General features: G+C 42.8%; 9 protein-coding genes and 2 non-coding genes across 29 annotated transcripts; 9 read left to right on the top strand and 2 right to left on the bottom strand.

Annotated features, from left to right (window-relative positions):
* Nucleotides 1–11,210: 11,210 nt before the first annotated feature.
* On the bottom strand, nt 11,211–89,028 carry PTPN5 (protein tyrosine phosphatase non-receptor type 5). Of its 7 annotated transcripts, none has more exons than XM_063158614.1 (14): nt 88,909–89,028; nt 66,067–66,177; nt 44,264–44,445; nt 43,237–43,356; nt 41,339–41,422; nt 37,448–37,686; nt 34,598–34,787; nt 31,668–31,752; nt 29,233–29,312; nt 28,604–28,741; nt 25,168–25,278; nt 19,486–19,646; nt 16,737–16,850; nt 11,211–13,071 (listed from the first exon to the last, which is right to left on the bottom strand). In XM_063158614.1, exons 2-14 carry the CDS (start codon nt 66,164–66,166, stop codon nt 12,978–12,980), a joined length of 1,698 nt encoding a protein of 565 aa, XP_063014684.1. In that variant the 5' UTR covers nt 66,167–66,177; nt 88,909–89,028; the 3' UTR covers nt 11,211–12,977. The 7 variants fall into 7 exon arrangements, with proteins under 7 accessions (XP_063014684.1, XP_063014683.1, XP_063014682.1 ...); XM_063158613.1 differs by lacking the exon at nt 88,909–89,028 and adding an exon at nt 88,698–88,827; XM_063158612.1 differs by lacking the exon at nt 88,909–89,028 and adding an exon at nt 88,457–88,596.
* A 1,105-nt stretch (nt 89,029–90,133) lies between these two features.
* LOC134419933 (pre-mRNA-splicing factor SPF27-like) lies at nt 90,134–93,372 on the top strand. Its single transcript, XM_063159534.1, is given in 6 exon segments — nt 90,134–90,233; nt 92,302–92,361; nt 92,364–92,529; nt 92,531–92,650; nt 92,652–92,897; nt 93,276–93,372. Coding segments are annotated over 6 exon segments (789 nt in total).
* A 44,195-nt stretch (nt 93,373–137,567) lies between these two features.
* LOC134419438 (receptor-type tyrosine-protein phosphatase eta-like) lies at nt 137,568–211,915 on the top strand. Of its 2 annotated transcripts, XM_063158620.1 has the most exons (24): nt 137,568–137,651; nt 183,964–183,982; nt 185,007–185,153; nt 185,907–186,182; nt 186,772–187,038; nt 189,651–189,920; nt 190,509–190,775; nt 191,879–192,154; nt 193,382–193,657; nt 194,860–195,135; nt 196,835–197,134; nt 197,390–197,524; nt 200,061–200,271; nt 200,424–200,539; nt 201,099–201,186; nt 202,483–202,524; nt 203,429–203,516; nt 204,627–204,717; nt 205,515–205,585; nt 205,739–205,873; nt 206,301–206,420; nt 206,769–206,929; nt 207,365–207,500; nt 208,554–211,915. In XM_063158620.1, exons 1-24 carry the CDS (start codon nt 137,586–137,588, stop codon nt 208,710–208,712), a joined length of 3,993 nt encoding a protein of 1,330 aa, XP_063014690.1. In that variant the 5' UTR covers nt 137,568–137,585; the 3' UTR covers nt 208,713–211,915. The 2 variants fall into 2 exon arrangements, with proteins under 2 accessions (XP_063014690.1, XP_063014691.1); XM_063158621.1 differs by lacking the exons at nt 190,509–190,775; nt 191,879–192,154.
* Nucleotides 211,916–225,729: 13,814 nt separating this feature from the next.
* OSBPL5 (oxysterol binding protein like 5) lies at nt 225,730–398,521 on the top strand. 8 transcript variants are annotated; one of them, XM_063158624.1, is made up of 23 exons: nt 225,730–225,860; nt 337,765–337,921; nt 343,600–343,673; nt 344,713–344,775; nt 353,312–353,392; nt 354,049–354,150; nt 355,733–355,936; nt 361,594–361,678; nt 370,254–370,425; nt 375,554–375,773; nt 379,393–379,577; nt 380,977–381,058; nt 381,680–381,778; nt 382,636–382,732; nt 384,278–384,376; nt 385,571–385,668; nt 387,086–387,175; nt 389,316–389,452; nt 393,392–393,577; nt 394,102–394,240; nt 395,404–395,521; nt 396,103–396,205; nt 397,179–398,521. In XM_063158624.1, exons 1-23 carry the CDS (start codon nt 225,846–225,848, stop codon nt 397,312–397,314), a joined length of 2,742 nt encoding a protein of 913 aa, XP_063014694.1. In that variant the 5' UTR covers nt 225,730–225,845; the 3' UTR covers nt 397,315–398,521. The 8 variants fall into 8 exon arrangements, with proteins under 8 accessions (XP_063014694.1, XP_063014699.1, XP_063014696.1 ...); XM_063158629.1 differs by lacking the exon at nt 225,730–225,860 and adding an exon at nt 263,549–263,675; XM_063158626.1 differs by lacking the exon at nt 225,730–225,860 and adding an exon at nt 264,260–264,314.
* A 1,613-nt stretch (nt 398,522–400,134) lies between these two features.
* LOC134419440 (tumor necrosis factor receptor superfamily member 23-like) lies at nt 400,135–410,742 on the top strand. Of its 2 annotated transcripts, XR_010028047.1 has the most exons (10): nt 400,135–400,172; nt 401,502–401,592; nt 402,331–402,462; nt 402,601–402,712; nt 403,305–403,369; nt 403,997–404,098; nt 405,056–405,090; nt 405,182–405,232; nt 406,201–409,237; nt 410,050–410,742. XR_010028047.1 is itself a non-coding variant. In XM_063158631.1 (9 exons), the coding sequence occupies exons 1-9, from the start codon at nt 400,137–400,139 to the stop codon at nt 406,306–406,308; spliced, it is 732 nt and encodes a 243-aa protein (XP_063014701.1). In that variant the 5' UTR covers nt 400,135–400,136; the 3' UTR covers nt 406,309–410,742. The 2 variants fall into 2 exon arrangements, 1 of the variants encoding a protein (XP_063014701.1); XM_063158631.1 differs by having other exon boundaries at nt 406,201–410,742.
* A 458-nt stretch (nt 410,743–411,200) lies between these two features.
* Nucleotides 411,201–444,424, top strand: CARS1 (cysteinyl-tRNA synthetase 1). 2 transcript variants are annotated; one of them, XM_063158632.1, is made up of 23 exons: nt 411,201–411,301; nt 416,061–416,306; nt 419,164–419,255; nt 420,075–420,163; nt 420,444–420,540; nt 421,012–421,110; nt 422,036–422,185; nt 423,400–423,540; nt 424,234–424,322; nt 424,909–425,030; nt 426,149–426,261; nt 426,772–426,900; nt 427,113–427,242; nt 427,539–427,642; nt 428,646–428,743; nt 430,210–430,399; nt 430,937–431,005; nt 434,555–434,636; nt 438,485–438,565; nt 439,013–439,080; nt 440,415–440,474; nt 441,704–441,787; nt 442,908–444,424. In XM_063158632.1, exons 1-23 carry the CDS (start codon nt 411,274–411,276, stop codon nt 443,040–443,042), a joined length of 2,496 nt encoding a protein of 831 aa, XP_063014702.1. In that variant the 5' UTR covers nt 411,201–411,273; the 3' UTR covers nt 443,043–444,424. The 2 variants fall into 2 exon arrangements, with proteins under 2 accessions (XP_063014702.1, XP_063014703.1); XM_063158633.1 differs by lacking the exon at nt 416,061–416,306.
* A 4,388-nt stretch (nt 444,425–448,812) lies between these two features.
* NAP1L4 (nucleosome assembly protein 1 like 4) lies at nt 448,813–476,790 on the top strand. 3 transcript variants are annotated; one of them, XM_063158635.1, is made up of 16 exons: nt 448,813–448,899; nt 452,680–452,711; nt 453,748–453,809; nt 455,370–455,469; nt 456,399–456,540; nt 456,647–456,733; nt 458,231–458,350; nt 458,935–459,006; nt 462,642–462,781; nt 464,733–464,878; nt 466,702–466,724; nt 467,324–467,443; nt 467,735–467,764; nt 469,006–469,062; nt 470,213–470,250; nt 475,500–475,545. In XM_063158635.1, the coding sequence occupies exons 2-15, from the start codon at nt 452,698–452,700 to the stop codon at nt 470,216–470,218; spliced, it is 1,119 nt and encodes a 372-aa protein (XP_063014705.1). In that variant the 5' UTR covers nt 448,813–448,899; nt 452,680–452,697; the 3' UTR covers nt 470,219–470,250; nt 475,500–475,545. The 3 variants fall into 3 exon arrangements, 2 of the variants coding, with proteins under 2 accessions (XP_063014705.1, XP_063014704.1); XR_010028048.1 differs by lacking the exon at nt 475,500–475,545 and having other exon boundaries at nt 468,985–469,062; nt 470,213–470,227; XM_063158634.1 differs by lacking the exon at nt 470,213–470,250 and having other exon boundaries at nt 475,500–476,790.
* Nucleotides 456,917–457,044, top strand: LOC134420429 (small nucleolar RNA SNORA54). Its single transcript, XR_010028346.1, has one exon. It is a non-coding gene; the product is annotated as a small nucleolar RNA SNORA54 (small nucleolar RNA).
* LOC134420428 (small nucleolar RNA SNORA54) lies at nt 460,172–460,292 on the top strand. Its single transcript, XR_010028345.1, has one exon. It is a non-coding gene; the product is annotated as a small nucleolar RNA SNORA54 (small nucleolar RNA).
* A 17,633-nt stretch (nt 476,791–494,423) lies between the features above and the next one.
* Nucleotides 494,424–495,921, top strand: PHLDA2 (pleckstrin homology like domain family A member 2). The gene is made up of 2 exons (XM_063159467.1): nt 494,424–494,944; nt 495,496–495,921. The coding sequence occupies exon 1, from the start codon at nt 494,514–494,516 to the stop codon at nt 494,910–494,912; it is 399 nt and encodes a 132-aa protein (XP_063015537.1). The 5' UTR covers nt 494,424–494,513; the 3' UTR covers nt 494,913–494,944; nt 495,496–495,921.
* A 1,436-nt stretch (nt 495,922–497,357) lies between these two features.
* On the bottom strand, nt 497,358–555,937 carry SLC22A18 (solute carrier family 22 member 18). Its single transcript, XM_063158637.1, has 10 exons — nt 555,460–555,937; nt 553,999–554,096; nt 551,817–551,962; nt 550,738–550,870; nt 520,738–520,853; nt 520,150–520,260; nt 514,949–515,049; nt 506,471–506,572; nt 502,615–502,735; nt 497,358–497,655 (listed from the first exon to the last, which is right to left on the bottom strand). The coding sequence occupies exons 1-10, from the start codon at nt 555,613–555,615 to the stop codon at nt 497,468–497,470; spliced, it is 1,272 nt and encodes a 423-aa protein (XP_063014707.1). The 5' UTR covers nt 555,616–555,937; the 3' UTR covers nt 497,358–497,467.
* Between the last annotated feature and the right edge of the window lie 224 nt (nt 555,938–556,161).

Below are 556,161 nucleotides of genomic sequence, written 5' to 3' on the forward strand. Positions count from 1 at the left end.
GCAAGTACATTAGATATCAAAAAACAGGTGTCTTTGTCCTTGTAGGATATAACATGGGCTCCCCTGTGCAAGAGAGATTCCAGGCTTGGGACTTTACTTGCAGTGTGCAAAAGAGGTCTTGATGCTCCTCTGCTTGCCTGTCACACTAGCTTTACAAGACTGTGTATTCCAATTTTGTCAGCCCAAGCTCTGGGGTTTTGTGTTTTTGCTTTATGAATTTTGCAGCTCAAATCTTGCTGTCTCTCATGTGATCCACCCACTGTGCAACGATGTTTACTTTCCATCACTTATGATCAATGAAGAGCATAGTGTTCTGTACTAGACCTCCAGTCTTAACACCCAAGCCTTTTAAGTAACTGGGCTCAACACCCTTCATTTTCACACTGTAGGCCAATCCATCATCAGTTGAATCATCATTCATACTTGCCATCCCACTTTGACTCTTTCTCATTGAACTTCTAAGTGAAACTTTGCACTTTCTTTACTAGGGAGATTCCAAGCACTGCTGTCTGTTGTTCACTTTTAATGATCCCAGTTCTGTCAGGAGTTAAGGAACACACCTGTTAAAATACCAAAAAGACAAACATTCAAAACAGACAAATGACAAGCAGTCTGTTATTTTTCATTCTTTATATCCAAATTCTTACACTACACAGCAAAATGTCAGTGAAATACTTTTGATTTCTGGATTGCTAGCAGAAAGACAAATTCACTCCTTCAACTTCAGTAGAAATTAAGCTAACTATAGCTCATAATGCTCACTAAAATTTGCACATAGTCCTATAAAGCTGTTTACCAACAGACACACAGCTTTTCTGTTCTGTTTTTCTGTCCCAGCTCTGCTCTTTTTTCTCTCCTTGTCATTGTAAACTAAATGGTTTCAGGCAGTTGCAGATGACACCTGCAAGCATACCTGGAACCATTTGACAAGTTGAAGGATGACTGCCATATTACTGCTTTACCTGCCAAGAATGCTGCAGTGCCTGGCACAGGATCACTATTTGTTCAAGTAAGGTAATCTGCCACACTACCAAACAGCTTGTGCCCAAGACCTGCCTAGGACTTAATCAAAAAGATAAGTATTATACTTAAAAGATGATGCTAATGGCAAAGCTCATCTTGAAGAGATGGTCCTGTAATAAAAGGTAAGGCAGGCAGGCAGCATCACTGTTACTCAACCCTGATTAAAAGCTAGTTTGCTGCATAAAATGCAGTTGGTTTTCTTTCAAAAAGCAAGCACACATTTGTTTGGTGATAGGAAGCACATGCAGATGAAAAAAAGATCATTCTCATTATGCCCAGGCCCATCCACTCACTCCAGTGAGTGCAAGAGTGTTTGGGCAAATTTCACCTGCGCTAAAAGGGCAGTGCCAAGGTGCATTTTATCAGTCCCATCTTCTTGACTAAAACTGGTCCAAATTCAGTGGTGACTCACACCCCTTCCACACTGACGTCAGTGAAGAATTTGGCTTATTATGTGTAATAACCAGGCTTCAAACTGAAATCTGCTCTCTCTTGAAAGGTGTTTTCATATGGATGCTCTGGTAATTGCAGGTTGGTTTATGACTTGTACAAGTAAGACTTCTGTTCAAGCCAAAAAAGACTAGTGAATCGTGAATGTTGTAGAGACATGTAAGAAAAGATAGCTGCAGTTTGGTCCACCAATTCTGACCCTCAAATGTTTGTCTGCAGTTGATGTTGACATCGTACAAAGAACCTCACAGGTTTGAGAACAAACATTACCTATCACTCTCTGCACAACAGTTTCCTGTCAGCCACAGAAGGCTGTAGGTCCCTAAGTCTGCCCCATTCCCACTGGAGATGCACGGCGTACATTTCAAACACTTTGTGTTATTTTTTTTCAGGGAACACAAAGACTCCCCTCCATAATAAGCACAATGCTTGCACCTTGAAAACATCCTTCTTCTTGTGCAGTGGGCTCAGAGGGCAGGAGCCATGGAGCTCAAAACCTGCAGGGGGTAGGTTCTTCCATCCTGCTTCACCTCCCTCTCCTTGCAGCAAATCTGCCCTTTGCCTAACTCCAGAACTCTTACAAGCTTGGTTGTTAGTAACTGGCCTAGCAATAGTGAAGCCAGACCTCTAGAGCTTATCTTTAGTCATAATCAAAGGTGTTGTGCAGATGGCATCAGTGTAGGTACAGAACACTGCAGACTTGTAGCTATCTGTGTCATCTCAGGAGCAGCATTCAAATTGGAAAGAGAAAAAAAAACATAGGGGAGCAGTAAGCAGAACCTCCCAGTAGGCTGGGGTGGTAGGGAATGGGTATGACAAATGTATTAGTGAACTCCTGTTTTTATTTGTGTTTATATCAGTGTTCTTTTTAATCACTAAAGAAAATCACCTGTTGAAAATCCAGAATCTCTGAGGGCAGAAATTTTAAGGCAAAATCCAATTCCCCCTCATCCCTAAAGGTTCCTCACAGCCTTCCTAAAACCCCAGAAACAGACAGAAGTCTTTCCACTGCTAGTGATGTATTTTGGATCAGGTGCATTCTTGGCCTAAGGCAGAAAAATTGATGCCACCTTTCTTCTCAGAGACATCCCTTTATTCTGATGCTCTGCAGTGGCAGTGTGTATTCCCCCTGCACTGCATGAGGAATACACAGACCAGAGAAGGGGAATGGAAGCTGTTGGACTGAAGATTCTGAAGTACTGTAGGAAGAGTTTGACTTGGCCTGACTGGCAGATTTGCAAGCAAAGGACTGCCTGAGGGAACAGGTGAATTAGGGTAAGCTAAGAATTAAGGAAAGAGGAGAGAGAGGGACAGAGCAAGGGAAGGAAAAGAACAGGAAGGGCAGTACTTCCACAACTACGGGATATCACAAATTAAACAGGAATGAACTGGGATATGTGTCCTGAATAATACTCTGAATTGCTAAGGTTTAACATTGGTTTTACCTGAATGACACTTGAAGGAAGGACATGGACCTGTTGGAGCAAATTCAGAGAAGGCCACCAAATTAATTAGGGGGATGGAGCACCTCTCCTATGAGAAAAAGCTGAGAGAATTGGGATTGTTCAGCCAAGAGAAGGCTTTGGAGTGACCTAATTGTGGCCTTCCAGTGCTTGAAGGGAGCCTACAAGAAAGATGAGGCAAGATTATTTACAAGGGCAGTAGTATAGTTACAGGACAAAGGGGATTGGCTTCACACTGAAAGAGAGTAGGTTTAGATCAGATATTAGGAAAAACTTCTTTCCTGGGAGGGTGGTGAGGCACTGTCACAGGGTGCCCAGAGAAGCTGTGGATGTCCCATCCCTGGCAGTGTCCAAGGCCAGGTTGGATGGGGCTCTGAGTAACCTGGGATAGTGCAAGGTGTCCCGGCCCATGGCAGGGGGTTGAACTGGATGATCTTTAATGTCCCTTCCAACCCAGGCCATTCTATGATTCTATGACAGACAAGAAGAATTAGGGCCTCACTACTCTAAACACAAAACTAAGTAGCAAAAATAACCCACTCTTTTTCCCATGTTTCTTTAGGGCTTGGTTTGCTTTTAAGTTTAGCTCAGAAAAGTGCTTTGTCTTCTAAATTTCAAGAAGAAACATTGGAATTAAGGAATGAATGAGTGAAATGGAACGGTGACCTATTACTTACTTTCTCTGATTGAGTTTATTTTAAATCACAGTTTTCTTTCCTGTCTGCTCTATGGAAGACATTAGATTAACCTTGCTTTATTTTACTTACTGTACTTCTTACAACTTTACATCCATCACAGATACCACTCTGGAATGAAATTCTTTCATTAGCAGCTCTCTGCACACTGACAGGAATGATTTGTGACTTTTTGTGATAATATATCTCAAAAAATAAAGACTCATACAGTCTTTCTGTCACTTTAGACAGTCACAGATCTGTCATATGGGAGAGATTATACATGATGGAAAGGCTTATTTACTTATGCATTAAAGGTCACATTCTTCCAGCCCTAGCCAAATCACTCAATCATGAGTTCTGCATTTAAATCAATAAGGACAAGTTTTCAGCAGCTTAAATGAACAGCAGCCTTCCCACTGATCTGACTGATCCATGAAAAATCTCTAAAAACAGTGAGCATGGATATAGGTAACTGCAGTTTGCATCTCTTTTTGTTTACCCCTCTTCTGGTTATGGAAGATAACAGACTGTATTTCTTTGCATGGGGTTTGTGAATATACCTGAGAGCACCTGGAAATACAGGCAGTTATTGGCATGTATTAGCTACAGGTCTCATAGAAAAAATAGTTTTTACTCACCCTCGGGTTTTTTCAGTGGACAAGGTTTCCCCACAAATTCAGGAGGGCTTTCTCCAGCAAGGATCTCAAAGGAGCACATCAGCATGCTACCATGTTCCAACAAGGCAGAAGACTTCCTGGAAAACACTTCTTTGGTTGGGGAAGAAGTATGTTAATTAAACAGCAAGGTACTGTTTGCAAGATTTATTTACCAGGAATGGAAAAGAGTGGATACCACAAGAAGCCCCAAAACATAAAGCTACACAGAGAACTGCTCATCACCTAAAACTCCTGAGAGAGAAAGGTTTGTGCAGCAGGAAGAATTCTAGTTATCTGTAGGAGGCTGCTGATGATATCCTCACTTCTTTCCTGATTTCCTGCAGGATTCAGGGCAAGTAATTTGCTCTCTCTGTGTATATCTTGTCACCTAGACAATGAACAAATTGAGCTGCCTTGCTGTGCAGGAGTGCTGCAAGGTGCTCAATGTCAGGTGTCATTCAAGAAGGCTTCACAGCTGGATGGATCAAAAAGCCCATTAGAACTGACTCTCTTCAGCACAAGCTGCATTAAACTCTTCAGTAATGCTCATGCTCTATGTCTAGATAAATGTCCATAATTTAGGACAGATCCTTCTGCTGTAAATTGCTTAATTGCAGAAAGCTTCAAAGAGCTACATTTTTCTATCAGAATGAAGCCACTGAGTTTATTTTAGTATTAACTAGTTGTTAAGTTCAAGTAAAACTGGTTTGGATTTTTCCCCAAACACTGACCAGTAAGGAGCTGTCCCTGAATACCAATTTCTAAAGCTCCCTGAGAGCGCCACTCTGAAGCAGAGTTACTTTTCTGTGGTTAGCAGCAAAATGTCTCCATTTTACACCAGGAATATTGAGAGAAACTTGACTACCAGCCTGAGTTATTCCATCTAATTAATTTGGACTATTTCGCTGCACTTGTTTCTAACCAAGGACCTCCCCAGCTCTCCTAAGTGTATCACATACAGAGGGATTTGTGAATTCCACAAGAACCCGTGCCCTACCTGCTCCCAGTGGATGTGGCTGGGAACTGGGTCATTGTCCTCACTGCAGTGACAAGACAGTAACAAGGCTGCTTTAAGCCAAGATAATCCAAGATTGCTCCATGTGTGAAGGGCAGTTTGGGGAAACTGGGCTATTTCATTGTTGTCCTTGAGGGATGAGTATTAGTCATCTAGAAACTGCAGCTCTCTAGTTTTAAAAATTATTCTGTGACAAGACAGATGCAGTAAGGAATTGTAGCCCTCTGACAGTTGTTTATGCTGCTGAAAGATCTTGGGGCAGAAGAAAATCAACCCAAAAGCCTTTCCAAGATTTGGAGGGGGCACAAATGATAAAATTAGGATTATGTATGGCAACCTAGAAGATACAGCCCACAGGAAAGACAATGTTAAGACCATATGACCTTGAGAGTTTGCTTTGCTGCCAGCAGGAATTACAGATATGCCAAAAGTGCTCTGTTTTGGGCCATCTCCCCAAAGGGATCCTTTTCCTTAACAGGATATATGTACCCTGATCCCCATGCTGAGCTGGCTATTGCCTCCAGCCTGACTGTATGATACACAAAATACTCTGTCTCCTTATGCCTGGTCTGCCCAAGGGTGTTTCCATCCCCTTTGCCACCTTCTCTCACTGTACTGTTCTCACTCCTTCACTCCTGAGTATCAATGGCCATGGGTGTTGGTGACAGCACTGATTTGGGCTGGTTAGGAAGAGAAATTACCCTACACCCAGATGCACTAGAAGAGAATGCTGTGGAATTGCCCCTCAGCTATTGAGGGACAAATCCACAGCAGCAGCACCCTGTGCTAAAATGAGAAAGGAGACAGGATGCTGCTTGGCTCACTACTCTGCATGCCTTCAGATTTGGATTTTCAAATCCTACAAAAGCTACAGTGACATGGCTTAAAAGTCATCCCATCACCTTTACAGTTCCCCCTTTCACCTCAAAACTGCAAATCTCTCTACTTAGATTTCTACTGTCTGATTGAAATTTTCATCCTAGGCCACAGAGTTTTTTGAAGGTGAAACTTACACTTTGGAGTGATACTTTACAAGGTTGCTTTCTTTGTAAGGGGAGGAAAGGAAAAGCAAAGCAGATGTGAGTCTAAAGGTACTGGACTCACACAGCCAATTTCTACCCTGCCTGACCACAGCCACAGAACACAAAGTATTATGATATTCTTGAGAATATATGTTTATATTAATGTTACCTTTTTATCCCAGCTGATAAGGTCCTGGTTATTCCTACCACAGGAACTTTCACAACCATTACTGACCTTTCTGTGTCCCTCCCTTCACACGAAGTTGCATAGCTTGTTGCATTCCAGGAAGATGCCTGGGTCCTTTTACACTGGACAAATACAGCTTTGAATAGTTCAAAATTTAAATACATACTGGCCTCTTGTGGGCTGTGTTGTTACATCCTTTACACTGGCTTCAGCACTTTCTCATTCTTTGAATAACAGGGTGATAAAACTTCAAGTATGATGCTAAAAGGAATAAACCAAGGTTTATTCAGGTCAAAAAGACACATTTATATTTAAAAATAAACATTACCTCCCCAATCCCAGGTTTTCTTATGATTGATTTTGACACCATTTCAAAACTTTGATCAAAGGTAGTGTATGAAATGATTTAACATTTTTTTTTCCATGCTAAAATGAAAATACATGGGTCCAGGTTTCAAACAGTTAAACATTCAAAAAATCCTGCTTAGATGTTTAAATTTTTCCCTAGTGCTTCTTTGACACCTCCAGGCTTTGGCTTTGTTTATTTTAAAATAATATATGCAGCACTTTCTCTCATTTCCAAGTCCAGCCAGTTCATTCAGTTACTCAAGCAGGGACTCTGCGCTTTAGAAAATCAGTTCACAACTTTAGATTGGAGACCATTCTTTAATCAGCTTTCTTCTATTCCTTAATAAGTCTAAGATTCGGCCACACTTCTTCATATGGATGACATCATTCTCAATGGGAAGGGTACTTTATTTACACAGCTCAGTGTATTTAGCTTTTTTAACTTCACTTGTGTTAACCACAGCATTGCTGACACAGTGCAGGAGATTGTTTTAGGTGGAAAAGACCAATCCATTCTGCAGGACACAAACTACCTATCTTGCTTGCAACAAAGGCTTAAAAAGGTATAGTGGCAATAAACTGCTTAACTGACCTCACTTGATTTCTCTTTGGACCAGAAAGTTGTTGTCTACTCCATATTTATGTTAAATTCAGTTTAAAATGGAGTCCAGTGCAGGAGGCACTTGGGTTATGCTCTGCAAAGCACAGGAACTGAGAAAACCAAAGAACATAAAAATCTAGCCAACTTCCACAGGCTGATGGCAATAAATTTATGGGTAAACTCTGGAAAAAGCAATGGACACCCCAGCCTCCCATCCCCCTAGTCTAGGAAAGAAAGGGGAAGGTGAAAAGTTTAACAAAAAACAAGAGAAAAAGAGTGCAGAGGCTGAAACATTGTCAACTTTTCCAGTGAGCAAAAAATACCACATTGAGACAGCCAAAACAAACATATGCTGTTTCACAGGCTAAAGAAGGAATCCAGCAAGGCAGACACTCTGTGCTTGCTTGTCTGGAACTTGTGTTCTGTTAATACAGATCAAATCAGAAGTGTGTGGAAACGGGACTGGTCACGTCATGAAGTAGATAAGGTGTTACTTATTGCTTGTTTAGTAAATGCACAAAGAAACCAACCTTCACTTATGTCTTCGGTATTCTACTTCAGGAACAAGAGCCCAACTTAGCTGCAGAGAAATCTGCTTTCTGGACTGAAATCTGCTTTCTGGACTGCTTTCAGCACTTTTGTTTTCCCCAACAAAAACCAAAATACTTCCAACACAATCCAATTCCTCCCACCTACCCAAACTGATACCCTGACCTTTGTGCTGCCTGTGTTGGCTTTCTGTACTCCTCACAACAGCCTAAATACCAAAAAGACAGCAGTGGATATGGTAAAACCAATCACACATGGCTTTCCTTCTTGTGAGACAGGAGGAGTCAAAGCTCATTTACAAGAGGAGGTTTCCATTGTGCATTATCAGTTTTGATTTACTTCCTGACCTGTTTTCCTGTGTCCACTTCAGAGGCAAACAAGCTAAACATGCAAAGGAGATCTATGAAAGATTTTCCCTTTGTGATCCATGGAAATATTGCCTTTAGCTTTTCAGAGGAAAGTTGCACCTGGTACTGGAAATAGGGGAGTTAAGGTCAGACTGATAAAAAGCTTTAATTCAGGTAGACACAACTTTTTCTCAATGGAGAAATGCCATTATTAAGATGCACATAACTGCAGATTTATACCCCCAAAATTCTGGGATGAAAATCTATGCAGAAGAGGTTGAGTCCTCTGAAGGGTGTCTAGTAAGACAGGCTCTGTCCAAGGAAAGAGATGATTTCTGGAAAATACTAGCTATGAACATATTGGGGTAACAGTAGTGCAATAAAGTGACTTATTTAATTCTATTTAAAGCAAAAGCAGCATCAGGCAGATAAGAGAAGAACCAAGAGGGAACACAAGTTGAGTAGCATGGTCCAGCAGAGAGAAAGGGCCAGGAATTGCAATACCCAAGTCCTTTGCCAGACTGTTTAAGCTTTATGTTCTCAAATGTTCAGAGCCATAATGCCAGCTCTGGTGCCAATATGGCTTTTAATTCTGAGTAAGTAATTCAGTCTCTCTCTTCATTCAGCTTTGCTATCACTGCTGCCCTGCTGGGTATTACATGGCCCAAAAGCTTGGGCAGGTCTAATCATAACCCCTTCTGTGACTTTCACACCACAGGAAAGTAGCATCTGTTGTGTTCAGGCGCTGGAGCTTGATCTCTATCAGTGCTCAAAGGAGATTAGATTCTTCTCTTTCCTTGCATGTAAAGGAAGAAATTAACTTGTTTGTGAATATGTGAAATTCACATATGGAGGCACTAGAAATCAATGCTTGTGTTGCCTAGAGCACACAGATCTTTGACTGCCTGTACCTTCTGCACAAAGCTGCAAATGCTGCTTTCATTCACCTATTTCTTCTGTGCTTTTGAATGGAGAATTTTTTTTAACTTGCAAGGAAAAAACTTCCTTGAGCTGCCCTACTTTATCCTAAGGTGACAGTCACTCTTCCAGACACCAGGAAATACTCATCTACAGACTTGGCAGAAGAAAAAAGGGACTTCAGAAAAAGTGTTTTGTTTTTTCTCCATAGCAAATCCGTAAGGCATGACCACCTATGGGCAAGCTGCACGATTCCTCTTCTGAAGAGACAGCAGGGAAGTGACAGGAACCAAGGTCCTATTTTGCCCTGTCTTCATTCTCAAGTCCATTTTGCAACTGCAAATTCACATGTTAAGATTTTTCCATTGTAGACCAATTATAAAGAAAAGTCCAGAATAAATAGATGCTTTTGAAAGTCTTGGAAGAAATGCAGTTCTCTTCCCTACATTACTACTAGGTAGTTGACATTTAAGAATAATTTGACTAAGTCATGTTTATCTTGATCCTTCAGAGAGCAAGTCGTGCTTTATCTGGGGACAACCCTTACACTCAAGTGCAATCTTAGTTTTTGTTTTTACAGAACTTTGGCATCTGCTGATCTCAGGCTACCTACATGAGGACAGAATGTGCCATTAGTCTGTTACCATGACAGAAAGAGGAACGGGATAAAGCTGCTTAAGCGTGGTGACCAAATGACCAGCAAACAACCAAGGCACTGAGCTAGGCTCTGCCCTTCTCCAAGTGTGAAAAAGGTTATCAAAAAGAACACATCACAGTTGGTTCTAAATAAAATAAACTCATGTTTGTTATATTTTTACCCACCTGGAGAGAGGAATTCAGTCCTCTGGGAAACAACTGTGTTGTAGGTACTAATGCTCTGGTCTCTGGTACAAAGAGTCCCGGGCTCTGAGCAGGAGAGAGTGGATGAAGTATGCCTGGAATTTTCATTTAATAGAGAAGGAGTAAAAAGACTAGGCAGAGGCATAGCTTAGCTCCTATTGTCAGCTCAGTTTCAAACACACTGATTACAGAAGCAGCAGCCCCACTCATCTCAAGTGCTTGCACACGGCCAGAGCTCCTTTCTGCTCATCTTAAGCACTTCTTAAGACTACCTGTGGTGCCAGGAGATCAGAACAGCTGATAAAATGTCCTTCAGATCTCAAATTCTATTAAAAAAAAAGTAAAGAAAAAAAGAGGCAGAAATAAGTTAATTATTATAAGGCAAGAGAGTAAATAGGAAGATTAGCTCCAAATCTGTTAGACAAAATAACACTTTAAGAGGCATTTGAATATTTTGATCCTGACCAAGTGGTATTGCCTAGTATGAGGTAGCAGCAGTGCAGCCCTCATCACCAGAGCATACAACAAGGCTGACATGTGCTTTGTAGCAGTGAATTGATGCCAAACAACCTGATTTTATCAACAACCACACTCTCAGGACATTCCACATGTGTAAAATGGGAGCGGACAGCAGGCCAGATTTCCTTCATCGTTGTAAATCATTCACTTCTACTCAAGTCAGTGAGGCACTGCCAACTAACACCTGCTGAGGATCTGTGCAAGGACCTCAAGGTCAGTATCTTAGAGCTCTTTTAACCTTGCTTACCATAAAGTTATTCTCCTCTAGAAAATCTCCTTATGCAGGAGGCAATTTATATTTTGAACTTACCTCCTGTATGCACACTGCCCTCCAAACAACAAACATTCTTTAGCAGATGCATGGGAAGCTGATGACAGAGCAAGTAGTTTTATTCACTGAGTCAGTTTTGACATGGAAGGGCACTGAAAAGCTGAAAAATATTTACAGGGAGTTCCATTTTTAATATTAACCAGAATATCAATGGTTATTTTGTTATTTTAAAGGAGTGCTTAGATGGAATAGTGTCACCCCTTCGAAGAAGTTGGTAGCACAGAGAATATAGCTATCAAGACTTACATAAAACTAACAGTCATGTTATGCTCAAAAGCTTAAGTTTATTGCTCTCTTTAATGACTATCACCAGTATTTTAAAAAAGAATGCCAGTTCTTTCTGCTAGCTTCTCACTGAAGGAAATATTTTAAATACAGCAATAAAATCAAGTGGTTTAAAGAGAACACATTTTGCCACACATTCATGCAAACCCTGCAGACAGGATTTTTACAGGTTCATGGATACAGAATAAACACAAAGATGTGTACTGAAATATTGGGAAACTTTTTCCCCACAGTGATGAAGTTGTAGGCGTAACATTTCAGGCCTTACCCTGCACCTGCTGACGTCAATGGCAAAACATCAGTGGGAGCAGGATCAGCCCTTATTGTTCTGAGAGCTGCTTTACCTTCTCCTGATTAGGAAGTGCAGTAAATTCTCAGAATCTTCTGCACTAATAGAAGCAGTGGGTTTTGGTTATTGTTACAAATAAAGAGAAGTAAATATATATTTTTAGTAGGTTATCAGAGCTTCTATTCACAAAACACTCATCTTTCATGTTAAGGATCCTGTGCACCTCCATTTTTCTCTGCTCAGTGAAGCACTAAAATGTGTGCTCACCTCTAAGCATTAAACACAAGCTACAATCTTCCCAGCCTGATTGAAGTCTAAACCAAAAAGCACAGGCAGCAGTCTGTATTATTGGAAAAGAAATACCGTTGCCTGGACCAGTGGTTAGAACAGGGCAATTATTGTCTAAATTTGGTTTGAGGGCAAATTTCTCACAAAGCAGCCAACAAGTTCACACTGATTTTTTTTTAAGCTGCCTTTAGGATTTGCATTAATTTAAATAGGCACTGGACATATGGTTACCCTCAAAACTTTGAAACAAGTATAAATTCATAGAATAAAAGTGATTTTATTATTAGATTTTTAATAAAGATGAACTAAAAAAATGTCTCACCTGATTTTGAATCTCAGATTTCAGGAGAAATTCTATTCTATGTAAAAATAGAAACTATTTGCAGAAATACAATCTGTTTGCCAGATGACTAAGATGCCCAAATATTGACAAAGAAAAGGTAAAGCACGAAGCATATATGTTCAGATTAATGTCTATTCAGATTCACCCCACTGTGATGATACTGGGGTACACTGCTGGTAAGAATTCGAGGCAAGAATTTGACTCACGTCACTGAAATCTTGTTTCCCCCTTAGTTCTGATAACACTGGTAATGGACTGCTTTAGAAAAAATAAACAAGCAAACATGATGTGTGAAACATCATTTCAATGCAAATCTACTTGAGTCTTTCAATGCAGAGGCTCAGAAGGTTTACGATACACACAGTATTCGGTAATTTTATAAGTAAAAACAATCAGAAAGAGGCAAAAATTTACTTTCAAGCTTAGTCAACATACGGCACATTTCAGCATGACAATTCAAAAAGATGCACACTGTATTTGGATATATTAGCAATGACCTTTTAAAAAAGAACAAACTGAAGACAGTGGATTTTTTTCTGTTTTTTTTTTTTTCTTGCTTTTGTAACAAATGAAGCTACTATAATTATTTACAGTATAAATAAGCCTTTTTTGGTGAAGATTACGTCCTGTCATGTATGTTTAAGACAAGACGTACCTCAGCTCTTTAATGTCAATGCAAACAAGAGCATAAAAGCAATATCAAAGTAAAATAATATCTTTCCAGCTAAGACAGCCAGGTTACCATGTCTCTTTTATCAGATCTGAAATATATCTGAGCGCAGTCAAAAGTTCTCCTGGCTTTAGCCTTTAGGAATATCATGAACACTTATTCTTCTGCTGCTCTAGAAAGCTGCTTTCCGTACAAGCTCATGACATGATGCACAAATTGATACTGTTCACAAGTCTGGATCATTCCTCCCCTGAAAGGCAAGAAGAAAAGGGGAGGGAAACAGCAGTCTTATTACTTGCAAACATGTGAGGAAATAGCACAGCTAACATGAAGCTTGTGCTCCACACCAAAGGTCCATTCCAAAGCTTTCTGAAAAGAGTGAGAAGTGCCCTTTGATAGTAACCAGCTTCAAGCCTGACCTCCAGCTCCATTTTGAAAGTGTCTGCTGAGCAAGGAACAGAAGGTAGTGAGAACAGGAATGGGCTTTACAGTTATTTTCCTTGGCAGATGCTCTCCTCCAGGAAAGCATCACCATTATAATTTACTCTTACCTTACCTGAGCACCTGTATTCCAAGAACCCTTCTGTGAAAAGTAATTCCCACTTCAAAGCCCTAGACAGACAGATGGGAGCAGGGGAATAAAGAGGGGAAGCAGCTTATCCAAGACTTCACAGTTGCACTAGGGACTGAATTTGGGACCAAAGAGGGCCAGGCCAAGCCACACCAGCCCAGACAACTGATGCAGTTTACCCATTCTGCAATGAGGATTCTTTCCTCTGGGCCACTCCACATCAAGCTTTTGGCAAGTTAGCCAGAAAACTAGGGATGGCCATCAGGATTTTGGAGCACGCAATGTTACTTTAGAAAGGACAGTCCAGATTTGTAACTGAGTTGACTGCTATGCACACCCTGATAGCAAAACATCCCTCAGCACAGCAGCCTGTTTTGGTTCAGCTTATTTTTCAGCTTTTAATGTTATCTTTAAAACTGAAAACCTGAAAGGAAATGTATGCAGAAATGAAAGTAGTTTGATTTTCCATGCATCATTAGCCTATATATTTCTGCAAGTAGCATATTAACTAACATATAAGCACTACAGGGGGAGACAGAAATAAACAAAACCAATCAGGATGAAGTTGTTAATTTTAAGCAGATTCTACTAACATTTGAAATTTTGCTAAGAGTACCATCTAAAGTGATAGGATCTCTTGACAATCCTTTATGAAGGCAATTAAAACTTCTATCTGAAGCTCACAGAAAGTGTACAGAGAATTGTGCCAGCACTGGTGTGGGAGCACAGATCCTGGCAGCATGGTGCCAAAAGGAGACTGAAATGACAAATGGAGCTGAGGAACATGGGAACCCACGGGTGACTGGAGCCAACCAGACTGTGTCAGTCTGAGGAAGAGCATATGTGGTGCATTCCCTTAGAAACCTCACCAGAGAACATGAATGAAAAGCTGCTTCCTCTAAGCCAAATGGGTAGCAGACTGCTAGCTCTCTCCTTGGGGACAGCCCTTTTCTATGGGGTCCAACTTGGCCATTATGGGTCACACAGTAGCCATACCAGTAAGGGGGAGATGAGCAGGAAAGACAACCTTGTCTTTCAGCTCCTTGCACTTATTTTGTTAAGCAGCTGCTTGAAATAACACTTAACGAGCAGGGAAGAGCAGGGGCCTATTCTCTAACCTCTCATCATCTAGCAAAGGTGAGAAAAACACACAGTGTTTCTAAAAAAACAAATAATAAATTCCTAGCTGAGCATCTCCTCCCCATCTGCTCTCCTTAATACAAGCTCACAACTGATTTGTTTCTGAGTCCCTCTGTGCTCCACACAGCACTGAAATATATCTATGTCAGACTGCGATACACAAGGAATATTAGTCACATCTGACAATTTCTCCCCAAGAAGTTCCATTAACAGTGGGGTTGCACCCTGAACTTGTAGCAGCAGAAGCAACAGGGTGTCCACTGAGATTCAGACCACAGGAAATTATTTTCCTTTTTATCCAGTTTCCTGCTATGTGGTGGCTTCCTCCCTTGCCACACATATGCACACCATGACATGTGCTTGCTGTCCAGGCTTTAGCACAGAATTTTGTTTTCACCCCTATTTGCCACAGAAACCTTTGAAATCTGAGTTACATTGTGGGCAATGATAGCAAATGTCTCTCAGCACTGTGGGAAGGATGCAGGAATGATTACTTCCTCTCCTTAGTCATAGTAGGTTATTTTAGGACCATCTGTTGGCCACTGATGCAAAGCCCAGTGCACAGAACTTTTCCAAGGGATTTGTGAGGGAATGAAGGGAAAAACCCCTTTGTTCTCTCTCATGGGTACATGGCAACCTCAAAGGTGGTTCTCAGGGCTAATGCCAACCTTTCTATTTCTGTGTAAAGCAGGGAGGTCTTCAGACATCTACTCTGGCCTGCATTCAGCCTTCTTTTCCTAAGTCCCTGGTGACTCCTTACCATCCTAGACAGTAATGATCAGGCAAGAGGAGACACAGTCTTCCCTCTTACAGCTGCTTGGACACTGTCTCAACCTCTCATGCTACTTCTCAAGTCCCCTGGAGATTCTGGGGGGAGTTAATGAAAATGAGAGTGGGTGGCAGCATGACTGCCAAGAGACTACAAGCCCTATTTTTCAGTCCTTAAAGAAATCATGCTTTTCTGTAGGAAGGATGGTGATCTGCTTTCCATCTTCAGTATTTTACCCCATGACATTTAAATGGCTTTTATCTATTCCATCCCACTCCTGAGAGCTACATGGCAGCTACAGAGGCTCCTGCAGTCTTCCTTTTCCCCTGTGGTGTCCTTCAAGTATGATTTTCCTTCTTCAGAGTATTAAAGTGACTGCCAGTTCCCCTCTCCCTTCAAAGCTAGTGTTTGCAATTGGCCTGCTGTATCACACATATTTGTAAGCAGGCGCCTTCAGCCTTCATTTGCGTGGCAATTTTCCTGTGTAACATTAGTCACAGAGACAAGATATTTCACATTCAGACAGATATTTAACTGGACCATGGATAATCAGCACTCACTATTCATAATCTCGTTTTCTTTTTCTCAAGAAGCCTTCCCTTGTCTGGGCTAGAATCCACTGAAACAGCCAAATCTCTAAGCCCCTGCAGGTCCCTGTCTATCAGAGCCTCAGCAGGGCAGCAAGCATTTCATTTTTTGCCTCCCACTGAGCATAATTTCTTCTCTGAAATAAAGTTCAGCGTGGGGTTGAGGCTCTTTTTTTTCCCCTCAGAAAAATCTTTGGTATGTTTTTCGTGACATCTCTTCCCCCGACTACATTTATCATTATCATTAGAGAGAGCACTGAGACATGTTTTGATGGCACTTGAAACCAGTGGGAGAGGAAAAATAGCATCTCTGGTACAAAATTCAAGTCTGTTTACTTAATAATCAAACTCAAGGTGGTGTGTTAAGAAATGCTTAACTGGAAACCATTGAATTTGTGGAGATTTTCACAGCTCCTTTCATATGTCTGCAAACACTCCAGGTTGTGCACTCTCCTTCCCCAGGCAATGTCTCTTCTCCAATGGCTCACAGCTATATGAGATAAATTTTCATTACTCCTTCTGGGAGAAAAGTGATGATCTGTGGCTCTGAACTAAAGTACAGCAGATCTTTGAGCCTTTGCTTCTGTATGAACAAATGGGGCCAGCTCCTCAACTGGTAAAAGGTTGCCCCTTGCTTCATGGAGACGGACAGCTGTGAACCTAATTCAGCTCTAGGGCTGTTCAGTAAGGTTTACTGCTCAGGCAAAGATTACAAGTCAGAGCAATGTTCTCTCTTGGCCTCCACTTATGTTTGTTCTTCCTCTCTCCTTATTTGCTTCTCCTTAAATAAGGGGAACTATTACCATTTTTGCTTTTTATTTTTCTGGAAAGGAAGCAGGCTTTCTTACCTGTCTGACCGTAACTGGCAGGTTGTTCGCAAAATGTCAACTATGCCCTCGTTCTTCAGCTGTTTACAGCAGACACTTGTGGCAATAAAGCAGCCAGTCCTCCCGATGCCTGCACTGAGGAAGGGAAGAGCAGAGAGAGGCAGTGGAGATGTCAGAAGGATTTTGGAATTTTCGTGTCAAATGACTGCCACTAAAGCAGCACAGACCCCATCATCCCTTTTGTCCCTCCGACCTTTGCCAGCTGGGTGCTTCCAGATGGAAAGCCATAGCTAGGAAAAGATACCAACTTTGTTGGATGACATGATTAAGTGTGAACCACTCACAGAAGGGTGAACATTGCAGATACAGGGCTAAAAATGGACTACTGGAGACTCATTGACCCAATAGGTTGTTGAACCTCTCACTGAACCACCGAAAAAACACTTCTGCATTTCTTAGTAAGATTTATTTGGACAGCAAGCCTTGCTTTGAAGGCAAACTTTGCTTTGAAATTCTCAATTTTAACAGCATCTTTGAAGCTATTTTCATTCACAGGTAGAATAAAAAAACCCAAACTCTTGCATAAATAATTAGAGCTAACAGAAGTATAGTAAGTGTGATGTCATTTTCTGATCAGATCTGCAATCTAGTAATTTGAATTAGAGCACAATACAACAAATTCACTATCAAAAAAATTTCTTAAAATTTTCCTGAACTCTTCTGTATCTGACCAGAACTGAGTTTATTTTCACAGTACAATAGAAGCTGTAAATTCTTCTCATCACCTAAATGCTGGAAGCCCTTCTTATGCATGAAATAATTAAGTGAGCATACTCAGGAATAATTACTTGACACAACTACAGGAAATCCTGCTTTCATTTACATTGTGAGAAAATTGTAATGCTGAACCACTGGCAAGAAACGTTCAAGCAACAGTGGAGCTCACAGTTCACAGCTGCCCACAAGCCCTTCTTCTTCCACTTGACCATAACCAAACAGATCACAGCACACAACTCCTGACACTGTTTACTGTCCAGTTACCTCAGTGTTTTACAAAGGGAGGGAACAATGTCCATTTTTAGATAAAAGAAACAGTGCTTGTCCCAGGACAAGCTGCAGGTCTCTCAGCGGCTGAGACAGCATTGGGTGGCACATTATCCACATAGAACATGTCATAATCCTATCACCGTGTCTCTTAGTATATATATATTTTTCAAATAAAAATGCCCCATTTCTCCCCAGATTATTACAGTGTCATGGGGATGACACCATGCAAGAGGACAGAACAAATACACAAAGCAAGAGTGGCATAGTAACCAGCAACAGATACCATAGTTCTTCAAAGAGCTCCTAGAGTCACAAATTTCCATGGACAAAGAAGACCTCCTTACAAACCACTTCTTATTTTCATCTGAACTAACCCAAATTTTTCCACATCTGTTTTAAAACAACACTGGCAGAAAAGCTGGACACGTGCTATCACACAAGCATTTTAATAGTGATTGCTCCATATTAGCTTACAGTCGGATCTGTGATGACACCAGGCTACCAACCATTTCTGCCAAGAGGCTCTTTAAAAACATTCTCATTGTATAATACCCATTTACTATGGCTTTTGGAGAGCAACCATCTGCTGTTTCCTAGAAAACATTATGCAAAATTAAGCAATATTCTGTACAAAAATAAATTTGGCAAAATGTATGTTACTGAAATGATGGAAGATTACCCTGGCAAGATAAACTGCATTTCTTATCAGGCTTTCTGCTATTTACCTGGAACAACTGTTTTGAGAACAGACTGTAGTTTTCAAGTAATCACATTTAACCTTCCTAAACACTGGCAAAACAGGGCTTCCTTTTTGACCCGTGGAACTTCTCCAACTTTCCAAGACCTGTAATTCATCTGTATTAAACTTTAATGTTTTAGAGAGCATGAACCAACTTCTTTTAACCACTCTTGGGGTGAAAATCAACTAGCATATCTGATTTAATAGTGGTTGCTGATGCTTAACACGCTCCCTAGATAGCAGTGGAAAAGAACACAGTTAATCACATCTACAAATGATAAGTAGATCATCCCACTTCTTTCTCAGGACAGAAGAGAAGTATCTATCCTCATCTATTTTTATTCTGCTCTGATTGATAATTACAATTTTTTCATCAGGAATAAGCCACTGCAAAGATTTTGCTCCTTCTATATAAGAAGCTTTCATCTCTGCCAGGGATTCTTACTGACACTTCAGTTTTACTATCAATTGCATACATTTCCTGACTATTGATTAGTACTTGCTGTAACCAGCTTTGTCATCCTTTCATTTATGTGTTATATTTAAATTATTGTCTTTGGCCTAATAATGACTTATTAAAAAAAAAAAAACAAAACAAAGAAGGACTCCACAAAACGGGGAGGTTTGATGCTTAAAATTTAAAATTTAATGCTATTATTTGTCTGCTTGCATGTGTTTTCGTACTCAATTTCACCTAATGTATGCTAATCTTTACTAACCTGGCCCTTCAAAGATAATTATTACTATGAAATTATTCTTACAAGTAACTGAGCCGCTGCCAGCTTCTATGGTTGACTCAGTCTGTATCTGAATGCAACACTTGGTAATAGAAAATCATTGCCACTAAGCTTTGAAGTTCCAAGCACATTTCAGCAGCAGTTGGGCAAGATTTCACACATGTGACTGATGGCCTGTGTGGCAGTCTCTGCCCTGTGTCACTGTATGCAAAGAAACCCTTGGAATTCAGACAGAACATTTATTTACCTGCAGTGAACAATCACTGGGGCATTCTTCTCCTCTGCGCTCTGCATGGCCTCTTCCACTTCCAGTACTAGCTGTAGCAGAGGAGGGGCCTGGTCTGGTGTCTTCTGGTCTGGCCAAGACGTGTACCAGTAATGTTTCAGGTTTCTGACCTCTTCTCCTTTCTGCAATTCAGTTAAGACAAACACCACAAAAGTTTTACAAGAACTTCTCATTGTAAAATTGATGCTGAAACATGGCCTTCCCTGTAAGACTAAGATTGAACCAATCTGCTGGAAACAGAAGATGGCTGAGCACACAGAGTCCAGGAGATTGCTGCAGAGCACTGATGTGATCTTTTTGACACAGGTGGTGGAGGAACCAACAAGGAGAGGTGACCTTGTGTTAAGTACATGTTTGGGCACGTGAGGGTTGGGAGCAGCCTTGACTGCAGTGACCAAGAGATGGTGGAAGATCCTACATGGAAGGAGCAAGGGCAATACGTAGGATTACAAGCCTGAAGTTTGGAAGAACTAACTTTGATTCCTTCAAGGACTTAATTGCAGGAATCCCTTGAGTTAAAGCCCTAGAAGACAGGGAATCCAAGACAGCTTATTAATATTCAAGCATCACTTCCTCCAAGCTCAATTTTTGGTGCATCCCTCTGGGTAAGAAATCATGCAAAGAGGGCAGGAGCCATGCATGGATGAACAAGAAGCTTGTGGCAAAAAAAAAAAAAACAAACAAATAAACCACAAGAGGGAAATCTATGGAATATGGAAAAATGGACATGGCACTTGGGAGGAATATAAAAATGTTGTCAAAGTATGCAGAGACGTGACAAGAAAGGTTAAGGGCCTCTTGAAATTAAATCTGGCACGGGATGTCAAGGACAACAAGAAGGATTTCTTCAGTTGCATCAGTAGCAAAAGGAACAGCAGGGGAAATGTAGGCCTGCTGCTGAATGAGGTAGGAGCCCTGGTGGTAGAGGATACAGAGAAGGCAGAGTTACTGAATGCCTTCTTTGTTTCAGTCTTCATTGCCAATGCTGGCCCTCAAGAATCCCAGACCTTGAAGGCAAGAAATTCTGGAGAAAAAGCCAACTTTCTTTTGGTTGATGAGCATTGGGTTAGAAAGCATTTAGGTAAACCTCAAACCCACAAATCCATGGGCTCCAATGGGATCTACCCATGAGTGCCGAGGGAGCAGGCAGATGTTACTGCTAAGTCACTCTCCATTATCTTGGAAAGATCATGGAGAACAGGAGAGATGCCTGAAGACTGAATGAAAGCCAATGCCACTCCAGTCTTCAAAAAGACAGCAAGAGGGAGGACCCAGGCAGCTACACACCAGTCAGCCTCAGTTCCACCCTAAAAAGGCAATTAAATACCTCACCCTGCATATCACCTCTAAACATGTGGAAGAAGGTTATCTGAATTATTCATTATGGATTTTCCAGGGGAAATCATGCTTGACCAGCTTGAAAGGTTCATATGACAGTATGGCTCGCTGGGTGGATGACAGGAGAACAGGAATATTGTCTATCTTGACTTCTAAAAAGCAGGGCTTTTCACCCTGTCTCCCATAACCTCCTCATGAGGTAAGCTCAGGAAGCATAGATTAGATGAGTGGACAGTGAGATGTATTGAGAACTGGCTGAATGGGTCCAAAAACTGTGATCCGCAGCCAAGAACCCAGTTGAAGGCCCATAGCCAGTGGCCTTCCCCTGAGGTCAGTACTCGGTTCAGTTTACTCATCAATGACCTGGATGAAGGGGAAGAAAATACCCTCAGTACTTTTCTTGATGATGGCACAAAAGTAGGAGGAGCAGCTGATACACCAGAAAGCAGTGCTGCCATTCCATGAGACCTGGGCAGGCTGGAGAGTTGGACAGAGAGGAATTGATGAAGTTCAACACAGAAAGTACAGGTCCTGCATATGGAGAAGAATAACCCCAGACATCAGTACAGTGTGGGGGCTGACCAGCTGGAAAGTAGCCTTGTGGAGAAAGGACCTGGTGAACAACAAGCTGTCCACGAGCCAGCAGTGCCCTTGTGGCCAAGGAAGCCAAAGGTATCCCGCGGTACATTAAGAAAAGCAGAGTTTTCACATTGTGAGTGGTGATCCTGCCTCTCTCCTCAGCCCTAGAGAGGGGGCACTCCACTCACCTGGGGTGCTGTGTCCAGTTGTGGGCTCCTCAGCTCAGGAGAGACAAGGCACTACTGGAGAGGGTCCAGTGGAGAGGCATGAAGATGATTAGGACACTGGAGGACCTCACTTAGAAGGAGCTGGGCCTGTTTAACTTGGAGGAGACACAACTGAGAGGGGTCCTTATCAAAATCTGTAGGTATCCGAAGGGAGGGTGTCAAGAGGATGGGTCAAGGCTCTTTTCAGGAGGGCTTGGCTACAGGACAAGGGGCACAAACTGGTGCACAGAAAGTTCCATCTGAATACAAGGAAAAATTTTTTGAGGGTGATAGAGCACTGAAACAGGTTGCCCAGAGATTTTGTGGAGTCTTTGTCTCTGGGATATTCATGACTCACCTGGACACAAGCGCATAGAACCTGCTTTAGGGGAACTTGCTGTAGCAGGCAGGTTGGACCAGATGATCTCCACTGGTCCCTTCCAACCCCAACCATTATGTGAATACTAAATGGAATAGAAATCCAAATGGGAAGTCACACAACACAGAAATCTGGATTTCCAATATTACGACTGCACTTCAGCAAACTGCCTTATAAAAAAACCAAAAACAAAACAAAACAAAAAAAAAAAACACAAAAAAAAATCCTCCCCCCACAAAGTATTCTGCTCTTTTAGTGCCAAGAGCTGTGTGCAAAACACTCCAGGCGGTCTGTTCCCTCTTGACAGATTCATTCAGCAAAGCCAGAGCTGTGCTTGTGACATAATTGCTTTCATAATGTATTTGACAGACAGAGAGCCAGGAGCCATATCTCTGTCTCTGATAGCTAGATAAATAGATGAGGGAGAGAGATGGGAGCTTATTTTTCTATCTCTTCTGACAGACAGACTTATATCGGTCTCCTGTCAATTCTACTCTTCTCTTAGACACGGTGAGAAAGTCAGAGGCAGTATGGAAGGTGGGAATTGTATCTAGTTGCAGTCCAGGTCTTTTTGAGAGACACAAATTCTGATTCTCTGTCTCAGCATGGTTATGAATATAGTAAATGTGCTGTTTCCTTTTTGGAGTGCCAAGTAGTGCTGTGAGCTTCTGATTTTGTGTGTTCAGAGTGAAATCCTTCTGTCTGATTTCTAAAGGTGCAAAATAGTAACATGGTGCCCAGGGAACTGGCCTTACCCTTGCAGCCACTGCACAAGCCAGCTGGCACAGGGCAAAGTAAATGTTTGCAAAAGGTCCAAGAACAAAAGTGTTAGCTTTCACAACCCTCCCTTCAAACCATGGCTGGATGAGTTGAAGAGAGAAAAAAAAAAAAAAAGACAAATATAACTCTTTCTGAAGAACAAGGCACAAAAATCTGAAAACAGTTTGTCACATATTCTCAAGTCCCTCCCTGTGCTTGTCAGTCACTGGATGCTCTGTGGTTGTGCATTTTCCACTCTTCTCTTTGGATGACAGAGCTTTTGCACAGCTTCACAGTGAACTAGATTGGGAAAGCAATCATGTTAAATTGTTTTCCTTTCTTGAGATGGATTAATTTTCAGATGGATCAATCAGTTTCTCCCTTTAGCTTAGCACACAATCACAAACACTTGTGAGGGCACATGGGAGATGGCTCAAGGATCAGAACAAGAGAGCTGGACAAGGGAGGCTCAGCTTCATTGAGATGTTGTTCCATCTTACACTGGGTTTAAAGTGCTCACTGAAGCACAGCCACAGGATCGTTAAGGCTGTGTCTAGCTCACTTCAGGAACAGAGACTCTTACTATCATAGCACAGAGTCTGGCCTTAGGTTATTTATCCTTGGGAGAAAATACTTTGTTTAAGAGAGCACAACTAGTTATCATGAATAGCACTCAAACTCACTACAGTAAATCAGATCAACACTGCTCTGAAACACAGTTGCTTTTGAATGTGTGACTATGTGTGAGTCACAGAAGTTATGAACACTCAATTCTTAACTCAGTTGTGAAAAATTATAATAAAAATGCTGTCAATAACACTGACAGAAAAGTAAAAGTCATCTGAAGAAAAACATGAATCACTACATAAATCATTTAGTTGACAGCAACAGAAAACATACAAAGTTCTAGTGATGAACTCTGGATGCCTTTAGTTTTGTCTGCTGTGTTAAAAGTTTTATGCTTCTGCTTGGAGCACCCTGACTTCTGTGGTTCTGTACACTTATGCTTTGACTTGAACAAAATATTCTCTATTGATGGTTCCTTGGGACTGAGAAGACTTGGGAACAGCTAGGAGGAAGCAAGATTTAATAGACAGTTTGAAGTCTACAGCACGTATTCTGTAGCTGAAATCATGACTCAGTGGCTAGACACTAGCAGCTCTCTCTGAGAACAGAAAACAAGTCTTGCCTATAGCCTGAGCTTTTCCTAAATTCCCAAAACCTGACAAATCTTGTCCCCTATACGGAGAAAAAAATGACAGTCCACTCTGTAAAGCATGCAGTAATCATGTATTTCTGAACACTCCTGTTTAAGGGCAAACTTAAGTCAATTCATGGCTTGTCCAGTTTTCACTACCAAGTCACTTAATGTATGCATGGTTCAGAGCTGCTGCTCAACTATTGCCATTAAATGGCAAATGTACAGCTCTAGGGAAAGGTAACTTAAATGGAATCTTTCTTTCAGCTCTAGAACTCAGCAATTCACATCCTGACATTTGAGGGTGGAGGGAAGAGACATTGACCTACTAGTACTGAAAACAAAACCATTGTCTAACTGAAAAGCAAAACCAGATGAGCTGCAACCCTGCAACATGTAGATATTCTTCACTTCCCACTTGTCATGGAGCACAATTTTCTCCTTGCTGCCTTTGCCAAAAGCATGAGTGACAGACTTTCTACACTCTGAATCCAGACATGGGATGTCATATGCTGGCTTTCTGCCCATTAGCATATGGCTGAAGAGACTTGAAACTGGTTGGATAAAAGAAGAGTTTTTCCAGCTTGGAAATAAATTGTTGTGTTATACTGAGGTTGGGGTAGATCTGGCAGATGAAAGACGTATGAAGTTTATGTAAACAGACTGTTATTAAAACATGTAGCTTGATAGTCCAGAACTTAGCAATGGAAAGAGTTGTAAAATAGGACTTTGGTACTTTCGAATAAGTAGTATGTAAGTTCTTAAAAAATTAAACCAGTACTGAAACTTTCTATCCACAAGATGATAGAATGGTTACTAGTATATGAAACTACACTTGCAAAGTAAGACGCTCTCTGTGAGCTGACATTTCATTCACAATGATCAATGAACCTGGAGGACAAAGGCACAGAATGAGTCACTGATTTCTTACCCAGTGAACCCCATACTATTACAACTGGCCTGGTGGCTTTCAGACTGTACACATGCAGCCTAAACCTCTGACTGCTGCTTTTCCTGTAACTTTCATGTTGGTGAACTGGGCAAAGCTACACTAACTTCAGTAATGAAAAGTGGTATTTGTCCAGCACTACACTGTGCAGAAGCTTTCTACACAACTCCCCTTGCACATCTGCATTCGTAGGTTTAGACAGCTAAGCTACTGTAAGTACATTGGAATGATTTACCTTTAGGGTGATGAGCCTTAAACGGTAATCGTCTGCTTGTATGACTCTGTTAACTGTGATTTCTATTCCTTCATAGGTGACCTGTTCCTCTGGCCAATATTCTGTGCATTTCTGTGTGCAATATAAAACAAATCCAGTTAAGCAGGTATCAAGGGAGGCTTGGTTTCTTTCTCCTCTGAAATTGAATATAGCACATGCATAGATGAATATGAATAAATTTTGTTTCTATAATAAGTACAAGCTTTCACTTACTAAACAGGGACCACATTTCAGTTGATTTTTGCTGCATCCATAATAGCCTGATTGCTTGATTAAAAATGCACAAATCAAGTAATTACTAACCAATGCTTTTAAATACTCACATCCTTATTTATCTTTATGCAACTGATGTGCATTTTGAAGGTTCATTAGAGAGGCTGGTGGCAATGTGCTTGTGTTTTAAATTAATCTTGAGATAATAATGATTAGTATAATATACACTAGTTACCAATATATCTGTGCTTCATATATACTGATGTAGAAACACAAAATACAGCTTTCCTATTTTTTATAATGGCTCAATGCTCTCTAAATATAAAATGATAATTTGCATATGTTTTTGCACAAAATAACATGACTGGGGATGCTTGGGAAAATAGATTATGCACCAAAATCCACTTAAAATTGTCAGTGAGAATCTTTCAAAGATACGGAAGTAAAAGGCTGTGAGAGAGATTGGACTACTACATTTGATTTTGCCAAAAGCCAGTAAGAGATACAGCCAGCACAACCTGACACTTGGAAACACAGAAACTACAGTCCATTTGCAGATCTACTCTGTGGTACTGATACACTAGAGATGAGCCAGTGCAAATTTGTAGGTCTCTCTGATCCTGGAAGGAGGGCTAAAAAAGACTGGTTTTGTAATTAGTTTCTCTAAATTAATCAATATGCAAAGGCAGAGGCAGGCATTTCAATATGGTGCACAAATTAGTTGATGGACAAGGAATGACACGAATCAGGCAGAGGCTGAGAAAAAGGCTCCCTTGTGATAATGCAAGAAGCTATTTCATTATCACAGGGGAGCAGGTATCTGCTACTCAACAAACCTCAGTAAAGATGATGCTTGTAAGATTGCTCTTTTACACAGTTGTATACAATCTTAGAGGAAACAAGTTGAATGATTTTTCTCTCCCTCACCAAACGTAATTCCACTTGAGGAGAAAGACTAACAACAGAAAAGTACCCTGCAAAGTTACTGAGTCAAAATTTTTGTGTGGGAGAATCAGAGTTGTTCCATCTGCACAGTACATCAGTTAATAACCCACTGGGAGTGTGGCCCACTGTGTCTCTGTAAAGTTATTTATGCAGATTGTGTTTTTTCTTCGTCTACTCATAAACTGCAGAATCCACTGCAAAAATTGTCGAGAGTGCTACCAGCTATCAATAGCACAGACACTGCTCTGCTTAAAGGAGTGGAGTAAGATTGCCCACTCATTTCTGGGGGCTGCCTGTCAATTCAGATTAGAAGTGACAGAGGGCTGAGGTGCAGAGCTTTTAATCCTCACATTAGTGAAGCCATTGCACTGAGAAAGAACACAAAGTCTCTCTTACTAGCATCATTGCTGAACAAAACTTTTGGGTTTGAATCTATGTACTTTGAGTCCTGCTATTCATCTATTAATAGAAGTGTTGCAGATAAATGGAGTGAGTATAGAAGATGTTTGCATGAAAGGACCTTGTATTTATGGCTGGTATTGCTGAATTCAATACATTTTTGACAAAAAATGTATCAGGAAAGACTCAGCAGCTCTGTTGTGATATACAGGCTGTAGCAAGCTCCAGTTCTATAGTGCATCAGCACTGCAGTGCACTGCTTCCCAAGACTGACAGGAGGGTTGAAACACTTGGTCAGTGCAGGTAGGAGGCAATCCAGACATAAAGGTTATTTTGCCTTCCTGTTATACAATCTTGTTACGAAAACTATAGTTGAAGAGCATTTCAGATATGTCATTCAGGACCAGCATTTCCTCTGCATCTTCTTTAAACCTCAAAGTCTGCAAAGGATTCTGGGGCACAAACTATGTTACGACATTTTAATGTTGTATGTGCCAGAAAATGGCAACTTTGATTAATGAGCAAGTTATTGCTTCAGTGCTGCTGCTCAGATACAGGCAGGTGCAAATTCAAAACCTGAGTGAAAACAAAGCATTCAGATCAGCAACATGCTCTTCATGTTTTGCGTTGTTTTTAGCAGTCCTTGACAGGACATTTCTAATGAGCCAGATGTAATAAATGACCATTTTTAACTTGCAAAGCATCATAATTCTGTGTCAGTCTTGTTCATATCTTTTATTCAATTAAGTTGAAAAAAATACATGAACATATTTATTTTATATCTGTGAAAAGCAAAGGTTTCTGCACACGCATGATTATGGGCACTAAGCTTCCAGCTAGCAGATAAGCTACAACTCCGTCTGTATGCTGGATGTTTGCCCATATTCTTTGCCTTCTTAGCATCTAAAACTTCTTCTCCAAACAAAAATCTCTAACCTAAATTACTAATCTGTTCTCAAGGACAAGCCTGACATACAATGGTGCTGCAGCTTAAGAAACAACATTTGGATATCTCCACCTAGCCTTGCTGCTTAGTGGTGGGGGAGGATGCAGAGCCCAACACATGCCAGACCACTTTCTCACATCTTACACTGCCAGTAAAGGCAGATGTGAGCTCAGCTACCTGTCTGTGAGCTGAAGCCCAGGCACAAAGTTCTGGCAACTCTGCTGCGGGGGGAAGATTTCAGCAGGTAAGTAATGAACAGCTGGAGGGCTGCAGTATTATAAACTGCAAAAAAAGGGAAGAATTCGATTTAAGTGGATTAGCACAAACATCACTACAGTTTAATTTATGGTAGGTGGCAAATAGAAAATTTCAGCATCTTAATTTCAGTATTTCATAAGCATTCCCTTGACTCTTTCAGGGGAAGATCCTCAATATCCAAGTCAGTTCTAGTTGTTCATTATCATACAGAAATCAGGTACTTCCTCAATGAGATGTGCATGTAGACATCAAATCATAATAAATGCAAGATAAAGCAGCAGCAACTCTACTGATTAAAGATATTCAGCCTTAGCAGTTATGGGGTACTATTGCTTTTGATTCCTTCAGAAAGAACTTCAAAGGCTGCCTGCAAATAGAGCTGGGTTAGGAGGGGTTTCAGGTCAGCTGGGAAAGGAAAATGGCAAAACCAACAGTAGGAGAAATCAGACAGCAAAACAGGACTCACAGTAAACTGAAGTGAAAGAGAAGCCCACATCTTCTCTGAGCCTGAAGAATTTAATGCTGGCTCTGATTGCACAGGCCACTGAACTAACTTCTGTTTGCTGGCTTAGTGTCTAAGCTGAAAATAACTGCTGGAGCAGAGATAAAAATATAGACTGGATGTAACAGCATTACCTCGTTCATCTCTTCTATATTGGTAATCATGACAATGATGGGAGAACGCTCCTGCCACACCATTCTCCAGAAGTCAGTGACAGTATTAACTATCGGTCCCTGAGTAGCAATATATACTTTTTCCTCTCCTCCATAGCCCTGCCAACAAAAGAACAAGAGATCAGTTTTAACAGGGATGTCCACCATAACCTTGAAGGTTAAAAAACCAGAGAGCTATCCTGGATGAAATGCTGACTGTGTGGCACCGTCTCTCCTCTCCATCTCTCTCCTGCACAGGTGTACATGGAGCAAAGGCACAGTACAGACTCACATAAGTCCAGCAAAGAGTGTCCTACAGACTTGAGGTGACTCTGGCCAGGTCATGAGCCTTATTCAGGCTGATTATCCAGTGCCTTGGTTAGGCCAGCTGACAAGGAATTTTGCATCAAGAACTGTAGAAGTATGTTTCTGTCTGGTCTGAATCTGTACAGGTGCACTTTGAAATTGGGGTTTCAGCTAAGGTAAGCAGGAGAGAAGAGCAATCAGATCAGCTAGGATGCTTTTAAAGGCCAGTGTGTGTTGCAATTCTGTTTACATTAACAGTGGCTGACAGAGGCTGGGGCAGACACACTGGGCTATGGAGCTCTTACCCTGATGTAGTTAGCATTGATGTAAGAGCTGAGGGGGTCGTCCTGATCAGCTGAGGTAAGGCACACTCTGCTGTGAGGATCTGAAAGGTGTAAGGAGATATGGAATAGTTTATCAGAGGAAGGAGACACACAAGATTATTTAGTAGAGCAAGACATTTACATGCATTCATGGCCATCACAGCAGATGTGAGTGGCCTTAGAAAACCCCCATGTTAAGACCATTAAAAAAGGGAAAGGATGGTTGGGATAATTTGCAGCCTTCTGACAGTTTCACCCACTCTCTGAAGCCTGCCTTAATTGGTCCTGAGTCAGTGTCTCAGCATGACTCTGGAAAAGCAGTTTTCTGCTACAGGAAATTATTTCTCAATCTGTTAGGTCAACAGACTGATTCTGGCTTCAAAGACATTAGAATATTGTTTGTGAAATGATAGCGAAGAGCTTTTCTACCAAAACATAAACATGCATTTCTTGCACACAGGCAAGCCAGATGACAATAACTCCTTCCCAGTTTCATCTTGCAAAGAACCACACTCCAAGATGTGCTATTAACAAATATAATGGTTATAGAGAAATTAAAGAATATTAACAGTCTCTTGCATTTTAAGTCTCTTCAGTACTTGAGACTCCTTCATTGAGGCTGTTTATGAAGCATTATTCTTGTTCTAATAAGATGACAAAAGAAAACATTATTCCACTTAAGATGTTCAGTCCATTTCCTACTGAAGACAATGGCTGTTTCACTGATTTTAATGGGACCTGACACAGGCCCCACAACATTCATCCACTTTGACCAGTGCTACCCAGTTTGTTACCATTGACAAGAAACATCCTCCTGACAGAGGCCTCAGCAAACAGCAACAGTGTATATGACCAAGATAATATCAAAAACAAACCACAGGTGCTTTTTTCATAAAAAACTTCAGCTGACTTAGAAAGCAGAATAAGATTTATGCAAAAATTGTGCTTTACCCAATATCATATTAAGGACAGGGTACACAATAATTTTTACAGTATTACAAACACAGAGGCAGCATGAAATGCTGTCCGCAAACAGACCAGATTGATGGTTTCTGGGATCTTCGGCTTTGAAGTGTAAAGAGAATGTTTAGGTCTCCTTTCTACCCCTCTTTACTGCCAGCACCAAGCCCTGTCAAATGGAGGCAGTGGGATAAGAGACTCAGCCCTCTCCTTTCTCAGCAATATCAAGCCATCCTGTGGCCACAGTCAGGGACAAAGTTGCTAAAAGTTCTTTCAGAAGAAAAAAGCTCAGATCATAACGAGGCCAGTTATAAAGTTGTTAACATTTAGAGAGATGTTGTTAACATTTAGAGAGTGAAAGAGTTATCTGAGTTATCTGAGATGAGGAGGTCAAAGAGACAGCAGTGGCTGCTGGCAGATACCCATATGGCTGAGATGAAGAGATACCAAATTCAGAATATACAGATCACTTAGAGATCTGGCACCTTGGGCATCTGAAATCAATATCCACTTTTGCAATCTTCCCATTGCAGCAAAACCAGCAAATTAATACTTGAATGAATCACCCCAAACATTATCACAGCAATAGTGAAAGGCTGTTAAATGCTTTTACACTTCTGGTCTGAGGTAGAATACAAAGTCATCAAAATAGTCTCACACATCAGGCTGCAGTTGCTGGAGTTTGTAGACGTAAAAATAATCTTTTTGCCATTTTCAATCTGGATTCATTGACTGTTAGGTGTAGCTGAGGACATTTTTGACTTTACTGCATTTCTATTTGTTAACCTGACATTGAACCTTTTGGATTTTTCAAAAGACTACTCTAGTGATGGTACCACCTTCCAACAACAGCTTAGAGGAATGAAAAAAAGCATGATATCCAATTGTATCACTTTTCAAAGTATCGTCAAGTATGAGAGGGGGGAAAATGATGACACTAGTAAAAACTTGTACCAAACAGTTTTCTCTAAACTCCTACTCCTGCCTACAAATAAAACTAGCATAATAGAAAAGAAAAATAATTTTCTGTGTCCTCTTAATGCCATCAGGCCAGTTCCCAATATTCTCAGTCTGCATTTGAAAAAACATCAGTCAGGAAAATAATGCTGCTAGAATTTGGTCTTTCAAAAGAAATTTAATCAAAGAAATCAATAACAAACATCTTAATAAACCAAGTTCTTGGGTACAACTTTTAAGCAGCACCAAATGATGCAATTCTAATAACTGAAAAACCTACATTTCCCTGAGGATCAACAGCATTTCGGTTCTTCACGCTCTCTACCTCTTTGGAAATTTGATTTATGCTTTGAAGCCATGCTGCTGCTCCATAAACATGGCTTTTGGACAATATATTGTGGTGACAGTACATTTCATGCACTCTGGAAAGGAAAATGCAAAGCCCTCCAGCATGTGGAATAAACCATTCTGCCTCAGTGACTTAAAAAGCAGAAACTTACTTGGGAGAATTGTTTTGTAGCGATTCTTACGCACTAAGCCTGGAATATCATATTCCTTTGGATCAACAAAGTTCATTGGAATTTCCTGTTAAAAGAAAAGAAAAACAAAAAACCCATGAACAATAAGAGACAGTCAGTAGTATTATTAGATTCACAGGAGGTATAAAAACCCCAAGCCCATTATGTCCTACCTGCGAGGGAGGCAAAGTGATGAAGTCAGCTGGGACATATTGTACAGTACCTCTAGCGACTTACCACCAAAGTATGATTGATGTTTCCTTTTTCTGTCACTTTCTTTTCTGAAATCCTTCATGGGAAAATGCTCCTAGTGACTAATTCATTGAGTAACACGCATGACATATTCACTCCTAATATTATTAGAACTGAATTGCAAGTGTAGGCACAGAGCGATGCAAGAGGTGGAACGCAAGACGCTGCTCCAAGAGGATGGACCATCCTTTCTGACTCACATTGCGTCCTCTCTGAGGGTGAAAGGTAATAATCTGCTGGGGACTTGCACCAGCAACAAAGTATGACACACATGATGACAGGCTGGTGTGCTGACCCGACTTCATGGAGCCATGGGAGCGTCACTGCTTTGCTCATCGTGCTGCCAAGCTCCATGGAAAAGGACAGCAAAGGGGAGTTCAGGGATTGCCTGCACTCCCTATCCCTGATGCAAAGAACAGGGAAGATGGAGCGGCTTCCAGTTCCCCACTGCTCATTCCCTGCAATCAGGGGCTAATGCCAGGTGGGAACAAACAGGAACCTTCCAGCAGCTGGACTAGGAAGGCAGGTGAAGAGAAGGGTTGTGTTAACCAGGCTCAGCAGAGAGACAGCTCACAGGAACAAGGAGGCAGAGCTGGTCATCCCAGCCACTGCATGCTGGATTTGAGAGACCACTACAGCACAGACTGGGAACAGGAATCAGGGTTGAGTAAGGCAAGTGAGGTAAAAATTTAAGGTGAGCAGAGCTATGGACTACAGAAACAGAGAATTATTAAGGCTTAAAATGACCTCTAAGATCAGTGAGTCCAACCTTTCACCTAGGACTTCCATGTTTACTGCTAAGCCATGTCACTAAGTGCCACATCCACAGGTTTACAAACACTTTGATGAATAGTGATTCTACCACTTCCTTGGGCAGTCTGTTCCGGTGGTTCATCCTTTCAGTGAATAATTTTCACCTAATATCCAATCTAAACCTTCCCTGGAACAATTTGAGGTCAGCTCTGGAAGCTTAGAAGACTATCTGCACTCCACCTCTTACAAAGCACTGAGCACACTGTTGGCTTTAACCAGAGGCAAATAAGGACAAAACCATTTTGTTGAAGTAATTTCCTATCAATTTTGAGAACTGCATAGGAACAAAATCTTCATATTTTTCTCAATTGTTCCTTGGTATTTAGTCAGCCCAAACTCTTCCTGAGCCAAGCTCCATGGGCTGTTTTTGGGTCTTAAGTCATTCACTGTACAAGCCAATTCTTGGTGAAATCAACAGGACTGCTGTCTGAGTAGAAACTCTAAATCTTGTATGAATTTCAGGATTTAGCCCTGTTAATGTGCTCCTTGACTTTTCTTGCAAAATGAAACAACTGCTTGCTTCATCTGGGATCTGGACTTTGAAAATCAAGTAGGTTAGACAAAAGCAAATGCACACGATGAAGAGCTAGCTGGTAGTAACTGTTTCATAAAAAAGAACTGGTTTACAATTTTTAATTACAGAAATAACATTTTGATTGCATGGCGTTTTGTGCTCTTTCAGTTTTCATTAAACAATAAAAATAGCTTGGGATGGCATGGCTGCTGGATAATTCTAGGAACACCAGGAAACCTAATTCAAAATCTCTCAGACAAATGAAGTGTACTCTTTCCTACATCTAACATTATTTTCTTTGCTTGAAAGCTACAGAATAGCTCAAAGACTGGTGAATCTGTATGTGCACTAGTCCAGAGGTCAGTTCAGACACCAAGTGAACATTCCTTCCCTAAAGGAGCAATAGATACTTTACTTTAAAAGAATCAGGGCTTTGCCTACGCAAAAGCTTCTTTCCTTCAACTTGTACAACACTAAAGGACTTAAGGACCACAGATACCTTGTGTTCTACTTTAAAACAGAAGCCCACAGTACCCCCCTGTTCTCATAAAGGGAAAAAAACCCCTGAAACTGCGCAAGGAGGGAGGACAGCAAGTGATAATCAGAGTGGCCATTTCCTTTCAGATGTTTAGAGGTCATGAAGAGAACAGGCTGAAAAGGCTGTAATGTTGCAAAACAATCTTCCTCTGCTCTGCTGAGATTTCATGCTTAAGAGAATATTTGACATGGCAGTATTAACTTCAGTAGTTTACAACTAGTGAATTATTTTTGTGCAGAGAAAAACCCCAGAAAAAATAATTTCTCTAGCTCCTGCTAAATGACAGAGCCACACTGTGTTTCAGGTAAGCAGAGAACATTTAGATTTGGAAAGTAGCTTCACATTAAGTATTCAACAGCAAAGAGTGTGGATTAGGACTAATTTCATCCCTAGGGCAACTCCAGACACCTTTCAAGAAGTTATGCTTATAGAAAATGAGGCTTTTCTTCTGAATTCTAGCGATTTTTTTGTTGTTGTTGCTGCTGTTGATAAAAAGGAAATATTCATCAGTTAAAAAAAAATCCTATGAAACAAAGACTTCTTGTTGTTGTTGTTGCTGTTGGTTTTGCCAGATCAATTCTCTAGTTTTTAAGTGACAACACTACTGAAAACTTTCAGACATTGTAATTTAAAGGAATGACAAATTTGGGAGTTGCATTAAATGCTTCACTGACAGAAGCAGAGTTTGAGTGTACACTACTTTTAGACTGGCAGACAATAATACCAAGGTCTTCTGTGGAAAGACAACATCCCATTTTTATTGATGCTCCTGGAAGAGAGAGGTCGGACACTCACAAAGAACTCTGCCTGGAGTATGAAAGGATCCAGTGCCTTCTTGTGCAGCTCCTCTTCAGTCAGGATGTTGGAGGCAGTCTGGAGGTATTCCCGGGCTGACTGCTCCCGTGGGGACATGACATAGCCAAAGCCTTGCTCAGAGCAGCCTGGGGTGCACATATCCAGTGTGAGTGAAACATTTGAACCTCTCCTGCAAAACAGAGCAGTCAAAGTTTGCTTACAACATATCCATCACTGCCAGCAATGACAGATGAACAACCTCAGGAAATCACCCAGCTGGTTCTGATGGGGTCATTTTAGTCACTACCTGTAAGAAAATGGGTGATGCTTCTTGTGTGGACAAGAGCAGAAGATGATTTTGTACCCTGAAACATCGCTGGGGTAAGATCTTGGGATAAACTGCCAGTTCAACTTTAACAGAGACACAAAAAGCCAACCAACTGCAGTCAATAATTTTTCTCTCTGAAAAATGTTCTTTCCACAACTGTACATCATAAGAAGGGTAAAATGAAAGTCCCAACACTTGAACAGTCACATTATAAAAAGACACTCTTAAGCATAGAATTTTTTGTGTTTGTTAGCCACACAATAAACCAAAGAAGTCAAAATGCTTACTATGAATAAAGTTTTAAAGCACTTCTGAGCTTCTGATAGTCTCACGTAAGATAGACAAAAGCAAGATTCAAAAGTCATCAGCGAATCTATATTTAAATATCTTTAACATAATAATAAAGCCACACAATATGATGATTACTAGGTAGAGGTTCTATACATTTATACAGTAAACCTATTTTTGATGAATCTTGAGTCAAAAAATTTAGTTAGATGGTGTATGCAGGAGTGTGCAGGAGCTAATAAAACCATGTAGGCATGCAGGCATGACCAACTCACAGAGAGGACAGGAGTCATCACTTGGATCACAGCCCTTTCCCAGACTCAGGATTTTGTCCAAAAGAACTTGCAGCCTGCCTCCTGCTATGATTCACACCCATGGGGAAATGCCACCAGTGGCAGACATGGAATCTTTAGTGACACCTTTCAAAGGATTTCAGCTCACCCTCCTGTGCTATTAAACAGCTACCACAATTCTCCCCCAAGAGATGCATTTGAAAAGGATTGCTTTTGGTTCTCTCAAGGTAGAAGAGACTACCTACATTAATAGCTCTTCATCATGAAGAAATAAGATTATTTCTTCTTCAGCAACATTCAGTGGTGTTTGAATTTAGCTCCTGACCACCCTTTTATTTGCATAGGTGGTTAAAGAACGAGAGGGAAATAAGAGAAAAGCAGAACGGATGCCAAAGAAGCACAGGTAGGTGACACAACACCAAACAAAGGAAAAGTGAGCAATGTGTAATGTAAATGAAGTTTGTCAGGGCACAGCTCAAACCTGAAATGATGTCTGTCTTCTCAAGGACATATGTATGTTGAAAACAAGTTTATATCTTAAGTGTTGGCATTGCACCTAGTTTGAGAACTTCAAGCAATTGCTTTCATTGTCCCACTTCTAGTTATTTGACAGGTTTTTGATTGTGATTCATTACTTTAACCAATTGATTGTTCTCCAAGCAATACTCCCCAATTCTCTTGATACAGAGTATCTTTCATGGAGGCTAGCAGTCACTTGAGGAGAAATGTCACATCTTTAAAGTGACAGAAATGGAATGAAATCAGGGATAGTGAAGAACACAAATGACTCACGTATTTCAAGCCCAATCTTGCCTATAATGAAAAAGCAACAAAGCAGCAGCTTCAGGGACAAGCCCCAGAGGTTACTGTGATTTCATATAAAGGTAGACTAAAACAATAAAAGGTATAAAATTTTAGGACAATGTTATAACAAGCCATAAAGTAATAAAAAACATTCAAAATCCACAAGAGTGCATATTGAAAGCTCTCCTGTAACACTCCTTTTTACTGCATCCTGAGGAGCTTCAGAAAAACAGCACTGTATTCTTAAAATCTATGCTCTGTCCTTTGTTTTAAGCTTTAGGGATGAGAATTAACTATGGTTAGCACTCCAATTAAGCTTGAAAACTTAGAAATAAAGAAAGGTGATACTTCGCTATGCTGGGCCTCTCAGTAACTCCATTTTTATTCGTAACATCCTCACTTTTGCAGAATTTCTTTGCAGGAATTCTATAATCAAGACCTTTATTCTATTTCACTAAAACAACTGAAAGGACATAAAACAGAAAAAGATTTTCCTTTAATCTTGAAACTGCCCTTTCCCAGCTGTGAACCTCTCTGAGAAGCTCCTGACTTGCCTGAGAAACTGCTTTTTTCAAGCTGCCCTTATGGTTCAAGCAGTGGACACCAACTCACCCCAAAGTTTCATTACTGGGTTCCTTTGAATAATTCATTTACTTCTGGATTAACTCATTAATATGAGAAATACTAAAGATTATCACTTTGTCTGTGGTTTGCTTTTGGAGAAAAAGACTAGTCCTCCATTACGAGTGACAGGGGAAAAAACAAATGTCAATGAGACCCATCTCTTTCAGAGGTAAGAGCTTTTACTGCTCCATAGGGGATTTCATGCAATGCAGCTGCTGTCTTGATGAGTGGTGAGACACTGATCAAACACAAATAGATGTATTCAATGGGAAGAAATGATGCTTTAGAACAGCACTTGTTGACAGCTGTCCAGAAACTGTGTGCTGTTCAACTAACATGCTTGTAAATATGACTGGACTGAAAACAGGACAGGAAATAAAGCAGGTGCTTGACTTCAGAACCACATTTGAAAGTGACATTCACAAAGACAATAAAGCTTCCTACCCATCACAGAACTCCTAAACCCAGAAAATGTGGGAGCAGACTTTTCCCTGTTAGTCACATGTACCCTACCTTTCTTGCAAGCCCACGGATTTAACCGTCAGAGTAGCGGGGTCTGTCTCTGCTTTAATGTCCATGACGCAGTCAAAGACCGGAGTCTCTGGCACGGGGTCCAGGTCTAGGAAGTCATCTTCATTTTTATCCTCTGTCCACTCTGAGTAGGTGAAGGAGGGCTGCCGGCTCACGGACTGCCGTCTGTCCTCTTGCAGCGGAAAGGGGGGGTCTGGAGGGGCTCTGAGGAGGTGCCAAACCTGGAGGAAACAAACATGTAAACAAGTTTCTGCTTTTAGCCAGCCCTTCCACATAGCCTAGGGCATGGGTCTTTGGGGCAGCACTCCAGCTGTCTGATTAGAATTGGAGAGTACTGAAGAGAACAGGAATGTTCCATGCAGGAGTGGCTTTGTGGTGTGTGTTGCAAGGATTCACATTTACCCATTCAAACCTGCTTTCAGCCACAGAGGTTTCCACAGAGCTAGCCAGGCTTAACTCAGGGTTACAGTGGAAGTGGAATGTGCTTGTGACCATCATGTGCAAGCCAATGTGATACCACTGTCCTTTTGTTCAGTTCCTTATCCTTCCCAGGCTTGTTTACAAAACAAAAATCCACTATAGTATTCTACAAATCATAACTCTCCTGATTTAATGGCTTTCCATCTGAAATTTACATATAGCTGTCTTAAGTTAATACAGCTGAGCTGGACATCCTTAATAATCAGGTACTGTACCCTGATTTATGTGAATTTAGGCACAAACCCATCATTTTCTGAAGAGGCCTCAATTTTGATGTACCTGATCCTGGGGCTCAAAATGCCCATATCAGTTTTTGGCCAGGGGCACAGACTGTGTTGTAATTTAATTATCTGATTTGAATATGGTATGAACATTAAATAATGAATCCTGTGAAGTTTCAAGACACAAGTGCAATATGAAATTTTGTATTACAAATTAACAAAAGGTTTGAAATTGCACCAATCTAAAAAATTTCCTCATCGTATCAGTTTGCACAGATGCTGTGATAAGACTAGATTATTTGGAAATCACATCGGTAGACTTCAAATCCTCCACATAGATTTCAGTTAAAAATTTCAAGCCCACCTCTGAATTCCAGGATCTGGAACCTTAGGCCAACTTCATCCATCTAGCATAGAACTTGGAGTGGTATCACTCAGGCTATTGCCCATACAAACTATACTGAATTGTCATGCATCCTTTTGAGACTAAGAACAAGTCTTACTCTCACAAGTAAAAGCCTCTTCTGTCCTTTTCTTACATGGCTTTTAAATGACAAGTTAAATTTTAAAAAGTGCCACTAAAAAGGTCACATTTATCTTCCTAGGTCAGTAAAGCATATTAGGATGTCATGCAGGACAGTATCAATTTCAATATTGGGAAAGAAGGGCTTGGTCAAAAAGGCACTCTCAAAGGAAGATTCCTTCAAGGTCTCTTCTAGGTACATGGCTTAAAATCAATTTTATGTTGAGAGGGAGAGAGAGATCACTTAGCTGAGACAAAGGGGAAAATAAAGAAAACTGTCATCATGCAACAATCTGTTGTCCACCAGGTTGGGATTGTAGAAACCCTGCCTGGTTCAAGCACCATTTTCAATGTTCTGCTGATTACTATGTTATTCCCTATTCTGCAAATACTGATAAAAGCAGATGTTTTCAAATTTGCAAATTGCAAAGCAGCATGACCTCAGGCATCTGAGAGAAAGGTTACAGGCAAGCAGGAAGGAACAAGGCTCATGTGCTCTGTCTAAACAGCCTCTCCTTCCTAGTGTTCATGTTAGAGAGAACATGCTGGGCAAGATGGACCATAGATCAGAATTCACAGGACACTTCTTATACTCTATGCCTCAGCAATTTATCCAGACAGGGTGACACAGAGTGACATTTGTGCCTCTACTCTAGCTAGGAAAGTCTTAGCACAGACCACAGGAATACAAACCAGTGCAAACTCGCCGACATGGAAACTGTTAGAAAATGTTTTTCTATAAACAAATCTTAACCAACACAAAAATGGCCCAAGTCTACTTTAATCTATAGTGGTATTCATGTTCACTTGCAAGGAGTTGACATACAAAACTGTCCAAAGAGAGATCAGAATTTTTGGCCATGAAGAGCTTTCACTTAACTTTATCTTCTGTGCTAACAATGGGTCAGTAATAAATGTTTTCATCCACCAAGAAATAGCTGAATATGCAAAAAAATCACACCCCTGATATTCATATTTTCAGTCCAGAATGTTTTGCTGCAAATTTATCTGGAACTCATACAGTTCTTGACAATTCTTAGTTGTCTTTAGTTTTTAATATTTGCAGTTACAGAATTACCAAAAGTTTATTTTTGAGGACAAAATTAATCTGGATAAGGTACAGCAGCATCAAAATCCCAGAAAATTGCATAAACCTGACTAAGTTCCTTGCCTACATCAATGATCACAATAATGGAGGCATTAACTATAATTGCTTTGCCTTGTGAAGGGTTTTTAGAAAGCCCATTTTCCTGACACATTAAACAGAAGATTGTGCCACCATGCCGCCTCTGAGTGAACTTAACTGTGGCATATAATGTGACATTACCTTCCTAGCAAGGAGTGTGGCCAGCAAATCAAAGGAGGTACTACCCTCTACTTGGCACTGAGGGAGCTGCACCTTGAATATTGTCTACAAGATTTAGTTCCCCCAGTTTAAGACAGATATGGAAAAACTGGAGTGGTCCCAGTAGATGGTTTCAAAGGAGGTCAAGGGTCTAGAGTGCAGGAAAAATGTAGAGGGAATTGTGCTTGTTAAGCCTGGCAAAGAGGAGGCTGAGGTGATTTAACAGTGACCTGCAACTACTTGAAGGGCAGCTCCAGAGATGCAGCCAGACATTTCTTGGTAGTATCAGCTGATATCACAAGGAACAACGGCCACAACCCTGCAGAAATTCAGTCCAGATACTATTTACATTTGTGAAATTCAGATGAGACAAGAGGAAATATCTCTTCCCCAAAAAGTGCTACATGGTTGTGGCACAGGCACACAGAGAGATGATAAATCTTCCCTCCCTGAAGGTTTTCAAAACCTGAGTGGAAAATTTCATGGCTGGCTTTACCAAGTGTTGGCAACAGCCCAGCTCCAAGCAGGATGTTAGACTAGCAATCTCTGCCCACCTACAGTCCCATGATTCTGGGATGTATTTCATTATGCTGTTCATCACTCAAACAGCATGTGTACAGCACAGTTTCAACTTCCTGAACTACCTGGGGTGCACCTCTGGAAGGACAGGAGGTGATGCTCTGCCTGCACATTCAGTAGCTGCACTCCCACTCTAAAAGAACAGCACAGAGGGGTTTGAAAAGCCACATTCAGTTAGAGCTCCCTGACAAGACAGAGCTCTCCATAGCTCTCCCATCTAGCACACAACTTTGTGCCAGTTACACAATCCATGGAGAAACAACACACTGCTGCTCCCCAACAGCTGACAGCTAACTAGATTAATTGTAGTCGTGCCACTTAAGCTTGTTCTGCAGCTGGGGCCTTGGCCTACATCTAACAGGATTTCAGAAGAACAATGGCACTCTGGAAAAGCTCCTTCTGCCATTGAAATCAATGGATGATGGTCCTCTTAATGGTCACATCCATTCTACTTCAGTGGAAATAGTTTGCCCATCTGTAGATGGAAAATATAAAAACTATCTTTATATACTGTTCTACTTCAGTGCAACCCCCAATTCATCAAGAAATTGGGTAAGGCTAATTCCTCTACATAAAGCAAGCAGATAATTATACAGAAATAGCCCCAAAAATGATGCTTTACAATCAACTTGGGCACAACACCAACAACTTTAATTAAATAAGACATCTTATAAAAACTCCATGAAAAAGGACACGAATACAGTTTGTGCTGTATCATAACTTACCAGAGATCCTACAAATAGCAGTCCTAGAGAAGCCAAAGACAGCAGGATGTATGATACCACAACACTCCCAACTGTAGTCAGGCTCTGTGGAACAACAGAATAGACAATGATTGATGAAGTATTCAGGGGCACAGTTCAGTGTCTGCATGCATGTTCTTGGCCAAGTGTGTATTGTTTCCCATGAAGATTTACTGATATCATACTCACCTGTGGAAAAGCTGCCATCAGCACCAAAAACAAATGCCAGGCTTTGGAGAAGACAAACTGAAACCATCTCTAAGCCCCAGCATCTCAGAAAGTCTAAATCCCAGATTTCACTGTGAAGGCAAACAGGAGTTCTGCTTCCTACCCTCCCCCCTTTGCCAAAGTTGAGATCTGAATCCACAACTCAGTTTTGCAGACTGGACCAACACTTCATTGCTACAGTCAGTGTGATTTTTAAACTGTGGTAAAGGGCTTTAAACAAAGTTTAGTACTGTTCCTGGGTTAGGGGGTCCTTAGATAGAATCCAGCCACAGAGGAGTTTTCTGTGCTTTCTATGCATTCAGTGAAACACCATCAGGTTAATTCACACCACTGGCAGTGGAACTAATTCTGATGTCTTAGTCATTTTATAGTAGTCTATAGTTCAGCCTGGTCTCTGTAGTAGGTGCACAATTCAGTTCTAATGGGCTTCAGTGAGCAAGGAATTTCACTCTATTTTTCTCCGCTAGTACAGCTAATGAGAAATTTGGAGTTAAGAGCTTCCATTTGCTTATTTTACCATGAGAAGATTTCTTTGACTATACTGTTTTCAAGTGTAAATTTGCACAATAAATAGTGTTATAATAAACAGTCCTCAAACATATGCATGAACATCTGTACAGAGTCATACATGGGGTGTTCTTGTGATGCATTCTAGGAATCACTTTCCTCTGTGAAGGACAATTATTGCAAGTCAAAATTATACAAATCAGTTTTTCTGTAAGGAACAACAATTTGTTAATGATTGAGCCACTGCAAATAAGACAGGCAACAGTCTGTGAAGAGCTCTGTGCATAATAAAGCCAACTGCAGAAGAAAAAGTGCTTCTTTCAAAAAACCCCAAAAGAGCAGGTGACATGCAGCTCATAAACACTGAGAAAACAGAAAACAGTCTCCACTGTACTCCAATCACAAAAGGCACTGAATCAGATTTTCTATTAGCACTGCAAAGCCTCTGCCTCAAAGATTATGTACAATGAATCTAAGCATTCTGATAGCAAATATATTTCATCAGATTTTTGAAAGTAGCTGTTCACCACTTAATTAAGGTTCTGTCCACACTAGAAAAATCTGCACTGGGTATAATTACCAGTAATTTATCAGATGAATCATTGTGGTATACATGTCATCATGTCATGGTGAGAAGCTAGGCAATTTTACTGGGGTAGCTCTGTAGATATAATTGAATCTGTGCACCTAGTACACTTGAAATACATTTCCTGCACACAGATATGTTCTAAACACTCAACAAAAAAGAATTTTTGAGACTATGTTGCAGTTTGCACCTTTTATATGGGTTGATCCATTCTTCCAGAAATTAAGCTTCTAGTCATCCTAAGAAATTAAGTTCCAGCTCTCCCTTTACTGGGGGCTAAACCTTAATGAGATGACTTCTTATTGCTTTGTTTCATTTGCAATAATTTGCACATAATGAAAAATCTGCTGTGCTGACCTAACATCACAGTCATCATTAAAATTCAGCCCAATATCTCAAAGATAAAATATTCATGTGCTTTCAGGAAACTCTTCTACCATTTCACGACATACATGTGAAATACACACATATTATACTTATCAGAAGAGATATTAGAAAGACCACTCAAGGCTACTGACATTAACTCTTTAACCAAAGGGGAGCACAGGGCCTGACTTACCTCCCCTTGATCTGAAAAAGCCTGTTTAAATGGGGTAAGCAAGTAGGAGAGCAGGTCGAAGGCATTCTGAGCTGCTGGGATGGTCCCGTAAGTGCTGTACCACAGCATCATGCCGAGAAGCTGTGCAATCAATCAGAAAAGATGCAATTAGCATCTCTCATTATGCACACATTCATTTTCATTTCAAGACTGCATAATTAACTAATTTAGTTAGCATTGATTTAACGTTGATTATTGCTTTGGATTTAAGAAGTCAGGTATTTTCTAGGCTGTAGCTTAACAGAATAAAAAGGCTGAAGGCTCCAAGCTCAGCCACTATTAACTAGACGTGCATCACTGAGTTACACAGGCTCCCTCCAACCCTCACTAGCAAAAGGGCTCCCCAGAAACAGCAAGTGGAGCAACACTGAAAGAGCAACAGGTTCCTCTGGCTTCTGAACTTTCAGGATTGCTACTATTAGATCAAAACTAGTAATTCCATGATCTTAGGATGTTATTGAAAGGCTCTTAAGGCCTCTCTCAAAGCTCTCACAAACAGCCATGTTTCACATAGGTACCACTATAAATACACACACACACAAACATACACACATGGAAACTTTTCATTTAAAACACTCAAGGGTGCTGCACATGCCACAGTTAACATAAACTACAACAGCAATGACTTTAACGCACTCACAGAGAGATGTAAGCTCATCCCACATCACAACTTTAAACAGCACACCTCCCAGTCCACTTGCAACCAACATGGGTCTTTACCCCCACACATATCAGCTATGGAAAAAGGATTTTGTGGGATATTGGTGATTTGGCAAAGGAGGCCTTTGCAGTATAGCAGGAAATGGGACGGGAGAGTGGGACATGAAAAGGCAAGGGCTGCTTCAAGGCAAAGCCGTGAGAGGTGGCTGCAGAAATGAGGACTACACCCATTCTCACTGCTACATCTACAGTGAGTGAGGAAACCTCCCCAGCCAGTACGGCCTAAAATAAGGGTCCCAGCATTCCAAAGCTATGCAAGCTGCCTTACCAGTATCTGTGAGAGGACAAACAGATACATGCTGTCTCCAGGTATCAATCCATTCCACGGGGGAGGCCAACCGAGCACTGTTGTTTTCTGGGAGGCTTTCAGGGACTGCTCCTTCCTGCTCCGCTCTCCTTGCCGTCCTTCAGCTTCATCCACTGACTCCATCCCAGCTGGACGGGAACAACCTTCGCGTGAAAACGACACGTGCAGGGGATGAATGGGATGTGACCCTGCCGGCACGGCGGGGGCTGCAGGGCTATTGTTTTCCTGGAGACGATGGTTACCTTTCCGTTCTGCCTCAGCAAGCGCAGCTCAGGATTGTGAGCGTCACACTCTATTAGTGCAGCTTTATTCACCTGCCTTCATCAGAAAAAAGTGAGTGTGGGTGGATAAATTATTTTCCCTTTCTTTCCGGAGGTGCAGATTCTGGGCTTTGTTGTTAACAAATTCTCATTTACATTGCTGCACTTTTTCATTTTTACTTTTTAAAAAAAGTACCTGTGCTATTGCCTAGCTACACACTTCCCAGTTATGTGGTGGCAAAGAACCCATTTTGACCCTTCCTGTCTCAATTTTTCTATTTCTTTTATTTGTCTGCTTTGTCTAATCCGATTATAGATTTCTGAGGTAGAGACTGTTTCATCTGATGTGTCTGAATAGTGCTCAGGGACTCTGGGTTTTGGCTGAATGTCCTAAGGCACTAATAAAATAGACTGTATTCCAATAACCCACTTCTTGGATGAATTCATACTCAAGAGCTATTTAATAATGTTGCAGTGCTGTTTTGTTCAGTGGAAATAACCACTGGTATGGCTATTCCCTCAGTAACAATATTTTGAATAGAGTCTATTTAGATATAAATTAATTTACAAGTGAGGAGTGAAAGATCAGAATCATTGGGTGTAAGTATTACTGACTTACATCTTTGGACATGAGGAATGCCCCAAGGCTGCCCTGTGTAAAACTTAGACTTAAGCCTAAACCAGCCTCCTGTGTCCCAGGGAAAGGCCCCACCATTGGCCCTTACCCGGTTTCTTGAGGTCAGGTTTCCACAAAATCTTCCTCTCAGCAAACATTTCTCTTTGTCTCACACTTGTAACTCTAAGTCAGATAAGAACCCATTAACTAGCCACAGCTCTTATCATAAAATGAAATATATCTTGGGTCTGGCCATAGTAAGAATTCATCTTTTAATGCTGTTTTTTTTTTTTTTTCGATGCTAGACATCAGAAGAAGTCTACATCTCAGTCCTTAAAGCTGAAAAGCTTCGAGCTTCTAAGCTGCTTCACGTCTCACTAGATTCAAACAAGAATAGAGAGGAAAATACTTGTTAATGATTGCCAATTTTTCCTGCTATTTTTGTGGGATGTTTATGTTCTGTGTTTTGGAACCAGAATTTGAAATTTAGCAGGGACAGAATCTTTGTGTCAGAAACTATTTTTGTTACCTTTGCAGAGAGACGTGCACCTATGGTTGAGATCTAAAGCTTGAAAAATATCTACTTTCTTATAGTTTATTCTTGTTTGCTCATGAAGTCTCTAACCCTCCATTTTCACTAAACATAATTTAAGTTCTACTTTTCCTTTATCTGCATTAAATAATGCACCTCTGTCCCTAAGAATGATTAATGAACATATTTACTGTTTTTCAGGTTCCGATGATTTCCTATCTTGCATATTCCTTCCCAAATCTCAAGATAAAATATACGCAGTGCAAAACTAAAACAACATTGGGAAGACAACCAGACCAAGGAATGCAAGGAGCCAAGGAATGCAGATTTCATGCTCGGCTTTCAGCTGGTTTTTATAAATCATAATATTTCATATTTCAGAACTTTTTTTAAACTAAGAATGCTGCCTTATGTAGCAGGTAAATAACATTTCTTTGTTTCATGCTTGTAGCAGCCTGAGATTTTACAAGGTCATTTCTGGTTGGAAACAAACACCTGACTACAATACAACAACATGAAGGCCACTTAACCGCATCTTTTACAACAAAGATGTCAAAGTTAGGGCACTCTGTAACCATGGGGATCTGTGCCTCTCCACAGCCTAGAAATCCAACTCCTGGAATTCCAGCATTGTCTAGTGACCCCCATACAACTGAAGGGGTCACGTTCTCCTTCTTACAACTGCCCTTTATGAAGGACAATAGACCACTCTTACTTTCAATTATTTTCACTGCATAAGGTAGAGAGAGACCTGGCCTGTGGACCTGGCAGCCCAGGACTCCAGCTCTGCAGAACTGACATTTTTATCAAGAGGTATTTTCATTAGCACAACAGAAGGAAAAAGTTGTAAGAACTACAATAATGAAATACTGGTTGAATCCATACATATAAATAAAGAGACATATGCCTTGGTTATACAAAGAGAAGGTCTAATGTTAACTTAAGTCCACTCAAAAATTTTCTCCTATAAATGCCAAAGATTAGATTCTAACAAATAGAATGATACCCTCCTCAGGTTCTGTATTTATTTAACTATGCCAGCTTTAAACAATAATTCAATTAGCACTCACACATCATCTTGCAATCCAATACTCCTGTATGGTTTGCCCTAATGGGCTCAGGATTCTTTCAGTTGCAGATGTGAAACACCAGTGAAGCTTTCTTGTGTCAAGGTGAATGAGAAGGTCTTGAGAGAGCTGGCAAGGATCACTGCCTGCAGGAATGAACAGAGCCTCTCCTGCTCGTGATTTGACTGGCAGTGAAATGTAGCATCCGTGTGATAGCTGCCTCATTTCCTGCATCACAGAGATGGGGATGCAAGCTCCATGAGTACTTCTGCTTTGGCACAAGACAACACTTGTTAGGAAAAAAAAAAGCCTTTGGCAGAGGAATTAAAAGGTCTCTGACATCTGTAGCAGCCATATGGCTTGTGAAAACAAGTTGAAATTTCAAAACACCACCATAAACTTAAACTCATCCTTGCTGTTCAGGGAAAAGCACTTTCTGGATCATGCCAGGGATCCATTCATCCTGCATTCTTTCCTTAAACATTGCTACCTAAACAAGCTGCCAAAAATACAAGGCACAGCACTACATATTATCATATTATAGAATAATTTATATAGGGAAACATCTTCCTTCACTCAGGAGGTAAAAGCTGGCATTGTAACTCTGGCAATGCCCATTTTAACCCCCTGTATCTATCTTTTTTTTCCTGACTTCATATGTGGGTACATAACAGGCAGAAGAAGGAAAAACACCTATATAACTCTCAGAAAAACAAGTGCTTAGAGTACTAGTCTTAGCTGAAATACTAAAAGGCACTGTAGCAATAACAAGTAAGTCAACAAAGCCTTACAGTAACAAACATGCCACGATCCCATCAAATCCTGCTGTGGGTGAAGCATTAGCAGCTCTGTAACTCGACTGAATCATACTTAAAGCCTTCAGAGAAAAACAAAACAGAAAACAACCCCTCAGAACCTCACATCCTGGCTGTATTTCCTAATGAAGTTAACATTTTAAAAGGAACTTGTACACGGGTACTAATGCTCAAGGAATTGGCACCGCTCCATTGGCAGACTTAATTTAACAATGTATTTTTGAGAGAAAGACTTGTTCCTCAGCAAAACTGTTTTTATAACAGAAAGAAAATGCATCCCAGCAATAAAAAGACAGTACTCATACAGTTATTAGACATTTATGTACATCCATCACACTGTCCCTGTAGGAATGATGCTTCTGGATTGGATAGTACTGCCTCTTCATCAGGAAAAACAAATTTTGTTAGTGGTGGATTGGGGGTTTTACCTTCCAAGACACACAAGACAGGAGGGCAAATAGGGCCTCACCTGTTCTCAAGCTGCAGTAGCCACCACACCACAGCAGCTAGGTTGCATTGTCCCTAATTGTTTTAGGTGTACTGAGGTACATTTCCCTCAGAACCTGTCCACATCTTCATGACGGCCACGTGTGGTGAGAATTTGTAGGAATGGACCACAGAGTGGAAGCACAGCAAAGTATGAGGTATGCCAGCAATACCTCATGTCCATCAGGATTACCAGCATTTCAGACCAGAGGGATAAGTCTGTTTATGGCTTCTGCATCTTCAGATGTCCAAATGCAACTGCCTAATGAAATCCCAGCCTCTAATTTCCATCTAACTGCTATGGAGAACTGTTATTGATGAAAGAACAGTAGATGAAAGTATTCTATTGAGATGGGTCTCAGTCCACTGCTAAAAAGAGTTTTAACATGCACCTCAGCAGCACACACAGGACACAGCCCTGGGCATTGTAGTTCACAGATATGGTCAAGACCTTGTTAAATACACACACTCTAAGGCATCCTGATTGCAGGCCAGTCCAAGTGCTGGGAAGACAAACATCAAACCTGAATGAGCTACCTCAGAGTGCACATGAGCAAGAGGCAGCTTGTGCTGGAGGGTAAAAAGCCTATCTATCCAAAGAACAGAGCTTTAGGAGATTGTTTTCTTATCCAATACCTATCTCTTTTTTGGTTGCCACTGCAGCATGATAAAGATGGAAACTGAAAAATTAGCTTTCTTTTGCACTGTGGTGGTATGGGAAGAAGTGGGTAAGAGGAAGGGGACCTCTCATACTTGCATGGCAAACACAACTTGTGTACTTACATTCTTCACTCTGCAGGAAACCAACCAGCGAGTCACTATTTTTTAACTCTGAAACTTCTACTGAACTACTTTATGACCAGCAACCTAATTTATTAAGCAGTAAACATGACATCACTACTGTTCACAGACAGATAAAAATCACCACCAAAGGAAGTCTACTTCTTGATTCTGTCTGCATTCCTGACTCATCTGATAAGTTATGTTGAAAATGTACACTAAAGATATAATAATCTGTGGTGAAAACTGGGGATACTAGCTTTCCCATTATTCTTTTTTTTTTTTTTTTTACCTTTCTGGTCATGACAACTGCTACTCTGCTTGATTCCTGACCTGCTTTGTTTACAAGAGTTCAATACATTTATGTTTTCCAAATGGCTGCATAAATTGCTGCTCAGGAGGAGAACATCTAGGCCCCAAAAGGACCCAGATTAAAAACTGCAAAGAAAAACCTCCCCAGGTGCACCCCACAACTACCTACTACTGACTGACTGGAGATAGAGGGGATTTACAACAATTCAATCTCCTCAGTACCTCCAATTCCATTTTGGATAAAGTCCAAGTTTTAGCTGCCAAGAGCTTGTGGTTGGTAGATCTTGCATTTGTAATGCAAAACCACATTGAGAGCTACTTCAGAAAGTATAAGACAGTTTAATTCAAACACAAGGAACAAGCCAGGCAGACCTATGGATCCCACTACCTTTACCCCTAAGTAATGGCACCAAGGCACCAAAGCAACACTGAAATACCTTTGGTATCTAACTGGAAGCCAGCTAGATCCATCCCATGGTCCTTTGTAGGATTGCAAGCTTCAAACTCTTCTCTGTAACAGAACTCATGAAGAAATAAGCCTGACATACCATCAAGTTAAGTAAGAGGTCCAAGAAACTGGAACTACCCACCTTGACACGTTACAGAGGAATGGAAGACTCTTCACCAGACTGAGCCTACACAGCAGCAACACAGGTGTGTTACTTAATCTGAGATGAATTTCAGCTTACAATTTCTAATGCTTTTAGTTTGCCTTAAGTGTATCTACCCTGGACTGTAAGAAAAAGCTGAGCCAGTCCGTAGGTATTCATAGCTGTGTGGGGAACAACTGAAGTTTCTAACATTCAAGGATTCTATTTCAGCAAGTTGAGTATTTTTGCTAGAAAGATCACACTGGAAGTATTTGTATTTCATTCACACCGATTCATGGGTTGATATGCCCATCAAGGGAACTCAGCTGCTCAACAGCTCTCCAGTGACACTGTTTCAGGCTCTCTGAAGATTCAAGAGAACACCACCCCACAGCTTGCCTTTTTTGTGTGTGTGGTTGGGGAAATTCAGTGACAATGATGCACACTACAGCTTTAAATTGAGCTTTAGTAAGTACAATCACTGATATAAAATGTCTACCTGTTATTGATTACTCTATGTAGAAAAATCTACTTCAGTCCTCCATTCTGAAAGACAAACATAATTGGTAATACAATACCACAACTTTTTCATCATTATCAAACTGCTTAGATAGGCACTGCAATGGCCCTTCCCTAACAGTGAGATGGTTAATTTAACCTTGTGTGACAGAGGATAACCCACAATTATCAACTTTTCTTTAGGCTTACTTGTCCCTGGGAGACAGGTGGCATGGGGAAAGCCAGAAGCCTCCTTCTGAGGAAGGCAAGTGTTTTCTGTGGAGTTCTTTGACAGTGCAGAGGAAAAGGGGCATCACCTACTTGCCAGGAAAAGTACTGTACACTTGTACTTTCCAAGCTCAGCTGGTGGAGTCTGGCTGCTGCTTATGCCAAATCCCAATTACCAAAAGGGAAAGACACACCAAGAGAAAAATAAAGGAAGAGGGAAAGTCGTGCAGTCAGGCAGATAATAGAGGTCTACGTACTTCCAGCCCGATGCTTCTTCCCTTTCACTGGCCACATTTCTAGCAAACTTGGAAGAAACTTTCCTCTCTACTTGAAATAAGTTCTGCTGAAAAGAATACACAGACACTTTGCCCTGCTGGGTGGGGGGAACTGCACATCTCCATCCATAACGAGCCTCTTCTCATCCCTGGGGGAACAGCAACCTGATGCCAGAGCGTGCAAGGAGAATAGCTGCCTTTCTGCTCAGCAGCTCCCTGCTGAACTGCTGAGTCACACGTTTTCTCTGCACTGAGTTCACACTGCTCCCACTCAGTCCACCTGCCACTTCATCTGGGATGGGTGGGAGGAGAGAAAGAGAGGTGAAGGCAGAAAAAATGTTCATGTTCACCCAGGACCATTATTATGGTACTGTGGGGTCACATATAAAAGCAAGCCTGCAAGCTGCTAGAGAGGGATGGAGAAGAGAAATATCAGACTGCAAGAAAAACTGCCTCCCCCTCTTCTCCAGCAAAAGGAGACTGGCCATCAAACAAGCTGCAAACCTCATTTGATTCCCAATCAGTCACCCATGTTATGTGCTTGCTGATATGTTCTGCGAATTTCAGGGTATGCACAAGGCTCTTTGCTGTGATTTAGAAGAGCTTTCAAGTTGCTGTAGTTTTTTTCAACAGTCCAACAGCTACTGTGTCATAATTGTCTGGCTGCCACAGGGAAGTGCCACAATGATGAGTGAAAATATCATCTGGATAGATTCCAGTTCCTAAGGGCATCTTCAGCTGAGTTGCTGCAGTGGAAATGTCCACCAGCTCCAACTTTTATCACGAAATAAGATGAAGAGAAAATCCTAGGCATTTTATTGAAGCTTCCATAAAACTCAAGCCTTACAAGAGGCAACATCTACTACCTGTTAAATTCTTGTTCAGAAAAGGGTTTCTACCAGCAATGGTGGGAAACATGCTTATCATGATTACAGAGGGTCCAGGTTACCCTTAGGTTGAGTTGTACATTTGGAAATAAACATTTAATTAAATTACCAAGGTGGTATTTTTCTTTGATTAGAATTCTGGACAGTACATTTTATAAAACATGAAAAAAGAAAATTCCCAGAAGTTTCCTGATTTATTAAATCCATTTTTGAAAAACCACTTCTGAAACTAACTTTGACTATAAGAACAATTTTCAGACTAACATTTAAGCCACCTTAAGCCACCTTGTCTGTTAGCAGACAAACTGAGGGCTTGTAAGAAGCTAAATAAAGACTATGTTTTATTTAACAGAATTAATGATTCTGAATAAAGTAAGCCTGTTCTTCCCTATGAGAAAGGATCTCTCAGAGAGATTAGTTACCATTAACACTAGTTAACGTTCAGTCTTACTTTTTAGTGATTCTAGTGCAAATGTCTACAAATGTGCTTGTGCTCTACAGACCTGAAACACAAAGACAAAATCCAGTCTCAGAGGGTGAAGTGTAATAGCATTAAAATGTCTTTCTATATCTACTTCTACTGCCCACCTCACAGAGTAGCTCACTGTAGTGTAGCTCAAGAAATAGTTCATGAAAAAATGGTAACTGCAGAGGAAAAGAAATATGGGAAAGAGAAAAGTAAAACTCACAATCCTCTCAAAGTCCCCTGCTTCCATACCGTCATTTTTGTTTCAAATAATCATAAGAATTTGCAAAATACAGTTTTAAAAGGCAGGATGCTGGCCTATGAAGTCATTTCTGGAAGGGGAAGGATGCAGCCTGACACCAGGGATTTTGTTTTACTGAAGGGTGAGTCTGGGGGACTACATTTGATCTATCACCAAACCCTTCCTTTCTGGAAGAAATCAGATGTTCCAGACAGCACTCCTCTCATACCTGGGGCCCTACACACTGATACTGACTGCTTTATAATATACCTAACCCTTTCTTTCTAGTAAAAGAAAAGGTAATTTACCTGATCCTCTCACCAAGTCTGTAGTCCATAACAGCTCATATGAAACAGAGCTCCTAGGAAAAGGCAGCTCAGGATACCTCAGCTGATACCACTCTGAATTAGGTGTGAGCTTCACTTAGACGGGAGCAAGAAAAAAAATCCTTGGGCTCTCTGCTCTGGAAAGACAGCAAAGAGGAATTGCTAGAAGCCACAAGAAGCAGTAAGGCACTGCCAGATAAAGCAAGCATATGGGAAGTACATGGGAGCTACTGTACCATCTGTAGGGTCTGACTGCCAGGGTCCTACACTCACTACAAACTGCTACGTGTCTACTAACAATGGGGAGGCGCTCTTAATTCCCAGTACAAGACTGGTTATGCCTTTGTCCACATCTAAATCATACTCCCACTACTAAGTCAAATACACAACGGTTCTCCTAATGCTCACAGGTTTTAACCACAAGATGTGTTGTTAGGCAATGTCTTTTTTCCTTTTGGCCTGTGAAACATCAAGTAAAAGGATATGCCATTTCTCAGGACAGCCAGGGCCCTTAGAGCAGTGTTTGCTTCAAAACAAAATATTAAATATGGCGTGAAATTACAGCTCTTGAGTGAATGCAGACCCTCAGAGGGCAGAGACACTGAATATTAACTTGTAATTCACCCACACATAATTAGCAATTGCCATCTTCAATCAGGACTCAATTCAAAGCTTCTTTTGTTTGATTTTGTCTTTTCTCCTTTCCTCTTAACCCTCTTACAGAGGGTCCATCTGATTAGCACTGAATATTAGATACAATTTAATGTTTTTAAAAATAAAGAATAGATTTCTTTCTTATGCTGTTTTCTTCACTGAACATTTTCAAGTGCCTGGTGATAATTTTGGAGCTACCTTGAGCTTATGTAAACAGACCACAAGTTGACTTTCAGTGGAGTTGGTTGTCCCAAATTAATCCCAGGCTGCAAGCTCCCTTTAACACTGAAAATGGAAACCCACAAAGCAGCTCTGTAATTGCACAGTTAAAGAGATAAAGGCTTAGACTGCTCATGAATCAGCCTTGCACAGGCAGCAAGAGCTGTCAGTGGTGCAGCAATGCAGAGCGGAATGTACAGGCTTGAACTCTCTGAAACAGAATAACCAACTGTCCTCTTTCAAACCCTAATTATAATTTTTGTGCCTTTACACTTTAACTACAGCATATACTTAAATATGCCTGAATTTATAATCAAAGATTAGCAATAATTTAAGAACCAGACAAACATACTCTTCAATAAAAAAGTGGCTCTGACAATGAAAAGAAACAAGCATATTCTGATATCACACACTTTTGAAAGCATTTGCTATTCATACCACTACAATCTGAATTGGTGCTGCCACACTGCTATTGTTGAAAAAAAAGGAAGAATATTTATTTTCTTAAATTAATAAACTCTAGAGTACTTCTTCAGTCATTATGCTAATACCACTGTGTGTTTCTAATGTCTCCTCAGTGACTGGCCTGGTATTCTGTAGGTATTAGATCTGCTTTCTGCTCTGGTGAATGGGAAGGTTTGCACCTTGAAGCAGAGGGGTGATTTGCTGGCTTCCTGCCAGGTTCAAATGGGAATGTTTTCATGTCATTCATTTGGGGATAGCCTGCTTTACTAAGTGACTCAAATCTTATGGCCCGGAGCCTTCACAAAAAAAAAAAAAAAAAAAAAAAAAAAAAAAAAAAAATCATTTAGGAAAGCCACTATCACATTCATTTCAAAGACATTCTCTTTCCTGAGCAAAGTAAATGATATCAAGACCAGTCTCAACAATCATCTTCAGCCACAAACCTGACAAACCTGATACAAGCCCCAAGGGTATTATGCCAAGTATAAGCACTTTGCTTTCTTTCATGCATTTAAAAAGGCTATGCTTGCACAGTTTGGCTTCCTCAGAATGCAACTCTATCACACAGACCCTCTAATTAACCCTTGAAATAAATACTTGTAGAGATAAGAGTGTGGACATCCACAAACAGGACCAATTTTGTCTCTGTATCAGAGCCTTATTTCAACTCAGGGCTACACCATTATGGGCCCTAATGGAAACTCAGCACAATTAAATATCATTGTTTCCAGTTCAGTACTCTGCTACCTCTGTAACTGCATTCCCTTCATGTTACAGGCATGCTTAGGGTACTAAAATGTCCCAAGAGCAACAGTTTCAAGCTCTCCTTCTCCCTAGCTATCACACAGAACACAAAAATTGAACAATTTGAGTAGAAAGGGGTAATAGTCCTGGGTCTAGTCTATCTGGGCTCCTATACTGCGCTCATCAACATGGATACACAGCCTTAAATAGTAAACTAAAAAGATGCAACAGCTTGCCTTCTCATCTTCTTCCCAGGGAGGAAACATGCACTGAGCAATGTTTTGTCTAGATAGATAAGCAGATATGCACAAGTTGTTACGGCTCTCTGTTGGAGAAGGTGACACGAAAAAAGCACATGCTGGTGATGAGCTTTGCAATTCTTCCGGGAGGATTTTGCACCACTTGTCAGCAATCCTGAGCTTCACTCTACAAAACAACCCAGAGAAACAAACCTCTCATGGACTCAGGCATCCCAAGGCTCCACTACACCTCACATCACACAGCCTCATGTTGAGTCATTGTAGCGAGAGCTGACATTATTCAACAGGTCACCAAGCTGGCAAGCAAACACCATTTTGGGTCATGCATCAGCAGAGCATTTCTACTTCTGGCTCCAGAGTGGGATCACAGACAGCCTAGGGATTTTCATTCTGTACTCCAGCAAGTGCTGCAGAGATGATGATGATCTGAGGTTGCATGGAAGCAGGTGCAGGTATGCTGCATGTGTGGGAGGCACACCTGACAAGGAGGCACTCTTCAAACCTCCCCATGCTTCAGGTATAAAAGCCATCATAGTGTGTCTTATTCTGAGGATGAAAAGACAGGAATTTAGCTCCTCAACTATGCAACACAAATTTGGACTATTAAAAAACATCATTTTGTCAGGTCTTGATTGGAGCATTTCTTTCTTTTCAGGAGCTCCTGATTTCATAACATTTATAATTCAGGTCACCCAAAAGGCACCGAACATATTCATACAGACTCCTAGTTGTCCCACAGTTTTGTCTCTATGTTGATATATGCTGTGCATATTACGTATTTTGGAATTTGAGTAGTCAATTGCTTCCCTTAGGATGCTCTTTCTGAAGTGTGGGTGACAGTATGTGTCAATGGGAAGCAAGATTTCATCCACAGAGCTGTATTTCTGCTATGCTATCCAGAACACTTCATCTGCATTAACAGGAGATGCCAAACACCTCATACCATGTCTCCTCCCACACTTGACTTCAATATGAAGAATAAAGTACTGAGTAATCTTGTAAATCTCATTCTTAGCTTCTTAAGACCAGAGCAGCACTTCCAAATCATCCCACCTCTGTCTTCCTCCACATTAGCTTAAGATTCTACTAAAAGAATTTTTTTTGTTTGCACCTCCCATCTCCCAATGCCAATTAAATACAACAAAACTGCTTGGTCCTTTCCTGAAGGTTTGTGTAGAATGTTTTGGTAGCAGGGTGTGGGGCGGTACAAGGACGGCTTCTTTGAGAAGCTTCCCCATGTCTGACAGTTCTAATGCCAGCCAGCTGGCCAAGGCCAAGCACATCAGATGGTAGGAATGCTGCTGGGATAATCTGCTTAAGGAGAATAAAGTTATGGCACAGATGCAAATGTTGAAAGCCTATGGAAGAATGGAGTGAGACTATCTGGGAGGAACATCCCTGCAGACACCTGGGTCAGTGCAGGAGGGGCAGGAGTGCCAGAGCTGAGATTCCCTTGCAGCCCATGGAGGAGCAGAGATCCACCTGCAGCCCCTGGAGGAACCCACGACAGAGCAGGCAGATGCCCAAACGAAGGTTGTGACTCCGTGGGAAGCCCATGCAGGAGCAGGGGGACCTGCAGAGCCAGGGAGAGAGGAGCCCATGCTGGAGCAGCCTGTTCCTGAGGGACCACAGCCAGGAACCCACACTGGAGCAGTTCATGAAGGACTGCAGCCCATGAGGAGGACTCATGCTGGAGGAGTTAATGAAGGATTGCCTCCCATGGGAGGGAGGGATCACATGCTGGAGAAGGGGAAGAACTCTTTTTCCTGAGGAGAAAGCAGAGGCAGAAACACTGTAAGATGAAGTGAATGATAACCCCCATGCTCCATCTCCCTGAACCAATAAGAGAAAGGAGACAGAGAAGCAGGAATGAAGTTAAGACCAAGGAGGAAGGGGTAGGAGGAAGGTGTTTTTGAGACTTGTTTTACTTCTCATTATCTGCTCTGATTTTGATTGGCAATAAATTGAACTAATTTCCCTGAGTTTTGCCTGTGACAGTAACTGGGGAGTGATCTCTCCTAGTCCTTATCTCAACTCATCAGCCACTTGTTATATTTTCTCCCCCCTTATCCAGTTCAGAGTCGGGGGGACAGTGGCTTTGGTGGGTGCATGGCCTCCAGCAAAGGTCAAATCACCACAATAGCATTAATTATGCTGGAAAGATCATAAAAAGAATGGGAAAAAGCAACATTTTATCCATGGCCCAGGTAGAAGCCCTGTGATCTATTTCAGATATGCTGAGCAGAGGCACAGAAGACAAAAGAGTAAGCAGGGCAGTATCAAGTCCTATTTTTGAGGGATAACTGTAACATCATAGTTCATCCTTTCATCTCCACAGATCTTGAAATGATCTTATCAGCTGAACAGACAATTGCATCCCTAAATCCATATGTGCATCCAATAGGAGCAGCACTTTTGTAGTGTGTAAAAAAACCTCAAGAATAAAGGAAGCTTCACCTTAGAGCTGTTGCAAAACCATTTTTCTGTACAGAAAAATAACACAGGCTCTTCAATGTGCTGGCAAAGAACATTCAGAACCTATCAGTACCAGTGAGCGCACAGGAAGCTAAAAGGGGCCATTTTGAGAATGCCTGCACAAACCTGACAGAAAGAAAAATAACCTATTCTGAAAAATAGCACTGTCTTTGTCTCCCACAGAAGGCATACAAAATGGAAGGCATTTAGTGTCTTTCAGGAGTGCCATCCCTCTTATCAAAAGGCTGCAAAATTGGTCAGATAAAACTTTTTCCTGTTTCAGCTGGTATTTTGCCTGTGCAAGGAAGTTGGGACCAAGTCTTACAGTCTAATCAGGTTCTCTTCAATTTCTGTAAGAGACCTTTTTGGCATACACAGAGGTAAAGGTATTCAAACTGCTAAAGACTCTGCAAAGCAGCAGCTTTGGACTGTCATTTGAAGGTCAGCCTCCAACACACAGTATTTATTTTTCTATTGTTAAAGAACCTGAGCAGAAAGGACTTTTGCTAGAATATGTTAGTTAATTGAATCTGGAACATTAACAGCTTTTTCACAACACTGTAGTATTTTTTCTATGAAAAGCAATGAAAAAATGGTTCTATTTAAAAGTGGTAATAGCTGTAGTCTTTGAACATATGCTTAATGAATAAATCTGTTCGGAAAAAGCCTTGTGTGTATTGGAGGGAGGTAGTATGTTTGTTCTCACTTAAAGCGTGCCATGGTGGCAATCAGCAACAGCAAATGGCATCTATTGTTGGGACTAAAAAAAAATTTCATTTGGCCTTTTACTTTCAGGTGAAATGGCTCTTTTAAATGACACATTCTTTTAGCTAAACAGCTGAGTTGAAAATAAAGCAATAGCAGATCCATGTCATTAAGGACACCTTTTAGACTCTTTGCTAGGTGCAAAGAACCACAACATGGTAATATCCAGGCAGCTTGCTGCCACAGCATGGGGTGCAGCACACAGAAAGCCTACAGCTCACAGGGAAGAGGCATTCAGATCCCATGGGGAGAACAGCCTAACAACCCAGTGCTACCACATACTGCAGTGGTGGGTGCAATCCCAAGGATGAAATTATATAGGATACAGCAAATCAGGGGACCTGAGCAGAATAAACTCTGTAAAGCTTAAATGACAACCAAAAATCTGGGATGAAAAACACACGAGAACAAACTCAACCTACTGCGTTGCCATTTGCATGAGCAGGTGGATGAATTTAATAAGCTGGTAGATTTGTTTGTGAAATTCAAATGCCAATTCCATACACTGGGAAGTGTGAAAAACATCCACAGTCAAGCCAGAGCTGGCTGGGTATTTTTAAAGGAAGCTTGACAGATGTTGTGAAAATGTACTGCAAAAGAGTCAAACCTGTCAGTATTTACTCTTCTTTTGAAGAGCTCCATATTCCTCTCATGGAATCTCTCCTTTCTCCACTTAAACTGAGAGTTTAAGCTCCTCAGTTCCACTCTGAAAGCTCCAAAGGAAGCTTCACTCCCCTTCCTGTTTTATTTTTCAAGAACATGCTTGACTATGACTCCCTTTTTGCAACACAGCCAGATCTCAGCTGGAAAGTTCATTTTGTGGTGAAAGAGCCACGGGGAACTCCCAAGCTGCATTCAACCAAATCTTCCAGTGCAACACACTGCAGTTGGAAATCTAACAGATCTAATGGGTGAGACCATACCATGATCACCTCTTCTTTGACAACTCTTCTCAGCTAGCAGAGTTGGGAGACTGTTTCAGCCAAGCACGAGCCAATGCCTGCTCTCCATCAGTGTTTCTAACTTGTCAATCCTTGCAGTCCCTCCTCTCTCCTTTTAGAGTTTCCCTTGTGAAGATGCAGAGAAGGCCCAGATCTGAACAAAGATCAGAGACCATGTGTATGTGGAAAGAGATAAGATTCGCAAACAAAGAAAGTCTTAGGTTCCCAAGATTTCTTCACAAGACAGAACAGTGATACAATGAAGAAAACATTCCACCATTAAAACTCCTTATTCTTGAGGTTGGCGCTCCACAGCTGCTCACTTCTTAATGCTGTCCTTACTGAAGTACTTTGTCCATTGAGGCTTCTTGCACTTCCCCATGGTGATGTCACCAGCAGGCACAGGGAAGCATGAAACCTCAGTCAGCAAACTAGTAAGGCAGAGGTCAAGCAACCATGATTTCCAGAAACAGTAGAGGTTTGAGATATGGTGACAACATTAGATTTCCAAAGGGTGTCAAACTTATCTTCTGTGACAGTCCCTGTTGCTGAAGAACAAGCTTAAAAAAGTTTATAAAACTGCTGCATACAGACCATGTGACATGTGAGCAGAGTCCTGTTCTCAAAAACTACTAATTGTTTTATCAGGCTGATTTTCAGCTTATTTCAACTATGATATTAGTTTGTCCATTAATTAATCAGTTAGTCCACCAACCAAACCAGTGCCCATGAGGCAAGCATATAATTTAGCATGTAACAACATGTACAAAATACTGCACTGGTTTGGATGTCACATCCCTGAAGCAGGGATACTCTTCAGTACTTTTGACTTAAAAACCTGTGTTCTATGGCATTAAACTGGGTCCTACAAAGCCACTAGACAATGAACTTGCAACAACAAGCAGAGAAAGGAGAAGATAAAACACAGATGGCAAAAAAAGGTGTATGTTTGGGATTAATGGAAAAGCAAATATCTGATAAGAGAGGAAAGAAGGAAAATAAATACAAGGCCATAGAAGAGAAGCCCACAGGAGGAGGAGGAGGAGTGTGAAAAGCCTGACAGAAGGACTGAGTGGAAACTAAAAACAGCATCTGGCAGTAGCTCAACTCAAACAAGGTAGCATATGCAAGAAGTACAGCATACTGAAAACTTCCTTCCTCTTGGGTATTAAATAACCTCAGAATTAAGATAGAGAGTCTTCCCTCCCTCTCCTCTGAAATATCTTGCTCTAAACTCTGAAACAGAAAAAAAAATATGGTTAGAATTTGGTGATTGCTATTTCCCAATTACAACTGTGAGCTCTTACTTGAAATTTTCAGGCATGAAGCTGCAGAAGTCAGGCACAGATTTTGATTCATTTTTCTAGTGGGTTTCTCATGCCTAACAGACTTAGGGCATCAAAAAGCCAGATTTTTGAAAGGCCTAGGAAAATTTTCAAAAGCTCCAATGCCCCTAGATAGAGCCCTAGTTCTGCTGAAACAATAATTGTTCCTCAAAAGACAGGCCCAAGTTTCATTTTCAAAAGCAGCTTAAAAATATAGATTACACTTCACACTGACAGTGAGAGAACACCACACAGTTGTTTTTGAAACTGAGACTGACATGATTTTCAAACTGCTGCCTACCACGTGCTTTTGCTTTCTTTTAATTGTGCCTGTGAATACAGCACACAAATGTGTCTGCTGTCACTCACAATTAAGAAAATACAGGTACAGTTGTGAGAACATCAAATACTACAAACTGGGCAGTGTGAGGACAGCCCAGCACTCCAAATCTTACACTGCAAGTGATGTTTATGCTATTTGCACCTGCACAAAAGCTGAGAAAGTCCCACATGGGGAAGAGTTACTGTGCTGACCAGGGACTAACAGAACCCCAGTTCTGTCACCTCTCACAGGGCTGGAACATGGCCTTACAGGTAGACATGCCAAGGTGAGCAATGCAACTTCAGGGGATATCCCCCATGCCCACCTCTTTGTTGTCATGATGCACAGGCTGCCACATCTACATCTGACAGCACAGCAGGAACAAACTACAACCACAGTCCTTCACCCCGAGACCATGTGGAGCAGGGCTGTAACTGGAGGTTGCTGTTGCTCTCCTCAGGTCCATATGCCCCTATTTCCTTCATCAGAGCACAAGAAGGCAAAAACAAAAAGTTGGTGCCACCAGACCTCATTCTAACAAAGCACATCTGGTCAAATTGATATTCTGTGACAGTCTCTATTGCCAAAGAACATGCTTAAGAGGTAGGACCTACACACAGAGGCATGAGCAATGAGGGGAGAAATGTTCTAAGATGAATGATGAAAGGAGGATTGGCAGAACAGCCCTGAATATTCCCTGGGGGGGAGTGACAGCCCGGAAATACTATTTTGCTGCCTGAATAGCAGTGGAGACACAGTGAAAAATGTAGTTTCACCTTGGACTTAGGATACCAATCTCCATAGGGATGGATAGAAACTGTTTTAAGAACTCGACTCTGTGCTCTACCTTTGAAATACAGCTGCCTGTCTGCTAGAGGTCCTGGATCTTATCATATTAAGCAATGTTTTGTCAATATATGCTCATCATTCTCTGTACATTGTTAAACTTTTCAAATTATATTCTTGTATTAAGGTTTGAAGAGTGAAACCCAGGAACATATCAGCAAATGATTCTGCTGTGTTTTCATGCAGTACGCCTGAAAGTTATCAAAAATTTCCAGCTTTCACTGGAACTTCTTCAGAAAGCAAATAATCAGTTCCCTTAAACACCATATGAAATCCCAGTGTGAATAACAAAGTAATACCCTGGGTATTCAACAATAAGATATCCTTGATGTTGTGACTGCTGTGCTGGGCTAATGGGGCTGGCAGAGGAGTAAACATACATCAGGGAACACCATCAACAGGGTCAAGCCTTTAAATTACAAATGCCAGTTTACCATTGCCTTTACATAGTGTGAAGCAAGACAATTTTATGCAGAGCACAGGAGAATGAAGAGCATCAAGTCAACTCACCACCTGCCTAGTTTGAGAAAGGATCAAGTCTAAAAAGGATTAACAGAAGAAATCTGCCAAAAGCCAAGAAATTACCCTGCCCTTAATAAAGATATGATAATACTGAAAGAAACTGTATTAAAACTGTTCTAAATCAATAGAACTATCTAAATCAATAGGACCAAGAACTAAAACTGGCACATGATAATTTACCAAACAAATGCTTGTCAAAAAGAAGGGACTGATTTTCAATTTAACTCTTGATTGAAATCAGGGTCACTGACTTGAAGAGAGTGTTCCTTGGCACTGCAAACTGCCTCATCCTCATCATTTCTTTGATTCTTAAATGCTATTAAGAGATTAACTGAGATTTTTATTTGTTTAATTTTCTACAGTGTTTTGTGTACACATCGCAGAATAAAACTTGCTTTAATAAAGATTTGACTGAAAGGCTTCAAATTCAAACTGTCAGCCCAAGTGCACATTCCTTCAGAAATAGCATGTTAATTTTGCTCATCCCCACAGACTCATGTGACCTCTTTTATCTGTATCCTCTTTCCCACCCACACAAGAGCAGCTCGTGGCTCTGTCGTGCAGCTACAGCAAAACTTTTCAAACCTCCAGGAACACCATCCAGTTTCATTTCACTCACTCTGTTTTTTGCTTCATGCACGGTGCTGGATGTGAGCATGTGAAGATGAAGCATTTCTGTGAAATAAGTAAACTTATGATTACTTAAAATGTAATTTTTCAATCTAGTCCATAATTTTATGGCTCCACCATCTGTATTAACTGGCTGGCATAAACATATTCTAACAGTTTCCAAAGAAATTTTTCAGAACTTTAATTTGCCCTCCAACCTACCCTAATCAAGCCATGCCCTATAGGTTTCTCATTAGCTCCTCTGCCCTGCAATGCAAGCAGTATTTTCTTTGTCTCAGGGGTGACCTTATCACTCTCTTCAACTTCCTGAAGGGTGGCTCTGGTGAGCTGGGGGTCGGTCTCTTTCTCCCGGCAACAACAGACAGAACAAGAGGACACAGTCTCAAGCTGCGCCAAGGGGGATACACGCTAGAATTAAGGAGGAAGTTTTTTACAGAAAGAGTGGTCAAATACTGGAATCATCTACCCAGGGAGGTGGTGGAGTCACCACCCCTCGAAGAGTTTAAAAAAAGACTGGATGTGGCACTTGATGCCATGATCTTGTTGAGGTATTAGAACATGGGTTGGACTCAATGATCTTAAAGGTCTCTTCCAACCTAGAATTTCTGTGATAATTGATTGCTCAGCTTAAGCACTACAACATTGAAGTGACCTTTGGCCACATTCTGCATTGTATTTTATGCAATACTGAAGTCTATTATTGTGTTTCTGACAGCTGAACTTTTTTTAGCCTTTTCTTTGCCAAATTTGAAACAAGAGCCAGTCTACAGTCCTACAACCATGCCTGGAGAATGATTTCTATTTAAAACATTCATTGGAGCATCTTCCATCAGATTAAAGACATGGATTTAAATTTTATACACCTAAATCTTTCCTGAAATTAGCATCACTGATACTTTCTAAGTGCCTTTGCCTCTTGTGCCAAAAGCAGTGTGCTCAGCCACCTCAGACTGAGGCCTTTCCAGGGTACTTTTCATCAAGCACAGTTGCCAGGGGAAGCTTCCAGACACAGAATTCCTCCCATGGTGCTTTAGCAATGCTTCCATGCTGGCTCTAGCAAGTTAACATGAAAGGAAGTGCACAACCTTCAGCTCACATTCACTTGGGAAGTTTCAGCACAGTTTCTTTGCTGGAACTATTCCACTTTGATGTCACATGTTAAATGATTGTCGATCTTTTCTTTCTCCCCTCCCACACCAGGTTTTTCCAGGCTAAGTTTTTCTGCAAGGCAGAACTACCCACGCCTTATTCTGCAATAAAAACAAAGCTGCTTGAAAAACTTCCCTTTGTATTGCCCACATATAAAGTGTAAGCCAGTAATCACTGCTGGATTCAAGATCTTTTCTATGAACAACTTGCAGGCTCAGTGCATGAATACTGGGTATTTTGGCCCCAATCTGAGAGAGGGGCAGTGTCAAAGCCTAAGCAAAGACACAAGGGGAAGAAATGAAGACTCTTATAAACCAGGAGGAGAAAAATTAATAAAGAAATAAATAGTGTTATTCTATCAGAACCATGCACACATTTCCCCCCAAAAGCAGTCACATTGGTGGACAGGAAATAGAAAGTGAAACATGAAAGAGGTCTGCACATACTCAGCAGCCCTAAGAATCATATACTGGATTTATAGCACATAATTATATTTTTTTAGCTCTCCAGCTAAAAACAGAGGGGGTATGGTTTCTGTGTTGATGGATGGAACAAATTTACCTTAACTCCATACTTTTAACTATATTTTACTACAAATTTCAATTTTTTACTTACAAATTTTACTTTCATATTTTTACTTACAAATTTCAGTAAGGGGATAAATTTGATAAGCACAGTGATTTCTGAAGTAATTATTTTGTATAGCAGCAGAATGGTGCTCATGTCTTCCTTTGTAATTAATATAGTTTATAAGTGTCATGTAACATAAATTACCATGCTTTTACTTATGCCAAAGTATCAAGAATAAGTGCTTTGAGGCAAAATGTGTGTTTGTCATTCATTGTATATTTGTACATGTCCTAGCATAATGAGACTTGCAATTATTTTGCACAATTATCCACCATCTCAATAAAACACCCATCATCTCATTGATGTTTCATGGCCTTGGTTTAACTTTGGCCTCAAATTATTTGCACAAGATTGTAAAAAAAACCAAAACGTGTAACACTAACATGACTCTGAGCTTACAGAAAAGACAGCACCTCCTTTCTGCCCTTCAGTCAAATCAAATGAGTGGCAGGCATTGATTTTCAATTGTCAAAATCTGACCCCTTATATCTAATTTGTAAAGATGGGAATGCCCAGGAAAAATACCTGTAAGCTACCTGAAGTTTTTCAGGATTCTTACATAAAAAAGATTACAGTTAATAAAGGGTTTTTTAGCAGTAAATTATACAGAAAGAACTCATTCCCTCACAGCTTATTTACATGCTTTTGCCCTTCAAACATCCCCTAATGAAGGTTTTCAGCATCCTCTTTCCACAAGCTGGGTCTTCATTGCAGAGGGGAGTTGATACTGAGGGCCCACCCATGTCAGATGCACTGGCTCCTCCAGCATAAAAACAACCAGAAACTGCAACTGACTGCAAGGAGGTACCAAAGGCCAGTCCAAGGGCAGCATTAACTGCAACCAGTATATAAATCAGGTAACCAACCAATAAAACCAAAAAAGGTTTATCTACCCTGGATGGAGGACTCAAAGCCCTGGTTGCTCTAAGAGCCCTCACTATGCAGACAGGAAACACTTTCTTGTAAGAGACAGAATATGTTTAGAAACAAGTCCAGAATGGCTTGAAAACACCCACTTCCTTGATGATTAAACAAAACTAATTTATTTACAGTTTACCATGAATCAATTATACAGAAAGAAGAAAAAATGCTTGAAACAGCTATGAACTGGATTTGAAAGGACTTCCCAAAGAGCTTTTAAGAGACAACACCTCAATCCTTTAGGTTACCTTAAAATTCCAATCTAGAAAGAATTGCATAGACATCAAGTAGGCAGTGGAGGTAAAATGGACTCTGAATGATGTGAGAACCACAGCTAGGTTAAAATATATACTCCACCACGAAAAGATCTAGCAAAAACTACCTCCCGTGCTATCTGGGCTTTGCAAAGCACTTAAAACCTGAAAGTTAGGCTAAGTTCTGCAGGACTGTATGAAAGTGTTTTTCATCTGTACTGAAGTGACAGCATGATAACTATCATCCTCCTTATCTTACTTACCATCTGACTTGCACTCAGTCCTTTCAGTCACATAGTAACTTGGTTCCAATGCCTGCTCCAGGACAGGTGGTCCTCTGGGATTATCATTTACGTCCTTCATGCACTAGAATCCTGAAAAATAAAGGAAAAAAATCTAAGCTTTAAATCTATCAGATGTCTAAGAACCATTCTGGGCTTTTACACACAATTCTTCTTGACAATAAATTCTAAAAGACCGTGACGAGCTGCTCATCCATAAAGAAAGAGTCAACCCACCAATGTGTGGGGTGAGGTGAAACATGGAAAGGAGATCAAATATATTGCCATATTATCATTGATGAACATGCTTTTACTTATTGCTTGCATAAAGGAACTGCAAACTACCAGAATCAAACAGTATGTAGCATAAAATGTTTTAGTACTTAAGGAAAAGGAGGCAATCCCTAAACTAAGCTCCCTTAGAAGCCATCTGCTCCATAAGAAAAAAGCCTTCAGCTGAAATCATAACTCTCCATTTCACTAAAATCTCCAAGAGGCCTTAAAGGTCTGAATATAAGACAAAAGCCCTTTTTTTTTGTGGAAGACTGTTGAATGTGTCATACCTATCACACGGAGGGGCTAACTGAACACATAATTTGGGAACAGTCCATCATAACCTCAGAGACCATGTGCCAAACATGCCACTAAAAGCATGGCAAAATCACAGGCAAAGAGGGTCATGCAGGCAGGTGGAAAGAAATTCACCCCTAACAAACTGCAAGGACCTTTTCCTCCTTCACACATTCAGCTAAAGAAGAGGCCAGAGATGCCTTTTTTGTCCAGATGATGAAGTGCTCTGCCTTCAAAGCTTATGTGATTTGTCATCTAATTCTAAAGGACCTTGCACTGTGAACATCAGGCCAGTTCGTTCAGTCTCTCCGAAAGTCCACAGAGACAAACAGAACTCTTTATACTGATGCCAGTACTCTGTGCCTCACAAACCCAATCAAGAAGTCTCCTAAGAACATGAGTTTAAAGGGCTAAATTCTAAAAGTGTCCTCTCCTACAGAGGTACTGTTGAAATCCTTTGACTAGAAAATGATCTTGCTGGTTCTGAACAGGCTAATAAATCCAAGATTATTTAGATATGCAGACTTTATCTCCGCCACTAGGACATGAGATGCTCACTGCATATAGAGCAGCACATTTGTATGTTAAAGAACATTTAAAAGTAAGTAACATCCTTATAAGACACCAGTATACAAGACGACAGCAAAACAGTTAAAAGCAAAACAGCAGAGTAATGTGTGAGGCACTCAGAAAATCACCTGATGCAATATAGCACATCTTAGCACGAAGCTATCCTCTGCTACCCAGGACAAGGGATTACTAAGGGATGAAACTGGCTGTAAAGGTCTGGATACATACTGTCTCTTTCACTTGTAATAATACAAATACAGTATGTAAGTCCAAGAATAAGAATTACTGTCTGCATACCCAGTGTGTCTCCAAACATAATCCAAAAGTTATTCCTAAAACGAGAAAAAAATAAGAATACATCATACAGATGGTATTTATACTTTTATAGCCACTTAGAAACATCTCTCCTTCCTTCCCAGGAAAATATGACCACTGATTATTTTCAGCTAGATGTTTTTAAGTTAGTTTTCTGATGTGATTTCTTCCATCCAAGCTCAAACCAGAAAAGATGTGTTGCAGCCAAGTCCCAAAGGAAGTCAACCTTCTTTTACAGAGCAGGTGCTACTAAAAACAACTTAAAAGCCCCATGAAAAGATGGTGTGGACAGTTCTGAGTTTACCATCAGCACCCCCACTGCCTCTCAAACTTGTCAATGACATAATTGCCAGTTGTGTGCAACAACTCCCGAGAAACAGGCTTTGCAATGTTCTCATGTCCCCCCAGCAGGACTGCTAAGAGGTGCAGAACCAAGGAGTAACTGGATTTTGTAAGGAACTTTATGTCTTTTGGCTCGCTATTAAAGGCCAAATTACATCCCTAAACTGCACCTTATTAGTGATCTAATAAAGGATGTTTACATCCTTTCTACACAGCACTTCTTGTCTTGACACAAAGGGCTCTGGTATCTGAACAGGTTGCCCCAGAAAGCAAAGGTTATCACTTCTGCTAAGTGGAAATGTAATTAACTCTGCATGCCCTCAGTCCAATGCAAGCAGAAGACAAGAGGTAAAATTCAAGCCAGAAGAGGTTTGTGCTTTTGAAAAAGTGGAGTAAGAATATTTGCATTTAGTTACTGTGGTTACACAAGGTAACCCAACCACATGGAGTTTTTAGCATAGAGCTGTTACAATGACAGCAGCCCCAAGTGCTTTCTTTGACCTCCCTTAGTGCCTGCAGTTCACCACAATATTCAAATACTGGTATATAACTGTTTTCTTTGCACACTGTGTACAATGAACATGGTATCACAGCATTTCCAGAGAGGCCAAACAAATAAGAATTAATGTTGAAGATATATGCTCCTCTATAAAGAGAGAGTTGCCTCTTCCTAAACTATATTCTACTGTTGTTTTCGGCATTCAGTGCAGGTGCCTTGCCAGGCTCCACACTTAATTCTTATTAATATTAGAAATTATTATTAATAATTTATACTGCCTCCAAACTCAAGCATTCTTCCTCTGCTTCCTCTTACCCCATCATTTAATTTAGGGACAGGTGTAGTTTTACACTTGTGAAAGAAATATCCATCTATTGCCTAATATGTCCTGTACTTCTGTCTCTCCAACAGCATGTGAATGATCAAAGGAAAATACCACTAAAGCAAAGCAGGAATCACTCCTGCCTCTGAAACAGATAAAGGCTTATTTTCAATTATCTTACACCGCACAGTTATTATCAGTGCAAACCCAATGTGAAAACAATGCTGAGATCTGGGAGCATTTTACACCTACTATACACTGATGTAGAAGACCTCATTCCATCTGCCCTTGACTACAAGGAAAACCTTCAAGGCCAAGTAGTTTCACAGAAAGCAACTCACATTAAAGGCAACACAAGTGCACAACCTTCCTTCTGAAACTCTGGTGTGTCCTTTGTTATTCTGACACAAGCAGCTACAGCCAGCCACAGGAGCACTCACTCTTGCGCAAAAGTGCCAGCAAAATCACGCTCCAAGTTAAGAGAAGATTTCGGCACCTGATTTTGAGCTGTGTGAAATCTCTAGAGGATGTGTCACAGAGGACTGAGAAGCAATTGCCAAATTCCTGGTAGCAAATACCCAGAAGCACGCTCAGACTACATGGAACCAAGAATGACTTTAGCTTGTGCTATGTATGAGGAAAATAGCAAGTTTTTAAACTACCAAGTTAATCCTTGCTGAAAACAATGACATGGTCTGCCCAGGTGCAAGTAAAAATGTGTACTACAGTGTGGTAGTACAGTACACACAATTATATAAAAGAGTACACTACAGTACACACAATTATATGTGTACATACCCTGGCATTGACAGGGTAACAAAGCAGGTTAAATTGCAGGAGCATCATCACAGAACAGTAATGCAATTGCAGAGGATGGAATACAGAATGATAAAATGGTTTATTGCTATTGCTCATTTTTTCCCTCTTTGGAAAGGATATAGCACCTATTCCAAAGGATACATCATTCAGGCAATCCATAGAGATGCTGTAAGATATTCCACCACTTAATCTACAGCCCCCAGACAAGACTATTAGCCCAAAATGAGACTTCATGGAGCCACACATTCTCCTTTTGTCCTTACATTCCCTTTTCTCCCTCTTGAGAATGGACAAACCAGAAGACACAGATAAGACTCTTGGGGCAGAGGAACAAAAAAAAGCGTTATTAAAATGAAGTGTGCACATAAGTGGTTTCTGTCTTGGGATCTGAAGACCAAGTTTAATTAACCACCTGGGTGGAAAGCACAGTTTATAGAATGTAGACTATCTGAGGACTGCTGTTGCCATATGATTGCAGGGGTTCCATACTGTTGTCTCCTCATCACAAAAGTTTCATACCTTCTTGGTGTTTTTCTCGTGGTCAGCTCCTCAGAGCACTGACTCTTTCTCCTTCACAAAGCAGCCACTGACCCCAGCTCCCCTCTCACCCACCCCACTCTTTTAGAGCATCTTCTTCTCATTGCTTACAGCTGTGGCCTGTGAAAGTCAGGCCTGCTCCTAATCTTTGCTAATTGGCCCAGCTGCAACTCCTTAGGGGTAAGATTACTTTCTACACTGTCTTTATTTTCTTATATTCTATTCTATCCCCCTACAGACTGCCATCCCAGTCATTCCACACAGTCCCTTCTAACTGCTAGTCCACATAAGAGCAATTTTTACTGGCAAAGCCAACATAAGAGGGACGAGGGATCGGGATATCAACTTAGAGATCAAGAAAGCAGAAGCAGGCATTTAAAATAGAGTAAATAGAGACCAAGCCATATCACACAGGCTATTGACTAGCTCTGTAAGGGAAATAGGGCTTTGTTCCTTCTTAAACTCAAAAATTAGTTTGTCATCAGATAGTTACTCAGTGCTAAATAGATACTGACAGATTCTGCCACTGTCAATGGAAGCTTGTCCTGGAAAACCTCTGAGGACTTCACCTCTTCTCTACCCGTGCACTGTAAGTCTGCTTTCCACAATACTGTATCCTTATGAGATGTCAGTAAAAACATAATAAACTTGAAGAAATTCTAACTCTGGGAACAAGAGAGATTTGTTCATTGAACACTGGATCATCACTGGTTGTGAGGCCACAGCTCTGTATCTCAGTGGTTTGAGAGTCTGTCTTTGGTTTCCTGTTTCTCCATTTTTTTCAGATTCAGTTCAAGAGACTGCCTACCATTCTGTGGTTGTAGAGCTCTTAGCTCAGAGGGATCCTTAATATTTCTTGAGGAATTTGTATGAGTCCACCATCCAAACCATAAACACTTGAAGTTCACTTTGTGTTGCATTTAGCAAGATCTAACCTTTCACTGCTGCAGAAAGAGAGGGGTTTGTTTGTTCACCCTGTTCAGTTTCCTCTACTGCATCCTATCCCCCTTGATTAGCTATCCATGCAGCAGCAAGGCTGCTTCAGCTTGCAGAATTGACAGAAAATAAATTAATTGGGTGGGGTGTGGGTTAGCCACCACTGAGGAAAAGAAAAGGGGACCCTCTTCAGAGGAAGCTCACTGCTAGATTAAATGCTGAGGTGAACTGCACTCTACTTACAGGACTTCCCTGGGGGTTCAGCTCATTGTACATCCACATGTACATTGTAAAACTAAGCCTTAGCAAGTATCAAATGAAATTCAACTCCTTTGTTACAGCATAATGATTTTTGTGAACACCTCCCACCAATTTTACCCAAAAAAGAGTGATCAAAATGCAATCAGGGCAAAAGTATTAATAAAAAATTAAACAGGAACCCAAACATTAAATACAAAGCTTTAAAACAATATTCCCACTAGAAAGGAAAAAAAAAACCATCTTACTTTCTTTAAAAAGCTATTTTCTAGCTACTAAATAAAGGTAAACTGAGAAAATTACACATGATATGCACAGCCATCCTAGAGAGCATTTATAGCAGTTACTTGAAATTCTGATGTCACTCACAACAGATACATCAGCTGGTTGTTCTAAAAACTTGATCGTATATTAAAAGCTATGACCAATATTGTTTTCTGTGCATAGAGATAAACATCCTGCTCAAAGATCTGAACTCCTATTTAAAAACAAAACCAAACATTAAGAATAAAAAGCACCCGGTGTGGTTCTGAGACACATATGTGGCTGCATTGCATATTCCCTGCCTACACTGGCAGTGTGGGAGCTGTTAGTCATCTAATGCGCAGATCTGCTTGGCACCATGCCTTCCCTCTGGCATGCAGGCAGGGAAGATGATCACCCATTTGTTGTATCCTGACATCTCCACTGCAGGTTCATCAGACCAGGCCCTCCCAGTTCAAGCTGCAGGCTGCTGGGAGGCAGACCAGTACAAAATGATGCCCAAGGACTGGGAGGTTCTTAAGCATATTTGTAAAAGAAAAGGCAACTTTTAAATTTAGACTGTTTAGACACATTCCCTGATGGGACCTAACAACATGTTTAGTTAAGAATAAGGATTTTTTATTGAATAGAAGCTTAATTTAGTTTTGCTTCAGCCCTGGCACAGATCCTTTCACAATTTTCAAGGGCATGAGAGGTTCTCTAGATGGTTTGCTTTAACTGTCCTGCTCTGCCTCTGTTGTGGAGGGCCCAGGAACAGAAACTAAATTTATTTTTTGAGTAAGCCTGTCATAAAACTTCATTGCCCAGACTACAGCAGGATCAGACACCCCATCCTTTTGGGATACCAATTTCATTCCAGCAATACAAAAGACACACAAGTAATGTGTGTTTTTTTAGTGTCATGTTCATAGCAAAACCTGAAGAGTAAGGATGCCTCAATGTTGTCAGACTTTGAAGAAATAGCTCTGGCTATTTCCCTCCCAATGCCCCTGAATACTGTGAACTGGTATTTTACCATGAGCTACTTCATGTTACAACCTCCTTTGTATAGAGTTAACAAAGCACCTGCTTTCTGCCATGCAAGGGAAGAAGTTGTTTGAGTGGAGGTAGCTCATGCCAGTGCTTGGATAGCTCAGTTCTGAAACCACTTCACTCTGACTACTGCACTTAGATCAAGGACAAGTCTGACGCTGCTGTACTCCACTGTAGAAACTGGCAAGGCCAGCCTTAAGGGTTATCTGGGACTACCCTGCAGGATCTCTCTAAATCCCTTGCTGATTCTAGCTGCCTTCAGCAATACGGGCTGCTGTGTCCCCACTGGTTTTGACCCAAATGTGCACAAGTTTAGATTCCCCAGGACTGCAGTGTAGTGCAGTTGCTTCCTTGTGTAATGTCTGCTGGCTGTGCTCAGTGTTCATATCTTGCTGCAGGGAACAGCTTTTGACAAGCAGGAGTTCAGAACAGGTAAGATCTGGTCTGATCTAGTGGAGCTCTGTCTTTAAATCTGATGACAGTAAGAAGAAATATGTGGGAAGCATCCACAATAATCAACCATCTCAAGTTAATTAGCAATTAATTTAGTGAGCTACTAAAGTCTAGTGAAGATGAATCCTGGGAGATTCTGGTCACAGTTTCCCTGATGTAAATCTAGATTAACTCCTAGAGAGAACATCAATCTCCATGACAGTTACTTCAGATTTACACCCAGCTACTCTGAATTTGTGCACTTGTTTTCACAGCCGTGTGGGAGATCTGTCTCAACACAAATCAGCTCTGCTCTCATGCAGATTCTGCAAGATACACAGAGTCACAGTTCTGTAAAAACCCAACCTCGGTGAAAAGGGGAAATTAAATTCTGCACTGATGAAATCCAAACCTCCCACGCAACAAACAAAAACTCTGCTACAGAACCTGCCACTACAAATGGTCACAATAGTTCCCTTAGTTCTCAGTCTTCATGCAGGAAGGACAATTCCCACACTGGGTTTCACAAAGCACTACAGTAAGCATTGAAATTACTACGTCCCTCTGCCTAGGACTCCTGAGAGTATTAAGAATACCAGATCTACAGAGTCAGTTTTGAGTCCAGTCTTAGAACACCAGCAAAATCCCCACAATGGTTCAAGGTCACCTTCCTAAGAGGCTACAGAGAGAGCAAACACCTTCTGGCCATTAGCACTGACTTGTGATGCAGCCTGCAGCTGCATCAGAGAAATCTGATATGAAAACAGGAGATATTGTCCAGCCATGTGGCCTCTCACCCTTTCACCAGTTTTATTCAGTTCTGCACCCCTTTCTTTGCACAGCCACAGCTTTCCCCTTTCTTTATCCATAAGTTAACCACTGGTACAATGCCACTTCCCACCCACATGAATCTCAACCCGAGTGGTGCAGCCCTGGTCATGAAATTCTGAGCTGATTCAGAGAAGGGGTATGCCTGCCTGTGTGCTTCCAGCTGAGCCAGAGCACAGGTCACAAAAGTAACAAAGAGCAGAGTGACTGGAAAGTATTTTACAAGAAACAACCTCAAACCAAAATGGTAATGGTAATTTTTAAGGAGAGTTGATCTTCTAAAAGATGATACGTTCTCTAAGCTGTTCAGCACAAAATTATTTCTTCTACACAGGCTACTTTGGGTCTTACAGCTGGAGGTCCCAAAACCTATGCAACATTTATAACTTTGTCTAAAGATACAAGTTATGCCACAGTATAAAAGGATGAGTATTTAAACAATAACTATTCCAGAATGACTATGCCCACACATGAAGTTGTTTAGAAAGTTATTGCACAAAAATGCTGTATGGACATTGTGTAAGTACTGCAGAATATTGTAGCATTTCACAATACAAACAATTCAACACATTAATGTGATGAAGCAAAATAATCTCCCCTTCAGATATACCAGGAACTAAGTAAATCCCACAGCACCCTATAGTTCTTATCTCAACCCCCATAAAATTACTGGAAAGAAGTAAAGCTAGAATTACACACAAGTCTCAAGTGCCTTTTCTGAACTTAAATGAGCTTCACCAACAGGTGAGATAGGAACTCAACTGGTTACTGATGGCTGGGCATAAATATCTTGCTTAATTTCTAGAAGAGTAAGTGGACTCAAAGAAATCTTTCTTTGTACTATTTCTCAAAGACCACACTAGCTGACTCATCCTCCTGCCCAAAGTACAACATGAAAGTAAAGCAAAACAAAACAGAACATCTCAAATTATCAGAACCAAAATTGCTTTCTATAGTAGCAGGAGACAGACTAAAAACAAAATTGGATGCCAATTCACAAACTGCCATTAAATTTCCAGGAAGCCAATCCACCAAGGAACATACTGCACCCTAGAGAGTACTTAATGAATAGTGACACATTTGCAATAGGCTAGTTAAGGTTTTGCCAGCATTTGGGTTTTAAATCCCTCATATGTTAGCAAAAGAAACCTGGAACTTACTGAAAAATTTTATACAGGGTTCCAGTCCAGGAAGAGAGACTCTGGGAGGGAGGTGGGGGGAACTGTTAGTGCCACAGTAGATTAGATTTTGTGTTTTAATTCTAAAAATAAAGAATAAATTAAAATTTGGGAAAAAAAGGAGAAACTTTGAACCATTAAAAGTTTCAAAGGCAGAAAACATTTTGGCAGGCATTTAAGGCTGAATCCTGCAGGTAGTAAGTACTCCTGAGTCTAATCTCTGTGGGAGACAAGTTGCTGGCATCCCCCAAAGAATGAGGGATCCCCAGTGTCTGAGTTCACATTTATATCCATGGGTCTCAAAGCATGAAGCTGTTTCTGTGGTCTGGATCACTGTCCATCTATACTTCCTCTATTATTCTTGCATTAAAGAGCTTGATCTTTCTTCCATCACTGGGCCAATGATGTTTACAATGCAGGGACCAGAAGATAAGCACTATAAACTTGCAAACATGATGAAATATACAGTACATAAGAGCTTTACACACTGAATATAATTTGCATTAGATGGAGCATTACTCTCCCCTTGATGTTTATATGAGGAGTATTTCACGGTATCCTGGCATTGTTTTTTTAACTAGAAGCTATCTAGTATCTAATTTGGAGCCCCCACAGTTTCCAGCCCCATCAACTGGAACAGACTGCTTCTGACTTCCAGTTCTTGGAAATGGATTGCAATAGTGCAGAGAGGAAGCAGCATTAGACATTGTTAAGAGAATGGACAGGGCAGGCAGAGACACTTCATGACCACTCATGACTGCATTAAATCATCTTAGTACTCAAGTAAGGCCAGGAGGGTTAAAAGTAAGGATGGCAAGCTCAAAGTAAAGCCACTAAGTGCTTTCAGTACCAATTGGAAATCCATCAGTTGACTGCCTCCATCCTTCACTGTCCTAAGTGCCTCCTGCATCCTTCAATACTTCTGCTACCTTCACAGCTATGCATGTGTACCCAAGAACTGCCCACAGAGTGCCTCAGGCCTCAGCTGCAGCCAGGGCTGTCCCACTCATGAACCCCAGCTCCAACAGTGGGACATGCAGGGACCCCCATTCTATCCTGCCCCATGCATTTGGCTGTGTAACAGGTGACAACAAACAGGTATGGAGTCTCCAGGGCTATGCCACAGCCTCCCTTGCTTGTTTATTGCAGCCCAGCACTGATTACTGCCCCTTTGAAGCACTTACCTGTTGTTATCTTATTGCAGGGGCTCCATACTGTTGTCACCTTATCACAAAAGTTTCATACCTTCTTGGTGTTTTCTCGTGGACATCTCCTCAGAGCACTGACTCTTTCTCCTTCACAAAGCAGCCACTGACCCCAGCTCCCTTCTCCCAGCCACCCCACTCTTTTATAGCACTCTTCTTCTCACTGCTTACAGCTGTGGCCTGTTAAAGTCAGGCCTGTTCCTAATCCTTGCTAATTGGCCCAGCTGCAACTCCTTAGGGGTAAGATTACTTTCTACACTATCTTTATTTTCTTATATTCTATCCCCCTATACCTACCCGTTTTAAAAAGTCACAAGTTTCTCATGGAGTCCAGGCTATGCCTCAGAAGGCAGTGGCAGTCTGCTGTGTCTTTCTAAGAAAGGAAGCTGAGTACAACTCAGTTCCTAGGTCAGGACTCAGGAGCTCCCCACCCTGTCTGATATAAGATTTCCTACAGCAGGCCAGTATTGTCTTAATTTTACTTGATTTTGTTAAGTATTTGGACATAGAGCCATACATACATGTACCTGAAACATGACCACCTTTAACATAGCCAAGCATGAAAAGCTTATCCATTCACAACATTGAGACCCTGTGAGACAACAATCAACACTCATCCTGACTAGCAATTACTGAGCAGCAATCAATGTAACTCAGAACCTTGTCTTTCACACACTATTTTCTCCCCAGCATAAACCATCAGGCAAGAGCCTGACCCTCTTATATAAAGCCCTTTTCTGCAAACAGGTGGAGTTTAGTAGCAGGGTACATGAGTCTTAAGAGGATTCAGAGAGCAGAGAATGCTCTAAAAAGAAGAGTTTTCTTGTTTCCATTATTACACCAAATGGCATCTTCCTGTTTGCTAAACAGCTGCCTTCTCAGGTTAGACTGACCCAGCGATCTTGGGGTGCCACACAATCTCTGCAGGAAGCAGAACTGCTTATCCCAAAAGGATGAATGTGCTATCTCAAACCATCAGGGTATCACTGCTGTTTCCATTTAGCCTATTGCTGCCACAGCCTTAAAAATTAATGAGTTCTCCAGGGAATAGACAGGCATAATGCTCAAAGCAAATGAAGCTGCTGCCAACACTGTTTTCCTGTTCCCTAGACACTACTTCAAACCAAAACAGAAGAGCAACTTTTTTCCCCTCAGCTGAGTATCAGAATTCTTTCAGACAGAAAAAAATACCTATGCCTGTGTGGACAGACCTTGAAATTTCCCTTCTTACCAGCCAACACCACATAGTCTGTTCCCTCTGCCATCCAAGTTCAGCATGAAGAAAAACCAAGCTTCATTTTGGGGTAATGCCTGAAGTGATCTTGGTCCAAGTTTTGTGGAGATGCTAAACCTTGCTTAGAAATGATGACCTGCATACAACTAAAAGGGATGCTGACTTTCTCCAGCCCTGGAACTGATTTGATTTCTCGCTTTTCCTTTCCTGTGCAGTAGTTAATAACATGTCCACAGATATGATATCACATAGACACAGAAACACAGGTCAGCAAAGGCATTTGTGTATAACCCTCTTCTTTGGGGAGCTATCTCCCATAAAAGGGAACATCAGCAGATGGAGCTCTGCTTCTGCATCACACTCTTCAAATGTGAAAGCCTGACAGGTGCAGAGTGGGATAGGAACAATCACTCTCTCACCCTTTCCAGCTCTTGCTTTTCATGGCACCACTGCACACAAAAGAGAAACAGCTTCTTCTGTCTTCCAATCCCTTTGCTTCCCTAAAACCACTCCTCCCACCAACCAGTGTCTCTGAGTCTGCCTGGAAAAGGTTTAGAAATCCTCAAACAAAATGCGTTAAGCATCCAGAATTATCATCAATTAACAGCTCCAAAACAATACATTGAGGGATTAGCTCAGCAGAGGAGCTCTGAAATTTACACTGATCTAAGGTCTGAGACCTGTTCTCAAACAACAGGAAAAGAAATGCTTCTCTAGGGCAAAAGACCAATATCATGAGAATCACTATGACAAGCAAGCAAGGCTTTGTCTAGCCTGACATGTTAGCAAGATCTCAGATTTCTGCTCATCTCTACCTCTGGTAATTTATGAAGCATCAGCTGCTAAAATTGTGCAGCAACCAAGGAAGACTATTAGCAATTACAACCAGGTAAGTGCAATGCTTGAGTTCAGTATTGCAGGAAAAGGCCTAAAGATGGCTGGCTGGATTAATGAGGCATTTTCCAGGACATCAGGATGATGTTTCTGAAGACCTGCTGTGTTCTCAGAATCAGAATGATGTCCATAGCAATCAATTGCAGAAGAGGAATGGAAAAACTAGAAGCAAATTACTGTCATGTATGCTGTGGTGGTGGCCATCAGCTCATTTCAGGCCACTATGAAGTCCCTTACAACCATGGGATTTCACAGCTCCTGGGGAAGAGCTGCTTCTTTTATAATTGCTAATCTCACTATCAGTCAGAAGCTGCTAATCTGACAGGATGTAGTGGACAAAGAGAGCAGTTTGTACTTCCCTGCTCTGAAACATTTGTGGCAGAAGGTTACTGAGCTCTTTCCGAGAGGAAGAGAAATACAGACCTACAGGAGCTGACACTTGGGCTGGAGAGGTGAAGGACACAGATGGACAGGGTGGAAGCCATGCACAGAGCAGCAGAGGTTGGTATCAGCTGGGAAAAAAAGAAGGGAGAAACGCTTGTAGACACAGATAGGAAACTCTCGATTCCAAACTGGAATAAACATCCGGTTTCAAGGACAGACAATAAATTAGCTGAGAGACCTATTCTCAATTTCTGTTCAGCATCAACAACCAAGGGAGTAAGCCAGATGCCTTAATAAAGCAAATTCCCAAATGACAGCAGACACTATTCCAGCTAGCTTTGGACTGCCTTCTCTTCCCAGTGTACTCAGCAATCTCATAGGCACAGCTTTACAAATCCCAGGCCACTAGACTGTGATAGAACACAGTGAAGCCAGAGTTAGCATTAGCAGGACTTTGAAGCAAGCTTGCCAAGCAGAAGAAAATATTTTTCTAAATCCTGGATACATAGACAATAAGCTCTCTTGTCTAAACTGTGGAATCATCACCATGAGGATCTCACCTCTGGCACCATTTTTTTGGGTTTAAAAGCTACCTTTATTAAAGTTAGTAAGTTTAATGTTAAAGGCATGCCTAGGGCTAACACAAAGCAACAGTTCTCAATTTAAACTAATATAATGTAATCTAATCTACTCATGGCTAACAGACTGAAAATTGATGTTCGGAGTTGCAGAGACTACACTGCAGATAAAACATTGTTGCTTAATTGCTGGTTCATTATTTAGCATCACTAGATAATTTTGGAGCACTGAATCACCATTTGTGATCTTCTGCCCACTGGCAGCACACAGACCTGTGACAATGGCCAAAACTGTGTTCAAGATCAACAGCATTTCCAATCAGGAGTCTGAGGGGTTACAGTGCTAGAGACCTCATGGGAAATTCAAAGGGATGATGGTTTTTCCTAACAAATTCAGACACTGCTGCACATGATACAAAAAAGCTCAAAAGGGATAAAAGAGCAAATGTCAGTGTCTGCTTTGGGGACAATATCCATAAGTTAGAAATTTGGGATATTAGAAAATGTACATACCATGTAGAACATTACATTTGATTGCAGTAAGTTACCACAAAGAACATAGCACCATCTGAAAACATGGTTTAAAGCAATAACTAAGAGGCTGAAATACAGACAGTATTTGGGCACTCAGCTCCTTGTTTCTGTTGGTGCAAGACAGACATCATGCAAGTATGAGAGAAGTCCTCTTCTGATTTAAAAGAAAATAATAACTATTTTAATAATGTGACCATTCCAAACAGGCTCTGAAGTGCAAAAGCACAATCATCAGCACAATAAAATAGCCATTACATGCTTTTTAGTCACAGGATTTGTTACAATAATTCTTGAAGCTCCCAGCAGTTTCATAACAAAGTAGTCACATCTGCAGTTTCACAGAAATTACCACGTCTGTGCCAACATTTCATCTTACGAATGTTTGCAGGCTCTGATTTCCATGTTTAGAAGAGGAATGAAACAAGGCAACTACTTAAATTATTCCACCTCTCTGGCTTGCTATTCTGAGACTTAAGGAGCAGAGGCTTCAGTCAGGGTAATGGAATGGTGGCAGTGATCTCCACTAGCAAGGGAGGCTCTGCTCCTGAAGGAGACAGCTTCAGCCAAGCCCCAGTCTGGTAATGTACACTGTTACTGACACTGAAAACAAGGGAACAGATGCTGTTGGAGTACCAAATGGAAGGCATTCTGCAAAAGAAAATAAACAAACCTAGCCATACTCAACCAGTCAAGCTACAGGAAGGAAGCAGCAAGTGTCTGTTCCTAAAAGTAAAAAGGACTCAGCAGAACCACCAGGAAAAAATGCCCTGCCTGATGAATAAAATGAATTCCCTTCCCCAGAATCTCTGGATGAGGAAAAAAACATATTTAAGCACACGTTACCTGCATTAAAACACAGAACCAAACAACAACAACAAAAAACCACAAACCAAAACAAAACAAAAAACCACAACAACACAAAAAAAAAAACAAAAAACACAAAAAAACCCAAACAGGCAAGTGTAATTCATTGAACTAACTGTAAATTCAAAAATGGTATCACATATTCAAGAATGCTTCAAATAACATCTCTGGTAAAACAAATACTCTCTTAGGGAGGCTGAGTCAAGATGCCTAGCTTACTTCTAAGTGTCCTGACCTAAACATTATGACCTAAATCTTGCAAGAATAGAGAAAAATGAAACCTCAAGCCCATATGGATTCTCACTGCCATTAGCAGACCTGCAGAGGTCTGCTTTCCTTAGCATTTTATGTGAGTATACACCTGTATTTTAATTATCCCGCAATTTTGGTCAGTTCCAAGACATCAGTATGAGCTGCAAAATGAAAAATATGGAATGCATCCAGGGAGATCCACCAGCCTGCCTTTTGGGTAGGCAGCTAATCAACAGGTAATTGTAAGAACAGGTCTCCAGAGTGTGGGAAAGCTTCTGCTGTTTGTAGTGCCACCACAGCTGCATGTGACAACTGCCAACCTACACCCCATGGACTGCTTGTGACAACCCAAATTTCAGAGACCAGCTGGGGTCAGTGAGCAGGTCCAACAGGCTGTTCTGCTCCCCTGGACTTCTCTCAACCAAAGGAGGAACTTCTCAAGAGCTGTTCTCCCCACCCCTTTAATGTTCACTTGACAGCTCTCACTACACACCAGTGAAGTAAAGCCGTGCTCCAGGCAAGCTGGTGGGAGGCAGGAATGGGACTACAAAACCCCAGACAATTGTAGGTTTGGCCTTTTAAATCCTGCCTTGCCAAAGGACACAAAGCTTCCTGTACCCCAGTGGAACCTTCCCCTTATCTTGCATCCATGAAGTGGTCACATCCACCTAAAAATGCCTGCAATGCTGTTGGCTGCTAAAAATCTTCTGCCATTGAAACAGGAAGAGAAGTAAGGTAATAATTGGAATGACCTGCTTTTACAGACTGCAAGTCATCTATTATGAAAATGGATATTATTTATAGCAACTGAGAGAAAATTTAGAGCAAATACCCTCACTGTGCAAAATTCTGAGCTTTTTTCCCCCCAGTGGTTTTGGGTATTCAACAATATCCAGAGAGGTCTTTACCAAATGCCACTTGTATTTTCTACCACGGTCTAAGATACCATTAGAGGTCATATCACTGGTGTTATGAGTATGGTTTTCCAGTGAAGGGGAACAGCAACTATCTAGAGGGGAAGAAGGAAATGTTTGTCTCAGGGGAGAAACCACAAGGATTGCTATTTTCTGGAGTGTGGAATTAGGGGAGAAAAAAAATACAACCTCATCTAGAAAGTGATGTATACACTAGTCCAAATGAAGTCACTACCTAAATTTATCTAAGCCACCCTCACTAAGAGGTGAAATCAGAAGGGAACTAAACTATTTATGAAACAATAACCTGAGTAGTTTGCTCTAGTTTCAATAATGGAGCTGTGCACAAACCTTATATTAGTAAACATGAATGGTCCTGTTCAATCTTTAAGAATGTGAAAGCTTCAAGTCGCTGCTTCTATGAAAGTCAGAAACAATACAGGTAGGTTGTCAAAAAACTAAAAATTAAATATTAAATAACTGAAGGTAAACAAAACATCCTAAGGTATATTTCCTCAATAAAACACTTTTAGAAAAGCTTTTCAATTTAAATTCATTCACAATTTTAGGCCATATTTTCTCACAAGCCACACCTGATTTGTTATAATATGTCTTTTGACAATCTTTTGGGTTGATGAGGTCACACAGTGTAAATACGCCACTGTCAATTACTTCAGAGTGTGATATGAGAAACAACCTTGTGCACTACAAAGAAAGTCTAAACTGCTTAATGATTTTTAACAAATAATTCCCTTTTATTTTTGAAAGATCAATTTCCTTCAAGCATCTTGTTTGCTCCTTTGCATCAATAACCCCCAGTGTCAGGTGTCTACTCTTCCTTTGCCATTTATTTAAAACAATTTTATATTTAACAGACTTAATTTTACAGACTAGTGCTATTCGTATGCCAATTCTCCACATCTAATTCTTAATAGTACTTAATATGAGTTATCTTTATCTGTACTCCTCAGACTTGAATAAAGACATCTCCAGACACACAGAACTCATTGGATCTAGGGACACAGGGATTTCTAGGTAAAATTGTGATTTCAGTAATCATGCATTTCAAGAAGTAACAAATCTTTATCACAGAATATTCTAAGGTGGAAGGGACCCACAGAGATTGAGTCCAATGCCAGAGTCACTTTGCTGCACTAGTAACACAAGATACTTCATCACCTGAAGAAACATCTGCAGCTGTAAATACAAAGTGTTCCTCCAAACTGACAATATTCTGTTCACTCAACATATACAGAACAAACAAAGGAATGGATATCTAAGAGGATTTTTAACCTTAACTTCTCATATTGGGTTCACAGATGAAAACGTGTGTCTTTGCCAAAGCACATGTACCTCAAAGATCTTTGTGCTCTTGCTACATCTCTACTTGCACTGTTAGAGGGCTCCTTTCATTGTTTTATTCTCCTTTAGGTTTAGATTTGATTTCACCAATTGCTGCAGTACTAATTAAAATCTAAGAGTCTGGCTACACAACAGAATAGCCATTCCAAATACTGAGTTCAAACATTTCCAGTTCACAGTCTGATTGCATAAGGGTCACATGTGTGTGGAAAATAAGCTTGGTATGCTAATCTTTGTGAATTTCCATATGTAGATTAGCCCTCAATTTCCCAATTAAATAAATCCATCTCCCACATCTCTTGGGGTCACATAGGAATGAGAGATAGCATTTGATAACTGCCTACTTACAAATACAAATAGAACCATATTTTGCATTTATTGTTTTTTTACAAGGACTGTATAATGAAGATGAAAGGAAATATTAGGCAGAAATAAAATTCTTCCACTTTTTGAAATGGAAAAACCTAAGTCCACTGGACTTGCCCACTAAAATAACTAGCGATAGGGGTTTTTTCCCCAGAGCAGTGTTCAATCATTTATCTATCAAGAATTGTGTTGAGTTTGTATTTAATACTGTGGTTACAACTGCAGAATGTATTTCAGGACATCACATGCAGTGTTGGTGTCTCGGTCTCCCAACTTTCAATCCATTCCCTATTGACAGGAGCCTATGCTGCAAAAGGGCTCAGGGATTAAACAAAAAGTTCTGCAAGGGTATGGAAATTATTCATATGAGATTTTGCATATTTAATTACATCAAGAACTTCGTGACCTTGGTCAACTGCAGGTTTCAAAGAGCCTTCTGCAAATGAAGCAACAGATTTGGAACACATATCTTCCAAACAGAGACTCTTTTGGAACCAGTCATATTATACAGCTTACACCATCCATTTCCTTGACTTCCAAGCAGCTCTGGAAGGAAAGTCATTGAGAACTAATAGGTGCAGATCACAGGTTCATCAGGATAAATTTAATGTCTTCCTCTAATGTAGAGCGCTTCAAATTCACACTCACTTATAGGAAAAAAACAAACCCTAATTGCTCCATAGCTGTAACAACGCAACTGAACAGAAACAAACGTATCTACACAGCTCCTGAAAGCAGTTTCTAACCCACTATCAAGTTTCTTCAGTACAAAAACTTCTTGTAAAGCCAAGGACATCCAATTGTCCTTCAGACATGCAATTTCAGACTAGACTACAGTGACACCTTATGCTGTCAGTGTCTGCTAGGAACTTTATCCCCCATCAGCTTCTTTAAGGAACATTCTTATCTTGCACAAAACTGCTGCCTTCAGAGTCCTGGGTGCTCATCAGCACTTCTAATGAAGCCTGATCTGTAGATAATCAAGGGGCAGAACAATTCTAGCTGTACACAGACTACAACACTGGAATGATTTCTAAAAAGCAGTGTAATCAAGACCAGCTGTGTCATAGCTTATGCAGTTTGATGAAGCAGCGCATCCACACAGACATCAGTCTAGATGGTGATGTTAGCTGTGGGTGTGGCAGTGGGCAAAACTAGCAAGGAGCAGGCTCTGCACGCTGCAGTGACTGGTAACTTCTCACTGAAGCTTTCAGAACCTGCCTGAAACTCCAGCCCGTCTGGAAGTAACAAGTTTGCACACACAGGATGACAAAGACAGCCATCATGCTAAACAAATGCATGTACATAAAATATATTACATGTGGTTTTCACTCTTGCTGGCACTCACTGCTGTTTGAGCCTGGCCTCGCATTTTTAATTCTTTTCTAAAAGATGGTCTAAGTGGCTTTATTAAACATTTTAATAACAAAAATTACTTGTCTGATGATAGACAAGGCAGGTCCCAACCTCCCTGTAACTTAAGCAAGTTGCTTATACCTGAAGGGCAACAAAAATGAGCTCCTGTTAGCACATGCAGTTGTGTCCACAGGACAGAATTGATATAAAAATACAGAAAGTTACACTGTCTTGCTGTTTTACCCATACACACAGAAGTAAAACACAGAATGAAACTAAATATGATACTGAATTGCAAAACAAACAAGAAATAAAGTTTTTATGCTAGAGATCCAACTCCTAAAAATAGTAAATATTTTTGGCAGCTACTCATGATCTTAAACCAGGGTTACCAGACTGATACTTTCTATTACATCCATCTCCTAGAGCTGCAAACGAGGATCTAAGCCCTAGGGAAGTTTCTACTCTTAGGGAGGTTCCCTGCTCTTGGGAAAGGCTGCTCCTGCCCCAAAGAGGTTAGGAGACAGGCTACATGCAGGTCACTAAACAAGGAAGGACTAAGTAAAACAAACACAACCCAGTAACATACTACTTACTGGCATTCTAGCTGGTCATGGATCAGGAGTCTTACAACACAGGAGCTTGAATCTGATTTTTGAGATGAGTTATTTTTGAGTTATTACCATACTCTTTAAAGTTGCTCAAAATCACAGGATAGTCTGGTTCTGGGTACAATCAAGACAGTCTTAATTCTGGGTAGAACTAGGAGAGGAGTCTGAAAAAGAACATGAGCTCCATCATGAAATAAAAAATACTGTGATGTTCCAGAGATGTTCAAAACCCTTGCCTTTCTTGACTATCATAGCTTGCTCTCTCTGTGGTAGCATGAATACATACAGCACACACATGCTGGCCTGATTCTGCTAAAGATGCTTTAGTGCAAATCAGTCCTCCAGTTCTTACATTTCATTTGCATGTTCCCTTTGCAAGGAAGTCCCAAATATTCTCTAAAGTAGAAGCACATTATCTCTGAAATCTCAAGATAAAGTCTCTAAGCATCAGTTCAAACCAAGAAGCTGGCCCTATCGTAGGTTGAATCTTGGGTCACATCAGTCACACGCTCCTGTGGCCTACACAGGGTAAGCAGGGAACCGAAATTTAACTGTGAGAGCAAAATTCTCAGTTATGGGAGTCTGTCATGCACCTTTTGAAAAGCTGTAAGTCAGAAAAGCTCTTCTACAAAAGCCTACACGCCTCAAGTCTCCGCTGCCTCTTCTGCCTTTGGACTCAACATTCCACAGAAGAGAGTGATCAGCCAACCAAACCCAACCAAACTCCCTGCCTTCCACAAAGGCTTGGCTTATGGGCAATTGTGAGGGAAAACCAAGCAAGCGAAATTCTTCAGTGCAGTTGGTTAGGGAAATTTACTCATTCCTGAAATAGAAATTTCCTAATTGTACATTACTTCACTCCCTTTGTTGAACAAACTTAACTTCCCTGTCTCATCTCTTCTGTTGACAAGCCCAAACCATGGCTGACCTTTTTAGACAGAGGCAGAAAGAACTGGGTTTTTTTTTAAACTGTGCTGCAAATCAGTATAATTGCTCCTGCTGCAGCAACATCTGCCTTTCCAGATACTGAGAAAGCAGATACTGGAAAGCATCCTGCTACACAATGGAATTCTGAGATCCAGAAAACAAAAGAAATGCTTGTAAAAACTTCTCTTCTCTGATCTTTCCCCCACCCCATGCTTGTTTTTAAAGCATAAACCATGTAACAGAAAAAATATATAACAGAAAACAGCTCTTCCATTTCAAACCAGTTTAGGCACTTAAAAGCTGTATGTGTTTATTTCCCTTTTGTGCTTTGTACTTAATCAATATTAATACCAAAAGATGCATGCTATAATTGCTCAGATTTGCATTCTTTTTGTGCATTCTGCCATTTATCACACTAAATTGTTACTAAATTGATGGTTTTGCTATTTAAAGGCTCTTGTTCTAGTTTTACATGCATGACATCCAGTTGGCAACTCTTTCTGCAGTGGAGTGACAAACATTTTAAAGCCTTTAAACCATAATACTGCTAAATAAGAAGTAAAAAACCTAACAAACCAACTACACAATCCCACAGAGAATAATGCCTGTTCAATTGTAACAAAAAGAATAAAACAACCAGATGTGATGTGCTTACCTTTCTGCACATGCCTACTGAGAATGTTTGGACTCATTACATGCAAATGTAGAGTAAGAATTCTCATGTCTATTTCATCCAATTCAAGTCAACTGGTTACATTTTCTCTGTCAATGGGCACACATTGAGCCCCTGAACTATCCTGGGCCTCAGATGTACAACATGAACTCAAATATATCAATGAGAGCATCGGCAAAATCACTACATTCTGCTCCTCCAAAGGAACAAACTGGAAGTAGAGCAAGCAGTGAGAAAATTTGCTTCAGCTATCCCACACAGTAAAATTCAGCACCCTTGTCATGCACCACACAACTTGTGCTGAAATCAACATGAGCTCTGGGTCTGTCTGAGATGTGAACCTGATTAACTGCACAATTTATACAACAAGGAAGTTATCATCTCAAACTGACTAACGAAGCATTGCAATCAAATAAAAAAATTGCTTCCTCAGTATATGCAACATGTTGGAAGTAAACAAAAAAAGGACAGGGTAATGCAGCCTCATTTCTTCTGAATCCGTGATTTATTGCTCTAACACAAACACAGAACCTGGCCACCAGCTGTAAATTGTTGCCAATCAGGTGGCAGCCAGCTGAACTGGATCCGAACCTCGACAACTTTGTAAATAACACTGCAATATAAAAGGCTTAACCTACTACATTCATTTTTCCTTTCTCACATAATATAACAATTCCAGCCTCACCAAAACGCAAATGCATAACAAGATAGCCGTATGTAACACAAATGCATAACAAGATAGCCGTATGTAAAGTTTGAAGGAAAAAATTGTCATGATTGCAAATTAGCTCACAGGGCACACGTGAATGCTATTCCGTTCCACCCATAACTCTGCCAAAATCCAGCTGCACAGGACTCCAGGCTCCCAGCACTTCATTGCCTACACCGGCAGCTATCCTGCTCTCAGCACTGCCATCTAGGAGAGAGATGGCCCGTACCGCGGGCCGCCTGGAACATCAGCTCCCAGGCAGCGGCGTTCCCGGAAAGCATCGCAAAGCTGTTGCTGCTGCTGCTAAAATTTTAACTGCAGCCGCTAGTTAACTGCCGGCTGTGCCGGTTCGAAAACAGCCTCCCCCAAACCCCCCAGCCCTGCCCAAGCACCGGCATCTGCTCCGCGTGTCTCGGCGTTGTGTGGCGGGGGAAAAGCCCAGCCTTGTGCCCGGGCCCTGCGGGCGGGGAGCGGAGCGGACGGCCCGGGGCTGCGAGCGGCCCCGGAGGAGCCGGGCCGGGCCGCCTCAGCGCTCCGCGGGGCTGCGCGGGCACCGCCGGCCGCTGCCCCCGGCCCCAGCCCCGCGCCCGGCAGCCTCACCGCGCACCGGCAATGCTGATGCCGCTCGTCCACCTCCGAGCCCCGTCCTTCCCCAGGGGACCGGGCTGCCGCTGTTGCATCTCTCTGCGTGCAGCAGGACGGAGCGGGAAACGGCTGCAGGAAAAGCCAGGCAAGGGACGTGCCCTGCCCGCCGCCCCCGCCGCCGGCCCGAGGCACAGCCTCCGGCGTGCAGCCGCCCCCCGCAGCCCCGGGAGCCGCCGCCGCAGCACGGCACAGCCTCGCCTTACCTCCCCGCCCCGGCTCCGGGGATGCGCCGCAGCTGCTGCCGTGCCCGCCTCCACCTGCGCCGTCCCTCCCAGCCCGGCGCTCAGGTGCGGAGGGAGCACAAAGGCAGCGCTGCGGCACGGTGGGGACAGCGGGCTCTCCCCCGCCGAGCCCCGCTCCCGCCGTCGGCAGCCGCCCACTCCCCTCCCCTGCCGGTACCGAGCGCCAACCCACCTCAGCCGCTGCGGGGCCGCCCCCACGCCCGAAAGCGTGCGACTTGCCCTGAGCCTCCCCTCGAAAGCCTCCTCGCGCTGCGGCTGGGGCCGGCACCACGGAGCCCCCCTCAGCCTGGGGAAGTTCCCCGGTCCTGCGGAGAGCTGAGGGGATACGCTGCCCCACGTACCCCCACTGCTGACACCCCCGGGCTCGCCCCCTCCGCTGCTCCGCAGACACGTACGGGCAGCCCCCTCAGGGCCGGGGGTACGGACCCTGGGCCTGGCGCTCGCCAGACAGGGCGGCCGCCGCCCCCCGCCCCGTCGCCGCTGAGTGCGTGTGTGTGGAGGGGGGGGGACAGGTGACGAACGGCAGGAAAGAGCCGCTTCCCACCCCGGCGGGCAGGTCTGTGGTGCAACACCGCTCCCACCTTCCCCCCAGCCCGTCTCTGCAGGTGCCCCCGGGAAGGGCTGCGAGGCTGGCAGCCGACAACAGCCGCCCCGTCCCCCGGGAAAGCTGTTCTGCCTCCTTCTCCCTCGCTCGCCTTCTTTTCAGCTCGGCCGCTTGACTGACAGGGAGCCTTCCAGCGGCCGCCCACGCGCGCTCCCGTTTCCCCTCAGTCGGAGAGGGAGATGGTGAGGGAGAAAGCATGAATGAAACAGGCAGGCAGCGAGCGGGAGCAGCCGGCCCGGCCCCCGGAGCGCCGGGGCCGCTGCCGCAGTGATGCCCGGGGCCGGCGGGCTCGGCCGGCCGGCCCCGGTGTGCGGGCAGCCCCCCCCCCGGCCCCGCTGTGAGGGCAGCCCCCCCCCCGGCCCCGCTGTGAGGGCAGTCCCCCCCCCCCCGGCCCCGCTGTGAGGGCAGTCCCCCCCCCGGCCCCGCTGTGAGGGCAGTCCCCCCCCCCCCGGCCCCGCTGTGAGGGCAGCCTCCCCCCCGGCCCCGCTGTGAGGGCAGTCGTCCCCCCCCGGCCCCGCTGTGAGGGCAGTCCCCCCCCCTGGCCCCGCTGTGAGGGCAGTCCCCCCCCCCCCGGCCCCGCTGTGAGGGCAGTCCCCCCCCCCGGCCCCGCTGTGAGGGCAGCCTCCCCCCCGGCCCCGCTGTGAGGGCAGCCCCCCCCCCGGCCCCGCTGTGAGGGCAGTCCCCCCCCGGCCCCGCTGTGGGCTCCTGAGGGGAGCTGACGGCCGCTGACTGCCCGCGGCACCCCCGGCATCTCTGCTCAGAGGGGGCTCGAAGGCCGCTTGAAGACGCTGCGATGCCTCTGCTGGGTTTGCTCCCGCAGGGCAGGAGGTGGAAGACTGATGCCTTCTCGAGCCAGAGACACGACTGTAGCCTTAGAGATGCCTCAGCAACTGGTTAGTTCCTCATCTATAAACCCACTTTGCTCCACAGAAGGCGATTCATTTTGTACTCATAAAAACCCAGCACCTAATACGTGAACTCGTATTATTGTCTAGAAGTAATGGGAAGGAGGAAACAATCTCACAGTACTTCTAAAGCCCATTTGGTTTTCCTAGTGATTAGTTGGTACTGGGGTGTAGCCCTTGTAATCCTTTTTCCCCTCAGATCAGTTGTCCCAAAAATGCTTGTGACTTGTTAAGCACACACTTCACAACCTCTGGCTGGAGACCAGAGGCTGTGCCAGTGCTTTGGCATGACTATTTTAAAGTTTGGTTTGTGGTGTTAGTTTTAGTAGCCTTACTGCACAAAGGATTAAATGCTCAATTGGTGGCCTACAAAGTAAGTGATTACCTCTCTATCCATTCACTAAAAATCAGTACTTCCTTTAACTAACATTTTATGTATTTTCTTAACTTTATTCACTGGAATTCTTTATTTGAACATGCAAAAGTATTTATTTCTTTAAATATCATAAATTTAAATTGAAAAGAACATTTTCTACTTCTGAATATGCATGGAAAATTTCATTATATGCTGGTACATACATTGCATGCTGCACTTGAGACATATCTGCATTTGCAGTTACATAATCAATAAACATAGGGGTTTGTCCCATTAATCTAAAATCACATTCTGAGCTGTTTTAAACTAGTATGCCTCCACAAATTTAATGCCTGGCAGAAAATTTATATCAGCTAAAATTTTAGCTTCTGAATTTTAAAAAAAGCTGCTTTTGATTTCGGTGGAGAGAAGTGTCTAAGTAACTTAATTTTTTAAATTTTGTGTTCCTGAAAACTGAGTGGACAATAAAGCATTATCAAATCTTTTGTTGTAGAACAATGAATGTATCATTATAAGGCAATGCAATCCTTTACGTATTTGGTCTAAGAGATGCATAAACAGCTAGAGAACAAAAATGAAGGTTGCTGAAAGTGCACGTCTTTTAGGTAATTACACAGAGAGATATTAAAGCATATAAGAAGCCAGCTATAAATACAGTAATAACATCTTATGAATAATGCCTATTATAAAATCAGTAAATTCACATAATATAATCAATGTATCAGTGGTTACCATCTTAGGAAATTGAGATAACACCTTTCTGAACAGCCATGTACCTATGACAGCAAAATGAAACAAAGGAAAACTCTAAACCAGCTTACAATCAGTAACAGGCATAATGTAAAATCATAACTGACTCTTCTGTGTTATCTATGGAACATAAAACAGTAGAGATTGTAAGAAGCAATAAAATCTTTGACAAAATCAAGGGTGAACATGCTGTATCTTCTTTACCTACAAACAGGTGTTTATCAGTGTTTCATCACAGCTGTTTTAGTCAGAGTCATCTCTTAAAAGAAAACAGCTGTATATCTTACATTAACTGTCTTAGCTAGCAATACAAGATGTAACCAGAAGGACATTTTCTATCACCGCCTGTTAAAACCAGGTGGGGCAGTGTTCTTAATCTGGACAGCCCATCCTCCTTCCAGGAGATATCTGCTGTTCATGGGCCATTGAGTCTCACTGCATGGCTGATAAAATTACATCATGCCATTGAGAGATGCTCTGCCCAGGGGTAGGAGCCAAGCATTCCTGAGATTTGGAACACCAGGGAGCTTTTATTCACTGGATTCCCAGGGGAAAACTAGACTCTTCTATGCCACCACTGGACTTTCAGAGAAAAACTACACCTTTCTACAGGATCACTGCTTCAACAGAACCATATCTGTCACTCCAGGAAAACTGCAGCCACCATTTATTTGGACTGCTACCAACACCCTGACCCACAGGGTGTCAGGTTGTATTCTGACTTTGCTTCAGCAGTAAAATTCTTTTTTGTGTGAGCAAATTATTTATAAATGTTAAAGAACTGCTGCAGATAAAATTCAGTGCTATAGGACTTAGTTAAGTACTTAAAATTAATTGCTGCAAATAATCTTGGGAGAAGAGGAGAGCCGCAGGCGCACAGGGGAGCGGAGCTGTGTGTGGTCCTGCTGGGCGAGACGTGAGTGCGCGCAGCCGCGGCCAAGGTGTTGGGCCAGGGGCTGGTGGCCAGGGATGTGGTGGTGGATGTGCTGCCCTGCTCAACCAGGGCTGTGAGGCACGGGGTGTGCAGGAGGCGGCTGTGGGGCTGGTGGAGGGGGAGACACAGCAGTACCAACCAACCAAGAACTACCTCAGTGGCCTGCCCGTGCATGACTACAGCGACTTTGAGACCGAGCTCATGCAGAACAAGTTTGAGCACCTGGCAGCCCCTGGAACTACTCGGTATGAAGAGGTACGAGCTGCCTACCCCATCCTCCAGGCAGATGAACGACATCATGGCGTATCAGGAGCATGTGAACAATTCCATGGCACAGCTGGAGCACCGTGTGCATCGAGAACCTGAAGCTCATGTCCCAGCATGGCTGCAACGCCTGGACGTTGTACGAGGAACGCCTAGTTCATATGATAGAACATGCCCAGGAAGAGCTTCAGAAATTGAGGAAAAACATTCAAGACCTGAACTGGCAGAGGAAGAACCTGCAGCTCACAGCTGGGGCTAAGCTGCGAGAAATGGAATCCACATGGGTCTCTCTTGTCAGTAAAAATCATGAGATTGAACGAACTATTGTGTGTCACCGACATCTTTTCATAAAAATCCTTTCCTTGGGATTTTTCCTTCTGGGAAGCTGAGGCCCCAGAAAAGGAATGTAAACAATGGTTATCTGCTGCTGTGAAATGCAACAGGTGCACCTGTGATTGGCCCATGTTGGATGTGTACGATTAAGGGCCAATCAGGGGCCAAGCTCTCTCTAGGACAGAATCAGAGAGAGCTCCTTTGTTTATTCATTCCTTTTCTAGTCTTAGCATAGCAAGCTTCTGAGAACTTTTTTCTCTATTCCTATTGGTGTAGTCATAATGTAACATATATATCATAAAATAATAAATCCAGCCTTCTGAACATGAGGTCAACATTCTTGCCTCTCTCTTCACCCTGCTACCCTTGCAAGCCCTGTAACAATTGTGCAGCTGGAAAATGAAATTTCACAAACCAAGCAGCAGCATGAGGAAGCAAACAAGGAGAATTTCCAGCAAGACTTTCAGTGACTTAATCCTGACTCGTCCTAGTGCAGCATGTGTTAAAAACTACAAACCAGACACTTTGGAGATGCTGTGTCTGTAGACACCTCTAGCTGGAGTTGTGTGAGATGGTAAAAGTGTATTTCCGTAGTTTCTTTTCTTTGCGTTAAATTCGCATTGATTGAGTCTTCGGGGTCACCACATGTTGGAATAAATCAGCCGAGAATCCATTTTCTTCATGCAGAAAGCCAATTCTTTATTAACAGAGCTCATATTTGTAGGAAATATCAGCAGGCACTGTGTTAAACCTAATTGGTCAGCAATACAGTGAAGCTCAGTTCATTGCTCAGTGAGGGCTATTGTATATGCCTATCAAATTTTCTCTTTCTAGATATGTTTACATATTTTCTTTGTGGGTCCTCATGGGACAAAGAGTATTGTTTACACAGGTACATTTGGTTTTCACCCTCAGAATAGATTGTTGTATTAAATTAACTTCTCATTCTCAAAATAGCTTCACATAGGAACTTGCAAATTGTTTGTTAGCTGCACTTAGAAGAAATGACAGGCCAGCTTTGGCAATTTTAGCAGAGTGAGGCCTGATTTCATAAGGTCTTTCTTTTATAATTCTTCTACCTGTCTATGACAGTTCAACATGACTCACCTGCAGTACATATCACTGCCACAGCTGTTGTAAACCTTCTTGTGAGTCAGAGAATGACTTTATGACCCAGAATTCTGGCAGTGAGTACTATCCTAGTGATTTTCCCAATTAAGACAGAATTGTGAGCTGGTATCAGAGCAGGGTGAGTCAGTTTGATGTAAGGGAAAACTAAACTACTGCACTAGGTCAGTATCCTCTTCCAAAAGTCAGTGTTATGAAAACCTGGAATCATCTTGTGATGGAACCTCCTCTGAGGGCTCAGAAAGACTGCAGTGGACCATGGAATCAGTTCTCCTTATTCCCAAATGCTTCAAGCTACTGTACCAGCTCACTACCATGGGGTGCACAGTACCTTTGCAGAGTTTTGGGGCTGGCAGCAACATAGAACTGAAAAGCAGCAGGGTTTCTCTGCTTTATTCTGAGAAATCATTTTTCTTCTTGAGTGCACCAAAGTGCAGGAGGTCTGACATTAAAACCACTTGTGGTTCTCTGCAATTTTTTTGCTGAAAAACATCCAAAATCTGCCTGAACTGATTTTGAATAACAAAATTTTGGTACCCTGTACTCTGTAGAGGACATGGTAGAATCAACCACCTACTTGCTGTTAAAATTGTGTCAGAAAAAAGGGGCCATAATTTGGGATTGGGTGCATGGATGAGCTATGAGGGCATGATGAACTTGAGTTAGGCTGGTGGCAACCTGGGTTTGCTCTGGTGTTTTGTCACCCAAACACAATTAGAAAGGGTTTAAATGCGAGATTGTGGTGAGGCCAACATCAAACACGGGGCAGAGGGTGGAGACTCAGTGACCAGCAAGCTGGGTGTGCTGCCAGCCATGCCAGGGAATTCAGTGTTGACGCTGGCAGGAGCTCCCTGCTGGGCAGGCAGAGGTTGCTGACTCAGGGTTACAGCTGGGATCAGGGCTGAACTTTGGGTGAAGAACACCTGATGAGGCAGGTTTGAGGCAGTGCTCAGAAGGTGTAAATCTTTTCAGAGCACCCACTGATACAGCTGTAGAACAGAGGCCATTGCTGAATTTTGTGTAAAGTCTTGACCTTGCTTAGAGCGAAGTATTTGCACTATACTGTGTATGAGGCAGCTGTTAAGGATCCTGGTAAGGGTTAATGTGGGAATAACTGGGAATTCGTAACATTTGAAGTTGATGCACTCCTGTAATCGTGTCCTTGTTAATAGTCTATGTCCATTTGATTTCATGCTCAAGAAAGTCATTGAAAAATCTGATCCATTTGGTTTCTAAATGACTTTGGGTTGTATTCTCTGTTTGACCTGCTGGACATGAGACCCATCTGACCTTGGCTGATCACCTGGGAAGCAGCTCTGCAGAGGTACCTGGGGTTCCTGGTGGACAGCAAGCTGTCCATGAGCCATCAGTGTGCCCCTGTGGCCAAGAAGGCCAATGCTGTCCTGGGGGGCATTAGGAGAAGCATTGCCAGCAGGTCAGGAAGGTGATCCTGTCCCTCTGCTCAGCCTGGAGAAGGGTGTCCTAGGATATGTGCTGAGCTCTGGGCTCCCCAGTACAAGAGAGACATGGAGCTCCTGGAGTGGGTCCAGTGGAGGAGTGCAAAGATGGTTGAGGGTCTGGAGCATCTCTCCTATGAGGAATGGATGAGGGAGCTGGGCCTGTTCAGCCAGAACAGGTTATGGCCAGAATCTTCAGGAAGAATCTGTGCGGTGGATTCTGGTTAGAGGAGGAAGAAAATGCATGTGAACCATCTGCAGGCAGTGAATTAGGTTGGTGTGGAAGCACAGGCAGAATGCAGGGAGCTTTGTATGAAATGCTGCCTGCTTCATTGGCCCCTTTGCTTTGTAGTACCTTCCATGTCTTTCCCTTGGATCAGCTTTCTTATATCTGTATGCAGAATACAAATCCAGATAGCTTTACTGAAGTGAACACAGCCACGCCACATTTGTTTTGGTTAAATATGAAATTAAAACTGGAGGGTTGTTTTCATGCAGGAGCATAAGGGAGAAATGCAACTTAAAATAGCATTTGGGAAATATATATAGTAAAATGAACAAACAATATGCAGTGAGTCATGTCCAGTGGTTCTTGCAGTAAAAGAGAGGATCTTCTCTGAGGAAACTAGCTGGGAATAACTTTTGTTTGTCTGAAGCTGTAGCTGTGTTCTGGGTACAGCATTTTGGCAGTGGCCAGTGGATTCCTTTGTGGGTGCAGAGCACTCTCTGGGCAGAGGTAATTGCAGGACTGGACCACAGGCAACCATGCATGGAGAGACCCTGCATAGGCTAGCAGAGAAATCTTCCAGCACAGTTAAATAAAAAATATTTAAAATCTGTTTTTTCTGGCAAGTGGAGATGTAGAACCATCATTTTACTCACGGCCAGGGGCGATGGGGGATGCCCAAGGCACATGACAAATGCCACTGTCCTGAGGGAATCTGTTACAACTGTTATCCTCTCACCTGCTGCTATGCAGACCCATCTTGTAAGCTGGTGGCACAGCTGCCCTGAAGCAAAACTAACTGTACCAAGGCAGAAGCACAGGGCAGCTCTGCTTTTATGAGCTTTGAAACCATGAAGCCAGAAAGAATTGGCCAGGCTGGGTGGCAGCAGTTTGGCCATCTCTATTAAATATAAAACTCAACACACAGCAGAGAGAAGGGGCTCTGATGACACTATTTCAGTTTTGTTCTCATGGTAACCATTATGTCATCAGGATACCATGGTTACTATAATACTACTTATATTTCAAATGTTAAAAAAGGCAGAAGGAGGAAAAAAAACTTTTCCCAAAGTTGAGAAAGATATGTGTTTATTCAGAACCAAGTAGTCACAAGGAAGAATCAACCAGGAGTTATTAATACTTCCCGGAAAAGCCATTTTGAAACTGGGAAGGATTGTTTTATTTAGCAATTACTATTTCTTACTGTCTCTGTTGCTGTCCCTGTCACCATATGGTGCATGTCCTGGGGTTTCCCCTCTCAGCTTTGTCACCAGCAGCTATTTTGATAAATGCACACTGCAGAAGGTTAACAACATCAGATTCAAAATTTTGGGAGCATAATTTGTGCTTGAGTTAAAAACATCAATTTGCACAAAAATCATAAATAAAAAAAATCCAGAAATATAAGATTGAGACTGTGAGGTTTTCTCATTTCAGAGGTTCAAGCTAAGCAAAGGAAGTCTTGGCTTGGATGCTCTCAAGATGCTGAAGCATATGGCTCAGAGGAAATCGGAATGGCAGCTTGCTATTCCTTGTTTGAGGACAAAAAGTGTACTGATGGCAGGATGTTTTCAGGGAATCAGGCCTACAGACCTCTGTAGCTACAGCATGAGAGACCTTTGCTGCAGGACAGAGCAAGAGCTCTGACACTGAGAATGTATGATTGTGAAAATGGCCTGATAGTGAGAAGTGAAAGAGCTTTAGATCATTGTATGCATGAATCTAAAAAGAGGAACTAAAATAGACAGTGCACATACTTCCAAAAGCAGCTGGTGGTGTTTGTGGGACCTTTGGTAATAGGTTGCTGCTCAACTTAAGACTGTTCACAGAAATCACTGGGTGTTCAATGCACTGTTGGTGTTGGGTCCTGGGAGGTAGTTTGAAACAGAATCCACAAATGAAGTGCATTTAAAATTTCAAAATCACTTTTTGGCACTCTTGAGACTTCAGGGCTGTTCATTTGAGTTCAGTTCAGTTCAGTTCATTTGGCCAAGGCTGATTTTGAAATGGTTATTAAAAATATTAACAAAATATTAGGTATTAAGATTTGATGGGGAAATTCTAAAATCAAAATCATTCTGTTAACTTCGTAATTGCCTGCTCTTATCACCTGTATTGTTTTTCCTCTTTCCCTGATACTTGTTATCACTGATTAAAGTATCTTTTTCCAAATTGGAAAGTAAATTTTTGAGGCTAGGGTTGTTGTTTTCTATACCAGTTGAACAGAGTCCTAACAAAGCAAGTGAGACTCTTATAGAAGCATGAAACTACAGGAGCTGGATTGTAGATGCAATCTGAATTAAGTATAGTATCTCACATACATATTTTTATATAGCTATGTACTCACAGCCATAAAATTTGTTGTATTAGCCAACAAGAAGAAGAACTAATGGCTGCTTTGTAAACCTAACCATGAAGAAACCAGTGAGATATACACAGTCAATTCTAAAATGTTTCCCTTTAATACATGTCGAGCTTCCTGGAGCATTAAAGTACCCCACTTATCCCTAGATTGATTTCATCTCTCTGCAGGATCCCTCCTGTGCATATCTAGCATTCAAAACATTGTCTCTGCATAATTTTTTCCTTCTTGCTGTTGCATATTTTACATACAAATAGTCAAATGACAAAAGTTTTGGTAAAACCATCAGCCAGACCTTCCTATACACAAAAACCTGTACTCCACCTTCAGCGATTTTGGGGGAAAAAAGCATAAATCTGAAGGAAGGGGTGATGCTATAGAGAACATTCCTCTTGACTATAAAAATTTCCATGCCAGCAAACAGCTAGTGGTGTTTCTAGCAAATTCCCTCTCTCTAGATTAAACAATCAGCTGCCCTTTCTTAATGTTCACTGTAGCCTAGCTCATTTTGTGCATCTGTTGTAGTCTTGCAAATATTAGTAAACAAGCCTTTCACAGCATGCCTTGCTGCTAAGCAGCACTGACAGACACTTGAGATAGCTGGAGTGTCTATAGCTGGGAATAGCTAAAGATTTTTACCTGTTCATCTCTCTAATTTAATAATCCTCTTGATGCAGAATTGAGAAAATTTATGTCCAAAATTATCCAAGACCACAAACAAGTACATTTGGTCCATAGAAAAATGTTCCATAGAAAGTACCTTCTGACTTGAAATAGTCTTACCAAGGTCAGAAATATTTAAAAATATGGGAATTCAGCTGATTCGTTCACGAAGTGATAATTTCTGGGATGCTTCCTAAGTTTTTCATGTGTCTGTGATAAATGTCCTTTGCTACTAAGTTCATTCATTGCCAGTGTATAGCAGCAATTATGGTTGTACATAGAGATGTAAAGATGTATATGAATAATGGGGACCCTGAGGGATGGCAGGCTAAAATACTGAGCCAGGGAAATCAAATTGATTAGGGCCTTATGATCAATACCCTGAGCAGAGATAACTTCAGGATTGTATTTCTGTGAGATCACCACCATAGAAAATAACTCTTCATGTTTTAATAGTATCTTAGTGTCTTAAAAATGCCTTTAGTGAATTGGTAAAAGACAACATTTATCTGTGGTCTAATCAGGTTTCAGGGCATATAACCAGCTAAAATTTTAAATTTATACATCCTGGTAGGTAACATAAAGACAAGATCTATATCCCTTGGCTGAAAATAACTTGTTTAAGAAACCAAGGACCTACATATTGTATGTAGTCATCAGAAGTTGGCATATGGTCTGCAAGACTGCTTTGTCTGGCACCTGAAGTTGTTGTCAAGCTTTTTCTTTGAATTCTTCTAGTTGGTATTTGTTCCCAGTCTCGTTGTCACTTAGCTCTACTGAACTGCCAGCAGCAGCGCCCTTTCTTTGTGCCTGTTGTGACAAAGCCAGTTCACCAGGCACTGCTCAGAAGTTACTCCAAGCTGTGACATATGGGATCTTATGAATCAAGTTTTCCCAACTGGAAAAGTATCAATAATGAACAATGACAATGAAAAAAACTAAGTAAGGAGAACCTTATTGCTATTGGCACGTCTGCCATGCAATTTATTACCTCTCTACATGCAACATACGAACAGTGTTAAAGTTTATATACTGAAAAAAAAAAAAAAAAAAAAGAATTTCAACTTTTTGTGCTAACCACATAAGAAACAAGCCATTCTCATTATCAAGTGCTTGGGAAAGCACACCAGTTGGTGTGTGTGACACTCACAGTAGGAGTAGCTGACATGGGATCCATATGGCACTTGAGCTTGGAATTCAGCAAGAGAAACTGAAAGGTCATCCAAACTTCAGCTGGAGAGAGCTTCATCTTAAGATAAAAAAGAAATTATTTACCTGTGGCCAACTGTTGTATCACTACATATAGTGATATAACATCTGTATCCTTACCCTGCATCTTTATCCATACTCTGTAGCTTGATCTTCTTAAAATGAAGCAGGGGCGGACTGTCACAGGCCTGAGTAGGAGGAGGCAAGAAGTATTATTAAAGAAAGCAAGTGCACCTGCTTTAAGCTCCAGGCTCTGAGAATTACTGGTTGTTCTGGTTCTGGATGGGCTAGAGTTGATTTCCTTCACAGTCATTGGTGTGGGGCTGTGTTTCAGATTTGTGCTGGAAACTGTGCTGGTAATGCAGGGATGTTTTCATTGTTGCTGAGCAGGGCTTGCACAGAGCCAAGGCCTTTTCTGCCTCTCAACCCCATCAGGGGGGAGGCTGGGAGAGCACAGGAAGTGGGAGGGACACAGCCAGGACAGCTGACCCCCCCAGCTGCTCAGGGGGACATTCCTCACCATGAGCCATCAGGCTCAGTTATAAAGCTGGGCAAGGAAAAGGGATGGGGGAGATGTGTGGAGTGATGGTGTTTGCCTTCCCCAGTCACAGTTACGTGTGATGGGGCCTGGCTGTGCTGGGCATGGCTGAACACTTGCCTGCCCTTGGAAAGGGGAGAATCTGTTTTGCTTTACCTATAAAACTGTCTTTATCTCAACCCATGAGTTTTCCCACTCTTACCATTCTGATTCTCTCTCCCATCCCACTGAGGAAGGAGTGAGGGAGGTACAGTTCATCTTTTCATCTATTTCATCTATAAAATAACATCACCAGAATAAAGCTTGGAACAATGAGCCCTGGTCATTATGGCCTATTGCAAAGTGCTGCTTTGCCAAGGAAATGGAGCTTGCTTAATTGAAGGTGGGCTGTTGAGAATGGTTTTGATTTTACCTGGCTTGTTAATGCACACCTGATGGCTTGGAACTGTAGGAGAAAAGGGAGGGATTCATGCCAGCACTGTACCTCTTAACAATGGAAATTGTCCATGGCATGAGCCAGGGCAATTCCTTTTGAAACTAATGCAAGTTAGTCTATGTATATCCAGAATTGACTAAGTCTTCAAAGGCCTCAAGTTTGATTTTTGATTTTTCTATTTTTTTGTTCTTCATGTGAATGCCTAGAGCTGTTTGAATGCAAATAGCTATTGGAACAGTTCAACAATTAGGAAACAAAAAGTTAAGAATAAGTTCCTGTTGATTTGTCAAAGTACCAACTGAAAGATCCCTACCAGTTTCCATTGCAATGTGATGGTGAGAGACTTGCCTAAAGCAGCATTGAGGCATGAATAGACCCCTATTCCAAAGTCAATTCTATCTGAGATCAATTTTGCTTGTTAAATTTACAGTATTTTAATCTCTTCGGTTGAATGTCAATTCTGTGGACATTAACTCTTTCACAGCATGGAACTCCTGTCATTGCATTTATTGATGCAATGCCCCTGAGAGCAGGAGAGAAATAAAAGGGTGACCTTTGGTTCCAATTTAATGTCACCAGGACTGAAGTGACCTGGTGTCTCTCCTGCTGATTCAGAGCAGTGACACACCTCACTAATATATCACAAACACACACAAAAGTAACAGAGGAGATGCTGTTGCTTGTGTTGTTACTCATTTCCTATTTCCAGCTTAAGAATATGTTAGTAAAGAGTGTTACCCAATCTGTTGAGGCTGCTTTAACAAGAAACGTAGTACAATGCATTGTAGGAGTATGGAGTGATACAATTTTCCTCTGTGGGCTGGAGAAAGTAGTTTTCTAAGTGTTTGGATTACACAGACTACATATGATTAGCCTAGCTGTTGCTAATTGCTGGTGTTTTAATGCCCACCTTCTCCTCTTATATGGTTTTATTATGGCTGGCATCATTATTTAGTCATTGCAGCAGTGGACAAAGAGTCAGAATTCCTGGCTCCTGAGAGTAATTTGGATGATTTACTGGGTTTTTGTGTCCTTGGATCAGTCAGAGCTCAGTCACTTTGTGCCTCCATCCCTCCATCGAGAAGCAGAAGTAATCTGGAGGTTCATGTGCTCATGCCTAGGATTCTTTCCCACTCCGCAGTTAAAGAAAACAAATATAAACATTTTGTCCCATGTGAAAATCTGGTATTTGAAAATTTGTATTTATCAGGAATTGGGCCAAGTTTTCCATCTTTGCCGCAAATCAATTAATGCAAAAGCAGCACACATGGTAATATTGATGTGCTTTCCTTTCTGTGGGTTGAAAAGTTACAATGAGTACTGATTAGGAATTGGAGGCCTAAGATATTTCTGTAGTCCTAAAGTGAATTGGCTGTATTATGTTTCCTGAACTTTTGATTTTTTGTTTGAATTCAGTTTGACTTGTCTCTGCTTTTGACTTCTCTCTTTTGACTTATCTCTGTCAAAAAGTCTGGTTTTGACTTGTCTCTGTGTCACCTGAGTAATTAGTGATTGTCATGCCAACCCATTGGGTCTCCCTAAATTGCCTAAGGCTGGGTGAGTCCCAGGGCACACTGCTGGTTGCCCTGCATTGTGTCCATTCCGAATTAACAGGAGAATTCAGCTGGGATTGAGCTGAAAAAGCACGAGGCAGTGGTACTGAAGTTCACAGGCACAAATTAAAATTGATGTGGCTCAGAACCATTCCAGTTTGGCTCAAAAACATGAAGTTTTATTGGTGAGAAGGAGCAAAGGCCAGGGCTGTGGGCATCAGGACACAAGCAATCCCTTCATCTTCCACATTCATGATAATGGTGTAAGTGAGAAACCCAACAGGACCAATAGGAGAATGCAAGATATACAGGAACACTGCTAACATGAGTTTGGAAACCTGGGTGGGATGAAATGGTGGTGCCTTGTGAGGAAAAAGTAGTTAACACAGAATTTCAGAATCCTGGGATTCTGTCATGGGCCAAGTGGCTCATGATGACTGAAGATAGACTATATTTTTATCTGGAAAATGCCTGTCAAAAGCAAAGTCAATGACTTTAGCAAACTGCCTCCGTCCCAAGTGGCATTTGGTCATCAGTTTAGAGATGTTTAAACAGGTCTAATAAGAGTAAATTCAGTGAAACTTCATGCTGTCCAAATACTTTCCAACATGTCAAATGCAGAGACTTTTCAGAAAGCTTGCTTAGAGATACCAGAACTACAGAAACCAGCCTGGACCTTCCAGAAAACTAAAAAACATGTAAGGAAACCATGAACAAGGACATGATTTAAAAAAAAACAAACATATTTTCTTGCAGCACAAGGTTAGCTTTGGACTGCCACTTCAACTTTGCAGGAAAGCAAAGAATTGCAGCAGGAATGGCTGGGATTTCACTGGGATATTTAAAAATTGGTTCTCAATTCCTACCTCCTGTCTGAGTGGGCTGTAATTCTGTGTTCTGAGGCACTCTGAGCTCTCAGCTGCCCCTCCAGTGGGGTGGTCTAAACCTCCTGGTTTGTTCTAATTTATCTAAATGTCACTTCTGGCTCTGAAAGCCACTTAGGGTACTTCAGGAATGCTCTCTCAAGGCAGCTGTCACCTCCTGGGAGGAAACAACAGCTTTCAGTGAATGGCACTGAATGATTAGGAAAGACTCAGAAGGAGAGGGAGAGCAGGAAAGGAATTGGTCAATATTTTTTTGTTGGTTTGGTTATTTGTTTTTGTTGTTGTTGTTTTTTCCCCAGTGACATTAAAGTGTGTGGTTGATTCCTGTGTTTGAATGCTGTTGTACTGGATCAGAGCAGAGATTGTGAAGTTGCTGTGTTTTATCCCTGGTACTTTGATGAGCATGAGCAAGAGAGAGCCAATGGGGATTTTTATATGGAGTTATTGATATGTGCGACCAACAATGAGCAAATTACATCCAGATCAGAAATTTTGAGAAGCTCTTCAGTCATCAAGAAAAGTTAGTGTTTATTTTTTTTTTATTTGCATAGATAAACCTGGATGTTCTTGGGACCTGCTCTGTTATGGTCAGACTGCTTGACCACCACATATTTTTGCAGAATTCCCCAATCTGTTGTGATTGGAGGAGTTGGGAAATTCCAGGCTGTTTAGAAATATGGCTGCTTCTTAATGCATGGGGGTTTTTTTCACCCCAGAGGCCTGGATATTCTCTTTCATATTACTCTCTTGGTTTTGATGTAGGCTCTAAGCAAGGGTAGGTCTACTGGTTTTGTCCTTCTGTGCTTTTAAACAATTATCAGGAGTGCCTAGAGCACAGGATGGGCACCTTTCTCATCTGGTTTTAGAAGCATAAATAAATACTTCTAGAAGAGACAGCTGTGGCCGTTCCCCCTCTTCTCTGATAGATCTCTCTTCAAAGCTGTGGATCAAAAGAGCAGTGCAAATATTCAGCAGCAGGGACCACGACTCTTGAGTGCTGACACAGAAGAGTCACATGTGAACTTCTAAGCCTGCATAAGTAACCTTCCAAAATGCAGGTTGAAAAAAAATAATAAACACACTTATCTTGCCAGCAGGGAAAGAAGGAGTCTCCTGTCACTCAGCAACCCTCAGAGGCATTGCAGTCATGTATGGAAGCTGAAGGAAGCCTGTGTGAGGCCCTCTGCCTTTAGAAATGTGACAGAAATTCAAGTCTGTTTTCACTGAGCCACCAGAAATGACACTGCAAGAGACTCAAGAGATCCAAATTAAAATTCCATCTCTGACACAGACCTTTGGAGTGTATGAGCAAATTACCATGTCCCTCAGTTCCTTCTGGTAAGAAAACAGGATGATAATATTTTTTCTCTTGTATCAGATCCAGACTGAGGCCATTTCTCACTAAATAGATGTACTGGAGCCCAAGCCTTCTTGGGGCAGCTTAACAAGAAATACAGAAGTAAAAGTAGGTGTAAGTAGGTAATTATTTCTAAGTAGGTAAATTATTTTTAATTCCTTGAAATTAATGTGGGATGCGCTGATTTTGCTTTTGTACACCAAATAAGTAAAATATATCATTTTATGAAGACAGCTGAGCTTTTATTGAACAGTATAAAATTTACCTGGGAGAAATGCAAGTAAAAAGTTTTGACTGCAGACAACTATTCTCCTCAAATAAAACCAATTACACAAGAGAGAATTTTATAACTGCATATGCTCACAAAACAGCTCAAAACCAGCTCATCCACTATCCTACCTCTAAGCCTAGTGGCACATCAGTAAAGAAAATTGACAGAAATGCCTAAACCTTACTCTTGTCCTCTAAATGTTGTTGGTTTTGTTTTCAAATCTCATTTCAGCCTGTCTTTGGATGTCAAAGGTTGATGTACAAGACATCTGCTGCTGTCCTGAAACTACATCTCTGGTTGCTAAAATTAATTTTCTTTCCTTAAAGTTGGTCACTAAAACTGGTATTTTATAGTAGAGAATGTATCTCCTCCCTACCCAGTACTCATCATTGATTTGGACTGAACAAACCAGGGCCTTTGCTGCCCGGCTGTCCATCTGTAAAAAGCATTCCTTAAAGAACCGTAATCTGCTTATGCAGGATTCTGTAGCGATTTAAACAAAGGTGTGAGGCGGTACAGAACAACAGATAAGCAGGCTGGTGTTAGAAGTGTGGAATCCCACGCCGAGTAAAGGCTTGTTTACCATCCGGAACCCCTGAGGAAAGGGGAGGGCAAAGGAAACTGCAGTAACTCCGCAGCTCCATAGATGTCAGCAGCCTTTCGCTCCAGCCTTCCCCAGACGTTTTGGTTCGTACCTATCTCCCTCCAGCCATTTATTCTGTAGCCCCAGAGGGACTGGTTTTCGGATGATGAAATACTGCAGAGTGCAAATTAAAAGCTGCCAGCAGTGAGCTGTGCTGCCTGGACAGGAGATACAAAATGGAAAATGTAAACAGTTGTCACACAGTACTTTTTCAATTACATCTTAAGCAAATATACTTACTTAACAGGAGTCTCACAACAGTGTGGTCTTCTTTTTTAGATATTGAGAGCTAAATAATGATGGAATTTCCTGAGCTTTGTTTAAAACGATTTATGAAGCTTATTTGCAGCATTTTGCCTCCTTCTAGAATTCTCTCATAAAAATCCAAACCACATAATTTCCGTTCACATAACACCCACAGCAGTTATGCACTGCTCTTTTGGGGCTGGGAACTTGTCTACAAAATGGTAAGGACAGTTCCAAAAGGGGAAAAAAAAAAAAATAGTACAGAAGGAACAAGACCCCCTTAAATCCTCACAGAGAATAACTTAGGTGTCAATTTCAGATAAGGAGCCAAAGGTGTGACAGGAGCCTTGTATGACAGGTGTCTGCAAGGAGCTCTGCCAGCATAGCAGAGCTTGGCCATGGCTCCTGGGGGCCAGCCCTGGCCAAACAGACCGTGCCCCAAAAGTGTACACTCACCAGCCCCAGCCAAGTGCTCTGACACAGGCTTCACTCAGTCCCTCATGAGATTTATTCTCAAGACTGCCCCAAAGAGGGGTACTTTCCTGGCTTGAAGTTTAAGTCAGGCCCAGGAAGCAGGATGGAGAGATCAGAGAGTGAGGTTGGGAGAGGGGCAGGTCATGTCAGGGGGCAGTAGGGTCTGGCTGCTGGGATCCTTGGGCCAGAGGTCTGTCCAAGGGATCACACATCTGGCTAGCCCATAATCTTGTACCTAGGGGAGATGCAGAGCAGGACAATGTTCTTCTACTGGATTTTACAGAAATTTCTCAGGATAGTAGGGAGAAACACTAAAAACCAACACACGCTTTCTTCAGAACTTCCATTTTTAACTTGTATCTTAAAATATAATTTAAAGCTTTGTTAGCAAGCGATCCTCAAGAATTTGAAAATACGTATTAGCTCAGCTGGTAGTGATCCTGCAGCACTCCACTGTTAATAAGTAATCAGCATTTCTCATACAATGCCTTTCACCTTTGGATGGAGGCCCATCCCCTAATTTGATATGCAAGGCTATACTTCAGTGCAAAATCACCACCAGTGCTATTGCTGTGAATTTACATTGGTTTAACAGCAAGTAGAATTTGTTCCTAAAAGAGAGGCAGTGAAAAATGAACATATACTATAATTTCCCAAGTGGTAGATTTTCATATTATTTATGTTCATTCAGGATTTGAATCTCGGAGATTGAATTAATTTCAGATCTCCTACCACCTGACCCAAAACAAAAACCAAGCAGCTGTGTTTGTTACTGCTTGGTAATATATTTTTCCAGGAAAACACAGCTTAATCTGGGCTCTGCTGAAATAGCTGTCTGTTGTTTGTGCTTTACAAAGCACACCAATAACTGAAAAGAGAATGAGTATCTGCCTACCCCAGAAAATGTACCTTTTAACTTTGGTACAGTGCAACAGTGTGTCAAAAGTGGGTGTGGAACAAATTTTTAAAATCCTGTTTGATGTAAAGAAAGGAGATGGTAAAACTAGAAGAGTACTTTGAGGAAGTACTTAGTTTAGTTTATTATTTAAAGCAGGAAAAACCACTCTCTTCAAGAAAAGGGGCAATGACCCAAGAGACTGCAAATGTGCAGGCAGGAGTAGAAATTCTGAGAACAGAAGAGTGCACTTTCTGCAGCACTATGTAAAACAAGGACCAAAAGTAGGCTCATTCACCACATTGACCATGGCACATGATTTAATCCTTGAATGACATCAATTATGTGGATCTTTATCTGATCCCAAAATTTGAAAAAAAAAAGCACTTGGGACTCAAAGCTGTGGTTTTGGAAGGAGGCAGCTTTTTCTGAACATCAGTACTGACAGGCTGGGTCCCATGGGGGCAGAGAGAAACATTTTGGCCTGCTCTAGTGCAGTCAGACCTTTGGGGATTCAGGCTTCTCTGCCTGGGAGCAGTAAAGAAGTTGTCTTTTATGCTGAACTCTGAAGGTGGAAGGCAGCTGAGCTCCCAAATGGCTTCAGTTGTTTCACATGAGGGGAAGAGTGTCATGGTGACAGGAAACGGAGCTTGTGGGTGGACAGACACAAAGTGCTGTGTTCTCCTGCATGCAGCTCAGGAAGGTGTCTTGGGACTGCTCTGGATCATTCCTTTCTGAACTTCTTTTTCTATGTGCAGTGGTCCTTGGAGATAGAGATGGGCACATATGAATGGGAAATTCACAAATATTCACATCCGTCTATATATTTAAATGACAGAAGAAAATAAGCTTTTAATCTCTTTTATTTCAAGAAACAGAGTTCTGGTCTATTCTTTTCATGCAACTTCCTAATGAGCAGACAATGAGACTGTTACATACTTTTGTAATGAATAGATTATGTGGTTGAAAAAGGAAGCATTATTTCCATTTGTTAAGCCAGTTGTGAATTATAATGCAGTTTTAATTGAAGAAAAGGGAAATCCACAGGAATATCCACTGCTTTAATCAAGATGAGATGCCTTGCCATGAATACCGAATGAATAATGATCGAACACCAAGAATAAAATGTCACAGTTTAGAGATATTATATCTCACTACTTCCATGCACCAGACAGTCAGGATTAATTGAACCAGTGCAAAATGTTATGGCTGGTGGCATGTTCATTGTTGCTAAAAGGAAATGAAAGTGTAGCACAATTTAGCTCATTTATCAAAAGCAGAACTTTTTACAAAACTCAGCTGATGAAGTTTCCTGAATCAGTTCTTCCAGCCAATTACAGAAGCATGGTCCCATCTTTGTTGGATATTTTTGTACCAAAATTCATTAAAGAGAAATACATGTGAGGACACATAGACAAACATTTTCAAACTGTATTAGTTGTTTGGAGAGAATTATATGTCTTTTTGATATGAAACGGTTTTTAACTACCTCAAAGGCTTTGCCTTCTGAAAGAGCTGATGTGCTCAAATATCAAATGGATCTTGGATATTGTTATTATATATTTTGAACTTTCAAAATTGTACCTTATTGCAGAGAGAGGCAAATTCTACCTCGACAGCTTTTGTCCATCACCTGAAATTTGTCTGGAGTCTTAAGTGGGAATAACCAGCAGAAATGCAACAGTAGAACAGAAGAGTTGGGGGCGCTGATTTTGCCTTTAAATTAAGCTTTCTCCTGTTTATCCGAAATCACAACACAGAGTAAAGGTTCTCATCCAAAAAACAGGAGGATAGTTCACTTCTATTCTGACTAGTTTAGATGAGTTATGTGAATATCAAATTATATGATTATACCAGTAGATGAGTTATGAAAAAATGAACTTTGAATCATGCATTGTGAGTACACCAGAAGCTCAGTCCATGCACCCGCTTGGGAAACAATGCAGGGTCCAGTTCTCCTCTTACATACTCTGGGCTGCTGCAGATTAATACAATTCAGATTGAATAGTGTGTTCTCTAATCACAGACCTTAGACTGCTGTCCTCACAATGAGCTTTGTGTGTCTCCCTAAGACACAGCCTGCACAAAGCAGGCATCCAGTTTGGGCTCAGAAACAGATATCCAGTTTGGGCTGAGAATTTGCTGCTTCCCCTGCTGGTCTGTTCCAATGGTTAGTCACTCTCACTCTTAAAAATGTGTTACTTATTTCCCATCTGGCATCCAGATATGGGAATGTATGTTAGAAAAGCTCTGCTGACTTTAATCTGCTATTCCTGATGAGAGGAGAAACAGGCTTGAGGTCTGTTTGCTCCCGATCCCAACTTGGAGAGCCCATCAGGGCTGCAGGTCTGAGTGCTTGGTGCCAGCTATTCCAGCCAGCAAGCTGGGAAAGTTCCTTACTGGCTTATTACTTTCTTCTGCTTGTTCCACTAAGTGAGCATTTGTTCACTGAGTCAGCCCTTACATGACTGTTCTACCCATTGCTTTTCCCCCCTTTCTCCCCCAGTGGGGAATTGCTGCAAAGTGCAGTGGTGCACAGTGCCTGCCATTTCCAGGAGCAGGGCAGGAGTTCATTCTGCCCCTGCACGAGTTATTCTGACTCTTTGAAACACACATGTGCATGTGCACACAAAACCACGAGCAAACCCACTCAGAGTCTGTCTCAGAAATTCCTGCTGAAGGCTGTCAGTTATCCCACACCAATGCGAGCTTCCTTTTGGTCTTCTAAAGGTCAAACCTACCGTATTGCAGAGGATCAGAAAGTCAGTGCCTGAAAAATCAGGTAGTTGCTAGAGAGTGATAAAATTTCCGGTTTTGGATCAATAACGGTCTATGACGGTGTCTAGGTAACAATTTTAACACTTCTGCCACAGCATGATTTTGTAACGCCGCAGCTAATCTTGTAATGATATCGCCACCTGGTGCCTGCTGCATCGTATACCAAGCTGCAGGAAAAGCAGCGTTACTATGACAATTTCGGTGACACATGCTGTGGGCTCCATGAAAAATATTTGGCTCAAAACGCTTCCTGTGAGGTGGACAGGGTGGGCACAGCTGATACCAAAATGCTGGAGCCTGGGTGAGTCGTGATTTTGGAAGGTGGTGGTTGCCACCATAGCGCCGTTTGTGAAGCCAGTGTAACCCTGCAGTTCACTGCAGGGTGTGTCTGCTGGGGACACTGAGGTGGTGGCTGTGTCCCCTGTTAGCACCGTGAAATACAACGGGTGCTGCAGGTCAGTGCTCTGGTAACACCTTTTCACCTCTTCGTCTCAGTGTCCAAGAAAATTCCTCTTTTTTTTTGACTACTCTTCAAATGCAGAGGAGTTCTTTTTCATTTCTATGGTTTTGTTGTTGAAGGGACATTGAATCACTTACCAAGAGCCAGTTTATCCTTCACCTAAAGTGAGAAGTCTCACAAAGTTCCAGAGCTAGGATTTACCCTTTGCTGTATTGCACACATAATAAGAGCTGCAGCAGATAGACCAGGCAGGTGACACCTAGAGATGTGATTTTATTCTATCATTTTAGTTCATGGTTTAGGATCACCTCCTTGCAGGTTCAATCCAGAGAAGATTCCATTTCTGTGCCCAAATATACCGTGAATCCTTCATCCACACCAACTTGGCTGAAAGGGTCTGTGCTGCTGTGACAAGCAATTCTGTTCCTTCTGAGTCAAGTGAGTCCTGGAATGGCCTCTTCCTCACATCCTCTCTGCACATTGTCTTGGAGGGAGTACTTTTGGACAGCACTGGGACACCATCCCATGCTGTGCTGAGCTACAGAGTTTCACAATTGCCTCACTGTGCAGAAGGGAACCGGGAACTTGGCCACAACCATTTCCTAAGCTCCTTATATTGTGCTGTGGTTTGCAAGAGCTTTTGTGTCCTAGGCCAAGCAGAGGTGCCAGCTCACCCTTCCACCCTAAAATGCAGGCTTCAGGCAGGAGAAATATTCCCCTGTGTGCTGTTGCATGAGGCCATGGGATGTCATGAGAAGGGTGAGCAGGGCAGTGGGGTGGGCTGGCTGTGAGCAGCAGGGAAAGGTGCAGCAGCCAGGAAGCCTGGAAGACAAAAAGTCCTGGAGTGTGTGACTTTTTCTAGTGGGTTTTCCTCTGCCAGGGAAGAATGGGTCAAATGAAGATACAGAAGGAAAAAGGTTGAAGAGAGCAGTGGGGGCTAGAGGAGAGAGATTAACTTGGGGCATTTGGCAAGCTCAAGAGTCACCTCAGACAGGATCTGCTCCTGAAAACAGTGCTTGGCTCTTCACATCCTCTATTCCCCTTTCTGTCACAGAGAATGGGGAAGAGGAGTAGCACAATCTGCCCCTACCAAGACCTTTCCAGACTCTCTGCTGCCTGGATATCATACCAGCCATGGTCTGTCCATGGATGCAGGCAGACCTTACTTCCAGACGCTGACTGCCATGTTCCTAACAATTTATCTTCTCTTCCCATTCCCTAGCATATTCCATGTAGAGGATCTGCACTCCTGGGTGTGCAAGTACACTCTTACCTGTGTAAGTGACCCCACTAAATATTAAGATAAGGTGAGGAGTCACCCTTGGACTCACCTCTGATAATTTCTTAGTGCTTTATCCTGGGGAGATGTCACTGCTCAGCACTTCTGCATTTCCTCCAGCATTCATTCTGCAGCACTCCATAGGCAACTCTGTCCCACCTGACAGGGCCTGTATTTATTCTCTTGGACATCTCTAGCCAGTTAGGGCACTAAGAATCAATGACCCTGAATTTTTGATGCATTAAGTACTTGCAGAATTGATTGACTTTGGAGCTGCTATGGTTCGGGAGTTTTACCACCAGTCTTCCAATGAACAAATCAACACATCCAGCCAAACTAGAGCTTACATTCATCAGCCAAGTGAAGGGAATTAGGCATATTGACACCTGATGAGAATGTGGCCCTGAAATATCTGTAAGACAAAGAATAGAAAGCACAGAAAGTTTTCATAGATATTCCATTTAATGTTTTGTAAACTTTCCTGCTATGTTGCTAGGGGGATTTTAATACATCAACGTGTTTAAAATAGATCTCAGAGAGATCTTTGTAATGGGAGCTAATTCTCCCTCCACCCTGAACTTCCTTATTGTTCTCGGCACTATTTCATCTCCCTCTTGCCTGTAAAAGACCCTCTTGCTGACCCACTTCCTGCCCCTGCAGCAGCACTAGGAACTGCACAAGGAATCCTTGTCTTAATGCACTTGGATGCTGACATTGCATTTCCAGCTAGCCAGGCTTCATCTGGAGAGTGGAGTCCCTGCGTTTCCTGATGTGAGTCAGTTGTGAGGAAAGTGTTTAACCTTTTTGTCAAAGGTTAAACATATAAAAGGGGAATGTGAAGCTCTTGTATTCCTGTTGTTGCCACATTAAAGAGAGCAGCTTTCACGGCTGAGCAAAATCTTACTTTTCAGGGGGGATATTTCTTTCCGTATCCGATTCAAAGCTGCAGCTTACTGCACTTGTTAAGGAAAGTGTATGTTTAAACAGGACTATATGACAAGGTCATTCATTGACTGTTTCCATTGTTTTTTCATTTTGCTAGTCCTCTCTGCCTTTATCAAAGGATTTGAAGAGACTTGGACAGGCATTTGTATGAAGTGAGCCAATTAGAATTTTTCAAGATGGTCCATTTTTGTTAAATATAAAGATCTTCAAAGCAAAATAAAGAGCAAGCAATCTTTATCTTGAAAGCAAAAGAATTTGTCACTTCTTTTCCTTAATGACACTATATTATTTTAATCCATCTTTCTCCACTGCTTACCTGAGCATACTGGTTTACCTGTAATTTACCAAGACTGATGACTTAGCTGTGTTACCTACAATAACATACCTCTTTCCCCTGACTAAATACTTAATGGCATGCTCTTGTCATGATCCAGAATACTCTGTCAAAGAGCTCATTGCAGTTTTGCTCTGTATGTTCATTGCTTCTGTCCTTTGTAAAGCATAGCACATACCTATACGCACATAGCATGGCACAAACCTATTTTTGTTGAGAGGTAATTCCCCAGGTGACCTGCTGGTTCTGCACCAGTTTGCCCCATTGATAATTTGTTTGGTGTCTTTATGGCTGGGTCTGAAATACCCCACCATAATGAACAGATTATGATTATCCTGTGAGTCTGAGAGAAAGCCAGGAACAGACTGAAGGTTTGCTCTTGATCTCTGCTGCTCAAGGCCTCCATTCTAGCAGATAATTAGAATGCTCTTCTCTGCTCTGAGTTCTTCTGCAGCTCTCTAAGATTGTGTCAAAAGCTCCATACTACAGTTTTTCTGGCCTGGAAAGATATAGTCTTGAAAGGGAAAAGAGTATAAACAAAAGATGAAGGATAAAGAAAAATTAGACACGTCATTCTCAAGGGAGTGTTCTCAACAATCTGTTAACTTTGCATTGGTAAGTTCAAAACTACTTCCAAAAATGTCACAAACTCTTACTAGAGCAGCTTGAACCTCTGCTGATGAATTGAAGGAAATTTGTTCTAAAGAAAATACATCACACAAAATTAACTTACAATACAGGATCAGCCAAAACCAACACCACGGAACAGGAATTCCTTCATTTTAACAATACCATAATCTCACTGCAGGCTGAGCAGTAACATTAGAAACTGCACATGTAACACCCTCCCTTACAGCTAAAAATTGGCAGTAGTGACTTAATAAGAAAAAAAAAAATCCTAAAACTAACCTCAGTCTTCAGCCTGGATGCATTTGTTTCATTAAGAGGATTTATGAGTTAACCACTTACAAAATCCAATCAATGTAGTGTTAGAGTCCCAATGTTTTATTCCAGGCGTATATGTAATGTGTTATTCAAAATACACTGCAGAACATTTCAAAGCTGGCACTGTGAGTGCTGCATGAACTGTGGAGGAGGGCTGATTTTCCACTGCTCTGTTATGTGCCTCATCTCTGTAGTTCTGTCTCCTCCTGCAAGGCCACCTCGATCCGACTGTGCTTTTCCTAATTCCATCGCTTGCATTGAAAAGACAAAAGTAACCACTGTGAATCATGCTGTCAAAAACCCAGGCACTACCTTCCATGGTTCTACATTTACATTACAATTAAGTGCCTTTTGGTTCCAAAAACTAATTCCTTGCAAAGCTGGGGCAAAGGAGCTCTGTGTGAGGACTGCCTGGGCTCCAAAATTGGTGGTAATACAACGTTAAGGCAGACATAGCACAGAGCAGCTGTGTGGACACTGCCACAGCTCCTGGCCTGCAGTTTGTAGCTGTGACCTCCTCTGTTCCTGTATGGAAGGACTGTGAGAAACAGACCTGGTTGCAGGTCAGTAGGACAAACACAGACCTGTTGTCTCCTTGGGCACATGACAGCTCCTGCTGTTTGCCTGCCACAGAGGGAATTGCTGCAGCAACCCTTGCAATTCCTGCATGTGGCTTCTCTGGACCTCCCACACTTCCCAAGCTCTGAGCCTCCAGTGGAAGTATAGAATGCTCTGGGCAGGAAAAGACCTTCAAGAGCATCTTGTTCCACCCTCCCTGCCACAGGCAGGGACACTCCCACTAGACCAGGTTTCTCAGAGCTCCATCCAACCTAGCCTTGAACACCGTCAGGGATATACCAGTTCTATACCAGTAATCCAGGAATATCCCTGGGCTGGGATTTGTTCTATATGACTGAATGTGTGAGTTAGGAATGCAGTATAGCACTGTATATTAATGGTTCAAGATGTTATAGAGATCTTGTACAGCAAAGATGCTGTGATATTAGCAGGTCTTTTGGGCAAGGAGGAGCAGGAACAGGCTGCTTATTTGAAAAGGGATATTTTCTCCCTTTCTTCCTCTGTACTCAGATCTCTGCCCAATCAGATTCTCAGATATTTGACAAAAACCCCACCAAAACCTACAAACAAGACAACTAAAAAGGTTTCCAATGGTTTTTCTGATTTGTAGAAACCTAGTTCAGGAATTTCGAAGATAGAGAGTTGCTAGAATGACAGAAAGTCATGGGGCTTAAAGGAAGGGAATAAAAGGATGACAAAACCTATACTATTACTTCCTTTGGGACAAGAAGCTTCACAGGGAGAGAAGCCTGTGTGAAACAAAGGGATTATTTCTGCTGCTGGCACTCTGAACACTATGGGCAGTAGCCTCCACCTTTATTCAGCCTAAACAATAATTTAGCTTTTTCCTTTGCAGCACCGAGACATCCTCCTATATTTAGCCACAGACTACCAAAACCCTATGTGTATTTGTCAGTGGTGCAGAACTTTTTTTCCTTACAGACAGTATAGGACAGTTTCCAATCCATTTCAGCTAGAAAGATGAATTGGAACTGGATTTGAGATGAGAGAACCTGGGCTCATTTCCCAGTTCTGCCATGTACATCTTGCAGTCTTGGGCAAATCTTAGCTCTGTCTGTTCTGAGCTATTTGGGGCAGGCACTTTCTCATTTGCTAGGCATACATGAAGTGCTTAGCACAAAGGGGACTCCAACCACTCATGAGTAACCAGTAACAGATGGTTATAAGTTGTCAGTGTGACTAGGTATTCCCACTCCAATAGCTTTTGCTTGCAATTTTCATATTTTAAGAAATCTTGCCAACAGGCCAAAACTGGAAGTATGTAAAAGAAAAATTAAATGAAGGAGTCAATTTTCAAAATATCTCTTTTCCAGATCTAAAATACTGAAAAGGCTTTTCACTGTAGGAGCTGAGACACATTGGACAAACTGGCAAAGTCTTGCTAAAGCCACATGTCAGTGCTGTGCTTACTTAAATCCATGGTAAGCTCATCTTTTTTGACTTCCAGAAATGGCACAAAGAACTCTTTTGGGATAGATATTTCCCTAATCTCTCACTTGCATTCACCCAAATGAGCTTTTCACAATTCTGAGTTTCCCTGTTTGGCAGCACTTCTGCATTGTCACAGGCAGAGATGACATAATGAACTACACTTACGCATATTCTGGAGCTCTTCTGAGTAAAAATAGTGGCCCTCAGCTTTAATCTTTGGAACTGTGCGTCTCAGTGCAGCTATTCTGATGGCAGGGGTGAGCAGATCTGGCTAAGGCAGGAAACAGATGTATCCTCTTATTCTTAACATAAATTTTGGGGGTTTATTTTTTGGTTAGCTGCAGTCCTAATCTCACTTTCGATCGAGTGCAGAGGAAAAGAGTAATTAGTGAAGTATTAGTGTTATTATTATTTCCTGACATTAACTCTCCTGCTACTTGTCCATCCTTTTCTCAGGCCCAGCAAAATGGTGTGTGGCTTTAACAGCTGAAGAGCATTTTTTTATTGCTGGTCTCTCTCTGAGCTCTGAAGTTCAGTGCCTTCCCTCTACTGAGCTATGTGGGTGGTAAGTGCCTTAGAAGAGTATAGCTTAAGCAGGAAGTGGAATATGTTTTATTAGTGGAGTTTTTGTCATTGGAGAACTGTTTTCCAAATGCACTGTTTTGGTGTTTTTTAAAATCTGCAAAGCAAATACAAATGTAGTTTATAACAACTATTTAATTGTGCCGCAATGTATAATAACTAGTATCTATTAACATGACTGTTGTGATTTTAAAATGAAGGAGTCATTTTATAGCATGACTCCAAATAAAGCCATCATAGAAATGGCCAAGGCACAAAATGAGAGGAGTCAATTTACCAGACATCCCAGCCAGGAATTGTCCCTTTGTCCTCTGAAGGTGGGAACTACAATTAAGAACAGGAGGTTTGTCCTGCCCGTTCCTTTCCATGAGAATGAGTACCCCAGAATTTCTGACAGCCTCTACTTACCCTACTGCAAAGAGCATAATTGTTTGCTGTGCAGCAGGCAGCACAAGCACATCCTTCCCTCCTAACATCTGGTCTGGATAGATACTCCAGGGACCATGAGGAGATGCAGAGTGAGGTTTTTTTTCCCTCTCCCTCTTTCACTCTTTTTTTCCCCCAGCTATTACATGATAGCCAATTTTTGGCAGCTGTAGTTTTCCCTGGTGAAAAGTTTTTGTTCCCTAAACAGTAATGATAGAACTTTAGACCACATTGCAAACATTTATATAATTTTTTTACACAAACCTGCTACATGTGTACCTTTTTGGTTACTGTGGTATTGTTCTCAGTATATCATAACTCTACAGTGTAAGGTAGTTATGAAAAGACATCCCTCCTGAAATTTCATTTTCTTAAGAACCAGAAATTTATTTCGAAGGCAACATTTTCTAAGAAAGACAAGTTTTATTTAAAGCATCTCTGTATGCAAGAGATAATAATTCAAGAGGCAATTTAGTCTATTTTCATAAAACTCTTTAGATCTTTCATCATCACATTTAATTGGCTTTTGTTGTGCTGAGCTGCTTTTGATTCATTTTGATACTTTATTTAAAACCCACAATTACAGGTTGGAATCGTTATGGTCACTGAGGCAAATTCAGTTCTGAGGTAAGTCAGTGAAATAACACAATATCAGGGTTGGCAAGGTTGGAAAAGACCTCTAAGATCATAAACCCAGCCATTAACTCATCTGTGGTTCACCACTAAACCATGTCCCCAAGTGCCACATCCAAACCTTTTTTTGAACATTTTCAGGGATGGTGACTCAACCACTTCCCTTGGCAGCCTGTTTCATTGCTTGATAACCTTTTTGGCAAATAAATTTTTTCCTAATATCCAATCTAAATCTCCCCTGGAAAAAAATGAGTCTATTTCCTCTTGTCCTGCATTGTTAGATGGGAGAAGAAACTATTTTGATTTATGTTTTTTAAACACACCAATTTGCATAGAAGCTTCCTTTAAGATCTTCAGTATTAAATCAGCCTTGTTTGTCCTATTCAATATTTCCATTGAAAACAAAAAGATGAGCAAGATGAATGGGGATGCTGCATAGAACAACCTGCTGGCCATTTGTAGAAAACAAAGCAACTTGTGTCATATGGGTCACAACCCCCTGCAGGCTTGGGGCAGAGTGGTTGGAAAAAGCTGCCTGGTGGGAGAGTTCTCAACAGAAACTGTTCAATTAATCTAAGCAGTTTCATTTTGATTACTAAACCAAATCCGTCTGCATTGATCCAGGGGACTCATTCAAAGGACCTGCCCATTTTTGCAGCCATAGCTTTGTAGAGCAACTCTGATCTTTTGGATGTGACACCTCTAAAAGAGTCAAAGTTTTGGGGTTCAAAATGTGCTGGGTTTTTTTTCTATGATCTTGTAACAATCACAGCATGCTCGTTATTTTGGGGATGTGATAACATGATGCAGATTGGAAAGGCCTCATGTTACATCATCTTTGGTGACTGAAAGTAAAAATTCTTGAAATGGGTGGAGAGAGAATTGTTAAGAATTGTTACCATTCCCTGCCACCCTGAAATGATAACTGCTTGGAAAGTTTATTGAATAAAAGATATTGAAGTGCCTAAAATTAAATATTTATTCTGCACACAAATCTTTTCGATCTGTCAGTAGCTGAATTTGATTATTCTTCTGTTGGTTTCTATTATTTGACTGGGTATTTGCAGACAGATGGCCTCTTATAGTGTTAATAAAAACAACTTATGTAGAATGATTGGGCTGTATAGTAATTGGGGAAATACTGAGGATTAGGAAAGAGAATAGCCTGCCAAAACCTAATGTCTGTTTATACATGTTTAATTCCCTCTTATAGCAAATGAAGCTTTTCTTCTTCAGACATGTTCCCTTACTCTGGTCAAGTAAGGCTAGAGTTTGAGGTACTGAGGAACTGAGATTTGTAGGTCCAACTCATCTTCCTGTCACATTTCACTGGTCAGACAAACAACATTTATATATATGTTTGAGTTTGATTTTAATAGCCAAAATCCTTGTACATTTGAACCTGTGTCAGCAAATCTCTAAAATGTTACAAACTCCAAATGATGCAAGAAAAGCTGAGATGAGGCTGAACTGTGAATGGAGTTAACCAAAAGGCAAATGATTTTCTGGTCCCTATCAACAGGGGACCCCAGTCTCCCTTTTGCTTTGTACTGTAGCAGCCATTCTGTTTGTTGAAAATCTTTGAAATCACAAGTGTCACCCACCCTCATGTAGTAAAAACAGAAATAAAGAAAGTTTAACAAAGAATTAAAAGAGATAAAACTTCAATAGAAAATATTCAGCACAAATATTTGGTGCACTTTACCAAGATGCAATGTTTTAAATTCATTGCGGTTACATGATGTGAAAAGAAAACCTCTGCTTTTGCATTAATGCCATTAGTTCCTCTCCCTCTTCCTTCTCTTCCCTTGAAAGAAAAATATGACCAGCTTTCTTTGCTTTAGGTTTTTAGGTAACTCTGCAATGAAATGGCCAAATTCAGCCTATAAGCATGAGACATTTTGAAACATACTCATAGATGAGTGAGGAGGGAACCTAGAGAAGCCTCCTCAAACCTACTTGGCAAAGGCTTCTATTAGCTAGAACTGGGGGGAACTGGAGGTCAGATCCTTCCCTCCTGATCACAGAGATCTGCAATGTGCCTGTCAACACCTGAGCTTTGGATTTTCCACACATCCTTGAAAACCAGTGCAGAGAAAGAGGCCCTTTTAGGATAGCCAGGCACTTCCATCAGATGGGCTGCACTGCGCCACCAAGTTGCCTTTTTTCTTCATGGACAATTAAAGTGACTCATTCAGACAGACTTGTCCCCATTACAGGTCCCTCTGCTTTGTCACCTGCATCCCACTCCAGCTGCCTGCTGGTGCATGGTGCCTCTGAATAGCACAGCATGTTCATGCTTGTGCTGGAGCAGAATGGGCTTTTCCCTCTTGGCTGTTGATGCTCAAGACAGAATGCATCCTGTGATGAAAGGAAATCATGCACAATGCAGTTCAAAGTAGCAAAACTGTTTGCTGAGCTGGCAGGAAATTTAATTTAGCACATGGGACCTTATCCTGCAAAGATTAAATATTCTTATTCAGATGAGAATGAAAACCTTGTGATTGCCTTATCAACTGAAACATGTGTAGGGCTTCCAGTAACCAAGCCATAAAAGCACTGATATAGTTGTGCACTTTACAAAGGTTCTCCTAGTCCTTCCCCTTGTTCCTCTGAAAATGGTTTTGCTAAGACAGGATGACTGCCTGTACTACTGGCATAACCTCACCCAGTTTGCAGTTTACCATATTATCAGTACCAAATCAGCTCAACAGAGCCAAATGGGTGAGCTGTAGACAAGGGAATATGAGATCAGAGCAGGCTGGTATGATCCCTCTTTCTTGCTCTTTAGTTTCTTTTCTAAAAAATTCCCCAGGCTTACATCAAATGATTCTGGTATTTAAAAGTCTTGAAGAAAGAAACATCTGTATTTTTCTTCTTGTTGAATTTTGTTCTTTCACACAGCAAAGTGTCAATGGCAGGGTCTAACCATGTAGATGCACTACAAACCCCTGTATTTTCACACTCTGAGCTGCAGATTGGATGCTGCAGAAAACCTGCTGTCAAGACTCTGGGAAACCATTACTACATCTTTAGCATGGTGTTATTCTCTTTTCCTTTTCTTCCCAAGGGTGCTGCTGCTGGCCTAAATTGTAATTTAGAGGAGGATATCAGGCTAACAGGAGGTCTGATGTCACCTCTCAGCCCAGCTTCCCTCAGAACACAGCATCTGCCATGGCAGCAGAGCTGTCACCTGGTTGAGACCCAATGTGGCCAGTCCTACCAAACTTGTCAAATCCAAGTAGCCCAGCCCTGAAGTGGCACACACAGTCCCTGGGATGGCAAGGCTGGGGGGCTTTGTGCTCAAATGCAGGGACTCAGCTGGGGGACAGTTCACTCGAGCGAGGCCAACACCAGCAAGGCTCATGAGACTCAAGAGCAGCAGAGTTGAGCAGAAAGAGAGCTCCCACTCACAGAGGTCCTCTTGGGGTCCTGTGACAAGTGCTGTGGGTGTCTGTGCTCAAAATCCTCTTCCTGCCACTACTAAAGTATGGTTGCGTAGTAAGAACCTGCAGAATGCTGCTTCAGTAAGATAATACAGAATTTTCTTAGCAACCTATTAAAAGGGAATATTAGTAATATTTATAGGAGTATTAAGAATAGCCATGTAATTTCTAGTTTTCACAAGAGATCAAACCATTTTTAGGGTGCCTTAGGAAGTCAGTCTGGCATCATTTTCCTGTTGGGAAGTTAGAGTAGTTTTTGTAGGCAATGTACAGAAAGCTGAGTGCTCTGCATTAAAGTTTAGATGATCAATAGATTCCTTTGTTTAGGAAACCTGATGTTAAAAGAAGAAATTTCTTGCCTATGTACTGCCTTGGCCTATGAGTCCTTGTTGTTGCTAATAAAAGTCCTTTCAGAGCACTGAGTGATCAGATTCCTAAACATCTTTCTATAAAAGCATTAGATAGAACAAAAATAGAGAAAAGAAAGAAACTCCTAAAGTCTGCCTTTCCACAGGTAATGTATCTTTGAATATGAATTTCAAAGTGGGTAGAGAACATGCTTCTGCTTGGCATGGAAATAAATAGTGGAAATAATAAAAAACTCAGGAAATATTCTTAGCTTATCAGTTCTATGGGTGTATTAGCAACTTAGATGAGAATAATTTTCATGATGAAAAGTTAACTGTGCATGTTTCTGAACTGTTATTGCAAAATAAGAGGAAGGGGGAAGTTTAATAACTACTGTTTTGGGTTGGGCTCCTTTCTGTGCTTTTACATATCTTTTAACAGCTGTGGGCAGGGGACCATGGAGCGGACATGTTTCTGTTCTCAAATGGAAAAAAATAACCTTCAGAAATTTTCATTGGACAATATTCAAAAACCAAGAGCATTTAAATTTTTCCTCAGGCAAGAAGCCATTTTACAAAAAGACAAATTGCAGGAACCACCCAAACAGACCAAAATTTTCAATAATTTTCTTTGTTTGAGGTTTGTTTTGACATAGTGTTCATTTCTACACTCAATCTTCTGAGTGTGAATTCACCCAATTTCACAATTTGAGTGTGACCTCTTTAACACCCAACCTATTAAACAGCACTGCATGAACAACTTCTGGATAATAAGAAAAATAACTTAGCAAAATAATATTTTAAAGGAAGGTTGATACCTTGTAAATGTGGATGTATTAAAGTTGTGTTAATAAATGTTCAGGTTTGGCCTCCTATAGAAGAATATATTGCTTTTTCATAAGTTCTGGATGTGTGCAAGTCCCACTGGAGATGAGAGCAGATGCTACTTTGAAAGCCAAATTACTTTTCTAGAAACTTCTATATGGATTCTGAGGTACAGATTTTCTTTCTAGAATGGACAAAGCAATGCTAGCTAAGCTCCTAATACATTTAAGACTTTTAAAATCTTTTCTCATGGATTCAGAATTTAAATATGCAAATTCAAATTCTGCTTTGCTCATGAGTCCACACTGTTGCTGCCTCTCCATGACAGCTGATGTGCACTGGTGGGAAATGTTGAGCCAAACTCTAGTGTAGGCAATGCCAGAGAGGCTATTCCTGTGTTTTTGGGAAGCACTTCAAGACAGCAGTGCAGTAAAGCGTTTCTTTTGTGTGTTATACTCAAGCGCAGATGCAGCCACATTGTCTTCAGTGAATTGGTTAAATGATGCAAGTTAAAGGAAGAGCTGAGAGAATTCTGCCCGATCAGAGGCTGACAGGGCAAACAGTCACTCTGGCCAACTGGAGCTTTTTTCCTACGCATTGGAAACCTCTGCTGCAGCTTTGATTCATTCTTTACCACTCTGTGTCACATCACCTCTTCAGTTCCCAGAGCCTCCCCAGAAAGCATCAGATTTCTTTAGTGACTGAATTAGCTGTTTGTTTGCCCATGGCACCATGCTGATGTTTCCAAGGTCCTCTGAGGAAGCCCTCCTTTGCATTATTTGGTGCCATATAAAGGTCTTAATTTTTATCAAGGTTACTTATGAGCACTGCATTTTTTGCTAATTCTTGCTAATTTCATCTGGCTGAAGCTGACACCAACTCTCTGCCTTGCCTGGCCTCTTGTGAAGAGGAAGCAAGATGATGTTTTGTTGTTTTTTTCACAACTGATCTCCAGAGGAGAAATTCCCAATTCAATCTGCAGTGCTCTGCAACACAATACCCTCCTGACATCCTCTTCCAGCCTCTCTTTACTGTAAATTGCAAGGACTCCATTGAGCTGGAAGCCTCCCCTGGCATTGTACATGCAGCAGACAGCAGTGATTTCACAGAGCTCCCTCCTGACCTGACTGTGGCTCTGGAGACTTTGAATGGTTGAATGGGAATGGCTGGGGAGACTTTAAATGGGCTGGAGACCTGTGGAGGACGGGTGCAGTTGGAAAAACTGCCCAAAGCAAGGAAGTCAGATGTGCAAGGGAGACCAACAGCAGCATCAGTGTCAGCACTACTGAGTCATCTCCCTGTTGGAACCAAGCACAACAGTGACACTGCCCAGCCAATGCCTTCCCTGCAAAGAAGTGATTTATTTTTCACCCTCTGTAAAATGAAAGTCTTCCATTCTTTAAGCTCATGAAACCACTCTCTGTTTACTGAGTTCAGTTGCATTTAAGCAATTTGTGTGTGTGTTACATCGCAGATGAGTTCCTTGGCATTTATGCAATGGGAAAAAATTCAGATGAGTAAACTCGTGTTTTATGACTCAGCAGACATCATCTCAGTTTCTGGCTCTCACATGATCTCTTTCTACAACCTTGGCCAAGCTCCTTAATCACTTACTGTGTCATCCCTAAACACCTTCCCTTATCTGTGTCTCCTACCCATCACCTCTGTATTGCAAATGTTATCCTACATATTTGTGTAGCACTCACCAGCAAAGAAACTTTGCTCCTGATAATCCCAAGGCATCACTGGGATTACCAGTAATATCTGAGTAATCAACCATGCCATTTCCTCATCTTTTAACATGTCCTCTGGATGCCTTCCAAAAATTGCCATACTAGAAACTAGAGCACTAATAAGAATGTATCTCCTGTCATGTATTTTGGCTAAAGGCTCCAGAAATAGGGAACTTTCAATGCTGAAAGACTCAGCACAGATGCTGTGCCAGCAGGGAACAAGGATGCAAAAGGAGAATTGGAGTCATGAGCTGCCTTGCAGCTACTGCAAAGAGTGAAGCTCTATTTATTCACTATAACATTCTCTGTCTCATCTTCTTCCTGACAGAATGTTATGCATAGGTGACAGAACCCAGAAAATACTCTTTGTTGCCTCCCCATATGCTTAGAGTTATCAAGAGATACTTTTCACAGGAGTCTGCCTCCTGTAAGACATTCCCAGGCACCCATCAAGGAAAGGGAAAGTGAAATGCTCCCTAAAGAGCTGCCTTTGGAGATGTTGCAACACATGAGATACCATGAAGTACCTCTACATCTATATCACCTGTAGGCAGAGTGCCACATAACCCAAAAGTAGTTCTGAAATTCAGCAAAAGCTGACAGCAGCCATAGTAGTAGGTTTAAAAAAGAAATAAATGCCAAAGACAGGACTAAATGAGAGAACCCCTCCTTCTCAATCAGTTTCAGGTGAGAACTCCTCCTTCTCAATAATTTTCAGGTGGGCCCAGTTTTGCCACTCAGAAGCAGCTGGTTAGGACTGGTCTCTTTTGGAGTGCCCAAGGGCTATATAAGCATTTGTGTGGCAGTAGCTCCCTGTTTGATCTGTTCTCCCAAGCAGCATCTCTGTAGCAAGAGCCAGTGGATTCCTCAGCACTGCAATGTCTCCTGTAGTGAGAGGGAGCTCCCACGATGTCCCATGGCAAGCTGCTAAGGTGAGTGGTGGGATAACTCTGCTCAGGAGATAGCCCAGGGTAAAGAGGCAAGGAGATAGCACAGGCTTTCCAGAGTCCTGCTCCAGTTGGAGAGGGTTTCTGTGCTCTGTTATAAAGTGCTGGATGTTTACATTTTGCTTTTCCTGTCAGAAGAAATAGGTCTGGCAAACAGCCAGCAAGCTATTTTTGGAAAACTATTTTCCTGGTAATTAAAAGCACCTGGGCAGACTTTCCTTGTCTAAACAGCAGTGTCTGGCCAGGCCAAGCTTTTAGGGTCAGCATTTCAGACATGGAACAGCTTTAACAGTGGCAGGAACTCAAGAATTGATCCCCACTGAGCATTTCAATGGGAATCAATTCTGGCAAGCTTTGGTCCATGTCCCTGCAATTCATGGCATCTCATGCCTTTAGATGGCTTTCACTTTGGCAAAGATTTTTTTTTTTTGTTTTTTCAGTACCCATGCCATATCTGTCATATCTTCCTCATCAAAGTTCTGTCTTCCTCCTTGATTTTTTTATCCTAATTTTCCTACGTCTGTCAGGTTAGTTTTGGCATGTTTTGGCCCTTTGCACCGCATGTAATCCTGATCCATTTTCTTGTAGTCACTATGTTTCCCAATTTTTTGGTTTTTTCCTTCAGTTGTATTTCCTTTGATTGTAGCACCATTCCAGAGTGTTTGTAAGTCCTTCTTTTCTGTTTCCAGCATTTCAATGGGGATCAGTTTTGGCAAGCTTTGGTCTATGTCCCTGCACTCCATGGCATCCTATGCCTTATGCCTTTTGATGGCTTTCACTTTGGTGGAGAATTTTGGGTTATTGTGTTTTTGGGGGTTTTTTTTTGGTTTTTTTTTTTTTTTGGTTGCTCTTTTTTTTTTTTTCTTTTTCTTTTTGGTGTTTTTTGTTTTTCAGGATCCATGCCATGTCTCTCATATCTTCCCCATCAAAGTTGTGTCTTCCTCCTTGATTTTTTTCTCCTGCTTTTCAGTATCTGTGAGGTTAGTTTTGGCATGTTTTGGCCCATTGCACTGCACCTCACTTCCTCCCAGACCCTTTTCTTGTTGACACAAAGTGTGGCAATTTTCTGGGGTTTTTGGTTTTTTTTCAGTTGCATTTCATTTGATTCTATCTCCTTTCCAGAATGTTTGTAAGTCTTGCTTTTCTGTTCTGCAAGATTCCCTTTCCCTTCCCTGGAATTGATTCAAGGTATTCCTTCTTCACCTCATGCATCCTGAATGTTGATTTTCAACCCAAGTTACAGATGACAAAGGACTGACTGAAAGTCTGTGGCTGCTAAAGTGTCAAAAGCTCCTCAAACCCCAGGCTTTCCTTTTGGCTCTGCCAGGTGTTCCAAGATCATGAGAAGAGCTTATCATGTGTTTTTTGCCTCACCCCTCCCACCTTCTGGGTTATGGTCCTTTATGGAGCTTTTGGATCATTATTCAGGATCTGACCATATTTCATTTAAAATAAAAGCTTGGAGTCTTTCCCACTTGTGACGCAAATGCAAGAGCTTCCGCAAAGAAAAAAGCCACTGCCATGAAGTTGGCAGTCACACCATTAAAGGTGGTGCTGCTGTAGTCAAAGTGAAATTAAATCAAAGAAATTGAGATTCTTTATAGCTGTCTGGCAGCAAGATCAGACTTTGCACTGCATTTTGGCTGCTGCTACTTCTTTACTAGTCAATGGGTGTCTCTTAGCGGATGCATTGTGGCTATCTACTGATGTCTGGGGAGGGCAGGGGGGCTGGCAGCACCTCCTGAGAGCAAGATTTATCTGCTGGCTAACAGCTGTGTTCCAGCTTCTCATGGCAGAGCCCAGGTGAGGCAGTAAAGCTCACGTGGCCAAAGCAAGCGCTGTAGCTGGTGGGATACCAAGAGGGAATGTGGTCCACATATCCACATGGATAAATGAGTTATAGAAGGAACAGGACATGGATGGCAGGCTGCTGTGTCCAGAGAAGGAAGGCTGAGGAACAAGGGGAGGCAAATTAAGGAATCTCATTGAAAGGAATAGCACCACCACTGCTAAATAAGTTCCTCACATCTTCTCTTTCTCTGCTAAAGCTCGTTTTCCTTTTGCCTGTGCCTGTCTTAACTTCTTCCTCAGCCCATACTTTTATACAGCACCAAGCTCCAGTGACACACATGAAATAGGTCAGTTCATACACAAAAGGAAAGGAGTTACTCCATCAAATCTTTAATCCTCTAAAGAAAAATCTAAATGATTTCTCTTATCTATAAGGCTTGTTTAGAAAATCAAAAGTTCTAATGAGCATGCAGACAGCAATCAATATTACTCTTTCTGTATCTTAAGACCTGGGCAAGTTAAAACCTGGGGACCTCTTAAACAGGAGAACAGCAAATAAAATTTTGACAGTTAATCAGAATCTCTTGGCTACTCAGGTCAATACATTCATTGTTTTAACTTTATTTTTGAATCATCTACCTTCAGACAAAGACTTGCTGCATTGTGGATATACGCACCCCTTGTAGAATCAGAACTGGCATATAGACTAGGTAAGATTGATGCTGCAACAAATCATTTAAATTGGTTGTAGTTATCTCACCAAACCATATATTAATAGTAAAAGCAAGATCAAGTTCTGGTGAAGAAAAAATATGCTTTCTACAAGAGAAACTTAATCAGTTTTATTCCCCAGATTAATTAAGTATGCTGGATATAGGAAATGAACTAATTTTGAAAATGCTCCATTATAATTCCCTCTGATAACCACTAAGAAGCAAAAGCACATCTTCCATTATCTCCTGCTTTCCTCAGCTACAGGAATTAGAAATCACTCAAAAGGACACAGTGCTTTGAAGCTACAAGACACCCACCTGCCTGGGACCCAGGCAAGGCTGCTCACATCGCTGTACTAGATGGGCCTGGTGAGTATTCCCATGACAATGATTCTTTCCCTCTATCTGTCATTGAGTGCCACTCTCAGAGTGCATTAGCACAAAGAAGCCAGTAACTGAGAGTGAAGAGCTTAGTCCTGGCAGAAAGCCCCAGCAGTGTCTGCTCTGTCAAAGATGACAGCAGAGTCTGACAGAAAGCCCATGCAATGTGCTTATGGCCTCTCCTGCAGTGCTTGCAGCCACACACTGAGTCCTACCTCTGCTTAGTGCAGTAGCAGCAGTGCTCCTTCAACAAGAAAAAACCCCTAGTTTCAATGTTTCATTGCCCTTGACCTCCTGATTTCCTCTTTTGGACAGTTTGATTCCTGATCAGCTGCTTTAAGTTTCTATTTCATTGCTTTGGTATCACATGGAGGTATGAGCTCCACAGAGAAATAAGGCAGTAATTTTCTGCCATGCCCTTGATAACTGCTTCCCCCCCACCCTGTTCTCCTCCTGTTTCCATTCTCCCTGGGCACTGTTATTTCTCACCAAAAAGGAGCAGTTTTGCAGTGACACAGTTAATTTGAGCAAGTGTATTGCTGTAGAAGCACATGTAGTATTTACCTGAAAGGAGTTACATGCTTAATCTCTCAAGTAGCAACAGAGGTGACAGGTACAGCTCCTTAGCCAGGCACTTATGGGGACTAAAGGACTGCAAAGCCACATCACCTCTGGCAGAGGACATAGTCCATGGAGCCACTGCCCCTCTGCAAGGTGTGCTTTGGAGTTACTCTGCTCTGCAGCAATGAGTGAAGTATGCAAAGTGACAAATAATTCCTTGTTTTCATAGCCTCTAAAGCTGTTCTAACATCTTACATCTGTATAGATGCACTCTAGAAAGTTCAGGATCTTTCAGAAAAGGGAAGTTTCCCCTTTTAAGAGGACAGATTATTTATCCAACCTTTAAGCTGTCAGCTGTAAAATTAATTTGGATTGTTACTGGTGACTGCCCATTGAAGCAGATAGAATCTAATCCATCAGCTTTTAAAAGGATCTGTACCTTCCATGGAGATTGTTAGTTGTGGATGTGACTTGCTTGCCCTTTGGACTGTTGTTTTCCTGGAGAGCACAAGTGCTGTTCAGAACAACCTGTTAAACTGAGGAATGACATGTGGAAGCTCTGCACACACAAACTAATAATCCTAAAAGCAGTGTGCTGGTGCATCATTCTCGTGCAAGAAGAACACAGGGAAATGGAATTATTTAATTCATTATTTGATGTATAGTTTATCATTTCACTTACTAGAGTTTAGTGAACATTTGTTTAAAAGATTTTCCCAGTAGCATCAGAAAGCTGTATAGCACTGATTGGGTTGAAGTGCTAGATGGAAATGAGTTAGTTTTAAAAATAGATATTTTTAAAAATGCTACCAAAACCCAGAACCTGGGATTTTTGAAAAGGATATATCAAGGTAGGCACTTGGCTCTCAATGAGAGTTGAAAGGCCAGCACAAGAATTTGGCCAGCTAAGCCCCAGCATGTCTTAAAGGATGTTCAGGGCTGTGGTGCCACAGTAAATAGCAGACTGTTGCCAAAACACCATTTCCAGTCAGACAGGACAAGTAAACCAATAAAGATCAGAGCACATCACCAGGCATTAGAATTGCAAGGGCAGGGATGCAAATTCAGAGCCAAGGAGTTCAACTGTGCTAGCTGGGATGTGAACTGATAATTTTTGATGTCAGCTTTTGTTTTCTTCCCAGGAAGATGTCTTCCTAACCTTCTTGCCATCTTGCTGTTTAAGCTAAGGGTTGCTGCCAAGCTGCTTGAAACCATCCCAATTCAACTACAGTGGTTTGAGCACAGTAAGTAGGACCTGATATCCACCAAGAGAAGCCTTAAGAGATCTTTCTGATGTACAGTGATGGATGCAAACACTTCAGGGATTCAGTTTCACCTCTTCCTTTTTGCCTCTTTGCTTCCTGTCATTTTTTGCACACCTTTGTAGAAAAGAGATGTTTACATTAAAGCAGGCATTTGTGCAGAAACTACTGGTTATGTGTAAAACAGGCCAGTTGCATTCCAGCCAGTAGTTTTATTGCTCAGAAAACTGCTTCTCCCACTTTTATGATATTGCCAAATGTACATTGCCATGAAAGTAGTTCATGCTTCAGTACCATCTGTTGAACAAGCACAAGATGATGTGCCTCTATTTTAGGAGCATCTCTGCAATGGGCCAAAAGCTAAATGACCCTGAAGATGCTAATTGCTCTCCTGGGATGTCCAGAAGCAGCCAGTTCCTCATATAGTTGACATGCATCACACTTGGAAGACTTCTGCATCATTTCTCCGCATTATTACTTATGGGGAGAAGGGCAGGGTTAGGGGTAGGGCTTTGCTAATAAGCAAAACATTATAAATGCTCAGCATTCAAACTGTGCTCCACCCTCCCACCACAATTTGTAATGTCAGAAGAAAGAGAGAAGGAGCTGACCCATTTTGTCAAAGAATTTTGGTAGATTTAATTTTTAACCTTTTAACTTTTTCCTTCTTTAATGGCTATCTGTCACATTGGGATTTCAGCAGTCATCTATGACTCTGGAATGGCAATCCTCTGATGAGGAAGTCTTGGTGCTGTTTAAGCATTGGTTTTATTGCAAGTGGTGTCACAACCATGGTATTTCTGACAAATTTCTTAAGGTTTCAGCGCTTAAAGATGACAGGGTGTGTTGTGGGAGATCGTGGCAGATGGGGCCTCTGGACAGCATAATGTATCCAGCCACTCCCTTTTCTAATGCCCTTTCTAATGCCAGAGGTTGCCTGTTGTGCACACACCTGCTGGCTTCCAGGAGGCAGGTGATTTCACTCTTTATCAAGGGCAGACTCAGCTGTTGTAATGCTTTGTAGCACCAAGTTTAGCTTGGTGCTATTTCATTTGGATTATATGGTGTAATTTATGGGACTTAAATAGTAATTGAAAGTGATTCTGCTGGAACTTTATATGCTGAGAAAATTTTATGCCTTCTTTTTGTGAGCTTGGAGACAAGGACAAAAAAAAAAACCTGGCAGATGGAGAAGGGGAAACATTTCTGCCAGCCTCTGGTATTTGCCAGAATCCTGACAGTCACTGCTTCCTGGCTCTCCATGCTACCTCAGGGCTCTAGCTCCTGTGTGGGGCAGCTGAGCTGTGGCTGTGGCCTCTGGTGATATGGCAGGGACTGTCTGTACTGAGCAGGGCTTTCCTCTTGCCTGTTCTGCAAGTCTGAGTAAAACTCTGGTGTATATTTATCGTGCTAGAGCCCTTTGCAACCCATGACATTACTCCTGGCTGAAACCAAGTGATTGCATGGGACCTTGCACTGGAGAGGTTCCTACTGGAACACAGTCCATTCATTCCTGCATAGAAGATGACCTGTTTAAAGGGCTGGTGTCTGTTTGAACTCAAATCACTTACAAAAGGATTCTGTTGTGCTAGAAGTAGCTCAAGTGGTGTAGAATTGTTCATCTGTTGAGTTGGAAGGGATCCCAAACACAGATCCCAAAAAATCCAGCTCCTGGCCCTGTGCAGGAGAACTCCCAAAATCACACCATGTGCATTGTCCAAACTCTGTCAGGCTTGCTGCTGTGACCACCTCCATGGGGAGCCTGTTCCAGTGTCCAACCACCCTCTGGGTAAAGAACCTACCCTGGCTCAACATCAGGCCATTCCCTTGGGTCCTGTCACAGTCACCACTGAGATCAGTGCCTGCCCCTCCTCTTCCCCTCTGGAGGAAGTTGTAACTGCAGTGAGGTCTCCCCTCAGCCTCCTCTTCCTCAGCTTGAATGGACCAAGTGACCTCAGCTGCTCCTCATAGAGCTTCACCTCCAGGCCCTTTGCCACCTTCTCAGCTTTTCTTTAGATGCTTTCTAATACCCCTCTATCTTTCTTATATTGTAGCACCCAAAACTGCACACAAGGCTCGAGGTGAGGCCACACCAGGGCAGAGCAGGACAATCACCTCCCCTGACAGGCTGCTGATGCTGAGCCTGAGGCATCCCAGGACACGGCTGGCCCTTGTGGCTGCCAGGGCAGCTGACTCAATGCTTTGGAGTGTGCTAGTCTGTGTGATTTTAATGCATATTTTCCCTTCAATTACTATGTGAAATATATCCTCCCACTCACCTGCCTTCCCACACAGAGGAAGTTGGCCACTGAGTGAATTTAAGAGATTGAAGGCATTGCCCACTTCCAAAAAGTCACTTTCAGCTATGGCACTTCAAAGCCCTCTTGAAAGTTTTGTAAAAAAAAAAAAAAAAAAAAAAAAAAAGGAACAAAAATAATTTTTTTCCATTTTTCTTTGCTGCCCCCCAACAAAAAATCTCCCCCTCAGCCAAATTAAAACCACCCCAGAAGTCAGGTTAGCTTCTCCTCTCTCTTGTTGTAAGAAGTGACAGGTTTTCTTTGAATATCCTGTTTTACCCTCCATCTGAAAGATGTCTCTGCTAGCAGCTCAGTGTACCTTTAATTTCTTGTGATGAAAAAATAAAAAGTTAATGTTTAGGAGTTAAAACACTTCCCAACAGTCCCCAGCCAGTACTCCCTGCAGCTACAGGCTGTGGAGGGCTTGTACCAGCAGAAAGCAGTTTAGAGCCACATCCAACATTGGAAATGTTCCTGCATGATGGTAGGACCATCTGAGTCTGAGCATGAAATATTGTCTCAAGTGCTTCAATCCTGACCCTGACAGAGGCAGAAATGAGATTTAAAAATTGATACCAGGTGAGGCATTTGGCCACTTACTGTTTTTTCACCAAAACTGCTGCTGAGGTTAGTGGAGCGTTCCTCTGTTGCACTTGTAGTTCTGCTTGAGAGTTGTTCCCAAAAGACTCATCTCTGGGTTTGGGGGTACATGGAAGCCTGGAGGTCTGGGGTGGTGTGAGTAAGAGCCAGAGCAATGTGTGCCAGAAAGAGCACTGTAGCTCAGGGCACTGAGCAATGATGGACAGGACAGGAGTAAATTTGGGCTTCTGTGTGGGTCACAGATGTCCCAAAATGTCTAAATCTGAGGACTTGCAAGGGAAAGCAAAGCCAGAGCAGATCTCAGACCTTGGTCTGAAATCCCAGCAGAAAGCCTTCCTCCTTTGTGAATGACAATAGTAACACACGCTGTTACATGTTACTGTCTTGCTGAGGCAGCAGGCCACATGCTAATACATTTGTTTCTTATATTGCTATATCCTCATGTTTTGCACTGTTTTGGCTGTAACAGAAGTCAAGGAGTGCTGTACTTGCCCAGTCAGTGATGAATCCACCCAACCCAGTATCCTGTCCCCAGCAGTGGTGTTAGGAGATGCTGTTCAGGAAAAGCAAACAAACCTGACTGCTCTCTGAGGACCATTCCCAGCATCCAAGCATTACAGACTCATCTCTGCCTTCTCCCTGGTTATGGACATATTGTCCATGAAGTTTTGGAGCTACTCATACTGTTTGCCTTTAAAACATGCTGTGACTACGTATTTCAAGAGCTCATTGCCTGCCATGTACAAAAGCACTTTATTACAACTGTTAAATTTGATTTAGTGAACATGTTTTTCGTTCGTCTTATTTCCAGGGAGCTTTCTCCTCTCCTAACAGAAAACTGCCTGCTTTTTAAGGGTCCCTTGATAAGACAGCTGCACCATCGCTCACATTACTTTACCTGCCCTTCTTGGTACCTTTCCTCAGTCCATTCTGTCCCTCTTGCAATGATGAGAGCAGTGAAAAGCCTCAGCCAGAATGCGCGTGCACCTGGGTTTTACACATTGGCAAAACCATGCTGTCTGCATTGTTCTCAACTCCCTTCCTGACCATGCTCAACAATTGGATACTTCTTGTGGCTGACACTGCACATTGAGCTGATGAATGAAACTGGGAATAACTAATGAGAATACACTATTGTGATCAAGGCTGGCCATGATATGCAGTTAAATATGGCCATTCTGATTTTTTTTTCTTTTTTAAACCATATTCTATTAGCAGTCTCAGTGAAGGACAAGTATTACCAGCCAGGATAACTGCTCCAAATTGGACAACTTTGGATCACTATATTTTTGCAGTCTTCCAATTCTGCCCAGGGAATTATTAGTATTCCTTATGGTGTAAACTGGAGCACCCATTAGTAATATGCACATTCTTCCTGACTTGTGGGCAGGGGCCCAACATGACTTAAACTAAGGTCTCTTTTGAAAACTCGATCATAAGGATGAGGAATAACTTCTTTCTGACACTTCCATTTGAAGAGATTTTATGACTCAGATGCACAAATTAACTTCCAGTGAATTAAAAAGTAGAAGCTTTAGCCCAGAAGCAACACCTACCCAGTTTCATAAGCCTGTCACATATATAGCTTTAATAAGAGCCTGTCAAATAAACAAAACTCACCTATAGAAACAATTAGGCAGTAGCAGTAGTAATTCAGGAAATTTCCAGCAGGTTAGTAATAAGCTGTGAAGAGCCTGTGGCCTGAAATGCAACCTTGATCCTCTTATTCCTAGGAAATTGTTTGTGTTGTGATGGTTATTGCTGCTGAACAATTAGCACCTGGAAGAGCTTTAAAAAATTTGGCTTTTAATTTCTCTTTTCCATTTTCAGCATGTGAGGGCTCCAGCTCTGGCAGGAATCACAGCCCTTAGAGATCCCTCTCTTCCCTGAGGTGTGCATGGGTAGCAGTGGAGCAGAGCGTGCTGTAAGGGGCAGGAGCATTGATCAAAGGAAGCAATCAGGTACACGTGTGATTCTTTCTCCATGGAGCTCTCAAAATCTAATCAGAAAAGCTTTTTTAGAACCCTCCTCCCAGAATTCTAAGCAGTCTAAATGACACAAATATTCCTTTAGAATCTGTTCATAAGAAAAAAGTTTATTGCTACCAGTGTTTTTTTTTTCTTTCCTCCCAATAAATTAAACAGAAAATGTGTTTGTGTTTTATGCTACAAAATAATTACACTTTTTATTAGTGCCTGGTGTTTCTTGACCCTTTTTTTCCCTTTTCTCGTGGCCACCTTCAGTACATCTGAGTCTTTTCAAATGTTTATGAATCTTCGTAGTTCACTCCTCTGTCCTATAGTCCCTGATATTTGGATGGTGGGTACTTCCCAACACTCCAGAAATGTCTCTGGAAAGGAGCCAGTTCTTTCCTTGAGGTCTGGTAAGAGTCAGTCAGAGAGACACCCTGACACTGTAACAAACCCAGGCTCTCTGCGTGCCAGTTGAAGCCACTGTGCAGAAATACTACAGATGACATTAATTATGGTTGTAATTAAAGATATGCCACAAAGGTAATTATTTACTACAATCCTAGAAATATTCTGCTTAGAGTCTCTACAAGCAAATTTAGTGCAGTTCTCTACTATTTTGGATGCTCCAGAAATGAGACTGTGTCCCAGAACTTCATAGGCCTCCTGGTTCAGGTACTGGACATACAAGTAGTCATACAATGAACACTCAGCCACAAGTGTTAATGAGAAAGTAATTAATTACAGATTCCATGTAGCTTGTATTTGAAAAGCTGTCATACCAGATCCAGACAGACGTGGTGTGGTGAAAGGAGCTCAGCTTCCTGTAATAGTGATGTAGCTGCCCAGTTGGCTCTCTGAAGCAAAGAATTAATGTAGCCTAAGAAATATTATGACTTTTGCTTCTAAATTGGGTTCTGTTGCCTCCTCAATGAAGAAGAATGAGTGAACTTAATAGTCCAAGGATGTCTAGAGTCTGGAGATGGCAACATCAGCTTGGAGATACTTAAAATTTTAACAGGTGAGAATCCCACTTCTTGCTTTCTCAGAGCATTTTAATATTTTTTTTCCATTTACTTTTCTCTTTCAGAGCAGGCTGCCCTTACTGCTGAGATCAGTGAAGAGATTCCCACTGAATTTCAATGGCAACTGGATTAGTTACCAGACTTTTGTCCTGGAAAGGTATGTAATTAAAAAAAGCCACACTCCCCACTGGGCTGGAGCCAGGGATGACCAAGTGTGCTTGCTCAAGTGCACTTTAGGTACAGCCCAGACAATGAAACCCAGTCTGGCCAGAAGCTGCACTTTGGCAACTTGGACCCACTGGGGGTCTGCCCAGGCACGGGGAGCAGCAGCAGGGAATTTATTTTATGAGTCAGAGCTGTAATTTCCAAATGGCAGGGTTTGATCTGCAGCAGTGATGTCAGCATAACAACTTCCCAGCAGCCAGTGAGACTTCTGTCAGGTGTGTGGTTTACCAGGAAGAGTCTTCAGCTGGAGAACAATTCTCAGGTGCTTTGCGCTGAATGGAAAGCGTAAAAAGTTTTATTAATGTTTTTTGTAGAGTGTTTATTACTTCATTTCAGTATTCCCTAACATAAAAATAAACCCCAAACAACCCTTTTCTGAAGTAATTCTCTATTTCCTAAAAATCTTACTGACATGAAGTGATGCCTATACAATGCCTACCTCCAGCTGTAGGTCTCAGCCTCCCAAACAAGGTTTGTGTGTGCCCTTGGTTTTGAAGGGATGCTTAAAGGTGACGTAGTCCAGCTGCCCTGTGATGAGCAGGAACATCTCCAGCTCTGTCAGGTTGCTCAGAGCCCTGCCCAATATGCCCTTTAACACCTCCAGGGATGGTTCATCTACATGGCCTCTGCAACCTGTTCCAGTGATTCACCACCCTCACTGTAAAGTTTTTCTTCCTTATATCTAGTCTGAATTGATTGTCTTTTAGTTTAGAACAACTCCCTCTTATCCTATAAAAAGGGGCCATGCTAAAAAGTCTGTCCCCATCTTTCTTAAAAGCCCCCTTTCAGTGCTGAGAGGCTCTAATACTGTTTCCCAGGAGCCTTCTCTTTTCCAGAGAACAATCCCAATGTCCTTATTCTTGTGAATTTTCCCATGAACTCCCATGGAAATAGTTGCTTCCGTAATGCTATGCATATGTTTTGAGGGCTCAGAAAAGACAGGGAAATGATAAACACATGAGCTCAAAACTTCTGAGAAAATGAGGGCTGCCAGCGTTTCCGTAATTACAGATATGCTCTGTAAACTGTCCCTGCCTCCCCTTTCCCTTATCCAAGATGAATGAAATGCGGAACACTTCACTGAGCCTGGGAAGCAAGTTAAGGTTATAGAAGTGATTGCGTTTGATGATGTCATGTCCCTTTTGATGACATAGATAAAACACGTCCAAACCCGTGCCTGGAGCGGGAGGAGACTTTTTTGGGGGGACTGTTTGGGGATGAAAAATGGTGCACCAAGCAGAGCCCCTCACTGCGGCATTTCCCCGGGGGGGCTGCGTGTGGCGGCGGGGCGGGCAGCGGAGCCCCCGGGGCCGGGTTAGCCTCGCCTTACCCCTGACCCTTCCGCCGATTGCCCGCCCCCGAGCACCGTGCCAGGGCCGGCCGGGCGCGCCCCGCGGCGCCGCTCCCTCCGCCGTGCCGACGGAGACCGGGAAACTTTGGGAGAAAGCCACTTCCTCGCCCGGCCCGGCCCGGCGGGGGGAGATGTCAGATGCCGGCAGGGAGAGAGGGAGGGGGGAGGCGGGGAAGCCGCAGCCCCTCCGCCCGCTGCCAGACGGCCATTGAGGCCGCGGGCGGGAGGCGGCGGGAGGGGAGCGGCGCGGCTCCCGGCGGGCGCTGCCCGCTCGCCCCCTCACTCCGCCCCGCGCAGGGCTTCCCCGCGGCCCCGTCCCCCCGCCTCTCGCAGGGCGGGGCGCGGGGGAGGGCCGGGACGCCGGGCGGTGCGGGGCTCAGCCCGGCCATGTCTCCGGGGGCGGCGGCGTCGGGCTGAGCGGCCGTGCGCGCAGCGGGGAGCGCTCTCCGCCACCATGAGCCGGCTGCCCCTGCCCTGCCTCCTGCTGCTGCTGCCGCCGCTGCTGCTGCTGCCGGCCGAGGTGAGAGCGAGCCGCGGGAGGCGGGGGGCTGCCGCACCTGCCCCCGGCGAGGCTCGGCAGGGCAGGTGTGCGGCCGGGCTCGGGCTTTGTCCCGCAGCGGCTCCGCCGGTGCCGCCCGCGGAGGGGAGGGCAGGGGCGGCGGGGGCCGCGGTGTGGCCCGGCCGCGGCGTTGCTCACCTGGGGCGGGATCCCCGCGGCCTCCCCCTGCCCCCTGCCCGGCTGTGCTGGGTTTAACCCGGCGGGGCAGCCGCGTGGCTCCTTTCGGGGCATGAGGCTGCCCCGGTTGTTTTCCTGGATAAAAGCTGCCCTGAGTACAACAGGCACGGCTCCCGTCTCCACGGTGTTGTAGCCTGCCCTCCTCGTGTCGCTGCTGGTTGATTATATTAATAGGGTGTATGTGGTAAGGGGGTGTTTGCGCATTGCCCGTGCCGCTGGCGCACATCACCCGCTGGGTTACGGCTTTCGGGATCGGCGCGGAGTTTCCCCGGGCAAACGCTGCCGTGGTGCGGAGCGAGCAGCCCTAGCGGTGCCGGGCAGCACATCAGCGGGAGGCCTTGGCCAGCACGCTTGGCTTTGAGGCCCCGCTCTGCTCCCACGTGTGTGCTGGGTGTCCTTCCAAGAACACCTTTCATTGATGTAAATCAGAATGGCGTGCCAGGTGACCCACTCGGCATGCTGGCAGACTCTCAGCCTTGCTTCCCTCAGCTCATGTGTTCTCAGTGTTCCCGGAGTGCTTCATGGCCACTGTGAACTCTGGTGTTCTGGGGCTTGCTGAACTTTTGCTTCCAGATGTAGCCCCTTGTCCTCTCTGCCTCAGTGGTTTCTGCTACAGAAGTGTGAATATGTGTTGATAGGAACCAAGGTGCTTAGTAATCTGTGGTGACAGATCTGCCTGAGAGCTGCAGAGCAGAACTGTACTGCTGCTTTACCTTTTTGACTACTTTTTCCTTACCTTGCATTGATGCCAGCTTGTGATTGCACCATTGGCTGCAATTGACTATTGTAAACCTTTGCTTCCTAGTGTTGTCTGTTTCAGTTTGGGGTTCCTTGCAGTGTTTTGTCATTTGATCTCTATTTGTTGTTGTACCAAGCCTAGGTTTAAAAACCTCTTCTGAATAAGAGCTGAAACTGAATTGGGAATTAAAGTATATCAGCATTTTGGAAGACCTCAGAGGAGGCCTGGATTGTCCTTGGATACAGCCTTGCAGGATCTGCCTGCCATGACCTCTGTTGTTTGTAGTGTTTCTTCTCAAGCTGGGTATGAAATCTTGCGACTTAGTGATCTCTAATGTTCTCTAAAGTCAGGCTCTTAATTGGTGTCTAGTATGATTAGTAATAATACTAAAAAACGTGGACCCGCTCCTCAATTCCATGTAGTTAAATTTCTGCATTCAACACCTAGGGACCCAGCTGTGGGCCCTCAGCTAGGTCTGTTAACCCTGATGTTATCAGAGGTCCCATCAACATGCTACAGGACATAGGTCAGATCTGCAGATTTTGGCGTGGCTCATAATTTTAGGTGGGAACCCTGCAGCTCATAGTGTCACTACTGAAAGTTTATCAGACAACATTCTCAATTTTGACTTAATTGTACTGTGAATGCAAAAGCTGAGGCAGAGAAGTCTCAGTTTACTGAGACTCTCAGGCTTCTTAACTTGTGCTGATCAGCACCTGGTGGAGTTCTGAACATCAGGAGCATGTGCTTGAACTGCAGACAGGTGGGAAGAAAGCTTCTTAAGGATATTTTTCCTTAGAGGACTAGGATGTAAACTAGGTGTGCGCTGATGGTGTGATTCTGCAAATCACCATCTCATTTGAAATGACTAAATTTCACTGTAGCCACTTAGGGTGGGATAACTCATATTTGAAAAGTCATTATGTTTCTATAGGCTGTAAGGATGCAGAATAAAGCCTTGCTTGGAGGCAATGCTTCAAGTACAATAATGTTGTTGCCCATTCCAGTGCTGTTCACATGGTCTTGCCCTCTAAAAATGAGGATGTTCTCCATCAGGGCAGAGTTTTGCTCCTTGTGTAGGGCTCTTTGCATAGGCTCAGGCAGGTGTTAGAGTTGGCTGGTGTTGCTTGAGGTGTGGCGTGTGCTCAGGTGCGGGGACATGGCCTGGCACTGCCTGGGGAGGTGTGTAGCTGCTGCAGGAAGGGGACCGCAGCTGGCAGGCATGTGGCATGAGCTGGGCTTCGTGTGTTGCCAGTAAGAGCTATTGCCCCTTCTCTGCAGTCTCCTGAGTGAGAGGGCTGGGGTGGAAGTGTCTCTTGGCTGGCTCTGGCCCTTGTGTTGCCTCTCAGATGACTGTGGGGTCGGAGAGGGGACAGCACCACACACTGGCACCATTGTGGGCCCAGCCACACGCAGGGACCGGGAAGCAGCCGGAGCTGTGGAATGGCTGTGTCGTGGCAGCTCCTCAGTGGTGTGATGGGCACATGATCCTTCTGTGGTGCCTTTTACTCAAGGGTGAGCATCTTGCTTATTTTTCAGGAATTACAACATAGTGGGCAAGGTTGGAGTTGTTAAAAAACAAACCTTGCTCTCTGTTTCTTGTTGAGAGTGATCACATCAGTGATATGATAAATAAAGCAACAGACAGTGGTTTTGGGCTTGTTTTGGTGTTGAGAATTAAAGTGCCTTTTATGTGGACCTAATAGCTTGTTGTTACATCTTATTCCATGCACAGAACTACTGATACTGTGTGAGTTGATTATATAGGATTATGACTTAATTACTGGTCTGAATTTTCAAGTGAGGAGTTTAAATGAACAACCATCTTATCTCAAATGTGGGCTTGCCATGTGTATATGTTGCATGCAAGATAATTTCTGCTATATATTGTTCATTATTAATCATCCTTGTTGAGTCTTCTCCTGCTTAGTACACTAAATTTAATTTTTAGTTTGTGAAATTATTCTGGGTAATCTTCAGCAGATGCAAGAAGTTAATAGTAATTTCCATTTAACTTTGTGACTGGTCTGCATACAGCTCATTTAGAGGCTTACAAAAGAATAAAGCTAGAGAAATGTGAGGCTCCCTTGCTGCTTCTGTGCATGCACTTCTGGGGTAAAGCCTTTAATGGACACTGTTAAAAACACAGGTGTGAACATTGCTGATCTGGAGACCTGAGCAGGCCTGAGATTAGGCAGCACAGACCAGAAGGGGAAGCTGGAACTATGAACAGAGTTTGCTTGTGGCTGAGGAGCATAGATATAAACTTTTCATCTGTCAGGCCAGGTTGGTTTTGTGTGATGATTGCTTTCATTTTTGTTTACAACAACAACACAGGTTAATTCCTGAGCTTCTTTATGTTCCTTACAAAGCCCCACAACACAAGCACCTTCTGCAGGGCTCAATGGAGGCTTTGTCTTCAGCATGGCATGGATGTGCCTCCTTAGAGGCATGGGCTGGCTGCACATTGCTGCACTCTCACATGGTTTCCAATACTTTGAGTCTCCAGCCGGCAACACACAACAAAATATCTTCTTCTGCATATTTGAGATCAGAATTGAGGCTCACAGTGGAAATGTTGTCTGTGCAAACAGCCACGCTATTATTAGTACTTCCTCAATTATGGGAGCTACATGCAAGCCTTTGTTGAGAATTTTCATGGCATGTAATTTTTTTATGGTTGGAGTTTCTAAATATGAGCGAAATTGCTGCTGCTTTAAAATCTTTGGTTGTTCATTGTGCAGGGCATAATCTATATAATTTTAATTTATGCATTTCCTTCCTAGAGTTACACTGTATCATAGAGGGAGGATTTTGACAGTGCTGAAGAGTGGTTTGGTGCTTGGATGTTTGTAGGTGCAAAGCCTGCCTTTGACATTTACTTTCCTGCTTGAAAGAGTCTCAGTATGAGCAAAGGTGAGAGACACTACTAAACCAGTTGGTGGCTGCACATCTGGTTGTTATCCTGATGTTTTTAGTTTGACTCCAAAATTTGAATGCAAATTGTACCTTGAACATTGTGAAAGGTTGCTGGAAGTGTAGGAGGAGCTAGCTGAGTTTTCTCCAGCAGAGAGGGCCTACTGCTATGTAGGGATGGGTGAGTGAAAGAACTTTGCCTTAAATGGAGCTATCAGTAGGAAATTAATTTTCAGCAGGAGATGACTGTGTAGGGGAAGACTTCAACTGGGAGGGGGGGAAGAAAATGAAGTGTAGGTAAGCATGTTGTCATGGTTTGGGCACATGTGCTAATATGAAGTGTTAGAAGGCAAAGTGTGGGGGAAAGAGTGATCAGGCATCACAGGAAGAGAAGAACAAAACAGATGCACTGCTCTGGAAGGCTGCACCAAGGCTCTTCTCCAAGTGCTTTCCAGCTGTTCCCAAATGTATCTGCACATAAACAGGCCTCCTGGGGCTATTAATCCAAAATTCCAGGAGAAAATCCAAGATAAAGTGGGAAAAGTATTTCTGTAATCCAACAAAGAATGGACATGTAAATGTGGTCCAACCAGAGTTGAATCAATAAATTCGTGGCCTCACTTAGTTATCTTCTATGGCCTTCATGGACTTTCAGTGGAAAAGGCAGGGAACTATGTCCATATCTTTCCATAAATGTTGTTGGTATTTGGCATGTCGCTGAAAGTACTTATTTTCCTATCATCATCAGGAAATGGGAAGAACACCTTGATATTTGAAGCCCTGCAGTACGCCCATCACTCTTTTCCTTCTGTCCTCTTTGTGAAGATACCAAAGGCCATGTAGGAAAGCTTCTTTCTCCACGTGTAGCAATGTAATAGGAGAAAAGGTAGCTGTGCTTTTAACCATGTCTCAGAATTGAAGAAATTGCACCTATAAAGAAAAGGGAATGTCAGCTCTAAAGGAGGAAGGAGGATGTTGGTTTTTGTTGTGGTGCCAGGCCTGACCTTGGCTTTACATGGTGCTTCAAACCCAGCTGGTATGAGTGGGGAAGAGGACTGAGGCTGTGTTTGACACAAGTACTGCTCTGGGGAGCAGAAGGGACTCCTGTCAGGATCACTTTTAGGCTCTCCTGGCCACTGCCTAGAAGTCTTTTTCTCTCCAGTGCTGCCCATCTGCTTGTTTCCTGTTCTTCTTGTACCTCCCATTCGTTTGGTGCATTTCTGATTTTTCCCATTCTTCTGTACAGTTTCAGCCAAACTGAACAAGGAAAAGAAACACCTAGTGTGTCACTGGGAAGTTCCTATTGCATGCAAAGGTTTTGTTATGTTCTGCATGTGGGCTTCTGCTTTAGGGTTGAGAATGTGGGTGTTTTCTTTAAATGTTGGGTTGGGTGTTTTGTTTATTGGAAGAGCCTAATGGTTTTTTGGTTGATTGGTTTGGCTTTGTGGTGTGCAGGAGAATAAGGTCCACATACTGTAGTACTGGTTTTTGTGTTCTGTGCACCAAATGAGCCAGGGCTTGAAAATAAGAAGTAATTTGCGTGAGTTTAAGGAATAATTTGTGTGAACTTCAGCCCCATTTTCCTCCTTGAAGGTAAGACATTTTTGCTTCTGAGACCATAACATCACCAAGTAAAGACTTGAACATCAGGTGCAGAGCTTTATTGCAAATTGCAGCCTGTCTCTTGTGGCCTGATAAGCAGATGCAGTCTCTTAGCACTTCTGAGCCCCAGAGTGCTGGAACCCTCTCTCCCATCATAGTCCAGGTGAGTGGCTGGGAGCTATCCCTTGTTAGGCTGTTATTTGTATCTACAACACAGCTGGCTCTGTGATCAGCTGCATTCTCAGAGTAATTCCTTACTTCCTTTTGCCACTATTTTGGTAAGGGGTTTTTTTGGTGACTGCCAGCTTGCAAGCAGTTGGGCTGAACCTAGCCTGCATAGGAGTGCTCCCCAAAGAGGGTTATTTGTGCAGACCAGCTTTGTGGAAAAGGTAGCCTGTCCTTGGTCATTGAGGGATGTAGATTGGCATGGCTTTAAATGCATATTTAAAAGCTTCTGCTAGTTCAGCAGGATTATTTTTTTTAATGGAGTGTGTCAAAATGAATCATTCATGGATGTCTTGGCAGGTGGGTGGTAAGACAGGGAGCTCTGCATGCCTGTAAGAGGACTCCTGGTCCAGTGCATGATGTTACACATCTGATGGTTGCTGATGGTTTGTCTCTGCAATGGTAGATGGCTCTGGAGAGTGTTTTTGCACAGGAATGCTGGTGGCTTTTGTTTCTGCATTCCCCATCGCAGTGGAGCTTAGGCAGAGCTTTCTGTCATTATTTCCTCTTGTGCACTTGGATTCTAGTAAATTAGAGCACTTTGAATAAGCATCCTTGTTTATTTTCTCATATACGCACATGAGCAGGTCACTGCTGGCAAGTCTGTTTCTACATACCTGATTTTGAGTCCTCACTTCCAAATTCTATTTTCTACCAGCTCTGTTTCTCAAAGGAGAGAGCCATGCAGAGGGTGCCATCCAAAAGACTGAGAGTTAGTGAGTGCCACACTGACTCATGAGACAGGATGGTGCTGCAAAGGCAACAGGGCAGCAGAGTTTAGCTTTGGGACAGGCCAGCCTATATAAGCAGCAAAGCTTCTGACCATCCATGGTATTATTACAGGCTGGGAAAGCTTCCTGCTGCCTCCCTGTAGCAGTTGTTGTGCCTGCAGGTTCAACAGTCCCTGTAGATAAGTGGAAGTTGTTCTTTCTGCTGCCTTTCCTTCCCAGCGTTTCCTCATGCCCAAAGTAGCTCAGACAACTGATTCCCAGACTGTCCCCTGGAAACCTTCCACTTATTTTTCCTGAAGGTCTCATGATACAGAAGGGGAAAATGGTGAGACTTCATTTTAGTTGCCTTCATCTGTCTGCATCAGCTTAAGGACAGGTGAATTGTTAGTTTCATCTGAATTCATAGTAAGAGAGGTCCCATCTTTGCCTTTATTTGTCAAAACCTGCTCTGTTGCTTGACTTTGTGCAAAGTGGCCTCTGTGCTTTGAAGTGGAAAGAGCAGAGTGGATGCTGGTGTGGAAATGGATGAGGCCTCCACCACCAGGGACATCTGGATTGAAAAGGCAGCCAGTTTTGTGTGCTAGCAGGGATTTGGGGCCAGTGAGCTCTCTGAGGCCAAGATGTGGTTTTGGCTGACAAAGAGAAGGGCTTCCACTGTTTCCCTCTGGTATTCAGGTGAAAGAAATGCACATTAGCAGAAAGTAACAGTGTGAACCATCAAAAGAGATGGACTCAGCCTTGCTGGTGGTTTTAGTACAATGTGGGATGTGCCACGGTTTCACTGTACTTCTTAAACAGTAAATGTGACTTTTTATGAAACACAATGTGAGGAAAAGAATGGGTGCCTGTGGCTGGCATCAAATTTACATATGTAAAATTGTATTGTGTTAATAAGGCAGTTTAGAGCTTTCTTCCTTTTGTGATCATGATCTTTGATTCTGCAGGAATTTTACATACTTATAAGTACTTATAAATCAAGGGGGAAATAAAATGAACAACAATAAATTGGTACGATCCTTTTGGATCATCAAATTCTGTTTTCTTTATTTGCTTTTCTCTAGTGAAGGCAGAGATGGGAATTCTAATGTCTTCTTGACACTGGATGTTTTATAATTGTCCATCTATAATCAAGTTTGGAATTGAGTCCATGACTTTCCTGCTACATGAATTATATTTTTTAAATTCTAGTATTCTTTCCATCTGCTTGCAGGGTCAGCTGCTTCTTCTAGTACTTGGCCTGAAGTTCAGTACCAATGAAAATATCCTTTTTGTGGTCAGTTCTGATGTGATTTTTTTGTTAAGTAGGCTATGCCTGGTTAACTGAGGTCTTTGATGGTTTCACCTTCTATGGATTTATACTTTTCTATTCTATAGAGGGGAAATATGGGAATTGTAACCACAGTTTCCTTCCCACAGTCGTTGTAAGCATATATTTTCAACAACAAAAAAAAAGAAGTTCTTTCTTAGGGGAAGTTCGTTATCTTTGCATAACTTTCAGGGTAATTCACCTCTAATTCTGTGCAGCTGGGCACCAGGGAGAAATGAGCAGCCCAACTTTGAGGTCAGGATCTGGCCTTTTCATCTGGCACACTGAGCATGTCACAGACACAGGCCTGGTGTTCTAAACTCAGAGTTTCTGATAGATTTTGTACCAGACTGCTGAGGAAAGGAGACTGACATACTCTTACATCAGGTAAATGAGTGCCATTAATATTTGTGGGAAAAGTTGTTTTTTTGGTATTTTAAAAAAATTCAATATCTCTGCTGTTCAAAATCCTATTTCTGAAATGAAAGGAAAAAATAAAAAAAATTCTGGGAGAGTTTCTTTTGCATTTATTTTCAAGTGAGTGATAGACTAGCCAGTTATTCTAATTAACTTTGTACTAGTTTTTAGACTTCTTACAACCAAATAAAAGAACCTCTTGCCTTATTAGTGCTATTAAATTGCTCATTTGAGTGATAAATTAAATGCATTGCCACATCCATTTAAAAATAATTGGAACTATCCCTAAGCTTAGCACATGCTAAGCACTGGTAGATATTGGTATTATGAATGTGTTAAATGAAATCCAATTTTAAGACAATAATTATGGGAAAGGACAAGGCTGTAAGATCTAGAAGTGTATCTGTTGGGGCTTTGTTCTGTAATCTCCATAACAATGCAGGTAATTGTATGTATATGACAAATCTTAACAATACACTCCTTTCTCCCTATTAAAAGAGACAACTTGCCTTTGTCTGTAACTTAAGGACTTGCATTTGGACAGGTTAAAATTTCAGTGAGATCCAGAGGGAAAAAAATCCTAGCCAGTTAATTTTTTTTTTTTTTTTTTGCTTCTGTTATGTGTTGAATCCATTTGGAGACAGGCCTTTTTTCCTGTTTAACAGTTACAGATGAAATGCTGTTACAAAGTGTTTACATGTTTCTTCAGAAGATGTGACTTTAATGGCCAACTGCTCCAGCACCATGTTAGTGCTTTTTTATCTTATTGTCTTTCTCTTCAATGATTTTTCACAATTGCTGAAGGGTAGTTTATCTAAAATATAAATGTCTTAACGTATTTATATGTGGATTTAAGGCTACATAGTGAAAGTGTAATTGCTTCTGAGCTTTTATTGTGTGTGCTCAATTCCTCTGTGACATTCTTGTTTCTGATGTCTGCTGTACACTCGTAGTAAAATAGCCACATTAAAGAAGCTAACAATCAGCTCTCTATATTCATGAATTTGAAGGCTTAAAATTCTTGGAAAAAAAAAAAGAGGTGCATCCTTAATTAACTTTATAATGTGCTTTAAAAAACCACCAAACACCCAAACTAAAAAAGTCTTCCAGCAAGCTATTATATGCTTTTGATGATTAAAAGATATAATTAGTTTATTGTGCTCTGAATTAAGCTAATGTTCTCTTTTATTCTGGTCTGCAATATTTTGGGGAGTCCTGCTGCTGCTGCTGAGAGTGCATGTGCTGAGCTTTAGCCAGCAGCAAATATTTGCAGGTGGGTGCATTATCTGGAGCAGCCTTAGGCAATACTCATTTCCCAGTCCTACAGGACAGATCTATGGTATGTGGTTTAACTGGTATTTATTTAACTATTGTCTTCTGACTCAGTCTTCATAATTTCACATGTATCTGTTCAACTATTTCCTGGTTCAGTGTGTGAAGCACAGCACTGCAGGAGGAGTGAGCAGAAGGTCAGAGCAGCTATTTGGTTATTGCAGAGCATGCTTTTCCCTCTTCACTCATAATGGAGCCTAGTTCTTTTTATGGTGGAATTAGTTAAGACTTCATCTAAGTGGTTCAAATAGTTCTCTTCTAAATTTCTGAAAGTTTGAGCAGCCTACAAAAAAAAATTTGTCCTTTTCACTCACTTGCACTGTTTTTGACTTGCAGGAAGGGACTGCTGTACTGTAATGAGTTGTTAACTCATTAAGTTAATGAGTGGGTGATTCACACAGGGCAGCCCCTGCTCCATCCTAGCAGAGCCACTGCCTGCTTGCAGTGCCTCTGCTGGACAGGTCATTTCTGATGACCTTCACTGTGCCCCACAGGTTATGCTCCATGCAGAATTCTGTGCAGTGCACTTGTGGTTTGTAAGCAGTGTGTGCAGTGATTCCTCCTATCCCTGAGTTTAGGGCTATTCACAACCCCTGGCACAGCTGCTAAGAAGAATAGTAAGTTGTAATGCCAGCTCTGCAAAAAACCCTGTTGCTATAGATTGAGTCTCCTGCAGTCTTATTTCTGCAAATTGACTACCTTAGTTGCTTCTTCTCTCTTGTAAATGATTTTTTTTAATTGGAAAAAGGCAAGGTGAAAGAGCAAACAGGTATCTCATATATGGGCATTTATTCAGTCATTGCTGCATGTGGTATTTGTCACTGTTGTCTCCAGATTTCATCAAAATTAATTCCGTGGATGTTAATCTGAGTTTTGCAGTGAGAACTGGTCAGCTGAACATTCTGTCCCCCCCTGTAGAAATTGTGGAAAAGATGGGAGATAAGATAGTGCCAAACTTCAGTTTCCGTTCTGAACAAAGACCTCTTACTTGTGCTTTCCTGATCTCGGACATTTGCTGTTTCATGCTCCAGCATGGAACATAGCACTGATGAAATCCTGCTGCAGTTTTGAAGATAAAGCTAATGACTGAGAAGTTCTAGGACTTGCAGTAGGTTGTTGTGTCGAGATTTGTTCGAGCACTTGGGAGCTGCTCACCTGCCACCCCTCAAATCTTTTTTGCACTTTCCTCCCCTTTCTTGCAGTGGTTGTGTTTTGTGACCTGGAGGTTGTTAATGCCATGGGACACTGCAGTTGTACATGGCTACTGCTAAGGAATCTTGTGGGGTTGGGAACTCTGGCAATGACTTCAAAAAAGGAATCTTCCTCAGTCAGCAGGTGCATACAGGAAATCAGCATAGTGACCCACCTCACCTGTCTCCACCAGGATTCACTTCTGTTCACAAACTGCATCAAAAATGAGAACTGCAAGGGGAAAAAAGCTTCCCTTATACAACTTCCTGTATTTTGTGAATACAGGGTTCCTTTTTGGTCGTGAATGGGTTATAAATCAGACAAAAGTGGGGTTGTGGGGTCTCGTCTCCTTCTTCTCTAAGTGAATTGGCTAATTCTTGGTGGGTTTGTAGATAGAAAAGGCATTCCTTACATCAGGCACAGATGGGGAAAGGGTTCTTGTGTGTCTAGACACAGGGCAGCCTGTGGTAAACCACTCGAGTGCTTGGGAAAAGGGAGTAGGAGTGTGAGTGAGGCTGCACAAAACCTTGGCAGGCATGTAGTGGGACAGTGAATATCACCCTGGATACGTGTCATGGAGCAAGTCCCAGTTCTGAAGCCTCTTCTCATAGCAGGTGGGGCAGTGAGAGGCATTGGGATGCTAGGGAGCTTCTGAAGGGATGGCACATGGATGTGCAGACCCTGCTAAAGGTAACAGCCATTCTATTGAAAAGGTGCAAAAATCAGTATGCTGGTGAAATATCTGTGTTGTGAATGGCTTCCCTCAGGCTGTTCTAGCCCCAGGCAGTGTGTGTTGTACATAACTGAAACAAACCCTTTTGTTGCTTTTGCACAGCAAGTACTGCTTTTTTTTTTTTTTTTTTTCTGACCAACAAACCCCACAGTTTGTTTCTGGATGTCCTGTAGGGCTGTGACTGGTCTTGTGAGCAGTCTGTGGTTTATGTGTGTTGGGTGGTGTTTGGAGGACTTTGAGATGTTCCTGTCTCTGTTTTAATGCAGCAAAGAGAGCTAAACAAGAACTGGGGTGGGTGCAGCTGAGGAGGACAAGTGTACGAGAGGCCCCTTGAGCCTGGGGTGTAGGCACTCCTCCGTCATGTCCATCTCTGTGGAAGGAGAAGCAAAGTTTCTGAAGAAAAGGAAGTAGGCTGTTGGGGGAGGATGATGAGTAAACAGAGTGTACATGAGCAGCAAGATTGCTGCAGCCTACGTAGGGCAGCAGCGTGCCTCAGCTGTTGAAGCTGTGCCCAAGTATGTGCTGTTTCATTACACAGAGCTGGACCGTATTCCCTCTGACATGGAACCAACCAGTCCACCTCCTTCTTCTTAATTAGACCCTCTTGGGATGAGACATCCCTTCCTGAAATGAGAGGGAGGCCAAATTCACACACACCCGCCACCCCCAGACCTCTGCACGCTTGACAGCTGCGATAACAGGGCACTATCCCCTCTAATTTGGATTCTGGTTAAAGTGATGGAAGGCATTTCTGGACAGCTAATGTTGAACCTGCAGGCTCTCTCTACATGAGATCACCAGCTGTGTGCTGCTTGCAAAGAGGTGATGATGATCAGTGTCTGCTGATGGTCAGCCCATGATGATCTGAGAGCTTAAGAGGAGTGAGCCTGTCTGGTTCATCTGCTTCACTACAGAGTAGCAAAATCTCCAGTTTGTGGTGACCATTATTGAGGGGAAGATGTGACTGGTGTTACTGTTTTCATGTATGTGTGTGTGTTTATATATATATATACATATATATATATATATACACACTTCAGGGTATTGCTAAAAGCTCCCTAGTTGGGAGTGGGGCTACCTTGCTTCTTTTGAAAATGTCTCACTTCAGTCTCTGTTCTGAAGTGCCCAGATATGTGTTATTTTAAGCATGTATGTGTTTAAACACAGTCTGAATTTAGGGATCATTTCTGTGACTGCATGATCCATCTGTGAAAGCCCAGGAAGTGTTGGAGTTAAAGCTGCCTGTTGGACTTTATTCTGCCCCTCTCCAAAGGCAGAGCCACACTCTTCTGCTGCCATGCTTGGCTGTCTTTGCTCAGTGCCTGCCCCCTCACGAGAAGGTGCTGCTGGAGGAGCTTCAGCTTGCCTGGATATATTTTGGAATGCAGGTAGAGGGTGTCCCAGTGCAGCTCCCCATACAGAGCCTTACTAAGAGGTGTGTTTGCCCCCTTGATTTTTTGATTAGCTTTCAAGCTGAGATGAGAGCATTTTTTCCCCACAATGCTTCAGTTCTGCAAAGGCTCCAATAGGCAGAAGCCAATTAAGACTTTTTATCTTGATATCCTAAGTATTTCTGAAATATGTAAGCTTTTCCTAGCTACAGCAAGGGCAATCTTAGTGAAGGGAGCACTAAAGGGGTCAGGGAAAGTCCATTTCTTGCCAGACCATAAAATAAAATGGTCTGTAGGGTATTTAGCATTGGCACAGCAATCTATTTTCCCCCTTTCTCAGTGTTTTGAAGCATTTTGGTTGCAACATTTCATAATTAACTAAATATATATAGGCAGATGCTGGCCTCCAAAGCACTTGGGCTAAGTTATGAAGAGGGATCTTCTGATAGGAGACCCTGGGTAATGTCACATTACACCCTGTGAATTACCATTCAGATTTCTCATTTAACTAGTTGCCCTTGATTTTCAGAGCACCAGTGCCTGCCTCCCTGTCATACAGACCAGCTGTTCCTCCTGCTCCTGTCCTGCTGCAGGTGTTCACCCCCAGCCAAGCTCTGTGTTGTGTGAGAGCACCCCCAGTTAGAGACGCTGGTGGTGATGCTCTGGTGAAATCTCCAAGCACACCTGAGATGGGCAGCCTTGACAGGGCTGTGGCACGGCCCAGTGCCACAGCCTTTCCTAAACTCTCCCTTCTCTGGGCCAGGTGATCCTGGTGTAACTTAAAGTGGGTGAAAGCTCCACCCATTCTCAGTTTTCTTAGTGCAAGTATGGATGGTCTTTCTCACAGCATTCCTCATACTTGTTTCTAAATCAAGTGTATCCCATTTTCTTAAGTCTTCTCTGTATATACATAATTGCAATTTGTCATTTTGATTGAAAATCCATCCCTAATGGCCCTGTCTTTCACATGTTTCCCTATAACATATTATTTTAGAAACATAGCTATTTTCATATTTTAGCATTTTTATCAATATGAAACTTCAGAGCATGATTTCTCTATTAAAAACTCTACTGCTAAAATTCAGCCCTGTTCTTTTACAACTTTTTATCTCCCCCTTTCCTTTTCTGCCCACACCTCAAGTAAAATTTTAGGTATGTAGGTGTAATAGGTTTTACTAATGAGGGGGAAACAGATAGTTACAAGTAGTGATGATGGAGAGGAATAAGTGCCTCTATTAGTGTGGTGACAAAGTGTTTTTTCAGGGCTCAGACTGTGGTTGCACATGGTCTATGGTACAGCTTCTACCTCAATTTTCTTTCATGCTTATATTCAATTTTTGCATAGACATATCACAGAATAGTTTGGTTTTGTTTGTATTTATTTAGCTTGCTGAGGAGGAGGAGGGTGTTTAATTGAAAGCAAAAATTCCTGTGAACCATATGCCTCACTTTTCAGTCAGCTCTAATTAAATTTCTTTTTCCTCCCTGTTTCCCCTTTGTGTGCATAAATGAGAACTTAACGTGGGAGATCCCCATCACTGTTATTGTGTCACAGTCCTGTTTTATGATCTTGTAGTTCCTTCTGAGTTGATCAGATTTTGTAATAACAATGATTGTTATTACAGACACGTTTTTATGTGGAAAGAGCTTATGGAAGTTTAAATATTGCTACTGTAGGTCCTTTGGTCAGTATTTCAGAGTGATGATGAAAGTCAATGTGTTGAGCCCCTGGGTAAACTTCTGTTCTTAAATGTGGAGAAAAAGGCATGAGGGTCTGATGTAATAGTGAAAGCAAAGAGCTTGGACTTTCTGAATTTCAGTGCTGCTAATTCATTGCAAGGGGACCCTACTCTTGTTTTTGCTTTCTACAAAAAAGTCATTTTTGATATGAGTCAGTTTTTTGAGTAACTATAAGATAATAGGATACTCCAAGTAGTGTAGACACACAATATATATGTCTGTCTGTCTGTCTCTCTCTCTCTCTCTCTATATATATATATATGTGACTGTGTATTTCCACAGTATATATTTGTAAGTGTGGAACAGAAGAGAAAAAATGAGACTTTAGTGAGAAATAATTTATTTTGCTATCTAGTTTTGTTTGTTTATTATCAAGTATTGTTTGAAACAGGCTGAAGGAAAAGGAACTGTGTGTTGAGATATGCAGTAGGAGAATAAAAAAAAAGACTTGTACTTGGCTTAAATGATGTCCAGACTTACTGTGATATTTTCCAGGCACTAGTATTTTCCTTTTTTCCTAAGATTATAAACAGTTGATTTTTGTTGAGTCTACAAAATAAAGAAGAACAAGAGTATTAATATATTTAACTGTTCCTGAAATGTGCATTGGAGTGCTTTGTGTTTCAGAGAGGAACCTTGCTACATCAGGTTTCAACTTCTACAAATGATTAAGGAACTGTTAGCTTGACAAATAATCGTGTGATGAATGGCAGGGGGGAAAATGGTGAATCAAATAGTGAAGTGCTTGAATGGGTTCACCTTAGGCACTTAAAAGGAATTTCATCAGTAGAACATGCCAGCATTGTTTCAGTGGCCCTTCTGTTTCTGTTTGATTGATTCTGGGCAGGATGTCTTTTACACAGCATTTTGTGTAACCATGTCTCTGTAATTGGAGGAAAAATCAAGGGTTTCTTCCAGCCCCAGCATCCCTGGTGTTGGTGTGTGTGCCTGGTAAGAAGGGTCAGGCAGCTGGTGGGGGCATTGCAGTGGTGTGTGTTTGATGTGGGTGCCTGATCTTGGCAGGCCCTTGCTGGGCTGACGTGTATCCAGTCCAGATCCTCTTCTGGTGTGAAGCTGTGGCAAATATGTCTGAGCAGGGGATAGAAAGATGGGATGAGTTCCCTGGGGTTCAGCAGGAGCACTGAAGGTTTGCCTTGCCAGAGCAGAATGTGCATGCTTGCTTTCCACCCATCCTATCTCGAGGGGAATTTGGATTTCTTTAATGGCTTGTGCTTACTTGGCTCTTTATGCCGGCAGCTCATTGTCTTGGTTTAACCAGGTGTCGTGTGCCTTTGGACTCCTGTTCTCTACAGCTTTTGGCTACATATCTTTGTCTGTTTTGTAACCTGGATGACAGCACTGTGAACTTCCCACTGCAAGAAGTCATTTCTGGAGAAAAGAGGGAAATAAAACACATGTGATGGATTTTGTACTTACTGTCAAGAATGTTTTCTCCTATGAAGATAGAATCAGTGGAAATTTAAGTCATAGTCTGCTATGACATGGTAGAAAATTACTTATGTGTATTGATAGAGGACTAAGAGGTTGGTTGCAATGTCTGAATGTCTCCAGATACATAAATAATGCCATATTATCATATCATGGTCTAGGCATATGTTGCCTTCAAACAGGGAAAATACATAATACTGTTTGTTTAAAAATCTCTCTTCTCAAAAGGCATGTGCCAAAAAGCAGTGTGCTGGGGAATAAGTTCAGTTATAACCAGAAGGCTTTTTTTTTTATTAGCAGAATTGTTTGTGAATGAGCAATGGAGATAGTGACCTACAGGGTTTATAAAATGTGAGAATCTGCCTGTCTAGCCAGCACTATAAATAAATAAAAAAGGCTTTTGAAAGATTTTTGTCAGTTCAATATACATTATTTTGTTTCAGTAAGCCTCCTTTGCTTCACAGGCTCCGTTCTGTATATGGTGTTATTTATAATCTGGGGTGGAGGAAGAGTCTCTGGGAGTGGGTGATTCACAGACAAAATAGGGCCATAAACAATGTTAACACTGTGGCATAATCTGATAAAATCAGAAACTTGGACAAAGAGTGCAATGCTGTTCCTCACTAGGGCTGTTGTGTGGCAGCTTTTTCTCCCTTTCCGCTGACCTTCTCGGGCTTGCCAGAAATGCCCTCTAGTTTTGTTTTCTTGAGAGCCCAGCGCTGAGCTGCTGAAGGTTAACCTGGGAGCAGTGCCCTGGCTCAGCCTCCTGCAGGGAGGCTTCATGCCTGACCCATGTGAGGAGTGTGTGTCACTGCTGGTTTTCTGGGACGTGGCAGGGGAGTGTCCAAGGACTTTGGTGCTCAGTGGTTGTCTCCTCTGCACCCTGGCCTGGCTGCAGAGAGCTTGTGCTCATGGCCAAAGGTGGATCAATGATTGTATCACGGGCTGGGAGTTGAGGAGATGAGTTATGGATATGTGCTCTCTCACACTGCTCCTTTTGTGGGCTCTGGCAGAGAAAATAGAGCGCTTAAGAAAATCTGGAGCTTGCCTAGGAGTGTGCTGAGGGACAGAGGGCAGAGCAGACAAGAGCTGTGGGACCACACTGAGGTGGTGTTTTGAGTGTGTGCCTTTATTGTACAGGTAGAAACAGCGTAACTACCTCCAGGAATAAGATCTGTGCTTCCTTGTGCCAAATGGAACAGTGACAAAGTCCAGGATTTGTTACTGGAAGGAGGGCAAAGTGGAAGATTGTGAAGAGCAAGGACATGATAATTGGTGCTTCTCTAAGGCTCTTCTCTAAGTTGGAGGTGTTATTTGAGCTGAACTCTGAGGCACAATATACATTACATGCTTGTACATTTCTTTGAGGCTGTTACAGTCTGTTGGCGGGAAGTGATTTGTCCAACCTACCCAAGTACTGCATTGCAGAGCCCATCCTAAAACTCAGGGCCCATAATTGGGCTTGTGTATCACAAAAAACTATGGTGTGTCCAACAAATCACAATTTAGGGAGTCACACAGGAGAGAAGTATGTGAAGACATGAAGAAAAAGAGTGTAGCACAGGAATTAAAGATGAAATTTTTCTGTGGTGGTGGATGGGGATCCCAAGGTACTTCCTGCTCAGAAGCCTGTAGGAACAAAATCAGAAATAAATTTCTGAGCATTCAAGCCACAACAGAGATGGAAAGCACACAGAGTTAATTTTAAAAAGAGGGAACGCTAGCCCAATGAAATAAAAATACACAGGCAAAAGTGTGCACTCATCGTAGGCAGGAAAATTCTATCTTTTGCTTTCTCCTGTTATGGGAGGGGTCATTGTTTCTTTTTCTAGTAAAAGAATCCTTTTTTAAAATGTCTGTGGGAAAGGAGAATAGTCTGAATTGAGTCTTTGAGATGTTGTATTACAGAGAGTCACAGAAAATGTACTATGCAAATGACTATCTGCCTTATTAGATGCCTCAATAGAGTTCATTGTCTCAATATTGCTATTATTGGAGATGGATGGACACTACGTGATTTTACCATCAAGCTGAAAAACTTCAGTGTTACAGTCTCATTACGAGGGCAATAATAGTGCACTGACTTAAAGGAGAGAATTGAATTAAGGGGAGTGAAAGGTCCATTGCTCTGTCCATTTTAGTTTGTCTTTTGTAGACTGTGCATCGTTTTAGGGGTCACAACAGGGGGGTTTGTGCTTCATGGTCTTGGCTTTGTTCATCTTTCACTGCTAATTTTTAAAAAGCCCTTTTATGGGGAGGAATCCTCCAGCACCTGCTGTGGGTTTGCTGGGTTGCAGTTGTGGGAAGGCTGGTGTTGCTGGATGATGGTGGTGCTTTCTCAGTTTCTCAGGTGAGGGCTGACCTGTACCACCCTGGTGTCCTTATGGAGGAGGAGGTGCATTATCAGCTCCTTTGTTCCCTGATGTCAGGAGCTCATTGCAGCATTGCTCTTGTCCTTAGCTGGCTTCTTACCTGTGTGACTGCTCACTGAGCCTCCCCTGAGCTGTCTCTAGAGCCTCACACACTGGCTAAGGCAAAATAGAAAATCCCAAAAACTGCTGAAGCCAAAATCTGGCTGATGTCCAAGTCTGTCTGTTGTCAGTCACCCTTAAGCCTACTTTTGAGGCCTTGCCTTGACAAGAATGTTTTCTTAGGTCAGGTGCTTGAAATGACAACTAACTGGTATTTTGTGATGTGTATTTTTTTCTGGGCATCTCTTGGTGTGCTGGATCTGGCTATGTTACAGTATGGGAATTTCTAGACCAAACTTTGGCTCCATAAGTGTGTTTGGTGTCTCTGTTGCCCCATGGCAATAGTAGGGATCCATCATTGAGTGTGGAGCCATACTGCTGTTATCATGGTATGATGTATCTCTTGAGCGATTTTGGTGGTTCTAAACTGATCATTTGCTTCATTTTTTTTCTTGGTGTGGAGGGAGAAACAACTGAGTTTGTCTCTCTTTTGTTATCTGGTTAATATGTGTGGAAGTTAATGAGTAGCTAACAGCAGCACGGGGGAATTGTGTTGTAACACAGTAACCTCACTCAGTGTTTGCTTTCCTTCCTTGACTTTTCAGTTTTGGAGGGGATGAGGAAGGCCTATTACTCATTAAACAAAAACAGTTCTTTGCAACCTGGAGCATTTTCCCCCAAATACCCAACTGCCTCCTGCTAATCCTTGAAAGTATCACCTGTCATGCAGTACTCTGTAATAGGCATTATAATAACCAGGGATTGCAATGCATACACACTGTGTGAGCCACATTTCCTGACAAATCTTTATGCAATAAAACCTAAATTGCAGAATAAGGCATGCTCCACTTTTACTGTGTCATTCACCTTGGGGTATGTGCTGTAGATTTCTGCATTTCAGTGTTGCTTATTAGTGTTTGGTAAACTTTACTTCCTTTTGGATATATGAATATATACTCTGTTCTTCTCCATTTCACTTTCCACTTCAGTTTTCCACACTTGTCTTGAGGGGTTAGTTTAATACAAGAGTGTATATGAAGAAGAAATGAAGATATTTGTGGCCGTTTAACCCTTTATGTTTTTGTGAAAGGACTGGATTCATCTCAGAAAAATTGCATCTTCTCAGGTTAAAAATGGCCGCTTAGTGTGGTCTGCTGGGCATTCTTTTGGGGAAGGTTTAAGCAGTAAATTACCCCAAATTCCTCTAGCACCTACTCCAGCAGATTTAGTCAAGTTGGTTGTAAAGCAGCAGCTCTTCTGCTTTTGTTTTTTAATTACACTTTTCCACTGCTGTGACTCTGAATATGATGATTACTGAAAGTTTTTGAAAAACAAAACCAATCCCAAAATGTGCACCCTTTCCTCCTGGAGCTTTTGGCAACGCTTTCACCAAGTCAGTGTTTTGTTTGCTCTGTGTTTTTGGTCATGTTGCACGTGGCAGACACAAAACAGGGAAGGAAAGGTACTGTAGGAAACAGTAAGATATGTCGGAAAACCCAGGAGCCTTTGTGGATTTCAGGAACTGTTCTTATCCCTAATAAATATCTTCAACTGATTAAAACCAGGAGAAAAAATCTAATTAACAGTGCAGCTTTTTAGTTAAAATTCTGGTAATGCTGAGCTCAGTGAATCGAGCTAACTTGTGTTTTGCCATTATCCACAGAGATAATTTAAGGGAATGTTGGAAGACAGGCTGCAGTAGCACAATTTGTTTGGCATGTACAGCCACAGAAATTCTGCTTTTCTCCTGCTCCTCATCAGAAAAGCTCAGTGCACAGGTAGTGCATTGTTTTGCACTGAGATATCTGTCTAGTCTTTCAAAGAATATGTGGGATTTTGTGTTGCTTGAATATATTCTGTGATTAGACATAATAGGTTTTATTATATGCAAAAATCACACCTTAATAGTGGTTCTTGCAATTGTTTTGAGCATCCTGGCTTTTATGCAGTTTCTCTTCTTCTTGTGTGACTTCTTTATATTTTTTCAACTCACTGTGTTGAAATGATGAGAAAAATATTCTCATTATCTCAGTAAGGCAAGCATATTGCACATTTATGACTGGCTGTGTAGAGTTCAATTAGCATTTCATAAGATGGCACTCAAAGCTGTGAAGAGCTCTTGGGGTGTTATTTCTCCCACCCTCTTTTTCTGACTCCCTTGTACATCTCAGAAGGGCTTTAGCTGCTTACTCTGTTCTTCCTCTAGGAGTTTGTATCTTATTTTCAGCATCACCCCCTGCCTGAGGGGAAAATTCCTCCCCTTCTAAAGGAAGATGGAAGGTCTGGCTATCTGTTGAAGTGAACCCTTGTGCCTTTTGGTTGTTGATGATGGGAAGTGGAGCTGCACCCTGTGACCACTTAACTCTTCTGACATCTCACTTGCCTGTTCCCTTTCTATGCCAAAGGAAATGTTTTTTGTTTGGATTTTTTTTTTTTGTGTGTATGTGTGTGCTACTGGCTTTGTATTTCTGCATATGACTTAAATTTTCTCCTTTTGCAAGGTTGGAGCTTTTTTATTTTTAACTTTGGTCTACTGGATTTTAGTAACTTTGAGTCTCCTTGTCAAAGAAGCAGAAGTTTGGAAATAACTTCTGAAACAGGGAGGGGTAGATTACCTCACTTTGTCCTTCCTACAGTTTGTACCCTCCACATGCAGCACAAAAGGTGATTATCTGGCATGGAACCTTTTCTGGACCAAGAAGTATTTACATCAGGTGAATGCTGTAGATTTGTCTTTCAAAATACATGTTGTAGCAAATAGAATTAATGTTTTGCACCGGGGAAAGGGATAAATCCAATTCCAACTGCCTTAAAGACTCTCCTGTATTGCTGTGGCTGGGTTGGAAGGGCAGTGGGCAGGAGCTGGTTTTGCCAGATGAGAGCAGAGTTCTCAATAGAGTGGTGCCCTGGTTTCTGTTTCTGAGTGTTACTGAAGTGCAAATATATGTAATTTGCACAAACAGGCAAAATAAAGGGTGCTGAATTTCCTCCTACTTTCTTCAAGTTCTGCTATTTCAAGCTGCTGTATTTGTGTTCTCCACTAATACTATTGCACAGAGGAAGGAGAACATTTTATTTAAAAACAAGTATTTAATGGCAGTTAATTTGTGCAGTGTTTATAGTAATTACTTGAAGAACACATGGTACCTTTTCTGTTGTGAATAAATACTGTCCTAACCTCTGCTAAGGAGTAGTGCAGGTTGTCTAATGAATTGCATCAGGGTTCCCAACTGGTTCATTCATTTCATTGTTGGTGCTGGCTGAAAGATGATTTGTTCCTGCTGTGTCAGAATAATCCCTCTGCAAGTGCCTTGTGCATCTCAGTCGTGGCAGTGATAAAGCAGCGTGCCTGGAATAGAGAGTGCCTTTGAAAACAGCCTTTCTAAAAGGATGTTCTCATGTCCAGCCATGTACAGTGCTAAGGCAGAGGGACATGAATTTGTGTGCTTTTTCTAAAGGAGTCACTTGCCCGTCTCGTGTCTTTCAACTGGTTCACATAGGCAAAAGACAGGAAAGTGAGGCAAGCAGGCAGGGAATGAGTGGATTGTAGAAAAGATGCTTTTGAGATTCCCAGTCAGAAAAGAACATGCCATCATTTTGTAGGCTGCCAGTAGAGCTTTCACCAGGAAGAATGATAAGCAAATGATTCTGTTTACTTGTTTTACATAATTGAAATATGCCATCTCTGTGAAATGACTGTCACTGGCGGAAGGTGAATTTTTTCCTGCCTCAAATGCCATTGAGATGGGTGAATGTTAGATCTTTTCCTTTATGTTTGAAAGAGGGTGAGGCCTTACGAAACAGCTGAGCCAATCTCATGGCCATCTTCTTCCCTGTGTCGCCCAGTGACGTGAGCTGCTCCCTTTCACTGTGCTGGCCCGTGTCTGACCTCGTGTTGGGCTGGGTGAGATAGCTAAACTAGCAGAAAGCTATTCCCATTATTCTGGAAGAGAAGTTCTCTGCCAAATGAGCTGCTTAAACAAATTCACTGTGCAGTCAGGTGGGTGACTGTGCCTTGGTGAGGGCAGTGTGTGGAGAGCAGGAATGGCCACAGCTGGGTAGGGTCGACCAGAGTCAGCAGCAGCAGTTAGAGTAACTCTATTTTAGTTTCTTAGACAGTCTCATCATCCATCTCTGTAAGCCTCAAATCAAATGCCAATTTCAGAGCTAAATACTCTGAAAACCATTTTAATAGAGTAAATCATAGTCCAGCATGGTGGCAATAGCAATGTGCTGATGGTCGATGGGGTTGTTTCAGCATTCAGTTTCTCCTACAGCTGCAAAGACAAGAAGCTCCTCCAAGCATAAAAATCAGTTTTCCTTTTTAAAATAATTTCTGCATTAGTTTTTTTTCAAGAAAACTGGAAATAATGTGCTGAAAACGTTGCACACCTGTGTAGCAAAAGCACGTTATTTCCTATCAGCCAAAACAAACCAAACTTTACCAGCTTTTTCTAGGGACCTGTCTGCTACAAACCATGGGATATGAGAAAAAAGTATTAGTGTATGTCTGTGCCTTGCTGAACCTAAGGTTAGTGACAATGAGTGGATTGTTATAATTAATTTCCTAATTACATAGGAATAACCCTTTTTTAACAAAAACATGCAGTGTATTATAGACACTGTAATATTGCCTTTTTCTTATAGTTCTGCCACTTTTAAGACCAGTTTATCCATGCTAATTTGAGTAGTTACTGCTTGTTAACACTATGTGAAGGCAAAGCACCTACTTTGCTGAAGATCTCCTGTAACTTTTCTGACACTTTCAGAGGGTGCAGTTGGGCTTTGTTTTTTAATTTCAGCCTAGAAAATCCTGATGTTAAGGTACCCTAAAATAGTTTGAATATTTTTCTATCAACACATTACTTTTTGGAGTAGCAATGGGTGAGTATGCTAACACTAATTAAGCTGGGCAATCATTAACATTGGGTTGTGATAGGTTATCCAGTATCTGGCATTTCTAAATCAAGCTGGTTTTACCTTGAACTGATAATGTAGCTAAACCCCAAGGCATACATAGATTTTGGGAAGAAACTTGCAGTTGGAGTCAGGCCTTGGTCCCCAAAGCATGTACAGATCTGTGACTTGCAGTGAAGTATTTTGGTGATTTGCTACAAAGAGCTGCAGCTTTGTGCAGTGTAAGGTCTGGGTTTTTGGTTTTTTGGGTTTTTATCTTCAGTTGACTTGTGTCCTGTCTGCTTAGCAAAAGTTGGGAGGACTGGGATCCTTCAGTATCTTCCTATGCACTTTCCTTTCTTGTTGCTGTTAGAAATTGCAGACTGGTTACTTAGAGTTCATGCAGAGGTCAGAACATGGGAATCTACTGGCAAATATTTTTTCTTCCTCCTCCAGTTTACATTAGGGAAATAATTTTTGTTTCTTAGTTGTTTATTTTAGCCAAAGGCTCTTATCTGTTTCCCCAAACGCATTTTGTTTCATTTGAGGCTTAATATTCATATTGTCTAAGATGGTTATTACACTTTTTAACAAGAAAGGTGATTTTTAGACTTTTCGTGTAGTCATGCTGGTAAGGAATTACTACTGGTTAGAAGATTGAGTCTAAAGCCTATTAGTTTTTACCAGGAAAAGCTCCAAAGCAGGCTGAAGTCCTTTCTACAGCTCTGGCAGTTTCAAGCTACTGTTGTCAGATGTTTTCACTTGTAAATGTTATGTCTGTATGTGTGTACTCCACCTTTATTTTGTGTTTATCTGTACCTATGAAACAAGGTCTCACTGAAAATAGCGATGTGAAAATAGACAGAAATACTGCAAACTTTATTCAACCTGATTTTTGTGCCTTTGACTTTTTCTTTTTGCCTCCATTTGGAACATGACACTTAATAACTCTTTGAACAAAAGTGATAGGGAAAACCCACCATGGATTTTGCATCTTGCTTTTGTGGAACATGTTTAAAGAGAGGTGTTAGGTGAGGTGAACCTGGGGCTCTTTGTGTTGCAGTTTCCTCTCTCAGGTTGCTGCAAGTGGCTCCTGAGCTGGGACTCGTGTTTGGGCTGCATTGGTTGGAGGAGTCAGGCAGATGGGACTCTCCTAAGGATTCAGATCCTTTGACAAAATTTGCCCTGGTAATTTATTACCTGCTTTGCCTGGCAGGGACTGGGCTGGCAGCATGGCTCAGTGATGTTTGAAATTTCCACCGTGGAACTTGTCACTTGTCAGCTTGCCTGCATCCTGCACCTGAAGAAGAGCAGCAAAGGAGCAGAGCAGAGATTTGCAAGGTGTCCATGGGCAGGAATTGGGACCTGGCTGTTTGATGACAGTGATTGTAGGTGTTCTGTGCAACCAGGAATGGGAGGAAAGCTTCCCCCTTGTCTGTAGTCTCCTACAGAGTGAGGGGTTTGCTTCATTCACACAGAGCAGGGCTCAGAATGCAAACTTGGTTCTTTTAGAGGGGATCAAAATAATAATCGCGGGTTGGGGTGGGAAGAACAAAGCTGAACAAAGCTGAACAAAAGTTCTTTTCTCCCATTGTCACTTGGCACCTCTTCCTGCTCTAAGTGCTCAGCCAAAGCATTAGGACTGAGCTGCTGCAGAGAAGGGCTGTGTACAGTTCTTCATAATCAGGCCTTTTTTATGGAGTTGTATGGATTACATATGGTGTCTGTTGTATGGATTACATATAGGTATGTAGGTTACCTGTTTTCAGCTTTTTAAGGTGTTGTTGACTGTATTTCATTGGAGTTTCCCCATGCCAAAAGTAATCATAGAATAAAATAGTGTGTGCTCCATGTTTTTAGGCTTCTGAAATAAGAGAATTTTTAAAAAGCAGCAAAACCCTCCCTTCTAAGTATATGAAGATTAAGTGTTCTGATATAGGCGAGTTTACACAGAAATTTAATGATGAAGATCAGTTAGTCATACGAATGTTTGGATGTTTACCCACAACCAGGGAAGCGAACAGCAAACAGAGCCCAGCTCTGCTGCAGCTCTTTCCTTATCTAACTCTTCCTCTTGTTTGCTGTTGCCTTATGGTGCTTCGGGAAGAAAGAGAGGGCTCAGCATTCCTCGGTGTATTTTGGGAATTCTTGTGCTGAAACTACTGGTGCTCTGTTCCATGTCATCTCTGTCACCCACCCTCCTTTTTTTTTTTTCTTTTTTCCCTCTCTCCTCTGTCACTGCTGGTCTGAAATTCATAATTATTTTGAAAGTGCTGAGCTCCCATCCCCGCTCTGCAGCAGAGACAATGAAAAAAGCAGGAATGTGTCTAATGACCCATGAAATCAATAATCCTTGTAAGCAGTTGGTTGGGAAAACAAGTCACATGTCTATATTTTGAATGTCTGGGGTGTTTCAGAAAGCAGGCAATAGGAGAAGGTCTGTCAGGACAGTTCTTGCTGACACCCGTGTGTGCATCAGAACCTGAGCAGCTGATCTGAGAAAATATTTAGAATCTGCTCTAAGATCTGTTCCTCAGTGTCTGTGGGGTCACAGGAAATCCCCACAATGTGAAGTAATTAGCCTTCAGCTTTTTCATTAGTGTGAAGTTTTCTTCCTCACTGTGGAAGTCTTCCTAAAGGCTGTATGTTCAGGAAGGTGCTGCAAGCTCAGTAATAGTTTGACAGCTGGTCTATTGCCTGGCTTTCTGGCTGATTTTGGAGCTTGTCAGGGGAAAAAAAAGGAAAATCTTAAAAGTGCTGCTCCTGATGTTGTTCATTTCCATAACTTGTCAAGGTATGAAGGAATATTGATTTGTGGTTTCTGATTAGAGTGAACAAACAAGTTTTAAGTTGTTAAGTTGTAAGGTCAGAGCAATTAATATATATAGATGTATTTTTCAGAGGCTTTTTCCATATTTGCAAAGATAACAAGTTTTGCCTGTTTCTGTACCAGCAGCGATAGAAATCTTGCTTAAATAAACTGAAATAAAATACAATGAGGCCTTTAAAAACAAAGCATGGAAGGAAGGGGCAGCAATTTATTGGCTCATTGTGTTGATGACATGCTAAATACACAACTTGAGAGGGCTCAGCTCAGGGTCTAGTTCAAAAATCTTTTCATTTGTGTGTTGCGGTGAAAGGAGAAAGAATTCTTATGTCTGGAAACCGTCTTAGTACTAAGAACTATACTTTATCTGGTTAAACACTGTTGAAACTGAAAGTTTTTAAAATAGTACTGGGTGTTTTTTAACATCATGTTAACTGAAGCTACTTTGCATAAGGCTGTTCCTGGCTTCAGTAAGTGACTGTGGCCAGCAGGCCAGTTAAATATATTTCTGCTTAACACATTTGCTGCTGTGCTTATTTCGAGTAACCTCTCCTTCCTGCACTAGAACTGTAATATTTCTTCATGTAATTTCTAACAAGTTATGCTTTTGTAGGCAAGGAGATGAGAAGTGTTCCTAAAAGCAGCCCAGTGGAACTGTTAAGTGATTTCAAATTGCAGATCTGAAGTAATTAATTAAAAGCAAAGCAAAACAGAAAACCACAACCCAGTGAGAGTGAATAGAGTAACAATGGCAACTTGTCTGTGAGCTCTGCAAATTTGATGTACAAGTTGCTGAGATACAATAATGTAGAAACTTTTGCACCATTTTTAGCAGCCTTAAAAACCTTTATACTCAGGGCTGTACAATAAATCCTGCATCTTTTTTATTATAGGGAAATGTTTTCCTTTCACTATGAGACATGGCTGTGTTGTGTTTCAAATAATACGTGTACTCTGAATCTTCATATGTTAAATGCAATCTGCAAAGCATTTTTAGATTTCAAAATTGAAAGTAATTTGATTTAGTCTGCAAAAAGCCACTAAATTAGCAGAGCAAATAAAAAGGAAATAGCGTTGACAAGTTCCTTTTCCTTACCAAGATAATTTAAAATACTGACTTGTAAAAGGGTCTGTGAGAAATGGGTATAAAATGCAGCAAGAGAACTTGGGAAACAAAAATCTTCATCTCTCCTCTTGGTTGTTACATGCAGCTGGTCAGGGAGTGAATGGAAAACACTTCTACAATAAGTTCTAAATTATAAGGGAAGGTAATTGTATTGAAGAATATACGGCTTTTGGGAAAGGAAAAATAGAAGCAATACTTGAGTATGACTAAACCCAGGGTCCCAGAATTTCAGGCACTTCATTCTTGGTGCAGTCTTCTATATGCAACTGCTTCCATTTGAACTTTTGCACTTTTTTTGCATGATCAAATCATGTCTAACATTTTCATAGTTCTGTGGGCCAAATACTGGCTGCCTGCTCTGCCTCATTCCTTACTGTGTGCTACAGAAACTTCACAAATTCCCATTCATCAGTTTGCTGAAAAACTGCCTGCCTGTGTTCAGCACTGCAGTTACTGCCTCTGTTCCTTTGGTCCTCAGGCATTGTAAGGGGAATGAAATGTTTCTAGTGTGTAATACTTTCAGCTGTTTTTTTATTTTGTTATCATGCTCCTTGCTCAGAGGGATAATGTATTGCCAGGTCCCAGTGGATCAGGATTGCTTTAAGGCAGGCTGTTACTTTAAGCCAGACTTCTTACTGCAACTCTCCAAAGATCTAACCCTTAGAATTACAGTCTGTGTGATACTATGTTAAGTACTGAAAATAGGGATCATAGATGCCCTTTGCAGAAGGATTCCAGAAAATGCCAGTTTTACATGGTTTCCACTCTCTCTTGCCCCTGAGAAACTCAAACTTGCTTTAAGAGCTCCTTTTGTCCTTGTAGCAGAAATGCTGCAGAGAGCTTTAAGGGAATTGTCAGTCATTTCTGCAGGAATATGCACAGTGAAGGGCTTTGGTACCTCATCCAGTGCCATCACAGAGGTGTTTTTTAAGGGGTGATGTTTGCAGCAGTGCAAGGCTGAAATAAGAGCACACTTCCTTATCTTGTAGCACTTGTTGAGACTTGCAGTCTGGCCCATGGGTCATCTTGTGAACGTGAGTTAGGATTTACATCTCCTTTTACCTGTAAAATGAATGGTGACTTTTTTTTTTAAAAATCCCTTTTTATCTGCTGAATCCAGGCTTGACTTGGACTCCACTGTGTGGGAATCAAAGCCCCTGGCCAGCCCCCATCCACCCTCCTCGTCGCTCTCCTCAGTTCAGAGCCGCTTCTGGCCAGCTTCAAAGAATTCACTTCAAAGCTTTTTGGCAGACACAGAACAGCCAGGCTGAGGTTGGAGTTTCCAGCTTCAGCAGAGTGAGTGAAGCCTCGGCTTCTCGGGGAGCCGTCTTCTCTTTTCCTGTTATTCACTCGAGCCAAACGTGAGCTGCTTTCATGGGGGGCATGGAGGCTGCCTTCACCCCTCACTTAAGTGTGCATTAAGAGAGGAAAGTGCCTGGGAAAGGTAGGTACCTCCAGCTCTGGCAGAAAAAGGAACTTCCAATTCAGCTATGGAGAGAGATTCCATGTTAGTTCTCTACCTCCCCTGAATGCAGGATTGGCTTTATAACTGAAGTGCAGGGTTTAATCCTGCCTGTAAGGGATCCACTTTTTCTGTTTTAGCAGTCCTATTGCAACTCTTCTGGTTCTTGTTAGTCCCTCAAAGATCTGGTTCCTCTTCTCAGCTTCCTGAGATCTTACTTCTCGGCAACTTCCTATAACCATAATGAAAATGTGCTCCACAGAACCAGGGTGCACTGCCTGGAAATTTGCATTCTTTTGTATTTGGCAATGTGGGACCTTCTGGGTGTGAAATGTCCAATTGCATGAGGGAACACTGCAGCTCCTGCTGGTGCAATTGCTCTGTAAACCTCAAGCAAGGTGGAGGCTGGGGCAGCCACGTTCCTCTTGTGCTGGGGTGAACCCCTCTGCATCTTCCTGCCTTAACATCCTGAAATTCTGTGTATTGGCTTTTGGGGGGCCACCTCTCCCCTCCAAACCCCACAGCATGTGTTCTCTTAGCCACTGTTCTCAGTTAAAAGCTGTCATGGTTTCAGGAGAAGCCAAATACCAATGTGGCTGGGAGAGCTGCCCAAGGAAAATAAAACGGGGGCGGGTGGAGAGCACCTGGTACAACATTTTTGTGTGAGGTACTTGGTGTTCTTCAAAAGCAGATATAGAAATATATTGAGTGCAACCCTTATCACTTTCTCCACATCCCATTTTGAATATTAATAGTTTTCTTTAAGACAGTGGCCCTGAGATGGTGTGTGGTTTATACTATGCACTTGCCAGGCTATTTGTATATTTAAACCCTTGCTCTTGCTGGTGGGGGTTAGAACTGTGGGAAAATGCTAAAAGTTAATTTTTCCTTCCCCTATTGTGTTAAAGCAACTCTCTGGCATAAGGAGAAGCAAGAGATCCTGCAAAAAAAAGAAGTTTGCTGCTTGTCAGAACTTTAGTCCAGAATCAGTAACAGAAAAGGTATCTCAAATACTGATTTTTCTTTTTATTAAACCATACAAATCTCTTTTTTCATACATAAATAACAAATATATAGATATAAAATATTTTTAAGCACACGCTTCTTTCTGCACCAACTGTTTTGAGAGTGGAAATTAGGAAATAAAACTCTTGATACTGCCAGGCACTGGGTGTTCTTCCAGTTAGAGCCATGAATGCCTGGAGCTCTCCACCCCAGCCTGGCATGTGCCACTGGCTGAGAGTTGTGTGCTGGAAGACATTATCGGACAGGAACTTTTGATTCATTTGTGTGCACATAAAAAAAGTAAAAAAAAAAAAAAGGCAAATTTGGCTGCCGTCATATCACAGAGATCTTTCATTGTCTTGATCTTGTTTTTAGAAGTCTTGAGGCTGAGTGGTGATTGAAAAAGCTGTGCTGCAGGGTGGAGGCTTTCCTCTGCCTGACCTCCTGCGCCAAGTGGCTGCTGCTGCTCCCACTCAGAACTGGGAGGAGGGTCCTGCCAGCTTGGCCAGGTGTCAGAGCAGCAGGTGGGAAAAGCAGTTCACAGAAGCTGCTCTATGAGGGAAATTCAAAACTCAGTTTGACCTCAGCAGCTAGCCTCTCTTTTATATTTTTTACCTTTTATTTATTTATCATCATCAGGTGGGGTGGAGCTAAATTTGCTAATGGATCATGAAGATGCAGGCTGGGGAAATGGGGCAACACTTCCAGCTGATAGCAAATCGTGTCCAAAGCCATAGAGCTGGAAGCATCCAGTCCCTTGGGAAATCACTAAGGGGCAGCCCTGCTGGGACTTAATTGGGAATAGTGCCTCATGAAAGCTGTGTGGATACTCAAAGAGCAGTTTTGTGTATGAGTGGCCACTATATAGGTAAGAAACTGCGCCTGCAGTACAGTATTTTTTCCTCAGTAAAGGTGCCATAGTAAAAGGAGCTATTTGGGCCTAATTCAGAAGGCTGCAATGCTGCAATTACAGCATATATGAGAACACAGATTCCCAAAATACTCCAGGCAGGAGAATCTTGCCTTGCTGTGCATACATGATGTGAGTCAGAGCGTTGCATTATGGCTTCACTGCTGCCACTTCATACTGTTGTCCTGCTTATAATTAAATGACTTTCGGGTCTAACTTCCTTCTATTTTTTCCTATCAACAAAGCTGGGATTAAGTGTTTCAGATCCCTCCTTCCCCAGGCTTTTAATTTTGGTAGATGTATTTTAGGTGTCTCCATACAGGCGTGTTGAGTAGATTTAATCTCACCCTGAGCAGCAGAAAGTAATGAATATCATTCTTCCCATTGTGCTCTAACTGCATTTGAATAAGAGGTATGTACAGAGTGGCCTCTGAGAGAGGAATTTGATGCTGTTCCCCAAATTACTGCTATTTAGAGGGATTATGCAGAAAGCTAAACAGAAAGGAAAAAGAATAATTTATGTCTTTAGTACTCTGCTCTTGCCCCACCCTGGTGTGCAAACAAATGCCTTTCCTCTTCGCTTCTTTTGAATGTTTATTTATTGTTTTTACAGGATTTTCTGCTCCCAGAGCTGTTGGCTTCTAGGTGCTAATAAAATGTGATTTGTCCCAGACTCACCCTCACTGAAGTGAACACAGTTCTGGCTGTGGCCAGATTTTCTTTTTTAGCACAACACGAAAAGAAACCAAAAAATCTACATCTTCATTTTTGCATTTGGTAGCATAGACATGGGGAAATAACTTTCTCTCCCCCAAAAAAATTTTCAAAGGGAAAAATTGTGGTAATTCCACTAGATAATGGGGATGGGGGTGGAGGCTGGGAAGGGGAAGTCTTACAGAACACAAACCCACAATTTAGGTAGTTTAGGGTAATTTGACTGTTTGGTGTGACCTCATGTTAGAGTGGTTTACCTTGGGCTTCTTTTTTGCCCATGTGGTTTGTGTTTAAACCCAAGAGCCCCAGGGGAAGGAGTTGATGGAAAGACAGCGGGAGAAAAGGGGCAGCCCATGTTTTTCCCAGTGGCACATATCTTTGTGTGTTTTGTTGAAGCTTTTTTTCTTCATTAGGGCCTGACCTCGGGCCTGTCCCAGCAGGAATGTGTTCCAAGCTTGGCAGCAATTGAGGACAGCTGGGCACAGGGTGAGGGCAGCTCTGGGCTGGGGCTCCTGGAGCTGCTGCCCCGCTCCCACTTGCCCTTCCCAGGCAGCGAGGCGATCGCAGCGTGGATCTGCAGTGTGCCAGCTCAGTGCTGTGACCGTGGGGCTCTGGGGAACCTTGGTCACCCTGTTGTGCCTGCTTGGGGCCCTTTGCTGCCTGGGCTTTTGTTGCCCGTGCTCGGCATCTGAAGGTTTTTGTCAGAATGGAAACAGTTCCTCTCCATCTCCCGCCTCGGTTTCAGTGTGAGTCGCAGGGGACTGTCCTCGAGTGAACCCTTCTGTAAATTCAGCCCATATTCATGAATAGTTTAGTCTTCCCTGAAACTCTGTTTCTTAATGAATAAATAATTGAGCAAGGGGGAAAAAAAAACCCAAACCTTTCCATCCAGAAGCAGCAATATTAAAATTTGCTAGGCCTGTTTCTTTATTGTTATATAGTCTTTGGGCTGTTGTGAGCATTGTGGATCCAGTTGAGCTGATAAGCAAACCTGACTCCTGCAGTCAGGGGAAAAAGGCTTTTATTTTACTTGGGTTTCTTTTAGGATTTTTTAATAAACCTCTAAATTTAAAAAGAGAGCTTTGCAGCAAAAGCTCTGGTACTGCAGTAGAAGGAACTGGCTCATGTGGTAACACAGGCAAGGTATCTACATGGCAACATAAACTCTCTTTAATAAGAGAGGAAACTATTACTCATTTTAAACTCTTATTCCAAGCTGTTCTGTGTCTTGGGTGTCTGATTAGTGTTTGAAATAAAGGAGGAAGCTCTGGTGCTTTACTGGAAAGGGTTTTTTTTCTGCAGATCATCTCTGTTGGAAGATGGTTTTGGGTCTATTTTGGGTTGTGTAGCTATGCAGATACTGTTTCTGGGGTGACTGAGCCACCATTTACACCCAGCTTTTCTGATAGCTGCTATAAATACGCTCTGTGCTCTGTTGATGGAATTGCAATAAAATTTATACTAATGAAATTAATTAAAAATTTCAGGGGTTGCATATTATAGGGGTTAAGAATTGACAGATACATTAAGTGTTCCTGTGATACTGAAAGGGTATGTGAAAGAACAGTGTAAGAGCTTAAAATGTTACTGTGATAGTATTTGGGAATGGGGGATCTTCATATAGTGTATGTAGAAATAGGATAAGAGGGTCATTAGAAAAACTGGAAGTATCTTTCATGATGCAATTCTAGTTAAATCAGGGTAAAGAGTAGAAAGAATAATATTCTATCCCCTTCTTCGATTTTTTTCACTCCCCAGTCTCCAGTGTGGGCTGTTCAAATGTCAGGGATAAAAGATGTAATTCAGATGAGACTCTTTTGGTTAACCTGCAATATGAATGCTCTGAGTTAAAAATACCATAACTGCAATTTGTTTTCTTTCATTTAAATGTGAAGGTTAAATTCCGATAAGTCATATCAAGTAACATAAGTTTTTGGGAAATTGGCTAGGAAATATTCAGTGATAGCTGTTGGATCAAAAAATTCACAGATGTTACTAGAGAATTTCCTGTTTAATTATTGTCTCTTATTGTAATACTTGCTCCTTTCAGTGCAGGATTACCCCTGGACTGACCTCTGTCAGTAAAAAAGTAATTCTTTTGGTTTCTTCAGTGCTTGGGTTGTCTCTGCTGATGCTGCATTTCTGGCACCAGAGTAGCAGTGTTTGAATGAGTGAAAGTAGGTAACTTCATGTTCTTGGAGTCAATAATGAAACATCCGTGTTTGAAGTACAATTCAGTGCAAAATTATTTATTTTTTTTTCCTTTGGCAGCTACAAACTCTACCTTTTTGCTTCTTGTAGAAGGCTTTAATCTTGAAATGTTTCTAGAAACATATCCCTGATTTTAGAGCTATCCCTGATAAGTCTTTCTAGTTGGTTGAGGAATTTTTGGTTTTGTTCACAGTGTTGTTTTGTATTGTTTTTTAACCCATGACCTTGAGGCATGAGTCATTCTGTGTCTTCCCTCTTCCATGCAACAATGTCCTGTGTGATCAGAGCTCATCTTTTTGGCTGCCTGCATCTGAACCCCCTGGGTGACACTGCAGGAGCTCACACTTGCTGGTCACGCCTCTGTTTTCAAACAAGAAGGAAACCCCTTAGTTATCTAAATACTTTTCTGTTTGTTTGGCTTACTTGTAAGGAATGTGCTTTGGTAAGTGTCTTTGGGAGGCAGAACAGGGACTGGGCTCTAAAACTTGGTCTGCATTTAAAGTGGTATCTGAACACAGACTTCACAATGTGCAGTTGCTGTTAGAGGCAGCACAGATGTAAAAATCACTGTATGGCAGGAGAAAGGGGCTGTAACAGTGGATTTTAAAAGGTTCTGGGTCATGCAGACTGGATATATCACTAGGAAAGAAAAGGAGAAAATGTCTTAATAGAGATGTTCAGCCCTTAGGGATTGTCTGGACATCTGCCTTCTTGCCTTTTGGCATCTGGAGGCTCGTGTGTCCCAATACATGACAGAAAAAAGTCTGTGGGTATATTTTCATTTTCATCACTTGAGTCAGGTCGTGGATGAGGCATTTTTCTAAACTGGGGCTTTGTGTGTGCTAGTGTATTGAAGCTAATGTGTTCCTGAGCCCTTTGAAAAGTGTTTCAGCTTTGCAGGGGCAGGCTGGGTGCAGTGAACAGTGGTCTTCAGTCTGACTTGGCTTGGCGTGCCCTCGCTCTCATTTGTATGTGTCGTCTTAGCTGAGTCCTCCCTCTTGATGAAACTCTTCCTGGTGGTGTCTGCAGGATTCCTCCTCACTGCTGCTCAAACACAGGGTGGAGGTGCTGCCAGGCAGGCCAGGGATTGAACCCTGTGGGGGTGTGGATCAAACTCCCCTGTCAGCTCTCACCAATAAAGCCAATTGTTCCAAAATGCTCTTCCTTGTTAGTTTGTTTTGTGCAGTTGAAGTGTCAGGAGGAATAAAAAAGCAAGCAGTATCTCCTAGACATGGGAGAGGATGCACTACTTTGTTCTGGTATGTAATAGTTCTTATAAATGTTTTACATTCTATATTCAAACCTGTTCTTCAGGTAGGCAGGTTTCTGGCAGCATTATATAACTCTGGGACATTTTGAATATCTCTGTTAGAGACAGGAGAGGTGCAGAGGAATCCACCTTGTGAATCACTCCCGGTTTAACCCTTGTTGGAAGGTGGGGAGGAAAGAGCCTGAGGCCATTAGAAGAGCAGTTCAGGGAAGGTGATGTGGAAGCAAAACCACATCAATTAAAAGATACCAAGATAACAAGGTTTTAGCAGCTGGAATGCAATTAACTTCCTCTTCATTCTTATCTTTCTCCCCTACCTGCACATGGGTAACAAAGGTCATTTGTGTTATCTGATACAAGGCTTTGGAGCTCACTACCCTGAGTTCACGTGTAATTTTTTTATTGTGCTAAGATGACAGATATACCAAAATCCCACCAATGTGGTGCAGAGCAATTAAGGTTTGTGTTTTATATTGCTGCTTTACAATTCTTGCTGTTGGCAAGCAGCAGTTTAGAGATAGTTACAAATGTTATCCCCCTTATCTGAGGGAACTCTGGCTGTTAGATGAGCAAAGACAGTAAATGACTTAGCCTTCTGTGGCATGCACATAAAACAGGATGCAAAGCATGGAAGACTTAGTTTCATCTTTGTCTTAGAGCTGGTTTAATGTGGCTTTGGTATTTGAGTGTGAAGAGGAAGCTTTGCCCCGTGTGTTCATCATGAAAATGCATCTCAGTGAACTGAAGGGTTTCCCGTGTAACCTTCCTCAAAGCTCTTGCTCCAAACACAGACACGTTTATGTGGCTTTTCTCTTCAGAGCTTGGAATTGTCAGCCTTAAACACACAGATGAGAAACTTGAGAAGCATATTTTTAGCAGATAATTCAAAGTTCTATTTGTGAACGAGGTGTGTTTTAATGCAATACTTGAGCATTTGCACAGCCTTACTGGTTTGTGGATTTTTCATTTTTTTTTTATTTGGGTGGGGTTTTTTTGGTTTTTCTTTTCTTTTCTTTTCTTTTTTTTTTTTTTTTCTTTTTTTTTTTTTTTTTTGAGGAGGAGCCATTGGTTTGATATTTGTTTCTTTTTTTTCCAATTTTTTTTAAATTTTCTGCTTGTTTGTTTTTTTTTTTTTTCTCAAATAAATAAGAGCAGTGAATGTGTTCTAGCTCACTGGCTTTGGATATGTCCTTGTTTCCTCCCTGAATATGATAGAGCTGTTATGCTTTAGCTATTGCAAAGTATAAAAAAATTAAACACCAAACACCAGGCCAGAAAGAAATGTGTCTGTCTGGAATTCATAAGTTCTTATCCTTCAGGGCTTCCCAGGCATTTTGCAGTGGTGCAAGGAAACTGTTTCTGTAGTTTAGCTCAAGGTTAGAAACCTCTTAGAAGAGAAGTGATATTTTTTCTCTTTCCATGTTTGTGGTCTGTTGAGGGCAGAGGAGCTAAAGAGAGCACATCTACTGTTTCCAAGACACTGAACATATAATCTGGGTGAAAACAAATCAAATCTACTCTTGAGACTTTCAGTTTGAGTCAAAGAATTATGACTTGGAGGAAGTGTTGATGTGTTGTTAAAGAGCAGCAAAACTGAAGAGGAAGGATGAGGTGTTGTGATTGATTATAGTACCTGCTGCTCATCTTTCACTCTGCCATTTAATGTAGACATTAAGAGATATTAAAATACATTGAGGATACCTCAGGGACATCCCTCCATTTGAATTTCTAAGTGTCCCTATAACATGCTTGAAAAAATAATTAGACTAAAGGGGTTAATAGCATAGGTAGGAAAAAGAGAGGTACTGAGGAAGCCTCCTCTACCCACAGTGTCTTCTGCAGAGTCAGTGCCTGACCAGTATTAGTACTTTTTAACATCTACCTCTTTATTCTTGGCTGTAATTGAGGCAGTAGTTGCTACTACAGACTTTGCCAAAGGGAGAATCTGCCAAAATGCTTGGAGGATGGTACTGCACTTGTTGCTGCCCCTTTCTGCTTTTCTGTTAGGGCAACACTGTCAGATATTATTGTGTGACACAATTGTTCTTAATAGCGCACTCATACTTTTTATAAAACTTTAAAGTGCATTTAATGTATTTTCTCAAGGCAGTCTGTGAAACAGGAGGTTGCATGTATAACATATACATGGGTGTGTCATCAGAAACAGAGCTTGAATAGAGATTTTTTTTCTAAAAGAAATCCTGTGTGTTTAAAATTTGCAAGAACCGTCCTCAAGTGGAGGGGGAATTCCTGATTGAAAGAGTTTGCTTCATCATTAAACTCACTGGTAGTGGGTCTTCATTTAGTGGTAAAACAAGTTGCGGTAAATTCAATGAATTTTGTCGTTTGTCTTGTTTGTTTTGCACTTAATTGCAATTTTAAAAAGTTTTTTTTCAGCAATCTTTTACAAAAACTTTGGATTTATCTGCCAAGACCATGCAATAGAAGCTTACATGCTTTTGTATTCTGGATTGCAGTACAGGTAGAACAAAATCTGTAATTGTATGGAGATAGCAGAAGCTGTGGGAAGCCACATCAGCGGTACTGTTGCTCTAAGCAAAGGATGAGCAACATGTTGGGAAAATTGACTCTTAGCTTTGAAAGCTGTCTAGGTTTGGTTTGGTTTCTTTTCCCAAGTGGTACACAAGGCTAAGCAAACACTGCACAGCAATATAATGTGCAATGTATTTTAAATAAGCATATTTCCAGACTGGTAATAAATAACATAAACATCTTGCTCTTAAAATAAGAGTTTGAAATAAGCTACTGGCCATTCGATCTGTATCAGAGCTATACTAAATACACAGATCAGCAGGAACTCCTTCATGTGCCTTGGAAAGAGAGAGAAGCCATGGGTATTATTTTTCTGGAATAAAAAGTTTGCAGCTGTTCAGGCTGCAGTGTCGATCTGATCTCTGGTTCTGACCCTGCACCATCCAGCCTTTTTCCACCACAGCCAGTGCTCCCAGATGGCCATGAAGTTGACCTTTGAGGGACGTGTCTATTGACTGGTAAATGAGAGAGAGCCCATGTTGTTGTCGGTGAATAACTTCTCATGCAGCCTCAATGTATTCACAGAGACGAGTCTGGCAATGGGGTAATGGCAGAGCCAATTCTCATTCCTGCTTCTATTCAGCTTCTGTTCAAAGAGGAGGAAAAGAGAGACTCTACCAGAGCCCCAGATGAACTTAGTGGAGCTGTACAATGAGATCTTTTGTTCTCTCCCAGGAGTACTACTACATGTTTTGAACGCTTGCTGTCCACTTGTCTTTTGCTACAGTTTAAATTCATTAAAGGATTAAATGGGCTGAAGATAGCAGGCAAACCACAAGAGTATCTCTGCAGCCCCATAGTGCTGTGTGTGAAAACAACATATGGGAAAACATTGTTTAATCAAATTGTTTGTGTTAGTGATAATCTGATCCCTATAGATGAGCCAGATCTGTGGCTTATTTTGGAGCTGGAAAAGGTTTCACATCACATTTTTTGCTGTAAGGCAATTTGCATTTGTTTTGAGGAAGTCAAGCTACTTTGCTTTTAGGTCCCACCAAAAATGTAGATTCACTGTAAACCAGTGCAGGTGATGATGTGATATGTTGTAAATAAACACTGTGAAGAGAGTCTAAGGTCCAGCTAATTTATTGCATGAAATTACTTTCCTCGTGACAGGTTTATGATGTTTGAAGATGCACTGAGTCTGGCCAAGCCAGCTCGGCCTGGTGTCATTATCTCCCACAATCAGCACAAGGCAGTGCTGACATCTGCATCCACATTTTACACTCTTAACGTGGTCATCCTTAGCCTTGTGCTTTCCAGAATGACAACTTTTATGGGAATTCAGCGTGTTTCCCTGCTGTTAGTCACTTGGGGTGATCTTAGGTGGTTTTACTGGGGCCTCTAGTGGTCTCACACTGCATGACTGCTCCAAAGCTGCTGTTCGGGAATGGGGAGCGAGGATTGCTTTCCTCCCTCCCCATGGATAGATTTACCCAGCTACAGGGCAAGGGCAGTGCCATACAGAAAATTTATTCGGCTTCTAGTGGAGCATTTCACACGGAGTTAGAACGGAAAGTACTGAAGGAGCATAAATGGGTGGTAATAAACAGCAGCAGAGCGTGAAGGAGGAGATGAAGGTTAGCCTGAGGAGTCTGTGTTGGGCAGTGTGTCACAGGCTGGTTTCTCCCAGCTGCACAACTCAGATTTTTAGATTAGGAAGTTTTCAGGACCCTGATAAGGACAGAAGGATAGACTGTATTAAGAAAAGTATAGAATTTAGGCAGGAAAGGGCAAAACATTCATGTAACAGCATCAATACTGCCCCCCAAAAAAGGATTTTCTGTGTAAACAAGACAGTTTTGAGCTCTGTGTGAGCTTGAAGGCTTTCACAGGCCATGGTTCTCCTGCCACCAGACAGGGTGTCATGGATGAAAAATTTGGTCCTTTTTGTCAGTACAAATAATCTTTCTTGATGTTGTCTTTGAGCTGTAGTATAAGTTTTAAAATCCCTTTGCAACTAGTTTTACTTGGAAAACCTCTCAAACCAAATCCAGCTCAATGTTATTCTCCTTGTAAAGTTTTTTTTAACACTTCCCTGAGGAAAGACTGTGCAGAGTCCAAAGTGTCTGGCACGGCATAGTGAAATATCATTGTGATAAGAGAAACTTGGGAGTCCTGACTGCACTCAGCTCAGCAGGTCTGAACTAGTGCTCTGTCAGGAAATGCTGCTCCTTTTTGTGACTGTGCTGCAAAGGCCAGGCAGCTCTGGCTCTGGTGAGCGTTTTCCATGGTGCCTGGGTGGCCAGCCCTGCTGACTTGGCGACACTGAGCGTTGTTGTGTCATTGCCACACGGGTATTTTTTTTTTTCTTTCTCCATTTTTTCATTGTATCCTGCTTCTTCCAGGGTGTGCCTGAGTAGTGAGTCAGAGTGAAAAAATAGTGCTCTTGAGCGGTATGCAGGAATGTGGCTTGTTCACATAAAATAAAGGTTGATGCTTCCTCAGTTTAAAAAATGAAATTACTGGCAGTGTTAACTGGAAGTTCCTCTTTAGAAGTGGATGGGGTTTTTTTTGGTTTTTTTTGGTTTTTTTCAATTCAAGCACTGCTCTCGCACTTCCATCTCCAGTTCCACCCATGTCAGTTAAGTGTTGTGGTTTAACCCCAGCTAGCAACCAAGTACCCCATCCAAAGCAGCCCACACCAGCCACTGTGGAGGAAGTTAACTCTGGTGAATCCAGCGTGGTAGGACATGGAACTTGAGTAGGATAACAGTTTGGGGTTTACTTGTTTAGTAGTTGTTTCAAGTATTACTCCTTGCCATTATCAAGTAAGCAGCCTATTCTCCTTATAACCTCCTTCAGCAGGATGGTCTCTGAATTGCATGTACAACTTACTGGGTTATGTGAATTATTTAAGTTTGTTGAAACTTTTCAGCCTTTCTTCTGGCTGAAGTTTTGTGGTTTCCTCAGTTGGAGGAATGATCCTACTAAACTATGAGGTGGTCTGCAGCACTTAATGCTTGCAGTTAATCAGGACCTGGAGGTCTGGGTGAAACAGAACTGCTACTGGGCTGCATGGAAACATTTTAAACTAAACATTTTAAACTGGAAGTCGCTGGAATTAAATCTAATGGTGTTTTCTGAGGTCAGTGGTGAGAGAGCTGTCAGTTGCAATGCAGTCATGTTTGGGTTTTGGGTCTGTATTTTTCTCTTTATTTTGGATATGTTGCCCAGAAAACTCCTTGCTCCTAGGCTAGCCATCTGAAAAGCAGATACAAGTTAAACTTGCAGAAAAATCAAGGAAAAACGAGGTTGCTCTAGTGTGTGTCATCACAAATATCTTTTTGGTGTCTCATCTTGGTTTTCTTACAAGGCTTTGTCTTCCACAGCACTTTCAGTTCATTGGAGGTGCTGCACAAACTAGAATGTCCTCATATGTTTTCATAAAAACCAGTGGAAAAAAATTATATTTGGCCTCTCTTTGCAGAAAATCTTGCTTCGGGGAAGTCAGAATTTAGAAATGTCAGGGGCAAAATATAAATACATGCAAAGTGGAAATAGTCTTTCCTCTTTCACATAACTGCCTAACAGCTGAAAATAGCCTGTGCACAGTTGTGTGTGGCTGTTCAGGGCTCTGCACAGCTCCCAGATACAGCAGGGTGGCCTAGGAGGGCCCAGCCCCACCCAGTTCATAACAAACACCAGCTCACATTTCTTTCTTCCGAGTTCTGCATCTCCATCTGGTCCTGTGCAGGCTCATTGCCAGAGCTGCCCATTTAGGGTTAAAAGAAGACTCTAAACGTCTTGTAAAAACTTAGTGGTGTTTCTGAAAGTAGAGTTTTTTTACTGTAGCATAAATCCACTTACAGCAAACATTCTGTGAGTTGATGTATTGTGTATGAGCTATGAGTACCTGCATAAAATACCAGAGGGAAAACAGGTGGAACTGACCCTTGCCACAGCATATTTTCCATTTTTCATTGGAAGTGAGTGTATCATATTATTGAGATAATCTGGAGATAATTTGAATGAAAAAAATAACAAAAACACAGAACTGTTGTGGAATGCAGTTAAAGTCAGTTTAGCAGAGTAAATATTCACTAGAAAGGGGGAAAAAATGATAACCAACCCCAAACTCTAGCACTGAATTCAGAAAGTAATCACTCCTCAATGAAACTATGTCACATAATTAAATGTTATCTTCTCACTTAGTCTCCTGTTGATTATTTCCTCCTTCAAGTAGTAAGGACCTGATACAGGAGGGCTAAGTATCCACATGTGCCACTGGAATTGGTAACTGAGCTGTTATGTTTGCACTCCTTCAGCACACAGGCTTTATTCACATTGTCTTTTTTCTCATTGGACAGTGAGCACAGGGGAAAACACCTGCTTTTCTTGGCTTGGCATATCCTTTGTGTAAATTAAAGGCTGTCTGGAAGTGTGCAAGAGATGTTTGCATGTGGCATTTGGTGCATGATTCAGGGGTGATTGTGCTGGTGCTGCATTGATATTGTACTGGATGATCTTGAAGGTGTCTTCCAGCCTTGATGATGCTGTGTTTTGTAATAGTGCCATGATTTGCACTTGAAGTTTTCTTCTTAAATGCAGGGAAATGCTTTGCAGTTGAAGATTTATGTAATTTTATTTAAAAATTGGAAAGTAGGGCTAATATGTTACCCAAGTATATTTTGACTTATTTTCCAGTATGATATTTTTTCCACCCCAGAACCCATGCGTTATCCAGATAAGGTATGTTACTTGAACTAGGTTCATACAGGTTTAAGCACATAGTTCTGTGCCCCAGTTCAGGTGAACTCATTCTTCTTTCCCAGTGCTACAAGCTTAAAAACTTCATTAATTTGGAAATAATATGGAAATTAATGAGATGGAACAGCCCTGAGACGGGTTTCAAGAGACAGAAACATTTCATCTTTCCAAAGCCCACCTTGTCTTCCTGCAGGACAACAGTCTCCAGCAGAAAGGTGTCACTCCTTGCTAATTTAGGCTTTGCACTTCCTGGCAAATGGAAAGATGTCCCCAGGTGGAATAGCAGGCCATGCCTTAAAAATCCTAGCAAATCAGCAAGTATTGGAAGGCTGTATCAGCCTGTGGATGCAATACTTGGGCAATCCATTTCCATTACTGCAGGGCTTCCTGAGTTTGATTTTCACTTACTTTGTGTGACCTTGACTAAAAGTTTTCTGTGGGAATACTTCCTGTATTAAGTCCATGCTAAGTAGGAGAGGGGTCTGTAAGTGGCCAGTTTAGTGCATCTTTGCTGGTTAATGTTTGTTGGCAGAGTGGTGGTGGCTGACAGCATCAGCAAAGCCATGATGATGGTGCTGTGTGATGATGCTTGTCCCAAGTCCCAAAGTTATTCATGTGGGACAACTAACCATAGCTGGACATAGAGAGGGAAAAATGGTGTGAGATCAGGGGTACTGCCTAGCGGGGCAGTCATCTTAATTATGCTGCTGCGTTGGTGAAAGGCTGTTGAGCAGCAGTTTGGAGACCACTGTGATAGCTTGGTCATATTTTCATGGAACTCCAGACCTGGGTGGATGGAGACTATAAGATCCGAAGGTACACACTTGGAAGATCAGCTTTGAGAGGGATGAGATTAACTCTCTGGCTTTTTGCATCTTGAGTCACAAGGCACACAGTGCTGAGCACACCAGAAACAGTAAGCAGCAACCTCAAGTGGTGTTCTTGGAAAGGGTTTGTGGTTAAGGGGTTTTTTGGCTAAGATATTTTGGTTTGCTCACTTTGACTCTTTAGCCATCCTTTGACCTGATATTTACATGAACCAAACCATGCTGTTTGTTTTGAAAACTGGAGCAGGTAGGTTGGCTGCTGTCCACAAGGGTTTTCCCCAGAGCAGGAGCCCCAACTTCATTAGAGGCACAGTGTGGCAGCAGAGCCAAGCTGAGCTGAAGTTCTGCACTGCTGTATTCCCTGTGGCTCTCCCAGTGCATGTGTAAAGCTGGTGTGTTTTAAATCCTGCTCCTGGAAATATCTTACTTTGAGTTATCAAATATCAGTGGGATTTGGTCTTTTCAGTCACTCACTATTTTTTAAGAAGTTTTCCTGTACCATGTCTTAATTCTTCCTGGATAAGATTACTTGTGAGACTAATACTGATTCCTCAGTTAGACAACCCAGTGTACGCCTGAGGAGGATGGAGCTGAATTCGGGTTGTATCACACACCACCAGCTCCTGGTCAGTTGTAAACTGCTCACACAGAGAGCACAGAACAGACCTTGTGCACGTTCAAATGAATTCCTCAGCTCCTCTGGAACCTACAGACTTTGATCAGGCCCTAAGTGTGACTGTGTGGCGCATGAAAAAATTCCTTTGCCATAGCTGATGACAGTGATGGGTTTGTGTATACATTTCCCTCCTGTTTTTCAGTTGAAATGGTCAGCATTTGGCATTTTGCTGTCTTTTCTTGGTGAAGGATGTTCCATCCCTACCCAAAGCACCACAAAAGTTAAAAAAAATTACCCAACTGTATATATGAATAACAGAGATTTGTGTCATTGGAAAAGAAAAACAGGGATGGCAGAGCTCATGATGTATTTAATGCAAACACAAGGAGAATCAGGTGTTCAGTGCAAATATACTCTGAAATCATAAACAAATGCTCTGTGTAAATTCTAAGTAAAAACATCAGGTTGGAGAGCAGTTTGGTTCATGGCTGATGTTGAAAAATACAACATGGAATGACTGAGTCAGACAGGCTGATGCTTGGGCATGGGATCATTTGTTTTGTGTGGTTTTGGATTTCAGAAGGAAGGCCTGCCTGCTGCCAGTGGGATATGATTTTTTTAAATTTGATTTTGCACATAGGGTTCTGGAAAGTCAGAAGGGTATTTTGAGGGAGTATTGCCAGGGTGTGATAAGCAAGTAGAATGTTGGGGTGCAGTTTTTAAATCATGTGACAGGAATTTTAGTGTAACTTTCCTTTTTGAGGTTGTTTGAGCATCCTTAATAAAAGGAAGCCCACAGTCCACATGTGACAGTACAACAAAATTTAAAGCAGCTTGGTCATTATTTGCCATTAGATCAGATGCCCATAAAACAGGAATCATGTTCCTTTCTTCCAAGGGAAGAAATGGAATGGTAAAAAGGAAAGGTTCAGGGTATTTGCTAGTGGCATACCTGTTTTGCAGTCATACAATAATACCTGTTGTTCCTGTTGCTCAGGAAGGATGTTGTGCCCTAAACTCATAATTTGTGAAGAAGGAGATGAGAAAGTTCATTTTCAGGCAGTTCTACAGAAGGGAAAGTAATGAAGGATGATGGGTTGTGAATGATGTCAGGCTCTTGATTCTTTGTCTGTAGGGCTGCAGAAATCACTGTAGCTTAGTCCTGCGGCATTTCTTGTTGATTTTGTTCTGCTTGTGAGTTCCCTTTCTTAATAAACATAACATCCTTTTGGCTTTGCTTGTAGATTGCCCTGCATTTCAGGGGATCTCACCTCTTACTATTCAGCAGCTGTTTCCACACAGCTTAGTTCTTCTGCTCTGGACACTGCACAGTAGTTTCTTCCTGCCTTCAGAGTGGCTGTTTCCTTCTTGAGCTCTTCTTCCTCAGACACTTCACGAAGGAATGCAGGAGTACTCTTGACCTGGGTGCAGGCAAATATTTCCTCACTTCCTGAATAGCCTTGCAGTTTGAGCTCTTAAAAGCTCAGGTTGAAGAGGAGCCTCACACTTGGATGTAGGACATCTGCATCCCATATCATGTCTCTTGTGTGCCATGTTGTCCAGGCATTAGGTCTTTGATGCTTACAAGTGCTTTTTTTGCCCAGGAAGAGTGCCCAAACTCTTCTTGCTGTGGCACTCAGACCATCACAGGAATAAGATTTTAATGGTATTTTCTGACTGCTTTTTGAGGGTGTGTCTGCTTGGACCCGTGACTGGTGCAATGAGCTGGAGCTCCTTGTGGCACCAGCAACATGGGAGCTGGGCCAGTGAGTGATTTGGGATTCCAGCATTGCATTAGGGTCTTGTGAGATAGCTGCTTATTGGAGTTAACTCATGGAATTGCACAAATGGCCAAGAAATTGGGTGGGGGTAGAGAAAACAAAAGTTCGAAGTGCCTTAGGTAGGACTGCTTCTTGCAGACTTCATTCTGGGACTTTTACTTCATTCCTTTAAGCAGCATTTTGTGCTGCCACTTGGAGGGATGTTCATATGACAATTTATGGGCCAATTCTCACTCCAGCAGGAAGGAAAGTGGCTATTTGGAAGTAAAGTACAAAGTTTGAAGGCTAAAAATCATTCTCAAAGCAAAATTCTCTTTTTCAGTGTTACCAGCAGAGGAGTTTCAGGCTGCAGTTAAATGGCAACTGCTGATATGTTAGGGATGTGTGCACACGTGTAAACTGGATTTCAGAGCATGTATCAAGTGTTTTGAACTTTAACTACCCTATGTTTGCTTCAGAAAATGGAAAACACTCTTTTGTGAGAAGTAATAAGAAGGTTTATACAGCAAAAGAATGAAAGGAATATTCTTATTAGTAAGAAAGACCTAATTGGCATCTGCCTTTTTTTTTTGTGGGACAGTGTTAAGGGTACTAACTAAAGTGTGTTTTAACTAAGATCTTATAGGTTTGGTTTATAAATTTGTTTGTGCAAAATAACCAACTTAGGTTATTCAAACCTTTTTTTTTTTGGTGACAAAATAAACTACTTCTTTTTGGAATGTGGAAACTAACAGTTTACCAGCATGCTTAAATTTTTTTTCTACTAGTTTGATGCATTTTTTGGTGTTATTTTTATGTCAGTAGAAGTTTATGTATGTCTTTTGCAAATTGAAAAATCTGGAGTTTTTAAAACAGATTTCTTCCTCCCTCATGTTAATTAAACCACTCCTTATTTTATTTGAGCTTCTAGTGGTTTTAATTACTATTATTTTTTTTGTTTTCCAGGTCAGATGTACAGTTGCTTGTAAGTATCATTCAGTTGCTTGCTCTTTGTTTTTTTTAATATAACTCCCTTTGTCTTAGTTAGCTTTAAGAAAGATCAAGCAGTATCAGCAAAGTATTTTTTAAAAAAAAGCTTCCTAGAAAGAATTTAGAAATAGCAGTTAAAAATATATACTCAGTTATTTTAGTAACTGTAATACCTACAATGCATTTAAGGATATGTAAAAATATAAATCTGTATCTAAATCCCTTTGCTCTTCACTTTGTGGAGAGTTCTGGTAAAATCAAGTGCAGGTGTAATGTGCTTAGTAAGATGGGAAAATACACTTAAAGGCAATAAAAACCAAACAAACTCCAAAAACAAGACACACAAAGTGACGCCTTTAAAGAAGTGAAATTCAGTTTAGAGATGCTGTTCTGGCCAAGATAATATGTTTTTATGTGGCAGAAATTTCTGAAAGTGTGTGGAAATAAATTCTACCTTAATACTGAACATCAGATTTAAATGAGTTAGCCTTTAAATTTTAGCGTCTAAGTCAAAGCTTTCTATGCTTTGGCCTATAAAATTGATGTAATGTTTCTGCCTCTAGATATAGAGCCATGTCTTTTCCCTACTGGTTGGAACACATTGTGGGAGTATGAGAGGGGAAGAGGGGAATATTCTTGGTGGGAGAGAAAAAAATTGCTATGCCAGGTTAACCAAAATTTCTGATAATACATGAAGGAAACACACACATGGAGTGTGGCTGCAAGTTGTTTTAACTGCTTTCAAACAAAACTGTACTGAAAAGAGAGGTCATAGTAGCTTTCATCCAAACCATGTGTAGAGTCAGTGGATGGCTGAGATAATGTGACAGTCACTTGAGTCTAGTTCAAATAATCTCACTGAAGTTAAGAGGTAAAACCAGGAAATGTGCAGTGAGGTTTCTGTAGAACTGGGAAAACAGAAGTGACTGTGGGTCTGTGCATGATATCGGTAAGTGACTGTATTTCTGCAAATGGGAAGCTCAGAATTATTGTAAAGACTGAGTTTTGTGTTCTTTCAGGCACTGAGGATTGCAGCTCAAATAATGCAACTGCAGAACCAGCAACCAGTAGTAATGATGATTTATCCGTAAACTCTGCCAGTGGGAACAGAACCTCTGCAGGTGGAAGAGTGGTTGGGGCTGCATCACTAGCTGATGAGACAAGAGGTGATCTAAACACTGTAACACATTTGTGGTTTGGAATGTGACTGGGATGTGAATTTTTGGGGTGTTTTTCACTTCTATATCATGATTACACTAGTTCAGCATTGCAGGGGCATGAATCCAACTGCTTTACTGCAGTAGAGAATGAGGCCAAGAAATGCATCTGCACACCTGACTGGGAGTGCAGTTTCATGCTGTGATTGCAGCATAGCCTTGGAATAGTTTTATCCATGTTAGACTGAGACTCCCTTCCCTCCCTTCCCTATGGCTTTTTAGGTTACAGGTTAATAGTTCAACTCACTGTGACATAGAGATTTGAAATGCATAAGTGATGGGGTACAGCTGAAGTCCTCTGCCTAGTAGAGAACATTTTATGTCACATATACAGGACAGATGTGGGAATCTTGCAGCTAGAAAGGCTCCTCTCTTTGGAATATCCAGTTAAGGAAAGAAATGTCAGCATGTTGTGTGTCCCAGTCTTTGTCAGCACACTGCGTAAAGCTCACAGCTGAGGCAGCACAGAAATCACTGCTGCTCCTAGACAGCTTTACTGCTAGAGGTGAAGTGAAGCTTGAGGAGTTGCAGTAGACAGCAGAGCTTGCAAGTGTGCCTTGCAGTAGAGAAAGGTGGCTTGATTGTTTTCTCAGGCTGATTTCTGTTTTACAGAGACTGGATATAGCAGGGAGGACAGCACTATATGTGTTTGTTTGTCAGCAAATATTCTTGTAAGTTTAAAATATTTTTCTCTTTTCGTAGGATCCAGCCTGATTTATAACCTCACAGCAGAATCCATTGGTGTGAATTCTGTCATCTTAATATGGATGGTGAATAACAGTGGTGATGGCCAATACACATACAGGATAGAGGGTTTAAATTGTAGAGATAATACAACTCTGAAGAATGAGACCAATGACAACAGAGCAGAAATTACTGGGTTAATCCCTGGGACACCATACAACTTCACAGTATTTGCTGTAGTAGCAGCTAAAAATGATACAGAAGAAGAGGGAAGTCTCATAGACCTGTATACAAGTAAGTCACAGTTTTTTGCATTCTTGTTGCTGATGGTCTGTGCTTTGCTGTGCAAGACAGGACTCTTCCCACCTGCCTGAGGCTATGAACTTAATAGCAGCCTTACCTGGGCCAGATACTAGGAATGTATAGAAGAAACATAGCCTTGATTTATATATTTACTTATTAAACACCAAACTCCCTCTAACCTCCCACCATAAACCAAAAAATCCTCCACAACAGCTACTAAACCGAAAACCAACCAATAAACCAAACTGAAATTGCCTACATTGGCAACCATACCCTTCCCTTTCCTGTCCACCTCTCTGGATTGCCTGGGACCTCTGCTTCAATGATGACCAAAGCTTCTCCTTTGGAGTGTCAAAGGGAGGCAGATGCCACTGAGCATGGCTTGTCTTCAGTTCTCTCTTAGCTGCCCAGTGGTGCAACAGCCTCCAGGAATGCCTGGTGATGTTCTTGGGGTGCTCTTGCACTCTGGACCATGAGTGGTGTGAGGGAAGTGAAGCCCTGGTGTGGCTGTGTTCCTTGTTTCCATGTCTGTGAGCAGCTGTTCTTGCAGGCTAACGAGTTGTTGCTTTGTCTTTCACAGGGCCCAGCCGGGTTCTCGATCTTGAGGCAGAATCCATTGGTGTGACTAATGTCACCTTAAAATGGGTGGTGAATGACAGCGCTGCTGACACCTACACATACAGGATAGAGGTTGTCAATGGTACATTTGTGAAGAATGTGACATTCAATGAACCCAAAGCAAAAATTACTTGGTTAATCCCTGGGACACTGTACAACTTCACAGTATTTGCTGTAGCAGCTGATAATAAGACAGAAGGAGAAGGAAGTCCCATAGACCTGTATACAAGTAAGTCACAAGTTTTTTGCATCCCTATTGCTAGTGGTCTGTGCTTTACTGTGCAAGACAGGGCTCTGCCCACCTGCCTGATGTTGTAATTTAATAGGAGCCTTACCTGCTAAAAATGAGTGCTTCATGCATAGGAGAAGCATAGCCTTGATTCACAGCATCTGCTGTAGCAGCTGATAATGAGACAGAAGGAGAAGGAAGGTCCACAGACCTGTATACAAGTAAGGAAATGGTGGACAGCTCAGAGCTCTTCCTAACTGCTTGAGGGCTAAAGCGTAAAGTTGTTGTGTATATAGATCTGATGTCTTGTTACTGTAGCCTAGTTTGGAATGTCTAGTAAGCAGTGTGCTTCTTTAGGTGCGGAAGAAATACATCTTTGGTTTTAAAAAGAAAATCCAGGCAAACTTAATCCACTCTGCTTCCTCTCCATGTTTGTCCTCATATCTCTTCATGTGGGAGATAATTTCTTGTCACAAATAGTGAGCCAGCTAGGAAGGATGCCCTCCTAGAGTTGGTGTTTTTTAATAGAGTTAGACTCATGGGACATGGTAGGTGGCTGGCTTGGCTACCATGATCATTAAATGACTAAGTTTCAAATTTACAGTGTGATGAATAATAAGAAACAGTAGAGTTGCTCTCCTGGAGTCCAGGAAAGTTTAAGCTGTTCAGGGTACTACTTAGCAGCCTACCCTGGGAATCTGCTTTTGAGGGCTTAGGAATCCACATGTGCTGTTCAGTTTTTGAAAACCATCTTTTAGAAGCACAGGAACAGGCAGTTTCACTATGTCAAAAGTTAAGTAATAGAGGCAGAAAACCAGCTTTGGTGAACAAGGAGCTCCTGGTGGAACTCCAGAGGACGAAGAAATTGTATGAGCTTTGAAAGTGAGGTCAGGCCTCTCAGGGGTCTTACAGAGCTGTGGTTTGTCTATGCATGAAGAAGACACCAGGGCCAGAGCTCAGTCACAGTTGAAACTGGCCAGTGCTCTTTCAGATAACAAGAAAGGGTTTTTGAAGTACATTAATAGCAAGGGGGAGGTCTAAAGAAATCATTGGACTGATCCTTGTTGAAGATGGTCACCTGGATAATAGGGATGAAGGAGATGCAGAGGCATTCCATGTGTTTTGTAGCTCAATTTTTGGTGATACTGATAGACCTTGGTGTGCCCAATCCCCAGAGCTGGAGGCCATGAGAGCTGGGACAGTGGCTTTCCCCTTGTGGACACTGGAACTGTGATGGACCACTAGTATCAGATGAAAGTTCACAAGTCCATGGGGCCTGTTGGGATTCATCCCTGAGTGCAGAAAGATCTCACTCTCCATCAACTACCAAAGGCCTTGGGAGCTGGGGAGGTCTCTGCCGGCCACTGCTATTCCTGTTTACCAGGAGGGTGGGAGGAAAGACCCAGGAACCTGCAGGTCTGCTGGACCAACCTCAGTTCCTGGAAAAATTATGGAGGAGATTGTACTGAGTACTGTTAAAAGGTATTTTAAGAATAATGCAGTCATCAGGTGCCATCAACATGGGTCACAAAGGGAAAGTCCCATTTAATCAATTTCATCTTTTTACCTTACCTGTGTGGTAAAGTCACCCACCTGGAGGGGAAGGGAAGGTGGTGAATGTAGTTTTTCTGCATTTTACTGAGATTTTTTGCTTCTGTCCCTCACAGCATCCTTCTGGACAAGTTGTCCAGCTGTGGGATGAGGGGGTTCATGGTGCACTGGGTGTGGAGCTGGCTGCAGGGCAGAGCTCCCGGGGTTCCAGAGAGTGGGACTGTGTCTGGCAGCTGAGCAGCCACCAGTGCTGTCCTCAGGGCTCAGTCCTAGGGCTGCTCAACATATTTATCAAGGTATGGATGCAGGAGTTGAATGCATACTGGGTACGGTTCTAGGCCCTGCAATTGAAGAAGGATGTGAAGGTCCTGGAATGCCTGTAGAAGAGGGCAAGAAAGCTGGTGCAAGGGCTAAAGTGCCTGTCCTGTAAGGAGCAGCTGAGGGCTTTGAGCTTATCTAGTTTGGACAAAAGGAGGCAGAGGGGTGACTTCATTGTTCTCCTCAGCTTCCTGAGGAGGGGAAATGCAAGGGGACAGACTGATCTCTATTCTCTGGTGTCCAGGGAGATGATGAGTGGGAGTAGTTCAAAGCAGCTTTAGGGAAGGTTTAGGCTTGACATTAGGAAAGCATTGCTGTACTGACAGAGGGTTCAAACACTGCAATAGGCTTCCTAGAGAGGTGGTCAGTGCCCCAAGCCCTTCTGTGTTTGAGGCCTTTGGACAATATGTTCAGTAATACCCTTTAACTTTTGGTGAGGCATGGGGTGGTCAGGTAGATGGATGAGGGTAGTTATAGGTCTCTCCTAAGTATATATTCCATTCCACTCTATCACTTTCCTGCCCACCTCTGGATTCCCAAGGGAAGCCTTAGGAGTTCAATCACTGAAATGGCCTGTGCTTATGTCTTGGGGTGTCAAAGGGAGATTAATGCCTCTCAGAATGATTTGTCTTCAGTTCTCTTTTAGCTGCCCAGTGAAGGCCTGGTGTGGCTGTTTTCCTTGTGTCCATATCTGTAAGCAGCTCTTCTTGCAGACTGACAGGTTGTTGTCTTGCCTTTCACAGGGCCCAGCCAAGTTCATGATCTCAAGGCAGAATCCATTGGTGTGACTAATGTCACCTTAAAATGGGTGGTGAATGACAGTGCTGCTGACACCTACACGTACAGGATAGAGGTTGTCAATGATACATTTGTGCAGAATGTGACATCCAGTGAACCCAGAGCAGAAATTACTGACTTAATCCCTGGGACACACTACAACTTCACGGTATTTGCTGTAGTAGCAGCTAAAAATGATACAGAAGGAGAGGGAAGTCTCATAGACCTGTATACAAGTAAGTCACAGTTTTTTGCATTCTTATTGCTGATGGTCTGTGCTTTGCTGTGCAGCACAGGACTCTTCCCACCTGCCTGAGGCTGTAACTTAATAGCAGCCTTACCTGGGCCAGATACTAGGAATGTATAGAAGAAACATAGCCTTGATTTATTTATTTACTTATTAAACACCAAACTCCCTCTAACCTACCACCATAAACCAAAAAATCCTCCACAACAACTACTAAACCAAAAACCAACCAATAAACCAAACTGAAATTGCCTACATTGGCAACCATACCCTTCCCTTTCCTGTCCACCTCTCTGGATTCCCTGGGAGCTCTGCTTCAATGATGACCAAAGCTTCTCCTTTGGAGCGTCAAAGGGAGGTAGATGCCACTGAACATGGCTTGTCTTCAGTTCTCTCTTAGCTGCCCAGTGGTGCAACAGCCTCCAGGAATGCCTGGTGATGTTCTTGGGGTGCTCTTGCACTCTGGACCATGAGTGGTGTGAGGGAAGTGAAGCCCTGGTGTGGCTGTGTTCCTTGTTTCCATGTCTGTGAGCAGCTGTTCTTGCAGGCTAATGAGTTGTTGCTTTGTCTTTCACAGGGCCCAGCCGGGTTCTCGATCTTGAGGCAGAATCCATTGGTGTGACTAATGTCACCTTAAAATGGGTGGTGAATGACAGCGCTGCTGACACCTACACGTACAGGATAGAGGTTGTCAATGGTACATTTGTGAAGAATGTGACATTCAATAAAACCAGAGTAGAAATTACTTGGTTAATCCCTGGGACACTGTACAACTTCACAGTATTTGCTGTAGCAGCTGATAATAAGACAGAAGGAGAAGGAGAGTCCAGAAATCTCTATACAAGTAAGGAAATGGTGCCTCCAATTGCAAATAACTGTGCTGTTTGTACCAAATTGCTCTGCTTTCTTACTTTGGGTTTCCAGCTTTCTCCTGTTTCTTGTTGTGATGTTGCTTTTCTGCTCCAGTTGTGTGCACGCAGCGATCTTTGCAAAAGGACTGAAATTGTCTCTGTGTTTGCATGTGCCACCTGTAAATTGGTTCTTTCATCAGCATGTCTGCTCAAGACTGTGTAGAGATCCAGCTGCTACCACAGCTTTTCCTAGACACTTGAGGGCTGAACAGACCCCTCACAACACCTCTGGGGGTGGGTTACCACAGCTCGTACCAAAAGATGTGGTGTGCAGGGATGTGGTGCCACAGTCACTGAGACTTTTTTTCCTTAAAATTGTTTTGAGCTCTTTGCAGAGTCTGGGGCCTGAGGTTCCTGTGGGCTGTGACTGACTCACTTCCTGGGGTTGCCATATCAAGTGTGGTGCCAATCTAGCTGGTTTTTTGCCAGGGCACCTTTTTCCTAGACTAGATAGATGGGATAGGAATAGATACTACTTTTATCTGTAGCTCAGAAATGCAAAGAGAACAGGCACTTTCCCTACAATGCAATTTAGAGGAGCGTTTCCTGGAGCTGCTGCTGAGTCTATAAACTTGTCTAAGCTGCCTGAAGCAAGTTTTATCTGTCTAGAATTGGTGCTAAGTCAGGCTTGCAGACACAGCCCCCTAAGATATGTCAGCTGTTGGACCTGTTCAAGCAGCCCATTTCTTTTTCCTGGTATTGAGGAGAGTTTAGCCTGAAGATCTCAAATTGAGACTCACGGGCACAATTTTGAGTTAAACAGATCAAGATGAGCTTGGACGGTTTCCTTCCTGATTTCCATCTGTTTCTCTGTCTGGAAAACCACTGTGGAAACAAGTGATTGTTGGATATGAAATGAAATAGAATATTCCCCAAAGCTCCTATGACCTTTCCAGAAATGCCTCAGTGTGAATGCCGGAAATGGGGAAGTGAAGCTTGGCACCAAGTGATGCTCATTCTGTATGGAATAGGGAAATGTGCCTGTGGCTCTTCTTTATTTCTTTTTTCTGATGGGTTGTTGCTTTGCCTTTCACAGGGCCCAGCCCAGTTCTTGATCTCGAGGCAGAATCCATTGGTGTGACTTCTGTCACCTTAAAATGGGTGGTGAATGACAGCGCTGCTGACACCTACACGTACAGGATAGAGGTTGTCAATGGTACAAATGATACACCTCTGGAGAATGTGACATCCAGTGAACCCAGAGCAGAAATTACTGAGTTAATCCCTGGGACACACTACAACTTCACAGTATTTGCTGTAGCAGCTGATAATAAGACAGAAGGAGAGGGAAGTCTCAAAGACCTGTATACAAGTAAGTCACATTTTCCTGCATTGCTGTTGCTGGTGGTCTGTGCTTTGCTGTGCAGCATGAGGCTCTGCCCACCCCCTCCAAGGGCTGTAATTTAAGACTGTTGCAGGCAGAGGTGATGATTCCATCCTGGAGCTGGAGATGGCCAATCTCCTAGTTAGAGATGGATGTTAGTGTAAAAGCAGAATTGCCCTGGTACAAAGGTATTGGTAAAGCTTGCTTTCAGCAAGGAGAAGATACTTTTCCCTGAGCACTGGTCTCTTGCAAATTTGTGAAAGGGACATTTGCATTTGTTACCTAGAGTATAGGGGCCTGAGATTCTCATTTTAAGGGGTTCCCACAAAGAGCATTTTATGCCAGGTGAGCTTGTGTCATTTGGGGGCCTATAGCTGCCATTGTGGTGCAGCCAGGAAAGAGATTCAGGCAGTGCTAGATCAGGAGAACTCCTTCGGCCATCCAGCTCCTTGCCATGATGAGTATTAAAAGTCTTGACATGTGGTGTTGGATGGACCATTTTGGAGCTGGCTTCCAAGGCAGTATCCCAGCCTGATCTTTCTACGCAGTGCATTTGAAGGAAAATGGATGAATGTTCTTGTCATTTGTCTTTTCCTAAAATGTGCCTGCATGTATGATCCTAGGTGACCAGTCAATGCCCAAAGGTATCCCCTGTGCTATCTGTCTGTAATGGCTAATTGCCCTCTTTTAAAGATGCAGAAAGAATAGGAGACAGATGCAGAAAAAATAGGTGGCTGGAGACAGTGTCTCCAGGGGGTTTGGAGATGGTTTCTCTTCTATGGGAGTGAAGTGCAGGGCATGAGGATTGGATCAGAGTGTCTGGTTCATCACTGCTAATCCTCCTCTAGTGATATTTCATCTTCCTTGTATTTTGCTGAACAGAGTTGCACCACTGGTATCTTTCCCCTCCACTGTTCTCTCCTTAATGACAGGTGAAGCCCTGTGAGTGGTAGCACTGGGCAGGCCTGTGATCCTCTTGCCTTTGCCTGTGAAAGGAAAATGAGTCATGCTTGAGATGGCTCATTCTCAATTTCCTGCTACCCAGCTATTAATGCCAAAGGCTCCAGGAATGCCTGGTGATGATGGGATGCTCCTGCACTCTGCACCATGAGTGGTGTGAGGGAAGTGAAGCCCTGGTGTGGCTGTGTTCCTTGTTTCCATGTCTCTGAGCAGCTGTTCTTGCAGGCTAATGAGTTGTTGCTTTGCCTTCCACAGGGCCCAGCCGGGTTCTTGATCTTGAGGCAGAATCCATTGGTGTGACTAATGTCACCTTAAAATGGGTGGTGAATGACAGCGCTGCTGACACCTACACGTACAGGATAGAGGTTGTCAATGGTACAAATGATACACCTCTGGAGAATGTGACATCCAGTGAACCCAGAGCAGAAATTACTGGGTTAATCCCTGGGACACCGTACAACTTCACAGTATTTGCTGTAGCAGCTGATAATAAGACAGAAGGAGAAGGAGAGTCCAGAAAACTGTATACAAGTAAGTCACAGTTTCCTGCATTGCTGTTGCTGTCTGTGTTTTGCTGTGCAGCACAGGGCTCTGCCCACCTGTACATGGCTTGAAATTTAAATGTTGCTGGCAGAGTTGCTGTGCTTTGCCTGCCTGCAGTCAGAGATGTTTGTGTGAAAGAGACATAGCCTTCTTTGAAAAAGCAAGGTAAAACAAACACCTCTAAACCAATGATTGTTAAATTTGGTTACCAAGAACTGTGTCACAGTGGACTCTTCCCAAGACATTCTCTCTGGCCTGGGATTTTTGTGGGTGCAATTGTTGCCTTCATTTCTTGGAGGTTCGGGGGCTCCGAACATTCTTTTAAGGGCTCCCATATAGAGATACTGTGATCTGGGACCCTGTGGCTGGAGCAGAATGAGCTGTAGATAACACTGTCTCAGGAGTACATTCCTGGCACGACCTAGGCAAGCTGCTCCTTTGCCACCTTTCATCACCTCTGTTCCTTTTCTATGATGTTTGAAGTTCCTTACCTTTTGCTGTACACTGTCGCAGCTGGCCATTTGTCTTGGTGCAGGGAAGGCTTGAGACCTTCAATATGAGTGTTCAGCAAGCTTCGTTTATTGAAGAGCACATCAAACTTTTATACACAACAAGTAATAAGCTCATGCATATTCTGTAACTTAACAGTCTATTGGTTATATACAGATATCAGCTTCTTCATTCCAAAGGAGTTACATTTGCTTTTTCTCATGTCTCTAGTCTCTTAACTACAGCACTTTGTTAAGGTAACACTACTATGCTCAAGGACAGTGTCCTTGCAGGTGCAGAACTTAGATTAGGTGGGCTCTTGTCATGTAGCTATTTCTCTGCAGTACACAGATGGACCACCATCTCCTTTCTCCAGACCACTCCCCCCCTTGTATCTCTCCTGACCAACATCTCTGAATTTCTGAGCAAAATCCTGGAGCTGTGGCATTGTAATGATGTGTTCTGCTATAGAATGTCAAAGGGAGATGACTGCCACTCAAGGTTACATTACATCAATTCTGTCTTAGCTGCCCAGTGGTGCCAAAGGCTCCAGGAATGCCTGGTGATGATGGGATGCTCCTGCACTCTGCACCATGAGTGGTGTGAGGGAAGTGAAGCCCTGGTGTGGCTGTGTTCCTTGTTTCCATGTCTGTGAGCAGCTGTTCTTGCAGGCTAATGAGTTGTTGCTTTGCCTTCCACAGGGCCCAGCCGGGTTCTTGATCTTGAGGCAGAATCCATTGGTGTGACTTCTGTCACCTTAAAATGGGTGGTGAATGACAGCGCTGCTGACACCTACACGTACAGGATAGAGGTTGTCAATGGTACAAATGATACACATGGGCACAACGTGACATCCAGTGAACCCAGAGCAGAAATTACTGACTTAAGCCCCGGGACGCTGTACAGCTTCACGGTATTTGCTGTAGCAGCTGATAATAAGACAGAAGGAGAAGGAGTGTCCATAGACCGGTATACGTGTAAGTCATGGTTTCTCACATCCCTGTTCCTAGTAGCCTGTACTTTGCTGTGGAGCACAGGGCTCTGCCCACCTGCCCAGGGTTTGAAATACAGTATTATGTTAGGCAGAAGTGCTGTGCACAGGCTACCTGGAGTCAGCAATGGTAATGTGTGGAAGGGGGACCTTTGCAGTTGGTTTTGTTGCCCTCTGTTTCCACTGGGTGAAGCCCTCAGGTTCTCATTTGGAAGGCCTCCCACAGAGTCTGCATCGTGCCTGGGGAACTTCCCCCTTTGGAGGGCTCATGGATGCAGCTGATCTTGGGCAGCACAGGATGGTGTGGCTGTCAGCCCTGCTGCTTTGCTCAGCCCATCAGCAGACAGAAGGCTAAGTTACTTCTGCATTCCTCATGTTAGGCATTGTGACTTTTCCTCCTTGTTGTGATGATGTGCTGCCTTCTCCTTTATTTTGTTTTATCCCATGTTGGCTGAGGCAAAATTAATCTGCTCAGATCTCCTGAGTGGATTTTCCAAAGGGGTTCTCGATGAACTTGGAGAGTTGGTGCTCTAAAAGTGCTGCTTGGCTGAGTTTCTGGAATCTTCTCATGACTTTCACAGAGCCCAGCATTTTTCTCCTTAGCAGGGTAGAGTATGCTGGCCTCTGGCATTTCCTATGGAGCACTGATGATACTTCATCTAACTATTTCTACAGGATAGAGATCAAAAGTCATGACTCCTCTAGAAACCAGGCATCCACTGTCACCAAGTGTCAGAGGTGTTTCAGGGGTTGTCTGTAATCTCCTATAATTTCACTGTTTTTGTAGGAGTAGCTGACAGTGTTACTGAAGAAAAATAAATATTTATAAATTGCAGTAGAAGTAAGCCCTAGTCACTCACATCTAGTTTTACTAAATCTGTTTCTTCTGGTACACAATTGTGCTTCTCCTTAGTTTCTTAAAATAATACCCCTTCTAACAACAAAATAATTTAATAGATGAGTCTATAACCCCTGTATTTGACAGTACCAAATACTTCATTACTGAGAGAGGAAATAAATTAGGTGTGCATTGTAATTGTAGATTTATAAGTGTTTTGGTCCTGAAGGCCAAGTTTTACAAGATGTTTAGTTAGGGGAACCTTTCTTCTCAGTCTTCCTGCTACTTTACTTTTTAAATATCTTTCTCTATCTGGTCATAAGGTTGCAGTTTTTATACTACATCTTAGAAGACTCCCACCCAAAATGACTTGTTATAGTTGCTGCTTTTAAGGATGGCTACTGCTGTGCTCTTAATGGACAGAGATTAAATTAATTTTGTTATGTGTTCACCACTAAGAGTTTTACATAATTATAGAGGGATTTAGTGGCAGTCTACATAATACTCTAAAATGTTCTTAGAGTAATATGTTAAAGGGTTGAACAGTATTTTGAAAATGTTGCTGATCTTGCTAGATAATTAGCCTAAATTTTCCCAGTGACCCCGTCTGTAGAGGAGGAAAAGAGCATAGAATATGTCTGTGTATTGTGTTAAACAGTTGTCTTCCTCATAGGTGACAAGTCCTTGTGTAGGCAGTAGGTGCCATGTAGGCATCTTTTTAAAAGGGGAAGGAATAATGAAGTTTTACAAGCATTTATACACATAACATACAAATACACAGCTTTTTCTAAGGGCAAGGCTTGATTTCATACTCCTTCTTTTTTGTTATTCATTTTTCTTTTGGCAGTTCCTGTCTCAGTGGGTTCACTTCAGTGTGAGCCAGTGGCCAAGCAGCCTTGCCTAATGCTGAAGTGGAAATGTCCTTCTGGTAACAACTCTGGCTTCAGTATCAAAATATATAATATAAGTACTTCTGAGGTAGTAGTGAGAGAAGACTCAGCTCCACGCTGCACGGGAGAAGGCGTTGAGCAAAACGTCACAATAAAATCTTTAAATTTTTTCAGCACCTATAATGTTAATATTAGGACTCTTCAAAATGGCTCTGAAAGCTCTGCAGTGGACAACTTGTGTCACACCAGCATTACTGGTAAGCATTAAGATCCAAGCGTGAAAGATACTCGTAGGACAAAAATATTAACTTCATGATTGCAGAATACCAGACTTGGTATGCACTACATTATCAGCCTGCAAAATATGAATAGAACACTATATTAATTCATAGTGATTTATTGTGATGCACAATAAATATGCATTTATGTGAACAGTGTTGGTATCATAGCCTTTTCTTTTTTGGAAAATTTTTATCAGTGCGTAATGTACTAAAAAATGTTTTTGTTGGCAGACCCACCTCCTCCAACCGAAGTTCCTTCAGTCAAGGCCATCAGTCACAGCTCTTTGTCTGTTGAATTCTCTGATTTTGATTCACTGAATGGCCCATTGGAAGCCTATGCAATAATGATCACAACAGAAGATCAAAGTAAGGTGTTTGTGATATTTTCATGTAGCTCAAACAGTTTACTAGGCAGCATTATGTTTTACACTCTAAGTAGGTGTTAAACAGATAAAGAAAAGGCAGGCTCAGAATTTTCAATCACATTTCAGAAATCATAAGGCAGATACCTTGCTTAAAGTCAGGTCACTCGTTGTTTTCAGAAGGTGCCTGTTTCCACTCAGCCTTTTCCTGCCTGACTTATCTTTGTACATAAATCTCTTATGTATTGCCCTTGTGCTATTGCCACCTTGATTTGCCAGTGATTCCTTTCCCCAAGATTGTGTAGTGTCCTTTCTTTCCCCAGAGAATAATTTTCAGACCAGCTAATTGAAGCAGCTTTGGAATATGATATTTTCTTCCCCCTTTCTTCTTCAGCTGAAAGATGCCGGCAGTAAGGTCTTAAAAGGAAAAGAGCTTTTTTTCCTGATTTTACTCAAAATACTTTAACTAAGAGAGATGGGATGTGGGTGGAAGGCTTAAATATCATTGACAGCATTAATGGAAGTTAAATTCTATGAAAAACTAGAGAACTGAGAAATATCTCTGATAGGTGAATGTCTGGTGATAAAACACTAAATTAAGGAACTTAGTTTTGCAGCATAGGTTCCACTTGAACAATTGTTCATTTTTGCCCATGCACTGGAGGAATAAGGCACCTCATGGAGATAGTTTCTGCTAAGTGGGAGTTCACATTCATGCTTATCCTTTGTTACAACACTGGAAATTCATGTGGCACAATTTTGATTATAGATCTTCCTTCAGTGGTTTTCCATGCAATACATATCCAAGAAATGCATGTTTGTGTGGGTGTGTATATAAATGTGTGTGTGTGTGTTACATCACATCATTGCAGAAAATTCCTATTTTTAACATGCCTACCCAGCTGCCCCAGAATTGCTGATTTGAATGCCAGTCTCTTGTCTGCAGCTCTGCTTGTAACTTCAGCCAGTCCTGGTTAGTCACAAGGAGATCTGGTGTATTCTTCTGTGTGGTTTGGATTGGAAGATATTCAAGGAGGACTTTCTAGGATGAGACTGAGAGAAATAAGGGAGGAACGTTGCCCACATCTGTAGTTTACAGTGAGTGCTTTGGTGGGAGCAGAAGACAGCCTCACAGCCAAGCATCTCTTCAGCCTTATTGTTGAAATGGCACAAATATTCTTGAGATGTGTTTCTCTGTTCTAAACCAGTCATGGTTGCCTTTAGGATAGACAGAGAGGAATTTATTCTGTTGTGTAAGAAATCCACAATGCTTTATTCTGTTGTCTAAGGCTGTTTGAAATGTCGTAGGGTGGTATTCAAGGCACCTACGAGGAGCTGCAGGTAGAACCAGGGATGTACCTTTTTTTGGAATGCAAACTAGGGTCAAGACAAGACATAACATACCTCAGGTAGTATTAAACACCCATTTCTAGGCAGCTGAGTTATTTGCAACCTCATCTGCTTTTAGTGAGACCAAGTTAGTGCTCCAGAAGAGTTGTGTTGCACCATGTTCCTACAGAGTTACAATTGAGGAGAGCTTTGCTGCCGGTGGTAGATCGCCCCTTGTCTGCACAGCTCTAGAAAGCTTGTCAGAGCTTTTCCAGGTCCTTTCAGAACCTCCTGCAAGGCTTCTCTTTTTTAAAGGTGAATTCAGTATTATACCCACTTCTAGAAGGACCTTTAAGCTTTGTAAAGACAGTCAGTAGAGAGCAAACTTCTGTCAAATGAGTGAGATTCTTTGTCCAGCCTCAGCACTGGGAAGATTTGTCAGTTCGTTTGCTCTTGAGTTGTTGGGACAATTGATAAGTTGAGTTTATTATTACCTCTTAGGTTACACGTGCCTCAACTGAATGATTGCCTCAAGATTCTAGGGTTTGTCTGCTATAAGAACAGACACTGTAAAGTGATGCTGTTCTGCAAATGGTGTCCTGTTGGTCAGTGCTCACTGTGGCAGCCTGTTCTTAATCTTCTGAAGGAGAAATTGTTCTGATCATTGTTTTGTCCAGTGCTTGTCTGTATCAAGGGAAGGCAGAAATAACCTCTTTTGTCTCCTACAGTTCTGGTGTGAGACTTCTTGTAGGATAGAACAAGGTCAGGACAAGTTTAGTGCCACCCTGAATAAGGCCCGATGCTTTTTGGGTAGCACAAATACTGATGAATTTTTTTCTACACCATTTGCATTTTACTCTCTACATACAGGAATGGATAGAACACACATGGATAAAGCTGACTTGCCTGGTGAAATCTGTCCATGAGGATGCCTGGTTCCAGCATTCATGCACCTTTATTCATAAGCTCCTATACATGCTAGAAGTAAAACCAATAGCAAATTAAAACAAACAATGCTGGGGAGAGGTGGTGCAGTAGATTGCACTGCAGTAGAAGAGGTTTCTGAGATTATCTGTTGCTCTCAGCCTTTCATTTCAAGCAGTACTTGTGGAGGAATGACAATTGTAGTTGATGTGACAATCTCAGCCACTGTGCCAATTGATACAAAACCAGGGGATGAATTATATCCATGTTCTTGTTGTTTCCTGAAGGTTCTGAGTCTTTGAAGTCTAAGTTGAACAACACATACAAAGATTTCAAGAAGAAGACAACAACTGCCTATGTTACATATGTCATAAAAGCAGAGCAGGCAGATTCACATTCTTCCCGTTCTCAGAGTGATAAAAACATCGTCAATGTAGGCAAGGGAAACACAATGTATGGCTATGAAAATGGACCATTGATCCCTCTTCGTTCATACAGGTATTTATTTCAAACCATCCTTTTGATAAGTTTTCTGCTATTGAAACCTAGAAGATCATCTAATGGAAAGATTACAGATCTTGCTTTAAAGGCTGTTAAAACCCTGTAATGTACCTGGTTTTGTTTTTTTCTTATTCCTTCCTTTTCAACAGAGCATGTGTTGCAGGTTTCACTAATATAACCTTTTCGGATTATGTGATTGAGGGGGAAGACAGTTATGTATCATTTTCACCCTGCTCTGAACCAGTCTTACTGCCCCAGGATCCAGGTATGTTGATGTCTATTGTAGGACTGGCAGCTTGGCACATACACAGCATGTGGAGATTCCTTCATTATGGCAAGTTTCATAATATCAAAACACCTGTTGGTTTCTCTGTATGAACTGTTTCTTTCTAGCTTTGCAGTGGCACTGCTCTGTAAACTCATACCTTGCTAGTTCTGCAGGTGATCCCTTTTTTCCATGTAGGATTCCACCACAGGAGTAGCCAACAGCCATGGCATGCTAAAAGGGATTGGATGACACAGTGAGACTTTGGTGTAGCAACAAGTGGCAAATAGCAACTTTCACAGTTCTGTTAAACTAGAAGCAGGTGTATTGAAATGCAGATATTGGTCCTTTGATCCCAATTTTTTATTAATTTAACATTCTCTGGTTATTATTCTTAAGGAGATTTCAATACTGGTACTGCCAAAGGACAGTAAAGACAAGATATTTTAGTAGAGTGAAGCATGCTCGATTACTCACTTGCAAGGTTCTGCTGTAGCATGTTGTTTCAGTTAGGTGTTACTGAAGAGGACAATGAATAATACCTTTTCTCTTTTATCAGGTATTATTGCTGGAGTGGTTATTGGATGCCTTTTGGCTATCTTGGCTGTAGTTGCTGTAGGGGGATTCATATTCTGGAGAAGGAGAAGGTAATGTGTGTTTGTTGCTGTGTTGGTTGTGTTGAGGAGCACCAGTGTTTGACTTCAGTATTTTTCTCCTAAAAAGGACTCTGTCTGTCATGATACATGGCTGTCAAGATGTTTTAAAATGTGTTGTATTAAACTGTTGTTTGTTTGTTACAGATTAGAGTTGAAGTATCAAACCACTTGTTACATAACATTGTTTAAGCCCATAGTTACAAACTATGAGTTGAGAAGAGCTAAACAAAATAAATTTTAATTCATAGAACAGAATTGTGCAGTCATAGGATGGCTTGGGTTGGAAGGGACCTTCAAGATCATCTAGTTCCAACCCCCTTCCATGGGCAGGGACACCTCCCACTATCCCAGGTTGCTCAGAGCTTCTTTCCAGTCTGGCCTTAAACACTGCCAGAGATGGGGCATCCACAGCTTCTCTGGGCAACCTGTGCCAGTGTCTCACCATTCATGAATGGTGATGAAGTCATTCAATCACAAGTGAGCAAACATCTCAAATTATTGTGCTAAAAGTAATTTGGTATAATTGTACCTTAGATGGTTTGATTTTAAATTATCCATCAGTCATTCTTTTTAATTGCTTGATAGCCTGTCACATGAAACTTCTATTGTGGAATTTCCACCAGCTGATGAGTTTGAGCTGGTCTCTGTTTCCAACCTTGTTCAAATCATCTGGGATGTAAGAGTGCACAAAGGCATTTTCCTGCTTCTGACCATCCTTTATGTGGAGTTAGCCATAGGGCCCTTAGTGCAGTTTTCTTAGTTGCTTTAAGTAACTGTTGTTACTTTTACAGTTGTGTCCAATAGCTGTGTACAACCTTGGGAAGAGCTTCCTTTAAAGCTTAGCAACATTTCTTTTCATTCAGCTACCACTGAATGACTCACACATCACTGTTGAGCACTTCCTGTAGGGATTCTGGGATCAGCAGCAGTTCTCCTGAGATATCAGTTGATAGTGCAGATCCCTCATTTGTACATTTTCCACCAAAATACATGCTTTGTGTCCAGGCTCTAGTTCCAACAGAAAGAAGTAGTCCCATTGGACAGCATCACTAAAAGAAGGGTGAAGTTTTTGTTTGTTTGGTTTTTTGTTGGGTTTTTTGTTGCTTTTTTTTTTTAATTCCAGGTGTAAAAGTTTGCCTCGGGAGTTTAGGTTGGTTTTTTTTTTTCACTGAATAAAATGCTTTAAAAGAAATTGTTCTCAACAGGCACAAGGAAACAGATAAGAAATTTTGTGTAAATTCCATTGAATTCTACTGTAAACCTGTGTTGTTTTCTTTCACCTTATAGGAAAGATAAAAGAAATACTGAAGTGTCTTTTTCTCCAATTAAGTAAGTCCATATCTTTTCTCCTGGTATTTTCTGAGCTTAAGTGATATTTGCAAAAGTTACTCAGATACTTGTTTTCTGTGCAGTTTTATAGAGAATTTTGAAGTATTAATTCCTGGTGGAACTGAAAGATGCCAGCATGCAGACTAAAAATAATTATGTGGATTAAGACTTCTAAAGCCACCACAGGGATTTGAGTGTTCACTTCATGAATCACTATTAGACACACAAATGCTCCACATGGTTTTGAAAAACAGGGTTTGAATGAAACAGATTTCATGCACATTGAAGGAGCAATCAAAATTGTTGATAAAATGCAAAAAAGCAAAATATGGTCTGTGATCTGAATTTTTTTTAATGACTACTTTGTGCTGAGCCATTCATCCAGATAAAGTTGTGATTGTCAAAGCTGGCCATGGAGGGAGTAACCACAATATATTGGAAGTCACAGGCACTGCAACTGAATCATGTTATTGGCACCGATTTGTGCTGGTGGAAAGCCATGGCCAGAACATGCCATGGGATCCCACCTCTGTAGACTTGATGGTTGGCATAAAATACACCAGGGGATGGGGTCATTCCAGTGGGAGTAAGCAGCTTGTGTGATGTTCCTCTCCTGAAAGATGCACTGTTCTCTCTTTGATTTAACAGAGCAGTTAAAAGCTTGATACCCTGTCCCCTGTAAATGCACTGTTTTGTGGCTGCAACTAACAGTCGTGCTTTCAGTCTTAGATTCACATAATGAAAAATACAACTGCATGTGTCTAACCAGCTTTTTTTTCTTCCCCTCACCCTCTCCTGAAGAATCAAGAAGTAAGTAAAGCATACTTTCTAACACATTAACTGAATTAATTCATGGCTTATTTACCTAACACCAGTTGCTTACATGTGGCTTTTCTCATTTTAGATCAAAAATGATTAAAGTGGAGAACTTTGAGTCATACTTTAAGAAGCAGCAAGCTGACTCCAACTGTGGTTTTGCTGAAGAGTATGAGGTATGTGCCCTCACTGGGGAGAGAGCTTCATGACAAATATTTTTGGAAGGACAAATCATCTTTCCTGTGGAGCATGCACAAGGCTTACAGAAGGAGAAAAGAGGGGTCCTTTTTTTATAGAGATGATTAAGCTGAGTGTATAGCCTTCTCTTCCCTTATGCAGCTCTGAATGTAGTTGAAGTGCATGATAAATACTTCCTGTCCTGAATTATTATCTCTGACCATGGGCTTGTGGCATGGCCTGCTTGTCAGAGCTCTCACCAGAGAAATTTTTGCCCTAGTCATATGCAGACTTAGCCTGGGGGACACCGTATAATTTCTCTGCACTTCAGTTTTCTCATCTTGGGTTGTTGTGGGTTTTTTTATACATATCAAGGCAGGTCTGTTGCTAATCTCACTGACTTCTTCAGTGCGTGGGTGTGATTTGCAAACCACACCTGTGAATAGCTCAGTCAGAGAAACAGCAATTATGATTTGCTTACTGACCATAAGAGTTTTTCTATGAAATGTGCTAAAGCTCACTTGCTGTAAGGAACAAAGGACAGGAAGGAAGTGTCAGGGAGGATTCTGTGTTGTCATGTCTGCTGTTAAAGAATCTCATTCCGTTTCTCATCTCCTCAAAGCTATTAATTGACTTTCTTCTTCAAATTCTGTCTCTTTGTACTTCACAGGCTGGTGCTCCACCTTGCCTTCCTCTCAGATTTTGCTTCCTTCAGTTGGTTCATGATGTTGGTTCATGATTTGCTCCTCTCTCCCTGTAATGTCTGCAGAGCTTATGCAGTAGTTCCCTGCCTTGGGGCCAGAAGGAGCTGTCATTGATATCAGTGTCTGCTTCCTCAAAATTGTTTCCAGGCTTTTAACGTTTAAAACCCAACGTGGGTTTTAAACATGCTGCTATTCCTCCGTTCTGTATTAATCCCTTCTCTAAAAGCTTTGCCACTGTCACCCTCCCACTCTGTAACAAGATGATTTTTATTGACATTTATCCCAGTTTAACATGCCTACTTTTACAGCACAGGACAAAGGGTTTGGACTACTTTTCTGTTTGTCTCATTTCTGTATGATTGCTAAACCAGGATCAGGTGCTCATGAATCCTCCTTTTATTGTAGGAACTCAAGTCTGCTGGTGTTCATCAGCCCAAATTTGCTGCTGAACTTCCTGAGAACAGGGGGAAAAATAGATACAACAACGTCCTACCATGTGAGTTATTCTCTTTGGGTTTGCATCTTCTACTGGTTCAGTTTTTAAGTGAAACCCATTGGGTTTGGCTAATCCAGCTTTAATAGTACCCAGTTTCAAATATCATTTTCCAAATGAATGAATTTGAGTTGCTGCTTTCCCAAAGTCATTGTATAAACACAATGTATTCCCTCAAGGATATTTCTTCGGAGAGCTTCTTTAAAGAACCTTCCCTTAAGTAAATAGCTTTAATTTTCCATTTGTGAGAAATGTGCAGTCCAGGTTGAAAACACAAGAGAATAACAGTTGACCACACACAAATAAATTTGCAAGCTATGAGATATATTAAGACCCTGCTGGCCAGCTTTGCAGATCAAGTAAGAGTTTAAGCCCTGTCAAGCTGCCTGTGGGCATCCCAATGTCGCAGAGAGTCAGAAGTAATTGAAAACTGAACAGTGACAGGTACTTAAGGATGCTTTGGAGGAAAAACATTGGCTGCCATGGCAACAGGAGCCAAATCACTTCTTTTTATCCAGTAATTAAAACTGTAGTAAATCTTGTGTTGGAATAAAAATACATAAATTAGCAATACCAAACCATATTTAAAACCAAAATAATCTGTGTTTCTTGAGTGATTATCCTTGCCACTCCTTTTCCTGAAGCCTACTGCTATTTATGATTCCTAAGGTTATATTCTTATTCTTAAAATGCTTATTGAACACCTTTTATTTAGAAACCATGTATTAGATAAACAATATTGTTCTGAAAGGTTCCAGTTCAAAAATTCATAGTTGTCTTTTCCTTTTTTCTTTCTGCAGATGATATTTCTCGTGTTAAACTTTCAAATCAAAGCTCTGGAACTGACTATATTAATGCAAACTATATGCCTGTAAGTTACTTCATTAGCTGAAATGAAATATAATGTGTATTTTTCTGATGTGGGCATAAGGGCTCATAACAATGTTTAAAATAAGCCTTTATTTTTCACTGATGTTGTGTGTGTGTTTATATATACACATTTATTTTGGTTTTTTCCTCTTAGGGCTATAATTCAAAGAAGGCATTTATTGCTGCACAGGGTCCATTACCCAATACTATAGAAGACTTCTGGCAAATGATTTGGGAAAAGAGTATCTATTCAATTGTTATGTTGACAAAATGTGTGGAACAAGCCCGGGTATGTTGTTATCAATACTGAATTGTCGCTTGACAGCAGGTGCATCTCTTCTAATTTTGTTGTTACCTTAGCCATTTGGAGACTGGCCATTGCCTTATAACAACCATCCTCTTGGTGGAAGACTGTTTTCTAGATTTAAAAAAGCACAATTATTTTGGTTGTTGTTTTTTTTTTTTTTTAGCTTTTTGCTATTTTTATATCTGCTGACTGCCAGAGTAGATTGTCTCAGCAGGGTTGTGGAATGACTGTTGTTAAGGATGGGTTCTTCTCTCTAAAGAATGATTTTGGTAGATGGTCTCTTGCCCTGGAATTTGTGCAGGTCACCCTTGAGAAGAGTGACATGCTTTCTAGCCCTGCTTCAAGTGGTGGGTTATTTAAAAGTGAGTTGTTTCATTGTTGTGTGCAATGTGTCTAATTCTCTTCTTAGACAAAATGTGAGCAGTACTGGCCAGACAAACAACCCAAGAGCTATGGTGATGTTATTGTGACAATGGTCTCAGAAGTTGTCCTTCCAGAATGGACAATAAGGGACTTCACTGTAGAAAAGGTGAGGACTGTCTTGATTGTTGGTTGTTAGTGTGTAAATAAACCTTGTGCTCATGTAGATAGCTCTAATGTCTTTTGGACCAAACAATTATCCCTATCAGTAAATACAAGGCAGTGTATATGAGCTTGGAGTATAGTACAAGGAAATTATTTCAAAGAATTCTCTACCACAGCAGAAGGAAGAGGGAAACTGGAATATCATTGGTGAAATCACTGCAGTTGTAGCAGGCATCTTTGATGAAGCTGAGCTTGGCCCAGTACATGTGTCAGGAAGCCCAACTGTTGCCACTCTGAAGCCAATTTTCATTGTCTTTTTTGTTAATTTTTTTAATGTCTACTCTTCCTGCAGTCCAACACCCCCGAGAGCCACACGGTGCGCCAGTTCCATTTCACCTCCTGGCCAGATCATGGCGTGCCAGAGACAACAGACCTTCTCATCAACTTCAGGCATCTTGTCCATGAGTACAACAGCCAGAATCCAGTGGACTCTCCCACTCTGGTGCACTGCAGGTAGGAAGAAGGTGTTTCTGTTAGGCACACTTTTGTCTTGTGGTTTTTTTACAGTCAATTCCATTTCAGGGGGATTAAAACCAAAGTAAGTCTCTCTGAGTAAGGACATGGGCTATTTACCTTGCCAAACTAAAACCTTTGCCCGGTGCTTCAGAAACTAACAGTGCTGTGTAGGTAGCAGAGGAAGTGATAGAAAATGTCATTAGAACAGAGCATCTCTCCTAGCCTGGAAAACTGAGCTGAAAAAGATGTCCTTTCAAGAGCTTGGATGTAAATCCTGTGCATGAGAGCCACCCCTCTGTGCTGCAGAGACTTTTATTACCCATGCCACTGAAACAGCAGGAGGCATCATCCTGGCTTGCCTGGCTTTTTGTCGTGCCAGCAGTGAGCAGGTGGTTGGGAGGAAGCACAAACAGCCTGTCTGTGTCGTTGCAGCGCTGGCGTCGGGAGGACGGGGACGTTCATCGCCATCGACCGCCTGATCCAGCAGATGGAGATGGAGAACACCGTGGATGTGTACGGAGTGGTGTACGACCTCCGCATGCACCGGCCCCTCATGGTGCAGACTGAGGTGAGGCTCTTTCCCATCCAGCAGCACCTTTCTCAGATGTGCATAATCATCCAGACGTAGCTCTGAGTTACAGGACAATAAGATATTAAGGAGTTAAAACTGCTCTTCACTTAACTTCCCTCCTTCTTGCCCCATCTCTTCTCCACAAAAGGAGTTGCAGCCAGGGACCATAGTACATCCAAGCAGTGTCTTTACAGAGTAGTTTGTAGGACTGGCATTCGCAGCTGGAAGGAATCAAATCCTGAAGCAGAATTTTTGCAAACTACTTTTACCCATAGGGGGTTTATCCTTTAGTTGTGAGCCAGAAATATCTGGAGTCAAGTGGTCTTCAGTGTGCATCTTTGCTTTTGTGTTCTGCAGGAATACAAGTATTCCTACAGACATTGCCACTTTGATCCAGGAAGGTGTATGGACTAACTCAAGGTGATTTGGAAAAGGCTGTAAGATCTCCATCATGAAGGTCTTTTAGGATAGCGTTAGGCAAGACAGATCCTAGCTCTAGATAACAAAACTTGATCCTAGTTTTGTTTACTGGGGAGAGTTGACCAAATTACATCATGAGGTCCTTTCCAGCTCTATTTTCTATAAACTATATGTCACAGCATATGTTCCAGTCAAGATGGCCACAATACACAGTGTCACCATACAGTTTCAGAAAGCTTCAACCCATACAGAGCAATGCGTCACTCAGAAGGCTGCAAGGATCTGCCCTTCTTGTTCTTTAGCCCAACCTTTTATACCTCTCATGTTCATGCATTGCACCTGTGTGCCCTCTGTTCCCTTTGGTGGTTGGTCAGTGCACCTGGACACTCCATGGCTCGTCACCTTCAACACTGGTCACCTGCTTTTCACAGGTGTAGCCCGTTGGGGATGAGGCTCTACCGCAGCCCCATTCCCAATTACCACAAACGGTGTGTGCCTACACTACCTACACGTTCTAAAAGAAGCACTGTGATAACACTCAGTGCAGTGCCCAAACCTATGTTCAGAAGCAGAATTATTTCCAAAATCAGGTATTTTTTAGAAATGTATTTCTCTCTCTCTTTCTCCCAGGACCAGTACGTCTTCCTAAACCAGTGTGTCATGGATATCATTAAATCCCAAAGGGAGAGGAAAACAGACCTTATCTACCAAAATGTGACAGCAATGGCAATCTATGAAAACTTCCCACCAGGACCAGCTTTTGGGAAAGCCAATGGCTACCATGCATAGTCCAGAAGGAACCCAGTGCCTCCATCCAGGACATGTTACCTGCCCATTGGAGAGGGAGGTGTCCGACTCGTGTTTTCTGGGATTGTGTGCAGTGTCTCATGTCTGGCTTCTCCAGTTCTATCTGCATTCAAAGGTGTGATCTACAGGAGGAAAAACACAATGCTGGCAGGAGCTGTAGACTCATGTTAAAAAAACCCAAACAACAAAACCGAAGCAAAACTTTTTAAAGTTAACAGAGGAATCTTGTTTTTTCTTGGGAATTTAACAGTACTGATAGGTGAAATAGCATTTGCCGTATGAACAGTGAACTAGAGTTTAAATATTAAAATAATAACACAAGCTTTTTATTACAATTTTATATGATTTCATTTATAGACACCACGCTGGTGGGTTGTTTTAATATATTTAATTATAAGTTTCAGGAACATATTTTATCTACTGTATCTGGTTACTTAGTTAATAGATATGTGCCTCTGTGATCTATTTTTTTTTTCCTGTGTTCCTTTTTATTTAAAAAAGGAGTACAAATGGCTCCTTCAAATGGACATTCATACTTGGAAATTGTGCCTTTTCTAGTTGCTATTCTAGAAAAAAAAACAGCAGAGATTCTATTTTTATACTGAAACTCTTAATGAGAACACAGATTTTTAAATAAGGCTTATGTCAAACTTAACTGTAGTTGCACTGTTGGCAGGACTCTCCAGAAGTTTGGAGGTGAGCTTTGTTTTTGCATTTCACCACAAATATCCCCTGCCTTAACGTTTTGGTGCCTCTGCCAGAGGAAAAGGAGTGTGGTCTGTCACTCTGAGCTTTAAGTGTAGATAAAACCAGAGCAAGTGAATCTGTGAATGTGTGTGCGGGGGGTGCGTGGGCGTGTGGATGAAGGACAGAATAGCTCCTCCCTGTTCCTGCCTGATATTCCTGTTTTTATACAATTTATAATGATTTATTTAAAGGTGCAATATATGATTTACTGAATAATGCTCACTCTAATAGAGTTTTTCTCAGGTTGGTGTCTTTTTATCATTGTTGCTGTTTTTCCTCAAATATATAAATCTGTGAAAATGCTGAAACTAAGGTTCCAAGTGTTCAAGCACTCCCAAACAGATCGACTGGCTTTACTGTTTCTACCAAAAGACATTGCACAAAATTCTGCTGTAAAGACAAATTTCTTGGTTGTTTTAGCCATTCAAAACTGAGACACATCTTACCTGCCTGCATCTCACTGATCCAGTGTAATTATTTTGTAATTATTTGCAATATACTGCTGCTTTTGTTTTGACTGGTCCTTTTAGAAACTGAAGGAACAAGCAGAAATCCCCCATTTGCTGATTTCACAAGTCAAGGATCAGATTGGATTTATTTTGCTGGTACATAACTGTTAGACTTAGGAAGGCATTACCAATGAAGGACTTAGATAGCGTGGGGTGGGGAGAAGGTGTGTTTTTTGGTCTTTGGATCGTTGCACTGGTTGCATTGTAGATGAATATGAAGTTTATGAATAATGCTATAGAATAGCTGTAAAGCAGGGAAAAAAATCTTATGAAGGTTTAATAACCAGAGTCCCTGGAATTCTGCTGCTTTTTTGTTGTCGTTGTTTTGGGGGTTTTTCTTTGTTTTAGTAGAGTTGTCAGAAAAAGCTACAGATGCTAGGAGTATGTGTGGCTTTACAGTGGAACCTGGCAACCTCACAGGATCCAATGTCAGCTGAAGGAGAACATAGGAATTCCTGGTGCACAACTGTAACTTTACAAATATCCTGAGGAATTTTTAACAACCTGGTGTAAAACTGTGGTGTGCTGTGTGAGCAAAACTGGAGGACAAACCACAGTGCACTTTTGGTTGTTAGGTTTTGGGGTTTGGTTTTGTTGTATGTTTTGTTGGTTTTGTTGGGGGTTTTTTTGTTGTTTTTTTGGTTTTTTTTTTTTTGTTTTTTTTTTGTTTGGTTTGGTTTTTGGTTGTTTTTTTTTTTTTTTGTAGCTGCCACTTGTGGGTTCTTGAATATAGTTTTGTTCCTCTTTCTCTGGAAACACTTTAAAAAACCCTCATCTTGAGGTTGCTGATCCTGCCCGGCTCCATCCAAACTGGCAGCCCACAAAGTGGATCTCTCATTTGCATTCTTCCTAAGCTGCTGTCAGATGACAAAGATAAACCACTTGCACCAAACAGAACCATTCCAAAAGAACTGGGAGGGAGGAAAGTCTGCCCTTTACAGTCATGTTATTTTCTTTAACTCTCTTATTCTTTTAATTACTGCACATCTGTGCAGGGCACAGAGCCAGTATTTGTTATTCCAGGTCTCCCAAGAACTTGCTGCCTTAGGGTGGCAAGTGCTCTTTCGCTTCAGAAGGCCCTTGTTTTGTGTAGCTTAGAGGAGAGGGAGTTGAGTCTTCCATGCTAGATCATGTTGTTTCTATTCTGTTGCGGCAGAACATCAGGAAATGAGCTAGGACAGTATGTGTTTGTGCCTAACCACTGCCCAGATCCTCTTATAGAAAACAGATGGATCTGACCCATTGTTTTGGTGTTGGAAGCAGGCGTCAAATTCTCACGTGTGCCATCATCTAAAGAGTATCCATTTTTAAAGAACTGTTTGCAGGTGTTTTCCAAAACTGACACATTGTGAGAAGAGACTGAAAGTTGAAGTAATTGACCTCTTGATTTTGTGTACGGGTGGAAAAAGTTGGTAAGGCTTAAACTGTTGCAAACATAAAGTTTGGGTGTAGTATCAGTGTGAGTAAGTAGGACATTCCTTATAGGATGTCTCTGCAGGAAAAGTACTAGAGGTAATGCTCCACTACCTTGTGGATGTGTCTTGCTCAAGACAACTTGAATTCCTGCAAATGTTTTCTCCCTGCCCTTTGATGTTCTCTGTGTTATAATTGCTGAGATCTATCTCTTTGGTCGGTGTTTTCTTTCCATTGTTGCTTATTTAAAGCTGTCCACTGAAAGCTCCGCTGTGTGACAATTGCATCTCTTGCATTTCTGTTTAACTCTTTCTTCCCATGTGGGGCCTGCTTAAGAAGGGAAAAGTTGATGTGTTTCAAATAAGTGATTGCTGAATATCTTGAAATGATGTACAAATTTTATTGTTTTCATATTTGTTGTACAGGAAATTTCAGTACATGTCTGTAATATTTTTAATGGTTTGATTTGTTCTTAAAAATATAAAAATAACAATTAAAAACCATCATCCTAGAGCACTTTTGGTCTTATTTTTCCTTTGTTGGGATTCTGTTTTGAATCAAATTAATTTGCTAAAATACGCATTTCATTTAGAAGGGCTTTATAAATGGAAAGTGGGCTCCCATTCTCTGGGGTGGCACTTGAGTCAGTTGTGTACTGCAGTCACTGGAGCTTCCTGGGACAGTGATAATCTGTCATTTAGACTTCCCTGGAAGGCCCTGGGTCTGATGTTAATGTGTCCTGGCAGTTGGTATCTTCTCTAAAGGAAGAGCTTGATACCAGGTAAGGAAACAGGACCATCATCCCAGGTCCATCAAAGATTCCCATTTGCTGAAATAGCCTTGGGGAGGAGCAGTGTTTCAAAGACTTGATTGCTTCCAGAGAAACAAGAGTGAGGACTGTTTCATCTGTTGAAGGTATTGCATTGTCTGGAGGTGGTGATAGAAGGGGATGCAGAAATATCTTTGTGGTGCTATAGCTGGCTGCTGGATTAAAGATCACCTGCCTGTAGATGCATAGAAAATTATCTCAGCTAAGTGCCTTTCTCCCAAAATTCTTAGTTGCTGTTCCTGGCTGTCATCTGAATCACTCCTGAGGAGGATCACATGCCTGGAGGGTGATATTGGCACTCAGCAGCTCTCCAGATCATCACAGGGTGCTTACCCTAAACTAAAATTTTGTGATCCTCTATTGTGGCCACATTTCTCTTCACAGAGCCCTAAACTAAAATTTTGTGATCCTCTATTGTGGCCACATTTCTCTTCACAGAGAAAAGCAAGGCACAACTTCCCAAGGATATTTTCTGGCAATCACAGCGAGGAACCTCAGAGAACGAAAAAACAATTCTTTTCTCAATTGCTGCTCCTCTTGTTGTGCACAAGTGGAATGCATTATGGAAGATTGCTTACCTGAGGGGAATTGGTAATTGGATTCTGGTGTGTGTGTTTTGATTGACCAATTGAATCCACATGTGTGTGTCAGGACTGTTGTCTGAGTCACAAGATTCGGTTCAGTCAGTAGAGTGCTTGTGCAGATTCAGTTTAGATGTAGTGTAATATAGCATAGAATAATATAGTATAATAAAATAATTAATTAACCTTCTAAGATCAGTGGAGTCAAATGCATCATTCCTCCCCTTTGTCAGGATTGCCTTGCTTTTACAATACTTTGTGGCAACTGCTGTGATTTCTGAGACGACTGCATGGTGAGATGGGCAGAGCCAAGTGTGATTGTCTTGTCATTGTTCAGGGGGATCATGTGCCAGCCATGTCATCCTGGTCTTACCTTTGTGCTATTGCAACTTCAGGAAAGCCAGCTGTTCTGGCTACCATTTGGAGCCTTAGTCTGTTTGTGTGGCTAGAGCTGAACCTGAATATCTGAAAATCACATTTTGTACCTGGTCTTGTCATATATTAGTTTTACTGCCTTGGAGATTAAAGAGATAGAGGTCAGAGAGGAGAGGATGTGATGTTTCTGTCCTGTTCTTGGCTTGATAAATGGGATGTATTGATGCTGCCCTTGCATGCCCTTCCTGCCTGGGTGTTATCAGGCAGCAGATATGAGATGAACATGTGGCTGCTTTTGTGGAAGCAGGTCAGAAATGGGGGCTTGGGAAGGAAAACCACCTGAAATCTTTGCACAGTGTGCTATTCTGAAGCAAAAAGAAAAAGCCAAGATCCTAATAGCTCCTGGGTCTTCTGGGTAAAAACTAATTTAAAAATGCAGATGCAATCACTACGGTCAAGGGCTGGAATGAGGGGCAAGCAAAGATTAACAGCTTACTTGCTTCTGAGGTGGGCAGGTAGAGTGTTCTCTGCTTCCTGTACTCATCATAAAAGTTATTGTGCTTCCTTTCTTCCTTTGCTGTGGCACTGCTTCAGGGAGTCCCTTTCAGCTCCTCATGTAACACCTAGTGGTGTTGAAAAAACTCTGCCTGCAAACTGTTCCATTCTCAGCACTTTGCTGAACTGTTTTTGATGTTGGCACCAAACAGTGCTGCTCTCCAATCTTGTGTTTCATTCCATGTTTGTTACCCTTGGACTTTGCCCGTGCCAGCCTCCTGCCTGTGAGGGAGGAGGAGGCAAATGAAGCAGAAAACCTGAGTTGGAAGCACCAGGAGGAGCTGCTTCCTGCCAGCATTTTTGGCTGAAGGGAAGGAGCTGTTAGTACATCTCATGGAGGGGAGAAGCTGGGAGCCCTTCTCAAGCTATTTCTTAAATCTGAAGAAAAATGTTATGAATCCAGGCCTGTTCTTCTTAGTTCCTGTTAACAGAATCCCATTTATTCATTCAAGTTGCTTTCCCTGGGTTTATTACATTTTAAATTAATACACATAATTTTCTGACAGCCAGAAACAAAGCTATCAAATTATCCCCTTTTGCTGAGAAAAGTGTCTAGTTTGATCCCTAGTGAGTTACTAGAATTCACATTTTATCTCCAACTTTCCAAGTAATTAGGGAAAAGCCAGATTGTTTGGAGAAATGTTCCAAGTGTAGTGCTGATGTCTCATGGACATTCCTGGTATATTCATAATGCTGACAGGATTTCTAGGGACACATAAGAGCTGTGTGCTCAGTGTGTGAGGGACAGAGTGCTCTTCACACACAGTGCCAGGCTGTTGCCCTTGTTTCATCTCAGGGCAGAATGGACAGGAAAGCAAGGGTCCTCTCTAAGGGATTTCTAGACTTGTTTTAATTTTTTGTCCAGCAGATTTTTGATGTGGTGCTTCCAGAGTAGGGAATATGCTGTCAGAAGGAAAACAGGCTTTTTGATAATGGTCTAGTGTCAGCTCTGATTGAGGTATGTATCAACCTAAAAGGTGATTGTTGTCGCTCCAGAAAGGAAATATATCCTGTTCATTTCTGATTTAAGCCTCCAGATGGCACATGACACCACTGGTCTTTCCAAGGAAAGCTTTCCCTGCCAGGCTGCTCCTTTTTCACTTCCTTCCCAGATTCTGATTACCTCCCTTCACTCCTTGTGCTGTTTCCCCTTCCTTGCCCTGGCACAGGTCACTTGTTAAGCCCAGGCCACTGTGCCCATGTATGTTCCACAGGGGTATGAATGAGTGCTGTACACCTGATTAGTGACCTTTTTTCAGAAACTCCTAAGCTCAGCAATAGCGTAATAATGTCAAATAATCCTTTGCTACATCAGGAAGTTCTCTTGCACTTCAGTGTTGCTGATACCTAGGTGTTTTCTGATAGCGTGTGTATTCTAAGGTATAAGGGCTCTGGTTGGTACCAGCCAGGAGCTGGTTACTCAGCATTACCAGCTGTGTGCTCATTTCCCAGCTTATCAGTCTGCTCCACAGCTGTTCCCAGCAATAACAGATTGATGGGATTGCTGAACACAGTGCAGATACATCAATAAAGACAGCAACAATGACGTGCTTGCTCGTACTACTCGATACAAATAACAGTTAAAAGGCTGTTTCATTGAATGGATCTGTTTGTGTGTGTGTGTGTAACACTGAACGTGACTTTTTCCTGCCTTATTTTTACACAGGTCCTTGGGGAGATTTTAAATATAGCTTTTAAAGCACCTGGCAACATCTGCTGAGTTAGTTTGGCTTCCTCTGTCTCCAGTTTGAAATATGGTGAGATTTCAATACAAAGCTCTAGTGATAGATCCATTTTTTACAAACAAGGCAATAATGGAGATAGGTGTGTGAGAGAGCTCTAAATCTTCTGGAAGATATATCTGCAACTGCCTAGCTGCTTACAAATCCTTTAGCCTTTGAGCATGGAATAAATCAAACCTAGAAATAACATTTCACATCAGAACTTCCCATGCTTGTGTATCAGCACCAGTCCTGTGGAAGACCTGCTCTGAGTAGGATTTGGCTGAGCTGAACAGCTCTCAGGTGCTGCCTCCTGGCCTGAGTGATGCTCCCAGTGCTGATGGTGACAGGCCTGCTTGTCATGTGCTGAATGAAAGCTGAGCTCCGGAGGCCACTCACCAAAATACAGAGAAAAATATGTGACCAATGTGCATCAGTCAAACCTTTCAACTCATTGAAATTTAATTATAAGCCAAGTCTAAAGCTGCTGAATTGGTTTTCCCCTGCATGAAGATCTTCTAAAGTGTGACTGAGATGCCAGAAAATACATTTCATAATGTTTGATGCAGTAGATATTTTCTTGTGTCCAATCACTGGCATCACATTAGTACCAGTCATGTTATTTCTGTTAAGGCACTTGATGTTGCCACTTGGTGTTTTGAAAATGGGCTTTTTTTTTTCATTTTAGAAAGTGTTACCTTTTAAAAATGCCACTAAAAAAGATTTTAACAGTTCCACCTGAAAAAAATCTTTCTTTAGAATTTCTTTGTTCTATTTATTCACCATTATTTTTAAAAGCAATTGAAGGTAAAGATGAACATGGCTGTTTCAATCAGGATTGAGGAAAATATTCCTTTTTTGTTTCTTAAAATGTGTTTTTTAGTGAAAGGGAATGAAATACTGAGAAATCCAAAGAAAGCTTTGGTTCCTGTCACATGTGAATCATGACCTTCTCTCTCTTCCCCTATTCTTGCAAGTCAGACTAGAGAGGGAATGTTGGCATAGAGCAGGCAGTTTGCACAGGGCCTTGGCAAACCAAGCTTACTTTTTCTTTTTTCTTCTTTTTTTCCCCTTTTTTCCTTTTTTCTTTCTTTTTTTTTTTTTTTTTTTTTTTTTTTTCTTTTAGCAATATTAAGCACACAGAAAATGATGGAACAGAGAACAGGGAATCTGAATGTATTGGATGTCAATCAGTAATACCCTTTTAAACTTTCTGCAGATGGCATCATAACTGAAGGCAAATTCCCCTAACCCCAACATCTCTCCTATTTGTAGATTTTAGTATTCTATTTGTTGACCTATTTCAAGATGTATTTTTTACTCAGTATTCTCTTATCTGATTTATAGATTTGAGTTAGGACCTTACTCTAAAGAGCTGTAGAAAGTATATGCTCTTTTCTGAGAAGCATTGCACTGAGCCATATATTTAGGTTATCCACTTTCCATTGCACAGACAGAAATTAGATATCTTTTTACTTCTTATTTTTAATTTTTTTTCCCTCTGGTTACATTATTCTTTTGCAATGAGATTTTATATGTCAGCCTGACAAAGGCACAATGTTATTGCCTTAAAGCTCGCTCCATTGGCTTTAAATGATATTAGAGGTACGTGAATGTATTATTCTATGAGCTATGGTCAATTGGTTCCAGATGAAACATTGTTGTAGTTGCAATTTGCTACATGAAGTGATCAATATGCTGTAAATGCTTTTAGAAGGTAGAGCCAGAATCTCTGGGAAAACACAACCAGCAGCATCACAGTCTGCAGAGACTGCTCTCTGCACCCGGAAAAAGCCACAACGCTGCAGTTTTTCTTGGGATTGAGCTTTCACTCAGCAGACATTTCAACTTGCAAGGACTTTGCTGTTTAGTTTATTTTGGAAAAGGCAGCATGGCTCTGGAGGAGTCAGGTGGCTGCTTCCTCTTGGGCTGAGGACACAGCTGCCAAGGAGGGAAGGACCATTTCCTGATTAGAGTTTGCAATCAATGATATGGCCAGAGGCGGGAGATAAACACAACCAGCAGCTGAGGCATGAGACAGCAGTGTGGTGACCATGGTCACTTTAATAAGCAGCATTTGCAATTGTCTACCATTTTTCATACTTCTTAGACACAAAATTTTTAGGAGACATTTGAAAGCAGTTTTGCAAATGGCTAAGAAGTAGTTCCCTTCAACTAAATGGGTGGAGTAGGAATAAAATCAGAGGGCTTTGTAGGTTATTCAGTGTTGGTATCATTAACAAAGACAAACAATCATGTTTGAAATACCCCAAAAAGAATTTGCAAAATGAACTGATATCTTTGCTAGCAGCTGGGTTGTGGGGATGAATTGCTTTCCCAAGCCTGGGGGAAGCAGAAAACACTCTTGCTGTGCTGAGAGGATGTGGTGGGAAAAACCTGTGTTTTTCATTGCAGGTGTAAACTGCAAATATTTGCAGAAGTGAAGCTGTGGTGCTTCTTCTTGTTTCACACAACAGAAAAGGAAAAAGTGAAAAATTTCTGTGAAGATAAATACTTCCATTGCAAAAATCTAACATATCAATAACTTGTGACTGTACCAGAAACTGAAAGGCAAGTAGCAGGGAGATATTAGTGTGAAGCCTCTATAGGAAAGGCATCATGTTCCAAACTGACAGTGGCCTTTTAACTTTGCTGGTGTGTAAGGAAAATTCTTACATGCTAATAGTCAAATTATGATTTCCCATGATTGAAAGGCAGGAGCTACTAAGCATAACAAAGTGAGTTTCCCCTGCTCACTAGGACATCTGCCAGCACTGTGATCAAATTATAGCTTTCCTTGGCCCACAGTCAGGAGCAAACTGCTTATCCTTGATCAAAAGCACAGTCTGCTTGGGTGGAGATGCTTCAATTATTGGTGACAAAAGCCCTTTGAAGTGACAGTCTCAGGATGCCTCGGTGTTCGCATATGGGGGAATCAATTGACTAATTACAGCAAGAAATAGCCTCAACAATGAAACTGAAAGAGAAGGTGGGGTCTGTGGTGCAGGCAGCAGGTGTGAGGGTGGCCAGACAAGCGGGGCCTGCCAGGGCTAAGGGCTGTGGGTGGGGGACGAGACATTTGGGGTTGATCAGTTGCCATGGGATGTGTCTGGCTTTATGATGTGGTTCTTGCTATGCAAAAGCAGCAGAGGGGCCAGCCCAAGAAGTTGCAGTGGACAGAGCAGTGTTTCACAGTTGTGCCTTTTAAAGGCTTTATCTCCATCATGGGCCAGTCTCCAGCAGCAGCCCCGGGCCCTCTGTACTAAGCAGAGCCACAGCAGAGGAAACCAAAATTCCATAGTGCTCTGAGGGATGGAAAAACCCAAAATAACTCCTACAGTTAAATGAAATGCCATCTTTTTGCCTAACTAAATGCACAGCACAGCCAATGGAAAGGACAGTGGTAGTTAGGAGCTTGCTACACTTGGGGAAATCCCCCCATCCTGTGAGGTTTATCTGTGAAGAAGGATTTGTGACTAGGATGAGAATGCCTGCTCTCTCCAATCCTCCCTGCTTCCCTGGTAAATCAAAATCAGGCAGGCATCCTGAATTGTGGCCACAGGCCTCCTGTCTGCTAGTGGGTGTGGGGAGGACTCATTTCAAAGGGTGGAAGTTATGGCACCCAGATGGATTCCCCTTTGGCAGCAGATGAAAGCTGTGTGGTTTCAGAACAAAGAGCTTGATTTTTGCATGTAGGAAATTAAGAGATCAGCTGAGCAATGTTATACAAGCTGGAGGGGAAGCCTTAAAAGTTAAAAAAAGCACATTATACTTGGTGCATTAGGCAGTGGTGTTGACTGAGGCATTCTATGCTAAATGAAGTAGTAATACAGCACAGGTGAGAGCACTGGCCTAGGACAGCAGTGATGACAGCACTGTGGCTGTTTAGAAATGGGGGCTGAAATAAAATGCAAGCAATGGTATCTGGCACTTAAGGTACAGAAACCAGTAATAATTTTGTACTTTTTCTCAGTTTGGCTGGATTTGTATGCTAGGAGCTGGCTTGGAAGGCCTGGCTGGCATCAGGTGTATGTCTTATGCTTCATGGGTCCCATGCAAGATCCTGCTGAGAACACACCTGAGTCAAACCAAGATTCCCATGGCACTGGCAGCTGAAAACATCTTTTAGATCCTGGCTCTCAGAAAAAGCTTCTGTGCTGTAAGTAATTCCTCCTTCCATGGGTTTATAAATGTTCCTCATGCTGCCTCGCCTCTTGTCCACCCCAGGCTGCTGCCAGGGCTGTTCCTCACACTGTCCCTCGCTGCTGGTGAGGGTTGTGCTCTCACTGGAGAACCTTTTCCCAGAGAAAGCTCCAGTTTCAGGGAGAGGCAGCACACAGTGGTGTGGCAGGGGAGGCACAGGGCAGCCCCTGGCCCCTCTCCTCACAGTGGCTGCTCCTCTGCTGCCCCAACTGGGCACCACAGCAGGCATGGATCTGCTCCTGGCGACCCCGATGCCATCAGGCCTTGTCCGATGTGGCCACTTCCACGCTACCCCACTCCCACCATTGCTGGGAACAGGACTGGCACGGCCCTTGTGCAAGCTGGAACCCAGCAGATAGGTTTGCCTTCTTCAGACAGAAATGGAGTGAAAATGGTGCTGGGAGAAACAATGAGTCCCGTCCCAGGCGAGAGGGCCCTCAGGGCCCTGAGGCGGTTCCTCGGGGTTCCCGCCACTGTGGGGGACGAGGAGAATTTTTTTCCAACCTCACTTTGGGGCTTTTGGTACGCGCCTGGGTGGCCACCCCATATTTTTAGGGGTTACACTGGTCTGTCCCCAGCCTACAGCACCTGCCTGAGGGGCAGGAAGGTTGTTAGGAGCCCCAGGGGAGATGCCATTTCTGTGCACCAGCAGCCAGGCCTCAGGCAGTGCTCCCCAGCTCTGAGGCAGGTCAGTGGACACATACATGGATGTGGGGAGCTCTGGCAGGAGCCAGAAATGTCCACAGCTGGGCCAGGCTGCAGGGTCACACCTTGGAGAGCTGGTGGTGATGGAGGGCTTGGGTTGATGAATTGTGCCCATTGGTCCTTGTGAATGTGGAAGGGGAAGAAGGTGAAGGTGGAGGGATTAATGAATAATTAAACTCTGAGACAGACGAACATACATAATGCATGATAAATTAGTCCAAATGCAGCAGGGTAAAGTTCATTTCAACAAGCAGAAAATGGGATGTGACAAGGTATTGATGCCAGAACAGATGTTTGCTAAAATTTTTCATTTATTTATATGCATTTCCTCCCCCTCACAGTTAGGGGTCAGCCTAGAGTGGGACAGAAATCAGTAACGGAGATGGAAAACAAGTTTGGCTCCTGTTGGGTCCCAGTCCAGCACACTCCCTCCGTGGGAGATCTCCCTCCCTGCTTAGTGCTCTTCTTCCCTTTCTGGTAATCTGATGCAATATTTCCTGCATGGTCACTTGGGCTGCTGTTTGACTGCAGCTAAGGCGGGTAGGGTAATGCTCTTAGTTCCATGGCAACTGAGAGGCCCATGTTGACTCACTCTAGCCTTTTCTGATCCCAGATTTCCTAAATGTTTTCTTTCTTCTAAACTGTATTTGCTCTTACAACATAAATTATTTATAAGATGTTACATTTGTTACAGATGGTAATGAGGCTGCCAAGCAGAGGGCATCAACTCTACTGCAGTGTCAAACTGATTTAAGGAGGGTTGTGTGTGTGTGTAAATGAAAACCCAGTCCCTTCCTTTTATTGAACAAACCCAGCAGATCTGTTCAAATTCACTTTTCCCATAAATAACACCAAAGGCCAGAAGCTGCATTATTAGACTTGCAGAGTTGCTTCATCTGAATCAGAGCTCTGAGCAACATGACTTCTTTTTTCTTTCCTCAGCTGTGAGTCCCATAAGGTCTCCTTTACTGTGTTAATGAATAAGTTAGGTATCTGTCATGAGAGATCACAGCAACCATACACTGAAGCTGTTTTTTACACATACCTGCCGCACAAACCCCCCAGCTTTGACAGAGCTGGTCTCATCCCTTTTGCTCATCACAGGCTGCTCATGGAGTAGGACTGTGTGAAGCAACCTAGAGCTGAGCACTGCAACACCAAATCTTTGATCTTGTCTCTCCTTCCACATTCTGTTCACTCAGAAGCAGCCTTCCCCGTCAAAGCAGGATACTGTGCCTGCTGACCTGCCTGCTCCAAGTGAGGGTATCTCACTTCTCACAGGGGTAGACAATTCACAGGGAAATAATTTCCTCTTACTCTCTTGCAGGCTGCTTTAGTGTACTCTAGGATCAATGCCTGTTTTCTGGTGCATATTGCACTTGGATTTCTCCATGTTTCTGGAGTCCTGACAAGCGGGGACTGCTTAGACTTGAGGTGGGTGCAAAAATAATCTGAGTTCTTCTGATTATTTTACTGGTTTTCATATATATATGGCCTTTCATCACTCCTTGCTAGAAAAGGTGAAACTACAGAAAGTCACAGCGTCCTGCTGTCCTTTGTGATCAAAATGTGAAGGATTGAGTGCAAAACAGTTTTCTCCCAAAAATCAATATATTCTCTTTTAACACTGAGGACATCTATATATTTAAAAAAATAAATAACTATTAAGGAACTGTGCAAATACTGAGCCCATAAAATACAGAAAAGCAGAATACTGCTGTTAAAAGGTTAAGACTGCCCAACCCCCTTAACTGGGGACATGTGCATGCCAGCTGCACATCCAGGTGCTGGAAGAGATGGGGAAGAGGGAAGCAGCTTTTGATCTTGTATTATAGAGAAGCCCAAAGCAGATTTAACAGCCTTAGCTCTTACTACAAATATACACTTTGGTTCCTTGAAGTGTCATAGGCTTCCTGCATGCTGCTGGGCTGTCCTAGTGTAAGAAAGTGCTGTAGCTTTCCCAGAAAGAACACCCTAGTTCACAAAGGAGAAATGTGAAAGGCTAAAGAGAATAAAAATGGGCTATGGCTAGGCAAAGCACAAGCATGCTATGGAAACTCCTCACTGAACAGGTTCAGCAGATAAGCAGAGTTCTGCTTTTTTTTTTTTTTTTTTTTTTTTCTTTTTTTTGTGTGTGTGTGTAGGGGTTTTTTCCCCTTCAGCTGTTGCAATGACTCACTGATTTGCATGGCCACTCTTGTTATGGATTCTGAAAAGCTTTGAGTACACAATTGGGTTGATGAAATGCCCTGTCAGCCATCTCTAATTCAGCTAGATTTCTTTTCTTTCTCTTCTTTCTCCCTCCTAGTGCCTTAATCTAGATGTGCCTTACCACTTTAAAACTAAAGTGGGACACAGGGATGTCAGAGAGAGAAAAGGAAAATTTCTGAACTCCCTGCCCTGTTCCAAATTAATTAGAGCCCAAATCACCTCAAATATGTGCAGAAAGCAGCTTAGAAAATGTTCTCCATTACTGAATTTAAGTCCTGGAACTAAAGTTTATGATGAGTGATAACCAAACCCTGCAGCAGCACTTCTCTGTGCAGTTTGACCTCACTCCAAACACAGAGGAGAAGAAAATGTATGTGTTCACCAGGTTTTTAGCACAATGTGCACAATTTCCAGCCTAAATCAACCCAATGCTTGCCAGTGGGATGGGACACCAGCACAGCTGCCTGGCTGAATGTTTTTTTTTCAGCTGTGTGAAAATGAAGAAGTTCCTGGAGGCAGACTGGTCTGGGAACCTGCTTGGCATCCCCCTCTTTTGTGTGTCACTGGTGTGGGTCCTGGCCTGCTGCTGGCTTTGAGCTCTCCTGCTCCCAGAGGTAAGGAGGCTCCTCACCTGCTGTCAAGTGTCCCATGGTTCCCTTAAGCCAGCTGCTCTGAGGAAGTGTATGTCCAGCTTGGCTGCCTCTCTGCAGCCAAGGCACTGTTTCCTGAAGTTACTGCTTGACAAGCCTCTTTCCAAGACCCAAGGCCCTGTTTGAGGGAGCCCTCAGCATGTACTTGCCTTCAGGTTGGTGTGTGCTCCCTGCCCAGTGCTGCCCTTGAATGGACAATATGGCAGCACACCATGGCTCCAAATGGAGCCCTGTGTTTTACAGAGATAGCAGAAGAGCCCCAGCTGGAAGAAAAGCCTGTGTGAATTGACATGGGTCAATTCCAATTTACATCAAAGGAAAATCCAGAACATGAATGCTTGCACATGCAACTTTTCTGTAGAAGAATTCTTGGCAAAACAAGGGCATGCTGTACTCTTACAAGAATTGGGTAACCCTGGCCTGCAGATTACAGAGTTACTTTGAAGACAATGTTCTGTCCTCAGAACAAGATAGACTGTATACTGTCCTTGAATGGATACAACAAAGAGGAATAAGCACTGTGCAAGGACAAAGCCAGGTGCCAAACATGGTGTGAGAACTGCTGATTTAGCACACCTCAGCTAAAACCCCTGATAGCATGACAGCCAACCAGCAAGTAACAGGGACATGTCATTACAGCCTCTAAACCAATGAGCATTAGGCAGCAGTGGTGTGAGACAAGTGTACAGAAGCATAAATATGACAAGATTGCTAAATAAAGTAGCAATGTAGTAGCAAAGTGTAGCCATATTGATGTGATTGTGGTTACCCAGCCAACTCTCCCTGGGACCCTCTTCACTTTTCAAGATCAGAGTGCAAAGTCCAGGCTGTTGAATTCAGTCAGACTGTGCTTCTGTGCTGCTTGATTTTATCATAGTGTGGATTCTGAGGAGCCTCTTTTCCAGCTCCTCTAGTGTAATAAAGAGTCCAGAGCTCTGGGGGATGCATCTTTGGCTTGTTGTCCTTCAAATAGCTGTAGTACCAGCATGAAAGGAGAGGTTTCACGTAAATATTTAGAAAGAGAGCAGAGGTCTCTCATAAATATGTAAAACTGCATCCATATAAACCAGGAGTTTAAAGGCAATGGCACATGAAAATGAAAACCAGTTATTGTTAATGACAGTCTTGCTGACCCTATGTCTAATATCTAATTTATTCTAATTTCCAATCTTCATATTCTAATCTTTTTTTTCCTTATCATTTGCTTTTTCATTAAGAATCCCTTCCCATTTCAAGGTGCAATGTAGCTTTTTGCAAAGCCTTAGCCTTCCAATGGGCTGTCTGCACTACAGACAATTTTGTCCTCCAATACACGTAGGTGAGGGTATGTAACATCACTGGTGAAGTCTGGATGGTATTTGCTTTTCATTTCTGTTGGGAAACTGAAAAAACTGTTGCTGAGAATGGGATTTCACAGGGCTGCTGTCAGATTGGGTGGCAACTCAGCTTTGCAGATAGACCACCTTGGTGCAAGATTTCTGAGGAAACAAATCCAAATAGTTTTAACGTCAGAGAGGTTAGGGGAGGTAACTGCCAGCAAGGCAGTAAAATACTGTGCAGAGACCACCTGTGCTTTTTCTCTACTAAGATTTTGAGGCAAAAATGTGTTATCTGCTGTCAAACTCTGTGTGTTCAGACTGATAATACAGAGGCCTGATCTTATTCAGATTGTTAATTTACAAGTAAATACCTCCAAAGGTCTTTCTTGACTTGCTTTCATGCATAACTGTCACAAATGCCTTGTCACCTTTAGGATTTTCTGTTGGTTAGATAACACATAGTAAGACTGATTTTTTTTTTTTTACTGGCTTTTTTGGTTTTTCCAAGGAAAGGCAAGCCCTAAGGATCCTGGGATGTCAGGCAGCTGCTGTGTGAAGTATTGTTGCACACTGGGATATTTTCCTGCTGCTGTAGGACTGGCAGGGTGAAATCAAGGGCTCCTAAGAATGGCAATGAAGTCCAGGACAAACACGTGGGGCTGAGGACAGGATGGCTTCCCGCAGCCACTGCAGCAGGTCCAGCTCTGGGAGATAAAGTAGGGGTAAGGTTTTCAGAGTCTCCACATTGCCCCCCGTGAACTGTCTGTCTTCAACTGAAGCAACATTGTGTGAGCAGTAATTCCCAGTGCCCACAAAAAGCTGGGTCTGCTGTGGTACCCCTCTAGCAGCACGAATCCATGACTCCAAATGTCACTCTATTGCTTCCCAGCTCATGAGGCTCCTGCCTGACTGATTCCTTTACCCTTGTCAGCGTTCAGAATAGCTGTGCACCTATTTTAGCCAGGCAAGACAAGTGCAAGTTGTTTTTCATGCAGGATAACTGTGTGCAGCAGCACAGGCAGGGGAAAGCTGGAGTTTTGGCAAGCAGACCCTCAGTGTGGGGCAAAATGCTCGCCTGCACTCTGATGCTGATTTTCTCCTTTATTGGCTGCTCCTGAGGCTGCAGCCGGAGGAACGGTCTCCTGTGGAACGGCAGCTTTAGACAATTTTATTGGCTGATGAATCTGATCTTGCCTGGCCACCTTCCAGAAGCACTGACTTGCCCGAGATGAGAGTGAGAGGAAGGTTGCTCTGCCTGGGGCTCTGAAGCGATTGTTGGGAGACCAGCGTAACACCCATGCCTTGCTGCACGGTGAGTATAGAAAGCCAGGTCCGTATAGCCACGTCTGTATGCGCAGGGTGCTTCATGATCTGATTGCTGACACAATTAAATGTGAGGCTGCTGTGGACTGTGTCTCGTTTGCTGCTTAATTATGTGGAAATGTACTTGGTAAATGGGTTGCTGTCACAAAATGCTCGATTAACTGTTGCAATGATCTGAGTTAAAACACTGTGTTTGTGTCCTACTCTGGTTATTTCCTGTGCTGCAACACATTGATTTAAGCTTTTAGCCACTGTGAGAGAGAGAGAGCAAAATGCAGCTGCAAGATGTTGATATTAAAATTTTTACTTTGGTTTTGTAATTTTGCTAGTGGAAACTCAAAATACCAGAGCTGCTTGCTAATATTTGCTCAAGTCTTCTAAAAATTGCTGATTAATCTTGCCCTTTCTTTTTTAAGGGTAACTTCTGTTAAGTTTGATGCTATGGATCGTTTTGCAAGTTGTGCTCTGCCACAGAGCAAAAATAGGGCAGAGCAAAGGAAGGGAATGTTTTTAATGTAGCCCCCAAAGTGTGTGGTGCTCAAAGTGGCAGGATACTGCATTGCACCTACATCAGTTGCAAACAGCTCTACAGATAAACATTTCTGAAGAGCCCCCAAAAATATTGCTACCTAAGGAACTGATGGTTGATCAGCAGCACTGGAACAGAATGAAGGAATGCAGCTTTTTAGACTGCAGTAGTCCTATAATATACAAGGATTGCAGTTAATCCTGAGAGTGCATCATACCTGCTGCTTCAAAAATGATACTAAATAACCTGAGTTTCACTCTAACAGCCTGCAGTGCCCCTGATACGTGGAGCGGAGTTTGAAGATGTCTATTTTTGATAGCTTTGGGAAGCAACATTTTATCACTGTACTTGTTCAAAATACCTCTCTTTAATAATTCGTAGGGGGTTTTTAGGAGAGGTGGTGCAGGAAGTGGGGTGTCAGTGTTTTCTGCAAACAGATCCCTCCTGAACATAGTGCAGGAACGATGTAGCTTCCTCAGAGCTGAGTCAAAATATTAAATTAAAGCTGGCTAAAGCTATACACAGTCCCCAAAGACTTCCCCAGCTAGAACTTCCCGTACTCATGGGCTGTGAATAGCACAACTGTTGATGGCAATGATGCTTTTCTTCATTCTTCTTCCTGAGGCCAAGGAGAAAACTGAGCAGCTTCATGATTTGCCTTGGCTGGAATAGCTTTGCAGTACCATACTGGGATGCAATGGGTTCCTTAGGGAATCAGAAATGGATGGCCTGGGGCTGGCCTCTTGGAATCACCTGCACCACAGCTGCCTTTCCAAGCTGTGTGGAAGTTATGCTTTGAGTACTCTGGGAAGAGGACAGAGTGGGAGAGCCAAGTTTGTATGTGCAGGAGAGACATGAACATTGATTTGCAGCTGTAATTGTAAGGAGGAGTCTCCCCATTATGTCCAAGTGGGGTAGAGGGGAGGCCTCATTTGGTGGAATTCCATCTCTGTTTCAGCTCAGTAGTAAATAACTTCTGAACTGGCTCCCATGACAAGTGGAATGGCAGTCCATGAAGTCTGGCCCTGTTACCACCTGTGGTTATGAGAGTGAATTAGGACCTTGTATTAATGAGAAATGATGAAGCAAATATGGTTTAGTATGACTTTTGTGCAATTGTGCCTGGTAGCATTGACAAACTTTGGTTCTAAATGTCTTGTAAACATTTATTTGGCCCTGCAAATAGTCTAAACTATGTTTTTGCTTGTTCCTCTGTTTCTGCACCATTCCTGTTCCTGTTCTTGCTGACTGAGGCTTCCAAGGTAGCCACAGGAAGCTGACATTCATACTCACTGGATTCCAAACATCTCTTCCAGAAATCACAGGCTCTGTCATTATATGGAAGATGAGGCTGTTTTATACCTAGTTTTATAGATATGTTTGTGATTTCCTGGGATTTTCTTGTGGAATCTGAATTAGAGCTTATCTCAGGTTAAGATTTAAGTTTAACAGATGTGAAAAACATAGTATTGACATACCAAATCAGTACCTGTTTGTCCTCCTGGAGAAGTTTTTTGTATTAATGTCAAACACATATCTGTGAAGTTGCTGTCTGTGGCTGTTATAATTGTAATACTGAAAAGGCAAAAAAAAAGGGGGAGGAAAAATGAGTGAAGATGTGAATTTTGCTGGTTTAAGATTTAAATGAGACACATGGAAGGTAACCCCTGGTAGAAATGGAGCTTTGCCACTAAGTAGGATGCAATTTATTTGGAGGGGAATGAGTGATTCTCTTGATTATTCAAGGGCTTTTTGAAACCCTGCTACTGATGTGCTGGTGGTGTGTTCCAGGATAATAGTAATCCTGAAAGAGCTGAATAAAGGCTCCTTAGTTATTTTTGAGCCTTTGCCATCACTCTACATGCACAACAGGCAAAATGTTGGTGATTTCTGTCAGTCAAGCCAAAAGTAGATGTGGCCTTACTTTGGGCACCATGGAATGGATACCCAAGGAATGCTCTTTGTGCCTGAGCTGTGTTGGTGGCCTCTGAGCAGTCCCAGGGAAGCAAGGGTGGCTCAGGGCCCTGTGGCAGGGCAGGGGATGAGGATCAGTCACATGGGATGAGTTGCCCTTTCCTGGCCTGGCCCTCAGCTTGTAGCAGTAGGAAGGCCATGAATGAAGCCACCCTCAAAACAGAACAGCAGATATTTTCCTGTTCTGCTTTCAGTCTGGTGTGGTGCTTTGCACCCCAATTGCCTCCCTCAGCCTTGTAAATGTTGCAAGTTTCTCAGTTTTGTTGAAGTGGATAAAAGATAAGGGCAGTTCTAGACATTTTATTTTGAGGGGAGAAAATGGAGAAAAGTAGAAAAAGGAGGTGACTAAAAATATAAAGCTTGTGATCTATGTTAATGATTGTACTTGGCAATTCTGCAGAAATGAAACCAAGAGAAAACTATGATTCTTTGACTATAGAAAGCATTTGTCTGGAAATGTTTTGTTTTTAGCGTAAGACCTGAGTTAAGGGAGTGGAAATACATTGATTTGTATTTTGACAGTTTAAAATGGCTTCTATGCAATGCTCTTACAGCATGTTCATTTAGAATGTGGCCTTGCAAATTGCAATAGTATTTTAAAACACTTGAAATTCAGAATGACATGTAAACTGTCTGCAGTGATTTTATTTTTATCTTTGTTGGGTTGGTTGGTTAGCTTGGATGTGAATTTGTATTTCTGTATATGTATATAAACATAATCCCATTAACATGTATGTAAGTAGGAAGCTGGTAGGCAATATGCTTACATATATACCAGCATGTTATTGAGTCATAACATGAAATATTTACTCTCAGTATCCATGTGTAAAGTTAATGTGCTGTGGATTCATGCTAGAAGTAATAAGGCAAGAAACTGTTTATGCTCTGTGATACAGATAGCCAGATCAACAGTGGGAGTGAAAACTGGAATTGTTCTTCCATTTCAATTACAGCCTGACAAATGGTGCATTCATTTTTCATTGTTAATAAATGGCCCATATGGCATCCTTTGATCACATGCTCTGCAGCTTCTGCAACAGTAAGGCATTTATTCTCAAGGAATACAGAACCTAACAATTGATCTCAGCTTACTGAGCAAAATACTGTCCTGAGTAAGGGAATGGACAGTACCAGGAGAAGGTACCCTAGGTAGCTCAGAGTTTTCCAGTCTGAAGGCTTGGAGCATGCTGGACCCAGCAGCAGAGCCAGCAACCTCCTCATGTTCCGAATCACACTGGAAATAACCAGGAAAGCTCTTTCTCCACTAGCAAATTCCATTCTTTCACAGACTATGTGAGGATGGCTTTTCCATGGTGCACAATCCAGATTCCAGGGTGCCTGGCATGCCGGGATAGAGAAAAACTAACCAGAGAAGAAATTTAGAAAGCAACGCAAAGCAAAGTTAGAATTTCTTTTTTTGTGAGAAATCTGTATGACCAAAAAGCCCACCAGCCTGATGCACACATCCCTTGGAATAAAGACAACCTATTTGCTTTTAATCATATTATTTATCATACCTTTTAGAAGCTTCTAAATCCATAGCCAGGACACCAGCTGGAGACATTCAGGAATATCTCCATGGAAATACCATCTTGGAAAGCAAAGCTTGCTGAAGTTTGCTCATTATTTTCTGCAGAGCACTGCAGTCTGGGAGAAAGGCAACACCATGTTTTGTACACCCACAGCTGTAACAGATGGATGGGTAACAGGACGTCTCCAGAGCAGCTTATGTCCTCCCTTCATGGTGTAGCTGTTGCAGCCACTTTGATCTTAGTGGGCAGACAGTGGCTGGGACCTTTCTGGGTGTTTCTATCACAAAATGATAATGATTATACCCAGCTTGTGCCTTTAATGTAAACTGAAGTGTTTACAAAGCATGTGTAGATGTACACTTCTACCTCCCCAGACACAAGAGGTTTCCTCCCTCACAGTGTTCATGTGAACCTCCCAGGGATAAGGAGATGCAGGATGGAAGCAAGGGAAGGGAAAGCCTGCTGGACTCCTTGGAAAGCTTTCATCAGTAAGACAGCAACCTGTGGCCACTTGTAACTGCAACACTGTCAGCACCTCCAGAGTAGTTTCAGCTTCTCCTTTGGCAGCAGCAAATGGCAAAACTGCACAGACTCACCCATGACCCCATATAAGAGTATAAGGGGACACAAAGATTTGTCTCCCCTTAATCTTTTGCAAAAGATGGACACAATATGAAAGCTTAAACCCTAAAGCAGATGGTGCATTTCTGTACCATCATGTCATGTGTTTGATGAAACGTGGCTGGCTGAGTGTGTCCAGATGGGCATTGCTCCTTTGGTCAAGAAACCATTAAAACGTGGCAATTTGTGGGAATCTAGGCTAAAATAGGCTCTCACAATGGAGAGCCAGTACAAGGAACAAATTGGTCCCCACATAGGTAACCAAAGGGGGTGGGGGCAGGATGGGATGACTTTAAAGTTATATAATAATTTAATTTGCTGGTTTAGTGCTAATGTTCAGAAAATGTTCCCCCAGCATACCTGGCTTCTCTTTTCAGCTGGCTTCTTAGGAAGAATTTTTTGAGGAAAACGCTCTGTGTGATGTTACAGGCATGTAATTTTCAGGCTAGACTACAGAAGGATTATATACTTCTTATTTTGGTTTCCCTTGAGAGAGTTCTGCAATGTTTCATAAATCCAGATGACTGTATAGGTTTTAGTGAATATGTAATTTGCCACATGGAATATATGCTGGTCAATGCTTCTGTTCTTAGAGGAGATGGTCACTAACAAAAATGATGTCTGACAGGCTGTTCCTTACTGTGGAATGATCTGTCTGTCATCTCCTCAGGTTCTTGTAAATTGCTGTGGCTCAAGATTAGGGTAAAATATTTAAAAGTTGTCAAAAGCAGCTTTAAAGCCTCTGACCTTCTAGCTTTTAGAAATGTTTTAGGTACTTATGATGTTGAATCCTGTAATCACTTTTGAAATGTTTTTCTAGTCCATCTTCCTTGAATGAATAGAAATGTCTATTTCCAACAAGTAAAAAGGGCCTAACTTTGGCCAAAAAGGATTGCTGATCATGAACTTGCTGAAATCTGTGAGGAGAAAATATGAAATTGACTTGCTGAACTGATAAGATCTGTCAGGGTCAGTCATGGGTAATTACCTCAACCTCTCTAATAGAAAAGATTGTGCTTGGAAAAAAGCATGGTAGGAAAATGCACTTGTCTCAGCAAAGGAATAGTGAACACTTGCCCTGTGCAGGGCCAGGAGTTGGACTCAGTAGTCTTTATGGATATCTTCCTACTCAGGATATTCTATGATACCATGATTCTGTGACTTGAATTATTTTCCAGAATCCATGTTACAGGAAATAGGAGTTTTATCACAGCAGATTAGATTTTTATATTAAATGTTCCTCTTTGTTCTGCAAACCAAATCTCATTCCTCTTGACCTTATTTAATATGGTGGACACCAGAGTTTAATATAAAAAAAAGAGAAGAAGTATTTGCTTAACTTCTTAACCCCCTTTTATATTACAAGGCTGTGGCTGGGTGGAAGGACAAAGGTATGAAGCATGAAATGATGTCCCATGTTGGCTCCAATATATGAGCATCACAATTTCCATCAGGGTGTCACAGAAATGCCATGAATCTCCTATATGCAGGTGACTTCTACCTGAGAACCAAGGTAAAAAACATGACCCAGTCAAGTGTGTGATAAATATAGACACCCACTGCAGCAACTTGCACCAACACAAGCTCTGAGTCGCAAGCAAGACACGTGGCTATGTCTCAGCAGTCAGTCCCTGCTCCAGGCTGCAGTTCAGCTGCACTGGCTCCCAGGTTATTGCATCTGCACCAGCCATTTGCATGGTCCCAGGAAAGGTCTTGTCTTTGTGAAGTTTTGATAAAAGGTGGTTAGATTTCTGCAAAAATGAAACTGAAAGGACATTAATACTGAGTAATCTGGGAGATGTCTTTCTACACAGGCTTTATTAATTGTTTCCTTCTGTGGTTATTTACTTACATTTACAGAGCTCAGCAGAGCTATTCTTTGCTCTGGTTTTATCTCATAAAATTCCAATGTAGAGAACTGCCATTCAGGGATGACACAGTGTGATGTAATTTAACTATAGGTAAGGTAGCTTAACACTTTCAGCCTGTCTTAAGGTGGGCTTAGGATATGCAATTTTGCCTTGTGATAACAGTCAGTTTTTCATTTATATCTTTCTTGTATCACTGTAGCAGTGGAAAAAGAGCTGATGTACTCTTTCCTTGTCATGTGACCTTGCAGCTCCACAGTGGGACAGGGAATGCTCTGTTCAAGAAAAATCAGTGTTTTGGGGGAAGGACTCAGCAAATTAAGTGGGAGCCTGTTTATTCTAAAGGCTGATTCATACCAATGTGAAGATCCTCATACACTGTGGAGCAGCACTGTGCTGATCTCAACAGAGCTACTTTGTTTGATGGGGGTTAAAAATCCCAAGTGTGTGTGATTCTCTTCTGCTGATGCAACTATCACCACTGTGCCTGGGGAAGGTGCCTCTCTCTCTTCCTCTTCTCTCTTTATGGCCTAGCAACCCTACAATGCACTGTTTGTCCCCTTTTGAAGGTTGCCCTTGCTCACGTGGTGAGCTGTGGCTCAGCGTTGCTCCTTGTGTGAGCTTTGATGCCATGAGCCTGGCAGCAGAGACAGCACAGCAGCACTGGCTTTGCTGCAGCTTTACTCCCTGAAATGAGACCCCAGGGCCTGGTTTGCCCAGCTTAGCCCAGGCTGCCATCTCCGTGCTCACTCTGCTTGTCTCCACATAGCAAAACTGGGCTTTTCTCCCTGCAGCAAGGCATATTGAGGTGGTAGGAGTTATCCTGGGATGGGCTCCCCTGCTGGCAGTGGCTTACCATGGTATATTGAACTGGGCTGCTTCTTACATGTGGGAGCAGGAAAAGCCTGTCCCCATGCTGCTCCTCCTGCTCAGTTTATAGTTTTAAACGGCACAGTCTGCTTGAGTAGCCCTTCTTCTGTGTTTGTAGGTTAGACAGAAGTCCCTGTGGGTCAGCTTTACATCTTCAGCTGTAAATGTAGGTCAGCTGGCTGCTGGGCAGAGTTTTCCTTATCCTTAAAAGCACAGCTCCTCACACACAGCTTCACAGTACATTACCTTTGCTGGTCTGTAAGGAGGCTCCTTTTGCCAGCATGGCAAGGGATGCAGCTGCTCTCCTGACACTGGCAGTCCTGCCAGCATGAGAGCAGAGTATCTATTGGTCTAGGTGGAGCAGATATGCAATGAGAGCAATTTCTGCTGTTTCTGACACTTTCCTTTAGTAATGAGAGATTGATATCAGGCCTGTTAATGAAATTAATTATCATAGGATGTGACAGTGTCTGTAAATCAAAGCAAGTCCTTTGGTTCTTCTGTGCCCAGGCTTTGTTTATTCTGATACTAAACCTAAGATTTGCTCCTTCGTGAATCTTACAGAGTCCATCAGAAGTCTAAAATCTGGGAAAGATTCTCAGGAGCTCACAAGGAGCCAGTTTGGTTCAGTTACACTGTTGCTTCCTTCACAGCTCACATTTGGTTTACACATCCCTGCCTGCAGGCTCTAATCTTGGCTGTGACACTCATTATGCTTTAATTTTTTTTAGCGCAGTTTCCTAGGAAGTTGAAGCTTATGCAATCCTTATGCAAAAGGAATAGCCCTGAAAGTTTTCCTAAAAAGACAGCACAAACCAGCCAATGGGTTCCTGAATCAGAAAACTTATGTTAAGGTGCACAGAGAAGAAGGTGACTGGTGCAGAGCTTCCTTTGTCCATGGCTGTAGAACCACAGCAGGGTATGACTGGGGCTTGGATGACCTCCAGAGGTCCCTTCTGTCCCCAGCCATCCTGTGATTCTGTTGTCCAGGAAGCACTAACATTTCAGCAAAACTCAGCAGAGGGGGACAGCTCTCAAAGGCAAACAGGTTATGACAAGTTTGAGAGGAAGGCTGTGGCATGTGGCATGCATGGGGTGGTTGGCATGACTGTGCTTGGAATCACAAAGTTCATGATCCTCCAGAGTCTCTGGTGGTTGGTGGATATAGAAGGGAGTAAGAGGATACACGGGAGGAGGGATGTGTGAAACACAAGGCCTATTAGGTGGTCTGTGGGGAGCTAAGGAGGTGCTGCATCAATGGACAGAGTCTTTCTAGACTTGATCACCTCTCCTGGAAAGACACCTTGCCTGCAGTGTGTAGAGAGAAGGGGATGCAGATGTGGCTGTGGTAGTTAACTAGGAAAGGAGTGTGGTCCCTTTTGTGGATCTTCAATTTGCTTTCAAAGATGCGAATTTGTGGAGACATCATCAGTGGGGCCAGGAAAACGAACATAATCTGTTTGTAGTATTGTAGTCCCTCTGCTCAAAGTTAGGTTGCCAAATTTCTCAGGGAAGAAAAGCCTTTTTAAAAAACTCAAACTCCTAAAAAATTAAACTAATTTTCTGCCAAGCTTTATTACTGAGATTTAATATATTACTGCTTTATTGAAATCAATTTATTTGGCTACCAGAAAGAGTAAAACAAATTCAGGAAAAACTAAGAAATGGGGTTTTAAAAAATGAAATATCTTGCATTTTTTAAAGAAAGTATCACTCTATAGTAGATTATTGAGACTATATGAGATTAAGTCAAATCCCATTAAATTTTTTTGGTTTTGTTGCTTCAAGAGAAGTATATTACTTTATACTGCTCGTGAATATTCAGTTCACTTTTTTTTCTTTTAACTGCCTCCTCCTCCTTGAGCACAAACCAGAAATGCATAACCCCACATGGGAAACTAAAATACAAAATTCTACTTTAAAAAACCTCTGCTAAATTGATGCCACTTCAGTAAGCCATTTGCAGGGCCACTTCACTTAAAAGCAAAGAAACCTTTAAGGGCATCCTTTAGGTCGTCCTGACCTGTTAGCTCTGCTGAGGCAAGCTGTCTTTGTTCTCAAAATAAGAGAAGTATCTAAAGCTTTGGGAAAAAGCTTTAGGACTTTCACATGGCACCATTTGCACCCACATTTGGTGGGTGCTGCCAAAGCCAGTTGAGTTCACCACCTAGTGGGCATCCAGCCCTGTGAAAGGTATCAGTGACATCTCTTGGTCACTTGCAAGGACGAATGCCATTTCAGCTTCAACTGTAAATAAAAACGTGGTGCTCACAGAGAAGTTAGTTACCACTTTTCTGCAGCAGAGAATTGGGCCACTTGGAACTTTTCTTTCACAAAGTTACAGAAGAATAAAATAGGGTTTCATAAGGGAAACAATGTAGCAATAAATATGTCTTGTCCTTTACCTCCCTAAAAGAAACCAAAGACATATTTGATTTGACAGTGGACATAAAACCCCTCATTTTTTGCCTCATTTCCTTAACCATAACTAAAAAATATGCAAGGCTAACTCTACATATGTTAGCAGTCATTTCCATGTGGTAAAGGAAGAATTTCTGGTCAGTTGTTAGAGTACTGGCCCAGGGAAATGACAGAAAAGTTTGATCAAGAGCCAGTGCTGGGAATATATCACAAGTCTGGAGGTATGACAGGCTGCCCAGACTGCAGTGCAAGGCTGAGGCAAACCTGCCCAGCTTGGCCCCGAGTTCACCCATCAAAAAATCACTGCCAGGGTATGTGCAGCTTTCTACTTTGATGCTCCTTGTTCTGCCAGTGTGAGATTTGTTCATCCCCTGTCCCTCATGATGCAGGAGGATGTGTTTTGCCAAGATCATCAGCTTCCTCTGAAAAAGGCATTTCTGTCCTGGCCATGGCTGGATGCAGAGTAAGATTTATCTGAGCTGCCAGAGCTGAAATGACTGGAGATATGTTATTGTATTTCCAGGGAGAGTCCCATACGCTGACTGTGTATATCAGCTGGATCACATCCCCAGAATCTCTGGGAAAGAGAAGAAAATGACACCCCTCTGATGAGAGGATGTCTGGTTTTACATGCACAAGGATCAGTCAGGTGCAACACAAAAGGATGCAGTGTATGTCCAGACCCTCCTGAGCAAAGTGATGTCAGAGGGTTCTTCCCTTGAAAGGGTCTGCAGAGAAATAGTCCTCTAAAATTGCCTGGCTGGAAACACATTTCTTTCTATAATCTACTTAATAGATGCAAACAAGATTTCATCAGGACTTCTAATGGATCTAGGCAGATTCAGAGCTGCAATCAGACTGTGACCTAACCAAATCATGTCTTCTTTGACTCCTCTAGGATCTACCTGAGGTTGATCGGCTTTTGTTACAGAAATCTATTTGGGCAGCAGTGAGGACAAGCAGGGAGCAGATGTTCAGGGAACAGTTTCCTCAGAAAGGAAAAGGCTTTTTCCTGTGGCTGCTGTAATGTCTTGAATGGTGATGGGGAAGGTGCCTGAGCTTTTATGATTCCTGCAAATACATACATAGAGCAGGAGCTGGGAGGAGAAAGGAAAGCTTTAGCACTGTCTGCTTTGCTGTCAGCTGAGGGTCAGGCTGCCAGCAGCCAATGCTGACAGTGGCTGTTTTAACTCAGACTCTGTCAAGGTTTTGAAGGTGGAGGGAATGTGCTTTTAGAGGCAGGGCAGTGACCTGGAAGGATGCAACAAAAGCACTGGAGCAGATGAGATGTGGGTCAGAGGCAGCACGGAGCAGAAGGTGCTTGCTGAGCCAGGGCTGTCTGCCTCAGTGGGAGGTGGGTGCAGGAAGAAAATGAGGTGTTTCTACACAGCCACTGCTCTATGCTATGGTGTAAGAAGAGGGGGCAGATCTCCTCAGGCATTTGAACCAGTTGAGCTGTACCTGGGGAAAGAAGTCAGATGCAGCTGGTTTCTGGATTATTCTGACCAAAAACTGCAGTATGGGAGTTGTCTGTCTTGCCTCCTGCCAATGTACTGGGAGGACTGACTTTCCCATGCCACCTGATTGCAGCCTGTGGATATTGGCAGTGTATGTTGCTGTGAGAGGATGCTGTGTAGGAGCACTCAAATTGCTTTCTTGGCTGTTTCTGGATACCTGGAGCAGTATAACTGCCTCAGATCATCCCCAAATGTAGGCCAGCTAGCTTGCCTTACAAGAACAACATGGTCAGGAGGGGAGCAGTATCTGGAGGCTGTGCTGCTGGTAGTGTTTGATTTACCTCACCCATCCCTGCCCAGCTGTGCATCCTGCTGAGGGTTCTCTTATCAGAGACAACAGCACATCCGAGGCTCTGCTGCCTGAGAGTCAGCACTGGGGGTGGAGGATAAGCAGATAAACATAATCTTTACATGAAAGAGGCTAATCAATCACTGAAACAACTTATCAGCGCTTGTGGGGGGACCCTTCACCTCTAACAATAGCTAAATAAAGATGATGTATGGGGTTTTTAAAATATAAAATACATATACATGAGTTCAGTGACATTTTCTGCCTTGTTCCAAACAAAAAGCCAGACTATGACCAATGATGTTATGTGGCCTCACAAACAACTCTATACATAATTTATAGAGTTCTAATAAATATTTGAAGTATACTAATAATGTTCTCTTGAAATATGTGTACTCTTATGTCTGGATCCTTCTTTTGATACACAAATAGATTTGATAACAAGTTGATTCCTCCTAGCTAGTGACCTTCATTTATTCTGGCATAAAACAACTAGTATTTTTCCAAGTCTTCCACAATCTTACAAAATTAAGAATGGAAAGCTGAAGGGAAGTTTTGGAGTCCAGAACTACTAAAGAATTGAGGACCCAATGTGAAAAAATATAGTATCCTAATATTAGCAGAGTTGATAATGAATTGCAGAAAGATCAGGATTTATGTAAATTAGCAGACTTTGAATATGAATCCAAAATCCACTGAGCAATCTGGAATATCTTCCTGATGAAGCATTTCACCATGTTTCAGGCCCATTTGGGTCTCCTGCTTCTTTTCCATACACCTACTCATTGTTCCCAGGTGTGGCAGTCAGCGGCCAGAGCTGTTTTTAAAGATGGTAGGCTGTATTTTGCTAGGATGTATCTTTGTGTAGGTTACTAGCTATTTCCAGGAGGTAGCTTACCAGGACTGCCTGGAGCAGTTGGATCTGGGTTTTTTGGCCTTTTGGTGTGTGCAGCTGCTGTTTTCCACATGCCTCAGCAAATGTGGGATTGGAACCAGGCTCCACTGTGGAGGGGACTGACACAGGAAGGAAGGCTGCCTGCAGTGCCAGTACACCCTGCAAAAGGAGCAGGAGGGCCAAAGGCATCAAATTTTGGGACAGGGCAAGATGCCCAGTCAGGAGCACAATTATTCATGGACTTGGCTCTGCTGTTTTTGTAGTCAAGGAATTTTATAAACACCTTATTCACAGCTAAGTGTGTTGTCTTGTTAGTGACAGCCTTATGTCATATCCCAAAGTAAAAGGCCTTTATCAAGAGCTCTGCAAATTAAATTGCTACTTTATATTAGACTTTTTTTCCAGTGGCTGTGAATTCCTTAGAGGTGCTTTGCTTTATTAACAAGAGGGAGTGTGTGTTCTGCCAGAAGCTGAGAAGAAATAGGTTATGGTTTCTGGAGGATAGGATTTCAAAAGCCCTTGCAGCTGCTTAGGTAGAGTTTAAGCCTTTTCTGCTTAGGCCTTGCAAGTGCTGTGCTTGCCAGGTTGGCCCTTAGCCTAGGAATGTCAAACATCAGTTCTCACACACTCATTTTATGCCTTGTGGTTACCTGGGGTGTCCACAGAGGGAACACACCACTCTGTGCTCAGACACTGGTCCCAGTAAAGGTCCAAATATGCAAATTTAGGTCTACTGTAAGCTTTTTGTAAAAACTCTTGTAAACTCACCAAACTGAACTCTCAAGTGCTAGAAACAGGAATTATTCTACTTAAATTTTCAATTATTTAATTTCCAATTACTTCAGGATTTAAGCCCAGTATAGATAAAGCCAGCAATGTAGTGAAATAAATTTGGAGAAATGGAGTTCAGTTATTTTTAATTTGGGCAGCTGAGCCTTTCTTTTCTATCAAACAAAACACAATCCTTTCTTTAGTTGTTTCTGGACATGCCTAGAAGCACTAATATTTTTGCAGCTTGATTTTTAGCTTCTTTTCACCTCATATTCCCTCTGCCTTGAAGAACAATGTATACCCTTAGCCATGATATTTAAACATGCAACCCTCTTCTTTGGCCTAACACTAGAAATGTTTTTATTAGACAATATTTGTCAGTGTCATAGTTTACTTGACAAAGTAAAAAGTCATTGTGGTGGAATATACTCTCAATGCTGGTGTGACAGCGTGTGCTCCATGGTGCTGTGCAGAGTCTGTGGTGGGAAGCAAGTACAGCTGGCCTCAATTCACAGCAATTCTGAGATTGCAGCTGAGATATTGGCCACTCACAGAAGGGAGGATCCTGCTGAGGAGGTTTTATCACTGTTTGCTCTCACTACTTGCCCAGGATTGAAGGGCTGGCTCTGCAGCAGGTAGGATGGGGAAGAGAGAAAAACTCTACCATGACTCCCTTTGGGAAATCCTCGTGTCTTCTGAGATTACTGTTTAGAGACTGAATTTTGCTGCATCTGTAAGTCAACAGTGGGGCAAGAATTAAATAATCTTATTTTTTTTCAGTGTGTTACAGGAAAAGCCAACTTTACCTCCTTTATGTGATTGTTTTTAGGATGTTGAAGAAGCATTTGGCATAAGAAGGATAATTTTCCAATTAAATACAAAGTAAGGTCATACACCCAGCTCCTTCTCAGCTGGCTGTCAGGCTGTACAGCAACATGCCAGGCAGTGTTGTCTAGTGCCTTGCTGGTAAAAAAAGGCACTCAAACCACTTTCTGCATGCTCCCTTTTTATGTACTTGCTTTAAATCCCTTCAGTTAAACAAGGTCTTCTTGTAGGGATGTGAAATCTGGTGGAGCTCTGCATGAAAGCCTTAATATCCAGGACACAACTGTCTCTTTTAGTGAGATTTGTTGCAGGCCAAATTAAATCACTGGAGGAAGTTCAGCTGTCTTTCTGATAGCACTTCCTTAAGGATCAGTGATTTTACACTTGAATATAAAAACCACAACATTCTCAAAATGTTTGGCATTAATGGGAATGTACTCCCACTGAAGTCAATCATTAAATGATCTTCATTTTAATGAAAATAATTCTAAAATGCCATCTGAGAAAAGCCTTGCAGGCAAATTTTTAGCTCTACAGAAGTTATTTTACTTTGCCAGACTATCTGACAAAGTAAGTAACTTTATCTAACTTTAGTTGGACTTCTGGTTGGTAGGAATCTTCCAATAGTCAGTTGAGAGTGAGCATTCCCAGAGGACAAAAAAAAAGTAGCCACCAGTGATGCCCCTTTTAAAACAGGATTAACTACTCTGTGAAAGTTTAGGTTGCAGTGCATTAATTGGATTTTTACTCTACTGACTATACAACTATAGATACTTGTAGTTCACTCCAGGTGTTTATTCTTTACCACAAATTCTTAGGTGCTTATAAAAAGGGTTCAACTTAGTCTGTCTGTCAAAATGTGTGTAGATATAGTTGCAGCTCATACCAGAGGTGAATTTAATTTAAAACAACTCAGATTAGCCATTCTTTAAAAGCCTCATCTTGATCACTGCAAATTTTCTAGGCAATGAATCAAATAATACTGTCATTTCTACTTAACTTTCCCTTACACATTGCCTTTGCTATTCAGAAGTTTTTCTCTTCATTGGTTTTGTTTGTTTGCTTTCTCCTCTGTACTCCCAGGAAGCTGTAAGCTCTTGTAGGGCAGTGCTGGGTTAAAGCTTAGTGAAATCAGGTTTCAGATATGTTCATTTCAAAGTCCTCTACTGCAATGTTGTGACTCTCCCTAGTGCCAGTAGGAGTCACACACCTCAGCTCTTGCATATTGTTTTGAAAATACTGGAGCAGATTCAGTCTTTTAAGATACATTGTACTTCCTTACTTTCTTGGATAATTTCCCTTTCTGAAAAATGTGCTAATTTCTGTGCATATAAACACTTGCTGTGGAGAGCAGCAGAAAGAATCAATTTCCTGTAGTTATTTTGTCAGGGCTACAAGTGAATGATTCTCATTTAGCAAAAAAACCCAATTGAAAATCAGCAAAACACTTTGAAAATTTGTGTTGATTTTGCAAATAATTCAGGGAAGAGGGGGAAAAAGTCTCATCACAATACGCCTCAAATCCTCTTGACCAGCACATCCTCTGTTATAACACATTATTAAGTTAACTGTAGACCTGAGTAATTTTATCTTGCCAGGGACATGGGCACCCCCTTATGCTTTGCTGAAATCTAAGAGTATGTAGACTTAGCAAGATTGCTCTGCAGAGGGTACCCTGAGTGCCAGAGAAGTGATGGAGAATGATTCCAGTGTGTCCTGCTTTCCAGCTGGGCTGGCAGAAAAGCTGTCTTGATGGTATATGTTGTACTGCAAGACAACCATCTTCTGGCTAAAACACAGCTCAGTACTGGTGTAACCCTGCTGAAATGACCAACATGACTCAGAAAGGCTCAAGCTTTGTCCTGGAATGGCTTCCACAAACAGGAAGCCAACCCTCAAAGAAGCACACTGATGTGCACACACCCAGTGCTAATTTGGGCACAGTAAATATCATCCTGACTCATCTGTTGGCTTTCTCTGCCACTCTTTCTGGAGGATGAGGACTGCAGGTTTTATGGATGGTGTTTCTAACAAGCAAATCAAATGCTTCAAGCCTGAAGGGAAAGTCATATCCCCTTCTCACTACTATAATTCCTACATTATCCTGACTGAAATAAAAGGTACGGTTCTGAAAATATATCTAAAGGTAGGCTCCAAGGGGAAGAATCTTTAAATTTATTTTTATTCTTGTAATTAGATGCCTGAGGAGGAACAAAAATCTCTCTGTGAGAGTATAAAGTGCTTACCGGTTAATGAAATGGAATCATGTTCTCCATTAATTTGCTTTGCACTCATTTATTGTGAACCTCTTAAAAGAGCTGATGATTAAAAAGACATATGTCTTGAAAGCATAAAGATTTATTCTGGAAAAACATCTATTGTTAACAGTCCCATGTGCAAACCATCTAATTGTATCATTGGTAGCCCAGGGGTCTCATTTATCTTTTCCTTTTGCAATTTCAAGGTTTAGTTACATTTGTTTCTACTTGTACCAGCCAACCTCATTCAACAGACTGACAACAGGGAGAAATGTTCCCTCTCTAAAAGGCTCTTTCAGGGTGAAAAGGGCTCTGTGTTCTGGAGAGACATTTATCTCAGTTCTAAGGCTGGCACAAATCTTGCAAATCTCCCAAATCCTCCCTTTAAGCCTTCCCAGAAGAGTCTTGGCTCTGAATGCTTCCAGGTGTGGGTTCCTTATGCAGGGCTGTGTTTCACTGCACAAGGCATCTCTAGAAGATGTGCCTGGAAGAAAAGCCAGAAGAATTAATATACAAAAGTAGCACCTTCCCTGTTTGTTTGCTTGTGGTTTTTAATCTCACCCCCACAATCTTCTGGAAGGATTGGGGAATCTCCAAACAGGAGGCAGCCAAAATCTCTGTAAAGAAGGTGGCTTAACATAAGCTGTGATGGTGACCATGCTGAGCTGATGCCCAAGAGAAATGTCTAGTAAAGATGAGAAAGGCACACAGTTTGCAGGTAGAAGGCAGCATCTCAAACACAAAGCATTGTTCTCTTTTATATCCAGCACCTGCCTGAGAGAGCAAAGCTCTGTTCAGGCTTTGTGCTAGGCATTTCTGGAGTGTCTCTGATGGCTTGTCTGCTGTTTTTTATTTTATTTCTCTTTGTGCTGGACTAGACAGGATCCAGAAAAGGTTTTGCTTCTTTTTACCCCCCTTTTGGGATGAGGAAACAGGCCAGCAGCAGGCAGTTTTCCCTAATTTTTATTGAAACCTTTCAGCTTTAACAGCTCCACATGTGCCAGTACTGAACAATAAGTGCCAAACTAATTTTTTACAGGTGGATAAATTAGGTGCCTGAGTGTTTGCACATGTGCCCCATTTATTTCAACTGGCACTGTAACATATTAGCTCGAGCCATAGGCCCATGCCCTATGGAAGAAAGTGAGATGGAATAAATCAGTGCAAAGCACTGATGCTCCTGAGGTAGATTTTTTCCAGCTAGCTGGAGATCAAGTATTGCTAAAGCAGACTTCATGTAGCAGGGGAGAACAAGGCTGTCCAAGGCCCTGAATATCTAAGTATTCAGAGATTATTTCAAAGATTTTAGTATGTGAAGGCTTACAGCTCCTGGAAAGAGGCAGGCTTTCCATCTGTACTTCTAAAGTCCCAGTGCAATGCCATACCTATCATAATTTTTCTTCCCTAAAATGAAGGGATTGGACAAAACTAAGGGAAATTTTCCCATTTCATTGGTGTTTTGGTTTAGTTTAGTCATGCATTATTAATGGTAGCCAATTAACCAAATGCACACACTGAGTTTCATCAAGGTTTAATGACAAATTCCATGGACTAATCACCATCTTCTTTCTGTAAACTGCTAACAATTACGTTTCCAGTATTACCCACTCATGCCCATCACCCAAACTCACAAAGGTGTGTGCATCCTCCCTGTCCACACAAGGCGGCTCCCCCCACCCACAGCATCTCCTCACTTTTTTCATCTCCCAAGGCTGTTTTTCTTCCATGTTCCTATTCCTGCACCTCAGTCCCAGGCCCTGCTGTGGGTGCCCGTGGAGGGTGCAGGAGCAGTGGGAAATGGGGGCCTGCTGCTCTGGGAGCTGTGTTTGTGCTGGGCTGATTACACCAAGCAGCTCCATGGTGTTCAGTAGCAGAGAGAGAGAATAAAAAGGTGCTTCCCAGAGCCCAGTTTGACTCAGGAGATGAGAAAATGCAAGGGAATGCAAGGGGATTTAATGAGACTGTGGTCAATGTGAGTCTTCAGCAAGTGAGGTAGCAGCCAGATGTGTGAAGCTGGCATTGCTTGTAATATAATATAGGCCTGAGGTGCTCACATTAGCCTTCCTTCCTTCTTCCCTGAATGATGTCAAGGGTAAGGAGGCTTTTATTTAGCTTTTCAAAAAGAGGTAGACCCTGAATACAGGCAAGGTTTTGGGGTTTGAGGTTTTTTTTTCCCCTGTAGAAAATTCCAAGAGGATTTTCTGTGTTGGAAAATCACAAGCTGACTGAAGACTAGCACTGGGAAAACAAGGTGAAGATATGCAGCACTGGGCTGCCAAGAAATTTTCTGGCTTGCTGATTCTGTAAGTATCCCATTAGAAACTCTTTTTGCAACAAGCTGTGCTTCTTTTTGTAATCTTGTCTTATAGGGCAATTTAAACACTGCTTGATTATCAAGTCTGATATCCATTATGTTGGAATGAATTAGTGTGCTATTTTGTAAAGTAGATAAAGCTAGTGAGATCATATTCCTCTTTTATTTTTAATGGGGATTTCTTAGATGTCGCTCCAGTTCTTGTAACTTGAAATAGGATGTAAAAGAATTTGGTGTGTTACTGAAATGAGCAATGTTAAGGCATAATCCACCCCATAAAGGGTTGTTGTCTTATCTCAGCTTCACTTAAATGAGAGTGAAACTACTTTGCTGAATTGCAGTATTTATTATTTAGGCATGCAACATCCACTCTGTTACAGTAGTAACAGTCTGAGAACACCAGGTCAGCCTGGCAATTACTAGCTGCTTCATTTATTTGTGGAAGCAATTTGTGCAATTCATTATCTCTAAATGTAACACAAGAGGTTTGCTGCATTTTAGCTTTTTTCCTAAGAGTTTTTACTGTATTTTACTGCTCTGACTCTTGCAGAGTCATTTTTAGCTGATGGGAAACAGAGTAGGAAATGGGTGAAAAGACAAATTCTCTTTGTCTTAGTGTAGCACAGTGTAATTTGTTAGTAAAAGATAACACCATTTGTTCTAGCAGCTCATTGGCAGTAGCAATTTACCTTCTACCCTGGAGTATCTGAATTTGACCTCTTACATGTCTTTTATACTGTAGTTTTAAGATTCTTAAGAGCATTTTGATTTAGGCACAAATGCAGCAATGTGATTAAATCAGGATGAAGCATCTACTTAAAGATAATTATGTACTTATATATGCTGCTGAAGATGACTTTCCTACTGATTTATGCAAGGGGAAAATTGAGTCCAAAAATACCTAGGAAATAAGGCGGGTATCTATTTCTTTTGAGATACCATATCCTCTCTCCTCCTCTTTTTTCCATATCTCATATAAAAAACCGGTATTTTTTGATTTTTAAACACTCAATAAGGGTGTTTTCTGCAGCTATGCTGATGTCCCTAAATTTATGCCAGTAAGTTGAATCTCCATATGCTTTCTATCTTTCCTTAGCAGTCTCACTAGGCCTACAATGTCTGTTAAAGTTGTCTTGCTGTTTTAACAGATACTGTTAAAGAACAGAAGTTTGAGAATTTTAGAACTTCTATTTAGCTTGTTGTTGTTCTATCTTCTGGAAAGATTGATGTTGACAGAGACTATTAAGTTTTAAATTTCTGGGTTCCTTCAGCTTAGTGATGAAGGGACACTCTCTGCAGTCACAGAGCCTGTGCAGGATGTACCAGAGCTCCCTGCCAGAACCAGGGAACTCTGCTGGTTTAGGAGAGCAGCCTCATTCTTTCTTTCAAAGCTGTGGAGTAACAAGGGAAGGCCAAAGTTTCTGGGCTTTCACAGCACACTCCGATACTGGAGGACTTCACCCGTTTCCTACTGGTCCAGTACTTTCCAAAGCCCAGTGTGGGCAGACTGCTAGTCCCCCAGCAGTCTGTTTAGGTATGGCTAACTGGTACCTTTACCATTAGATGGTGCTTCCAGCCTGCTCCTGCCTAACGCTTTTATTCCTGGCATCCCAGCCCTGCAGTTACCATTGCTGTTGGAGGGGAAGAGGCCCTCTTGCTGGCACTTGCAGCAGAGCACCTGAACGAAGCCCAGGAAACAATTTTTCTCTTCATTTCCAGGCATGGTGCTTTGCTGACTTTGTGGTTACTCCAAGCTAGGATATAACATCTTGGTGTTGATGTATAAGGTGGAAAGTAGTTCCATGTGCCAGGTTAACTTACAGTCCCTTGTAATCTGCAACTATGGAGAAAAAAAAGATAACCTGTGCCCCAGAAGAAGTTTATTGACTGGATTGTGCAGTCAGGACAATTAATCTATTCCTTATTTCGAAGTTCATTAAAACACACTGCTTTTCCTGATAAGTGGTGATAGTCAATGATGAATATTAACCCAAAATCCATTAACAGGCCCTCTGGCACCCTGCTCTATACATCATGCCAAGTGTGGTTACAATTCTACCCTGGTGCTTTGCTGCCATGCCCTTGAGCTACTCATTAATATCTGTGCAAATAGTCCCTAAACCATGGACATGCCTAAAATGTGAGCCCACCAGAACATGTGTTGATAGCCAAATTATGGGTACCAGTAGTACACACTTCACTGAGGCCTGAGTGAGTGTATGTAACTCGGTTTGGCTTTGCCTGGACCAACATTTTGCCTTCCCAGGGCTGATGCATCCCTGCAAGTGGGGCAGAAAGGCACATGGCATCCTGGGCAGCCTGTGCAGGGTACACAGGAGAGACGATGCTCCCCTTTAGTACAGTCACACCTGGGGACTGAAGTGTTTCCTTCCAGCATGTCTGGCCAGGCAGAAAAGAGGGGATCCCTTCTAAGCCATATGCAAAAAGAAGGCATACCCTGTTTTTGAGGGTGGAGATACCAAAGTGCAGGACAGGAAGCTCTGAAGCTGGAATGTGGTGGGTTGGGAAGGTGCTCCCCAGACCTCTCTCTGGAGCACTGACTCACAGCTCCCAGTGGATCAGTGCTTCCAGGAGTATGAAGCAGGATGCAGCCTATGGCAAAAATTGCAAGTAAAAGAGCTGTAAAAAGAAAATGTGCAGAGTTCTTGAGGCCAGCTGAGAGCAATTTTTAAAAGAGGTCAAATGTAGATCATAATGTTTAGCCTTGGAAACATTGTACTCTCACAAGCTGCTTTCATTTGCGTATTTAGAGAAACAACACAGCATGTTGGGGCCTCAGTTTGGGTCAGGCTGCCTCAATATAATGAGTGGGCAGTAATCATAAGATTCTGTCTCTTTAAATTAGAAAAGCCAGAAAATCTTCTTGCTGAGCCTTCTTGCTATCACAGAGGTTTACAATTTACGTGGTATTTGTCTTTTAACCCTGAAAAAAAGGGGTGACAGCAGATTGTGTTCAGATGTGTAGATAAGCTCTAATATATGGAAAGAAGTCAATACTCAGAAAAAGCTCTCTGTGGGCTCCAATATATAGATTTGCCTAAGAAAAAAATCCAGACTTACGCCATAATATGTATTTGGGAATTTATAAGAGGGGGATAATACTCTAGTTTGAAAGGGAAGTGGGGGAGTTTTGAAGGCAATGTTTTCTCCACTGTCCAAACCAAGAGCCAGAGCAAGAGGACAATTCCCAGAACCGGTCTCATCAATTTAGCAAGACCTCATCTGCTTAGGAGCAAGCATTAATTGATGGTGATTGTAGCAATTAATTTATCTAGTGGTGAAAACAGATACACAACTCTACCCTTTGGAATTAGACACTTGGATCTCCAGGCCAGGAAAGAAGCACATGGAGATGTGGACTCCTCCTGAGCCACAGGGCTAGCACAGAAATGGAGAGAACTCTCTCCTTTATTTTCAGCTTTGTGGCAGTGTACATAGGAGCACTTAACCCTGAGGCAAAGAGGTCAGCCTTTGGCTCCTGCAGAGAAGAAATGAAGGGATCCAATAGCACAGCAATCCTTTAGTCCTCGTTTCTTTTTAAGCTATGCATGATTCATGGGTTACACTAGAATCCCTCCAGCAGAAGGCCATGGATCATTAATGCACAAGTCCACAAGATACGTGACTTCTTTCTGCTTTTGTTACAAATCACATTGTCTACCTTGCACACAGCCAACTTTACCTGTGGCTCTCAGCACCCCCCATTTACAAGTAAATTCTCTGTGCTCCAACGTGTCATGTTAGATGCACCTCCTGTACAAGGAAACCACCTCTGTACAAAGAAACCCTACCACTTCAGGAAAATGTGCACTGATGAAAGCAGTCAGTGCCCAGGAAGAGTTACACAGAGCAGCTTAACTTACACACTGGAGCAGGTCACACTAATGTAATTGCTGACCCTCTGCCTTTGGGCACAGAGCACAGCATCCATGCCACCCCTGCAGTACTGCCCTGGGTGGAGAGGATGCCCTTCTGGCTTCCTTTTAGTTCAGGTCAGACAAAAGGATGTTTTGTGTTGAACTTGAAGACCATCTCAGATTTTAAGTAATTTTTTTCACTCACTGTGTGCTCTCTTTGTGTAACAGTAGCTGCAAAACACATTAACAACTGTTGTCCAAGATGTCTGATTGGATAGTAAAAAGCTAAAGATAAATAAATAGGCTGGGGCAGACAGGTACCAAAAAGTAGCAGATGGATCATCAGTGGAGCACAGTGTGATCAAAGGTACATTCATTTGCAATAGACTATGCACAGAGGAAAATAAGATGTTTCTACTTGTCTGAGTGGCAGTAAATTTGTACAGTAACACTGAATTCTGGGGTCCTATGTGCGTGAGTGCTCAAGATCAGACTACTTTGGTAAATGTGCTCATTTTCTCAGCTAAGCTTCAGCCTACTCATTGAGTTAATACCCCACCTAGCAAAGCCTACTTGTTTTCCCAGCATGTTCCCCTGAGAGCGGATAAAAAGGTGACTTTTCCTCTGCAGCTGAAGGAACCTCCATATGTGCCCCTGTCCCTTATGACTGGGGTTGCATGTGAGTGGGAATTGCAGTCCAGCCCTTTATAGAGTTGCCAGAGTGAAATACAAGAGTTGTGCCCTGGAATCCCACCACAGATGCATCTAAAACCTGCCCCCAAGCAAAGACAACATCACTGTAACTAAAAGTAAGATATTTTAATATAATCTTCCATCTTCATCCTTACTGCTCTTATAGGGAGGATCCAGCTGCTCAAGTGTGAACAGCTCCTCAGTTAGCAATTTCAGGAAATCAAAATAAAAGTTGGGAGAAGTGAAAACTTACAGATTTGTGGCCAACTGGGACTCATCTCCTGCCCAGTCTCCAAAGAGACGCGTTTTTCTGGGCCAGGCAGCTGTATTTGCATAGCAGTTTTTGTGGGCTCACCATTTCTCAACAAGTAGCTTCCAAAAGTCTCACTTTACTCCTACTTCCAGGTAAAAAGAGCTGCAGAACAGCTAAGATTGGTTTGGTCTATTGCTACCCCAGAAGGTGTCACTGAAGAGCCAGGAAAGGTGCAGGTTCAGTAATAGTTTTAACTGGGCTCTTAACTGCAGCCTCAGGAGGTGGTGCCTGGAGGTTGGAAACAATTTGGAGTTACAGATTCATGTGCCTGCTGTGGACTGAAGATCTGGAGAATTTTGCATCACAGAATAAATACCCTGAAACTTGCAATGCTCTGTTATTCCTCAGCTAAATCATCCCACACTCTGTAACAAAACCAAACCATTCTTGGGAGTTTGGTGGTAGGAGTTTGTTTTTTATAACACACCTTTAAAGGATTGTGTTAATCTTCTTGCTCTTCACTCTATATCTCTTGTGTCAACATTACATTATAAATAGTACATAATTTTAAATAATATCATTTTATTGTCCAAGTCTTTAGGCCTTTTCTTAAGAATAGGAGGAAGAGCTGGGATTTCCAATTGCTTTGCTATGATTTATTATTATTATGCATTGTCAATAGTCATGGAAGAAGCACAGATTTGGCAGTGATGTAAGAGGCCTCAAGCAGCTTGTACTGTGAATTCCACAAAGAACAAGTTATACACAGCCAACTGGGAGTTCTTCTCTCCATTTGGGAAAGGTAGTTTGAGTTACTGTTTTAAGTCTTTTCTCCAATGTTAAGCATTTTAGAATTTAGAATTGATCTGATACATAAAGCAGATTTATGAAGGCTATTTGCCTCCATCATGGATATTGGAAAGAAATTCACCACTGACGTGGCCAGAGTAGAAAAGCCTCTCAAAAGGATATTAAATGCTCTACTTTTTAGCCAGTCTCTTCACTACTGAAGACTAGGCTGTGATCTGATCAGATGTGGGGGGTAAGATTATCCTACACCAGTCTACTGCTGGTTGTTAGTTCCTTCCCCAGAAACATGTGCTGCTGTCTGAGGCAGGGTAATGGACTGGATTATTGCATCCATATTCCCCTTCCTGGGCTTAAAAGAAAGTAATTGGAGGGTCTTAAAAAAAGGGGGGGGGGGGGAGGGGGAAAAAAAAGGGTGGGTTAGGTGATGTTGAGCTCTATAGCTGGTAGATTTCTAGACAGTTTTCTGATCTTCAGAGTATTGATATTGCAGATCTCCTCCTTTTCTCTAGTTTCCAATAACATGTCCTCAGCTGAATTGGTTTGTCTTGTCTATAGATTAATACAGCACAGCCCTTTGATATATTGCAGCTCTCTGAAGTAAAAGAACAAAGGAGGGAGAATAGATTTTTCCCTGACAAAGCTATGTCAGGTGAATTTCTCCACTGTACTTCCAAGATTTGAATCAAGAAATATGAAAAAATGTTCCAAAGTCACTAAAAAGTGTTTTTTCTGGTTTGATAAAAGCCACTCACAGTTTCACTGTAGTGAAAATTCAAATATTTTTCCTAACCTGCTCAGCACCAGTTGAACCACAAAGTGGTGGCAAGTACTTCTAATGGTAGAAATACCATAAGCTCATAGGAATGTATAAGAAAAAATTTATTTTGTTTCAATGAGAGGAAAATGTGCTGAAACCCCCACATTTTTAACAACATAATAGAGTGTACATAGTGACATTCTGCTAAAATATTTGATGTTCACACTGAGGGAGTAGAGCAGAGGAGACTTGCAGGTTTCAGTGCTGGAATTTTGCCATTTAATCTTTCCTCTGGCAGATCAGCATGGAGATTACATAGCCTCTGTGCATTGTTATCCACAGAAATAAAACCTATAAGAATTTATTCAGCCATACTCCCCACTTTACTGATCCATTTTTTATTTCAGCTGCTAATCTGCTAAGGATTTCAGCCTTTAGCTCAGGGTTATCAGGATGGCATTGTGAGTGGATAACATCTGTTTCAGCTTTCATCCATCTAGAACACAAGCATTAATCACTAGAAATGGAGTGTGAAATGGAAAGAAAAGTTAAATGCACATTTGATTCTGAATGCTCTTGGAGAAAATGTCTTTCAGGACCTGACCAGAGGGAGAACTTCACTGCACTATAACTGGGTTTGCCAGTGCATCTTACATGAAAAGCTAGTCATTATCTGATAGAAATTCTGCTCATTTCAGTTTATTTTAAAGGCACAAAGCTTGCCCTGTCTAATTTAAAAGTTTAAAACAACTAATCCCAAAACAGTGCATCTGTTCAGCTTAATTTGGTTGTGGTCATCAATAAAGCTTCTCTTCCCATGCTTTCTGTGCCCCAGCTCACACCTGGAGCCCTGAGCTGCTGCAGCCTCATGCTGCAAAGGGGCAGCTGTGGCCATGATTTCTGGGGGTGCTGAGGAATATATAACAAGGACTAGGACCAGTCTGGGACCAAGACACACTAAGCTGACTCAATAGGCCTTTTCCAACCTGAGTTTCTAGATTTTCAGAGATGCTGTAAGGAAATGTGTTGATTTTCTACTGTTCTGGCACATGTCGTGGGAGCTCTTAATTTTTAACTCTAAGAACAATGATCAGCCTGCCTTGATGGGAGCAATTACGCATGAGATACTGTGATCAGAGTTAATTTGAGTTGTTTCTGAGCATGTGTGCTTCTCTGACAGCTGCATGGGAAATGTTTACAGCACAATGGGCTGGATTTGCTCCATTTTTTGAGGATTTATATGTGGTAGGTATCCTCTCTGCATTGGAGATCATGTTGGGTGGTGGCTCTGGAAAGCTGGAGATGGAAGATGGCTAGATTCAGACCTAGCTGAGGATACATGTTTAATATCTATCCCCTTTCAGATGATGCTTCCAGCTTTGCTTCTTAGATCACTGTATGCTCAAAAAGCAGGCAGTAATTATCTTCTGAACCTCTCAGAGAAGGCTTCTTTCAGAATTCCTCCAAAACCACAGAATACAGTTCATCCATAGCCGTCAACACTACCTACTTCTGTCATTTTAAAACCTCTTTTTCATCAACAGTGAGTTTGTCAATGCATAACTTCTCTGCAGTGCAATGAATTCAGCAGATTACCTGCCTCAGTATCCTTTATCATTCTTTTCCCTTGTCATACTTTGAGACAAACTGTTCTCAGCATCTTGATCTCTCAAAGTCCCTGAAGAAAGCCATTACAGCTCATTAAAAACATCCCAACAGCCCTTGCCCATCCATCAGGTCAGTGCTATAGCTCCTGTTTCCAGATCCTGAGAAGGATGTCTCTCTGGGGACAAGAGAAAACCTGTTAATGAGAGTATTATTTCTCTAGCATTTCAAAACTGAGCCCAACCTTAACCTTTTCATAAAAATTACTTAATTTGGTGCCCTCCCTCTGATTTTCTTGCAGTTTAATTGTAGGTAGGCTTAAATACATTCATTTTATGCATAGCAGCAGCCAAGCTTGCTCTGTATTCTGGGAAGTGTTTCTGCAGGCCCTCTGGTCCTTTGATTTCCTTGTGTGCTTTTTGAAGAAGTGAAATAGTTGATGTTTACTCATTACAGTCACAATACTTGTCAGCTGAGTTGGCATCTTTTCAAGGGAAGGGAATGTCATGCAGCAGAGATCAGCTCAGTCCCTCCTCAAACTCGGCTGATCAACATGGGACAGTCACAATAGAAAGGGAGAGACTTTGAACCTCTCTAATTAAACCAGCAGTCATTCCCAGGAGGACACACTGTGTCTAAAAATCAAGGCCTGTCTTTTTTTCTGTATATTGCTGCATATGCTTTAAGCTATTCTGACAAGATGCAGTCTTCACCTAAAATGAGTGCGTCCACCCTGGTCTAACATGAATCATCTCATTAGACCAGGAAAAAACAACTGCACAGACAAGCTCACAGATATCTATTTACATTCACTTTGTGTTTAGAAAAATCCTTTCCCATTCTAACAGATAAGAATTTTCTTTTACAAGTGAGGTGAGAATATGTCAAGCAACTGCCAGCCATTGAATCCTTTTTGTTTTCTCCAGCTGATGACATTTACCTGTGCTTTGAGTAAGAATTGAGAGTCTGTCACCTCCCCAGATAGTCCTTTCCTACCTTTACACCCTCAACTTCCCACTACCAAGCAAGTTTTCCTTTCTGCTTAAAAAAAAAAAAAAAAAAAAAAAAAAAAAAAAAAAAAAAAAAAGCAGAGAGGAGAGGAAGAGAGAAATTATTGGCCTTATGCTTTTTGTGTTATGTTGTTTAAGGCATATCTAAGGCATATCTTACTACCCTTCTTATAAAAAAGACAAATAAAGACATTTATTACTTGGTTTGACTTCTGCAGAGGTAAAAGTCTAAACCCAGAATACCATCTCTGACTGATTTGTTTCTTCTATAAACATAACTTTTCTTCTTTGCAGGTCTTTTTAGATTTGAAAATTTCTTCCATTCTGAAAACTGGTACTTTTAGAAATCTCTTGTGAGTTTTAAAGGGAAAATGTAACAAGCTCACAGGAAAGCAATAGAGGAGTCAGTGACTGTTTTTCTGTACAAGTGCTGAAGTGCAAAACTGAACTGACATAAAATATTGTTATTTATATCAGAATAGGAGTAACTGCAGTTCTAGACGTGGTAGATAAGACATCAAGAGTATAAAATGTATGTAAGCAAAGTCTGTGAGAAATATTTCATTCTGTGCTTAAAGAATTAAAGGTATAAAACTTTTGCAAAGAGAAATTAAGCATCTGAGGCCAGAACCAGGACCTAGTCTGGAGAAGAAGTTCTTTTCCTCACCAGATACTCCTTTCCTTCCTTTGAGTTCTATGTTCTGTACCAGCTCAGAGAAAGGACTTCTTGAAACTACTTAGTATTCACCACAGAGAGCCTTGTAATTTTGTGAAAAGTAACATCTGTTCAGGGAGAAACTGTGTGTACATGCATAAGCAGGTTTCCAAGACATGTATTGCAGAGAAGAGGAAACAATTTTGCTCAAATATCCCTAAAAATTACAGCCTATTTAACATAATGCAGTGACCCAGAGCACCTTCCTGGGGAAAGAAAAAGTGATGATGTCCAGACCCCCACCTGACACCAAGTGATATTGCTCCTTGACAGATCTACTCCATTATGGTTTTGCTGCCTGTTAAAAAGAATTTCCTGTCAGTGGCAAGTGCAATTTTTCAAAACCAATCTATATGCTGGACTTCCCTCTGGCTTTAGGTAGCAGAGCCTTACATCACTGTCATTGCTTACACAGGCATCCTGTGAGCTTTCTGACTGCATCCAGAACTGCTGAGGTTCATCTGCTTTCACTGGACACTTTGACAGAGCTGTGAGGAACATGAAGTTTTGCTGCAGAAGCACAAGCTGGCTGAGATGCTTGGAACAGCTCTGATGAAAATGGGATAAATTTGAAGGTTTTAATATGACTCCACACCCGTGAAGGTTGATTTGGATTTTGTTCTGCTTAAAAAACCTCTTTTCCTAAGAGTTACTTGAGGTACTTCTGAAAAGCACTACCCAATTAGCTCACCGTGTTCAAATGTAATTATTTTTTTCACTCTGAGAATATTTTATTCTACCTATTATTCTTTTCTCTTCTTTGTAGCCACTGGGAAGCAGGACAAGGATTAATTGCATATCAGAGAATCTCCTGTTCTGGGTAGCAAGAGATCATTGATGGTCTTGAATTCTGGTTTCAAACCTATATACTTGATGAACATTACACCTTTAATTGTACACATATAAATATAAGTAATAACACTTAACTAACACATTCCATATATTTGTGTATTTTTTGCAATTTCTCAGTCAATGTAAGCACAGGTAGCATTTGTTGTTCAAACCTGTGGTATGTTTTTTGCTGATTGCCTTTCAAAGGACATCTGTTCTTACAAGTTGGTCTTACTTTTAATGCCTGTATCTTTACCACGAGAGTTCAAAGTGAAAGGCTGCTACATTTAACAGTTCTTCTTCAAAACAGTGGCACAAAACCACCATGTGACAATATGTGATTGAAAAAAGCAGCCTTTGGCCTCATGGCAAGGCTTGCACCCAGTGGAGACCTGGTGGAATGTTGGGGCTATGGTGTTCCAGCTGTGGGATCTGCTTCCAGCAATGTCCCACATGGGTTAGCTGCTCCACACAACTGTTTTCCCCTGGGTGTGAACAGGGACAAATATCCTGACCTTCACAGCCATGTATAATTGAGGGAGCATTAACAGAAGGGCTAAGCAACATGCTCCAAGGCTTGTGCAAAACTAAGGAGCTATTACCAGTCATTAGATAAGATGATGTTATCCTAAAATCTGTGTCTTTGCATTCAGGGTATTTTTTTCTATCAGTATCTTCTTTGATTTTTTTTCAGTCAGCAGCCTCTTAGTTTCTCAGATGTCACTCTCTCTCTTTTTCAGACAGATCAGCAATGTGGTTTTGAGGCAAATATCCAGATCGTTTTTATTTACTGCTCTTTGATTCATAGCCAGAGCAGCCTCAGAGTACATGCACCTGGAATCCCTTTCAGTGAATCAGCAGGGGAAGATGCACTCTAGGAGCATGCTTAATTTGCTGCAGTTGTTGATGGATGCTGACTTGATGGAACCAGACTAAAGCTACTCCAAAGCCAGTTCTCTGAAATGCAAATAGTGTGCATGTTGCATCCTCACTAGCAATTTCTTTGCCTTACAGATGTGCTCCTGCTTGCTAATGCAGCAACAGCACAAGAAAGTCACACACCACAGCAAGCCTGGCTTCACTGTGTGAAGGGATCAGGAGACACAGTCACTGACAGGGGAACAACACAGTTCATCAGGGCGGAAAACATAATTTAATTTGCAAAATGATGGAGCAGCTACCTACAGTTCTCTGTGGCCACCATCAGGTCACCCATGTGGAGGTCAGAGTTCCTAAGGTATTATCCCACTATTTCAGGACTCCAGTAGTAGCTAAATCAAGCCATCCTCTGTAAGAGCACCTTTGTGTTTGGACTGCAACAGCACAGTTCTAATCAGTGACTCTGGGATCAAACCAGGTCCTTTGTGGCATAAAAGGGACAGACAACTTGCTCTGGAACAAACCTTTATGTGCTGTCCTTTTGGGCTGTAAGTCAGAGCATGGTCTTTGATAGTGTTAGATCTGTTCTCAGGAAACATTTTTCATTCAGGCTTCAGTATTTTGTGTTTTACTTCTATAATTGTAACTTGTGACTAATAGGACAGGTCTCCCTATTTGAAGCAAAAGGATGACAAAAATACTGGCATCCCTCTGTGCAGACAAGCCAGATGTCCTTCAGAAGCAGCAAAAATATTATTGTACTTTTTCTTCCTGATCTCCTTCAAGCCCCTGTGGGAGCTTACCAGAGGCATCAGCAATAACAAAGAGTCCTTAAAATGAATTGTAACAGCCAAGGAGACCTTTTTGCTTGATCACAAATGGAGTCAGAAGATGAATTTCGGAGAGAACAGCAGGGAAGAAGCTGTGAGAAGTTCCATAATTTATTAGAGATGAGCTGGCTACAAGAGTGAGTCAAGAGTCAGACAAAATAAAAAGGGTCAAGAATGAGAACAAACACAACCTGGGAAGCAGCTGCAAGCTTGGGAATAGGATACAATGTTATTACAAAGCTACTAATAGAGCTGATTTGTTACTCTCTGGCCTGACCTCCAGATCAATACTACACATCGAGTGTCAGGAACTAGATTCAATCATCTGTAATTCAAAATGCCCCTCTCTGGAGAGAACAAAGTAGTAAACAAATAGGAATTAAGCTGTGATTTCTGTCTGTCTAGATCCAGATCTACCTATGGGCAGAGTATTGATCAGTCAATACATAACTAGGTATGTGTGCAGAGATTGGTACTGGCCCTTATGAAAATCTATGTGTCTATGTTTATGAGTCTGATAGGAGAATATTTTATAGAAATACATGTGTTGGATTAGGTTTGCATGGCCAAGATTTTGGTAGCATGGGGACTACAGAGGTGGCTTCTGGGAGAAGCTGCTGGAAGCTTCCTCCCTGTCCAGCAGAGACACTCCCTGGCAATCCAGAGATGGAAGTGTCACTGGCCAAGGCTGGGCCAACTAGAAATGGTGGTAACCCTTCTGTGATAGCATATTTTAGAAAAAGAGAAAAAAAGCGATTGCACAGTTGTAATTGTGGCCAGAGAAGAGCAGAATGAGAAAATGGGAGAGGAACAGCCCTGCAGGCACTGGGGTCAGTGCAGAAGGAGGGGGAGGAGGGAATCTCTGCTGAGATTCCTCTGCAGCCTGTGGTGCAGCCCATGGTGAAGCAGCAGTGCCCCTGCAGCCCACAGAGATCCACAGGGATGCAGAGATTCCCCTGCACACCAGAGCAGGTGGATGCCTGAGAGGAGGCCATGACCTGTGGGAGGCACACAGTGAGAGAAGCCCACACTGGAGTAGCCTCTCCATAGTGGAGAAGCCCTATGGAAGAGTGGCCTGTGCTGCAGGAGTTTGGAGAGGACTGCTGCCCATTGCAGCCATGCTAGAACATCATTTATACACATATTTATATGGTCAGATTGGATGGGACTCTAATCAACCTCATGTAGCTGAAGATGCCCCAACTCACTGCAGGGAGGTTTGAATGGCTGACCTTTAAAGATCCCTCCCAATCCAAACTCTGCTATGATTCTACTTATGGATATGTTTACATATACATGAATGTTTTTGTTTCATCCTGTGAGACTTTGTAACAGCTAGCTTGTTTTGTAATTAACTTGAAACCTGACCAACAACAAGGGCTATTGGAATGGTTTTGAATACCAAATTGGTTTTGTGTCATGTCTTATCAAAGTTTTTGAAATCTAGCCCAGATTTCACTGGACAATTTGTCAGATCCTGGATATCTCGGCTGCTTTCCAGTCTGCTGCAGAAGGAACCTTGCTCACTAGATCAGCTCAGCATGTTGGGCTATTCTCTGAGATGATACTTGCAGTTAGTTACTGGCCAGGCCTGTGGGAGCAAATCAATGACAGCCAAACTCTTTGATGTATTTTTCACACCAAAGCCATAATGGCAGCATTCAGCCTGATTTGCTGGCTTAAACATTCGGAGGAAAATAAAATAGGTCCATGGTGCTTGATATGAACTGGCTTCAGTTGAATAGTAAGAAATTAGGAGCTTGGGTAGTCACAACTAAACATCATTTAACTCTAGCTGTAGCAAGACCCTTGTATGTGGAACAGTTTACTTCCCAACACAGACTGTAGTTTGGGATTCCTGAATGAGTGCTTTGAGACAGAAGTTTACATCGGTGAGGGTGCAGGGTAGGGAAAGTAAGGTCTGCTCTAGAAGTCTTGTTTAATATAAGATATCTAAGATCACAAAAAAAATTCTCTGGAAAGAGGTCTGGGGTGAAGTAGTTGAAATGGCATTGTATTTAGATTCCTGAAAAACACCCTGGAGGCCACAGTTATAGAAAGCAGGGTACCATGAAAGCAACTGATGGGCTGGATAGAGAAAGTAAATCAGGTAAGAGCAGCTGGGATCTGTTATCTTGTTACTGGCAGGTCTTTAAAGCTGCCTATGAAGCCTGTGCTACAAGCTCCTGCTGAAGACTTTTATTAGAAGCTCAAAATCTTGTTGGCAGGACCACCAAAGCTGTGAGAGGCTCATGAGCCCTTTGGAGGCTTGGCAAGTGGGGTCAAATTACTAGCCAGATAACCTCTTTGCTGTAACTCCAGCCCAAGTGTGGACATGGGAAAGCTTTCTGATCGCAGTGTGTGAGTAAAGAAAGATTTTCAGGTTATTTACCTACTCCATCTTCTGCAGTGCTGTTCCAGGCAGGGATCATGGCACTAACGTGGCCAACATCCATCATTCATAGAAATGTCTCCTAAGATGAGCTCAGGGCAGACCATAGGGTCTGCAGATAGGAGACAATGCAGCAGAAAAGGAGATGGAATACAGAGCAGCAAGATCTAAACAAGGTCTCAGAATTGTGTTGTCTGCCCAGCTCAGTCAGACTGAAAAGAAGGATGGGAGCTGACCTCTGATACTGTACAGTGAATATATTAGCCAGGAGAAAAATTTTTGCTAGCAAACCACTCAGGAAAAATTACCTCTGCTAACAGAGACAGAAAAAAAACAAACAAAAAAAACCCCCCAGTCAGAAACATCATCTCAGCAGGGAACACACTAACAGAAAGGAGCTACCACAGCAAACAGAAGTCTGCAGTATCAAAACACTGTGGGATCTGCTCATTTTGAAGCTTGCCCACTGCCTGCTGCAAAGTCTTCACACTGCTGCTTTTATGCTCTGCAATGTGACACGAAGCCCTTTACAGAGTAGATACTCCCTGCACCTCTTACTGGGTCCCAGCTTTCAGCAGTATCAGTCACTGGAAATTTTCTTCTTCCTTTTGCCACAAGAGGACTCCAGTCTCCAGTGGCTCCCAGGGAGATGGTTGTGGTTTTTATGTCTAACTTCTCCAGAGACCTGTTCCAGCAAACTAGCAATTAGGATCCTGGTTTAGCAGCAGCTCTGTTTTTCAAAATGTAAAATGAACAAACATGTTTTTTTAGAGCTCTAAACAGACAGACTACTATTTGTTAACAAGAAACTCCTGTTCCATCCAGCTATGACATTGAATATTTTTGCTAAGGAACACTGCACTGGAAAACCCTTGTGGGTAAAAGTGATCTTTTTCTTATCATTAGTTGTATACAGCTGTGAAGCTTATGACTAATGATAAAGACCCGTGTTTAATAACATTTTTTCACTCATTTCTTTTAAGCTTCCTGCTTCTTGTCTCACTATGTGCCATGAGCTTAAGGGCAAGTATCTTACAATGCTAACAACCATTCATATGATGTCTGATTAATGTGGTTATGGCTCTAGAGCCATTGTAGTAATTATAATGATAGAAATATGATCCTCTCCATTTTCATTTTAATTGAGGCCAATAAATATATCTTATGGCTTTTATGGCATTTAACTATCGAGTCATGAAGGGGAGCTTGTAGAACTATTGTAACTATGTTGTGAGATATAGGAAAGCATAAAATGCAAGTCTGACAGACTCTGCCCAATGAGTACGCATTTACAGTTCACACAGGTGGGGTCTGATCTCTGCTGGGGGAAGAGGAGCTGATTCAGCAGCTGTGAAAGGTGGAGGATTGAAAAGGAAGATGCAGGGGAAAGCATTGCAATGATTTCCTAGGCAGGCTGCTGACATGAGAGAACTCAGTGCTCTCTTTGTTGCTGCTGCTCACCTGCCTGTCTGCATTTACCACAATTTCTAGACAACATTTATACTGTGTTGCTGCACATCTCCAAAGGTTGCCATAAAAATATGTGAGATACTGCTTTTCAGTGTTCTGACTATTAAGGTCTTTGAGTTGCGTTATTGGATTGTTAGGACTGAAGTAACAACAGCTGAAACAGCCTGAATAGACGCTCCTAGCACTAGAATTAAAGCTTATTTTGCTTTGCTGCTTTTGTTACCCTGTTTATGATAGAGTTCACACCAGTTTACAAGCCCTTTTAGGACAGAATTTTGTTTCTGTGGTAGGAAAGTTTAGTGTTGCAAACACTGGCAAATGCCCAAAGGAAATACCACAGCTGCAGACCCCCTGAAAGAAATGCTGATTTCTTTTAAAGGAGAGCTGAAGCCAGAAGGGTCCTCAGCCCTAACTGCAAGGTACATCCATCAAAGAGCTTCTGTCAAAGGGATGTGTGGCATCTGGGGGACACTGCTGAATTAGCCTTAACCTAGGGAGCTCAGGTGGCATTAGGACACACAAAGCTCACCCCAAATGCACGGCTGGGTTATGAGCTCTGTACTCCACATCTACCCACTTAGGGTTTTATGATACACACCTCAGGTGTATCTGCATGGACTGCAGGCAGCACGTTACCAGCAGATGTGTTTTCTAAATGGCTGTTAACAGAACAGACACTAGAGGGCTGTGGAAAATGGTTTTCAAAAATATTACTGTGTGCATTGCTTACTCCCCACATTTCTGTGGGGGACTTATAAGGGGGAGAACAGATCTAGGTCCCAGCTTTGACAGACAGACAGGGAAGTGATGGATTACTCTAACGCAGTCAGGAGACCCATCTGGTGCAAGGTCTGAAGACACAGCAAATTCAAGTTCAGGGCTCCCTGGACCATAAGAAATGCCATGGCTGCATGATGCAAAGCATCAGTCTGAGGTAAATTTTCTCTCATTTTCTCCAGTTTATGGACAAAGTTTTGACAATTTTACTGACAATTATTCTGTTCTGTGTATCACTAATGCCTCATGCTTTGTCCTAGAGCACACAGGAAAACCTAATGTGTTGTTTTTTTTATCAGGGTCTCTAACTGTTTTGACAGAAATAATTTTGGATGCTGAGTTTTTTTATCAAGTTAGTGTTGTGTAGCAATGTGGCAGATGAAACCCTAGTAATCATGGAATGATTGCCTGATAAGAAAATAATTTAGTAGAAATCTTAGCCAAAACACTTTTAGAAGGGTTTTTAAAAATGTTCAAAATGGAAATTCCTGGGAAGTGAACTCTAAGTCCCACCAAGATTCTTGTAGGGTGCTAAAAACTGTAGATCTCTGTACCAAAGTAGCTGAGAGGCCATGGTGGGACAACGCCAGTCTGGATACAGACAGGTGGACCAATGTCAAGTCCATGCTTTTGTTAAAAAGCCATTTATACCAGACAAGGTGCTGGCAAACTACCAGGCTGCATTTGAGTGTTCCAGCTCTAAAAGCAGAAGGAAGTGGAGAACACAGAAAGGACCCCAGTGTGGCCTGGAACAGACAGGACAGGAGGCAGCAGGGAGGGTGAGAAGGCAGCATGAGGCAGGGTGAGCTGTTTCATGCTCTGAGAGGATGGCTCAACCTGGCAGTGCCCTGAGCCAGGGTGATGAGAGGCCTTGGCATCCCCATGCAGTGCTCTGCCCCATTGCACAGTACAGGCTTGCCCTCAGGGTTAAATTTTGGTAAGGATTAAGAGAAAATCCCAACCAACTTGAAGGCAGCTGGAATCATGACAACTCTCCACACCTTGCAGATGATGGCAGAAATCACAATGAATACAGGTGAACTTAGAATCACCTGCTCTATGCAAGTGATTCAGGGGCTTATTTAATGGGTAGAGAAGGGCTGTGTGAATAGCGGGGACAGCTTAGGCTGTGTTTACAGTGCTTCTTTCCAGGGAAGAGCAAAAATGGATGGTGACTTCTCCTTCCAGCACCATGCTCTACTCCTAGCTAGGTACAGTGCATTCTGCTCTGTGTCCCATTGAGCTCACCAGGAGAAAATCAGCTACCTCTACTGGCATTAGGTATGTGGATATCAGTGATGCAGGGTGAAGCCTTGCAGTCCCTGCCTGGGCTGGAGTTGGCTGGAGGCAGTAAGTTAGAGAAACTGTGCCCTGGTCCAAGCTGAGATTGCATCTTGGGATGAATTCAGGATTTTTCATTAAGATCTGGGAAACTTTTTCAAGTAATGAGTTGCTTTTTTTTAGTGCTGGAAGCTGGCTTTCCGTGTAGTATGAGGAACATCAGAGCTATTGATCTTTGTCTTGCACACACTAAAGAGAAAAAGGATCTGGCTTTTCTGTGAAGGGTGGGGTAGTAAAGCATTTCAGGCACATGATTTAATGCTTCTGGTTTCAGAAGCATGAGTTTGAGCTTCAAGCTGTATTTTGCACCAAAGCTTCAGCTCTACATGGGTGATTCAGGCTTTAGTGATGCAAGTCAGACTCATGTTGGTCACATTATTCCCTCATGTGATTTTTGGTTTCAGAAAGTTTGGGTGCCTTTTAACTTTGCTACATCTCTTCCCATGGAGATGAAGGAGGTGTGAAGTCCCGTTTGGCTTCCTATTCTCGGTCCAGTGCTGAACCGTGGGACCCGCAGAGTGGAGGAGAGAGGCAGCATCAGTTAAATGCGTGTGGCTGGGTCGTTTTCTGCCGCGATGCTTCACCAGATACTCTGCTGCCTATAAAGTCATGCCTCCCCCGAAGGGCAGGCAGGCTGAGACCAGGGATGCGATGATTGGACTGTCCTCCTCGTCTGGAGGAGCTTAGGGGTCCGTGCTTGCCATGGGATTGATTTTTCGCTCTGGATGCACAGGCGAAGCTGGGAGCGTGCCCAGCTGCGTGTCAGGGCTGCATATTGCATGGGCGCCTTTGAGGCACGGCGTCGGCGGAGGCGTGCGGCTGGATGCTGAGACAAAGTGCTCCTGCAGCTGCAGGGCTTCAGCGCGGTGATTCCTCCAGGTTGGCTTTTCTCCATTATCTTGCGCGTGGCGTCAGTGAACCCCAGGGAGGGCTCGCTGCTTGCTGGCCGGGGGGTCCGCCTGATTCTTGTTTAAAGGGTTGGTTTTGTTTTATTTACTCTGCCTCGGCTTCGGGCTCTCCCTGTGCCGAGGAGAAGAAAGACACAAACTGCGGGGAGTGCGGGGGGGAATAACAAACCGAAGGGAGCCGAGCTCCGGCCGGGAGAGGCCGAGGCGCTCCCCGGGGGCGCTCCCGCGGGGAGCCGAGCACCGCGCCCGCTCCGCGCCGATCCCGCCCGGATTTTGCACGTTTCCTTCTCCCTTTCTTTTTTTTCCTCCCCTCTCCTCCGTTTTTATTTTTTCCTCCCTCTATTTTTCTTCTCCATTCCCCCCCTTCTCTTCCCTCCCTCTCTCCCTAGCGTGGTTGGATCAGTCTTTTGGTATTTCCTGCCGCCGCCTCCCCCGAGCAGCTGTCCGGCCGCGGCCCGGCGCTGCGCGCTTTCCGTGCCGCCGGGGGAGCGGCTCGGCGGGGCCCACGCGTGTCCCCGCTCCCGTCCCACGCGTGTCCCGGCGATGCGGCGGCGGCGGGGCGCGGCGTGCTGAGCGCGGCACCGCGCGGGGGCTCGGCCGCCCCGGCCAGGTAAGACGCGCCGGACATCCCCACCTCCCCCTAAAAGCCACGTCCTCCCCCGAATCCCCGAAGCCATCCTGCCCAAAATACCCTATAAAAGCAAATACCGCCCCCCCCCCTCCCCGCCCTAAATTATTCCAATAAATCCATCCCCCGCCTCCCATGCTAGCTGTTCTTCCTGTCCCCCGCGCTGCCAGGCTGCCTGTTTTTAAGTATAACGTGGTACCCTGGAGTCGGCTTGCGGGCGGCGTGATTTCAGCGAGGGTCTGAGCGCCGGGAGGGTACCCTGCCGCCTGTGCCCGTGCTTTGTGCCCAGGTTGTGCGTCGCCGTTTCTACGTGTGCCTTTTTTGGGGTTTGGCGACGGGAGCTGTGGGGTGGATCCCCTTTCCCCCCGACTTCTCGGCATGGCAGGGCTGGGGGGCCAGCAAGCGGCCGGTGTGGCGTGTGGGATGGCGTGCTGTCAAGGAGACCTGATTTCTTTAGACATGTGGGCATATCTGGTAGGTGGAACGCATTTTTAATGTACTTCTTCCAGCATGGTGAGGAGACTGCACTGTTACTAATTGGCTACGTTTAATTGACAGTCGTAATTACCTTTCCTATAGGTGCTTGTACAGATAGCGTAGTGGAGACCATAGGCATTGCTATCTGAAAACCAGATTTTGGAAACCTGACTTTGGAAATGCTTGTAGCTTGCACTAAGTGAAGCAAGGCAGCATTCCTAGAGAAATAAACACATAAGCACATGTGACTTGACTGTTGGATCAGAAATCATATTTTTCAAGTGCTATGCAAACCTAAAGCATTGTAGTGTGAAACAATTGTTTAGCATAAGTGAGGGGAAAGTTCTTTAAACTGTGTAGCAACCTCCGCACTTCATCCAGGTGCAGCAGTATCTTTGTTGTCAAAATATTCCTTCCCCCTCTTTGCACTGATGTAGGAGATAGTGACAGTATTCAGCAGTGTCTGTACAGCAGAGAACAGCCATTGCACTGGATGTGTCCCCAGCTGCCGCCTTTCCTCCCTGGCAGCGAGTTTCCAAAAAGGTGTGAGTGGGGAGGGAGAGACAGACGCCTCGAGCCAGGCTCTGTGTGTGGTAAGTTCTCTTCCCCAAAGAGGAGAATGGGTGCTCTGAGCTGGGCAGTTCCCAGTAAGATGGTAGTGACCCTGGGAGCATCCCCGCCCCAGCAGGGCAAGGACGGGGACAGAGCTGGGCCAAAAGGACCTGGGGGCAGCAAGGGACTCAGATTCAGCTCCAGGGGTTACTTTGTGGTACTGTTGATGGAGGCACAGACAGCAGCTCTCTGATTCAAAGAGAAAATACAGGCCAGAGTCCTGCCCACCGCTTAGTTTGGTTTGAAGAGGACAATGTGAACCTGAGGAATGATTTAATCATGGTGATGCATGAAAGTAACTGAAAGGCGGATTTACTGCTTTAATCTTTTCATGGTGCTTAATTTAATTTTCATGTGCTTTATTGCAACACTGATTCATCAGGTGAGTGGGAGGGAGGCTTGTAGAGTACAGGTGGTTCAGTTTCCATTACTGGATTAGATATTTCTCAAGGTGCTTTTTTGGCTACAGCAGGAGGAAAATGGGTCTGTGTCTGATACAGTGTTGTGGTTTGGAATCAGGATATCTCTCGGGATAGGCCATTCCTATAATCTGTAATATGCAGTGTTTGAAATCAGTGTGCCGTGCTCAGAGCAAAACTGAGACTCGACTAATTCTTACTATGTTCATAGATCATAAACATTTCAGTTAAGGTAATCTGAATTGGGTTAGACTCACTCCATGTCCAAGGGAGCTGTTATCTGCTGCAGGTAATTGTGAGATTGTCAGCGTTGCCACTGCTGAAGGTCTTTTAGTGCTGGATCTGGGGCTGAAGAGGTAAAAATGAAACTGCCCTGAAGTGTGTCAGCAGGGCGCTGCTGCTTCTGAGCTGCAGAGCACAGACCTCCCTCTGCAACTGCAGAGATTTGTGCTATTTGATCTCCTGTTTTATTTGGGGGAAAAGCTGCATTTAGTGTTTTTTCTCCTGACCTCCCTGTCTTTGGAGCATTAACAGCACAGTGTTTTCTCAGCCAGAAATGCTGCTCCTCACGCCTCCAGTCCTCAACATGAGACGTCTCTGGCAGCACGTTGTAGGTGTTTGTGCATGCCTGCTGTGGTTACTAAGGTAAAGGAAACACAAGAAGCAGCTCAGGGAATGGGAACAATCCAAATGCCAAATACACATCGGTTTTGGCAGGAGTGACAGTGACCTGCTCTGCCAGCGTGTCTCAGTGTGGGTCTGGGCTTGCTCACTCCTCATGCAGGCTGCTGACTGTCACTGCTGGTGTTTATGATGTGCTTTAGAGCATCAAGCATCTTGAGACTGAGCAAACTCCTCCCTGGTGCTCCTCAGCCCTCATTTTGGAGCTCTGTGGTTGTGGTGCATTTAATTGTACAGGGCTGTGTCTAAATCACAGGTTTTGCCTTCACCTCAGCTCCTCCCCACCACTGTGGCTCTTTCTGGTCATGCAATGAAGGGGGAAGGAGACAACCATCCTGAAAAACACCCTTTTGATAAGTAGCTGCTGAGTCTCTGTGGAGGACTAAGGAGATGTACAACCTGCCCAGGTTTTCACATTTCTTAATTATTGGAATACTCTTTCTCTGCTCAAGGCGTGGGAGCGTTGTGCTTGCATCCAGTCTAGGTATTGTATATGCATCTGTGGAACACAAAAAGATCAAGGGACTGAAGGGGAACATTCTGCAAAATTGGAAGCAGCTAACAGCAGGCTAGTAAGAGTTACCTGTAAATGGTTTCTGCCCATCACAGAAGGAGAGTGATGTAAAAGGGCGATTAGGGTTAGAAGGTTAGAATAGTCCAGCTGCTTGTGTGGTGGTGTTTTTTAATTTCTTTCAAGCTGCATAAAAACCATGGACATATCCCTTGTTCTTTAGTCTCAGTTTTCTGTAGTGTCTTTAGTTGAAATTGTGCCATTTTTTCCTTTATGCTCCTTTCACATTGAAGGATTTATAGGTATATAAATCAAAGTCTGAATTGAAAAGGCTCAGTTCTCCTCTTTGTTTAATAAACAGCCAGCTGTATACCTGGGCTTTCCTTTGCAGTGTGCCACTGAGGCCTGTGCTCAGTTCCAATATCAATAACTTTACTGTGCTGGCAGTTTTCTTGATAGTAGTTTTACTATGTGTTTTGTTAAACTCCATGCCAAGCTTCAACTTACTGGGAATTGACTGCAGGGCTGCGTGAGTTTGAGTGTTTTGGCAACCCGGTTACCGTTCGCATGATTATAGCATCAGTGAAAAATTAACCAGCTGAAGGCAAAAGAGAAATCCTTAATAAACTGGGATGTGTGCAGCTCTCCTTGTGGGGGGGAGGGGGAAACTCAACAAGAGGCTTGCCTGCTTCATCCTATCTAATCTGTCAGTGAATCAATCAATGTGAAATTGTACCCCCAAGGAATAATGTAATAGCTATTTTGTGTGTATTCTCAAACTGGAATGCTGCTGTGGTAGAGTCCTGAAGGGTGTGCTGTCTAAATCGATCAGCAGAAACCAAGATAAAAGCAGACTTGCTGCTGATCTATCAGATGTGGCAGAGAGGCATTGAGGGATGAAATGTCTCGTTCTGTGTCGAGTGCAAAGCTTAAATGTGGGCTTGGTCCTTCTGCATCCCAGCACTTCAGGCACAAAAGCAGTGTTCTGATAGCTCTCCTTCAGTTTTCTCTCAGCAAAATCATGAGATTGCTCTGAAAGGTACTTTAATTTTCATGCCAATGCATTTTGTTGCAGACAACTGTCGTAGTGTCATTGTTCCATCCCACCTTCAGTGCTGCAGAGGCAGCTTGCCTTTTCTTACCTGTGTTGTTTGATGCCAGTTGAGAGTGGAAAGCCTATGCTAGCGCTGCATTTTTGAATTGATTTGCTCTTTTCTCAGGTTAAAATGATGGGGAATTCTCTCCTCACAGCAATAAATTGCCATGTCCCAGTGAGGAGAGGAAGGGAATTCTGCTCCGTTGCATGTGTGGGTAACTGTCGGTCATTGTGAATAATCTTTGCAGAATGAAAAGAACTATTTAAATTTGTGTTATTGTTTTGATATTTTTGCTCTTTCTCTTGTTGCTATCACTTCAGCATCAGGAGAGAATCACTTTTATGTAGAAGTAGGAGGTGACCAAGGCTTTTATACACTTTATCAAAGATTGCACAGTTCATTCGGGCAGCTGTTGCTGGCTCATCTGTAAAATCCCTGAAATGTGAATGTGAAATTGCCACTGGAATTAATGCTCTGTCAGAGTGGTTATTCTGGCAGGCTCCTGGCATGGATGCAAATAAATGAGATTTCCATTTTATAAGATGAATCTTTATGTCTTTTCTTTCTGTCTTGCCTTGAAAAAGAGCCTTGTGCACTGCTGCAAGCCTGACAGTTGCTGATGCAGAGTTTTTTTTTTTTACCTTACCTTACTAAGGAAAGTAATCTTTTTTTGCAGATAATTTCATTTTTTTGTGTGTGTGGGTCAGACTGTTCAGGTCTCAACAGTATTTTTTTTTTCTTTGTAAATTTGTAAATCCTTACTTGGACTATGAAGGCTTTTAGTGGGCACTGAATGCACAGTACAAATTGTAGTATTAGTGGGCAAGGCAGTAATTTAAACTGCCATCCCTGGAGCTCTGTTGTTGTAATCTAGAGTAGAACACAGGTGTGTTAGATATGAAATACGCAGTGTTTGCATTTTTCAGTTTCGTTTATAGTAGATTTTCTTTCCATTTTGACATCTGTCATTTGCCCCAGCCTCTTTGTCCTACTCTGCCTTTGTAACCCTTCTCATTCAAGAGGAGATGGAATGTATATAACCATGTGTAAGATTTTTTTTTTTGTTGTTTAAATTCAGGTTCAGTGGATGCAAACAAGGCGCTTTTTTTTTTTTTTATATTTGGCTTGGTTGTTTTGGTTTTTTGTTGGTTTGTTTTTTTGAGGGGTTTTGTGTTTGTTTTTCTGACCGATGAACCACCCAGGCTTTGTTGCCTGTAATCAAACTGCTGTTACTGCCTGAATTTCTTTCTGGGCTCCAGGTCATGGGAGGCACCTTGGCACAGCTGCAGTCATTTATTAATACCTGCACTCATTTATTCCTACACCTATGCATTGCAGTAGACTTGGGGAGCTCCACTTGTGGACAAGGCTGGAGGCTGCTTAAACCAAGCCTAGACTGTCAGGCTTCTAACCTAGTTTTTCCCAAGCTGGTGTTCAAGTTCTGGCTTGTGGAATCCCTCAGGGTAGGTGCTGAAAGCTTTCTTTTCCAAGAGGGTGAGGTGTGCTGAGGAGCTGGGAGGATCTCTAGCCATGAGTATGTCTGAGAAGTGTAGTGCAGGGTCTCTCATTTCTCAGTTCCTCGAGAAGATACATGGCCAGGGTGTGTCAATATCAGCTTTCCATGTTTTTTTTTCATCCTCTCTCTGCCTGGATTGTGTTGTTTGGCATCAAGGTCTCTTATTGGAAATTCACACAATATTTAGAGCAGTATTGTCTTGGATTTTGCTGGGCTTTTATGTAATATAAATAAAACCAGTCTCATTGTGTAAGCAAGATACTGAATAGCTTGTCTAAAAGAGCTAAGACAGTGGGTACAACAGTGGCAGTTTTATTCTCTTTGGACAGGTGCATGCCCATGAGGAAATAAGAGGTAGGTAGGTAGGGACCAAGTGAGAAACATTAAGCAATAACCAACTGTGACTCAGAAGCAATTTAACCATAATAATCCCCACAACACTAAAGGTTCTTTTTCCCAGAAATGCACAATATGCTTTTCTCTGCTATAAAGCTGTTGTCAGCTGACATCATTGTGTTAACATAAGACTTGCTGTTATCCACAAGATGCACAGTTAGCAAAGAGTACTTCCAGTGCTGGCTTCTAATTATTGCTAATGTTCTCCCAGTTGTTGAAAAACAATATATTAAAGCTATTTCCTACTTAATATTTTATTCCTGATGGCTGGTAAGCTTATGTTGTGTTAAAAATAAGGCTTCTAATATCACTCCAAGTATTACCAGCATTTGATTTATTTAGGAGAACACAGAATGACCATTTACCAAATGCCTCTCTTGAGTACCTGTTGTAGAGATGCTTTGTCTTTCTTTTTTTTTTTTTTTTTTTAATAATTTTTTTTAGAGTACCAGCGTGGAAATTTATGGCTTTTATTTTTTGTTTATCATGACCCTCTCAAAGTCTGTGTGTTTTCCCTTGACTTCATGGCAGCCAAGTGCTTTTTATCCTGTATGTCTCTTGGAGAAATCACATTAATGATGTATCACTAGCCAGAGAGAGCTTTTGCTGAAAGCACACAAAGGCAATAATTTACCTTGTGATTTTATAAAAGCCAGACTTTTTTCCCCTCATATTAAAAAAGGAAGCTGTTGAAGGGAAGGAAAGTGAACGGAGAATTGGTGCTCAAGTAATGTCTCTTCAATGTGAGAGGGACATTGCAACATCATTAATGAGATGCTCCCATTTTTCCTTGGAGATGTGGTATTGAATTTAGAAATAGATTTTGAACAATTTTCCACTGAACATCTCACTTTTCTGCTCACTGAATAGCTACAAACCCTTATTGTTTAATAGCTATCTTCACTTTTAACTGATAGTTTCACAGAGGTACGGTAATAGCTGTGAAAAGGTAGGACTTTTTCTAGACACTGTTTAATTTACTGTAATTATATTAAGTGCTAAATTGAAAGAGGCTTTTCTAGTTAAGATGAGGATAATGAATAGTTGTGTGTTATTACCATAGCCACAATGGGGGAAGGAAGAAGTGATTTAAGTTTTGCTCGAGACAGAAAGAAAGAAAACCTGCCCCAATGTGGTCCTTAATAATTAATTTTCCCCTCTCTATTGCTGACTCCCAGGTTTTGCTAGAAGAGTTTTCTGCCCTTGTACCTCAGGGATGCGGCAGTTTATTAAAGGAATCAGCAGGCACTCCAAGTGAAAATGGCTGTGGAAATAGAGTGAAGAACCGGATTGCACCCTCCAGCCAAGCCTGGAGCTACACAGGCAGGGGCACACGCATCAAATGCCATTGCAGATCTGAAGGCACTGCAGTGTAGCATGGCTCCCCCGAGGCTCTGCTCCCTCTGTGCTTTGCCCACACTGCAGAGAAAGCTGTGGTTTGCTGCTCTTTTCTGCTTGGAGCAAGTTGCAGCATCTCAAGTCCCCGGGCAGGCTGAGTGGGCGCTCCCAGCTCTCTGCCACCCACCAGCACCCGCCCCTGCTGCTCTTCCCGTGCCGGAGCTGCGGCACCTTGTGCTGTTGCTTCCCTCCATTGGCCTTGTTTGAGAGCCCGAGCAAATCACAAGGTGTGCAGAGTTGTGTACCCCATGTGAAAACACACCAACTCACTGTCTTGGCATATTTGATGCAAGTGAGAATGGCATCTTTTATGCCACTTTTAACATGGAACTGCCGTAAGCACACCCTGCCTCTCCATGTGGATAGAAGTGCTTTATCTGGGGCAGGATTTCATTGTGTCCTTGGAAGTTGAAGCTCTTAAAGGGAAAACCAAAGCATGTTCCCTCGTTTATTCACCTCTGTACCCTGGGGTCCAAGACACCACTTCTCTGCAGTGTTTCCTGCACTGGCTTCCCTTGCTGTCCTGCTAGGACTGCTGCCAAGTTATCTACAGGGACTTGTCCCATACAAGTGTTTATCTCCTGGGAGTTGCACTCGTGCTGTGCTCTTACCTCTCAAAGTCTATCAAGAGTGCGTGTGATTGTACTTGACACTTGAGATCTGGGCTAGATGTGAACCCCTAGGGAAAGGCAGTGTGTGAATTATTTAATCTCTTGAGCATTCCAGCCCCCTGTATAAAAAAGCATTAAGCAATATGGGGCTTTTTCTTGCTCTAAGAGGTCTGTGTCAGCCTTGCTTGAACTCTCAGAAAGCTGAGTATTTTGAGCACTGAACTTCATACCATTGTTCCAGATTCATTGGAGTGCAGTTATGGGGGACCAATGTGAGCAATGTTTACTCCCAGGTGGACCAGAAATATTGCTGATAAACTTTGTTTTCTTCCCTTCTCTCCCTCTTTCTCTTCTCAAGTAATTTGGTTCTTCTGGATGAGACAGGTTGAGGCAATGCAAGTAGGATAATTTTGTGGTTAGGGCATTTGGCTTTGAAATCAGGAGATCAGTGTTAGTTCCTGCTTCCATCACAAGCCTCCTGTAGCTGTGGGGAGATTGCTTGCACCTCTGTGCCTCTGTCTGCACCGGAAAAATAACCAAGTAAGTTTTGGGGTTGGGTTTTATTTATTTTCCTGTGCTGGCCTAAGGGGTTCTGTTATGAGGGCAGGGAGAGGGTCTGATCTCTTCTTGGGGTTATTTGGCATTGTCTGCTGGCCCAGTTCCAGCCAGAGTATGCCTGTTTGCTCTCTGGATAAGGCTACTAGGAAGTCTTCAGGTGCATCTTTTTTCTTTCTTTTTTTATTCGCTCCATTCTTTTCTCATGCTTTTTGCTTTCATTTAACATCAAAATTAAATGGTGAGTTAAGCAGAGCAGCTTTTAATAATGTGTAGAAAATGAGCTGAGCTGTACACATAGATGGTGCCCGTAGGAAGCCTGGAATTATCCCGTAGTGTTTTTAATGGGCAGTCCTACTGCACTGTGAGCTGTTGACTCAGTGAGGCTGTCTTAGATGAGCTACAGATGAGACTCCCAGTACTGTAAATATCTGTGCCATTTAGCTTTGAGTACCAGGAAATGAAACAGCGTGGGAAATAAGAAAAAGGTTTATTTTACTGAAGTCAGTAAAACAATATTTTCTTCAAGCTGACTTGGAAGTGGACCTTAGAAAAGTTAAGCGGAGAAGAAATGCAGTGTTTTGGGGCCAGAAGTTTAACAAGAAGCATGAGCTGCCCATAGCTGGCTGCTCTGCTGCTTGGTTGCAGCACAGCGAGGTGCAGGTCAGGCAGCTGGAGAAAGGCTCTCCAACAGTTGGCATGGTGATCTCCTAAGGTGCTTATCTGGTGAGAAAGTGGGCTCGAGTCGGAAGGCTGGAGTTCGCTGTCTGGACAATGTAGCTTTTCTTTGCATCTTGGTTGTTAAAGCCAGCTGTATCAGTCCTGTTGATCTCATTTGACTTTGCATCTGCAAGGATTTTAACCTGGGATTCTTACATCTAGTAATTTCTGGTTGAATTACAGCATTTTCCTTAGGCAGGTAGTGCATTTTAATTTTTGGTGGTGATTCTTTTGTGCTCTTCAGAAATGTGTGGAAATGGTAGTTTTCTTTACAGAAAAAGATTTCTCTGTAATCTGGCATTTTTCTATCTTCTTTCTTCCTGCTTTGACATCTTTTCCCTCTAAGTATTTACAAACTATGATCTGGTGATCCCTTACATGGCTTTGATTAGTTAAGTAGGTGGAACATCTTAAGTCTCATTGCAGTTGATTAAAGACTTGGAGACAGCCTTATGGTTTTTTGCTGGGTCCTTTCCAATTTTTCATGCTGCTGCATTTCAGGTAAGGATGAAGATTGCATGGGCTATGTCAGCAGTGATCTTGCAGCTGTCAAAGACAGAAGTAAGGCTGGATTCTGGCTCCTGCTCTTTTTGTTCCTTCCCCCCTTGTTTATGCTTCCAGGAACTGAGCGAGGCCTGTTCACCCATGATATTGCACTTGGCATTCAGACTCTGTTAGTTATCTATAATTCTTTATAAATCAGAGCTGTTTTGGAAAGCTAAGGTTTGTGTCTGGACAGGGAGGAGGGGGTGTTTTGGTCTGGTATGTGGCAACACAAAGTTATTTATCACAGATTGTGCTCTCTGCACTTCAATAATCTGCTGACATTTTGCCAGTAATAAAAAGGTCAAGGAAAAAGTTGCTTCCTACAAATCATGGCATTTGATTGTTCTCATTATTAAACAGAGCATGGTTTCCTTGGAACAAAATTTCAGCCATCCCCATCTTTGTAAACGATAAATTACCAGCTGGTACAAATGCATAAAAATGAAAAAGCAGCTTTCTTTTGATGTTGTTGCTCCCTATTCCAGTGATTTGTCCTTTCCTGAAGCAGGGTGTGGGGAAGATGGAAGAAAGAAGTGTCCCTTGGATGTTAAATACAATAGCAAAAAGAAATTATGCAAAGTTGATACTTGAAAAATGAGCCATTAAGTTGATTGAAAGGTCCAAAATCTCTGTGGTCTAGGGTTCACAAAATGTTACATATTCCTAATTGTTAGGAATGGCTTTCCATGTCACCTGTTAATAACGCTGTGTTAGGTCCAAGACACAATAATGCAGTTAAACAAAACATTGTGTCCTCTTTTTTTTTCTTTTTCTTTTTTTTCATACAAACTTCCCTATTGATTTTTGTCCCTGAGATGCCTGAGCTAGCAGCTGCAGTGCTGTTTTTTTTGTTACCCCAAGTGGTGCTTTCTGATACAGAGATCACTCTGTGTGAGGCAAGGCTCTGGTTTAAGTATAACAGCAGTGGCTGGACAGTGGATAAGCATCAGCAGTCAAGTTGGAGATGCTTGGCCACATCCACGGTGGGGAGTTTGAGTGGATGTGAGGGAGCTCAGAGGGAAAAGGTTACTGTTTGTGGGGGCAGGCTGATGAGTGTTAGTGTTGTCAGGGTAGTTTGTTAGCTTGCCCAAGAACCAGGAGAGTTGGTGTATTTTTGTTACAGAAAATGAACAAAAGTGTCTTTTGGAGTGTTGGCTTGTTTCTCTTGCAGCAGGATATTTGCTGCTACCCCTCCCGAAAGCATCTCTGTGGATACCTAAGAATGCACGCCTAAAAAAGCTGGAATATAACAATTACATGGCTATGATGGACGGAGGAATTGTGTGCTGCAGTTCTTACTGCCAAATTCAAAATTAATTTGAATGTAAATCCTTTCAAAAAAGGGAGTGTAGAAAGGTCTGTGTTGAGGGAATACAGCTTTTGTAGTCTCTGGCAGATAGAATCAGATTTTTTTAGGTTTTTACAGTGTCATTACATGAAAGTCCAGTAGGCAGAAGCTGCATATTTATCTGCCCAGGAATTCAATATTGCTACTAATTGGTGTTGGAAACAAGCCAAATCCACTCAAAATAGATTTATTAAAAAAAAAAAAAAAAACCAAAACTGTTTTGCCATTTGAATTACTTCAGCCAAACACTCCTGGGCAGCTTGTTAGGTTTTACTTTTTTACAGAGCATTATATATGTTGGTCCTGGCCATGGCTGATGCCTTGTAAAATGCTGAAATGCCCTGGAGCTGGAGCAACCTGCTGGCTGTGAGGGGGCCAAAGGAGCATTCCCAGCTTCTAGCCATTCCTAAGGAATATGGGGAATTGCCTTCATGCCTTCTCTTCTAGTCTTTTGTATTTAAATGTTTTCAAAGGTTGTGCAGGATAATGTAGTGTGTTTCTGTACTTGCTTTGTATCAAAAAGACACACTGCTCCTTTTCACCCAGCAGATGTGTGCAGGGTACCTAAGCAGACTTCACAGAAAGCCCCTGAAGATTTGTGTTTAGCACAAAAAGTACAAAATCTTCAGCTTTGCCTTTAAAGTAAGTCTTCTAGGATGACTTACATCTGGAGGTCATTCTTTCCTCTCTATGCTCATTTCTACTGTAAGAAAGGATGCAGCAGGTTTCCCTTGTGAAAGCATCCGGTGCTGCTGTGTTTGGGTTTGTGTGCTCATCCTCCTGCTCTCTGGAGCGTGTCTCTCACAGAATACAGTCATTTGTGCTCAAAATTCTTTGTTTAACCAGCTCTGGCAGGCTGGGAGATAAAGGTGGAAACTTGGAACGAGACTGAAGAAATGGTCCTAATTTTAGGAAGGTTTGAGTGGAACAGGAAGGGAGCAGGTGGGCAGGATGCTGTGGGGCAAACACACAGTGAAATGTTAGTGCCTGTGTGCATGCAACAGTCACATCTTCCTTACAAGTCTGTTGGACTGATGTGACATTTCTCATTAATCAGGCACCAGTGTTATCCTGGGAATTTCTGTGGCTTTTCTCCACCCCACTTAAAACTGGACTTAATGAGCAGCTTCTAGAAAGTGAGGGGGAAAAATGCGTCATGCCTGCCACTGTTTCCTTTCACAGCTCATTTACTGGGCCTTTTCTTGATACATTCAGTAGTTCTTCATAGACTTCAGAAGGGTTGTTTACAAGAGAAATTTATCAGGTTGCGTTTTCTCATAAATGTAATTCAAGGAAATGTCTCCCACTGCTATTTAAAAACTAATATGAAGTCAGGCAGCTTTTTGCAGCTATCAGAGGCTATGTCAATGGCCATAGAAAACAAAGAGGGAGCCAAGGAAAGAAAGGCAGGGTAATACAATGGCATTTGAAACACTGTTTTGTTTTCATTCAGATATTTTTAGCTAATGGTGATTTTTTTCCTTTATGTGAGTTGATGTGTTGTGTCAGTGGTAGAAGCTGCCAGTGTAGATGTTTGTCCCACGAAAAAGATGCCAATTGACACTGAATACATTTCAGGGGCTGCTGGATAAAATTATGTTAAGAAATGCTTCAGCAACTCTCCAAAATCTAGATTAAAAATTGCAGCCCCAGTTAAATCAGGGTTTAATTAGTCTTACAGCAGCCCAGAGCTTTTGCTTTATTTCCACAGCTATTTTCCTGCAGCTTCAGGCACCCCACTCAGGTAGACACGTTGCTTTGCTTTGTTTCCTGCAGTCCTTCCCAGGAGAAGTGATCTAAATACTTTCCAAGACACTGATTGATTGTTTCCAATCTTTCCTTGGCTTGAAATGGATTTTTGTCTTTTTGATTCTATATATCCAGTTAAGTCCTGATCTAAATCCCACTGAAGTTATGTTGGCAGTGGGAGGGCACTGGGGAACGGGCAAAGGTGGATGATGGGAACAAGTAGAAAACCAAGCCCATGGGTTGTACTCATGGCTTGAATATATAAAGGCATTATCTTCACATACATTTGGGCTGTCATTTAGTCCAGTTTCTCTGGGCCTTGCAGCTTTCATGGAGTGACAGTGTGATGCAATGCTGGGGACTTACCATGTTTGTAGGTACAAGCAGGACATGCCCTTTACTAGGTGTTCATGAGTTTTCTGGTATTCTACAGAACAGCTGCTCTAGAAGAGTAAAATGATGCAAAATGTATGTAAAAACAGAGCAGAGGACCTTCCCTGAGTCTCCCAGGGCATGCAGACCACAAGTGCCTTGTGCTTAAAAAGTTTTCTTTCCTGAAGTTACATTTGCTAAGCCCTCCAGAATGGTATATATTCAGCACTGTCTGTTCTGGAGCAAGCAAACTGGGAGCAGTTCCACAGCATCTTAAAAAGAAAAATAGCACTAGAGGCACGCACAAAAAAAAAATCCCATTCCTTGCTGGAAGGCAGCCCCCAAGACTGCTATAATTTGTATGCTTTCCTTTTTCAGTGCTGTCACTGGGGAAAATAACAGTGTGCCTGCTTGCTGTCCAGGGATCTGCTGTGCCAAAGCAAATAGTTGCAGCAAGTGGCAAGCAGAGAAGGCACCAAGATATTTGATGGATGAGTGTTCCTCCCCCAAGCAGAGAGGAACATTTGTGAGAAACTAGTAATATACTGTGGTTGAAATGGCCCATTCAGGGTATAAAATTCCTAATCAAGTTGCCCCGGAGAGAGCTGGACAGCTGGTGCAGGAGCAGAAATCACTGCAGATAAATCAGGTTGGCATCTAATTGACTGTGGGCCCTGGACAGGCCCTGTTAGTTTTTTTTCCTCTGGTGGATGAAGTCAGGAAAGATTTCACTGTGTGATGATTGACGTTTGTTCCCCCCAGCTTCTTGCCTTCCTCTCACAGCTGCCTCAGTTCAAGAGAAACAAGATGCTTGTCCTGTTTTGCTGCTGTTAGATTTGGCTTTGCAGCAAGTCCTTATCCTGTCCAGTCACGGCAAGGAGCTGCTCAGACAGGTCCCAGAGCTGGTGGTGTGGGGCAGCATTAAGCTGGATGGAGAGCTGCAGCATCACTGTGGGTGAGCGTGGCTGCTGAAGAGCCCCCTAGAAGTGGGAGCAGTTCCAGCTGGCTGTGAGGGTGGAGGCAGGCTCCTGTGCTATAATTACAAAGGCTGATGTTTAATTGTTGCTTCCTGCTTCAGAGGTGTGCTGTAAATTAAAAACGTGCTTTACAATAGTGGCATTTAACTTCTTTCTATCATCTGCTTTTGTTTTAGTTGATCTGGGCTGGGATTTCTCAAGGGAGGTTTCCTGTGCTCTGCAAATCCCTTGAAAGAGTGTGGGTTCTTAGCTCTCCTGGGGGTGACTTGATATTCCCTCTAAACCAGGATAATTGGGCTCTTCTGCACATCTATTTGAGCAACACCACTGTGTCCCACATATGAAATCCAGGGACTAGTTGATCTTGTATTTTTGTTGTATTCATATTTCTCAAGTCCCATACTGTACCAAGCTGTTCTTCTCTGCAGCACAGTCCTTCATGTGTCTTCTCAGGGGCTCCTCCTGGGCTCTCGACCCACCCCTATTTATTCCAGTTACCTTCACAAGCTACAGCTGCTGCCCAACTACGGACTTTGCAGCTGTAGCTCGTGTGGAGCAACTCGGACCCACACAGATCTTACAGGGACTCTCTCCATAAGGACCCACTTATTTAATACATAGATCTTAACAGGGACTCTCTCCATAACAATACATATATTCAGGCCCCCACGAGTTGATGTGAGAGGAATCTGGTCCATCTTCTCTGTGTTTCATAAACTGAGGAACATCCTGAGATGCTCTGTGATTGCTGGATGTAAGGGAAGAGCATCGAGTGCACAGCTGGAGGGATGTGCAGTTCGGTGGGGCATTGAACTGCAGCCCTTTAAAAAGTGCTGAAGGGAGAGCGGGCAAAATAGTGCCCTATTTTGGGGCTGCTAGCTGTTCTTCCACCTTTCTTTTTCTAAATTTAAATGAGACAAAGACCAATTCAAGGCTGGAGAGATAAGTTGCATATTGACTAGGTGTTCAAAATTAAAGCTCTGGTGTGTGGGTATAGTCAAAATAGCTGTGACGATGCTTCTCAAAAAGTACCTTGCTCATCCATTTGTTGGCGATAATATTAAAGATTCAGGAAAATTTTTTCAGTCTTGGAGATCTCAAGGATGTTAGAAATTGTGAAGCTCAGTTTAAAAATAGGAATGTAGGGAGGGGGGGCTAAGAAGCCTTCTTTACTGCTAAATTTTTAAAGTTCTAGCTCCTGTTCCACACACACATCCAAGCTTTTCTTTCTCCAAGGAAAAGGTTGGACTTTTTCAGGTTTTACTGACAAACAAACACTTTTTCGAAGCAGTCCCCTGAGGTTTAACACAAAAAAGAATATTGTGAAATTGATTACAGAATGTCAAATCATAGCAGCCCGAGTTGAAGCACACAACAGAGCCAATATCTCTTTAGTATCCTCTTTTGCACTTCCAATTAATGCCAGAGGAAAGTGTTTGTTCGTGTGCAGGACAAATTGGACTTAACTCCAAGATAATGCTATGGATGGGTCATAGGCCTCCCACTGGCATGTGAGCTGTGTGGATATGTGCAGATAAGAGCGTTGGATGTAGGTTTGTCCATAGGAAGAGGTCGGGACTGGCATGTTTACTTGTAACGTGGAGGCAAGGTAGCTGTGTGAGCCAGGTGCTCCTCCCACGTTGCTCTGTTCCCAGGGGCAGCAGAGTTTCTAGCCATGTGCTTAAACTGCACCTGGTGCTTGGAGCAGGACACTCAAAGGTGCTTTTTATCCAGCTCTGTGCTGTGCCTTCCTTTGCTGGCTGTAATTGGCAGGCTTTATTCAGGAAAACACTCAGGCCAGTTGGTGTGGTGGTAATTAAAGTCACTGTTATATGTTATAATACTGTGTGTTGTGTACTCTTTGGAGGAGGAAGGCAAAATAGGTGAGGAAGTGGTAGCTTTGAAGAAGAGGAGTGGTTGTGCCAATTATCCTGGATGAGTTGTTCAGTGGCAGTTAATCCATGTGAGTGAAAACAAGTCCTCTGTGATGGAGTGCCAAGGTCAGGAACTTAAGCTCTGTTTGAAGAGTGAAAGTTACAGTCTTGCGTGTTAGAGCTCCTTGGAAGAAAACATCTCTTGAAAAATTGAAGCAGAGCTTTTCCCACTGTGTCATCCATGTAGTCTTCCCTTTTTGATGACCAGAAAAGGACAATGACAGAGGAGTGTTAAGACCCCCTTATATGAGTTATTCCACAACTCAGGGGTCTGACACAATGGCTTTGTGAAACTTGCCTCAGAGTATGTCCATATTCATGCTTTTCCATGCAGGCTGCCAGGGGAGATCAACCACTGCATGCACTTGATTTTGCAGAACAACTACTGCAAAGATGCATTATCCTTTGCCATCCCTGGTGTCAACTGAGCTGAACTGATTTATACCACCTGGAGCTTTTGTTCAGTATGCTGCTACATTTTTAGCAGGTGGAAAATGGTCTGATTGAGAAAGGTGACTGACATGATTTTGTCTGTGTTTTCTCATGTTGCAAACAGGATTGAGTCAGGACTCAATATGTTGTAGGTTTAGCTACATTTGCAATACAGTTCCAGTAGCTGGTAATTTGGGGTATCTGGTTCACCCATATGAATCCCTCTATTGTGCAGAACAAGGTCATTTTCCTTTCTGTCTGCCTTCTGTTTATTTAACCAGACACTATCTTGTAAACATTTTGTTCAATATCTGTGACATCATTTTCGGTTCACTTCATATGTGGGTTATATGTGTTTGTCCGTGTCCCCCTGCCCACCTCTCCACCCCCTCATTGCTAGTGGATATGTTCTGTAGGCTATCCAGAGATTGACATGTCATTTTAGTCTCTGAAAAATGATGCTATTGGTTCCATGATAGACTGCAGTTTGTAGGACATGTGATCTGTGATGCTGAGCAAGGAGACACCCCTTTATATCATTATATTGACCTTGCTGACACGTAATCACACCCACTGTAGTCAGAATATAAATACAGTATTTTCTGTATATAGCTTTTTTCTTTAATGTAGTAATTTTGTGTAAATGGCGCTGTTTGCATGCAGAGATTGCTATCTGCCTGTGCAAACAAGCATGTAAGGCCTTGGATTTGGAATTTCATTGACTTTATTATCCACTTATATTGGTGTGCTTGAGCAAACAAGTCCCCAGTAAATAAAATGGCATAATGTATTTTACACGTACCTCTCCTGGGAAGTGTGTGTATGGAAGGCAGTTGTTGGGCCTTAACAGTACCTGTGAGCATTAAATCCATTGAAAGAACCAAGTTGGATGGATATTGGTCCTTGCACCATCAGTACCTCTAGTGCAATGTGAAAATAAACACTGAGGACATTAATTCCTTTGGAAATGGCTCCCAGTAACTTCTTTTCTTATTGCTGATCCATCTGGGTTCCATTTGACTCTTTTCTAACTTACCCATAAGTAATTTACCATTTTCTCTTTGTCTTGGGTTGTTTTTCCTTGCATGTTTGTGGTGATAGTCCCCTCTGTCACTGAGGCACTGTAAGTTTAATTAGTATGTTCCAAAGGCACTGGAAAACCTGGAGGGCTGTATTTGGCTAGGAGTAGGAATTTTTCAGAGGGAATACCCCACTGCTCACATATAATTGAAACCAGGCTTTTCCAGAGCATCTCACACTGGAGAGCTGTGAGTACAGACACACCCTGTAATTGCATAAATCAGAATGAATCTAAGGGGGACAAAATCTGTTGAAATTATATTTTGGAAGTCAGGATTGCTATTAATGTTTTGAGGTTTGGTGGCTTTCTGAGCTGTTTGTGGATAGAAAAGCTGTCATTGCTCTGAGAAGTCCCTGAGCACATTCCTGAGAGGGGATAAGCCAAGGCAGTTTTGGGAATGGAGCTTGGGGTTCCCTTTCCTGCTGCTGAACAGTCACACCAACGCAAACACCAGTGCTGTGAGCATGCACCAAAGCCAACTGGGCAGAAGGGCAATTCAAATCAGATAAAGCCAGTTCTTGAACAGATTGAGCTCTATGCTCTTCTAAATCAGAACAAAAATGTCAAATTCCATATAAATACCAGGCAGTGCACAGCTGCACTGACCTGGCGTCTCTGTTCTGCTCTGATGAGTGGAGAGCAGAGTCGAGCTGTTCCTCTGTGAGCCTGGAAGATGGAGAAATATTGAGGTTTTCCTTCTCAAAAGCAATTATCTGCATTTCCCCCCAGCCTGAAGCAATGGGTCACGCTCTCCTTAGCATGGTGAAGAATGTGTCTGGTCAGCACTGGGGGAAATTCTGGAATAGTCCAGGAGTGCCGGGCATTCAGACACAATACCATCATTGGCAAATCTGCGTTAATAACTTTGGAGTGCTGCAATGTGGGCTGCAAATTGTGAGGCTGATCCTTACACAGACCGCAGATCCATCACTTTGAAATGTCAGGCCTTTGTCACCCAAAATAGTCTTTTGTCTTCTTTTTCCCATGCATGATACATGGAATTTTTTCTCTTTTGCTTTGTGTCTTACAGTGTATTTGGAAAAGAGCCTGTGCAGTTCCCACTGAGAAGCTCAGCTGGGAAGAAAGGCTCTTTCCTGACTGCTTGTTGACCAAAGAGATGCAGACACAGTTGAGCTGTGGTCAAGGCAGGAAACCAACAGGCAGCTCTTGGGACTCCTGGCAGAGTGTTGTGATGCTCTGCCCTGCAGTGCTGTGTCTGTAGGTTGTAGGAGACAAACCAAACTTCACCTTTTCCATGGCTGGAGCAGCAGTCATGGTCCAGCCTGTCAGATTGGCACTTTCAATGACAGGATTGTGAGAGTGGTCTCTCTCCCTCCTACTTACTTGCATGAATCAGGTATGTGGGGATCCTCTGTGAAAACACAGTATGTGGTATTAGCAAGAGGGAGCCGTGATCCCCCTCAGTTCCTCAGCTGTGGTGATTTTCTGAGTCTTCATTAAATGAGGCGATCCATATGTGAATTCAAGTTTCAGAAGGGAAAGAAAAACAAGTTTCTGTTTTTACACACATTCTTGTACGATCAGAATTATAGCACCTGCTGAAGTGTAGTACACGCTTAAATCTCATCTGGTTTTGAGGCTGAGGACTGTGCTACACTGTGAGCAGTGGGAGGGGAATCAGGGTGTTCCCAGTAGCATTTTTGTTTTGAGATAAGGATTGTGCTTGCAGATAGAGTCTCCACTTGCGGAGTAACTTCCACTTCCTGTGTTCTGTTTCATGTTGTGGAGCATTTTTGGAGTATGCAAACTACATTGCCTTCAGATGAAACCAAATTGTGTTTATGATAACCAGAAGAGATAGTCCAAAATGAAACCCGTCCTGTGACTTGATTCCTTAATCTGGATGCATCTGCAATGTTGGTAATTACAGTTCATGAGTTTGGATCTTCATGTTTGGGAAAGGCATCAGCCTATCAGCAGCCTTGGAGAAAACAGGCCCGTGTGCTGTGTGGGAGCCTGGAGGAGACACGTTGTCTCAGGACCATTTACAAGTGTGGTGGAAGATCAAGAGGACTGAAGTATTGTGTATCACATTGCTCCCAAGGTTAGCCCCAGCAGAGTGGAATGTATTTTTTCATGTGGTTTCTGATGCTGTTGGGATTTGACCAACAACAGTCAGAGCTCAGTTTCATTCTCATGGGTCTTCTATGCTCCAGAGCAAACTGGGGGCTTTTGGCCTTCTCAAAACTGAAGTTCACTATTGGTGCTTTTTCTTGTGCTACACTTAATCTTCTAGAAGATGGTACTCTTGAGCTCTTTCACTGTAATTATTACTTATCAATATCACAGAGGAAGCCCGGCATTATGAGAATTATCTAAATACATGAAGAGTGCACTTCAATTTTTAAATTTAATGTCTAAATTTGCTTTTCCCCTTTTAGATTTGGTATCTTTCCTATATAATTTAATTTCAGGTAAGAAAAGGTGGGTTGACAAAGGTGGATTTCATTTTTTGGTTTTGTTCTTACACCACTCTTCTACTCTTCCTGGGTTAGCTTCACATGCACAAGTTGATTCTGTGGAAGGAGGTGTACAAACCCAATCACCTCCATGCTCCTAGTGTTTGTTTTTTTTAAGGTAGGACCATAAATGCTTCTTCCACTTTCACCAGGAGGCAGGGCATGAACACTGTGTAACTGAGTGAGTAGCAGAGGAAAGTAGATGTGTATTTGTACCAGGATATGTCCCTATCCAGCACTGAAGAGCACACAAGAGCAGCTTTTCCTGAGCAAGTTCTGCCTTTCTTAGCACTGTCATGTAAGTAAGTCCCTTTTTCATATGCCACTCTACCTTTCAAGTAAATTGAGAAACCCAGCAGCTCTCATTTCCAGCCTGAGACATGTGAAGGAAATAGTCTGTTTCTGGGAATGTATTAAATAAAATCCCCATATCAGGTGTAACTTTAGTGGAAGAAAAGAGGATATTGTCCTCCAGCCCCATTAATGTAGGTTGTAATTGACTGGCTCTATCATGTGTAAAGCTTGAAAAGTCTACTTACAGTCTTGTTGGGATGATCAGAGTTGAATTTGACCAGTTTAATCATCCCATACTATTTGCTTATGCATCCTAACATTGTGTCAGAGGGCATGCCAATGAGATTAGGGCCTTATTTTCTGAGACACACAAAAACCCAGAGCAGTATCCCTAAGCATTCACATCTGGGGGCCCACCCATGATATTTCTCCCCCTGCCCCAACACTGTCACATCACTGGTGCCTTTTCAAAGCTCTTCAAGTGTAAATCAGGGTTGGAAAGTCTGCTCCCGTGGATTGGTTTGTAGGATGAAATCACAATGTTCAAAGGCATGAGCAAAATTCTCCTACCAACCCAGAAGAAAAGATTATAACCAGAGTGTTTGACTTCTGTTTAGGGGGAAGAGGACCAGCAGCAAATGTACAATTACTGCTTAATTGTCAGTACCATCAGCATTATCTTGTGTTTTCTGATTGGTCTAGGACAGGGAATTGTTTGCCATGTGAACCATTTGTTTATACCTTTCTAATACCAGGAAGTTTTAAATATAAAAAAATATCATTGTTTGAGTTGGCTCTGAACAACACTCCTGAAACCTTTAATGGGCTCTGAAGGAGGGCAAGAGCTCAGTGGCTCACTGTTCCATCCCTCCTTGCAGGGGCCATCTCTGCAAGTGCTTCTCTGCCTCTGCTCTTAGGCTTTTACCCTTTCTGGTTGCACAGAAACTGCGCAGTCAGACCCCCAGGATATGGGGAAGGGTGTTACTGTCCCACATTTCATGGGACCTGTGGGGTAAGGGTTTTTTTTTTTGTGACAGAGAGTTGTGTAGGTGTTAGTGGAACAGCTCAAGCTGACCTCAATTCCAAAATCTTTTTGTGCTGCAGCTGTCTGCTGATAGAGTCCTTATTGCAAAATGTCACTTGGACCTGAGGCAGCTCACAGCTGTCATCTGAAAAGGTTATGTTTTACCAGCAGCTTGAGTTTCTTTGTTTTCATAATGTTGAGTGAAGCTGTTTTAAATTTTACTGGGGAAACCAGGGACACTGACTGATAACCTCAGAGCATCCTGTAACTGAATCTGCATGAGCAAATTTACACAGAAAGTCTTGTCACTGACCTCCTAGGGGGTAAAGATGGAGCTTCTCTTCAGCACTCTATGTATTATGCAAGTAATACTGCAAGTAATAGGGTGCTGTGAGGACACTCTCAGATCCTTTTTTCTTTTATATGCTCATCTGTTTTTTTTCTTATAAGTAGTTTTATTTTTTTTTTAATTTTGGCAGCTAGCAAGTAGAAAGTTGTTGCTGTTGAGCTAGAGCAGGCTGTTGTAGCCTAAGTTGTTGCTTGTTGATTTATCCTTGCACAACTCCCAGGAAAATGTACTGCAAGCTTTGCTCCATCTGGCTAAATGCCCCATCCTCTGTGAGGCACAAATTGAATTAAGAAACAAAGCTGTTTTCTACAGTCTGGCTGTTGCTACTCAGTCAGACACTGTTAAGAATCCATTTTAAACATAGATCCCAAAGTCAATTCCATGTTAAGTACAAATAGGTGCTAGAAAGCAATATCTTTGTAGCTAAATGCTGAAAATGGTATTGATTTTTCCCATTGTCAGTGCCAGATGTGGAATATGAACATGCCCTATTGTCCCAGGCAGACTTGCTTGGTAATAAATAGTTCTACATATTATTCAGGTGTCTCCCTATTGGCAGCAGGATTCTTGGAGATCTTGGTTGACTTTCCAGAATTACAATGTAGAAAATCTGAGTCTGAACTTTGCTAGGATATCTACCTAGCAAACAGCTCCAAGAGAGGTGTGGGATGGGGCAACCCCAACCTGGTGTCAGGGCCAGGTACTGGCAATAAAGACTGCCTTGTCCTAAGCCTTGGAGATGGAAGAGTTTGGGAAACAAAGTGCTATTTTAGCAGATGTATGGGTTTAAACAAAATAAAGTGAAGCTGTCAGCCCTTTCCCCAGTCACACTGAAGTCCTGAGTGTAGACACTCCCCCAGGAGCCCAAAGGTGCATCTCTGAGCTGATCCAACTTGCTTCTCCAGCTGAGACACATCTGTTGCAGGCACAGGTTTGTGGTCAGCCACCAAGGCACCTACTGGTGTGTCAGTGGGAAAAATCCCTCAGGAATGTATACAATAAAAACAAATTCCCTCTCCCTTAAGGTCACACAATATGAAGCTGTCTACCATGGAGCTCAAGGGGAAATGAATAGTGGGGACCTTGGAAATCTAGAGCTGCATCACTGAGTCTGTCAGGTGTACGAGCTGAAAGCTCTGACGTTTCTACAATTGCAAGCTAGAAGAAAGTGTGAGATAGCATTGCTGTTTTGGCCTCTCTGTCATCTCCCTGCTCCTTTGCAGTCAGTCCAATCTCAAGATGGATCCAAAATTCAAATACTAGTAGGGAAATTTCTGAGTGCACAATGTTCTTCCCTGCATCCTTCTCTCATATCTCACCAGCTCTATTAAATGAGGAGCAGAAATATAGAAATGCATTTAGTAATGATGTAGTTTCTTCTTTATTTCTTTTCCTCCTCTGTTCTCAGAAATAGGCAGTGAGTGGTTGGATCATGGGGTTGCTATGGTGAGGTTTAAGATACACCTTTGATCATAGTTGGTGAGTGCCAAGCCAGCATATTAATTCCAAGCAGTCCATATGCTTCCAGACCAAAATACCTCTCTCTTGCTACTCTTCATTTTGTTGAACACTTAGCCTGCTAGTTCTCAGGCTACTGTGTATTACTGTGTTGCTCCAAGAAATCTGTTCACGTTTGGTATTTCCTTTCCTCGCTGGAGGGGCAGCTGGCAGAATTACTGCCGGAAAGAAAGTCCTTGGACGTGGTTAAGAAAAGACTGAGTATGGCCCTTAGTGCCATGGTCTAGTAGACAAGGTGGTGTTTGGTCATGGATGATCTCAAAGATCTCTTCCAACCAAGTTGATTCTCTGATTCAGTGACCGCTTCTCCTCATGGACTCCTGCTACCTCAGCAAAACCCACCAGTAGCAATCCTGATTTCAGGTAATCTGCTGTAGATTTAGATATTTAATGTGAACTTCTGGGTATGTTAAATGAGACAATGAGATGCCTCCCTTGAAAATTAGTAGCAGAACTGCTACTACAGATGAAGGAGACAGGGTCAGATGATTTTGCCCCAATAAGCACTCTGCAGCAAGGGTGGCTAGGTGGTGGTTTTCTGGCCTTTGACTTCACTTGTTCTACAATGGATAAATGCCTCCTACCTATGAAAATATTTTGCTGTCCTGTGTGGTTTTATACAAATATAAGTGAAAAGCCAAGCGACAGGGAATGTGGTGCTCAGTTCTTTTCTGTGATTTATGCTCTGGTTTATCTGGCAAGGCAGCCTACGTACCCGAGAGAACAGTCTGAGTATCTGTGAGAACAGAGATCAGATAGCGGAGCTGCCTTGGCTTGCTGGGCTGCAGGGCTTAATCAGCTATTAGAAGATGATATTAGGAAATCTAATTTACAAAGAGACTCTGTTCAGAGTTTTGAGTCTTTTGTCAGCTCTAATATAATATTCAAGAGGAAGTTCTCTATTTCAGTCTAGTTCTTTTGGGTTTACTTTTCATTTTTGTGTGCTTCTTTTTCTGCCAAGCAATTGCCCGCTGCATCTATTTGCTAGGACTTGCTTATCTAGGCTTCTTGTTATTATCCTGGCTAAAAAATTGTTATTTACTCATATGGTAATACCTAGAGCTTCTAATCTAGCATCAAAGCTTCATTGTGATGGATGTTACACAGACCATTAGTTTATTAAAGATGGGTATTTGTTGTCTTAGGAATGTATGGGCTTACTTTATGATAGCAAGAAGGGACAGAACAAGGTAGCAGGAAAGCATTCACACGCATTATATCAAGTGACAATCACACCAGCTTGTTTTGAAATGGCAAAGGTTTGAGCCTGTGGAAAAAAAATTGTAATGGCTGGAAAATGTTGTTTTCCCCAGAAACAGAAATTATCAAAGTGTTTTCATTTTTGTTGCCTCTGAGAAGTATTTACAGTACTTTGGCAGCATAGAATGGTTTTTTTGCTACTGTTTGCAGGACTACAGCCAATTTCACCAATCACTGGGCACAAGAGGTTTCTTTAAACAGAAATTGGGAAATCCTGGGTAAGAAGTTTGCATGACAAATATTAGTCAAATATACACTCCTTTGAATTAAGACCTGGCCTGAGACTCTTGTAAGTCCTTGGCTTGCTTCAGACCCTGCAAGCTTCTGCATCTTCCAGCACGTCTGCAACAGTTGGTACAGCTCTTGTTACTCCACTTGCCTTAAGTCTGCTACAATTGTGTTACAGGAGGCAGCATTACCAACCTTAAAGAAATTAAATTGGTAAATCTGAGTATTTATCATAGGCTGAACTGGATGGTAGCATTAGCCAGCCAGGCTGGGGACTGACTGGTTTTTGTGCAGCCCTACCAGGAAGGACCGTAGAGGTGCTGTGGACAAAATGTTAAAGGTGAGCTGGCATTGTGAGCGCAGCAAACTGTCTGCAGGAATGCACTTTGAGGAGCCTTGACAGCAGATTGATGTTTTCTTCTACCCTTTAGTGCCCCCTCAGTTCAAGGAGGTTGTGGAATAGCTCACTGTATGAGGAAAACACTGCTAGCAGTGAGTTTGAGTACGGCAAAGGGAAAGCTGAATGTGTCCCAGCAAGCACAAAGTATGGGAATTTCCCCTCCTGTGGGAATGGAGGGTTTAAATGTTATCTTCTTGATCTTAAATGCCTTCTCAGCAGCCCTGCCTGTACCAGTGGGATTTGTCCACCTACGTCTGGTGGTGTCCTTGGAAGAAAACCAGCTTTTGCATAATCAGTCTCAATAGGAGGGTGCCTAAAGCTTGCAAGGTCAGGTTTGTTTTGTTTGTTGTCTTGCTTTGGGATGTATTTTTTCCCTTTCCCCCCCCCCCCCCCCCCCCCACTTTTTTTGGAACAACAGTGTATTTCTCCTGCCAGCAAGATGTTTCTTTTACCTTGGAACTGTACAGCTTGCGCTTCTGGTCTTTTTTGCTGGCTCCTATGCTTGGCTTTCTGTTGCTGCTGCTGCTGCTGGTGAGACTATTTCAGAGATGTGCCAGGCTTAGTAGGCTGATCCAAATTTAGGTCTCTTTGCCTTCAAACAGAACAGAGGGTCTACAGAAGTCATTTTTTAGTGTGACTGTTCAGAATAGCTAATTGGCTTGTTGGCTCTGCATGAGACTGCACAGCATCCTTGGACCTGGCTGTGCTGGGCACTTGACTTTTCTTCTTTTATGCCTTCATTACTTGCCATGGTGATGGCCCTAGGTGACAGAAGGCCCAGGGAAGCGTTGGGAACAGAAACCTCCAGCCAGGCTTGATGTGGGACTAGACTTAATTTTACTTCTTTAGCCTGTGTTACTTCATTCTACCCAAGCCTGTTTCCTTGCTTAACTTGCTGGTTTCTTGATCCATTTTCTCTGTTCTTTGTATTTCTAGTGACATATTGGTACTGCCTGGCAGGGAGACATATTTCCTGAGCAGGAGATGGCAAAAAAGGGTGGAGCAGAGATAATTTCCCTGATGCAAGCTGGATTAGTGTATACCTTTATAAGGACTGTACCTGCAGGGCTGTCTTAGCTCTTAGACTGCTTTTAGTTACTGAATGGTTGGAGCTGGGACATTTTAGGAATCGGAGAGCTATTTCTGGCTTGTTTGGGTAAGAGGGGGTTGGAAACAAACTGGCTGGTGAGAAACAATGTGGCATATAACTAATTGCAAGACAAATATTGTCTTGTATTAATGTTACTTATTTTGCTTTAAAATCAGCTGGCAGTTAACTACTTAGTCTTTGAAGTCCTTTACGTCTTCAGTTTAACATCTAAACTTGTAAGGGAATCCACAGCTCTCTACAGCTGGCTAGAAGCACATTTTAAAAGGTGCCTGCAACTTAGCAGTTACTTAATTTGCCCTATGTTGTTCAGCAGTAGAGCAGTAGTAAATGTATAACTCCAGGAGTCTACTTGTAGGTGTGTCTGCTTACTGTATTTCTTTATTCCTAGATTTTTAAGGAGCTGATATTTGAATAAGCAAAAGCAGATCAAAGGTCTTGCGTTATCACTTGTTGCTTTATTGATTACTCAAGCCTCCTTCACTCTCTCATTAAAAGGTTTTGAGCCCTTCACAATCTGCCGCGTTGCGCAAGAGCTGTGCCAGGTGAGCAGCACCCTGTGCCACAGCTGTCAGCTGCATGCTGCACCTTCCTTACCTTCCAAAATAGTCTTCATTTTGATGGAATTGTCTTTATTTTGACCTGGTATAGGTCTTGTGATGGGGTTTTATGTTGCTTTTTGAATGCAAAAAAGTTTAGCTAAAAACCCCAGTGAAACAAGCTTTGAATCTTGGCTCACGTGCTGTGGATCTGTGGGAGGAAGTTGGTAGTAGGTACCTGAATAATTTCCAACATTGCATGTTAGTCTTGGGTGGAATTAAACTGCTCTAAAATGAGCTGCTGCCATGGGAACAAGGTACTAATGATTTCAGGGTGCCAAAGAATGCTTAGTCAGGATTTGGGAGAATAGCCACCCAAACCACTATGTCCTGTGTCTTCATTCCTTGTTTCTGTATCATAATATTCCTGCTTACAGCCTTAACATCAGTAACTGGGACACGGGAAGAAGCTAAGGTTGCCTTTAGGACTCTGAGGCATTTGAGTGCAGTGATAAATGGCAGAAGTGATTTCTGAACTGCCCTTCATGAAGGATCTCTCCCTTTTGTTTGACACCAGTGGCTTTGTGCTGCAGTGGTTGCTCTTGAGGAGGAGCTGGGAGTGTGGCTGCTTTGAAGTTATCATCAACTGTCGTGATGAGGGGGGATTTGGAGTAGGTCAGGTAAAGGAACAGAGGACCAGAGCTCTTCCCCTAAACCTCAGGCCTATTAGTGAGGTGTGAAGGGTAGGAAGGGAGCTGTTGTTGGTCTCCAAGCATCTCTTAAGGGTAGTTCTTTGCAGAGGTACCTGGCATAAGATTGCATAGATCTGGACCAAAATATGTCATCTCTATGCCATTAGGTCCATCCCCAGCCTAATTCAGCAGCAACCAGAGAAACATATTTTTTCTATTTTAGGGTTAAATGTCTACTTGACTGGCATTTCTATTCTCAATTCATTAAAATTAGAACTACTCTGTAAGTAGTATTCTGTAGTTCTGAGATTTAGACCTCAGCCATTCATTAACCAACAAGCCAGTGCTAATTTTAATTTCCATGGCTGCAATTTAATTTTGCACGAAGATTATAGATACTTCTGTGATTGCCTTTCAGCAGGCTCACTAATACTTCTGCCATGGCACTGTTATTACTAGCAGGGACATACTAATGCCTTCCTGCTTAAACCTGTCTGAGAATCTATTAATGGGGTGGCCTACTTCCAAATTGCAAAGAGGAGCAAAAGCTCATCAGGCAGTGTAAATGGTGATAATTTCAGCAAATGCTTTCTGTGTAAGGAGATTGATGTTTTAAGTGTCCCAGCAAATTGGTAATAATGATCAGCAATTCTCCACCATTCTTCACAAAGGAACAGGTCTTTGAAAGAAGCAATTAAATGCAAACACCTTCTGGACTGAGCTAATGTAGACTTCTCTCATTGGTCTGTGAGTTATCCATTAGACCTACAAGTCATGTTTAATGAGCTTTCTGCTTCCAGCCCAGCAAGGAGCCTGTAATGAAGCTGGAGAAATGTGACCAGCATTTATGGCAAGCGCCTACTTCAGCTTTCAAATGACACTGGGCAAAGCTGTGATTTCCTCATAGTGGAAATATGATAAACCAGGAGATGAGCAATAATTCTGCAACATCTGCTGTTCTGTTGAGCTGTTTGCTCATCTTACAGGTAGTGACTGCAGGATGAACATCAGGTGGTTCCCTAATGCAATGATGTAGAAAGATTTCTGATTGGATTCTGTGTACATTCTGATTCTGTATTCATAGGTGCAAGGAAGAGATTTAAATTGAAGGTAAAAATGAATGCAGAAGCTTCAGTGTAGGGGTCTTTTTGCTTCACTGCAGGAGACATTATTGACATGTCTGTATATTGCAGTAACCCCTGAACAGCTTGACCTGCCCAGCTGCAAGATGATAAAATTCAAAGCGTTTGACTGAAACCCAGGGACCAGGTTTTGTACCCTGTCTTCTGCTTAACAAGAGAACTCAGTTTTCTGATTCAGTCTCCTCCTGAGCCTATGTAAACTCCTTGAACTCAGTGTCCTTTCACAGGGTGACCCTGCCCAAGTGAAGACCAGAAGTGCTGTTAAGTCATTTAGTAGATTCAAGGTCCTGCTTTGGAGAAGACACCAAGCAATCAGTCACTATCCACACTGATGCCAGTCATTCTTTTACAGACCTCTTTGCCCCTAAGTCAGGTGTTTTCCATACTAATGGGCCCCAGACTATTCAGTCATTCCTTAGACTGACTTTTAATCATTCTTGCTGCCTTTCCATATTCCAGCTCTAGTTTATCTTGTCTGAGGTGAGAGGGCCAGGGCTTCATTCAGAATTCAATGTGTGAATTAGCTGTGGATTTATAATGCTGTCTTCTCTACTCCAGTTTGGGTTCCTAATGAACTTCACTGATAACCTTTCACTAGGAGTGGAGTCCTTATTTCTATCCTATGTTTCCTAACTTTTAAATTATTCTTTTTCCATTCAGAAACATCCCTTCTTATCTTGAAGCTTTTAGCTTTCGAGAACTTAAGATGAAGATCTTTATCACAACCCTTCTTGAAATCCAGATTATGTGAGATCCCTTTTATTCACCTGGCTGCTGACATTTTGTGTGAACTCCAAGAGGCTGGAAAGGCAGGGCTCCCCTTACAGCAGCTGTATTGACTCTGCAAGGAGCTTGTATTTATTTGGGTATCTGTTGACCTTTATAAAGGCTTCACAAAGTTGCCAGAAACAAGCATTAGTCATAGAGACCTGTGGCTCCCCATATCCTTACAAAATATTTTCTAAAGTCGGCTTGTTTTTAATTTTTCAGTGACCAGGCTATCTCAAGTCTGTGTCCTTAAATTTGGAAATGAACACCATCTAATCCTGATTTGTTATCAGCCTTTTTTCCTATTTGTACTAGAAGTACTCCTATGATTATTGAAATTTCAGATAGACTCTGAAAAGGCTTTGCTGTGAGAAGCTCCCCAGTTTCTGTTTCTCTTGCAATGAGATCTGTGTAGGTTTTAATGGGGATGGGTTTTTGTTAGTTACTTGAAACAGCTTTCAGATTAATTCCTGCTATAAAGAATATCAAGAGACTAGCTATGTGTCTTTCCCCTATTTACGCATTTTATTTTAACATCAATTCTCTTTAAAAAGAGAAAAAAACACTCCAACAAACATCTCACACTTGTAATATTTTTTGTTGTTCTGGAAAGGCAAAAGGATCTTCATATTTAGCAAATTACGTTTTGGTCTCTTTACACAGATCAGTGGAAAGCAGTTGCTGCTGTAAACAAGAATTACACCCTGTAGTTTTCTTCTAGCAAGACAAAAATACTTTATGTAGAACTTAAATTGTTGATAAAAGTCTCTCTCATTGCTCTAAATCTGAGTGGTCACATTTGAAGAAAAAAAATCAGTGCTGCAGTTTGCTCATTCGAGTCAGCTCCTCTAGGACTTATTTCTTTCCTGTGTTTACCCAGTTCCATCTGATAAGACCATCTATCTTTTGGTCACAGTGGGCTTGGACTGTGTGCAGAGCTCACATTGGCACTGTGAGGACAGTTTATGGCTTTTCACATTGATTTCTCTGTGCTGTTACCATTTATCAGCTTGTTTTCATCCCTTGGAGGTATGCAGAAATGCAAATGCTAACCTAGTTCTCTCAATTTCTAGAAGTATCTGAAACCAGTGAATGCTGTAAGGAACTAAATATCTTTCCATCTCAACTGTTGTAACATGAAGTCTTTGAAATAGTACCCAAATTGGGCAGTTAGCAGGCAGGTAAATGGCATTTCAGCACACAGGGCATTTTTTTTGCCTCTGTTCCTATTTCTAGTTGCAACATTTTGGTTGGTATTTTTACAGGTTCCAGCAGAATACCTATTGAATTGCCACCACTACTCAGAAAAACATGCTCAAGGCTTCCTCATCACCTGAGCTGCTTTGTCAATCAGCTCTCCTAGTTTGTTGTTGAGCTTTTTGATAAATGTTCACTGCTGATGTTTTTGTTATTATGAGAGCTAGAAGCCTGTATTTACTTAAATGAAAGCTGATGTGACTCGTGTTCATGTTTCACATGGGAAAATACACTGAAACCCTTTAAATGGAAAATGAAAAGGCACGTTTTCACAGCGAAGTAAATAGTACAATAGAGATACCAGCTCCAGTTGCAATATTCATAGAATAATAAGGTGAAACCTGTGGCTGCCCAGACCCTGGAAAGCCAGGCTGGTTTTGTTCAGGTTTGCAGCTGTGGAGTTGGATATGGATATCTGACCATCACATTCTGGATTTAGGTACAGTGTGATCTTTACTGCCCAGTCTGCCTTTCCACATTATTTGAGTTCACCTGCACCTTGGTCTCACAGCTGCTGAAGCCACTGATAAAACTTCCTGTAATTTTTCCATATTGTGTGATTGAGCTGTGCCAGATCTCTGTGTGTTTCTCTCTTATCATCTGGGGAAAATTATATGAAAAGGCAATTCCTGATAACTTTCCTGAAGTCCCCTTTGCTTTTAAATATCATCACATTATAGTAATCAGACCAACACCAATATAAGAGTGGTATTAGCTGAGAGTTATTAGCTTTGATGTTGATTAGTGCAGCAGAGGTTACTAAAGTACTTTTTTTTATTACATGCTTGTGTTTTTAAAATTTGGCAGGGGGTACTAGGAAGAAACGTAGGTGTTCTGACTTGAGCATATGAACAGAAAGGAAATCAAAGCTTATTTAAATTCTCCAAGTTTCCTGGTTGATGCAGTGTTTTATACCTCATGACAGTATACACTGAATGCAAGAGCCCCAAACTATGTGTGTAGCAATAATGATATCCCAGAACTCTTCACATGCCGAAGGCTATGGCTGCTGTCAGTTTTACATCCTGATTCAAGCAAGCAGCCCTGCTCTACAAACCCCTGGTGTACAGTTTAGTCTCTGTAGGCTGGATTGGCATCACTGAACTGCTGTCCTAGAAAGGCAGTATAAATCGAGTCCATGCAATTCTTAAACACTGCTGTGAATGCTTCCAAGGAAGATGCTTGTTATTCTTACATTCTTAATATAAGAATATTCATAATATATGAATATTCAAAAATGTTTATTGAATATATAGCATTAACAGATATCCTGAATTATTTTAGTTTTTAAGTCAGAGACATTTTTGGATACTGCATTCTTCTGTTAAATGAAAGAAAACTATCCTTAGACAATTCTGACAATGACATCTTTATTTTCAGCTGAGGAGCTGAGGACATTTTGTTTTGAACTACTGGTCTCAAGATTTATTTTCCCCATTTCATCAGGTTTAAATGCAGTCATGATTGTTCGTCTCAGTCCCAAGCTTTCAGTGTTCCCTGTTCTTGGTTTCAGTTTGATTACAGCTATATCAGGAATACTGCCTTGTAATCCAGCTCCAGATATATGGCTTTCTTTCACTGAGTATATTCTCCTAGGAAATCCAACAAGTAAATTGATTTCAGGGCATAAGCTGAAAAGATTTCACAAATGTGGAGTGATCAGAGTTTTTCAAATGTCAGTCCCGATTTCAGGTTATATCTTTAATATGCCACTTGAAAGTGCTGGAGAAGATCCTGGCTTGCAAAATGTGGCTGCTGAGTTCTTTGAAAGTGGAATCTCTTGTATTCTCTTCACTGGGACATCCAAGGTGTTTTTCATCACTTTTCCAAGAAAAATGACCCCTTCTTTTTTCCTCAATCTGAGGAGTGTAACTGGCTCTTAAATAGTGGGAAAAGCTGTTAGCTATATTCTGAGTAGTATGAAGTCTGTTTCTCTTTCAAATTTTTGGTTTATTTAAAACTAATTCTTGAAACCCCTAAGCACTTCTGTATGTGTGTAAGCTCAACCCTAACCCTAGGCAGTAAAGGCAGCCTTGGGCTAAGGCTGGCTCCAAGGAAAAAGTTGTGGAGGAAGCCATGTAGTGGCAGTTCTGTGTTCCCCTTGGGATGCCTTTTGGAGCTGCAGTGTGCCTGGAGCTCTGGGCTTTGTGGATTCAAACCCCTAACCCTAGGTACAATCCTAACCCTGACACTAGGCAGTAAAGGCAGCCTTGGGATCTGTCTTGCCCATATCTAAAAGAAGGAGACAGTGGTGCATTGCACTGGTGGATGTGTAGCAAAACTGGTACTCATAGGCAAAGGAATAAAACTGTCTATTGTACTTCCATCCTTGCCATCTGTCTGGGGAGATGCCAAATAACATCAGTGCTTGGGGTGTAGGTTCATACCACACTCACCACGTGATGTGAAGGCCAGTTGTACCTCTGTTGAACTTTTCTCATCTGGTGCCTATGCACATTAAAACAGGTCCTACAAAACCATCTTATTTATTTTGGGGAGGTTGAACTTCCTGGATCAGCACACTGTGCCTGTCAGTGATGACACAAGAGGTCAGAGCTGTCTTCCCTCCCAAGGATAAGCAAACATTTCCCCTCTAGGGAGCAGCTGATTGTTGAAGCTGTGCTTTGGGTGAGGATGCCTGCATCCCAGTGCCAAAGCCTGTGTCCTGGGCTTGCTTTCCCACCTTGGGGTGCTTGGGATAGGGGCTCCATGGATGGCTGAAAGTTGGGGAGGGCACATCAGGTGCACTCTAACAATCTCTGCAGTCAGTTGGGTGGAAGGTAGTTCAGATCAGTGACTGGCAGGTGCTTCTGAGCCATTGTCTGCAGGAGGTGGTTGTTGATTCAGAAAGAAGGGACCAAGGTGAGAATATTCTCATATAAAGAGTAAATCTTCATAAGTATGCTGCTAAATCTTGCTGTCTGAACCACAGGCATTTGCTCACCAGCCTTTCAGACCATCCTAGCTGTTCAGACCATCCTGGCATTCAATATTTAGAGGTAAAAAATCCACCCCAGCTTCTCTTTCACGTAAGTTGTCATTGCTGTAAATCATTCTGCATGTAGTTTGGAATTGCAGTGTAGGTGGTTCTGAAATGAGCCATTGAAAATGGTATTAAATCAGGATGTGTGCAAGAATGAAACCGCTTTGACCCTTTGAACTCCCCTGGGGTGTTTAAAATAGTGATTGGTGTCTTTTCTTACACAGTCCCGTCATCTTCCTGAGTGTTTTACCGAGCTGCATATTCTGAGCATTGATGGATGAGCTCTGGGCAGTCTTGCTGCAGCAGATGTAAAAGTTGCTACTCCCTGCCCTGTATTTTCCTGGGGGTAATGGAGCCATAACAGAAACAGCAAAAGGTAACATGCAATGGTAGCTGCAGTAAAAAATCCAGTATTTCAGCCTAAAAATACTTCTTAAGCTGCTCCAAGGAAATTCTTCAAAGCCAGGGCACAGTCAGGGCTACTGTAAAAGACAGGGACACAGTTCCTCTGTTAGTGTGACATTCTCAGATATAACACTGTAAAGCTGATGGACTTTTCTTAAGACTTTTTTTTGTTGTTTTGACAAGGACTGGAGAAAAGCCAAAGTGGTATCTGCTCAGGCTTTCCCTCCCTTGGGTTTTTGGGAGCACAGGAGCTGGAGGCTTCTCTTGCAATCCGCAGTACAATTCCAGCTGATTTAAACAGACCCAGAACCAACCTCATGCTCTTGGTTGGTAGTTGTCTCGCTGAGTTTTTATTTTCCTTTCTCTGTCATATTAGACCTTAGATGACACTTTATTTTAGGCCCCCATTCTGGGAACCAGGGGATTGCCCAGAAATGTGACCTGAAAGTGCTGAAACATTGCATATCTTCCATCTCCTATTTGAGAACCAGGAAGGAAATAAAAGAACAGAAAAATTATATTTTAAAATCTCATGGTGTGGTGTTGTGTTGATTTTTGTTTGGTCATGTTTTTCAAGTTGGCCTCATGAGTTTCAGGGTTTGACTCGTGAGTGTGCAGCAGTTCTGTGAACATGCAGGAGTCTTGGCAATCACGGGGAGTCATGATGAAGGACAAATGCATCCTTATAGTTATTCTGAACAAGGATAATGCCTTAGTGTCTGACACAGCATAGTTTCTAAGCTTCTGGGATACTCCCCCTCTTGTCTTGTGACTTCTCCAGCAGGAACACAGCAAACTATGTTGGCCAGCCAGTTACATATTCTGGGCAGGTTGCTCTTGCTTAGTGCTGTGGTACATGGTATCTGTTTCAAAAGCACTGCTGACACGTGTATCCTTTGTCCTCAGCGTGCTGGTGGTGTTTCAAGGTAGGAAAAACTTCACTTCAGGAAGAACTTGTAGAGGAAACAGGAGCTGTACTTTTAGCACAGAGCTCTGAACAATTTTGCTCATCTGGAATAGGATGCTTAGCTTGATCCCACAAGTTCTCGTTACTTCAGAAAGCAGAGTTGTGGCCAAGGATCTCAACAAAGAATTTTCAAGCCTGGGCTTGCTGTGAAATGATCTGGAGTTTCCTTACACAGAGCAGCTCTCCTGTGGACTTCCCTCATGTCCTGTAGCTCAGCTCCCTTCCTTGGCTTGCTCTTCACAAGCATTCTCTCTTTGGTGGGTCTTACCCAGACAGTGTCTCTTTGAGGGGGAGGTCAGTAGCAACACCAATAATTTGCTGTTTATCATTTGCTGCCTGTAGCTTCTGGTGGTGAAGAGTGGTTTCAGAGCTCCATGCTAAGAATTTGTGGTGTAATAGACCAGGCCTCATCTCTCCTCTTAAATCAGGACAAATTGTCTCACTGCTGTCTTTTCAGGGCAGTGCTGGCAGATGAGCTGGACTCTCTGTGGCCTGTGCAGACCATGAGAGCAGCACAAATCATGACCTCGAGGACAGTAATTGTAGCTAAATTATTCCCTCACTGCTTCTATCAGCAGCATTCTCTGTGTCACGGACATGGCTTTTGTCTGACACCTGCGCTACCCCTCTATTATGCTGATTATCTGCCAGTCACATTTTTTTGTATTTTTTGTATTATTTTGCTTGCTGGAAGCCCCTTTCACATAGCAGCCAAGGGGTTTCACTCTCAGAATACCTATTTAAAAAAAAAAACCAAACCTAAAACCCTCCATGGAAAGACCAGTTTAAGGTTTAAAACAGCTGCCTGTTTGTTAATCCAAACACGAAATAGGTAATGACTTGGCATCTTGCCAGTAGCTCCCATTCCTCTGCCATGAATAATGCGATAATGTGTTTCAAATTAACTCTTTGTCTAACACTGGCAGATCCCAGGAGAAGAATCTCCAAATGTGAAATTGTAAAACATGGTTAATGTAGATCGATCTCTCATTCTCTTCACAGAGACAACCATGTTGAGTTCAGAGTTAAATTTGCTAACTGGGAATAGTAGAGGAGAACAATTAAGAGCTAGGAGAAGAATTTTCTGCCTGTGTTTTAAGAAAGGGTAATGGAGCAGATAGTTCAGGGCAGATACAAGAGACTATTTTGGTTCTTAATTTTTGGTGGAATAAATGGGAAAGCCAATAAAACACGGACCTATTCTAATGAAACCAATGGTAAATAAGGAATGTAAATAGCTTGTTGAATTTGGTCCCTACTGTGGTACACAAGGAAAAGAGAAGACAAAGTTCTTCTGTCAAAACATGTCCTTATTGTGGTAACAAAAATAAATATGTGAAAATGAACTGAGCAAATTGGAAGCAAAAAATCAGTTTCTCTTCTGAGCAAAAGCAAGTAGGATACAAACTGTATTTTTGTTACTGGAAATTTCTTTGGTGAGTTTGAGGCAGGGAAGAATATTATTTGCACCAGATAAAAACACATTGCAGAGTCCAGAAAATGAGTCCTTAGCATTGAAATGCTGATGCAATGCAAAGTACAGTTTTATAAATAACACATTAAATTAAAAAAACAAACCCAAGTATGTTTAAACCAGTCCCAGTGGTGTGCATTAGATGAACTACAACTGGCAGAGGCAGAGATATTCAATCTTTAATCACATTCACAAAGAGGAGGAGACCTCCAAAGATGTGCAGCTCTCTGACATTGAGCCACTTTTAGGAAATATTGGTTTTAATGTGACTACTAAAGTCTTTTTGATCTTTCCAAATAGTTGTAACCAGGAGAATACTAAAAGGACTTCTTCTTATGTAAACAGCTTGTCTCAAAATTTATGGGGATGTGATCTTAGCTGAGACAAACATCTTCTGTACATTGAAATACAGTGTGAGCTATGGGAAAGAAGATGAATTTCAGCCAAAGATAAATATAAACAGTACATTTTGAGCTTTAGCAGAAGGTATTTCTGGGTACAGCCTAATAGGCAGCTGTCTCTTGGTGCTTGCAGCATTGCTTTGGCTTCTGATGGATGGGTGAAGATGATGTGCTTGACATTTTGTTGCAAATTTGAGAGTCCTGCTACTTTGAGCATCCTTGCATTTGTTGAGCAGTGCACACGTATATTTGTGCTCTTTTTGAGGAGCAGGTGTCCTGTATTGGGACTATCCATCAGTCTTTGCAGGATGAGGACATAAATAATTTACATCAGTTTCATTGATGGGGCTGTTGCAAAAGCAGCTCTTGAAATACATTTACTTTGCTCACTGTTCCTGGTTTAATGGACAAAACCTGTCATAAAATAAGTGCAGGTACTCAACAAATGAGGTCTCTCTTTGTCAGTTCTGCTCATCTGGAATGTAAGCCACCTCTTGGAATGTCTGTAGATAGCTCAGCTCCATGGATACTTGAATTCAGCTTAATTCCTGTGGAATGAGAAATTGAGTGGGAGACATAAAGCACAGACCAAACCGCAGTTGAAGAATATTTGACATTTATCTCTGTAAGCTTCTGTAAGGTGCTTAAAGCTGCTCAGCTGCTGTTGATGGAGGGCAGTTCTGCAGAAGCCAGGCATTGTGAGCCATGCCAAATGATGTAAGCTGGAGGTCTGGCTCACTAAAGCTGATAGTCACAAATCCTGAGGGCAGGTACGCATAGCTACCTTGGAAACAAACAGCTGTTGTGGGACAATACACCCTCCTGAACTTGAGGAAGTGCTGGTATCTATCTTCATGTCTTCTTCCATTTAGATGTGTGTGTGTAGCCAGATACATATGTGGCCATGTATCTGTGTGTTTGTGTATGAAAAAGGGAAGGGATGCAGTGTATGTCAATTAGGATAGTTCATATTTGAATGCTTTTGAAAGAGTTGCATGGTTAGAAGGAACAGGAAGACAGGTTAGAGCTGGTAGCACTTGGAGCTAGGGGATGCACAGTTGTTTATTAGATGCAAACAATTTCAGGCTGTTGAAAATTGTCAAACGTAATTTTAATACTTCTGGGAAGATCACTGGGTTTGGCTGTCTTCTTATTGTATGCCTTGACAGCAGACTCCATGTGACTGAGGTGAGTGTTCTTACTAGTTTTAGACTTTTTTCTTGCAGATGAACATGTAGAGAAAAGGAATCCCAGAGTGCTGTCAGTTCATTGCTGTTGGCAAGTGGAAAGTTGGTCCTGATGCAGGACCAAAATGAAGCTGCTTTCCATTTGGCATGAGACATGTGAAACAAATATTCTGTTATGCTGAATGAATGATGCCTTCCTTTGGCACTTTATCCAAACCAAATCAAAAAGCCTCATCATCCACTGGAAAGAAAATGCTTACAGCCACAAAGCAAGCAGGGCACCAAAAGGGGTCTGTTTAATCATTTCATGTGTTGCTAATGGGAAAAAACATAAAGCAAGCCATTTGCTGTAGCAGGCCCTTTTAAGACTTAAGAGGTTTTTAATGCTGTGTGAGTATTACTGCCTAGTAATTGGTGTCATAACTTTTCCTGGTGACTGTCCTGCAGAGAAATTGCAGTCTGGGCCTGAGAGATGTAGTGAGAGCTCTTGCCACAGGGAGTTTCATGTCATAGTCTGGACTTAAGATAACATAGGCAGCAGAAGGTTAAAAGGACAGAAAGTAGAAAATACAATCTGGAGACTTGGGGGTGACAGTAGGGAGGGAACCATCACATCTTGCAGCCAGATATATCTGAAGAGTGTGTCAGACTGCTGAAGATAACTGGTTCATAAAATCAGTTAGTCACCTGGAGAGCTCCATAGCCAAAGACTGTTCTCATAATAGTGTCTGTGATGGAAATGTGGAAATCCTGGACTGGAACTTAGATTTGAAGTATATTGGGAGTTTTGAACATCCAATGAATATTTTAGGGTGTAATATGTATCACATACTGCTGTTGATGTCTGGTGTTCACATTTCTCGTTTGGCAGCTCACAGACTAATTTTCCCAGCTATGTGGCAGCAAAACCAGTCCTAGGTTCCAGGTCACTGGGTAGTGGGTTTTTGTTAGCAAATGACATTGTTTGCACCAGTCCCAGCAGAGGTTTTTTTGGTCATTTGAAATACAAAGGAGATCTAATATTTTCCTCTGCTTGCTAACAGCCTCCTTAGGCCTGACTCAAGGCACCAAAGGTACAAGACATGGGTTCATGTGTATCTTACCTGTGTGGTGCCTATTTATGAACTTGGTTCATGTGATCAGCCACTTTGTGTTCTGCTCTTACTTTCTTGGTTCTTGGTTGGTTATTCTTTCTGCTGCTTCCTGAGAAAAGTGGTTTGAAAGCCAGAGGAGTCCAAGAAAGTTTTGCTTGCCTGGTCCTGTCCAACCTGGCATTGTTGTGTCTAAGTTACAGCCCTCAGATATGTATCACCATTTGATTTTTCGGCTATTTCTGCCACACTGCAGTCACTGGGAGAAAAACTCCAACAAGCACAGTATGAAGTAGATTAACTTTTGTTTCAGCTACTCTTTTCTTCTCAATGTCTTCCATCACTGCCAGGAACTTCTGTCTGAGGCAGTACATTGGAAAAGTTTAGGCTTTTGATTTCATGTTACCGTTGTGGGTGAGCCATGGCGCATAAACCAACAGTGATTTTTCACATTGACAGCACACAGATACTGTTTGTTTAGCTTACTCATTTTAAGGGAGGCAAGGCTGAGGGAATGTCAGCTTGTTTTCTGAAATGCCAGCCTTTTCAGCCAGGAGCTCTCCCTTTGCTGTACGTTCAGAGCTGCTGATGCATCTGAAGGATGCCTCCTAGCTTGGATTATTTTTGCATAAATACCTACCTAACAGCTGTTTACAAAAAATTTTACTTTGCATAATTTTTGTATATTTTTTGTCTCACTTATTAAAGACTAGCTTTCATTATCTACATGAAAGGTACAATTCATGTTTGCCTAAGTGTGTTAAGATTGTAGAAAATAGCTCTGTGCTTCACTGTAAGAGGTGTTTCTGTGGTCAGTCCTGGTGTCTTCTGAACACAGAGAAATTCCTCTCATGAAGAAATGTTGGTTTCTGATTTTTGAGTCTTAAAATAGCATAGTACAGAGTGTGGTTTTGGTTTTGCAGCTTCCTCTCTGCAAAACTCTGTGTAGTTCCAAGCTGACAAGATGCTTGTTTGTGAAACTGGAAGCTTGAATATCTGGATGTTCTCAAAATGCCATTGCTATAATAGGGAGCATGTGCTAAAAGAGTTGAAAAATGTAAGAACTTTTACATGATTAAGTCCATTTCCTGACAGAGATATGGCAGATTTCAATAAAGATTGTTCCTCACCATTAAAGTGACATTGCAGTAATTAGAACCAAAGAGCTTCTCTTCCAGCTTTTCACATGCTTGCTCATACAAATAATTTTGGTATTGAAGAAAACATTATGAAATAAGTGAAGTGGTTGACCATTTGGGGATTTTTGAAGTGACCAAATGATGCTTTTCCCTGCTTTGTTTAGAATAATTAAGTAAGTAAGACAGTAATACAGAACACCTGCCTGTAAAAGTTTGCATGGCCTTTAGCAAGGATAAGGTTTCTGGAACTGTTTGGTAGAAAGCTGTTCAAGTGGTGTGACTTTTAACAGAGCTGCATCCTCAGGAGTGCAGTATGTTCTTGCTCTCTGCACATTGACAAGACCATTGCAGATAGCAGAGGATTGAATCCTGCATGGAATGAACAGGAACATGCACATAGCAGATTTATTGAATCCTTTAGTTTGGAAAAGACTTTTAAAAACATCAGATTCAACCATTAACCCAGCACTGCCAAGTCCGCCACTCAACCATGTCCCGAAGCGCAACATCTACATGGCTTTTAAATACCTCCAGGTGTGGTGATTCAACCACTACCCTGGACAGCCTGTTCCAGTGCTTAACAACCCTTTTGGAGGATAATTTTTTTTCCCTAATATCCAATCTAAGCATCCTCTGGTGCAACTTGAGGCATTTCCTTCCTTGTTCTATCCCTTGTTACTTGAGAGAGGAGACCAACTCCCACCTGGCTCCAGCCTCCTTTCAGGTGCTTGTAGAGAGTGACAAGGACCTCCTGAGCCTCCTTTTCTCCAGGCCAAACAACTCCAGCTCTGCCAGCTGCTCCTCACAGGACTTGTGCCCCAGACCCTTCCTCATCTCTGCTGCCTTTCTCTGGACACACTCCAGCATCTCAATGTCCTGCTTGTCCTGAGGGACCCAGAATGGGACACAGCACTCCAGGTGTGGTCTCAGCAGCACTGAGTACAGGGGGACAATCCCTGCCTGGTCCTGCTGGCCTCATATGGCTGATCCAGGCCAGGGTGCCCTTGGCCTTCTTGCCTCCCTGGGCCCTGCTGGCTCAAGTTCAGCTGCTGTCAGCAGCACCCCCAGGTCGTTTCTGCCCAGCAGGGTCCCAGCCCCTGTGTCCCAGAGCCTGTGGCCCTGTCTGGGGCTGTTGTGACCCAAGGGCAGGACCCAGCACTGAGCCTTGTTGAACCTCCTACCCTTGCCTGACTGAGGGAGCCCTTGATCTTCTCATCCAGACCGTCAGTAAAGGTACTAAACAGGACTGGCCCCAGTACTGAGCCCTGCAGAGCACCACTTTGGACTGGCTGCCAGCTGGATTTCACTCTATTCACCAACACTCTTTGGGCCCAGACACCCAGCCAGCTTTTTTACACAGTGAAGAGCTCACCTGTGCAAGCCACGGGCAGCCAGTTTCTCCAGGAAAATGCCAAAGTCCAAACACAGCTGTGCTTATTTCAGCCCTCACACACTCAAATGCCCCTGGATGTGCTGTTGTGTGTGTGTGAGAGCTGTTAGACAGACACACTCCTTGGCTCACACTGTGCAATCAGGTGCGTGTGGGAAGCTTACAGTCATAGGCCCCTCTTTTGCAAACATTTGCACTACTGAATAATTTCACCAGTATAAAGAGGCCTGTTAGGCAGGAAAGCACTAGAGGCTTTTTATTTTTTTAACTTGGGGTAGTTTTGGTTTGAAATACATGCTGTCCCTCCTTTGTCTTGGACACAGTCTGAATAAAACCTTTTGCTGTTATTTAATACTATTCTGGCAAGAGTAAAATGAAAAAGGAGAGTTTAATACATGCAGAGACCTGTATACATAAATAATGTGTTAGAATCAGATATAGGTGTAGACGGAACTAAGAGGTATGATCACAAAAGTGAAATTATTCATCAGTGTAAAACCAGGAATGAGGAAAATATTTGGAGATTAATCCAGATTTAATCAAATCATTGCTTTATGCTCTCTTGAAATGCTATATCCTTGCTAGAGCCCCCTAAGGTGCAAACTGCCATACATCATTTCATAGACAAGACAGATGATGGTATCTGCAGATACTGGGTTTCTGTAGGGGTTCTGCCCTTGCCTATCTCCATCTCTGTACTTGTATATTGTTATATTAGGGTTAATTACACCATAAAAGATCAAAGGTGGTTTTTTTCCTAAATCATTTTATCTGTCCCCAAGGCTGCTGCTAGCCCATTTAAAGTTTTGTTTGTTTCCCTTTCACTGGGTGACTGCAAATTGAGAACTTCTTCCTAAGTGGTGCCTTTGAAAAATGCTGATGTGATTCGTGCCCCTTCCCATGCTCCAGCTGTGAAGAACTCGCTGCTGCTTGTGGAATGACCTATAGGCATCAATGACCCTATAGGCACTGTGCCAGTGAGAGTCCATCCTATACATTGAGATGGAAATAGAGTTTAAGATGGTATATCAGGCATCTGTGAGACTGAGTTTATAACTTTAGATTGGAGTGCTGTGCCTTCAGGTTGATTATCTATTAATTTTAAAACTTTATACCCATGAAGAGACAGCAGTCTGGACTCAGTCCCCTGTTTATTTGCAGGTAGACTCCCATACTCAAAGCAGGGACATAGGCCTTTTCACTGCCTTGCCTTGCCACTGCACCTTGTCCTTGAACTGGAGGCATTGCAGGAGAGGTGGAAGGGCAGATTGTGAGTCAGGCATTAGGAACCAGCTGTGTTCCACTGAAGTACTGGGGGGTTTGCTCAGAGTGAAAAGTATCAGGTCCTAGACTGTGATCTTGGGGAGTTTGTTCTGGTTGCATCTTCCCCTTATCTCACTTCATTGCCAGTTCTCGGTGTTCCCAGACATGGCTGGCAGCTGGAAAGGCTCAATGTTGGACCATATGTCCCTGCTCCAACCTGTGTGTGTTTCTGAGCTGGTTGTGCCTCGTGAGGATCTGCTGCCATGGGAGCTGGGTTCAGCTGCCATGGATTTTACCTTCCTTCATGCGTGAAGTGGCTGCAGCAGCACTGGTGGTGTCAAAGGCTGGAATGAAAACACACAGCTTGGCCAAATTGCAGTACTTTTCCATAGGAGTGGTACTAGGATGTATTTGCAAGTTCCAAGTGTGTGTGTGTTTGTGTGTCTCAGGGGAGGGTATCAATACCGAGTTTTTCCAAGGCAAGGTCTCTGGCTAGCATGCAATTTACATTGCATCCCCATTCATTCATAGAAATCACTGATTATCTCTGGTTGAAATGTTCTTCAAACTAGCCCTGAGGCAGTTGACTGAGATGCTGAATTTCAACACAAATAGTCTAAATTCAATTGAGTATAAGTCCTCTACTGGGAAGTGTTGAGTAAGTTTAATTACAAGCCACTGCAGTGATGATAATAAGTGTGTCTACCAGTGCCTATGGTACTCTCATTCTTGGTGTAAATAAATTAGTCAGATCAAGCATTAGGAAAACCCATGTACGGTAAAATGAGGGATTGTTGGAAGAGGCTGGAGAGGAAAAGCTGTGGAGTTTTCCTCACTGAAAGTTAGTGAGAGCACAGTGTAGAAATACCTGCTAGTGCCTGACCTGAATGCACTCAGACTTACTGCGGGCAGAGGCATGGGCAAGAAATGCAGTACAGGGCTGTTTGAGATCTCTTTGAGCCTGGGGTGGAAGGATACCACATTCAGGAGTTAACCATTTCACGTAATTTCGGTATGTGTCTCTCTGCTCCGTCCTGAATGTGGCCTTAAGTAGTCATTTGCTCTCTTTTGCCCCTTGTCAAAATGACACCACAGCTGGGGTTAATTCTGCTGCAAGAATGTCAATGCTGTGCCATTTCATAAATGTTAGTGTTGCCTGCTGCTCCAGATTCTGCTCCAGGTAATGAATTGCAAATCTTGAAAACCTCAAACTTGGAATTCTCCCCTTTCCTCCCAGTATTGTAATTTGTACTTGAGGCTTCCACAAGCAGCTGCAGCCAGACTAGGGGAGGAGAGTAAGGCAGCCTTGGCCCAGGTGCATCCCTATAAGGTACTTCAGTGGTAGAAAAAAGTTACAAGGGTAGTTTGAATAGTTGTTTAGGGACCAAAATTGTGACTGCTTACTTTTTGAAAAAGGATGTATGTAAGTGGGATGGAAAGGAGCTTCAGTGGGTATTTTGACTTGCTGCATGGAGCTGTCTGACTTCAATGTCTGCCCTAAGAGCATAGGAATACCAGGCTCCTGCTGAGAGAGGCTGCTGCTTTGAGTCACTCTTGGCAGGAGCCTCTCCCCTTCAACTGAAAACAGAGACTAATTTCCCGCTTTAGGAGACACAATTTGTTATGAGAAGTTGGGCAATGTAAATACCAGCAACAAGGACCCTCCTGAAAGAGGAGAGCTCTGCTGGAATACCTGCCTGCTGGATGTACAGTTCCCTGGAATCTGCTGCAGGTGGAGCATGACTTGTGGCAAGGATAAAGCTTCTGTGGAGACTCTGGAGTTGAATTTGCTGTTACCTATTATCAAAAATAGACTCCTGTGTTCTAGTGTATAACTTATTATCTATATTTTGTATAGCTGTTACTGTCAGTTTCTGTTTATTAGTACTGCTTATCTTTCCAAGGTCCTTCTAGCAGATGTCTGCTTGGAAAGCCTGGGTGTCATTTTGGTTGATATTGTGGTCTCTCTGCAGGCCTGAACAATAGTCTTTTTTATCCCCAGCTCCCCTGCTGGTGGAGCTGAATGTCAGGGATTTACAGAGCAGAGAGCCAGAGAAGAAAATTGGGGCAGGATTTGGGCTGCTGGTTGTTTTCCATCAGTTGTAATGCTATTCCTCCAGTATAAGGTGCATCCTGATTCTCTCTATTCCACCTGCAAATAGTTTCCACTCTTTTTCCAGTTTCAGGGTTTTTCTCTTTCCCGGGTGAGATCAGAAACCCAATGTGTTCATGCATTGCCCAACAGGGAGAGTGAAACCTACATGTTTGTGCAGTTAAACATGGACTAGAAAACAGAAATGCAGATGGTTGGGGTTTTATTCTTTTTTTCCAATTCCATGTTATATCCACAAGACCACCAGATTTTTGTGACTAGGTGCTTCATGGTCACGGGAGTATTCAGCATCAGTGGTGACTGGTGGAGAGCTGACCTGTCCCAAGTGTCATTCCATGTTAAACTGTTCTGGAGCAAACAAAGATGAAGTGCTCAGAATGGACATGTGAGAGAAGCAGAAGTGAGGGAGATTTTTTTTTTTCTTGTATTAGAAAGTTAAAGCAAAATGTTTGCTTTCATTTTTCTACTCCATGCAGTTTCTGGAAGCATCAGTACTATCATGCTGGTGAGAAATCTGAGGAGAGTTGCAGGAGTTAATTTAATTCAAATCCTTTTCTATTGCATAGTAATTGGTTCATAATAGATATATTTAGGACAATATGTGCAAAAATATTGCTTTTCTGCAAAGTGAGGGTGTTCCACGCCTCAGTGTCCTCCAAAAGCTTTTGTGGGCTTGTTCTTCTCTCAGACATTCTAGGGAACTGTGCTGGGGAATGGGTTAAGTGGCTGCTTAGGGCAGGACTCAGGCTGTTGTTTCATGTGAGGACAGCAGAAGTATCAGCTCCAGGATGGGTTATTACCATGCCTAGTGCCCATCTCAGATGTTTGAAACTGACTTGGTATGTACACCACAAACACAATAGTCTGACATTGTTCAACCTGCTTGTGTGTGTTTGTGTAATTTAAATTGTGCAAAGGAGAGGACACAGGAACTCTATTCCTTGCTTACCTAAAGACACTGAATCCATGTTGTACCCAAGGCAGAAATGCACCTTCTCCTTTTCTTTGGTCTAACATTATTTCTAAAGACAGGACACACCTAATAAATGAGTCAGTTCCCTACATGCCATTAGTCTCATACATGCCATAGTAGAAGGCCACCTCTTTGTGGTAACCAGGAAGGAACAGATGTTTTTATCACCTTTGGTCACTGTGAGTAGTGCCTTACTCATGATAACCACCCATGGGGATCAGTCAGGCTATTTGCAGTGCAGTGCCATTCACTGTGTGGGAGATTATCAGAGGCTGGTCCCTTTTATAAAAAACAACCAGTTTTCTCTTGCACTAGAATGTTTCTAATGGGATCACCTCATTTATTTCTTGCCTTAGAATGTTTCCAATGGGATCTCTTCATTTGCTCAGGGAAAATTTCCAAAAATTATTCCCTGCTGAAATTAATTGTGATTTCAGTGGAGCACTTGTGGCAATTTAGAAACAGTTCTACTCTAAACTCATGTGCATGGACTCAGGGTGCCCTGGGAAAGGAAACTGGGTAGATTTGACAGTGCAGTGTGATTCCAGTTTTTACCAAAGCAGGATCTTTGTGAAGACATAGGTGCATTCATTGGGAGATGTTTTTCTGCTTCTGTTAAAATGCTGTACCTACCTTGCATTTGGTAAAGATATAAATGCTACCTGCCAATCACTCTCTCTTTGGAAAAAGCTCCATTTATAATTACTGTTTTATTTGCTTTGATGGAGATGCCTGGGCTTGTTAAGTCCTGCAGTGTTTGACTGAGCTGAGTGGTCTGATCAAGGAAAGTTGCTGTGAAATTTTCTTCTGCTTTGGTAAAAGTCAGTTTGGTGCACAGAGTTGGTGAGATGCCAAAGAGATGTGTTTTTCTGAGGCCTAAGCTCTGCTTTTTGTGAATGTCATGGAGCACTGTGAGATGAGTTCAAGGAGGAAGAGGGGAGCCCTTTTCTCATGATGGAAATCCTTGGAAAGAATTTAAGAGCAGGACAGATGAAGGGAGTGGTATTCTTCAACTGAGTGTTCCAAGTGAAGGGTGGAATTGAGTGGATGTTGAATGGGTTAGGGGCTGAATGTGTCTAACCATGTACATGTGCATTTAGTCTTGCAGGTTGCCTTTGATGTAGAATTGTTAATTATCTTTTTTCAAATTACAATTAAAAAAAAGAACCAGCTGAGGGATTTTTTCCCCCATGTGGGTGTTGTTTCCACAGTCCTGGCTGCTCTGGGTGGAATTGTTCATTGCCAAGTTTTAAGTGTAGCTTAAGGTTAATAGTTAGGGCTAGGGGTTAGGATTAAGGGTTGGTTTAGGCTTAGTCAGGGTTTGGGTTCAGAAGCTTAATTATGCCTCTCCATACACTATAAGCTCATCTGCACTATTATCTTGCTGATTAAATTGCAGTGATCTGTTTTGTTTATAAGCAAAAAAAAAAAAAAAAAAAAGCCAATGTGATATGTAATAATTGAGAGGCAGTAATTGGAATTTTCCAGTGCTTTTTCAGCAAGGAACTGTAGCACTAAGCTTTCTCAGTCTTGAACTTTCTCATTTGATAGAGGTAATGTATCTAAATAGATATTTCTTTTTCCTTGTGAATGTTTTTTAAATAGAAATTTTCCACTCATTGTCCATTAATATAATTTGGCACAAAGATAGACTAATTGCATGGGCGGGCACAGTGATAGAGATATAAATCTCTTCCAGTGACAGTGTCTTGAAATAGCAATCAGTAAAGATATCATCACTGCAGTGTTACATTGCAGATAGATTTTGCTGCCTTTCTTTGAGGATGAGTGTTGAATTGAACCCATCCGTGTGTGTGTGTACATGTGTGTACCGTGTGTGCAGCTGTGGATATTTAATGTTGTTGGATCCTTCTGTCCCTGAACCATTTGGAGGTGATGGATGGTACCATGTAGAGATCTAAGCAAAAAAACAATTTTTGCCTTCTTTTTTGTGCAACTTCACCCACACTGTATCACTGTGCTGTTGGCGTCAGCTGTTACCCAGAGTGCTCAGGAGTGCTAGGTCATGTTTAGCTATCCCAGGCCCCTCTAATATTCCTGGAAATCCTGGGGTTGACCAGCTTTGAACTCAATATTTGAAGCTAGATTTCAAGGGATTAAATGTACACTTGGGTTGTTTGATTTATTTTTTTCACCAGCAGGTCCTCAGTTACCCACCTTCTTGACTGTCCCCACAGGGAAGCACTTTGGTTGTCCCACCTAAACTGAATCGTGGCAATCTGTCACCTCAGTCTTGCTGGAAATGCTGTAAAATGCCAGAGCACAAGCAGCAGGTTTGAGGTCTTGTATTGTGCTTGGTGTGGTCACCTGCTGTTCAGTGCAGGGAGCTGCAGAGAAAGGACATTTGTGTGGCCATTCCTCTACTGCTGTGTTCCAGGTGTGGGATCACAGCTAAAGTCTGTTTTTATCTGTTTTTCCATTACTGGTGTATTCACTGTTTAATACAAGCAAAAATATTCCAGAAGCCAGCCTGGCTCTGACATGTTAGTCTTGGTTCCCTTGTGCTGATCTCTTCTTGCCTATGCTGCCACTGAACCACCAGTGGGACAAGTCTGGAGACTCAGCATCAGGGAATCTCTGACTCACTGATGACACAGCTGCAGAAATGGATTTTCTTGGCAGAAGAGGCTAAAACAGGCGTGGTTTCACAGGAAAAAAAAAATCCCTTGGCAGCCACTTTATGTTGCCATTTTCAAAATGGCATGTTCTGTCAGAAACGCTGCTTCCACCCCTTCTTGCTTGCTTTGGATTTAGAAACACACTCTTTGATGGGGAAAGCGGACTTGGGGCCACAAGTCCTTCCTTTGGGTGTCCACCCCTTCAAGGCAAAGGCTATTTTCTAGATCACAGCACTCAAGTCTGACTGTATTTATCAGAGTTAGCTGCTGCATGTCCTCCTGTGCCTCCAGCACGTACAGCACCTCCTGGGTGGAGTGCAGGCACTGGCTGTTCTGCTGGATTTTGAGTCGTTCCCTCCTTGCTGTGCAGCTGCTGTGCAGCACAGTTTAAACCAGAAGCCCGTGTAACACATGATACCCAGCTATCTGTGGCATGAAATGGTGTGTTACCACTTCAAAGGCAGCCCAGAGCCTCATGGTTGTCCTCTCAAACAGGCCCTGCTCTCTGCTAAACATAAAAGGACATTGTGTAAATGGCCTCACTTGCATCAAAGTCAGGTCACCAGCTGTGGATCTGGCTCCACGTGTCTGGTGTGTTCTTTACCAGCAGAGATAATGGTATTTAAAGTGACTTTTACTGAGGGTTTTGACTCTTTGGTGTTTTTTACTGCATCTGGCTCCATTACTGGTTTTCTTACCATTCCCATAACATCTTTTTCTTTTTGGGAGCTGTTGTAAAAGCAGAATCTTGTACAGCTGAAAGCATTAAAGCCAAAGGGTACATGAAGAGGGAGCAGAACAGTCTGGTTCTGACTCAGGTTGCTGGATTCAAAGGAAGCTGACACATCAGTCACCTCATATCCAGTCCATGGTTCTACCTTAATTTTAAGCTAGAGTACACAATGTTTGTCTGTGTAAAAGGCCATAATGAAAACAAGAGTGTTGGAAGAAATAAGGTAATTTACTTTTTATGGGTGTTCCTTCTGTCCTGGTTTATGTAGCTCCAGACAATAAGTAGTTGCAGTTAATGTAAATTAGGCCTAATGAGCAGTTTAATGTAAGTGCCCCATACATTCAACTTACCAGCACAGACTGCAGAAAAAAATGAAAGTTACTGGCATAGTCTGAAGTATGTGGGTCTTACTGTATAAAGTAGTATCAAAATCATGTTAGGAGGCATCAAAATTTCTTCAGATTGCCTGATTCTCTGACACAAAAGCACAAGCTTTTGAACATCTTGAAATCTGGGTTTCTGAAGGTTTGGATAAATTTGCATTTTGCTGGAATTTTTAAAATCTGAATAACTCTTACCAAGAAAAGCCTTTTTTGTACCACTTCGTCCTCAGTGGCTGTGTTTCTTATCAGAGGTTGTCTGCCATATGCCAATATAAAGAAGTACTTAGGACAAAGCATGTTGGCAGCAAGCACTAAGTGGGGGTATGAAAATGTGTGACTCTGAAAATGGACCAGAGCTGTGGTTGCAGTTACAATTTTTGCAGATGAGTGATTTGATTTGGAAAAAAATCCTTCCAAAGATGGGGTGACATGTTGGCTCATGGAAGCAAGCTGCCACTGCTGGGAAGTCAAGTTCATTTAGCAAACACTTTTTCATTTTCCCTTTTTAATTGCAGAAGTCAGTCACAGTTCATCTTCTGCATGTTGGGCCATGAGGAAGAACAACTTCCTCGTCATCCCTTATGCTGGCTTTTTCTCACTGTATGTATGAAACTAAGGGGTGATTTTTTTCCTAGCAGTTTTAGTAACTAAAGTCACAACAAACAATTCAGGATTGCACATAATCACAATGGCTCAGTCTGTTTAGAAAGTTTACTTTGCCATGTAGCAGCCAGCACATGTTTTTTCCATATGGAGTTTTTTGGTCTTTTGTGCTCTGTAGCTGCTGGAAGCAAAGGACACTTGGGTGGGTGAGGAGCACCCTTGTCCTGCCTTCACTGTGTCCTGGGACATGTGAGCTCCAAGACTGGTCCCAGCAGCCTTTGTCCTGATTTTCAGCAGTCAGAGCACCCAGTTTGCCTGGTGCACTGACCTGTTTGCCCGTGGCTTGCTGAATTCACTCAGCCTTTTCCTCCAGTTCCCGACTGGGCAGCTCTTGAGCCTGCCAGTCCTCCTTGTCTCTGTCCTTCTAGCAGCAGCAAGACAAACTCTCTCATGAGAGAGAGTTCTCCTCTGCACATTTACAGTCTGCCTTCAAGAAAAGGATTTCCCTCTGCAGCTTTTGTTTATTAAACTGAGAAAAAGAACAACGCCCCGAACCCAAAGCCCTGACATTTATTGGCAGCATGGCAGTGATTCAGACAAGCACAAATCCTGTCACCACCTTACTGTGTCATTTGGGAATATCATTACAATAGTGCACATTTCACACAGCAGTATTTCCTCTGTGTCCTGGCCCTGGAAAACCTCCTGTTACTGGATACTCACCAAGTTGTTAATGGAAAGTTTGGAAGCAGATGAGGCAAAATTTATAAACACATATTAGCTATCTTCTTGCTTCTTCCTGAATCACAGGACCTAATCATAGATTTGGAGAAAGGTTTACATTTTCTCTTAACTAGGGCTCAAAGCCCAGACCTACCCATAATTATTTCTCATAGCTTTGTTCCCAGAAACAGGCACAGAGAATGTAACAAAAGTATTCTCAAGATTAGCCTGCTAGCCAGGAACATCCTGAGTAGAGTAATCCGCCGAGAGGGATGGATGCTGAGAAGACTCTTGCTGCTGTTGGCGGCTCCCCCTTCCTGCCATTTGAGGCTTCTTTATTAGTTTCTAACAGCTTTTATTTTCTGATGCTTTTCTGCCTGGCTTTTCGTACACATCTTTTTGATACCTGGGATCCTAGGTTCTTTGAACTGCAAGGCAAACTGGCTGTAATTCAAGTGTCTCTGTGTACATGTCCAAAATGGTACCTCTTTAATCTGATCCTGTAATGCCTTGCATTTTTTTCATTCTTCTACCTTGTTACTACAGTATTTTACTGGTCAGGTACAGTGGAGCCCCTGTGAAGGCAGAAAGATAGAGCTCTTCTGAAAATTAGCCCTGTAGCAACACAGCATCACATTCATTGATGGTGGTAGTAGCAGGGAAGATCTGTGTTTGTTAGTAGATGTTAATGCTATAAGTTGACCAAGTTCTGAATGTGTTCTTTCAGGGGACTGCCAGCACAGAAAAGCCTGCAGACCAGGCAATGGGATCAGTGCTGAATCTATTATTCTTCAGGAATTAAAGTGCTGTGATTTAGCAAAGTTACTTTCTTTAGCATGAGCAATGAGCTGGGTTGCTGTCAGTGGCAGCACTGCTGGGGAAAAGCAGCATCCTGTCAGAGCTGTACTTTGCATAAAACAACAAGAATGCCTCAGTATGATCAGGAACCCTCTTCCTATGGCACTGTTAGTTTGCAGACAGAAAAGACTGATTTAGGCAAAAGATGCTTTTTAGCAGGTAGGACTGACAGAACTTTATTTGTTTCCAATGGCCTCTGTTTTATACTTAAATATTGCCTTGACATATATGAATGTCAAATAAAAACTGTAGCAGTCATTTTAAATATAGCAAAGGCTTGAGATGGGTGGAATTAAGGAAAAGGCAGGAAATTGTTTTAACTCCTGCATTGGTAAAGCCACTGACACAACTTATATATATAAACTATAGAAATAAAGCATGTCTTTTCTGAAAAATTGAGATGTTAGTTTCTACACCTTTTTCTTTTTCTATATATATATATTTTTTTTTTATTAATACGGCAATTTAGGGAGCTGGTAAAGACTTGGCCCTGTTCAGAGAGCATCTTGGAAGCAGTTTAAGAAAACAGATTAATTAATTCTATTTGCTTAAAAAATAGGTCTAGTTTGTAAATAGCATGAGAAGGTGTAGCAAGAAGGATTTGTAGGATTGCTTGAGAACAGTCTTACAGCAATTTAGAACTGAAAGGTTTTTCTTTATCAAAATTCTGGATATAAAATGGTTTAATCTGCTGCTTACTAGAAATGAAGGACTTGCCTGTGTCATTCCAAAATGTGCATTTGTGGAAATCAGCAGTTAATGGGGAGTCTGGAAGTGGTGAGAAATCATTGCCAGGCATGCATCAGAAAGCAATTCTTCCTCCATCTCCTCCTCATTTTGCTTGATGGAAAAGCAGCATGTAAGCCTGGTATGTTTCTTTTCTGACACTCTGCAATCACAAAAAATGCAAAGCACAAATCTCTTTCATGTCAATGATATTTCAAGAGGATTCCAGGTCTAAAAGGAGAAAGAAAAACAAGTTGTTTCTTATTTATTTGCTTTGTTTTGTTGTTTTCTTTTGAAGCTAGAAATGCACTGTGAAGATTGTACAATCAGGGAAGGGCCTGGGAACCTCAGCTGTGCTAAGCCCTCCTTGCCAGAACCACTGAGGTCCTCATCTCCACATTGGGATGGCCAAAGGCTCCTGGGGCTGCAGGGCTGAGCAGGGTTGTAGGGAGTCTTCCTCAGCAATGCCTGTGTCCTGCTGCCTGGCCAGAGGGGGGTTAAGGGCTGCCTGCCTGCTCCATGATTCAGAGAGATTCCAGGGGAGAAAGTGTGCCTTTTCTTGCAGGAAATCAGAAGAAACAAAGGGAGATGACTTTGCTGCTTCAGCTGTAGGAAGAGGCTGTGTCTTGTGTTACTTGGGCATTGTCTTTGACTGAGTAAGAAATGCCCAGAGGAAAAGGGCCAGTGTAGACTTTGAGGCAGGAGCTTGCTGAGATTTCCCTAGACAGGTTAACAAACTTTTCCAAAGTCATTGTGTCTTTGGAAGCAGCTTTGCTACTGGACCTGTGTGGGAGTTGAAGCTACTTGCATAATCCACGTGTCAGCTCAGTTGGTTTCTAGTTGTGAATTGGTCATCTATTTGTTGCAAGCATCAGAATTTGGAAGTATTTTATGTGAGACTGTCTGTTCTAAGGTCTGGTTTTGCATTGTTAATTTAGTAATACAAAGCTGTATGTGCTGCTTGGCCTTTCTCTAACAGCATTTAATAGAGGTCTTTCTGAATGTTGTCCTCTTTTTGGAAGATCAAAGTGTTTTGCCTGCTTTTTAAGAAAGCAATCAATTCAGCCAAACTTATAGAAAAAACCACCTGGTCATATGAGCTTGGGGACCCAGACATGCTTTTCCATTTACATGAAGGACACAGTTACTTGGCAGAAATGGAGCATAAACAAAGAAAGAAACAGTGAGAACACAATTACCAGGCACATGGAAAATTACTTTCAAGCAAGTCTCTTTGAGATCAAGAAGTGTTAAGACAGATCCTGTCCACACTGACCCCAGGCAGGTCACCACTGACCACTGACCCAGCTGAGGGTATGAGCTAGCAAGAGAGCAAACACATACCAGTTTGCAGAAATTGGTTTTGTTATGGCATTCATTCTGAACTAGTGTAAGAGGTAGGACATATTGGAAGCAGTTATAATAGCTTCCTTCTGGGAAGAAATTTGATGATTTGCCATTGTTTTTCTGTGCCTGAGATGGATGGTAGAGGTAGATGTGCCATTGTTCACAAATGATGCTGTGACAGTTCCCTGCTCTGGATTGTCATGCCTTGCCTGGAGCCAGTGAGTCTCAAGGCTGCCAAGGGCAGACCACAGTCTAAAACTGTTTGTGAGGAGCCACCAGGTTGCTGTGATATTTTGTGATTCATTGCAGAACAGGGGTTGCTGCCTCTGCATGTACCCATTCCAAAATTCTCTGCTCTTTAAGAGGCAATAAAAAATGGTGAACCAAGGGAAACACAGGGCTGCAGAGACCATAACATCTTTTTCCTGGGCAAAACTGTTCCTAACACCTCCTTGTCTCATGTGCCCTGAAAAGTCCCTTCTGTTTTCACAGCTAGGGTGTCCTTCTCAGACAGAAGCCCTGCATCTATCCCATCTCAGTGGGGATCTCGGGCCCTTCACAGTGCTAGTTGCTTGTGAACCCTTCTCTTTAAATTCATCCCAGTTTTTATTTTTGGCTTGTAATACCCAGCCACAGAGGCTTCTTTAAAAACTGTCTGAAAGCAAGAGAAACACTTTTGCCTGAAGATTTCCTGAGACTCTGGGACATGCAGTAAAAAATTTTTACTTTCCACTCTTTCTGTTAATTACTTCCAGAATTTACTGCAGGGTTCCTCTGCCTTCTTAAGCGAGGCTGGGTATTTCTGGGGTACTGTGCACCCTGCATGGTTCCTCCCCTGCTGGTAACCCCAGTTTCTGTGGTTGCCCTGATTATCCCAGCCCCTCGTGGGAGAGGGTCTGTGGACCCTGGCCTTGGTATCACTCCTTGCCTGACACCCCATTGGGATTTATCATTTCCTCCAAGGTGGCAGCTTTAGAATCCTGGCAGTGTTTGTGCTGGCTGACACATGAGCATTGCCTCCCACGAGGATTTCAATAGTTTCCTCCTGCAGTGTCTCTGATAGTTGAAGTATCTGATCCAATGTAAGATCATGTCTCAGCAGGTGCTGCGGTTTCAGCAAACAAAGGTCTGTCAAGTGTGGAAGGTGGTGTTTATGCATACATTTAATCCTTGTTTGCTCAGTGCTTTTAAGGTGTGAAATACCTCTAAAATACTGGCTTCTCATTGTTAATATTACCTCTGCATCTTCATTTATTCATGAGAAATTAGTGCAACAAGTGGGAGTTCTTCTGAAATCCTTTAGCCACACCATTCCTGATGTCTTGGAGGAATCTGGTCTGACACAAGTGTGCCCCAAGACCCCAGTGCGTGCCGCAAGAGGAGCTGGAAACCATGTTTCAGTTAGAATTGTTACCATGGAAAGATGTTGGAATGAGTTACACAACTGGAACACTGCAATGGAGGCCTACAAACTTTACAGAAGAGATAGACTGGGAAGGAGCAGGAGTGTTGCACTCTCTGATAAGGAAGGGGGGGATTGTGAAGGGCTGTTTCAGAGACAAACAGCTAAAAACAGCTTGAGCTTGTGGGTAAAAGTCAAGGACCACACCAACAAAGGACACCTTGTGGGTGGGATCTACTGCAGATACCTGACCCAGGGGGAACCTGTTGCTGGGGCCTCGTGGCTCAGCTACAGGAAGCATCATGCTCACATGCTCTCATCCTGATGGGGGATTTCAGCCATCCAGATGCAGCTGGCTGTAGGCAATCCAGGGGCTTCTGGAGTGCATCAAGGGTAAATTTCAGATCCAAGTGTTACACAAACCCGGTGCTCACCAGTGCAAATGAACAGGGGTTCATGGTTACAGGGGTTAAGATTGGAGGCAGCCTGGGCTGTAGTGAGCATGCCCTGGCTGGGTTTGGGATCTCAAGAAACATGGGTGTGGCAAAGAACGAAGTCAGGACCCTGAACTTTAAAACAGTAAACTTCCAGCTGTTTAAAGAATCAGTGGATGAGATTCCCTGGGAAACTCACTACCCTGAGTTTATCCCAAATCCTGTCCTTAGCTGACCAGAGCTGGCAACTCTTTAAGGCCACTTTTCTTAGAGCACATGACCTCTCCCTCTCAATGTGTAAGAAATCAAGTAAGGCAGGCCAGAAACCAGCATGGCTGAGCAGGGACCTTCCTCTCAAGCTTATGAGCAAGAAGAAAATGCACAGCTAGTGGAACCAGGGTCAGATGACTGGGGAATGTACAGGGATAATGTTGGGGTGGGATCAGGAAAGGTAAGGCATGGATAAAATGGGACTTGGCAAGGGATGTGAAGAAAACTAGGATGGATTCTTCAAGTACAGTGGTCAGAAAATAAAGGCTAAAGAGGGTGTACCATCTCCCCTCCAATAAAGAAGGAGAGCTGGTGTCAAGGGAGGAGATCCTGCCCCTCTTCTCTCATGAGACCCCACCTGGAGTGCTGCATCCAGCTCTGGGGCCCTCAACACAAGAAATAGGTGGATCTGTTGGAAAGAGTCCAAAGGAGAGCCATGAGCATGGTCAGAGGCATTGACCACCTCTCCTGTGAGGACGGGCTGAAAGAGCTGGAGTTGTTAAGCCTGGAGAAGAGAAGGCTCCAGGGAGACTTTGTTGTGGCCTTCCAGTACTTAAATGGGGTTATAAAAAAGAGGGAGAGCAACTTTTTACATGGGCAGATAGTGATGGGACAAGTGAAAATGGTTTTAAACTGAAAGAGGGCAGATTTAGATCAGACATTAGAAAGAAATTCTTTGATGTGAGGATGATAAAGCAGAGGAACAGGTTGCCCAGAGAAGCTGTGGATGCTCCATCCCTGGAAGTGTTCATGGCCAGGCTGGATGGGGCTCTAGGCAGCCTGATCTAGAGGAAGGTGTATCCATGGGTTCAGCAGAAGATGATCTTTTAGGTACCTTCCAACCCAAGCCATTGCATGATTCTAATTCTCTGAAGTCAGTGTAAAACTGTAGAAAACGATACTGACTGATACACTGCAGTGGGTGACAGCAGCAGATAAAGATATTTTCGCAAACTCCTTCTTCATGATAAGGACCAGGGAAGAGCACATGCTGGAGAGAACAACAGCAACACAGATAGCCTTGGGGGCGAGCTTTGGCTGAGGTGTGTGTTCTGTGTTTGTCTCTTAATTTAGCAGTATCGGGAAAACCCACGAAGGAAAAAATGTGGATATTTTCCAGATGCAGAGTGATTCAGGGCTGTAATTACAAATGCTCGCCTACTGAAATATTTGTACAATTGCCATGGGATACTGTAACTAGCAACATCCATTGGACTGTTTTTAAATCTAAAGCAGTAATACTGTGCTAGTGTACCTGAAGTCTGCACCAGTGCTTGGCAAACCTGCTTCTTCATGGCAGGTTTAGGTTCTGTACAGCTTAAAAAATTATGCTTTTACTGCTCTGCTGCATCAACTGAGAAATGTTTGCCAAACTCGTTTGTATCTGAGTCCTGTGCAGAGTGCACTGGGTGATTCCTCAGTTGCAAGGATTTACTTTATTCCTTTCAGTTTCATTTCAGAAACGAGTGAATTGGAGAGGGTTGTTTGTTTCAGTTTGGGGTTTTTTTTTGCTTTTGATTGCACAGGGATTCTGTGGGCTAAGAAGCCACTAAAAAGGAACAGAATGAGAGTGAGAGATTATGCAGGACAGGAATAGATCTGTCACAGTTGCAGATTGTTTATTGCTGCCGTGCTTTGATAAGTGACAGCAACTGGCTGTAATTCTCCCGGTGCTGCCCAGCTGCTTTGATCAGCAGCGAAACTGTTAACAGTGCTGACAATTAATTATTGTGGATGGGCATTGCAGCTTGAACTTCCCCTGCCAAACAGTGGCAGATCACACCCGCTCTGGGCTATTGTTTAAGGCTTTCTTTGGACATATCGCCGGGCTGAATCACGTCGTGCTTCTCCCCGGGATTTTCCTCCACAGTGGCCGTGGCTAGAGAGCCGCCCTGGTTTTCGGGCGAGCGCCGGGCTCGCAGGCAGGGTGCTGGCAGCGTGTGGGAGGTGTGTTTGAGAGCCATGTGCCCCTGGAGCAGAGGCTCTGCGTGCCGGTGTCTGCTGTGGCTCCCGTGCTGATCTGCAGCCTGGAGCTGAGCAGCGGCCAGGAGGGGTCAGAAAGCCCTGCGAGCATGTAGCAGGCGGTGAGGAGCTGGGGAAGGAAGGGATGGTGGCTCTGAATGCAGGTGTCGTGTGGGAGAGAGGAGTGACTGCCCTCTGAGGCTGCGAGCGCTGCGGTGAGTGTCCTTTTCCCCTTCCCCAAGACTGATCCCCACCTTCCTACTTTCTTAGCACTCTCTAAAATCCTCCCTTTGTGTAGGCTCTTTCTTTATGCCTTTCAGTCTCTCTTTTTTTTTTACCTGACCTCCTCTTCTCCCCTCAGCTCTTATTCCCCTCCTTTCAGTCTCCTCTTCTTTGTTTCCATCCCATGCCTCAGAGGCTGGACAGTCTTAAGCAATTGCAGTGTATTCTTCTGAACATTTATAGCCTTATGCTTTGGGAACCTTTGACTGGCAGGGATTGTATCTGATGGATTTGAAAGTATCTGAACACCCTATTTGCATTTCTGCCTGTCTGCTCAAAACCACACGGACACTCAGCTCCCTTGAGGCTTGAATTCTGATAGCAGCAGCTGTGGCAGTGGCATCCTGTGATTTGCTTCATCAGTTGACATTTCAAGAAATTTGGACTGATATAATAAGGTTGGCCATTTTACTGCCCTCTGCTGCTAAACAGCTTGGGTACCTTCTCACCTGCATAAAGGGTAGATGTAACTGGCTTTATTAGGGAGAGCCCACATGAAAGTGTGCTCCGTCTGTAAGTTTTTGTTGCTGTTATTATTACTGTCCAGCAATCTGCATTGATTTGTGGTGTGTTTTATTCAGCTAAACCCATGATCAGCCCAGTCCTCCTCTGTGTCTAGATGGCATGTAGAGTTAGGAGTTTTTCCAGTGTTTTCAAGATCAGGAGCAAATCCTCTCAAAATTAGGTCTTGCCTATGTAAACAACTTGCACTGCTTTTTAACTGCTGTTCTGTAATATTGATACAACCCTCCCCTAGTGTGAATTCAGCTATGCCAGTATGAACATGCTTATACCAGTGTGGCTTGTTCCCCTGTGGGAAAGAAGAACCAGCTCTTCCAGTATAAAGCACTTTTTTGGCTCTGATTACATCCACACTTTTGTTGTATCATCAGAAATATAGCAGCAAATAATACTTGTAATTTAACAAGGAAAAACTGGTACAAAATCATGTATAGAACAAGTCTTGGTCTGCAGACTGCCTCAATAACTCCTTGACAAGAAGTGTTGAATGTGCTGTGTATTCATAATCTTGTCTTTGTGACCAGAGGTACAGTGGAAAGACTTGGTGTTACTGCCATTACGTATTCACAGTTAAGAAACTAAGAATTGGCCAGTGTGTTGGCTATAAAGTCACGACTGTGAGTCATGTGAGTCGTGGTTGTTGTTTATTTATAAATAAAGTACCAAAGATTTTATTCACTTTCAGAGTGATTACTGACCATTGCTTTTATGTGCAGCCAATTGGCAATGTAATGGCAGAGATGTAAATTCCAGTAATGCTTGCTTAGAGGTGCCTTTGAGCTGTCAGGGAAATAGAGAGATATTTTAGCAATGTCACAAAAATGGTTCCTGAAAATCCACTTACAGCAGGGAAATGGGAGTGCCTGGTGGGTGTGAAACACTTATCTGTGGTCATCTACCTCAGTCATCAGTAGGGCAGGGCAGTCTAGAGACCAATAGTACATAGTGAAACTTTGAAAAATTCCAGTCAGACACTATAATCCTAAACATCATGGTTTATCAGTGGGGTTAATCTAGATGATCAGTACGCGTAGCAAAGAATGTGTAGGGAAGACTTTTGGTGTTTGCAGGCAAAGGAGAAGTACATTTGGTATAGAAATCACTTTCTATTCAGAGCTTTTTGGGAAGGCAGTGCCACCAGCTGAAGTGTTTTTTTGGGCCAGAACTGTCTTAATTGTAGATGACTGATGGCACCTGTCTGGAAACATGGGACCTAACTAAAGCTTTTAGGTTCTCTTCTACAAGAGAAAATAAGCAGGGGAGGCTCCTTTTCTTCTGCAAGGTAAGAGGTTATTTTAAGGTATTTTAAGTTATTTCAAGGTGATAGTGATATAAAGGAATTGATGGAGGGGGGAGAAGCTGGTGCCATTAGGGAACTGCAGAGGTTTGTTAGAAGGAACATGCTTTGTTGTGCTGCTTGTTGGCACAGTTATCTTGACAGGTTGTTGAGGGAAGTAAATTTTCACAGAACCTAATAGTTTCCTCCTATGAGTTAGTGTCACCTCTGTCTCATTTAATTCCCACCTTTGCTTGCTGTGAGTGCCATTTCCATGCTGCGTTTCTCAACTTCATTACCTCCAGACTGAGCACTGCTTTGGGAGCAGCTTTCCAAACTGCAAGGGGCTTGTTCTGTAGAGCAAGGTGCAAATCTCTTTTGCTGTTTTTTCCCTGAGCTCACTGACTCCCCATGACTGCAGTGATGGTGGCAGAGGTGACTCCCACGAGCAGGCTGGGTCTCTGCCTGCAAGCTGGGGCTGCAGCTGGGGTGGCACAGACAGGCAGCAGGCAATAAAACTGCTCTATGGTCGTCAAGGGCAAGCAGCTGACCTTAAGCAAATCTGCAGCTGGGTTGTGATCCAGCTGAATGTCCAACTTGCCCTGGTCTTTGCTGCCTCTTTCTAGGAGGAAGGTGATCTGTGGGAGTCTTTTTGCTGGGGTACATTATTTCTTTCCCTGAGCTGACACTCATCGGTTGTGTCTGTTCTGTTTGCATCGGGTGGGAACTGCAAGCTGTCAACAGCTGATCTTCCACCTTAGAGTCCAGCAACATTGGCAGTCCTGGAAGGAGAGGCAGAGACATCAGACAGGTCCTTGCCTGCATCTCTTGGCAGCATGGTTTGCAGTCAAGACAGTTTGTGAGATTGACAGAGAGAGGCAGTCTCAGCTTGGCCCCACTCCCACATGAGTCTGCAGAATCGAATGCTGAGCAGTTTTGGAAAGGTCCCTTTTATTAATCTGCTGGCCTCCACTTTTAAGCAGATAGGAAATTGTTCATTATAAAAGGCCCAGTTGTCCTTACAGTGGTCTCATCACTGCTGTCTGAGGAGTGAAGCTGTTAATATCTGTGTTTACACATTTCTCTAAAGATGAGGAGATGAGTGGAAGATTAGTTTTGCTGCGAAAGGCACTGAATGAGCTGACCTGATCAAGGAGAAGACATTAAAATGTTATGCTCTTTAGTTTTCTCTGCTTCACTCAGACATTAGCTGCTGTGGTCTGATGCTGTTTAGCAAATACATTTGGGTCCAAGTGCTGCTTGAGATGATAGAAACCCAATATGCTTTTTGAGGCAGAGACAATTACTTGTTATGTGTTTGTACAGCTCCTAACACTGTGGGTTGCTGTGCCTCCTGATTGCTAATGGCTGAGCAATAGTGTTATAGCAGCCTGTGTTTGTGCCCTGTAGGGGAATTTGGTACATGTGCACAGCCATGGGATGTTAAAGATTTTGTACCTTTTAGAGGCACCACAAAGTCTGCATAGACCTTCTAGCCTTCTGCCATTTTAAGTGCTTCCTTACTTCATTTAAGAGATATTTGTTTATTCTTTCCCCTGTTGCCCTCCCAAACTTTTCAAATCTTTCCCATCTGGGCTCTTTTGTTTATAAATTCTTCTGTGTTTGGAGCTTGTAGGCAGCCACCACTTTGAAGCCTGCTTTTCTAATACAAACCAAAGAGTTGCCAGGAAGCATCATGGGCTTTTGCTGTCCTCTGTGCTCTCTTTACAGCACTGCAGGTCTCTGAGATTGCCTCTGTTCTACCAGTTGGATGCTCAGCTATGCACTGCCTACGGTCAATCAGCATCTCCCTGCTTAGGAGGCCACAAAACTTCCCTGATTTACACAGCAGAGGATCTGATAGAGCACAGATATTTTCATTCATTTTGGTTTGTTTGTGTTGAGAAATCAGTGTGGCAGCTCCCTCCTGTTGTATGAGACCCACATAGCTGAAGCCTATCCCTTTTTTCCTGGTATGGAAAAGAAGAGCTGGTCAGCCCTGAGAGGGCCTGAAGTCTGGCCTCATAAAAACTGTCTGTCATCTTTTAGCCATTCTCTTTGTCACTTCCTTTCCATAGCAGAGATAATGGAAGTGTTTCCTGCTAACTCCTGTCTCTGTGATAAATTGCTGTGTCCTTTGTTGGAAAGCATTGTATAGCTGCTCTTAGCACTGTGATAAAGAAAACGCTGTGAACTGGCTGCATTGTGTTTGGCTTCCTTTCAGACAAGGCCAGTCTGGACACTGAGGACCTGATCTTCCTTTTGGGTCAGACCTCAGCTCACATTTGTGTGGGAGGCAGGGATTTATGTTTGCTTAAAGCCACATTTGTGCTTTTGGCATGGAGCTATTGAAGGTCAGTGTGATCCATAAATCTCTAGAAGCAGGGTCTGCAGGTGCCCCTTGTTCTCCATACCTCCTTTGAGCTCTCCTCCCTCCCCTGTGGCATGGACATCCTTGTCTTGGTGTTGTGTTGTGTGGTGAGGGCTTCCCTTACCCTCCCCAGGCAGAGCTGATTTTGACCTCCCTTGTATTTCCAGTTGCCAGTGCTTATAGCCAGGAGGCTTTGTAGCCAAGCTATACTATTGTTTCAGTTCCGATTTTTTTGCCTGAATCTCTCCATTCAGTGACAAAAAAGCTGATGTCAGTATAGGTTAGCTTTAAAGTGATGAGAAGTCCTATTCCTGAATTCCACAGCTTTCAGATTTGTTGTCTGGTATCAAGAGTTGTATTGTTAGGTTTGCTGCCCACCAGCCTGGGAGTCCTGATTCTCCAGGGCTTTAGTTTATGGCTGATAACTCAGTTTCAGTCTTGCTTATGTCCAGCATGCTGCACCTGGTAGTGGGACAATTGTATGAGTAGCAGAGTAGTCACTGGGATAGTTTTAGTTGAACAGGTAGAAGGAGATGGGCAGAGGCAAATACACAGTTAAATATGTATGACATGGGTGCTCATCTACCTGTGTGCCTAAAACTTCCTCTGGCTGAACTGAAGGAAAGCCACAATGCAAAGAGTTATCCTGTCTGCCTGTTTTCACTGTGTGAGATAAACTGGGAGAGAAGGAGAGATTGGAGTAGGCACAGGAGGGTTTTCATCCTGTGAGCTGAGGCTGAGAGTGGGTTTCATCATGCATGCTCAATCAGCCCTTGCACGGTTTGAGTCCTTTGGGCTCATTTAACACAGCATAAATCCCACCCTGCACACTCTTTGTGAGTTGTCTAGTTCCCCTCCTCCTGCAGAGATTTTTAATTAAAAATCAAGGACCAAAATAACTGCGGTACTGACTTTTAACTATTGTTGAAGAAAGAGCTGGATGTTCTCGTTTCTGAGAAATAGTGAGGTTTATGCAAAGATACTCAGTATATTAATTTCCTGAAGAATTTCAGGTACAGTGGCTATGGCAGAGGAAGTATAGATGGATTCTAAATTTAAAGCACTGTACAACATATCTTGATATATTACCATGCCCAAAAGTCAGAGAAGCTGAACAGGGGCATATAAAGATCTCTTCAAAAATAGATCCACTTCCTTAAAATTTATTTGGTCATGTTTATTCAGCCCTCCTTATGAAGGCCCCTGAGATTTACAGATCCTGTCTGAATCTGATAGGAGAAACAAGAAAATAGAGGAGTGGAAAATTCAGCATGATTAGAGCCCCACAGGATGTGGTCATTTCCCCATCATTTACCTGTTCTGCAGAAGTGGGTGAGCCAGGTCAGCTATAATCTAGTAGGCTTGAGGTTAGAGCCATTGGGTGGAGATATAATTTGTGCTCATACAAGATTTCAAGGTAGAAATACACTTCTAATCTAAAATTCTTTGGGACAGTGGATGCTCATGGCATAATCTGGAACTGAATCTTTGTGGTATTGAACAGCACTTGTTTTCTGCCTTGTAAGATGGTCAGTAAACATCCTTTCCTGCCATTACCCTTGCCTTACTGCTGGGAGCCCAAGTCTGGGAATGGCTCAACAGAGTTGAGGTAGAAATTGATTCTGGATTACTTTGTTACATGGGGGCAGTATTTCACAAACAAGGGAATAATATCAGAGGGACCCTCTCAAGCATGAAAGCAGGTCTTCAAATTAACTTGGTATTTCCTAGCAGTTGTATGGTGGGAATGTAGCCCCAAGGCACAATCTTTTCGAGACTTAATTGTGTAAAAGTTGATGTGGATATCATAGAAAGCCATCAGTGAGGCTTGCAGTCATCTGGGTTTTTAGAAATGTCATTAAAAGTAGGATACTTCCATTAAAAGGGAATATGTTCTCATTATGTGATTTAGCAGGATGAGGCCGTAATGATGCTCTTTAATATGTTCTTTTCAAAGAAAAATATCAGGGCATTGATATTTTTGACCTTGAAGATGTGGCCTGCTTGCAAATGATGTAACTGTGCCCCTGTCCAAACCAAAGTGGTTTTTTCATGGCTTTAAATTTCCAATAGCTTTAGCTAAAGCAACTAAGTTACTGCCTTATTTGTGTTTCTGTGTACCATATCTCACTGCCCTGAGTTTATCCCAAATCCTGTCAGCCCCTGCAGGAGTGGGGATGGCAGGGTCCCATGTGGGACTGAGCTCCCTCTTCCCAAAGCCTGTTGTGGTGAATCCATCAGGGTGGCCCTTACCACAGCCTGAGCTCTCTTACCCCTGAGGTAGCTCTAGAAATAAAGGGTTCTTAGAAGCCATTCTCTTAAAACAGCTACAGTTTAAAATGATTGTGTGGGAGGTTGTTGGAGGGTATCACTAACAGCACACATGAAAACTTCAGGTCATGGCAGGATGTGGGACAGCCATTCCTCAAATAACATGTACTGTGTGAGTTATGGATAATTACTGGAAAGCTCAATGTGTCAGAGGTGGAAGTGGTTCACCATTCTGTAATTCATTAATTCTGTTCATGGGACTCAGAGACTTGCTCCCTGAAATGCCTGGGCTTGGAGATGTGTTCACAGCAGGCCTCAAATGAAAACTGTCACTGGTAGATGAGCTGAGGAGATCAATAACTGCAACAAAAAGGAAAGAGAGCACTTCAAATCTGCTTTTGAGTTATATGTCCAGTATCTCCATCTTTGGCCTAATATTATTTATATTGAATTTAATAAGTGAGTGTTTATTTCCTTAACCTAGTACAAAGCTTTCAACACTGTTTTTTAGTGTCTTATACCATGTCTCTGTGTCTGAGCCTCATGTCCATGGAAGTCAAAGGGAATTTTGCCTTTTGACTTGGACATTGTGGTTTGGCAGTGCCAAAACCACTGTGTGCTGCCCAGGAGATGTGCCCACACTTGCAGCACAAGCAGCAGGGATTCAAGGATCATCTGTACTGCTAGTGAGGTGTGGTGGTGCCTTATATCTGCTTACCTGAACAAGCTTGAACGAGCAGCAGGCACCAGCAGAGATTTCAGAATGAATTGGCCATGTGGTGCTTGTTTGATTTCTCAGATACCATTTCTAGCCTGCCTTGTATGCCTTCCTTGTAGCCCACATTGTTAGCCCTACTCCAGCTGTCTAGCTCAAGGGTGGTTTGTGTGTGTGTGCCCAAGTTATGCTTACACCTTGATTTTGTGTTAACTTATCTCTAAGAGCCTCCTCAGTTCACTGCTGAAAAGCAGGTGGGAATGCTTCGTGTCACCTCTGTGAAACTTTCAATTAAAGATGTATGGTAGTGTTTCAAGATGAACAGAAATTTAGAGGCAGAGATCTGGTTTCCTGAGTTTTTCCCAAATTGGATCCTTACTGGAATTTCTTGGCTAGTTGTTATGAAAACTGCATCAGGAGATGAGTTGTGATTTGTGATTGCACATTTCTTCCTATATGCTGCACATGTGCTTGGTTGTACATTATATTTTCGTGAGGAGTCTTTGCTAATCTGGGTTTTAACTTTCTTTTCCTGCTTAGAAGAATGCTGATGAGAGATATCAGTAACAAATAATGGTAAGCTTTAAATAAAAGTTCAGTAAGATGGATAAGGTGCTTGGTATATACTTAACAGGTGTGATTTATCTCTTCAGTTGAAAATATCAGAACGTGGGATTAAAGGGCTGAAGAGGATTCCAAGCAAGCACCTCACCTTCCTGCATAGATTGGTGCTTCAAGAGAATGCCTTTGCATGAGCTATATTGAGTTGAGATGCATTCAGGAACTTGGGGCTAAAGGAGATTATGCAAAGTATGATTTACTGAAAATAAAGTGAGATAAAGAGATCTGCAGGAAAGGTTCTCACTCCTGTTTTTCACTGAGTGCTGGAGACTCATCTTTCTGGTAGTGTGGGCTAGACCTTCAATTCTGCATGCACCTGCCATTACCAAGGAAATAATTAATGTTGATGTAGTAGTTGTAATTACAGCAAGTGAGGTATGATCTATGCAGTTAACAAGGGGAAAGACCAGTGAAATGCTATGTCAGGAGAAGCTCCTCAGTGCTAGTGGGAAATTTAATGTGCTTTGTTAAATTATTAGCCTTTGCATAACAATCAATTTACAGTTTAAAGGGCAGAGGAGGTAGATGTAAAAATCATTAAGCATTCATTTCAGCAACCCACTCGATATTCTTAGCTGGAAGAAATAGCCAGTGCAATATTTACTGAGTCAGTTGCAGCTGTTTTGAGAAAGAAGCAAACCACACAAGGGTTGTGTAGGCAGTGCTTATTGCAGTGCCCTTTTCTAAGCCATGAGGTTGCAGTGATCCCTTTCCCCAACACAATGTGGCTTTAGTGATGGGCTGGTGTTTGCTCACAGATATTTTTCCAAACCAGAGATAATTCTGAAGTTTTCCTACATGTCAAATAAAAATGTTCTGCCCTGTGTGACCCTACCTTGAAGTTTCCAAGTCCTGTGTTAGATAGGGATCCCCAGAGGAACAACCTGGGATGTTTTTTTCTCAGTGTAGGCATTCAGGGCCTGGTTTTGCCTGCAGTTGTTCTGTTTGTAGCCTTTGTACATAATGCTCACGGTAGAGAGAGATTAGTTGTAAGAAGATTATGCCTCTGAGTGCTGCTGGTGTGCCTGAAGCTGGAAATGTTCTGGTGTATACAAAGGAAACATTAATCAAGACGTCTTACAGAGAATTAAGGGAGGAAATAGTTCTCTCTCCTGATTACTATGTGATTTTCACTGCCCAGTGCAGGAAAAGGCAGGGAGTGATAGAAAGAAGTTGTTCTTCTTTTCTCAGAGAAAGCAGGGGCACATTGCTGGGGTGGCTGTGGCAGGCAACTTCCTCAGAAACAGCACAAGGGAGGCAGCTCTAAGGACTCTGCAGAACATGTGAGCTTTGAGATGGATTGTAGGGACAAACTACCCATGCTCCTGGGCTTGCCAAAGCAGCTGAGAGAAATCTATTGCATATAATCTTAACAAAGCCCATCCCTTGGTTGCAGACGGGTGTCTTCAACAACCCACCTTACTTGATTTTCCAGCCTGGCCTGATTGTCCAGCTGAGTAGTGTGGCATGCAGCAGAGGATATGGCAATGCATAAAATCAGAGCACTCCTTCAGTACCACTGGTGAGGAAAGGTGCTCTTGCCTGCACCACAGAGAAATAGCTGACCCTAAATAATTAGGGGAATAGAGAATAGCTGACATCTGCTCTGAAGCTCCATTGCTTCAGGTTTCAACTAAGAGCCCAAGAGCCCAAAACATTCAGTGTCAGCTGCAAAATGTGTGTTTTACCATTTCTCTAATCAACAAACATGAATTAGGCAGAGAAAAACATTGCCTGCACAGTCACTTTGCACTGTATCGGGTTTTGTTTAACTGCTACTAGGGGGGTGGTGGTCCAATTATCTATCTTATTAATAGGCATTTTTGGGAATAGCTTTCAAAAACAGATTTCACAGACTTTCTGAATTGATTGTGGTTCTTCTGCTGTTGTAAATCACCAGCACACCACTGAACTAATAATTTACCCTTATTGAGGGTCTGTGCTGCTGCTTTTTCCTTATTAATACTTACAACTGTAATCATTAGATATGTATCTGCTAACAATTTTCCTTCTCATTTCATTCATGAAATTTTTACCTCCTCAGGGTTAATTGGATCAGGAAATGTCATTATCTTTAGATCTAATTTTCCCTATTGATGCAGGTTTTGGAGTGAATGACTGTTTTGAATACAAAATACGATTTAATTTAATTTCTGGGAAATACTTAGTGACCAGATAAAGAGAAGGTTGTTGGAAACAAGCTTTGAATAAATTAAGAGCCCCCTCTAACTGGCACAGCCTTCTTGACTACATAAAACCCCTAATTAACTATTTATAGAGAAGTACATATTTCCAATCTATTTTAAAATACTGGAAATGAGAGTAAGCAAACCAACCTACCCACAAGTTTGCAGAGGGTACAGACAACGTAATATCTGCACAGTGTTTAGCTGTGTGGTAATTATATATCAGGAACTTTGAAATTTTAAAGAAGGAGCCAGGAAAATTCCTTTCTCAGAAGTTTCAAGCCTGATGCTAAAAGCTTCCACTATCTTCCCAGCAAGCACAAAAGGCACAGGATGCAGAACAGGTTTGTGTGAAAGGCATCTCTGCACCAACAGTGACCATCTTTAGGTGTTGTAATCACTGCCTTCATCCAAAATGGGTCCAGTCCCAGAAGAGGAGAGCATTTCCCATTTGCTTTAATAGCAGCCACGAGGTTTGCTGATAAAGTAACTTTTATTCTTGCCCCATTGCTCTTCGTTGGCTGTTGCTGAAGCCAGCTGGGATGGAAAGTCCCATTGTGCTGTTGCACCCTGTTAAGTTCATGACTTTCATTTGTCCTGTGCTTCATGGGGGTTTGCCATAGACTTCTCTTCTGCTGTATTTTGCATTTTTAAAAGATAAAGAGGTCTCAAAGACAGGGTTAGTAAGAAATTTATTTCTTCCTGCTGAATTATTTATTCCTTTTTAAGCTCTGGTGAACAGCTAATATTTAATAGCCTATTACTTCTTAGAGAGCTGTCAACACAAAAGGAGCAATCCTGAAAAGGACTGTGTTTAGTGGCTCTGTCAATACTCTCTGTACCACCTTTCGTTCATTTTTATGATCAAGAGCACAGGATGGAAGGACAGAAATGAGCTGATCTGCAAACTGCAGGGCACTTTAATCTACCAAGACTAACAAGCAGGTAAATTAATGCAGGAGCTAGAATGAAGGTTTTTCATTATGGAATTATTTTCCTAAGTGAGTGTAGGGATTCTGCACTAGTTGGCATCTTCAAATTAGGACATGTTGTCGTTCTAGGACAATTCTTCCTCTCATCTGCTGGATTGGGAGGGAATGCTGTAGCAGTGGGTGACATTTCTTGCCTTGTGTTACATAAGTGGCTTGGCAACAGAATGGCAATTTTTGGCCTTCTACAGTTCTGGCCTAATTTTGATCTTTACCTTCTCTCTATTCCCTGAGCCCCCACAGAACTGGTTTCCCTGAAGCATCTTGCCATATCCTGAAGCAATCTCCAAAATACTGATTTAGAAGTAGATTTGGGTTTCAGAGCAACAGTGTTGTCTTCAAATCAACCATGAAAGATCTGAGGCTCTAATCACTCATCTCTAGAAGCCCATCTTCTATTGTTGCTTATTTCTTACCAGATACTTCATCAGCACTGAATTTTTATATGTTTTCTGGATTATTTGCATGTCTAACGAGTCCTCTTGTGAAAAGCCATGAACACAACTCCCACCTTCCCGTTACACCCCTTTGGAAAATTGTCCCTCGCATCTATTGTTCATCTTCCCTTACAGCTCTCCTGAGCTTTATGTTATTTGAAGCCAGCTTGAGCAGTCAGACCTTTATGGACAGATAAAAGAAGTAGTTCTCTAAGTGAGTTAATGAGGCCTCAGTTTCTTATAGATTTGTGGCTTATGTTGGATTCACTGATATTTGGTAATAGCTGGGTTCAGAGGACAGCTTTACAGTTTCCCTCCTTTCTTTAGCCATGATCTTTTAAGATACAACTTTTAAAAAACTAATATTATCAAGTTTTCTAATATCTGCTGGAGTTCTGTGACATTTTCAAATGGTACTAAAGGGATAGGGAGGGAGGATAAAACAGGGTAGATACAGATGCAGACACACACAGTGATGTCTTTTGGAAACCAAAATAAATATTTTAGGTTTATTGTAGAATCTTAATAATGCAAACTACATTTTCTCCAGACAAGGAGAAAAGTGTCTGATGTATTAAGAAAACCCAAAATACAACAGAAAAAAGTCTGGTTTTGTGATTTTGTGCTACATAAGAGCCTGTCTGGATGAGAGTCAAATATATCTTATAAGATGTCTTTGAAAAACAAGCCAGAGAACACCATGGTGGTGGCATGGTGTGTTGCATGGTTGTGTGTGTGTGACTGGCATCTCAGGAAGCTTCTGTCACTGGGGGTCTTCTGCTAAAAAGCACCAGTTAAGAGAAACTTACTGACATTGATCTGTGTGGTCAGAAAGAGATGAGCTTCTGCCACAAGTTCATATGAAGACATGTAAGAGAAGAGCCAGAACTGAGAAAAGTATCGGTCCTTTGTTACTAGCTGTTCCCAGTTGAACAAGGCATCCAGATTTTTTTCTGCTATCAAGCTGGTGGCTTAAATAGCAGTGGAAATGAGAGAGCATCAGCACAGCAACTCTGACAATTATCCTGTGGTTAAATAGTGTGAAATAGTAAGTGGGCATAACATCAGTGTGTTGGTCTCTCTGCATAGTAAATTGAGCAACAGTTGAAAAAAAATTGTGTTTTGGAGTTTTGCTGCTGACGTCAGTGTGAGCTGGCTGGCAGTTCTTCATGGACAGAGCTTGTGGTATTGCTGACAAATGATGATGGGCACAGCCTTTCTGTTGCCCTGTCAGGGTGTAAGAGCTGATGGATGGATGTTTTATGTTTGTAAGCTGTCCTCCAGCCTGCTTCCACTGGGTGGGCCTGGGATTTCTGAACACCTTCCTGCATGATTGGCACAGCCTCACCTGGTCCCTGCTTTCTGGGGAAACTCACTCATCTGCTTTTGTTCTGAACCACTTACGAGCAGTTCTAGAGGTAGAGAGTTAAGACTGCCTTTCTGGGAACAAGGACAAAAAATAGCTCACTGTCAGCATTCCAAACCCAGCTATTTAGACCTGGATTATTTTTAAATACTTTGCTTTCAGACACATGGCTGGCTGTGTTTTCCTCCCCTCTCTCCTTTCTTTTTTTAAAGTTAGCAGTCAAGTTTTGCATCTCTTCCCACCCAGCTGTTTGCAATCAGAAGTTTGTAAGCAAACTGAGGTTTATTTACATTGCTAAGTTAGCTATGTTACCTGCTGCCTCAGAGATGCCGTTGGCCACAGTGGCAGCCTGGGGACCTTTTGAGCCTGGATGTGTTTGCAGAGCAGTTTCCTGGCCCATTGAGCTGACCGGAGGCAGGGCAGCAGCAGTGGAAAGCTGCAGCCGCCCCTTTTCCCCTGGCTGCCGTCACACAGCACGGCCCTCATGGGGTGCCAGGCAAGGCTCGGCCCGTGGCAGCCCCGGGCAGTGTGAATGTCCTGGAGCTCCAACAGAAAGCCTTTCACCCAGAGCTGTGTGAGGGGGCTGCAGTGAAGTTCTGCTGCTGAGTCTGTGCTGTCTTACACCACTTCATGCTGGGGGCCATGCTGGCACACAGGGCTTTGGGGTTCTTGGCAATCACTGCACAGACCTTGTCCCATCCTCTGCAGGTGATGCAAGCCCAACAGGGGACACACATCCCCTTCAAATGGCAGCTGCAATGCCCAGGGGAGTCCCATTTTTGGGCAGCCCCATCTGCTACCCATCAGCCTGTTGTTGGATGTTACAGAGCCTGATGTCTCACACGTCCCATGGTGAGCTGGGTTCAGAAAGACCTGCTACTCAAAGTGGTTTTGGTAACCCATACACATTGCTGGAGTCCAGCCTGGTTTACATCAAATAAAGCTCTTGGGCACCGAGGCCTTCTCTTGCAGGAAAGAAGGAGCAGATTCTCTCTTGCCTTCTACACAGCAGCTAGTTTATAAAGCTAATGTAGCCTGCTGGGCAAATAAATGTTTAAAAATTGCAAAACCTGAAACATTGGGCCTGTCATCTACGGGGATTGGCAGGGAAGGTGGAGGTAGAGAGCCCAGATAAAACACAGGAGGGGAGTTCCTCACTCTGGGACATATTCATAACACTCCCTCATGTGGTGTCTTGGCTGTGAAGGCGGAGCTCCAAGAGGCTGTTGAGGGTTCCCCATGAAATTGGGGCATTTGGGGAGCAAAAGCACAGGGGTTGTCCTGGGAACAGGAAGGGTAGGGCAGGGTCTTCTAGCCTGTTATCAGCCCTATATCCCTCCTGTGCCATGAGGGTCACTTTAGGAGCCTGTAGGTCCTGCCCCTCAAAACTGCACTGTGACTCTGGGCAACCTTTTATTCTTTGTTTTCCCAGTAACCTAAAAGAGATGGGAAAATGTGGAGAAGCTTTTCAGGAAATGTGTACTATCCTTAAGGGGTTTTCCTTACCTCAGTAACTGTCCACCAGAGAAGCAGCAGACCTTGTGGTGAGGCATGCCCACCCAAAGGCTGGGTTAACACTTCTTACTGCTATCCAGAGCCCTGCCTCTGGCTGCACGTGGGGAAGGAATAAAGCCTGTAACTCGGGTAGGAGACAGTCATAGTATCTGTTTGTAAAGGGTGAGAAAGAACTGCTTGTTAGATGGGTATAAAAAACCCTTCAATTCCAGTCAGGATGGTCTAATGCATTAGCCAAGTGGTGGTAAAGAGCAAAGTACCACCAGTACAGGATGCAAGGAGGCTTCTGGGGACACAAATGCTGGTCTTTATCCTCACAGAGCAGCAATATCTTACTGATCAAACTGCAAGGCTGATCTTAATGCCATTTTAAAAACTGAAATCATCATATTTGCTGCAGTATGAGATAAGAGTGGGAGTGACTGGTGTGATCTCTTGGTGTTCCCTGCAGCCAGTGCAGCTGGTCTTCCTCCACACAGCTCAGATTAATGATGATTTGTGTGGAGATGGTGTAACTCCACGGACACCAATGGAGTTGCATTTATGAGGCACAAAAGCCTTTAAAAAAAAAGAAAAAATAAGAGTTTCAGGGACTGTATACTGAATGCTGGGCACTGAATGGACCTAGTGAGTAGCTGTTAGCCTGATAGATTCTTGTGGGGAGGAAGATGTGACACTGCCTGGATTCACTCAGGAGCAGTGTCCTGCTTCCCTACAGTTTAGAAATACAACACGTCAGCAAATGAGTAATTGTAGCTTCAAACTAATCTAGGCTTTTTCCCCTGCATGGCCTTTTGGCACTCTATAAAAAGATCTGTCACACTGCTTGGGATTAGGTGGCTCTGAAGCAGCGGAGCCATCTAGGTGTGAAAACCTTGATTTCCTGTGTCTTGAAATTAACTGTAATCAATCTTTCTTTTTCAGAAAACCCCCCCAGCTCATGCCATGAAGGAGGAGAACTTCCTTCGTCGCAGGTTCTCCCTCTGTCCGGCCTCATCCACCCCTCAGAAGGTCGATCCTCGCAAGCTGACGCGCAATCTGTTCTTCGGGGCCGACAACGACATCTACCCGCTCAGCCCAGGTGGGTGGCTGGGTGCCACTGCAGAAGGCAGCATTCCTCAGGTGCTTGGCTGCAGGTGGACATCTCAGCATGCTGCCAGAGAAGCAAAAATGTGAAAGAGACAGTGAGAGAAGCTGCTGCAACACTGTACTGGACCCCAGACAGTGCTGCTGTTTGTCATTGCCATGGCATTAAATGGGAATAGAGGGCATGAGAATTGGGGTTTGTAACTGATTGAATGCTGCATGGCCTTACATTTTTAAAATTGCTGTAATGTTTTCAGGCACATCCGCTTCAAGCCACTTATGTGTTTCACCCTAAGCGTTGCACTTGCTTAAAATTTACTGTCCCCATTTGCAGATGTTTAATGGCAGGTTTCCCTGTTCAGATTTAGAGCCCAGGATAAATATCACAAGAGCAAAATTTCTGTGGTTAATGTTCTGTAAATATCTACAAGCACTACAAGTACCAGGAATCTTGACAGGCCGCAATGAATGGCAGACTAGCTTTAAGCATTCTCTTTACATTTTATTTTTTTTTCAGCTTTGAATTTCCTGCCTTTGAATTTTCCACCTTTCTTGAAGGAAAAAGAGCTCATTTTATTGTTTCAGAATTTGTTGCTCACAGTAAACATTGAAGTCTTCCCTTGCTTGCAGTCTGCAGACAATGCTTCTGTTCCAGTCTGTAAACAAGTGCTTCAGGGGGCAGTCACAAGTTGTAGAGCTGTCATCTGCAGCTGCCATGTCAGTTGTAAATAGTCAAATCTCACAGCACCTGTGAGGTCTCAAAACACTGATATCTGGAGAAAGAACACAGCCTCTGTCAAAAGGTTTCAGTGCTCATACAGATGTAGCACTCAACAGACTCTCTGGGCTTTGCAGATGTAGCCCAGAACCAGGTCTGGGTTTCCCGAGCTAATTGTCTTTAAGTGTAAAGGTTTCAAGGGCCTCTGATTTTGCAGGTATTTTGTTTATGAGTGTCTGCTGCAAGGCAGTGGGGAGCCTATTTTCAGCAGTGCTGACTAATCCTGGCTGTCACCGAGGCAGCTGGAAGCTTCAACAACCTTTCAGTAATCAAATTGAAAACAATTTAAAATGGGACACCTAAAATCTCATACATTTCAAACCTGGAGGGACTTCTGAACAGCTGATTGCCCATAAGTACAGTCTGTACAAATATGTGGCAAATAAATAGCTCACTTCTGCTATCCTTGGGAGCTGAAGGGCTGAGTTTCCAGCTTGTATTTGCTTCCCCTTGTTTGAGGTGATGGAGAGCCATATCTTAGAGTTTGCCCAGTTCTTTCTTCAGTCCTTAGCAGTATTTTCAATGCTAAAAAAGTCGCTGACTCCCTCACAGTTATATTTCAGTGCCGTAATATTTTAGAAACCAGGGAAGGTTGAGGATTTCAGTGTGGAGGAGGTGGCTGGAAGAAATTTTCTCTTCCTCAGCTTCCCCCATCACCTTGTTGCTCCTTGATCCCTGCTGGCAGCCTTTGCTGGGCTCAGCAGAACAAGTGCCTTGAGCCACGATGGATCTCCTGTTCTGCTGCTCCCAGGAAACCCCAGTGCCAGTGATGGCTGTACCCCTCAGTATTGCAAAGGAAGAGCACAGGCTAAAGGATTTGTAAAGGAGAGAATATCCCTTTTAAACAAACAGAATTTGCTCCTTCAGTCAGGGGATTTCTTGCAGGCAGTCTGGGGTTTTGTCTATCCTCACTCCTCTCATTTCTTTCCCTGTCCCCGTGGAGCTGCCTTGTCTGTTTGTTTTCCTCATATTTCCTGCAAGAAATATGAGGAAAACAAATATATGTTATTCTTCATGTTCAGCTGCCATTTCCTATGGCAGGCTCTACTTTCACTCCTTTGCTGCTGCTTCTGCCTTGTTTTCCTCTGAGCCTTGTGTGCTTCTCCTGTTCCTCCTGTTCTCACCTACCTTCTCCTGTTCCTCTGAACAACGCTGCTATCACCATAGATAAGCCACAGCTCTGTGTCCATAAGCTGCATCCCATATTTCTCTGTTCTCTGTTTTTCTCTGTTGTTCTACATGAGCTTTCAGTTCTTGAGGCTTTTCCAGTGGCCTGTGTTTTGCTGCCTGAGCCCAGCAGGTTCCCCTTACATGAGCACTGGGCTGGTTGTGTTTGAGTGAGCAAAGCCCAGTGATTTCCTGTCTGGAATTCAGTGAGGTGTGATGTGCTGGAGCTGCACCATCACCTAGGATTCTCCCTCCAACAATGAAGATGTGCAAATAAATATTTCAGAGAGAAGGGAGTGACAGACTTTACACCTCAGGAGAGCACAGGGGATGCAGTTCAGCAAGAGAGTCAATTTTTTTTTAAAGGAAACATATGGGAAATGCAGAGGGCACTATCTGAAATAGCACTTTGGACTTCTTGCCTTTTGCTTGCATACAAAAGTGCTAATTATTCTTGTAACTGAGAGAAAATTGAGTAAGATTTCTTTTTAGAGGGAGCTCACAAATCAGAGGGACATGAATTCTTGTTCCTTGTTCATGTCTGTCTTTTACTTAGCCATGAGGAGAGAGAACCTTTCTCTGTTTTCTGTTTCAGAGGATAGGAAATTTATTGGTATAATATTTTTTACAGAATCTCTTTTTGATTAAGCTGCAAAATCACAGAGTCTTTAAATAAAAATTTAGATTGGCTTATCTGAATACTAAGAGATGTACTTTCACGAATATGGGAATTTTCCTGTGAAGGATACACAGAACTACATTTCAGGTGTTCACATTGGGTCACATGGCTGATATTTACAGCAGAAATTTATCTTATTTGCAATAGCTTTGTCACACATCAGAGCTTATATTTCCTCTTGGAGTTCATCAGTCATGCTTGCTGTATCATTCTTTACAAAGGGGAAAGGCAAATGCACCTGCAGGGCTGATGCCCGGTGGAAAACCAAAGAAAAGGAATGGTTACTGTTCTGAAAAAGAACTAAATATTTAGTTCCTCCATGCATGACAATAATGGATAAAAAGAAAGTATCAGTAATTCTACTCTCTAGCCACAAGACTAGAGTGTTGGCAGTTTTGGTTTTTTTTTTCACAATGTGATGAAGGCTGTTTCCATAAGCACTACTGATTCTCTTCCCAAAATGCTTTTTGTTATTTGGTGCAGAATTTCTGGGCTGCTTTGCGGAGGACCCTTCTTTGTGTGCCCTGGTGGCAACGAGCACTTTAAATTGTGAAGTTCATCTCTCTTTCTATTGTGTGCATTGTGTTTTCTTGATCAGGGAGATAAGTGTTTCACCTTCTATAGCCAGTTCATGTTTAGCTCCTCTGATGTTTTTCTGTGGTTTCCTATTTATTTTCTCGAGGTAGCTGTGTCTGTTGTGCTCTGGGTGAGACTCTCACTTTTGAGTTTTCTGTTCACTCAACTGTGTGGGTTTTTGAGAAACTTCTACATCATTCCTGTGAAGTTTGTTCTCCAAACAAGGGCTGGCCGTCTCCTTCTGCATGGCTGCAGCAGGATTCCTTGAGACAGACAGGAAAGATGAAGGATTCAGAGGGATTCTCTTCTCTGAGAAACAACCTTTTCCTCACAATTTCTAGTAGACTTAATGCATTTGGCATAAGAAACATAGTAGATGTTGCTTCATGAACATGCCTAATGAAGTCTTGTAAATGATAGAGTTGGACATGTTCCATGTTGGAATGTTGCATGTTCCTTTTTTTTCCCATAATGCTCTGTGAGCAGAATTGTCCAGAACCTCAAGAACAGGGAAAATCTCATTGTTCAGGTGGCAATCCTTTTAAATGAATTACTGAGAGAAGGCAGAAATGTCTCACATGCAGGCTTTTTGTACAGCTACAAGCTAGGTGTCAAGCTTTCTTTAAGAAATGAGACATGATAAAGAATGGATGTGAATTCTGTTGTGCTAATAGACACCATTCCCTTGGAGCAGGCAGCAGCTGTTTCCCATTAACTTTACTTGAACTTTTAGACCATATGTTACTTTCCCATACATGTGCAGAAAAAACTCTTCATGGGGAAAAAAAGTGCAGCAGCTACATGGCTTTATGAGTTTTTTTCCATCTTCCTCTGCCTCTTTTAGGGAGAATGGGGGTTATAGAGATGAAAACGCTGTAAGAGAAAGGAGAAGTATGGAGATCCAGGTCCTCGTCCATGCACAGCAGAGCTTATGGCCATCCCACTTGTCATGGTAGCCCAAAGTCACTGTCAAATCTCTGGCCACACACGGCTGTTTGGTTTTTTTTAATTTTTTAAATTTTCTCCTGCCCACAAACATCAGGATTCTGAGTGCACTATTTAGGGCTCAGTGTTTCCAGGGGAGGAGTGACAGCTAAGAAAGTAGATTGAGACATGGGTCTCGTGTTGTGGCATCACTTTACTGTGTGTCTGGATGGGTCCTTCCTCCACTCCACTCCCCCACATGAGCAGCACACGTGCTGTCCCTCTTCTCCCGGGCCTCCTGTGTCAGCATGGGCCCCTGTGGCTGACTTTCCTAACAGTGCTTGGCTTCTTAAAAGGCTGCTCTGATAATTCCAGGAGAAATTATGGTTCTGACACATCTATGACAGTTTCTGCTGACTTTGGGAGAATTGGGGTTTTCCCTTGCTGGTTTTGGGTTTGGTCGTGTTTCCAAGGCTGGCCCACACAGTGCTGGAAGCATTTTCATCAGTTCCCTTGTTTGCAGTGTGCTACAAATGGACTGTGTTTCACTGTCTTGGTAGTTCTTTACTGCATCCTGTATTCTGAAGCTCTGATTGCCAATGATTCTGAGAAGAAAATGACATTGTAATTGGTTAACAATGACTGTCTTGCCTCTAAAAATCTCATCTCATCAGATTCTGTTTTTTTGGCGTTTTATTTAATAGAAGCTCTATGCTTTCTTTTACTCTAAGGCCCTGATTACATTTGGCCAAGAGAGCAGTATTTATCATTACATTTTATTGCTTGGACTAGGACTACACACACTCATGCCAGTATATAATATATGCAAGTTTAGGATATTTGAGTAGTGACTATATATTTCTACAATGATTGGAAAATGTCATAGTCTCCTTTACTGCTCATAAATTTAAAATCTTTCTTATTTTAACAAATAACTTGGTCAGAAGACAATGATCTTCTGCAAGTGGGTTGGGGTTTTTTAATTTTGTTTTACTAATTATGCCTAGATACTCTTCTGTCTTCTGTAACATTTTGTAATCATGGTTATTATTTGTCCAACAAAGCGTGCTATCAAGTGCATCAGTGTAGAGTTGCCAGATACTGACCAAGGAGGATTGAATAGCTGCTTATTAACTGAATTGCTTTTATTATTTGCACTGAACAAGGCATGGGGTATGTAAGGAAAGAACAGACTGTGGTAATGTAATTAAAGAGTGCATCATAATGCAGACACAGAAGGGAGCTGATTAAGGATGCATAAGCAACCTTATTTCTGGCTTTTTCCAGCTTTTAAATGTTGGACTTTGCAACCCTCATGCTGGTTTTCCATGGTGTTTTGAGACCTTACTTTTGAGCAGTCTTGTTACCCAAGCATGAGGATCAAGGCTATTTCAAATTTGACACGATCCTTCTCTGGGATCATGGTGTGCTTGCTCTTGCTCATGATACTTCCCTTGTGTGCTGATAGCAGTAGCCCTTCTCAGGCCATGATGAGCCATGGTTTTGCACAGAATTTCACTGGTTTTGAATCACATTTTTTTTGTTGCAGGAAAAGATGTGGAAGGAAACAGCCCATCATCACTGAAGGATGAGACACCACAGACTCCAAACTCCATTAGCAAGGTACTTTGGGATAGGGAACCATTCCCAGTCTTGCTTTCATTTCTTCTTAGGATCTTATTAATCATTCTTGTCCTTTTTTAAACATGATTGAGAAAGCCTCTCCCTCTGTTTCTGCAGGAACTGTGCATATTTTGAGGGATAGAAAATTAGTGTTTTTGCATGGTTGGGATGACAAGGAAGCTTGCAGTTTTCTCTGGCTTGATTTCACCTCCCACAGAAGAATCTGGTTTATTTGGACCTCATTTGGCAGTGTAATTAGATATGAATAATTATGGCTGGAAGGTTGATTTTGTCAGCAGAGGTGTCTCCTGCTGTTCCTGATCAGCAAGGCAATCATAAAGCTTAATTGTTTTGCAAAAGAAAACTGTAATATTTAGTGTAGTGCACAGCATCTGAAACAGTGAGTGGAGAGCCTGAGAGAGAGCTCTGGGAATTGGTGTAACAAGAGAGGAAGACAAACTAATCAACATTTCCTGAACACAGCTTTTCCATCCAGCTTGTTATGGAGAGCTAAAACTGAATCTAAAGTCCCTGGATCTCACTGCTCAAAACCTGCCTCTAGATCAAGAGTTACAGAGTGCCAGGGTTTGATTTCCTGTAGAGATGGAATCAACCTTGTAATGAGATCTGGCTTTGAGATTCATGTACAGCTTTTTTGGCTGCAGCTCCCTAACATGTTTCTGGAGGGTAACTAGAAATAGAAGTGAGACCAGTTAATTAAATTTTAACTAAATTTATTTTAAACTATGAAGCTATAAAATGCGAGTGGCACCAGCTGAAATGAAAATATAGCACAAAAGAAGCAGCTGCAGACAAGTGATTTCTTGTGAGACATGAAAATAATCTCTTCATCTTCCAGTACATTTCTCTGTGCTCGCCCGGAGCTCGCAGGTTGTTCTGTACTGCACTGGCAGAGGTCAGCACGGGGAGATGATGATGAGAGGAGCTTTGGGAGTATGCAACAAGGACTTGTATACATGTCCTCTGCTATTGCTGGAACCTGGCAAGCTGCAAACCAATCTTGGTTTTGCTTTTTCAGGCAGGTTCCTCAAGGAAAATCAGCCTCCCACTTATCCTGGCAGTGGAGAAACCCAAGGACCAGGTAACTGCATCCAGGGCTGTGTTTTAAAGCTAGATGTTTTGCACGCCTTACATGGAGTGGTGTTGAATTTCCAATGACTTAGAAATGTAAAGAAGAAGGACTTTGTCCGGAGAGGACAGCTCAGAGCACTGAAATGCTGTCCAGAGGGAGTTTAATTTCTGAGATTCAGGATGAACATAAGAATAGGAATGTATTTGTGAGAGGTTTCTGGGTGAGAGCATGGCTCAGCTGTGTTTTCCCAGCCTCCAGGCCTTCCTTGCCATTCAGTCTCCCACAGGGATGTTTTTGAAAGGAGAAGCACCCACGGAATATTTGGGTGCCCACCTAGATTTCATGTCTAGGTGAAATTCACTTCACTCTTCTTAACCTTGCTGTGTTGTACACTACCTTGCTCTCCTCCAGCCATGTTCCTTGCCTTCTGTCATGCTTTGCAATGACAGTAGGGAGCCCTTATTGTGAAATGTCTTGTTACTTAAAAATTCAGGCAAACTGGTGGCCAGTTTGTTTAATATGTAATTTTTCACATCCGTTCAGCTCTAATGCCATAAAATAAAGCCTTACTGTCAGCTTTCACAACTGTAAGTAGGGATCTGTCATGCTATTTCAGTTTAAAAATAAATAGTGATTCCACCTACTTGAACCAAAGGGAGAAGTGTGCTCTAATGGGGTCATATTTAGATTCCTGATAGCAGGGGGGAGGATTAATTGCTGGAGATTGGACTGTAGAGTGTGCTAGTTTAATTAATGGATTAAAAAGTAAATGTGATAGGTTACAGATCCATGCCATGGATATTTGCCCTTCTTTTGGTACAGTAGATATGAAAAACCGTGTTGGAAATCAGTGTTCTTTCAGCAGCACTACTTTGAGGTACCACAGCACATTAACTGCTTTCACTCAGTAGTTAGAAGGAGAGGAAAGCCAATCAAGTGATTCTGTCCCTGGACTGGGGCTTGGGGAACCTCAACTCTGCCTTGGATTCCCTGCATTGCCAAGGCACATTAATTGCATTTCTGTTTCACATCTTCATCAGTGAGATGGAAACAGTTCTGCATTTTCTTCACCCAGGCCATATCCACATTGCATGATGGAGAAGGCTTCAGGTTGCCCAAGTCAGCAGAGAGAATGTGGCATAAAAACCCTATAAATGTCTGGGAACTTGTGAGCTGTGAAGAGTTATCTGCAACCACACTGCCCTGTGCTCATGGTGGGCTGCTCTCTCTGAGGTGTGGACACATCCCAGTTGTTCTGTCTGAATAGACAGTCAAATATTTGATATATTTTTGATACTGGAACATTTGCTTTCAATGTGTTTGTGGGGTTCTTGGCACTATATATATATTTGTAATTTCAGCTGTGGCTTCTTGACCCACATTTTATTGGAATATATTTAGGGCACAGTTTAGCTACATATTACATTGGTAACTTTCTGCAGCACGTTTTCTCCTATTTAATTTTTAAAGTGGAGTCTCTTTCATCTCCGTTTTCAAAGGGAAAAAAAATAGTAGCATACTTATTTCAGATTGTTTCTCCTATTAGTTTCTCTCTGGTTTATAGTCCTTTATCCTTGTTTTCTGGGATGAGAGCTCATAGTATCACCAGACTGTCTCTAAGCCTCAAGCTTGTCTCTGCAAGCAGGTAGTGCAGTTAGCACACACCTGATAGTGACAGTAGATGCCTTTGTTTTGCTTTGTGTCTCATTTGATGCTGTTACATTCCTCTGAGCCACCTTTTATTGCAGGATACAGTGCTACATGTTCTCTTTCTTTCCTGTATTAATTCTACTGGCTAAAGGGCAGCTCAAGTTTCTTGATATGCATGCAGGGCCACAAAGAATGGAGGTATATTTTAAGGGATAGTCAGAAAAATCCTGAAGCTGGAGTTCCGTGGTACTTCACTGTTTCCAGTCTCTTGCTAATGCTGCAATGAAGTCTATGAAATTGTAGGAGTGGGGCTGTTGCATGCACAGTTATGTGATGTATTGGAAGGCAAAGCATTGTGAATGAATTCTGCAACATGTTCAAATTGTTCAGGTCTTTATTGTGTGATTTGTAATCTGGATTATGAATATAACTGACTGCTAGGAATTTATTTTAGCTGCACAGTGGTTTGAAACTACACATACTCATCACTTGAGATTTAAGCTCCAGTTCCCATACTCTCTCAAGCTCACCCTGCTTGATCTGTGAATCATGCTTCTGACTTCTGAGGTAATTCCAGTCATGGCTACACTCAGGACTAACACTGAAGATCATTCACAAATGTGACAGTTTACAAGGGTACCTTTTCCTCTGTTCTCCCTTAGCCAGCAAACCAAGGAATTGTTTGGCAGACAGACCCAGATATTGCAGGAATCACCTTGGAGAGACTCAGGAGTGAAACATCCCCTGTGTGTGTTAAGCTGAGCTTAATGGGAGATTCTGGCCCTTCCAGGTGGTGTCTATGCTCAACTGAACCCTTGCTGTCTTTTCTTTACCATACTTGATGCCCTCCATGTTGTGGATGGAATTATTTTGGAGCCTGTTGTTTCTATGAACACTTACACTCAGTTCCTGTGCCTTGGCTCAGCACACTTTGCTTCCTCAATTCCAAGGGCAGCACTTTAGGGCAGTCACAGTTGTCCACAGAGGGCTTTGCAGCTGATTTCAGCTGAGCAGAGATGTAGCCTGGAGCATCCTGGGAAAATCAGGTTGAAGAGGGGCAGGATTTTGCATGTGAAATGGAAAACATGGAGCAGCCCTAACTTCTGTAGGTACATACAAGCCCTGAAAACACCCAGGTGCCTCACAGAGGTGAATGTGGACAGTAGTAACTCAAAGCTGATAACTTTGGGCAAGCCACAGCAGTGTAATCATGTCAGCATAGATCACTGGTGATTGTAATTCCTTGTTCTAGTATTTCTGACAAGGAAGGTGAGGGGAAGTGGAGATGCTGAAATTGAAATTATTTATTTAAAAATTTAGCAAATCTGGAGGTCCAATTGTTTTTCATTGCTCACTTTCTTTGTTTAATCTCAGCCTAGGGACAAAAAGCTGTGCCTATAGCTGGAGGGAAAATCAAAACTGCTTCAGCTTTCTGCTGGCACAAAGTCTATGATAGTCATGTGAAACAGCATCTTTCTCAGTGTCCAACTTCCCATCTTGCCTCAAATGTTCTCTTTAAATATTCTGACCTTGCAGAAGAAACTTCCCATGCAAGGCACACTTAAATGATCAAATAGAAATCCTGTGAAGTCTGTGATTTTTTCTTTATTTACCATAGTTTGATGCAATGGAGCCAAGGATTCCACCAAACACTGGTATAACTTGATATTTGAAGTTGCTTGGATGACTGAACTTCACCAGTTATTTTCCCCAGGTGCTGCTGTCATGTCAACTGTTTATATGTACAGGCTTTTCAGTTTGTGCTAATCATTGTGCTGTTTCAGAGTTGTAAACACAGTCACTGTATCTTTGTAACATTCTTGAAATAAGAGGGCTCATTACCTTGGGTTTTTTTCCCAAATGGAAAGTTTCAGTTGAAGATTATTCAGCTTGCTGTAAAGCAGCATATCAGTAGAAGGGCAATCTTTCCTACAAAGGTTCTTTGTTGGTAGGAATTGTTTCACTGACTCAGCTGTGCTTTGGATGAGCTGTTAATTCACAACAAAAGTAAAAAAGTTTTCAAAAAGAGATGCTTATAATATAATGAAACCAAAATTGCTTACTTTTGGCTGAGAAATCTGTGAATATTCACATAAATAGTAAGGAGTTTCTCAGTTGCAATGTCAAACTCAGCTTTTCTATAGTTTTTATACTACTTAAACAACTTTTCTTTCATTTCTTTTATTTCTGTGTGATCATGATTTTTAGCAATTATATGTGGAAAAGATACTGGAAAAATTACATCTGACTAAGGACATGTCACTGATTTTGTGAAGCATAACTTATGACCCCGGCTCCTTTTGTTCTGCCTTTAAATTCCCATCTGATCTTGTCTTTCTCTTGCTTGGATACAAAGAAGACGAAAGGGCAGCTTGTAAGCTGTCACTGCTGTTACCATGCAGAGCACAGCTTGAGAATGACTTTATTTAAAATCTTTCTGATTTGGAATAATTCTGGCTGTTGTGCAGCAAGGATTGCTTGAGCTAAGGAACAGGATATTCCTCTTGCTGTTGTCCTAGGCAGGGCTGGCATGCTAATGGGCTGGCATCTCCCACACCAGAGTTGATCACAGGCTGCTTTTCTGTGAAATGATTTGATTCCTCTTGGAAATGGAGTCACCAAAAAGACTCTGGATCAGAATAGCACTATTGTGAGGACTCTGCATGCTCTCTTAAAAAGCCTGGCAGAAGTGTTAGGGTATTGTGATGACTGCTAACAATCAGCAGTGAATCTCCAGAGCTCCAAGACTGAGATGAAAGGGAACAGAAACTTAACTGGGATAAAAAGTATATTTTTGAGTACAGTACAGCCCATTGTCAGCAGCAAGGTCATCACTCAGTCCTGAAAAGGACAGGTTTGATTAGAGAACTGAAAAGGGACAACAATTTCTTCTCCCTATGAGTGCTGCAGCATGTTCTGGTGAAAGTTTCTGGCAGAATGACAGACTTCCCTCTTTATGGGAACCAGTATCTGGAAAGCCTACTTACTACTTTCTTATTAGAATACTCCAGTGTGCTTTTTCTTTCTTTAAAAAGGACACGAATTCCTTACTCTCCCATTGTACAAAGTCTCATTTGTGGCCAATATTGTTCACATATTGTTGCAAAGAGTGGGGGCCAGATTCTGGTACCCTGCACAAGCATTATCCCAGTGTCCTTGGAAAACTTGCTGTGATGACAAAAGGCTTCTCTTAGTTTTCTGCCAGGCTGAGAAAGGCAGGGCAGTAGAAAGACATCATTAAATGTGCTTGGTATGTCTTAGCAGTGTGAGACCCTGCTGTGTCTTAGGAATCTTTAGAGCTGATTGCCCAAATTTACTGAATCTTATGTATGCCACAAGGTACAATCAAGACCGTTAGGACAGATTAATGTAAAAATATTAAATCATATTATTTAATCCTGGGGGAGCAGTCATTACTATCAGCAGCATGGAAACCTATGGTATGCTGTCCTGAGGAGTTAGATCCCACCTGTCCTGTGAGAAAGCAGGAACTTTAGACCCAGAAACACAATGCTTTTCACTCTGTAGATCACCAGTTTCCTTGCCAGCAAGCTGCTGTTTCGGATCAGTGATGGTGCATCCTCATAGGCACAACAAGAAGCAAAGTTGGGAGGGAGAAGCAATCAGTCTGCCTTGATAAAAACTAACTGGGGAACTGTCAAAAGTCCCAGGTCAGGCACATCTGAAAGCTTGTCCAGGCTGCTAGTTAAAACCATGGCTTAGTTGTAGTAACATTTTCTCTCTCTTCATAAAGCATTTTGCAACCATCTCGGGGAGCTGTGATATTGGTCACACAGCTAGTAGGTACATTACAGCTTTTGGGACATAAAGGCACAGAAACTTATTTTCCCATGCCTAGAAATTCTTATATGGGCAGTGAGTACCTATGTTACTGCTTCTTTCTCATCCTCTCTCAAGCCTGTCTTGGTGACCACCATCCCTGTGTCCCTGTTTCCCCTTACAGGCCAGGTTCTCACAGATTCTGCATGTCCAGGGGTAGCCCAAACCTGGGGAAGGGAGTCCCGGAAGGAAGCAGCACAGTGGTTCAGGAGCCACCAGAGCATCCTCTAAAGCTCTTCATCCAGCTGCTTTGACTAAGTGAAGCGCCAGTATGGAATGGTTTCAGACAAGTTCCACTGTATTTATTGAGCTCCTGAAGGCTGTGGGGGTGTCAGGGGAGATTATCCCTTCATCAGCTGTTGTGTGCTGTGGTTTGATGGTGTGCACAGCAGTATTGGCTGGAATTGGGCACCAGTGTCCTTGGTCATGGAGTCATCTCTCCCAAAGAGTCAGAATCAGTGTCTGTCTGTGTGAACATCCCAGGTTTAAAGCCTTGTGCTTGTTCAACTCTATTTTTAGCATGACCCAGAGAGACTCCGAGGAGGAGGCAGGGTGGGGCTGGTGGAGCAGTGGAAGTGCCTCTGTCTGTGTCAGTGCCAGTTCCCCACGAGCTGCAGGTCTAGGCTCAGGTTTGCTGTGGTTGGAAGCATTTCTGAATTCAGCTGCCAGCAAACTCCCCAAGCCAAGTGAGCTTAGGGGCCAAAATTTCATTCTTTATATAAAGTGCTAAGGTGTAATTTTCTGTATAACCAGTAACTGTAACTTGCTTTAATTACTTGAGAAAAAAGCATTCTCTGTATCCTGATGCTTTGCAGACACCTGAGCAGTATTTCCTAGAATCTTGGGAACATCTGTGCTTTTGCTGCCTCTCACACTGGCTAATGAGGGCTAGTACACAGTGTTTCTTTCTGTGTCTGATCCCTCAGGCCGGAGGGAGTGAAATTACTGATAAACAATTGGCTCATAGTTGTGTCTCAAGGACAGGACATTCTTCCTGCTAATTGGGAAAAAGGGGGAGAATTCTTTTGACCGATTTCAGAGGACACACGTCTCGAATCATGAAAGCATAATCTGCTAATAATTCTGAAGGATTCTTGCTCAGAGATATTTAGGCACTTGGAAAGGTTTCTTTATAGAGAAAGGCTTATAGCTGATCTCCCAAATGGTTACTACTGCCCTTTGAAATGTGACAAAGACCCTGTGGGCACCACTCTGCTCATTTGTCACATCTGTGCAGTGGTCCCCACCATAAATCTTGTGGTTTTACAGTAAAGTCCAAAGCACAAAATACGAATCAGAGACTGCATTGCAGGCAGAGGAGGCAGGCTTAGCTTTCTGTGGAAACAAAACCAGCAAACACTGAATAGCTTTCAGGAGTCCTGGAGATGGCCTTTTCTTTGAGTGGATCCAAGTTGACTTGTGAGCTAAACAGTCAGATCAGGGCTTTCCTTGGCCTTTGTGTGTCATCATAGCATTTTCATTTCTCTATGTTTAAAGTATCATGTGTAGTTTTGGTTTTAGTGAAAGAATACTACAAGGGGATGTGAGAACAAGTAATGGGTTCTACAGTGACTGTGGCTCTATTGCAAATTGCAACTTCTGCCCTGATTTCTATTTCTGTATAATCTACAAGGAGTTTTGCTCAGTTTAGCAGGCACTCTTATCTCCCATTTTTGCTCCTGCCCCTGTCTCCAAGGTATAGTTGGTGGCTTGTTTGCTGTGATCTGGTCATGTGTTTCTGTGGTTTTTTCTCTGAGTCATGTGAAAAGGACTGATCTGGCTGTCATTAAACACTTTCCTGGTCACACTAATGTACAGTATAGTTCGTGGCTGTAGTAGCTCAAGAGGTTTCTGTGTCACTGGGAGGGAAAGAGGAAGTGTGTCTCTTCAAACTGAAGGGGCTGTAAAATTATTACATCCATTTGTGACATCAAGGAGAGAAATTCTGAGAGCCTGGTGGGTTTGTTTCACATCATAGCAGTGAATTTATAAATGAGAAATATATTTGATACATTTTTTCCTTAGTACACCTCATTTTTGTGTCACACTCATTAAATCAAGGTGGCTGAGGGCTGAGCTTTTCTTACAAAACTGTCGTGTGTGAATGGGAGAGACAGTGGCTGACCCCAAAAGATCACTGTCTGAATGCATCAGACACATGAAAGGTTGGAAGGAAGAGAGGTACAGAGAGAGAAAGTAACTTCCCCAAGGTCACATAAAAAGCAGCAGAGTCCAGACTGTACCATAATTCTTTCACCACTAACCCTGCCCAGGTTTTGTGCATTTGCTGACAGAACCTTTCCATGTGGAGGTCCTTGTTGTGAGCTGGGCTCTGGAGAGCTGCACTTTCTAAGCACCCTTTATTTTGGTAACAGTAATGCTGTCATTATGCCTAATGGAAGTAAAGCAGTTCTGCAGCCCATCAGCATGGCCAGTCTGTAGTTTCTGAAAGTGAATTTAAACAGCACTGACACTATCAAACACCATTTGAAGTGACTGTGTGTATTTTGTGCTTCACTTTGCAAGGCCAAGATGAAGGTGATTTCCTGTGTTATCTGTAACATGATTAGGTCATTTCTTGCCCACCCATGTTTTTGGACATTTCAGTCAGTGCAACAGTCATTGCCAGTATCAAGTCTAGTTCTGAAAAATCTTTAACAAATTCCCCATAAGTTCTGTTCTAGTAATTGAAATGCTTTCAGATCTGAACGGAGTTGGACAGTTTTCAAAATTAGAAATAATTGTTTAGCTTTCTGGTTTGTTTTATTGTTTTGTTGGGTTTTTTCTTTATTTTTAAACCAAGATTAATGTCTGCATGGGAGAAGTACAAAGAAAATTTGGTGGGCAATTTTCCAACCAGCCATGGGTATAAAAAGGAAGTTTGGACTGCACTGTAGATATGCATTTTGTGCACCTGCTTAGTGTTCCACTGCTGAAGTCTGCAATCAGCTCTTTCATGGATTCCTGAAAGTTGTAAACAACACTTTATCAGAGCATAACTTGAACATCTTCATGTTAACACATTCCTATTTTCTTCACTCCCCATTTTTTTTAGATTGAGTATAAGCTGTGCAATGGGTCTGACAAAGAGTGTGTGTCTCCAACAGCCAAATTCATGAAGAAGGAAACACTGAAGGTATGTTCAAAGCAGCTAGGTCACGATCAGCTGACTTTCTTTAAAAAACAAATTGTACCTTCCAAACAAACCATTGGAAACAAGTCAGAGTCATTTCCCAAGACCCAGAGAAGCCTCTGAATCTTCTAGGAGTCATTAGAGGCCAAGGACATTTACAGGCTTTTATATACAGGATTAGATTATATACTGCAAGCAGAACAGATCAGTGTAATTATTTCACTGTGTTTGTATGTTCTGGAGCCATTAGGCACCTCAAGAGGATTGTAATCCTTCACTGCTCTTGTTAGGACAGACTTGCCTGAGCAATCTGAGCAAATTGTAGCTTGAACGCTTGCTTGTCTACCAAACCAAATGTATAAATAAATGAAATTAGATACAGTTTCTTGAATTTGAGGGGTGAGGAAGGCTGGATATCAATCCTCTTTCCTTTTCCTCAAATAAAAGACAAACTAGGTTGTGTTTAATGAAACTTCAGGAGCAAAGAAAATGCTTGTTTTCTAATTATGTTTTTATTCCTCCTTGTGCTCATTTCTGGGGAACCTGTGCTGGGTCAAGTTCTTGCTGTGCTATACATAACTGTCCTTAATGCATTATGTTCTTTCCTCCCCAAAAGAGGCCATGATTACAGCTACTATATTTTCTCTGTTCTCAACCAGGTACAAAAAAAAAATTACAGGCAGGAGAAGAAAAGAGCTACCAAACAACTCTTCAGTGCTCTGAAGGATCCCAGTGTGGTGATCACAGCAGACTGGCTGAAGGTATTTGATACAGACCATTTCTTCTGAGGATGTGGGAAAAAATAAGTGAGATGTGAAGTAGTTGATGTGTCTGAGATGTATGCACTAGCGCTTTTGTAAGTGAAAGAAGACCAAATAGTTTTCAAGCTTTAACTCAAGCTTTACTTAAATAACTGCTATAAAAATAGAACTGTGGATATTTACTTTCCACCTTAACTCAGTTAGTCTATTCCATGTCCTTAAGCAGCCAAAAGGGCTCAAAAAGGGCATGGTACAAAGGGAAGTGATGTTTCTCTCTTTGTTCCTCTCTGAAAGACTCTGTTGGCCTCTTCCCATAAATGTGGTTTTGTACTGAACAGGGAATAGACTGAATAACAGCCTGAAAATGGGCAGATACAGCTTGTTCTATTGACAATTGGATTTTCTGTTGTCACAGCACAGAATGAAACATATTGTACCTGATGACAACTGCAATTTCTCCTTGTGCACAGACTCGGGTAGTGACAGCTTCTCATTGAAATCCTGAAACTTCTGTGTGGCAAAGTAAATCTGGATTGACATTGAGAGATGAGCACTGCTTTTCTCCTCCTTTGGGGCCATTTAGTCTTCTCAAATAATAGTGAAGGTTGAATCTTTTATATTGGCAAAACCTAATTTTCAAATATTGCCTAACACATAGCTCTTAAGAAAAACAAAGTAACTTAAGGATCTCATGAAACAATACAGTTGCATTTCGTTAGTGGTAAAAACCTCCAACATTGTTCTGCAATTATTATTAGAGGTCAGAAAAGTGACATGCTTATGGTTTATTTGAGAAGTTAGATTGGCAACATGGTCTTCCTGTAGTGTTTACTGTTAATGAAAAATAAAAAACACAAAAAAAAATGTTTGCTGTGACCGGAAATTTCTGGTGAGCTGCAATAATGTGGTGGGCCACAAAAACAGAACACAAAAAAGACTTGAGGTTTGGCTTATGCATACTGAAGGCAGGAAGACCTTAGGCAAAATCTAACCTTACTGAGAAACTTCTCCATTCTTAAAGCTGTTATCTTTAATGTACTCCTATCAGATTTAATGTTTTCTATACAAGAGAGAGCTGCATTGAGCTCGACAGAGAAGTAAAGCAGCTGGAGACAGTACTTTTAAAAGTGGGGTATTTGACAAAACTCATTAATAGCAGTGTTTTGCAGAACACTATTAAAATGACTTATAAGTCCAGTTGGACTAGCTATAACATTTTTATATGCAATGTTCTAATTGGCATGTCCTCTGTGATTATTAACAGATCACTCTCGCATGGGCCAGCAGTGCTCATTGCCTAAAAAATTAACCAAGCTGCTAACACTGAGCTAGTAATAAAAATAGGAAGAATACCAAGCCAGTAATAAAATTATGAAGACAAAATTCTGCTATCCAGATTTCCAAGTTTTGGGATTTTGCTGTGAGGTCCCTAGGACTGTTCAGGGAACACCATGTATGTTCCTTAGGAAGTGTATCATGGTGCAGCCTTGGAATAACCATACTGGAAATACTGTATCAATACTGAATAAACGTTGGGTTTCTTCTAAGGAACAATGTAGATGCTACTTTTTTTTCCGTCCAGATTCGGGGGACTCTGAAGAGCTGGACCAAACTATGGTGTGTCCTGAAACCAGGAGTGCTGCTCATTTATAAGACGCCAAAGATCGGACAGTGGGTTGGGACAATTCTGCTCCATTCTTGTGAGCTGATTGAGAGACCCTCCAAAAAGGATGGCTTCTGCTTTAAACTCTTCCATCCTCTGGATCAATCCATCTGGGCTGTAAAGGTAACAATCCTGATGAGTCAAACAACCTCTTCATGGTTACCAAAGTTTCTGAGCACTGGTATTACCTAGCACTGATATTATTTAGTTATTCAGTTGCTGTTAGCAGTGGTGAATTGACTGCATAAAAAGATTAAGGATACCAAAGCTTGATCATTGAACGACATCAAAGATACATAGTCCTTGTGATTAGTTCCACAGATGTATCATTCTCAGTGTACAGATGCCTGCATAGACTGAGGAAAAAAGGAAATGTCTTAGTGCAGGAAAAAAAGTTAAATACCTAGAAGCTATATCAAGCCATGACCTACATCTTTAAAAGGAGTTGGGCATAGACACAGTTAACTAAAGTCCCCAAAACAAGGACACAGAAAGCACCAAGTGTTTCACACAAGACAGGGAGATGGTTGGCAGAGTGACAAAAAACAGGTTTATAATTTGACTTCTTTTTTTCTAATGCCCCTGAGATTTGGATTTGTTTGCAATGGACTTGGAACTCAGTGTTCAGCTCAAACCTTGACTGTTGCACAAAAGCATGACTTCAGATAGCCCTTATTGTCTCTTCTTTGAAATGGAAATTGCAGGATTTTCTCCACTTCATTTTGACTTATTCTTCTGGCTGAGACAATCCCTTCCTGTACACACAGTGGCTCCTGCAACAAAAATGATTAATAGTTTTTTACATTTCTTGAAATAACTCCCTTCAAATCTTAAAGAGCTGTATTCCTTTTTCTTCTTTCTTTTAAGAATAGGCAAAAAAAAAATGTAATGCATATGAGCAAAGAGGAAGATCCCAGCACCTCCTGAGAGGCACTGAGAGGCACATCTTTTGGATACCCTGAAGACAAAAACTTAAATGTTATTTTATTTGTTTCCCTGTCAAAACCAGCAACAAAACCAGAGTTGCTGCAGATATAAATTCTCTAGGAGACATCACAAGTGTAAATAAGGCATTATGAGTTGATGCCTTGCTGCAAGGTAGTCAGCAGAGGGAATGGAAATGGAGAGACTCACGAGAGTGCAGTGAAAGCACTTGTCATGGCATCAGGAGTTCTGACAAAAGGGAGCAGCCCTGTGGGAGCAGATCAAGCAGACACACTCCTGCTCATCCGTGCAGTTAATTGAACAGTTTTAAACACAGCTATACAATCACTATAAAAAGCCTTTCCATTTTTAATAAGGTAGGAGGAGAGAATTAAAATTAACCTCATCAACCTGGGGTGAGAGCTGCTGATTTCTGCCAGCAGCTCTGATTTGTGCCTAAATGCATTGCTTTTCCCTAAAGTTTCAAAGGTTTCATTACTACCTTGCTTCTTATTCAGTTTTGAGAGTTTTGATGCTTTTTAAATTCAGAACATGCATCCAAGAAGGTTGTTGACGATTTACTGTCTGTCAACAAAAACCTTCCTTGTGACTTGACAGGTCAACTGAATTCTTCTGAGAAGCACAGTCAGAGGAGGTAGTGAAAAATAGAATCAAAAGTGCAGTCAAATACTGAGAGGCAGAGTTGCTGACAGATCTGAAATGTTGCACTAGGATGCCCTTCCTTTGATATGAAGCATCCCAAAGAAAGAGGAGGTTTTATTAGTGTGTGTGTGCATTTAAATATGTATATCTAATTCTTGTGTCCCTTGAGAAACATAAGATAGAAATAAGAATTAGTATATTAAATATGAAGGGAGCATATATCTGAAAACGTTTGTGGACTAGAGGAAGTCCAAAGAGCTTTAAATTTTAAATTCAAAGTAATATTCTGCATCTCTTGAGATATACTTAGAAAACCTTATTCAAGCTGCATAGTAGGATGCTCCATGAAACCTGAGTTCAGCCTGGATTGTTGTGTGTGATAGATGCTTTCAGCCACAAGGCAAACACCAAAATACACATCAGGAAGAAAACCAGTGAGCTGCTTGATGTCCAAGAGACTGTCTGCACTCTGTCAACAGTTTAAGGCTGAAACTGCTAAAAATACTGTTTTATTTTATGTCATTTCACAGCCTCTTTTTAAAGCAACAGGAGCAGAATTGACTGATCTACATTGGTTGTATAAAACTATGCCAAGAAGGTCTGTTTCTCATGAAATATAGATTAAGCAAAGATTAAGCAAAAGATTAAGCAAAAAGCCCAAGTTACTGTCCATCACAATGGAAATAAGATCTGGATGAACCCCTTTCATTCTTGGCCAAAATGGCTTGTGAATTTTCAGAGGTTATCCAGATTAGAGTTGATTGTCCAGCTTTCACTCTCATCAGTGGATTTGCAGTTTACTCAGGGAAATTACTGAACATCTTTGTACATATTGGCCTGGCTGCCCAGCAGATGTTTGGAGCTAAGTGGGGTTCAGGCCTGGAACAAATGTCTGGTTCAGGCACTGCCATAGGCCTTTGATAGGTAGTACTGGCCAAATAAATTTGATGTGCAGGCATTTAACTTCAGTCAGAGCAGGACAAGATTTTGGGGCACCTTTCAAGATAAGATGTAAAGGCCATGGCTTATAGTTGAAAGCTAAATACATGCTTTCCTATAAAGCTCTCTGGGGTCTAGAGCTGTCTTAGAAGCATATTGCTGAGGGAAAGATTTTTTTATTCTATGCTGCTTCCCTGGCTTTTTGAGAGTTTCAGCCTGAAAATCCTTTGCAGTGCACATGGATTAGACCTTTTATCCATTGGTTCCATCCAGGCCTTTGTAAACGCAAGGCCAAAACTGTCAAGGTCCCAAAATCAGCCAGCAGTGCAAGCAGTGGTAAGAAAAGCTTCCCCTGCATGCTCCAAATGCTGCTGCAGAGTCACTTTATCCAGTGCGTGAGGGCAGTGTGATCCCACACTGCTCCTGGGAAGAGACATTTGCTGAGGTTCCTGCAGGAGACTGGGGGAAGCCAACCTAGTAATTTGTGGGAGAGTGTGGGTGTCTGTCCTCTTGCAGCACAGAGGGAGTGTAGAGCTATCAGCTGGCAGGGTTTGCCTCCCATCCCAAAAGATGTCCTGGAATAGGTTGTATTTCCCTTCAAGCTTGCTCAGAAGCTGGATGAACAGTGTGGTGTGGGAAGGCTTTCATTATCTGCAGCCTGTTCTGACATTTATTTAAAACAATCAGTAAGTTGGGGTCAGACCCACTGCATCTGGGAAAATGTTTAATTTGAATTTTGTTGATTTGTAAGAATTTGAGTCATTCCTTTAAAGAAAAAGTTCTAGTAATGGTCTTGCACTGCTGCTTTTCTAGTTGTTATTCTGTTCCAGAATACAGTAGTTTAATCTTCATCCTTGTGGTTATCCACAATACTGTTAAGGAGATTTCCTCCCTTTATTTAAGCTTTGTTTTATGACTCTCTGAGATGTCTTGTCATACTATCCAAAACAGTCAGTCCTCTCCATTTTTCAAAGCCCAATCACCCCCTGTTTCATAGTGCCTTTTGAGTGTCAAAACAGATGTAAAGATAGGAATGATCCTATGGTGGTCCTTTCTTAGTTATACTGCTCAGGGGTGCATCTGGGGTAATACTTTGAGTGAGGGATGGTCATTGGCGTGGTGCTCAAAGGCTGGGAGGCAGAAAGCAGCATTATGTCTGCTGTGCAGATACAGAACATCATTTAATCTGTGCAGATGTTGCCCTTATTTTCATGGCCTCCTTTCTTTTTTCTGTTGGAAATGGCCCCCTCCATGCATGAATATGCCTTACTGTTGAAAATGTTTCCTTGATAGAGTGACCTGGCTGCTTCTTGAGTTAATCTATGTGCCTAAATGCCTGTTAGAATCTTGTGTTATCCCTTCCTTCCCATTTCCCTTTTTTTTTTAATTGTTTCTCTATATCGTACTGTTAGGCTGTGGGGTTTTTCCTCAAACAGAAGAAAATAAATATCCACCTCTGCACTAAAAACACAAGTAATGGTGTTATCAGTAGTTGTCCAATGCCCTGCTCAGCTGCAAGCAGCTGAAAGGAAAAATGCCATGGGGAATGATGCCTGATTGCATTAATGTCACTAGTAATGTCTTAAGCTGCTCTGCTCTGGTTTACAAATCAAATCTCAACTTTGCCAGTCCTGCCTATTAAGCCTTTAAACAGTCTTAATTTTGTGAACCTCCTGTGGGAGAAGGGAGGAGAAAAAGAAAGTAACAAGGAATCCAGTTTCTCTTGGCAGCAGAGGAACCCTGCAGATGTGAAGGCAAGAAGCTTGACTGGGGACCATTTTCTTGTTAACACTTCGTCTTCATACACTCAGATACAATTTGATGCTTTTCCTACTTTAAATTCTGTCCAAATTTTGGTTTTCTGAGTATAACTTAAAAACAAAAATCCAGATAAAAATATTATTTAACTGAGAAGCACTTGTGTACAGGAGCAGTTTTTAATAGAAGTCACAGTTCCACGCTTACCAACTAGGAGGAGGAATCCTTCTCTCAAGGAATATGATTGGATACTATAAAGGTCCATATAAGGGAGGAAAGTAATACTCAAACTGCAAAAATCTGCCTAGAGTTTTTCAGCATTGTGTGGTATTCTCTAGAAAGTCAAGGAAATCTGTACTGGAGCATCCTCTTGCTCCCCCCTGCAGGTGACATAGTGGTCACTCAGTATTGGTGATGTTTTTATTTCTGACATAATGTCTGCATATTTGAAAAAAGATCTGCTTTTATGTTATTTGTAACAAATTGAGGAAGAGGATGAGCTGGGTCACTTTGAAAATGCAATGAAGGAGGAGAGATTTCTATTTATTTCTTTTAGGTTATGGCACAAAGTCTGTACCATGAAGACTATGAAGCTGTGTTCACTGCATACAGGAGCTGCTTTTTCTTAGCATCTTCTGGAGTTCAGAAGAGAAGGAAGCAGGGAGGAGATCAAGGAGGGAGCCTGTAGTTCTGCTCAAAGAAGTGTCTCAGCCAGGATGAACTTTGCTTCCCTGGGCATCATTTCTGGAGGGTCATGCTGAAAGCATGGTGGCAGGATGTTTATGAGACACTTTTTATTTTTTTGCCACAGCTTTCAAATGAAAGACAGCATAAAATGAGCAAAGCCTGAAATGGCTGTCACCACAGGCACCACAGCCTAAGGGTTCTCTGGATTTAAAGGTGAAGGATTGCAACCCCGTAGAATGTGCCCTTGCTGGGAAACCTTTGGTCCTCAGTCTGTGGTTTTCCCATCTTCACCTTTCCCACAGACTCAGGATGGAGCTTCCCCTTTGTTTACTTCCAGGGGAGCTGCTGTTGCGTCTCTGCTGGAGGCACTCAGGGCACGAGGTGTGGCTCTGTTGCTTGTGGTGGTGAGTGAAGAGTGTTTCATGTGAGTGTGTCTGGCTGCCAGCAGACTCCACATGCACCTCATGGAGCAGTTCCTTCTGGTGCACGTGGTGGTGTACAAAGGTTTGACTGATTTTGTGCCAAGTGGCAGCAATACAATCTTTCCACTCTTGCATATCAGAGTAAACACAGCAGGTTTTGGGCTGAGCATAGGTTAGACCAAGCCCCATTACCATAGAGCTCATTACTGCCTTGGAGCTGCAGCAGCAATATCGTGATTAATAATGAGTCTCTCCAAATTATTCCATCTGCTCCTGCCTTCTTTCCTATCACAAACATGCACACTCTGCCTGGGAAGGGTGGAAAGGCGTTGAACAGTCCATTGCAGCTTCCATGCCTTACGTCTTTCTGTCTGCGTGCATTTCCAGGGACCAAAGGGAGAAAACGTCGGTTCGATCACTCAGCCTCTTCCCAGCAGCTACTTGATTTTCAGAGCAGCCTCCGAATCAGATGGTAAGTTTGGGGGTTTGTTTGCTTTCTCCAGATAGCAGACTCCCTGCTATTTAAGAAAACAGGTTGATTTAAAAAAAAAGTGTATAAAAGAAGAAATGGTGGTTCACCCAGCTTGAAAGAGTGCTCTTAGCAATGGTCAGAACAAGTCAAGCAGAGTTCTGGCACATTTCATTGGCCTCACTGAACAGCCACCTCTCTGGCCTTGTGTATGGAAGAAGGACTTAGGCTTCTCATTGGGGAAAACCATTAAGTCAGTGTAAACTAAAGGGTAGAAGTCCTAAAACTGATACGAAAAGAGCTCTGTGTCCTCAGTTGAGCAGAGACTTCATGGTCTTATCTGCCTACATCTTACTCTGGGGAGGGATATGTTGGAGGAAAATGGCATGGTAATATTGAAGAGCTGTCAGTAGGTGCCTTTCAGCCACCTGAATTTTACTGTAAACTATTTGTGCTGTGGTTTGCAGTATAGCAGGCCCAGATGCTGGTGACTCCACATGTAAAATACTATTCTGGGAATTTGCAAAATTATGGAAGGTAAATTTAGGTCAGTATATAACAGACATGCCAGCTTGCTATGTGAAAATCTCTATAAATTACTTCAGAGGATGTAAAATATCAGTGATTTATAAGTAGATAAGAAGATTAAAACCATGTTTTCATTCCATTTGACCTTCAGACTACTCTAATTTTTTTTGCATAGCAAATTAACCTAGGCTGTTCGTTTTACAGATATTTTCACCTACCCCACTAAGGGGGCTCATCTATCCCATATGTTCCTTTGGGTCTCATCTAGAGTAACTTTAGGGACATAAGGACTTCTTGTGGAGTGAAATGGGCTTTGAAAGTAGTGTCGTCCTGGTCCAGTGATAAGGTTTTACATTTTCCTAAGGGATGGAAATGAAACAATGCAAATGCACCTTTGGCAAAACACTTAGAATAGGAGGAAACCTTCCTTCATTGCAGACTTCTGTGCTATTTTCCTCCTGCAGCGAGAGGAGGACAGTTCATGGTGAGGGACGCCATTGTGACATTGAAAACTGCTCGCAGATGTCAGTGCAGTGAAATTATATGAAAATAAGCAGAACTTATATAGGCCCATAGAAACACATCTATTTCCTAAAATAGTCTGCTTTTGTAGTTTATTTGTGTAAAGGAATGCAGGATTCTAACCTGGCTCCAAATATCACCTGCCTAGAAAGAGATAGATTGATGCAATAATCTCTTGTGGGGAAAAATAGTGCTGTAGGGTAGAGCTGCTAAATTAGAGGCATTTCAAACCCTGGTTATACACACAGCCCACAGAACAGATACACAGAACAATCCCACAGAGTTCTTAGGCAACCAAATAGCTTCAACAACTGTCTGTCAATCCAGATTTTATAAAATATTATTTCCTTAGAGACCCATGCACTTGTCGTTCTACTAGTTTAATTATTAATGATTAAACCATAGAGGCAAAGAGACCTGTGGCTGAGCTTCTACTCTCTCTTTTTATTATGTCTGCCATAGGCCAGTTACACGGAATATAAGAGCTTTAGATTTGTTCTAACTAACATTAAGTTAGTTATTGCTCCTAAGGTAGCAATAGCTCCCAAGAGATCATCAGAGGTAAGACTTTTCTAGCTGTGATCTCTTGGTCTGGGTCATACAACACGAGAATTTTCAGTGTTGAAATACCTGTGGGAAGTTTTCTGCCCAGTGAATTATTACATGTCTCCAGTGTCAAAAGAGCTTAAAATAGTGAGTTACTGGAACGCATTTTGAGAGCCAAGATTCTTGGGAAGCATGCAGAGGCAAGGCAGATCAAAACAGAGTTACTTTTGGTTTAGTGTGATTTTCCTTTATTTTGCTGCTTCTCTCCAGTAGGATCCTAATGTTAGATGGAAAGCTAATACGATCCGGGAAAGGAGGAAGAGCTGAGGTGCCTCTCAATCAAATACCCTAAATGTGATGTATAAAGTAACCAGGGCCTTTGATTCAAGACAAAATACAAGTTCTTGAACAGCACCAGCAGTGCCCTAGAGCCACCTGCTCTAAGAGCACCCACATTATCCCTGGTGGATTCTGAGTCTGATGAGGCGATCATGAAAGCCAAAGCTTTGGGATCTATTTAGCAGTGGACTTCACAAAAAAAATTGATACTCAATTGCACCAGAAATATTAGCATGAAAAGTGGTGTAATTTTCAGCTGAATGAGAGTATTTGACTTCCCAGCTGAGGTCAGTGAGCTGTGGAAATTTGGCATCTTTTGTGTAGGAAGGGCAGGATGTGAATTTCCAGACAAGAGGGAAGAACAGCTTCCTCCCAAACCTGTGTCCTGACAAAGGGTCAAACATGGGTGTCATACATGGAGATGAGTGACTTGGGGACAGTATTAATGTCAGTAGGTCATGTAAAACATATGCAGACACAGATACAAGGAGCAGAAACTGCTACATGTAAAGAATTCTGTATAAACTGCAGGAAATTAAGGCTTTTACTTTGCAGTTTATATGGTTTGATTTTAAGCTCAGAACACAGGACTGAAATGGTTTTAGACTGTTACATTGCTTCACCTATTGTAAAGAGGCATCTCCAAAAGGGCATCCCCTGAGTTTGTTTCATTTCTTTAACACGCTGGACAAACCTAGAGGATGCAGGAAAGACAGGAGATTGAGGTAAAATGAGCTAAGCCAGCTGAGACAACTGAGGCAGGTGGGATCTGGGCCCTTGTGTATATTTGAGGTGTTTTCACATTTCCCCTGTAGGGCAATACTGAATGAATCTAAAGCATCTCTGAGGAGGTGTCCTTGTTGTGTTCTTCTTAACACAGTCTCCCATGTTGGTAGTGGAAAATAAACAACAAAGCACTTGGCAAATATAACTAACTCGTGGAGGCCTCTGACTTGCTGGGAAATACTGAGTTGCTGCATATGTTAGATGTACAGTTCAGCCATCCTGGCAACTCTGTCATGATCAGCAGTTACATGGCCTACTTTTTCTCTCAGCATTTCAGAATCCCCACTTTCCCCTCTGCTGTACCATCTGTGACAGGCTGTTGGTAGGATTTAAGATCATGACTTCTGGATGATCTGCAGAACCACTGCCCAGCTACAGCAGATTTCACATTCACAGACCAGACTGCAGTCTGCTTTTTGATGTGTTTTAAACATCAACCTTTGGAAAGGTCCTGTCAGCCTACAGGGCTCAACCTGTACAAGTGCATGGTCTTTCTTTCTTACCAGTTTCAAAAAAGAAGACTGCTTTTTCTAAACCAGTGACTGTGTCTACATTTCAGATTTGTGTTGAGGAGTGACTTAGAATTAGTAGTAGCTTCCTGCCCAGACCATTCTGGAGCTGCCCCTGAGATCTAATTAACGTGTCCTAAGCATTTTAAGTCTCACAATGAGGATCTCCACTGTGCCATGGGCCCTGCTGCCACAGGGTGTATTCCTACAATGGAATTCAAAGTGGCAGATTACCAAGAGTTGAAATCTTAACAGTGGAATTGTAAACCACATTTACATTTTATTCCTTCTGTCTGCCCTCTCCTTCAGGGATGCTTTGGGTAGCCTCCAGTGCCTGATGTGGATGCAGTTGTGTGGAAATCCTGATGGATTACAGTGTTGTTTCTTTTCTAGGCATCTGGCCCTTCCCCCAAACTGATGCTCTCATCTGGGGAGGAAATTAGGTTATTGAAATAAGGGTCACGCACAAAAGCAAAGAACCACAGGGAAGATTGCAATTTGAAACCAATTTAACAATGAAATACATGTCTAGGTCTTGGCAGCTCTGGAGAAAATAGAATATCTTTTATCTTTTTAGCTTTATATCTGCGTTTCATATTCCTTAGACCTTTCACAGTGGTTTAAAATCCGGACTTCTGCAACAAGATTTCATTAAGTTCACTGCATAAATTGCACCTGCAGCTAATTGAGAGCTCACATCCTTGCATCTTGACAGCCAAAGTGGGAGAAATCATGCACGCAGGCACCCAAGTGGTACAGCAAAATAAGCAGTCAGCTGAACACGATGACCTTAATGTTCACTGACTGAAGCAAATCAGCCTCTTCTCACCATTTGTGATTTGTGTGCACTTGAGCAAGAATTCATCGTTTCCAGGTGACAGTCTACTTCAGGTTGATTTTTAAAAGCATCTGTCTTGTAAGTGTGAGGCATGAGGCCAAAGCTGGAGGACTTTAATAATTCAAGAAGAATAATATTTCCTTAGTGATGTCTCTCTGGAGGAATGTGTGGTTGCTCAGTGTGAGCCTTTTGAAGTCTTAATTGGCAAGAGATTCATCCCAGGTGTTCTGAAGCTACAGGAATGCAGTGGAAAAGAAGTATAGTTCCAGACTGATATTTCTGTGTGTAAGGGTGTGATTCCATCTAGAGCAGTTCTTCTTTCTGGTGAGTGCTGAGAGAACATTGGCTGTGTCCTCCTTGACCAGCTGCTGCAAAATGTGGCAGATAGACTTGGCACATCAGATTATGAGTTCTTCTAGGTGAGTGCAAAGAATTTCAAAACTGAATAGCTTAGTGTTTTCAGTGCTGCCTGGTTTTGTCCTGTGAGTTATTTTGGTAATTTTAGATCTCTTCAAAGACTAGGACAGAGTCAAGTTTTTCTTTGAACTGAACCTAGGTTAGCAGCATAAGCACCTTCTGTTGTTTTGACTTTTTTTTTTTTTTCCCAGGAGGAAGAAGAAATTATTTTTGTCTCTTGGTTTTAGTAGTTCCTTTTGTCTGTGAAAAAAAAAAAAAAAAAAAAAAAAAGAGTTGATGCAAGCACATGCCTGCTGCTATTCAGCCTTGCAGCCTCCAGATTTCTTCATGGTGCCAGCAGTGCCCTGCTGACCCAGGAGGTGTCCTGCTAGGAGCCATAGTGATTCCTGTTTGTACCTCCAACCAAGGGATCAGGACCAGCCAGCCTGGTCCTGCTTGACCAACCTGATCTCCTTCCATGGCAAGGTGACCTGCTTAGTGGATGAGCCCTGGAACAGGCTGCCCAGGGAAGTGGCTGAGTCAACATCCCTGCAGGTATTTAGAAGACATGCAGATGTAGCACTTTGGGACATGGTTAATGGTAGACTTAGCAGTCCTGGGTTAACAGTTGGACTTGATGATCTTAGAAGTATTTTCCAATGTAAACAACTCTCTGTCTCTATATAATTTGATTTGAGAAGAGCTTGAAAGCTTGTGGGGAGATTCTGCCAGAAGCTGACAATATACTCCTGGGTTTTTCTTCAGAATTTAAACATATGCTTCATTTGGGCCACAGTGTGTGAAAAATTATATCTGATATTGATTGCAGTTTTTGCATTGCCACTTCAAACCTCCTAAAAGAATATTATTGTAACTTCTTTTTTTTTGCTTCCTTCATATGCACCCTTTTGGGCTGCCATTCCTCTCTGAAGGAACCCAGATCTTACATTATTTTCTGATCTAATTAGCGTGTATATAAAAAGCCCTATTTGAGTCACCCACTCAAAATTAGAAGATGTGAGAATTGGGGTAGCCATGAAGCCTTCATGCAGTGCCGTCACTGTAGGCGACAGCCTTTAATTATGTGACCACATTCATTTCTCCCCTTCTGCAGCTCCTGAGGGAGTGAGTAGAGTTGTCAGGTAAGCAATTAAGTAATCCAAATGCTAGCATTTTTATATCATCTCCACAATCCAGAAGAATACAGCTCAATAGAAAGGTCACTCAGATGTAAAAACATTTCCTATAGGCCTTTAGCAAGGAAACAGGTTTATCTTGTGTGCAATCCCTGTAATTGAGAGAGTATAATTTTATGGTTTTATGCTGCAATTAACACACCATTGACTTGCAGAGAATGTAACCTTTTTATTTGCAGAGGTAAGCTCTTGTTTTCCATCTGGGTTGGTGGCATGTGTTTGTTTGGATTCACAGCACCACCTGATGGCTGAATGCCCATTTCTGGGCTTGGGTATGCTCTGCATCCCTTCGGTTCAGTTTCTGTTAGAAATGAAAACAAGGGTGTACACTGATGCCATTTCTGTGTGCTGCAGGGCACAAAGAATGCTGACTGCTGATGCAGAGCAAGTTCCTCTAAAGCTTTGTGTATCTGCCTGGGACTATTAAAATGAATATTTAATGTTTTGGGGTTTTGGGTTTTTTTCATTTAAGCTCCTTGAATAAGGCTTTTGAAAAGACTCAGATTTCTCATAACACCTTCCAGGGTGTTATCTGAAGAGTTGGAAACCCTAGATGTATTGTGTAGAAATTTCCTGTGGTGATGTAGTGAACCCCCAAATTTTCGACCAAGCCTGTAAGGTCGTGGCAGCACTAGTGAGGCCCTGTGGCAGTGTGGTGGGGGTAAAAGAGCTGCCCATGGGCCATGGCCAGCATGGGCTGCTCTGTCTCCATCCCCAGGGAGGGGGATGTCTGAGGGAGACTTGGGGCCACCCTTGCCTCAGCCATCACAGGATAATGAGCATACCTGGGAGCTGCAGAGCACTGAGATGACCTTGGTGCTGCCTCAAAGGGCTCATGCTGCTACAAATCAACCTACCTGTCAAAGCACCTGATTTTAACAGCCTATTTAATACAAAAATATCTTGACATATGCAGCATTTCCAAATGTCAAATCACAGAGTTCTCACTCTGCGGAACTGGAAAAGAAAAGCAATTTTAAAAGCAGAGGAGAGTCAAGTCAGGGAGCCTGAGCAGGAGTGTGCTCCCTGTGCCTCAGCACAGCCTGAAACAGATTTGCATAGTGGTGGGTTTGGGGGACAAGGAATATGTGGGAGGAGGTGGATTTGTGCTCAGTGCAGCCATTTACTCTAATGGGTTATCCATGCAAATCCTCCACATAGAGAGAATGGCATAAATCTCTGCCTCTAAAGCCTTAATGCAAGAGTATTTGTTAAATACAAAATAGTGTGAAATCAATTCCAACAGCATTCAACCTTTCTAATCTTTTATTAAACATTATTTGTATTGTTATTATTAAATCATAAGCTGATGCTGAAGGAATTTATTGGATAAAATTTGAATATATGAATGGGGCTCTACATGGTGTTCATGGCTAAATGTTCAAGTGCAATTCTTCAAAGATTTGACATGTTTTTATTTTACTGGTTGCAGCTTTGTATCGAAGCAGGCATTGAAAGCCACTCAAATTTGTAAATATTTCTTTATATGCATGTTCTAGATTTTTTTAAGGTGTCATTTGTCTTATAGAGCCAAATTTTGGTAATTATGAAGTTGATGGGAATTCTGCCCAGGAGAGCAGCAGGATCCCAGTGAGATTTATGCATGTGCTTGATACTGTGTGATAGAAAAGAATTTAATGAAAATTTTGCCAAATGGGACCAGGAATGAATGCGATCCAGGGAAACCCTGTTTGCAGCACTTGCCATTGCTAGAGAACAATCCTTTGTTTCCTTCACTGCCTCTCAATCACTCTTCTAATTATTGTGAAATGTATTCTGAGAAGTGTAATGAAGAGCTCTGTTTTACAAGCTTGAAATTAGAGGATAACTCCCTTGATACTTCATTTCTCGAATGTTCAGCTAATTTGCAGGTGTCCTGGCCTCATTAATGACTGCACTACAGAAACAGGCTATTTTCAGGTGCTTCCAGGAGTACAGCAGCTCCAGCACTGTGGTGGTTGGGCTTCAACACACAGCTTTGTAGCCTTGTATGGATCATTGCAAAAGGAGCCAAGGGGCAGATTGGATTCCTGTGCTTTTCATTTGCTGTCTGTCTGTGGGACCTGTGCAGGCCATAGGGAAATCCAGTGTGGCTGTGCATAGGAGCTGCAGTTTGTCTTGGCTCTGTGCCATGTTTACAATTTCTCCAAAGTGGACCCTTCAGGTAAAGATTTTTTTGCAGCAAGATAAGAAACAATGATGCCCCACAGACATTATCTGATGGACCAGGCAGAGAGAAGGAATGGAAAAATAAATTTAAAATGAAGAAAAAGAGGGAAAATGAACAGCCTGACAACTTTCTCTAGTCTCAATTACTCTGTCACATATTGACCATCCTGGATCTTGATTGGAATGGTGGTGCAGCACTGCAGCCATCATGGGACCTCTGAGCAGGCTGTGGTTCAGTGATCCCAGGGTAAGCAGGGATCTCTCCCACACAGCTCACTGCCCTGGTATCTCCCTGCCATTGGGAAGAGCATGAGGTGGGGATGCCAAGGGGTGAATGTGTTCTGGGGAGTGTATTACTTGCAGGCATGAGATGCTGGGTGTTCTGGAAGCACCGTACCCACACAGATTTCTTGCGTCTCAGACTAAATCAGAAAGGGGCAATGGGATGTGAACAAGTTGTGGGAGAAGGGGATGTTATTAGGGAAGGGGATGTTATTAGGGAAGAGGGAGTTGGAGTGAGCTTCCCGCTGTATCACCCATGCAGATGTGTTACTTGTGCAGCTGCTAAAACACACCATTCCTGGCAAGATAACCTAGGGATCATATGTATGAAAAATATATTGTACCCAGTGACTTCCTGAATTACAATGATAATGACCTTTACTCCCAGGCAAGAAGCTTTTGAGAAGCAGTGCATGAATTGTGTAATTTACTCTGCTGTGCTTAAATAATTCCTTTTGTTTTCACAGGCCGATGCTGGCTGGATGCTCTGGAGCTTGCCCTGCGTTGCTCCAGCCTCTTCAGGCTCAGTGCCTCCAAGCAGGGGAAGGATGGAGACGTGAACTGCTCCAGTGATTCTGCACATGCGGGGCTCAACCACCTCTTGCACACCAGTGCTATGTCAGACCAGGAGTTCTTCCAGTAAGATGGGGCTGTTGCTGCTTAATGCACAGAGAGGTGGCACATGGCTCAAACTTGAGTGTAATCTAGCCAGAGTCCACTGAGGAAATCTGTTTAAAAACCAGCCTGTGTGTTCTGCTGCTGCATCCTCACTAATACATGGGCTGGGTGTTGCCACCTAATGCTTGAACGCACGGGCTGGGGGAAATCCCAGCTGTGTTTGTTTGTACATAAACAACTTTCTTCTGTCCCCTGCTTGGGCCAAAATGGTGTCTGGGGATGCCAGCATGAAAAATGGCTTGCCTGAGTAAAGATTGCAGAATCTAGCTGCTGTAGTTACACAGACACAGTCACTAACAATGTCTGTGTGTTGCAAGCACATATGGCTCTGAGTCTGATCTATTTTTTAATAATGTGTACTCTTCCCTAGTAATACTGTGTTATAGTCAGCAGAGTGCCCACACTGCATCCTTAGATTTATAATTACTTTCTCTCTCTGCAGGGGTTTTGAGGCGTGTCCAATTTCTTCCTCAATGAATCAGATAAATTTTTACGTAAGGGCAAAGAAGTCCCCACAGCCTCCTTTCTATTCATATTCCTGGTATTACTGCAGCATTTTGGAACATCAAAGCTATGTACACATTAAAAAGCCCCAGGCCTTTCTGTTGCTTATAGCTGAATAAGCAACTTCAAGAATCCTCCTGGTATAGACATTTGGCCTTTGGAGTGAGAACTGGGAGAGGACGTGTCTATTTCTAGTTCTGCTGATTGGAATTTGACTTTCAGAGCTCACAGCAATGCACCATCAGTTATGCAGTTTCTAGGGTAGCAATTCTTGCAGTCTGCAAAGATGATGGCTTGCAGAGCAGGACCTCACCCTTAAAAGGTTTTCTTGGTCACATTTATGACAACAGCAGGGGTCTGAGTCCTCTTCAGAGTGTTTAGGTACCTCTGGCCCCATGGGATCTAAGGGGTGGCATCATTTCAGTCTGCCCTTTGACCTGATAGGTTCTGGTAATCCCAGCATGTGTTCTCCAGTCCTGCTGCTGTTCAGGTTTTTACCTAGAGTTTAAAGAGAGCTTTACTGAAAAGCAGTGGGAGAAGAAAAGGAAATCTAATATCTTACCACATCATGTGCCCTAGTACTTGTGCTCATGGGTTTCTTTCATAATACTTTCCTTATGTCTGGAAGTCTCTGTGCTCACTGGGATAATGAATTCAAGAATGCAGTAGACTTGGTTTTTGGCTGATGGATGTGTGTACAGAAATATACATAATATTAAAATGGAGCCTGTGGCACTCAGAATATTTGGGTAAACCCTTGGCTACTGTAAGCTGATACAGAAGATAAGGTTAAAACTGTAGTAAAGTATTTCTTCAGAATGTGATATGTGAATGCTGCTTAAGTGATGCCTCTATTTCACCTCTTACTTGTCCAACATTAAAAGCCCCCTTGAAATATGGGACTCAGTAGTAGCAACACACATGACAGAGTTCTCAGCAGGACAGAGTACCCACAGTTGCAATCAGATATTTCTTACAGTCTCAAATTTTAGCTGAGTCTGGTTCAAGCTGGGCATTCAGCATGTGACATCTGGACAGTACCCCCTCCTTTCTGAGTCCTACCTCTGTTGGGAATGTGTAGCCAAACTCCCCAGTGCTTAAAGCCCAGGGGAGTTTGAGGGTTGCAGGACAGGAGGATGACTTGCTGTCATCCCTGAAGGAATGAAGAACATTTAAATAAGGGAAAATGCAAAACCCAAACTGTGCAAGTGCTGAGCAAAGTGGTTTTGGTTTGCCAGTGACAGTGGCTTCCTCACAGGGATTCAATCATTCTAATTAAATGCTTTCCCTACAGGGAATCTTACCAATTAAATTGGCATGCAGTTGTTAGGGGGCCACTTAATTACATTTAACTCTATGTTCAAATTAGCCAAACTACTCTGTCAAGAACAGAAAAAGAAAGGGAAGATGATGGATATTATGGGGAGAACAAAACCCCCTTGGGAGCTGGCAAAAGCAGTTTTTCTGTTGAGCCAAAGTTGCATTTGTCTGCTGGCTGCTTTGCTCCTTTCCTGCTGGGAAACAAATCAAGATTATACAGTGATTTCAAAATCCATGTCTTTAGTAACATATAAAAATGAGAGAGAGAACTGTGTGAGTGAATCAAAGGCTTAAGTACTGTGTAAATCAGTGATTTTAGACAGGAGACTTTTAGGGCACCAGGCACTCTTCTTTTTAATATGAAGTTGTATTTCTTGTGGCTTCCATACCTCATCTCCAGCAGCCCCAGGAGTCTGGCTGGTTACTTGTTTGCAAAAGCCTAAGTTTCTAATTAACTGTGTTTAGAAGAGCAGTATCAAACCCAAAGAAGTCCTGGTCACCAATTGATGTTTCCAGGAATGCCACTTACAGAATAAAGCACTGCTGGAAGAGAACTCTAGTATGCTGAAACAGTAAATTAACCATGAAATGTGCCAGGTTACCCATGTTCATGGTGGAAATCCAGTGCTGACTTTTAGCATAGTCATTTCCCCCCCCCCCCAGCTTTTGGATTCTGGTCCAAATCTCGTTGGAAGCTCCTGGGAAGTCTTTTCATTGATTGATTGGCCAAGCTCATGGCATGGCATTTGTTTTTAGCATATCACACATATTCAGTGGTGATTCTGTTTGGAGAAAGAACGTGGGTGCACTTCAGCATCTCATATTTGATCCTCAGAATGAGAAGCATCTGTTTTCCCTTTGGCTCCCCAGAGTGGCTCCATGGCTCTGGATGGATGAAGTCTTGCCTGGTTTGTGGTGGTGGGTAATCAGTGCACAGTTCAGTGGAATTTGATATGTATTTGATTTCCCTCTTGGACTAAATCTGAAATCCTTAAAAAATACTAGGGTGGTGGGTGGTGGTGGTGAGAGAAAACTAAGAAAAGAGTAATTTATTCCATTAAACTTCAAATACTTCCCAAATGTGAGGCAGGTGACACTGGAAAACTTGCTCTTCTTACAAATGTGAAATAGAAACAAGTGCTGCATCTCAGCATGAACTAAAAGCTTTATAATGAACTGTTCTTTCAAGTATTTTTCCCCCATGGAGAAGATTTTCATTAGGTGTAGGGAGCAAAGCAACCACAGACAGCACTCACATGTTTACCTGATCATTGAAAAATTAAGAACTAAATTAGGTATTTAAATGATCAAAACCAAATAATTTCATGGATATACCATCCAGGAAACAACTGTGGTGAGGAATCATGGGATAATATCTCTAGACAGCTCTCTCCTCATCTTTCTTCTGCTTTATTATTTTAAATTCATGTGTGTGTAATCTGTGTCTCCAGTGTATTTGGTTATCACTCATTACATTTGCTGTCTGCTGGCTAAAAAAGAGAACTAATATCCTGGCACTAGAACAATAAAGACACATAATGTCTGATAGAAAATTATTAGTGTTGGTCATTGACTGTGATTAATGATCTTAGTTTTATTATACAGTGCAACTGTCAATTAAAAAACCTTGTGATTTGTATATATAAACATTGTGTATATGTATATGTATGCAGACATACATATATTTGCAAAAGGAATTAAAAGGAAGATTTTTCTAAAGGCACAGAAAGCTGTAAGATGACACTTCCAAAAGAACTCTAGAAACTGGGCTCTGCCAGAAACTGAGCTGTGGCTGTCACAATTTGGCTTGCTTGGCAAGTTAAAAATCATGAGTTTATTTCAGTGCATAGTTGGAAGTTGAGATCTTCTGAAAAGCTGATGCCAGTTCTGAGTTTTGATTCTTTTGTTGCTTTTTTTCTTTTTAATTTTCTTTTTAATTTAATAGGGCTCTACCTAGCAATGCCTAATTATCTTTTTAAAATAGAAATTAACAAGAGTGGGGAAAAAGAGCAAAGGTGGAAACTTTCAGCATTCATCCTTAGTAAAAATTGAAGCATGGCCAGATTGGCCTGAGAAAATGCCCATCATAGAGAAGCTTGATGCTTGACGGAACATTCCCATGTACTGAGAAATCTTGGAGAGGAAGACAGTCTGCAGGAAGTTACAAAACTCTTCAGAATCCAGGGCCTGTTTAGATCCTCTGAAACCCTTTGTATAGTTGGAAATCTTTTGTTTTACTGCTCTATTCAAGAGCAATTTTTCATGAGGTCTCAGTTAAGATATTTTCAGAGGAAGGACCAGCTGAGAAGCTCAGCAAATGGGAGTTAGGCCAGGCCATGGAAGAGGTAATGTGTCTGCAGACATGTATGAATAAGGAAAACTGTTTCCCATGATAGATACCACTTGAAAAAAGTGCATTTAGTGAATACTTTTCAGCACATGACCTCTGGCCTGTGCAATCAGGTTATGCATCTGTCATATGAACTACATCTGCTTTTTCAAGTGGAGATGCTATAGGTTACTTGAGAGAGAATTTTTTGCATTCTCTGAAGTCTGGATCACTGGGCATGATACTTGTTACACCTTCCATGCTTTCCCTTAGATGCTGTTATAATTTGGGAGTTCTTCTCACATGCAGTTGTCCACTCCATGCTTTAAACTCTGTTCTTCCACACAGCATCATCTGGGGGAAGCACATTCCCCCAGAGGAAGGAATGGATGAGGGAGGGGTATGAATGTGAGAAAATACTTGCTTCTATTAGTTTTTAAATTTGTCTTTTCTAGTGTAGGGCTGACATAGTACCACCCTCTGTTGAAATAAAATAGCAATAGCACTGAAAAGAAAATGTATCTCGTAACGTCATATTTCTTGTATATGCTGCAATCCACTGACTTCTGTAAAGAGGAAAATCTCTCCTGATGGATACTTCAGTTCTCTTATCAGCAGTGTAGAGTTGTTGGAGTGCACTTTCTCTGTATCCCTCTGGTCTGTGGGCTCCCATCCACAGCCAGCAGCAGAGCTGTGTAAGGATAGGTAAATGGAGCTGGCACCTTTTGAAAAGTGCAGTTTGGAGGGAAAAATTATGATGGAAAATCCCTCATTTTTCTGTGATAAAACCTTTGTTATTCAGGAAATCAGTGTCTGAGACTGTCCTGGTCTGCACAGTCTAGTTAGTCCTGGGAGTGTTTTTACTATGTTTTAAAAGCCTTAAGCAATGTGGCTTTGTAAATAAAACTGAAGCAAGTAATGAGCTGTGTGTTGCAGGTTGAATGAATCAACCCTGGAGAACAACCACCACTTGGAGAATGATGCTTTTTCAGACAAGTCTGAGAGAGACAACGCAGAGGAGTCAGAGAATGAAGCACAGGAGAACAGCCGCAAGACAAATGAAAGTGAGAGTGATCAGTCAGAAATCCAGGGAGAGCTCTCTCCAGGGAGGAAGGGGACCACTTATATTGAACAAGTCTATGAAGAATTTGGGGAGGTAAGAAAACAAAAATCTTGATTGCTGCCTGTTCCTGTTAAAATGTATCTGTTTATAATATTTGTCCTTCAGCCTTTTAGCTGTATGGCAGGTAACAGCCAACTTTATGAGTTCTGGTGTTTAACAGAAAAAGGGAAGCACAGTTTTCTGCTAAATTACATGGTGTTATGTGCTTTAATAATTCTGCATTATGAACAGCAGCTCTGCTACTGTGCTTTGGTGTGTTTCCAGCATGAGCGATTGCTTTAACCAGTTATTGCATTAAAGATCTGCACAGCATTGGCACATTCATGGAGCCAGCAGGAGGGGGGATTATTATCCTGGGCATGTGTCCTGGCCAATTAGGGCGCTCAGTCCTTGTGTGATACAAAATATGACACTTGCCTTTTTTTATTATGCATGGAACATCCTATTTTTTGTGTCTGAATGGAGCATTTGAGCCACTTGATTGCTAAATGCCAGTTGCTTATATGAAAGCCATTTCTCATGACATTTAACAGCAGGAGAATGCATTTCTGTTCCACATAAGAGCCTTGCTAGCTGATGTCACTGTGACACCTCTGAGGAAGGCAGTGGTAGAGAGCTGGGGCAGCCAAGTGTGCTGTGTGAGAATCTGTCTGAGCAGGCAGCAGAGGAGCTCTGCTCTGAGCACTTGCTTGCCTGCTGCTTTGAACAAGGAAGCTGAGGTCCTGTTGGTGCATCAAAGAAACACACTGCTGGGAAGCTGGTTTTTTCTTAGAGTCACAGAATTGTAGAACAATTTACATTGGAAAAGATCCTTAAGACCAAGTCCAGTTATTAACTCAGCACTGCCAAGTCCACTGCTAAACCATGTCCCTCAGCACCACATCTACATGGCTTTTAAGTGCCTCCAGGGATGGTGACTCCATCACCATCTGTTCCAGGCCTGTTCCAATGCTAGACAATCCTTTTAGTGAAAAAGTTTTGCTAATATCCAATCTAAAGTTGCCCTGACATAGCTTGAGGCCACATCTTCTCCTATCACTTGTTACCTGGAGAAGACACCAACACTCACCTCTTGGCAACCTCCTTTCATGTAGTTCTAGAGAGTGATAAAATCTTCCCTCAGCCTTGTTTTCTTCGGGCTAAACCACCCAAGTTCCCTCAGCTGCTCCTTACAGAACTCGTGCTCCAGACCCTTCACCAGCCTCTTACACTTTTCTTTCAATGTTCTCCTGAAAGTGTAGTACTAATATTGACGAAAAATATATAGTCAAATATATCCTAATTACACCTAGCTTCTCTTCAGTGCATTTTTTTCCCCTCAACTCCTCTTGCAGACAAATAGCAACGGGGTTCAAACAGGAAATTTTGAATAGAGATGAGTAACTACACAGTGGCAAAATGAAAGCAAACAATTTCTGTCAGCTGCTTATTCTGAAATGACCTTTCATCACATGACAAACTGCCCTAGAAGTGGTGGTAGTGCAGGCTGATATTTTAATGTTTGAACAAATATTACAGGCTACACTGATGTGTATATGTGGGTGTGTGAGAGAAAGAGAGAGATCTCTGCAGTTTTACATTAAAATAAGAAGAAAATGCAATACAAACCAAGTGGAAAAGATTGCATTTCTGTTGGAGAGTGACACTTTGTGTGGCATTAAATAAGTCTCTCTGTAGTGTGTCTGCTCAGGCACAGGTAGCATCCAGCGCGCTTCCAAAAAGAATTGCCATGTGGCCTTGGCCCATGAGTGTTTTGTAAGATTTCTTCAGGAGGTGGGGCTGTCATCACCTGGGCCATGCAGGTAGGACTGGTTTTTGAGTCTGAACTCACTGATGAAAGGAATGTAGAGAAAAATGGGTTTTGTGCAATGATGTAACTCCCCTGGGTGGAGATGTAGCAAGGTAAACATGTGCCAGAAGTCAGGTCAGTCATCATCTTAAACTGGAACTGCCCTCAGCCTGTGTGTGCAATTCGGGTGTGGCAGCACAAAGGTCACAGGCTGGCACTGTTGCATTTTCAGCTTGGCTGTGAGTCTCATTTTAAAGGTGTGCACGTGGGTAGGTGCCTCATTAGACTCTTGAAAGGTGTTTGTGCATTTGGCAGTTTTGCCTTGTTTGCAGATGGAATGTGAAGGCAGAGATAGGTGTCAGAAGAACTTTGAGATTGCAAAAGTTGGTCTAGAACACAATATAGGCACTTTGATAGGTAGATTGATAGCAGAAAAAAAAAAAAAAAAAAAAAAAAAAAACAACAAACATTTTTTCCAGGCTTGTAGTTTAAACAAGTTCTAAAAAGAGGTTGTTCACATCTTCCTATACCTTTTTCTCTTTCTATTTATGTCCATCTTGTGTGCAGTGATTCATTGTAAGTAACACTTTGTCCAGCAGTTTCAACATGGCATTAATTTATATTGGCAGTAGAGGCACACTTGAGAACCTGGATAAATAATGAGAGTTCTGACAGACCTCTGCGTTGTGAGCCCTAGGTGATGCTGTGGTATTCCATTTCTCCTTGGAGGTGCAAGGTGTGCATTGCATCAGACTGTCAAAAGAAGAAGTGTACAAAAATTGAAAAGCAGCAGAGTTGTAGAGCTTTGCTGTTCCTCAGTTTGAAATTCCCTCAGCCTGCAAGCCCTGTAGGACTGGTGAACTTGCTGTGACTGTAGGGCTGATTGGGAGGCAACATGGAGGCAATGCTCAGGTGGTGAAAAAGAATGTTTATTGATTTATATCACCTGAAACTCCTGTTGTGCTGTGCTATGCCCTCTCCCAAACCAAAATCCATTCCAAAAGTAAATCTGTGCCCTTTTTCTCATAGAAATCTCTTGCCTAAAATCAGTAGAAAGCTCAAGTATTCTCTTTCACTGTTAAATTATGATGCCTAGGGTTCACTAAAATGGAATTTTGTTTGAAATTTTAATTTACCTTCTCTAGTGGTGTGAAAGGCATGTTGCACATCTCATAGACCCATTAAATGCATAGGAACTACACAGGACTGAAAGCACAGCATAACCCCTGGCTTTTTTTACCTTCACTTCTGCTGCAAAGGGCTCTAAGCAGCACTGGCAGGTGCTGGAGTTTTTGTGCCTCTCACCTGGTAGTGGGGCCCTTGCCATATTGACAGTTTGCCTTGTCTGGAAGTTACAGGACTGCTTCTTTTCTCTGTTGATTACTTGTTTACTGCCTACATTTTTCTACATCTATCCTAGTGAATCTTATAATCTCTTGTTTATGGAGAATGGGACTGAGCTGCCTCTGTGCATCCCCCAGGCGGCAGGGATGCTGTGACAGCTCTGGGCATGTCCACCCCTCCTGAGGGCCTGCAGTGCAGAGTGCCCTTGGCTAATGGTGCTCCATGCTGGCCCCTGGCAGCCCTGGGGGAGGCAGTGCCTCAGGAAGGAGCACAGCAGAGCTGTGCTCCCTGCCTCGTGCCAGCCTTCCCAGGCACCCAGGGCTTTCTGCTCCACTCACGTGATTGCTTTGGGGGTTCATTTCTACTGAGACATGGCTGATGTCTCTCTGCAGTGGTGTAGGTGAGCGGTCACCCTTGTGCCAGGGCCTAGTGTGCATGGCTCAGCTTGGACCCTGGAGAAATGTACCCGCAGGGAATGGTTTTTCTGTGCCTGCCCTGAAGTTCCCTTTGCCTCTGCAGACAGGGGAGTCGTCTCAGACAGAAACTGTCTCTGAGGAGAACAAGAGCCTGATGTGGATCCTGCTGAAGCAGCTGCGGCCTGGCATGGACTTGTCGCGGGTGGTGCTGCCCACCTTCATCCTGGAGCCGCGCTCCTTCCTGAACAAGCTCTCCGACTACTACTACCATGCTGACCTGCTCTCCCAGTAAGCAGCACAGGCTGGGCCTGACCTGGGCACTTCTCCTGTCCTTGGGAACATGTCTCTGTGTGTGCCAGAAAGCTCCCAGATAGTACTGAGGTCACTGGCTTCAGCACAGGTCAAGCCAGGCACAAGCTCAGTGACTTTCTATAGATAAAAAAATGCTGCCAGTGAGGGACAAGGAGGGAAAAGTTAAACACCAGACAAACCCACCTTTGCATATGGATGTATTTGGCACTGTTGGCTGGAGCTGGTGGGAATTCAGCCGATGCCTTGGAGTTTTGCACAACAGAGCTGTGCCACCTCCTGGTGTGCTCGTGTACATACACGAATAGGGGAATCGGACGGAGCAACCAAAATTGTCAAGCACTTCTGTTCCCCGAAGCAATATAATTATCATGGTTAAAAAACAAATAAGAAACATCTTTTAAAACCATTGATGATAGAGGCCTGCTGGGAGCAACAGAGTAGAAAATAGGAAATGTTCTGCTTCCAGATAGGACCTGCCTTCTAAATGAGATATACTTAGTGGACTATAAAACGAAGATGTGCAATATTCTAATAGCAGCACTAGTTACTCATTTTTATTCCACTTTCTCTGGGTAATTACAGAATCATGGTATTTTCAAGCCTTGTTTGTGGTATATGTACCATCTGAAGTTAAAGAAATAGTTCTCCTCAGTGCTGATATGTAAGAAGACTTCAAGAGGTTTGGAGGTTTTGATTAAAAATTGTTTAATTTGTGGTTCGGGTGATCCTTCTAAATGAATTTTGCAATAATTTACCCAAGCTGATTTTTAAATCTGACTGAATGGTTGGAAATACCAGGAATGCCTTTGGTTTGGTTTACTTCCTGCTTCATCTTTGAGCATTGTTTGGAGGTGCTGGCTGAGATGACTTTTCGGAGTTCCTTCCAACCTGAAGTATTGTATGAAATCTCAAAGTACTGGTAGAGCTCATGGAGCACATCAGCTTTAAAAATCTTTTACGAAAGAGGAAAGCAAAGAAAAAGAGACAAAAAAAGACAGTTTTTGATCTTGATGGGATAGGTTTACTTTTATGACTCACACTATTCTGCTAGCTGTGACTCAGTCCTAGTGTAAGTGGAAGGACATTAACCTACTCCAATATCCAATCAAACCTGATACACTCCAGAAATTTTATTGGTCTGTTTGCAGAAATGTGGGGCAAGTGGTGCCACTTTTTAATGATTGTGTTGTATGACATACATTACTAAAAAATAGATATTTCTGCTGGGAGATGCCTTTTTCATTGGCAGCAGAACAGAAGTTACTTCTCTTTAGTTGTGGGGAAATAGATTTAAATTGATGTTATTATACTGTAAGAAGCTAATGGTATGTGTGACCAGTATAAAGAACATTTTATGTTCTATTCCATTCTGCAGGGCTGTCCTTGAGGATGATCCATACATCCGGATGAAGCAAGTTCTGAGGTGGTATCTGTCCGGCTTCTATAAGAAGCCAAAGGTAAAATGAGATATGAAATTGGGGTTGTAATGGGCATTGAAATCTTCTGCTGTGGTTTTGTTTAATTTCTCTGTTGCCTCTCTTTTGAGACTTTACCTCTTTTACTGCTCAGAAGACTTTGACCATTACTTTTAAAACTGGGGTTGCATTTGGTTTCAGAGCAGACAGTGAATACAAAATAGTGACAATCAACCCCAGAGCCTTTGCACTGCACAGTTAGAAAGTAAAACTAGTAATCAACAAGTAACATGCCCTGGGATGCAAGGTTTTCCCCTTTGCTGAAAGCAGGTCTTCTTTTCTCTTTTCTGGCCAATTAGTACCACTGTGCCATGTTCCCACATCAGTGTGCCCTTGCAGTGTATAGTAGTAACAATAATAAAGTTTGATCATCTTTGATTGGGCAGCATTAAATATTAAAATGGTGAGAATAGCAGATTACTCCATGGCTGGGATGAAGAGATTAGATTAGATGGATCTATAACTAGTTCTTCAGTTTTTATTCTTGTGATTGACTTTGTGTAAAGCATCCAAGAAAAAAATTACTGTGTTGTTTTGTGGCCATCTGTAGCATTGGATTGCAAATCTTCATTTGTAGCAGGTTTTGATTACTTGGTTTTTCAGGGAATAAAAAAGCCATACAACCCTATTCTGGGAGAGACATTTCGCTGCTGTTGGTTTCACCCCCAGACGAACAGTCACACATTTTACATAGCAGAACAGGTGAGTTATTGTTTGGATGCTCAACTGTTGCCACCACCAACCTGCTTGCACCTCCATGCACAGAAACACACTACTCCTCTCACCCTAGGAGCTCTGTGTAAACAGGCAGAGCAGAACCTGGGGTAAACTGGCAGCTGATCTTTTTTCTTTGCAGATTTACAGAAATTATGTGAGGCTTGGTAGGCACTCAAGATCATAACAGCAGGTCTTCCCTATATAACATCAGCTTCTTCAATGGGATTCTACCCTACTGTTTTCTTATTGTTAATAAAATGGGGGTTGTATTGCCTCTGTCAAAAGGGGCATAAAACACACCACCAAATCCTTCCATCTTTTTATTTCTAAACTTTTTATTATTATTTTAATAGGAGTAAATTGAGGACTTGTCTCTATGTCTTTGTGATTAAATGAAGGGCAGAGCTCATAAGTTAACTGGCCTAACAAAGTGTAGTTTGAGATTTATCATGTTAATAAAGGAATCTGAGAACTGTGTGGTCTTTGGTAAAGGGACTCCCAGTTTCACACACATTTTTCCCCTATTTGATTAGATAATTTTAGCTTTGTTAAAATTTTTATTTCAATCACTGCATGCATTTCATGGAGGCTATTCAAATGCTGCACTGAGGTTCTGCACTGTTCATTTATTGTCTTGAAAACCTTACACTTTACCTATTGCCTGAAAGTCATCTTATGTGCACAAGTTCAAGAAAATACAGGGTGGGGGAGAAAGATTAGATGTATAATGCTCTCATACATAATAATGGTGTCATGTACTGTGTTCCCCCTTTATTTTGCACCCTCCCTCTGCTTGGCCTATGCACACTGCTCTAAATGACCCCTGCCTGCTTTTGTCCTAGGTGTCCCATCACCCACCAGTGTCAGCTTTTCACGTCAGCAATAGGAAGGATGGATTCTGCATTTCTGGCAGCATTCTAGCTAGGTCCAAGTTTTATGGTAAGGCATTAAGTCTAGGCCTCCTCCAGGTAATGTTGTGGCATCAGTTTTGGTTTGTTTTTCCATCATCCCTGAGTGTATTGAGAGTTAAGAACTAAGAAATGGTTGACAATTCTATCACCAGGATAGCCTAAGTCCTTGACTTGGCTCTCCTTCCCCATTTCCACCATTTCAGTGTGACACCACTCTGATGTTAAAAGAAATAAAAAAACAGAGAGAAAGATTGAGAGCTTTAAAAATCTGTTTTTCAGAAGGCAAAGGCTGACAATAATATATGGGATTGTCAGTATGCACTTGGTATGTGCTCATGGATGAGTTACATTTCAGTTCTCTGGCACTCAGGCAACAAACACAAAAGTCTCTGAATAGATTTGAACCTTTATCTGGCTCCCAGAGTCCTGTGAGGTTGAAGCCCAGACCTTCAAAATGTCCTCCAGTCATTTAATATCAATGGAAACAGCATAACTCCAGGCTCTGAAACACTGTTCCTGTTTGAAATCAGTTTTTTGTTTAGACAAACATTTTGTAATTACTGTCCTCTGCTGAGTGTGTTTGCCAAAACACTTTAAGATAGTCTTTGCTGTCCTTCTGGCAATTTCATTTTTTATTTGGGATCATCCCCTGTTGCAGCAGACCTCTCGTTAGGGGTAGAAATGAGCCAAGACACTGACTCTTATTTAAAAATGTGAAAAGGTGCCTGGTTTATTCTTCTTTATAACTTAGCCATCCTGACTCTGACTGCAGCAAGTTCCTGCTGTTGGCTTCTCTGACAGACTCTGACTGTCTGAGGACTTGTCTGAGGTGGCTGTTCCTGCTGGGACATGACTGCAAGTATTTCCTTGCTGCCTCTGACTGCAGGCTTTTACCGAGCTTGAATGTGACTGCAGGCTCCAACAGCAGCCTCTAACTCTGTCAGACCCAGACTGACCTCACATCAGATCTTTTGTAGCAGCAGCTCTCTTCCTTGTTTTGTTCTTCCTCAGGGCTCCTCTATCTCCTCAAGGTCTTCTTCCTCTAGGCCTTCTTCCTCAGGGATTCCCCCTGACGGGCCAACTCAGTTCTTCTGTCACACTTATCTTTGTTAGTCACAGCTACAACTCATTAAGGGCGAGGCTGTTCTTCTTTGGTAATTAGTACAACTTTTGTTCTTCTTTGGTAATTAGTTAAACTTTGGTAATTTGTACAACATTAGTTCAACTTATTAGGGCAAGGTTACTTGTAGTCCCTTCTTCTACACCTACAATCCACAATCAGAAAAATTGTGAGAACTGGAGGACCTAAGAAAGTTCTAAGCTCCCACTAATGACCTCTTAAAATCTTCTGCTCTTTCTCCAAGAGAGACTAAATGCCAGAGCAAGTAAGAGCTGCAGAGTTTGTTAGAACTGCCTGCCTCCAGCTGTGCATGATTTGCAAGGTCCTAAATTTTGAGCATTTCATCTCTTCTTTCACTAGTGACCTACATTTGAATGGAAATGCTTTTTCTAAAGTAGGAGGAGAGGCAAAGTATAACATGACTTTTTAATGTGTGTTTTTTTTAAATTCTAGGCAACTCACTTTCTGCATTGTTGGATGGGAAAGCAAAGCTTATGTTTCTAAGCAGAGGGGAAGAGTATATAATCACTATGCCATATGCCCACTGTAAAGGTAAGGTATGATTCTTCAAATAGGAAGCAAACAGAGTCACAAAATGGTGTCTTGCTGACTAGCTTTGCTCTGGCTCTCCCCTCTCAAGCAGCTGACAGCACAGGGCCTGGTAACTCCAGAGAGCCCCCCATGAGTCACAGAACTCAGCAGACCTTCAGTAATCCTCACTGAAGTCTTTCTGGTTTACCTGTGCACAGCCCAGGAGAGAATTAGGCCCATCAATGTTAGCTTTCACACTATGCAGAAACAGAAAAATACTGCATATATGCACTGTAGATAAGATGAAAAGAACAAGACTACATTTCTGAGCTTCTTAAGAGAAAAAGTTTTTATTATGTTAATGCTGAAATTGCTTGATATATTTTCTGGCTTTTTGAGGATAAAGGAAATTCCTGAGTTCTCTTGCTATTTGTTTGTTACTCTAATCATTGTACTTCTCAGAGTATGAACTGCCTCAGTGAGGCTTGCTGCTGCTGCTGGTGAGGCTTTGCTCATAGAACCAGTGTGTGCTGAGCCTGGGGCATGGCTGCTCATTCACTGCTCCTCAGGAAGCTTTGTCTGCATCATTTTCACTGCAGAGTAAAAATCAGCAATCAAATCCAATTTTGGTTGAGTATTTTTTCATTTGGCACACTGACTTCTAAGTTTATATTTAGAAGGGCCTGGGTACCTGAAAACAATAACCTCATAATATCATGATCTCTGTGAAATATTCCTTTTCATAAATCATCTTCTTACCAATTTTTCTTTTTCTGCAAAAGACCTTCAGCAAATGGTAAACATGTGTCAAAAATTCCCTCATGACCTCTAGTCTCCCAGATTCTGGTGAATCCCATTACAGCTCCTCTCTTCTTCAATCACCCTGAGAGAACTGACTGGGTCTGTTTAAGCACAAGTATGAATGAGGTTGCTGGGCACAACTTCCTTTATTTTTCCTGTCTCACTTTCAGCTTGTCACAGGTGCACCTGTGAGTCAGGCTGTTTTCTAGCTGGTGTTAGAAATGGGGAATATGGACTCGGGGAGGTTCTTCATGCTTATCGTAAACAGCCATTTCCTAGAAACTCCAGTTCTGTCTTTTCAAAACTTTAAGCCAAGTGATGAATTTCACAGTGTGTCAGCAAGAGCCAGGTTTACTTGAGAAAGCAGGTTGCTTCCACTGAGGCCTCTCTTAAGCCTCTTTTTTTTCCTTTCAGGACTTTTATATGGTACCATGACAATGGAGCTTGGAGGGAAAGTTACCATTGACTGTGAGAAAACCAACCACAGGGCAGAACTGGAATTCAAGCTAAAGGTAAGATACCTTAAAAATGGCCCCATTTTGAGTGGGTCTCAGGCTTGCCCCTGTGCCCAGGCAGGGTTTGATAATTGATAATTGATAATGTGAGCACCAGAGTGGGACCTGCCTGGAGAGAAGGTGTCACCCCGCTTCTGGTTTTGCCTTGTGCAACTCAAACTGACCCCAGGAAGCCTTAGTTTTACATGACTTTTTCTGGCTACTGGCTTTTGTTCTGAAAGTTTCGCAATTTACAGTGTGGCTTCCGTTTTAGCAGGAATGATTAGTTTTGCTTGCAAAATCTAGTGAATGTACAAACTCACTAGAACTCTTGCTCCTGTACTTCCCTGACATTTGCACATACTTGTCTTTAAAGCCTATTTTTCCAATAGATCTGGTGTACTGGATTGAGGACATATTTCCCTGACTTGGGTGTCATCTCAAACTTACAAACACTTTAGAGCCTAAGGTGCTTCTTTTCTGGCTTGAAAACAGTGTGATTCATCCAAACATGTTTCTGAAAAGTCCTGATGATGTAATTACATGCTCTGCTTTGAGCATTTCCTAGCTGTCTATTTTAGTAGACTTCTGAGAAGTTGCAGGTAAACCCCTTAACTTTGTTCTTAATTTGAATATGTACCAGAGATTGGTGTTTAAGATACATGTGATTATTATATCCATGGGTGTTGTGTTAAATTTGGGTTTATTTTGTTATTTAACAAACACACACACACACAAAAGCTTGCACAAATGTTTTCAGAAAGTGCTTGCTAAAATGTCTGAAGAGGTGTATTCTGTGAATGGAAGAGCTGCTCACACTGTCACTGGCATTTCCTGTGTTTGGCAGCTAGGAGATGGTGGAGTTTTCCATTGTTCTGGGATTTATTTATTTATTTATTTCCCTTGACTCTGGAAATACCCTTTTTCTTTGGTTTGTTGATTTTTTTTGCTGTTCAGAGCTTCTTCACGCTGGAGACTTGACACACATGCTGTCAGCAGCAGTGCCACACTGCTGTTGCTGTCCCATAAGCAGGAAGAGTCCCCACTAGTGCTGCTCCTTTTCTTTGGACAAGGGTGCAAAGGCTGTGATTCTGTACAGTGGGAAAGAGTTGTCCATGTACACTTATCCTGATGTCTGGCTGACAATAAATAAGTATATTTCCAATAAATATGAGACCTTGCATTCCTGAGTGTTAATGCACCTCAAAGCTTATCTCCCTACCTGCAACTGCAGTGTTTGTGGTATTACAAACAAAAGGAAGGGGGCACAATGTGAGACAGTCAAAATCCATGTTAGAATTCATTCTGCCTTTCCCCAGAAATGCTATAAGTCAGCCAGTTGCACTTTCCTTCCCTCCTGTTGCATCTCTCTGTTGGCTCCCTTCCAGTCCTCACTAGACTGAACACTTTTGCTGTTTCTCTTCTCCCCTGACAGCCCTTCTTCGGTGGCAGCACGAGCATTAATCAGATCTCGGGGAAGATTAAATGTGGAGAAGAAGTGCTGGCGAGTCTCACTGGACACTGGGTAACATTTGATATTCAAAGTTGCTGGCAGGTTAGGAGCCCGTGGCTGCAGAGTTCCAGGGAGGGCTGGCAGCCCTTGGCAGGCTCCCTGCACTGGGAGGGCCCTGTCCTGCCTGTTCCCCCCAGCCCCAGGGCATGCTGGTGAGCACAGCCTCGGCCACACCTCTGAAGGTACCTGTGGAGCTCATTTATGCTTCAGTTGTCCCATCCATCTGCAGGGAAAGGAGCGCTGCACTCCCAGAGCCTGAGGAAGCTGACAACAGTAGGGGGGTTCCTCACCAAAAGCAATGGGTCTGTATTTAGGGTCTGAGGCTTAGGGCAAGCATCATGGCAGGACATAATGTGTATGAGGTGTGATTGTAAAGACCTTGAGGCTGCCTTTTGTCTGGAGTGTTCAGTACTTCCACAGTTAGGCTGGGATTCAGGGAAGAATTTAGAGGGGTTTGAATTCATTATTTTCACAGCAAACCTTTATGGCAGAATACGATACCCTGTTCATCAGCTGAGGGACAGAGGCATCGATTTGGTGAGGATATTATCTCTATGGTCAGCTCAGAACAGCCAGCAGAGCACCCGGCACCTTTGTGCACTCAGTATACACAAGTGATTCACTCAGAGCCAGCCTCAAGCCAAAATCCATCAATAAAGTTGCATAGTAAATGATGTAGTACACTCAGTATACACAAGTGATTCACTCAGAGCCAGCCTCAAGCCAAAATCCAGCAAGAATAAAGTTGCATAGTGAATGATGTAGTCTAATTTTGATTGGAACTCCTGGTACCTAAAACAAAAGCAGTGACCCTTGGCTTTGGCCTGGACATCTGGGTATTTCTCTGAGCAAATTTGAGCATCTACATCATCATTGCAGTTGGTCTGTGCTCCCTTGCCAGTCTGTAGAAATTGACATTTCTGAGACAAGATTTGTCTCATCTAAAAGAGGTATTTAAAGAAAGCCAGGTGAAACATGCCTGGATACCCTTACTATAGTGAGGTCCTAACCACAGTGTAGCCTTTGGTACTGGACTGGACTTGTTCTGTCAGGCAATCTGTCTTTTTACATAAAAAGCTAATGACTATTTTGAAATTGGGAGATTTTCCCATTCTAAGCATGCACAGGGGATTTGCTCCATTCTGAGCTCGCTGTCCTGCAGGATGAGCCCTGTCAGTGGTGAGTTGTGCTGGGCTGTGGAGTACCTTGTCTGCAGTGGGTCCTGCCAACACCACCCATGAGAGCCCATCATCCAGGGGCTCTCCTGAGCTACAAGGTTGAGTGCTGCTCAGCTCTCAGCCTTCTGCTTTTACCCTCCTCCCTTGATCTTTGTCCTGGGTGTTAGTGGTGCACAAACTGCAGTGATGTATACAAGAAGTTAAATGGCTTTGGAGTGGTGGCTCTGTGAGGTGCTGCTTGCAGCAGTGTGCTGTGAACAGAGGAGCTGCTGTGCAGTGGGGTAAGGATGGTGTTGGTTCTCCTCCTTCCCCACTGGGAGTACTGGCCTGCTCTCCTGGCTTTTCTGACAGAAATCCTTACACCCGAATTGTTCTTGCCTTGGGACCTGCAGACTCACCTGAACAAAGAAGTGAAGTAAATCCCAATGCTGCTCAGTCCTAGGGTCACAGCAGCAGCTGAGTGCTTGTATATATGCTTGTTAGAGATGCACGTAGTGGTGCTTGATAATGCCTGCCTACCTCATGCTTTCCACACTGGAGGTCTCTTGGGGACCTGGGATCAGTCCTGGAACTAGCATATCGAACACGGGAGAGAGAGTGCTGAGGGAGACTTTGGAAAAGAGAGCCGGGGATCGTTTTTATATGTGCTGGGTGGGAGGAACAGTGGTGAAAGAGTAGTATCTTAGGGTTTCTGTGGGCATTCAGGTCTGGGGACAAGACTTAATAGAAGGAACCAGGTCCCTTTCTACTCTGATTAATGGTAAATGCAGCCACTGTTTCTGGCAATGCCTTGCCTCATTCATTTTAGAAACTTTCAGGAAGTGTTCGGTGAGATTTTATGGGAGAGAGGAGGAAAGAAGCCTCCTAACCAACAGGTATCCCTTATCATCATCCAGGAGCAGCTTCAATTTGTCAGGATTAATTTCTGCCTTTGTTTTCTGATTGTCATGGATTCATTTGCTTTTCCTTCTCAGGATGGAGAAGTGCATATAAACGAGCTGAAAAATGGGAGCACAGAAACGTTCTGGAACCCGACGAGCGAAGTGCGCAGGCAGAGGCTGAAGCGCCACATTGTGCTGTTTGAGGAGCAGACAGACTTTGAGTCAGAGAGGTGGGGAGCTCGGGGAGCATCTCACTGCTGCCTCTGTCATCAGCAGGACTCCTCCAATTCCTCAGCACAGTCCTGGAAAGGCAGTGACCTGCTTTGTTGGCACATGTTACCCAGCCATTTACCTGTTTCTTTCCAGACTATTGACTCTGGAGTATTTTCATGAAGTACAGCTCTAAAATCAAACTGGGCTGAGAAACAGCAGAGGCTACATTTTATCTGCTTAAAATAACAATTCTGCCTGGACTCCAGAGATTTCTGTAACTGCTGGAGCATTTTATAAAAGGGCAGGATGTCATCCTGAGGTTGGATACCTTGTTTAGAAGGGTTATTTCAACCACAAGCTCTTAAAGTACATGTAGGAATTGTGGGAAGTCCTGGCATCCACAGAGCAGTACTTTGAACCACATAACAGGATTTTATGAATGAATGTAATTAAACAGATGTTTAACCCTGCCTCATAATCTCAGCTGAGATCTCCAATGCAGTCTGCACCAGGCTTTGTAGGATGATCTAGGTTACATAAAACAGGCACATAACTTAGTGTCGAGTTTGACCCTGGCTGGATGCCAGTACCCAAGAAAATCACTCACTCACTCTTTTCTGCAGCTGGACAGAGGAGAGAAAAATTAATGAAGGGTTCATGAGTTAAGGACTGTGAGAAAATAATTGTCAGTTACCACTGAGGACAAAACAGGCTCGAGAATAAAATAAATTTATTGCTAAAAAAATCCAACCAGGATAATGAGAAGTAAAATAAGCCCCTGAAACCACCTTTCCCCCACCCCTCCCTCCTTCACAGCTCTACCTCCTCTCCCAGTAGTACAAGGAGAAACAGGAAGGTGGGGGTTTCAGTCAGTTTGTCACCCATGGCTTCTCCTGTTGCTCAGGGAGAGGAGTCCTTTACTGCTGCACTGTGGAGTCCCTTCCACAGGATACAGTTCTCCATTAACTTCTCCAACATGGCTCCATCTCAGGAGCAGCAGCTCCTTGCAAACTGCTGCAGTGTGAGTCCATCCTGCTGCAGCATGCATCACTCTTCCTCAGGGCCCTTCATGGACAGGCTGCTCCACAGGCTGCAGAGGAATCTGGCAGGAGGAGGCACCTGGAGCACCTCCTCCTGCTCCTTCTGCACTGACCTTGGTGTCTGCAGGACTGTTCCTCTCACATGTCCTCACCCCACTCTTCTCCAGTCACAATTAAAACTGTGCCACAACCTTTCTTGTGATTTCTTCCTCAGTAGGTCATGACAGAGGCATTACCCCCACCCCAGTGTTGGCCAGCACCATGTCCATATTTGGAGCCATCAGGACTCTCCCAGATGTTGTGGAAGCTTCTGGAGCTTTCCACAGAAGCCTCCTCTGTAGCACCCCTGTTGCCAAAAACCCGGCCATGCAAACCCAATACACTTAGAAAATGGAAGAAGTGAATAATGCACACTGTACAGTTGTTGAGCAAGAGTTGAGCAGAGTTATGTGGGGCTGGCTGGCTTTAATCAAATTAGTTGTGCTTCCTCTCCACTACAGTCAGCCAGCACCAGGCAAAATCCCAAGCCAGCACATGCAGTTGCTGCCTGGCTCTGCATTACGTTGTGCACTTCTCTGTGGACATCTGATTTTGGTGTTGCATCACATCACCCTAAAAAGATTCCCCTTTTCATACATAAAGAATGGGATTGCATGAAAATGAAAACACACAAAAATTTAGTTTGGAAAGTGATGCCTCGGGTTTTAGCTTTTATATTTTTTCAGATCTGTACTGCTTTAGTACTTCTGAGCTTCACATTAGGGGATGGTGAGCTCTCTTCACAGAGTAGGTAGACAAAGCAATTCCTTCTCTATCTTGGGACCAGGGACAAATGATCCAAATTTCAGGCCCCAAAGCATAAACAACATGAACTGAAGAGAGGAAAACAAGAGAGATGGGACTTCAGAAGTTAAGTTATAATTGGACAATTAACTCCAATATGAAAATGGACCAGAACTTATAAAAGTGAGAGACCCCATGACCGGTCGTCCATTTTGTGACCATTTTGCTTCATCTTTGGTGTAGCCCTGGCTGGGCTCTTGTGCTGCCCAAGGTGGATCCATTGAGGCCTTCTAATAAATCCCTACTTTATTCTTTAGCTCCATCTAGGTCTCTGTTCTAGGTCAGCCTTCACAAGGCATCAACAGCAGTGGGCATTATGAGCAATAAAGTCTGTATTTGTATAAGTTACAGATGTGTTAACTCTGCAAAGCAGGGCAGATTGCAGTACATTTTTCTCTTAATCTTCAGAAGGAGATTCTTTAAAGGAGAATTTTGGTCTTGTGGGCAAAGAATCTCCAGTTCTCTGTTTACCAGAGTTTATGGCCAGAGCTGGCTCCCTTTGCTATATGAGAGATTAATAATGTTTCATGCATCCAAGAGAAGGAGGAATAAGGAAAAGTTACAGAGTTCCCTAACAGACATTCCACCAAACTCCTTATTATGCTGACAGTTGCATGAATAAATTGCCATCTAATCCAGGTTATATTCTGCCTAAATTGCTTAGTCTTCCCTGCAGTGCTGCAAATCACCTATTTTCACAATTGTTGTGGAATCTCTGAAGCTCATACTGTCATGCAGCTCACCGTGGAGGGTCTCATTGTCTGACATATGCAACTCTTGATGGAGTAATTTGCCCTTGTCAAACAATTTTGTGCTGTCCCTCTAAGGTTCAAAGAATTAGGGGACTCACTCTTTACACCACTACATTCTTTAGGAGAGGCTTTACACCACCAAAATATATTCTCAGGTTGTTATTTCACTCCTCCCTGCCCCATCCCCATCACTGAGTTTCCTTCCTTTGTTTCTGGGAGAAATTATTCATACACAGAGATAGGGAAGTGACTTATTAAAAATGAAAGGAAGGCATTGCTCTGCATCCAGTTACTTATCTAAGAAGCTGCATTTTTGGAAGTGCTGTGTTAATGTATGGTAATAGAAATACGATGAAAGCTTCAGGATCACTTTTAAATTAAGAGCTTCACAGCAAGCTCCAAATTAAATGCAGTAATGAATTCATCTTCTTAATGGTGGACGGGTGTTTTGTGGAGCTGGGAATAATGGAACAGCTTGGATCTCCTGTGCACATTCTAAACACTAAAGCATACAGTAATATTTTGGGAAGGCTAGTTGCTAGTCTCAGAAGTATTTCCAATCTGAAATTAATATTAAAGTGCTCTGATTAGAAGAACTGTGGAGAGGCTGATCAGAGCTTGGCTATAGTAAAAAAAAGTAATTTTTCTCTGGTAGAAGGCAGATCCTCTCCCCAGGGCAGATGCTCAATGAGAACAACTCATATAATAGATCACTTAGTCTTTGGCAGCTGCAAACAAGTGTTCATGATTACAGCTTGTAAGCATGAGGACATGCTTGTTGCTTGTGGATTGCATCAGCTTCCTACAGATCTGCTTTTAGTCCTGTATAGGAGACGCATGTGCAGCTACAAGATGTGTGCATAAGTTCATTTTCCAGTGCTTCTAAATTTTAAATATAAAGACTTGTTTTGGGTATAGACTTTGATGCAAAGGCTTCTAAACAGAAATGCCTGAAAGGATGAGGAACAGAACAGATTCTCCACCAATCATCTCTAAAGAGACCACAGATCCCAGTGAGTTGAACACAACTTTCTTATGACAGCAGCATAAGAATTCAATAACAGACAGCACTGAAGAACTCAATTATTGTTGAAGGTGATGTTGTCTAAGAGAAAGTTCCTTCAGCAGGTCACCCATACAGCATTCAGAATTGCCTTCCTCAGTTTCTTTAACTTACAAGCTAAAAACAGAGGCTGAGCAATCCTGGTACAGTTCTGCTGGTGTTTCAATACACCCAACAAGTTTCTGCTCCAAAGTTCCAGCTGGCAAAATACATTGCTGGTTCTAAGGTGGTTTCACTTCCTTCCTTGATTATTCCTAGGCTTTGGCAGCACGTTACCAGTGCAATAAACAAAGGTGACCAGCACAAGGCGACGCAGGAGAAGTTTGTGCTGGAGGAGGAGCAGAGGAACGCCGCCCGGGAGCGGAGGGAAAGCGGCGCGGAATGGAAACCGCTGCTGTTCCGGCACGATGCCAGCACCAACGAGTGGCGCTACAAATACGAGGAGTGAGTGCTGGGCTTGGGGTTCCCAACACATCTCACTGCCTGGGATGCAAGCAGGGCTACAGACCTGTCATTGGAGCCCTGCCATTCCCCAAAACTATGTCCAGAGCTTGCCCTTTCTGAGCTCCATGTCATCATTAGAATACATGTTCATGATACTAATTGGGAATAGCTGGAAATGAGGGCGTGGCAATGGAAAATCCACTGTGTCATTGATGAAAATTCCTATTGCTGCAATGAAGGGCAGAGTCATTTAGCAGAGCTTTTCTGCACTGTTCAGAGCAGAGTTAACAACTGTGCTCTCCTCCCCTGGGCAACAGGGGCAAAGCCTCTGGAGACTGAACCCCCACACTCATTGCAAGGAGCTGTGAATGTGCAGGGAACTTTCTGTTAGTCCTGTCACTGCATCTGTAAAGTCTGGCTACTGTCAGGGATGATTGCCTGCCCTGATGCACGTGGAATTAGTGTATTGGGCTATTGTGGGATTCTTGCTTTTCTGATGAATTTTTCTCATTTGGTCTCAAAAGTCTAAGGCCTTGGGATCCTTTGAACGACATTGCCCAATTTGAGAAGGATGGAATACTTCAGACAATGGAAAGACACTTATCCACAAGGATGTCAAACCACAAAGCAACATGCATAAACAATCAAATCACACGGCACAAGGTAAAAAGCTTGTTCTGGGGATTATCATCTTCTTTATGATTGTTTAGATACACAGCTCTTTTTCTACAGCGTTTTCATGTAAAAGCACAGCATAAGCTGAAAGTTTTGTTTTGGGTAATATATAGCGTGACTATAGACCTGCAGTATTATACCATTATTAGCTCCCAGGAATTATAATTACTGATTGATTCATTCTATCAATTTTGGCATTTTTCTTCCACCCAATGCTAGTGACAGTGACTCTTACACTGAATTTTGCATATGACTGAGCTGAACTTTACTGTTCAGTGTTTCCAAAGCAGAAAACTTCCTGTAGGTTTTGGAGTACATAACTGAGACCCCCTGACTTCAGTTTCAGTCTCTGCCATGAGCCTTTATCATTCACTCTCTCAGACAAGACAAGAAACATCTTTCCATCCTTTCCCTAATACAGTGATAATACTCTCCTATTTCAGTGCTTCCATCTTTGGAGCAATACCTGTCATTCATAACACACTTTGCAAATGTAGAGCTGCTAAACTTGCTAAGTATAACCCATATTACGCTGAAAAACTTGTATCTTATTATCTACAGAGACTTTTCTTTTGTAATGCCCCACACTGGAATGTCTCTGATTCAGTGGGGAAGTTGGAGTTCATGACTGCTTTTCAGACCCTGTAGTGAGAAGTTCGAATTAATGTGTTTGGTTTACTCATCTGAGAGAGAGGGCAAAACTTTCCAAAATGCATCAAGAAACTAGGCATAAAAATTCCATGATGTTTAGATCCTCCATGCACCTTCTGAAAAATCATTGCTGGGAAAGTTTATTCTAATTTTTTCCTTCTTTTCTAGCTTTCTCTTACGTACCTGGCCAAGTTAGGTACATAATTCAACAAAGGAACTCTAAGGCTCATCTATAGTATGTGTCAGTTAAAGCTACAAGAGGAATAATTTGGATAGGTGCCTTAAGAATGTTGTCACTTGGGGAAATGCTCCTGTATGAGGCACGTGTATAATATCCTTAAGTAGCTGCCAGAGTCCACTACTAGGAGTTGCTGAGAAAGCAATCAAACTTCACAATCTCACACTTATTTCCCAGCACCCCAAATTGTTTTGTTTAAAGCAATCACACACCTCTTCAATGTGGTAGAGACTGAGTCACATCTAATCCCTGTTTTATCCAGAGGTCTGCCAAAGACTGCAGGCGCCGCAAAACCAGTGATCAGCCTTCCAACCACAGCCAGAACACAGAGAGCAGCTGTTCAACACCAGAGTCAGTGCAGGAGCTCTCAGATGATGATGGCAAGTATCTGGGTGTCACTGGGTCAAGCTTTAATGTTCTTTCGTTGGTACTTTAATTCTTGAGCCAGCCCTGGGACATTTCCCAGCCCAGTTAATACCATGGGCCAACAGCCCACAGGCATCACAGGGAATGTTCTGCTTTTCTGTTCTCTCTCTGTATGTGCTGTTTCTGCCTTACAACAAGGACTTCCCATCTCCTGGCAAAACTGGAAAAATACAGTGACATTCCAATCAACACACAGGAAACAGGCTGTGTTTCTCTCTCTTTTCTCTGCCTTTGTTAGAGGTGACCTTGAATGTTTGAGAGAGTGAGCAGGTGTGAGCACTCCTCTCTCCTCCCCTAAGCTGAGGAGCATTGTTTCCTTAGAGCTGACTGAGAAGCACCCTGACCCAGAGTCACAGGAGTGACCTGGATCTTCTGCCTGGAAGATTCTGTTCCCTGTCTCCTCCCCATGTTTCCTCCTGAAAGTGTCCCCCCTAGCAGTGACAATTAGTTCACAGCCACCCACTTGCTGTGTTGTGTTTCCCTACCACCAGAATGGTGATGCAAAACATAATTGTCCTTCAATGCTTTGCCACAGGGTTTGAAAGCCTGTGCGCTCAGTGTGGGAAAGAAATGAACCACCTGAAGGAAATTCACTCAGCTGTCTTATCCGTACAGAAAGCCCAACAGGACATACACAGGTAACCATTTGCTGTCATCAAACAATGATTTTAATGGGTTAAAAATAACTGTGTGGCATTTAACTCTTTACTGTGGTCTTTAGAATGTCTCTGTGAGCTGCAGGAGTGCAGTTCAAGTTGTTGCAGATAAACTAACCACTTATACTGCAAAGACAAACCCAGACTCTGCTTGAAGCCGTTAACTTCCCCTTAACAGTCTCTTTCTGAGCAAAAAGTATCACCCTCAGGATGTTACTCAGCTGAAGGTACTCCTGACTGAAAAGGGCTGGGCCAGGCCCTGGCTAAAAATAAATCTCTGCCAGGCAGAATGTGTGGCCTTCTGATCCATGCAGCATGTTAGGAACTTCCTCAGTTTGCAGGGTATGTGTTCTGAAAAACTGGGCTCCATGGAGAAAAGCACTAATTTCCAGTTTTTTGTACAAATTGCTGGTTGCCATCTGAAGGAAACAGTAACCACATCTGCTGCCGACAGTGGGCTTTGCCCTGCAGACTCCTGTGGGGAGGAATTAACTGCTAGTTCAGCTCCAGGGAGCCCTGCTGATTCCTCTCTGTGTGAGGAGTATTATCCAGCCCTGCCAAGGCTTCAGTGAGGTGGGATCCCATGTGAAATCTACCCCTTCTGGATGCCAGAGTCATTGGTGATGCGCTGTTAGCTTTGCTGCAGCTCCTGGGAGTGTCCAGGGCAGGTTTGGGAAGGTTAGGGCACAGGTTAAAACTCACAGGGCTATGAGTGAGTGCTGGATGAAGAGATTTCTTGGGGTTTGTGCCCTTCCCATGCCAACCAGCTGCAGCCAGAAACACTAATCTTCCTGTTAAAAAGGGAGGCAAAGTCTGGGGGGGCACACTGCTCTACCCCTGAGGGTGTCACCAAAGTGCAGGGTTCCCTCCTGGTGGGGAAGTTCGTGGTGTGCACACGTGTGTGAAGGCACACTTCTCTCCAACACACAAATAATCATGTTGCTTTCTTTTGCAGAAACCTCAGCGCTCTGAACAAAAAGTCCTTCCACAGGAAGGCCTCTTCGGAAAGCTTCCTCCTGGACTCTCGCTGTTGGTTTCTCCTCTGCATCTTTCTTACGTGTCAACTCTTCATCAATTATGTCTTCAAATAAAATCACTACATTTGGCAGCAATAATGATCACTGGCTGCAGGAGGGGGCCACTCGCGCAAGGCGCCCAGCGAGGCACCAAAGCACTTTAGAACCAACACGGCAGAGGTGGAAGGAAGTGGAGAAACGAGGTTAAAAGGGACCTAGGAAGCTGCAAAACTTTGTTCCTGCAGATTATGTCATTTTTTGCCTTTTACATGTACATCTTCAAGGACCTCTTAACCTGTATGGGCCTTAATGCTGAAGCCAAATGTAGCTTTAATTGTGCAATTTGTTTTCTATGTTTTGTCATTTTCTGATGCAATTAATAATTACCCAGCAGTATTGGTAACCCCAAAATGATAATCACCTCAACATTTTGGAAAAGTCATGGTGGCCTGGGTCATAGCTCCAGGAGTGAGGAAGAGCAGTTGGGGAGCTGTAAAGAACTGATGTCCATGGTGCCTGTCCGGCTGCCTTTAATTACAGGAGCGAGTTGATGTTGGTCCAAAAAATCCAGCCCTGGGATATTAAGTCATCTGTTTAGTCAGCCCATGCAGAATGGGACCTCAGGATGTGTTTTATTTTCCATTCCACAGAAACTGTAAATATACACAATTTCCTAGAGCCATTCTGCTTTAGGAAATGGGAAGTATCCAGTGAAAGCTCCTTGTCTGATTACGGAGCTGACTGGGTGTCCTGGCTCTGGCCCTTTGAGGGTGATGTCAGACACGCACGCCTGTTTGTAAAACCTGGTCACTTACTCTTCTTGTTATTATTTGCTATATGGCTGTTTTATAATATCACACACTAGCATTGTAGAGAGAAATCCACTGCCCCAGCATAGGTGAGGAGGATGGGAGCGATGTAGGTGTACGTGTGTTCGGTCTTAGGCACATTTATTGTCAAAGGTCAGGAAAGAGGGAGGGTTTTGCCACTGCATTGTTCAACCCTGTTAATAGTCTTCCTATTTTACACCATTTTTTAAAGATTTGCAATATTTTCTGTAGACTGCAGACAATACTAAGCCTTTCTTTTCTGGCCTGAAGTAGTTCCAAGTGGTAAGTACTGCTATATATACAGCCTTAAAATACTTAGTGGTGGTGCCAGTCTGGGCTATCTTTCAATGTAAATGTTTCCAAATTTTTAAGTACATTCCTTGTCATATTCCCCAGTTAGGGGAAACCTGTTTGTGCTTGATATGTTGAAATAAAACTACACACAACTTTCAGTGGCAGTCTATCTGACAAATTATTTTTGGGTTTGTGTTTGATAGTATTTTAAAAGTAAATTACTTTCTAGATGAAAATCTGCGGGAAATTGCCTCTAAGAATATCAGACCTGGGCTATAAGTTAGAATGGCAATAGCAGTTTGATACCACTCTGGCTGAAATTGTCAGAAATTGTCTGAAATTGTCTTCTTATTGTAGCAACTTCCACAGAAAGAGAAGTGGTTCCCATGATTTTCACTTTTGTACATGCAAATGTACAAACTTATCTTGGACTTAGGAAACCTTTATATCAAGGACTTGAGGATAGGGAATAGATTGTTCCACAGAGAGAACTGCAGCTCTCTGATATGAACAGGCAGGGTAAGAGCCAGCATCTGTAAGCTGACATTCAGGAAACTGATCACAAATGTTAAGGGGTGAGAGTGGCTTTGTTATTAGCAAAAGTCTAAAGAAAACCAAAGCATCCTTCATCCTTGAGGACACAACCTTGGAGAATATCAACATTATTGACGCAGATTGGGTGCCTTTTTGAAGGATGTCATCCTAGTCACTCTTTCTGAGGAAGTCAGACCCATGCCGCATGTGGTGTAAAACTCAGTGAGAGGGCACTGCCTCTGCTTTCCAGGCTGTGCAAAGTTCCCTATGCAGCTCCAAAGTGTTTGCTCCTGTTTGGATGTATCCAAGTGTTTGGATGTAAAGCTGTGCAAACAAATGCACTAATCTCCTTTGAATGCTTCAGCAAGTCAGCACATCTCTGGCCTGTCAGCACAGCCTTCCTCATCACTCTCATCCTGGTTTTGGAGCATGTGTTTTGAGTTAAGGATAGGAGCCTCTCCACGTCAGTAGGGCTGTTTGCATCCCTTGGGTACAACTGTATCCCAGCTTTGGGAAACGGTTACCAAACAACAACAGAAAAAACCCAAACAGCCCAAGCCCAGAACCAAAGAGAAGCAGTGGTGAGCAGAAAGCCTTCAGTAGGTGTAAATATGAATGCAGGAAATTGTTTGAATTATTTCTGTTTTACCAAACTAAGCACCCACAGGGATTGCACTAGGACTTGTAACTGCAGTTGAGTAAAATAAACATTGTTACCACAAGAGCAGCAGTTCAGTGAAAGAAACTATCAACAAGTTAATTCAGCATCAGCAGAGGAAGAGTTTCCAACATTTAAGGGCTGCTGTCACAGAGGATTAAACATTAATCCAGAAAGGAACAGCCTATGAATCCTTGTGTTATTAATTTTAATCCAGTTTGAACAGTCTGGAGGTGAATGATCCTACTTGCACATGGGAAAAGAAAAGTATTCTTGAGGAAAATCATGGCCAGAAACGTTATTTTTCTGGGGAAGAACAACTACTGAGGAGAAACGTGAGAAAAGCCCAGTTATGCACTTCGTTTGCGCCATGTTGGGAAATTTCTCCTCACAGCCTTTCCCGCTGCTTTTGTGATCAGGGTGGACAGCCCTTCAGCACCTGCGGCAATTAACTCCACCTTGTGCCGGAGTGAGCAGGAGGCCCGAGAGCCCGTGCCCCGCCTGCCCCCGCCTGCCCCACCCCCGCACCGGAATAAGAGGCGGTGGCGGCACGGGACGAGCCCAGAGCGATGGGCACCGTCATGGGAGCCGGGCGAGCGGCGGGGCTGCTGCTGCTGGTAAGTGCCGTGGGAGCTGGGGCTCTCTGTCCCACTGCTGCTGGTAAGTGCCGTGGGAGCTGGGGCTCTCTGTCCCACTGCTGCTGGTAAGTGCCGTGGGAGCTGGGGCTCTCTGTCCCACTGCTGCTGAGTGCCCGCTGGGGCTCTCTGCCCCGCACCTGCCTGCCGCGAGTGGCGGCTCGCAGCCGTCCGCAGCCAGAACTTAAATCCTGGCTTTTGAGGCGGAAAAAGTCTTCCTCCTGCTCTAGCGTGAAGGAGCCTTTGGGTTTTTCTGTACTTTTCTTCTTTAAGAGACTTCGGTAACTTTTTCGAGCTTTTTGTTCGTGTTTGATGTCTAGGGAAAGTTACGGCAGCGCCGCTGGCATGAACCCAGCGCCCTCAAGGAATGTACCGCATCTCCCCATCTGTTCGTATCACACTCGCTGCTGCCCTTCCCTCTCTCCTCAGAGTAAAAATAAGAGTTACAAGTCAGGAGTGAGTTCTTTAATACTCCTCGGGTTGTTTAAGTGTGAAACTGGGAGTTTTCTCACCCCCCACAGTTAGGGGGAAGATTTTCAGTCTACCGAGGAGAGAGTTTAAAGAGCGGGACCCTCTTGGTTTTAGCTGAGACGATGCCCGCTGATGATAGTGCTGGCCTGCTCTTCTCTTCCCCCTTCCCGCTGTTGCTCTGGAAGATTTCTCTCCGTATGCGAGACCTCTCAGGAGGTGACTCAGCGGGGCCGGGCGTGCGCTCGCCTCTCTGGAAGCGCTTGGATATACCGGCACTGAGAGGTTGCAGGGGAGCCCTGCCCAGTAGTGCGCGGTCTGCACCTTTCTGCCTCTTAAAAAAAAAAAACATTCCCGATGCTCCTGTAGTATTGCTAATGACTCGACTTCTGCCTGAGATTCGAGCCAGTGAGACGTGTCCGAGGAGTCTGTGGGGCGTTTCCTCAATTTTGCGGGAGCGAGACTAGCACTGATTCTGATGAATTAAAAGGATGGGGGAAGGAAGAAACTAATCCCTTGCACACCGCAAAAACTTTGGCATCTGCAGTTCGAGTGTAGTGAGATAGATAGTGGAAAGAAAACAAAAGTTTATGTGGAGGCAGGAACGTGTGGCAACAGTTGCCTAAAGCCCATCAGCTGCAGCACGGTGCTGCCTTAACCCCAGCTTTGTGATGGCAATTACTGCTGTGAGCAGCACTTAGCAGAAATTAGTTTGGGTTTCCTCTGTGGCTTCCCATAAATTTCTGAATGTGTTTCCACGTCTTTACAAGTTAATCTCCCCAAGATAGTTATCATGTCCATGCAGGATGACTCACTCAAAAGGCCTGTTTGCCTCCGCTGTAGGTTGTGCTACTGACGATGCCTAGAGCCCGAGCGAACTGCGGGGAGAGAGAGTACTCCCATCAAGATCACTGCTGTGTGTTTTGTGAAGCAGGTAAGACTTTGAGCAGTTACGGCTGATAGCAGTTGCTTCCTACACTGCATGCTGGGAAAGTGTGAGCCTGGTTGGAGCCGTGAGGACTTCTTGGTGCTGTAAAGGCTGGGCTCCATTTTGAAGGGGAGCCCCTTATTGCAACAGGTGGTGACTGGGAGAGGCGCTTTGGCATCAAGCCAGGATGCCTTTGCTTGTGGTTGAGGATAAAGTTTTTGAAGTTAATTGATTTAGTTAACACAAAGAACAGGCCTAGGAGAATTCTGATGTTTCTGTGTCTGTAGGCAAAGCTTCAGTATGGTTTTGCTCTCCTCCTTGCTCAATGTGTGCAGAGCTAACAAGTTTTGCACTGAGAAGAAACCTCTCATTATTATCAGAAGCTTACTGGTGCTTTTAGGTAGGATTCACACAAAGGAGAAAAAAAAGTTTATTGAAAGCAACTCTCCCTGGGCTTGCCCCTTTCCTTCAGCAATGGCACCATCCACAGGCTCCCTGCCTGCTGCAGTGACTCATCCTTCCTGCCTTGCTGGGCGCCTCGTTTTGCACCTCTCCCTGTCTGAGTGGCAAATTGCAGATGTGCCTCCTGACTCTCCTGTGCCTATTGGTTTTTGTGGCATGTGATTGATTTGCAAGGAAGAGTTGAACCTTTCTCAGAAATTTGTGTTGTAATATCTAGGTTTAGCCCTTTGTCTGTCAAAAGATCCCAAGATTGCTGCTGCTGCCAGTTCTCTTCTTCCACAGGTACCTTTGTTGCTGATCACTGCAATACTTCACATTTGCAAGGAAAATGTGACCCTTGCAAGGAAGGAAAAAGCTTTACTGCCCATGCCAACGGCTTGGAGCACTGCTTGGCTTGCAGACAGTGCAAAGAAGGTACCAAACCTTATGAAACCTTAAAATTTTCCCCCTTTTTAATGTGAAAAACCTGGTCTTCACCGGGCATATTAAACTTAAAAGTAAATCGCCTTTATGGCCTGAGTATAATCTTTGCACTTGCTAACTTATTTTTAGGTCAGATAACTCTGAGACCCTGTACCCTGACACAGAATGCTGAATGCCAGTGCAAACCAGGGTATTTCTGTGAAGATGAGGGCTGTGAAATATGTCGGAGAATCAGTCAAGAGTAAGTTTGAGAATAAGTTGCTATTTTCCTTCTGGGGAATGTTAGAGCTGTGGCCCAGTCTGTACCAATAGTTAACACATGTCATCAGGCTGTAAATAATTGCCCTGAAGCCATATGGCATTATTCATGCATTTAAATTTTAGGTGTCAAAACCTGTGATGTTGAGACCTAGAAAGATGTGGACTTGGGCATGATTGTGCTTGTTGCTTATGGCTGTAAATTGGCATTTTTCATGTCTTCATGTTGGTATTTCCACAGAAACATATATTTGAATGAATTTTCTAGCACCCAGCTTAAAATTTTAGTATGTAGAACTACATGTTGAAGGCAACTAACCATGCATGAATAATGCCTATACTCTGTGGCTTTTTTTTTTCCCTCCACTTAGATGCTAACATAGGTCAATTTTATCTGCTTTGCTTTTATTTTATCTTGCAGTTTTGTTTTGGATTGTTTAAAGGTACACCTCTATCAGAGTTTATGCATGTTCCATTCATAGTTCTGAGCTCTGTCTGAAAAAGAATCATGCCTGGACAGAGCTATGTACTGATCTGGAAATGTTGATACAATGTTCTGTTACCCTCCACTTCAGGCATCTGGACGGGAAAGAAATCATGAATTCCACTGATACCATGGAACTAGGCTTAACTAATCAAGGTCTGTTACACAAATCCCACTCACCTTGGTTTGTTGGGTCTGTGGCTTCAGGTTAATAACACCAGAGTAGTCTGTAAAGCAGCGGTTTCAACTGCTGTAATGTACTTAAGAGCAGCTGCCTTTTAGTCTGGGAGTTATTTGCTAAAGACAAGTTCTCAAAGGGGTTGTTGGGGTAAACTGCCTTGAGTTTCACTTGGTGAAAAGCTAGATGTGTTTGCCAGGGTTCTTCAAGTTGCAAGGGTGACCCAGTTGAAAGTTCTGGGTAGTGTGAAGATGTTTACTGTGCCTGGAGTGGGTTCCTCTTCTGCTAGGAATGCTCACTGTCCATGCTACAGCACCCAAAGCTAGCTATCCTCTTTTGCATACTTGTTTCCCCTTAAGTGTCTCTCCATAAAACCTTGTGGAAGTTGCATTGCAGCTCTCTGCAGAGTTCCCTGATGCCTTTGGGAGCACGATGTGCAGTGTAAACAAGTGCTCACATGTTCAGGGCAATATGTCCATAAGAGTCCCAGGACAAGCTGTCTGGGTTATTGTACTAGTTCTGGGCTTAGGTTTTTCTCTAGGACAGCAAGGAATATCTTTTGGGGGGACAGTTTCAGTACTAATTTTTTTTTCCTTACTTTGCAGTGAAGGAAGCTCATGATTGGTTTATTCTGGGGCTTGTGTTGGCTGCTTTGGTTTTCCTCGTTGTCATTGTTGTTCTTGTTAAAAAGCTGAAGTGTGATAAAGGTAACTGCTTGATTATTATCCATGAAATTTGCTTTCCACAGCTGGGCAAAGCATGCACTAGGGCTGTCCCTGGTTCTTGTGTTGCCTTACAAGGGACCTGTTTAAGCTCTAGTTTATTTTGTGTGTGATTGAAATTAGCAAATGAGTAAAGTGGAAGAGTAGTTTTGCTTGGTAAATAAAATGCATAATCCTTAACTATGAGTTTTCTTATCTTGCTGGCAGATGCCTCTGCTTCAAAGCAAGATTATCATAAGGTCCTTAAAAAGGACTTCTCCAATCAACTTGCCTTGCGTTGGCAAAGAGAAAAAACCTGTGTGGGGGTTCAGGTGCATGGGGCAAAAAGTAGCAGCTAATTAGATCACTAATTCCTTTCATTGTGTTTGGTTGTGGAGATTTTTTTGGTACAAATTGGTTCCCTTTAGTAATTTGAACCTCTTAATGTGAATATTCAAGTTGGTAAGTACTGTGTGAATTAATTTTGTAGTGGAAACTGAGCTGTTTTCCTTGGAAACTTCTATTTCTACTATTGTTTCAAAGTATTTTTGCTACTAGCATGGTTAAAATAATACTGAAAGCTATTATGAATCTTAAGTGCTGGGTTTGTTGAAATCATGTCTTACTGATTGTATTGCAGTAAAGACAATTTCTGCCTTCTGTATTGCAATAGCCTACAAAAATTCTGAGAAACAAAAGCTGGAGTGGAGGATGAAGTGGCTTAAAAGTCAAACAGCATCTTGTAGTCTTCATTATGCTAAGCAGTATTAAGGCACAGTATTTGTGTTGTTGCTAAGGGTTGTACTGGGATGAAATATATGACCAGTCAAAGAAACTAAATGGCTTTTAAAAGCTTTGGCTGTGTTACAAAAGTTTCTATTGTGTATAAGTCTTGTGTGATTTCAGCCATGTTTAAGTTGCTGCAATTCTTATAAATTGCTCAGACACTTTTTTTTTTTTCAGCTGCTGCAACTGTTAAAGATATAGAGGGGCGTCTGGTAAGTCTGTGATGGACCCAGTGTTTAATCTCTAATTGTTCACAGCCTAATTGTACCTGACACACAGCTCTCAATGTTTGTCTCACTGTAGATCTCTGCTAGGATGTGTTCCTGTGATGCAACAAGTTGTGATTCATGCAAGGTCAGAAATCAATTAGCAAGTGTCTGATGCATTCAATAGCTGCTGGTGTCTCCTTGTCAATACTGGAAAACACTTCAGAGCCTGTGACCAGGATGCTTTGGAAGTGGGGAAAAAACTTGGACTAGCTGCAAGTTTTCACTTCAGACTGTCTCCAAGTGATACCTTGATCCAATTAATTTATTTTTTGCTGCTTCCCATGTGATGGCAGCTATTGTTTGGTGTTGCAGCATGGTGGTGTTCCAGCTCTCACTGCACTGTGACTACAAATTATTAGTTCGTAAGACTTAACCACTCCTCATCCACTAAGCGATTGAGTCTTCCTGCCTCTGGGCTCATGTCACAAGCTACAGACCAGGACCTGGCAGTCTGAATTCTTGGTCCTAAGCAGTCCCAAAAGAGGAGGAGTTTGGGGCTCAGAGCATGCCAGTCTCACAGTACATCCCTGAAAAGGGTTTATCCAGCCGAGACTGGCTGCTGGCATTTGTTCCAGCTTGAAGCTGGGTATACCCTGGCATCCAAATGCCATTTCAGAACTTTACTGTTTGAGTCTAAAAAACCTATTGCTAGTCCAGCATTCTGCAAGACAAACACAAGGCTGGATGAAGTAAATACAAGCTGGCTTTAACTTCTCTACTTAGAAACTACATCACTACCAGCACCACAAGGCAAAAATGAGCTCAGTCTTAGTTTTACAAAACAAGTGTTAGTCTTGATGAGCAACTAGGAAGGATATCCATACTGTTCTCAGTGTGTGTACAGCACTTTTTTTTTTCTCCCTGGAGCTTCTCTTGTCCCTCACCAATGCATTACCCACCCAGTGTATGCACTCTTGTCTAATGTTACTAAGTAGACATTTTGAGTAATTAAATGCATTTTAATTATGTCAAAAATACTTGAAGACTGAAGAAAGAGAATTGAAAGAGATATTCAAAGGCTCACCCTAAACTCTGCTCTTTTTCTTTTTTAAGGTCCATAAGTGGCTCAAATATGTGAAACACCCCAGGTTTTTTGTTGGGTTGTATCTCCCCTCACGCCCTGGCCAGATTTGCAGCACTTCACCTATTTATAGAAGCTGATGAAGAAACGTGACAAAAAACCTGGTCAAAAAATGCTGTAGCATAGGAATAGCAAATATAACATGTCTTTAATTTCAATAAAATAGTTGCAGAGTGATGCAGTTACAAATTGGTGCATGGTGCCACTTGTCTCTCATCTAAGAGCTGTCACAGGCAGATGCAAAGTCTTGCACTTGGAGTGCTCATGCTTCTGTAAGAGCTTCTTTGCTAAGGAGAATTCCACTGATGCAGTCCTGAGGCTGAGTATTTTGGCACCCACACACGCTCCCTCCCAAAGAACCAGTGAATTCCTACAGCTCTAATGCCCCCAACAGCTGCTGATACTTGAATAGCTGATGCTGGGTTTTGAAACAAAAGACAGTGCTCTTTCAGTCATTTGTTTTCCTGTTTAAGAATTATCCTGTATAAATAAGATCAACTTCTATAATGTGCTTATACCCATAAACAGAAAGTGTTTCAGTGAGAATGATGTGCAACTATCTGTGTCATATGTAGGGGGGCTCCGCCTCACATCCCCACTTATGCATGTTAGTCATGGGGTGGTGTCACCTGTGGGTCACTGTCACTGTGCAAACAGAAAGCATGCTGGCTTATGCTTACAAAGGGCTTGTGCCTTAATAAACACAGAACAGTAACTCCTCATCCTTGTTTTCCACATATAAACAAATACTCCTAAATCTTGCCAGCTTTAGTGCTACCTGTCACGTGAGACATGCTACTCTGCTTTGTGCTTGTACTGGTCTTGCTGACCTGGTGCTGTACTCCCTGGCTATGCTTGTTTAATGAATTGGCAATGCCAGAAATGAAGGGAGCCTTTCTTGATGGCTTCCCTCCTTCTCCCCTCACAAAAACTATGCCATGTACATGGGTGCTCACCTGCTTCTTTCAACTGATTATAGTTTGTGAACCCACCAGGAGAGCTAATCCAGCCACAGGCAAGGTAGTGCACTGCCATGGAGCTGACAGGCTACTTGGCAACAATTCTGAGCATCAGCCTTGACACAGCAATAGCCTTGGGGCCCCTGGTGCTGTTAAGTCATCTCGGGTGCAGCAAGGCAGTTTAATTCCCTCCTGTCTTAGGAGCAGTACCTGTCTTCTGTACCTAGAGAGGAGCAAGCAGCAATCCACATCAGTAAGAACATTAGGAGGAGTTTCCTGTGGTTGTTGTGGAGGCAGCTTGTGTGCCTTACCCTGCAGTCTAGTGGGTGCAGAACAGCCAGAGAGGTGGAGAGTCAGGCTCTGAAACCATTTTGTCACAATCTGCTAGTACAAGCGGGGATTGTGATGGTTTGTTTTACTAATCTCAGAGTGCAAAAGACACACAGCAGGGGACTCTCAGTATTAATCAAAACAAATGCACCTTTTATTGAATGTCCTTAGCAAATGTGATAGAAGGATTAGCTAAAGGATAGAGGGAGAAAAAGAAGGGGGGGACTAGCTGCCAACAGAGAGACAAAATCCTCATGGTCCAGCCAATAGATCCATCTTGTCACGTTGGGGAGAATCTCAAAGTCTTTGGGTCTTTTATAGTCTTATGTTGAGGGAACAGGTACAGGACAGTGGAGAATAAGTTGTTGAGAACAAGTACAGACAGTCCAGTTCCGAACAGAATAATTCAGCCCCAGCAGTGAGCAGGACCCATTGTTTCAGGACTGGGTCCCATGGGAAACCAGTCTTGGTCCAGCAAACACGCCTGTAGGCAACACCTGGCAGACATCCTGCTTCAGACAGGCCAGCACCCCTGTGTTAGAATTTTAAGGGTCTCAGTCCTTGGGGGGGGCTTCAGTCTCCATCCTTGATGGTAATCGTGTGGCATATGAGGGATCTTCCATGGGGGATCACCAAAGTTACCCCAGAAAGTCAGTCCTCCTCCAAAGCGGGTGGCATCTGGCCAAGAGGTGGGGAAATCCAGGGGCTATTGCGATGAGTGGGTACTGTGCAGCAGGTGTAAGTGTACAGAGTGAGCTGCTCCTTGTCAGGCCCTGCACAAAGCAGTGTACTGTGGTGACACAGCAAGCACACCTGTGAACAATCCCTTGGCAAGCACCCACCTCAGCCAGGCCAGAACTCCAGTCAGGGTCTTCAGCGTCTTGGTGTGTGTCCTTGTGACGGTTGTGAGGCAAAGGAGGGAAACTTCGGATCATCTCTTGCACATTTGAAGTCTAATTCTGTAAAGGCTGTTACTTTGCCAAATTATCAGCTCTTCTTTTATTTCTCTGACATCTGGTAGCTTCAAGTATTTCCTTTTCTTCCCCCAGAAGAAACTAGTGGAAAATAGTGTGGTTTCTGAGCAGGGCAGTGTCCTGTGCAGGAGCTGGAAGTGCCGTATGACAGCGTGGTTGAGGAGGATTGCTAAGTCCTCATTGGCAGCAAAACCTGTGCAGAATTCTGCTTTTCAGAAGACTGCCCTATCTAATGTTCCAGGTGGAACTCCAGCAAATTGTAAGATAAGTGTACCTGTGTGAAATGATCATTGCATTTTCTCTAATATAGGTATCCCTTTAGTTGAGCTCGTAACTATTCCCAGAGCTTTCAGCAAAACAACAGAGGAAACTTTCCCTTAAAGATGTAATAGGAAGTATGGGAAGTGATAGCCTGGGGGAAAAAACCTTCAATCCCTCATTTAATTTACTCTGCCTCTTTGACCTCCCTGACAGAAGGTACTGTTTTGTGATAACAGCAAATGTTGCCTTGGAGCCAGTAACGTGTTTGTTTCACAACGCAATTTTCTTTACTCCAGTACTTTCAGGTCTGCTCTGAAATCTGCTTTCCTTCCCCTCTTTGCAGCATGTGACGTAAAAGCAAGTTGTCAAATAGGTAAAAAACAATAGAGAGTGAAACACCCTGATTTGTTGGAGTAACGGTCCAACTTTGTTATTACAGATATGACATCCAAGTCAGATAATTGTTAAAGATCTCTCTCAATGTGGTAAGTATCCCATAAATTGTCTGTACTTGGAATTTGGTTTTATTTCCTGTTGACTTCAGTCTACTTATGGAATAGTATAACGAGGCTAATGAATATTGCTTAGAGCTATAAGGCTTCCAGTTTATTGTAAAATGTGCTGAAACAGGATTATTGCTGCATTTGTAATCCCTGTGGTGAACTGTTCTACTTTGGAGCATGACTTTTCTGCATGGGAGTATAGCACAGTCATGATTTTAAGAATGGTACCAATTTTTGAAAAACGTTTTAAAACGAGTCTGCATTGCAGCAGTGCACTCTGCTTTACTGAGTGAGGTGTAGGTGAGAGTGAGAGATCTCTCTGTCAAATGTCTCCTCACATGGAAGAGCACATCAAACCTCCATACACCCTCCTGTAGGCAGAAAATTGTTGTGCTGGATGTCCAAGTGATGGGTTTTGCTCGTGGTGGTCTTGGTGTGGCCAACCTGTGCCAGCAGCATGATGAAGTAGTTAAAACTTCCTCTTCAGTAGCCCTGCCAAGGGAACATGCCAGCCAATGAAGCCTTCCCCAAAATCAGACAGTGGATGGTGTCCTGCCTTAGGAGACCACAACTGAGAATGCACCAATACCTTTAGCTACTTTCAAGACCACTTAATAGAAAACTTATTTGTCCTGCTGCTTCTTAGGTGCCAAACCCAGCTGCCTTGCTGCTGCTGTTTGGTCTGTGCAGGTATTGGCTGAAAATTAAGGGAAAAGTATGTGTGTGAGCTATGGAAAAAAAACCCCTGTGTTTTAAAGTCCAAGCTGATGTGTGTTGTGTGTTTCTTCTTGCAGAACTGAGAAAGACTTTTGGTGTCTTTACAAAGGAAGTACCACCACAACAGTGGAAGCAGCTTATGAGAACTCTTCTACAGGAAAATGATATTGATGAAGTTATATCTAAATTTCCTAATAATAGAGAAGAACAATCATATCAGATGCTTCTCATCTGGAAAAAGAGACTGGGAAAGAAGCAATGTATTATTTATCTACTGGATGCATTGAGGCACATAGATACCAAGGTTTATTACAGTGTATTAAACACTTTAAAAAGTCGTAACACTGTATGTAGGAGCTGAAGATTAATGTTTATGAGGAACTGCAAAAATGTTCCTGTGTACATATGTGTGTCTTAGGACTTCCTTAAATGAGGGTGTCAGGAACTGCTGGTAGAAATAGAGTTAGCCTCCTCAGCTCATGGAGACAGCCGGAAGGGATGTAATACCTCTGTTTTTTTCATGTTTACATGACCTTCCTACCTCTGAGCCATAAAATATTAAACACAGGTGCTGGATGCCCACTTCGGAGCCAGGAGCTGGGGCATCCCTTAGTTTGTGACAGTGCTGTCCCAACCTGCGGGCGGGTACCAGGAGTCCGCTGCTGGTTTTGCGTACTGCGATGCTTTCGTTTCCGAAACCATTTTGTGTTGTATCGGAGTGCTCAGCACCGCTGTGTTTGAAGCACAGCAATAAAACAGTGGCTCAGACAGAAGCTGGCTCTGGGACTTTGTTCTGCGGCGGAGCCTCCATCCTTGGGGCTATTTAAGGAGCGGCGGGCGGCGCTGCTCGGAGCGGGGACTCCGCCGTTGGCACGATGCCCTGGGCGGTCATTTCCCGGCCGGGCCGTGCGGGGCCGGGCCGTGTGGGGCTGGGCAGTGCCGTGTGGGTCCGGGCGGTGCTGTGTGGGGCCGGGCGGTGCCGTGAGGGGCCGTGCCGTGTGGGGCCGGGCGGTGTGGGTCCGAGCTGTGCTGTGCGGGGCCGTGTGGGGCCGGGCAGTGTGTGTCCGAGCAGTGCTGTCCGGGGCTGTGTGGGTCCGGGCGGTGCCGTGTGGGGCCGTGCCGTGCCGTGCCGTGCCGTGTGGGGCCGTGTGGGGCCGCGCGGCGCTGCCCGTTGCCCGGGTGACGCAGGGCTGCCCGTCGGAAGTAGCGTAGTGCGGGCGGGGCGAGGCTTCCGGACGCGCTGTTGCATCAGCTCGGGAGCGAGGGCAGGCGGAGGCAGCAGCAGCAGCAGCAGCTCCGGGATGGCAGCAGCCGCCAGCGCCGAGCACGGTAGGTGGGCGGGCGAGCGGCGCCGCGGGCCCCCGGCGGGGCCGGGCCGAGGGGCGGCCGGCGTTGTCACGGCTCGGCGGGGCCCGGGGTCGCGGCGCCGCTGCTGTCACGGCGGGGTCGCGTCCCTCGGAGGGGCCGCGCTGCCCCGAGCCCCGCGCTGGGGGCGCGTCCCGCTGGCTGCGGCTGCCCGGTGCCCGCCGCGGGTGTGAGGTTGGTGCTGGTGAGGTTCGTGCCGCCGTTCGCCATTTGTGGGGGCAATCGGAGCTCCTCGTCACCGCCGTCCGGGAGCGGCTGTGCCCGGCTCGGCGCGCTCCGTCCGTGGCCGCTCAGAGCTCCCTCATGTCTCCGTGCCTCCCGCACTGCCTTCCCCAGCCATCGGTGCTCTCCCCTAACTCACACCTGAACTTTTGGGCTTTTACGGACTTTTTTTTGTGGTCGTGTTGTAATGATGGGTTGTACTCTTCGCTTCCATATGGAAGGAGGGCTGGGGTAGTGCTATAATTTTTGGCACTACTGTAGCAAATGGAAACTTGGCATACCAGTCATGCAAGTATGAAATGCCATTATGGTATGTAAAGGGTTGGAAATTTCTGTCATTCCAGTTGAGGATCTGTAAATACAGATATTTTTTCCCCTTTTTCTTTAACAAAGCAACAAAGTAACCGAAAGTTACTTTGATCTTTATTCATCTCGTGTAATATTCCCACTAAAGTGCAACATTTCTTGTCATCAAGGGATCAGCTTTTTCAGAAGTCTTTTCAGTGTCTGAGGGGGAAAAAAACCCAAGAAAGGCTCAGTTCAGGTGCACTTTGAGAAACTCTTTAGGTACTGTTTGTTAGGGTGGGGTTTTTTTAAACTGAATCTGCAATTGTTATATTTAGTTTCAGTTCAGGAAAAGTGGAAATGAAACTTTCCGGGCTCAAAAGACTAGGATTGAGAAGCTCTTCCTTGGTGTGAGATACTCCAGTCTTAAAAATCCCTGTTCATCTAAAAGCCCCTTGCTCCTTATGTGTGAGACTTGATAAGTCCTTTGTTTTTCTGTCTCTGTGCATGCTGTGTCTGGCATTAGCTGGAATCACTGCATTGGTTTGGTTCTTGTGAAATGTTAATGGAAAAGGAGAATTCATCTTGTCTGAGCAGATGGTTGGAATTCTTTTCAAAGGTACCAGAGTGGCTGGCCAGGATGACAAATGGCCTGTTTGGAGCTGTATTAATAATGTTACATTTGTCTTTTGTGGGTTGTCTTAAATTTGTGAAAGCCAAGTTGGATGGGAAGTTACATTTCAAAATGTTCAGAATTGGGTAGGATTTCTTTTTGGAGAATGCCTCTGCAGAATTCCCAGAACATTTACATTGTCATCTAATTATGACTGACAAGGTTAGTAGGTTCAGGGAAGCCCAGGAAACATTATTTTTCCCTGGAGTGAAGTAAATCCCTGGTTTTGTGTCAGCTAGCTTACTGCCTTCTTTATGGCTTTCCTGTATTTACTTTGCCATCCAACACCTTCAAGGAGCAGAGGTTTTCATTCTCAAGTTAATAAAAGTGAAAATTTTCAATGAAATTTGATATTGTGGGGATTATGTGCCTTGATTAAACCTCAAAAGTTATCTTATGTGCAGACAAAATGTAGAAGCTGTCCTGTGCCTTTGAGTCTGTGTGTTGCTGCTGTCTCTCAGACAAACTCCCAGTGTCCTTTAAAAGTCTCTGAAGCACTCCATGCATGGAAAGAGGAATGTGTGACACTTATATCACCCAAAGGGATTGTACATCAGTGGTTAGGGTGTGAGAACTGTATTAATTGATGTCTGCAGTGGAACTTTTTTGAAAGAACTGTCTACTGGATGACATTAATTCTTCTGATTTTTCAAGGTTATTTTGTTACCTCTCCAGTGCTCGTGCTCAGTGCTTGTTTCCTCTTGTGTGATACGATATCTATGGATCATTCTGTTCACACGAGTTAAAATTCAGTGTTATGCAACAGCTCTGTAGTACTCTCGTGTTTCTGCTGTCAAGGAGACACTTCCTGATGCAATTGAGTAGTAACAACTGCATCTGTTCTGTTTTGGGGATGGAAAAAAATTGCAGTTAGAGAGAAGGGCAATTCCTTAGCTGTTTTCCTAAAGCAACAAGGAAAACAGGTCAGATGTGCATTTATCCATTGGGCCTCCTCCCTCAGTACTTTTTGAGTCCATTGATTGGTATTAATTAATTCATCAATTTGACAGTGGGCAGCTGCCTCTTGCACAGCATTGGCAGACTTGGCAGTGATGGGCTGGAGCTGTGCAGCAGGATGGGGATACTGAAGGGTATGGAAAAATAGGATGCTGCACTTAGGAGGTACCAGGAAATGTTTCAGTATGAGTCTTTAATGAAGAAGGAATTGAAGAAATTTGAAGGAATTGCAAGATGGGGGGAACTGAGGATGCAGAATGGAAATCGCAGAAAACCAGGTTCTGTACATTTTCTGTTCTTCTTTCAGCCATGATATCAATTGAACCAGAACAGACTTTTACATAGACAGCTGCCACTGATTCCTTTTGTTTGAAACAAGCGATCCATGGCTCCACTGCCTTCCAAGGCACTGTTATCACAGTCATCTGCTCACCACAGCCTGTGAAGCTGATTTGGGACCCTGGGAATGGGACACTGAGCCTGCCAAACATTTTAATTTGAAGTATTAATGTCTGTGCCAAGATTGATAAAAAAAGTTTCAGTTGCTAGGCTTATCAGTGCTAAGCTGGTCCCGATATTCACAAGCAGTGTTTGCTACCTCTCCTTGCCAAAATTAGCTTGTATGAGTGCTGTCATATTTGTTGTATTTGTGTGTAAGTTTGGGCAAGTTCCCTTTTAGATTGGTTTGCAGATGTGGTTGGAAAGCACTTACATTGTTTCAGATACACTGACTTGCTTCCCATTAGCAGCCTGATGTGTGAATAATGGTCATAATAACCATAATAATACTTTGCAAATTGAGTGTTGCTTTTCCTTGCAAAAGATCTTTTCTTTGAGATATAGTTTCGTTTCTACCTAGATCATTCTTGTAATACCTTTTTTTTTGCCTTCTCCCTCATATCTTTCATGTATACAAAATTCATGTTCAAGTCTTAGGTTTCCACTGTTAATGAACAGAACTGTTACAAACTATTTAATGTGTACAAACATGTGAAGTTCTGTGTTGATAAACATCAGTAAATATTTAGGGGCATGAAAAGATTATAGTAAATTAACTGTGTGAGCCAAAGCTGAATCCCATTCAGCTGGGTAAGGCAAACTATGAGGTGGAGTTATGAGCCATTATTTCCTTGGTATTCCTTATTTGTACTGAGCAATTGCATGGATAGGCCTTGAGAAGGATTTATACTTTACATGGATCTGTCTTCTTTTATTCATAGTTATTTTAAAATTTTTAAAATAATCAAAATTCACAAAAGATATTAAAATCATTCACCTTTTTTCACATTAGTTCTCCCAATGCATCCCTATATCTCATTTATACCCCAAAGAGTTGAATACAAACACGCTTGATATCTAGCTGCCACTTCCCTGTCATCCTGAGTTGCTGTTGGATATTTTAATATTTGATTTTTGTATAGAAAATGGTTCATAAAGTTTTAACTGATGAAAAACTTTGTGCCATCCCTCCCATCCTCTCCTAGCCATCACTTTCCCATCTCCTTTCATTCCTGCCTTTCCAGGAGCTGTGAGCACCTCCATGCTTTGGGAACTCCCTGTGCAGGAGATGTTCCTGCCAGTGTGAGGAGTGACACTTGTGGCTTTGGGAGCAGGGACAGGTGCTCTCCTGCTGCTCTCCCACTTCTCTGCACGTGACCTTGGCTTGGGTTGCCTTGCTGGCTGACTCCCTAGGCAGGATATTGCCTTCATGTTTGTACAGTGCTTTGAACACACAAACAGAGCCACAAACATTGAATCACTGTTGGAAAATGTGAATGCTGGGTTTGCCTAATGGCAGTGCTAGCATAACCTCAGAGTGCTTTGTGCCCCCTGGCTCTTCCAGGGAACATCCCCACCAACACACAGAGCTTTCCTCTGTGTCCCTGTGTTTGTCCAGAGGAGACATAACTGAACCTGCTTTGCCTATATACCAAAGAAATCACAGAATTAAAAAATTGTGAGAGAGGGCCGTGGTCTGATATCCTTTCTGTTTGTGTAGGTTTTACTCATTTTAGATATTATTCATGTGCCTGAGGAGAGAAGGGAGCATGGGAGAAGTATGGGAATACACAGGAGCAGCTGAAGTTGTGAATTTCCAGAGCTCAGGAGGAACTGAGCATTGTGCTGGGAGCCTGTGTGCAGGCAACACCCCTGCAAAGATGTAACTGCATGCTCAAGTTCAGTGGACATATTCACAGCCTTTCCACAGTGCATAAAATGAATCATATTTAAATATTGACAGGATGAGTGTTTTAGCAGCATGGAAAAGAGTGACTGATTAGGTTTGCTGTATGTGAAGGATTGTCTCCAATTTTGGTAGATTATATTCTTCATGAAAAAGACCTGTGTTCTTGTCCTTATCACTCTTTGAAAGATGTCTTCACAAACTTATGGCAACATGAACATAATCCTGTTAACAGGAAATACGTAGTTATTTGGGAGCTTGTATTAAATCTAATTTTCTGAAATTTCTTACCAGTTGCCAGAGCTAATTTACAGGGGGAGATGTGTGTTATAAGGATATATTTTGGTCATGGGATCTCCTTCTTTTAATGCTGACCAAATGTCCTGTGCCTCTCTTTACAGCTTCCAGCTACAGTTTTATTCTGAGCATTAGTGAAGAGGAAGCCAGGGTGAAGGCTCTGAACGAGTACCTGAGCACTCGTAGTTATATCCAGGGGTTCACATTTTCACATGCAGATGTGGAGGTGTTCAGAAAGTTTTCGGGGCCACCTGTGGACCAGTATATCCATGTTGTCCGGTGGTACAGACACATAGAAGCAATCTATGATGGCAGCAGTGACAAAAATGAGCCTTGTAAACTTCAAACAAGTGAGTAATTTGAAACTGGTGGGCAGGTTGTAGACTAGCTGACATTGTGTTGGTTGTTATTGCGAGAAGTTCCCTTTCATACTCTTGCACGCCTTAAGAGTTACAGTATCAATTTGTATTCAAAGTCATAACATTATTCTTGCATACAGTTACTGTGCAATTGATAGATCCTGAGCTATTTAGATGTGAAAGCTGTTACTTTTTTTTTTTTTTTTAAGTTAAAGTTCCTCAGTGTACAGAATTTGATTATGTGTATTTTCTTTAAAAATCTGGCTATCTTCTGGTTTGTAAAAGAATGTGTGGGTTTGGGCTTTTTCCTGGAAATACCAAGATTTGCTCAGTCTACTTTTTTCCTTGCAAGATTGACCAAATAGTTGTTCTGTAATATACAAATCCACAATACAATAAACTGAATGCTTCCTCTTCTAATTGTTATTAACACTGAGCTTCACAAAGAATGTCTGGGCTTCCTTTTTAACCTTGGTAATTTAGGCATGCTGATGATTTGAGGAAGTATTAACTGGTTAATCTAGGTCATTGTGTAAGCATGGGCAGGCATTTTTGGGAGCTGCATCACTCTCCTGAGTTGTTTCCCAATGAGCTAGTCTAATTTAATTGCCTTATAGTGAGATCCTTGCTCAGGGAGTCATGAAACAATGAAAAATAACAACGCAGAGCTGTTGTATAGTGCTTGCAGTACCTACAAATGAATGCATGTCTGTCATTCTTGCTGATGGTTGTTAACTAGTATTGCTCCAATGCCATCTTCTCACAACCTCTCCCCATTTGTGTTCTCAATTCCTAAAAGACCAGCAGTTAAAATCAGACTGCTGTGAGTAAATTCAGTGTGTTGTGTGTGCCTGCAAATGTTTGTGCTGGTTATTATTTCCGTCCAGCAGAGAAGGGATCTCAGCTGCACCCCTGGCTCTGGTAGCAGATCTGTCCACCAACTGCAGATTGTCTGTAGGCTTCCATGGATCAGGGTGGAGCAGAAACAGAAAAGGTTTCCGTTTTCCTGACCATGAAATCTTTACTGTTAAATCTCTGTTTCTGAAGGGTTATATCTTCATGATGCGTTTCAGGAATCCTGGAATGGTGTTCTGCAGTGTTCACCATGAAAATAACACACAAATCTGCCATGCTTCTTAGACCATGAATGCTTCATTGTTGTTTTTTTGGTGTGGCAGAAAGCTCCATGGTGGATTAGAGCAAATGAACTTCAGTTCCACCAGAGGAAAGGCTGTAGGCTGGCAGAGGTGCATTTGACCAAACTAACCAATATTTTACCAGCCTTTTACTTTGCCCTTGGCATCTGTGTAGTGGGTAAAATGTGACACCTAACTCACGAGCTGAGAAATATGGAGTGCAGTATCTGGGTTTTTCCTTATGTTCATGTGGTTGTAACTGAAGAAAGCTTTACAGATTTATCTTTTATTAGGCTAACCCACACAGGCTTCTTTCCCTGAGGGAAGCGTTGGCCACAATTAAGCATGCCAGAGTAATCTTTGTAAATCAAAGAGTAAACAAATCCATACCTTGGTGTATGACCTGTGTTATGGAGAGACTGCTCTTGAACTTGGGGTGTTCTGTTCAGGAGTACCTCATGCAGTGAAATGTTTAGAATGGACACACATTTCCATGGATTCATAGCATGGAAGTTAAATGAAGTCCCGTGAAGTGAGACAGAGTACTACACTTAACATATTTTTTTCTTATTTGGGCAGTTAGTCAAAAAAGCAAGATTAAGAGATTACATTTTTTTATACTGTGAATGTTTACATTACTTGAAGGTTTTCAGCCAAAATGTGCATATGAAGCTATTGAGAGAAACAGAGTTAATGAAGAGCACCCTGAGACACAGGATAAGAAAGGCAATTTCGTTGTCAAAACAAATACTTTGTATAATGTTTTCTTGCAGCTAAAATGCATACCATGAGAATTCCTAAACATAGTGCTGTGTGTATTAAGCTGGCAAACTTGCTGTATTTTTGAATTTCTTGGTTTGCTTTCATGCCTAGTTAATGTGATAATTGGTTTAACATCATTACAGCTGTAAGCAGCCCAGTACACAGCAAACTGCAACACTGACAAATCACATGCCCATACTTCTCTTTGAAAAAACCCCATCAGTTTAACAGCTGTGTTGCTTCTTACAAATTTAGGAGCAAACAAATTCAAGAATATTGTCACTAATATTACCCTGGGTTTTATCTACTCTCTTTAATGACAAAGTGTAGCCTCTTGCTGAACTGGAGCATATTTGTGGTAAATGAGTGTGTTCAGTAATGCCTTGTGTACTTAGCAACAATGCATGATAAAAAGCTGGGGTTCTTTCTAAGCCTTTCTGTCAGCTCTCCCTCTCACCCTGAGTGCACATACTCTGTCAATATTGGCTCTAGAGACCACCTCTGGACTCTGGAGATATTTTGCAAATTCTGTGTGAGATCTGTGATGTGCCATCACAGTAAAATCAGTGGTGTTGCAAAAAGCCCAGGACTGCCATAACACTTCATTAATGATTCATTAAATTTCAAAACTCATGGTAATACTTTACCTGAATTGCATGCTCTTGCTTTTGTACCCTCTTCCTCACTGCTGTTTGGATCAAAAACTAAAAGGAATGGCAATTTAGAGAGTAGAAAATAAACTAGATTGCAATAATTCACTTTGGTTTTGGTGGCTTTGTAGGAGGCTCTAACAGAAGTAGCTGCAATACTAGGATTGAAGCTCTTTTCTCCATTTAGATGTGGGGTTTTTTCCTTCTGAAATAATGATGTGATAAGGAGAAAATGTTATATTGCAAATCTGTGTGTGGAAAGTGTCTTTTAAACTTTCTTTAAACTACCTTTTCTCCTAGGTAAAGGCAAACGAGTGCAGCCTCCCTGGTCTCCCCCTGAAGGGACAAAACATTCCAGGCTCTGCCTCTACAACAGCCTGACTCGCAGTAAGGTGAGAAAATGAAAGGGAAGTGGGGATTTCCCTAGAAACACAAACAGAGCAGCCATCAAATCCTGTTTCTGAAGTGTTTGCCCTGTCAATAGTCGGGTCGCTGGGTTGTATTTTGTAGAATGTTAACAAGCACAAGCCAAGAACTCTGTACCAATCAATTGCATTTGCTGGGCAAGTGTAATGCTATTTACATTAACATATGTACACTACAAGTGTGTGTATCTTTGTGCATACTGCATAATATACAGTTTCAAGTTGTCATGCAAAGTAGCCAGGCATTCAACTGTAATACACATTAGTGTAGGCAGTGTGAGCTGAATAAAATCACAGTTTCTTTATTCAGATGTTGTCTATGTAAAAAACGTCTCACCAATTATATAGATGCAATATAAAAAGTGTAAAACTTCTTGTGGTCTTGTTTGAAAGTCCTTTGGGAAAGAGGAAATACGAAGAATATTAATTTTACATGGGATGTAATATTGAAGTATCTGTGAACTGATTATAGGGTGTAACCTTTTTCAATGCAAAAGAAAACTTTTACAAAAAGTTGGAGTAGTGCCCTGCTCAGTCCAAATAGTTGTAAACTGATAGCTTGGTTGATTAGAATGCATAGAACATAAGCAGCCACACCTCATTATCTCTCTCCCAGGATAAAGCTAGTGGTGATCTTTAGTTATGGTAAAGTTGAAAATGGAATAACTACTTGTTTTTTGTAATTATAATCCATGTTTTCACGTTCTCATCTCCAAATGGGGTGTTACTGGCCTGAGGTCATGTCTTCAATTTCTTCTGACCATTGTACCTTCCCTTTCAATTAAGGAAGTATTTCAGCCTCAGAATGGAAAAAAGGTCTTGTGGTATTGCTGTGGTCCAACAGTTTATGATGCTTCTCACATGGGACATGCCAGGTACTGCATTCCTTACTTTGATATAGGTGGTAACAGTGCCTAGTGGAAGCAAAAGAGTATTAGAAGAAGGTATTACTCAGATGAGTATATTACTATCAGTGCTTGCAATTCAAGATTAAAAGCACCTTATAATATTTTATCATTGTGGGATTAAAAACTTTCTAATAGATGGGGCAAAGTAAAACTGCCGCACAGTTATTGATTAAGGTTAAAATGGTTTGTGGACAGAATAGATACTGCTGTTTACTGAAAACACCTCTGGGGTTCTTTTTGGTTTTAGGTCCTACATCTCATTTGATATCCTGAGAAGAATCTTAAGGGATTATTTTAAATATGATGTTTTCTATTGTATGAATATTACAGATATTGATGACAAGGTAAGGGTTTTTTTAATCTATTTTTTTGCAAAATTTTTTGCAATCTAAAATGCTCAACTTTTAGAATGGAAGTCAGTCACATGTAATTGCCACTTGATAAGCCAAGATAAATCTTACACTTATTAACTGAGACATACATTTTGTGCACAAAAGCACTGATTTTCTCTGTTTTGTAGCACTCCTATGGTAGCAAACTCTTTAGTGTTGTATAATAATGAATGCTGTCACAAATAATGAAGACTCAGTATTTTAAAGAGATAATTTATTTTCTTTGCCTGATTAGGTAATTTATTAACTCTGTTGAGGTAGCCTATTAACTGTGTATGGTGTGTTTGATTTGTGTTATTGGACATTATTCTTGTAGCTTGTTAAATTTATAGGGAAATGCCTTTTGTAAATAATAGATTTTATCTGCACTTTGTATAACTATGTGTCACTTCACAGAAATATTTTCATGTTTCTGATTTGTAGATCATCAAGAGAGCAAGACAAAATCACCTTTTTGAACGATACAGAGAGAGCAAATGTACGCCAGATCAGCTGCTTGAAGATGTTAGAACTGCCTCAGAGGTGAGTGTGGTAATCTCTGCTTGTGTTTTAGGGTTTCACTCAGTAATGTAGGAAAGCATCTAGAGAATGCTTCAGACTTTGCTGCCTTCTTAAACTTTCTGCTTCTTTTAGTTCTGGTACTGCACATGTTAGAAATGTTACTTGAACTTCACATCACTTTGCTTTTTACATTGTTTTAGAATTGACAAATTCTTTAAAAGGCTTAGCACTTATTTGTGAGTGCTCAAACAGCATTTGGATGTTTGTGTGTTAGAAATTCAAACTTTAAAAATAATCCTTTAAAAGAGTTTTTGATCAGTGGTCTGTCCATAATCTTTTAAAGCTTGGGAGGTTTCTCCTTTGTACCTTTGATGACCTTGGAAGGAAAAGGCTGGAAAGCTTTAAGGATTTAATAAATTGTGTATTCAGGACTGAAGGTGAGGGAAGGTGATTCTCTGGTAATTTTTAGAGCTACAGATCACAAAGAGATTATCATTCTAATGAATTGAATGCAGGGCTGGAAATAGGAGGCTTGGAAATTTTGCCCAACTATCTTTGCCTGACACACTGCCTAAACATTGCATTTAATCTCTCCCTGTTTCATATTAAAGCTTGTCCTTTTCAAATTCGTGGTAATCAGCTGTGCAATTAAGGTGATCAGCTGCACAGAAAATGAAAACAGCAGTAATTATGATGATGATGTAGTGATTTATGAAGTCTTTCTGAAAAAATGAAATTGGGTACAAACTAAAGTCTTGTGATTGCACCATTATTTCTGATGAGGAGCATATTTCATATTTCAGTAGTTGATGTCAAAGCTTTTTCTGTGGCACAATGTCTTATTCATCACTAGCAAGGTACAATGTGGCTAAGATAATATCCTGTGTATGGAGCATGGTGCTGCTGTACTGCAGTTGGCTTTCTAATTTATTTTTTTTAATTGTAGCTCTTTTCAGTTAAACTAAATGAAACAACAGACCCAGATAAGAAGCAAATGTTGGAAAGAATTCAAAATGCAGTCAAGTCTGCTTTTGACCCTCTACAAGAAGCTCTCCAAGCAAAGCTCCCTGCTGAAGAGATCAGCAGATGTCATGAGGTAAGTTTGAGCTCCTTTTTATATTTTATATTTGGCTTATAATTGTTAGGAGGTTTAAAAATATTGTGTAGCTTGTAGTAATTCCCTGAGATGTATGGAACCTTTAATTAATAAAAAGAGAAATGATGGGACTGAATTTTTAGTACTTTGCACTCAATACAGGAAATTTGATTCTTCAGTTCAACTACAGACTTTTTGGATGCTGTTTTTATCAATAACTTTTTTTTAACCTTTTCAATGAGGATTTTGCTCTTTTATGTACTTACACTTTCTCTTTAACTTTTTTGTCTTGATGAATTAATTTCATTATAGGTTACTGAACACACATTTCTGATGTTCCAATACTGGTGGCAGTTTTCCACACAAGTGTTTCTTATCAGAGAGGAAAATACCTCCCCCAAAGTTGTGTTCAGGATTATTTTTATGAAAAACAATTACATTTAGTGACAAATATTCATGGTCACTTTATGGTTCTGTCCAGTAATCAAGTCAGTCAGTATAACTATTTTTAGTAGTTATTGTCTTTTTGTAAATTATTTCCATTTTTATCTTCTCTTGCTTTCAGATTATTTGTGATAAGTACTGTGGGGTACATGTGGTTATGTGCTCCCTTCTTGAGAAGAACCTGTCTCTGAATTATGTTACTTTTTTTTTTAAAGCCCAGCTATTCTAATATCAAGTGCTTTTATAAAAGTCTATACTGATCTAATGGAATTCTTAAAAACCCTAAAATCTAAGCAATCATACATTCTGCATTATATCCTAGTGTCAGAAATAGAAATCCTTTCATATAAGACTAAAAGGCATCCTTGCTGATGTCCAAATCAGTCTTTCAGACACTTTTTAGCAATGTGCACAGTAAGGCCTCTTTTTAGATTATCCAGTAGCAGTGGTGGAACAGAAAATGTAATACAACTGCAGGTCCCATCTGGTGTTTACAGCATAAGCTCCAGATGCCTATTGAAGTGAGCAGTATCAAAACAGATACCACTTAACAGTTTGTCTTCCTTGCTGTGGTTGTTTCATCTATATCTATGAAGAACAATATGATAAAAATATGGTAGAAACCTGCATTACTCTGTATTCACAATTAAGTGTCTCATTGCAAATGTCTTATTCCTTTTTTCTCTTTCTCTGTTAAGAATAAGATCTTTCTGCACAATTTAAACAGGGCAAATCTTGGATCAGGTGCTCTTATGATTATTGTTTTCTAGACACTATTGGAAGAAGCCAAAGATTTGCTGTCTGACTGGTTGGACTCAAAATTTGGCAGTCAGGTGACTGACAATTCCATATTCTCAAAGCTCCCCAAATTCTGGGAAGGGGAATTTCATAAAGATATGGAAGCACTCAACGTAAGTAAATGAACTGTTTTGTCTGCTAAAGATGTATGTGCCATGCCTTAGAGTACCCAGAAAACAATTTAGCTCCTTATTAGCTTTCAAGAATCTCATATTTCAGCCTTATTGAAAATTACTTTAATATTAATAGATAGGCGTTAAATTAGCACTTGCTCTGTTTCCATCCAACAATCTTAAATCTGTTGTGGTTATTGTTGCACATCACTTAATTGGTGACCAGGTTTGATGTGTTCTTTCCTTGCCATTCTTCTGCTGCAACATGGGGAAATAATTATAAATTAGTCCAAAAAAGTTTGAGCTGGAACCTGTTAGCTGCACAAGAGATCCCTGCCAACCTCAGCATTTAGACTGCCTACTTAAGAGTATTCAGCCATTAAGAAATTATGTGATGGTAACCGCCAAGAAGAGATTTTTCTGTTACACATAAAATGTTGTGTAGTAGTTCAGGTCAGTGAAGGTTGATTTATTTACCTGCAAATCAGAGGGACTTGCTGTCTCTTCTGTCAGAAGAGCTGGAATCCCCTCAAAGGCTGAGGAAAAGCGGCTACAGCACATTGGCTCAGCTTGAAATAGGAGTGTTGGATTTTATTATCACTTGCTTTTGAGCAAAATTGTAACCAATACATAACATATATGTTTCGTGCATATTTCCATATATATATATTTAATTCTGCTTTTTATCTCTAGGTTTTACCTCCAGATGTTTTAACACGGGTTAGTGAATATGTGCCAGAAATTGTGGATTTTGTGAAGAAGATTGTGGATAATGGTTATGGGTAAGTTTGCTACTGGATGCCCAAATGATTGCTTTCAGCTGTGAGCTGTTTTCTCTGTTTCCATCTGCAACAGTAGTCTTTGCCAGGAGCAGTTCTTCATCAAATAAAGAAATTTCAGGTTTCTTTGCAAAAAGCTGTTATTTTTACCTGATGTGCTTCTTATGATGTACTATAGGGTGAAATCCTTGTTCATTAAAGTCAAAGTCCCATTCACTTGAACTGTGTTTGATTGCTGGTCTTCCTCAAACATTGTCCAAAATTGACGTGTAATAGTTAGAAATCAGTTGCAAATAACACAAGAACTACAACTTGTAAAAATTTATGACTGTTTCTTGATACTTCTCAAAAGCTTAACAATAGCTGCTGTTTTCTCTTCAAATAATTTTATTATAACTTCCAACAATTTCTCCAAAGCCTTCATATGGTAAGGTCTTAAAACATAGGCTCACCTAAGTCATATTTACAATACTGAGCAGTACCATAATGTGAGTGGAGTTACTAGAAAACTCATGGGAGTCATTTTGGGGATAAAACTCACTTAAGTTGTGATAGAAAGTTAGCTAAATAATGATCTTTAACTTTTCAGGTATGTGTCTAATGGATCTGTGTACTTTGATACTATGAAGTTTGATGCCAGTGAAAAACACTCCTATGCTAAGTTGGTGCCTGAAGCTGTAGGTGATCAGAAAGCTCTTCAAGAGGGTGAAGGTAAAGATTTGCACAGTTGCTGAAGAAACTGATGATGTATTGGTCTCTTCAACTGGTTTCACTGACATTTGGATCAGTCACAATCAGAGCTTAATGATTTACCTGCTGCACTCCCTTTACCAATTTCTTTGCCGAAGTTTTGTAGCTTGAGCCAGTACTTTCCTGAAAGTTTTTAATTGGAAAATACCAAGAAATGTTATTAATCCTAGGATGGTTTGGAGTTGCTTTTTATTTGTTAGTGAGGGATTTTTTGGTCAGAATTGTGAATAACTCAGTCATTTGGCCATAGCCCAGTTATTTGCCCATTCGTTTGGCTCAGAGTAGGAGCAAAGACTTGAACCTGGATCTTCCACATGCCAGACATGAGTTTTCCATATCAGGCTGGGGTTATTTCATAACAAATATTTGGGTTCCTCTTTACTACTGAGAGCTCTTTGTTGTGTTTAAACAAATCCAAATATAGATTTTTTTGAACAAAGCTATAGCAGAGGATTAACTTAAAATGCTCAGTAAATGGAACTCATTAGTTATCTGCTCCTAAAGTTGTATAGTTTTAGTAAATCATGCAGAAAGTCTACAAAAAGAATATTAAAAGATTTTAATATAGTACTCTTACCAGGTGAAATCAGGACACTCATAGAGCAGTAGGTAACAGAGGAGTAAATGTAGTTATTGAACAAATACCAATTATTCTGTGCAGCAGCTGAGATTAGGGAAGAAATATTCTATGATCAGATTGTATCAGATTAAGACAATCATAGTCTCAATTTAGATCCATCTAACTTTGGAATGAATTGAATCTGCAGTCTTACTTGTATCTGAGTATGGGTTTTTTTTCTTTCTGTATTTCTTTTTCTATAACTGGAGTATTGGATTTGTGCTTGGTAAGAGAATGTAGATGTGCAGCTGATACTTGTCAAACAAACATTAACCAAACCCCGAAGGATTATCAAGGTTAATAATGAGGATTTTTGAGGGTTCAGTGATTTGGGCATTTGTGTTTTGGGGTTTTGTTGTTTTGGGATTTTCTTAAGGTTTTTTTTATGTGAGATAGAGCAATACCAAAAATCAGTAATGCTGGTATAAAATGTATACATTTACATTTTCCCTTTTGAAAGGTGACCTGAGCATCTCAGCTGATCGCTTAAGTGAGAAGCGTTCTCCAAATGATTTTGCTTTATGGAAGTCCTCCAAGCCAGGAGAGCCCTCATGGGACTCTCCATGGGGAAAGGTAAGGAAGGACTTTATAATAAGGATTTGGATTTTCTTCGCTTATTTAAGTAGCAGAGTTACACAAGTTTTTTTGCCTCATTTCATATTAACACTGTATAAATTGTGGAGATTATATATTCAGTCCTAAGGTTCTGTGGTTAGCGTTCATTTAATAATCTAGAATGTGTATCAAGTGTGATACATTTTAAGCAGAAGTTTGCATGCAGGGTCAGCATGGCTGTTACTTGTTGTTTGTCCTCTGTTAATAGACAAGCTTTATCTGCAGTAAATTCTGTTTCCTTTTTTTGCCCTTGTGATCAAAGATATTAGTGTAGCTTTTAAAAGAACAGTAAGCAAGATAATCAGAACATTACAGGCTGGATTGCCAGGCTGGATCTTTTAATCAGTTTCCTTTTGTGAAGCTGAGATTGAGAATCTTTTTTACTCTTAGTAACAGCATGAGGAAATGAGACAGGGGCAGGAGAGGAAGACAGTCACTAGTAACCAAGTAATGCCTTTTTGCTAACAGGGTCGTCCAGGTTGGCACATTGAATGTTCTGCCATGGGTGGATCTGTTCTAGGAGAGTCGATGGACATTCATGGAGGAGGCTTTGATCTCCGATTTCCTCACCATGACAATGAACTGGCCCAGTCTGAGGTGAATGAACTGACCTTCCTGCAGTGATAGAGCAACGTGCTTTGCTTTGACTGCAACTTACACAAATCCCTAATTCAGCTTTTTCAACTTGATGTGTGTTTTGTATAAACACAAATTTTGATTCTCAGGATTTTATTCTCTCAGTTTTCCTACTTCATATGTATGTAAACAGTCTTTCAAACATTTCTTTGGGTTTTGTTTTTTTCCTGCAGGCATATTTCGAAAATGATCACTGGGTTCGGTATTTTCTGCATACTGGTCACTTAACAATTGCTGGCTGTAAAATGTCCAAATCTTTGAAGAATTTCATTACCATAAAAGATGCACTGAAGAAACACACAGGTAAAAATTATTTTGGAATGGGAATGGCTTTGATGTACTTTGAGTGGTGACTGTGATAATTTTTTTATTCAGGGTAACTTCAGGTGTATTCTTTGCTAACTTTAGAACAGCTTCCTTGTTCTTCTTATCCTTGTTGGTATTTATCAGCATGGATGGTAGTGGTTGTGGTTTTTTTTGGTAGATGTAGTGATAGTAAGGAATTTAAAGATTATGTTCTTAGCCACTGCAGTATTGGAGTCCATGAAAGTGTTTCAGCTTATAAAAACTTTCTTTGTTTATTTTAAACCTGCTACTAGCACGACAGTTACGGCTGGCTTTCCTCATGCACTCTTGGAAGGATACACTGGATTATTCAAGTAATACCATGGAGTCAGCTATTCAGTATGAGAAGTTTATGAATGTAAGTTTTCCATTTCTTCTCCAGCTCTCTAATCTTTGTGTTGCCATGTATGTTTCAAGGAACAGAACTCCAAGGATATGCAGGCCATATTCCCAGACTGGGTTTGCTTTCTGAATCCATCAGGTGGGATGGCACAGTGCTTATTTAGATACCATCAAACTCTCAAGTCCTGTAAAACCCTATGACTGCTACATTTCTCTGCAGTTGGGTGCTCTCTCCAAGTTTTGACATCTCTGAGCAGCTTGGCACTTACACACAAGATCAATTTCTCAGTTGCTTATAGACCTCAGTCCAACAGACACTCTCTAATATTTCTACCAGGTCAGGCTTTACACAAATGTAGCCAAAGGGGAAGAAGGAATATTGTTCCCACTTTGTCTCCTCACCACAAACATTGAGCCATTGCCTCTATGCCTTGTGTGAGAGGTTAGGCACAGTTCCTGCCCCTGGTTAGTTTGGAGCCATAATTTAAACTCACATTTCCCACAAGGACACTGTACAGTAGTTTGAAATTGTTGATCTTGGTCTCTCCAGCTGTAGCTGTTCTGCTTTTTATGTAAAATGTTTGGTTTGGGCCACAGATCAGGTTAAAATGACTTTTTACTGAGCTGGATGCCCATTCATAACAGATTCTTTATAGAAAGCTATTTTATTCTTCAGCTTCTATTTCTAGCAACACACTTTAAAATCTGCCATAAGAACTGTTGCCTAAACATTTTTAAAAGGTTTTTTGTGTGAGCAGCTTGGTGTTAGAGTATCATAGGGTATCATGTAGTAACAGGGCAAGAGATAAAAATGAATTGCAGTCCAACTGTGATTGACAGAGTTATGCAAAATTACTTCGTTGGGTTTTATGGTCTTGAGAAACATCATTATCTCCTGGCTGAAACAGCATTGAACCCATAAAGTTTAGGAGTCTCATTAAGAAATAATGACCCCTTTCATAGTAAGTATTGGTTATGTGTAATTGAAACCAGCTTCTACCTATATTCTTCTTTTCCAGGAGTTTTTTTTGAATGTGAAGGATATTCTTCGAGCTCCCACTGATGTGACAGGCCAGTTTCAGAAATGGGAAAATCAAGAAGTAGAGCTGAACAAAAAGTGAGAGGAGCATTCCTACTTATCTCTGAATTGTGTCACTTCATCTTTGATTCTTTTTCCTTACCATATCACCTACAATGTGAAGAGTGATATTTATGTCTGTAGCATTCCCACTTAACATACCAGTTCTTCACAAGCAATCGTTTTAATCTTGGGACAGCTTTATGAAGGATAGATTAAATTGTTAATTTCCCTTTTGTTTATGTTAAGTACGCTGGCATGCCTCATTGCCATGTTTGTGAAGGGAAAGAACTCATTTGTTAGATAGCTGTCATTTTCTTCACTATGTGAAATCTTGTTTTCTCTCTGAGAAATGACCAATAATTCACAGTGTATACAACTGGAAATATTATACTGGAAAAACAGTATTTTACATATTTCAAAGTATAGTAAGCTATCTGTAACAAACAGAAGTTAAATGACCTGACTAAACCATCAAAGATCAGTGCCAGTGTTTGAAAATATGTTGTTGAGGCAATTATACAAATTTTGCAGTCTTTTAACTTCTATAACAAAACAACCATTATTATTTGTAATGCAGACAACTTCCTAAATGAATTCCTTTTTGTCTGAAATTTAAAATAGAGACATCTTGCATGGCAGTGCTAAAATTGTTTCCTAGTTCAGTTCACTGTTGTGGTCACTAATGTTACTATTGAAGGATTAAGTGCAAATGTTTCTGTGTAGCGATATGCTCTGCAAATTTTATCTTCCATTTGAGGTTGGTGGAGAGAACCCCTTTATTTCAAAAGGTGGGAGATAATAAGTAATGGAGAGGTCAAAGGGAAGGGATAAAGAAGTGGGAGAAATAGATGATGTGCTTTGTGGATATTTGGTTTTGTCTCCTTTCTTCTACCACTTCTTTTTTCTTGGAAAAAGTACATTGTCTGAAGCCCTAAAACCTTTGTGTCATGAAATGATACTTAATATTTATTATATTGTATTATTTATTATACCTACTAACATGTCACTAACATGAAAAGATTTGCATTAATTTATTCCTTTTATCTACTTACAATATTTTCATGACAATTTACTTTGTGTTAGCTTCCAAATTGGTGCTTCTTCCTGGAAAGCTTCTAAACAGAGAACTTGGCTGGTACACAGGGATAGGAGAGCAATACTGTAAAAAAAATAATAAAAAGAAGATACTAAATAAGCAATTTATACTGCTTAAAAAAAACAACAAACTTGGATGAAAAGGCCAGTTGCTGAAAAATTGTTTGATGTAATTTGTGTGGTTAGTTGTTGCCAATTAGATTATGCTGCCTGTCTTTGTCTATAGCAGTAAAACAGCGTCATGATAATGCCTTTTTTCTTGTTCATCTGTTTCTTTCAAATACAAACTACAACCAGCAAAAAGTTATCTTACTTTTAGGTCCCCTTGCTCTTCTAACAGAGACTTTTCAGAGTACATTGCAGGGGTTTTGTCATGAGTAGTTAAAAACAATATTTTTTTGTCTCAGTTTTTACGAGAAGAAAGCAGCAATTCACGAAGCACTGTGTGACAATGTTGACACCCGCTCGGTTTTAGAAGAAATGCGCTCATTAGTCAGCCAGAGTAACTCCTATATTGCTGCAAAGAAATCCTCCAGACAGATGCCAAACAGACTTCTTTTAGAAAACATCAGCTCCTATCTCACTCAAATGCTAAAGGTATGTAACAGCAAGGAGTAATGTTGCTATTGCACTGTGCAGTTATAACTTGTATTTTCAAGTATGGAGGGATCTGTACAGTCTTTGTTTAAATCTTACAGGAGACTAGAGATCCTCCACACATCCCCCAACCAAAACAACCCAAGCTGCAGTGAGTGCAGGAGCAATTCTGAGTTCTCCATATTGCATTATGTTTTCAGCTAATGTTTTTTTTTTTGAATAGTGGAGAGCCCCTAATACATTCAAGAGAAATTAGATAGTAGAAAAAATATGAGGTCAGAATGACAAATCTGACATCTTTAAAGCTAAATCTGAAAGCCAATGCTTTGTATGGTGTATGTATGTATATGTATCAATTACAGATCATCATCAGAGCATCAATTTGTATGTATCAATTATAAATCAGAACCTCATCTTAACAGAGTTGTGAATTCTGGGTTAAATGAGATCTATTTGAATGCCTAGTATGTGTGATTTTGCTTAGTTTTCACATACCTGTGAATTGATGTGTACAATCTTTTCTTTCTCCTTTACCAGATTTTTGGTGCCATAGAAAGTGATGATGCAATTGGTTTTCCTGTTGGAGGGACTAGTCAAAACATAAATGTAAGTGAAGGACAAAATGCACTAAACAAAATTACTCTCTATGATCTGAGAGCTTAGGTTAAAGTGATGACATTACTGATATGTAGCTGAATTGCATTCTTTTTGCTTTTAGCTTTTGAATCTGATGTAATAATTGGCTTAGGAAGCAGGATTTTTCTTTTACAAGCGCTGGGGTTTTTATAGGTTTGTTTGATTTAATGACAGACAAATTGTATAGCAACCAGAAAAGGAATTATCTTGTCTCCTGAATGATGAGTCTGTTTCCTAAACCACATGTGAACTACAGGCAGCACATGCTACAGTCTAAAGACTCATTACAAGTATTTGTATGCTAAGTAGTTTCAAAAATGTAATTATACTGATTAAACTTCTTTGTGGTACACCAGAAACCAGCCTGGAGGCAGCTGGAGTTTTATCCACATTTCAATCTTTTCTTCTGATCTCATTTGTGGCCACAGTTTTTATGTGGCTTTCAAAGGCTGTTTTGCTTTAGTCACCCAACAGTTTTGGGTGCAGAATTTTTCTGGAAATACCTGAGGGGGGTACCTGATGAAAATGCTGGTGGGCTCTGGAATACCTGGAACGTTTTCTGTGCAGGCAGGATAAATAACTCCATGTGAAAGCTATCCACACTTAGTTCATGCCAAAAATCTCTTGTGGACACATCAGTGCTGTTTTTCATGTATTTTTCTGCATTAAAGGTGTGACCATGCACCTTTGTGTTCCTCCTTAGGAGGAGTAAATTAAACATTTCTGGTGTAAAAAAAAGGCTTAACTTCTTAGTCATCAAAGAATTGGCAAGCTTGCTTATGGTTTGAAGAATGGGAATGAACACTCATCCCATAATTGCCAATGTAAATACTTCTATTTGTGGAAATTTCCATTAATAATATAATAAGGAAGATGTTCTGTATTGCCTACATAACCCATCAATAGTGATTTTTAAATTTAGGTCAGATTTTTTTTTTAATTTCAGAAGAAAGGTAGAACTTAAACACTTACCTTTTAGGGGAAAATTAAAATTAAATTTGTATTTAACACTTCAGGCAGTGTTTCCAATAGATATGCTTTATGGAAATATTGGTGATAGCTTGAGGCTAAGTCCTTTCTTTAAAATAGCACTGCCAAGGGTAGTAGAGTGAGAAGAAAAAAAAAATTCCTGTGCTAACACATGTTGTTGTCCACAAAAACTGGATTTGTTACCCATGTGCAACAAGCCAGTAATTACACCCTCAAGAGCAACATTGATTATTTGTTTCAGAGTTGTGCAAGTCTGGATGCTCGGGGGTATTCCACAAATCAAGCACACCAACTATCAAAACTTTTTACTATTTATGCATTTTGGCAAACAAAGCGACTTGTGTTCACTGGGTACAAGTTATGTAATTCTCTTATTAATTTGTATTCTATCCCCTCTTGGTTAATAATTTTCTTGCTTCCCATGCTAATTAGTCTGCATGCTCAGTCTTTCTGTTCTTGTGAGTTGTTGGTCCCTGAGTTGGTGTTTGAAATTACCTTTTACCTAGTGGGGGCTGATTCAGCACAGTTGCTGACTTGGCTTTATGAGTTTCTTCCTTATCTTGGGAGTTCTGCCAAGCGTCCTTGTGGCCTGTAAATTCTTTGTGGCATTCTTTGTGTCCACTATCAGTGGTCCATCCTTCTGCCCCAGTTTTGTTAACTTCCCCTAAGGTCTGAGATCATTGTAGCATGTCTAGCCCTAAACCTTAACAAGGCAATTCTACCAACAAGTAGTTTGTTTTTGTAAAGCCTGGGCATCACTTTTAGAACTTGTAGTTAGCTGCTGTCTGTTTCAGGGATTACATCTCCCTTCTTATTGATTAGGCTTGAAAGAATACAAAAAACAAACATTAAAGAACATCCTTTCTTCAGAAAGTTTTACACATTCCGCATTTGTTAGCACAGTTGTCAGAAGAGTCTTGTGCTAACAATTCTTACACTCAAGAAGCTTTTGTCTTTATCACCCAGATCATTACTAGTGTTAAGCATTATAATACAAAAATGCATAATATCACAAATATTTTGGCTGTTTCATTAAATATTATACTCTTTCAGTCTTCCATGCAAATTCTTATTTATCTTAGCACAAATTCAAGGAGGTGAATTTCCAAGGTTCAAGAACTTTTCATTAGTTACAGAAGGCTGTGGGTCAGGCCAGTTGTTCCCTTGTCTAAATTAGAGATGAAAGAACCAATTGAGTCAGTATCTCCAAAAAATACATAATCCAATTCAGAAGTGCTAAAAGAAAAACTAACTTAATTACCATGGGTCAGTAATTTACTTGAAAAGTGTATGTACGATATTTGAAGTCAGAAAGCCTCAGTTCCGTAATATCATTTTCCAAGTGAATTCAGCATTTCTCTCAAGTTAGTTGTTGTGGAAATAAAAATCTTTCATCTTTAAATGACTGATAAAGTAATGACAGTGTCTGCTTTCCCCATACCACTTTATTTCCATGAAGAGGTATTTCCAGTGCAGTGGGGGAGTGGAGATGTGACTGTTCCTCACTTTCCAGTCTCTTCCTTGGGCCAGACTTGTCAGCACTGGATCTGATTATGAAGCTGATTTCAGTGTTCACATTTATGAAAGGTTGTAACAGAACTCCTTGGTTCTTTTCTTAGGGGCACTTTTCCATCATGACAGACTATCTTGTCCCGTAATTGCACAGAAATTTGTCATGGAGATTAAACAGACAGGAAAGACGTGTGGAAATTGTAGAGGAGACAAAAGTTGGCAATTTTTTTCTCTCTTCCCCACCCTCCAAAGTAATTAAACTTTTAGTTTAGGCTTTCCCCCAAGGGCCTGGCTTTTCCTCTTGGGATTCCAGAGAAGTGTTGACAGACACTGATCTGTAGTTGTTTTTGTAGCTCATCTGTAGTTGTTTTTGTTGCTGTTTACTAACTGCTTGCTGCTGCCATTCACTGCCATTGAGACCAGACTCACAGGACCTTTTTTCTGAGATTTTGTGCCTAGTGTTTACTTACACCTGAAATAATTCAACAGTAATCTTTCCCCACTTCTGGTAGGAGAGGGAGTTGTAAGAGGAATATAGAGAATTGCACAGTCTGTGCAATTAGCATAAGCTAAAAGTCTCAGGAACAGATCTGGGTTCTAATGAAAATTAGTCCTAATAAGTGTTTGACATGGTATTATTATCTGATAAACAGCTGGGCCTAAGACAACACAGTACATGAAGGAGCAAATGTATCTGAGGGCTGTTTTTATCCCTGCACTGCATTATAGTTAGCTGGATTGTGGCATGACCCTGTGGAAGTGATGGATCTAACTGAAAGGAGGTGAAAAAGGAATGGAGAGGCTGAACTTGACAAGCTGATTTTATCTGCACAAAATTGACAGCTGATACAAATTTTCATCTATCCTTTGACATCAATAGAGCAATGACAATTTTTATTGATACACATCTGCCTTGAGGGTCAGATTCCATCCAACAGCACATAAATATGAAGTGGGTAGGGACATGTTTTATATCTAAATGATGATTAACTAACTATGGAAATAATGATCCTGCAGATTGAGTCTACAGTGATGCCATACCTCCAAGTTCTTTCTGAGTTCAGAGAAGGAGTGCGACAAATCGCCAGAGAGAAGAAAGGTGAGAGTTCACTTTTTCCTGTGCATGAGACTTTTCTGTACTTTCCTGAACTTTTCCTGCACATGAGACTTGGAGATCATAAGAACCAAACTGGGGGACAGGATGGAGCTGTGGGTGTGAGGCAGCTGATAGTCTCTCCTTGTTTAGAGAATAAAAGTAAGGCATCTTTAAATCAGAGCTGCTTTGAATTTTTTCATCTCTGCTGCCTGTCTCTTTAATTTGGGTACCCTTTTAGGCTGCTAAACTAATTTTCATATCCTAAAGAATCTAAAAGTTCTGGAATGATGAGGTGTAGCTGCTGTTTTTCTAGGTTAGGGTGCTCTCTTCTTTATAAGTATGAAAGTACCCATGATCTCTTCCCTGGGGAGCTTGCATTTTCTTGAAAGTGCAGATTGCTACACAATAATAATGTCTGCATTTAAATAGCCCAAGATGTTCACTATTTGTTAGAATAGTTGGAATTGTAGCTCCCCTGATGGTAATTGAGTGTTTTCTTTGGAGAATTCATCTGGGAGTTTGCTAGAAGTTTCAGGTGCCTTTTTTAAATCCCTCTGAAAAGCTTTGATCATGCTGTGTCTGTTGGCAGCAGAACTACATAGTGTTAACAAGGTTGTTCCTTTAAGCATTCTTTGATTTTACTGATATTTCCTAATGGAGGAGCTCTTACTATTTTCTTCTGTTCCCTGTGGAATTTTGCATGTCTTCAACATGTGTTTGGTTCTTGTTTTCTTAAAACTTTGACACTGGGATTTGTACGTGAAGACAAAACAGGGCATGTTTTTTATATACATAAAACATACGAGTAACCCATATATTACCCAGAAACAAAAAATTACTTGTGGTGTTTGGTAACCTATTCAGCTGGAAAAGACTCTGAACTCTCATTCTGCTACTGTTTGGAGTTCTTCCAAAGCTGATAAGTTTACATTAAAAGCACAAACTGTATTTGCTAATGTAACTACTCTGTTATTATTGTCAAACTCTTATAGGCCTAATTGATGCTGAGAAACAGGCTTAGTAATAAGTTCCAATAGTTCCAATAGTAAATATTTTCTGTAACTTGAATTAATTCAAGAAGTTTGTGTGTATATCCTCAGCCAAAAATGTGAGCTTTAGTCTTTTAGTATTTAACATACTTCTTCATATGAAGCTTTTTTTTTCCCCTTGCTTTATGATGGTTGAGCTAAATTGATCATTGCTTTTAGCAGTGGTAAGGTTTAAATATCACAGAGATCATTTTTAGAACACACTTGGCTCAAGTGCTTACTGGCACTTGAGTTTCCTGCTTGGAAGGCAGTGATTTTTTGCCTGAAATACACTGGACAGTGAGAATCAAACTGGATCTAGTGGCTGCTTGGTTGGGGTATGGAGCACTCCACAATTTGACCAGGGAGGCACCTTTCTTTTAAACTATATGATATGTTGAAGCTGAGTGGTGGTTGGCAGGACCTGCACTGACATACTACAGATTTCTTTCCCTTCCCCTATTAAATTCTTGCTTGCAGGAAGCATTAAATTACTGTAAAAGTTGTTCTGATTAGTGGCTGGGGATATTGCCTCTGCATGGCTATAGGCATAGGGAGTTTCCCCATCATAGCCTGTTGCTGGCAGGGTTGTGTTAGATATTATTTAAAACAATCAGTATTGCTTTAAGTATTCTCAGATGTTAAATAAAAAACATGTGGCTCTGTAAACCTCTATTACAAATTTTCCCATCCACACACATGCACTTTCAAAATGTGTCTACAAAACATTTCACAGAATAGCCATTTTTAAAGCTATGGTTTTTAATAATAATCAAAATGTATGTACTCTGCAAAAATGTTACATCATCCAGAATGGGTAGCATTCAAATATGGACTTAGTAATTCTCACAGTGCCCACTGCACCTTCTGCCCTCTTCCAAATATGTCAGGAGTTGACCGGAACTGGGACGAACTCTCTCATTGTAGCATTGCCTGCTCTTGTCTTTTGCTGCCAGTCTTTATATCCAGCATTCTCTAGATGTTTTTCAAGCTCTTCTTTTTCCTTCCCATCACAGTGTTCTCATTCACAACATCTCAGCATCTGTTTCACATCTGATGCTCTTTGGCTTGAAATTCACAGAAAATGTGAAGAGGTCTGGGGAATAGTCACAGGCCCAAGGAGTGTCCATCTGCTGGGGTGTTGGTGGGCACTGGTGATAAGGCATTTGTCCCACTGGTTTCCTGGTCACTGTCCTCAATGAGAGCCTCCTTATGTCCTGAGGCAACCCACAAACAACCCCCTACCCAATCCTAAACATATTTGCTCTGGAGATGCCACATGCAAAGAACAGGCACATCTCAGCTTTAAGAAGTGTGGTGCTGACTCCTCTGCATGATAGAATTGATCAGAGCATGTGTACTCTCAAAAAGAATATGTTTCGTTATACATTTCTCCTTGATGGATTTCTTCTTCTTCAGCTTTCAATTATTCATGATTTTAGATAAGTGAACATCTGTAACTGTGCAGATGCTGTTCTGGTGAATAAGTAGTGTTTCTTGATAAGCAAACACCTTTTAGTATCAACAGCCAGTGAGGGAATCTGATCCCTGGTTTACCTAATGGCTGATTTAGAGGTGCATCAGACATGACCGTGGCTCACTGTGTGTCACTGCTGTGGATCAGAGAAACAAGGACTCAGTTTACAGCAGAACAGAAGATGTTCTGTGCACTGCAGTGGTTTCCTGTGCAAAGAGAGCCACAGAGCACAGCCATGCCCTGAAACAGGGTGCTCCTTCTCATGGTTTTAGGATAGTCAGTGCTGTTCACTGGCAGCTCTCTGAGAGCTGTGGGAGAGATGAAGGCTCAGGGATGGTACTTGTATCTACCAGAATGTGCAGTGTTAAGGAAGCTACCTGGATGGAAGCTTCCACTCCCTGAAATAATAACCTTGAGACCCTGAGTACCTCTTGGGTTTAACCAGCTAAGAATTGCTGAAAGGGAAAACACCGGCTCATTATAAGCTCATCTAACTCAAGTATCTGTCTTGTTATATTTGCTAAGTGTTCTTCCTAAATACCAGACTGCCTATGAAAAATGCCACAATTCACAACAGCAGCATACTGGGCCTCTTTGATGAATTTAATCCCTCTTAACTGTTGTGCTGCTTCTCAACTGATACAATTTCTTATCCAAAAATTATCTTGTATGAAGATTTGTTTTCCCCTTAAAATAGCATATATTTCAGCTAAATCTTAAATTCTTGTACTTTGCTGTCATCAAAGGCTCTTTGGTAAGTTTGCAAAGGGAAAAAAAATAATTAGCTGTGATGTCCTGGTCACCACACAGAAAGCTAAACCAAAATTCTCTGTTCTGCTGTAAATAGATTGCTTGAAATATAAAGAGGGTGTTGGGATTACAGCTCCTCTGACAAATCAACAAAATCATAGTCCTTCAAAGGGCAGTGTTAGATTTAGCACAGGATATGTTAATTTGTGATTTTCTAAAATTAAGTTTTTAACCTTTCTTATTGCACATCCTATAGTAACCATTAGGATCTTCCTGAGTCATATACCCTTCCACCATACCTGGCAGAATGGTTGCATCATTTCTGAATTGCCTTGGATTTTCTTTCTGTTCTTCTTCAGGAGCAGTGAGGGTATCTTGGAAGACAGTTATGATTTTCAAGTCCCTGCAAAGAAATATGCTGCTTTTTTATGTGGCTGCAATAAGGCAGGACTTAGTTATCACATTAAAAGAAAAGACCTTTCTCTCTCTGTGTGAGAGTGGCAATTTCTTAATTGCACTGAAGTAACTATGTAGCTGTACAAAACTATACTTTGGCCAAATTTTACTTCACTAAAAGTATTTTTCATGCTCTGTAGTAACTGAAGTGCTGCAGTTGAGTGATGCTCTTCGGGATGACATCCTGCCTGAACTTGGAGTTCGATTTGAAGATCATGAAGGTACCCAGTTATCTCCTGAAAATTTGTAGGATCTGTTTTTATAATCATGATGTTTTCCTAAGAAGTGGGAAAACAAATTTAGAATAATTCAGTAAACTCAAGTATTGCAGAGCTATGGCATATCATATGTGCACCATATATATATTATATATATGTATATGTATAATATGTACTATATATAATAGCACATAATATGTATCATGTATAATAGTGTATATATATTAATATGTATTATACAGCTGTATATTGGAATACATGTACAGAATAAAAAAACATACATTGCAATATTTTTCACCTTTTTGTGTAGCACCTAATTTCTTAGTCACTTTTGAGTAGCCACTGAGTTGTATTTGCATTTAGCATGCAAAAATAAAACAATTATCACAGGATGAATACATTTATCTTTGGCTAATCAAGAAATTAATCCATCTCTTTTTGCTTCTTCAGGACTTCCAACTGTGGTTAAATTAGTGGATAAGGACACATTATTGAAAGAAAGAGAAGAAAAGAAAAAGGTAATTATTTTAAGCATCCTATATTTTTAAAATTGAAAGTAATGTGTAAGCTATGGATGTTTTTACATTTCTTTGATAATTCATAAGAAAAATCATAGACTAGCAACACAGAAGATGACATAAGAGAATTGATACAAAAAATTTAAGTGTGTTGGAAAAAAACAATTTTTTGAAACAGCTTCTTGAAAACTTTGAGGTATTCACTAGGTCCCATACAAAGATTTTTTATTTCATTGCTTTTTAAGATCTTCATATAATAAGGCATGTTCAATATTGCATTCAAACTGTCTTAGCTTCTCATTGCAACTTTTCTTCCAGAGAGATAATTCAGACTTCTTTTGTTTGTACAAATGAAGTCAACATTTTCCATAGAACTAATCTGTATTCATCTGATAGGTGAGGAAAAAATGTACTGGCTAAATCTTAATTAATATAGTATGGATTAGTGAGATATTCAGGATGTGGGGACAAGAATTCATGTTGCTCTGTAAAGCTTGTGAATTTAAATTCACATGCACAAGGTCGGTACAGATCCCCTGCTTTAGGCACTTCCTAGTATTAATATTTGACTTTGTAATATTTAAAAGTAACACTTCATATGTCCATCTTCAATTTTACCAAATAATAAAATTCTATCATGACTAGAAATCTATGAAAGACTTTCCAACATTTCTCCTTCCATGTTGATGTTTTTTAGAAAAGGGAGAAGTCATTTTAGTCAATTCCAGATGTTTTCATCAGTTTGAAGGCAGTTTGTTTAATGCTGCTGGGTAGGAACTGCAGCCAGAGTCCCTTTTCCCTGGCAACAGCATTATGTTCAGTTCTGGCAGAACACTTAGAGAACTGACAGGTCTCTCCCAGGCAAGTGCAAGATGGGATTTTTAGCAAGTTGGCTAAATTTAGATAGTTGTTTCCCTAGGAACATCAAGTGATACAACTGCTGCTTGAGGAACTGTGATATCTTTACATTTTGAGGCAAGAGCTTAAAATATCATTGAAATACAGTCTTTTTTAAAAGTCATTTGCAAAACAGTTTTCCCCCTAAAATGAGAGGACAATTTATTTTAGGTATTCTATTATAGGTATCCATTTTGCATGCAAAATGCATTCTGAACAGTTAGAACTGGTTTAACTGTGAATAAAAGCAAAAGAAATCAAAGTCATACAGTGGGAAGTATCAGACAATCCTAATTATAAGGCATGGTGAGTTTGCTGCAGGTCATGCTGCCAGTTCTGTCTGTAATTAGATACCCAGGGGAGCTGGCTCAGGTTTGTAGAAAACAACCAAATGGAATAGTGCCTTACCTTTTACTCACTAATACTGCCTCTCACAGATAGAAGAAGAGAAAAAAAGGAAGAAAGAAGAAGCAGCCAGGAAAAAACAACAGCAGGAAGTAAGTAACCTCATTTTGAAGGAAAGTGTAGGCAGCAGTGGTCACGTGCAGGAAGGACCATTAGAACACAGGCTCTCTGCCCAGCCTTGACCAGGTCCCCATTGCTTCTTTTTTTGTTTACAATTTCCTGCTCAGAATGCCTTTGGCTTGCAGTTCAGGCTTGGAGTTTCAATTCTGATAAAGAAGCCATTTTTGAAAACACAATTAAAGCCTGCAAAAACTTATTACAGAAGAACTTGTAGCACTTAAATTTCAGTCTGTAAATAGTATTACCTAGTTGACAAAGTAGCATCTTACATGCTTGTTAGTGTTAGAGATGATTTTGCTTGTGTTGTTTATTATTTTATTCCCTTTCTATTATCATAGGTATATGTGAAAGGGTTTCTTTTTCCCCTTTTTTTTTCTTTTTCTCTGTAAGAAATCCCCTGTTCCTTATGATTGAGCAGAGAAATGTTTTTTCTCTGTGATTGAAATTCACATAGCTCAAAGATTTTGGGCTTTGGACGGGGAGTGGACAGAGGAGATGAACTCATAAGAAAAAATATTGTTTGCCATGCTGATGATTTTAACAGTACAGGAAATACATTCCTGTGTTATAAGAGGACGAAAACTTTTAGAGAGCACCACATACAAAAATAAAACAAGATAAATAGCATTTATCAGCCACAAATTCCAAGTACCTTTTTTCATTTTTTGATAATGGTTATTCCCCGGCATAGGACAAAAATTACATGGAAAAGATTCTGAGATGTGCTTGTTTACAGACAAGGGAGAGTTCAGTTTGTTTTCAGTACAGTTACTGCATCTGATTCTTCTGTGACCTGCATTAAAACCTTAGCTTGTCAGCAAGAAACTTGGAAAGGTGGTTCCCCTTTGCAGTGAGTTAATTGCTGAATATGTTTATGATAGCAGCTATTCACTTTGTGTTGACTAAAGAACCAAGTTAGCCAGACTCAGATGTTGTTTTTGGAGTTTATAAGCAAATTATTTTGAGTTTCTGCAATGTATCTGTTTTATAAAGTGGTTCTCTACAGGTTTAAACAGTTTTTCCCTCAGACAAGCACTGCTAAACCTACTGAGTTGTTCCTCACTCCAGGTTTCTTTTCACATAATAAACAATTATGAATTGAATGCCCCTTGATTTTGAAATTATAATGTACGTTTCCTTTTACATATGTGACAGGTTGTCAGTAATTAACTGTGATGTTAATGCATGTTTTATATTACAGGCAGCAAAACTGGAAAAAATGAAGATTCCACCACATGAAATGTTTAAATTGGAACTTGACAAATATTCCATGTTTGATGAAAATGTAAGAGACTTCTCTTCATATAGGGAGGGGTTTTCCTCCCCCAGTTGTGCATACTTATTTGTACATGTTTATAGCAATCTTGTTCCAAACCTCCAGGGCACTGCTATTATTGTAGCAAGAAGAGGGAAGGAGAGAAGGAAAATGTGATATATGAATTTTATTGTGCACTGGGGAGCAAAGTCTCTGTTAGCCATCATTTCAAGGGTGTTTTCATTCTACAGTCCTTTGTACATTCATTTTACATTTCCTTTGGCTCCCCTTACTGCAAAGCAAAATACATATTGTGGGTAGGAATGTGTATGATGTTCATTCACAGACTTATTACTCTGGTGCAAGGCAGGGTATTCATTTGCAAGTACAAACTCCCCAGCTCTTCCAGAACTGATATTTTTGGAGAGGTCCTGTGTTCCCTGTTCCCTTGTGCCCACTGTTTTGCTCTCTCCTGGCAAAGGCTCTCTGAAGGGGCTGTATGCGTAACTTTGCTCTTGATTGTTCCCCTTGGAGATAAAAGGGTTACTTGGAAAACATAAAGCACTGTTTCTTCACTTCTACTTCATTTGGGTCATTGATCCTGCTTCTGCCTCTCCCTTTCACCTACACAAATTCAAGTCATGGGGACAAGTCAGAATGGAGAGGATAAATACTGGAAAATACCCCTACAAGGCAAGGAGAATGTCCATAAAAATGCTGATCATACTTTCTCCATCAAGAATATAAATATATTACTGCTTTTGCTTTAAACCTTGAATTCAATCTGCTAGTATGATTAAAATATTATTTTAACCATCTGTTCAGGAATTAGTCATTATTCTCTTAACTAAAACCACCTAGAAGTTAGTGGTCTAAGCTTCCCTTACATGGTTCAGGACAGAAGATAAATACACCCTTATGCCTCTTATTTTGCTAGGAAAGGAACATTCAGAAATAGTCAAAGTTAGCTGTCAAACTTCTAGGTGACTAAAATTAGTCAAGATACACCCCTTCCTGACAGCCTGTCATTATGACATTATCTCCCTATCTTATTAAAACATGATTCCATAGAGAACAAAAGCAGTCCAAGAACTTATCTTAAATACTCTTTTTTTTTTTTTTTGACTCTTTTTCCCTCTTTATATTTCAGGGATTTCCCACCCATGATACAGAAGGCAAAGAACTTAGCAAAGGACAAATTAAGAAGCTAAAGAAACTTTATGAAACCCAAGAAAAGCTACACAAGGAGTATCTACAAATGGTTCAGAATGGAAGTGCAAATTGAAAACAACAGGACTTTTTATGTAGAAGGCGAGTGCTGGGTTCCCATTGAAGAAGTGAGCATATACTGCTGCTTAAATTTCTGTTTACACTTTCTATTATGTGCAAAGTCAAATTCCTGTTTACGTGGGTTAATAATGTCATCTGGAAATGTAATAAAAATCTATCATTAAAAAAAAAGCCAACATGTAAGAAGTTTCTTCTCAATGATAGCAAATGTGGTTGCCAGTTCTGTTTGTGAAGGTGCTGCTCAGTCAGCAAATCCACATAAGGATTCTTGTTCATTCTAGCTGTTCAGGCTTTGGTTAATTTGTCCTGCATACTGATCTCTATCTAATACCCCATGTTACAGTCAGAAAAATGTATTGCTAAAAGGGAGCTGAGTAATTTGCCCCACAGTAAGAACAGTATTTTCCAGATGACTTCAGTATCTTTACATAAGCAGGAAAAGTGGGTAGTTCCACTATGATACTCATTCTAGCTGCTGTTATTAAAAACACTCACAGGTATACCCAGAACACTTTGCATAGTAGAAGTTAACAGTCCCTTTGTTGAAAAAGGGAACAGATCATCAACCTGCAATTGCAGTCAAGTGGGTAAGTACAAGGCAATGCACCTGCATTGAACCAACAGCTGGGAGAGACGTGAAGGGCTGATGGCAGAGGTGGTGTGTCCTTGGAGCTATCCCTTCAAGGAAACAGGAGCCCTGCCAAAGTACCTGATTACCCAAAGTACTCAGTCCCTAATTATCAGTTCAGAGCCATGCTATGGGGAATTAACAGAGGGTTTCCTACTGATATACAGTTTGTGGATTGATTTGCAGCTGGGGAATATAGCTAGGCATTGCCCTGTAGTCAAGATTGATGTTTTTAACATGATGATTTAACCCTGAGATAAAAGCCTTTCTGATGTAGTATGATCACACTATACTGCAGGGAGAGTTCTTCATTGCCTAACAATGCATTTCACTGGCAGAAGCTACTAAATGAACTAAAATTCATGAAATCCTAAAAAATACCTCACCTATTTCACAGCTGCACAGAACAGCCAAGTGTCTGATTTGCAGAACTATATTCATTCAGTATTCTCAAGGTGACCTGCAGAAAGTCATACTGTGACACCTCTGTTTCTCAACTCCTAAGTTCATGCTACGGTGATCAGGCTATGTTTCTTTTCGTAATTAAGACTTAAAACATCTTTGCTTTTCCTTGATATTTTTATATTTATATTCCTCCTTCTGAGAAATTAACACATTATTTGGAGTAACAGAAAGGTCTAGTAGGGTTTTTTTCTAATTTGTCTGTATTTGCCTTTGAAAACATACATAATGTTAAGGTCAGTAAAGCAGATACATCTTGTGTGCAGAAAATAAAATCTGTTGTGAAATACTTGTATGTGAACTTTTTGTAGTGGGGAAACTATTGAGCTTATTTTTATTCCACAACCATCTTTTTGAAATGTGGTTTGCAGAACTTTTCCTTTATCTTGCTATTACTAATTTAACTCATTTTGCATTCAATATTTGATTGTTCTGCTAATTTCTAATCAATTTTTTAAATGCATGTTTAAACTGCACAATGATACTTTAAGCAGCCAGCCATGGCCATTAGGGCACCTTCTCCATCCTGTGGTATGGGAAGAGGAAAGGTTCAATTACATTTTTTGCAGTATTTTAGATCCCAACTCCCTTTGGCCTTATCAGCTCATCATTTTCTTCCCAGCATGCTCCCTGAAGATGCATGTGCACTCAGGACATTTTTGAAGGATGGGACATGCCTATACTGCTTCTGAAATTGCAGCTTAATGTCAAATAGTGCCAGGAATTTGAATACAGAAATTGTTTTCAGTGATCTGAGTCAGCACTTACTTAAAGTGAGTTAGTATTTAACTGTGGAGAAAATGCTGTTGATCCATGGCTGTCCTGGGCTGTAGTGTATGACATCTCCATGATAAAATCCTGGCTTTTGCCCTTACATTTTGGTTTTTTCTCTTCCTCCTATGTTTTTAGTAGAACCTAATCCAATTCCATTATTATATCAATATAAAAGAATGAGGTTTTTTTAAATGCCCTTTTTCTTTCCTAAATGCTTCATTTTCTTTCTGGGACAACTCTCCTTGCAGGGATCTTGGGAGCATTTCAGACTCACATTTTCCAAAGGTTATTTTCCTGTTTTTCTGTATGCTTCCCACATTCACACACTGCTTCCTCCCTCCTTTGGTATGTTTTTTGAAATTCAGCATGCATAAAATCCTGCTGAAGGAAAACTTGGTAGCAAACAAAGAATGCTGCAGCCAGGCTTGGATGCACACTGCTTCAGATGACTTTTCCAGTGTGGGTGTGCCAATTGATCTGTGGGATTACTGAATTGCACAGACAATGCCTATTCCCTGGCAATCCCTCAAGGTGGCACTTAATTGGATTCCTCTGCTCTTGCTTTGTGAGAGAGACCTGGCAAGCAGGAGAAGGGAATGCAACAGCAATGGGCTGTGGTGTCTTAGTCATCTGTCTCACTCAGCCAGGAAAAGGGAGTGGACAGACTACACAGTATTTAAATTTTTGGGGGGTTTTTTTGGGGGGGGGAGGGGGGTGGGTTTTTTGTGTTTGCTTTTTTTTTAAAAGGTTGTGTATGCATATACACTCTCAGGGAAGACAGTCTGAAGTATGATTTCATAAGCATTATGAAAAATTATTAAAATCCTCATAGCAAAATCTTAGAATTTTAAAATATTTTAATTTTCTGGAACAGAGACCTCATCTTGCTCAGACAGCATGGAGCTTTTCATTTCCCACCTATCAAAGAATTTATTCAGAGATGGCAAGGGAAGATAAGAGTGGTGTTTCTGTTTTAAATTGCACCCTTGGCTGAAGCCCAAACTTGGCAGCAGCAAAATTTGTTTGTCTCTTGCTCAGAGTGTGCCTTTCAGCCTTTCTGATGTGAAAATTCCCATTAACGTCAAATGTGAATACTGCTCCACTCAGGAGAACAAATTCCTCCCATCACTCAGTTTGCTCAGATACTGGTAGAAAAAAAAATCTGTGAATTGTTCAGTGTGAGCTTGATGCCACCAATCTTTTCAGAGACTTTCAACTGGTGAGTGCTGATTACCTTTATGGCACGCTCTTTGACATGTTTATAACAACATTTTTATTTGCTGTCTCCTGTTGCACAGAGGCTCTGGTACATTTTAAGTGTGCAAATAAGCAATTCGCTGTCACATAGAAGCTTAAAATGTAGAAAAATAAATGGAAGGTAAGTTGAAGCATTCTCAGCTGATGGTAGTTGTTGGACCAACTTCAGCTGCCTCTTTATTACACAACTTCTACCACACAAATATGGGAAGAAATTTCACTCCACTCTGATTTCACAAGGCAATTTCTATATGTACCACATGCATATATGCTTAACATGCCTTGACACAGAACACATTAATTAAGAAGCACATCAGCTACTTAGTGCCAAGGCTCTGCTTAGCAATGATCAAACTTCTTCCTCCCCTGCAGGAAAAGTCATTGACTGAGGAAATCTTATATCTCAGATGCGGCTGTGAATGTCTGGCATCTCACCCAGTGAGAGCAGTTTCCATTAATACCCACCCAAGGGCACAAGACACAGACAGTTTTAATGCCACTTACAGACCTCAGCCTAAGCTTGCTCTGCAGTGTCAAGTGCATCTGCTTGGCAGCTCTGGCACAATCCCTTCCCTCCTTGGTTCTCCCAGCTCTTGCATGTGAGGCTGGGTGCTTAAATCGAGCCAGGGTGATTCAGCAGATATCCCTGTGCAGCTCCCTGCAGGGGAGCAGCACCTGGCAGCAAGATGACTCCACAGCTTGGGCTTTGTCCACTGTCATGGAGTCTAGCACTGTCCTACAAGAGGTTAGACAGCAGTCAGCAAAAATCCCTCACTGACCATGGGAGAGTTAATGCCCATGGAGACAGGCACTGAAAATCCAAAGGTGTAAGTGAAATGTGTGTCTGCCTTGATAAACATGCACAGAAAGGTGCAGCTAGATCTCACACCCGTCTGGCATCTTTGTAGGAGACAAAGTCTGGAGGTTGTACTCAGCATCTGAGCAGCTTTTAACAAAATGGAGATTGACAGAAAAATCTTAAGAGAATACTTGATAGCTGTGAGCCAGCAGCAAGCACAGAAGTGTGGAGTAGGAATACCTTCAGATAAGCCCTTCTCTCAGAGTTCATTATGCTCTTCTTTGGAGCACTGAGAATCAAGCATAGTCACTACCATGAATGCATACCTGACCTTAAAAAGTCACTACTATGAATAAGGTCTCAAAATTATGGATTACTGGAAATACAAGGAAGCTGTTAACCTGCTGATGTTAGAAAAAGGACTTGTTTGGAAAAACAGGGAAAGGGAGCTGGAAGCAATGTAAAGAAGGGGGGCTTTCCACTGAACATATCCTCTGGACCACCAAAACTGCTTGTTTGTGCAACTGGCTATAACATTCCTGCAGTTCTTTCAAAATTATCTCATTTTTTAATTACAGTATTGGTATCTAACAAAAGATTCCTTGGTTATGCATGTAACTTAAATTCCTACTGTAAATTATTTAATCCAACATTAATATATTGACTAGTTGTTTTAAAGTATTGGTCTCATTTCTTCCAAATACTAGGTGTTACAGAAATCCAAGCTGCAGCCCTGGAGACAACATCTTAGAACAAGGGAGCTCCCTGAGAGGAGAAAAGGATTGGGGTTGGTTTTTTTTGGTTTTTGTGGTTTGTTTGTTTTTTTTTGTTTTTTTGGGTTTTTTTTGGGGGGGGGGGTGGGGTGGGGTTGTTTTTGTTTTGTTTTTTTTTTTTTTTTTGTTTTTTTTTTGTTTTTTTTTTTTTGTTTTTTGGGGGTTTTTTTTGAGTGAAATTTGAGTGAGATTGAGTGAAAGATGACTGAAACTCTGGAGGTGGCTCCTAGTGCTGAAATTGCACTGAAATTCCCCAATGCTCTCAGACTGCCATGCACACAGAATGTGGGCTGTAGTGGGCTTTTCCCGGCTGCTCTACCAGGGAATTGTGTCTGAGCCGAAGATGGCACTGCCCTGACCGCCTTTGCTGTGGAGGAGCAGTAAGGCAGCAGCAGCAGAACATTTCTCATTTCCCAGGCCAGGCACGATGCCTCAGAAACCGCCTGGATCCTCTCCCAGCATGGATCATCTCCATGACAAATGGCAGTTCCTGAGACGTGCAGGGATCTCATTGCTGACATGGTGGATAGCCCACCCAGCTGGAATGTTGTCATGGCTGTGTCCTTCTGAGGACAGGTCAGAGGTGGTGGAGATGCTCCGATTCTACCCAGGGCCAGGAGAATGAGCTGAGGGTTTCTGGTGACAATGAAGGGTGACACTACTGTGAGTGCTTGGGACAGGCCCACAGCCTCAGGGTCACAGCCCGGTTCTCCCGCGGGGCTGACATTGCTGGAGGAACAGCGGGGCCGGCACACAGAGCCCAGGAGGTTCCCGGGATTCCCGGGGATAACTTTCCTCTGCGGGAGCCGGGCAGGAAAGGGGCGCTGCTGTCACTTTAAGGGCGCGGGCACGCGCCGTCCCCTGCGGCCCCGCCCCGCCCCGCATCACGCGCTCGCCTCGCGCGCGCCCGCGGCCCCGCGCGCCCCCCGCCCGCGCGCTCCGATTGGCCGAGCGCCGCACCGCCGAACAGTCAACATGGCCCGCGTGCGGCGTGGCGGCCGCGGCGCCGCCGGGGCCAATCGGCGGCGTCCTTGCTGAGGGAGGGGCCCGCCCCGCGGCCAATGGGACGCGTGTTTGTTAGCGGCGGCGCTGCCCGAGCGAGGAGGCTGCGAGGAGCCCGGCGGCGCTGCGGCCTCTGCGGCGTGAGGGGCGCGGGCAGGTGAGGGCGGGCGGCCCCGGGCCCCGCGCCCGGGCACCCGGCGGGCACAGCGGACGGGCCGAGCCGGGCGCCGCCACCGCGGCGCGGCACTGGGGGTTCGCTCAGGGCCCGCTCAGGGGCGGAGCACGGCGGCCACCGCAGCCGCGCGGCGCGGAGGGGATCGCGCCCGGCCTGCCGCGGTTCCATTTTAAGGGCGGTTCCAGAAGTTGGGGCCCACGGAACGGGTCCCGCGTTGCTCCGTGCCTGGGGCCGGGGAACGCGGGGGTTCCGGCCGCATGTATGGCCGCGCTGGCTGGCAGCGCGCCTGCCCTGTCCCCGCCCTCCCGGGGGAGCGGGGAGGAGGAGGGCGGCAGGGAGGGAGCGAGGGCTGCCGGGCTGAGCGCTGCCCCCGCCGCCCTGCTCGGCCTGAGGCAAGGCCCGCGCTGCTTGGCTGCGGTGCGGAGCTTTCGCCTGATCTCGGGCACGGTGCTGTGTTCCCGCAGCGCGGCCGGCGGTTCGGGGGCTCGGTTTTGCATTTGCGTTCCTTGTCTCCCACGTGACGGCCTGTTTGAGATTTTCTTTGATGCTGCGATTGTTTACTGCACACAGTACTGGTGCCCGTAGGATTTATCAGATTCCCTTCCTGTAGCGTCTGCTCACGAGGCTTTCAAATAGAAAGGTAGCGCGAGTGTGGAATTACGGATGAAGCCGGAATTACTAGGAACATTTTTATGAGGTCATCTCTAAACAAGATAGTGTTCCTTTTGCTAAACTTCGGAGGCGAGCTGAGTATTCCTCATCTCCGGGGTTGTGGAACAGGTGAATGAGTTTCTTCCTCAAATAATTTTTCATGATTACTTATTATCCCTACAAAAAGTATCCGGCTGTTTGTTTGTGGCTTCCCGCGGGGTTACAGCTCAGTGCCTCTGGAACGGAAGCTGTAACTTTCTCTTCTGATTTGTTGTAGTTACGGAAAACACTTAACAGCTGTGGGCAGGAGTCTTCCTGTGAGTTCAGGAGCCCTTCAGTTTCCTGTTTTGCCCTTCGGTTGTGTTTAGAAGGTTTGTGCAAGGCAGGGAAGATTTATTCCGTGTACACTTCTATTTATGAGTACATCTTGCCAGTGTGTTGATTTTTTTCCTTGAATTTGTGTCCTTTAGGAGATTGTCCTTGTAATGAACTTTTCCTGTCCTGGTGTGCCTCCAGTTTACAGTCCTGCAGCTTTAAGGGATTGATGGGGTGTGGCATTTGTGCCAGACAAGGTGCAGCAGTAGCTGCCTTGTAGGACAGGGCCTTGATCTGATCTCCTCCATCCCCAAAGCTTCATCTGCGTGAGTCACTGGGATCAGGGAACTGCCCAGGAGAAATCAGGCACTAATTTGGCCTTTTAATGGTGGTGGTAGTAGTAATAATCGTTGTTACTTCCTTGGGTTCTGGTTGCTTTTTCCTGTCTTCATTGCCTGTAAAGCTGCTTGGAAAGCAATGGAGACAATGTCCACGAGGGCTTAGTGCTTTGGTACTGGCTTTTGTCAGCTGGTGTGTGCTGAGCTCTAGCTCTTAAATTACCTTTCCCCCCCGGCAGTGGCCCTCAGCAGCTTGTCCCTAACAGTTTTGTTGGTGCCTCTGTGGCAGTGGAGTCAGTGCAAGGCAGCTGGAATGAAACTGGGAATCACAAGCTGTCTCCTAAGAAAGTTGCCTCTGATTATTTATTTATATACTTCTTTTTACTTTCCAGTTGCCAAAGACACAAGTCTAGGGGTGACACAAGACTTGAAGTATGTGTTTGCACCAGGGAATGGTGCCTTTTTCCTTTCTTCTTTTTTTTGTTCTTGCTTGTTCCCGGTGAGTGGCTTTTGTCAGAACATGCCCAGTTCATGCCTGTTCCAGTGGAGATGAATTCAGCTGCTATTCAAACATTGTTCCATGTTTTCCAAACACACATGAGGATCTTGAGGAGTAGTTCCCTGCAGGAAATAGAGCACAAACAGCTGAGCAGAAGAATTTTCATGTGGAGCAGAGTCTGTTCCATTAGCTGGGTTGCTGGGCCAAGGCTGGAAGTCACAAGCCCTGGAGGGTAACCCTTAAGTACTGCCAGTCTGCATTTTTAGTTGCCTTCTGTGCCTCCTCTAATAGAGACTGGCATCATATAACTTGTTGGCTGAACTCTGATATTGGGTCAGCTTGCTCTGTTTTACCTCTTTTATTGTATCTTTTAATCCCTGCCTTCTGTTGCTGTGGAAGGAAATGCTCATTTATGCTCCTTTTCTTCAGCTGTGACATTGTGAAGATCTGGTGTGCTCTAGCAGTGGTTGCTGGCTTTGCCCCTTTCCCCTGTGGTGTTTAAGGCAAGAGGAAGTGTTTGGGGTGAATCAGCCTGAGCTGGTGGAACACCTCCTCTGCCAGAAGCCCCTTCGTTTTGTTCTGGCCTGAGCCTGCAGGGTGGGTTCCAGGCTTGTATGGGAGATGGGAACAGCTGCCTGTGCAGTCATCTGGAGTGCCCTGGCAGTGCTGCTGAGCAGCAGCAGAGCTTTCAGCCCTCAGCAGGGGCTGTGCCAGGGCTGCCTTTGCAGCTGGGAGCGGCGCTCAGCGTTTTCCACACGGAAGGGTGCGTGCGATCCCTGGGCTGCTCCCGTTGGCATCAGCGCCCAGGTTCTCCTTTGGCGGCCCTCTGTTGGAAGCTGGGCCTGGAATCAGCCTCTGTGGCCTTCAGAGAGCTGGGGAAAGCAGAGCTGTCAGCTCTGAGTGACTGAAGCTGCTTTTTGTTCTCAGTTTGACTCACAGACCAAGGTGTGCTTTCGTGAAAGTCTGGTGGTGGGAAACACCACCTGTGTTTCTATGGCAGGTAGTGATTATTGTGATTTGTGATCAGCTTTTTAAAGTGGGGGTGGAAACCCCAATCTCTCTTCTGAAATACGTGTGCAGGCTGGGCTATTTCACCCCAGAAAGGAAAGAACAGCAGAATAAGTTGGACAATCTGGCTCCCTCTGGTTTCTCAGGAGAACTAATTTAGATACTGGGGGCTGGGGTAGCTGTGCTAAACTTGGTTCCAGTCATTGTTAATAACGAGATTTTAACTTCTCTCTTGCCTCTTCATTTTCTGACTCCTGATAAATAAGGAGCAAATCTTAATACAGGGGATTCTCTCTTCCCTGTTGCTAGATAAAAAAACACCAAATAGAAGACAATTATTTAGCAAGAGAAGAGGTTTTGACAGTAGAGCCGCAGAAGCAGCTACTCACAAAAATAACCCTGATTAAACAGACATGTGAAACATGTTTTTCTGCCTGGGTGATGAAAGAAAAAAGTAATTTGGAAGTTATTGTAATTAATTCATTTGAACTTTTGCTCAAGTGTGCTACATAGGCAGAGATTAAAAATTCATTATTTACTATGATGCTGTCAAGGAATTAGAAAATAATACATTTATGTCTTCTTCTTTGGCTTCTTTTTGATAGAATGCTGAGCTAATCTAGGAAACTGTGGCACTTACCTTCAGACTGAAAACCCATAATGGGGTAGAAATTCATTAGTATCTGGAGTATTTAACAGAAAAAATAAGTTCTGGGAGGGTAAAACCACCTGACAGACTTCAAAAACTGAGCAAGTTTCATTTTGAGTTGGATACTGTGGTAGCTATTCAGTTTCCTGGGAGGGATTATGCATGATGAATTTTATAGCAAAAAACCAGTAGCTGTTAATTTGCATTGAGGTTTTAAACAATGACCTGTTCTATTTTCATCTTCTGTTGAGGTAAACAAATTACTGTTCAAGTATTTTTAAACACTGCTTTTCAATTTGCAGGTGGATACAGGCACACAGATGGCAGATAACAGGTATGTTGGGCTGTTTTCCTGAAATTAAATCAAGGTAGTTAGAGCCAGGTGTATATCTGGTGTTCTGCTGGAGAAGTTTTGTTGTTTTTTTTTTTTTGTTTGTTTGGTTTTTTTTTTAACTGTGAAGAGTGGATTACCAGACTTGGATAAGAATAAAATGGTAATGTTTTTCTAAATGCTCTAAAGAACTGAAGAGCCTTAGTGTTTCTCTAATCTGTGTAATTTAAGCATGCAAAAAGGCACCTTTTTCTTCTAGTTTATTTAGTATTTTTTGACCATACATTATTTTTATGGAACTGATGCAGATCTATATGTGCTGCTGCTCTTCTGAGGCTTGCAGTGCTGGATAAGCTGGTCTGTCCTGTACCTGATAATACCCATGTGCATTTGCACTATCTCTTCTGGGTTTGTGTGTTAGGGTTAGTTTCAGCCCTATCCAGTGTGCATTATGTCACCTCTGAGGTGGCAGGAGCACAGGGAATACTGGCTGGCTCTTGGCTCATGCTGGGCCCTCTCCTTCTCCAGCCTAGGAAGTGAGATGGAACACCTTGCAGCAGGGAGCTGGGGAGGCCAGGGACATGTCTTTTAGAATAGGAGTGAGTGTTTCTATCAAAACAGAAAAGTTGGAAACAGAGCTTTTATCTCTTGTTCATCTTCCTTTCATAGCTGCATCCTTTGCCATGTTTTTCTGCATCACTTACACTAAAAGTGTCTCATATTTTTATCTCTGAGTAAAAACACTTTCCTGTGCAGAGTGAATGGCCACATGATTCACAGACTGAATCATACACATGATTGGCCAGCCATTCACTTAATGAGATGAATTTATCTGTCAGAGGTTTTTGTTTTGGGCTTGTTATGTTTTGTTTTGAGGTTGGTTTGTTTCTTTTTAGTTTTCACAAGCTTGAAGACATAAATACGCCTTTTATTGGGGTAATTGTCTATAAAACATGTCTGTAGTAAACCAAAGTACTTCAGTGCTGACATTTGTGTAATGTGATGCTATTTTAATATGTTACCCTTTGAATTCTTTTAGTAAAACAGAAGATACTGCTTCAGAGTCTCTGGAGGCTGCTAAAAATGCAAGCAACAAGAAAGGTATGAAATACATAGTAGTAGGTGACATTACAGAAGTGTAACAAGCCTTTACAGTCAAAACTGGAGATGTGTTCACAGCTGAAAGCAAAACTATGAAAACAATGGTTTTTAGGCTAACTGTTCACTTTCTGATGTTTTCCATGTTTATTGCAGCCAAAACCAGAGTGAAGGCTGTATTTTTGTGTGTGTTGTGACTGTGGTGCTTTTCCATTGCCTGAAATGACCTTCTAGACCCTTGCAATAAGGCCTGCAAAGGCTGGCTTGTAACAACACGTATTCTTTGTCAGCATAGTTACCAAAGTGGGCAGTTCTCTTTGTATGCTAGTTCTTTACTCTCTTGTTTCTCAGAAAGTGCATCTTCAGAATGTGTCCTGGAAGTTTTTACTCTCCATTAGCAAGGTCTACAGATAACTGCTGAGTAGTGTTTTTCAAATTAATGTTTCTGAGTTCAAAAAAGCTGCAGTTCCATTATTTCTCCAGATACTCAAATTTGTAAGTTATAGTGAAATATATTCCATATATGTGGTCACTGAATGTTCTTTAGGTCTCCCTCATTACCTATTTTTTTTTTCAATAAATCCTTTGTGACTGGCAATTGAAAATTGCATGAGAACTGGTAGACACCATTGAATAATTTTTAAAGTCAAGTTGCTTGAGAAAAAGTAACAACAAAATTCCAAATAAGTAAGAAGAACAAAGCAACACACAAATGCAAGCATATAAAAGCTTCACCATGTTAGTGTGTGCTGTGCAAATTATTGGGTTTTTAATACCTGAGGAAAAGAGCACTGAGAAAGAATGGAAAAATGTGAAAAGCACAAGTCCTCACACCATTACACACTGCATGGTTATTAATAAGGGTTTTTAACACCTAACCAGAAGCATTTTAGATCTGAACTCCTGTAAAAGTTGTCTTACTGGGAAGTGTTGTGATGGTTGAGGAGTCTTACAGATTATAAAATCTTCTTGAGGTAAATACAAGTGGTTGTCAAGGTCACAGTGCTGTGCTGCTTATAGTACTGTACACAGAGTTGGAAGGGCTTTTTCAGGAGTCACACTAACTGGAAAACAGATCTCCTGGAAGTGTAATTCAGTGGTTCTCCTCCTGAAAATTTATATGTGGCTTTAAAGGTATAGCTAATACAGAAGGATAGAGAAACTTCTGCTTGTACTTTGTTACATAAGGGGAAAACAGGAAATTTGCCTGTGTTGTCAATATAGTACTTGCATGTAAAAGCAACTGATAGATTTGCAAAGAGAAGAGTGCTTTTTCTATCATTATCTTTATTATTATTCTATCATTATAGAATAGTAATTTCATATTCTATTATTTATTATTTTTATTTTCATTAACTTTATATTCCTGAAAGCTGGTCCTGAAGTAATTATTTGTGTTAGCAGTAAAATACTCACTGTTTTCACACCTTAAATAACAGTGATAGTGATGTTATTTGAGGTGTGAAAATAGTATTTTTACTGCGACTGCTGTAAGACTCAGTATGACAAAAAGCATTATAAATCTGTGCAAATTTGTTTAAAAGGGGTTTTCTGTCTTCATAGAAAAGCTGGCAGACCAAGTGATGCAAAATCCACAGGTCCTGGCAGCTCTTCAGGAACGTCTTGACAACACACCAGTTACTCCTTCCAGTTACATTGAAACGTAAGTAGTGGGCATGATAAAATACTGAAAGACTGAAGGCATAATAGAATATTGTTACTGTAATTAGGCTAGAAAATCAGAATAAATGATTCACTAAGAAAAATGGTTTACTTAACCTGTGATTCATAGTGTCTTACTTCTGGAAGAAGAGTGATGTTTTACCTAATGCAAACTTGCAAACAAAGTTTTGTCCCGTTCAATATTTACCATGGCTGTTTCTTGTTTTGGATAGAAATAACTCCCTTCCCTCGTTTGTTTCCTTCTGTGACCCTTAGTCTGACAGGGTATGTGCTACAGTGACTGATGATTTCTATAACATTGCTCTTCTGGATGTAATGGAAAGTTCAGTACCTCTATATCCCTAGTTTGAAACTTAGTTTTATATTGACTGTAAAGTAGATTTAAATGCTGCCTTTAATAAATACTTACACTTTTATTTCTTGACTGAGAATTGCTGGTTTAGACCTCTTTTCAGAAAAAACCTAAGTTCTATAGTGAGATCTTTTTACATGACTATGTCTAAATGTTTAATAATTGAAAGTGTAGATGGGCAGTGTGTGCTTTATGAGTATGACCCATGAAACAAAGCTTTCTCCTGTAGAGTGCACAGTTCTTATTTTTCATAGATGGATCAGCACAAATCTAGTCTCAAAGTTTAGGTGTAAACAAAGGTATTAATTTCAGATCTCTGAACTACACGGGGAGGGTAGTGGCCCCAGGGAATGGAACAGAAGATAACACCTTTGAGAACAACTTGGGTAGGAGAGGATTCTTTCAACTTTTTGAAATAGGTTTTGGAGAAACATGTATGTTTGACATAAGCCTTTTATTTTAAAATTGCATGTAGTTATAAGCAACCTAATTCTCAGTAATATGTGAAATAATGCTGAGGCAACTAACTTTTAACCTTAAATAATTTTGATTTTTAGCTTTCCAAAAGCAGTGATAAGAAGAATTGATGCCTTGAAAAAGCTCCAGGTGAAATGTGCCCATATAGAAGCTAAATTCTATGAAGAAGTACATGACTTAGAGAGAAAATATGCAGCACTCTATCAACCTCTTTTTGATAAGGTAGGAAAATTATGTATATAATTCTTATTTGTTTGTTCCTGACAGTTCTGGTTATGTATATATAATTTTACATCTTCAACTACATTTTTGGGTTTTTTTATCACAGAGAAGAGAGTTTATTAATGGGGAAGCTGAACCCACAGATGCAGAGGCAGAATGGCACAGTGAAAATGAGGATGAAGAAAAACTGGCTGTGAGTATAAGCTGGGTCATCTACTATGGGTATATCAGATTGTCAGAGTTAAATTCTTGTTCTTGCCATTGAAAGGAGTTTAGTGTCAGTGCTGTGTTCTTGTGATGAATGCACTGTTCTGGCCAGTGAAAGCTTCTACACCATTAGTTTAGCCTTTGTTCAAATTTGAGGAGTTGCTTTTGTTGGCACTGTTCGTAACCTGTTAACAGCACCTTCCTGCTAATGGGTTCCATTCCAGTGCTACATGAAACCCTAAGATAATACAGGACTGGTTGGTTCTCTGCCTGTCTCCATTATTTTGGGGGACAGAATTAGCTTTCATTTTCATAAATACAGGTGGGACACTTGTCACACAGCCATAAAACAGAATCGAGCTAATCAAGTGTCTGCTTGGCTGGTGGATTCCTATTTGTCCATTGAGTAGGAGCTGTCTAGATTTAGGAGGCATTTTATAGTCTGTGGGCTGCCTGTTACTTTCCCAGCATCATTTCTAGAGATGTGTGCTCAGGCTTTGTCTCAGAAAAGCGACCTACTTAGAAAACTCTGTTTACCATTCTGTCAGGTTTTCTTTGCATTTTTTGCTTAGCCTGATTCCTTCTTGTTTTTTTTTTTCTCTGTTCAAAGTGAATTGTTCTTTGTTTTTACTGATCTCCTGAGATTGAGCATGACACTGAGTGCTCCATGTGCATGAGCAAAAAACATTCCTTAGGCTCTGTGTAAATACAGCTTTGACAGCCATATTCCACACAATAAAATCAGAAACACGTCTAGATGGGAAATAAATTGCAGCTTTGTATTCTTGGCACGTCATAACCCAAGCAACTGCCAGAAACATCTTAAATATCTGCTGCTATCTAGTGGTGTAAAAGAAAAGGTGCAGCTTTCAGACTCAATTCCCAGGGTTGTTTAGGATTGAGAAATTACTTCCTCATTCTTCTTTTTATAACATTTGACATCAGTTATGTGGAAGGACATCCTCTTTCCCAAAATAGTAATAATTGGACACAGCATAATAATGAAAGATACCTGTAAAAAACAACTTTACAAGTATTCTGCAAAATGGGCAAGCTAAAAAAGCATTTCAGAGAACAAAGTTAGATTTTAAATTTTTAGATGGCATGCTGTAGGTGGCTTATGGAGCTACAGAAATTAGATTAATAGAAAAATAGATACATATTTTTTCTCTTTCTAGAAAGAAGGAAGTGTTTTAATTATTTCTGTTGTTTCAAATCAGTGAAGCAGACACTTGGTCTATTTAGTGTTCATATAGAAGAATTTCAAATTAGCTGAAAGTAAGTCTGAATTGCGTATATGTTCAGTTGTGTAAATAAACCTTGTATCTCAACTTCATTTGCAGAGGAATAAAAAAGTAAATTTTAAATGTTCCTTAAACACAGCTTCAGAGATGGCAATTGTTTTGTACTTCTGTCTCTGTTTAAATTGTGACTTCTTAGTATATTTAATAATTTCTCAGCTGTTTCTGTATTTCTTTCCCAGGGAGAACTGAAAAATGCAGTGGTAATAGATGAAAAAGCGGAAGAGACAAATGTCAAAGGAATTCCAGACTTCTGGTTTACTATCTTTAGGAATGTAGATATGCTAAGTGAATTAGTACAAGTAAGTTTTTACTCTGAAATGAGCAACTTCTGCTGTATCAAATGAATTGCTGCTTTTCCTGTTAATAGTCAGTCCTTGTGGAGTGTGAGTCAATCCTTTGGTGTAAGACACCAAATCTTTTGAGTCTTTGCAATCCCTGAAGATGCTTGAAATGATGGACAAGCATTTTTAGTTTAATCCATAAAGGATTATTGTTGCAAGGTTGTAAGAATACCTTGGGTTGGTTGAATTTGTTTTAAATAGCTTAGGTAGTTATGCCTGCACTTGTATTAGTGGCTTTTAATAATGTTACAGAAGAGTTCCCTGGAGTGTGTCTGCCTCTGAATCTCACTGGTAATAAATCCCTTGAATGAAGTTACTGTGTCTTCAGTAATACATCCCAGCAGCTTTGTTTACTGAAGATCAGCCCTAAAATGATTGAGAATTTAGCACATAGAATTTGCAACTATGATTAAGAAATTTAGATCTAGACCTTTACTTTAGCTGAAATTGTTGAATTAGTTATAAGGTGTGCTTCTTAATTAAGGAGTGACTGTTTTTCTAAGTATTGCCTGCTGAATTGAATTTTGCTTTTTTCTGCTTAGGAATATGATGAACCTATCTTGAAACATCTGCAGGATATTAAAGTTAAGTTTTCTGAACCAGGACAGCCTATGGTGAGTTTTCTCTGCTTGTTTCTCATGAAGATTGTATTAATGAAGTGAGCAGCATTCCGAAATACTCATTAGCTCTCTTTGGCTGTTGTTGTGTGGGGGGGAGGTTTCTTTCTAAGGTATTATTTTCATGCATTGCCTTTGAAAGATTTATCTCCAGATTTCCATACTTTTTGCTCTTTCATTCTTAGCCTGGACAGCTCTGACATTACCTTAGTTTCTAGATTAAAATTCTGGCTGAGATCTATCTAGTTTTTGCTTTCTTTTCTCTCTCAAATTCAAGTGTAGCTGCTCTTAGTAATAGAATTACATGCTGCTTTTGATTTGAAAATGAATTGTGGGAAAGATTCTGTGTATCAAGTATTATTTCAAAAGCAATATGACTTGGTAATACTAATCAAAGACAATGATTATAGATAATATGCCTGTTGAAAAGAATAGAAAATATATTAGATAGTATTTTTAAAGTGTTCCTCATGAGTATTCTTTAAAGTATTACTTCATGCTTTTTTAATTTTGGAAATTTGTTCTGTTTAAGTTCGATGTACAGAAACAGATACTGTGTTTCTTGAAGTTGCTCTGCTGCTTATTCAGTTTATGCAGACTATACTTATTCCTTGAACTCCCTTTGAGGGGGAGGCAGGGAGAAGGATGGAATTTGAGCCTACATATACTTTCTTTAAATTTTGTCATTCTGGCTTTTTTCTTATATTTGGTATTTTTTTGTTTTGCCTTATGGAGTGATGGTCTTCTGAGAATGTCTGAAATAAATGCCATCATTGAAGATTCACATAAGAAAGATAGGAGGACTTTCTCAGAATAGCTTTTAATGGTTATTAGCAAGTCTGCCAGTACTGAAACACTCAGGCTGATAATTGGCAAGAAATTAGAATGGCAGAGAAAAACTGAGAATTAAGTTTCTAAAGATTGCAGGGCTTAGGGAGAGGATATGAGTTTTAGGAAGAAAATGAGTTGTCTAAGCACAAAATAAAGTATTCTAAGGAATTGCCTGTTGTGTCTTGAAGCATATCTATTCAGTGGCATTTGGATGAGATGGGCATAGGGTTGGTTTTTTTTTTTTTGCCCACATGATTTTTGTGTTCTCATTCAGCTTTGTTTTATAGTACCTTAAGCTGGAGAGCTCTTTACACACTGAATTTATCTTGTCTTGCACTGTTCGTAACCTTTTGACAGCATTTTTCTGCAAATAGGTTCCATTCCAGTGCTACATTAAATCCAATAATGGAAGGCTGACAAACTCCATGTCCCTTCTGTATTTGGAAACAAAGGATGTGTTCCTAACTGCTTGAGTGAAACCTGTTCTGCAGCTGTGTGTGACTGTCTTTCAACAAAATCTGCAGTTCTTTGTTGAAAATTGGTGCAGCAGTGGTAGCTTTGTGCTGTATGAGCTTCACATAACCAGTGTGTCATAGATACACTAATTCTGCTGGGGATTAGGTTTTGCTGCTCAAGAAATACATGATAATTAGGAATTTTCTGATTTACTGTTGACCCAAAACAATTAATTGTAGTTATGGCACTCCAAAAGTGGATTTACTTGAGTGCAAATAAAGTGCTTCAAAGTCCTGTTTGTTATGGCTTGCACATAGAAACTTTCATCTGCATGAAGCATAAATGACTCCATTACTGTTTACTTGTTTTATAACCACATGGGTAAACTCATATGTATTTTATAATTATAATTTCTCTTTACATATTTATTAGGACATCAGGATCCTTAGCTAGCATATTGAGACCTGGATGATGTATCTAGGTATAACTTAAGTAGCTTAAAAAAAGGCAGTTTCTTTTTTTTTAACTTCATGAGCATATATTTGATTAAAAAACCCCAGGAATGTCCACATAAAGAGTATTGGAAAGGTTATTACAACACTTGAAATATTATGTGAAGCTTGGAGCTTCTTGTCTCCTAATTAGCAGGTATACAGTGAGATGCTGAACTGCAGTGTGTGCAGATATTTTTGTCTTGCTAGCCCTTGGGATCCTGCATGCTAAATAGTGCCACTGGTTGGTTATTTATAGTCCCAGTGATGGTTTATGGGATTATTTGGGTATGAGTGTTCGTCACTGGTAGTGGATCAGCTAAGTTTGTAACTCTTCCCCTGAGCATATTTGCCAGAGAGAGATTAGCCTTAGCTGAAGGCAGCCTCCAAACCATGCAGCTGTCTCGAATTGCTTTAAAGGGAAGCAAAGCTGAAATAGCCACTGAAATCAGCACAGATATCCCAGGGTACTGCTGGGTCCCTGTGGCTTCCTGTCCTTAATCAGGGAGCACAGGGGTTGGGGAGGCTGCTGTTGCCATTGGTCCCCATCACTCCTGGACCACTCTCTTAGCAGGCATGAGTCACGTGAGGAGATTCATGGGGTCTTAGAAAGATTAGGGGCCTTTGGGGGATGAGTGAGGGATAAATATCTGTGATGAGCAGGCTGTTATTAAATATCTGTCCTGAGTTATTTATCTTGTCCACGCATGAATGGCCTTGAGAAAAAGGATGGCAAGGCAGACTTGGTGGTAACAGGCAGTTTTCTGGCCTGAATCTGAAGAATGCCTGGGGAAGTATATGCAGGGCCAGTCTTTTAGCAGTTATGTAATCTGTTTTGTATGCAGATTAGGGCTAATTGGTAATGCATATTACTGGGAGAGTAAATCAGATATTTAAAGTAACTGTTACACATGCTGTGGCTGGGCACTGGTGTTGGAAGCTTTGGCTTTCAGACCTTCTGTTGTGCTGAACTGACCTGCAGACTTTTCCCCCCTTCAAGTCACTAAATCAATACTGCCAAAAAACTTTATTCTTTAGTGCTCTCCCTTTCCAAGACTGCTTGAGTTTTAGTGTACTTTGAAATGTTCATAGTTGATCCTGAGTGCAAAGTGAGCATTGTGCAGGGAGTTTAGAAACCTTTACTGAAAACTGATGCATCATGGATGCTGTGGTTTTCTGTAACTGGAGCTTTTTGTTCTCCATGTAAGAAACTGAATCTTTGCAAATAATTTCTGAGTACCAGAAACATCTGCTTCAGGCTGTAAGTTGTTGAGGCATGTTGGTTGTAGGACTCAGTTTATGAAATCAGTGTTCCTTTGCAGGATTTTCTATTATCAAATGGAAAAAATCCCTCTGGTTCCAGGGGGACTGTGCTATTTAAATAGACTTTTGCAATCTAAATTGTGCTTTAACTGGAAATAAAGTCTGATTCACTCTCTTAAGATCATGATCAGACTTGGGGGAGCAATAGAACCACATGGTGTTGTTACAATGCTAAAATTACTTCATAATAACAACTTCATCCCAAGTGCAAGGATGATGAGAGGCTTCCATAGGAAATAAAATCAAGACTTTTCTGGAAATACCTCTAAGCTTGCTTTCAAGACAGCAGTTCTATATGTGAAGGTGAATGAAATCTACTAATTACCTGTTTATAATTTGAATATATGCCAAGGTTGTTGTAGCTTCTTGCACATTTGAAATTCATTGACATTCATAATTTCCTGCTTCTGCTGTAGTTTCAAATATGTTTGCCATCAGTTTTTTTTCCCTGTTTTCAGAGTTTGATTAATGATAATTATGCTGATGAACTATTTCATAGATGAAAGTTAGTAGTAACACAATTTCTTCCAGTCTTTCTCATTAGAGTTCCACTTTGGGCCCAATGACTACTTTTCTAATTCAGTCCTGACAAAAACATACAAGATGAAGTCTGAGCCAGACAAGACAGATCCCTTTTCATTTGAAGGACCTGAAATAGTTGATTGTGATGGGTAAGGAAAACTGAAATTCAAAAAAGCTTCTATAGTACAAATGCATAATTTTTTTTTGCTTATTGTGATAATGATTAGTAAAGATAAAATTATTACTGACTTCAAAACTGGGAACATTTGTAGGTGTGATGATGATGTTAGTCTCAGCATGCAGAAGTAATAGATGCATAGATGGAGATACATTGTAACATTGTGTACATTTTAAACTGAACACCGTTCAAATTTAATAATTCTCTAATTAAGGTAACAAACCTTTTATTTCCAGATAACTGGGTAAATTATTTTTAGTTCTTACCTCTCACAGACTACCCCCATCCTCAGTCTGATGAGTAGCCTTGGACTCTCTTGGATTCTTGTCATATCCTCAGCAATTTTTATTCCAGCACTAATTGGTTTATTATTATCAGGCAGGAATAGGTCATATTTATCATGTGTTCTTTCAGCCTGCTTTGAGGCTGGAACATAAAGGTTATGCAGTTTGATCCTGACAGCTGTGGCTAGTGCAGCAATTTTTTTAAATTTTATTTTTATTGTGTTTGCAACACATGCTCAGAAAACAGCTGTGGATGGTGAATTCTCATGTCTGTTCTGGAAGCCTGTTGAGTTGAACACCACATTATAGTTTCTTGGGGGTAAAAGAATTGTTCCATCTAAGCAAACCCTTTATATTCCTATCCAGGATTACTGCTCTATAACCAAATTCCAGTGCCAGGGCAGAGCTGACACAAATGAAAAATGGCTTTTGTACCCTGTTGTTCTTAGCATCTAAGTATTCTTTTCTGTTGGTGATTATTTGGGTTTTTTTGGTATTTTTGGTGGTTATTTTAGGTTTTTTCTGCCCCTTCAAGGATGTGTTTTGATGGTTTGGTTTTTGGGGTTTTTTAACTCACATTTAAGGTGTGCCACGTACTTGGTTTTGTGAATGTGTGCTGACAACCTCAAAACCTCTCGACTTCTAGTTCTAGATGTTGTTGAATCCAGCATTCACCTGCAGTGAGGCAAAAGTTCTTCTTGGAGTTTAGTTAAAGTTGTGCCTAAGTAACAGACCACTCCTTTTTGAAGAAAACTTTAGTTCATTACAGCAAAATATTTTCTGTTTAAGTATTATAAAGGAATGCTTTCCTGGCTTGCTGATTTGTCAGAACTTTGATTTTAGTTGATGTTTCCTGAGGAAGGTGTTAAATAAGGTACAAGTAGAGCAGGAAAACATGTCTGTGCCTTGTTATACAGGTTAAGTATAAAACTGCTGACTTTGGCCATCTGTCTATAGGACAATGTATTTTGGAGGCATTTCAGGGTTACTGTGACACCATTATTTCCATTGTAGGAGTATTAGCTGTGTTTGCCCCTCACTATGTGCCATGTACAGCTTTGGGTAAAACTTGTTTGAATGGAAAGAGACTTTTCATTGAGTGTCAGTTTGTTCAGCAGCAGAATGGAACTGAAAATTAGTCTCTGTTCAGCTTGCTGTGCTTGGCTGCCAGGTCAGTCTGAGCACTGCTCTTTGGACAGCTCAAACATCCCTCTCCCTGGCCACTCTTTGGACATGCATTTTTAGGGTAAATGGACACTGCCTTGACCTGTAGTTAAAGGATATCATGTATTGTTTTCTAACAGTCTGACTGGTGAGATTTTCTCTGGAATAGCTTTTAATCCTGGCCTTGGTTACAGAAATCCAGTTGTTGGGCCAGAGGAATTGAATTACAGGTGGAGTGAGGGCAGTGATTAATCTGCCAAGACAAACTTGCACAGCATTTTCATTTAGGAAAATATTTGACCTGTCCAACATACACATAATCTCTAGAACTATGATCCACTTCATAACTGGTCAAGCAGCTTTATCTAGACAGTGATAAGCCATCTTGGCCTTGGTGTTGCTGCTCTGCTGCTCAGTCCCTTCTTTTCCCTGGTGCCTTGTGTTAAAATGCTGTTTGTCCCCTGCTGTCTCTAGGTGTACCATTGACTGGAAGAAAGGCAAAAATGTTACAGTTAAAACAATCAAGAAGAAACAGAAACACAAGGGCCGAGGCACAGTTCGGACCATTACTAAACAAGTACCTAATGATTCATTTTTTAACTTCTTCAGCCCAATAAAGGGTAAGTGTGGAAATTTAAGCATTTAGGATCTTTAAAATATGTTGTTATATATTTGTATTTATGTCACCTAAACATTCAAACTGTTTATGCTGCTGCATTGTAAAGTGCTTACTAGAGGAAGATTGCAAACTCTTGCCCATCCAAACAGATGATTTTGTCCTGTTATGCTGTAGAATTTGACCAATAGGTTTGCAGTGTAAACAGGAATCATAGTAGGGAGAGTCTCCTAGACTCTCTTAAAGAAGTTGACGTGTTTTACCACAAGATGGCTCCATGCATCAATTTGTTTCTAACATGCAAAAGAGCTGTGTTCCGTTGTTGGTCAAGTTACAGCACAGCAGTTTCATTGAAACCTCTGTGTCAAGAGACAGAACTTTCTGTCCTTTCTTCTGGGAGTAAATAGGGATCCCTGATAACTCCATAAATAATTTTCCTATTTTCCTAGATTAATGTTAGATGTGTACTCACATTTTAGGCAATTCAGATGGATTCCAGCACCATTTTTTTTTTTCTTGGTCCATCTTTCATTGTCCTCTTCTGCAAGCATAGATGAGGGAAGTAGTTTATTTTGTGAACAAAAGGGGTCCTACAGGAAAGATGGTGAGGGACTTTTTGGAAGGGCATGTAGTGACAGGACACATGGAATGGCTTTAGACCAAAAGAGGGCAGGTTTAGGTTGGATATTAGGAAGAAATTCTTAACTGTGAAAGTGGTGAGACACTGTAAGAGTTTGGAGCATCCATAACTTCTCTGGGCATTCATGGAAATGTTCAAAGCCAGACTGGATGGGGCCTGGTCTTGTGAAAGGTGTCCCTGCCCAGGGTGGAGGGGTTGAAACTTAGTGATCTTCAAGGTCCCTTCCATCCCACACTGTTCTGTGATTCCAGAGGTGTACTGAACAGAATGGTTCTTGATTCTGGTGTGGGCTATTATGAACTACCTGTCCCTCCTAATTACTACTGCAAATGCCCATGTATGTGGGTTAAAAAACATGGGATATGTATTTCTAAATTTGGGTTTGGTACACAAATGTCCTTTTATATTTGTTGCTGCTTTGAAGAAAGCATGGAGATTTGTCTCCTGTTGGTGTTATGTTGTTCTTCTAAATACTCAGAGGATACATTTTGGAATTAGCAGTATAAGACAAGACACTGACATCTGCTGGCAGTGGATAGTTACATTTTCAACTTGAGAACTGAGCCAAATTATCACTTTCACAGTAGATCACATGGTAATGTAGGGAAGGGAAGTACGTTTTGATTTGTGTTGGGGTTTTTTGCATTGATTTTATTTTTTTTGGTTATTGGTTAGTTGGTTGTTTTTTTCTTTAAACAAACAAAGCACCCACCCTGTTCTAGGCTGGTTACAGCACTGGGCCGCTTCTCAACAGTGCTTTACAGATTCATGTCAAAATGTTCACCTATTTAGTTCCAGTTGTTTTGGGGAAGAGGAAGTGATTTGTAGTGCTCCAGCCAAATGAAGTTACTGTAATTACAGCATTAATAGAGGAACCAATTATGTTGATCTGCATGTCCTCTGAACCCATCCTTGTAGAAAGAGTATTTCCTTTGCAAAAATCTCTTGACATCCAAATGGCAGCACTGATGCTTTAGCTACAACATTTGAAATTCTTACAATTTCTGTAGGTTTAACTTAATACTAATCTGAATTGTCATAGTTTTAATAGCTACCTTGTGAAGCCTTTATAACCTCAGTGTTTTCAGGTATGAGAAGGTCTCTATACTGTGTTTTGTCATCTTGAACATTGAGGCAGGTGAGAGTATACAGGCATTTCTTAAATTTGTTGTCTTTTCTTTTTGCAGTATCTGGTGATGGAGAGTCACTGGTAAGTTTTTGAAACAGCACAATTGCTCTTTGCCAAGTCACTGTATAGTGACTACAGGGTTCTTTTATTAAGTACTGTGTATTTTTATTGTTATTTTTGCCTTTGACAAAGCTGGGCTTCACCTTGATAAAGTGAAAGATACTGTCAACTTCTCCAAGTAATCAATTGACAGTTCACTGTTCCACAATTTGCTGATCCAAGACCTTTCCAGTGTCACTGTTGGGAAGGTCATTGTTTTCCCTGCCCACTCAGCAGTACTGTGTGGCTGGTACCTGACTTGAAAAATCAGTCTGGAGCATTCTGAGCAGTTCTGCAGCATCAGATGCCAGAGCCAGCCAAGTCTGAGCTTTTTAATAAAAGGTGTCTTGGCAGGACACTAACAACCTGTGTGTGTAAAGTAGGAAGCTTGTACAGAAAATCTCAATTCTGCAAATCTAGATTTAGCTGTTATTACAAAATGTACTGAAAGTACCTATGACCTGAAGGTTGGTGATGACAGTGTGGTGTTTTCCCAAAGATGGTACTTTAAAATATTTTCATCTGCTTCTGTGTGTCACATCACATTTGCAGTAGAAAACTCAAGCTGATTTGTCTTACAGGATGAAGACTCAGAATTCACTTTAGCAGCAGATTTTGAAATTGGACATTTCTTCCGTGAAAGGATAGTCCCTCGTGCTGTGCTGTACTTCACTGGGGAAGCTATAGAGGATGATGATAATGTATGTATGCAATTAGCAGTTTGTTTATTAGTCAGCACATAGAAACATGCTGCTCCTTTTCTGACTAGACTAGGGTGAAGTATTAATTACATGAGAATAACAAAAAAAAACCCTGAAGAGATCCTGCTACTTGGGGATAGGAAAGGGTCATTCAGCTTGCTATAAGTTGTTAATCTGCTTCTGGAAGGAGCTTAGCTTCATTTACAGTGTTTGAATATGTTACACCTATTACTGCAGAAATTTTTATGCAAATACTTGCAGAGCTAATTAAACCTTGGGTTTGTTTTTCAGTTTGAAGAAGATGAAGAAGGTGAAGAGGAGGTAAGATGCACACTATTTTTTATAGATTACTGACTACCCTTTCCATTCCAGTGCCAGGAATAATTCTATATGGAGCAGAAAACAGTTGTTCATAAATGCTCTTGTTCATGGTACTTCTTTCCAAAAGAGTTCAGCATTCATGACTTGGAAAACTGTGCCTGGTTTTCCCTTTTCATAGTAGTACTTCCTGCAAGAGCATATATCCATTTTTTTATCCACTACTTTGAAAGCTGTTTTCTGACATGAGTCAAAAATTAAAGACAAGCTTTTTTTTTCTAGAGTGCTGCATGGTAAATATTTGTTCCTTAGGTGGTAGTGGAATTTCAGCTGTCAGCTTTTAGCTGTGATAAGCTTGAAGAGTGGGTTTTACCAAATGCAAAGTGAAAAAGGGGAAGTGTGCAACTGCTCAGCATAAACAATTTAGGCTGGCTCTGGTCTGTTTGCAATAATGTTGTATGAACACAAACACACTATGAAAGGCTTTGCACAGAGTCACTAAATGTTACCACACTTAAATGAACTAACATCCTTTACATTTTTTTGCTTTTACTGCTATTACTGTGCTGTCTTGCTGATTTGTCAAAGGTACATCCCTGATTGTTGTCAGCTTCAGCATAGCAGAGTACATCAGGGGTTATCAAGCTGATGTGATATGAGCTGGCAGCCTTCAGCATGCAGTCTCTTTTTTTCTCTGTACTTAGGCTGTTGAGTGACTAAACATTTACTTTTTTTTTTTTTAAGCTAGGTATTGATAGAAGTGTGTATATGTATTTTTAATTGGTTTTCAGTGCCAGATGTTATCACTTGGATGTAGTTGTGTGTAAAACTGAGTGCAAAAATCCTGCACAGGAAATGCATAGCCTGTCTAGAGTAATCTAAATAAAGTGGCTCTTTGGAGGGAGACTGAACTAAAGAACAAATTCAGGCATGTATGCCTATTACCAGAACTAAAATTCCAAATAATTTGTTAGGTAGAAGTTTAAAAATTGCTGTGGGACTGCATTAGCAGTGTGCATAGGAAGGTTGCCTTAAGCCATACTGAGACCTTTATACCATGTTTTAAAGATTTGTATTTAAAACTTGTAAGATGCTGAATTCTTTTAAATCAGCCCAGTGTTGACATCTGAAACATTCTGGAATACAGTGATAATTTAATTTGCTACTTTATTTTTTGTCCATTATAAAAAGTTGCACTTTTAACCTATTTTAATTTCTGTTAGTTTATCTCTATTTTGTCATAGGAGTTGGAGGGGGAAGAGGAGGGAGAAGAGGATGAAGATGCAGAGACTGATCCTAAGGTAAGGACTTCTGTGTGCTTAGTGATAACACAGGCTATAATCATGAGCAGTGTAGTTAAGGGTATGATAGTTTGTGAAAAGATCAATCAAAAAAACACCCTAGCTTCTGACTGCAATGTTTTTATTATCTCCAGCACTCAAATTGCTCTTCAAAGAGAAGTTAATGTTTCCATCAGTTGAGAAAATGCAAGTTTTTGCTTCCAACATGCACCAAGATAATTTTCAATCTGTGTGCCTTTGCTTCTTAATGGCATCTCTGTGTAATGTTGTTACAGTTTTCCTTCAGAAAGGTCATATTTAGATGTTCTTTGGCTGGACTTCAAGCTAGAATTAGTCTGACAAATCTCAACTAGCTTGTTTGTTAATGTTATTTTCCTTAGAATTGTTCTTTATCGTTGTCCTGATGGCTGCAGGTTAGACTCTACATGTCTGTACTTGGTTAGAAATCAAAAAAAAAGTCAGTCTTCAACTTAGAATTTTAAACTTTATGATACCTGGCTTAAAATTCAGCCTTGAGGGTTAGTGTTCCTTCTGATAGGTATTTTTCAGGTCTTCAGTCATGGTAAATGCTTATATTTAGTGAAGCTGGGACAGTGATGACAGACTTGTGTTCATGTAGTTCTTAAAACATCATAAAAGCTTTCAATTTTTTATAAAAACAGGTGAAAAAGTGAAAGGCATGCAAAACTGCTTGATCTTTGGATAAAAGTCTTAACAGCAGCTTGACATGTCACTCTTCTGGTACAGTTTTATACATCATCCTATCGTTAGTAAATGGTTTTTGTCACTATCAAGATATCAAGAGTCAAGTTTGTTTTTCTTAAGGAGAAATTCTCTATACTAAAGAAAGTCTGTCTTGTACAAAGATCAATCAAACAGGGTTAGATTGGCAAAAATCAGTATTCTGACTGCTCTGTAGGATTCAGATGCAGTGGTGTACCTATAAAGGGTAAAAGTTGGGCAGCTGAGAAACAGTGTTAGTTCTACATCAACATATGTTTGTATGAAGTATCCTTTAGAGGATTTGGTATTCTGTAGGGGAAAAAATCTGAAGTTATCTTGGAAGGTTATGGTTGTTGCCTCCTGTATTATTTTGTACATTTCACTTTTCATCCATGCTGACAGTTCCTTTCAATTTTTTCCCATTTAGGTGTAATATAAGTCTGTTATTCATTCATACATTTCTAGGTAAGGTGGAATTCCATTCATACCTAACTTCCAAGAGTCCCATTTGTAGTCATGCAATGTGGTTTGTTTTCTAGGGTTTTCTGTTTTGTTTTTGTTTTTTTTCTTGTATGGGGAAAAGAAATGGGGGAATGGTGACTTCAGAGTTTAAGTTTTATGAGTAAACAATAGAAAGAAATGGGTAGGGATGAGTGCCTTTAAATCATATAATTAAAGTAGATTTTTCAGAATGACTCTGCCTTCCTGGCACACTTCCTGCTCTGCCTTTGTAGCAATCAAACTGTATTTCATATACACATGGTAAAAGATACTGAGACTGGTCAGACTATTTTTCCTTGTTTCTGGTTTGATGTTGCATCTCTTTACTGTTTCTAATGCACTTGCAAATTATTTCTTAAATATCTTCTCTGCTCTTTCTAAACTCTTCTAAGTCATCAGCTTACTTAGTATGCCTTTTCTAGCATCTTATTTATGCTGCCTGACAAAGGCAGGCAGTCACTCTTAGAAGCCTTTTCTTGATCTCTCATGATTCTGAACAGGTATTATTCTTCTGCTCATCTGTCTCTTTATTTAAAAGAAGAAAGAAAAATTTCCTTCTGTTGTATACTGTCATCTTTCGCCTTTCATCCCATTCCTCCCAGAGAACAATGCCTGCAACAGCCTCCATACTTCTTCCCCCTCTGTATTTTAGGCTTGTGTCTTTTTATTTTAATTATTTAGAAGAAGGTATAATCCTTCCAGCTCACTCCCTCTGCATAGATAATGCCCTTCCTTGCCTTTGTTAAACTCAGAATGGAGCTGTGCTTCTGAATTGGTTTTTAGTGCACTGGTGGTTTACCTGCAGCAGTAGAACATCTGTTTGTCACAGTGGCTGCAGTTTGTTTCACAGCTGTGTTCCCTGCCTACAGTTAAAATTGTTAGCCACTGGCTCCAGGTTTTCAAGTCAACTTGGAATTATTTTATTTCATTTTTTGACACTGATACCCCAGTTCTGTCCTGTTTTCCGCTCTTTTTCCTGCTTGTATCATTTTCTGATCCTTTTGTTCCCTGTTCCTTGCCTTTCTTTGCCTGCCAGTTCCCACTCCCTTCTTTTCTTTTCTAGAGTAGTTTTCTTTTCCATGTACACAAAAATAATTGGTCTGTTTTCCTTTCAAATCCAGTTTCTCCTTCTCAGTCATTTCCCTATTACCTCCTCCTTTATTGTTGTAGCGTATTTGTTGTATTGTTGTAGTACATTTGCTTCATGTCAACACTTTCTGCTTTGTTAACTTTTCCTCCTTCCTTCCTGTGAGTTTAAGTACATTGGAGTTGTTCAGATAGAACCAGTTCATTATCATCTCTTCCACAAAGCACTTGTGCCATGTATAAGTTGTGACTTTGGAAGACTGAGCAGTCAGATGATTGAAAGTAGCTTCAGAAGATGCTACAGAACTGGATAATGTAGCTGGTTTTGTCTAGTGCATTTTCTATGTGCTTGCATGTCCCATTCCTTTAGCTGCCTTTATTTCACCTTGCTGAGGCTGTGCTGGAATTGAGAAGTAGCTGGCAGGGTAATGCAAAGTGCTGGTTTGAATCATGAGCAGAAGAGCTGCTCTGTGTGTGAGAGACTGCTTGGGCTTCAAGATCTGTTGTCTCCTGGGTTACAGTGGCAGGACCTGGCAGCAGCAAATTCATTTCCAGACCGTGATGTGGAGGCAGGCAGTTTGGGTTAGGGTTGCCCACTTAACTCCAGCTAGCTCTGGGTTTGCATTCTGATATATAGATATATTGCTTTTTCTCCTTGAGTAACAGAGAACAGGAAATAAAGATAAGATTCAGTTTTAGGTCCCATAATTGGACTTTAACATTGAAGATGTTTCAGAAAGGCTTTCTACCTTCTCCACTGGAAAGGCCATCAGATTTAGTGCCTGGTGCCTGCCTTGATACTGCTGTTGGCAGCAGAGTTCATAGGGAGAGTCAGATGAGATCCTGTTGATCTGCCTGTTCCTGCATGGCCACCTTAGCAGATGGGAAGCTTTCCAAAAAGTGAATTGGAAAAGTAAGGAGATAAAGACTTCATTGCTCTTTGAATCACCTGGGAATGTATCTTGCCTAGTGTGTTTAAATACTGAAGACTAACAGAAATTCGCTGTTTCCTTTATGATGTCTTTTGAAAAAACAAAACTGCTAAAATAAAAGGCATGGAAATTTTGGGCTTATGTCCCCAGCCTCTAGGGCACCAGTTTACCTGGATGGGCAGACAGAGTGGGGTTTGTGTAGGAAAGAAAGCAGTATTAACTCAGACCTGCTTTCTTCTGTGTGTTAGCTCTATGTTCCTGTGAATTTTAGGTGCAATTTTTAATTGTGAGAAAGTGATGCAGTAAGTGAGTGGCAGTAACAACAAGCTATATATTGATCTTTGTTAGCAAAAAAGAAAAAATAGGTGGGAGTCTCAGCTTGTTCATATCCATTGGAATGGTATCTCAGACTGAAATTCAAGGCCCAGAGCAGTTTAAACTCCTTGCACAGAGTAAGTGAATGTGAAATGAAATACTTTAAAGATACAAAAAATTTTTAAATCCTACCAATTTTAAGATGAATTAAAGTCTGCTTATGGTTACTGTAAAGAATCTGTTTACAACCAGAAGAATTCTTGTCTCTGTAGCCCTGGTTGTGATCTTGAATATGTGTGTTCACTGCTAAATTTATTTTTAAATAAGATGCAATTCCTCCTTATCTTTGCCAGTTCAAGTCCCTCTGGTCTGGCCAATGCACTTCACTATCTCTCTGAGATATCATGGGAAGTTAATTTAGGGAAATAGAGCATGGAAAGCTTGCCAGGATGGGGTGATAAACAGCACAGGGGCTAAGGCAGATCAGTGTAGTGGTTGGCTGACCCAGTGTCACCACGTCTGGGCTCTGCAGGAGGAGCAGGCTCAGGCTTTAAAGGGGAGTGTGGATGTCAGCTCTGCGTCCCACTCACAGCTTGGGGTCTGGGCCCTGATCTTACAGGAGCCAGCAAAGGCCAGAGATGAGCTTCAGTGTGCCTGTGCCTGCTGGAGCAGCTGTAACTGGAAGGGAATTGTGCTCTCTTTGTGCTGGTGTGCTCTGGGATTAGGCTGAGATGCTCTGCATGAGGCTCAGGGTAGCTGAAGGCAGCGTGGGGCTCACATGCAGGCTTCCTCAGCAAAGGCAGTGCTGTGTGTTAAAGTGGTGGGAGAACATGGATTATGTTGGAGTCTGGATCTGAAATACTGCCTTCATACTTAGGGCCTGCTTAAACATTCTGTGTATAGGGCCAACAGAGATACATCCTCAAGTGTAACCTAAAAATAGCAGTATTTGTCTCAAAATCCTCCAACTGCCTCAGATCCAGGAACCCCTCAAACTGTATTTATTTCTTTTTGTCTGAGAGCAGTAATCAACACTGAAAGGTTCTTAAAAAAGAACTTTGTGATCTCTGTGACTCAGTTTTTACAGGATAAACACTTATATGCTGTAAATATGATTTAAGTGTTTACAGAAATAAGGAAAGGATAATGGAGTTTATTAGAAAATACAACAAGTGTTTTGTTTGATCATTAAAATTTGGCGGAAATGGTTGCGGTGGTCAGCCTAGGTGTATTTTGATCTAAATATAGCAGGTGACTAGGAAGGAAGGAGGGAGATGGAAAGATTTTTTAAAGTACATTTTAAATAGTAGATTTCTTGTTTTATCATGGCTCTTAGCCAGAAGGCAAAGAGGAGAGGAAGTGATTTTGCCTGCACACTATTCCGGCCATGTTCAAATACCAAGCAGTTTAAAGGAGAATACAAACCTTTAGAAAACTTTAGATAAAAATGCTGCTGTGTTTCGCTTGCCCCTCAATAAAAAGGAATGGCATGCAATGAACTCCCAGTGGCAGTTAAATTTTCATTTAAGAGCAAGAATGCTGATTTTGTTTTGTGTAAACATACCCCTTTTCCTGTATTTAGTCCCCAGTCAGTGCAATGTAATTCACATTGGTGTTACTTGGAACTTCAGGCAGATGAGAGAGAACAAAGTTAAAGTTAGCCAGATGTGCTGAGTGAGGAATGCCACAAGGAAGAAGTCTGAAAGGTTTCTGACACATCTGTGCCTTTGGCTCTAATGCTGAATTAAAGTGGGAGGGATAGTGACCACTGTGACCGTAAAGCAGTTTTGGTGAGGAACAGAGAAACAGCCTGGATTCGGTGCAGGTTATTGGGGCAAAACTTCATGATAAGAAAGTTTAAATTAGTTGCATCTGTTCTTCCTTTCTAGAGGCAAAATGCTTTAGTTGCCTTAGCTCTTGGTTACTTGATGTATACTGAGCTTAGCATGGGTACATATTTTATAACACATAAACCTCTTCTTTAGGATAGTAACTAAGAAATATTTTACTTTGCATCAGTGAGGTTCAAGGTGTTGTATTTTTCTTTATTAGACTGCAGCAAGTTTCTGTGACTGCTGTTTGTGTATAATAAACTATATTAAGAGTGGTAAGGGGAGAAGCAAAGTGGAAATTCACTGAGTAAATTCTCCTGCTTTCTAAGAATGCTATTTTACAATGGAAAAAAAACAAGAAGTGCAGTGTAAACCTGAAGTTCTTAGCTGTTTGAGTACTTGTTCTCATTCCCAAATACACTTCCTTTTGCTAAGAGGGAAGTTGTTTAACTACCTAATGAAGGTGTTTCTACTTTTACATATTCAGATTAACATACGGACTTCTTGCCCAGTGTTAAATTGTTGAATAGTTACCTGCTGGTGATGCAGAACCTAGAAGAAATCAACACATTAATTACATTTTTATCACCTTAGCAGAAAGGGAAAGGCTCCTAAGGAAAAACTCAGACGTGCTGCAGAATAAGCAGCCTGCCTTCCTCCCTCCTCAGAGCTGGAGGAGGTGGCAGTTTATTGTTAAAATTGTTCAGTAGGGCTGGAAGTCAAATAGAGCCTGTGGTTGAGGGCAGTAGGTGGTGGTTTGCTTTCTTGTTTGTGTGAACCTTGGCCTACAGGATGCAGTGTTAACAGCACAAAAATAGATAAATTACGGGGCACCAAGCAGCTGGGGGCAAGGGGAAACCCAGTAAATGTGGTGACTCTGTTGGACCTTTATGATGTAGCTTGAGTTTTCATGTAGCATTCCTGTACATACTAGTGTTACCTAGTTAATTCAGAACTGCATAGCAAGTTTCTCTGTATTTGTTGAAGTGTTTTCTTTCATGCCAATTTGATTTTTAACTGTTTATTTTCTCTTTTTCCCTTTATGCAGAAAGAGTCCAGCCAACCTGCTGAATGCAAACAACAGTAATAAGGAAATACCACTTGGAAGTGATATTTGAACAACTTGTAACAAATAGTTGGATACCTGGCCTGCAGTTCAGGATATTCTATCGCTGCAGCACAATCTTATTAACAATGCTTAAAATTAATTTGTTTTAAAATGCATGATTTTCACTAACTTTATTGCTTAACATGTACAGTGGCAACTTCAATGCATTTGGGAAATATGAGGTTTAAATAAAGCACACTCTACAGCCGTTGGTACACTGTAGCTAAGTATGTCAATAGGCCTTTAGAGCCTTTTGCCCTATGCATAGGGGAATAGTCCAGACTACCATGTGAGGATTATCCACTTTCTTGCTCGACATTGAAAATCGTGGAATAGCAATGTGCTGAGAAGCTAAAGTAAATGGATGACATGTATGGTAGCTGAAACAGATAGAGCAATATGACTTTTTTGCTAGTTCCCTCCCCCATTTTTTAATGTTTCTTGCAACCTACAGATTGAACTAGTGCTTGAGCAGCTTTAAATGTCATATTTATTATCTCAGTACAACCAGTTGAGTTGAAGTAATTTTACTTCATTGAAGAGGGTGTCATATTTGAGACTTAGTTGTTCATCTTACTATTTATTTATTCATGTTTGTAAGTACTTTGACAGAATTAGTGCTTTTTAATAGTTTTTAATAGTTTTTAATATACTTGAAAAATTTTCTTCCTCTTTTGCATACAATATGGGTACTTGTAAAACAGGTAATTCAAAGTGGTCTCAATGTAGTAGTCTAGACAGAAGAAACAAACTCGCATCAAAATGACAACTCTTCTGGATGAAGATCAAAATGTAAAGGCCAAACTTGCTGTTGGTGGAAGTGGGTTGCAGCCAAAGAACCAGACAATTTCCAGTAGTGTTATTGCTTAGTGTCCAGCATGAAAGGACCTTTCACTATGAACACGGAATCTATCAAAGTGAGTCAGTTCAATAAATCTGAAGTTTGGGTGTCTTACTTGCAACACTGAAATTATTCCATTCCACAATTTTGTTTTATTTCAAGTTCTGAAGTCTGCAAAACTATGTTTTGTTGTTGTGTGGCACTTAAAGTACACATTTCTAGTTTCAGCATCCATTACCAACCTCTGGCAGCAGTTGAATAGCAGCTGTATCAACACTGTGACCAGGCATGTAGAGTGCTCCAGCCTTACCTTACACATTTGTAACTTAATACGGTGTTTTCAATTTGTACAGAATAGATAGAATATTCTATTAAAGTTGTGAAACATGATTGGTGGTGCCTGTCTGGTCCCTAATGCTTCCTAGGAGAAATGAGCATCCTGTTGTGAATGGTGGAGTGTTAAACACAGCACCTTTCCAGCTGTTTGCCCATGCAGCTCCTGGCTCAACATCTGTCTTTGCCAAAAGCCAAAACAGGAGCCCTTGTAAATATAACTTGCTGGCAGTTCTTTGATGTAAATCAGAACAAACTTGCTCAATTTGCAAGCAAACAGTTTGGAATCTTTTGTAAGAGTTGGGCTTTTAGGGAGGCAGCATCATTACAAGATTCCACATGATCCATGCACTTAGGTCACGGACTGAATGAGGTGCTGGGGGCCAAACTGGTTTATGAATGTTAAGGTACTCCCACAGCTGACCTCCCAGTCAGAAAATGTAACACTACTACTCAGGTGCCACAGTATTAAGGCAGGAATGAGGAAAGAAGGCAGGAACAGGGATAGGTTCTGGCCTGTATTTTTAAAAATTAGATTTTGTAGACTAGTCTGACTTCAGTGCACTCGGGCAGGCATGGAGAGCAGTGTGAAGGTGGTTCTGACAACGACAGGAATAATGGAGCTTGCCTGTATGCAGGCTGGCTCAGCACAGTGCAAGGTACATCAAGGAGAGAGATTTGACCTGGTTTGTTACTGTTTCCTCCCATATAAAGAGAAATAGTTCCCTGTCCTCAAGCAGTACTTTCCACTACATGGTTAAACGGGAGTCCTGCTACCTGGAGATAAACATCTGCAAATTAGCACACCAAAGTAATTTATGTGCATGAATCCTGAAAGGCTGACTTTAATTTTGAGAAAACGGGAAATTCCAGAACATGTGGAGCAAATGTGCCAGCATCTAGGGAGCCAAATGAGATGGGTGGGTAATGAAGCTGCCTAGCAAGATGTTCATCCTAGGGAGAATGATGGGAAAGCTGACCTGGGCTTCATTCAAGTGGAGTTAATGCTGGTTGACACAGCCTAATAGAAAACAGATCTTGTCAAAACCCAGCTGTGCTCTTCCCATTGCAGATCTCACCAATTATGGCAGAGATGAGCAATTCTTAGACTTCACTGTTTTCACTTAGAGACTTTGCCTGCAGCAAATGAACTGGTACCTGTGCAGCTCATTCCTCTAACAGAGTATGAAGAACTGCTGAGGTGGTAGGCAGAATGTCATGGCCAGATAAATCCAGGCCGAATGGTAAATCCAGGCTTGATGGAGTGTGGGTGTGCAAAAACGCACAAGTTACTGTTTGAATGAATTTATTTCTTCTTTTATATTGGTGTGTTTTGTAGACTGGGCCATGAGACAAATAAATGAATGCTTTATGCAAAGCCAGTGGCAATTTTTTAAAAATGGTGAGGTGAAAAGCAAAATGTTTATGTGCATCCATGCCTGATTGTCATCTCAGCACCCTGATAAAAACGCTGAAGTTTCGTCTGTGGAAACACACTTTGGTGATGCAGCCTTCATGTTGGTGGCTTCTCATTCAAGGGAGGAAAAAACTCCAGTTCTGGGCCTGAAAGCTGAAGCAGCTGGAAGCACTCCAAGAGGAATTCATCTGGTGTGTCACCTGCTTGGGATACACATGATTAACAGCCTCTCAGTGCCTGGGTTGTCTAGGAAGAGAGCCTTGGAGGTACTGCTCTGCTGCCCTATCTGATGCAGGAACAAATGGCAAATGCTGGGCTGCCAGCTGAAACTCAGGGACAGCCTGTGGCTTCTCAGGAGTCCAGCACAGCACCAGGGTACCTTCCTGGAAATTTGGTGTTTGGGATAACAGAGCTTTTGGTTCAATTCCAGTATGTTCAGTTATTTGGGGTTCACTATTTGGTTAGGATCTGTGGTACCTGGAAAAATTAAGATGGTCTCTGTGTGTTTCCACTCTCCTCATTAAACGAGCTTTTCCTGTTTTAGAATAAAGGAGGCTGCTAATGGATTCACGCTCAGTTAAATGCTGCCTTGCTGGCAGTTCCTCAAGCAAATGAGGTCTGGCTGGGAAGCCAGCTCAGCACAGCGCAGGCCGAGGAGCCCCACGCTGCAGAGGGACACGTAAGAAGAGGTCAGACTAGTTCAGCACGAGGAAATCGCTTCCCTGCGAGCTCAGCGATGCAGAGGTGAGTTCAAGATGTGAGACACGGCCCCGCTGCCTGACGCTGCATTGAGCTACCACCTCCTGAGGAACCTGTGCTCGAAATGCGCACCTTCTTCTTCTGAAGCATCTTTGCTCCAGCACTGTTGGAAACAGCTCTAGCTCAGGAAACATCCTTCCCAGCTGAGCTGACAGTAAAGATACAGAGGGACTATTTAGAGGACGTATGCTCACAGGACAAGGAGGCTTCAAACTGAACAGCAGGTTTAGATCAGATATTAGGAAGAAATTCTTTATTATGAAGGTGGTGTGGCACGGGTTGCGCAGAGAAATTGTGGATGTCCCATCCCTGGCAGTGTTGAAGACCAGGTTGGATGGGGCTCTGAATAACCTGGTCTAGTGAAAGGTGCCCCTGCTCATAGCAGGAGAGTTGGAACGAGATGTTCTTTCCACCCAAACAATTCTGAGTCTATGACAAATGGCAATGGATAAAAAAAAATAAGAGTTCTGTATTCATGCTTCTTTATTCTTTTGCCTTTTTCCAAGGATAAATACCTGTATTATTCCCCAACTAAAATCCACAGGGATTTTATGTCAATATCTGTTCAGGACTCCTCCCCTGAAGCTGAAGTACTCATAGTTTTTACCTTTGCTGTCCATGTTTTTCACTACAAATCAGTGTGCAAACAATTCTGTTGCAGTAGCTGTGACCTGTGCATGGAAAAACTTACATCCTCCCTTTCCCAAATGGCTTATCACACTAATAGCAGGAAGAAGTATTTTTTTTTCCATTTGCTCATATTGATGTCCTAAATACCACCAGCCTCTCACAGGCCAGGGCCGTGAATCCTAAACAATAGTTGCCCTAAGTCACGCTGGTTTGACAAGCATCCAAGAAAAAGAAAAGGGAAAAAAAATTTTAAAAAATCCAAGCCTGTGCGCTGTTAATGAGGCATCATGTGAATGAAGACTGAGCAGTTTGTCAAGTGCCAGCTTTTGTTTCCAGGCTGCCTTTCCTCTCTGCTGGTTCACCTCTCCATTACACAAGCAAAACGCTCGCTCCACCCAGCAGCACTGGCCTCTTGCACAAGCTGCCTTACCCTCCGGATTTTACCGTGGGAATTTGGACACCGTGTGGGGATGCCAGAGCCGGTTAATGCAACCCAGTGAGCCTGTGCTGCAGCTGCCAGCTCTGCTCCAGAGAAGCCTCCTGGCCTCTGTGAGCCTCCCTGGTAACAGTCCCCCACTGCAAAAAAGATCCCTCCCAGCAAAGTTTCCTTTCCCCAAAAAGCATCACCAGTGATGCTGTGGCCTCTTGCTGGCTTGCCCCCACCTCCCTGCTTGCCCCAGCATCTGCAGGGTGGACATAAGCCATACTAGACTCAACCCAGCTTGAGAAAAAGGGCTGAAGAGAAGGGAAACACTAGGGAAAGGAATTTACTCATCATTCATGACAACCTAAAGGGTGGAACAAAAAATTAATAATTTGCCCCTGTTTGGGGCAGAAACCAAACAGCATAGGATGGTCTGATCTATCACTAATGCAAGTTTCTGCACTGTGCGAATATTCCTTGTGAGCTGTTAAATTGGTTTTTATTACAAAGCAAATTCACTCTGGTTTTTGAGTCCGCCTTTTAGGGATAAATGACAACTTGCTTAGTTATATAATGTCTATTTGATAAACTCTGTTAGGTCACACTTAGAAGGAGGTTGGGATTTTTTTCCCTTTTTTTTTAATATTGTTCTTTTACTGAACCCAGTTATCTGGTTTTCCTTCTTCCTTTTCATGCTTCTGACTTGAGGCACATTCCAAACTCTTTGATTTGCCTGAACAGAAAGAGCATGACAGAATGAAAGTTGGGTGAAAAATGAGTATTGGAGCTCCTACTAAAGCCAACTGCTGGAGTTGGTGATGGGATATAACTTGTTAGGGGAGTTACAGCACTTGTGTAGAGGTCATGCAGAGCTCCTGCACACGAGTAAATAGTTCAAGGCGTTTTGATGCAGAGAAGAAACAATTAAGATATAACTGCTGCTGACATTCCCCTGAGCCGTTTCATCTCTTACTGCTTCAAAAAATCAGGGAAAAACAAATTATGCACTTTCTATCTGAGATTTATATAGGCTGAATTGTTGCTTAGCGTATGAAAAGATCAAAAAGGAGATCTTTGAAGACAGATTGCCTACAAAGAACACTGGACTGTTATTACATTAAAAAAAAAAGAGTTTAATAAGCACAGTTCAGGTCAAAACGTAGGCAAGTGCGTGTGTGCAATAAAGTGTTTGCAAGGGCTGCTTGCTCAGGCGTTTCAAAGCCGGGCAGCAGGAGGGAAAATCGCGGAGCCGGCATCTGGAGCAGCAGCAGCAGTAGCGCAGGATTCCACGTGCGCCCTGCTCTGCACCCGGAGTGCCGACTCACACTCGCTGGAGCTGCTTCGGCTGGAAACTCCTGCGGTCGCAGGGATGGCCTGGCTGGTTTTGGGATCTGCCGGCCAAGGAGCAGAGGGGATGGAGCCCTCTTTCCCTCCACCCCCAGCTTCATCTTGTGCCTTCTGGGGAGCAGGTGTTTCAGTCCCTTTCACCCAATGAGGCTGCAAATGAACACTGGGACTGAACCCCTGGGAAATGATTCTGTTTTGGCTGGGGACAGAAAACCAGCAGCGCTCTGAACGTTCACCTCACAGTGTGAGATCAGCACCGTTCCTGAATCCAAGCAGGGGTGGGGATCACCCCTGTGGGTGCTCCTGGCCCTGGAAACAAGCCATCCATGACCTTGCAGCATCCCTAGGAGATGGAGACCAAAATGCAGAGCTGCAGTTGGCATCCAGCTCCAGCAAGCCCCTGGCACAGCCCGGCACAAGGGATGCTGCCCTCAGTCTTGTTCTCCGCCCCTCATACCCCTGAGCATCCCTCCTCCACACCTGGCCTCATCTGCCGGCGCAGGGCAGGAGGAGGCAGAGGGAGGAGAGGAGAGAGGGGAAGGAGAGGAGGCAGGGGAAGGAGAGGAGGCAGGGGAAGGAGAGGAGGCAGAGGAAGGAAAGAGAGAGGAAGGACAGGAGGCAGAGGAAGGAAAGAGAGAGGAAGAAGAGGAGGCAGAGGAAGGAGAGGTGAGAGAGGAAGGAGAGGAGGCAGCCTGGCCTCCCTTCTCCTCCGCGGTGTGCGGCAGCCTCTCCCAGCAGCCAGCCCGAGCAGCACTCGGGGTTTGCGGGCTGCGAGGAGCCGGCCAGCAGCAGCAGCAGCATCTCAGTGCGGGTCCGATTTCAAAGGCAGCCCTGATGAAGACGTTGGGGGAAGGCAGAGCAAACAGACACCGTAATTGCGGTGCGCGCTTTCTCATCTCCGCGGCGAGTTGCAAAATGTGCCGCCTCCTTCCTTGTCAGCCGGGCTTTAATTGGCTTTAATGAAGAGGCAATTACATGATTTCAATTTTTAATTAAAGGGGGTGTTGGTGCAGGGGAGGGAGGGCCGACCCCCTTCGAGCTTGTCAGTGGCACAAAGGGAGGTATCTGGGGATGGTGCAGGAGGGTTTTTGGGGGGCTCCTCCCTCATACCCCTGGGCAGGGAGGGCTTCACGGGGGCTCTGGGCTGTCTGGCAGCAGCAGATGGAAGCCAGATGCCTCCCAGCCACGGCGCTGGCAATTGTAGATCTTGCCCCAGCACCCCCAGGCGAGCTGCAATCAGCTTCTTTTCTCTTTTTCTTCTATCTTTATTTTTTTTTTTCTTTTTGTGCTAGAGCCAGCAGATCAAAGGGACAGCAAATAGCTTTAAAAAAACCCAAAAACAAAACAAAACCCAAAAAATCCCAAACAACAAAACCCCAAAAAGCCCTCCCAAGCCAAACCAAGCCCTCCCCACACTGTGAACCAGCCCGAAACACCTCCTGGATAAAGTGCTTGATGCATGTTGGCAGGAGGAGCTGCTGGGGTGGGATGAGTGTCTTAAAGCTAAAGCAGAGCCACAACTGGGTGCTGATTTTATTTTAATTTTCTATTTTATTTTATTTTATTTTATTTTATTTTATTTTATTTTATTTTATTTTATTTTATATTTTAATTTATTATATTTTATTATATATTATATTATATTATATTATATTATATTATATTATATTATATTATATTATATTATATTATATTATATTATATTATATTATATTATATTATATTATATTATATTATATTATATTATATTTTATATTTTATTTTATTTTATTTTATTTTCTAATGCCAAGCAGCAGGCAACTGCCCTGTGATAGAAACACCTTCCCTATGACCCCACACAGTGAGCACCAAGGTGGGACTGACCCACCCAGCTCACCTGTTCATTTTCCTGTAGACACCACCTTGTCTGTCTGTGCTAAAGCATGACTGGAGAGGGGAAAATGGAGGCACGTAGTAGAAAAGTTCCTTGGGAAGCAGCAATAATTGCAGGGCCAAGCTGCTGGCTGAGTGTCTGTGCTTTATTGCTCTCTCTGGCAGCCAGGCAGCCGGAGCTTTGGCCTTGACTTGGTTCCATGTGCTGGGATGTCCTCCGTCACCGTGTTTCAATAAAACACAATCACTTTACGACTTCCTGTAGACAGAGATAAAAAGTCATTCAGAGGAGAAGCTGGCGGCTCTGTGGCTGCACTGCACCCTTGGTGTTCCCTCCGCCCCAGCCGCCCCTGCCAGGCTTGCCCTTGGCTTGCAGGGAGCACCGAGCTGCTGGCCAGGCATGGCTGGGATGCCCAAGGTGCCCCCAGAGCAGCTGGCAGAGGCAGGAAGGTGGCCAGGCCTGCACTATAGCCAGGGCCACTCCACGGAGCCCCAGGAAGGGCAAGGGCGGAAGAAAAGGGAAAGGAGGCAAGGTGCAAGGTGCAAGGTCCTTATGAGCAATGATCGGTTCACCTGCTGGTCAAATATAGCTGGAGCTGACTGGCGCTGCTGTGTGGGCACGCTGAGTCACCCCTGCTGCCGGCCAGCCTCCCCAGCCCCATGCCAGGTGGGACAACAAGGTCGCCTTTAGGCAGGGAGAAGGGAAACCTGCCTTTTGAAAGAGCCAGGTGGGAGCTGGGACAGTCAGCACTGAGGCAGCAGCCTCCTCCCTTTGAAGGTCGGGGCTGAGATTCCGCTGCAGGCTCCGTGCCAGCCCCCTTCGAGCACAAACCTCCTCCCTGCCTTCCCACTTCCTTTGCCCCGGGCTCCCAGATGCTCCACAAAAGCTCATCGCCCTCGCTACCCGCAGCAATCATCGATCACAGCATGGTTTGTGGGGGGGACTGCTTTACAGTGACCCACAACCTGTTATCTCCCAGAGAAAGGCATCTGCTCCCACAGAGACAGCTGCTTCTCCATCCCAGCACCCAGCTTTCTCACGAGATGAAGGCCTTGTCCCCCTTTCTTCCCTCGTTACTGCTGGATGAGAAATCACTTGATCCAAGATGACATGCAGCAACTGCTTGCAGAGAATGAAAGCTGCCTTCCTGCAGTTCAGGCTGGGGAACAGGGTGCCCTTCCCTCGGGGCAACCTCATCCTCATCCTCATTCTCATTCTCATCCTCATCCTCATTCTCATCCTCATCCTCATCCTCATCCTCATCCTCATCCTCATCCTCATCCTCATCCTCATCCATCTGTGAGCAGCCATCACTGTTAGAGGTGAGGCCCCCAAGGACGATAAGTGGTGGAATGGCTGTGGCTAAAGGGGATTTCTGGCTGCAGGTGTGGTTGTGCTTCTCCTGCCCCTGCTCAACACTCAAAGAGTTTTCCCATGGAGACAGCCGGCCCTTGACAGGCAAGTGAAACAGGAGCAGCCATGAGTCACCAAAGATAAAGGTCAAGCTCGTTATCAGCCATGGGAGAGGCTGGGCTGGGTGTGCTGCAAAGAAATGTGCTCAGAGGCCAGCCAGAGCCAAAAATCCCAGTGCCATGGACACATCTGCCCAGGGGACCAGCCCAGGGGTGCTGGTTTTCTTCTCCCACTGCCCATTTCCCAGCAGCATCCGGTGGTGATGATGGGTTTCAGTGTGCCCTGGGCCAGGTGGCGCCGGCAGGGTGGCTGATGGGTGCTTCAATGAGCTGTGGGTGCTGGAGCACCCACACGGCTCCCATAGAGTGCTTGGCTCTTGTCACGTGTTCCTGGGGTGCCCACCAATGAGTCCTGTCCTCCGTGGCAGGAAGAAAAGAGATTTCTCACTGAAATCAAACATTTTTCCTTCTGCTCTCACACAGCTTCTCACTTCAAGGTCCCATGAGGAGAGTTAAGGCTGGAGATGTGCCATGTGCACACTCCCCTGTGCCTATGGAGTCCAAAAAGGCTTTCAGAAAAGCCTTGGCAATGAGAGGGGGCTGGCAGTGTCTGTGTTGGAAACTCCAGCCTCGTTTTCCAGTATTTTGGCCAAATGTGTGATTTGCTATTTGTGTCCCTGGGTTACTGCTCTTGCAAACAGGCACAGTCATGGACGTGCATGTCCCCTCTGGAGTGCCCTGCCCGTGGCCTCTCTGGCTGCTCACAGCCCACAAAGCTTTTGCTGCAGCCCCGGATCCTGCAGCTCTGACCAGGGGTTTCCAATTATGGGAAATGTGTCCGGTTCCACGCCTGACTCCTGCTCCAGTAAGGCTGGAAGAATGGCTTAGTCATCCTGGCTGCCTGCCAAGCCATTTAACTCGTTTTGCTCCCTTTGGAGGTTACTTCCGGGCTCCAAAGGCCAGCAGGGCTCCACGCTGCAAATGTCCGATAGCCGATAAATGCATTGAGAAACGAGGAACTTAAAGCACTTTATCCCTGATGTAGCAACCCTGGTTACAACACCTCCAGAGAAGCTCAGATAAACCCATCCTGGGTGGTAAATGCCAGTCAGTGCCACCTGTCCTTGGCTGAAGAAAAGACCCCTCTTCTGAAGGACACCAGTAATTTGGGACTAATAGCTAGGATTTTGTGATATTTGTCCCAGCCAGCTCTCAGCGATTACCCCACAGGAAAGGGGTTTATGTGTTTTAAGCTGTCACACAGTGTTAGAGATGTCCTGAATTTTCAGATCAATGCAAATAACTTCCTCCCCCACCCTGCAGCTGTACCAGAGGCTGGGATGGAGCCCCACTGGGCTGACAGAGGACATGCAAAGGGGAAAGGATGGGAGCCAGGTTCCAGAGGAAACCCCTGGGAAGGGGGAACAAAACTACCCCAAATAAAGCAGCAGGATGCTCTTGGCTGAGCACAACATCTCTGTCCTGCTCCCCCCTGATCCTCTGCCACGGCTGCATCCCCCGTTCATCATTCCGCTGTAACCTGGGCTGCCCTGCCTCCAGGGAAATCTATTTTTGGCCCGTCCTGGGGGAGCAGAGCCTGGCCAAGGTTACATGCCAAGCACCCTCATTTCCTCCTCTTAACTGCCTCCCTGCTTTATCACAAACTTTCTCCCTTCATCTTTTTTTCCACTCATAAATGCTGCAATCACTGGGCTCCCACATTGCCCAGGGCCACAGGGCCAGCAGGCTCAAACCCATCTCCTAAAACACTGGCTTTTTGCTCCCTCCACAAAACAAACAGAGATTTCCTCAAACCCATTTCTCCCAGCCACCAAACTGTAGTTTCTCTAATAGAGCAGGGAAAAAAAATCCTCAGCTTTTTATGGCTTAGGATTTCCCTTTCACACCTCCTGGCTCAGCCAGGCGGCACAGGGACCACCAGGAGCAGAATGACAGCATCACTGATGCTTGCCCAGCCCCAGCTCTCAGCCTGGTGGGACATGCCCTGAGCTACTCATTGCAAATATTTGCCCAGGTGGGGCCAGGTGTTTGACTATGAGGTGGGCTGAGTAACCAGCAGGAAAGAAGAGAGTTTGACTGCTACATTTTAGCCCCATGGGCAAATATTAACTCGAGGAGCAAGCGGACTCCTGCTATCCGCTGCCACACGAGCCACGAGGCAAAGGACAGGTACAAACTGGGAGGCACATGGAGCTTATAAACACCAACATCCACAGCTCAGGACTACTGGACTCACCCCAAACCCTTTCATTTATTTGGTGGTAGGAATGGGGAGACAAATCAGTGATAGGTGAGAACTGGGAAAAACCAATCAGAACTGGAAAAATACACATTGCTGATTTCCATTTTCCATTTTATCCAATGTTTTTAGGATTTTTTTCTCCCTTGTGGCTTTCAGATGTCACTGAATGACCTGAAGTTGATGCCTAGAGAGTATTTATTGCATTTTAATCCACCATATGAGACCCCTGTTTCCCTCCAGCCTTCCTGAGCATTGCCAGCCAGGCACCAGAGCATCCTCAGCTCCCACTGCCTGCTCCAGGAGAAGCCTGGTCATGGCACAGGTTTAGTGAGGGAGCAGCAGGGTAATGGTAGCAGGTAAAGATCACAGCAGTGGAAACAATGGCAAGGAGGTGAAAGCCTCAGGAGAAAATAGAAAAAAAAAAATCCTAAACCCTCATCTAACTGCTTCCCTTCACACCTGCCACAGTGTGTACTGGCTTCAAAAAGAAAAATTGGCAGCCAAAGCACAATGTCAGCTCTACCACCTGGCCTGCCACACACACCCCAGCTGTCCGGGAGGGAAAGGATGCTCTTTCCCCTCCAGCTACTTCCCACAGCCTGGCCCTGGCCACTTCTGGGAATGATGCACTGGAGGAGTTTCTTTTTGATGTCTTTCCAGCCCTCCTGGAGACAGGAAACATCCCAAAGCTGGACAGTACCATGACCTTATATTGTCCCCAACTCCCTTAAGTTTGCTGATGTTGTGGTTAGGCAGTCCTGTGATCCTTTTCAGTGTTTATTCTAAAAGTTTATATACTGAAAAAAAAAAAAAAAAACCAAAAAAAAACCTCCCCAAAAAACTAAAACAGGCAAAATTCAGAATGTGAGGGCAGGAGGATGTGCCAACAGGGAGCTCAAACCTGTGCTGCCTGTCAGGGCAGCCAGGTGGGGACACGGGTCACACTGCCCTGTGTGACACAGGACATCCTGGCACTTGTCAGGGCTGGAGCTGCCACAGTTTCCACACGCGGATAAAGACAGGACAAAGATGGTTTAAAGCCACTTCCTGGACCTTGGCAAATTTCGAAAGTTCGGGTAATGTGGAGCAGTGACCTTCAGTACGCAATGTCAGCGTACTTCTGCAAAGCCTGGCCCTTCACAATCTCCAGTAAAAGCACTGCAGGGTAATAAAAGGCAGCAGACAGGCAATGCCAGGCTGAATGGCATGAGCTGAAACCACCAGGGACTTCCTTTGCAAAGAGCTCATCAGTGTCAGCCCAGGCTGAGGTCTCAGACATTTATTGTTGCTGCTGAAAATAAAGATATCCCAAATATTTATCCCAAGAGATTTAGTGTGAGAAGTTGAATGCTTCAGCAGGGGAATGTGCCGTCATTTTAAAGCTGTGACCTGTAGCCTAAACCATCTTCTGAGCTCACAGGACATGGGAAAATGTTGACAGCATTCAGAGGGGTCAATAAATAACCTCACAGTTCAGGGCAGGGCTTGGCAAGCCACTGGCTGGCCTTTCCTTTCCTTTGGCAGAAGGGGAAGTACTGAGTCCCCATGGGTCCCATGGGGCCCTGTGATGGGGTTCTGTCCTCCCCTCTGACATTTCAGGGTGCTCATGGATCCCCCCATGATGCTCAGCAAGCTGCTTTGTGAAGAGAATTGTGAGAACAGGCTGTGTTGAGGTCCACCAGCATCTAAACAGCAGTCCTGGACCAAACCCAAACTGTGGGGTCAACACCTTCCTCACCTGCATGAAGACGCACCCAGGCTCCTCCAAGCCAGGCCAAGCTACACAGGGATCTTGCAGCATCTTTTTACCTGTTGTATTTCTGCCAAATGGGCATGAAATTGGGCCAACAGGCTCAGAGATATGGGTATTAGGAGGGGCACCAACAGCTCAAAAGACCAGATAGCACAAGACTTCTTTTTCCATTTTTATTTTAATAACCAAACTAAACACCTGTACAGCATCCAAAGTGGGGAACACACTACACACACAGTCATGCCCAGGCTGCTGGAAAGAGACAGAGCAAAACAGCCCCTCTTCCCCCAGTTTTTAATGCCAGTATGGAATTTGGGTGCCTGGAGTTGTCCTAAGCAGGCTGGATTTGGCACATTCCCACCCTTATTTGGCTGTCTGCTGCAGAGCACAGCCAAGGCCCGGCTGACGGGAAATGACATCTTTTCTTCCCAGCTCCTCACAACTGCTCCATGACTGTCTGCAGCAGTTTACAACATGTAATGGTAACACACTGACTCAGTGGGATGAGACATTTCAAGCCTCTCAGGAAAAAAGAGTCTTAGTCAGATAAATATTAGTAAATTGAGCAAGCTGGACTACGTGCTATTGCTGATTAATCCATGGCTTGCGTAGGGTACAAAAAAAAGGATCTCCCAGATTGAGCAAAGATGCTTCCTCTGATGCCCTTGTTTAAATTAACACAAAAGCTCCAGCCTTGCTGCCCATCATTTACTGTAATCACCTAACAAACAGCCTGGGTGGCCTTCACCCCCCTGGCTGAGACCTTTGCCAGTGAACTGCCCCTAGAGAAGAGCTTCTTCACCTGAGCTTGGCCATCTTGGAGCGATGCACCCAAGCTCTCTGTGTTCATGGAAAGGCCTGAACATCCCCAGGGGACACTGAGCCCCCTCCCAGGGCATCTCCAGTATGGGCAGCTGGCCCTAATGTGCTCCATGCTGCTCCAGGAGGTCCTGCCCACAGAGGGATTGGCACCACCAGTTCATCAGTGGAGTTTGGAGGGACCCAATGGCACCAATTTGTCCCAGGGCATTTCTGAGGGAAGAGAATATTAAGGAACTATAGCCAAAAACTTCCCAGAAATACTCTGAAACAGTCTAAAAACAAAAACAAAAACAAAACAAAAACCCCAACAAACAAAAAAATACGCCCCCCAAACAACAACAACAACAACAGCAAAAAAACCCAAACCCAAAACAAAAAACCCAAAAAACCCTACCAAATATTTAAAGGAGTATAAGGATGTGAAAAAAATTGAATAAAATAGGAAAAACATGAAAAAGCTCTGCTCATCATAGACTTTCCCCAGTAACAACCCACCCTTTTAGTTTACAGCTATTTAGGGTTTTTTGAGTACAGGTTTCCTAGGAGACTCAGTGGTCACTGTACTGAGCTCCAGCTAAAAGTGCCTGTGGATACAGCTATGCCCTAATATAAACATGGAGGGCAGCAATTTACAATGCAGGACCATATGTTCCTCTGTTGCTAATCGACTTCAGCTGCCAGGATTACAATGTCAGTGCTGTAAACCAGCTTTTCCCCCTACACATGTCATGTTGAAATCATTATAATAAAAGCAATTTTACAGCCTTCAGTCTGCACTCCCCTCTGCTGCTGAGCAGCCTGCATTAATGCCAGAAAAATTAGGGGTCCTTCTCCAAGACAGAGTCCTGGGGGAGGAGATGCACAGCTCCAGGATTACAGAGGGACAGTGGGAACAAACCCAAGGCAGCTGCAGGAATGCCAATAGCTGCAGCAGGAGCTCCTGCATCTTTTGGGAGGGAGATGCAAAGGGCCAGCTGGAAACCCTGGTGGGATAAATGCACGGCTAAATCCCACAAAAAGGGCAGCAGGTCCTACTGATGGGCCTGTGGAGTTAAATTGAGAAACTCCCCAATTTTTTGGCATTTTTCCTCGATGTGATCCCTATCCATCCTCATCCCTGACCTTAAAGCCGGGGCTGCTCCTGGCGGTGCCTGCCTGGCTGCCGCGCTTTGTTACCGTGACTCACACAGGTAGCTACGGCAACCCGATGTGCCGGCAGCAGGGCACTGCCGCCTCCCTCGGAAACAATGATCAAACAAACCCCTCCTCTGGAGCGGGCACTCGCTGCAGCGCCGCGTGTCACGGCACAGCCACCGATGCAGCCTGCCAGAGCTGGCACCACCAGCCCATCCATCGAGGCTGAGTGTGGCCATGCCATCCCACACCCATAAAATCATCCCTGCGCACAAGACACGTGCAAGCACCCACCCCTCAGCGGCTGAATGCGGGTCCCTTCTCCTGGGAAAGGGATGAAGCCACGCTTGCATGCCAAATTGCCATTTAGGCTTCTAAAATGCCCCTGGTAAATTGGAGATTGCTTTGGGGCAAAGCAGAGGGTGGTGCCAGCACCCCGGCAAGTGTGGGAAGGGGGAGATGGCCGTGTGGGACGGGGCTCCTGTGACTGAGTCTGCTTCCCATCACCTGCCTCTGGTGCACACTCCCCACTGGGTTATTTCCCCCTCTTCCTAAGAACAGAGACAAATTCCTAAATTTTGAGTTTCCTGGAGATGTCCTGTATTTGGGGGGCAAGAAGGGCCAGTGCCTGATGATTTTATATTAAAGGCAGCTTTATATTAAAGGTGGCTGTGTTTGGGAGCTCACACACTGTCGAGGCACAGCCACGGTGATGTGCTGGGCTGCAAGGAAAAAATCCCTTCTCTTTCTCTCACTGGTAACACAGCTAAACAACCAAACCCAGACTAAAGGGAGTGACAGGTTCCTCCCAGCTGCCAGCCCCAGCTTGGACAGAGACAGCAGCAGCACCTGAGCTGCAATCACCCAAAGCTCCCATTAGCTGCAGCTTGGTCATGGCCCTTAATTATCAAAGCCATCCACTACCCACACGTAGTCACAGCACCCTGTGACACTTGTCCCAAGCTCTGGTGCCAGGGTAGGATGCAGGGCTGCATCACATCTCTTACCCCTCTCCCCAGGTGCTGAGGTGAAACCAGTGCCCTCTGTCAGCTCTTCACCTAAGTTATTAACCTTATTATTTAAAAAATAGGGCAATATAAATATTTTTTCTTTCCTCAGGCAAAATTAATGCGATATTCTTGTATCAGCAGTGACCAGCTACCATGGCATGCACTAGGATTAGGGTTGTGCTACTTACTTGTCAGGAATTGCCATGTTCCTGGACCAGATGGTTCTGAGCTCCTTGCAGCTCTCCATTCTTTCCTGAGAAATGTTCCTGCAGGAAATTGCTCGTGATTTGGCTCTGCTGCCCATTGTGGATTCAGCTGCAGTCACCTTTGCTTTCTGTCTCAGTAAAAGTAATTAAATTTTAAAGACTGCTTTAGGGAATTTCTGCATGGTCACAATGGCAGAGACCCTATGGTACTTTACTAAACTTTCCTTTTATTCTTTTATCCACTTAACTAACCCATCTTAGGTTAAAAAAAACCATGGAGCCTTCATACAATGGACATATGTTCAAAACTAGGGTCCCTGTTCAGCAAGAACCTACCTTTTTCCACTGTGAGGAATTTTTTCACTTCCCCCCCCCCCCTTTTTTTTTTTTTCCTTCCTAGCAGTTTTCTAATTTGGCCGGTATTAAGGCAAGTTTACTGAGGTGACAGCTGGGGGAGGCTTTGAATATTTCAAAATTATGGATAAATGCACAAGAAAAATCACCCAGATGAAAGCAAAAGCAGCAAGACAGAGACCAAAGTGGTCTTCTGACCCTGCATCTACAGATACAAGTTTCATTTAAAAGGAAATTCAGGTTCTTTTAGTGGAACTTTTGAAGCAAGGTGTGCACAAACATGCCAAGTCCTGCAGCCTTTCCACACCAGGAGCCTTCCTCCAGATGTTCCTTGTATGTTCCTGACTTGCTGCCTGTTCTTTTTTTCTCTTTTTGAAGTGGTGTCCCATTTCCTGTGCACAAAGACCATTCCCTGTTTCATTTTGGGGCCAAATTGAAAATATCCTATTGATTTCTGCTCAATATCCAGCTCTGCTCCTGGTTGGCTCCAGCTCCCTTGTTTTTATGGGTCCTTTTGGTCAGAAAGTGGTTTTACAGAGCAGACCAGCATCTACCCTGAAAATGTAGTGTACAACCTAATTGTAAATCAGTCTGGGCTGTTCCCCTCACTGAAACAAAATAAATCACACTGAAAAGCAGGATACAGTGCTGGCTCTCAGGGAAAAGCCCGCAGCTCTTCACATGCCAGGTCACAGTTGCACATATGTTATACAGCCTCTGCCCTACCCCACGAGCAGGGATGGCCACCGTGGTCTTCCCAGAGCAATTCCCAGCCCATCCCTCCCTGAAAAGCTCAGCCAAGCCCTTCCTGGCTCATTCATCAAACCCAGGAGCATCACACAGCCCCCAGCGTTTTTGGGAGCCTCCCCCCAGATGTGCACGCCGCAGCGCACTATCAAAGCGCGGCCCTGGAATCTGGCAGACGGGAGATTTGCAGCGGAAATGGGTTTGGCTTCAGCTCCGATCTGCTCCGTGAATGGGCCTCTGACCCTGCCGGCTCCCTGGGAGCGCTGCCAGCCCTTCAAAGGGGCCGGGCCCTGCCCTGCGAGCTCACCGCTGGGATCGGCCTGCCAGCACCTCTGCGGGTGCCGGCCAGGGCGGTGGAGGAGAGCAGCGCTCAGAGTCCGAAGGTGATGCTGCACCAGGTACATACCTGAGCCAATGCTGCTGGAGAAACAGCGAGAACCAGCTCGTTAAGCACAGCCCTGCCCTCGGCTGGAAGCTGCATCAGCCCTGTGTCAACTATCGTGAAGGAGTGACAAAATGAGAGGTGTCCAAAAGGAAGGGACTACAGCCTCACACGTGCCTCTTAAATATCACCTCCAGCTGCCACAGCCTTTCCTGACCTCCCCATGGCGCTGGGCACTGCCGAGGCTGGAACTGTGGGGCCTTCCCTGGATGAGGGTATGGGCTGAGGGAGGGGGATGGGATCAGCCCAGTGATTGCACGGGATAAAAATAAGGAGAAGCAGTATTAATGCAAAACTGGAGAGGTGGGCTGCCCTCGGGAAAGGACGAAGGAAGGGCTGATGGTGATGGGGCAGAGCTGGTGGGATGCCGGGCCTCAAATGAAGCTGGTGGGCTTGGTCAGGCCCTGGCTGAGTCTCTTGGGGTGACCAGGGGCTGGACTCAGAGCAGATGTCCATGGGACATGGCAGAAACCACCCTGGGCTTGACTCAGGCCCCTCTGTCCCAGAGAAAGATGATGCCAGGGCAGATTCAATGCTGTGAAGATGCCCAGACCCAGGCCCTTAGGAGCAGTGCTGGGAGCATCCTGTACCCCATCAGGGATCTGGGAAGGGGCAGGGAGTGCTCAGAGGGGCAAGATGGGGCTGTCTCAGATCACAGTGGCCCTCTCCTCACCGCGGGCAGAGGAAACACGGGTGGGGAGGGCAGTGGGCAGGCAGGACTGGGGTCCCCTCATACGGCAGCAGCAGCAGCAGAGTGGAAGCCCCCGGCGAGGCAGCCCGTGGGGCAGGCACCCCCTCCCCACAGCCTGCCCACCCACCCGGGGCAGCCTCCAGGACCCCCGGGTTGTGTGCCGGGGCAGCCTCCAGGACCCCCGGGTTGTGTGCCGGGGCAGCCTCCAGGACCCCCGGGTTGTGTGCCGGGGCAGCCTCCAGGACCCCCGGTTGTGTGCCGGGGCCGCCCTCATGGCGCAGGCCCCAGGGCAGGGGCGGCCGGGCGGGAGCGCGGCCCGGGGGGCGGGCGGGAGGCGGGGCGGGAGGGGGCGGCGGGCCGGGCTCCCCGGGGGAGGCACCGGAAGGCGCCCGGCGCTGATTCATTGCAATAAATTGTTCCCATCGCGGCGCGGCTCGGTCATCGCCGCCCGAGCAGCAGTGAGAGCAGCAGCCGGAGCCACCGCCGGGGAGCGAGGATGAAGATGCAAGCCGAGGTGATCCGCGAGGGCGAGCTGGAGAAGCGGAGCGACAGCCTTTTCCAGCTGTGGAAGAAGAAGCTGGTGGTGCTGACCAAGGACAGCCTCAGTCTCTTCCCCGACGGGCACAAGCGGGCCAAGGGCAAGGAGCTGGGCTTCGGCTCCATCCTCAAGGTGGACTGCGTGGAGCGCACGGGCAAGTACATCTACTTCACCATCGTCACCAAAGACCGCAAGGAGATTGACTTTCGGTGTCCGGACCAGAGCTGCTGGAACGCCTCCATCACCATGGCCCTCATCGACTTCCAGAACAAGCGGGCCATCCAGGACTTCAAGAGCCGCCAGGAGATGGAGCAGGCGGCGGGCACCCAGGAAAGGCGGCTGGCCCGGGCGCCCTGAGCCGCCCGCCCGCCCGGCCGGCCCGGCCCCAGGTGAGCCCGCCCGGCCCCTCGGCGCTGCTGCCGCCGCTCTCCGTGCGCTTTCCGCTCGATCCTTTACAATTATTCACTCCCCGGCGCCCGCTTCGCGCAGCCCGACGGGCTCCGCGCTGCCTCCTGGCCGGGCGCGCCCCGAACCGCGCCGTGCTGCCAGCCCGGGGCTTGCGGGACACGGCCTGTCCCGAGCCATCGCGGGGATCTGGCCCTGTCCCGAGCCATCGCCGGGGTCTGGCCCTGTCCCGAGCTATCGCGAGGCACGGTGCTGTCCCGAGCCATCGCGGGGCTCTGGCCCCTTCTCCGATGCATGGCGGGGAATTTCTGGTGAGAGCCGCGCTTGTGCAGTGTGCCGAGAGAACGGTGTGGGGGTGGCGGGCAATAAGTAATGGCACTTGGCAGTGCTTTCCTCACAGAATCTGCTAAAAAAAAAAAATCTGTGAAAATAAATGCTCAGCGCTTACTCTCGCTTTAAAGCCCCTCATTATTTTTTTTTCCTTTGCCTTGTTGTGCTGCTTGTTTTACTAACCTACTTCTCTTGCTACCTTCAGAGCTTACCACTGGATGATAAACCAGATCGAGTGTCTTGGACTGAAATGGGACAGGGTACCAATGAAGGAAAGCAAAGAAGAGAGCTGGAAGCAGCTTGGTTTTCTCCAAGCCCGTTGTGGCTGCTGAGCAAAGAGCCCTGAGCTTTGCCTGAGATGCATAAAGAAAAACCAAAGACTTTCATACAGCACTTCTAACAAAGCGTCCACGTGCTTTGAGTGGCACAGCTTTGTGAACTATTATCTTCTATTTATGAGATGCAAGGAAGATTCAACACTGACTGGTGGTGTTAAACACAATTTAAATTATTTGTAGTATCTATATTTGTATTTATTTTGTTGAATGTCTTTCAGCAGTTACTGGTCTTAATATTGCTTTTGCATTAATGTGTCCATTCCAAATAAATTACTTGAAATGTTCACTTTTTATTACTGTACTCTGGGCTGCAGTAACTTTTGTTGAGGCATATCTGTGGATACAGGCAGTGGTCAAGTGGCTTAAGAAGAGTGGGTAAGGCTTGGTTTGTGGTGCCCTGGACTGGGCAGTGGGAGGTGGAGAAAGCCCAGCTAACCCATTTGTGTTTGACCTTTTCTCCCAGCCAGGGAGGGAGAATTTGTTGAGGTTCAGTTCTGGTCAGTGGTGGAGATAGAAAAGCCTACCACAGCTTGCAGAAGTGCTCCTCTGGAAGCTCTTTCCTACAGAATCCAGTAAAGGCAGCTGCAGAAGGTGCAGGAGTTCCCTGCCACGGAAAATGCTGCTCTCTGTGAATGCCCTGTGTCCTCCCCAGCCCCCATAGCTCAGTGCTGTGCTAAGGCACAAAACTGGATTCCTGGTTTGGGAATGAGAGCGCCAACGCTCCATGGATTCCTCAGCTTTGTAGCAAAGCAAGCTGAACTCGCTCTCCTCTCTTCCTTCACCTCTGCAGTCTCTAGACAGAGTTAAATTTCTCCAGGATAACTGAAGAATGGAGGCAGGATCTTTTCCCCTAGCACCCAGACCAAGAAACTTGGAGAAAAATTACCTGATTTTTGGATAAAAGTGCTGAGGGTTTTTTTTTTGTGAGGCTCAATTCTCAGTAACTAACCTGGGCTTCTTCAAGAGCAATACTGCAGCACACAACTCCATTCTGGCAGTCAGGACTGTGAGTGCAGCACACAAAGTACTTGCTCCAAACTTGGTCACTTTCAGCAGGTAATTTCCCCTTCCCAATACCAGTGCAATTCTTGCAGGAGACTTTGTACTAGAAGAAGTTGCAAAGTGTGTAATTACGTAAGCCTGTAGTAAGAGCAAGAGATCCTCAGTACAGGGAGGGGAAAAACCTGGAAGGAGGGTTGGCCCAGTTTCTGGAAGTGGCAGGGAGGCTCTGGCACTGCTGCCGGGTACGTCGGGGCTTTGCATCCTCGTCCCTCGTTGCTGGCAGCTCGTGCACAGGCAGGATTGCACACGACTGAGCTGTGGATGTAGCAAACCTTTGGCCACAGCCTTTGAAAGCCTCAGTGCCCCCTCTAACCTGAGAATGCTGGAGATGCATTTAATGCAGCAAAACAACGTTCAAAAGCAGATGTGTTATACCCCTTGTTCTTTCTTGGTACCATTTCAGAGCACTGAAATAAAAGGCCAAACCAGAGCAAAGGCACTGGCTCTTAATCCCTTCAGTTTCAGTGAATCCAAGCAGGAATGCTGCCTGACAACAGCTGAGGTTGGGGGCTGTTTCCTGCCCTGACAGCCACTGCTGAGGGGGGTTAATGGGAGGAACCTGATAGCTCCAGGGGTCCCATGGTCCCCAGTTGCTCCAGCATGGCTCCAAGACCTCTGCAAACTGATCTGTCCCTTACTCTAGAGGCAAATATTGACAAAATGGAAGGATTGTTCAAATTGTTTTATTCTAGATTTACAGAACAACAACAACCAAAAAAAACCCTCAGGAATTTGTTTCTATGGGAAAGATAAGGGGGTTACTTTCTTGCAACTCTTTTACTGGCTTTTCATCTCTTCCAGTGGGATTTTACTCTTCAAGAGGAAAACAAACAAACCTAAATTGACCATTAACTGTAAATAGCCAAAGGAAGAGACTCCAAATTGTTTATATAAAACTCCACCAATGGTTGGACCCACCGTCCGGGTCAGGGGCTGCACTGAGGCACAGATCCCAAGCATGGCACCTAGGAGAGATGGCAGAGACACACAGGGTGAGAGCAAGTCCTGGCATGGAAAAGCAGAGAAGGGCACACAAGATCCCCTTCATCCCTGATGCTGCTCCCCTCCAGTAGCAGCAAATCACTTCAAATGGTTTCTTGCATTAATTTATAGCGGTCCAATTAGGGTTTGTTCTGGTTAGGGACTCCTGCAGGGACAGGGACCAGTTTCCACCACGAGCCAGCTCAGCTCTTCCCTGAGTGGTCTGGGCAGTCACAGCACTGCCCAAAAGGCAAAGTGGGTGCTCACCAGGGTCCAGGGATGCCTTTGGCACCACAGGGTGCTGCTGAATATCTCACCTGGCAGGGCTGGTAACCACTGCATGGGATTAGGGATGGAGAGGTAATTTCTAGGGTCATGTTTGAGCCTTCCTAGCAAATCACGCAGATTCTTCCAATCTCCTAATTACCTGAGTGGGCCCTGCTCCACCCAAGCTACTACTGCCATTTATTCTCTAGTCTGAAACAGAGAAACAGCTCTCTAGCAGGAGTGAGAGGGTTAGGCCTAACTAGGTCTTTAAGAATAAATAAATAAAACCACAGATAAAGACAGAACCCCCTTGAGATACTCCCCACCCCCCTCTGCAGAAAGAGCGGATATTTCCATTTGGATGGATATGCGAGCCCTTGCCCTGCTGGGCCGGTTCCCCCTCCAGCAGCTCTCACATTTGCATCCTTAGCAGGAACCCAGCAGATGGGGAAGCACCTTCAGTTTGGCAAAGGTGAGGTTTTTTCCACGTGCAGAAGGATGGCCAGGACATCCCCTGGGAGACAAGGCTGTCCCACACACACCCAGTATGCTCTTTTGTCCTGCAGTCTTTGTTCAGGACAGCTGTCATGTTCAGAGGAGCAGAAAATACCCGGCCAGCCAGCAAACCATTAGCCCCCAACGCTGGGAGGAACAGCAAGCTGGCAGTGTGTTCAATAAAATTGTGCCCAGCTCTGAAATGATGTTTGCAATTATTTTTTTACTATCAGTATGATTATTTCAGCTGCTGGCATCAGTTTTCCACTAAGATACAAGCTGAGGTGCTGTCACCACGTGGCTGGGAAGGATGAGGAGAATGCTGTCCTTTTTGCAAGAAGAAGCAGAGCAGGAGTGTGATGTTTAACGTGGGCAGCCACGGGGAAATGATCCCCAGCTCCCAGAGAGAACAGGCAGCCAGGTGTTCGTGTAATGCCGGGCAGCGACTGCTGGGCTTTTATCAGCGTGCTTAAAATACTTGTGCAATGAGCCCAAGCCAAGGGTGTAGCCATGTGGAGAGGGAAATCTCCCGGGAAGCGCTGCCGAGCGCTCCTCCCACGCATGGGAACACAAAGGCGATGGGTGGGACCTTGCCTTGACCCTTTGCCAATGGGAACCATCCCACAACCACCAAACTCTCTGGGCAGGTTTTGCAATTATTTTTTCCCCTCTAGGTATTTGAATTAAACTAATTACTACGTGCAATTGCCAAACTGGCTCTTATGATTGAGGAGGCACTTTTTCCCCTTTCCTTTTTTTTTTTTTCTGGAGCAGAAATCCATCGTCTTAAAAGCCCAGGCCCTCCCTCTGCACTTCTCCAACATGCTGCTGTGAAAGATAATTTCTGTTTAATGGGCTTAAATTAGATCCCTCGTCAGACGCCCTCGGGCTTTGGGACATTGTAAATCTCAGCTCTGCAGCACGGCCGTGGCTCTGTGGCAAAGCTGCACATGTGACAGATCTCATTGAAGGCAAGACCTTTAACTGGGACGAGTCACCGCCTCAGCAGAAAATTTCCTGCATTGCTTCGCGCAGCTCTGCCAGAGCACATGCTCACCTGCTTTGTCACAGCTATCCCGCCTTCTGCACCTTCCCTACTCTTTTTTCTCCCTCCCCAGCTTTTTTCCGTTCCTTTTTCCCATACCTGGCACGACCTGTGCCGGCTGGGAGCCGATCCTCCCCTCCCCTCCCAGATCTCCTCTGCTCCCGCAGGTTTCAGGGCTGGGTGCTGGCGGCTCTCCAGGACGGGCGACTCCTTTCCAGCTCACATCCTGTTGCCTCTCAGATGATGGTGCTGGCCCAGATCAGCCACACGCCCATGGGGCAATCGCGTTTAACCATTAGGTCACTGTCGCCAGCGGCCGCCGTTGAACCTGCAGAGCTCCAGCAAAGCTGGGGGGTTCAGCGCCCCAAGTCCTGCCTGGCTGCAAACTCTCCTCTCCTCAGGTTCTGATGCACAATAAAATCAGAGCACACGGGCCCGTTACGCACGGAGGCTCTGCTGGGCTTCCTGCCTCCCTCCCTCGGGAACGGGGGGATCTGTGCAGGAACAAGACCTCCATTCTTGGGGAAGGACCGGGGCTGACAAGGAGTGCTTGTGTGGATGCAAGTTCCCCTGGGCTCCGGGCTGCCCTCCCACCAGCTCATGCGTCCAGCTGAGCAGCACGTGCGTGTGGGGCTGGATTTTCTCTTCCTGCCTTTGAAGATGAAGAGAAGGAAAAAAAAAAATCAAAGGGAAACTAATTAAATCATTATTGCTACCTTTGCTTCTGCGCAAAGCCTGAGCTTTGAGAGCAAGCGAAGAGCAAGTGCCAAAAGCATCAGCCTCAGAAGGAAGTGACCTTGGATCGGATCTAAGGCAGGCTGATGGGTGCAGGGGATGGTGCCCTGCCACCTCCCACTGCTCCCTTTCTGAGACGCCTGTTTAAAATGAAAGCATGGGTGACTCAGTGTCTAGCGAGGGCGGACAGGCTACACTCCTGCAACGCCCCATCCATGCCAGCCCCGTGCTGAGATGGACACCTGAGCTCAGCCCAAACTCCAGCTCCTTCAGAAAGCCTCTTCCTGAACCAAAGAAAAACTTCTACAGGCTTCTACAGGCTGGAAGCTGACCAAAAACATCAGGGAATGACAGCAGCAAGGCTCAAAAGTGATGCTTCCAAAGGCAAATTCTCAATGTGTGACTTCCTTGCATTAGCTAAAAGTTGTTGCAAGGGAGTGCTGAGGTTTTCAACACAGCAACAGGAAAGCTTTTTCATAAAACCAGATTTCCACACTTATGGTAAGGGTTTCTAACGCGCCACCAAAAACCTCTCTTTGCAGAGCCGGTCTTGGGCTCACAGAGGAAGGAGCAGCCTTCAGGCTGCTGTATGGGTGGAGCAGCCCTTGTGGGTGCCACCCACGGCAGGGGATGGATGGCAGGCATTTCAATGGCTGCATTTCTCTGTGAGACACCCACGCCAGCACTGCTGCAGCTGCTGTGGAAGGGCAGCCTGCTGGCTCTGCTGTGTCAGGCATTCCTGCCTTCGCCCCGGCCCCTGCTCGGGTACTTCCAAAACAAGCACAGGACCATTAGTACCTCTTTCCCCATAAATATTGTAAGGAAAAAGCACAGTTTGAAAGGTGTGGGCCAGGAAGGAGTGGCGGAGACAAGGTTTTCCCCCAGTTCCCAGTGCTCCCTGCCAGAGCATCCCTCTGTGGTATGCCCAGTTTTGAGCCAGCTGTAGCTCTGCCTTTGTAGCAGCACTTGGCATGGCATCAGCCTGGGATGGACAGGCAGGGGAAAGCCCTCAGTCGCCCATGGCATCCCCGCATTACCTGCAACCTGCTCCTGAGCATCTGCACAGCTCTGCCTCCATCCTGCCCTGCAATCCCACCCTGGCAAAGGGGGACCATCCATCCCGCCAAGGCACAGGCTGGCCTAACAACATAGGCAAGCAGGGAGCAGGGTGAGGCAACTAAGCCCATTTTCCTCCCTGACCAAAGCTTGCCTCCGGGCTCCAAAAGCTAAGCACTGCTCTGGTTTTCCTCACAAAACCCCTTTGAGAAGAGCCTGGATGAATTCCAGCTTGGTTGTGTGTCCCAAAGCCCCTTGGTGCCCTTCCCCACTGGATCTCCCTCCCATGAACATTGCTCCAAGTCATGAAACAGCAAATTTCTCCCTGGCTGAGCAGAGGGGCTGATACTCTTCCTAGGGAAAGACTGGGGATAAATGGTCCTTACAGGTGGAAATATCCCACTTGAAAATCACAGGCTCCCAGCAATTGTAGGAGATGTGGTGGGTCAGCTCTACAAATAAACTATTGAAGTGATTTTCAGAAAAGCTCTTCACCCAGAAACATCTCAAAAGTGCTTTATAAACTTTGCTAATGGGCTGTGCAAAGTACAGCTCCCATTCTTGGTAGGGTCTGTGCAGAGGTATCTGCTCAGACAGCTGCTAGGGAAGATGAAGGGTGCAGACTGGCATCCCAGAAAGCCTCAGCTAAAGCAGAGACACTCTTGGGTACCTGGTCTAGGAGCAAACCCTGAGAGGGCTTGAGCAAAAGACACAAACCAGGTTAAGCCAGCTCCATCCCCGCACAAACTCAGCCAGGCTCCCATGACAATAATGTAGGCATATTTCCTTCATCAACAGAACTAAAGCCCCAGGTATAAAGATTTAAGTGTCTACCACTACTATCTTGCACAGGGAAATACAGGAACTCTCCTGAAACAAGGCCAAAACAGAGAGAGGGGGAAATTATTGCATCAGGTAAAGCATGATTGCAAACAGTAATCCAGAATCCCCTCTTGAGATACGCTAAGTCAAAAGGTGTGAACAAGCAGCCCTCTCTGACACTGTCACAGTGGAACAGCAGTGTTTTTTGGTTTTTTAAACATACTTTGGCTTTCCATGGAAAAGAGAGCTTGAGAAAGCCTTCCCTTTCTGTGCCCACCACTGTGGATGTCAGCAGGCAGCACAGGACAGAACAACCTGCCCAAGGCTGTTCAAGTCCATCCTGTATCAGCCCCACCATTCCTGTTCGTTCATCGGCTCTGCCAACACCCATCGTGTGCCCACCCAGATCTGGGTGTTCACCCACTGGTACCCCAGTGCTCCACAGCTGTAGTGGGAGCTGGGAAGTGCCCAATGGACTCAAAGCTGAGAAAACACCAGCCTGACCTTTTTTGAAGAGTCTTACCAGTGTCGGAGGGGGGCACGGCCTTGGTGAGGATGCTGTCGGTGATGGTGGCCAGCATGCTGAAGGCAAACACCAGCGGCGCTGCAATGATGCAGTAGTGCCACACTGTCCTCATCAGGGCCTAAGGGACAGCACACAACAGAGCACAGATCATCAAAGAGCTCACACGGTGACTTTGTGGCAAGAAACAACCTGGAGGAAAATCACGAGTCAAACCCATGACTTAGGGAAATGGTGGGAGCCACAAATGATACGTGGTGGTGCGGCTTTGGCCATTGTGGGGTCTTTCACAGCCTGCCATTTGTCTGCAGTGAATTATTCCAAGCATGCAGAGCAAACGATACCCTACAATCTGGCAGCACGTTTCCCCGGCACTGCTGTGGGTATTTTTAGCATCTGGGAATTAGTGACGTCCCTTCCCCCTGTCTTCTGTCTTGTGTCCAGCTCCCGAGGAAATGTTGAACAGCAGATGTATGTGGTGTACTTCAGGAAGCTTCCATTACTTATACAAAACAGCCTAGAGAAGGCTTTTTGGTTCATTATCATAAATAATTAAAACTAAACCGAGCCTGTCAAAATAAATGAGCATGGTGCATTATGTAACACCGTACCTTTGGGATTTCTAATCCTGTTCTGCTGCTTCCCTGCTAATAAATTCACCAAATTCAGTAATCTGGAATAGGTCTTCTGGCCATGAGTGCACATTAGCGAGCATAATTAGGGAGAGTAATGATTTTGTTATTGCACATATTCTTAGCGGAGACATCCCTCCAGCTGTTTAATGCTGAAACAAAAGCGGTGAGGCTCCCTAAGCTGTAGGGCTGGAGCGGCTCCCAGCTCATTCACAAGCCCTACTGGTCAAATGAATGGATTTCTCTGGGGCATGGAAAGGAAATTCCCCCTTTATTGCAAGTCTTCTGCCCTAACCCATGTCTCAAGGTGTGTTATTGTGGCTGGAAACTTCTGTCACTGGTTTAGCCAGAAGTTTCATTCTCTGGAGTTCTCTGTCCTAAAATCTGGTCCCTGCCTCTTGGCTACAGAAGATGGAGGAGCCCAGAGACATTGCTCACTAATGACTTGGAAATGTTGAGGTTTATTCCTAGTTCCCCTCTAGAGTTACACTCAGCCAGGTTTTTCTCCTCAAAGGGTCTCTTTGCTTACATTTTGTTTAAGATCTAGGCACTTCTGATTAAGGAACCAGAGAAGAAAGACAGAGGAACAGGTATTCGGTACATAAACAAAAGGAAGGAGACTAATTCCTTGCTAGGGCAAATGTCATTGCAGGACAACATTGCGGAGCTCATAGAAAAAATCAGTTTTAATCCCTCATGCTTTGTACAGACTCCCTCATGGGCTGGAGCAAAGAGCTGAGGCATATCTTGTGTCTCCTGTTAAACAAGGGGAAATGGCTTCTCACTTCCCAGGGGCTGAGGGAGAACTGAGCCAGGCAGAGCCCAGTCCTTGCTACTCCTCAGCTCTGGGTGGTGAATAGTTTTTTTGAGGTGAGCAGATCTGAAAGCAATTTTTAGGTGGGAGGCAGAATCAGGAGCCTCAGCAGACAACTCAAAAAACAAATGCCTGGGAAACGCAGGCAGGATGAGGTACAGCCGTGCCTTCAGACAAGGGGAAAACTTCCCCATCGCAACTGCCAAGCCCTCCCACAGCCCTGCCCACGCTCTCCCAGCTCACATCTGCAGATCAGACACTGGTTCTTCCCTCCTCTCCTTATCCAGGTGTTACTGCTGAACTCCCAGCCCACCCCTTCCCTTCTCCAGCTGCCTGTTGCTGGGAACATCCTGCAGCCTCTTCCCAGCTGCAGCACTGTCTGTCTGCTGCTGCCTGTGCCAGACTTCCAAAAACACCCCAGCCCACCTCCCCTGCCTGTGACACCAGGATGGGTTCTGGAGTGTCTTTATTAACAGCTCGCCTTTCTCCTCACTTCCATCCTTTGGGGCGGGGAGCTGCTGCGTGTGGAGGCCACATGCTGCAAGGGCACAGCAGGTGGGATGCTCCTCCACCAGCAGCTGTGAAGGATTAAAAGCTTCACCCAATAGTTCTGCATTTGGGGCTGCTGCTGTGACAGCCCTCATCCCCACCGAGACAGAAAGCCACCCCAGAGCGGATGTGTTCTTGGCAGCCACTTGGACAGAGCGCTTTTTAACAAGGCATCCCAGCTGCATTTGCCTATGAATAGCTGTCATGGGAAGTCACTGCTGACCCTTGTGCCCAGGCCCGTGCTGTTAGGATGTCCACAGCCCTCTGGGCTTGGCATAATTAGCAGCTCTAAGATGATTTCCCTTCCTGGCTCCTGGTTCTCCTCCCTGTGCAGCCAGTGTGAGCCTTCCTGCACTGGGACATCTGTGCTGCCCCGTGTGCCTCTCCACTGCCACCGAGGCTTTCTCTCCCACCTCCACCTGCCTCCAGCCTTCCCTGGAGGTCAGTGGCACCTCAGTGCATCAAAACCATATAATTCATGCTGCTGCTCTGCCTGATTCCCATGGGATCGGGCTTCAGCACAGGGATTCAGTCCCAGCAACACCTGCCCTGCACCTGGCTGGGGGTGCTCATCTCTCTAGATGGTATCCACCTTGGTCCCGCCTAATTGCTTCCACCCATGACCAAAACACAATGGGGAGCCCTTCAAAGTCCTTCCCAGGCCAAGTTCAGGAGCATCAAAGCTCTGTGCAGATGTCCCGTAAGAGGGCATATTGATTTCAGCCCAAAGAGCATGACACCAATTGGAAGAGACCCTTCCCAAGCATTCTACACCTGACAGAATCCTCTGGAGCCTCAAAAACCTTAAGGAGAGGGAGCATGCTTCACCTGCAGAGCCAAGCCTTGGTCTGCACCCATCTTCCCTTCACAGCCTCATCTCAGACACGATTTAGCTTCAGATTAGCTAAGGTGTGTAGGTGCCTCATCTCATCCATGTAGCTGGGAGCCACAAACCTCAACACCCTCCAGGACTTGGCCCTGACCTCCCCACAGCTGTGGTATGGTTGTGGGAATGGCACTCATCCTACCTGCAGCAGTGGGAGCACCACCCGTGTCCTGGCAGCAAGGCTCAAGGCCAAATCCTACAGGGAATGTTGAAAGGCTGATGTAGCTCAATTTTCTTTTGGGTCCAATGCACTGACAGGGACTGCAAGCACCTTCTCTCCATCCCCATGGGCTGGGCAGAGCTATCAGTGCCCTGAACGTGGCTTATCTGAGCAAACACAGTTCCCAGCACAGCTACCTACATCCACTCAGTTTTCCAATTACTGTTTGAGATTGGCATCAACCATCACCGGTGTGGACACAACCAGCAACAGCTAACATAATTTATCCCAAAATGGAGGAACAAAATTACTGCCTCGCTACCTCCTAATCCAAATGCTCTCGTGTTGGGGGATTAGACAAAAATAAAGCCCCAGAAGGAGAGGGCACAACCTCTGCTGTCTCACTGCAATACACAATTGCAATGATTTTTCCCCACCATAATCTTCATTTACTTTCTGGGTAGTCCAGGAAATGCAGTTGCTGACAAGACCAGGCCAGGATTTCTGTGCAAATCTGGTGACTCAGGAGGGACGTAGCGAGTTTCAGTGCAAGATTAATACAGTTTTTAATCCCCATAACTATTACTCACACGGCTCTTTATCACGGCTTGGCGCAATGCTGACGTTGAGCGCGGCCCTGTTTGCGCAGAGGCCCAGCAGAGCTGGTTCTCCCTGCCCTGAAGACCACCCGAGAGAGCCAGAGGTGGCATTTCCAGGGGCAGAGCTCGCAGCCAGGTCTCACAGACCTTGTGTCACTGCTTGTGATGCTATTAAAGGCATTAAAGGCCCCATGGGTGACTTCCCACCCCACTTACCATTCCCAGGCCCACGCAAGCGAAGACGAAGACGCTGAGTCTGAGCAGGGTCATCTCTGAGCAGCGACTGGCGAGTTTCCCAACCACCAAACCCTGGACAACCTGGCAAAGAAACGCATAAGCACCATTAAACCTGATATAACATAATAATTTAAACAAACTCAAAAGAGAATTGCTACTTTCTTCAAGCAAACAGGTTCTTCCATCAGGGTTTCTCTGACAAAGAAGGACCTCATTGTCACAGTAAATGACGGGAAGGTGTGATCCATTATTTCAAGTGTTTTGCTTTCTAGAGAGAGATCCATCCCATCAGATGGAAGTTCTACTCAGGGTGCATGCCTGAGTTTACCATCACTGCCTACTCAGCAGCAGTGACTGAAACTTTCTAAAAAGGCTTGCAGATACAACTTGTGATGTGTTTGTGAAATGCAGTCAATGTTACGGTCTTCACTCCTGGCAGCTCCTCTCAAAGAAAAACTGCACATTTGTGAGCAAAGGAGGAAAATGTCTGTACCTTCGCTTGCCATTATTTTAAACTATAAATATACAAATTGGGTGGTTCATAATTTTTAGGCAGGAAACAAGTATGACGGAGATGCTAATATCCAGTCCCAGCAGTACACACAGATGTAAAGGATGGGAACTGGTTCTACAGATTTTAAACAAAAACTGGGGGGGAGGGAGAGGGAAGGAAGAGCAAAGTATTAAAATCCCAGAAATTATTTAACTTTTCCAGCACTTTGCAGAGCACGGATTCCCTCTTTTATTTATCTGTTCAGCATCTCCCATACTTCAGGTGATCCTGGCCCAAGTGGACATGAGAGGAGAGAAGCTGGAAGAGATCATGGTTAAACAGTCTGACTTCAATACAGGGAAGGGACTGATAGGGATCTATTGAGTTTCCCCTGCCTTGAAAGGCTTTGTTTGATCCAAATGAAAACCCCTCTGACTTGAAAGGAAAGCTCTAGTTCAAAATGCTTTGTTTCACTTTATTTCTGTGGCAGTCCAACCTGGAGAAAACTTCAGTGGTCTGTTTGGACCAGGAATGACACTACACTACACTCAGCCTTGTTTTGTTAGTCCTTAGGCAGAAATCCAAAGTCAGCTGAAAGGAAATGAGTGCAAAATAAATCAGAAAGTAAGTTATTAAACAGAAAAGATATGCTAATCTATAATAACCAGCTTTAAAAAAAAAGACAAATAGCAATAAAGTGAAAATGAAGTTGACATAAAGAATAATAGCTACAAAATGAATATATTTCCAACAGCATACAACTGAATGGAAAACCATCAAAATTCAGCCCTTCACTTTGCTTCAGAGCACAAAGGATTTTTGACACGAGGGCACGTCACACCAAGAAGACATTCTGGCTCCTTTTTTGTCATTGTCCCTGCCTTTGGCCAGGGCTTGAGAGCTTGGCTCACGTGTGCCCAGCTGCCACGTGCCACTGGCACGGCTCTGTGTGTCCTTCCTGGGTCATGGCACCTGTCAAGCAGCCTCTGGGACAGGAGGGCCTGCTGTGGCACGAGGCCTGGACAGTGCCTAGGGTGACCTGAATCATCCTGACCAAAAGCCCTGCCATGAGAGGAGGCTGATACCAGCCCCAGCAGCTCCTACTCCCGGGGTGGGTGGGGAAACCACTGAGTGACGCTCCATTAAGCTGAGTGCTCCAAAAAGGGAGAATCATCATTAACTTTTTGCAACTTCCCAGTCCCTCCTACAGCTGGGGCTGTGCTGAGTCACATGGGATGGGGGCTGAGCCTTGTCACAGGGCACGGATTGACTCAAGGGTGGCATCACCCGAGCCCCAGTTGAGCTCTGCTGAGCCATTGGAGGAAAGGAAACATTTCCCAATTTGCCCAGACTTGAATGGCATATTTTATTGGGATACACCGTGCAGGCACAGCCCAGTCCCTGCCCTTCCTTGAGTCATTAGGGTATAGCATCAGCAATGTCCCTGGTCTGGTGGCCATGGGAGTGGCATTCCCAAAACCACTGCCATCACTGCACAGCCCCTGTGGGAAGGCAGCAAGCACCACTGCAGCAGAGACAGGCTCTGAGCAGGCAGGAGCTGGGGATGTGCAGAGTGAGCTGTCCTCAGAGTCAGCAGAGCAGAGATGGTCCTCGTGACAATGCTGGCATCCCCCATGGGCTTTCCCACCACTCGGACTGTGGCAATGAAAAGCTCAAGGTAAAACATCCCTGCTGAATCAACCAGCTTGGCAAGGGGACTATTTCCAAGGGCAAGAATGAGCCCAAGTCACCTGCTTTCCCCTTGGGGCAGGGCAGCAATCCTTAGGTTGTACAGATGGCAGTCCCCCCACGAGCTCTCTGGGCTGCCTGCCTTCCTCCCCAGCAAGGGCACTGCTGATCCAGCCATGAGGCCCAGGCAAGGCCCATCACCCTGATTTTGGACACAAAGCCTTGATTTAGGCACTAGATAATATTTCCAGTCACCAGTAAGTCTGGCCTCACTTTCCAGTCTGAATTTAGACCTGAAAACCCATTACTTCCAGCCTGAAATTTTCCCTGAGTGCAGAGCTCCTGGGCTGGCATGAGCAGGAGGTGAAAGGAGGCTCATGTGCACTCTCCCATGTAAGATTTTGGACATGTGCTGCTGGTTTACCAGAACATAGCGGGGACATTCCAGGTGACTTGGCCATCGCCACTCCTATGGATAAGCTCTGGTAGCTGATAAAGGGAATTTATCCTTATTTTTATTCTTACTGGTGTGTTCTGGGCTTTTTCCTTACACATAAATTCCCCTTGAGACCAACTGCAATGGGCCTTACTCTCCTGCATTTCATTTTGCCTGGATGGTGCTTGCCTTTGTAACCTGACCTCCTTTGAAGTCGGGGAAGAGCCAGTGTACCTGGCTGGAATGCCTTCTGCCATCAATAAACAAAAGAGAGAGGAAATTGTTTGCAAGTGAAATAACAGGCACTGCCTGTGGCTGTGTACATATGTCACAGGAAAAACCAACTCATCTTTTTTTCCGCCCCCCTCTCCTTCTTTGAAGGCAAATAAGTCTCCCAATAAATGCATAAGAACAGCCAAATCTCTGTTCATAATTTTCTGCATTCAGCAAGCTGGGGATTTGTTACACTAGTCCGGCAAATCACATGGAAAAATACCCTCTTGCCTCTATCACTGTGTTTGGTTTCTGGGAAAACAGCTGCTCCTCTTTGCTCAGAAAGGCCAATTACCCATTTGACTGTTAACCTCTAACAAATTTCAGGAACCCTTTCTTGCAGGATGGAAAAGACTATTTGGAAGTCCAAGGTGCTGGTTTTTGGAAGACTTTTGAAGCACCAGCCTTGCTGCACAGGGCTGCTGCTGAGCTGGCTGGCACCTGCAAGAAGCTGACCTCACCTGTGGAGGTCAGAGGAGCTGTGCAGATGCTCAGCTGCTCCTCTGAGCTCAGAGGACATGGGACTGTTGCTAAAGATTCCTCTATGAGCACCAATTCAAAGCCTGACAGAGCCCAGCAGCAAAATCAGTCCCCATTCACCTGCCAGCTTGGAACTGGAAAGCTGTGAGAAGGTCGGAGAGGCAGACACAGCAGGCCAGATAAGCTGGTACAGCCTTGCAGAGGAGATGCAGGGCCCCATCCCTGCACAGATAGCATGATTCACATCAGAAGCTGCCTCCCACGCCCTGGACCCGTATCTCGCCTTTGAAATTGTGCCGGCTGGCAGTTCCCAGGCCAGCCCAGCTGGGGAGGGACCTGCTGGGGCAGGGCTCGGGGGTCAGCACGGTCCAGGGGCTTTTCTGCATGAGCTGAACGTGTGCAAAGTCCATGCTGGGGAAAAGGGAGCACTTTTACTGACACAGCCATGCCAGAAATCGCTTGAGTCGTTCAGGCCTTGTGGAGGAGCAGGAGGGCGGTGGGACTGGAAGGAGGGATGATGGTGAGGACCAAACTGCTGAAGGCAGCACTTTGCCAAGCAGGGGGAAGAGGATGGTGTGTTTTGCAAACTCCAGCCTAATCGCTTTCTTTCCCCCTCCAACCCACCCCCTTGCACAGATATAAATCCTTCAAAGCGAGGAAACTGGAGAACTTTCTGTTTGTTGTTGCAAGGTCCTTTCACTAAGTGGGTTTCCCCCCCAGGCATACCTGGCTGTAATTAAATCCCTGGCTCTTTAATCATCTCTTTTGCTGTGTAGGGAGAAAAAAAAAAGCGAGAGGGACAGACTGGTGATAAGATGATACGCAATGTAAATCTCTCCTCCAGGAATCTCTCTCATCTTTTCAGGATCACTCCGTACCAACTTGTCCCTCCAGAAGCTGCACAGCTAGAGGTGGAGTTTGTATAACAATACAAATTTAAATGCAGTAAATAGAACAGATGTCTTATGATTTCTCGATCCTCAGGGTTATAAATATCTACCCCTTTGTCCCACCCAGAGTTTTGTTTGGTGCATTTTGCTTTGGGTTGGTTTTTTTTAGAGAAAAAGTTCTTAAAGGGAAGTTTCACCCACCCCCTCCCATGGTTTGAAATCTAAGCATCAGATGTGACTTCAGATATCAACTGGGGACTCCAGGTATTTCACTTGCTTAATCCTCCAGCAGCATTTTCCAAGCCACATACTACACCTGGAAGGTGTCCATGCTATCATCACACTTCAAACTAAAAAAAAAAAAAAAAAGAGTCTAGGTTCATTTCTGCCCATTACTCAAAATGAAATTATTTTAAACCATTATGAAATTAATTATTCTCTGGAGGGAGATGGAATGGCATTTCACGCTGCCAGGCATTCACTCTGAGGGAAATCTCATTTGCATGGCTGCTCAGATGAGAGGGCTCTGGAAGCCCAGCCCTGGAGGACAGAGGGATTGTGTCCCTGACGGGCTCTCATAACTCTTGCCTGGAGACCTACCAGTGATCAGATAAAGATGCTTCCAGCACATCATGAGCAAGGGAATCTCTGCAGTGGTGCAGAGGCAGCTCTCCTGCTGTCTGCCCTCCTCTCCTCATTTCATCATCTCCCACACTTCTCTTTACCTGGCACAGTCCCAGCTCATCAGACAGCCCCACACTTTCAGGCTACTTCAAGAATCACTGCAGAGACCTGGATTGCTTGAATCACCCCCATGTGCTACTTTCATTTCCCCATCTGTCCATTCATGCCTCAGTCATATTCCATTTTCTAAGCCACAGCTCTGTTTCCTCATCAGACATTTCTTGCCTCAGTGCTGTCTCACTGCCTTCCCACTCCCCTTTGCTGACCTTCCTGGCTGTGTCCTGACCCAGACACAAGCCCCCTTCCTACCCCCACTGCACTTCACCCTGCCCACACTTTCCCATGTCCCCTGCTGCTGGATGATGGTCACCACAGGATGAGGTGAGCCTGAGGAGCTCTGGATGGGATCCCTCAGCGATGCCTGAATTGGTGGTGTCTAAACTAACATCCTCCATCTGTGTCTCTGTGCTGATTCCCCATGCAAAGAGCTGTTTGGTATAACAATGACAAAGAATTTGAGTTGCCTACTTAAAATTAGGTGGACTGGCTCAAAGCCTCTCAAAATCTCCTCTCTAGGTACTCGGCAGCTGTCTTGAATGAGAGGAATGAGGAGAAACAGATTCTTACAGTGCACTGGCCACTTCTCACCACAGCAGGTCAAATGAGGTTGGGAAGCTGAAAAACTAGATTAAGCAATTGGAGCATAATATCCTTGAGGTGGGAGAGGAAGGCAGGAAGACACCATCACTATTTGAGTCATCCTGGGATTGCTGATCAGGCTGGGAAAGGGAGCTGCAACATTGCCTTCTGTAAGAGGAATATGCAAGCTTTGAGAATATTTAATTTAAAAAATAGAAACTACAATAACACAAAGAAATAATTTCCCCCTTAATTTCTTTAATGTCCCCTTCCAGCTATAAAAGTCCTTAAACACTATCTTTTTCAAGTCCAGGAAGAGATGCAACCATGGGGGACAGGTTTCCTCTAACAGAAGGGCTCAGGGCAAGTCCAAGGGGATGGGAAAATCCTCACAATGATTTACAGCAAGGCAAACTAAAGAGAAAAAAAAAATCAAAGCTGAGTATCTGGCTGATGAAATTGACTGAAAATTACACTGTATTCCTCATGAATAAAGCTGTCATTTACTCAGTGAAGTGGGGAAGCCAGTCAGCAGATATTAATCATCATTCACCTATCCAGATTGGTGGAATTCACTTGCACCCTAATCTGCATTTGTATCTCAGCAGTATCAATTCACTGTACAGCAGAAACAAATGCATCTGAAATGCCAGCTTGGGCAACACAAGCAGCTCTGGGGCTCAGCAGGACAGAGCCAGCACACCTCTATTCCCTGCAACCCAAACAGAAAGCAGCCATGAAACACTAACCCAGACACCACCCCCAAGAGATCTCTTTGGGTGGTTCTAGACAGATACCTGAAAGTAAAGACATGAATTCTAATGTTTTACAATAATTTAAAAGCCAGAGAGTAAGGGTTCAGTCTGGTCCAGTTGAGGATCTTGTCCTGCATAAACCAGAGTAGAGTTTGGAACTGCCACTGTAGGATGGTCTTAGCAATATGGATAGAAACTGCATGGATGTATGAAAGAAAACTGCCTGGCTGATAAAAGCCAGTTTCTGTGCCAAATGTCCCAAGGCAAAGACTCCCCAGCAGAGCAGATGCTGCACCTGAGCCTGCAGGGCCCTGCTGGGTTGGATTGTGGCAATAGGAGTGATTGGCCTCTGTGGGATGAAACTCTGTGACTCTGGGAAGGGTCAGGTCCCTGGTTAGCCTGGCACCTGACCATCCATGAGGAAGCAGAGTGGATGCTGTAATTCCCATATCTTCCAGGGCTGTGTCTCTGTGTGGGGTGGCCCAGCAGGGCAGAGGAGGTGACCTTATCTGCGGCAGTTTCAACCAAACTAACCAGGGGAACAATGGCATTGAAGGCACATAGTTATTCCAGACATAACAGCAGTGTCCTCAAGACAGATATCCTGGGCCTAGCAGCAGAGTCCAGGCTCCATCTAGCCACACAAAGCCACTCCTTACAAGAGCCATTGCCGCCCACCTTACCCACTCCAAACAAGCACACCACAGCCATGCTGCAGCTCCACATCTGATTTCTGCCTGTGTAACAGGGGTTTAAGTGACATGTCTAAAGTTAAAAGCCCAGCTCTGGGGATTCCTCCTGCATTCAGAAGGGGAAGAAGATTTGGGACAGTGACTTGGCCCCTCTAAAACCTGAGTGATTCCTGCAGATCCTGGTCTAGGAGGCAGCATACAAGGCTAACATAGGGAAAGCCTCTGAAAGCAGTGTAGTGTGGGTCAGAAGCTTGCTTGTGCACTGGCAAACTGGTCTTCTTCCCAAAGAGGCTGAATGGGACTGCATTCAGCAGGTTGGGGATGTTCACAGGACCAAGAGACAGCTATTCCAAAGCCACCCTCACAGGAGGGACATGGCAAAGGCACCGTCTGCTCAGCTCCAGTTTACACTGCAGAATCCAGCTGCTGATGTACAGCCATGCCTGGCTGCTGCTCTACCAAGACGCCCAGATCTGGTGAGAGCAGGCCAGAGCCCAAGTGACTGACAACACCATGCCAAATTCAAATCACAAAGGAAGCAGCCTGAGCTGCCATTCCCCAAATGAGAAGCTCTCACAGGAACTCTGTGGCAATACCCATGAAATGAAGAGGATTTAATAACAAGACCACTCTCCTTCAGGATATTGCTTAACTTGCATTCCTACCTTGGGGCTTGGTTATAACCATCTGCTGCTCCTTCTACAAAATTATTAAGCCTCTTCCTCCAAAAGGAACACTCTGCTATAATACAACACTGCACATTTTTGACCCCTTAGTACTGCCTAATTCAGCTGACTTTTCCCTTTTACCCATTTTGGTAGCCTCCTAACCATGCTTTGTCACCCACCTTTCTGCTTTCTGTGCTTTGGTGGTTTTTTTTCTTTTTTTTTTTTGTTTTTTTTTTTTTTTTTTCTTTTTTTTTTCTTTTTTGGGAATCACAAGCTTGCTGTGCTTGTTTCCATGCAGCAGAAACAAGTTCTTCTACACTGAAGGGATCTTCAGTGAAAACACCAGTAAGGTTGTCTGCTTTCCTGACTATGCAGGGTGCTACTATATAAATGCAAATCAACTAACCTGCACCAGGAAAAACCTCAGCCGAGGCACTTCAGCTTCAATGTAAGTTTTATTACAAAACCCAGGACATATCAGTCCAAGGAAATTTTAGCTCCACAGCTTAAAGATCCACAGAGAGGGACAAGGGGAAGAAAGCTTTCAGGACACTCCTTGCTTCAATTTCTTCCCATTCCAAGGAACAGAATAAATTGGAGTCACTTCTCTTTTTGAAGCTAAATGCCATATGGCAGAGCTAGGATTTGCCTGTCAATAATGCACCTGGATTTGGAAGAGCATGTGTCCAGAAGGTAGTGAATTAGGTAGCAGTGCTGCAAGCTAATCTGTCCAAGAGGGGGACTTGCACTTCACTTACCATTTGAAGGACACCAAAATATGACATCAGATATCCAGACTCCACTGCTTCCAAGCCAAAGAAATCCATAGAGATGATGGAAAACATAATCATGAACAAACCTGGAGGGAGGGTTAATGCAAAGAGTACATCAATACACTTGCAGTGCATGTAATAGCCAAACCCTGCTCCCAGTCACCACCAGTCCAAGTCAGTAGCTCTCCCTGGGTTTGCCAGCACTGGGTATAAACATGAACATAATCCTATTCAAAGTCATTGTAGTAATTTAATCTTTAAATGTTAACTTTTTTATCCCCCTTACTTTCATCTTTAAGTAATGTGACTATGTAGGCTGTAGTTTCAGCTGTTAATTATAAACTGGTAAATATTTGTATCACTGAAGCCAGGCTAACCATTAAGACAGCAAGAAAACATTTGTTCAGACAAGACTGTAACCATAAAAATAATCTGATTGGATTCCTCACCCCTTTTGCCTGACTTCAGATATTCAGTGTGGGGAGCAGCCCAGTGACATCAGCCAAAATGCAGTGGTTTCACTGCACACCTCAGCAACGATGTCTGGGGCATGTGGAAAATCTCTTGTGAGGACAATGATAGCAATGTCAACACAAGCAGTCAGGAAAGTATGGGCAGAAAGAGCACAGACCAGGTCTGCTTTGCAATTGAGGCAATTTCTGCAAAGTGTAACAGAGAACATCCACTCAATCTCAAATGAAAATACAATAGTGTGTGTTTTCCCCACTGCCAAACATACACAAACACAGGCGTGCTTGCACATGCTCCCAGCCTCACAGAGAGAGCCATGAAATTAAAAATATGATGTCAACACACTGCACTTCAAGTGTGGTGTGGGGTAAGAGTCTGCTGCTTCCCCCAGTGTCTTGTGCACCTGAGATGGACCAAGACAGGAGGAAAATGGGGCTCTCTGCGTGTGAAGAACCCCACAATGTGCCTGTTAGGGACCACTGATCCTTCTGGGAGAGAAGAGACCAGATGACTTTCAGCAGTCCTGCCTTTCCTTGTAAGACTCTCTGAGTTATAAAGACTGGGTAAAAAGGGAGCCTTGTTCCTCTCCTTCCTGCAAAAACCAGAATGCAGGAGGCAATGTGTGAGGACTGAGAAGACAGCTGGTGGTTGGCAAAGTGACATGGCATGGGGAGGATTTGCCAGCTTTTCCTGGAAGGACGAAGAGGGCGATTCCAGATTGCTGGAAGGATTCGCTTCCTAAGGAACAAGAACAACTCCACTGCATCCAGCAGCCCAACCAGTGCAGCACCTGCAGCAACAAGGAGCTGCCTCCAGGCACCCCAAGCCTTTGCCTGGAGGGAGCACTGCCCTCCCATCCCAGGACCTGCCACAAAGCCTTCCTGAGCCCCACCAGAGACACGTCCTCCCCTTTAACAGGAGTAGCTGCACCCCAGCTGGCTCCATGGGGTTGGGAGAGAGGGATGGGGGCAGGAAGGGAGCCCTGCTCTTCTGCTCTCCAGCTGTGTGGAGAAGGTGTCTGGGAGCTGGGGCTCATGAAAATCTATGGCTTCACCACACCCCTCCACGGAGAGCACCCCATTCTTATCCAGTTTCTTTGAAATTGCTCTCAGCTCAAGCCAGCTTAAGGTAACATGCAAATTCCAGTATTTACTCACAACAGCCAAATCAGGCAACAGGGTTGCACATGTGTATAAAAGGCACACGTGACAAAATGAAAGAAAAACCACACTTGGTTTCACTTGTAGGAAGATGAGATGGAAGCAGGAGCTCGCCCTCAATCCTGCACCCCTCTGCAGGTACCACCTAGGAGGGGCTTGGCCTCCCTGCAGACCTGATGCCTCCTCCTGGTACTGTGCTCCAGCTTCTACAGCTCCTCTCCCCTTTGAAGTCCCTCATCAAGTTAAGACAGATTTGGATCTTTCTCCTCCAAACAAGCTGCCTTCTTTCTGAGCAGAGGAATAGGCTGTGCTCTTAAATTAGAATTACACATTGCACAGCATCCCTGGAGGTGCAAAGGTCTCATTTTCAGATGGGTGTCACCCCCTGTGCCTGCAGGGTCCCTTAAAGCTGCCTGGAGGAGGGAGACCCCCTTGCCCCTCTTCTCTCAGAAACTAAGGTGGTCTCTCCCACTGGTAACACATTTCTTGATGAAACCCACAAGGCAAGCCTCAGATTGAACTAAAAAAATATGTTATGTTCATTGGAACAAGCATTTCTCACAAAGATCTCAGCAGGTTCCCAGCTGGGTAGGCTGCAGGTCAGCTGAGTGCAGCACATAAATAATGATAAGCCTCAGTCCATGCTGACAGGCTCAACGTGGGGAAAAAAAAAAAAAGGAAAATGGCATAAAATACCCTCAGAAAACATGCCTTTTTCGAGGTCTATGAAAAGGGTGAAAACAACTTTTTTTCCTTAGAAAACCTGGCATCGGTGGGATGAGTAACAAAGGTCATGCAGCAGAAAGCAGGGAAATGGTTTGTGAGATGCAGTAACGGTGACAAAAAGCACCAAGGAAAATCAGGAGTGAAAACCCTATTTAAAAAAAAAAAAAAAAAAAAAAAAAAAAAAGTGCCACGTCTGAAAGCAGCCTGTAGTTTTGGAGGGCCAGTTTAGCAATCCCTACAGCAAGATGGTGTGAGAAGGCAAACACAGCCTCTGGGAGCTCATCACAGCCCTGCTACACTGGACTGGAAATGTGATGAGATGCAGAGCCCCAAGGCTCGCTGCAAAACATTGCTCCACACGTGGAAGAAAATCCTTGAAAAAATGGGATGCAGGTGCTAAAGCAATCATGCTGATACCAGATTTTCCAAAGGGATTAGGCAGCCAAAGATTCATACAAGCAGCTATTTATCAATATTTTCAAGGCCCTGGTGATTTCTTGTCAATGAGAGTTATGTTTGATATTTTTATCCCCTTGTTTTTCTTTCTGTCTCTGTCTACCCCAATGCAGTGAGGCTCTCTTTTCCCAGGTCAGCTGAGAAGATAACTGGGCTGTGCTGGAGCTCTCTGCTGCCTCCCAATCCCTGGCAGCTCCTTTCCTGCAAGAGGCACAGAGCCCACGTCTCTGCTTTTATGCAACACAGGGAGGAGGTTCCCAGCCCTGCAGCCCTCCCAGGGAGGTTCTTTCGGTCTCAAACCAGCTAATTTTAGACAACAATGAGATCCATAAGGAACAAAAGATTTTCTTTGCTGTATATCACAAACCTGTTTACAAAGTAAATAGAAAACAGTCTGTAATTTGGGCAATCTAATTAATTATACAGTTGCAGCCTGGGGATGAAAGGTAAATGAGCTCATGAGGAGCTCAGCCTCCAGCTGTGAGCTGCAGAGAATTAGGGATGGCCAGATCCCCTTTCAGCTGCCAGCAGTTTGGTCAGTGACCTGAAGAGAGATCTGCAAAGAGAAGTCACTAGGATTTTAATCACTCCTATGATTTTAATTACTCCTCACTGTAGTGGGAGTGCTATAGCCCCAAGTGAACCTTCTCCTACCCTTACAGAAATACTGACAGACTGAAATCCCAGTGCCTGCCTTAAATCCCAGCTTCACTGTCTCCATCCTCTTTGCCTAGAAACTGCCTTGCAGCTTTGGGCAGGAGATGTTTATTTTGGTCAGTGAGTATTTTTGCTTTGCACAGGGAAAGGAGAATGGATTCTGTAACAGGCAGGAATTTGCATTTCAGCAGGAATGTCTAAAGCAAAGTGCATTTTGCCTGGCCTTTGGAAAAGAGAAAGCACACAGGAAATTACGTGGGAAGCTCACATGGATGCAGTCTCAGGCATTTTTAACAGAGAAATGAATGCTACTCTAAGATGAGAAATGAGTCAGAATCAGCTAAGAAAACCCTTGTAAAACATCTTTCTCATTCTGTGAAATGCTGTCATTTTATACACTTTTTAGAGTGCAGTTTTAGAAGTTTATTGTATTAAGAACCAAAAGAATTGCACTGTTAGATCAAGCCAGCAGTGGTTTGAGACTGCATCCTGTCTCCAGGGTCAGGGGTAGAACCAACTGGCATTACTGATCTCAGCCCATACCAGCTACACACAGCAGGGGAAAAAAAACCCAGAAATCCTTTAATTCCAGCTCCAGTTGGACTCATTCCCCCAGAGATACAGCAAGAAATAACAGATGAGCCTGACCAAGCCCAGGAGTGCCATCCCCTTCCGATTCAGCCACATTCCACAGCCAAATTCACTTTCATTTGTAAACTGAATTTACAGTTTACAAATTAGTATTTAATTTGTAAATCATGTTTCGTGTTCTTTAAACTTCAAGGGCTTCTCCAGACAAAAATGAATTGGAAAAAGATACAAAGTCTAAAAGCTAGGGTGCCTTAAGTCCCCTCTTAGGATCCCTGTTTGGAAGGGAAGTGCCTTAGTTTGTTCAGATGCATGATACACACGCGTTATGATGTGCACAAAACTCAGTTCTTGAAATCATCCTCAAGAGAAACTGGACTTTTTGGGTTGAATGGGAAAAGAGCTGTGAAGTCTTTGTCTGTGGAAGGGCAGAGAACTGAAGATTATTAAATTATGGCCAGGGATACATAGTCAGGCAAATAGAGAGATATGAACCCTGCCAGGACAGCAGCTGACTCAGAGGAAGCAGGGAAAGAGTTGGGTTTGGGAAAGGATTGAAGGATCAGTGAGTTCCTACCATGACACAACCCCCCCCCCGCCCAGCAGAATATATAAGGAAGAGATGAACAAGCATCCCCATCAATGTGCTAGGGAAGACACATGCTGTGGGTCCCCCTGTGTGCAGCTCAGCCCTCTCATCCATCAGCAATTTTTAATTGCTGGGGAAAAGGTTACGATACACTTTAAAATCACTAAGTAAAATCAGGAAGGACCTCAGTTTTTCTGGCAGAGGAAAACCAATTTTTTTCTGCTCTGAAGAGCTTACAGCACAAAGAGAAATGACAGACAAGAGGAAAAAACATTTGCAGTGAGGGACATGGAGAGATTAAATGATTTGCCAAAACTCCCAGATGCAGCTTGTGACAAGTAATGTGTTGGACATTTAAGTCCCAGGCTTTTGACCCTGTGTAGCTGAGACTACCTGAAAGCACCCAGCATCAAGTTAGGAGGTGAATCCTCACTGCTCTGTGACCAAAAGCAATGTGCTTTCAGAAACTTGAGACAAGCCTGGCCTACATCATCCTATTCTAAATGCATCAGCAATGACGGGTAATGGGTGAGATTTACCTATGGGAAGTCCAGCAAACACCTTGACTATGAAAACTTCCATCACTCCCGGAAACTTCATCAGACGCAGGATTTCTCTGATGCTAAACAAGCTGCCAGATGGTGATGTGCCTGCAGAGGATGAAATATGGGTTAATATTCTGATTATACAGGCTAAGGGTAGAAAGCAGAAAACTCTGAGACTCTGCTCAGGTTCAAAACCCACCCAAAACCCACCCAAAACCCACATCTCTGCTGCACCAGCTTTGTGCCGGTGGCAGGAGGTTGGGAGCTGGTGCCAGGTCTGCATGTAGAGGAATCCTCTGAGACAGTGGGGTTTCCTCCCCTGTCAGACAAAACTAACCCCCAGCAGGAGCTCCACAATTGCCTTTTCTGAGACTGGAAGACTGCATTTCTACATGGAAGAGTGATCAATATATTTGGAATAATCCTCTTCCATAAGCTCAGCTTCGACATTGAAGCGTCAGCATCTCAAGGCTGGAGCCTTTTTGCCCTTAAATCAATTCCAAAGTCCTTCAGCAGTTCTTGCAGCATGTCAATCCCCTGCCCTTTTTCATGTACTGTTTTTCAGAAACACAAAATACTCACTGTGCTCTGTCCTGTGATGGTCTGACTTTGGTTTAGTCTGAGAAGGGATCCAAAGCACTGCTATCAGGGTGTTGATGAGACTTCCCACCAGCCCAACATATGTAGGAACATAAACACTGCAAACAGAAAAAATAGAGATAATGGATAAATACCATCAACAAGGTGTTTATACTTCCATCCTGCAAAGGCTTGGGCATTTGGATGAGGAACAGTTTCCCTTTCAAGTCCCACTACATAAGGCATTAAAAGAACTCACATCCTTTCATGGAGGGTTTGGATATGACCACAGTTTGAAATTTCACCAAAAGATGGTGAAATTTTTATCAAGATGGTTTATCATTTTATTCATAACAGGGTATAATACAATGCTTTTGAATCTCCAAGTGTCAGGGGAAAAGAACTTTTCTTGGTTTAATGAAGCTTAGAAATCTTCCCACAGAAAGCACAGCATCTGCTTGTTAGAATCCACCTAATCCTTGTCTAATCCCCAAATTCATTAGTCTAAGTCTCATCTCACTCCTTGAAATTTCTCAGTGAAATAAAATGAACTTAAGGAAAGTACTCAGGATGATTAAGGATGTAGAATACGGCCTACAAGCAGAACTAAACCCACCAGGGAGATGATACCATTTGAAAAGAAGGCATTAAAAATAAAAACAGGACTAAAAAACCTTCTGAGAAGGTAAACAGCATTTTGACTGATGCACTTATTTTTCTCCAAAGGTGCCACAAACCAAACCAATATCAATGACCAAACCAAGTTCAGCTATCTCTCAGAGCCCCAAACATTGAATCTTTAACAGAAGTGGGACCACATCCTTGGATGTAGACACAGTGAACAGCAATTATTAACTATAGTTGTACAATGATAAAAAGGAACAATTACAACTTATCTAAAAAACACAAACATTAAAAAGTCAATAGAACCAGTAATTAGTCCCCAGTTATCACTGTCCTCTTAAAAGAGAAGATTAGGAAATTACTCTTCCTAGTGTTTCAGGGTATGTGGGAAGATTCCACCATCTAAGGGACTTTAATGTTAACAAACACAGTAGAGCAAAGTCCAGGCCTGGAAGACTGAAACTGAGAGAAGTCAAGCTGAAAACAAAAAGAGAAGTTTGTTTTAACACCGAGAGCAATTATCCACTAAACCAGCTCATTAAAAGTCTCCCCCATCATGAGAACCCAGTTAGTTGTAGGGTTTCCTAAAACATGTGCTTGAAACCAACCACAGCAAGCAGGTTTGGGGTGGAAATGCCCAGCAGAAGCACCAAACATTGATGTCATGTAGAGCACAAGACAAAGTGACCACCAGGGTGCCTTGGAGGCATCCAAATTTAAGCATTTTGGACTTCAGCAAAGTAATGCCTGGATTTCAGCAGAGAAGGCTTTGAAGTTTTGCAGATCCATGCAGCCTTGGAGGTAAGTGTGCCATCCCTGCATTGCCAGCAACCTGTGCTGCCACATATAAGATGTAAAAGTGATCTGTGAGCCCCCAGCTGATGCTCCCTGTGATCCTGCTGATTAGACACTGCTTATTGCCTGTTTTTTTACTGCTGATTTCCTTGCCAGGCTATGGTGCATGTTTTTCATTAAATAACCAGCAGCACCAATTGTAAAAGCCTCAAGTTTCCTCCATGCTAGACAAAGGTGCAGTCTGAATAATTTCTGGAGTATTATTTAAGCCACAGAGCAAGACAGTCAAGGATTGAGATGCAAACAAGCAACAAAATAATCAGAGAACAAATATAAATATACATATTATACACACGCACACATATTCCCGCTAACAGTAACAGCGAAATCCAAGCTGAATATTTTAATTCTCATTAATTATTATTAAAACAACAAAGCCAGATAATATCTTTCTACAAAAGGATTTAGCACAGTAATTTAGACCTGCTGCCTTCCATCCACCAAGCTGCTTCACTAATTAACTCAGACCACAAAATTAGTCATTTACTGGATCATTACTTTTCATTTTTAGTGCAGCAGATTGCCACTTGCTAAATTAAAATTATATGCCAAGCAGTTCCCAAAATACTAAAATCAAATTTGTGGACAAAAATTTTTTATCCAAGACATCCAGAATTTCTACTTTGCATTGCAACATAAAGTAAATTTACTAAGAAAATAAAAAGGATAAAATAACCAAAATAATAGTTGCAGCTGGCTAAATGTGTGTGGGGGGTGTGATAATTTTTTTTTTTTTTTTGGTTGTCTGGTTGTTTTTTTTTTCGGGAGTTCCTCTATTTCAAGCTTTCATTCTGATATATAAAACACATCTCAAAATTTTTCATCAGCCAGAAGAACTTCCTTTCCAGCCCTACTTTTCCCTGAAGTTGTCCAGAATCCCACATACCAATGTAAATATGTTTTACTCTTCACATCCAAGAAGAATTACAGTAAGCAATGACAGAAGGATCACTCTGTAAAACTATAAGCAAACAATGCCCTGTGCTTACTTCACTGCAAGCACAGGACTGTTAATTCACTGCTGTGAAAGGGAGAGGAGAACCTTGACAATTTACATGTTTGGGAAAACTTGGGCTTGATATAACAAATTTGTGAAATTTTACATGGCTGCTTGCTGAAATCAGAGAAATCCAGTAAAATATGGAGCTCAAAACTGTGTTTCCCACACAAGCCTGAAGCAAAGTCATCTGAAAATCCCTTTTCCTAAGCACATCTTTCTGTTGGTGCTCCATCTTTTTCCATTAAGCACTGTCATTCCTTGATGGAATGGTGAGGAAAGTACACCCTACAGTTAGGTGCTCTCCTATCTCATCCTTCAGCAGGGACAAATGCTGAAATTTGACAAAACTCACCTGTGTCCTGGAAACCACCTTTTGCATTTGTTTGCTGGCTCATTTAAGAGAGATGAGGTGGAACCAAGGGAGGTGGTGGTAGGAATGCTTTGCTGGGTTGGTAGCACCTGCTGAACAAGAGCTGGCTCGTGGTCACTCGTCTGTTTTTTTTTTTATTTTAAAATTTAAACGTCCCATCTCTGCTGATATCAGCCAGAGTCCTTTTGCATTCAGTTTTGTGTTTGGCTTACCAGGAGGAAACCTCACCAGGAAGGGATGCAGTGGCACTATTAAGATAAATGAAGTACATCAAGCAGGTTGCCCCCGTGGGACCTTTTCCCATCCTCTTCCCCTTGCTGCTCTCCCTCTCCTCCCTCCTGGCTGTCCACAAACCAGCCATGTGGAACCAGGGTGAGCCCTGCCAAACCAGCAGCAGATTTCCTGAGCAGGGCAGAAGAACAAAGGCTGCGGGCAGGACTAATACAATTAAATTAAATGGAGCAAAAGGGCACAGCAGCTTTGGCAGCTGAGCTCATTGTATGGCCTCTTCCAGCTTCTTGCTGATTAATGAGAGATTAGGGGCCTTTGCTGTCCTGGGCTTTATGGCCAAAATAACTTGGGTAACTTTATCTGTGCACTTCAGCATGTTATTTATAATTCCTCTGCTTTTTAATCTGTAGAGAGAGCCCCTTCCTGACTTTTGTCAGCAGCCTCCTGGTCTTCCCTGGGGACTTTTACTAGCAAAGCCCCTTTCAGCTGTCAGCTAAAACCACAGCTGGCCACTATTTTTTTTTCCAGCCCTGCTATGAAGCAGAGGAATAAAGAGCATTTTCCTGTCCTGCTGATGTATCCCAATCTCCTGCTTTCAGGAAGATGCAAACACTTTGGCTGCAGGGAGCAAACACTTGAATCTAGCACCAGGAGGAACTAGGGTCGAGGAGTAGTTTTTGCCAACATGACTAGCTGCAGCTTGTCCCACATAAAACTTTCAGAGAAGCAGGAAGAGAACATGAGCAGAGGGACCTGGAGGCCAGGAGCCCATAACATCAGCCAAGCATTGCTTAATAACCTAACAACAGCCTCTCCTTTTCACTTTCCTGAAGCCAATAGGTAAAATGTGGTTGTATTTAAAGCATTCTTTTAAAGAGTTTTGAAGGGTTTAAAAAAGTGGGATGGCCACTTGTCACAGGACCCATGGTGTGGCCCAGTGCAAGGCTTGTTTGGTAGCCTGTGGCCATGGAGAAGGGATGAGTGGCTGGCAGCTAACATTACCCACCTGGAAACTCCATCCTAAATGCTGGTGGGAAAGCAGAATTGATGTTGAAACCATTAATAGTAATGTACTGGAAAACAGATTGACCCTCAAAAAAATCCTATGATCCAAAGCCAGCTGGAGGAGGGTTGCATTTCTTCCCATCTAACACTTAACCTGCCCCTCCTATTTATTGGCAAGTAAATCCCTACCTTCACCTCCCAAGGGCAGCAAAGTGAGGAGCTAATCCATGATCCTTCACAACCTGCTGCCATCAGGGTCAATTAGTGTGAGCCAAAGGAATGCAATCAGAGTTCAGTTTCTGAATCAAGACACGACAGTAACACAGCAAGGCAGTAATGCAGAGGCTTTCCAACTCCTGTCGCCTGCCCCTGAAGTCAGAGGTGGCACACATGCAGCATCTGAAAAACTTTAGAGCAAATGCAGCTCTTGGAAAGCAGGGCCTGGCCAAAAAAGAATGTGTGTGTATAGGTACATACATAGGTACAAATACATGTGCAGAGCATTTCACAGTAGCTTTGAAGCAGTGCTTTCAGCAAAACTTCCATGAAAATTCAGTCCCACAAAGGCATGTGCAGCATGCAGGCACCAGGCAGTGGACCAGCAGCAGGAGAGGCCCCTGGCCAGGATTTGCAGGCATATTTCCAGCTCACAGACAGGGAGCCTGAGCAGAATCCCAGCTGGTGCCTGCCAGCCACAATCCCCAGCAGTGCCAAGCAGGGATTGGGCACCTGAACCTCCTGCCTCCACCAAGGGCAGCTACAGCAAACCAACAGGGGCCACAGCTTTGGGCTCCAGCCCAAATTCCAGTCCTTGTTCAGCTGCAATTCCCATCTTTGATTTCCTGCCTGAGAAGCCTGGGACACACCATGGAGACAGGTACCTAAGGGAGGCTGCCTGTGCCACAAGATGGTATCAGTGGCTCTCCCATTGGCATTCTAGCCACAGAGTCCTGCTCTGCAAAGCCCAGGAGCAGAACACACGCCCGTGATTGCACAATTATCCTCGAGTCAACGCTGCAGTGAATCTTTCGAGGAGGAAGCAGCTCCCAATGATACCCCAAGGATTCCCCAAGGATCAATATGTATTTCACAGTGAATGGGATTGTGTTTGTTTTCTTTCTCTTTTTCTTAATAAAGTCAAAGTTGAACATGGAGACAGCACAGATTGTTTTTTAGTGACTCACTCCTACTTCAAAACTGCGCTGCATAAAGCTGGCATTCATGGCCGGCCCAGATTCCTTAAACAGCTCTGAGAGGACTCTCAAAATATTTCTTTGATTGCAGTTTGGCCACACTATCCCCTCACACCCTTGGAGGGGCAGATATAGGTGAAAAGAAGCTGGTGAGTTAAAAAGAAAAGCGAAGCAAAAAACTGAGGTGGAAAAAAAAGGTTCAGGTGAAATCACGACACCAAACCATGGGCTCGGGTAACCAGCTTTAGGTCTGTAAAAAAGTGAGCAGTGACCACTGTGGTCCTAATAACTTAGTGATGCATAAATTACTGCATAACATTGTAAATTAGTGATGGTTTTGTTCAAGAAACTCTTTTACTGCCTTGCTGAATGCATTTCTTCTCTGACCCATTGTGGTCTGGTCTATATTGTTGAGATTCTGCCTAAATATATAAAAAAAAACCAAACCAAAAACCAACTAAAAAAACCCAAAAATCCAAGCACAAAATTCCACCAAGCCTTCTTAAAAAAACAAACCCACAAAAGCCTCAACCAGAAAAAGACTTATTGAGCTGATAGAATTTTCCCACATTTCCTAGGATGTTCATGCCAATGTACAGAGCTAGTCCAGCTTCCACAGCCCAGGGCAAGAAACAACACAATAACACACATAAACTCAGACACCCCAATGCTCAGCAGACTTCAAGGCAGCACTACCAGAGCAGGACCACCCATCACATTATCCATGCCTTTGGGAGGAAAACAAAACACCCCCGAGTCTTCCTTTCTGCAGCTCCTACTCCTGTCCTCATGGAAAAAACATCACACAGAGACACAGAGAAGCGTGTTCCCCATCTCTTGACACAGAACACAAAACTTGAGTGGATAGCCACCCCCTCCCATGCCTCAGCAGGGAAAGGGGGGAGTTCACCCTCCTGATGCAACTGGAAACCATTACCAGGTTGTCCTTTTTGCCACATATGCTTTAGATGAGGAGCAGCAGAAGTTGGCTGCTACTGCTTTGAGCAGAGCAGGAGGCTTTTTTTCGCTATGGTGAGCTTGACATCACTGCAGTGTGTCCAGAGGGGGAGTGAGACTTCACATCCACGCCCTGCAGAGAGCCCCTCACAGGGTGAGAATGAGTCACCCACAGACAAGTGCTCATTCAACTGCTTATTTCTAGTGGCAGCCACATCTGGAAAATTTGTGTGGTGCGGAAGGAAAAAAATATGACGAGGGGAATAGGCAGTCTCCATGAGCTGTTTCCATCAGAACTGGGCAAGGGAGGGGTGATGAAGATTGGTGCATTAGCAGGGCAAAGAGCCAGGAGTGGAACCACAGGGGTACATCAGAGCTGCCATGTGCTAGGGACATTAGGAACAGGACTTCACAGCTATCACCAGTCCCTGGAGCCACCTGCAGATTAACTTCTCTTAAGGGACATTCCCTCCTGTGTGTGCCACTGACCCAGCACAAGGAGGGCTGCAGGTGGCTCTTGATACTCAGCCTTGAAAAAAAAGCACCAGAGCAATGCAGGGCACTGAATAAAATGCATTGGGCTTCTTCCACAGGGAAAAATCCTCTTTTGGCAGAGCTCCCCAGATAAAAAGTGTTTTGTATGGATGGATAAGGCTGGCTGTCCATCAGGAGCGCTGCAGCATGAACGTGACCTATCCCCACTGAGTGCCTGCTGCAGAGAAAATCCCAGCATTGAGAAGCAGCTGGAAGGAGCCAGCCCCAGCAGATCCTGCTGCCAGAGAGGGAAGGAGATCCCTGTGGCAGGATGCTAATGCCCAGGCAGCTGGAGGTCCCCGTGGCAGGATGCTAATGCCCAGGCAGCTGGAGATCCCTGTGGCAGGATGCTAATGCCCAGGCAGCTGGAGGTCCCCGTGGCAGGATGCTAATGCCCAGGCAGCTGGAGGTCCCTGTGGCAGGATGCTAATGCCCAGGCAGCTGGAGGTCCCCGTGGCAGGATGCTAATGCCCAGGCAGCTGGAGCAGCCATGCCAGGCTTGTGCTGCCCCATCCAGCACAGCGGCACTGGGCTGATTGCCAGAAGAGGGATCTCAGTCACCCTTCAATAAGATGTGGGTGGACCTGCTTGCTTTGCCCACAGTCTGCCACTAATTTCAAGTATCATTAAGCCTCATGTGCCCTATTCTCTGATAAAACACCCTATATTTCCAAATACTGCACTTTCCCCATTCAAAGCTTTGCTTGTATGTGTGATTATTGCTTTTCCCTATTGCACGGCATCAACAGTCCCACTGGCGCCTCAGTTCACTGAACACCTGCACACCTACAAGAATTTATAACAAATGAGGGAATAAACTGCATTCCCCAAAAGATTTTAGTTGTTTTAGGCATTGCTTGCCTCACACTTCTATAGAGCATCACCCTGCATGCCTAGAAATGGAGAAGTCTAGCCAAGGACCAGGTATGAGCTGTGCTCCCTGAATGGGGTCTTGCAACACCTGGCTGTGATCCCAGCAGTGCTAACTAATGTTGGATGAGCTGGGACAGGCTGAGATAGAAAGTAGGTGTTGGTGGTCAGTGCTCACATCAGAGGCACCCCACTGGTGAGGCTGGGACATGTGCTCTTCAACCTGTGATCAATCTGGCACAGCAGTGAAGTAAGAAAATTTCCTGAGAGTATACAACTAAAAGAGTATTGGGGAAAAGAACAGCCAGTGGGGAATTGCATAAATTGCATATGGCCCTCACAGGGCTGAGGGATTGGGTAATAACACAGATTAGATTTAAAGTTTGATTAGATGCTTGCAGGCTAAAGTCCTAAATTCACACATGAAATTATGCTTTCTGAACTGCTTATTTCTGGAGCAGGCAGTTAGGAAGTGACTGACATGGTAATTTCCACCACAAAAACTGGGAAGCACCAAATGAAACTGTCAAAGACTAATTCAAAAGAAAGAGAAAGGCCTAATTCTTCTTGCAACATGATGGTCTGTGGAGTTTGTTGCTACTGTTGTTGTGGAAGCAAAAGGTTTGGACAGGTACAAGGCGAGATTAGATAAGCACTTAGAAGAATGATGCACTGAAGATTACTAAAGCATCACGAATCATATTCACTCATTCATGTCAGGAAATCCCCTGAGCTGAAAATAGTTGGAGGCTGGAAAAGTAATCAGAGAAGTATTATGCAAGTTTGTCTGACTCTTGCTCTTCACTAGGATTCTTACTATGATTTTTGTCACAGAAAGGATAAGGACACTAGAGCACATTGAGAGGCAAGTGCAATTTCCTTCTGTACACTGGGAATCAAACCTGGGTCTCCCACCACCACGTCACAAGCCAGACAGGCACATATTTGCTCATTCATCCCCTGGAAAATGCTGCTTTTTTTCCTACAACCCTAAAACATTCCAGAGAATAAGTAAGAATAAGCACAACTCTCACTTTGTGTTTGGGAGGACATGCAGCTGGGAAAGGGTAATGCCACATTTCAGTTCAAGAAGTGTTCACGTACCTTATTAAGTGACTGTTGAATATAACACAAAGATGCAGTCACCTATCTCTTAACCTTTTTCTTGGATACCTCAAAGAAAGTAGTATTACACACAGATTTTGGGGTTCTCCCCCACCCTCTCCTTCATGTTGGTTTGTTCCCTAACAGGTAGTAAAGCCTTTAAGTATTTTTGTTTAAATTACCTAATTAAGGAACAAAAACTACTCTTCCAAATTCAGAACGTGGTAAATTATTAAAATGCTCAGTTTGGGTGTGTTGCTGGGTAAGGACTCCCACACACAGACTGGTTGAAGGTGAGCTTGCTAGACTACTCAGTGACTCACCACCAAACACATCATTAATTATATGTTACAGCATGTCTGACTTCATAGAGTGCTGTAGGTGGTGTGAAATAATCTCTGAATGAGTTCAAGCTTTTTCCAGCTTTTATGAGGTTACAGTGCTCCAGACTCCAAAAGACTCAGCTAGGCAGGAAACTGTTGAGGATTTGCTGTAGTAACCTGAGCTGCACTCCAGCACATCAAGTCTCGACTCCCAGCAGTGGCTTTGGAAGATCTGCAGGCTTGGCACTGGCTGGAGCTGTTACCTCTCACCCATCATGATGCACTCACTCACTCACAGCTGGCTCAGAGCAGTGTGTGGGCAGAGCTGAATTTTGCTGCCCAAGGATGAGGGGTGGGTCCAGGTAGTTCCTGCCAGGGGAAGGGGTAGGATTTGGCAAAGAAAGGATGGAGAGAGATCTGGCAAGCCACTGCCTTTTTTACTAGCACCGAGGAGTGAGACAGTGACTGCTGCTTCCAAGAGGACGTCTCCCACCTTCCAAAAGCAGACACAGAGAACAGATGCTCTGGCTTTCTGCAGAGTGCCTTCTCAGCACTCTGGCAAGCAGACAGCAGGACTGTGGGCAGATAGGCTGATGCTGCAGGTAGCAACCTATTTTGCCAATCTTGGAGGTGTCCCAGCATCAGCCCACTAAGGCACTCTAGCTTCTCCCTCTGCCAGTCCCTTTTGCAAGCAATGCTGCTGCAGTGATCCCTGAGAACAACCCCTGTGTCACACAAAAGCAAGGACTCTCTCCACACCCCACACCCACAGGCTTTGAGGTAAATAAATAGAGAAGTCGTTGGCTAGCCAAGTCTGACACTTAAAATTCATCTCTTAACAGTACTGTGCTCACGTGAATGACATTTTAAAGCTACGTAATCCCTGGCAAAACAAGTTAATTCTTTACCTTGAGGTAAGTAACTGTAAATGCAGCATCCTACCAGAGGCATGGCACAGACTGATCTTGCCTTGGAACAAGCAGTGGCAGCCAACACCTCCCTCCTCAAGGTGTGAAAAACCTTGCCATGCTTCATCAAGGGCTCCAGCACCTTTTGTCTAGTAAGACCTTTTAATGAAATAGGACATATTAGGACTAATTTTGTATGGGAAGCAGTGTTGAAACACTAATACCCAAAAGTCACAAATAAGGCATTTCAAGGGTCAGGTGGGAGACTTTCCAGCATCCCACTGCAACCTCTCTGGTTGCACAACAGGCCCTTGAAACCAATCCTTTCTCCAGCAAAGACAGAGCCTGAGGGCTGTGGGGCAGCTGAATTGATTTCATGAAGAGTTTGACCCCAAAAGGAGGCATCTGCATGAGATGAGTGAGTCACTCCATTTCAATAATGGGCGAAACCATTAACTGAAGGCACACAGTTTGCTTGTTTGGGCAGGCTTCCTATGCTCTAACCAGGAGTGGTCTCACTGCTGCTCTGTTTACTGAACTCCTTCAATTAAGTACTTTGTTTCCCTCATCCATAATGACAATGGTTTCTGCATGTTAAATATATTCAGAAAGGAGGTTGCTCTGGGTTTCGCATTTGCAAATTGGAGTAGCTTTCTCCTCTGCACATTTGGTAGGAGAAACCCTAGCCAAGGAATGGCTAAGAAACTTCTCACTGAGGGAGGTATTCTCAACTACTTTGTTTAGCATAGTAGGAAATTATTTGGGTTAAAAAGCACATTCAACATTAACTAAAGTTGCTTGCACATTCTGGAGCAATGAATGAAAGCAAACTGAAAGCATTTCATACCAGTCAAACGTAATTGCCAGGTCTTCTATAAATCCTAGGTATTTTGGTGGATTCCAGCATTGCCAAAGCCCTGAACAAGAACATCCTTTAACTGCAGAGCTGCTGCAGCATTGCATCCCGAGCTCTGCCTCCCACACCTTCGCTCTCAGTGAGAGCAACTCCCCTTAGGGAGAGAAAGAGCTCGGCTCTTTCTTCACACCACGTTTCATCTTGGCCCCACTACAGAGACCACCCACAGGGATGCCAGTTAGCATCAGCTGCATTATGCTGAACTGGTATTTGTGGGAGCACTCAGTGGGAACCACATCTTAGGCAGCCTCACGGGCAGCTCTCCACCCAGCCACCCGCTCGCGGCACAGCCCGCTCCGCTCACCGCCCAATGGCAGCGGCAGCCAGCTACCTGACAGACTTGTGTGGAAAACTGGGAGCAGAGTGTTTACCGTATTTTTAGTTGCATTTAATTGCAAATTAGCAATTTAATTGGAAACCAGGAGGGGTGAGGGAGGTGTGAGCTGCCAGCTGTCTGCAGAGGAGTTTGGGAACCTCTGGTGCTCCATGGCTGTGGCTGTGCGGGGTGAAGCGCCCGCCCGCTGCACGCTTGGGGCTTGCTGTGGCTGCAATATTTACATCTCAAGCCATCTGGTGGTGCCAGAGCCAGAGGCCACACACTTCTTTGGCAGGACATCCTAGGGAACACCTGTATTTCAGGTGCTATGAAGGCAGCAAGGGGCCATGTTATTTAGTGGCCAGGAGCGCTGATGATTTCAGACTGGTGTTTGTGGTATCCTGGAGCCTTGCAGAAGCTGGCTGCTTTCAGTACACCAAAGAGGTCCACTTAAACAGATAAACTTATTGATTAGGAAATTATTTACCTTGAGATTATTGGCTTTTTTCTTTTCAGTGCACAGGGGAAAAAATTACATTTTCATTTCATATCAATTCTACTTTCAGCAGGGCAAAACCATGGAAATAAAGACTTCAGAGTGCTGCCAAGCCTGTTGGACGTACATCTGTACAGCACCAGGGAAATACTGGGGTGTCCAAAGCACACAATCCCCAGACCCGGGTCTGCATCAGTCCTTGTAAGAGACTTGTTATAAAGTTTTCCTTTCTTACCTACAGAAGTAGACCCAATGCAATGGCAGCTGAACACCCCCACACTTTAAATCTAACAATTTATCTTCATAATATCCCTGTGGGTAGTGGTGGTGCAAACAGCCTGGATGTACTCACAGAAAACCTGAATGCCCTAATAAGATTCCATAAAGACCACGGTAGAAATAAAAAGCCTTAAAAATCAGGTGTCTCACATGCAAGTTTAGTGCTCAGACCAGAGCACCACAGTTTTCCTCTCCTCTTTCTTTTCCCTGGATCCCCCAAGAGCCATTTCTGCCCCAGCCACAACAGTGATGCAATGGGAACCCACAGCTTGCTGTGTCTCGCTGCACCCTGACAACACAACAGCAGCACCTACACATTACAACACCACTTACGAGAGATGCACACACATGTTGATTTTGAAAATGTGTGACATCCCTATTACTGTTCCAAGAATTCCTCCCCAGGAGCCTTGATGTTGCACACTGGTGTCAGCTGGCCCAGCTCCACAAGAACCAGGTGCCCCAGGAACAGCCTTCGCCCCGGGGACACATCCTAGAGCCCTGACTCAATTTAAGCATGAATTTGAGTCAGTGGAAACTTGTCTGAGGAAGGACTGAGTAAAAACCACAGGGTGAGAGTAAAACAAGCAATGAAGATCCTGAGGAATTAGTAATAAAAGCTGCAATCCTGCCTGCAGCAGGGGCTGTCATGGAAAAGGGGCTGGAAAAGATCAACTGCAGGCATCATGGAAAAGATGAAAGTCAGTAAAAATGAAAATGGTTTAAGATCAGGCCAAACATCAGCAGCACAGGTGTGATGGCTGCCAATCCCCATCAACATGACATCAAAATCCAGTACAAAGAGCCCAGCCAGAGCACAGGGATAGGGATTAGCAGTAGGAAAGGACCTGAAATTCACTACTCTTCAGTGAATTATCAGATAGCAGCAGTTGAGTACAAGAGGTGGTGAGTTTGGTACCTACACATTTACTTTTAATCCCTGCTTCAGATCAAGTCTAGTAGACGTCTCTGACAAGGGTTATTTTTTAAAATTAAGTTACACAAACTGAGCACAACTTATTGTATTTACAGACACAGCCAACAAACCCTGTATTTCAACTACACTAATACGATGATGTCCTAAAAGCAAAGCACCATGGAATTTGAAGGCTCTGGGGATATTCTTTGTGAGTTGCTTTAAGTCTAGTTTATATATACCTTTAATTTCTTCCCCAGACTTACTTCTTGTAAAATCCAAACATAACCAAGAGAGAAGAGAGTACTCAAAGATCAACAAACACATGGAAAAATTTATCCCAGAAGGAACATGAAAGCCATCTGCCTGAGACTCCCTCTGTACTCATCCCACAGATGTGAACAGTGAGAGATGCATGTTCTGTTGGCAGAAAAAGAGTGGCCAACCCTGGTCCTGTTGGCATCAAAAGAAACCGCACATCCAGCTGGCCAGAGAGCTGGTTTTGCCAGGAGCAAATTAGCCCTGAGGCCAGCCAAGACTTTATCGGCTGGAAAGTCCCAGTCATGAGTGCTAGCTGCAAGGGGCAAAGGAAAAAAAAGCAACAGGGAAAGATCAGGCAGGACAAGCCTGAACATGTTCAGTTTGTCCTTCCTACGTTACAATTATATCCTCATTCCTCAGAGCAAAAGGCAGTTCAAAGACACAATAAATCCCTTTCTAGTCTTACGCTTCTCAGGAACGTCATGGAAACGGAACTGAAGTGGTTCCCAGAGATAAGGTGACAAAGTAAAATTAAACCCTTCCCTACAGCAACACTTTGGTAAAATATCAGCAAAGAAATAGAGGTACCATTCAGACACAGCTATGGTATTCATCTGAGGAAACGGGACTGACCTTAGAGTTTCAAACTGATAATTTTAATGTACTGCTCCTCACACTCTGCAGCTGTTCCTCTGTTTTCATTGCCTCTAAGGCTCTTGCTAACTTCATTTCATTGTCTGGATTTTATTGTCAGGAAATGCAATTCCCTTTTGGGGTATATCTTAATAGATACATGCTTCAGTTTAGGTCCCAAAAAATTTGGGCTAAAGCACTGCAGACCAAGGATGGCTTTGGAGCAGGCAAAGCCTGAGTGACCAGATAAAGCAGCCACCAAACAGGAGATTTTTCAAAGCTTTTTCTTTCATCCCTTCAGGCCAATGGAGGGGACAAAGAAAAGAGAGAGAGCTGAAAGACAAGGCAGGAAGCACGCTCAAGATGGAGCTGGGAGGTCTCCAAGGGTGTTCCCACTCAGTGCTGTGTCCCTCACAAACCAAACAAAGCAAAACCAAAGGCACAAGGAATAATGATGCCACAGGGACCAATTAAGTGGCAAGGGGAAAATAATTGGATCTTCAACTAAAATCATGTGCTAAACAGCCCTAGATAGCAAAACATTAGATAGCTGCAAATGTAGACATGAATGGAACAGACAGAAACAAAAGGCTCCATCATCTAGTACCAAACCACACAGAAGCTGTTCAGCACTTGTGCTGAAATGTTATGATTAAGTGAAATAACAGTGGCTTTAAAAATTATTTTTTAATCTGCTTAACACCAAGACTTTGATAGAGTATGGAAATCACCCTGTCCATCATCCCAGCTCTCACTGCTGACATACATTCATGTCACTGTTACAAGCTACAGCCTGGCACAGGACAGACACCTTTTTTTTACCATAACTGGGCTGCATGAGATTTTAATTACCCTATTGAAAAGCCATAAATATTTCAGACTGAGTCATTTCGGGTACACTGGATTTTTTCCTGCCTTTCACAACGTCAGGGAATTTCTTTCCACCCTGCAGCCCTCAGGAAAGGGGTACATGGCTGAAGGAGTCAGCGGTCATGAATAATCAGGGAGGGACTTCTCCAGAACAGGGCACCAATGTGAAGAAGTCTTTCTTCTGGGGCGACATTTGCATGACTGAGGGGTGACATAATAATTCCACAAACAAAAAAGGCTTTATACCCACAGGGTGGCTTTCGAAACCTCTCTGCACTGACTTGGTCCTTCCCTTCTATACAGCAGCATCACAGTTTGGGGGCAGGAATTTAAGCCCCATCTCTGCAGCCATGGCTTTATCTCATTCTTTCTGGCTAACGCAATCCCACAGCTCACATTAGCAATGCCATTTTACGGGGCACAGCATTTCACTAAAGTGCTGAAGGATTTATTTCTGCTTTGGTATGAGGGCATAAGAGGCAGGTAGAGCCCAGGGTGAGAGACATGTTTTGGTAAGAGAAACATCAATATACAGGTGGAGTTGAGGTCAGTGCCTGGACACCAGCTTGCAGTGATGGAGCAGCAAGAAAAGGCAGAAACGGTATTGCTAGAGAGTGAAAAAGAAGCAGCATGCCAAGACCATGCCCTCAGCCCCCTCGCCAAACAAAAAAGAAAAAAAAAAAACAACAACCCTAGCCCCGTTAGACACTTGGGAGCTTCTGAAAGAGCTACACTGAAAAGGAGGTGCTGAAGTGCAGCCAGACAGAGGAGCTGCATGCCAGGGCACATCCTTGTGAAGGACTGTGTGTGCTGCCAGGGCACCAAACTGGTGCTGGAAATGGAGCCAGGGTGTAAACACATGGTGCAGATGATCAGACTGAGGCAGAGCTATTGTTTCCTTTCCAGCATGGGCTGTTTGCCAGACATGGACCTCTGCTGAGAGATAACCGAAACACATTTGAAATTCCAGAGAAAACCCTTCATTTTGGGGGTAGCTTGTTTTTAAGGAGAGGGCTGAGCAGTGATCTAAGGAGTAAGAATCAGCCAGTTCAGACACCCCCCACCCCAAAAAGCATCTGGGGGCTTTCAGAGCGGTGAAGCAGGCGCTGCAGGAAGGATGGATGCTGGACCAAGCCCAGCCTCCCAAGCCTGAGGGGATTCGCTCACGCTGCCGGGAGCGGGGAAGCCGTTTCTCACCAGGATAGGAAGTCGAGTGCTTGGCAACAAGGGAGGCAGCTCTCCCACAACTCTGGTTACGCAAACAGCTGCCTTCTGCTGGGTTTCAACATGCTCCACTGCTCCAAAAATAATTTCCTGCTTGATTTGATAGCATTAGCAGGAGCAGGGAGCGCAGCGTGAGCGGTTGTGCCGCGGCACACTGGCTGCAGGTTGCCACCGGGCTCCTGCAAAACCCCAATTCCTGATTTTGGCAGAGGGGCCTGATTGCACAGCAGGGAAGGTGAGCAGGGCGACAGCATAAGCCTTCTCTTCCTCTCTGAGGGGTTTTGACACAAGCCTGGACAAAAGTACCTGTCACCTTTGTCCTTTCAGGCCCCTTTTCCAGAGCTGACATTTCCCAGCCCCTACAGCTTGTATCACTCGTGGCCTGTACCCAACACTCAGCAGCCAAGCAGGGATCAGCGCCAACATAAAGTTCAACGACAAAGTCGCTGCTTGCTGGGTGATTAGGGGAGCTGTGCTGCTCCTGGGCAGAGTTGCTGGTGTTCTCCCACAGCACAAGCAGCAAAAAGCTGCTATCATGCCTTCTTGCATTCGCCAGTGGATGACTTTGTGTCTGCTTTGGAGGTTGCTGGAATAATACCAGTCCAGGCCAGTGCTTTGGGAACAGCAGCACTTGCCATTCCTAGCTGGAATGGAATTTGGATATCAAATTTTGCCCTAAGGTGCATCTTGTTTCCTGTTCCCTATTCCCAGCCCGTTGATCTGCATGCCCCTTCCCCAGGGCCTGCCTTGGGGGGGACTCCTCCAGAGGCCTTCATCAGATTTGGAAACCTTGAGTAGTGCAGGGAGTTAAAGATTCCAAGGGCCAGCTCATTAGCACCACACTCCATGGCCTGTGCCACACCAGCAGCACAGCACACCAACCTTCCCAGCTCATGGCTGGGGTCAGCTGGTACCTTCCAGCTGAAGTGCAGGTCATGTTCAGCAAAGAGATGAAGCAGCAAAGTAAAATTCAACTCACTCATTAAAACAGCAGCTGCAGGCTTCAGGGGTGGAGAGCACAACCACAAAAATCAGCGTATTTTAAGGTAATCCTCTTATACTTTGAAAGAAAAATTGTGCAATGGCACATGTTTATGCTCATACCTTTTAAACCCAAAGAGATCATGAGGGATGATTCCACCTGCCCTGCACCACACTAGTCTTACCAACCTTGTTTTCCAGAGCCATTCTTTGAGCCACACAATGTTTTAGGAAAGATGTCCCCTGGCCATGACTAGAAAAGTAAAATGGGTGATGAACACACCACTGCTTTTGGGGAGCTTCATCAGAAACTAACCTTGGAAAGTAAAGCCATCAAAAGAGAGGAAGAGTCCCCTCAGCCATCCTGCACAGGACATAACTGCAGGATGACACTCCAGCTTTCACACACAAGACAAAATTTGCATCTGAGCTGACCCAAATGCCAGCTGGGGCCTCTCCTGTCACTGCCACAACAAAAGGGAATAACCCTGCAAAGAAGGTGACGCTCCAGCTGCAAGGGGACCTGAGCTGGGCGGCAGGACAGGACTGGTGGGAAGAGTGTGCAGGCTGGTTTCTGTGCTCAACTGACCCATGTCTGCAGCAGCTGCTGCTGCTGCTGCTCCCACAGCCCCAGGGAGTGCAGATAAGCAGCAGTTCAGCTTTTCCAGACATAGCACAATCCCTGTTTACAGCCTCTGGGCTTGTCTTTTCAAAAGAAGGAGTTAGGTGTCTATTCTTGCAGGAAACCAGGTGTGTAAACAGTTCAATTAATATACCCAGCAAACCGTGCTCTAGCACAGCAAAGAGGGCCAGTGGAGACAAGCCAAGAGCACAGGAGCCAAGAAAGGAAAATACTTTTAAAGAATATGCCTAATTAGAGATGGGCCTGGGCCAAAAGTTCATATTTGAACACCTGGAATAGCCCAGGGGAGCAGAACGGTAACCTGAACCCAGATCCACATTTTGTAATTCTCTCCTCTCCCAGATGAAGTAAAACCCAGCCCCAAACCCAGCCCACAGTTGGAGCTACAGGTTTCCAAAAGCCAAAGTCTGGAGATTTGGCTTTCTACTTTCAGCCTGGTTTTGGCCAAGTCATTGTGCCCAACTGCTGGTGCCCTGTGTTCCTCTCACCCCACAGCACCCAGTGCCCTGCTGTGGGCCCACCATGCTCCCCTCAAGGGCTGGCTCTTGTCCCCTGGCATCCCCATCTGCTCCAGCAGCCACAGCATCCTCAGCGCTGTGACCAAGCCCAGCTTGTCTCTGCAGTCCCTTCTCCCTGCCCTCACAGGAACAGCTCCTGGCAAAGCAAGAAGCCTGCCCTAACTCAAAGCCCAGTGCCTCCACTCTGAATGCCTGTGAGACAAATATTGGCAGCAAATCCCAATTTTGTGCCAAATCCCCAGATTTAGGGCTTGTTTTGAAGGGTACAACCTGCATGTCAGGGAAAGCCCCGCCATGCCCTTTATGAATGCTTGCAGAAGAAGCAGACTCCCTTTTCTGCCCTGCAGCTCAGTTTTCAAGAACAGACAACTAAACTTCTCCCACACCTTATCAACTCTTTTGTCTGTAGATTTTCTTTCTAGCAGAATCACATTTGACAAAGAAAGGTCAGCCTGATCCCCATAAAATCACCCTGTCACAGGCACGTCATGCATTTCAGACAGCTTGCAAGGCTGACTAAACATTTACTTTTGGATGGCTCTCTTCCAAAGCCCAGAAATAGATCCCAGTTCCCAGTAGGAGAGAGCCTGAGTGTGCCATCAGATGGCTTCACTGCCCTGCCAGAGAGTGCCACTTGCATTCCTGCGCTTTCCCCCTCACTGGGTGCCACCACTGAGCTCCCTGCACATCCTCCAGGGAGAGGTGAGGCCTTATCTCCCAGCTGGATTATTCCGGGTAGGTATTTGTCACTCCTTTTTCCATCATCTGACCTTGGGTCCTGTTAGGCTGAGGTAAGTGACTAATGCACAGGGTTCTGCATTGCTTTCCCAGTGGGCACCCAGCCACTCACCAGCATAGCTGGAGAAGAACAAATAGCATTTGCTCACACTGGATGCTGCAATATTAAAGGAAGAGTTTGTGTTCTGAAAAAAATTAAACAATTCAGCTCCACTGCTATTCAGAGCAGTTTTACACCTTGAATGTACTCTTGTAGCTGTTGTAACCTTCATCTCCAAGAAATAAAAAAAAATTAAAAAATAGTAAACTGACTTTATACAAAAGTACAGGGGAAAATTATATAATCCTTCAAGGGCCAAGAGTCTCTGTCTGCAAAGTGCTTGCCACACAGCACCCAGGCAAAATCAAAATGATGCAACTTTTGTTAGGGTGTACAGATTACAATCAGGCAATTACACATCCCAGACCGTGTAATCACATGCAATGAGAACACATGTGGGTGTAGGGTGAGGTGTGAGCCTGGTGTCACCAACCACAGCCGCCTCCGGTTACCAAAAGGAGTCATTCAACAAATGCTTTAAAAATTTATTTTCTAAACATCACTAGATTCAAAAGAAGGCCTCTTTCTGTCATGAAAAGGAATTCCTGAAAGACTGGGAAACCACCAGGACTGCACTGGAAAACATTAGCCGGAAGAATTGATCTATCATCTGTCTCATATCCAACTGTGTCCGGACAGTTGGAAAGGGAAGGGGGGAAAAACCCATCACACACAAGACAGAATCTGTTATACAGCTTTATATAAGAAAAAACCTCTCCAAGCTTCTGTAGGAAGTAAGTTTAAACATCTGATGCATGAACATCCTCAGCTTTAATAACCATTACTGTCTTTCATCTCCCCTTTTTTAAAAGTCTCAGAACAGCATTTAAGACTCTGGCCTCCTGTAAGCATTGCTCAGATGTTCCCCAGATGGCTTTTCCTAGGGGATTTCTAATTATTCAGGGTCTTTTAAAGGCATATCCTACAGGAATCTTTTAGGTTTCTGGGGCTTTCCTTCCTTCCTCTACAAATTTCTTTACCCGGAGCTTGATTTAAAACCAAACTCAAAGGAAACACAATGACTTCAGTATGTCTCAGATCACATACCCTGGGGTAAAAGAGAATTGAACCAAATCCCATAAAAATGGTGCAGATTTCAAAGGGATTCACAGTGAAGTTTTGTAAAGATGTAATTAGACCAAAAGTTTTAGCTGAGAATATAATGGAATAAAGGAACATTTAGTGAGACTCAGAAAGTTAATACTGCATATAGACCACAATGGCTTGGACATGCAATCCCCTCTCCTCAAAGAAAAATAAATTAAAATCGAAGCAAGAGTTGCTGTAATAGCAGCTAAACAAGGAAACCTCTGATTCTCAAAAACTCTCACAGTTTTCAGGTCCTGAACTACCTTAAATGGATCAGACTTCCAAAAGTGCTGAATTCCTGTCTGCTGAAAATCCACTTTAGTCAGTGCCAAGTAGGAGATGAAGAAAATCACAGTAATTTCTGGAAACACTGGCAACTGCTTCTGCATAAGAGGGCAGCTGGAGAGCAGAGCCAAGCCCCTTACATGATAATAAAGCAAAGCAAATAATTTCAAGTAACATATAAAGCTTTTGTCTCTCTCAGGCCATCCAAGCAATAGCTAATAACAAGACATGCTACTCTTCCAAATCTGCTGCTGCATATCCCCCCCAAGTGGGATACAACCCACAAGAGGTTATTTTGCCACCTGCAGATGCTGACTGGGCAAACTGGGAGTGTTTCAGCTAGCAGTGTGTCCTAAGGCACAGACACATTGCTAGCTCAACACACAGTGCACTAATGGACTGCCACCATAGTGTCTCGCCCCTCAGACCCCACCATGAGCATTTCCCTCCTCTTGGATCAGCATCTTTGTTTGCCAGCAGTGCTTATGGTAATTTCCTGCACTGCTTGGCACAGCACAGGGCTCAGCACAAGCAGTCAGGAGCTTGTGATATGAATGCTAGAGAGCATTTGATAGAATGACTTGGGCTGGAAGAGGCCTTGAAGATCACCTATTTCCAAACCCTTGCCATGGGCAGGGGTACATCCTACTACATCAGGCTGCTCAGAGCTCCATCCACCCTGGCCTTGAACACCTCTAGGGGTGGAGCACCCACAAGGCCTGTGCCAGTGTCTCACCATTCTCACAGTAAAGAGTTTATTTCTAACATCTAACCTAAGCTGGCCCTCTTTGAATTTAAAGCCATTACTTCTTGTCCTGTCACTACATGCCCAAGTGAAAACTCCCCCTCCATCTTTCTTATAGACCCCCTTTATGTAGTGGAAGGTGCTTTAAGGTCTCCCCAGAGTCTCCCCCAGGCTGAAAACCACCAAATCTCTCAGCTGTGTTCATAGCAGTGGTGCTGCAGCCCTTGTGGCCCTCCCCAACATCCTTCTTATGCTTGGGCCTCCAGAGCTGGATGCAGCTCTCCAGGTGCTCTTGAGAGTGGAGCAGAGGAGCAGAATCCCCTCCCTCAACCTCTCTCCACACTTCTCTTGATGCAGCCCAGGACACAGCGGGCCTTTTGGGCTGCAAGTGCACATTGCTGGGTCATGCTGAGCTTTGCCTTCTAGAGCAGAAGGTTCTTTCTTCCAGCTCCTGCTTTTGGCTTCTCAGCTCTGACCTGGGCAGTGCGGCTGGGGCATTTGCCAGTGAAGACTGAGGCAAAAACATCATCCATACCTCAGCCTTCTCCATATCCCATGGAACCAGGTCTCCTTCCTTCTGGAGATGGTCCACATTTTCCACCATCATCAGCCATGTGCCTATAGAAGCTTTTCTTGTTGCTCTTTATGTCATTGGTCAGATTTAATCCTTTCTGGGCTTTTGTTTTCCTAACCTGATCCCTGGCTACCTAGATGATCTTTCTGTGTTCCTCCCAGGCTAACTGTCCTTGCTTCCACCCTCAGAAGGCTTCCCCCAGACATCCTCTGTTTTTCTAGGAGCTGCTTGTTCATCCATGCATTTCTGCCTGACAGCTTTGTTGGGATACATCTCTCCTAAGCTTGCAGGAGGTGATCTCTGAATATCAACCAGTTTGCTCAGACCCCTCTTCCCCCCAGGGCTTTATCCCATGGCACTTCACCAAGCACATCCCTGAGGTGGCCAAAGCCTGTTCTCCTGAAGCCCAGGGCAGGCAGGTTGCTCTGCACCCTCCTTGCTGCACTGAGGTTCTCAACTCCACCATTCCATGATCACTGCAGCCAAGGCAGTGCCTGAGCTTCACCTTCCCCATCATCCTTTCCTATGCTGAGAACAAGGTCCAGCCTAACACCTCTCCTCACTGGCTCCTGTACGCCTTGGAGCAGGGAGTTCTCTCCCCTCCTGCATTGCTTATGACCAGTTTTGTTGTCCCTCCCAGGACCAGAGCTTCTGAACACGAGACCACTCCTATCTGAATAGAGGATGCCATTTGCTCTGTCACCCTGACTGGATGGCCTACAGCAGACCCAGACTATAATGTCATTTGTCCTGCCCTCCCTTTAGTCCTGACCCATAAATCCTTGGTGCTCTCTTCATCCATCCCCAGGCAGGGCTGCCTGCAGTAGCTCCACGCACTCCAGCTGCTCACTGACAGGACTCTGAGGAGCACCAAGAAGTTTCTGATGCTGGAAATACCTTCTCACTTGGCTGCACTATCCCATGGTTTGTCAGGTGAGAGAGACAAGCCAAAACAAGTGAGTGCCAGGAGTAGCCTGGAGATGGCCATTCAGAAACTCCTTTGCCCTCTGGCCATGTCCACTGCCCAGATGCTTGACACACCTTTGGCTCTGCTGGTGTGGCCGTGAGCAGGGTTTCATAAGGAGACCAAGAGCCAACAAAAGCCCTGGGTGGGACTGTGGAAGCTGCTGCAGTTCATGAGAAGGTCACTCCTGTTCCATTTCATTCTAAACACCCTATTCAAGCAGTCTGCCCTTCAGCCTGGCCCACAAGTGAACTGGCACCTTGTGACAATGAGGTGTTGCATCTCTCCAGCCACCCAGCAGCAAGAAAAGCACGGGGGATGGCTTTAAAGCCAAGACCAAAGCTGTGCAAAAGGGCTGCTTTTCCACGCATCCTTTACAGCAGGCACATTTCAGGCAGGAGAGCAGCAGCAGTGGGTGTGCTGTCCCTTCTTCCCCTGTGGCAAATGAAGGTCTATTTTGGAAACACGCCTTCCTTGAAGCCCTAGGGCCCCTTGGTGCCCTAATCTTACTGCCCCAGGTGACACAATACATCTAAAGTCTAAGTCTGTCTCCTGCAGAGCTTCACTCCTCATCTCCCTAACTCCAGGAGTCTCAACTCCTCCCAGCCCACCCTTCACATGCCACATCCGCACATTTCCGTTCATCCCGACCTTCCCTCCCTCCCTTGTCTGATAGTCCTTCCCACACAAGCACCACATCCTTCCTGCCCTGGCCTCGCCACAAAGCTGGGCTTGTTCACTGAAGCAGATCAGAATGAAACACAAGCATGACCCTTTGAATCAACAGGATTAGGAGAAGTAAAGGAGAGGGCTGGCCGCTTGAATATGCACAAACACAAAGGGAGGAAGGTAGGGCCACCTCACGTTTCCCTGGAGGTCCCTCTGCTAGGTCTTGCTGGGCTCAGCCTCTGGGACTCTTCCAAGACAAAAAAAACCCCTAACCTGGCACTGACTCTTTACAAACAACTAAGAAAGAAAGGGGGAAAAAAAGGGGAAAAAAAAACAAAAAACCATCAAATAAACCCGCAAAAAGAGAAACAAGCCCCCCAAAATGGGATGGTAATTTGGCTTACAAGGACTCTGCCTGCCCAGGGCACCAGGGGATGAAAAAGAGAATACATCCAGGAAAAGCAGGATGTATTCCCTCAAGGTAGTAGATATATTTGCATGAGCATACCTTGTGATAGAGAAAGTCTGCATCCCAAAGGCTGTGTGATCTAAATAGCAATATTGTAAATGTATTGGATGAGGGAAGGAAACACTATCTCATTGCCCTGTATTATGCATGGGAAACAGCAGTGCAGAGGGACGGGATAACACTCACATCACGGGAAAATCACAGCAGAGCCAAGTCCCAAATCCCAGTTCAGGGACTTAACCACAAGCTATTCTGTACCTTCTATTTTCTGTTAACAAAGAAAACAGTATTTTCCTGGATTTCAATCCCCAGTGATACTGCTGGATTTGCTGCCCAGTCATGAAATAGTCCAGGAGTGGGAAGAGCAGATGAAGCTCTAGTGAGTCATGAGCAGACACTGCCTCATTGTGCAACCTGGGCTGTGAGGGTCATGTCCAGCCCTCCAACTCGACTTCTGCTAGCAAGGCCAGACCTAAAATACCTTGTGCCATTTCATAAAATACCCATTTTGGTTTCATTGTGGGTTTCTTGCCCCCACTTTTTACTTATTCCTTGGGGCTGTTAAGCCAGGCTTAACAAGAAAAATCAGCCACCACTTCTCACAGCCTAGAAGGGATGCAGTTAACAACAGACCAGGCAGGGCTCTGCACTGCACAGCACCCAGGGCTTTCAAAGCATCAGGGGAGGGGAGCAGTGTTCAAACACCCATAATTGCTCAGCAGAGCTGACTCCACAAACACACACACGCTGTTGATTGCGATCTGGCGACCACGCACACGGAGCGGGGTTTCGCTCGCCCGCCGCCCCCTCACTCTCTGACTCCAGGCATGAGGTGCGAGGCAGGGCAGCCTCCCCCGGTGCACAGGCATGATGAAAGCTGGAAAAGGCAGCAGGGAAATTTCCTTAGCTCCCCTGGAGATACCCACATCCCTCTGCCTTTTATTTTCTATCTGCTTGTTTGTTTGGATAACTGCTGTCAGCCCATGGAGGAAAACCAGGCAAATCCTGCCAGGAGTGCCTCTTCCCATGGCTCTAGTCAATCTCTAGCAGCCTCTAAACCTCAGCTCTCTGTAAGCAGCACAAACCAGTCACAGGAGAAAGCTCTGGGTATTTTTTTTTTTCTAAAATGCATTTTCACAATTTGCTTTGGGAAAATGAAGCAGCAAACCTCTAAAGATGCTCAGGAGGTAGGAGGGTGCTATGGGGAAAAGAGGCAGGTGTCCATCCCCTGTGAGCTGGCACAGCCTCACTCACTGCCCTCCCAACACAATCCCTGCAGAAGGCTGAGTGGGAACGAGGGTTTTGGAGGAAAATGGAGAGCACACACCTGATAAGGCTGAGGAAGGGGCTGCCAACATCCCCCCCATTAGCTCAACCCAAGCCCAGCCCTCCCTGAGGGCAGCCACAAGGCACAGGCCGCCGGCTCCTGCTCTAAACCCCACTCTTCCTCCCTTGGGAAAGGGCCCCACCTGCGGGTGAAGGACCAAGGAGGAGCTCTGGCTCCATCATCACACCTCCCTCCCCTGGAGCTCAGGCCAGGGAGAGCACAGAAGAGCCAAGTTCACTGAGGGTGGGCTAAGGGGGAACAGGGGCACCTTTGCAGTGACAGTGCTATCTTCCAGTGGGTACATGGCAGAAAGCCAGGGCACCCAAACTTAAAAATTGGTGGCCTAGATGTGGGAAGGAAGAGCTGGGGAAGAGCTCAGTGCAGACCTGTTGTATGAATGCAGCAGAGACAGAAAACTACTCAGAACTGCATCCTGGTGGCTTTTGGTAAGTTCACAATCCAGCATCAAACTCCACAGGTTCTTGGCCACAGGTATGGTGTGCTGATGGCCAGAAATGTGTCCTGGGACTTGGGGGTCAAGCAAGAAAAAGCTTAGGAAGCAGATGGTTCCCTGAGCTGCTTCAGAACTGCTTCATGAGGAGGTAAAGGATGCTGTAGAACCACCTGTGCCTCTCTGTCAACCACAGAGTCTGAACAGCAAGTTTAGGTGTAGCTGTCTCCCCTGCAGATGTCTAAGATTAGATGAATTCCACCCAAAGTGCACTGAGGCATTTCTTAGGTTCAAGAACAGGTTTAATAAGTTATCAGAACTAGAAAATTCTGGTGCTGGGAATAGAGGACAGAAGTGCCCTAAACCTGGCTTCTGAACTAACAAGCTTGTTGAAGGACAATATCCATGGTCCTCTATCACAGAATTTACAGATAAACTTTGGGGCCATGTCTCCCAAATTAAAACAGTTGCCATGCAGAGTAAGTGATAAGAAAAAACCCTCAGATTCTGTTTTGTTTTTTCAGAGAAGGCCACAGCTGAGGGCATTTGCACCTTTCCCAAGCCATCAGCTCCTTGACAAGCAGCCCATTTCCTCTTCTGTCCCCATTCCTGCCAGAGCTCAGCCAGCAGTGACAGACCACATTGCAGATTATGGATGACTTGCCTCCCTTTCTCCCAAGTGCCCTGACACAAAGGACAAAGCAATGCCTGTACAAGCGTCACCAGTCCTTGCCGCTTGGCTGGGCAGCATCATCCCAGGCAGAGAAACATCAGAGTTTTTGCTGGAAGGGAGCAGGAGCAGCTCCCAGAAGCAGAATGCCCTGCTTTGTCCCGAAATGGAGCACAACCCTTTCACCCTTTGCCGTGCTCCCACCCGCCTTCCCAGATCCCAACCTCCAGTCCTTTCAACACCCACAGTTTTTCCACTCTGCCACGAAGCCATGAGAAATTCCCCGCCAGAGGACTTTGTTCAAATGGGTTTTTGAAAAAAATTTTAAAAAAATGCAATTCCCTACTCCAGGCAAACAAGCTCCTTCTTTTCCCCATGAGGAAGAAGGGTAATAGCAGAGCCAGGGGGAAAAAAATCCCAGCAAACTATCCCCAAAGCCTGCTGTAATCAAAAGAATAATTGCTCCAGGAGATTTAAGCCTACAGCTGAGTCACTAAAATGAAGAAACTTCTCCGTGTCCATAGAAAGCAAACAATTCTTGGGTGATGCAGCAGAGATTCTCTACAGCCTTGTTAGAAGGAAAGAAAAAAACAGCCAGATGTAATTAATCATAGTCCCAGAAGAAAGGATGAAATCTCTGTAATTAACTACCTAGACTCATCTTTCCACTTTTGAAAACTAATCCAGCTGCCTACTTCCACCTTTCACCCAGAGGGCTGGCACAGAAGTCTATTGCAAGCACCAAATCACCTTCCTTTAGGGATGCACTCACCTGCAGTGCCCCACAACAGCTTTGCAGAAGTTGTTTGCAGGAGTGCAAACAGAAATCCTTTCCTTAGTCCCCTTTGGTGGATGAACTGCTAGGGAGTTTCATTCCCCAAGAACCTGAGTAGCCCTCAGCTGAACTACAGGAGTTATTTTCAAGCTGAAGGTGTTTTATATCCACAGTCCTGACCCAACCGATCAATTACCAGAAAACACAATTAAAAAAAAAGACACCCCCCCCCAAAAAAAAAAAACCCAAAAAAACCCCACCCATGCAAACAGAAAAACACTTTCCAAATGGTTAAATGGTTACTACTGCTTGTGTTAACAAATTGGCTTATACTTCATCCTCAGGTGGTGAAATTTGCCTGAGCAGCAAAGTTTTGGAAAACAGGGCAGGGGGAAATGTAGCACTTCAAAGAGAAGAAGAGGAAGGGCTGGAGCTGGCAGTTGCAGTTTACTAGGAAAGGTCAGGAACTAACATCCAAAAAATCCTATGCAAATCAGAACAAGACATTCAACTTCCTCAGGGCTCCCTTAATAAATAAGGGTTGACAAATATTATTCCAACAAAGAAAACAATAAAAGACCAGTTCTTTAGGTCAAATACATCAATGGTAAATACAATACAGAAGAATAATACCAAAATGACATCAGCTGAGAAACTGAGAGTGATTTCTACTCCCTCTCTTGTATACAAAGCACTGCTAACATATGAATAATGCTGTCAACAACACATGGGGAATGCTGGCCAGCTTTGTGGTGAGGGAAAGCAAAGAACACAGAGTGGACAGAAATCTCCAGTATTGCTCTTCCATGACACAGCAGAAATGCTTTTTCAATGGAAGGTGATTGGGTCATTCTTCTGGGGAAAAAAAAAAATAAATAAAAAGAAAAAAAGAAGTGATGACGCAGCTCCAAGTGCAGCTGGAGCCTTCCTGTACACATGTGGGAAAGAGGGAGGGAGGATGAGCAGGCTGTGGGGCACAGCAGCAAGGCCAGGGAGCCTGGGGCATGTCCCTAGGGCACACCCGCTCCTTCCTGCGGCGGGCACAGCCGGAGGGGATGGCGATGCTCGGGGCTGTCCGTGGCACAGAGCTGCTCTCGGCTGAATTCCTGCTCTCCACCGGCACCAAAACACCTAAAGCCCGGTGCATTGTTCCTCTAATCTCTGCACTGACACCTGGCAGAGGAGCTAAGCACACTGGGGATTGGCTGCAGCAAACCTTGGTACAAAACCCCCAGAGCAGCTTCCTAACCCTAAAGCTGCTGTTTATCCCATCCTATCAGCCTCTGTGCACATCAGGATGCTGCCAGCACAGCTCATCCCGTGTGAATAGAAATTCCTGTCGTCCTTCCAGGAGGATGCAGAGATGCTCAGGGAGAGGAGCAGGTGCTGCTGTCCCCAGCCCTGCCATGGGACCGCAGAGCAGCCCCGAGTGCCGGGCAGGAGCAGCGGGCTGGAGCTGCCCTCCGCAGGACGCGAGGGAAACCAGCCAGCCCTGCTCGGGAAAGGCTGCTAGCTCCTTTTCCACGGGCAGCGCTCTCACGCTCCCGTAATTACGGACAAGGTTCACTTTTCTCAGCGTTGTGCTGCAAACACAAAGTTTAAGGTCCAGAAGGTTTCAAAGTGAGCAAGGAGTGTGGAAGCCTCCCGTTGTCTGACAGCACCTGACATGCAAAAGCTAGGCTGCCTTCCAGTCAATGTCCCTGAATAATTAAATGACACAGGAGAGTCCCTCCCCTGCCTCTTTTCTATAAACCTGTGACTGATGCACGTACTGGAAAGTGAAACCCCATGAATTTTTGCTAGATAGCAATGATGCTTCTATGTTGATGTTTAAATATGGGCATATAACCAAAACTGAGAACTGAGGTAACCTTTACTTTCAGTTAACACATAAATGTCTACAATCACTGTACTTGGTTAAAAATAATACTTACTAAAACCAGCACTCAGCCAGCAACACCTATAAATACCTTTAAATGCTGATCAGTTAATATTATGTATGTCCCTAATTTTATTTTTATGTAACCATGTCATAACTACAAAACTAATCCTCCTGATCAGTTTTGTGTCACTTGGCCAACACTGCCAAGGTAGAGCAGCCAACAGGTTTTAGGGCTGCTCCCTGAGGTTACAGCATTCTCCTCAACCTGTGAAAGGATTTCACACACTAAATTGCATCTCTGCAGTGCCTGAACGCACAGTGGGATTCAGAGAGCAACACACAACACTCCACATCACAATCCCCTGTGCAAAACACCCAGGAGATGCATGGCCATACACAGTTCACATAGCTTATGGCACTAGGACAAGGACGGGAGTGATTTTTACCCTCTATCCTATGCTGTAGAGTTATTTTAACCTGAGTCTGCAGAGGCAAGCATCCATAGTAAAGACAAGCAGAGCAAAACAAAAACCTGAATGTCCACCAGGGACTTTTTTCCCCCACCAGAGCAATGCTGGGGAATCCTCCAAGGAGATTACAGCCACATGCATTTCATTGCCTGCAAAATTCTCTGCCCACACCATAGCTTCTGAGCATTTATTTCCTTCTGCAGAATGTAAGAGAAGGTGGCAGCCTGCTATGGTGTGCCAGGCTGTGGAGAGCCAACATGGAATTGTCAGGTGTCTGCTTCATCTTGCTCTGAGAGGGTTAGACCTCCTCACTCTCTTCCCCCACTGTCCCAAGCTTGCCTTCTCCTTTCCCATAGTCTTGCCCTATACTGAGCATCCCCCAAACACATTTTCACCATTTTCTCCACAAGTTCCACATTGCTACTGATTTCCACTTCTCAGTTGTACAATATCATTCCTTAAATGCTCTTTCAGCACACTCAGCTCCAAAGACAAGACAATCAGCAGAAAGACAAAATCCACTTCTCAATCTAGTTTGTTTTAAAATGTACTTAAGTAAGCAGAAGGTGAGATTTTCAACAAGATCTCCTTGAAAACAGGGGGAGTATTCTTTGTAGCAGCACAGAAAGCAAAATGTAGAGTTCTGGTATGGTCCTCTACTGCCACCAGCAGTAAGACAGCATCAAAAGCTCTAGAGCAGCAGGATATCCCTTAGCAGCTCCCTCAGTGATTGCAACAAAATCAGTACCAAACAAGTGGATCACTCACCCGAATTTGGTGGAGAGAACACCGCCCACGACAGAGCCAGTAATGATGCCCACTCCAAAGCAAAAGCCCAGCTTCCCCAGAGCACCAGCACGTTGGGAAGGAGTGGTCACATCTGTAATAACCTTCTGAGCACCTACAGGGGGGGAAAAAAATTAAACCACAGGGTCTGAGCAGATCCCCCAGTAGTTCCCATGGTTTCATTGCTAAGCCATTAGGAGCTTTTTGGGGTTTTTTGTATGAGTTTTTTTTGTTTTGGTTTGGTTTTTGGTTTTTTTTTTTTGGTTTTTTTTTTTTTTTTGTTGGTTGGTTGGGGGTTTTTTTGATTGTTTGGGTTTTTCCCCCAATTAAAACTTTTCTGGGCTGGTTTCTGGTTACAGGCAATTTCCCCAGCTTTTAATTTTCATACTTTCCATGGAAGAGGGCTCCCAAATAAGGACTGTCAATCTCCTCTGGAAGCCCCATAGTCCATCAGTTTTGAACACAACAGCCCCAGCAGTCATGAGAAACAGAACCATTCAAACCACTCAAATAAACCCCTTCACAAGTGACAGGAAGCATTATCAACCTGATTCCTCTTGCATGAGTTACATGGACTTCTAGCAGCTGAAGTTTATGTCTTTCACATGAAAAATATAGGAAATATCAGCCAAAACAGAACAGCTTGGTGGGTAATGGAAAGTATATTTGTAATAATGTTTGATTTTTACCAGTATGTTCATTTTACCAGGAGAAAGGGAAAAGCTTTTGTGTAAAATATCCTGGTTTCAAGAAGGCAGCTGAAAAGTCTGGGGTAACACTGCTGCCAGTAAGTGACTTGCACCCATTGGGCCTGGATGATCAAGGCCAAACAATTCCCTCAAAATTCTACAGGAAGATGGACCTGGAACTTGGACTAATAAGCACTGCTTTCCACCTGCTGCTTCATGTTCCCACCATTTCACCCCTGAGGACCATCCCATGCTCCTCCTGCCTTCCTTCATGCTGCTGGACCTGTTGGCTTCCCCTAAAACAAGCCAGAACTGGGGGGAATCAGGCAGGAAAAGCAATTTGGAAAGCTACTCATCCCTGACTGACCTTACCTGGTATCCCATGCATGAACACTCCTGGCAGCCTGGAGAGGAAGAGGAGGGGGATGTTGGTGGAGAAGGACATGAGCAGGAAGAAGAAGCTTCCAGATGCACAGGAGAGAATTAAAGCTGCTCGGGCACCAAATCGATCTGCAAACCTGGTACAGAAATGGCACAAGGTTGTCAGTTTTCTATTTAGGTTTAAAAAACAAAATTAAATCCTTCTCAACAGTAAATCAGTTTTGCTCCTATTTAAGGGAAAAAAACAACACCACAACTAAACACACTAACAAACAACCACAAACTCCCCAAGCCCCAAAACACAAACAGGCAAAACCCCAGTCGGATCAGGCTTTGACCCAGCTCCAAGTCTTTGCTGTAATTCAACTCCAAAAAGCTCAAGTTGGACAAAGTCTGAGAGTACCACAGAACAGGTTCTGAGCAACAGGGGCTAAGATGACCATAAAACAGCCTTAGACAGAGTTTCTTGTTACGATTCCTTCTTCCTTCCCTTTATTTAAGCTGCATATTACAGTTAGCAGATGAATATTACCTTGCATAGCAATTAGCTGTGTTTACACTAAGAGGAACAACCCCCTAAAAATGCCAGGGTTGGTATACAAACAGAGCTAAGCTTAAGTAATTAAAATGTTTTGTGTTGAGGGAGAGGTACAGGTCAAAAATTTGCTGTTTACATGTAAGCCAGGGCAGTTTACATTTGCTGTTTGTAACCTGAAGACCACAAATCATTACATTGTTGATGTGGGGAGTGGGGATTTTTTTTGTTTTGTTGCTTAAAAGTAAACACAGTGCTTTATCTTTTCATGTCTGTTTAGGAGCATTAAGCAAGAACACGAAAAACTGAGCTAAGAAACACATTCTCTTTCCCCCTTTCTTCCTCTTTTCTACTTAATCTGTCCCTACACTGACATCAAAACAGACTTATGTCTAGAAAAATCCTTTTTATCTCAAACTTGCATTGTAAATTTTGGCTTCAGTCTGGGAAAGGACACCCTCAGTCCCAGTCAGATTTTGCCATTTTCCTTCCCTTCAGCAGTGACTCTGGATATTAGTGAATGGCATGCAGGGAGGAGAACCAGATTTCAGATGGCACCAGATCCAGGACAGAAATACTACTCTAGGTTTGTGTGTTAATAGGAAAAGCATTAAAAGTGGGCCCTTTGCACCATCTCCATTCTTAGAAATGCATTTTCTGCCAAGCAGTGCTGTAGAATCAAATGTTGCTGTTATTTATTTGAAAATGTGTCCAAGGGCTGAGATCAGATCCACAAAGTGCCACACAAAGTACCAGAGGATCCTGTAGAGCCCCCAGTCTACATCAGCCAGAAAGTAAATTTCCTGCAGGTAAACTGAAGCAGCACACAGCAGCTCCTATCCATTTATTGATTTGCTGATCAGTAGCAGGATCAAGAAGAGAAGTTAGATTTTCTCTGTCCCATTTTAGTTTCTGTCACTGAAATGCACATTTCTTTCAGGGTTTTATTTTTCTTGGTCTTTAGGAATGTATTCTCCCACCACTCAATTTTTTAGGGCTATTTGCATTTCATTAGGAACAGGAGAGTCTTTTTCACGGGGTAAAGGGGCAGAAAACCCAAATATTTTCCACTCTTTTCTTATTTTGATAGCTTGAGTTTATAGATATTCTTAAAAGATTCTTAGAAGTTCTTAAAGGTCCATGCAAGTCTAAATTTGTATTCAACAAGGATGCAGATTAATTCAGCTGGTGAAATGACACCATCTTCACTTATTGTAATTGACAGCTCTACTTACCATCAATAAATACCCTCTTTTTTTGTTTTGATTTGTTTTTTGGGTTTCTTGTTTGTTTTTTCTTTCCCAGTCACAAAACATTTCTAAGGTTACACATGGCTATAAAACATTTTCAGAATTAAGCTGTTAGGTCCTGGGCTCTGAGGACTGGTGGTTTAAGCCCATTCCCAGGATATTGTTACACTTAAATGTTTGTCATTAAAATGTAGCTAAGTTAATATAAAGGCTGCTTCTATGCTGCAGTATTTTCTAATAATAGCATTTATTTTCCCCTTGCTCATTATGAAATCCTCAAACTTTTCAACAGGACCACAAACCAGAAAGAAATTATTTTTATGAAAGTATAAAAAATGCCTGGCCTTTTTCAGCTATGTGAAGGGTCATGAGAATCATTCTCACTTACCTTCCAAAAATGTAACCTCCCACGAGCTGGAAGACACCAAAGATGGTCTGGAGATAGCCAAACCCCACTGAATCCAAACCTAGGCTCTTTGCCAAGTACTAAAAACGAAAAAAAAAAAAAAAAACAATCAAAACAAAAACCCACAAAAAACAAATAAATTGAAAAGAAGCAGGCTGTATTTATGAATAAACATCTTAATATCTGTGTGGAAAGGATCACAGCTCCAAACAACCACTTCCTTCAGTTCCCTACCCCTACAGAGGAAATGTTCATTGGCCAGACCCTGGCAGCTTAATAAAGACCAAATGTCTCTGTCCCACACCCTGAAGGGCAGGGACATGTGATCAAACCCATCAATTTTGCACCAGCTGGCACGTTTGTATCACCATTTACCTTTGCAGCTCCACACAGCTGAACACATTCAGCGACTGCTAAGGGGGATGAGGAAAGTTTTAAATGCCTTCCTGCCTCCAGACCCTGCACCTGGAACAGCCCATCCACCCTCTGGGAGATAACTATGGAAAAGTTCTGGAGCTGTTGTTTAATCAAGCAAGCCAGAATCAAGGAAAGTACAACATGAGCAAATATTGCCTTTGCAAGCCCACAGCCTGAGCTTGCAAAAAACACAGATGCACACCTTGAAGGGCCAATGGGCAGTTATTTTGGATTAATGTTTTTGTTGTGTCATGCTTTTGTTTTGCCTGGAGGTGCAGGGAGACCTCACCTCTCTCCCCAGCTGCCTGAAAGGGATTGGTAGCCAGCTGGGGTCAGTCTCTGTTCACAAATAACTAGCAATAGGACAAGAGGAAATGACCTCAAGTTGTGCCAGGGATGGTTTAGATTGGATATTGCAAAATATTTCTGCCCTGAGAGGCTTGTCAAGCACTGGAACAGAGTGCCCAGGGAAGTGGTGGAATCACCATCGCTGAAGGTATCTCAAAAATGTGTAGATGTGGCACTCAGGGACGTGGTTTGGTGGTGGACTTGGCACTGTTAGGTTTCTGATTGGACTCAATGACCTCAAAGGTATTTTTCAACCAGAAGTCCTCACTGATTCTATAAAATCAGACAGAAGAGTCCAGTAAGTAAGAAGCAATGAATCCCACTGAGCTGGTTAATTACACACTCAGAAAACCCCCCTTTGATTTGAAACCTCTGCTTCCTGATAGCTGCTGGATGGGTCACTCTCACACTCCATGAGAGAAGATACAAACTGCATCAGCTTCACCCAGGAAAGGGCTCTGGGTGCTACTGCAGCCCAGGTAATAAATCAGCTTTTATGGCCTAGCTGTACCCTGGACAGAGACACAGCCCGCCTCTTTGGTAAGAATACCAAGTATTCCTTTCAGTTTCAAGGATACCTTTCCTCTTTCCTGCCAAAAACTATCCTCTGGCTTTGCTGGAAAACCACAGAGCCCTGCGCTGAAGGAAATGCTGTGGAACAAGAGAACCCATACTCACAGGCATGAGTCCAAACTGCATGAAGAGAAAGGTCAGGTCTAGGGCTGCAATCACGTAGGCAACACGGATCACTTGCCGCCTTTTGGCCTCTCCCAGGGTCTCGTTGCTCATTCCTGAGGCTTCTTCCTCACCTGCAGAGCTGGTTTTTGCATTCATGGTGCTCACAGAATGGCTTGCTGCAGGACGGGGTGGAAAATGACATGGAGGCACTCGCTAGCTGCGAGTGTGAAGCGCAGATAAGGGGCACAAACTCTGTGCACAGTTCAAAGCTTACAGTGAGAGGTGCTGAGCCAGCATGCCACGGATTTAATGTTTCTTTCTTCCTTTCTTTCCTCTTCCCTTTGCTTGCCTGCTAGGCAGGATCAAAGGTAACCGTGCATCAATCCACAGATCTGGTTCTTCAGCCTTGTGGGCTCGCTGCCCCAAGCGCCATCACAACAAAAATCAGCTGGAGTATCCCAGCAAAGTGAAAGTGAACATTGCCCCAAACAAGAGCATGTGATAAGCTCTTCAACTCTTTTAACTGCTTCACTTCCTTCACTTTTACTGCCTCTGGTGGCTCAGGAGAGATGCCTGTTTTAATCCTTCATGAAAGGCACTTTGCTTTTATTTTTGGAGGTTGCAAGTGAGGCTTACAGCAGAATAGCTATTTCCAATTCCAGTAGGTTTATACAGATCCTGGAACAAAGACAACTCTTGCAT

The sequence above is a fragment of the Melospiza melodia genome, chromosome 6, assembly GCF_035770615.1.
Source record: "Melospiza melodia melodia isolate bMelMel2 chromosome 6, bMelMel2.pri, whole genome shotgun sequence".
Taxonomy (NCBI): domain Eukaryota; kingdom Metazoa; phylum Chordata; class Aves; order Passeriformes; family Passerellidae; genus Melospiza; species Melospiza melodia.

What these genes read in the sequence shown, in the direction of transcription:
- NAP1L4 (XM_063158634.1), top strand. An exon ending in CTGAACCAGGACAGCCTATG is followed by an intron (nt 459,007 to 462,641) that starts GTGAGTTTTCTC and finishes AATTTCTTCCAG; the next exon opens with TCTTTCTCATTAGAGTTCCA. An exon ending in CTGGTGATGGAGAGTCACTG is followed by an intron (nt 466,725 to 467,323) that starts GTAAGTTTTTGA and finishes TTTGTCTTACAG; the next exon opens with GATGAAGACTCAGAATTCAC.
- PHLDA2 (XM_063159467.1), top strand. Translation starts at nt 494,514, where the DNA reads ATGAAGATGCAAGCCGAGGTGATCCGCGAGGGCGAGCTGGAGAAGCGG.
- LOC134419438 (XM_063158620.1), top strand. Translation starts at nt 137,586, where the DNA reads ATGAGCCGGCTGCCCCTGCCCTGCCTCCTGCTGCTGCTGCCGCCGCTG. An exon ending in ACTAGCTGATGAGACAAGAG is followed by an intron (nt 185,154 to 185,906) that starts GTGATCTAAACA and finishes CTCTTTTCGTAG; the next exon opens with GATCCAGCCTGATTTATAAC. An exon ending in TCCCATAGACCTGTATACAA is followed by an intron (nt 187,039 to 189,650) that starts GTAAGTCACAAG and finishes TGCCTTTCACAG; the next exon opens with GGCCCAGCCAAGTTCATGAT.
- CARS1 (XM_063158632.1), top strand. Translation starts at nt 411,274, where the DNA reads ATGGCAGCAGCCGCCAGCGCCGAGCACG. An exon ending in GGGACTCTCCATGGGGAAAG is followed by an intron (nt 426,262 to 426,771) that starts GTAAGGAAGGAC and finishes TTTTGCTAACAG; the next exon opens with GGTCGTCCAGGTTGGCACAT. An exon ending in TGCACTGAAGAAACACACAG is followed by an intron (nt 427,243 to 427,538) that starts GTAAAAATTATT and finishes ACCTGCTACTAG; the next exon opens with CACGACAGTTACGGCTGGCT.
- PTPN5 (XM_063158614.1), bottom strand. Translation starts at nt 66,166, where the DNA reads ATGAAGGACGTAAATGATAATCCCAGAGGACCACCTGTCCTGGAGCAG. An exon ending in TTGTCCTCTCACAGATACTG is followed by an intron (nt 43,357 to 44,263) that starts GTAAGGCAGCTT and finishes TTGATTGCACAG; the next exon opens with CTTCTCGGCATGATGCTGTG. An exon ending in TGCTATTTGTAGGATCTCTG is followed by an intron (nt 37,687 to 41,338) that starts GTAAGTTATGAT and finishes TGTTTCCTCCAG; the next exon opens with GTTTGGCACCTCCTCAGAGC.
- LOC134419440 (XM_063158631.1), top strand. Translation starts at nt 400,137, where the DNA reads ATGGGAGCCGGGCGAGCGGCGGGGCTGCTGCTGCTG. An exon ending in CGGCGGGGCTGCTGCTGCTG is followed by an intron (nt 400,173 to 401,501) that starts GTAAGTGCCGTG and finishes CCTCCGCTGTAG; the next exon opens with GTTGTGCTACTGACGATGCC. An exon ending in CAAGTTGTGATTCATGCAAG is followed by an intron (nt 405,233 to 406,200) that starts GTCAGAAATCAA and finishes TTCTTTTTTAAG; the next exon opens with GTCCATAAGTGGCTCAAATA.
- SLC22A18 (XM_063158637.1), bottom strand. Translation starts at nt 555,615, where the DNA reads ATGAATGCAAAAACCAGCTCTGCAGGTGAGGAAGAAGCCTCAGGAATG. An exon ending in GTTTGCTGGACTTCCCATAG is followed by an intron (nt 515,050 to 520,149) that starts GTAAATCTCACC and finishes CCCTCCCTCCAG; the next exon opens with GTTTGTTCATGATTATGTTT. An exon ending in CGTGCCCCCCTCCGACACTG is followed by an intron (nt 497,656 to 502,614) that starts GTAAGACTCTTC and finishes CATCTCTCCTAG; the next exon opens with GTGCCATGCTTGGGATCTGT.
- OSBPL5 (XM_063158622.1), top strand. Translation starts at nt 264,711, where the DNA reads ATGGCAGGGCTGGGGGGCCAGCAAGCGGCCGGTGTGGCGTGTGGGATG. An exon ending in CTCCAAACTCCATTAGCAAG is followed by an intron (nt 343,674 to 344,712) that starts GTACTTTGGGAT and finishes TTGCTTTTTCAG; the next exon opens with GCAGGTTCCTCAAGGAAAAT. An exon ending in TGGAGAAACCCAAGGACCAG is followed by an intron (nt 344,776 to 353,311) that starts GTAACTGCATCC and finishes CATTTTTTTTAG; the next exon opens with ATTGAGTATAAGCTGTGCAA.